Source organism: Engystomops pustulosus, chromosome 3 (genome assembly GCF_040894005.1).
Source record: "Engystomops pustulosus chromosome 3, aEngPut4.maternal, whole genome shotgun sequence".
NCBI lineage: Eukaryota > Metazoa > Chordata > Amphibia > Anura > Leptodactylidae > Engystomops > Engystomops pustulosus.
In genome coordinates this window covers 211414226-211990941 of record NC_092413.1, presented here as the reverse complement: position 1 = coordinate 211990941, position 576716 = coordinate 211414226, and the positions used below count along the sequence as shown (strand labels likewise).

General features: G+C 42.0%; 2 protein-coding genes across 9 annotated transcripts; one reads left to right on the top strand and one right to left on the bottom strand.

Annotated features, from left to right (window-relative positions):
* Nucleotides 1–140610: 140610 nt before the first annotated feature.
* SUPT3H (SPT3 homolog, SAGA and STAGA complex component) lies at nucleotides 140611–476518 on the bottom strand. Of its 6 annotated transcripts, XM_072143733.1 has the most exons (13): nucleotides 476331–476518; nucleotides 472049–472123; nucleotides 461619–461728; nucleotides 300412–300496; nucleotides 257901–257987; nucleotides 254570–254657; nucleotides 248270–248409; nucleotides 228641–228716; nucleotides 220729–220841; nucleotides 219159–219266; nucleotides 218903–219082; nucleotides 207258–207368; nucleotides 140611–141879 (listed from the first exon to the last, which is right to left on the bottom strand). In XM_072143733.1, exons 3-13 carry the CDS (start codon nucleotides 461726–461728, stop codon nucleotides 141838–141840), a joined length of 1140 nt encoding a protein of 379 aa, XP_071999834.1. In that variant the 5' UTR covers nucleotides 472049–472123; nucleotides 476331–476518; the 3' UTR covers nucleotides 140611–141837. The 6 variants fall into 6 exon arrangements, with proteins under 6 accessions (XP_071999834.1, XP_071999835.1, XP_071999833.1 ...); XM_072143734.1 differs by lacking the exon at nucleotides 472049–472123; XM_072143732.1 differs by lacking the exons at nucleotides 472049–472123; nucleotides 476331–476518 and adding an exon at nucleotides 463281–463421.
* A 92-nt stretch (nucleotides 476519–476610) lies between these two features.
* On the top strand, nucleotides 476611–564962 carry RUNX2 (RUNX family transcription factor 2). Of its 3 annotated transcripts, XM_072143730.1 has the most exons (7): nucleotides 476611–476738; nucleotides 513271–513563; nucleotides 522384–522540; nucleotides 528950–529054; nucleotides 546903–547076; nucleotides 554129–554290; nucleotides 560924–564962. In XM_072143730.1, exons 2-7 carry the CDS (start codon nucleotides 513327–513329, stop codon nucleotides 561397–561399), a joined length of 1311 nt encoding a protein of 436 aa, XP_071999831.1. In that variant the 5' UTR covers nucleotides 476611–476738; nucleotides 513271–513326; the 3' UTR covers nucleotides 561400–564962. The 3 variants fall into 3 exon arrangements, with proteins under 3 accessions (XP_071999831.1, XP_071999830.1, XP_071999832.1); XM_072143729.1 differs by lacking the exon at nucleotides 476611–476738 and having other exon boundaries at nucleotides 511522–513563; XM_072143731.1 differs by lacking the exons at nucleotides 476611–476738; nucleotides 546903–547076 and having other exon boundaries at nucleotides 511522–513563.
* Nucleotides 564963–576716: the final 11754 nt, after the last annotated feature.

Sequence of the window (576716 nt, the reverse complement as noted above, 5' to 3'; positions counted from 1 at the left end):
CCTACTTCTTGGGACCCTACTGATATATCATATGACTATGACGGTTGCCTCCATGGACAGCTCCATTCTTTGTGCCTGGACTGGATAATTGCCTCAAACCTTCTGACAAATTCCAGTGATCTGATGGATATCAACAAAAATAAGTTGTAAAACTCATTTAAAAAACTCTTCTCTTTCATAAGTGGGAAGATATTGGGGTACATTAACTTACCCGGCCCTGTCGCGATCCCCGCTGTGCGTTCCCCGATGAGGATGAAGTCCAGCGCGACTCACTAAGATTATGCGCCCGATGTCCTGCATGTGTCGATTCCCCGGTGCAGGAGTTCACCTTCTTCTTCCCGGTGCATGTAAGTGTTTGTCTTGCGACACAATTTGAATTTTAAATCCCGCGCTTAGTCCAAATCAGTCGGATCGTCCAACGACACCCCCCCCCCATTAGTAAATGTGCCCCATTGTTCTGAGTTCTTCTTTCCTGCAGTGCCTCCACAGGGGAAATGAAGTATTACACAGTTCCATGCACAACAATGGCAGCTCAGCTGGTACCGAGGAGCAAAATATGCTGTTTTGTAATGACTCTCCGACATGGTCAAGATTTGAGGGACCTAAACATGAAAGTCTCTCGATTAACTTAGAATTACTGTTCCTTAATGAACTATTTTTGGAGGTCAGGGAATTTCTTACTTCTCTTTCCTCACATATTAGTAAAGTAGAACAGAGGACACCTACCCAAAATAGGAGCTATGGAAATATGGCTCCTGTATGCCAACCATCACCAGTCCTACTATGGTCTACAAAAACAACCTGGTCGGTTACACAGACAAAAACAAATACAAATAGTCGAGTAGACAAAACACTTGAGATACATTGGCTTTCAACATCTCAGATATAAAGATACCTGTGGTTTAAGGAAGTCAATGTAGTCGCGAGACAGCAAAAAGCAAGTCAAAAAGATTCATTGAGAATTATGAATATCTAGGGAAGTCCAAAAATAACAGATTCATCTTGGATCCCAACATTATGGTCCCCAGGAGAGGTAATAGCACCTTTTTCTCCTGTCAGCACCTCGCCGCCCCTCTCCGAGCTCACATCTGCTGAACAAATCCCAGGTCCCGGCATCTGAAACCAATAAACGTGAAGCTTAATGACATCAACCGAGAGAGACGGAAAACTGGTAGAAAGGAGCACTGAGTGAATTAACATCTAGTCAGCTCAGATTGTTACTCACGCCGCTAATCGAAAACATCAAAGTCTTGGACTCCATTTACAGGAGATATGGACAGGGACGGCCTAAGACAAAAATGTAGATTTGTAAGATGCCCTTAATAGACTATGGAGAAACATCAGAGTAATGTCTTGTGATGGCACGCAACCTTTAATGTATTCATCACAGGAATGGACTGTCTGTTAATGTCGTCTCAGAAATATCATGTATTTTCCAGAACGCTAGGTTTCGGAATACATTGGAATTGGATCCAAGTGTGCATGTTCTGGCTGAAGCATTCCCCTTCCCCCATATCAGATACAGTGGAGGTCTCAACGCGTAGGGCAAAATGGACAACATGGACAAGTCAATGTTTCATCCTAAACCATTAGGCCACTAAGAATGGTTACATAGCATGCAGGCTCACCACCCACCAGTAGTGGACTATAGTAGTGGACCCACCAGTTTGGGTGGGATCCCGGGGCCCAAACATTCTAGATGACACATGGCCACCCAAACCACCCACCAAATTGTATACTGAGAAGGGTCTTCACCCCTGAAATTCTCGTACATTTGTTCCTGGTCCCTCTAGTGGTCCTCTAGTGGTCCTGAAACAACAGACTGAAAGCAATGAGAAGGGACACATCCTCCATTTCCCAAGAAGCTTGATTCTAGATTGTAGCTCGAGTCTAGTTGATTCTATGTAGAGGTGACCACCCCAGCCACCCACTAAATAGAGGGAAGGTCCATTTCAGGATGGGCTGTGTCTTTATATCTCTATGTTGTATATGCCATTTGGCAGATAAGTCTTGATCACAGTCTTGGACTGAGGTTCCTAAAACAGGACATCAACATGGATTTTGTGTTTTTTGTCCAAACATATTGACATGCTGGTGTGTGCCCCCTAAATCAGAATCCCTTTGGCATTTGGCTATTAATGGCTTATTTTTTGTGATAAAGATCTTTTAAAATAAGCAAATGAGCCCCAGGGGCTCCTCATGGGCCCCTTCTAGTATCCATCATAGACTCTCTGGAAGGGAAGGAGAGGGAGGAGGCGGGCACAAGAGTCAGTATATTTAGCAGTTGACTGAGGCAGAATGGGCTTCTGTGACACACACAGGAGCCCCTGAGGTTCATTTGCATATTTCGAAAAGTCCTTTCTCACGAAAAGTAAGCCATTTACAGATAAATGAGGGACAGATTCTGTTTCAGAGGGCACTCTTCAGGGGGGAAGTATGTTTCGGTTTACAGCACTACATCCGTGCGGTTGATTTTTTTTAAGCCCATCAGATAAAAATAATTCTGGAGGACCAGCCTCTAGCGGCCCTGTCAATCCCTTCAAAAAAATAGTAGCCTCCAAGTTATGTTGTCTTCTGCTGGTACTGTAGGCCTTATGATCTGCTTAGTGTCAGGGCCCACTAGAAGATCCTCTGGTACAGGCCAGGCCGACACATTCTTTGGAATATGCAATGTTTTCACAAATCTGTTTGTGGTCTAATAATCAGCAGGGTCCTTTTATTACATTAGAAAACTACGAACTAGAGAACCTTTCAAAGTGGAAAACCAAACCATCAATCACCTAATATTAGACAACCCAATCTGACTGTCATGACATTAGACTGACATATCAATGGAATCTGTTCCTACAAAACACGTAATTACGTGATCTTCACCTTTGTAGTGTTTTAAGATAAGTATGTAATGTGAGAGGTTTAATTTATTATGTTGTTGGTTGATTGTGGGACTGCAAGTTCAGTGCTCAGTGGCCCCATTTCTTCTACTTAATGCTCCAGACTATGTCCTCCTTAGCTCCGACAATATATCGGCTATGAATGAGAATGCTTGGATTTTGAGGAGAAAATACATCTAGGAAGACTGTGTTAGTGTAATAATTTTAAAGGGGTTTTCCCATGAAAAATTTTAATCCCAAAGTGATGTTAACAAAATAAAGATAATTTTTAACCATTTACTTCACAATTTTACTCAGTTTTATTGCTGTTTTAGCTCCTATCACTCCCAAGGCTGGTCAGTGCAAATCTCCAGGGTGTGGGCGGGGACTCTCTAAGCAGACACATTATGATCCATTTAGTTCTGTGAGATGACAATGTGGTTAAATTGTCAGGGTACAGGGTTTATATACACTTTCATCTGGCTTCTGAACATTGTACTAGTATCTGATGATGAGATCCATGAGATGCCTATTACACACAAGGACGGTCAGCTCTCCTACATCTCTACTATTTCACAACTCACTAGACCTGCTGTGCCTCCCCTGATAAAGAATTCCTCTGTCTGTAGCTCGTAGTTCTCCACTGGCTGATGCTGCTGGCAGGAACACAGATTCTGGGTATCAGTGTGCATCAGTGAGTGAGCTTCGTCCTGGACTGCTGGGGGTGGGGCTAGAGTGCAGGGGGCAGGTCTACTATGCAGAGGGTGCGGCTACAGTGCAGGAAGCAGAGAGAGAGAGAAACTCAGCTGCAAGGCCGTCCATGGCTCTAACTTTAGGGTCCATTTACTATGAATTAATTAACAAATAATTTATTAATTGTTATATTTCTGAACTAGAAAGATCACTAGCTGTCCCCTTAAAGGAGGTTTCCCACCAAACAAGTTAGACCCTATCCATAGAGCTCGACAATCTCCGTTAGCTACATATAGATGACTGGAGCAGAACGGTCATGCGCAGTGGTCTGCTCCACTTATCTCGGGGAGCAACGAGGGGTATGATGGAGGTACCTCGGACCCCCCATTCTTGTGATCTACGGCGGTCTTATCACCGAGACCCTCATCGATCAGCAAGTTAGGGCCTAACTTGTTTGGTGGGAAAACCCCTTTAAGCCCAGATTTTGACTGCTACAGTCCTAGATAAGATGTCATTGTTCACCAAGACCCATCAGGGGAAAACGGTACTGATGGTTCTGGAAAAAATGAAAATTAAGATTTTTATGCTGAATGATTTGATATTTTGTCATAGAAAATCCTCCTAATAATTTCAACAATAGGCACATCCAATCGTCAACCACAAGTTCATATTGTCTATACAGAATGTTCTATCCAAATGGCCCTGCGATATTAGCACCGTGCCGGAGACCTGGCTCGTCAACGAGATGTTAGGAAACTTGTTATAGGATACGCTGCAAATCCTTGAAACCTGCGCTCTATTCTTCTGTCAGTGAAGTAAGACATCCAATGACAACAGCTCCGCTTCCCAGAAGTAAAAGCAATCGAATTTCCAGGAGTTCTTGTTCTCGGTAAATATGTACATGGTCCCGAACCAAACACTACATTTCTATATTTCCTATAAAAAGTTTACTTCTTGCTGGAGTTTGAAGCTCATGAAGTTCACAGCTACTTCATTACCCATGAATCTTGGAAAATCCTGCCCCAAGAACTTGTCAACTTTTGTGGAACTGAAATGGAAGCTGCTCTCGGAAAGACGATCCCCGCACTCGTCAGCGAGCAACGACTGTGGAATAGATTAGAAGAAAATTCGGGTTAAGAAGAAACTGGGTCATCCCATGGTATTTGTACGTATGGATTGTTCTCTGTGTACTTGCTGTTACAGTATGGCTCCTATATTGTAGTAAGTGGCTGTGGACTATGTTCATGGTTTCGGTCTTGCAAATCTGCGATGTTTTCATTTCAGATGATTCTCCTCGCCACGGACTGTCCAGAGATAATGGGGCACATTTACTTACCCGGTCCTGTCGCGATCCCGCAGTGCGTTGTCCGACGAGGATTCGGGTCCGTCCCTATTCACTAAGATCGTGCGCCCAAGTTCCTGCATGTGTCGCTGCTGGGCTGAGGTCCGCCGGAGTTCACCTTCTTCTTCCTGGTGCATGTGAGTGCTGATCTTGCGACACAATGGGGCACATTTACTTACCCGGTCCAGTCGCGATCCAGCGGCGGGTTCTCCGACGTTGATTCGGGTTCTGCCGGGATTCACTAAGGTCCGTGCGCCGATATTCACCAGGTGTCGCTGCTGCGCTGAGGTCCGCCGGAGTTCACCTGCTTTTATCTGGTGTATGTGAGTGCTTGATCTTGCGACACAAATGGCTTTTTAAATTCGCGTGAAAGTCGGCGCAATTGCGCCAAAAATCGATCGCGTGCGCCACAATCCCGTGAAATACAGCGCAAAGCGGAAATATTCGGGAAAAACCCGACTGATTTTCGGCTGCAGACCCTTAGTAAATGTGCCCCAATTAGTTTTTTCAAATTCTGCGTTTTTTCTGAATCCACCGGGTTGTCCATTGGACACGTCCCCTGATTTCTGTCACGTGCAAGCCGGCTCCGATGCGCTACAATCCGATCGCGTGCGCCAAAAACCCAGGGCAATTCGGAGCAAAACAGCGCAAAACGGAATTATTCGGGAAAACCGAATAACTGGACTGAATCGCGGTCTGTGGACCCTTAGTAATTGTGCCCCATTGAGAGGACATCCTCAATCTATACTGTAGGTAAAGGTTCACACCGTAGGTTGCATCCTTTAAGAAATAGACCCTATGGGTAAGTTAATATCTTTCCTCTGAAGTAACCTCTTAAAGGGAACCTATCATCAGGAGCACCTTTTCTATCTCCTCCATGTCCCACTGTCTGCAGAGCTGTGTCCCTAGTCCCATGGGAGGAACCAGTGAGGTGCACCTACCCCCCCCTTCCTTAGGACACCGCTCCATCATGCGCGTATCGGGGGGGAAGAAGGGCACACCGTGCATGCACTGTATTTTTGTCCTAATTTACTAGACCAAAAAAGATGAAATTTGAAGGTTCCAATTAAGAAGTGCAGGACAAAGGGGCAAAGAAGTAGAAGAATGTAAGCAATGTGCTATCTAGATATATAGATACTATAGGAATCCGAATATAAATCTGCATCCACCTAAAAACACTTCCAAAAACTGACACCAGAATATGGCACATCCTTTCTACTCAAGCACAATTCATATAAAATCATTTCGGAGTTAGGTTCTAGGAATATGGATTGACAGGATCTGCTTATCGTCACTTATATGAAGTGCGATGCTCCGACCTTCATTCCATATCAGTTTGCGGATCATCCCCAGATCACGCAGCCAGATCGCTATCGCCTTTCCTCCGAGCCGTATCAATTACTGGATAGTGTGAGAGGATAGCCCATTCCTGCTCTCCAAAGGGAGCGCAACAGATGTTCCGGACTCATCGTTTGGCATGAAGAAGCTGTTTCTTGACGTTCAGGAGTGGAGGCTTCTTGGCGAGGAGGAGGACGCCCTGGTGAACTCTGGACCCTGACATGTATTATTTGCTCATACATGCCTGTACGTGTTTTCCAGAACAAGTATTGTTATGTCTCAGCTTTTCTATAACAATTACATTTACATCAGTTGAGGCTGATGTTATTATCAAGAACAGTCCATCCGGACATGTCCATCAAACTTCGAGGGATTTTCTGACCTTTTGCTAAATTTTGCCATAAGTATAAAAGGGTGACTTACCTTAATGTTCCCCCTGCTCCAGAGACCACATCCATAGTTTGTTTACCTGACTACTCGGCTATTCACTAGCCTCAGTGGTTATGCGTGCATAAATGGCAAGTGTCCATTGAGGCCAATGATCACTTAAACTATGACCATGAGGCCGTCACTAATGGCACCAGGATGGAGAGACCTTCAGAAAGTGAATCATCATTTTTTTCTCCACTAGGTGGAACTAAAAATAAAACTAAAAAATAGGTCTGTTCTTCCACCCAGTTTATTCGTTGGTGCCCCCTATGGAATGGATTTTTATATTTTGTCTAATATTAGGTGTACATTTAGACAAGCATCTCATGCTTTAGCACATCAGGAGACTTTTGTATAATTTGCTAGACGTTTGCACCAAAATTTTGGCACATGATGGTGCACTGCAAGCCATGCCCCTTCTGATAAGCCACACCCTCTCTCCCACTAAACCATGCCCCCTTGAGATTAATGTGACACTTACTTACATATGGATGATAATGTCTCTCTTTAACCCTCAAGTTTCATAATCCGGCAATGTTTCTTACAAAAAGGAAATCTACCATCAAAATCCATCATGATAAACCAGGGGCACTTACACATAGATCCAGGCTCCGGGACTGTGATAATCTTCTTATATTTGTTATCCGTGGCCAACTTCCTTCTAAAATCAACTTTTAAAATCAACTTTTAAAATGATGTTAATAAGCCTGGGGTCTTGGGGTTTTAACTTGCTGTAGCTTCACAGGCTGTTACACTGTCTTCCCCTACTCCTGCTCCCTCAGAACTTCCCCCCTCCCTCTGATTTATGTAATCTCACAGAGTGGGGGTTGCTCATGCACAGTGTAACAGCCTGTAAATCTACAGCACACAGAGGCTCTGGTAACACCATCAAGGTTAAAAAATGATATTACAAGGAAGGAGGCCATGGATAACAAATATAAGAAGATACCACAGTCCCGGTGCCTGGATCTATGAGTAATGTCCCTGGTTTATCAGGATGGATTTTGATGGTAGATTTCCTTTAATATTGTAATTTTGAAAGAATGGACATAATGTACATAGTATGATAGCTATGGCACATCTTTTCAGAAATAAAGTGTCTTTAGTTCTTAAATTAGTATATGGGTGACTTCCATTGGGTAGCATGTACAGTACTTACGATGAGCAATGATGGTTGGCGGTGGGGTCTCCAGGACCTGTAGGAAGCACAATGAAGGTGTAGCGGTACTTCACCTGCTCATTGGCTTTAGAGGCCCATCCTTGTGAGCAGTAGTGGATTATAATACCGGCGGTTTGGGCGGTAGCCTTGAGTCCAAGCCTTCTCTGGGACCCATGCCCATTAAAAGCAAATTTTATACTGAGAAGAACCTTTGTCCATCAAGTTCTCGTACATTTGTTCCTGCTCTCAATACAAATGTAGACAAGAGTCATTTCAGGACCTTTGAGGGACCTCCAAAGTTCCTGAAACTGTAGATTTAAAGCAGGCAGAAGGGACACATCCTCCATTCCCCAAGAAGCTGATTCTAGTACCAGATGTAGGAAGTGATTCCAGACTTGAAGGGGCTATAATATTCATACAGCCCAGGACCAATGGTGGTCTTAATCCGCCCCTGGTGGTGGTGGGGGTTCCCAATACGGATGGGGCTGAGCTGCAGTACCGGGCACAGCCACTTGGAAGTATAAGCTTCTTCTTGTGTATTCTGAGTTCACTTTCCTAAATGGATTGTAAGAAAAATGGACGTTTCATCCCTAACCTCAGATGTTGTGTTAGCAGCGCGCTGAGACGTCCGCGTTGGCGGTTCCATGGCGTTATCTCCCTTTTATGGATGTGCTTCATGTATTAATAAATCACATTACTGCTGGTGCTAAATTAGCGGTGCAGAGGTTAACAATCAAGTCAGCCGCACAGTAAACCGCAGGACTTCTCCTATCTGAGCATTGGCAATCATTAATTATTTGGCTGCTGCGGTCTGGCGGCGGTCCAGCCCTGCGATAGGGATAGAGACGAAAGTGTCTGTGGCTCTCAAGTCCTCGCAGCTCTAATGAAATTACACAGATGTCCGGTGTAGTCATCATTGGAAACCCTCGAAAGATCTGTAGGAAATGAACTTTTCTGTTTAGGTTTGGGATATATGTAATAACAAAGTCTTGGGTTTCCAGCGAAATGTTACTTTTTTTCTGGAAGCTGCTATCATTTACGTCTCTAATGAATCAGTTTCCACTATCCTTTAATTAGACTTCTGGGGGGACCAGACCCTCTGCATCGACTACCAAGGTCAATGGTTTTGTCATAAGTCACCTCCCTCTTCTTGGGGCTCCACCCAATCTTTAAAAAAGCTCATACACAAAAATAGAAATTAGAATGCTCTCATCGAGAAGTGGTGGGGGTTTGCAGCATTAAAGGGGTTGGCCACTTTTCAGTAAGTCTCTTCCATTAGACATATCTCTGCGTGTACATGTACCTGGGCCTTTGTCTCCTTTGAAAGCCTCAGCCTTTCCCTGTTCTCCCCATGCTGTCCTCTGCATATACACAGCATCCAGTTTCTGACTCCTTCAGGCTGTCCTCATGGCGTCTCCCGTTGTGCCTCTTTATTCTCACAGTCCATCCGCACTGACAGACACAGGGGGAGGGGTGGAGGAGGAGAGAGCAGGATGAGTCATAAATCTCCCGCTGCAGATCCTCCTATTCATCAGAGCTCAGACACATAAACAAAGATCCATGGAAGACTTACCATACAAAGATGCAATGGTAAGTCTTGACATTTGTGTGTGGCACTACTCTCGCGATCGTTGCGCAGCCCGAGCGTGCGCATTCCCCCCTGAGTTGGAGGAGGAGGTTTGGGGTGGCTGCACATAAGCTATAGCCGTGCGGGGGCGCGGGGGGTTCGCAGCCATCGCAACATCAAGCAGAAGTAAGGTAAGCACGCCAACGTACTAAACAATTTTGGTGTATGTATCATGATGCATGGACACCAAATCACCCCTGAGGAAGCTACAGTTGTGGCGATACACGTTGGGCATTCACCCACCATCCCCCTGAATGCAGATTTGCTTTTGGTAATATATATGCACAACTGGTACTAGCATGCTGTGATATCTGCCGCGATTCACTAAGGACGTGCGTCTAATTTCCTGCATGTGTTGCTTCCGCGCTAATATCCGCCGGAGTTCACCTTCTTCTTCCTGGTGCATGTAAGTGCTTGATCTTGCAACACAATTTCTTTTTACAATTCCGCGGTTTGTCCGAATCGGTTGGTTGTCCAACGGCACGCCCCCTGATTTCTGTCGCATGCAAGCCGGCGCCGATGCACCACAATCCGATCGCGTGCACCAAAAACCCGGGGCAATTCAGGGCAAATCAGAAATATTCGGGAAAGCCGTCAGAATCCCGGTCCGCGGGCCCTTAGTAAATGAGCCCCTACGTGTTTGAGCGATCTGCTTTCACCAGTCATAGGTATTGATATCTAGATTTTGTACATGTTTGTGCCTACGTTGTGCCGGCAGTGTGGAGGGGTTTTGTTGGTTGCATCATAACCATTCCCTGTCTTTAAAATGTTTTTATTGGTGTTTCAATAAATTTGTATCTACTTTTGCAATTAATTTGAATTTCTGATGGTCATTTGTTTGCTAGTAGTTTGCTGTAGTCCTACTTCATATGGACCATATTGTGGATCTTGCTACAATTTGTTCAATAATATTAATACGCGTGGCTACTATTTATCAACTACCTTTTGACTATCCGTCATAATAGTAGAAGCCGCCGCGTCACAGAAGATTTATTTCATGTTCACATCACAATGTGGGCTTTGTTCCTGGGCTGGATCATGAGCCTCGGTCCATTCCCTCCGAAGACAGCCATAGCCTCCAGTGTTGTCATGAAGTCTCACATGTGGTTCCCATTTAGTCTCCTGAAAAGCAATTGTTGTAGCAACACAACTTCTTTTTTGTTCTTTTGGAAGAAACATTTCAGGTCTGGGAAGATAATGGGGCTCATTTACTTACCCGGTCCAGTCGTGATCCAGCGGAGGGTTCTCCAACGCTGATTCGGGTCCGGCCGGGATTCACTAAGGTCATGCGCCCGATGTCCACCAGGTGTCGCTGCTGCGCTGAAGTCCGCTGGAGTTCACTATCCTATTCCTGGTGCAGGTAAGCGTGTGTCAAGCAACACATTTTTTTTTTTTTAATTCTGTGGTTTTTCCGAAAGCGTTGTTTTTTTGCAACGGCCATGCCCCCGATTTCCATCGCATGCATGCCGGCGCCGATGCGCCACAATCCAATCGGGTGCACCAAAAACCCGGTGCAATTCGCCGCAAAACGGTAATTTTTGGGAAACCAAACGGAAAAATGTGATTCGGGCCCTTAGTAAATGTCCCCCATTGTCTCTGCAGATGCAAATTATTGTCAAGGTGGTTGGGTCTAAAGTCTCTTGAGACGGGCTCACATTAAAGCTCCAAAACAAAGAAACCTTTACGTCTCGTTAACTCTAAATTGATCAAATGATTTTGACCGTGAAATAGAAACGTTTTCCTTGTTTTTGTTGGTTACGTAAAATCTTAGCACGTGTAGAGGGTTTCACAAATGGGCAAATTTGTTGTAGCAAATAAAACATATCAGACCAGTAATTTTACACAACAGGACACGGTGACCACGTATAAAAATATGTTCTAGGCTTCTCTCGAACCTCTGGCAAGAGTTTAAGAAATCACAATTGTTTCAATCTGGTTGGTGGGAGAAACTAGTGGGACATTTTAAAAAATAGTTTTGGAGCTGAGGGTGTTCCACTAGAGCTGATTGTATTCGTTAATAGGTGCAACTCTACCGTTTTTTGGCGCAGTTAGAATATTTTTTACATTTGTTTCCCGGATCTACAAACACAACACAGTTGGGCAAATGAAAAATTGAACTAAACTTCTACTTTTGACCTCCCTCTCCGGTCTTGAAAAAACTGTGTGTTGGTTCTTTCTTTTTTGATTTTGAAAATACCTTTTTACCAACCAATTTTTTAATTCGACATTTTTTAATTGATACCTAATGCTAAATTATCTCAAAATTAAGAAAATGCAACCACTAAGTATTTCCATATCATTTACAAATCCACTGCAAGAAGCAAGATTCTCTGAAGTTTACGTTTTTGAAACTTTTTCAGTAAAAGTCGGTATCTATGTGTTTCAGGCACGTCAAGACAATTGATGATGATTCTTCCATCTTTAGGTATCTCATCTACTAAACATATTCATCAGGAAAGAAGCCCCGTGGGCAGATTCATTTCTAGTTCCTTATAATAGCATCATAAATTATAGAAACACATGTTCTTCCTTTGTATTCTGTGGATTTATTTCCTCTGATTTACTCACATATTGAAAATATTGTAAAAAATTAATCCTTGGAGAGACGGCAAACTCTGTGAATCAGACTCCATAAGAGAAGACATAAATAACACTCGGAATCTTTTCTTTTGAGTACAAAGTCGAGAAAACTTGTATGGCAGAAATCAATAAACACCCAAAAAAGTATTTATTTGGTGATTCAGGATTTATTTTTGTAGGTAATAGGACATTTTTATATATATATATTTTTTTTAAAAAAAGGGGTTGGATTAGTTGGTTGTTTCATTGGAGAGGTTTTCCAAGAATCTAAGGCGATGGTTGTACTGGTGACAAAAAGAAGTAACATACGTAACCTGCTGAAGCTCCTGGTTTTTAACACTTGGTTTTGGGTTCGCTAATCCTCCTGCCTCTGCTGCCGGTGATAACGAGACCTACCGCAATAATCATGGGTCATGATGACATCACTTGATGAAGGGCTGAACTGGGGGTGTCAAGGTTGCAACTGGTGCAGGATAAATATAGTTACTATTTTGTTACTCCTGTCCCAACTACCGGGGTTTTCCATTTTAAGGCCTCTTCATTTTTTTTATCAGCGTTGTGATGTCGACCTCCCATGGGTGATATCACAAAACTGTATCAGAGGTTATTCTGTGCGGTTCCCCTCTTTCCATTAATAAATTATATGTTTTTTTTATACCACTCTATGGGGGTCATTTACTTAGGGCCCGGTTTGCTTTTTCCCGGCGTGTTACCGAATTTCCCGACGTGTTACCGAATATTTCCGATTTACGCCGATTTTCCCTGTATTGCCCCGGGATTTCGGCGCACGCGATCGGATTGTGGCGCATCGGTGCTGGCATGCACGAGACAGAAATCGGGGGCGTGGCTGAACGGAAACCCGACGGATTCGGAAAAACTGCCGCATTTTAAAAAAAAAAAGTGTCGCAAGACTTGCACTTACCTTCACTAGGAATAGGCCGGTGAACTTGAGTGCATTTTGGTGGGCCTCGGGGAACTTCAGCGAACTCAAATCCACCGCAGAGAAAGCGCCGCTGGATCGCGAATGGACCGGGTAAGTAAATCTGCCCCTGTGTCTGTCGTTAAAGAGCTTTTGGCCTAAATTTAATCCAAAAGCTATAAATGGAGACCACATCATCTGGCATACAAGGTAAGCATGCATGTGCTATGAATGGAAAGAGGAGAATGAGCACCTTTTTGGGAAGGGACTTATCTCCTCTAAAAACAAAAGGATCAAATATGTAAAATTCAACAAGCCCGATCCTTCAAAGAGCCATGAAACTTCCATGCAGAATAAATAGTGGCCAGTTCCTTCAAAATAATGGAAATGTAATATATGGGAACCTTTAATTAATGGTTCTAATGAATTTTCAAAATAAGAGCCCAAAGTACCCTAATCAGTACTAGTAGCCTACACCTAGATTCACAATTTCTCGAAGCTGTTGCTCGTTATAACATTCGTTTGGTCCTGTACATGTTGGTCCTTCTTTCGAGTCCTGGTATGGTCAAAATTTTTGTTAAAAACTCATTGGGGGTCATTTACTAAGGGCCCGATTCGCGTTTTCCCGATGTCATACACGAATATTTCCGATTTGCGGCGATTTTCCCTGAATTCCCCCGGGATTTTTGCGCACGCGATCGGATTGTGGTGCATAGGCGCTGGCATGCACGTGACGAAAATCGGGGGGCGTGGCCGAACGAAAACCCGACGTTTGGAAAAACCGGCGCATTTTTTAAAAAAAGTGTTGCGGGACTCGCGCTTACCTTCACCAGGAATAGGCCGGTGAACTTCAGTGCATTCCGGCGGACCTCGGGGAACTTCAGTGAGCAGTGCCACCTGGTGGACGGTGGAGGAACTACCTTAGTGAATACCAGCCGGACCCGAATCCACCGCAGAGAACGCGCCGCTGGATCGCGAATGGACCGGGTAAGTAAATCTGCCCCATTATATTTACAAATTTTTACATTAATTGAAAGTTGAACACATGGTACAGGATGTGAAATTACCATAAAATCTGATGGATGTTATTCAAGCACCAAGAGAAGTTGGTGGATCGTCCATTTAGTCTAGAAGTTTAGGTATTGGGATGTTAACATCATCTTCTGAATCAATATCCCTAAAGTTCTGGGTCCTAACATCATCTTCCAAATCGGGGTCCCTAAAGTTCCTGGCTGAAGGTCCAACCACACCCTTTGCACTCCCTCAATAGCTCCTCAAGATATGAAGACCAAAGCCTGATAAGTCTATATTAGTAAGTCCATATGTTGAGAAAAATTTTGTCTTAAAGGAACCAAAATGGCGTCAAGGTCCACAGTTGGTAGGAATATTAGAAGTAGACAGCCCTATGTAGAAAGCTCCTTAGCGCCGAATATAAGGATATATGAAAAATTCTTCCTCTGGATTATAGTAAGAGAGGATTCATGTGCTGTATATTATTTCAGTTGAATCCATAACATTTATGAAGTCTCCTTTAATAATGGATTCTTTCAGACGCTACAATAGACAATAACAATGACTATACCAGGAATACATTAACATTGGCTTTGAGTTAAAGGCAATAAACATCAAGTTTAACTTTATGAAAATTAATCCCTGTCGAATGTTCTGTTTACCGAGATATTGGCACACGGCGCTCTACACGAATACACAAAAAGTGTTGGAATTTAATGTATGTTATTTTTTCCCCCAACATATTTCAAACATCCTGGTAAAAAAAGGTTCTAGCTCCAGGCAAGAAATATCTGAAGAATGTCGCGCTGCCAAGAAAACGAGAAGTATTAACTTGACATGTTAGAAATCCATTTATTTATTCAGAATGTTTAAAGGGATGATCATTTTTGGTTGCCAATCAGCAGGAATGGATTTTTTTACCCATCCAAACCTTCATCGACAGTAGATTCATCGCACAATGGGAACTTGCTATAAAACAGGCTCTTAAGATGGCAACATCTCTAAGGTGTCATCTCAAAGCTCAACCAGTGAAGGTCATTGAGCTTTTATATATACAAGTGCCTCCTATTCTAGTTATTGTTTCTTTCATGGTTCAGTGTGGTGGCATCATCAAGAAAATCTACTTTGAAGTGAGATGTAAATTGATTTCATCAAGTCAAGGAGGAGGATAGTTCAAAACTAAAGTCAAGGTGGAGAGCTCTGAACTCCTTCTCCTCTGTGATTGACATCATGCATCTGACTTCAGTAGATCTGGTTAGTGATGATGTCTCTGGATGCAGGAATATCAATTATAGTGAATGGGGATTTCTTAGGAAGAGAGAGCTTGACTTCAGTGTTAAAATCTCCGCCTCCTTGACTTTATACAACCAATTTACATCTCACTTCAAAGTAGATTTTCTCAATGATTCCAACATTGTGGGTCATAAAAGATATATGATCTGGAAGTTGTTTGTCTGCTTGACAACATACTGGTAGTGGATTATTAGGTCAATTTCTGCTGACAGGTTCCCTTTATAGAGGACATATTAGGTCTATTTGGGACTCTAAACCAACTACAGGTCCTTATGGTCCTGTGATTTAGGTTCCCAATTGACCTTTATGAGGGCTGTACATGGAGAAATTGTAAAAAAAACAAGATGTGAGTCTTCTGAGACACATCGGTCTCACATCTGAAGATCCTGCACTGACGCCTCCGTTTTGATGTGGCAAGTGAGGCTGCGATAATGCACCGGCTTCCTAGTGCATGTGCCATGCCTAAGGCACTTGCACAATTAAGTCGGGTTGTACTATGCGGGCATCACTACCCACGACACACAGGCACCAAAGGGAACTAGGAAGTATAATGTTTTTTTATTGGTTTACTTAACAAATCATACAAGGTGATTTAGAACAATAAACCACCGGTCCAAAAGGAACTGTGGGTGGTTGAGCGTCCCATATTGCCATGACAGGTTCCCTTTAACCTAACCTCTACTAACTACACATACCTTGGAAAACTGCTATTATACAGCACCCCAACTATCCCTTTATTGTTCCTCTCCATGCCTAAATAATTCCACAGTCTGTTTGTAAAATTGAGTCACTATCTATGCAAATGACCTCAGGTGAGTACCATTATAATCTTTTCTCCGGCATACTCTTAACCTCTATGCAGAGTTGTGCATCCAGTTGTCCTCACTGAACAGAATTCCTGAGAGAGGGGAGCTAATTTCTCTGCCAATCACTGACAGACAGTGTCTTACCCCTCCCTCAGGAATTCTCTTCAACATCTGAGTTGGCTCAGCTGCAGAGAAAGCAGGACCCTTGTCAATCAGGAAGCTGGGGGCATAGATGGTGAGTCAACTTTACAATCGGACTGTGGAACTTTTCAGGCATGGGAAATAACAATATAGGGATAGTTGTACTGCTGTATAACAGCCAATTTCAAAAATATGTTTAATTGACATGTTCGATCTGGCTTGACATCTCCTCCATCCATTGAACCATTTTGTTGGGCTGGTAGTGTCATCACTTACCTGGTTGGCCACAAGGGTCACAGAATCTGTAATAGTCACAGCCAAACAACACCATTGCAGCTTCAGTGACCACTGAGAATATTTGACTGCTAAAAGAGTTTTTCGTGTAAGCTACATATGTTTTAATACGATTTTACAATAAATACGATTTTTTGCAATCTTTTACTACATTTCTACTGTGGTGGGCATTGGTCATTGCTGAATGCCCCAGAAGGTTCCCCATTAAAGCAAAATTATATACAGGCGGTCCCCTACTTATGAACACCTGACTTACACATGACCCCTAGTTAAAGACGGACCCCTCTGCCCCCTGTGACCTCTGGTGATACTCTCTGGATGTTACTATAGTCCCAGACTGCACTGATCAGCTGTAAGGCGTCTGTAATGAAGCTTTAGTGATAATTTTTGGTCCCATTTCAGCAAAAAATTTGGAAACTACAATTGTCCCTGGGGCAAAAATTTTTTTTGTCTGGATCTACAATTATAAAATATGCAGTTTCGACTTACATACAAATTCAACTTAAGAACAAACCTATGGATCCTATCTTGTACGTAACACTGACCAGTAAAAAGTCAGACATTGGTAATAAAAATATAATAATTCATCTTGACGAGTTCTTTACATAATAAAAAGTTACAATGTTTCTCACTTTCCATGAAATCATTCGCCTAAAGAGGATGTAATACAAAACACCGCAGATAAACTAACCACAGCAACAGGTGGAAAATAAAGCACATTTCATCATCGCGATCCCATACTAGGGAAGAATCTGTCCACAAGTCTTTAAATAATCAAAAGTGGGTTTCCGTCAGGCTTGTAAAATAACCGAAAATAATATACAGCGGACGCGGAGCGCAGCCACCCTAATGGGGGGACTTCTGCTGTGTCATCTTTCCACTACAACCTCATGTTTGTCCTCCGCGAGGCTGAAACAAACTCTGGAAGAAATCCTGTTCATCCTCATGGGAGCCGTAACGCACATGTGATACCCGAGCAGGAAATTGGAGGAGTATAATTACACTTTTGTTATATATAGGCAGTGACAAATTGAAAACATCTCAAAAAAAGAACTATTTCCAGCCACAGACTATCACTTTCCTTTGAATTTTTCCAGTGGATCGGACAAAGTCATATTGTCCTCTGCCCTCACGAAAACCTTTTGTGCTTCCATGAATATATATAATCCATACAGAAGGTATTAAGAATAAGTTGTATTAAGAACAAATGTCTGTATTTTTGAATGATGATGGAAGACAAATTGGCACAAAAATCAATACTATTTCAAGGTCATGAAGACAAAAGTAAAGGTGACTCATGTATACAAAAACCCACGCGTGTCATTGATTAGTGGGCCCAAAATGATATCCAGAAGACCTTTGTGGCATTTATTTTACAAAAACAGAGACCGTGTGATCAAAGGGACCAAAAAATGAGAAGAAACTTGTCACTGGTGCTCCCACGACCCTTATCGAAGGTTAGGGGACTCACCCATGCCCCTCGCTGCCCGCCGGCGCTACGCTCGTGCCTCTTATCTATCCACATTCCTGCTCTCGTCCCGGGTTCCCAGCGCACGCTTCCCTGTGCCCTAGGGCACATGCGCGCCAGCACTTGTAGATTTAAAGGGCCAGAGCCCCGCTGATTGACGCCGGCCATTTCCTGGAGTACAATAAAAGCCGGCCTCTCCCAGCATTCCCTGCCGGATCTTCGTGCTATATATAAGAGAAATCTTACTCCTTTGCCATATATCTGTGTATTGATCTCCCGTTGTGACCCCAGACATGTTCCCGTTTACGCTCCTCTGCTGCCAGCCCTGACCTTCTGATCTTCCTGAACACCCTGAACCGTTGCCATATGTCTTGACCATAAACTTGCCTTCTGACTCACCTTGGCTGTCACCGTGGACAAAGTCACACCTGTGGAACGACCTGGTGGTACCACGCCACAGAAAATCCAACCCGCTTTGCAACAGGCTCTGGTGAAGACCGGGTGCCACTTAGACTCTGGTCCCAGGTGTCGGCTAACGTCATCGTCTGTGGTGGTCCAGTGCGTCCACTACCCCTGAAGCCTGACAAAACTGAGAAGATTTTTTGTTAAGCTGAATTCCTATGCATTGCAATGCAATATCAACGCCCTTATCAGGTGGAATACTCAAGGCTTAGGCCATTGGTGCTCAGGTCATGACAAGTCTTGAGCTGCTTTCACAGATGCCTGGACCATAAGGCCAATTACAGGATGTACGCGTAATGTATGTACAGAGACGTGTAATGGCCCGCTGGATGGGTTATTACTAAACATTAACTCCAGTTCTCCTGGTTAGCTGGTGGAGTTTGGCCAACTCGATCACACTACCATTAGGAGTCCTACCTCTTAATTATTAACCCCTCAAAGACCAGGATCTTTTATGTTTTTGCATTTCCATTTTTCACTCCCCACTGTCAAAAATCTATAACTTTTTTTATTTTTCCATGCAGAGAGCTGTGTGAGGGCTTGTTTGCCATGTAACAAATTGCACTTCATAATTCCAAATGTAGTAAAATAGATGAAAAAATGCATTTACGCAATTTTGTTGGATTTTACGGCTTTCACTGAGCACCCCAAATGACATATCTACATTATTCTTTATATAGGTTTTGTAATTTTTTTCATCCTTTTTCAAAAATTAATACCTCTTGTATGAAAAATGTAAAAATCTTCATTTTGCCATGTTCTGGCACTCTTAACTTCGGTGTACGGCGCTGTGAGTGGTGTCATTTTTTGAAACTTTTGATGAAGTTTTCAATGCTACTATTTTTAGGACTACAGCCTTTTGATCACTTTTTATTGATTTTTAAAAATATTTTTCAAAGTGGCATTTTCAAATTTGGCCGCTATTTTCTGTTGTTAAACACAGGGAATAACCATTATTATATTTTGATAGATTGGACATTTTGCGACACGTTGATACCTAACATGTTTATGATTTTTACTGTTCAGTTATATTAGTTATAGGGAAAGGGGAGTGATTTGAATTTTTAGGTTTATTTATTTGATTTATGTAAACTTTTTTAAATTATTTTTTTACTGTTTTTCAGACCCCCTAGGGTACTTTAACCTAGGTTGTCTGATTGATACTACCATATACTACCATACTATAGTATATGGGTATTTTACACATCATGTAATACATTCTGTAAAAAGGGAAAGCCTCGGGTCTTTGTGTGGCCCGAGGCTGTCATAGCAACGGATCGCCGCTATCCATGACTTCATCAGTTGCTATAACACCCTCACGTCACTCCGTTCGTGGGTGAAACCGGTGAGTGTTTGGTGGAATCTACAGCAAACACTCACCGGGTATGCTATAACACCCTCATCAGTTGCTATAACACCCTCACGTCACTCCATACACGGGTGAAACCGGTGAGTGTTTGGTGGAATATACAGCAAACACTCACCGGCAAACACTCACGGGATGAGCCCTCTCCAATCAACTGAAGCCCACGTGTAATATACTACTATGTCACCCATCAGTAAGGGGTCCAGCTACCCTAATTTGTTATCCTTTGCTTCCACCAATTGCCAGAATGCAGTAATTACACAAGTATAAGCTCATTACAAGGCTCTAGGTCTTTTTTGGGTCTTTCTGCTGATAGCTTCAGAAAAAATTCCTCTCTCACATGAGAAGTCTGTGTCTTCCAGTGCTAATTTCTTGGATACCGCCACCTTGCTTCCCAAGCATCAGAGTGAAACCTGGCTCCTACTAGTCAGCCTTTAACCACTAGAGTAGGGCTGAGGCACGCGCTAAATTCCGGATCCACAGCCAATCATTTCCAGCACCTTGTGTGTGGTTTCAGAGAGGAACATTTACAGCCTGTTACTTGCTGTTTCATTGGACTGTCTGCCATTAAAGAAACTGAGTTTTTGTTCAAGATTTATGTCCTCAAGTGTGATCCCAGGCCTGCAGCCACTAACACAACGGGCCTTCCCTTCACCATCTGCCTGGGGATCTATCACACACACCAGGATTTCTCCAGTGGGATCCCTTTACAATACTGGGCATGGATCTCTGTAGGCATACTGTTTTCCTGGACCCCATGAAGTATTTCTGGTGCTTAGCCGCACTACAAGTCTCTCACTCCGGTCCAGGGAATCCACATTCCTCCCCACTGCAGTCAGGACATCGCTGGTATTAACATTGCAGTTATTCCTCCCGAGCACTTTTGATAGACCTGAACCACCATAGATACCGCTAGTACCAGATATACCCTATCGGATCTTCTAGGATTTGTTGATGTTATAAATAGACAGCCCAAACCATGGTGCTCCAATATCAACAGTAGGGATAAGGTTTGATTCTGCTGTTTCCTACAAAAATAGTTCATTTGTGCTAACAAGGTCCACATTTGTGCGCTATGATCAGACGTAGGTTGGCTCGGCCAGCCGTAGCCACGTCACTGCGGTGGAGAGGAGGAGTGATGAACCCTGCTCACCCCTGCCCTCTCCGTAGAGCAGAGCAGGGCCCGGAAACACGGTGAATTATGGGACATATTGGTGCGGTGTTCTCACCAGGCTTTGTGTGCTCTTCGTAAAATGGTCAAAAGACTATCGTTATAAAGATAGCGACGATGAGGAGGAAGACCCAGGATGACCCAGTGCACTGACCCCTTAAAGCGATAGGACATTAGACCAAAGGTTCAGGCCTAGTAGGGTCATGATTTGCTTTTGTCTGTAGGAAGATTGGATAAGGGGATTATTACAGTCGCAAAGTATTTACACTTCCAGCTCAGCCAAGAAAGAACGGATTGAAAACCATGTTGTATTTTTTACATAGAAAGAGCGTCTGTTACTGCTGTTAAGCGTGGCGCTCGGAGACACGGGGAATCGAGTCCTGGCTCCCATCTCATTATTTCTAAATATTTTGGAGATTGGATTCAGATATTTTTATATCGTTTTGTTATATTTTCACAGAGGAAATCCCAAGTCCTGTAAAAGCAATTTGTGCTAATGCTGAAGACAGCCAGGAATTTGAGAAAGTGAGCGTAATGTTTCACTGGTCAGCTTTACCAAACCTTTGGAGAAATCCTTAAGCACATTTTCATGGATTGTCTACCAATGAATGTTGGCTACTACGCGGGGAAGGTGCCAAGATCTGTCCAAGTCCATTGTGAGCCGCTGCAATCTACTCCATGTAATGTAAAACTGCTTTAATAAGGTTTCTATTTGAGCAAGTTTACACCTAGGACTCTGTGTTACAGTGTACCATGGCAGGTTTTACAGCCAACTATGAGACACCAAATTCATCTTAAAGTCAAAGTGTTCTGCCAGGAAGACGACTGAAAATGTCCACGAAGACAGAACCAGCAATGTCAACACTAATGTCTATAGAGAAGTTTGTAGGGTTTTATGGACTCCTCCTCCTAGGGTCACTCACTCCTCCTCATTTTTGTATATGAATCTCCAGAATCCCTGATCTGGACCTTTTCGGGACCACTCACTGACATCTTTCAGTTTCTGTAAGGGTCGGGCGAGCTGTATTTACCATAATCCCTCTCAAAGACCAAAAATGCGTGTCTATCCTACTGACACCTCTTCAGCAAAGATTTCACTATGGAAATGTCCTCACGACTACCTCCAGTCGAGACGAGATACTCGAGTTTCCTCCTCAGGCCCTGATACAGGCTGTACCTGTCCAGGCTCCTGAGGCTCGAGAGCTGGCGGAAGAATCTCGCCACCCTTTTCTTGAACATCTTCCACCACTCTGACTTGCTGCTACAAAGGTCCACCAGTGGTACCTTACCTCTGCTTCTCAGGGAGAGACGAATTGAGCTTCCAATAGCCTCTTCCCATCCGGGGGGGTCTCTGTAACATTCAGAGAAAACAGAATTAGACAGTGGTCGGAGAACTCCACCTCAACAATGAACACTGCTGAAGAAATGGCCTCCTCCTTTAAATAAAACCTGTTTAGACCTGCAGCTATCTCTATAATAGGCGAACCCCACGTGGCCTGGGGTGTGCTGGATGTGGACATCCACCAGACGAGCCTCACTGGCTATGCTATTAAGAGAGACGCTATCATAAGTCAGCTTGTCTCTGGAACCTCCCCTATCTTGGGACCTTGTGGCAGCATTGAAGTCCCCTCCAAAGACCACCTGCCGACTTGTAAAAAGGTAGGGCTTGATCCTCATAAAGAGACACTTCCTGTCCCACTTGGACTGGGGACCATAGATGTTAATTAGACAAAGTTCTTGTCCCTTCATGAAGACATCCAGGATCAGGCAACTCCCAATTTCTAACTCAGTAACTCATCGGCATTCTACCGGTGGAGTAAATAGGACTGCCACTATGCTATACCCTCGGTCGCAAGAGACCAATAGGAAGGCCCATGTCTCCATTTTTTCAGACTTAATGCTGGTAACATTAATGGACGCCAGCATCAGCGGACTACTTCCCTTCCCTTTACTGTCTTCTGAAGATGATCCCTTTTACCTTCAGAATTGGGGAGACTTCTCTTCAAAGAAATTGAGGTGTTCAGATTATTATTGGCCCCCATGGACCCACCTGGGCCACCCTCTCTTTCATCTTTGTCTCTGAGACTCACTCTCCCACTATGAAGACCCTGCATCCCCAGAGGATAGAGACTCGGCACCCCCTGCAGGCTGCTCCGCCGCCACCTCCAGAACCCCACCCTCAGCCTCTCCTTCCGAGGAGGTGATCTCATCGAGGGTGAGGTACCGGTTGGTTCAACCAGAGGGGATGAAGTTTTCCTTTCCTTAGGTACCTTAGATAGGCCACGTTTTTTCTTTTTCTGTTAGTGCTTATTTTCTAGCCAAACCTATTATCATACTCTCATAACGGGAGGATGAGGAGGACATGGCACCTTTCTTGCACTAGATCCTCCTGACCTCCTCATCCAACTCATTATCCTTCAGGGCCTCAGTAGCAAGATCAGCTTCTATGGAAGGCCAAAGTGTCACCCCAGCAACCTAAGGGTTCCCCAGTTTTCTCCCTTTTTGCTGTGTTTTAAGCAACCTTAACTGAGAAGGTGACTTATTCTTGCTTTTCTTCACAGGCCCCTCATCTCCTCCACCTCTGCTGGTCTTCTCCCCAGTAGAAGCAACCTCATGTCTCTCCTCCACTGGGGTCACAACCGCATTGGCAAAGGAGCGAGGCAAATGCTGAAAGGGTGACCGAGCTCACCACACAGGTTACACCTAATGTCCTTACAAGTTGCAGTGAGATGCCCTAGCCCACCGAACAATGTGCACCTGTGACAGACCTTAGGCTGCCCCTGGTAGAAAATCAGAATTCTGTTGAGCCCAAGAAAGGCTGAAAAGGGAATGTGGGCGACTGTGCTGCCTGAACAATTCAACTTAACCATGAAGGTCCAGGCCCCAGACCAAATACCATATTCATCACGGTTTTTCTGAGGTACCTGTACAACCTCACCATAACAACTAAGCCAAGTCATGATGTCCATACATGAAAGTGACTCATTACGGGTCAAAATGGTCACTTCCTTCACTGCGCTTTGGCGAGACACTGCTTGCACAGCAAAGTTGAAATCAAACTCTGGAGCATCATATGGATGTATCAGGGCAAAGATGTCACTAGTGTTCATTACTAGCTCACCCTTTCCTTCTAATGTCCTGGGCACGCATCTCCCTTGCTGTAGGGTATTGATAATTCTTTGAAGAAAAACTATCCAACTGAATGGACAAGTAAAAGAAGCCTTTATTTCATATTGACTTGCTACTGCTATACTTTGATTTGCTGTCAGATGCCACAAGAAATATGAAATAAAGGCTTCTTTTACTTGTCCATCGAGCTAGATCATCATTTTTCTTCAAAGATGTCACTAGCCCTGAAGTTCATCTTCAGAAGGAGCTCCACCACCCTTGACCTGGGTGGGCATGCGTCACTGCCCCTCCAGCGAAGACTAATCACACTCCTATGGGTAGCTCCAGCCCCAGTTGTGGGTAAAGACCATACAGTCCCCCCCCCCTCCTTTGCTCTTGGAAGGCTGCCAGGCCATGTCTGTCTATCCAGAAGGACAGATCAACCTCTCTTCCCTCTACAGTGACTTTTCCCCTCTCCTAAGAGCCTCCAGAAGACACCTTTGCAAAACGCTATTCCTAGAGCCAGGGGACAAGGAGTTAACGCCACTGTACACAGTGACTGCACAAGCAGCAGAATAGTGAGTGCAGCTCTGGAGTATATTACAGGATGTAACTCAGGATCAGTACAGGATAAGTAATGTCATGTATGTGCACAGTGACTGCACCAGCAGCAGAATAGTGAGTGCAGCTCTGGAGTATAATACAGGATGTAACTCAGGATCAGTACAGGATAAGTAATGTCATGTATGTATACAGTGACTGCACCAGCAGCAGAATAGTGAGTGCAGCTCTGGAGTATAATACAGGATGTAACTCAGGATCAGTACAGGATAAGTAATGTCATGTATGTACACAGTGACTGCACCAGCAGCAGAATAGTGAGTGCAGCTCTGGGGTATAATACAGGATGTAACTCAGGATCAGTACAGGATAAGTAATGTCATGTATGTACACAGTGACTGCACCAGCAGCAGAATAGGGAGTGCAGCTCTGGGGTATAATACAGGATGTAACTCAGAATCAGTACAGGATAAGTAATGTCATGTATGTACACAGTGACTGCACCAGCAGCAGAATAGTGAGTGCAGCTCTGGAGTATAATACAGGATGTAACTCAGGATCAGTACAGGATAAGTAATGTCATGTATGTACACAGTGACTGCACCAGCAGCAGAATAGTGAGCGCAGCTCTGGAGTATGATACAGGATGTAACTCAGGATCAGTACAGCATAAGTAATGTCATGTATGTACACAGTGACTGCACCAGCAGCAGAATAGTGAGTGCAGCTCTGGAGTATAATACAGGATGTAACTCAGGATCAGTACAGGATAAGTAATGTCATGTATGTACACAGTGACTGCACCAGCAGAATAGTGAGTGCAGCTCTGGAGTATAATACAGGATGTAACTCAGGATCAGAACAGGATAAGTAATATCATGTATGTACAAAGTGACTGCACCTGCAGCAGAATAGTGAGTGCAGCTCTGGAGTATAATACAGGATGTAACTCAGGATCAGAACAGGATAAGTAATGTCATGTATGTACAAAGTGACTGCACCTGCAGCAGAATAGTGAGTGCAGCTCTGGAGTATAATACAGGATGTAACTCAGGATCAGTACAGGATAAGTAATGCCATGTATGTACACAGTGACTGCACCAGCAGCAGAATAGTGAGTGCTGCTCTGGATAAAGGATGTAAGTCACGATAAGTACAGGATAAGTAATGCGGAATGATTCTACATTATATTTTAACTAAAAACTTATGCTGGAGGAATGAGCTCATAGACATGATGGAACATCTAATCTATGGAGCAGACCTAGTTCCAGTGACAATAACAGTTAACACTTCTTGTCTGCTCACCCTGTTAACTCCTTTTTGATCACTTCCTTAATATACTATTTATTTTTCTTCTACGCCTGGTGAAGAAATCACCAGATTTCTTGAGACCTTACGACTCTAAGTCTACTTTGCTTGGCTGATTCTATTCCTCCGATGGATAAAATAACGACATGTATGCATGGGGATCTCTGCATAATGTCTCGGCCACTAAAGACTGAGGGATCCCTCTTCCAGCATTAGGTGAATAGGCAGTAGTTCTTGGTCAATACTTCTCAGTAGTCCATGGTCAATGGTGTATGCCCCACTTTTGGATAAAGTTTACCCAAAATGGCCATTGCAGCATAACAATGTGTGTCCTCTCTGCTTGTAAAACTACAGGTTCTCCAGAAGCCTTATAAAAGTAGAACAGTGGTTAGGTGGATCATCAGCGCAACCACTTTGGCTTTTCATAGTATCATTGTAAAAAAGGTTAGAAAAAGTCCATCAAGTCCAACCTATACATTATATTGTATTGATCCAGAAGAAGGCAAAAACTTTGTAAGGCTGATGCCAATTGACCCAAAGCAGAGAAACATTCCTTCCCGACCCCTAATATGGTGGTCAGAATAACTCCCTGGCTTTTCCTGTACTTCTTCAGGTTTCTTAGACACTTATGGAGTTTTGTGAGATGTCTAGGTTAAGGCTCTTACCAGAGAAGGTCCTCGAGTTCCTACCTCTTTGTATCTGGCTAAATTGAAGTTGCAAGTCTAATGAATTTTGCTAAACATTACATTAAACTCTGGAGTAATTTCCTAGTTCACATTTTTCGGGATGTATCCCACAAGGTAGTCGATTGCTTGGAACAGAATTGAGGTGCTAGACAGAATGAAGACAACTCAAGAACAGAGTCAGGTTAAAAACAAAAGGGTCAGCCGTGATTTGAACTGTAAAAAAGATCATATTCACCTGATTGATCCCCCTGACTTTCTGTTTTTCAAAATTCTTCTGCCCTTCTCAACATTATGGTCCCTCTTGACACTGAAACTTGACCACTTAGCAACCACTTTTGGCTCAATGCTTAGTTGGAGGTTTACATAAAATGTACCTTCATCAGATCAGTGAATTCATCATGGAGACCCAATATAAACTTAATAGTGTGCAGAGCGTAGGCAACCCTTGTCACACGGGGTAAGAAATATGAGTCTATATGTTAAAAAGCTCTAATATAACCGTTATGGATCTACAATGCCACCCAACGCCCAACTGGAATCCCTGTTCTGGTTTTCTCGAGAAGACACATCATTACCTGTACAACCTATATTCTGGTTGTTCAAATATTAGTCTTCAAAATGGAAAAAAGTATATAAATATTATATATCATCCATAAAATAAGGCTGTAAAATAAAATTGGCTTCCTCTCGGACTGAGTTCTAAGAGAGTCACTCGTGTTCCCCTCCGAGTTCTTTACATCCCATTATCCATCCCAACCAAACATATCATTGCCCTGGTTTCCTTGACACATCGTGAAGGCCACCATATCTTTCATGCTCACCATAAGGATATATGTGTTTAATCAGGACCTTGACAGGTGAAGACTGTGGAGAGAGGACAGTTTGTTCTCCCAAGTTGTTCAGTCTTGGAGACCTGTATTTACTTTGGAAGGGAATGAATAACATTGTACTGAAAAAGGAAATTAAAAAAGCAGGGTTGTAATTTACAGTAGAGAGTGGAACAGATTGAACTTTTTCATTTTTCCCCCTCTTCTATTGCTCCGGTTCCAAACTTCCATACGTGCCACAGCTGCAACAGAACAGCACTTTTCTTACTTCTGGCAAAAACAAGAGAGTTACGACTGCCAGGTCCACGTTGGCTGCCAAGAACTCAACTGCTCGAAGGCGACATGGCTTATAGAGTGGATGCCAACAGAAATCAGGAATAGCTATAGAGTTCAATCCGAGATGTATGTTTCAGCATAGCTTCCCTGATGGACAGTGACATCTCCATGGGTTTTCAGTTTTGAGGAATCCATCACTGTTTTCTTCGCTGTGAGATGTCTCCCATTAGCGAGCTCCGAGAAGCCAAGTCACATACTACCATGATTGCTCAATTGGTCAAATTAAGTTTTTCACTTAGGTATTGCAATTGCTTGTGCCACGAGTCCACAGTTGAGCTGCGGTGATAGAGATGTGCAGTCAAGATTTTCTCAACCCATAATCCTGGGGAAACTAAACAGCCCCAGATTTATTGAAGCAGAAACCAGAAATGTTGTAACTTGCAAATACAGATGTGATCACACTTCCATTTCTGCAAATTTCATTAAGGACTTAAGTTTCTCATGATACAAATGGCATACAAAGTCACAACGTACTAGAAAACTATCAGTAGGCTGCAGTTTACACCATCACTGCCCATATATAGATAGACAAAGGATAAATATATTGCAAAATACAGGTCCTGCAAAGCTGATCATCTGACATCTCACATCCCAGGATATGACCAACCAAGGGGATAGGTTAAGGGATCGTCCTAACTCACAATTGTCAGATTGCTGGGGGGGGGGGGGTCCAACCATTGGGACCCCCCAGTGATCTGTAAAATGGGAGAACTGTAAGTCTCCCCTCATAGCCTAATGTGAGTTGACCACCAGCGTAGATGCGTGGTGCTGCCAGGATGGTGATCTCCCATAGTAGTGTAATTGGTCTAACAGTTGATACCCAAAGTGAGCTAAGAATTAGATCATAGACAATAGTCCATATCCAAAGTTCTGGGCTAGATTGAAAAAATACTGCTATTGTAAGTATATTGGCAACATAATTCAACAATCTTCAGACCCATACAAATAGAAAAATAGGCTTTAAAAATTTCATCTGCAAGACCTATTACACGGTGCCGGGGGACACTCATTTTGGTGCCTTAAAAGTTGGAACTGCTTTTAAGTATGTTTGAGCCCTAATTCTGGATATGTCACCCGTTTTCCCCTATCTGCTCTTAATATGGTCATTCAATATTGTATTAAAGAAATTTTGGAAAATAAAGTCCTGCGATAAGGTGGACATTCATGCTGGATGTTCCGACAGTAATCGGCCACCATATGTGTATCGGATCATCCACTGTACCCGTCTTCCATTGTACTTATTTCTCAGTGGACATGTCAACATACAGGCAGGCCTTTACTCTACTAGTCCTGGGACTTCAGACAGGGGCTTCTCAATAGTTACATTCAATAAATGTTGCTGGTAAAATGGACCAAAGTAGATGGGTTACCCATCCAAACAAGTCCTATCTTGTGGGACATTGTTGTGGGACATTGTTGTAGCTATCCTGCACAATGCAATCTCAGGGGAAAGTATCGAGGGTATAATTAAGCTAAGACAGTAAGGCTGCATTCACACACATGTATGGGGCACCGTACCGCTCCGTAGCCCGGGAAAAGATAGGACATGTCCTATCTTTTCCCGTATTATGGCGCCGTGGCCCATATGTTCCCATGGAGAGGGGCGGGGGTGAGCTGCGCTCACCTCCTCCTCCTCTCACCGTGCGTTGCCATGTGCCCGCCGTGCTACGGTGCGGCAGGCCACGGCAGTGTGCATGTAGCCTAACTTTGATAAATGTGCATTTTATTAAAGCTCCTGCACCTCAAAACATAATTTACAAGTCCAATCTACAATGTGTCATGATACTGTTGTGACAGAGGAGCATTACTTGTAATCAATGGCCAATGGGGGTGGCTACCTCATCACCCTTAATGGCTGTACAAAAATACAGAGTTAGTCTAAATTCTGACCAGGGATCTAATTGGCAACTCTAACACAATAGTATGCTAGAGTCTTATTTGACAGATGAGCCATGTCCTTCCACAAAAGCCCCTGGGCCAAAAAAAATGGCACCAAAAGTATCTTGGTTAGTCTTTTTAAATGATATCTACCACAAGGATAAAGACTTAAAACCAAGTACACTGACATGCTGGTGTACACCCCCTCTGCACTTCTTATTCCATGGTTTTAAAGAAAAAAGTATTTTTAAAATTATGCAAATTAGTCTGAGGGGCTCTTGGCTCCATAGGTTTTAAAGCCTTTTATTCATAAAAGCAAGGGCATAAGATGCTTAATCAAAGTGGATCCTGCCAGAGGGGGCGCACATCAGTATGTCAGTGTGCTTGGTGTACAATCCTTGACCCTGGTGGTAGATGTCCTTTAAAGTCAAAATTCAGTTTATTGAAGCTTATTTTCCACAAATAACAAAAAATATATTTTACTCCATGATGTGGCAAAGATTGTTCTATACATATGTGTCTCCATGGTTACAGACTGCAAACAAACCCCATGTGTAGTCTGATCCTACAGTCATGTTTTTCTGTTGCTTACAGATGTCCTCTATATAACCCCATCCTATATCAGACATAACGGAGGACATGGAGCTTATCAAGTACTGAAGTGAACTTGATCATCCATGGTTGGGTCTTCAACACTTGGGCAAGTCAATTCTCAGTGTTGAACTCTAAGATTCTCTGTCCATGGTGCTGAACTGAGTAACATCAAAGATATTTTTGACTTGATTCTAATAATACATTTATGTTGAAGACAGTGAGAAGATCCCAGATTATTAACATCTAAAGCCAGAATCTAGGGGTGACCCCTTTCTACACACCACCATGGGCGATCACATTGGTTGCCACTTATTGGTGCTTTACAAAATACTCAACCCATGGTTACAATCCTTGATATTTTCACCAGTCATTTAATAAGTCCAATTTTTTTGTCCTGTCTATAGAATAAATGTAACATGATAGTAGAAGCTGGGGCAGTCTAGGACCATATGGACCCAATGTAGAATATTTTTGTATTTTTCAATAATTTAATTTTTCCCTTCATATTAGGATCAACAAAGAAGACTAGATATAAAAATATATATTTTTTTATACTTGTAGAGTTTAGTGATGTCAAAGCCAAATCTACTAGTAACACAGTGGGGCACATTTACTAAGGGTCCGAACACCGTATTTTTGTCGGGTTTTGCTTTTTTTTCAGATTTTTTCAGATTTGCCCTCAATAACCCCGGGTTTTTGACGCACGCGATCAGATTGTGGTGCATCACAATCACATCACGGCTTGTGACACAAATCGGGGGTGTGGACAACCCGACTGATTCGGACAAACCACGGAATTTAAAAACCAAATTGGGTCGCAAGATCAGCACTCACATGCACCGGGAAGAAGTTGAACTCCGGCGGACCTGAGCAGGGGAAGCGACACATGCAGGAAATTGGATGCACGATCTTAGTGAATCGCGGCAGACCCGAATCCTCATCAGACATTCCGGATCGGCGGCATCAACGGGACAGGTAAGTAAATGTGCCCCAGTGTGTCGATGCTCATGTCCAGGAGCCTGCCTGTGACACAGACACATACTTCTGCAATTATGTCTTGACCTACTCTGGCCACCATTCATTATCTTAATCTTACTAAATTGGCTGCATGTATGTTCTGTAATCTAGCCACCTAGTGTTAATTGAGGAAGCTTTCTCCATGGGAAGATGCCTGAGCAATAAATAATTGGTCTTTAAATGTTGCCTGCTATAGTAGAGACTGATTAAAGAGGTAGTGACCTGGTAGGTCTCTGCCGCTGTCCACATATAAGGAAATCTACCATCAATTATGATAAACCAGGTGCACTTACTCATAGATCCAGGCACCGGGGCTGTGATAATCTTCTTATAGTTGTTATCCATGGCCTCCTTCCTTCTAAAATTAAGTTTTAGGGTTATGCTAATGATCCAGAAAGGCTCCTGAGGGTGTTATCAGAGCCCTTACATGCTGCAGCATAATGGGCTTTTACCCTGTCTCCCCCTCTAAACTTTACCCTCCTTCTGATATAATCTCACACAGGGGAGAGTGCTCCTGCACTGTGTAACACCTTGTGAATCAGCAGCGCAGTGGGGCTCTGGTAACACCCCCATGAACCCTTCAGGCACATTGGTATAAACGTAGATTTTAGAAGGAAGGGGGTCATAGACAAACTAATGTATATTGTTACATGTATGTGTATGTATGTATATGTGTATGTGTATTGTATGCATGTACATGTGTATGTTAGTGTATGTGTGTGTGTACGTCCACTAAAGGAATCTGCACCGTGGCATTTCCAATCATGAAGTTTCTGTCACCTAGAGAATGTCATAGTTTATGTTTTGAATGGAAATTTTCCCTTATGCTTTGCAAACTATGTAACCAAGTGCTAAATTACAGGTCACAGTTCAGCTTCTATTTTGTTACAGGTCATTAATATGAGCTCTTATTGGTTGCTACAGGCAATGAAGGACATTCTCAATATAAGACAGCATATGCGTGAGTTTATAAGATTTTGATTGCGACCCTGATACTCCAGCCACATCCAGTACATCAGCCTTATCCTTGCCATTATATCATCTCTGATACTCCAGTCACATCCAGTGCACCAGCCTTATCTTTGCCATTATATATTCTCTGATACTCCAGTCACTTCCAGTGCATCAGTCTTATCCTTGGCATAATATCATCTCTGATACTCCAGTCACATCCAGTGCATCAGTCTTATCCTTGCCATTATATCATCTCTGATACTCCAGTCACATCCAGTGCATCAGCCTTACCCTTGTCATTATATCATCTCTGATACTCCAGTCCCATGCATTGTGACACAGGGTTGGGCACGGGACACATTCCTGGAATAACCTTGGGGGGAAGTGCTGACATGTGGATACAAGGTGGAATACACTCCATGCCACTGCAGGGCTGCTTTCTGATGACTATAGAGAACCCCACCAGGAGAAACAGCCCAGCTTTAGGACCAGGGAAAGGTAGTGGGAACACAGGCAGATACTTGAGCACAGAAAATTTCTGTCTTTGCTACATGATTTTATATGCAATAAAGCATTAACTATTTCTATCTGCTCTTAAAGTAAAGCATAACTTAATCTTGCATTCTATGTATTTTTATTATCAGCAATAAACGGGACTCCATAAAGCTTTGTAATAAATTGATTGGTAATCATTTACAATTTTAGAGGCTGTTCGGAAATCTTCTTAGTCCCCAGAAGATAGAGAAGGAGTTGGGGGGGGGGGGGGATGCAGCTGCAGCATCACATTGTTTAACTATAACAAGAAGAATGGGATGTGGGAGGAGCAAGATATATCATTGGTCCGGAGTAGAAACTCCCCACCAGAAAGGGCCCCACCTCTCAGGAGTCATGGAGACTGAAAAAGATTCTACTCTCTAAGAAAAAAATACACCTGGAAATTAACAGTTAAAAACATTACACTTTTATATAGATTTTTTTATAAAATTATATATGTTAGATGCTATACTTGGCAGCTCGGAAAATAACATAAAATTCCTTAAATGGTCAACATCGTCAAGTATTTACAAAAGGTAAAAATTTCATTGCTTGCTGTAAATTTTTAACATGTGCCCATCAGCCAATTCCGGAAACCTTCCCCTTTGCCTCGAGCTGCAGGAGTTTCAGACGAGAAGTTCCGTGGAAGTTTATTTTGGGAATGGGAATGGAAATATCCTGTACTGACAGGAGCCCGTCAGGTTTGATTCAGTGTAGAAGTCTCTATATATTTATATCGTTACTTCGGGGAGCAGTTCAGTGTTGAGATTGGACGGCCGTGCACAGAATACAGAAGTCCAATTCTAATTCAATGTTAATAAAAATAAACACAAGGGGCACAAGAGGCAGAACGTGTCATTGGGCTGCCTGGCGTGTGGGTATAGGGTGTCCTAAAGACAATTAATATGTGTAAGTCAGCAGTTCAGAAGGCCCACAATATAAAGGGGAATGAGGTACCCCCAAATAAGGGGGTATATAAGCGAATGCCTACAAGATAAGGAGGTATGAGGGGGGACTCACAAAATGAGGGACCACAATATCAGGCGGTCTGAGGAATCTGCACCGTGGCATTTCCAATCATGAAGTTTTGCATAGCCGCTCTCTGTCACCTAGAGAATGTCATAGTTTATGTTTTGAATGGAAATTTTCCCTTGTGCTTTGCAAACTATGTAACCAAGTGCTAAATTACAGGTCACAGTTCAGCTTCTATTTTGTTACAGGTCATATCTTATTGGTTGCTACAGGCAATGAAGGACATTCTCAATATAAGACAGCATGTGTGAGTTTATAAGATTTTGATTGCGACCCTTAACCAATGTTGTAGAGGCATTATATCATCTCTGATACTCCAGTCACATCCAGTGCATCAGCCTTATCTTTGCCATTATATCATATCTGATACTCCAGTCACATCCAGTGCATCAACCTCATCTTTGCCATTATATAAATATATATATATATATATATATATATATATATATATATATATGTTAGATGTTATATTTAGCAGCTCAGAAAATAACATAAAATGCCTTAAATGGTCAACATCGTCAAGTATTTACAAAAGGTAAGGGGGTATATAAGCGAATGCCTACAAGATAAGGGGGTATGAGGGGGGACTCACAAAATGAGGGACCACAATATCAGTCAGTCTGAGGGGATACAATATGAGAAGATGAGAGGTCCCGCAAGATAAGGGGGTATGAGGGCCCACAAGATAAGGGGGTATGAAGGGTCCACAAGATGAGGGGCCACAATATAAGAGGGTTGAAGGACCACAATATGAGGAGGAGATGAGAGAGGCCACAAGATTAGGGAGTATGAGTGCTCACAATATAAAGGGGTTTGATGGGCCACAATATGAGGAGGAAATGAAAGGGGCCACAAGATGAGGGTCCCCAATGTATAGGGGCATGAGGGGCTACAATATAAGTGGGAGATGGGGGACCACAATATGAGGGGGAGATTAGGAGCCACAATATGAGGGGGAGATTATGGGCAACAATATGATGGGGAGATGAGAGGGGCCACAATATGAGGGGGAGATGATGGGCAAAATATTATGGGGAGATGAGAGGGGCCACAATATGAGGGAGTGATGTGAGGGGCCACAATGTGAGGGATAGGTGAGGGGCTACAATATGAGGGAGAGATGAGAGGACACAATATGGGTGGAGGAGGGAGAGGCCACAATATGAGGGGCCACAATATAAGGGGGAGATGAGGGGGGCCATAAGATGAGGGCCCCAATGTATGGTGGTGCGAGGGGCCACAATATTATAGGGAGATGAGTGGGCAAAATTTGATGGGGAAATGAGGGGACACAATAGGAGGGGGAGATGAGAGAACCCAAAATATGAGGGAGAGATGAGAAGGGCTACAATAAGAATGGGGATAAGAGGGGCCACTATATGAGGCAGAGATAAGGGACATAATATGAGTGGAAGATTAGGGTCTAAAATATGAGGGGAAGATGAGAAGCCAGAATATAAGGAAGCAATGAGGGGCCACAATATAAGGGATATGAGAGAGGACCACAATATGAAGGGGAGATGAGAGGACACAATATGAGGGAGAGATAAAAGCCACTATATGAGGGAATGATTAGGGTCCACAATATGAGGGGAAGATGGGGGGGCCACAGTATGAGAAGGAGATAATGGGGCCACTACATGAGGGGGAGATAATGGGGCCACAATATGAGGAGGAAATGAGAGAGGCCACGATATTAGGGCCACAATATTAAGGCAACAATATGAGGGAGATATGAGAGGAGAAAACAATTTAAAGGGGAGATGAGAGGGGGCACAATAGGAGCTGGCAGAGGCACAGCTTTTAATAAGAGGTCCGACCTAATGGTATATATATATATATATATCCTCACACTCACTGCAGACTGTATATTCTAGGCACAATGACTTGTGTCAGAGAAGTAGCCTGACTTTTTAGGGTCTACTTGTCATTGGCAGGCTGCACACGAACACACATGTGTTGAACCCGTGGACGTTCGGTCGATTACCCGATCTGCGCTGAAGTTTGCCTGCCAGACTTGGAGTCCTTGTATCATTTATGTACACTTTTTACACTCTGTGGGATTGGACCACCATATGGTTTCATTTCCAGGGGCTACACACTTTGGTCAACTGCCGGCCTTTGTCTGAGTTTCCTTTGTCTTTGTCCTTTGCCTTTCTTATTAAGACAATGGGGTACATTTACTTACCCAGTCCTGTTGCGATCCTTGAAGTGCGTTATCCGACGAGGATGAAGTCCCGCGCGATTCACTAATATCATGCACCCGATATACTGCACATCCTGCATCCTTCCTCGCTCAGGTCCGCAGGAGTTCACCTTCTTCTTCCAGGTGTATGTAAGTGCATGGTTTGCGACACAATTTTAAATCCCGCTCTTAGTCTGAATCAGTCGGGTTGTCCGGCCACGCCCCCCAATTTGTGTCGCATGAAAGTCGGCGCCAGAATCCGATCGCGTGTGCCAAAAGTCCCTGTTAAATGCCGCGCAAATCGGAAAAATCGGGAAACCAGACGGAAATGAGGTGTGCGGACCCTTAGTAAATGTGCCCCAATATTTCAGACTGGTTATGAATCAGCTTCAGGGAGGGTTTATAACTACTTAAAAGACACAAACCCAGATTTTTACACCATGATAGATACAATAATTTAAAAAATGCCTCCAAACACCATGAGGTATGTACTTCTCCAGTGGGTTGTAGATGGGCAGATGTCCCTAATAATCCATACTCTACCAAGGCAGGAATTCACTTTGTACTGATTAATACCTTAACAATCAGTGCCATTACATTACTGAGAGTATAGAGGTTGGGTGACCAGGCTGACGACTGCTGTATTATACAGAAAACACCTGCCGCTAGCAGCAGCAATTGGTGTTGGCGCCAATCATGGGTGTTATGGGAGCCATAGTCATATGTGACCGCATGGATGACAGCTAAGGCTCCCATGAACAATATGTATTAGAACAGGGACGGCCATTTCACAGTCTGTGGGCCACATGCGGCCGCATCACATTGACCAGTCAGAGATACTTAACCGGCACTCCAGCAGAGCGGGGGCCTACCATAAGAAGGGGAGGATGAAATAGGGGGTACTATAAAGGGGGCATAATGAATGTGGGTGTAATGAGAGGGGGCATTATGAATGTGGGTGTAATGAGGGGCATTATGAATGTGGGCTTATTGAGAGGGGGCATTATAAATGTGGGTGTAATGAGAGGGGGCATTATGAATGTGGGTGTAATGAGAGGGGGCATTATGAATGTGGGTGTAATGAGAGGGGGCATTATGAATGTGGGTGTAATGAGAGGCGGCATTATGAATGTGGGTGTAATGAGGGGCATTATGAATGTGGGTGTAATGAAAGGGGGCATTATGAATGTGGGTGTAATGAGAGGGGGCATTATGAATGTGGGTGTAATGAGAGGGGGCATTATGAATGTGGGTGTAATGAGGGGCATTATGAATGTGGGCTTATTGAGAGGGGGCATTATGAATGTGGGTGTAATGAGAGGGGGCATTATGAATGTGGGTGTAATGAGAGGGGGCATTATGAATGTGGGTGTAATGAGAGGGGGCATTATGAATGTGGGTGTAATGAGAGGGGGCATTATGAATGTGGGTGTAATGAGAGGGGGCATTATGAATGTGGGTGTAATGAGAGGCGGCATTATGAATGTGGGTGTAATGAGAGGTGGCATTATGAATGTGGGTGTAATGAGAGGTGGCATTATGAATGTGGGTGTAATGAAAGGGGGCATTATGAATGTGGGTGTAATGAGAGGGGGCATTATGAATGTGGATGTAATGAGAGGGGGCATTATGAATGTGGGTGTAATGAGAGGCGGCATTATGAATGTGGGTGTAATGAGAGGCGTAATTATGAATGTGGGTGTAATGAGAGGGGGCATTATGAATGTGGGTGTAATGAGAGGGGGCATTATGAATGTGGGTGTAATGAGAGGGGGCATTATGAATGTGGGTGTAATGATAGGCGGCATTATGAATGTGGGTGTAATGAGAAGGGGCATTATGAATAAGGGTGTAATGAGAGGGGGCATTATGAATGTGGGTGTAATGAGAGGCGGCATTATGAATGTGGGTGTAATGAGAGGCGGCATTATGAATGTGGGTGTGATGAGAGGGGACATTATGAATGTGGGTGTAATGAGAGGGGGCATTATGAATGTGGGTGTAATGAAAGGGGGCATTATGAATGTGGGTGTAATGAGAGGGGGCATTATGAATGTGGGTGTAATGAGAGGGGGCATTATGAATGTGGGTGTAATGAGGGGCATTATGAATGTGGGCTTATTGAGAGGGGGCATTATGAATGTGGGTGTAATGAGAGGGGGCATTATGAATGTGGGTGTAATGAGAGGGGGCATTATGAATGTGGGTGTAATGAGAGGGGGCATTATGAATGTGGGTGTAATGAGAGGGGGCATTATGAATGTGGGTGTAATGAGAGGGGGCATTATGAATGTGGGTGTAATGAGAGGCGGCATTATGAATGTGGGTGTAATGAGAGGTGGCATTATGAATGTGGGTGTAATGAGAGGTGGCATTATGAATGTGGGTGTAATGAAAGGGGGCATTATGAATGTGGGTGTAATGAGAGGGGGCATTATGAATGTGGATGTAATGAGAGGGGGCATTATGAATGTGGGTGTAATGAGAGGCGGCATTATGAATGTGGGTGTAATGAGAGGCGGCATTATGAATGTGGGTGTAATGAGAGGGGGCATTATGAATGTGGGTGTAATGAGAGGGGGCATTATGAATGTGGGTGTAATGAGAGGGGGCATTATGAATGTGGGTGTAATGATAGGCGGCATTATGAATGTGGGTGTAATGAGAAGGGGCATTATGAATAAGGGTGTAATGAGAGGGGGCATTATGAATGTGGGTGTAATGAGAGGCGGCATTATGAATGTGGGTGTAATGAGAGGCGGCATTATGAATGTGGGTGTAATGAGAGGGGGCATTATGAATGTGGGTGTGATGAGAGGGGGCATTATGAATGTGGGTGTAATGAGAGGGGGCATTATGAATGTGGGTGAAATATTAAAAACATAATAAAAAAGAAAAAAATGTGGCCTACCCGGTGATCCTACTGACTAAAACAATAAAGGGGATCACAAAGTGTAAACCGTAAAAACAAAGCCTTTAAGAAAATGGTAAAAAAAAATGTTGTCAAGGTTCATGGAACATGACGTTGGGCCACTAGGCACTAGTACAATCTCTCAGAAAAAAAAAGTCCTCACACATGTCCATAAACGAAAAGATTAAAAAGTTCAGGCATGTAGGAGGAGAGTAAAAAAACAGCAACACAAAAATGAAGGGCTACATGTCAAGGTTGAGGGTTAAGGATGGCAGAACTTTGTTACAAGGAAAGGTAAGGGCCATAGATGAAGAACACAAGTGTTGGAAAGTAAGAGTTCTCCTTCCGGAAACTTCCCATTAAGGCCGCCGTGTAGAGGTGTGGAAACTTATCTTCAGAAAGATAATGATGCATGCCCTGTATGATGTCATAATATTGCTTGGCTGGTGATATCATAGACATGAAGCTACTGAGACCAAGTTGAACACATTGGGGCACATTTATTAAGGGTCCGCGGACCACATTTTCATCAGGTTTCCCGGCGATTTCCTAGTTGTGCCACATTTAAAAGGGTGTCTTGGCGCAAGCGAACGGATTTTGCCGCATTCGCGCCAACTTTCATGCGATGCAAATGTAGCCATCATGCAGGAAATCGGGCGCACGAGCTACGTGAATCGCGCCGGACTTCATCTTCGACGGACCGTCCGGATCAGGACGGGATGGGTAAGTAAATTTGCCCCATTGACTTGGGCCTCCTATGTCAAGGCATCTTAGGACATTCTTCCTTATTTCTCGCCATGAGAGAAGGTCCACTGTATATCCTTGTTCTCCCTGGAATTTCTCACTCACCTACTTTCTACATTAACAGTTCTGGATGAAAAGATTTCCTAACAAAGCATAAATGCCATGTGGCAAATATGAGCTGGAGCTATTTATGGAAAGCACAAGTCACTCCGACTTCCTCACACAAGCCCATTCAGCAAGTCGAGTAGAGGCTAAATGCTCACTTGGGTACGGTGGTTTCAGACTTGGTTCCTTGCGCTTAGACCATGCATTCTTATAATTGAACACCTGACAAACCACAGCTATGTGAGGCCTCCCGAGCCTCGTTCTTGTTTAGTATAAAACTCTACGGTGGGGCATACCGGACGGTGACACAACCTAGGGACTGATGACTGTAACTTACTTGTTCCTACAGCGATTATTCTGTGTTCCCGGGAAACCTTCACATGGAGCGCGTAGAGGAGAAAGGGAATCACAAATGTGATAGATAGAGAAGTTAAACATTATAAATGCAGAGTCCAGGACATATGGTCTGAAAACCAAAAGAAGACATTTTTGGAACTTTTTTTAAAGTAAAATTTTTGAATAAAAAATGGGTCTGGCCACAAAAATTGTGCGTTTTGCTTTTATGCTAATATGCATTGTTATTACCCTAAAATGTTACGAAATCCTTGAACTGGAAGAATCAATGCGTGTCCAAGTCGAAGCATCCTCCCTGCAGAAAGAGGGCGCTGGCTCACAGGCTAATAGGATTGTCCTCATTTCTGTAAATGTTTGTAGGAGCTGCATTAGTTGACACTACTGAGCTATATATAGTAGTTGTTGAAGAGCCCAAATTGCCGAAAATGTCATGCCCCACAGCCTATGTCTAAATTGAGCCGTGTGGTTTTGCCTAATGAGTTTTCCAACAAAATTCAAGGAAGAAAAATTCCAAACCATCCTAAGGATGTAAGCGCTCATTTGATTGGCCCATTTTACATAGATGCTAGCACTCAGGAACAGAGATAAGAAATGGATATCCACAGGATTGGGTAAAAAAATAAGGAATGTTAATAAAACTGAGCAGGACATTGTCTGACGACAATGCACTGTGCTGCGATTCACTAAGATCGTGCGCCCGATATCCTGCATGTGTCGCTTCCCCGCTCAGGTCCGCTGGAGTTCACCTTCTTCTTCCTGGTGCATGTAAGTGCATTGGATGCGACACAATTTGAATCTTAAATCCCGCGCTCATTCGGAATAAGTTAGATCGTCCAATGGCCACACCCCCCGATTTCTGTTACATGGAAGACGGCGCAGCTGCGCCACAATCCTGACGCGTGAGACACAATCCCAGCGCAAACCCCTGTTAAATACCTGTCAAAGCTGCGCAAATCCTGAAAACCGTTAACAGGCCGACAAAAGTGCGATCCGCGACCCTTAGTAAATAAGCCCCATTGACTTCTTTTATTATAACTCTATACAGCACGATTGCGGCAATATAGAATTCTATAGAATTAAAAATTCCGTGCCTGGGGCGCCCATCCTACATCTCCAGAGCACCTCAGAGCCTTTTCCCTATTTATTTACTCCCCTTGTTCCGATACAAGTCCCGACTGTCACATTGCTCTATCCCCTTGCGGATGGGTGGAACCGGGCAGGACTTGTATCGGAACAGGGGGAATGAATAATTAGCATAATTTTTATAACTCTATATTGCCACAATCGGCAATAAATATAATAAAATTGTTCCTCAGGAACTTCTTAGCAGGACACGTCTGCTATCAGTAAAACTTATGATATATGTCCTTTACAGAAAAGGTTTTATTCCTTGTTTTGAGAACAAATGTACCTCTTGTAAGTATGCAAATAAATTGGTGGGAGGATTACTGCTGGCCCTGCCCGGGAGGAAGCCGTGAGGATGAAACCCTAATTGGAGTGATAGTTCCTAGAGTGCTGCTTGCAGAAGATTTTATGCATAATGTGAGAAAAATATATAAAAAAAACATTGAATACTGTGCAACATCCCCCACCAGGGGACTAGCCCTTTACAGTGGCTGGAGAAAGCCGGGGTCCTCATTACCAGAGTGGTTGGCTAGTGCGGCCAAGCACAGGTCTCCAGCAGGTGGTATGTACAAGAAAATGGAGGGAGAGGCTGAATGTGTAGATTTCTCCCTGGGGAAACCTCGATGTGTACATAGGGATCCCTGGTGATGAAGGATGGGGTGCCCTTGGTGGCATACAGCCAGGTCCATGGATCACACTGAAGCACCTTGTTGAATAATAACTTACAGTTCTTTATTGTAAACTTGGCAACAAGCACAACAGCAGCTAACTTAAGCTTGGTAGAGCTGGCTGGTTGGATATTTGGTCCTCAGGAAGATATCCTAACAGCATGAATAAACCGCTTCAAACTGGGGTAGGAGAGTTGGCTGCTTCAGCAGCTGAGTTGGAGCACAGTTCTGATGGTGGACCTCTGCTTTGGGCCTGGTCTCCTGACAGGCCAAGGTGTCAGGGCAGCATACCAAAGACACTTCGACTCTCTATACTCATAGACTGACCTGGAACCTTCCACCCACAAGATCCTTCATATCCTCCCCTTGTGAGCTGGCAGCTCCCTTATCCAACCAGCTTTTTTCCAATTACAATGGTACTGAGCATGCTATTGGTCAACAAGACTTCACAGACACTTACAGCTGCATTACCATGATTCCACACTTGGGGCCCTTAGTGAGTTGAACACTCTCCCAGATTAACCCTTTGGTATGGAGGAGGATATGGAGTTTCACAACATCTGTTAACCCATAGTGTTGCAACTGTGCAGTACAGTCTACAATATGGGGCACAATTTTCATACACTTGGTGGGTGGCTGCGATGCGCTGCGCCAGCAGGACAATCTACGCTAGGTCGGACCTGGTGTAGAATTGCGCCTTAGGCCGAGCATAGGGGTGGGACAGCAATGCCCTGCGCCAGCCCACTGCATGGCCTGGTACCAGCCCCTCCTCACCCAAACGGCATAGAGGCTGAGTAGTCAATTGTGAGCAGGCCCTGCACCAGCACCCGGCCAACCCGGGCAAGTGCCGGGGCCCCGGGGTACTGGAGGGGTCCACTCGGGCCGGGCCCACCACTGCTCCTTCCCCTGTGACATTTGCTGCCTCTGCTAGTCAGCCCCCTGCCCAGGACCCTGGCGCAAACACCTCCCGCTCGAAAACCACACCTTAGCCTCCACGATCCTCCACAGCTTCCACCATTGTCTCCATGCGCAGCGTTCAGCTGTCTATACCCCAGATGCTGGAGCCCAAGAGGAAATACATTACCATCCCTGGCCATGGCAGTCGGTAGCTCTAAGCGCAGCAGCAGTGCCGTCGCAAAGCGACAGAAGGCGGTGCTCAAACTGCTGAGCCCAGGTGATAAAAGGCACACCGCCCAAGAGATATTACAAGGCATCACGGCGCAGACCGATCATTGGCTGGCACCGCTGAACCTGAAGACAGGCATGGTTGTGTGTGACAACGGCCATAACCTGGTGGCGGCTCTGCAACTCGGCAAACTGACACATGTGCCATGCCTGCACATGTGCGCAATCTAATAGTTCAGCGGTTCCTCAAGACATACCCCAATCAGTCTGATTTGCTCACGTAGGTGCGCCGCATCTGTGCGCATTTCAGAAAGTCGACCACAGATGCTGCCACTCTCTGGGCAGCGCAGCACCACCTCCAACTGCCCGCTCACCGACTGTTGTGCGATGTGCCCACGAGGTGGAATTCAACATTAACCATGTTATCCAGGGCTTACCAGCAGCGCAGAGCGATTGTAGACTGCCAGATGTCAACTTCCACCAGAACTGGTAGTCAGGTCAGTCAGCTTCCTCAAGTCTACAATGAGGAGTGGACGTGGTTGTCTGATATCTGTCAGGTGCTGAGTAACTTTGTGGAGTCAACACAGATGGTCAGTGGCGATGCCGCCATCATCAGCCTCACCATCCCGCTGCTTGGCCTGTTGAAAAACTCTCTGGTCAGCATGAAGTCAGAAGCTTTGCGCTCGTCACAAGAGATGGGGGAAGAAGATTCCCTTGTTGATAGCCAAAGGACAGTCAGGCCAGTGAGGGGAGTGAATTCTTGCGAGTTGGGACTCTGGCGCATATGGCAGATTTCATGCTAGGCTGCCTATCCCGTGACCCTCGCGTTCAAAGAATTTATTCCAGCACCGATTACTGGGTATTCACTCTCCTGGACCCACGGTACAAGCAAAATCTTTCCACTCTCATCCCTGGAGAGGAAAGGAGTGTGAGAATGCATGAATACCAGCAGGCCCTGGTGCACAAGCTGAAACAGTATTTCCCTTCTGACAGCGCTAGCGGCAGAGGGCGTACTTCTGCGGGACAAGTAGCGAGGGAGAGTAGGCGAGCAGGCAGCTTGTCCAGCACTGGCAGGGGTACGCTTTACAAGGCTTTTGCCAGCTTTATGTCACCCCAGCAAGACACTGTCACCTGTCCCCAGTCTCAGCAGAGTAGGGCTGATCTTTACAGAAAGATGGTGAGGGAGTACGTAGCTGACCATACCATCGTCCTAAATGATCACACAGCTCCCTACAACTACTGGGTTTCAAAGCTGGACATGTGGCACGAACTGGCGCTGTACGCCTTGGAGGTTCTTGCCTGCACTGCCACTAGCGTGTTGTCCAAGCGGGTTTTCAGTACAGCTGGTGGCATCATCACCGATAAGCGTACACGCCTGTCGACTGACAGCGCTGACAGGCTAACGCTTATCAAGATGAATCAAGCCTGGATTTCTCAGGATTTCCATTCTCCACAACCTGAATAATTCTCATGTATGCACTCCTCCTCCTCATTTTCCTCCTTCTCCTCCTCTTTGTACACTAAAGCAGAGGAAACAGGCTATTTTTTGCCAGGGCCAACTGGCTCTAGCTATAGTACTCTATGTATTTAATTTTTCTGGAAGGCCACCTACCCGCTCCTCTGTTTTGAAAACTTTTTTGGACTGCCACATACAGGCACTATCCAAATTTAATTGTCTCCAGAGCAGCCTCCACACGTCGTCATTATAGCTGCCTCCACACGTTGTGTGCGTCTCCCCCCACCTGCCTCCACACATCATCCCCATAGCTGCCTCTTCACGAGCAAACGAGTTGTGTCCGGACAAAATTTTGGGTTGTTTTAACGGCTTCCACATCAAACTTGTTAACTTTGTCGCCACCCTGCGGTGTTATCCACAAAATATACCGCCAAACTTTTATCTATGAAGGATATTATTTCAGCGCTACTTGCGCATCTCTTTACGTTCTAGTCCCCCGCCATGACCAGGCCAAATACTTATAAGAACAGTGCTACACTTGATCTTACACAAAAGGTTTTCAGAAATGCTGTTTGTAGCCGGAGAACACTCTGGTTATGTCGCCTGGACAATCGCCAGCCTGAAGCTGCGGCCGCTGCCTCCACACGTCTTCCACATAGCTGCCTCCATACATCGTCCCCTGTCAGGCAGAATTTTCAGGTGTTTCACCAGATACGTAATAGAACTCAGCCCATCTGTCGCCGCCATGCTGGAGACCTGAAGTTTCAACCATAGCGGCGCAATATGGATGCCCCATACCGTCGTTCTTGGAACCATTTTCAGAAAAAAAGTAGAACCGCTATGCTATTCCATTATTCCGAGATGAAATATATAAACGACCCCGCCTGCTTTGAAAATGATAATTTTTTAAAGTAAACGCTTCGGACCCCCCAGGTCCATTTTGGGTGGGGAGGAGCCAAGAGGCAGGGGCTTGGACAGGTGAAAGCTCGCCTGGCAGCGGACCGCCAGCTCCATTGCAAAATCCAACTAACATCTTTTAATTGCAGCAACTTTAATCTACTACTACAACCTTTTACCTCTAAAATCTACACTCAGCGGCCACTTTATTAGGTACACCATGCTAGTAACGGGTTGAACCCCCTTTTGCCTTCAGAACTGCCTCAATTCTTCGTGGCATAGATTCAACAAGGTGCTGGAAGCATTCCTCAGAGATTTTGGTCCATATTGACATGAGGGCATCACACAGTTGCCGCAGATTTGTCGGCTGCACATCCATGATGGGAATCTCCCGTTCCACCACATCCCAAAGATGCTCTATTGGATTGATATCTGGTGACTGTGGAGGCCATTTGAGTCCAGTGACCTCATTGTCATGTTCAAGAAACCAGTCTGAGATGATTCCAGCTTTATGGCGCATTATCCTGCTGAATGTAGCCATCAGATTTTGGGTACATTGTGGTCATAAAGGGATGGACATGGTCAGCAACAATACTCAGGTAGGCTGTGGCATTGCAACGATGCTCAATTGGTACCAAGGGGCCCAGAGAGTGCCAAGAAAATATTCCCCACACCATGACACCACCACCACCAGCCTGAACCGTTAATACAAGGCAGGATGGATCCATGCTTTCATGTTGTTGACGCCAAATTCTGACCCTACCATCCAAATGTCGCAGCAGAAATCGAGACTCATCAGACCAGGAAACATTTTTCCAATCTTCTACTGTCCAATTTCGATGAGCTTGTGCAAATTGTAGCCTCAGTTTCCTGTTCTTAGCTGAAAGGAGTGGCACCCGGTGTGGTCTTCTGCTGCTGTAGCCCATCTGCCTCAAAGTTCGACATACTCTGCGTTCAGAGATGCTCTTCTGCCTACCTTGGTTGTAATGGGTGGCGATTTGAGTCACTGTTGCCTTCCTATCAGCTCGAACCAGTCTGCCCATTCTCCTCTGACCTCTGGCATCACCAAGGCATTTCCGCCCACAGAACTGCCGCTCACTGGATGTTTTTTCTTTTTCGGACCATTCTCTGTAAACCCTAGAGATGGTTGTGCGTGAAAATCCCAGTAGATCAGCAGTTTCTGAAATACTCAGACCAGCCCTTCTGGCACCAACAACCATGCCACGTTCAAAGGCACTCAAATCACTATTCTTCCCCATACTGATGCTCAGTTTGAACTGCAGGAGATTGTCTTGACCATGTCTACATGCCTAAATGCACTGAGTTGCCGCCATGTGATTGGCTGATTAGAAATTAAGTGTTAACGAGCAGTTGGACAGGTGTACCTAATAAAGTGGCCGGTGAGTGTATCTTTTCACTCCTCTTTTCTCACATCCTTACAATTACCTCGGGTGCCATAACCGTCCCCATTGCCTCTACACGTCGTCTCCATAGCTGCCTCCACATGTCGTCCCCTTATCAAACGAGCTGTGTCAGGCTCATTTTTCGGGTGTTACACCAGATACGTTATGGAACTTGGTCACTATATCGCCACCATGCTTTGTTATCCACTAAATATACCGCCAACCTTTTGTTCACATAGGAAATCATTTCAGCGCTTCTTGCTCACCTCCTTTGGTTCCTCTCTGCCACCCATTGGTTTGAAGCCTGAGTCCATTTAGGGTATGTCGCCATGACACTCTCTAGCCTGCCGCTGCTGCCGCTGCCTCTGCATGCCATCCCCTATAGTGTCAGGGTCAATTATTGCATGTTTTAGATGCTATCTAGTCTCATTCGGTCACTCTGTCATGGCCATGCTGTTGCCCATAATTTTGGCATAATGGTATGATTAAGCAGCCTCAGAGGCATCCATGCATGCTGCCCCTGCTGTTTCCTGTCCATTTCCGTGGTGTTTCCATCCTTTTCTGAGGTTCCCAGGTGTTTGGCCAAGCTTCCCTGTGCAGAGCCTTGGTCCCCTTGAAAAATGCTCGAGTCTCCCATTGACTCCAATGGGGCTCGTTATTCGAGACGAGCACTCGAGCATCGGGAAAAGTTTGACTCGGATAACGAGCACTCGAGCATTTTAGTGCTCGCTCATCTCTAATAATAAACCATCAGCAATAAAACAGTGGAACAGAGATTGGGGTCACTGAGATGGGAGTTTCCATAAGAAGAAATTAATAAACCACTGATCATCTCTAACAAATGACACTTGTCTTAAAGGGATTGTCTTACTCGGAAAATAACTCTGCAGCGAGCTAGGGGTTGGGATGCTGTACTTATCTCCTCTAGAGCTCCTGGTCTCCTGTGCTGCGGTCCCATTGGTGCCGTGTTCTTCTTTGGTTACAGAAGCAGGGCACCTACACCTGACTGCTCCAGATGCCCGGCACAGCCTCCTGTCTCCTGTGCTGGCTCCTGATAGCATCAGGACATGGGACAGGTGGGCAGCACGGGAGACCAGGAGCAACGGACAAGGTGCAAAGTTTTTCCAAAATCAGACAACCCCATTAACGTCAACAATATCCCTCTAGAACAATCCTCCAAACAAAATCTCCCCTTTGTATGTATCGCGTCTGTGAGCATTGGCTCCACAAGAAAAGTTTTTCAAAAATTCCATGTACAAAAAAAACAAAAGTCAAACTTTCACTCGACATCGATTTGCCCAAAAAACGTATTTATCAATTTGTATTTTCTATTATTTTTGGAATTTTTTTTTTCTTCTTATTGACGGACTTTCAGCAGTTAACCTCGAGTTCAGCAGAAACTGCAATGGTTAAAGGAGCCGGAACATTAATTAGCAAAAATATATATCAGAGATTTTTGTCTGCAAAGAAACCCAAGGGAAGAATCACGTCTCTGACTGACGCCCACCGCAGACGAATGTTTCTGGGGGTTGATTGATTAATGAGAGAGGGAGGAGGAGGTGTGAATTTGTTTTGGATTCCAGTGGATTTGAGGAAGGTTTGGCACAGGCCACGCGTTTCATCAGCTCAGATCTTAGGAGGCAGTTTTTAGATCCCCGAGTGGTGACCACCTACGGACGCCCTCAGTGAGGTGGGTCCAGGTAAAAGAGGAAGCCGGTTTTTGGATTGAGACCTTATTTCAGACACGGTGGCTAAACGTAGGACAGAATTAAGGGATAGATATCGCTCCCCTGCAAATAAACAAAATTATGTTTCCGTTGCAAATTCTAAAAAAATGCAGATATTTATTTACAGAGCGGAGATGAGGAGGAAAAGGGAGAAGAAGAGGAACTATGTCCCATTCAGGATGACACAGCTGAATAGCCCATTGTGAAGGGTCACAAGGACTCATCATCTTCTTCCAGGTCGTCTTCTCTAGCTAAGCCCCTTACCAATAATAATTCCTTTATTTATATAGCGCACACAGATTACGCAGCGCTGCACAGAACTTGTCACATCAGTCCCTGTCCCCAATGGGGCTCACAATCTAATCAACCTGGAGTGTGGGAGGAAACCCGGAGGACCCAGAGGAAACCCACGCAAACACGGAGAGACCTAAATGGGACTTGAACCCAGGACCCCAGTGCTGCAAGGCTGTGGTGCTAATCACTGAGTCACTGTGCTACCAATGCACATTAAAGAGGTTATTTTAGGACGGTCTCGTCAAGTATCGTCGGCATGTTTGGTCTGTGAATACAAACTGTATGCCAACCATTATTGATGAGCGGACCCAGACCACTAAGTTCGGGTGCTTACCAAACATTTCGGGGTTTGGCTCCACAAAACACAAACCCTGACTTCAGTGAGAGGTTCTGGTTCGGTTCACTCTCTCCATTGGTAACACCCGTGCTTGGTGTTGACACGGATCATAGGTTTTATCCTTTACATACCGCAGGCAGCTTTGTGCACCACCATTTTCCTGAGGACAAGATGGCTACCAAAATGCCAAGATCACTGCCAATTACATGCTGTGGGCGGCTTTGCCCGTGGCATATGAAGGATAAGACCTGTGATTGCAGGCTGTCTGATCATTTAAGGGGCACTCCAGCAGCAGGTAGGTAGAGTTGCTTTCTCACTGGTTGAATCATATTATTAGCGGGGAAGCGACACCATATGGGATCCTAAGGCTCCTGGGTTCAGGTTTTACTGCACCCCACTAATCTACACCTCTTACTACACCCTCTCAGTAGTTGAAGGGTTTTTTAACTCCCACTGTCTGAAAATAGACTTTTGGAGGATTGGTAGAAAACGTTGTATAAGACTGGCGGGGGGCTAAAAAAACAATAAAAATCTTATACTTACCTCCTCCAGCGCTCCGGTTCACTCAAGGAGCCACCTGTAAACAAACAGAGGCCTCTGGTTGGGCCAGTAAGGTTGGATAAAGTGAGTATAATAGTTTTATATAACATTTTGTATGGACAACCCCTGATGAAATGAACTGATGGGTCAAATGGCGGCTCAGATGCCACAGGTTTTTCCAGGGAAACAGAAGACTCCATAAAGAATCTGTCCTTGTCTCTGTTTCCCTGGAAAACCAGTATCAGCTATGCCAAAAAAAAAAAATCATACATGCCTCCAGTCTCCCATTCCCATGATGCCACCATTTGACTCATTGGGGCACATTTACTAAGGGTCCAAATGGCGCATTTCCGCCGGGTTTCCCTACAGGGGTTTTTGGCACAATCGTGCCAACTTTCATGCAACACAAATCGGGGGGCGTGGCCGTCGGACAACCCGACGGATTCGGATTTAGCGCATGATTTAAAATTCAAATTGTGTCACAAGACATGCACTTGCATGCACCAGGAAGAAGAAGGTGAACTCCGGTGGACATCAGCGGGGAAGCGACACATGCAGGATATCAGGCGCATGATCTTTGTGAATCGCGCCAGGACTTAATACTCGTCGGACAGTCCGGATCGGGGATGGGACAGGACCGGTTAAGTAAATCTGCCCCATTGCTTTGATTTGTCTCCTAGTTCAATGTGTCTCCTGTGGTAGACAACATGTTTGGTCCAGCTGGAGAGACGTGTCACTGGAATGGGGAGCCGGAAGAAGGTCAGTAAAGATTTTTTATTTTTTACCTTGTCACAGGCCACAGAGTGATTTTCTAGGAGAACTGGAAAACCCCCAATGGGGGAAATGGATAAGCAACTGAAGCGCCAGATATTTCCAAGGTTTCCATCAAATTTTGTCTCCTCGGTGGAGGTCACTTTAACCCATGTATCACGACGGAAAACTAGATATAGTAGGTAGTTACCACCGAGCCCTTCTAGACCGTCAGAAGGAGACGGGTACAGTCACCATCCTCCCACGTCAATGTGTGAAGTATTATCATACATGTAGATGTCGGGGAATTTTGCCAACTTCGTCATGGGCACCAATATTTTTGGAACTCTACTGTATAGTCGTGTGTGGTCGGCCCTAGACTGGGGCTACCTCCAGGTTGGATGACGCCACTGCACGCGGTGATTACTATAACTTTCATTTGTTACGGCAAAGTAAATTCTGCGAGGAGAACATGTGACTAAGAGATCAGCGCTCTGTAAGTATTTGAGCAGAGCTCCAGAATCTCGGATGCAATCCGATCTTTACACACAATTACCAGGACAATGAGCACAATTAAACAATGATTTCAGTAACGTCCCGGGACCAAATGAGAGGTCAGGTTACCGGAGTATAAGCACAAAATCTTCTTTTTCTAAGCGATCGGCATTATAATCACGTTGACTCCGCTTCTGTTTTCTATCAGGCCGATGATTGAAATTTTCCTGCTCTAATGATACTTGGATGTGTTGGCCAAAAGAAAATTTGATAAGTAAAAAGCTTAAGTGCTTTGCTGTGCATCGGGATCTCCAGCCCCGAGCCAAAAAAACTCAGCAGGGAGAAGAAGAGAAAAATGCAATGCAGGGATTTAAGGTGGAACTTTGGCAGCCGGTGGCCTCATGTGCCATCGGGATGCTACTCTTAAAGGGGCGGCAATCTGCTTCTTCTACTGATCGGTCTAAGCTTTCGACAAGTGATCAGTATGTGATGGGTAGGTACCACCACCAGGACCTCCCCTCCTCATCATCTACAATGTGCAGTGCAGCCTGTACAGCCCCATCCTCGTGAATGCAACACTGTGTCATCACCAAAACCTGCACATTTAGGTGAGCCAGTGTAGAGATTATGGATAGAGGTCATAGCCACCCCTACAGTCCACCCCTAGAGAACTAAGAGCACAGAAGTGTGAGGATAGACCGCCAGAAGCTACAATACTGGAATATAAATGCATATATAGATGCATTTTTTTCACAGTCCTGCTGCTACTAACAACTTACACAAAGGTATGGATACACAGATCTCCAGTAATAAATACCCAACACACAGAGCACAGCAGTGTGAGGACATGACCCCAGAAGCTACAATCCTGGAATATAAATGCATTTTTTCACAGTCCTGCTGCTCCTAACAACTTATACAGATCTCCAGGTACCTACAACTTACGCAGAGGTTTGATTACACAGATCTCCAAGGATAATACCCAACACACAGAGCACAGCAGTGTGAGGACATGACCCCAGAAGCTACAATCCTTGAATATAAATGCATTTTTTCACAGTCCTGCTGCTCCTAACAACTTATACAGATCTCTAGGTACTTAAACCTTACGCAGAGGTATGATTACACAGATCTCCAAGAATAATACCCAACACACAAAGTACAGCAGTGTGAGGACATGACCCCAGAAGCTACAATCCTTGAATATAAATGCATTTTTTCACAGTCCTGCTGCTCCTAACAACTTATACAGATCTCTAGGTACTTAAACCTTACGCAGAGGTATGATTACACAGATCTCCAAGAATAATACCCAACACACAAAGTACAGCAGTGTGAGGACATGACCCCAGAAGCTACAATCCTTGAATATAAATGCATTTTTTCACAGTCCTGCTGATTGTCCTGCTGCTTCTACTATCAACTTACACAAAGGTATGGGTACACAGATCTCGAGTAATAAATACCCAACACACAGAGCACAGCAGTGTGAGGACATGACCCCAGAAGCTACAATCCTGGAATATAAATGCATTTTTTCACAGTCCTGCTGCTCCTAACAACTTATACAGATCTCCAGGTACCTACAACTTACGCAGAGGTTTGATTACACAGATCTCCAAGGATAATACCCAACACACAGAGCACAGCAGTGTGAGGACATGACCCCAGAAGCTACAATCCTTGAATATAAATGCATTTTTTCACAGTCCTGCTGCTCCTAACAACTTATACAGATCTCTAGGTACTTAAACCTTACGCAGAGGTATGATTACACAGATCTCCAAGAATAATACCCAACACACAAAGTACAGCAGTGTGAGGACATGACCCCAGAAGCTAGAATCCTGGAATATAAATGCATTTTTTCACAGTCCTGCTGCTCCTAACAACTTATACAGATCTCCAAGTACTTGCAACTTACGCAGAGGTATGATTACACAGATCTCCAAGGATAATACCCAACACACAGAGCACAGCACTGTGAGGACATGACCCCATAAGCTACAATCTTGGAATATAAATGCATTATTTCACAGTCCTGCTGCTCCTAACAACTTATACAGATCTCCAGGGATAATACCCAACACGCAGAGCACAGCAGTGTTAGAACATGCCCCAAGTACTCTTGGAAAAGCTACAATCCAGGAATATTAATGTATTTTTTCACAGTCCTGCAGCTCCTAACAACTTATACAGAGGTATGATTACACAAATCTCCAAGGAAATTACCCAACACACAGAACACAGCAGTGTTGGAACATGCCCCAAGAACTCTTGGAAAAGCTACAATCTAGGAATATAAATGTATTTTTTCACAGTCCTGCTGCTCCTAGCAACTTATACAGATCTCCAGGAATAATAACCAACACTGTTTACAGACAGCGCAGAGCAGTGTCAGGACATGAAGAAGCTACAATCCCGGAATATAAATTCATATTTCACAGTCCTGCTGCTACTAACAACACACAGGTATGATTACACATCTCTCCAGGACAATACATAACACTGACTGCAGTACTGCATTATATTTCCTGTCCATACTACAGCATTATGTGCAGAAAAATTCTCCATTAACAAAATTAGCGCCGTCTAGTGGCCGCATTATGAGCAAAAACATATATCTGTATCCACCGCCCAGGAAAGGTAACAGGAAATATAATAATCTATATATAGATATGCCATCAACGGGGCGCTGGGGCGAGACTGATCTGTCTGATTTCTCAGATTTGTGGATCTATAAAAGATGATTATCATGACATTGCTTTCCGCATTTTTGTAAGTTTTGAGTCTGATCCCCACTGCCCTCTGATTGGTCGCTCATGTCAATAGTCTATACCTGATATTTCAGCTCCTGTAATAACACCTGCCTGAATTGTAGTACCTGACCTAACCCACGGACAAGGGTGGCGCTGTTTCTGGACAGAATGGGGAAAATTTATATAAAACTTCTGCAAAAGGGAAGTGGAGAAGCGTCACATAGCGACCAATCACATTCCACCACTTATCACAGAGCCAAGAAGCTGTGATATACCTGGAGAAGAAAAATCGTATTGTTTTTTTAAGGTTGATATTAATAAAAAAGTCAAAATACAATAGAACGACACACATTATATTTTCTACACAGCAACGACATTCTTTGCCGCTAGGGGGCAGCATGGATTTACAGCTACCAGCCTGCAGAAAGGTTATTGGAATTATGTGATGAAATAAATGAATCATCCAGGAGAAATCATAGAGAATGTAACTGCACAGGACAAGAGAAATGAGAAGTTACTATTACTTACATATTAAAGTATCTCATATCTATCTCCTATCTATCTATCTATCTCATATCTATCTATCTATCTATCTCATATCTATCTATCATCTATCTATCTCATATCTATCTATCATCTATCTATCTATCTATCTATCTATCTATCTCATATCATCTATCTATCTATCTATCTATCTATCTATCTCATATCATCTATCTATCTATCTCATATCTATCATCTATCTATCTATCTATCTATCTCCTATCTATCTATCTATCTCCTATCTATCTATCTATCTCATATCTATCTATCTCATATCTATCTATCTATCTATCTATCCCATATCTATCTATCTCATATCTATCTATCTCGTATCTATCTATCTATCTATCTATCTCGTATCTATCTATCTGTCTATCTCATATCTATCTATCTTTCTATCCATCTCATATCTATCTATCTCGTATCTATCTATCTGTCTATCTCATATCTATCTATCTATCTGTCTCATATCTATCTATCTATCTATCTATCTATCTTCTATCTACCAAATAGGACGCAATCAAAAATTTTTGTCCAGACCACTAGAGGTTTGAGTCTGTACAATGGTCTCCTGATTGCGTGAAAGGTTCTGCGGGCCTATGTCTCGGAATACCTGGATGTCTTGCTTGAAGTTTCCTGATTGGCATGTTCCAGGCAGGTAGGTGTTTCTGACTGTTAGTAGACAGCTGTATAGCGTGAAGGAGGGAAGAGGGAAGCCCGGCTGCTCTCCTGTGGAACGCCATGACATTGGTTTTACTTAAAGGGGTATTCTCGTCTGGGCACTCACATTCAGTTTCATTAATCTTCCATATATAAACATTTCTTCAATTAGATGTTATTAAAAAAAATTTTCCTGTGTGAAGATAATTTCTCATAAATGTAGCCATGTCGTCCCTTAGAAACGAGATGGCTTCCTCGGATACGGCCATCTCTACTGGAAAGATTGCACAAAGGAACAAAAAGTTTTTGTATATGAAATGTTCGTGAGTTACTGTATGTCGCACAGCCGTCCTGTGGTAATGATCGCTGAATCCTGGTTGTCCGGCAGGGCTCAATAGCTCATGTCTGGCCACCACTGCCAGAGTGTGAGATGGTCGTATACGAGGAAGCTATCTGGTTTCTAAGGGACAACATGGCTACATTTATTAGAAATTATCTTCACACAGAAAGATTTTTTTTATTAACATCCAATTGAAGAAATGTTTACATATAGCAAATGAATTTAATTAAATGTAAATGCCCTGATGAGAATACCCCTTTAAGCTGATGGGTAGTATACAGGTGGTAATACATTTCTCCAGGATTTCCAGATTCTCCTAGAGACCTTTCTCAGTTGGTGACATATGAGAAGGTCATCTGCTTATGGGAGACATTTCACCTCATGGCTGTGGAGGCCTCCAAGACTGCAGAAGCTAATTGATGTATATGTTGAAGAGTGTTGTACTGAGGCTGGAGCCCTACTGGGAAAAGGTTGTTATCCTTCCATGTACCATCACTCTGCAGATGTCCTCTGTGTAGGAGCTCTTGGTGACATTGTAGACTTTCTCACCTTTTTTGCCCTCCAGCAGTTTCAGGTTCAGTTTTACATGTTATGGAGGAGATGCTCTCCGTTACCTCCTGATACTTAGATGGTTTTGGACATCTACTTTTCTCTTGATGTCTTGGTTTTTCTCCTCTTTTAGGACATATTTGTACAGATCGTTGTAGTATTGGTTCCAAATATGGAGGTCGCTTTCCTTTCCCTCACTGGCTATGCGCCATAGTTCCCAGAATGAGTTGTCCTAGAGGCCATCTTAGAGTTAGGTTAGCTTGTTGGAGCTGTGGTTGGGTTTCTTCATTCGTAGAATAGAATTGTACTGCAAACATGTTTCCCTTGGAGGCCATTTCAAGCATCATCCATAGGGCTTTGCCCTCCTCGTCATGCCAGCTGATTAGGCTTTTGCCTTTTGGCCTCTTGTGGTTGTGTATTCTTACATTTGACATTTCTACAATATATGGTTGAGGTCAGTCACAGCATGGTTTTCCGCCTGTGGGCTTGTCTCATTTACAGTTGTTTAGAAGTTTTGGAACTTTTCCTTAATTTCTGGGCAATTTGGGATGTCTTTATAAAAACCATTTGAAGGCTGGTCTGCTGTGGTTTTTGTGCAGATGGTTTGTTGATAGACTTCCCTATAGGTTCCTGTTAATCTGGGAACCCAAAGCCAGCCAGACACAAACATGGAGCAATGACAGTTGACAAAAACAAAAATCATGGAGCTGTTAAACAAGACCCAGGAGGAGTATATCAGTTACTGGAGAACAACCATAGGGACATCTCCGAAACTGACCATCTACCAGAGTCTACAGAGAGACTTCAGACTGGCTCCGTAACTGGGGAAACTACCGGACCCCAGAGACCGTCAGATTCTGAGCTGCTACAGACTGAGCGCCCACAACCTGGCCATGGAGTCCGGGCGGCAAAGACAGACGTATGTGCCAAGATAGAGCAGACTGTGCCAACAGTGCCAGCACCAGGAGGCCACCAAGGATGAGGTCCACTTCCATCTCCTCTGTTCCAAATACTCAGCAGTGGGGGACACTCACTTCAGTCGACTCTCAGATCTCCTCCTGAACTTCAGCTCCATGGAGGAGGAAGAAAAGACCACAATGGCCATAAATGCACAATATGTCACTGCCGGCCATAGGCCGAGAGACCGGTGATATACCATAGACTGAGACATATATGATACCAAGGACTACTATAACCCCCCACACACACACTCCATGTCCCCATTCATCCTGTTCCCCATCACCGTACATCCCAACCCATCTCCCACAACCCCCATATGTAAATGCTTTGGCAATGGTAACTTGTATTTGGTCCTGCCAATAAAGCCTCTTTTAATTGAATTGACTTGATGTATCGAATCAGCTTGTTGTGATCTGAGAGATGTGTTTGTGGGGTTTCTATAAATTATTAGTGATGGCACCAGATTACTGCTGCCTATGTGAGAGCTCATTGTGCGCCTCCTTTTGACTTTGCTGGCGTAGCTGTATTTATCTGTGTGTATGTGGATACTACATCCAGTCTCTGCTCCAACAATGTAGATGTTTCCAGCCATGGTCAGGAAGTCCTTATCCCTCCAAGTTCTGGCATTGAGATCTCTATAGATGAGAACTTTGCAAAGAGCCTGGAAATGACCAGCGTTCCTTTCGAGAATATCAAAGCAGTCAGGATTGAAGTAGGAAGTGGGACTCTGGTGGTGCAATGTAGGGTGCACAGAGGTAGAGATCAGACTGAGACCTGAGGATGGAGTGACCTATTCTTATCCAGATGTGGCTCCTGTCTTCACCGGTGTCATCTGCCCATGGATCTCATCTTGGTACGCTATTAATATTCCTCGTGAGCTCTGACCCTGCTTTGTGTTCTTATTTTTCAGGGCAGAGACGGAGATTGTACCTTGTAATGAGCAGTACTGTTTAGATTGATCTGGGTTTGGACTGGTTGTTTCTGTCCAGTCCCATAAATCTTTTGCACAAGATGATAAGCAGGGTCTTTATCTCCTCCATGTCTCCGCTCTGTATCTCCCTGTGTGAAGCTGGTAGTTTTATCCCATGGGTTCCTTTAATGGTTTAAAGGGAACCTACCACCACAAATCTACCTATAAAGGTAGATTGGGTGGAAGGTGGATCAATGGGACGTGAGGATAGCCCTTTTAAGGGCTAATCCTCACGTCCCTGCACTTTTTTGATAACTTTAATTTGATATTTATTCAAATTTACTTATGCGGCTACCGGGGCGTGGAGTAGCCACATATGAGATTACACGAGGCGGCTACTCCACGCCCCGATAGCCACTTTACCCCTCCTACTCACCCATCTTCGTCCAGCGATCCTGCCCTCAGCGCATGCGCAGAAGAGCAGGCCCGCGCCTGCGCGGTCACAACTCCGAAACAGGCGCGGGCCTGCTCTTCTGGGCATGCGCAGACGGCAGGATCGCCGGATGAGGGCGCGCAGCTACGCGGAGCTGCGCGCCGAAGATGGGTGAGTAGGAGGGGTAAAGTGGCTATCGGGGCGTGGAGTAGCCGCCTCGTGTAATCTCATATGTGGTTACTCCACGCCCCGGTAGCCGCATAAGTAAATTTGAATAAATATCAAATTAAAGTTATCAAAAAAGTGCAGGGACGTGAGGATTAGCCCTTAAAAGGGCTATCCTCACGTCCCATTGATCCACCTACCACCCAATCTACCTTTATAGGTAGATTTGTGGTGGTAGGTTCCCTTTAAAGCCTCATAGGAGTTTGGTGTAGCAACGTATGAGGTTCAGACCCTGGCGCTCTGTTCAGCACCAGGTGTTTCAGTTCCTTGGCCAGCATGCTGACCTCTTGGTTGTCATACAGGTGGTGATGACTAATGACGGGCGTTGTGCCAGGGTGATGTGTGGCAGGGCGCTTTCTTTGGCTGCCAGCTGGGTGTTGATCTTTTTGGTGGTGTGGTCAGGGATGTCCTTTCTTGGGATTATTGCTGTGTGGTCTGAGACCAGGTGTTCTGCTATCCGCTGGTCATGGAGGCCGTTGGCTCTGGTGTGGATAATGATGCATTTTGGGTTAGTGAAATATGGTTTGTCCATGATGGCCTGGTTACCTGTTCGACGAGCATTAAATTTTACTTACTTTATTCTGGGAAGATTGAACTTGTATACAGATACTTCCCACTGCGCCTATTGCAAGGACTTTATGAGGACTTAGTGTCCTGTCACTGTTCGCCCTTTGATTCTGGATAGAAGGTGTTGTCTGTAGGTCTCTGGGGTGTTTTTACTAATGTAAGGCATCAGATTGTTTATGTTGAGTTGCTGCAGCTCTTGCAGTGTGTTGTGTATAGATGTTATGTTCAGATCTCAGTTTGTTATCAGACAGAGATTCCTGTCCATAAAATGGCCACAGATGGAGGGTCACGTGATCTATCCATGAACAATCGCCCTGGCAGGAAATTGATCATATATTCACGAATACTGTCTTAAGGTCTTGGCAGGGCGATTGCTCAGTAAACCTGATCTATCTGATCTATCTTGATCAGTTACAGTGGGTCACCTGGACACTGTTATAGATCTTGCTTTTGACCTTTGTTTTGGAGGTGATGTCAGCAAATAGAGTTTCTGGATTTTCTCTAATTGTTGTATGTTTTACGGCTTTTTATGCCTCAATGCTCTGGACCTTTACGCTGTCTTGCAGTTTTTAGTTTTTGGATATTTTCTATGTTCTTTATATGTATGGTTTGCTAGTTGGGTTCTAGTGATGGTGCAGGATGTTTTCAGGATCTTCTTACTTTTAGATGCTCAGGTTTTTGGGTTCTGGTCATGCAAACAATAATTTAAATTAAATTAAAAGCAGAACATTTTATTTTGTAAAAAACTTCAATTTCATCCAATTTTCCTAGAATGCACGTTAGAAGGAATAAACAAAAACATATACATTTCAGTTATCCTCTGGAAAACAAAATACCGGATCTATCACAATAAAAAAATAATTATCCCATACAATGAATTACGGATTATACCTGCCAAATGTCCGCAACCATATTATTTCACCATGCAAGGTTGTACAAAGCAAAAATTGGTATCAATGAAAATCTCTGCTTATCCTACAAAAATGACAACTAAAACAGCTCCATAGCATAAAAGCATAAAACAGTTACAAGTGTCAGAACATTTTTTTAAAAGAAATTTTTTTTAAATAAATGATCTAAATTTGGGATCTCCAAAGAGCATGTCACAATTGCATGTTATTCCTCAGTACACTGCATTGATTATTTAAAGATGTCACTAGAAAGTACAATTTGTCCTGAAAAAAACAAGTCCTACTAAAGATTGTTAAATTGAAAAACCAAAGAGTTGCAGCTTTTGGAGTTCATCAAGTAAATTCATCTCTCTACCCATTGGCATATATAGAAGAGACAGGAACCTCTAGACATAGTTAGGGCCCATTCACACGAACATAAAGGTTACAGATATGTGGCCGCAGATTGCTCCCCATTGACGTCTATAGAGCCCGGTCGCTGTTCGGTGAGCACACGTCATCTCAGCACATTGAGATAAAGCACAGCAAAATCTAAGACATGACCTTTATTTCACCATGTTACGGCACCAGCCGCTCGCTTCTCTATGGAGAGTGGAGGGGTGAGCAGCATGCCGTAGCCTGGGCGAACATGTGTCGTGTGAATGTACCCTTAAACTGAGATACAGTGGACCCACCAAATTCTGAGGGCATCCCCATCATCTATAATGTAGAACACATCATCAATAAGATCCAATAATCTATAATATATATGTATCACCCTCTAAGAAATGGCTCCTAATTTCAAGAGAATTCATAAGGCTCCTGCAAAGGTGTTTCTCAAAAATGGCCTTAATCTTGCACTGTGGTGGGCCAAAAGCAACTGGGCCAAGTTTCCCATGGAGGTGATGTCATTAAAAGTCCTCAATTTGTGGGGACATGGGACTTTTAATTGACTTTTAATCATTGATGCTTCACTGGGGTGAGGTTCCTACCAAAAGGGAAAGTTGCAGAAGGAGCGGATCAAGTGTAAAGCTGTTGAGTAATTTAGAATATAGGAGGCAACTAGAGGAGTCCAGACCATGGAAATAAGTCAAAACGTAAAGTCCTGACCCGGGACAGGAGACCCAAGAGTTTATTTCCTTACTTTGACCATTGGGCCATTTTTACCCACCAATGGCAGCCAATACAGGACAGGACCGACCTACAGAATTAGTCATCTCTTCGGGCAAGCCAACGCTTTGCGGGATCGGTTCATGGAGATCCTACGTTGGCACCATCTTTATATAAAACTTGGAAAATGTGGTGTTATATCATTTTTATTTTTAATCTGGACGGGGGCCTTCTGCTCCCATCTGTGCTGTCAACGCAAATCTTGTTACGGTGCCAGTCAAGTCGCGGCCGATACAATAATGGAGCCTGTGTTCTGTGACATTGCAAGTGCTGTTCATAAGAACAAGAGCACAGACAGATTATCACTGAAAAGATCTGTCTATTTTTTAATCCCAAATGCTTAGAACCCGCGGAGAGTGCCAAAGCAAATCCGAAACACCGGCCGGGAGGGGGGGGAAGCTTCCCTCTCTATTTTTATGAAGCTAATACTAATAGGTCAAGAAAAACTCTTTCTAAAAAGCAAAAAAAAAACGTTATATATATTTTATCAGCAACATTTTATCCAAACAAAATCCTCCAAACGACATGTAAATAGATGCAGGCGGGAAAATGGTCCGAAATATTTTAATGAAAGCAAAACAACGTAATCAGCTGAATCAGAATATAAAAAAAAATGGAATCAAATAAAAAGACCTGTTCATAGGATTTTTCCAAGTAGAAAGTCTATGGAAAAAGAAAAAAAAAACCCTCTGGAAAGGCTGATGTCCCCCAAGAACACATTCCTAAGGCGGAGCAAAGCAGTTAACGACTTGATTTCTGACAACCTAATAAAATACAGACAGGGCCAGCGTCAACACATCTTGGGCAAGGCACAACCTTGTCTGGAACACTTGGGTCCTCAGGTCACAATTTTTTATTTTCTGGAAAGATAGATCTTAAAAGGAGGTTAACAGATGCCAGTCACACATATTTCACTGCTTAAAGCCTCGGTGCAGCCCATAAGGTCGTGTAGACATTCTCGCTGGAGGCTCCAGTTATGGCTTGTGTTATATCAAGGTACTTCGAAACTTGGCTCAATGTCGTTTTCTGGGGTATAAAGTTCTTCGGTTTGGCTTTCTGTAGCTACCTTTCATTAATTAAAGAGGTTTTTCAGGAACCCTGGTAAAACCCCATGGGGTACTGGGGCAGCATTGGTCTATAAAGTGCACTTACCTTACTCCTCCACCTTATCGTGGCATCTTGGGAAGTCATGTGTGCCCTGGTGCTATCATAAGGGCCAGAAGTTTGGGGAGGGGGTTGAGGGACAGGTTTTGACCAACTACTACTAGTCTTCTCAAGAACCAGGAGGAGAAGTCTTTAATTTCATTAGAACTGGTTTAAGTTTTTTTTACATTTGGAAAGATCCATGGAAAATTTACAAAAATAGTCAAATCGATACAACTGATTGACGTGATATTGCTAGTGACACAGGACAAAAAAACTCACAGGGCCAAGTTTTTGGCTAAAAATAGAATTATCACAACAGACAGCTCTTGGTCTCCACCGTAGCCGATCCCATCAGAAACAAAGTTATGACTTCACACATGGAATCAGGGGTCAAGTTGGCACATGGTCGCCGGGGCCCGTTTTTTGGTCAGTAAATTTCCAGGAAATCAAAAATCAGAATTATCAGTATGAGCAGACTGAAAGCCCCAGAGACTAAGAGCCACTTCTCATACTCGTGAGAAAAACACAAAAAATATTCAGATTGACAAGTCATCCTTAAAGGATCATATTCTGGTACATAGGGGGCAGTATTATAGTAGTTATGTTCTTGTACATAGGGGGCAGTATTATAGTAGTTATATTCTTGTACATAGGGGGCAGTATTATAGTAGTTATATTCCTGTACATAGGGGGCAGTATTATAGTAGTTATATTCTTGTACATAGGGGGCAGTATTATAGTAGTTATATTCCTGTACATAGGGGGCAGTGTTATAGTAGTTATATTCTTGTACATAGGGAGCAGTATTATAGTAGTTATATTCTTCTACATAGGAGGCAGTATTATAGTAGTTATATTCCTGTACATAGGGGGCAGTATTATAGTAGTTATATTTCTGTACATAGGGGGCAGTATTATAGTAGTTATATTCCTGTACATAGGGGGCAGTATTATAGTAGTTATATTCTTGTACATAGGGGGCAGTATTATAGTAGTTATATTCTTGTACATAGGAGGCAGTATTATAGTAGTTATATTCTTGTACATAGGGGGCAGTATTATAGTAGTTATATTCTTGTACATAGGGGGCAGTATTATAGTAGTTATATTCCTGTACATAGGGGGTAGTATTATAGTAGTTATATTCCTGTACACAGCGGGCAGTGTTATAGTAGTTATATTCTTGAACATAGGGGGCAGTATTATAGTAGTTATATTCTTGTACATAGGGGGCAGTATTATAGTAGTTATATTCTTGTACATAGGGGGCAGTATTATAGTAGTTATATTCCTGTACATAGGGGGCAGTATTATAGTAGTTATATTCTTGTACATAGGGGGCAGTATTATAGTAGTTATATTCTTGTACATAGGGGGCAGTATTATAGTAGTTATATTCTTGTACATAGGGGCAGTATTATAGTAGTTATATTCTTGTACATAGGGGCAGTATTATAGTAGTTATATTATTGTACATAGGGGCAGTATTATAGTAGTTATATTCCTGTACATAGGGGCAGTATTATAGTAGTTATATTATTGTACATAGAGGCAGTATTATAGTAGTTATATTCTTGTACATAGGGGGCAGTATTATAGTAGTTATATTCCTGTACAAGGGTGGAGTAATATAATAATTGTAGTATATATTGTACACTATATATCTGACCATTGTGTGACCCACATCTATAAACCTCCCGTAGATCTGTGCCACTGCCTTGAAGCCGCTTCTCTGGACACCTGTGTAAAACTTACGGGAGTACATTAAAAACAAGAAGTCTGTTTTCCATCAGCAGAGGAGACATCCAGGTGTTTTTACATCAGTCACCAAGCAGAACCTACTTCAGATGACCTTGGCCAAGCTACACTTTGAAAGGGTGTCATGTATCCACATTCACTTCTAGAAGCCAAGTCAAGCAAAAAAGGGTCAAGAAAAAATGGTAGGAGGGGGGAAAAAAAACTAAGAAAGTGTAAAGAAAAAGTTAGTTGTTCCAAGTTGGCTCCTTTCTTGTAGAATAATTAGCTAAGCTGTGTATGAAAACAGGTAAGGCCGCTGTGTGTAACCGGGGAGTTGGCAGGGCGCTGCGCTCCGGGCCTCGCACTGGAATTCCATGTGTGATGGAGACCTGGGACACGAGAGGGAATTCTATCATGGTGACCTAATGCAACCCGGCATGTAATGCTAACTAGAAGTATTACAATAACATGACCCTTCATTACCCCCATCCTGCCGGTATTAAGCAAAAAAACAACAATTTATGTGAGGGGTCTAGTCAAGGGGCATCAAAAGTGTATAAAAAAATATATAACACTAAACAAGAGACAAATCATATTACTATATAGTAAATACACATGGTACAGCCCCGACATAGAACTAAGTAATACTGCCATACTGTTCCTGAACAATACCACTAAATAGAAAATATTGCCTTATTGCATTTTAACTATACAGACTGTCTCCTACTTAAGGACACCCGACTTACAGATGACCCCTAGTTAAAGACGGACCCCTCTGCCCACTGTGACCTCTGGTGACCTCTCTGGATGTTACTATAGTTCCAAGCTGCAATGATCAGCTGTAAGGTGTCTGTGATGAAGCTTTATTGATAATCCTTGGTCCCATTGCAGCTAAAATTTAGAATCTCCAATTGTCACTAAGGCAAAAAAAAAATTTTGTCTGGAGCTACAATCATAAAATATACAGTTTCGACTTACATACAAATTCAACTTAAGAAAAAAACGATGAACCCTGTCTTGTACGTAACCAGGGACTGCCTGCAGTATGAAGAACCTAATATAAATTAAACCGCTATAAAGTTACCAAAAAATACCACTATACTATACACACTATATAATATCAGTACACCAGATATATCCACTGCGTTATTACTATATAGAACAACCATGCTGTTCTTTTATATGGGGGGCATGTACTATATAGAAAAATTTACAAAACCCTTATCAAAGGGTTGACATGTTTCTATATGATGACCACATGCGCCTTCACAAATTATAATTAATTATAATAATAATTCCTTTAATTACTTAGCACTAACAGATTCCTCAGCGCTACACAGTGCTTGCCATATCAGTCCCTGTCCACAGTGCGGTTCACAATCTTATCAACCAACTAATATGTTTTTTGGAGTGTGGGAGGAAACTGGAGGACCCGGAGGAAACCTACGCAAACACAGAGAGAACATACAAACTCTTTGCAGATTATGACCTGGATGGTACTTGAACCCAGAGCTGCAAGGCTGCAGTGCTAACTACTGAGCCCCCGTACTACCCAATCAATCCAATATTAAGATTATATGGGGATCAGACTGTGGTCCTAAACCAATCCCGAACTGACATTATAACCAGTGCCGTTTTGCTGCTTTAGACGAAAAGTGAAATGTCCCCCAAAATCGGGTTTAGAGGCTGCAAGGGTAGTGCCACTTCAGATGCCTCTATAGCACCTACAAACAAGTTGGTGTCCTATTAAAGTTAAGAATCTCATCTTTCAGATCACATCAGGATCTACAGAACTGGAGATACAAGCAGTTAAAGGGAATAATTGGAAACCGGAGCAAGTAAAGATCTAAAGAAATCAAAGTTCAACTCGAGACTGAAGTTTTCCTTAAAGTATAAAAACACCTGTAAAATGCTACATGAAGACTTCCCCGAGTCTCCATATCTGCAAATGTCTATTTCCATTATGTTCTGTAAGTTTCATGCAGCAGTTTCATTCACTTTGTGTAATGTCTGAATGTGACCTGTAAGCCATAAATTACTGGCTATAGGATCCTGGGCTGGAAGAATAAAGCACTTAAGGGATTGTGGGAAGGTCTCAAAGCATTAAAATGATTGGTGACCCAATGTTTAATGAAAAGACGTAACTCAATCGGAAGAATCCAACTGCAGAGAGAACATGTGGGAGCCCTCCTCAGGTCTATTACTACCACTGCACAGACGTGTTCACCCACACTGGGAACAAACTGCAGAATTTGGGCAAAATTTTGTGACAAAGTTGTGTCCAGCAAGGGGTGTGGCTAAGCATATTGAGACCCCAAATTGGCACAAAATTGTGGTCCAATATTAGCCAACTAAATGCGTAGCATAAACTTAGATTAAACAGTCTAAATATGTACTTCAAGTTTCAAAAACTTTGAGAAATCTTTGAGAAATTTTCAAGACTAAGGCAAAGCAAGGAAGGAAAAAGTAGGCGTTAAGATTTTTTTCTTGGCTATAGGCTGTGACTAATGGTTACCAATGGTTCATTTATAGATATGGGGCAAGAGGTAGGTGTCTGGTGACATTAGAGATGAGCCTTAGGTTCAACGTTCTCTGTTTGGCAGCTCCACCTAACCAAGACATGTTGCTTGATGGGCTGGCAGCTTTGCACCCCTTGCAACTAGGCATGGCTGTGATTGGCCAGGTGAACACACCTGCATAGCAGCCAATCAGGCAGCTTTACAACCCTAGGAACTAGGCATGGCTGTGATTGGCCAGGTGAACACACCTGCATAGCAGCCAATCAGGCAGCTTTACAACCCTAGTAACTAGGCATGGCTGTGATTGGCCAGGTGAACACACCTGCATAGCAGCCAATCAGGCAGCTTTACAACCCTAGGAACTAGGCATGGCTGTGATTGGCCAGGTGAACACACCTGGCCAATTTCTTACTAACCTTTGGTACGGTTTCTTTTGTCCATCTGGATTTGGTTTCTCTCGCCAACCTATGATCCAATATCTGTTGCCTGTGTTGGACTTATGTCTATTACCATCCTGTGGTCCAGGATTTGTCTGGGTTTGGAGTCTTTTACCATCTTGTTGTCCCTTGTATTGCTGCATGTTGAATCCAGAGTTTTTGTACCCCCTTGGAATCACCATCCTTGTCCATCTAAACCTGAGTTGACTCGCCATCACCTCCTACTTAGCCCATTTTAAATCGAGGGTGAAAAGACAGTGCCTCCACCAATGGTTCTCTTAAGCCTGAGGCTAGCTGTCCTGGCAATGCTTCTCTGCATGCTACTTATGAAGTGCGGAGCAATATTTTACAAAAAAAATGGTGACACATGCCACCAACACCAATGCCATTACAACAAAAAACTAAAAGTCAGTATATACAACATGATGAATTCATGTTCAAGCTGCCAACAATATGTTTGAACATCCAACACACAAAGACGTGAACTCTGGTTTGTTTCTTTACCGCGCAGGGGGATTTGGCAATGGCCTCCTCTGCCTCTGCACTACAGATCTGCATGGCTGCTTCTCTGACTAAACAGGAAAGACCGAAGGAAAACTGCACATACAGCGATTTAATTTAAAGGAAACATTTCCATTATCTTGTGCTCTTTGCCATAATGAGAGTAAAAAAGCCATCGTCTACAAAATCGTTAATTATAGTTTTCAGATTTCTTCCGTTTGATGATTCTTTGTAAGTTGGATTTGATGAATGAGCTTGGCGACCTCAAGTCCAAAACTCCCAAACATCAGTCATCATATCCAAGGCAAACAGAAACCGAGACACCAAATGTAAGAAAAATAAGGCAATCTGCAGATTTTTTTTTTATTTAAAGGAAATCTACCATCAAAATCAAGCATAATAAACCAGGGGCTCTTACTCATAGATGACTCATGGGAGATTGCATAAGGCAGGGGGAGGGGTAAAGTGCTGAGGGAGGGGGGAGGGAGAACGAATCTGCAGAACCCAGGCTCATTAGCATAATGTTAAAAGTTGATTTTGGAAGGAAGGAGGACATGGATAACACATATGAAAAGACTGACACAGTCACGGTGCCTGGATCTATGAGTAATGTCCCTGGTTTATCAGGATGGATTGTAATTGTAGAAAAATATTGGGATTTTGACAAAACTTTAGATTTTTCAAATTGTACAATGCAACACTATAGGCTACATGTACAAAGCACTTGCCGTTAAGCTGGCCAATAGGGACAGGAACAGGACCAGCCTTGTATTTTGTGGGATGTGTAAGCAACTCATGAATAGGCCTTCGGAATCCACAACCTTGTACATGAGCCCATATAGAGCGGAAGGGGACATGTGCGAGCTGTAAAAAACACAACTAGCCGCTGGAGAAAATTTGTAGGGGCGGACTGGTCGTGGCTGTCGGTGTCGGTGGGCGGACGGTCGGCCAGGCGGGTGGGTGAGCGCTCATTGATACAGCGCTGCTCCTGCACCCGCATACTGCTCTGCGGAGGCCGCGCACTGACGTCAGAGCGTGGAGACAGAGCAGCCTCGGTGACCTGTGCTTTGCCTGCGCGGGAACATCTGCACACAACGAGTAACAGAGGCCCGAGGTGTCGTTGGAGCCTGTGTAAGTTAATTTATTGAGTTCTCTACCGGGGCGGGCTGTGATGTGATGTACATTGCTTTGGGAGCACTTCTCAGGACACAAATGTCCTTAAAACTAGTTAAAACACAGTTTTTTTTTAATTTGTTGGGGGGCAGGGGGGATCTCAATTGAGGAATTGAGCACTGCCATTCCTGTCCTGTCTCTGACCAAGGGCGTTAGAGGGGGTTAATGAGCACTGCTTTAGGGGGGGGGGGTCAAATTGTGTCAGTTATATGTTCATTTAGCCTAAAATTTACACATTTCCAAAAGATAAAAAGAGAAAATCCACCATACAATTTGTTCTGCAATTTCTCCTGAGTGCAGAGACCCCCCATATGTGGCAGTTACCTGTTTTATGGGTTCACAGCGAGGCACAGAAGGGAAGGAGCGCCCTGCAGCTGCCAGGATTTTAGTTTCCTCATTGGCCCCTTTTGTAGGCTATACAATTTTAGCTTTTGCGTTATTGGGGCCATGTGATGGCATTTTTTTTTTTTTTGCGGGATGAGATGCTTTTTACAGTGTTACCATTTTGGGGTTTGTATCTCCTATTGTTGAAAATGTAGGAACTTTTTTTTAGGGCAGGAGTAGAAAAGCATCAATTCTGTACTGGATTTTTTACTTTTTCTTTTTTGGTGTTTACCATAAAGCCTAATAATCATGTTATTTTTATTCTATGGGTCAATACGATTACTAAGCAGTTAAATAATTATACATATTTGTTATTTAAACTCTAAATATCACAAAATAATTTTTTTTTTTCTAAAGGTGACACACCACCCGAGTTATGCTCGGTTCTTTGGCGAATTTTGACACGCCAAGCTCAAAAGGTTGCCCATCACTGGTCTATGTCTTCTTGTCTATCTCTACTAGATCAGACGGTTTTCGTAGAAGGAGGCTTAGTAAAACCAGATCAATTGAAACCAGTCAATTGCGTCATAATATCATCATTGTAGTTTAAATTAGGTTACATAAAGACCCAGGTCCATCAAGTAAAAAAAACAAACATTAGGTTGATTCCACTTGGATTATATTGGGGGAAAAAATATTCCTGACTGCAATATGGCAGCCAAAAAAATTCCCTGGATCAACATCCTGTTTCCAAGAATTATTTCTCAGAACTTGATATTTGTTATTTGACGAAAAGCCCAGGTCACTTTTGAATTTGTACGGAGAACGGAAAGGTCAGTCATTTTTATAAACTGTAAGATACACTAAATCAATCACCCTTCAACCTATCCACCATGGGTGAGACCAAGTAGCTGTCTAAGGACACCATGAGGACACCATGGACAAGTAACTGTAAATCTTCCTGGTTCCTTCTGGGAAGTACGATTCTGAGAAAGGTCCGGAATCAGCCCAGAACTACACAGGAGAACCTGGTCAATGAAGCTAGTGGAGACCACAGTCTCATAGATTACTGTTAGTTTTACACTACCTCATCATGGATTAAAATCCTGCAAGCCATGCAAGGTCCCCCCCCACTGCTTACATCAGCACATATCCAATCCAGCTTGAGGTTCATCAATGACCATCTGCATAATCCAGAAGAGGCATGGTAAAAGGTTGTGTGGTCAGATGACACCAAAACATGGCCTAATAAACCAGTATGTTGTCCAGCACCAGAACTGCTTCTAGATCTTGTCTATCTCATAGCCAAGTGTGGTTACGCTAACCTAGAAAAACATCTTTGAAGTGGGATGTAAATTTATTAGACTTATTTCTGAATACAGGTTCCCTTTAGGTTAATATTCTATCTTATCAAATACAAAATATGCAATAAAATGCTAATTATTTCAAAATCTCTCCTGTTTTGTTTTTTTAGATTCTGTCTCTGACAGTTGAAGTAACCACAGATAAGAATATTAATATTAAGACTATATAAATTTGGTATCTCTGCAATATTGAGTCAAAGAATGAAGGGGATGTGTCACTGGACCGCACTGTGAAAGCTGTAAAAGCCCATCTAGCACAACTGCATTTTTTTTTGGCCAATTCCTCCACATTTGGAATTTTTTTCCTGCTTCCCAGTACATGGCACAGAATATTAAATAGTGCCACTAGAAAGTACAATTTGTTCCGCACACATCTCTCTACATATAAAAATTAAAAAGACATGGCTTGTATAAGAAGGGGAGTAAAAATGGCTAAATTGAACTAATAAAATGACGATACAATCATAACCCAAAAGTACAACCTGCACTAAAAAAAACATGTTAAGTCATGGTTGCAAAAAGAAAACATGTATCTGGTCTTTCTCCCTTTGCAAATAATATGGCTCTTAAAGGATTGTCATAGTAATGATACTATAGTAATGAAATAACAAATTCTGGCTTTTTGCATTTTTAATTAACTCCCAAAAACTCTATCCCCAAAAGTATTTAATGTCCTATTCATGTGCCGTAAACAGGGGATTAATTGGGGTCTGTAGTTAGTAGCTTTCTGGACTTTCTGCAAGTGCTGCTCTGATAAAAGTGCACAAGAGTTGACATTGAACTGGGTGGTCAACACACAGATAGTCCACAAAGTAAGGCCAGTCGTCCGTGGTCTGAGAAACTCGCTCTCTTCGCTGGTGGGATTTTTTTAGACCAAACCTCAAATCACTAGACTGAACTTGCCCCTGGGCCCCCGGCCTAAAGCAGAGGTGTTACAGCCCCACCTATTAATGACGTGCCTGATGAAGGGGTTATTAATAGTTTGGAATTGCAAACCCTTTAAACATTCCTTATTGTGCTTCAACGTTGTGTATCTCTATTTGGAATTATACCCCAAAGTATCAATGAAACCCCAAGTAATAGATTACTAGGTGGCTGTAATTATTGTCTCTACCTTCACACCATAGACGGAGGCCAAAAAGATAAATATCCTGTCATATTAACCACATTAGTCTTAGGCATAAGGTACTTTCCTATACCTTGCAAAACATAAGGAAAAAATAGAATTTTCTGACTCATACCATGGTGGAAATTATGTGAGATCATCACAGGGAGCTGGCAGAATATTTTACGATGAGTTATTAGCTTATTCGTGTGGGACAATTAAGAAATCCTCAAATGATTGTGGAGAGCTTAAGAAAATGGATGTCTTGTGGAGGCTCGTCCGGGTTCGGAATACTTTAAGGATAAACTCTGAGGACTTTACCTAAAGCCAAAAATTTGACTCTACGTCGGAGATGCCAAAAACCCATCGGACGTGAGTGGTATCCACTTTTCTGTGGTGAAATAAAGGAGAACTTCTGTTGAAATAGGTTCTCCTGGGAATCTGTATTTTTACGTTGCTTGCGGAGTGAACATGTTTAATATAATTACCTCTTCCTTGTCCAGCTATTTGTGCCCATGGATGGTTAGGAGGAAAAAAATATTACCTTAAATGACAAAATGGCTTTTGTGGTGTTTGGAATTACTGAAATACGGCTAAATTATTTTTGAAGCCAAGTCTTTACAAAGTGTATTTGGTTTACCGTGGCAAATACCGGGCTACCTCGCTGGCCTTAGATTTCACGGACCGCACATAATTAAGTTATCAATCAATACAATGACTGGCTCTCTCCAGGTGCTGGAAAACCTCAAAGCCATAAAACGAATATGGAAAGCAGCACGGGACCAGCAGTGGTCTTACTGAGAGAGGCAGAAAATAAGATCTAACACAAAATACTTATAAAAATGTCTTCTAAATACACTATCGACAATCTCTCTAGGTTTCTTGCTAGTTATGGCTCATAAACTGATGGCAATGTAAGTAAACCATCTAAACCTAAGCCTAAGTTTGACGAACAACATGGGGTGCAAGGTCTAAAGGAGTTCTTGGTTTTCCCCCGATCTCTGCTGCAGTGGATTGACAGGTCCCAATTCTTGGAGTAGTGTCATATTGGTCAGGAGTAGTGGTCGCGATGCAAAAATGTCATATGAAGAATCTGAAGGCTCTAGACACGAGTGAAGTGAAGAACAGGGATGAGTCCAAAACCCAGAAACAAAATTACACAATTTCAGTAGGACTGGGCCAAAGAGAGATCAGGAGTAGTGTCGTAGCTGGTGCTGGAAACCTCGGCCTACGTGAAAACATTAGGTGGTCCAAATTAAAACTGAAACGCAGCATTTATTGTTGCATACTTGGGGTCCCCCAATAAATCCCACCAGATTGAGTGTTTCCTGGTTGGTTTCAATGTGGCCAGTGCAAAGACTTGAAACCTAAATGACCAGTTGTAATTTGTGGTGGAAGTGTTTAGTGAACGCTTCCAAATGATTGTGGGTTCCATTTCTAGAGACGTTGATGAACTATCAGTAAATAAAAATATAAATATCTACTCTTAAATCTGTGCCTTGATCTTCTGCTGTTTGTACTGTTGGGCTGAGAAGGTGCTGAATCCTTGCTTGCAAACAGCAATGGTAAAGGCTCTCTCACCTTCACAGCCCTGCCTCACCTGGATCGGTCTGATTTAGATCTTGTGTGCACCATCCTCTTTTACTGGTCAAACTGTCTGCTATCTTTCTGTAGGCAATTGTGCTGATATTCATGGATATTGGCTTACGCTCATGACTATTCTCTTGTGTATTCGATTTTGTACTTTACTTGCTATCTTGTGACCTGGGTTGTTATTTGTTTGTCTGTTTTGTTACATGTCTACACTTTGGTGCAGGGAGGGACTGACACCCTATTACTGGCCATTGTTTAGGGTGGACCCATTAAGCAGGAAGGAACTGTTTGGGGGCTCAGAACTAGGGCTCCCTGTCCTTGTCCATATCCTGCCCTTGCATCCATTCGTGTAGACAAAATGGAGCAGATTGATCAAAATGTCTCAAAGTAAGACACTCTACTAGACAGTCTATTGCATTGTCACGGTGTGACGCTGGATGGTATATCTGGCATAGCATAAGATTGTTTAATTACACATTGCACTTCCAAATCAAGCCAACCAAAGCTCAGTTCTGGTCCACGTTTGGGTACGCGAACCCAAACAATCCCACTGTAATGCCTGGCATGAACTTAAACATTGCGGGTTCTGGTCCGCTCATCCCTACTCCAAGCTAAATAGAATTGACCCTGCTTTGATCATTTATATGGGAGATGGGGGGCTGTTACAATAAAAACCTTCCCCACACTGGCTATGATTTTTGGATTACTAGGCAAGATGTTGAGATTACAATATGTGTCCATGATACAACATTTGACCTGAGTGGTGGTTTTGTAGAACAGGGGTCTTAGTATATATCTCAGATATTATAGACACAATACAGCTGAGAACACTTTGACAGAAACCTGTGCACATAGATTTTAGACTTAAAAGCATTTTAGGCAGAGATCCCAGAAATAATTGGACGTTTCACTGTGTATTTTTCATATAATCATTTAGATCAATCTGAATTTGAAGCATTCAGTTATTTGTGCTTTTGCCGCCTTTGCCATTGAAACACGCTTTGATTCTACACTTCGTACATGTTTCCTCAATTATTAGGATTATTGGTGGTTTTTGGGAATTCTCTATCTCACTGCATATTTTACATACTGAAAATACTTCATGAAGTTAATTTTCCTTCTGCTTCCACTCAGAATCACTCAGAAATCAAAGTTTTTGCTGTAGAAGGCCTTGAGTTTCTCAGAAAAGCAATGTTCTTCAAGGTTGTGGATACACAAGCCACAAGGGCTTCCAAGATGTCTACCATCAGAGCAATGGCCTTGGAGATCCTTATAGGACTAATTTCACAATCTACCCTAAGCCCATTGGGATCTCTGAATTATTAAACCCTGACATCATCCAAAGTTCATTAAATTCTGCTACAGTTTTGTTACTATTACTCCAATTAAGACCTATGTATTTCCATGGTAACAGACCACAAAGAAACCCAATGTAGTCAGAGTTTAGTCATTACAACGGTGAATGAGGACATACTCTACAAGTGGCTAAGCATATTTAGGTATTATAAATGACACATTAGATGTCATTGCCGTTTCATGTTTTATAGCTTTACATCTTTATTATAAATGCTGTAGGGTTCTATTAATATTAGTATTGATAAGAGAACGAATTAGACAAATTTAGGGGCACATTTAGTGCGCCAGCTTATGACGCCCTTGCCCCTTGTATAAAGGAAGTTTTTAGGAACATGGTTATGAATGTAGAAGAGAAGTATCATTTTGAGGCAATGCTGATATTACCAGGACGTTACACAATTATCAAGAGGGCATAAAACACATAACTACTTTTAACTGCTTAACGTTTCATCATGTATTGCTAGTTTGGTGGGATAGTGATTTTCCGGAAACAGAGTAAAACTGGTCCCTATCGCCATATTAGAGCCACATGTGGCGATGGAGCAACAATGTGCATGCTTTCGGCTGCATTTAGATTGCATTTAAGTAACAAGCAACACATTGGGGCAGATTTACTTACCCGGTCCATTCGCGGTCCAGCGGCGCGTTCTCTGCGCTGGATTCGGGTCCGGCCGGGATTTAATAAGGTAGTTCCTCCGCCGTCCACCAGGTGGCGCTGCTGCGCTGAAAAGCATCTGAACGCGCTGGAGTTCACTGGCTCGGGCTGAGTGAAGGTAAGCGCGTCCCAAGCGACACATTTTCCGTTCTTAAATCGGCGCAAATCGGAAATATTCGGGTAACACGTCGGGCCCTTAGTAAGTGACCCCCAATGTTTTACATTGTTTACCATGTATTGCTTGTTCCCTGTCCCAAACATTTAGGTCTAAACCAAGTGTGATCAGAAGAAACTCCTTCCCGCTGCACTGGAATTGAATTTCTAAATGCAATTCAAACGCAGCGTGTGAATGCAGACTCAGCATGTTCCTCTGTACAGACATACATTGAGTCATTAGGCTTTGAATTTGGAATAATTTACCTGCTCAGCTATTTTCTGCACCGCCATCCAAGTAAATGTTTTTCCAGTACAGTAGCATGACAAGTGGACCCTCATTCTTGTGGTAGGAGTTGTAGGTGGGACCCCCATCTATCCAAAATTTTTGTATGCCTTATGTTTCCTGGTTAAAATATCTCTATGTCAAATGCCTTAATATCAGACTGTTGGTGAAACTCTGCATAACTGTGGCATATGTCCAGTGTACGGCACCATGGTTTTTTAACACCTTCCAAACTTCAGAATTCATCAGGTCTCTGATGATTATTGTTAGGTCTCGGTAAAACAAGACAAGAGGACTGTACAAAACAATGATCAAGAACAGAAATTTAGTATCGAAAATATCAAAACATGATGCTAACTAAACCTAAAGTGGTACCAAAGCCAACATGGTGCCATCGTAAATATGGCATGTCGCACTCTTGCATATTGTCCGTTGACCATCTTAATTAATCTATTTATCATCCATCGAGCAAGAACATATTAAAATAAGATATTAGGATATAAAAACCAGAAAAGTTTGTGAACACAGACGGAATGTACCAAGTTGCTTTGGTTGGATTTGAACCATGGCGTGATGCTGCCGGGCAATGGTGCTAATCTCTGAACCAACATCCCTCCCATACTTATTTCAGTCTCAGACATGACTTGCCCCTTCCTTGGCAAGTCCCTCACCCTACAGCAATTACATGTTTGTAACATTGATCCAATTAGTAAGTAACCACGATGAGGAGGTTAACCACAGGATCCAGAAGGTGAAAATTCCCTTCATCGCAAAGACATGAGACTACAAGGTAGTATCAGGTGAAGAGCATGGCTCACGGTGACTAATCCGACACGTCTTATTTAACTTCTCCAGAAGCCTTCCAATGATACATTCCTTAAGCCCGGCTCAACGCTTCGTCTGTTTCTTTTTATAGTCCTTGTTACTGAAAAAAACCAAATTCCAACGTTGTCTGTCTAGCACCTTTCACGATCACTAAATTATCTCGTAAAGTAGCGGCTTATGTCTGTATCCGATTTCCCTCTGATGAGACCACCATCCCCTCCAGCGTTGGCCGTAAGAAGAACCATTTCATCATAGGACATGGTTATGTCCTCGTTAGAGAACTCACGTTCCCTACCTCAAACATTTTCTTGGCTGTTGAGAAGGCTCGGAGGCTCGAACTAAACCATAAGTCTTGACCAGAAACGTTGACTTGAAAACAATTCAATTGTTACATCATCTCGACTGTGAAATACGTCTTACTTCATAATTTTTGGGTTGTCTCTTTTTTTTAGTTTTAAGCTTTGAAGGTTTGGCTCCAGAACTACTTCTCTTACTCATTCGCTCCATCCAAGTGCTCCTTGTACCTCACTTACATCCTCAGACTCTGATGTCAGCCAATACCGATATTATGATTATTGTAAAAAAAAAAAATCAGACTCCACACCGTGGGCATTAGTACTGCCGGCCTCGCACAGGAAATTACATGATTCTGGCAACTAAAAACTATATTTGCACTTTTAAAAATAGATCCCCTTCCCCCCCTCTAAAGTTCAGTAGATGCCATTCGAGTCTACTGCTTCCCTTAATGAAGAGTGCAGATGTCCACAGCTTTGTGCGCCGGTTCTGCTGATGTCTCACCCGTGTATCAAGAATAACATAACTTTTACTGTGTAATACAATGGGGGTCATTTATTAAGGGCCCGATTCGCGTTTTCCCGACGTGTTACCCGAATATTTCCGTTTTGCGCCGCTTGTACTTAAATTGCCCCGGGATTTTGGCGCACGCGATCGGATTGTGGCGCATCGGCGCTGGCATGCGCGCGACGGAAATCGGGGGGCGTGGCCGAACGAAAACCCGACGTATTCGGAAAAACCGCCGCATTTAAAAACCGAAAATGTGTCGCATAAGGACCGCTTACCTTCACCTGGTCCAGCTCGGTGCATTCCGGCGCGATGAGTTTACTTTCAGCGCAGCAGCGCCACCTGGTGGACGGCGGAAGAACTACCTTATTAAATCCCGGCCGGACCCGAATCCAGAGCGGAGAAGCCGCCGCTGGAACGCGAATGGACCGGGTAAGTAAATTTGCCCCAATATGTTTGTTCGCAGGGCCACAAAAATCATATTTTAGATTTGCTTATATAGAGTCTGTTGTTTTTCCATTACCGAAGCCACAGTAAACTTGAGAACCTTGGATTACACATTCCCTCACTGAGGAATGAGGGAGTTGAGTTTCTTCCGATCATTTATGTATTAGATATTTTAAACAGTTTAATATTTGGAGAAGGAAAGGATCAGCTCTTTATGAAGTCACCGAATGGATCTCCTGTTGCCTATTAGTGGGACTAACATTTTAACATTGATGGTGTCTGGGATCTTGAACTAATATTACAGTTTTATAAGACCAGAAAAGTTCTTGCTATCTCAGTACAGCGCCACACCTATCCATAGGTCATGTGTGGTATTGCAATCTGACCTTATAAACCTTAAGCTGAAGTGCGATACCAGAAACATCTTGTGGACAGAGGTGGTGTTAACTTTAGAAGAAAGAAGAGATTCTCAACAACTCTTGCACTAAAATTTAATACTTAGGCCACAAACCAGTCAAATATTTGGTTTCTGAGTTGACAAACTTTACACCAAATATAACAATTCTGCGTTGCCAAGCTTTTGTGTGCAAGGGATGGAAGATTACTATAATTACATATATATACTCTTTGGACTGTAGCTAAGCATTACTATGCTGACTGCCAATGTGTCAAAGTAGCAGTAATACTAATCATCCCATTAAACACCAGGAATAACAACAGGCCACTTTTAACCAAGGATCAGGTATGGATCTACTATGACCCTAAGTGAAATCAGGAGCAAAGTCAAGGCAGTTGGATTTCTAATGGAATTAGGAATCAGGTCATAAGTCAGGATGGACAACATAGGTTAAAGGTTAGAACTAGCAAGGGTCGAGAGAACTTGATACAGGAAAATTTTCAAAGTACAAGCCAAAGGTAGGGAACACAAGAGTCAGTGAGCAACCAGGAAACCAGGATGGGGGGGGGGGGTCTAGTAGACTTGGAACCTTAAAGTGTAAGTCTGGATTTATAATACTTTTTTCAAAATTGTCAAATGTGATTTTGATTCTCACTTTTTTCTTTCCAGACTTTTGGCATTTTTCTGTTTTGAAGCTTTCTTGTCAAAAATTTCAGTGGGTTTGGACTAACCTCTTCCTGTCTTTGCTCTAAAGCTAAGTCAATCACATCTTGCCCATAGTTCCCATGATGCTTTGTGTTATCTGGAAGTAACTTAGTAGCTAATCCAGTGAGTTTCCAACAAGTAAATCTACTTAGCTCTGCATAGTGTATACATACAGGATCTATGAGTAGCCTAGCAGCTTTCATCACATAGATGAGCATGGGCATGTAATAAGTAGTAGAACCCAGCAGTTAATTAGTTGCACAATTTTTGTAGTTTCTGCTGTGTGAGTAGAGCTGTGGACACTAACAGCTTCCATGCTGTGAAAATAGTGTTCAGAGAGATTTGGGGGGAGAAATGAGGAGGCTATGACACAGTTTGAACTGCAAAGAGAGACAAAGAAAATTAAACAGAATCTCAAACTGGGGTTGACATAGGAAACAAGAGAGACCTTCAAACTCACTTTTCTTTGCAGCAGACTTCTACATTCACAAAGTCACATAGACACAAGGCTCACCTGCTAGCTACTCAAAACAGCATCGCCTCAAGAGTGAAAAGGGAGCAGCAGCACCTCTCCTCTCTAAGCGTCTCACAGATAAATAATCAGCACAGAATGAACTGACAATAACTGCAGGGACATGCTAAAGTGAGGAGAATAGCAGGGAAACAGGCAAAGTTGTCCTACATCCCAAGATCTATTGATTTGTAAAAAAAAATATATATATATTATCAAAGCTTCGCTTTAATGCTCGGGAACCTTTCAAAGAGAGAAATGCCTATTATCACCAAAGATTGCTTGCAATGGGGCAAATGTGTCCACCTAAGGACTAGAAGAGATGGGGGAATATATACCCCCCAACATGATAACATGAGTGTATTTGGGTAGGTAAGCAAGCAAACTCACTCACTGGGGCCGATTCATTATTGTGGCTGCTCCAGTTTTCTGTAAGACTTTGCACTGAGAACGTTTTTGGATCTTGCACATGTATTTATGGAGTGTTTGCCCCAGTTTTGTGTCACGGCATCACTGTGTCCGACAAGACAGAAAAAAAGTGCACCTAAATAGACGTGTTAGTGCATAGTTTGTGACACATTTAATACAGCGACTCAACAGAATTGGGTGACACCCTGTACATTAAAGGTGCACCTAAAAAAACATGGTGCACACTTCCAGAGCAGTACAGGGGGCGCCACATAATTGAAGAGCTTGCGCCAGTATTTAACCCCATAGCGCAATAAGACGTACCCTTACGTCTTACTGCGCATGGGGGAGTATGAAGAGGGCTCACGGGCTGAGCCCTCTTCATACTCACCAGGCATTTGCTTCAAAATGAAGCAAACGCCCGTCGCTAACACCTGCGATCGGTGCTTGCACCGATCGTGGGTGTTAACCCTTTGATCGCCGCCGGCAAAGCTGCCGGCGGCATTAAAGAGCCGGCGGCGCGTGGGCGCCGCCATCTTGGCTCCGATCGTCACTCCCCGTGACGTCACCGGGGAGCGGCGATCCGTTGCCATGACAGCCTGGGATCACACAAAGATCCGAGGCTGTCATGATCGAGGCTATCTATTACAATGTGCGATCTGCACATTGTAATAGATGGTATGCAAAATCCCCATATACTGCCATACTGTAGTATGGCAGTATATGGTAGGATCAATCAGACAACCTAGGGTTAAAGTACCCTAGGGAGTCTGAAAAATAGTAAAAAAAATAAATAAAAAAAGTAAAAAAAAAAAAATTATATTAAAAAAACATAAAAATTCAAATCACCCCCCTTTCCCTAGAACTGATATAAATATAAATAAACCGTAAAAATCATAAACACATTAGGTATTGCCGCGTCCGAAAATGCCCGATCTATCAAAATATAATAACCGTTTTTCACTGCGTTTAACCCTGTAACGGAAAATAGCGCCCGAAGTCGCAAATGGCATTTTTTTGCCATTTTGAAAAATAGAAAAAATTCTATAAAATGTGATCAAAAGGTCGCACTGTCCTAAAAATAGAAGCATTGAAAACGTCATCAGAAGTCGCAAAAAATGACACCACTCACAGCTCTATACACCAAAGTATGAAAAAGTTATTAGCGCAAGAACACGGCAAAATGAAGAATTTTTTTTCTGTACAGGAGGTTTTAATTTTTGTAAATGTATGAAAACATTATAAAACCTATACAAATTTGGTATCCCTGTGATCGTATTGACCCAATGAATGAAACAGACCTGTCATTTGGGGTGCACAATGAAAGCTGTAAAAACCAAGCCCACAAACAAACGTCGCAAATGTGTTTTTTCATCATTTTCACTGCATTTAGAATTTTTTTCCTGCTTCCCAGTACACGGCATGGAATATTTAATACCATCACTACAAAGTGCAATTTGTTACGCAGAAAATAAGCCATCACATAGCTCTGTACACGGAAGTGAAAAATAAAAAAGCAAAAACGAAAAAGGGCCTGGTCCTTAAGGGGTTAATAATCTTCCGCACCTTCTGCACATTTGTGAGGCAAAAAACTGGGCCACTGTTTGTGGGTGATAATTACTAGGTAGGACATTTTGCACTGGTCGATGATATGGATTCTTGGTTTTGGTTTGCTTTAACATGGGTTCTGTAATCATAAATGTAAAATGACATCCAAGTCCTCATAACATGGGATTATGGGACGCTAGTATGCCACTCTTTACCGTAATGATTGGACGTTGAGAATATCATTATGCTACATGCATATGGACACAACAGGGCACATTTACTTACTTACACGGCCGACGGAGTTCCCGAGATACGGAGTGTCTGACGATCATGCACTTCACGATCAATTCACAAAGATCATGCGTCCGATTTCCTGCATCTGTCGCTTTCCTGCTCAGGTCCGCCTTCTTCTTCCCGGTGTATGTAAGTACATTGGTTGCGACACAATTTTAAAGTTAAATCCCACGGTTTGTCCAAATCAATACGCATGCCCCCCGATTTGTGTTGCATGAAAGCTGGTGCCGCTGCGCCAAAATCCGATCGCGTGCGGCAAAATTCCCCTTCTAAATGCTTGTCCCAGTGATGCAAATCCAAAAATGATGGAATATCCGCCGAAAGTGGGACCCTTAGTAAATAAGCCCCAATATATGTAAAACCTTGCACAGTTTTCACGTAGACAATAGGAACCTAGTGCTATTTAGTGTTGGGGTTCTCCTATTGTATTTACCAAGATAAGAAGTCCTATTTCACAAAAGTCCTACACAAGACCCTTCTCCTTCTCTCCACATACTTTCAGCCAGATTTTGTTACTATGGTGGTATGTTCTACGAGATGCCATGATACGCATCATATACCAGTAGATGTGATACTTGGCCACAGCATTGACTTGCAGATGCCACCCCATTGAAACGTGAGAAAAATTTTTTAAAAAAGTTTAATGATCCTCTGTGCTGTTCTCTAGCAATTATACAACCTCAAAACACTGAACCATATTGTGAGGGTTTATGTACAATTATGAAAGATTAAAAACAATTTTCTCCCAAAAAAACCCTTTTGGATTCTGGAAAGTTGAAAATAAATCTTAGCAGACAGAAAAATAAAACGGTGAAGGATATAAATAGAGGGATTAAAGGTGATTTGTGTAACGATTTCATAACCCTCTCTCAATGAAAACAATGAATCATAACTTCATTTCCTTCCAAAGGATCACAATTAAATCCGGCGAGCCAAGGGGTGGTTTCCAGCGTGTAGGAAATGAACTCTTACGTTCCAACGCATTCACTTCACACTAAATTTGTCTTGTTCATCGTTCCCTAGTAAACAGTAGTCAGGAAGCAGGATATATAAAGAATAGTTTCACGGGGAGATGTAGGTGTTGGAGTTCGGAAGTTACATAACGCAAGCTTGAATATCCTCGAATAAATCTCTATTGTGGACTTTATTATGTGGATTTTATGAAAATATTCCAATTAATCCATAATATTTTGGAGATACGACCTAAATAAATGTTATTTTTATATGAAATACTGCTATGAATTATGAAAATGGGGCTCAATAAGGAGGTCTCTAAGATGTTTTGAAGGAACCAACACCGCGGAGGACGGAAAAGATTGTGATATGGAGAGAATCACCCAGAACGATGAGGATTACACAACAGAGCTTCTAGCTTGGTCCTTATAAGATTAACACTTAAGCTCCTCTTGTATGGTTTAAAAAAGTCTGGAAAATCCAATATTAAGAGGATGTGAAGCGCTAAGACATAAGTTGTAGTGGTATAGCGACCAGAAGATCGATGATGACAAGGACCAATTTGGATCGGTGCACAAGACCATGGGAACTTCTAATGTCCAATAATAATGTTTTGCATAGCCATGGAAGGTTAGGGTTTAAGGTAACCTGTCAGGGGAATTTTGGACTCAAACAATCCACAGGTACTTATGGACCGGTGGTTTAGAGTTCCAAATCGCCCTGTGTGATTTCTAGGCAATCAGTTTTAAAAAAAAAACCTAATACCCACCTCATCCCTCGTTCCCTGTGCGCCTGTCCCGGTTTCACTTTGCGCACAGTAAGATGAGACGCCAGCGCTCCTGCTTGACATTCAGAACAATTAAGGGCACATTTACTCACCCAGTCCGCGGATTTCCCTGAAAGCGCATTGTCTGACCAGAATGCACTCTGCCGCGATTCACTAAGATCGTGCGCTCCTGCATGTGTCGCTTCCCCGCTCAGGTCCGCCGGAGTTCACCTTCGTCTTCCTGGTGCATGTAAGTGCACTGTTTGGCGACACAATGCCTTTCCCAGTGGCGCAAATCCCGAAAACGGCAGAAAAAACGACGAAAGTGCGTCCGTGGACCCTTAGTAAGCAAGTCCCATTAACTCAGTCTGATGAATGAGCTATCAGCCAAACTGGTCTTCAGTGATATAAGGTGAATGGTCAGTGAACAGGATCTCTTAGATGCCATTGGCATCTGTCATAAATGACATCAGTTCTCATATCCAAACAAAGGAGTTGCATCGAAGGTACTGGAGCATCTAGTACGGTGCGATTACTAGATGCTCCAGTATCTTTGATACAATTCCTTCTTTTGGATATGAGAATAGAATCTGACGGACTCTGACGGTGTTTCCGGACCAAGGACCATGGAGAAGACCAGCAGCCATCGTAACCACAATCTGACGGGGCAATGATAGTAGTTATGCACTCAGCATTACTCAATATGGTGAAGGGATATCCACCATTGTCAACACACAAAACATTAAAGGACTAGCAGTGTTTCCCTATGAGCACTTCTCCTCTTCTCTTTTACTTAGCAGATCATAAAGGACATCAGGAGAAACAAAGGAGTTAGTCACCAGTGAAAACTTCTTATTCTTTATTTCGGCAAATCAAGAGGATGCCCAGCACATCACAGGGTGTTCTTGATGTCCTCTTGTATGTCCTGATATACAGAAATATAGAATAAGAAGTTTTCAACCGGTTAATGAGGCCTTTGTGTGTCTTGCTGTGTGTTATGATGAAGTGTTTGCTTTTGGCATCCTTTTATACCCTTCCAGTCAAGACACCAGGATATTGGTCCTGAAAAGTGCCATTGTTATCTTCTTTCTTCTGATCAGTCTTAAAGGGAAAGCGACGCTGCACCTTTGCTTCTGAAACTAATGGAAGTAACAATATAACAACTACATAGAAAAGTAGAGTGACCTCAACAGATCAAAAAATTCTTCATGGATTTACAGTGATGGGCAAGTTGGCAGATTGCCCAAGACTATTCTTTAGTATATGACCCAATGACGGAGCTGCACATCCCTTTTAATATGACTAAATTCAGTAAACTTTAATATTTAAAAAACAAAAATTACCATAAAAAATGTAATGAAATATATCTTTTAGGAAAATTAGATGGACAGTCGTAAAACTAAGAAGATGGTTCCTAATGTTCCACTATTTGTGATTACAAAACCAACAGTTATCATTTGACTTGACATCTGTCCTCTCCCTAATCTCCGGCACATGATATATGACGGAGCCGAAATGCTTAAGTTTTATATGGAAAACATGATTTATTTCAGAAGATATAAATCAACACATTCCAAGGTCACCAGAAACCACTTTCATCAGCCAATGTTGCAATATAGAGTCTGTGCAAGTGACGGGCCAGCACCAGAAGCCGTCCATAGCATTTATTATACTGAATACTTGTGTCTTAAGCAATTTTATAAAGTTTTTTTTTTTTTTTATAATACTGTGGAGCAATTTGAGGGATGCGTTTATCCATTGGACGATGGAACTGATGGTACAGTAGGGCACTGTAGGCAATTATTATAAGTTATAATAAACATTATAGAATTTTCTGCCTATGACTAGACAGTCACATACTTGATGGGTGGTCAGAACCTTTTTGGCTGGGATTTTTAGACGGAAAATGCAATGGCTTCTATTGGTCACTGGATTTTTATTCTCTGGTGTGAAGGTCTGCGGAGCATTAGCAAAAAAGTGATGTAACGGCCAGCAGTCAAAGACTAGGAGCAGGGATGGGTGAAGCAGGCATTAAGAACCATAATGCCAGGCAAAGGTTGGGCCAGTCATATTGGATCCATCTGAGAAAATGTAGATGTACCTTAAATACACAACACAGTGGGGCACATTTACTTACTCGTCCCGTCGCAATCCCCGAGGTGCGTTGTCCGACAAGGATTCAGAGCTGCCGCAATTCACTAAGATCGTGCGTCCAATTTCCTGCATGTGTCGCTTCCCCGCTCCGGTCCGCCGGAGTTCACCATCTTCTTCCCGGTGCATGTAAGGGCATGGCTTGCAACACAATTTTGAATGTTAAATCCCGTGCTCAGTCCGAACCAGACGAGTTGTCCGACGGCCACGCCCCAATTTGTGTCTCATGAAAGTCGGCGCGATTGCGTCAGAATCTGATTGCGTTAGCCAAAAAACCCCTGTTAAATGCGGCGCAAAATTAGTAAATGTGCCCCAATGTGTAGAAAGGGCTAACAATGTCCTACCCTACTACTCCTGGCTTTCTTTCCAAGACAAGTATCAAGAATCAAAGGGTCAAGGCTTGTAGTCCAGTTTTCTGACGTACAAGCCCTGAAATAATGACAATTCCTTGTGAACTGTCAGGAACTGAGATTATTTCCCCCTTTATGCCAGGAAGGGCCTGAAGGATGAGGTGCCCAATGCTGGAGTGTGCCGATACAGGGCGTTCCTGCCTCCCACCTGTTCACTCCTTATAGCCTGTGACCATTAAGGACCTGCACGCCAGTAGAGCCTCCTGATGTAAATGGCGCGATGGAGGGGCGGGACTTACATGATATCACAGCACTCGATCGCTTTAGTCAACATCACCATCTTTTTCAGTTCTTTATATCTGCAGAAGAAGACAAAGAAATGCCTGTGAGATACTGTAAGACGTCTCACCTTACCATATTGGATGTCTTACAAGAAAAAAGGGGAAAGAATTAAGGACAGAATAGGAGGAAATAGATGGAAGACTCTGCTCTCCATGTACCAGGGTATTACTATGAGGAGTAATATATCTGATAGTCAGCCCCATGACTGCTCTCCATAAAGCTGTCATGTCATCGGTTACTGGAGTGAGAGCATCGGACATGGACTATTAAACGTGATCCTGCAGCAGCCGAATGTACAGCCAAATGGAAAATTACATTAAAATTGATGATTAATAGTCGAAATGTGGAACAGCAAACTAAAAATATCCTTCATGTATCCCCATATATCCCCTGCTAAAGTACTCCTAACCCAGCAGCTCACAGTATGAGGAATATACAGATGACCATAGATGTATGTAATGTATGATGAGTATAAACCTGACCATAGATATAACGTGGGTACGGAAATTATTCAGACCCCATTTGTTTCATTGCAGCCAATTGGTAAGATCAAAAAAGTTATTTTTTTTCTCATTAATGTACACTCCTCATCACCTCTTAACAGAAAAAAACAGAATTATAGATATTTTTGCTAATTTATTAGAAGAACTGAAATATCTCATGATCATAAGTATTCAAACTCTTTGCTGGGCCCCTTATAATTTACTCACATGCTGTCCATTTCCTTCTGATCTTCCTTGAGATGGTTTTACTCCTTTATTAGGAGCTGTGTTTCATTAAACTGATTGGACTTAATTAGGAAAGGCACAGACCTCACAGCTTACAGTGCATGTCGGAGCACAAGAGAATCATGAGGTCTAAGGAACTGCCCAAGGAGCTCAGAGACAGGATTGTAGCAAGGCACAGATATGGCCAAGGTTTCAAAAGAATTTCTGCAGCTCTCATGGTTCCTAAGAGCACAGTGGCCTCCATAATCTTTAAATGGAAGAAATTTGGGACAACCACAACTCTTCCATGACCTGGCCACCCAGCCAGGCTAAGCAATCATGGGAGAGGAGCCTTGGTGAGAGAAGTAAAAAAGAGCCCAAGATCACTGTGCCTGGGCTACAGAGATGGAGTAGGGAGATGGGAGAAAATTTCACAAAGTCAACTATCACCAGCCCTTCATCAGTTGAGGATTTATGGCATAGTCTGCCAATGGAAACTCCTAAGTGCAAGAGATATGAAAGTTGCATAGAGTTTGCAAAAAAAAACTCAGGAAGGACTCCCAGACTATGAGAAATAAGAGTCTCTTGTCTGATGAGACAAAGACAACATTTTTTGGTGTTAATTCTAAGCGGAATATGTGGAGAAAACCAGGTGCTGTTCACCACCTGCCAAATACAATCACAACAGTGACGCATGATGGTGGCAGCATCATACTATGGGGCAGGGGCAGGACCACTGGTTGCAATTGAAGGAAAGATGAATGTGGTCAAGTACAGAGATATCCTAGATGAGAACCTCTTCCAAAGCTATGGACCTCAGACTGGGCTGAAGGTTCACCTTCCAACAAGACAATGACCCTAAGCAAACAGCTAAAATAACAAAGCAGAGGCTTTAGAACCGCTCAGTGATCATTTCTGACCGGCCCAGCCAGAGCCAGGACCTAAACCCAACTGAACATCTCTGGAGAGACTTGAAAATGGCCTCCACCAACATTCACCATCCAACCTGAGGGAACTGGAGAGGATCTGCAAGGAAGAGGCGGAGGATCCCCAAATCCAGGGGTGAGGAACTTGTTACATCATCCCAAGAAGACTCCTGGCTGCACCAGCTCCAAAGCTGCTTCTACTCAACACTTAGCGACGTGTGATATTTTAGTTTTTCTTGTTTAATAAATTAGTAAAAATATCTACATTTCAGTATTTTTTCTGTCATGATGGGGGCAGAGTACACAATAATGAGCAAAAAAATTGGCTGCAATGAAACAAAAAGTGACAAATTAAAGGGGTCTGAAAACTTTCCGTACCCACTGTAATGTATGATAAGTATACAGCTGAACAACGAGGTATATAATGGATGATGTATATACAGCCGACCATTGATATATGTAATATATGATGAGTATACAAGTGGAAGCTTTAATTCTAGAAGTTTTCGAAGCTCAATGTCCAGGGTAACCTTTTTTCTACAAATTAAGGAGATAAAGTATGGGCCTGGAACTGAGAGGTGTCCATGTATGTGAAGGAGAACATCACCAAAATTATTAGAGGAATAGCAGTTGGTACTTTCAAAAGGAGGTGAGATGTCTGGAGATACCTGGAAGAATACGGAAAGCCCCTTAAAAGGGTAAATTATTTTTTTGATCGGGATACCAAATCATTGACTTATGGACATCATCTATTCACGTCTCTCAAGATATCTAAACGTTCATGAATGTAAATCCAAAATGTTTATCTTGCGGTAAAAAAGTGAGGGTAGAGTTTGTTGGAAAACATATGGCCAAAGAAATGTTAGTCTAGAGAAAGATGGGAACAGAAATGTTTCAAGAAGTAAAAGAAAGATCCAGAGTTTACTGCATCATTTGTGACAGACGTTGACAAAGTTATGGCAGGGGCATGTATAGCAGCACTGGATCATCCATGTTTACTGATAGTATCAATTTACAAAGAAGTATCAGGATGAGTACAAAGCCCTGTATTATGCCTTTAGAGTCAAGCACAGCAAAATGAGAGTGCTCCTGATGGGTAAAGACCAAGTAACTGCGACCTTAAAGGACATCTATCACTGGAAATGCTGGAGGTGCTCAGGCTGACAGCACCCGAGCACCTTTCGGCTTCCCGGGCTTTTAACTTATGCACCCCCCCCTCTGCAAGCCTCCACCTGCTCCCGGCTGGGGAATTGCAATCCGGCCAGTGACGTCAGAGCCGGGGCATGGAAAGAGTGGGGCTGTACTCTCTCCTTGTTCTTCAGTCGGGAGCAGGAGGAGGCTTACTGTGGGAAGCGTTCATAAATTATAAGCCAGGGAAGCCAAGAGGCTCTTGGACACCGTCTGCCTGAGTGCCTCCGGCACTTTTACAAACTTAATATTTGGGTATTATAGATGAAATAAAATCTGTTAAAAACAGTCCCCCCCCCCCATCCCCTAGATCAGTGATGGTGAACCTTTTAGAGACCGGGTGCCCAAGCAACAACCAAAAGCTAATTTACCATCAAGTGCCAATATGACAATAATTTTAACAGTAAATTAATGCTCCCGGCAACATTCAATCGTACCGACCTCCTCAGGACACCAATACAGTTTAAAACAGGAGAGCAAATTCAGACACCATTTTAGTTTCTTGCCAGGGTCTCTTTGTACAGGAAGAGTCATGGGGTCAGCAAGGGGACCTCAAAAGATAATCTGACCCTGTTCACACCTTCTCACTCTTCTTGCAGTCCAATCAGTAAAGGAGGTGTCACCTTCAAAAAAGAGCTGAGAGCAGCATCTCAAGTTGTCTAGAACTGCAGGAAGATTCAAGTCCTGTCTGATGAACTTTGTCTTGGGGTGACAGCCTGAATGCCCATAGAAAGGTCCCAGAATGCCACCTCTGGCACCTGTGCCATAGGTTCGCCATCACTGCCCTAGATGGAACAAGCAACCTAATTAGGACATTCTAACACCACTAATCTGAAACATAATGGGGGAGATCGACAGAATTCAATCATAGTTTACACTAAATAACTGCCTGTGCCACATTTATAGAGGGTTTTATACAGTTTTCTGACTCTCCTACAAATAGCTCGACAAATGGGCATGGCCTAAGAAAATGGGCGTGGTCATGAAACACTTCTAACCCGACAGATTTTTGGGTAGCTGCCATGGTATCAGTGAGATAAGTATTTTATATTTTACCCCTCTTTAAAAATAAACATAAACTTTCAGCTACTTCTCTTTGGGGCTCTCTGAATCTTATAAGTCATACATCTCCTGCAATGATTTGCCCACTAAACTTTACTTTGTTCCTCATCTACAGTAATTTGACAACTCAGTTATTATCTGTTTACACTACGAAGGATCCAATCCTGATGCATCTCATCCACTAATTCCAGGAGATACCTCATGTCTATAGGGGTCCTGATCGTTGTAAAGACCAGATACAACAAAAATTATTTGATCTCATTAAAAGATTTTGAAGTAGAGGTAATTTTTTGACAATTAGATACAGTCCAAAACTGTAGAGTTGTGCCTAATTCTTGCCTTTTTTGGGGCTCATTTACTAAGGGTTGTACTGCTCACTTTCGTCGGACTGTGCACCTTTTTCGGGGATTACACGGCTTGAACGGGTATTTAAGAAGTGTCTGTGCCGGGATTGTGTTGGACCCGATTGTTTTTTGGCGTAGCTTCCATGCGACACAAATCGGGGGGCGTCCCGTCGAATGATCCGACTGATTCGGACTGAGCGCAGGATTTAACATTCAAATTGTGTCACTAGCCTTAACCCTACCTGAGCGGGGAAGCGACACATGCAGGATATCGGGCGCACGATCCTAGCGAATCGCCGGACAGTGCATTATCGGAGGACAATGCACTTTGGGTGAACTCCAGTGGTAAGTAAATGTGCCCCATTTTGTAGACTGAGTAATGCCCCAGTAGCAGGACTCCAAATATTATAGTTACCTCTGGCGCTATGAGTCCCTGCATTCCTACAGCACTACTATACCCTACCAACACATTATTACAGTACAGGACAGCAGTTATGTGAGGATGTAGGATCTTCCGGCTTCATAGATCAATATTCTCCTCGGAGAACACCTCCTGGGACAGCAATCAGCTTGTAGAGCACAGTCGCCACACGGTCTATATTCCACGGACATAATCTGGCGGTGAGACTGAGGCTTCTGCCATTGAAGGGTTACATTTTCTTCTCATCACACGATATTTAACGAGTTTCTACTGAGGAGCCCAGAGGTTTTTTAACAAAAGCTAATTGGAGTCAGATAATAGGAGTGGCCCCGATGCGCTCACATACATAATTAGACAAAATCCTGAAATCACAAGCTACTTATCCTAATTTATGTGGTTGGAAAAATAATTATCTCATTTACAGCATAATGTAAACAGAGGAATGTTATCCGGCCCGAAGAGGGAGAAAAAGTGAAAGGCGCTTATTAGAAGCGCTGGGGGAAAGAGGCGGAAAATGTGAGTAAAGTCCTTGTGGGATTTTATTTTTGTTGTGAGCTTGGATGTGGCTGAGAGGAAAGTTCTGACATCCTCATATCTGCTACTGAATCCATCCAAGCAAAACACACAGCGACCTCTGTGACAATACGAAGACTTTACCACCAAAGGAGAATACACCAGGAATCAATGGAAGGAATACAACAAGTCCTTTAATGGGGCATCCAGGGCCTCCAAAAAATTACAGCCTTGGAATGGTATGAAATTCTAAGAGAAGTTATATTTTTCTGTGTTTCACCCATTTTTCAGAATCATTAAATAGGTTGGCCATTCTTTTACAAAAGTTTCCCATGTGCTTTTACTACATTAATGATAATCCCTGAATATATTATTAGAAGGGAATTAGCAGTTCTGCTACTTACTTTAGTGCTGTCTGCAAATTCTCCATGCTTCTTTGTTTACATGTCTGTGAGCTCTGCTGTATAGGAGGAGCTGAAGAAGCAGAGTTATGACTCATTCTGCTCCCTCCCTCCTCCTCTCTTCCTGTGTCTGTTAGGGAGATGGACTGTGAGAGATAGAGACACAGTGGGTGACACCATAAGGACGGACTGAAGGAGTAAGAAACAGGAAGTTGTGAATATACTGTATGCAGAGGGCAGCATGGGGAGAACAGGAGAAGGCTGAAGCTCTCAAATAGGGAAAGAGTGAAGCTGTCAAAGAAGGAAAAGGAACAGGCAAAAATACATGAACATATACATGAAGAGATGGAATAGATTGGAAAAAGGGCCAACCCCTTTAATCCGGTACTCAGCAACAGCCCATGTTCCCGTCCTTGTAGCAATTACATTTCTGAAGTTTATACAGGATCACTTCAGTCTAAAGGGGTAAACAGGTTACAGTCGAAATCTCTTTTTACCGCACATGAGCGCAGAGGACACTGATCTGCTGCAGTGCTCACGCCAAGTAGTTGGAGATGTCATCTATGCTGCGCCATAAACGAAGACCAACCGAGAGCCGGAGTCATGTCACTGAAACGAAGGGGGAAAGGACAAGTAAGTACAATTTATAGTGTCATTGTAAATAAGTTTATAAAAAAAGAGGTAGGGCCATGAAATCTAACTAAATTTGTCAAAGTTGATCAAGAAGAAGGTAGTAACCTACATAATGCCAATTAATAGAAAAATATCTGTTCAATTCCATTATGGTCATCAATAAGTCCTTGGATCAATGTCCCATCAATAAAATGTAGTTTTCATTTTTCTTTTCTTCATTAATACAGTATTCCTCTTTGTCTCCTTCTAAAAATAGCAAGTGATCCCTTATAATAATTCAATAAGATGGGAATATAGGTGGCAATCTTGTCCTGTAATGTCATATGACAGTGTTGGCGAACCTATGGCACGGGTGCCAGAGGTGGCACTCTGAGCCCTCTCTGTGGGCACCCAGGCCATCACCCAGCACAAAGGTCACCATTCAGGACTCCTTCTCCTGCAGTCACAGGCAGCCCAGAACGTGCTGATTGTTCAGCACTATTTTAAAGTGACTTGAAGTACAGGAGGAGTGGACAGAGCTGGATTATCAGGCCTGTGATTCATCCTGTTAGAGGGACCTTAGAGGGAAGCTACAATAATAATCTGAATTGCTCCATCTTGATACTGTATTGGTGTCTTCAGGACGCCAGTACGTTCCAATCTGTGACAGAGCTGGGAGCAATAAGTTACTTTAAATTGGCATTTGGCACTATGTGAAAAATATGTGGCTTTTGGTTGTAGTTTGGGCACTCAGTCTCTAAAAGGTTCGCAATCACTGTCATGGGACATTACAATGTGCGGCAGCTCAGCAGATATGAGTAGCATGCAGCGCCATCTACCGGTGTCTCCCAACCAATGTTAGGACATAACCTCGTCCTTATTAAGTTGCTCGAGTCAAATGAGCACAAATACTTCTCCGTTCATTTATCCATGAGCCGTAGTTAGGAGTAATCACAAGATATTCCGGCTGTAGAAAGCGCCGTCTAACTGGACATGACAGAGCAACAAAGGATAAACAACAAACAGATGGGAAATGCAGCCCTCAGATTACAACAACACGATATGGAAAATGCATTGGATACAGATTCATGTAATTGAATAAACAGATCGTATCAAAGAGAGTCCTGGAATGTTCATGTCATGTCCTGGCAGCCGCACCGGGCCGGGGTATAACCTCACCGCCATGTAAGCTTCAGGTAAGCAATCGTACAACGACTCGAAGAGAAACCTAAGGCAGTGATAATATATCCCTAGTACATTGCACAAGTCTCATCAGCAATCTACATTAAGTTTTTGTTGGCCCCAAGGTAAAACCATTCAAATCAACTGTAACCAAAGGCGCATCACATTTTCGTATATCTGTGTCTAATTCATCATAATTGGAAGACGTCTTGGTGTAAGACTCCCATAGATACAACAGAACTGGTATATCCACAATGAAGGTCTTTTGGGTTTGTCCCTTTTGTTCTCCTAGTTAGAAGACTCCCTGATCACAAAGCGTCCGCAAACATGAGACCCCGGCGATCGGTGGAGAAACTTGGCAGCAAGTCTTCAATATCACCACAGTTCCCGCACAGAAGGAACAAAAAAATGTTCAGTGCCCATTTAATTTAGTTGGGTCTGTGTAATGGACAGGTCCCCCACAGTAAGATATGTTTCTTGTTGCCTTTAGGCACATTTCCATTGAATGGGGCCGGATCACTTTGAGTTTTCCAGTGCATAAAGACACCAAAGTGGTACTTTTGGGTCAAATGTCCAAGCTGCTAGCTCTGGATCTCTGGACCATACTAGTTGTATTGTCAAAGAGAAAAGTGGAAAAAGGGTTAATGAAACCTGAGGCCCACATTGCCTCTAGTCACCCAATTGGGAAGCTACTAAGTGGTTTTCTTTATGTGTCGAGAAAACTCCACTTTGGACAAAACATTTTGGTTAAAAGGGTCACACGATTCCACTCTACTAGGACACTCGTTTTGGAAATCCAACAGCAATTTTCCTACAGTACCACCAAATGGGAATAAGGCTCTATGCTTTGCTTATTGAAATTACTTATTCAATCATCCCTTCCTCATCCAATCCCTTCCCTTCCTTGGTTGAACTTGAAGGACATGTATCTTTTTTCCACCGTATAAACTATGATACTATGATCAATTGGCTGCCCATACAATTTGATGTGTTGGGTCTTCCAGAGAGGAAGGTTCTATCTGTAGATCTTCTTTTTGTTCTGGATTATACATGAAACCCATTCCCCTCCCAACTCATAATTTCCTAAAAAAAATCAATCTTTGAAACTAAACAGCCCTTAAGTTTAAGCAGACAGCACCTGTCTATCCTTTCGTATTGAGACACTAATAAATCTTCATCTTTAAGTTACATGGCCTCCTTTGATATTTCCTCGGCCATTAGTGTTGGAGAGCTGCGTACTCTGCACGACACCGCTCTGAATGAATCCAGGAATAATACTGGCATGACACAAAGCAATTTATAGACAATTCATCTCCAGCCCCTGTGTCTTCTCTTACATTATGAGCTTTGGACTCGGATTACCGTACAATATAATGAGGATGAAACTCGATCGCTGGATATGGAGCGTACATTCATTCTCATGTTCGAGGATAAAGTCAGGAACGCTAGAAAGATGGACTTGCAAAACCAAAGCTGTTTTCTTCATCTGTGGATCCCCCAGGAGATGCCTCTGCCTTGTTTCTATTACTGAATGTAGTCATTAAAAAATAACTTCATGAGAAAGCAGACCCCCCCCATGAAGGAGCAACAAACAGAAACAAAAGGAATGCCCAGGTGTGTGTATATATATATATATATATATATATATATATATATATATATATATATCTTAGTTCCCCCCTGTGAATCAAAAACACTGTATGAATGAAGAAATACCATAAATACTGTCACCCCGATTGTAAATAAGGACAATAATAATGTAACATACGGTAGGTACCGAAAAACAGGGAAGGAAACAAGTTACTTGTACCCACCACGGGAAAGGCACACCGACCCCGACACGTGTCGGGGCACTTCTGATCAATCTCCCCCATAATGGTTGTATCCAAAAACAGTGCAAAACTCAGTTCTGTCAGGCTGCAGGAGTAGTGGACCCACTGGACCACCGCCAACGATGACGTAAGCTGACACCTAGGACTGGAGTCTTAGTGGCACCCGATCTTCACCAGAGCCCGCCGCAAAGCAGGTTGGATTTGGTGCAGCGTGTTACCGCTGGTTCCACAGGTGTGACTTTTCCGAGGTGGCAGCCAAGGCGAGGTACAGAAACGGAAGGCAGGTTCGTGGTCAGGGACAGGCATGAGGTCAAGACAGACATCAAAGGTTCAGGGCTGGAGGCAGAGCAGAAGGTCAGGGCTGGAAGCGGAGGAGCGTAAACGGGAACAGGTCCGGGGTCACAACGGGAGGTCAATACACTGATGCAAGGCAAGGAAACAAGCTTTCTCGATTGCATAGAGCACGAAGATCCGGCAGGGGATGCTGGGAGAAGCCGGGTTTTAAGCATTTCCTGAAAAAGGCCAGCACCAATCAATGGTGCCCTGACCATTTAAATCTTCTGAAACCGGCGCGCACAAGGTCGCCGGACAGGAGGCAGGAACAGGGACAGGTAAGCGGGGAGCTGGGGTACACATAGTTCATACTATTTGACTTGGTTATACCACCAGAATGTAAGTTTAAAATACTGGGTCGAAGTCGGCTGTCAGCATGTTTGGATTTTGGAATTTTGCCTGGAGAACCTGGATAATAAACATGGTGAACTGCCATTGAATTTAATGGAAAATTGATTTTCCCATTGAAAAATCTTCACCAAAATTCACAGAAATACTGTAAATAATAGTTGCAGACGAACTTTAATGTGCTAAGATCCAGCATCTCTCAGTTATGACTCTGGATATTGGTGACCTATCAATTCTTCAAAGAATTGCCAAAAATTGGGCCACACACTAAAAATGGCCAAAATAATGCAGCCTGAGAAGGAAGTAAAGCAAAATAATGTTAAAACATTAAAAAAAATGTAAAAATTAAAAACAGGATATGTAAATAAAGGGAGAAATAAAATTTGAAAGATGTTACGCATACCCATATCCCAGGAGGCCCCATCTAGAAAGTGCAGGGTGGAGAGGGCAGAGCTCACATGGATTTTGTCCATCACTAAATTTTGCCTTATGGTAATAAGATATCTCCGCAGACCCTATCCCAGTCTACACAACAAATTCAAAACCAATCTTAGCCTTCTGTGGGTCGTCCAATTGCCAGTGTCAAAAATAAAATATTTTTTGAAAGTTTTTATAAAATGGGTAGTCAGAAAAAATAAAAATATAATTTACTCATAACTTTAGGAAAATAATAAAGGTAAATTATTACGCTACTTTTAATGGGGAGTTTATTTGAACATTAAGGCGCACCATGACATTACAGTAGGCCATGGAGTGGTTGAATCCCTATGGAGAGGGCACAATAGTGGCGACCCATGGGCCTGCTGGAGGCCAATCTATCAAGTTATAATAATGATTATCAATATTATATTCTTAATGATTATTAAGAATAATTGATTCAAAAATCGCTTTATCCCCAAAATGATATTAATGAAAACATCAGCTGGTCCTGCCAAATATGGCACCTTACGATGTACACCGAAGTATGAGAAAGTTACTGGTGTCCAAAAATGTCGATCATGAGACATTTGTTTTGCAAAAGTTTTACATTTTTTTAAGACACAGCAAAACGATATAAACTTAGTCAATCTCTGTGATTGTACTGATCTAAAGAATAAAAATAAAGTTCATGAGAAAGTGGTGCAACTGAGTTTTTTGCTAATTTCAATGCATTTGGATTTTTTTTCCCTGAAACGTAAAGGTAGCTGCACAAGCTACATGTGTTGGGCTGATCTGACACACTGCACACCTTACACAGGACTGGAGACCTTGCATCGAAAAAAACATTGATGCAGAATCCCCTCTCTGTTGTCTGAAATGAAGTAAAAACTGTTCAAATTTATTAATATGACTCACCAGTGTATAATTATAAATGTCAGGGATCAGTGGACCCTCAGGATCACCGCAGGAGGTGGTACTAGCCGACATCTGGGCTTCACCAGAGCTCGCCGCAAAGAGGGATGGTCTTGCTGTGGCGGGGTGCCACCAGGTCGTTCCACAGGTGCGACTAGCCCACAATGGGTTGGGGTACCTTAGGAGGTGACAGTTTCATGGTCAGGCTAAGCAGGCAGTCAGTCCAAAATCCGGGGTCAGCAACGGGAGGACCAGGCAGATGGGAACAGGAACACAGGAAGGGACTGGAACATGGGAACAGGAACACAGGAGCACTGGAGCGGGAACACTGGAGCAGGAACACGGACACGGAACACTGGAGCAGGAACACGGGAACTCAGGAACACGGACACGGAACACTGGAGCAAGAACACAGGAACTCAGGAACACGGACACGGAACACTGGAGCAAGAACACAGGAACTCAGGAACACGGACACTGGAGCAGGAACACGGGAACTCAGGAACACGGACACGGAACACTAGAGCAGGAACAAGGGAATTCATTAACACAGACAAGTAACACTAGAAGCAGGAACGGGAACACAGAGGGGCTTTCACAGGAAATGGCTTGAAGGTTATAAAGCAACCCCGGAAATAGCAGCGCCAATCAGTGGTGCGCTGGCCGTTTAAACTTCCGAGTGTCAGCACGCGCGCGCCCTATAGAGCGGGAGGAGAGCAGGATCGTGGAGGGCCGGGGGCTGGAGCAGCGGCGCCATGGAGAGGGGCACCGGTGACAATAAAAATATCAAATTATAATGAATAGTGGTTGCGTTATCTGCATAAAAAATGTGCATAAAATTTACTACATTTTTTTTTGGAGAATGGTTTTTTACACTCTAATTAGGCAAAAAATATTATTTATTACAAGAAATATTAAAAATAGGAAAAAAAATACTAAAAGTGATCACTGTTAGTCTTAGCAATTGGTTTTTGCCAGGAAAATATGGTAATAAAATAAAATGCATGTATTTTACGAATAAGGTAAAGTTTTATTATTAGTAGAATTTTCTTTTATTTCCTTTTAACTATCTGAAATAAAATAAATACAATTTGGCTACGGAAATTCTGGCTTCATAAATAGCTGTTCCTCACCTTCCCCCCAGTTCAAATTGTAACAGGTTTCAGTCACATCGAGGTGATTTTCCCCTTTAAGAACACAATACAAAGTTTTTGCAGCCACCGTCCAGTGGCGCGGTCCTCGTAGCCACCGTGTCTGACAGGTTGTAAGATTTTAAGAGTTGCTAATGCTACTGTTGTGTAGGCTCCTTGTGTTAGCATGAGGCCTCGGAGCGTCTGCACATCCTGTGTGACCATGAATGGCCCGGTTGTGTTCAGCAACGAAAGTCTATCCAATTAAATGTAAGGCTCTGCCAATTAGGCTCTGGAGCCATCATCCACACCAGATTAATTATGGCTGAAATATTTATCGACTTCAACGACACGAGGCGGCCAGGTTTATCCCGGGCAGAGAAATTGTACTATAAAAAAAAAAAAAATTAATGAGGTGGAACAATTAAAAAACAATTAAAAAGGCAGCGAGGAGCAGAACGTAAGGGGCGAGATACGACTGCTCCTCCATCCAGTCTTTCTTGTCTCAGGTGATAAAGGAAAATATACCTAACGTTCCTCTCGGGGGCCATTGGCAGAACTTGATCGCTTAACCACAGAGCAATGAAATCCACAAGTTTGCAGTTTGATTTTCCACTTGCTCATACTGCAGGTGACCTCATGAAGCTGAGTTTTCTTCTTCTTCCTCCTGACTTCTCAGGTTCATAGGCTTTTTGGTCTTAAAAATTTGCCTAAACTTTTTTCAACATATTGAAAGTTGATTGTAAATTCTATGTTTTTAGTAAAAAAAAAATGTTTTATGTTTTTTATATTAAATATTTTTATGGAATAGATTTGCATTTTACCCGACCTGTATACTTAAGTTTTATATTTGATACCGATGGACAAAAAATGATTGACAATTACGACCTTCTTCTTTTTTTTAAAGGGAACCTGTCAATTTGACCTGAACTGACCTGAAATTGACCTTATAAATAATTACCAGTATTTTATCAAGCAGATCAACACATGCCAGATGTTTCTTTTATGGTGCATAGTGCATGGTATCATCCGGAAAAAAAAAATTGTAAAAAATGAATCTCCAAAACAATATAAAAAAAATATTGAACTTTTTACATGTCATTAAAGAACAACTGTAAAGTATAAAAACTTTTGCCTAACTCTGTGCAAAGCAAAAATAAGCAATTCTCTAATTTATTACAATTAGCTATCTGCAGTTGTTTATCTTGCTCCCCTGGATGCTCTCCATTTGCCATGCTTTCTGGTAACCATGGGAAACTTTATAGGACGAGAGGGGGCTTGTTGGGAGGAGCAGTAGTAGAATAGTGAAAGAAAAGAGGACCTTGAGTGATATCACAAGCATGTGACTCATCACATGCTTCAGTTCAGCCAATAACAAATATGCTGTCCTGATTCATATGAATGCTCTTAGATGATGTCACAACCACAAAATCCCGCCCACTTCAGGAATTGCTGAATAGGATTTATAAGAAGGAATGATAGATATACCAGGCTATAAATCAGGATAGTAAGAGGCCTGCAGCATGATACAAGTACCATTGGAATTGTTATTAAAGTCTCTCTCCAGCTGTGCTAAAACTATTTTTTGTCAGTAACTTTACAGTTACGCTTTAAACACCCTATTGTAGGTCAAATTCTAAGAAGAGATTCTGGTGCCTTATTACTTCTTAAAGGGGTTGGTCCCTCTTTTACAAAAGTAGCCCATATGCCTTTACTGCCGTAATAATACTCCTAAAAGGTTTATCAAGTGATTCAGCATTTCTGTTTCTTACTTTATTGCAGTCTGCAAACTTTCTGTGAATTTTTGTTTACATCTCTGAGCTCTGCTGAATAGGAGAAGCTGCAGCAGGAGATTATGACTCATCCTGCCCCCCCCCATCCCTCTCCTGTGGTGTCAGTGAGGAGAGAATGTGAGAGAAAGAGGCGCAGTGGGTGAGGCCATTAGGACGGACTGAAGGAGTGAGAAACTGTATAAAGACACCGGTTACATATACAGGCAGAGAAATGTCTAATTGAAGAGATTTAGTGAAAAGTGGCCAACCCCTTTAACAGTTGGCAAAGAAATATTAACTCCAATCTGGGTTCTAGAAAAACTGCAATGAGACTCATGAGCTCATGCAAGGGCTGGGGGCCAAACAATGATTTTGGAATATCAAGTGCTCCAGATGGTTGTGGTAAAGCAACACCTGATTGGACAGTGTCTAGGATTTTCACACAATTGTAATTATCTCTCTAGCTTTACTGTTTCTGAGTAACCAATGTTTTTTTCTTAACACCTTTACTATAAGTTGGGTAAAACCAGCCTGTCTGATCCAGTTCAGGACCTCCAATCAGACATTATGAAGCCTAATTAGCATATTGTCACTACTCAACATGCTAAATAGGCTCTTTTTTTTAGTCGGATGGCAAAAGTCTGGCTCCACCCATTCAACTGGTGAAATCTGAAAATAATGACATTGATTGCTCGGGAACTGTGTGGCCTAGGGAGAAAATTCTGAATGTGAACAAATGAGAAGAGAGGTCCCTCTACCATCAAAATCCATTATGATTAACAAAGACACTTACTCATAGACAGAGGCAATGGGACTATAATAATCTTCTCTTATTTGTTATCCATGGCCTCCTTCCTGCTAAAATCAACTTTCAAAATGAGGCTAATGAGCTTGAAGGGCTTTGAGGGGCATTACTGAGGGAGTGGTTTTACCACCCGCTATTGGGACTGGGAAAGAATTATTTTTTGATAATCTATTGACCATTATGTTTAAGTTTTAAGCTGAAGGTGGTCCACCGATTTGGCAAGAAGTAGAAAGAAGTAAAAACATTTCTCTCACCAGTCCATGCGGGAGGGCAATCATCAATAGGTGACAGTACATATGGCCAAAAGTTCATCCCAGTCAATCCATTACCACTCTTGACACAAGAGAGACACAAAATTTAAGTTTATATTCGAGAACGTTCTCCTAATTTATGAATAGGGAACATGAAAAAAGGGAAAAATTATTCAAGCTCATGATATGTAAGAGCAGAATAACAAAAAAGTTTCACCCTTTGTTTTTTGAAGCAGGGGGAAAGCCTTATATCCAATTAGGAAGATGTGGCCACCCAAGAGTCTACTGAGATGTCAGCTGCTCGAAAGGAAACTGAAGTCAACTGGTTCTTCTTGTTGGAGCCTACTGGCAGATTTTCTATGGTTAACAACCAAGTATCCAAAGTTTTCTTTTTCAACAAGTTTTCTTCGACCAGTTAACTGCTGGGTGTACAGGTATGACTCCCCCTTGTGGTTCTAATGTAGGGTGTTATTTCGTTTCCTAACCAAAATGGAATATTTTTTGTTCCATTCACTTCTTTGTGGGTCCATTTTCTGAAATGTGATTTCTCCATTCCTGTTTATGCAGTACTTTTCCCCCCATGGTATCATATTTTTGTGGGTTGACTCAGCATGGAGTGCCCCTTGTCAAAGAATACAAAATCAAGACTTTCTTTGGCACTCAACGCAAGGACTAACCCTTTAACTTCCCGGTAGTGTTCCAACACAGTGTGCAAAAGTCTAATTCCATCTACTGTGTTTATTTTCTCTAATTTTAATATATCCTTTATTACTGTCGGGAGTCTCTTCGCTGGGATTAAAGGATATGTGAGCAATTTACAAGAAAGACAGCAATTCTTATATTTCTGGAAGGTCTGTCTCAGCGATGACATTGGCCAGGATGCAGCCATAGAAATTATATTAATTGGTCTCTTTGGAGGAGCCGGCCAAATGAAACAGACGATGGAGCCGTAGAGTAGAGTCATGGCCATGTGTCTTGGGTAGCAGGTACAGAAAATTTGCCTTCCCGACCAGGGGATCTCGATTAAGTTAACATTTCCTGATGAGACCCTGGATTGTTAAAACATATGTTGGCTGAATGCTCTGCAGAATGAATTATTGGCCATGAAGATGAAAGTTGATATCTTTGGCCTATCGGAACAGTGGCACTAAGCATCTTAGAAGAAATTTCCCAGATAAATCTGTTTTTATATTAGAGCTAATTTTGGTCCTGTGCAGGTTAGCGGATCACATTACACTGAATGGGGTATTGTAAAAATACACATAATGTACAAATAATAAGGACTAGAGTTAGGGACAGAAACCTATACGCACTGACGAGCACAATGAAAGCCTTCAAGAAAGGCAGTAACTAAAGAGGGCCTCATAAGTAGAGATGAGCTTACCCAATTGTTGGGTTTGGATGTCTCCCTGGCCATGGCAAGTTGCTTGGGGCATCAATTAGCGAGATTGGCTGCTCGGTTGCCTATCCGGCAGTATGTCTCGGTCAGGCAGAACCCAACCATAGTGTCCGCTCATCTCTACCCATGAGTTGTCTCTTCAGTATATAGACCAGTATTAGTTCTATAAAAATATAATTGTATAGTTGGGGGTCCTGGCACAGGTAGAGTAAGAAGCAGTTCATACAAATGTTAAGGAACCTCGAATTGCAGCTCAATATCAAAGAGTGGATATGGGATTGATTTTGGTTGCCATATGTGAAAATAGGAAGATTTTTTTTCTATGGATCTTTTTAGTGTTCTACCTTCCTCTGGATCAACACTGTAGGACTATAGTTTGGACTTGATTCAGTCTAATCCAATATAATAGAAATCTCAATGGATATCTACACACAGCTTTAGCGTTTGCAGTGGGACCTACACAGAGAAAAGCTATAATGGAATGATCTGCATGTTTTGGACCCTTCATGGTTTTGGCTTACAAATGCTGATGCAATATCCTGATCAAACACTGAAGTTGTGCAGATACCATAAGGCCTCTAGAAAGATGGACATGTATAACATTGAACCTAATGGAACGTAATGTGGGGAGCACATAACCAGGGACGGCGCTGGAAAAACCTGGGCAACTGCTGGAGCCCAGAACTGATGGGGGGCCCACCTAAGGCTGTACATAAGGAATCCCTGGGGGTGATAGGGGCTGTATCTAATGAATTTATAGGGGGTGAAGATGCCTTATGTAAAATAACCATGAAGGGGCTGTTTGGGATGATAAACTAGGGAATATTTTAGGGGACAGGGGACTGTTTTAGTTAATGCCTCCACTTGAATTCACTGCAAAGGGGCCTATTGAGGCTCTGTCGCCCAGAGGCCTACTGATACCTGGAGCCGACCCTGCACATAACATAGCATTGTCCTTCAGCATATTGTTTTTCTGGATTTCACATCATTAGGTATTACATTGCACCACATAATTACCCAAACATAAAGCCCTGGAAGCATCTGCTGTGAATCACTTTTTTAATTTTATCTTTACTTTTACAAGGCAAGGTTGGATAAGTTCAAGTGAATTGGAACTGTCTAAATAACATACGTAGGAAAACCCTTGTATGTACTTTCTGCTGGCAGAAGCAAGAAAAAAAGACTTGTAAAAACTTCAGGAGTAACAGAACTTCAGCCGTTCATGTTCTTTAATAGTTTCAATGATCCGGAAAGGCGTAATGAAAGAGAGATGGCACAAAGAAACATGGCAGGTCTAAGGTTTACATCACTCTGGCATGTGTATAATACCAAGCCAGTGGCCTGCAAAGAGACAACCAACATGAGCACTGGCAGGCCGGCACAATACATCATCTTCCTCATCAATATGGAGTTATGGAAACAACTCAAAGAAATAAGGGTTAATATTTAAGAGTGCACCCATGCAGTGTAAGAAGTCTCATCCACACTTTGGGGACAAAAGGTCCCCCCGACTTTTAAGATACCAGTATTATAAATAACAGGTGGAAGCTGAGGAACTTTGGATCGATTTTGCACCAGGGACCCAGGAGCTTCACGTTACACCACTGGTTTTCCCTTTAGTTTGAGGGTAAATATAATCTCATAGTCCTCGTCACACAAAAAGTGGAGGTCATTTTACACATATTATAGTTCCAGAAAAAAAAAATCACACTGCTCCTGATATGCCTATAAATAATTTTTATAAAATATCTCAGATGGGATTTGAACCCAGGACCCTTGGTATCTGTGGCAGCATTAGACGTTTCAGCCTCAATAGCAATCACCTTTATCGATTTATCGTGAAGACGTAGCGATATCTCCATTAACAAGTAGCTTGTGCCTACAAGGAAAATAATTGCTATTGAGGGATTTGGGCTATAACATATTCAATATAATGCTCGCAGCCCTGACTTTATCTAATTTTTAATTCGATTTTTTGCAAGATTACAATATGACAGATGGTTGGCAATAACACAAACAGTCTGATATGATTTCTAGATCTAATTATAATAGGGTCACAGTGGATTTATATATGCTAATAGTCTGTCAAGATTTGTATGTGCTACAGTATGTACCTATCCACCAGGATGAAGTATTGTAAACCAAGCACACTTACATACTGGTGTGTGCCCCCTCTGGTAGGATCTTCTCATCTTTTAGCTTCTTATGCCGTAGTTTAAAAAAAAAAAAAATTTTAAGTATTCAAATAGGCTCCAGGCTCAATTAACACCTATGAAGCCCCTCAGGCTCATTTTTATAATTCTAAAAGCCTTTTTTTTGTCAAAACCAGGACATAAAAAGCTAAAAGAAGAGCAGATCCTACTAGAGGGGCACACACCAGTAGTTCAGTGTACTTGGTTTACAATCCTTCATCCTGGTAGTAGATGTTGTCATGGGTGTCCCTGTGATCCAAGTCTCGGATCGCAGGCACACCTGTGCCCCTCTCCCTGGCGGCGCGAGCCCTGTCCCTCACTTCCCTTTCCACGCTACTGCTCCCGTCCCAGCTAGGCCACGTGCACGCACCGATACTCAAAGCTGATTGCCGCTGGCCACTTCTGGGTTCTGATTTAAACCTGCGTCTCCCATCACTCCCCACTGGATCTTTGTGCTCATAGAAGGATCTCCCTGCGATTCCCCAGTGTTCCTTCTGCTTCTTCGTTGATCTCCCGTTGTGACCCCGGACCTGTGACCTTTGACCTTGCATCTCTGTCACCTGCCCTGACTGCCTGTCTGTGCCTGACTCTGAGACTGCCCGCTGAATCTATACCATGACCTTGGGTGCCATGGCGGGCCTAGTCGCACCTGTGGAACAACCGGGTGACACCTTGCCGTAGCAAGTCCATCCGGCTTTGCGGCGGGCTCTGGGGAAGACCAGGTGCCACTTAGATAACAGTCCCAGGTGTCAGCTAGTACCATCTCCCCCGGTGGTCCAGGGAGTCCACTGACCCCGAACCCTGAAAGATGTCCATTAAAGGAACACTGCAGTCACAGTTGATTAACTGAATTATACCTTAATCATGACTCTGTGAATTATGGTATGTTCATCTTCAAAAAAAATTTAAGGAAAAGTAAGAGTTGACTCATCTGTGCTCAATAGGAGCTGTGTGGTACGGCTTCATCAAAGGAAGCCTGGTGTGTTCTACAGTGGAAAGACCAAATTTAGAGCTCATGCGCCTCCAAGCGCTATAAGACTTTATACAATATAGAACATGTTCTGTGCAGACCCTGATCCAGAACTTTTCATAATAACACGGAATACCTCATAGTAGACCCAATAGGTTAACTACGTATCCAATCTCCCATCTTCGCCCCCGACCATTATCATGATGTCCTCCTGAATATGAGACCTCTTCTGTCTTCGATGTCCTAGCAGGGTTCTCGTAGTCCTGCCACCCACTGCGAGGAGCGGAGAATGAAGTTTGTTAGTCTTGCCTTCCTTTAACAGATCTGTCTGCGCTTTATTTCAGCCACATGAAATGAATAATATCACTGGGAACCCACGAAAAATGCAGCGTGTGTGCACTTCAGCCACATATTGGAAGCGAGAAGGGAAAAAACAAACCACAGGACAACTTCTCGGTAATAAAATTGCCTGCATATAAAATCTATCTCCATTTCAATGATATAAGCCCATTCACAAGTCAGAGGCCTGAAACCCATTAAAGGAGGAGGAATCGTTAAGATTTCCCTTTTCATTAGGACAGGGCAGTCGGAGGTCTCCGGGCCCAGATTTTTTTGCTCGGTACAGGGTCAGAATCTCTTCTTCCAGTTTCCAGAATCTCATTTTCATTTCCTTGTTTGGAAATGTCTCTATATTGGAGTTAAAGCTCGAAATAAATCCCCTGGATCATTATCAATTGTGACAGTTCACTGGAAACTTCGCCTTTTCTCTGCTTAGAAATATTTTTCAGGGTCAAATGATGGTTACGTTATATTCCTTTTATTCTATTATTTTGTTTTTCTGAATTATTTTCATATAGACCTGCACATGTTGATTTATATGTGAGATTCCACTCTAACTAGTCCTAGAAAAGGGGGTATATTTCTACCTCGACTTCAATAGCAGAAAAGTTAAGTATAATACAGGATGTAACTCAGGATCAGTACAGGATAAGTAATGTCATGTATATACACAGTGACTGCACCAGCAGCAGAATAGTGAGTGCAGCTCTGGGGTATAATACAGGATGTAACTCAGGATCAGTACAGGATAAGTAATGTCATGTATATACACAGTGACTGCACCAGCAGCAGAATAGTGAGTGCAGCTCTGGGGTATAATACAGGATGTAACTCAGGATCAGTACAGGATAAGTAATGTCATGTATGTACACAGTGACTGCACCAGCAGCAGAATAGTGAGTGCAGCTCTGGAGTATAATACAGGATGTAACTCAGGATCAGTACAGGATAAGTAATGTCATGTATGTACACAGTGACTGCACCAGCAGCAGAATAGTGAGTGCAGCTCTGGAGTATAATACTGGATGTAACTCAGGATCAGTACAGGATAAGTAATGTCATGTATGTACACAGTGACTGCACCAGCAGCAGAATAGTGAGTGCAGCTCTGGAGTATAATACAGGATGTAACTCAGGATCAGTACAGGATAAGTAATGTCATGTATGTACACAGTGACTGCACCAGCAGCAGAATAGTGAGTGCAGCCCTGGAGTATAATACAGGATGTAACTCAGGATCAGTACAGGATAAGTAATGTCATGTATGTACACAGTGACTGCACCAGCAGCAGAATAGTGAGTGCAGCTCTGGAGTATAATACAGGATGTAACTCAGGATCAGTACAGGATAAGTAATGTCATGTATGTAAATAGTGACTGCACCAGCAGCAGAATAGTGAGTGCAGCTCTGGAGTATAATACAGGATGTAACTCAGGATCAGTACAGGATAAGTAATGTCATGTATGTAAATAGTGACTGCACCAGCAGCAGAATAGTGAGTGCAGCTCTGGAGTATAATACAGGATGTAACTCAGGATCAGTACAGGATAAGTAATGTCATGTATGTAAATAGTGACTGCACCAGCAGCAGAATAGTGAGTGCAGCTCTGGAGTATAATACTGGATGTAACTCAGGATCAGTACAGGATAAGTAATGTCATGTATGTAAATAGTGACTGCACCAGCAGCAGAATAGTGAGTGCAGCTCTGGGGTATAATACAGGATGTAACTCAGGATCAGTACAGGATAAGTAATGTCATGTATGTAAATAGTGACTGCACCAGCAGCAGATAGTGAGTGCATCTCTGGTGTTGCTCGTTACCTCGTTATCTGTCTGTTGCTGTGAGAGGCTGTGTGCTGCTGCTGCTCCTGAGCTCCAGGGAAAACCACCTCCACCTGGGGCCTGCTCTCTCCTCTCCCAGGGAGGGAGTGGGTTTCCAGGCATGAGCCAGGGCAGCAAGTCCCAGGCTCCTGCTTCCCGGTCTAGGCCGGGGGAGGCAGGGGTAGCCAGGAACCGGCCAGCGCTGCGGAAGCCTTGGGGGTAAGAAGATCTGCAAGGAACAGCAGCAATGCTGCTCCAAACCCCCCCAGGCCAGCTAAGGCTTCAAAAAGCGCCAAAACCCCAGGAAAGCTGGATACCTTGGGAAAGCTGGGTATCTCGGAAAAGCTGGATACCGCGGGAAAGCTGAGTGCTCAGAGAGGTGAGGCTGACCTCAGTGAAGAGGGCTGGGGAATGCTGAGGACCCGGGAGTCTATTTCCACCTATGCATCCCGGGCTCTGGGCCACCTCTCTGAGTACGAAGAAGCCAGCAAGACGGTGAGGAGACTGCGGGAGGAGCTCAGGTGCGCCCATGCCAGGGCAAGCTCTGCCCCAAAGAGGAAGAAGGAGCAGATTCTGGCAGAGATTTCCAGGCTCCAGACTGACATCCAGGCCTTGGAGGAGAGGAAGGCTTACCTGCTGGAGAGGAGTGGACCATTTAAAGAAAAGATCCTTAATGATGAGCGGTTCCGGGAGATGGAGGAGGAGAAGCAGAGGCGGCTGATGGGGCTTCAGCCTGAGAGTCAGACGGAGGAGGAAAGCCTGGTGCCGTGCAGTGGGCCCCCTGCAGGACAAGCGGGCCCCCTGCAGGACAAGCGGCTATGTCATCTGGCTGCGGTTCTGCCGGCCTGGGTGAGGATAGTGACAGCCACCAGGGAGGGGCGCTGATGGAGGAGATGGAGGCTCGAGTCCCCTGTGCACCTCAAGGACTTTACTTTTGGAGACGATCTGCCGGAGGATGCGCCGGGGGGCAGAAAATCACGAAGGAAAAAGACCAAATCCGTGGAAGTGGTGAGTCTAGTTTACAGCCCCCTCCCCGTAAAACCCGAGTCGGCCGCAGGGTCAGCTCACTGTGCGAGCCCCGTTACCCAGCCCAGCACGGGTCCTGCAGTGGACTAAGTGCCAGGGAGCGGGGAGATTACAGGTGTGACATCTGATGTGGCGATGGGCTCCGTCTCTGTTTGTGGTAACAGTGGGGGAGCAGGGGAGGCATCGGCCGCAAGGCCGGACAGTAAGGGCGGCTCGGCTGTTGCGATACCATCCAAATCCAGTGCTGTGGTGCGTCCCCCAGTGGGAGGGGGGACAGCCCGGCACTGGTGGCAGCTTCCGGTGCCTCGGCGCCTCTTCATGCTGTTGCCGCTGATCACTTGGTTATGGTGCGGCGGCAGTGTGGAGGGGTCGCTGAGGCTGAGGGCTCAGGACCTCCCAAGCCTAAAGTCCTGTTTTGTGTTGGTGTTGGAGATAGTCTGCAGAGGAGTGCTGAGGAAGGTGGGGATCAGCGGTGCCACATACCAGCCGAAGATCAGCGGCGACTCCTACCTTCCTCTAAGAAAAGTAAAATAACATTTGCTACCGATGATGTGGAGGGCACAAGTGTGACACAAGTTGGGGTCCCCTCTGTGCGATGCGCTGCGGGGGGACCCCCGTCCCTTGTGCCTGAAGATGCGGAGGTGGTCTTGTCTGCTAATATTGCTGCTGGTCCAGCCAGTGTGAGTGGAGTCAGTAATGTTGTGGTGGATAATGTGAATGGTGTGAGTGGTGGAGAATCTTTTCCAGCTTTGGGGGTGAGTGATGGAGTGACTGGTGGTGTGAGTGGGGCGGCTGAGTGTAACATGGAGGTGGGTGGTGTTAATGTGGTGGGTGCAGGGGTTGGTCCGGTTGCTCCCCCAGTGGCGGCCCCCGTTAAGAGCTATGCCAGTATCGCTGCTGGGGGAAGTAGGGGTCCATCATCCTCGTCTCTGGGCTCTGGGGACGGCTTTTTGCAACGGCGCCTCCTGCAGGCCTTACAGAAGGGAGAAAGGACGATCAATGTAGCGGGGCAGGAGGTTGATTTGTCGTTTTGGATAGAGAGGCACGGCCTGTCTGCCTTCTGAGAGCAAAGAGGCAGGGAGACATCATGGTCGCTCCCGACAACCGGGCCGGGTGCTAACCGTAGGAATGTGGTCCGTCTTCGGTGGCGTGGCAGTGATGTGTGTCCCCCTCGGGCACGGGTAGTTGAGCTGCTACTGAAGATGGACTTCAAGGCGGCTGACATCTTTGCCTTGATCCATCCCTATGGTACATCTGAGTTTGATATATGAGCTTTGTTCGGCCGGAGGGGCTGGAGCTCTTCTGGTCTAACTATGAGCTGAGATACAACGAGCCCGAGTGGCGGGACTTTGCTGTGCAAGCAGTGTCCCGCCAGAGCGAACTCAAGAAAGTGACCGTTCTTACCCGTAACGAATCACTATCTTGCTTTGACATCATGACCTGGATGAATCGTTATGGAGAGGTGCTAGGATTACCGGAAAAAAATCGTGATGAGTATGGTATCTGGTCAGGGGCCTAGACCTTCATGGTGAAGTTGAGGCGTTCAGGTAACTCAGTCGCCCACATCCCTTCATCAGCCTTCCTGGGGAGGGATCGGATCCTGATCTTCTACCGGGGGCAGCCTAAGCTGTGTCACAGGTGCGGTGACCCCACACATTTCAGCGCAAACTGCACCGTGCAGAAGTGTGCGTTGTGTGGGGGTGTCGGCCATCTCGCTGCATCCTGTACGGGACAGATTAGGTGTAACCTGTGTGGTGATCTCGGTCACGCATACAGTCGTTGTCCTCTTTCCTTCGCTAATGCGGGCTCAACCTCAGCGGATGAAAGCCATGAGGCTGAATCTGCTGGGGAGGGGACTAGCAAAGGCGGAGGAATGGAGGGGCCAGGGAAGAAAGACAGGAAAAAGACGCCTGCCCAGCTAAGGCGTCTAGAGAAGCGTCAACAGAAGAGAGAGCGGGGGGAGTCTCGGGCTGCTGGGACAACCTCTGGCGCTGTCCTGGAGACCACACCTGTCGCTGAGGCCCCAGGGGATGATGTGCTGGATGAGGAGGTCAGGAGGATCGAGAGAGAGGAAGATGCCACGTCCTCAGACTCCTCCCATTATGAGAGTATGGACGAGGATAATAGGGCGTGGCTAGAGGAAAAGCGTAAGCGTGGCGCCAAAAAGAAGAAAAAGGGTAAAAAGAAGGGAGGTGTAAGATCTTCTCCCACCCTGACTAAGGTACCCAAGGAAGGTGCAACCGACCCCCCGCTGGTCGAACTTTCAAATCGATTCCTGGCCCTGGATGGAGCCTCTCCTGCCGATGGAGGGGCTGAGTGTGAAGGGCCAGAGGTGGCGGAGCCTGCAGGAGGTGCCGAGTCTCCCCCTGGGGAGTCAGGGTCCTCAGGAGGGGAGACTGGCCCGATCCTGGGCACTGGTCTGGACTATATAACGCGAACTTTGGACGTTAGACCAGTGTCTGGGTGGGAGGGTGATGGGCGTGGGATTTAGTTAGCTATATTTAATGTTATTTAATGTTATTAATGTTATTTCAGTTATATTCATTGTTATTTCTGTGTTTATTTCTTGTTCGTTTCTGTGTATTTTGCTGTGTATTTCAAAAAAAAAAAAAAAAAATTAGGTGGTGGGAATGGGTGAAGGTTTTGTTTGTTCTTATGCTGAGTGTGTGATGTGTGTGTGGCTGGGCCAGGAGATTTCCGTAAGACTCTTTTAGTTTGTATTATTGTTTTGTTATTATTATTATTGTTTTATTTTGCCAGAAGTTATGGCTTGATTTATGTTTATGGTTGTTATGTTTTTCATTTTTATATAAAATAAAAGATTTACAGGATGTAACTCAGGATCAGTACAGGATAAGTAATGTCATGTATGTACACAGTGACTGCACCAGCAGCAGAATAGTGAGTGCAGCTCTGGGGTATAATACAGGATGTAACTCAGGATCAGTACAGGATAAGTAATGTCATGTATGTACACAGTGACTGCACCAGCAGCAGAATAGTGAGTGCAGCTCTGGGGTATAATACCGGATGTAACTCAGGATCAGTACAGGATAAGTAATGTCATGTATGTACACAGTGACTGCACCAGCAGCAGAATAGTGAGTGCAGCTCTGGGGTATAATACAGGATGTAACTCAGGATCAGTACAGGATAAGTAATGTCATGTATGTACACAGTGACTGCACCAGCAGCAGAATAGTGAGTGCAGCTCTGGGGTATAATACAGGATGTAACTCAGGATCAGTACAGGATAAGTAATGTCATGTATGTACACAGTGACTGCACCAGCAGCAGAATAGTGAGTGCAGCTCTGGGGTATAATACCGGATGTAACTCAGGATCAGTACAGGATAAGTAATGTCATGTATGTACACAGTGACTGCACCAGCAGCAGAATAGTGAGTGCAGCTCTGGGGTATAATACAGGATGTAACTCAGGATCAGTACAGGATAAGTAATGTCATGTATGTACACAGTGACTGCACCAGCAGCAGAATAGTGAGTGCAGCTCTGGGGTATAATACAGGATGTAACTCAGGATCAGTACAGGATAAGTAATGTCATGTATGTACACAGTGACTGCACCAGCAGCAGAATAGTGAGTGCAGCTCTGAGGTATAATACCGGATGTAACTCAGGATCAGTACAGGATAAGTAATGTCATGTATGTACACAGTGACTGCACCAGCAGCAGAATAGTGAGTGCAGCTCTGGAGTATAATACAGGATGTAACTCAGGAGCAGTACAGGATAAGTAATGTCATGTATGTACAGTGACTGCACCACCAGCAGAATAGTGAGCGCACAGGGATGGTCTAGAAATCGCATCATGTCAGCAGATACGAGAACTCCTAAGTATCTGTATACTGCTTTCTTTTCTACGAGCATAGGGGAATTTATATTACTGCTTATCTCATTATAAAGGGGACCAACAGAGTTTTCTCCCAATTATCCGCGTACAGGGATATCTTATCCCTTCCCTCCCCCCCCCCATCCATGTATCCATTCAGATTCGATCAAAATTGCTAGGGGTTCCATGAACATGGCGAAGAGGAGGAGAGAGAGGAGACATCCCTGCCGGGTACCTCAAGGGATGGTAAACATTGCAACCAATTACCGTATATACTTGTGTATAAGCCGAGTTTTTCAGCACAAAAAATGTGCTAAAAAACCTGACCTTGGCTTATATATGAGTCAATTAAAAAAAAAAATGTAATACTCACCCTCTGGTGCCCGGATCCCCGGCGGCAGCTCCCGATCCCCGGCGGAGGCTCCCGGCGGCTCCCGAATGCGAACCCGATGTTAAGCACATTAAAAAAATAAAAACTTAATACTCACCTTCTGGCGATACTCACCCCTTGATCCTCGGCGGTGGCTCTCGATCCCCGGCGGTGGCTTTTGTCTTCTTTCTTCTCTTGCCGGCGGAGTCGCGTCCATGTGATCAGCGTCAACATCGGCAACACCGCTGCATCATAGTGTGTGCTGGCGGGGAGATCGCATGGACGCGACTCCGCCGGAAATAGAAGAAAGAAGACAGAAGCCGCTGCCGAGAATCGGAGTGAGTATTGCCGGAAGGTGAGTATTAAGTTTATTTTTTTAATGTGCTTAACATACAGGGGGCAGGCTGGCTGTATACATAAGGTTGTATACTACTTGGGGCTGGCTGTAAACCACTTGGGGCTGGCTGTATACCACTTGGGGCTGGCTGGCTGCATACCACTTGGGGCTGGCTGGCTGTATACCACTTGGGGCTGGCTGGCTGTATAACACTTGGGGCTGGCTGGCTGGTTGTATACCACTTGGGGCTGGCTGGCTGCATACCACTTGGGGCTGGCTGGCTGCATACCACTTGGGGCTGGCTGGCTGTTTACCACTTGAGGCTGTCTGGCTGTATACTACATGGGGCTGGCTGTATACTACATTCTCGGCTTATACTCGAGTCAATAGGTTTTCCCAGTTTTTGGTGGTAAAATTAGGGGTCTTGGCTTATACTCGGGTCGGCTTATACGCGAGTATATACGTTACCTAGTGGTGACCTCTAAACCCACAGAATATTACTATCTGACCTTGGCAATGTTGTGGTTTGGTTGTAGAGGTCACCACTGAGATCATTGATTTACCACAATGCTGACTTGCCTCGAATGGCATAATAATAATAATAATAATAATAATAATAATAACGAGCCTTTATGTTTATAGCGCCATCATATTCTGCGGTCAATAGATTCACAGGTGCATTATGGTTTCGTCATTGCTTGTGACCCTTAATTTCTTGATATGTTTTTCTCAAACCTTTTACATACCACTTTTAGATAATATAAGAATTGTGCAGCTCGATTTAGAGGACAGCACCAGAAAACGATGCATCATGGTGAGTTACTTAAATATAGAACATAAGACAATCAAATATATTTCCAGTTTACATTGGACACAATGATTACTGGTGGTATATGGGTCAGAGGAGAACCGTGCAGTTTATCTATAACATAATATCTCTAATGAATCGACTTACAGGAGGTCCATGTACAGTATATAGGTCACTGTTTATTCAGTTACTGGATCTTATATATAACGGGAAGCCGTCTATATTCTTACATAACCTCAACTGATTGTGATTTCCTCAAAGTAAGGGGGAAAGGGGTGTAGAATGGTCTACTTATGGCTTTCAAAATACAATCTTGTGGTTTGGCAGAAGGAAATGAGAGTCTCTGTATCTTCAGGTCACCAGTAAAACCCTGGTAAGGTTACTAGTAACTGATATTCATTACTGTACAGCAGTGTTGGGGTGCACATGTAGAAATAGTTTGTGGTCTTGTACTTCATGCCCATAAGATTATCCACATCAATGGACTCTGTCACAAATGAAACACAGCCTCGTCACGTCCTACGAGAATCAAGACTCAAAAACTTGAGTGGTAACTGTCCTCTTGGGTTATGGGATGAAAGGAGAAGAATTCTTTCATCTATTTGTCTTTTTGTTTGCTCTGTCTCTGGTGGACTTTTGAGTTACTTATGATATGAAAATTATGATACAGTGGGGCAGATTTACTTCCCCGGTCCTGTCGCGATCCTTGCGGTGCGTTGTCCGACGAGGATTCGGGTCTGCCGAGATTCACTAAGAACGAGCCTCCAATTTCCTGCATGTGTTTCTTCCCCGCTCAGGTCCGCCGGAGTTCACCTTCTTCTTCCTGGTACATGTGAGTGCTTGATCTTGCGACACAATTTCGTTTTTAAATTCTGTGGTTTGTCCGAATCCGTTGGATTGTCCAACGGCATGCGCCCCGATTTTTGCATGCAAGCCGGCACCGATACGCCACAATCCGATTGTGTGGGACAATAAAACCCAGGGCAATTCAGGGCAAAAATGAAATATTTGGGAAACCCAACAGAATCGCAGTCCGCGGACCCTTGTGCCCCATTGAGTTACAAAGGGTGCAACTTAGATTCCAGTCCAGGTTTTGGCTAGTACCATCTCCCGCGGTGGTCCAGAGGGTTCACTGACCCCGAATCCTGACTGTAAAATACGGCCATGCACCCCACCAAGGTGCCATTACGATTCTGGCTGATCTTACCGGACTAGTTGCCCCGCAGTCACAGCAGATTGCTTCACAAGGAGAACTGCTTGGTCAAGTTACCGCTGCAACAGCTGCTTGTCTCTCAGCATCAGGCTACAGCGACTACTCCTGGGACGATTCCTCTCAAGAAGCCCCTTGCCACATCTTCAGTCAGTGGACAAGTCTTGTCCAATCCGGGATCACACCGTCTGTCTCTCTTCAAGTTGGAGCTCTTCACAAAGAAAGACTGTTCTTCTATGTCCTGCCACGCTCCACTTCCTCTCTTTTCCTGGGTTTTCCATGGCTGCAACTTCACAGCCCGGTCCTCAACTGGAAGATTGGGGAGGTCCTGCATTGGGGATCAGAATGCCACTCACAGTGCACCTCTACATGTCCTGACTTCTGCTGTGTCTCCCAAGTCTCTGCAGGGTCTGCCAGCATGCTACCGGGACTTTGCCGATGTTTTTTCCAAAAAACAGGCAGAGACTTTGCCACCTGCTGTAGAGGACCTGGTGCAGGAACTTAAATCCATTTGGGATCAAACCTCCCACTCTCTATTCTAAGCCACTGATCAGACCAAGAATCAGGCTGATAAGAAGCATAGGACTCCTCCTGTCTTCTCTCTAGTTGACGTGTGGTTATCTTCCAGATACGTCCGGCTGAAGATACCTAGCTACAAGCTTGGTCCTCGCTTCCTTGGTCCTTTTGAAGTTATCAAGTGCATCAACCCAGTGGCCTACAAACTCTGCCTTCCTCCATTTATGCGCATCCTGAACTCCTTCCATGTCTCCCTCTTGAAGCCTGTCAGCTTGAACCGCTTCCCTCAACATTCTCCTCCTGCTCCTGAGGTTGACTCTACTGATGTCTATGAAGTTGAGGAGGTGTTGGACATGAAGACCTTGAGAGGTAAGCGGTTCTTTCTAGTAGACTGGAAAGGGTTCCCGCCTGAGGAGAGATCCTGGGAGCCCAATGAGAATATCTTGGATCGAAGTCTCCTCCAGAAATGTCTTGGGACCAAGAAGAGGAGGCGGCCGAAGAGCAGGGGTGCCCCCACAATCCATGTCACGGATCGCTGGCACACCCATGCCCCTCTCCATGGCACGGCGCCCCACGGCCCTCACTTACCTCTCCACGATCCTGCTCCCATCCCGGCTATGCCACACGCACATTCCCGCTCCCTAGGGCACACGCCGGCACTCAGAGATTTAAAGGGTCAGCGCACCGCTGATTGGCGCTGGCCATTTCCAGGTTTCCATAAAGACCGGCAGCTTCCATCATTCCCCACCGGATCTGTGCACTCATTGCCGAAAGCTTTCCTGTGTTCCTTGCTGTTGTTCCTATTCCTGGTCCTCGTTGATCTCCTGTTGTGACCTTGGACCTGACCTGTGACCTTGCATCCCTGCCGCCAGCCCTGACTACGTACCTGTTCCTGACCTTGAGCCTGCATGCTGCTTCTGTACCTTGATCTTGGCTGCCACCGCGGGCTAGTCGCACCTGTGGAACGATCTGCTGGCACCCTGCCTCTGAAAGACTATCCCGCTTTGCGGTGGGCTCTGATGAAGACCTGGTGCCACTGAGATTCTGGTCCCAGGTGTTGGCTAGTACCATATCCCATGGTGGTCCAGGGGGTTCACTGACCCCGAGTCCTGACATAGCCAAACACTCTCCACCAGTATAATATATGTATCCAGCGCACTGACCCAACAGTATATAGGTTTAACATTGTATAATATATCTATCCAGCACACTGCCCCCAGTATAAACGTATCCCCCACACTGCACCCAGTCTATAGGTATCTGGCACACTGCCCCCATTATATATGTAGCCCAACACACTTCCCCAGTATGATATGTATCCAGCACCGCCCCCAGTATACAGGTATCCCGCACACTGCCCCCCAGTATATAGTGTAAAGCACACTGCCCCCACTATATATGTAGCCAGCAGGCTTTCCCCTCAGTAAATAGGTATCTATCAAACTTTACGGCCCCAGTATATAGGTAGCCAGCACACTGCCCCTTTAGTACATAGGTATTCGGCAAACTGCCCCGCCCCAGTATAAAGGTATCTAGCACACTGTTGCAGCACTTACAAAATATAAACCAGGTATTCGCCTTCCGGAACTCCCTATGGCTCCTATTCTCTCTGGGCATCTTTAGCAGTAGGGCAGGTGCATTAAGTGTCTCCTTTCAAGAAAAGTGGCACCCAACATGTTGTGGTAGTTGCTGAGATTTGCTAAAGGTGAGAGCATTGATAACTGGATACTATCTTATAAAACCTTATAAATAGTGCTATGACTAAGATATAGAAGGGTCAGGGCGTAAGAATACTCCTTACTGAGACTTTGCCAATTATGTCCGCCTTGAGGCATGTGGAAACTTATAGCCACTGATGCTCCACTAGGGGATTCTGGGAAATATGCAAATCATTTTTCCATCATGGGACAAGGCCTCTTTTGCTACTTTGTAGGGTACAGAAGCTGAGGCGTATCCTAAAGTAGTTACCCCCTAATGCAAAGTCTGACCTTCACATCATAAAAGGAATAATCACCTTTTGGGTCAGATCTAACCTCAATAACCGCAACTCTCAAAGTTACGCCCCTGGTAGAAATTAGATTGCAAGCATTGTAGGTGCAAAGACCATAGTGCACATTTAAATTCCCCATTTATATTCATCATTATTACTATATGAACTCAGATTTTAGCATATACCTTACATGTCCTCTGTCCCCATTTCCCGTTCACATGCCCCCCCCCCCCTTTTACACTGGCGTGGAAATTTATTAGTTTTACTAATATTTTCTTTCTTAGTTCTCTAAAGAAAGCTCAAGCTTTGCTAGCAGCGGCTATGTGAAGGCCTCAAACCACATGTTTATTTTCCTAAGCTATAAAAAGTTTATGGGAGCTGCTGGGATTCTTATAGGCCACTGAGCAGTAATTTAGGCCGGCATTCCACATTGATACAGAAGAGCACTGTCCTATACCAGAGGGAAATCCTTGTGACATAGAAGATGAGAAGCCAACGAGAACACAACCGCCTCCAAAAATACATCACACGATAAAATATACGACTTCTTCCATCTTCCACCGAAAAAGGTTCCACGTTTTAACACTTTCACCCTTGTGTTTTTCTGCTTCTACCGGCCACAACTGGTAGCAAAGTTCAGAGGAGTAGAATTTCCTCCGCCTTAGCTTAGTGAATAAGGTCCCCGGAGAGACCTGTGGTGTTAACATATAGTAGCCAAAGAAGTTCCTCTTAAACATCGACTTGAAAGCCAAGAAAGCAAGTTCCCTGAGATCTATGTTCTGTATCAACCACATACTTTGGAGAACTTGGGATGTTTCCTTATAGCTTCTCGGTGGAAATGTAAAAGTTCTTTGAGATATTTATTTTTTTTAAATTAAAGTAGGGGTTCAGCCGTAACAACGTCTATGACGAAAAGCAGACACCTGGCATAACGAGAAAATGCCACCCAGCACATTTACCAGGAGCGTCTTCATGCCACTTTGTATTAAACCTTAACAGTTGGTTAAAAATGCATTAAAATTAATGTTTTTGGATAAAAGTTTTTTAGCAGAGCTCAAGACATCCAACGTGCAAAATAAGAGACACGTTTATTGCCCTATTAAGTCTACGGGCACATATCTTCAAAAAGATCACCAAACCAAGAGCCATAAAATTAGGTACCATTAGACATTTAAAATGTTGTGGATTAGGTTCAGGGGTCAGTTTTGAGTTATTTCTATTACTTTTTTTATTTCTTTCTGTTACCTTCAATAGACTTAAGGTCCATATACCATCACAAATAAGGGATAACGCAAAGAAAGGTTCATCTATCTTTGGTGCCCTAGACATACAAGCAAAATTGCCCCCTCCCCTGGAGAATTGTAGCAAAAATATAGCTGAATCAGGGCCAATCCCGAGGGGAAAAATTAAACGGCCCCTCCCCCCATTAAAAATCATGAAAAAAAAAAAATCTAAGCAGCCAACTGCTTTTGGATCATCTACAATAAGGCCGGATACCAACAGTAAATATAGTGCAGCGAAAATACTACACATATAGATACATACCTAAAATATAAATATATTCCAGCAATGAATATACCAAACACATAGATACACATGACTGTACAGCACATATATTTACCAGAAATTAATTAACAGCACATAATAATAACCTGCACACAAAAAAAAAATTATACCGAAAATGAATATACCGCAAGCATAAATATATATCAGGATCAAATAACCACATAAATATATACCAGCAGTAAATATACTGCACATCAGGGCTTCCACCAGACAGGTACAGACATGACTTACTGCGCCCAGACACTAGAAAAATTAAATTTTGTTGGGTCTGACAGACCTTATAATATATATGGGAGTTTCCCAAATGTTCCTCATGGTTTGGACATGTTTGTTATCAAGATTCTATGGTCATTGATATTTGTCAGCTACTTATTCTCCTCTACAACGAGAACTGAGCATAAACATATTTAAGCTTTAATTACAGCTTCATTCCGTTTTTATGGTTGCCATTAACCCCTTCCCCCAGTATGACTTTGGGAAACATCATGGTGAGCTTGTATTCCGCGCACCATGAGGTTCCCCAACGCCATGGCGATCGCACGTGCTCAGAAGCAGAGCCTGTGCCATCCATGCAGGAGGCCGGCAGTATGTGACAGCCAAGCCTCTGCATGAACAGCTTTAGTCGCGATCCCAGCTTTTCAACCCTTTGGGCACCGGGGTCAAACATGACCGCAGCACCTAAAGGCCTCACCCACCTATCTCAACAGCAACTGGCACCCACCGTGCAAGCTACGGACCCAGCAGTGCAGGTGTCAGCCTGACATCAGTATGGCAGTGTATTAATTTGAACAAGTGATGAAAGGATCATTTATTCAAGCCCTAGAGAGGGAATTAAAAAAAAGTATAACAAAAAAGTAAAAAAAAAAAAAAAAAGTTAATAAAAAATGTAATACACAATTAAGTTCTCAAAATGTAAAATTCTCAAACACATAAAAAAGTTTAAATCACCACGCAAACAACACATATTGGGTATCGCCATGTCCGTACAATAAATTAAAGTCATTACAGAACACGAATGGTGAACGCCGTAAAAGAAGTATAACCCATCCCGCAAAAAGTACGGCCGACATATATACATAGTATTTATGTTCCCCATAGATGGCAATAGGCGTACGGCGCCATATGGGAGCGTTACGGTGCAGCACCATTCCGTAGCCGGGAGAAAGAAAGGACATGTCCTATTTTTCACCGAAACACGGCGCCCTGCACCATACATACCTATGGAGAGGAGCAGGGGGTGAGCAGCACTCACCCCATCCTCCTCTCCCCGGCACCGAAGTGTGCTCGCCATGCTACGTTAGGGCTGGCAGACTTTCATGTGAATATAGCTTAAAACAGCTTAATTAACAAAATATTTTTCTCTCCAAATGAGTTTTTATTCTGAAGAACAAGTCACATATAAAAAGCTATAGAAATGTGATATCGCCATAACCCTACTAGCCCCTAGAACATAAGTAACATGTTATCTGTGCTATTTGGTGTAAAAAAGGGTAGGTTTTTTGCACCTCCCCTCAAAAAAAAAAAAAAGTACCGTATATACTCGAGTATAAGCCGACCCCTAATTTTACCACAAAAACCTGGCAAAATCTATTGAGTATAAGCCGAGGGTGGGAAATGCATTGGTCACAGCCTCCCCAGTATATAGCCTGACGGACCCTGCCCCATAGTATATAGCCAGCCCCCTGCCCCAGTATATAGCCTGCCACCCTATATCCCCCAGTATATAGCCTGCCAGCCCATATCCCCCAGTATATAGCCTGCAAGCCCATATCCCCCAGTATATAGCCAGCCCCCTGCCCCAGTATATAGCCAGCAGCGGGGGATGCCGGAAAGGTGAGTCTTGATATATTTTTTTTACTCAAGTATAAGCCGAGTTTGGGTTTTCAGCACATCTTCTTGTGCTGAAAAACTGGGCTTATACTCATGTATATATGGTAATAATATTTAAACAATGGGGTATTATGTCCTCAAATATAGTGTTAGTGCAATCCTTGAGGGATCTAGTTTTTAAAATGGGTCCACTCATGGAGATTTTTACTGCCCTCCCATATTAGATGTGCAGCCAATAGAACATAGCACCTGAGATCTGTTCCAGCAGAATCCGCCAATAGACGCACCTTCCCTTCCGAGCCCGGCCGCGCGCCCTACAGCAGTGTGTGATCACGTGTGGGATATTATTCAGGAGAAACTAAACAGTGGGCGTGCTTACTTCTTTAACCCCTTCTAAAAATAAAAATTTAGAGACCAAAACAGGGTGTGTTTTCTCCATTTTATCCTGCATGAACATGTCAATTTTAAGGATAAATAATAATTTTATTATCAAAATTTAAAAATTCCAAATAGAACCACCATTTTTTTTAACGCTGTTTCCAATAGTTTGAGGGGTGCAGTTTTAAAAATGGGGCGATTTGTGAGGAGTTTCTAATAAATAGAACTTTTTTTTGTTATTTAGGTTCGATGATAAAGGCAGAAATTTTTTATTTTTTATAAAAGGATACAGGATATTTTTGTGTTCTTATGTTATGTATGTACCTCAGAAAGCGTTAATAAAGGTTTACCTGTAGGATACCTGAAACCCAAAATTGTGCTATTAAAATTATATTTTGTCCTGAAAAAAACAAGTTTGAACTTGTACAAGACTTTGACCGAAAAAACCTGGAAAAACAGCCCGGAAAAAAAAGTGCAGAGATAAGGGATTAAGGGAATGGGATGAATAGATTTCGGCTAAACAAATTATTGCCTGGCTAAGATATGGGACAGGATTGACAGGGGAGTAGATGATTAGTAAGAGGTGGTGGTCTCATGAAGCAAAGTTCTTGTCAATGGAGGCTGCGTAGACAGAAAGCTCTCACAGGCAGCCTCCACCTCTTTCCCCTACACACAACCAAAAGGCTACATTTTCATAAAAAGAGCAACAGTGGATTGTGGTCTCATTGTGCCACCAGATCAGTTTCCCTTGGGACTTATCCCAAGTGCATATTCCACAAAGATTTCCACCTTTGGACACCCGTGTACACATTACACAGGTTCAGAAGGTCAAACAGGAAAGGCACCATGGGGCAAGACAGATGATGCTCCCAGACAGACCAAGGTCAGGGCATGTGGAGATCAAGCAGAGTCTAAGCAGAAGCCAAAGGTCAGGGTGGGTTGCTTGCATTTCAAATCAGATCAAGCTCATAACATCAGTAAGAATGAGTATAGCAATATTATTAGACAGAGTTATAGGGCAGCACGGTGGCTGAGTGGTTAGCACTACAGCCTTGCATTGCTGGGGACCTGGGTTCAAGTCCCATCCAGGTCAACATATGCAAAGAGTTTGTTTGTTCTCTCCATGTTTGTGTGGGTTTCCTTCTGGTCCTCCGATTTCCTCCCACACTCAAAAAATACTGGTAGGTTGATTAGATTCTGAGCCCCATTGGGGACAGGGACTGATTTGGCAAGCTCTGTGCAGCGTAATCTGCATAATCTGTGTGCCCCATAAAAATAAAGAACTATTATTATTATTAGAGTTGTACGAAGCCGTGGTCAGGTAAACAGGAATCGGATGACAACAGAATAAATGCCTAAGTGAGGAACTAGAAAGCTGAGAAAGCGAGGAACCTATACGACTCAGGCACCTTTCTATTGGGGGTGGAGAGGTGATTTGTCATTGGGGGTATGCAGAGATTGAATGGAGACATTTTTGTAGTGGGTCCACCGCGGAATGCCCAGGTCAGGGGTCACCAGTGGCCATGCCCACTAGAGAGCATCACCGGATCGGAGGTGATTAAGCACCCGCCTGTTACTTCCAGGGGCAGGGGGGGCACTATTGACTTTACAAACGGAGTACTGTATCCCCAGATTTTCAGAAGAGCTAAGATTCTGGGTCCTAAAGGTTGTTTTTTTTTTGAGGATTTGCATATTGACTGCCTGAACTACTGCTAATTATATAAAACAGAGTAATTATAATCCACGTCTCCTGATATTATAGGTTTGGATGCGGGTTCTAAAAATGTGTCAATCCCATCCAATCGCTGACTAATATATTTCACTCTTCTGTCTCCCGCAGCTCACAATCCGGAATGTCCACGTATTGTCTGCCATTCGTATAACTTGCCCTTCCTGGGGTAATGACATAAACACCAGGTTTCCTCTGTTAGTTCTCACGTCAATCACACAAACCTTACTGACAGCTCCAGGTCCTGCTGCATCGCGGTGTACTCAGCGACAATGGCTTCGGGCTGTACTCACATTAAACCGTTGTGACAAGTTGCAAATGTGAAAATCATTAACAGACCCGGGCGAGCAGAGAACAGGCAGAAGCTTGTGACCTACGGAAAGTGGAAAGTTATTGTAAATAATTAGGAATGAAGGTTACTTGGCCGTAAGGTGACATAAGGTGAAACTGTATAACCATGATCCGTCCGAAATATATCTTCAATGGGTATGTTATACAATTATTTTTCGGTAAAACATAATTTGGTAAGCTACAATTATTTATTTATAATTTATTGTCTAGTGTACTAAGTCAATTGAGGGGAACACATTTCATTTTGGAGCGCAGTGTGGGAAATAATTGTTATCTAGGAGACACTACACTGTAACTGTTGTATCTTTAGGGGTGCGGTGTGGAGGCAAATTCAGCAATGGCTGTGAAAGGTCACTATGAAGTTTTGCACAGCAGTTTACAACATTCTAGTGTTTGAAACAAATCTCAGCATGTGAGTGTCAGTACAACCTACAAAGCGGGTGGAGGGTGTCATCAGTAGTTAATGGGGCTCATTTACTAAGGGTCCTCGGAGCGCATTTTTGTCGGGTTTCCAGACGATTTCCGTTTTGCCCCGCATTTAACAGGAGATTTTGGCGCGCATGATCGGATTTTGACGCATCGTGGGGGGGGGGGGGGCGGTCCGTTGGACAATTGTCTGACGGATTCGGACTAGGCACGGGATTTAACATTTCAAATTGTGTCACAAGACACGCACTTACAAGCACCGGGAAGAAGAAGGTGAACTCCGGCGGACCTCGGCGGGGATGCGACGGAAGCAGGAACTCGGACGCACGAGCTTCGTGAATCGCGCCGGACTTCATCTTCGTTGGACATTCTGGATCGGGGATCGCGACAGGACCAGGTAAGTAAATTTGCCCCAGTATGATAGCCATGTAAAGCTTATGGACCATTAAACTTTTTTGGATAAAAATAGTTCATAGTTATGTAATCTAAAAGGTATAAAAGTGTAGTGTGTGTCGAGAAGCAGAGGGTGCACAAAATTTTATTGTATGGAGCCCCAAATTTCCAGATGCAGCTATGACCAGACTTGACCAAGCCCTCTATGAAGGTGTACCGTATTTTTCGGACTATAAGGCGCACTAAAAATCCTTTGATTTTCTCAGAAATCAAAGGTGCGCCTTATAGTCCGGTGCGCCTTATATATGAACCATACTTACAGACAACAGCTGCCTTGAACTGTGCACAGGTCTGCCACCTGCTGGTCATTCATCCTTATAATCAGGTGCGCCTTATAGTCCAGTGCGCCTTATATATGAACATAGATGTTTTAGCAGGCATTTATTGATGGTGCGCCTTATAGTCCGAAAAATACTGTATATTAAACACTTAGTATGAATAGACCTCAGAAAATCCAGGAACTAGACTACATACTGGATCCTACTTGCAATAACATAGAGCTTTTCCAGTAGCTATAATTACCTCTCGTAGCCGCTGCACAATACGTCCCTTTTTCCCAAATCGAATCGGTCAATAACGTGAGCGTGAACTGTATACGAAAGTGCAAACCCAGAAAAAATCTAATCCGGCCATATGAGAACAATAATCAGGAGATATTTATTGTCTGGTTTTGAAATGTTTCAAATATTCAAAGCTATAAAACGTCAGGGGAAAGTCGACTTCCTGATGTAAAAGACGCCATAAATTTCCCTTTCTTTAGACAGAAGATGAAAAAAAAAATACATCAATGTGATATTTTGTGTGAAAGGGCGAAAAAATGCAGAAAATAACAGAACAAACTGGCTGAAAGACCCCAGAGGGCATCCTCGTCCTGCCTCGGGGAGTCTGAAGGAAATCAGCAGCAGCCAAGTGAACAATTCCTGAGAATAAATTGGAATATATTTCCAGGGCAAATTCACCGAGCAACGGAGCTACAGAGCGACTACTAACTGCTGTCCCTCCCTGTACCCCCACTGCTTACTCCATAGCAGCTGCTTACCCTACTGCTTACTCCATAGCTGCTGCTTACTCCATAGCTGCTGCTTACCCCACTGCTTACTCCATAGCTGCTGCTTACCCCACTGCTTACTCCATAGCTGCTGCTTACCCCACTGCTTACTCCATAGCTGCTGATTACGCTACTGCTTACTCCATAGCTGCTGCTTACCCCACTGCTTACTCCATAGCAGCTGCTTACCCCACTGCTTACTCCATAGCTGCTGCTTACCCCACTGCTTACTCCATAGCTGCTGATTACGCTACTGCTTACTCCATAGCTGCTGCTTACCCCACTGCTTACTCCATAGCAGCTGCTTACCCCACTGCTTACTCCATAGCTGCTGCTTACCCCACTGCTTACTCCATAGCTGCTGATTACGCTACTGCTTACTCTATAGCTGCTGCTTACCCCACTGCTTACTCCATAGCTGCTGCTTACCCCACTGCTTACTCCATAGCTGCTGCTTACCCCACTGCTTACTCCATAGCTGCTGCTTACCCCACTGCTTACTCCATAGCTGCTGATTACGCTACTGCTTACTCCATAGCTGCTGCTTACCCCACTGCTTACTCCATAGCTGCTGCTTACCCCACTGCTTACTCCATAGCTGCTGCTTACCCCACTGCTTACTCCATAGCTGCTGCTTACCCTACTGCTTACTCCATAGCTGCTGCTTACCCTACTGCTTACTCCATAGCTGCTGCTTACCCCCACTGCTTACTCCATAGCTGCTGCTTACCCCACTGCTTACTCCATAGCTGCTGCTTACCCCACTGCTTACTCCATAGCTGCTGCTTACCCTACTGCTTACTCCATAGCTGCTGCTTACCCCCACTGCTTACTCCATAGCTGCTTACCCTACTGCTTACTCCATAGCTGCTGCTTACCCCAATGCTTACTCCATAGCTTCTGCTTACCCCACTGCTTACTCCATAGCTGCTGCTTACCCCCACTGCTTACTCCATAGCTGCTGCTTACCCCACTGCTTACTCCATAGCAGCTGCTGAGAACAGAAAACCTGCTGAACAGTGGAAAGATGGATAGAAGGGTAGATGGTTTTATTGGAGGAGAACAGGGGAGCTTATAAGAGGGGGGGGATTTGGTTGCAGTTTGTAGGTACAGACTTAAGAACACCTGACTTACAGACGACCCCTAGATGTTAGTAAATTACTGTACTTTAGCCTTTGGCTACAATAATCAGCTGTAACAGTTATCACAGGTGTCAGCAATAAAGATTTATTGTTAATCCTGGTTCTTATGACAACCCAACATTTCAAAAATCCAATTGTCACAGAGACAAAAAAAATTTTGACTGGGGTTACAATTATAAAATATACAGTTCTGACTTACATACAAATTCAACTTAAGAACAAACCGACAGAACTTATCTTGTACGTAACCCGGGGACTGCCTGTACTTTGTTGTACAGGGAGAAGCTTAAAAAAATGTAACTAAAATATATACAATTTGCCCCAATTTTAGCATAAAAAGCCCCTCCCACAAAATAGAACATTTCTAGAGATGTGAATTTTTGTATGTATTATAGTGTATGTAGGACTATCACACTCGGTTAATATAGTGCCCCCCCCCGAGTAAATTGTAACATATACAGTGCCCTCCCCCCTTTAATTAAAATGTTTTTTAAAACACGAATTGATAGAATACTGATTTATATACTTCACCAGAACAAAGCTTAGTACATAAATGCAGTACCAGCATGGACTCCAACACATAAGTACAGCACTAGAACCAAGCTTCATACAGAAACACAGCACCAGGACCAATCCCTGAGCCTCTAATTTACATGTATACGGTAACCTGGTAATGAATTCATGCAGTCCCCCATTTTACTTCATACTGTGCCCCCTGTAATAAATATAGATACTGTGACCCCTGTATTACATACCATTGTTCCTTTATTAAGTGTGTATACTGCACCCCCTCTCTATTAGACAGGGAGAAAACAAAAGAATCCAAAGAATGAATATTCACGACAACAGCTTTATATACATAATATATCATTACTATTCTGTGTCACTGAAAAAAGTACAAATGTGCCCCCTCTATAAGATATATATATACTGTACCCCACTCCCGAAGCTTTATACTTTGCTCTCTTTATTAAATATATATGATGCCCTCTATTAGCTATATACTTTGCCCCCTATATTATACACTAAGCTTCCTTTATATACAATATTATATATATATATATATACACACAGGCAGTCTTTGGGTTACGTACAAGATAGGGTCTGCAGGTTTGTTCTTAAGTTGAATTTGTATGTAAGTCGGAACTGTATATTTTATTATTGTAAACCCAAGTACAGGCAGTCCCCGGGTTACATACAAGATAGGGTCTGCAGGTTTGTTCTTAAGTTGAATTTGTATGTAAGTTGGAACTGTATATTTTATCATTGTAATCCCAGCCAGAACTTTTTTTGGTCTCTGTGACAATTGGATTTTAAAAATGTTGGGTTGTCATAAGAATCAGGATTAACACTAAAGCTTCATTGCAGTCACCCGTGATAACTGTTACAGCTGATCATTGTAGCCTAGGACTAAAGTACAATAAATTACCAATATCCAGTGGTCCGTTTGTAACTAGGGGTCATATGTAAGTCAAGTGTTCTTAAGTAGGGGACTGCCTGTACAGCAAATTACTAAAATCCAGAGGTCCGTTTGTAACTAGGGGTCGTCTGTAAGTCAGGCATTCTTAAGTAGAGGACCGCCTGTATGTATAAATATATATATATATATATATATATATATATATATATATATATATATACACAATGCAAACTACACCCAGTATATGGGTAAACCAAGCAACCACCTCCTCCTGTATATAGGTATCCCCAGTTCCTTGCAGACCTGTCTCTGCCCAAGCTACAACTAAAGATAGAAGAGGAGAGAAGAGCAGCCGCGGGGAGCGCAGGAAGGTGAGTACTGAGTTTATTTTATGTTTATGTGCTGGGGTCAGTTGGCAGCTGCTGGCGCCCCCTCTTTCCTCCACTGGGTGGTGCCTAGGGCGATCGCCAGCCCTGTCCGCTGGAAGAAACGGGCTTGGCAGGGAGCCAACTGCAGAAGGGTGTCAGGCCTGGAAGTTATTGTTGACATGAAGCCTGACCATAGGGAGAAGGGTCATTTTTAGTGGTGAGTGAAGTTATTCTGACAAATTCAATACAAAGTAGTTGTTTTGGTATCAAATTCCTGGGCATTCAAGTCCACCTTGTTGTCCTGCTCCTCCTCCTGTGACAGTTCAGCCTAATAAGGTGCCATGTTGTGTGTGTCCCAGGCAAGGTTTAGCAGGCTAGCTAGGTCCAGAACCACATGACCCAACCGGTCCATGCCTCAATGGTGTCCCTCAGGACCACTCCTCACGATGCCTATGCAGGACACTGAGGAGGACATTGATACTGCAACTACAAAAAGAGAACTCGATGCTGTAATGCTGTCACTGGGTCAGGTTACTGGTGTGTATGATCACCAAGCAGGCTGCACATGGCAAGGGAGGAGAACTGCAGGACCAGCAGCGTTACTACGTGTATTTTCACCCTTCTCAGGTATTTTAAGAAAGGTTTACATTTATAGGTGCAATATTATTGAAAACGAGTAGTAGTACTGTGCTGTGCCCGAATATTCTGCATAGGAGCAGCAGTACTGTGCTTATACAGGATAGTAATAGTAGTACTGTGCTGTGCCCATACATACAGGATAGGAGTAGTAGTACTGTGCCCATATATACAGGATAGGAGTAGTAGTACTGTGACAAAATATACAGGATAGGAGTAGTAGTACTGTGCTATGCCCATATATACAGGATAGGAGTAGTAGTACTGTGCTATGCCCATATATAAAGGATAAGAGTAGTAGAACTGTGCTGTGTCCATATTTATAAGCTAAAAGTAGTAGTACTGTGCCCATATGTACAGAGTAGAAGTAGTAGTACTGTGCTATGCCCATACACTATATACAAGATAATAGCAGTAATACTGTGCTGTGACCAAATATTCAGTATAGGAGCAGTAGTACTGTACTGCTCCTATATAAAAAGGATGAGGGTAGAAGTGTGTCCATATATACAGGACATGAGTAATAGTACTGTGCTGTACCCATACATACAGGATAGGAGTAGTGGTACTGTGCTGTACCCATATATACAGGATAGGAATAGTAGTAGTACTGTGCTGTACCCATACATACAGGATAGGAATAGTAGTACTGTGCTGTGCCCATATATACAGGATAGGAGTAGTGGTACTGTGCTGTACCCATATATACAGGATAGGAATAGTAGTAGTACTGTGCTGTACCCATACATACAGGATAGGAATAGTAGTAGTACTGTGCTCTCCCCATATATACAAGATAGGAGTAGTAGTACTGTGCAGTGCCCACATATACAGGATAGGAGTAGTAGTACTGTACTGTGCCCATATATACAGGATAGGAGTAGTAGTACTGTGCTGTACCCATACATACAGGATAGGAGTAGTGGTACTGTGCTGTACCCATACATACAGGATAGGAGTAGTAGTACTGTGCTGTGCCCATATATACAGGATAGGAGTAGTAGTACTGTGCTGTGCCCATGTATACAGGATAGGAGAAGAAGTACTGTGCTGTGTCTATATATACAGGATAGGAGTAGTAGTACTCTGCTGTGCCCATGTATACAGGATAGGAGTAGTAGTACTGTGCTGTGCCCATATATACAGGATAGGAGTAGTAGTATTGTGCCCATATTTACAGAATAGGAGTAGTAGTACTGAGCTGTGCCCATAAATACAGGATAAGAGTAGTAGTACGGTGCTGTACCCATATATACAGGATAGGAGTAGTAGTACTATGCTGTGCCCATATATACAGGATAGGAGGAGTAGTACACTATGCTGTACCCATATATACAGGATAGGAGGAGTAGTACTATGCTGTACCCATATATACAGGATAGGAGTAGTAGTACTGTACTGTGCCTATATATACAGGATAGGAGTAGTTTTACTCTGCTGTGTCCATATATACATGACAGGAGTAGTAGTACTGTGCTGTGCCCATATATACATGATAGGAGTAGTAGTACTGTGCAGTGCACATACACTCACTGGCCACTTTTTTAGGTACACCATGCTAGTAACGGGTTGGACCCCCTTTTGCCTTCAGAACTGCCTCAATTCTTCGTGGCATAGATACAACAAGGTGCTGGAAGCTCCTCAGAGACTTTGGTCCATATTGACATGATGGCATCACACAGTTGCCGCAGATTTGTCGGCTGCACATCCATGATGCGAATCTCCCGTTCCACCACATCCCAAAGATGCTCTATTGGATTGAGATCTGGTGACTGTGGAGGCCATTTGTGTCCAGTGACCTCATTGTCATGTTCAAGAAACCAGTCTGAGATGATTCCAGCTTTATGACATGGCGCATTATCCTGCTGAAAGTAGCCATCAGATGTTACAGGGTACATTGTGCTCATAAAGGGATGGACATGGTCAGCAGCAATACTCAGGTAGGCTGTGGCGTTGTACCAAGGGGCCCAAAGAAACCATGACACCACCAACACCAGCCTGACCGCTGATACAAGGCAGGATGGATCCATGCTTTCATCTTGTTGACGCCAAATTCTGACCCTACCATCCGAATGTCGCAGCAGAAATCGAGACTCATCAGACCAGGCAACGTTTTTCCAATCTTCTACTGTCCAATTTCGATGAGCTTGTGCAAATTGTAGCCTCAGTTTCCTGTTCTTAGCTGAAAGGAGTGGCATCCGGTGTGGTCTTCTGCTGCTGTAGCCCATCTGCCTCAAAGTTTGACGTACTGTGCGTTCAGAGAAGCTCTTCTGCCTACCTTGGTTGTAACGGGTGGCGATTTGAGTCACTGTTGCCTTTCTATCAGCTCGAACCAGTCTGCCCATTCTCCTCTGACCTCTGGCATCAACAAGGCATTTCCGCCCACAGAACTGCCGCTCACTGGATGTTTTTTCTTTTTCGGACCATTCTCTTTAAACCCTAGAGATGGTTGTGCGTGAAAATCCCAGTAGATCAGCAGTTTCTGAAATACTCAGACCAGCCCTTCTGGCACCAACAACCATGCCACGTTCAAAGGCCTCAAATCACCTTTCTTCCCCATACTGATGCTCGGTTTGAACTGCAGGAGATTGTCTTGACCATGTCTACATGCCTAAATGCACTGAGTTGCCGCCATGTGATTGGCTGATTAGAAATTAAGTGTTAACGAGCAGTTGGACAGGTGTACCTAATAAAGTGGCCGGTGAGTGTATATGCAGGATAGGAGGAGTAGTACTGTGCTGTATTCATATATACAGGAAAGGAGTAGTAGTGCTGTATTGTGCCCATATATACAGGATAGGAGTAGTAGTACTGTGCTGTGCCCATATATACAGGATAGGAGGAGTAGTACTGTGCTCTGCCCATATATAAAGGATAGGAGTTGTAGTACTGAGCTGTGCCCATATATACAGGATAGGAGTAGTAGTACTGTGCTCATATACACAGGATACAAGTAGTGGTTCTGTGCTGTGTCCATATTTATAGGCTAAGAGTAAAAGTACTGTGCCCAAAATTTTAGGATAGGAGTAGAAGTACTGTGCTGTGCCCATCTTTACAGAATAGGAGTAGAAGTACTGTGCTAGTACTGGTATTAGCTACTCAAACATCCATGTATTTCCTAGATAAATAGATAGATGATAATCGATAGATAGATATACAGATAGATGTATAACATGATGTGCTTGGCGCTATCCCCCTCTCCTGCCCTGCGTGTGCCCTCCATCCTGCACCGTGTACACTATTAATTGAGGTTAGTAAAAGTTTTACTCTAAGCCATTCGTAAACTTTGTAAATCATAAGCGAGGCGAGCAGGAAAGACAAGCACCGAGCGCTCCTTACACTCCATCAATTCTACGTTACGCTAGTTCCAGGTCCAAAAAGCACTAAAAAAAAAAGAAGCTATTTTTCCGGGCGATGCCAAGAGCCAGTAATTAGGGGTTTGTTTCCAGGATCACACTGAGAGGCCACACTATCCGGGATTCATGGCCGGCGGCGTGCAGATACCTGGCCTCATTGTGCGCTCTTCATTACCTGAAGATTTATTGCGCTGTAGTGTTGTGCAAACTTGAATGGACAAGTAAAGACGTTTATACCATGTTGTGGCTTTTCTGGTCAGAAACAGATTTGTAAATAAGCGTCTGTCAGACTGTTCAAGATAGACAAACACAGCGCCGACCAAGCAAAATAAAATCAAGCTCCTTATTTGGAGGAAGACGTGTTAGGTCTTTATATTCTTGGGCTGCGCTCTCGCCCGAGACATCTGCTTCCCCGCAGCAGACAGTTTTAGGTGGAGGGTTAGGAGGTAAAATAATTAGGTGGTGGTGGGGGGGGGGATTCTTGATTTGCACAGATCAGGTCATGGCTATAGCAATGGCAACTTATTTACCATAAAAATCCATCCTGATAAACCAGGGGCACTTACTAATAGATCCAGGCACCGTGACTCTGGTAATCATCTAATATTTGTTATCCATGGCCTCCTTCCTACTTAAATCCAGTTTTATAATTATGCTATTGAGCCAGAAGGGCTCTGGGGGATGTTACCAGAGCCCCTCCCCCTCCAACCATGTGCTGAAAATTCTCTCTGCTGCAGTTAGTTTACAGTAGGCAGAGGGAGGGGGGAGATCTAAGGGAGCATGAAGGAGGGGGGAGACAACTTGTAACATCCTGTGAAGCTACATTGCAGAGGGGCTCCGTGTTGTAGCTTCACGGGCTGTTACACTCCCTGTGCAGGAGCACTTTCCCCTCCATCCATGTGCTGAAACTTCTCTCTGCTGCAGTCTTTTATGAGATTGTCCCGGACTGCCCCGCTTTGTCTTGCCTCCTCCTGGTCCTGTGCACTACAGCAGCTGAGACATCGGGACCAGGAGGAGGTGGGATCCGGATACCTCCTTACATGTTACCTTCATCTCTTTAGCAGACATGTGAGAGGGTAGCTTCTTCTCTAGCCGGACTAGCTGCAGGGGTACGAGGGCAAGGTAAGCAACAAAGTTTTATTTGTTTAATACCAGCGTCAGGAGGAGGAGGAGAGGCGACACAAAATAGGATGGAGGAGGAAAGGGGCCAGAGTATGACGATAATGGAGGAGAGGGGCCACAATATGAGGAAGATAGAGGGCAGGGCCACTATAAAAGGAGGATGGAGGAAAGGCCACAATATGAGGAGGATGGAGGACAGGGGGCCACAATATGAGGAAGATAGAGGGCAGGGCCACTATGTGAGGAGGATGGAGTACAGGGGGCCACAATATGAGGATGGAGGACAGGGGGCCACAATATGAGGATGGAGGACAGGGGGCCACAATATGAGGATGGAGGACAGGGGGCCACAATATGAGGAAGATAGAGGGCAGGGCCACTATGTGAGGAGGATGGAGGACAGGGGGCCACAATATGAGGATAGAGAACAGGGGCCACAATATGAGGATAGAGAACAGGGGCCACAATATGAGGAAGATAGAGGGAAGGGCCACTATGGATTAATACTTGCAGTACCAGACGTGTCCACATGGAGTGCTGGTAAAGTCTTACACGCTTCTCTCTTATGGCAAGTATATATCATTGTCATTCAGTCATGTGCTGTAAATACACTACAGCCCCATCTAGCTGTAGAAAGATGTAGTGCATCAATTTCATATTTCTGAATGATCAGCAATTACACTTTAGACCACAAGAAATTCTTTTGCAGAACTGATTTATCGTTCAACAACATATATACAGGTACATTTGGCATAAGTACTTCACCCCTCTTCGGTTGTAGTATGCCGTAGTAGTATTAAACAGTCCACACTCAATCTTCCATGGCTTCACTGAGACATCGAGCGCCAGGTGAGTCCAGTGACGTTTCGGAGGGGAAACCCTCCTTCCTCAGACATGCGCAGTAGCGCCTAGGTGTGGGTTTAAATGCTCAGTACTCCACAATTAACCCATGGCAGTACGTACCCCTTCCCTACCACCAATAACGCACAAAAGGCACAAAACTTCACAATACATATTACAAAACTTCACAAACATACATTAATCTTTACAAAAATACATTAAAACTACACTGCTCATTAAGACCTCGAGGTTGTAGAGTATCTAGTCTGGTAATCCAGTATACTTCCCGTTGTAGCAGCCTCTTTTTCATATCATTACCCTGTGGGACTTCTTCTAAAATTAACCATCTCATGTCACATACCCTGTGATTGAATTCGTGACAGTGCCTCGCTACACCCGTTTCGTGTTTAGCTTTTTCAACATTCTTCTTAACCTCTTCATCGCTAAGTGACAAAAATTGTCTAATGACTGATTTATGTTCGTTCAGCCTAATCTTTATAGGTCTAGATGTCTGGCCAACATATGCCAGCCCACATGGGCACTTTAGCATATAAATGGCAGAAGAGGTATTACACGTGTAAAAACCTTTTATCTGAATTTTTGTCCCTTTGCTGGGATGACCAAATGAGTCGCCTTTAATGATGCCAGTACAGTTCTGGCACGAGAGGCATGGAAAAGTACCATTCCTCTTTGCGGCCAGAAAAGTTTGGCGGGATGTTTTTTTGTCAACAATATCAGATCTTATCAATTCATTAGCTATAGATTTACCTTTCCTATAAATGAATTTAGGAGGGTCCTTAAACAGTTTACCATATTTAGGGTCATGAGTTAAAATGCTCCAATTTTTTACAATAGATCGTTTAATTAGCTGTGCATGCTTGTCATATTTAGAAATGAAGGCAGGGCGATCGTCATATTTTTTATTCTTCTTGGATGACCTAACTTCATCACGTGGAATATTGGCCACCTCCAATCCCACTAGCTCTACTTCTTTCAATGGGTACCCCCGTTCTACAAATTTATTAACAAGGTCTGTGGGGAATGATGGCTGTCAAATGAAAGTAAATTATTACGATCGGTCTCCTTTGTGTAAAGTGTAGTAATGAAACGGTCCTGAGATCTCCTAATTTCCACGTCTAGGTAATGTAATATACTAGTATTTTTTTCCGCTGAAAACTTGATAAGAGTATGACACTGATTAAGATATGAAATAAATTCATCTAGACATTTTTCAGAACCTGTCCACATTAAGCAGACGTCATCCACATAACGGGTCCATAGAGCAATGTATCCGGACCATTGACTATGTAAAACAAAATTTTCTTCAAAAAACGCCATATTTCTGAATGATGACACATTGCGGTTTGCATTTACAAAACTTGACAGATTTTTTGGAGCTGACCCTGGGTACAATAAAGGTTACCACCAGATTTATATATAGTTAAGAAATTAAGAACGGCTGGGATTGTAGTAGCAGTTGTCTAAAAAGAAGAGGAGGTAAATAAGAACAAAATAAAACAGCGCCACTCTTGTCTATAGGATGCGTCTGGTATTGCAGTTCATCTCGATTGTCTTATATATACTGTAGGGGCCAAATCTGATAAAACCAATCATGAAGGCTGATCCTCTTATGGAAAATACTCAAAATATGATTAAAATGTTACCTTTAAATTAAGTTACATATTTTTAATGTAGCTGGGTAATTGAGGTGTCACATTGTGATACATCGCTATGTTACTACAGAGATTACAGCTGGAGGTTATAAGCAGCGTGCGGCATAAATTATCCCATGTGCAGCAATATAAAGAGTGTGAGAGGAGGAGGGCAGATACTGAATGGCGCCCTCAGGTGATCAGTGATGGGAAATCAGGCTGATTGCTGGATATTCCTTCTATCATTTCCCGAATGTAGAGGACTAAGCCCCAGGGTGATAGTAAATATCAGCTGTTCGTCAGGAATCCAATGCCGGTTCCTGGAGCGGGGGCGGGGGGGTAGTGGGGGGAGTCTACATAGGTCATAGCCTGGAGGACAGGACGACATAATAATCTCACTACTTTACAACACTCTAGTGGTTTTAAAACTACAACTCCCAGCATGTCCTGAGAGCCGCCTGTCATGGGATGTTGGGCAGATCTGTAGCAGATGGAGACCCAGTTGGAAGCTCGTGGTTTGGTCCTACTGTTTCTATTACCAGATTTCCTACAGATCCGAGGCTTCTGGTGTATATCTGTTTTCACTAGTGGATTATAATATAGGCGGTTTGGTCAGCCACCCGAGGCCCATGACCATCAGAACCAATCACCTTATACTGCATTAAGTACAAATCTTGGCCAGCACCAATCATGGGCGTTACCAGTGGTGGTGGTGGTGAACCGAACCCGGACTTGTGACGGAAGTCCGGATTCGGGTCCACAGAACACAAACCTGAACATTGTGGTTCGGGTCCGCTCATCACTACTTAGCACTAGTAATTTTTTTGGATCTCGAAGTAGGTTACCAGACCAGTTCCACCTACTTTGTCACTGAAGACGCATCGGTCTGCACTGGAGCTGTGGACACAAAAACAAAACCATCACATTCAAGGTATAAAGTATTATAGTCATTACAATAAAACACACACAAAAGGTCTATAGTAACCTCTGAGCCAATACCGGCTGCTCTGTGTATATAGTACAGATGCTATATAAGGGATTACCCAGCACACCCTGCGGCACAGTCCCTGATTCCCTCTCGGTCTATTTCATGGTATATATTTACAATGTCTCATCTCCAAATGTGAAATAAAGGGAAGCTTCTCCCAGCAAGAAAACCGACATTATGGACTGTATACAACAGAACAAAAATACCCCCGGCCCGATGTCTTACACAAATAATCCCACACACAAAATTATATACACACGGAGGGAAAATTGTAGGCCGGGTTACAACAACACTGAACGGGAGGATTTTATTCTCCATTCTGTTTATAGCTCAGGCAGAACATGTATAATTTAGCCGTACACTGGGCCTCTCACCGGCACAAGTTATCCATCATGTCTATATCCATAGAGACCGTGCGGACTGGAATTACTATCCATATGGAGGACACACACCCAATAATTAGAGGGAACTACAACATTAGAAAAATGACCAGTCCCTTAAAGTGATCTTCTACCCAGAAGAGAATCCATCAGAAGTTCTGACCATAGTAAATTGCAGGAGATGCAAGGTTTAGGCCATGAAGTGCTGTGTAACTTTACCTGTGTGTAGTCAGTAGCAGCAGGACTGTGAAAAGTGAATTTTTAATCCAGACAAAGTTGTAGGAAGGAAACAGGGGCACCTGCAGAAGGGTGCACCACACGAACAAAAAACAGCACTTTTACTAGTATATGTTTGCATCTCCTGCAAGTGCTCTGGAAGGGTCTTTCAGCCTGAAGAGCTTTCTGCTCTATGCAAGGCACTGCTCCACACTCCTTCCCTCCGGTATGATTGACTGCTGTTACTATCCATCCAAAATCTGCTTTTCACTTTTGTGTTGTGTGCAGACTCTCCATGATTCTTTGTTTACACCTGTGAGCTCTGCTGAATAGGGGGAGCTGCAGCAGGAGTGTTATGACTCATCCTGCTTCCTCTCCTCCACCTCTTTTTTCCAGTGAGTTTGAAAGGCTGCAGCAGGGAGACAGAGGAAGCTGTGTATATATGCAGAGGGCAGCATGGTGAGTACTGGGAAATACTGAAGCTTTCAAAGAAGGCAAAGGTACAGGTACATATAAATTGAAAAATATTATTATTAAAAAATGGCCAACCCCTTTGATCGGGGTATCCCAACCCAGTGGGGTGTGGTGGTTACTGTAGTTTTTGGTTATGATGTCATGATATTGTGCTGAATTTCTTCTGTGGGAAAAGAAAGATCAGTCCATTGTGGAGACATCAGTATTGCAAAACACGTCACCAATATTCTAAGTACAGAACACACTTACTAAATGTATTCAATACTTTGTATTCAGGTCCCCTCCCGTATGAAGACACTACTGTCCTGCATTCATCAGGTGGGATATTGTCTCATTCTCCATACACACACCTTGACATCCAGGGGGCTCCTTCTATGATCTCTGAGCTTTAGTTCCTTACATATATTTTGCCCTGGAATTATAATGTCCTGGAGTTACGAAATTGGGGATAGTCTTATCCCAAGGTGGGCTGGTGGGGCTGATCACCCCATTAGTTTCAAACTCAAGGTGAACTCAGTTACTTAGGGACTCATTTACACTCATGATCCATTTAATTAAAACCATATTCCCTGGTTACGCTGCATTTCACTACCACCAAGGGGCTGACATAGGGTATTACAGGGCATGATTGATTTGTATTATGGTGTTTCTATACGCTTTAAGGGTTAATGTTTGTTTACAAACAAGATAACCCAGGGTGTCTAGAAAGACCAAATGTAGTGTTTGTCTACATCTCTGGATCTCATACCTGAGATTTCTTAGTCTTTTCTATTAGTTCTTCAAAGAGACACATCTTTGCCAAATTCGGTCATGCTGCTGATGCAGCGGAGCCAACCTGGCTCCATAGGAGATACTCTCAGTGCAGCTGATCACTGGTCCACAATGACGTTTACTACTGCCACAGCCAACCAATCTACAGCCCTGCAAGACCTCCAAAGGAAGGAGTTATTGCCAGCATGCTGTCTTACTGCTGTTTTATGTCTGCCAATAAAGGAAACCACGAGTTGTTAAGAATCCTCGCTCTTCTCCGGCCTGCTCGTCTCTCCCTGACTTGCCACTACCAAACGGGACTCCCACATAACATCTGCTGGGGATTAGTCAGTTACATCAGGAGTACCCCAAGTACCCCAAGGAGTACCCCAACACGGTGACATTGGTTCTCCTTGCTGACCCAGGCAGATGTGGATGAAGCCGAAACATACACTGTCCTATAGCGGGTTACTCTGGGTCCCGGTCTCCTGCCCCACCAGCATGCTGACGCCCCTAGTGGGGATGTGACCGGATTGCTATCTAATTACTGACAGATTTCAGCAGGTGTCATGGCTTTTTGCACCTCTCTTTTATGTGGTCCATACCTTTTTTTGTGTGTCATTATTACAAGTAAATTAATTTATGGATATTTTTGTCATACCAATAGCCTTTTAGAAATATATTTACCAGCAGTATTTATGTATTTGTTGATGTAATTATGTATTTGTGTATGTATGAAGCCTAATATATATGTATCTGGATGTACTCATCTATCTGTGTATATTTAGTCATGATCCTTCTATTTATGAAATCTTGCATGTGTATTTCTCTGTGTATGGATCTATCATTTATGTGTATATATGTATTTATGTGTATGTGTATATGTGTAATTATGAATCCATCATGATAAAGCAGGGACACTTACCCATAGATCCAGACACTGTGACAATCTACTTATATTTGACCTCCATGACCTCCTTCCTTTTGAAATCAACTTTTAAAATGATGCTAATGACCTAGAAGTTGTTTTGTGGGGGATGGTGTTACCAGAGCCCCTTCGTGCTGTAGCTGCAGAGGCTGTTACAATCTGCATGTGCACTACCCCCCTCTCACTATTACATCCAGCAGAAGAAGCCGGAATTGGTGAGGGGGAGAATTGCTCCTGTGCAGTGTAGCAAGGGGTGAAACTGCAGCAAGAATCTTCTTATATTTATCATCCATGACCTTGTTCCTTCTAAAATCAACTTGGTTATGCTAATGAGCCAGAAGTGCTCTGAAGGGCGTTACCAGAGCCCCTCCACGATACTACTTCTAAGATTGTGACACGTTCTCACCCCTGCCTGCTGTAAACTCACACAGTAGGAGGGGGAGCGCTGACAGGGCAGGGGAGAAGTTGATATACTGTAACAACATTTGAAGCTTCAGCACAGAGGGGCTCTGGTAACACCCCAAGAGCCCTTCTAACTAATTAGCAGAAGTATAAAAGTTGATTTTGGAAGGGAGGAGGCCATGGATAACAAATATTACAAAGAATATAACAAAGTAGATTACCACAGTCCCGGTGCCTGGATCTATGAGTAATGTCCCTGTTTTATCATGAAGGATTTTGTTACTAGATTTCCTTTGAATATATGTGGATAATCTTGCATGTGTGTACACTGTATATGTAGTCATGTATTTATGTACAATACACAGCAGTAATAACACATTACACGCAGTAAACCCCCATCATTTTATTAAAAAGAAAACAAAAATTCCACACTTTGTAAGTTACCCCCAAAATAATTGTTTTTTCTATTACAATTCTACAAATATAAACTCAGGAAACAAAGGCAATATCTACTACTACAACCACAATCATCTCCATCCATGACTGTGTGCTTGGAAACATCATACAGAGTTATACATTGTGCTGACCAGACATACGTGGAGGTGTACAGTCTGTGTGTACGAGCACTGGAGATACACGGCGTATACTAGTAGGGACAGCTTAAAGGAACACTCCAGTCACAGCTAATTCATTGAATAAGACACGGTGTAGGGCCCTCAGGCAGGAGCTGGACTCATTGTCATTGTTTTCCTAGAACCTTCTAGAACCTGCTCCTTCCTTCAGGCCTTAAATGAATCAGATGTGACTGGAGTGTTCCTTTAAACAGTATGGCTGATAACATAAAACAAAAGATGATATTTCAGTACACAGCGAAGGAGGAGAATATTTATCATCAAGTGTCTGAGGTAAAACTGTTCTAGTTGCACATAGAAACAAGTTTTACCTCAGAAACATATGATAAATCTTCCCCATAGAGTCTATAGGGGGAGATTTATCATCAAGTTTCTGAGGTAAAACCGTTCTAGTTGCCCATGGAAACCAATCAGAGCTCAGCTTTAATTTTATAAACAGCTGTGGGAAAATGAAAGCTGAGCCCTGATTGGTTGCCATGGGCAACTAGAACAGTTATGCTCTAAGAGACTTATGATAAATCTCCCCCGGGGCGTCTATAAATTTTCTCATATGTCATTTTTGGTCCGGCGTTTTTTTTTTTGTTGGACATGTGACACCAGAAATAGTCAATGCGTTTCCTGTTCACAATGGAAAACAGAGTCCTCCCTTCTCCGGGTCTATGTAAACAAGCCCCACCCGGCAGAAAGGATGACAGCGCGTTTCGCATCCGTGGGCAGATGATGTGACAGACCCGTGTGATGTGAGATCTCCTCCACCTACACACAAAGCTCCCAAACATCCTGCCGGTAATTAGCTCAATGTTCCAACTAGTAAACAAGTGGGAAGACAGAGGGGGATGAGAAGAGACATCCAGCCAGAGCCGAGTCACAACAATCGTCCCACTCACTCCCCAGAGCAGGCTCGTCCTTCTTACACGGAGGCATCACCTTAATGTAACCTTCTCTTTTCTTGTCTTCCCCTTTTTCCTTCCTTTTTGGTTATATTAACAGGCTAAAAATGGCATCCCCGTCCTGCGGTAGGCGCTCTGCAAAGAGAAGAGGGAAAAGAGAGGATTATGTCACCCTACAAACATGACCGCAGCGGGGGGGGGGGGGGGGGGGGCACCAGACTGATAATGGGATGAAGGTTACTACGTGGTTTGTTTTACAGGGGAAGACTCAGTACTCAATGACGTAGGTGACACATACACAAGTGACCAGGGGTGTAACTAGGAGAGGCAGGGCCCCATAGCAGCATAGTGAATAGGGGGGCCCCTTCCTGCTAAAAAAATATGTATACTTACAAATGTGAGTTACAATCACACACATTCATTCACTCATATACTGTGTATTCACACGCTTCGCATACCTCCCAACATTTGGGAAAAGGAAAGAGGGACAAAATGGCGGCACGCGTAGCGTGCCGCGGCGAACCCCCTAAGCCACACCCCCAATCACTCCCTGGCCACGCCCCAAATTTTAGCCATATTAAAAATAATAAAAATCATAATTTAAAAAAAAAAATATATATTATCCTCATTGGGATTTGAACCCAGAACCTGCAGTGTCCATGTACAATAATAACACAGTGCCCCAACCCACTGAGCTATAACCTCTGTGATTAACAAGTGGAGAATTTTGGTAACTAAGAACTATATACTGCCTTGGTATATAGGGAGGGATCTTCTCAGATTATTGTAATTATTGAGACTATTATTATTATTATTATTATTATTATTATTATTATTATTGAGATGATTATTATTATTTTTACCATTATTAATAATCATCTCCATAATAATAAAATTTATAATAATAATAATAATAATAGTCTCAATAATTACAATAATAATCTCTGAGAAGATCCCTCTCTATATATCAGTGCATTAGTCTGTGTCACAGTGTAAATGGCAGATAACATGTCTTACTTACCAGAAATCCTCAGCTCTCTATCACTGGGCTTATAGCTCAGTTAGTTAAGCTCCTGTCTATGGTGCAGAGGGTCCCAGGTTCGAATCTCAGCCTGGCCAAAACTTTATTTAATTTAATTATATAAAGAGCTTGTGTCTGGGGAAGCCCTGGAGACCATATATGGACAGATGCTGATCTGACCTGATGACGTGGTGCCTGCTCTCTCCACTAAGCCGACACTTCTCTGAAAAGGATTCCCTGCCCGATGTCTGCTCTGGGGAACCCTAGGAGATGCAGTGACCATATATGGACAGATCTGAAGCTGATGACGTGGTCCCTGCTCTGCGCAAAGCCCGACACTTCTCTGAAAAGGATTCCCTCCCGATGTCTGTAGAAGCCATTCTGTACTGTGAGTTCAGACTTTCAAAGTATTTACTATGCGGACACAGCAGCGGGACACAGCGGGACCTGGGGGGAGAATCCGTGACAATATCATAGCTGCCCGTGACGCGGGGCAGAGGTACGAAAAACGGGAAAGTCCCGTCAAAATCGGGACGGTTGGGAGCTATGCGCTTCGACACATATACAGTGGCATACACACCGAATGCACATACAGCATATACATGCAACACCCTCGCCGATGCAATGGCGAGGGAGTGTTTGCGAATACGTCCCACCTGCATGTACCCACATTACACTACATGGTCCTGATAGGACATAGGGGTATTGCAGTGGTGAATCCTGCCTGGCAAGGCAGAGGTTAAGTATTTTGTATGATGCAAGATGCTGTTGTCCAATGATTTGTGTTACATCCTGTGCTCTGTAAGCTGAGATGTGATTGGAGGAGCAGCCACCACCTGACCAAAGGAAGGTAATAAAACCCCTGGCCAGGAATGTTCTGGAGAGAGATAGAAGATTCTGAGGAATTAGAGAGAAGTCTCAGATTCTGGAGGATTCCAGGAGAAGTCTCTCAAGAGAGACTATTCTAGTATGTCTATTCAGTGAGTGAGTGAGTGAGTAATCTCTGTCTAGCCCATACCAGAGCAGGAAGAGCCTAGCCCCTGCCTCTGAAGAGTTGAGTCTAAGACTAGAGTTAGTGTAGTGAGGAAAAGGGGTATCATCTTACCTTTAAAGGTGATACCTGAAGCCCTACAGGACAAGCTGAAGCTTCCTACCAGGACACAGCTGCCTCCCAGCCTGCCCTCTACATCCAGGCTGGTGAACTATCTCCTGAGGCTCCCTCCAACTTGCATCTCAGCACTCCATCTACCTGTTAAAGGCACGTTGCTGCGGTTCCTGCCGGTTCAAATAAAGAACTGTAAGTTGTTTTCTTCAACTTCTGTCTCCGTCTGGTCCCTGCTAATACGGCTGCCTTCATCACCGGCACCCTGTCCATCACACAGAGACTCACACTCGGGACATTAAGGGGTTGCCCCAGGGAGATCCGCTATAGCAGCCTCTCCCTCATCTTTTCTTGCCAACACCACCCTGCTGGAGACCTGCCAGGCTGTAGGACAGCCCTCCGGTTCCCCCGTACCAAGCACCGTGACCATAGCGTGCTTAGGCCGCAACCGCCAGCCACTCCGGTACCGCGGGCCCCGGCTGTCTCCAGGCCTCACCTCAAGGGCTAGGCCCCGGTGGGGGATGTTGCAAGTGGCGTCACGAACAGGATTGATACTTCTGTGCCTTATTACGGCATTAAAGACTTTCCTTTATTAAAAAGACTGTGCTGCCTAATCCTGCTGCCATCCGGGTTTAGGCCCAAGTATTTGTGTGTTTCTACATTGAACGGTGTTGCTGCTGCCACGTGCTGTCGAGCACCGCTCCAGCACTCAGGAGGTTAATCCCTGCAAGAACTGTACCAGCTCTGCTACATCCGGCGCTGCTGCGCCTGAAGCATTTAACTCAGAGGCGTGTGGCGCAGCAAGTATTTCCAGCCCGCCAAATCCTCACTGGCGGGAACTCCAGAGGCGTCACTAGGCTCCGCCCCCTGCGCGAGTGGCGCGAACTACCGTGGAGGAGGAGCTGAAGCGAGTGCGGCCGGCAACGAAGAGGGTTAATCGGCCATCTTGGATTTCGGCGCAGGCCGCGCCTGAAGCCTGCCAGCAGTGTGCGCCTCATCCGGAGTTCCGGCGCACGTGTCCTGCGACTGGAGAACACCGCTGAGCATCACTGAGCCCTGCTGCCTGCCGGACATCGGGAACGGAGACCTTCGTGCACCGGAGCTGTCCTGTCACCGCGGCTGATCCTGAGTGAGTACCGCTGGGGAAGTTAAAGGGGGGTAGAGATTGTTTCCGACGCTAGGTTATTGGCTCACCTCCCAGGGAATAGTGACTGTGTCTTAAAGTGCCCACGTCCCATTCTAGCCATCGCCCATAGCAACGGACTTTGTGTGACCCTACAGGCTTCCCTCAGCTAGGGCAGTCATGTCCACCCAGGACGAAGATACGGGACTGGAGCAAGTCCCGTCCCCTGGTCCCTCCTCAGGGTACCGGAGCATGTTAAGTCCTCCAGAGAGTCCCTTCAGCCCTGCTACAGCTAGTGTCCCTGGGACTCCCACCATGATGCCTCTGACTATGCCCTACTATCTGGGGGCCCCCTGGTTACCCTACTACGAGGGAGAATCACATACTCTCCCTGAATTCAGGGACAAGTTGTTAGCCACCTTCGCCTTGCTCCCGTTCACAGAGGAACAGAAAGTGGGCATCCTCATCGGGCAGTTGAAGGGACCCGCTCTCCGGGAAGTCAAGTCTTGGCCCCGAGCACAGTGTCAGAATGTGGTCCAAATTCTTGATAGGCTACGTAACACCTTTGACAAGTGTACTGTCTCCGAGTTGAAGCAGAAATTCTTCGGGAAAAGACAGAAGCCCCAAGAGTCCCTCCGAGACTTTGCCCTCTCCCTACAGGAGACATGGAAGGCCATCACCTGCCTTGAGCCCAAAGACGCTGAAACCTCTGATCAAACCTTAAGGGAACAATTTATTAATGGACTTGTTGATAGAAATCAAAGGTGTCAACTAAAGATCATCTCTTCTCAACATGCCCAGGCCTCTTTCCTTGAGTTTAAGGAAATTGCCATTGACATATTAGGAGACCGACCACCTACTGGACCGCAGAAAGAGCCTGAATCCGTGGAAATGGAAGAATCTGCTCTCGCTTGCCATCCTATGCAGGCAGCATCACCTAATCCTGCGGCTATGGAAGTTACTGGCATAACAGGACCGGTCCCTAATCTGGCGGACACCCTGCATCAAATCCTTGATCGGATGACCCAGTTGGAAGTAACTGTCTCTGCTATGAGGAGGAAACCTCCAGAGAACCCGGTACGGTCAGCTACTCCTCGTGAATCTCCGACTAAGCAGCGCCCAAAAGAAGCGAAGTCGTTAAGCACCTGGAGTCAGAAGAAACCCCGCCAGCGGTGCAGCTACTGCCATAAATATGGGCATGAAGAGAATGATTGTCGTCAGTTAAACGACAAACCCTTGGAGCTAAGGGACGACCTCCAAGGGAAGAACTTGTAAGTCCCCGAGATGCTAACTGGATCGTGGGGACTCGCCCCATGGTTCATGTAACCATCAATGGAGTTACCCTACCGGCCTTGATTGACACCGGCTCTCAAGTGACCACCCTCCGGAGCGCTGCCTTCGAGAAATGCCGAGGAGGAGCATCCTTAGTCCAGCCTCCAAAGGCTTACTTGAACATTATTGCTACAAACGGAAAACCCGTACCCATCCGCGGCTACTGGGAGCCCACGCTAACCATTGGAGACACAGAGTTAACCAGACAGGGCGTAGTGGTGACACGGGTGCCCGAAAACGGTACCTTCTCCCTGGTACTGGGTACCAATGTCCTCCGCAACTGCTACCCTGAAGTGCTGAAGGCTCTCCACGACTCCCTGCCAACAGTGCCCAACGGTTCCCGGAAGGTAATTCAGGAAACTATGCAGGTTCTAGCGGCGCAACAGAAGTTTGCTGGCCCTAATGGTGAAATCTGCAGAGCCCGGATCAAGGATCCCCAACCTGTCCGCCTTCAACCTGGGACTGAGACGCTAGTATGGTGTCGAGCCTGCATGGGCGTCCAAGGTCAAGACTACCAGGCGATAGTAGAACCTCTACCAGCTGATGAAGACCTGCCCATTCTAGCCGCCAGGAGCCTAGTCACTGTATCCCGAGGACAAGTACCCATTCGATTACTAAATGTGGGAGACTCCCCAGTGGATCTGAGAAAGTACCAAGCCGTAGCCACCCTCTTAAGTGTCCATCCTGAAGACTTGGTGGAAACCTCTCTGTCTGCCTCCCAACAGTTGGAAGTGAAGCAAGGCGCTGAAGATGAGCCTGCCGAGCAATCCTGGTGGCTTGAGCTCAATATTGGAGACGACGATTTTACTCCTGCAGACCAAGTACAAGGTGTCCTGGATGTCGTTATGAAGCACCACCGGGCCTTCAGCAAACACCCACGGGATTTTGGGCAGACTACTCTGATCCAACACACCATCCCTACTGGCTCTCATCCTGCTATCAAGGAACGATACCGGCCCATACCTCCAGCCCGCTACCAAGAGGTGAAAAAGCTGGTACAAGAGATGAAGACAGCCAACGTTATCCGGGAGAGTCACAGCCCATGGGCTGCCCCGCTGGTCCTTGTGAAGAAGAAGGATGGAACCCTTCGATTCTGTGTTGACTATAGGAAAATCAACAATATCACCCACAAGGACGCCTATCCTCTGCCTCGAATCGAGGAATCCCTCGCAGCCCTAGGGTCAGCTGCCTACTTCTCTACCCTGGACCTGACCAGTGGCTACTGGCAAGTGGCCATGGCGCCAGAAGACCGAGAGAAGACGGCTTTCACCACCCTAATGGGCCTGTTTGAGTTCAACAACATGCCGTTCGGGCTATGCAACGCCCCAGGCACATTTCAACGGCTGATGGAGAGATGTTTGGGTCATCGCAACTTTGAGACCGTCCTGCTATATTTGGACGACATCATCATCTACTCCAAGACTTATGAAGACCACCTCCACCATCTGGCTGAAGTCTTCCAAATCCTGACCCAACATGGGTTGAAGGTCAAGCCATCCAAGTGCCACCTGCTACAACCTAGTGTCAAGTACCTGGGACATGTGGTGAGCGCTCATGGAATTGAGCCAGATCCAGAGAAGATTGCAGCTGTCTACGACTGGCCTACCCCATCCACCGTACGGGACATCAAAAGCTTCCTGGGATTTGCCAGTTATTACAGGCGTTTCATCCCGAAGTTTGCCCAGCTGGCGGCTCCCCTGCAAGAGCTTCTAAGGGGCCTGCCAAAAGAGAGCCAACGTTCCCGAGTATCCATTGAGTGGACGGCCAAACGAGAAGCTGCCTTCCAGATTGCTCAAGCAACGGCTGACTGAACCTCCGGTGTTGGGATATCCAGACTATAGTCTGCCTTTCACCCTATAGACTGATGCCAGCAAGCAAGGTCTAGGGGCGGTATTATCCCAGCTCCAAAACGGAACTGAAAGGGTCATAGCCTACGCCAGCCGTTCCCTCCGAGAACCGGAGCAAAACGACCAGAACTATAGTTCCTTCAAGTTGGAGTTTCTGGCGTTAGTCTGGGCTGTGACCGAAAAGTTCAAGGACTATCTAGCTGCATCATCTTTCACTGTCTTCACAGACAATAATCCTTTGGCGCATCTGAACACCGCACGTCTTGGAGCACTGGAACAACGGTGGGCCTCCAGACTTGCCAATTTCAACTTTACCATCAAGTACCGGGCTGGTAAGACCAATGACAACGCCGACGCTCTGTCCCGTCTACCTGACCAGTGGGAGGGACCCTCCATTGATGCTCAGTGGGAAGATGTGGAGATGCCAGCGTTCTATGCCCGGTTTGTGCGTCAAGATGCCCAGAGAGTTTACTCCCTACTGACAGAGGCAGCGCCAGCTACTCCTCAAGAAGAGTCAGAGCCCCCTGCGGAAAAGGACCTCTGGATGAGTCTTCAGGCTGATAGCCGTGCCATAGGAGAAGTAATGGACTATCTCTCTAGTGGGCGAGTGCCTGAAAGAATCCGGCGCAGAAGAGCTGATGGAGAACTGTCTCAATTGTGGCGCCAGAGAAAGACTCTGAGCCTGCACCAGGGTCTGCTGAAGAGAAGAACTCTGGACCCTATCACTTATGACCGGCTATACCAGATTGTGATTCCCAGGAGGGATGCCAAAATAGTACTGGAAATGTACCATGACCAGTCCGGACACTTTGGCGCTCAGAAGACTGAAGCCACCCTCCGAAGGCGATTCTTCTGGGTCAACATGAAGTCCGACATTGAAGCCTGGTGTCGAGAATGCCCAGCCTGCGCCATCGCTCGAGGAGAGCGACACAATCAAAGGGCCCCTCTACGTCCCATTGTGAGCCAACGGCCCTTGGAGATCCTGGCATTGGACCACGTGAAGTTGGAGCCCAGCAGATCCGGTCACAGTTATGCTCTTACGATCATCGACCACTATACCAAATTTGTGGTTGCAGTACCTGTCAGAGATCTGTCTGCAAGGACCACCGCAGCGGCCCTGTGGAAGAGCTTCATCCTCCCCTATGGCTGTCCGGACCAGATCCTTACAGACCAAGGAACAGCATTTGAGTCTCAAGTCTTCCAGGAGCTGTGCACTCTATATGGCTGCAAAAAGCTGAGGACCACAGCCTATCATCCCCAAGGCAACGGGCTTTGTGAAAAGATGAATCAGACTCTAATCAATATGCTGAGGACTCTGACCCCTGCAAAAAGTGCTGACTGGCCAAAACTGTTGCCCGAATTAGTGTACCTGTACAACAATACCACTCATTGCTCCACAGGATACACTCCGTATTATCTGATGTTCGGGAGACACGGCCATCTCCCTGCTGATATGACCTGGGACATGGAGTCCCCTGATTCCCAGTCTTTACTCCCCCAGACTGACTGGGTTCACGAACACCAGAGGCGCCTGGCGGATGCCAGAGAAGTTGTGGATCTGCGGTTGGAAGAGGCCCGAGAGAAACAAAAAAGGGACTTTGATCGTAATGCCTGTGCTGAGCCTTTTGCCCCAGGAGATCGAGTGTGGCTGCGCAACAACCATCCTACCAGTAAGCTAGATGGGCGTTGGGAGCGTGAGCCATACCTAGTTAGGGACAGTCTCTCCCCTGAAGTCTACGAGATTTCAAGAGGAGACCGTCCACTACTCCGGGTACATAGGAACCGGCTGAAGAGATGTCTTCGTCCTTTTGCCCCTATGCCCACACCTCTCACCTCAACCCCCAACTTACAGACCTCCTTGTGTTCACCTACCCCCAGTTTCTTGGAACTTGTGACTGTGCCTCAATTCTGTTTTGTTTCCACTCCAGTAAGAGGTACCTCGGAGAGACCATCATCCCCACCGCAGTCTCCAATACGGCTGCCTGTGGAGGATGATCCGGATCCACTGTCTGCAACCCCTGAAGCATCAGAGCCAGCTGAGACTCCGACTCCAGCGCCTGAATCAGAGGAGGACGATGAGGAGATTGTTATCTTCTCCCAGCCGGAACTGCGGAGGTCTCAAAGGGAGACAAAAGGTAAAGCTCCTGCGTACCTGCAGGAGTATCAGCTGGTGTCACGCAGAAGGAGGAGGCAAGTAAGTTTTTCTGACACCGAAGTACTTACCACCGAAGAAGATGCAGAGTAACCCCTGAAGGGCTGTAGCCCACTTCAGGTACTGTACATATTGTATATTTCTGTCCTTACCCCAAAGAGCCAGAGACTTTCCTGAGACTCTTACCCTTATTTATCTCAGTCAAGAGACATACCTTGAACTGATTATTGTCCTGTGCTATGATAGCACCCTTCCTCTGCCACAGCAGAGATTTCTTCAAAGGACTCTGTCCCTCTACACATAGAGGAGACCCTTTGCTTCTCAGTGCACTTTTCCCCACATCAAGGGCTGTACCCAGAAGATGGACTTTGTTACTAGAGACCTTCTGAGAGACTTTTGCCAGATACTCCAGGGAAAAGTTGCTATCGCTATTGACTATTATTTTGCACTTAATGCCTTCCTTTTTAGGTACGGACATTCTGTTTGCACTTTTTATGCCTTTCCTTTTCAGGTAAAGAGACATTTTATCCTGCTACCATGAGTAGCCTACCTCTGTAACGTTTGTAACGTTTAAGATGTGTACCCATTGGGCTCCTAAGCCAATGTGAATTTATCACCTGTTTGCACACTGTCATATATGCCAGTAGTCTGCATTAACCCTTTCATAGGCTTTTCAGGTTGTAGTGTGGCTGTGTCGGACCGTCTTTATGTAAAACACTGACCGCTACCTGATCCCTCAAACTGAGGTTTGCACGTGGGGGTAGTCCGTAAACTGCGGGTCCTAAGGGGACTGGGGGTGTTACACAGTTAGCACCTGGATGCCACCCATACATGGGTAAGGATGCCAGTCAGGAGGTACTCGTGTCGCATATGCTAACGCAATGCAGATATACACACTATATAATTGCCGCCAGGGAAGAAGCGTTGATATAACAAATATACAGGCCTTGGTGCAAGGAGTGGATTACAGTACATGACACCACACCTTTCCTACTGTACAGTTCGGTTTAATGACGTCAGCGACCAACTGTCATACAGCTATATGTTTTTGTCTTAGTCCGACACTAACCCAGGTGCCTGTCTCCAGGACCATGGGCGGTTTGTCCCTACACCTCACATAGCCTGCACTTCCCAGAAGTGCCCTTAGCCCCCTCTGTGCCCCAAACCATCTGTAGTCGAGCCGAGGGCGGCTCTTTCAATTGCCCCCGGGGTATGCAACACCCTCGCCGATGCAATGGCGAGGGAGTGTTTGCGAATACGTCCCACCTGCATGTACCTACATTACACTACATGGTCCTGATAGGACATAGGGGTATTGCAGTGGTGAATCCTGCCTGGCAAGGCAGAGGTTAAGTATTTTGTATGATGCAAGATGCTGTTGTCCAATGATTTGTGTTACATCCTGTGCTCTGTAAGCTGAGATGTGATTGGAGGAGCAGCCACCACCTGACCAAAGGAAGGTAATAAAACCCCTGGCCAGGAATGTTCTGGAGAGAGATAGAAGATTCTGAGGAATTAGAGAGAAGTCTCAGATTCTGGAGGATTCCAGGAGAAGTCTCTCAAGAGAGACTATTCTAGTATGTCTATTCAGTGAGTGAGTGAGTGAGTAATCTCTGTCTAGCCCATACCAGAGCAGGAAGAGCCTAGCCCCTGCCTCTGAAGAGTTGAGTCTAAGACTAGAGTTAGTGTAGTGAGGAAAAGGGGTATCATCTTACCTTTAAAGGTGATACCTGAAGCCCTACAGGACAAGCTGAAGCTTCCTACCAGGACACAGCTGCCTCCCAGCCTGCCCTCTACATCCAGGCTGGTGAACTATCTCCTGAGGCTCCCTCCAACTTGCATCTCAGCACTCCATCTACCTGTTAAAGGCACGTTGCTGCGGTTCCTGCCGGTTCAAATAAAGAACTGTAAGTTGTTTTCTTCAACTTCTGTCTCCGTCTGGTCCCTGCTAATACGGCTGCCTTCATCACCGGCACCCTGTCCATCACACAGAGACTCACACTCGGGACATTAAGGGGTTGCCCCAGGGAGATCCGCTATAGCAGCCTCTCCCTCATCTTTTCTTGCCAACACCACCCTGCTGGAGACCTGCCAGGCTGTAGGACAGCCCTCCGGTTCCCCCGTACCAAGCACCGTGACCATAGCGTGCTTAGGCCGCAACCGCCAGCCACTCCGGTACCGCGGGCCCCGGCTGTCTCCAGGCCTCACCTCAAGGGCTAGGCCCCGGTGGGGGATGTTGCATACACATCACAGATACACACACAAATACACACACATGTACACAGATACACACACAAACAGTGACATATACACCATACTGTACAGTTACAAGCCGAAGTCCATGATCTCACACTGTTGTGCTCTTAGCTGTGTAGAAGAGGCTGTGTAGCAGTTCAATGCAGAGAGCACAACAGTGTGAGAAACAGTTCTGCTGCTACTAACAACACACACAAAGGTATGACTAACACAGATCTCCAGGAAGAAATCCTAACACAGCCTTTAGTGTTGCATAGTGTGAACTATTGACAGATTTTAACAGCCCTCTGACTATATAACGACAGGTTATTCCCTGCTGTCCTATATTGTTGTAGCCTATGGGACAAAGCAAAGGGTTAAACATTGGCATCCGAATAATATGGAGCTTCATAACCAGCGACGGTTCCTGCTTCCTTGGGTTTATATAAACTCTATAACGCTGCATCTAGCGGCTCCTTCTCCAACCACACAATTCCGATTCCATTTCTTCTATTCTAAGGAGGGAAAATAAGATTTCTATCCAAGACACAAAAAAATGATTTCCTCTCTCACTACTTTGTTTTTTCTTCTCTTTCCTCCCAAAGCAAATGAAAACAAGTGGCGGAAAACAAAGACTCTCGGGTTAAATAAGGGTTAAATGCTTTCTTACAGGAATCGTACAAAGATTTGGGAAAATAGATACAATCCGTGGATTTTTTAAAGGGGACAAATCATGTTAAAAAAAAAAAAATTGTTAACTCCGTAAGGGCAACAGCTGCCATAATAACTATTCATACACCAATTTTTGAGGCGAGTTGGAATGACCCAATTAGGAACAAGAGGACACAATGCTCAGCTGAGCACTCAAGAATATTTTGGTCTCAACATCCATAACCCCAACCAATCAAAACTGAATTTTCCCCCAAACAAGGAGGTCTCTTCTATACAGTGTGTGTCGTCAGAAGCCTTCCAGTGGTTGTGTGATGATCAGGGCGTGTCCTCAGTGATGTCATTATCCTTATAAGGACTGTTATACTACTGGCGAACTCCCTGAGTCTACGCTCTGCGGAGGCTAGGGGAGGGATGCAATACTTTGCATCCATCTCTCATAGGCTATTAATGGCCTCCGTTGAGCGTATAGGTCGCTCAGCAGGAAGGAGCAGGATACAAAGACGTAGCATATGGGGAGGGAGCTTTTCCGGCGTCTACTATGACCGTATCAAAAAACCTGGTGAGAATGTAGCCTTACTGTAGTAATGGGATTTTCTGGTCCTGGGGCTGTTTGATAATGGTGATCTACCTCCAGGACCGGTCATCAGTATAAGAACAGTGGAAGTTTACCTCCGATCACCTATTACAGTCGGCCTTCATCTTCTGCATAGTGGCTATGCTTCAGCCCAGCCTCCATTACTTCAATGGGAAATGAGATGCGGTACTTTGGCACAACTTATGGCTCCTCTGGTTGTGTAGTTCTGGTGCTGAGAGCGCCCTGAAACACCTGATTGGTGTTACTGAGGTCCGTTCATTTTAGAAGACCATTCCTTTAGCCCAGGGGTGCACATATTTTTTTCCCACATTATCATACCACTCTACTTCAAGGGGCCAAACTAGTAACCAACACTATAGAAACAGTATCCAGCACTTTACAGCACAAAATACACCCAGAGAAATAATAAAAAGCAGCATAAAAAATATATTGCAGTTAGATGGTAACAAATAAAAAACAAGACCAGACAATAAATAATAATAGAGACCTCAGACCAGACAATAAATAATAGAGACCCCAGAGCAGAAAAAGAGAATTATGGAGACCCCAGATTTAATAATAATAAGAATAGATGCCTCTAGAGCAAACAATAAATAATGATTTAGTCTCCAGAACGGACAATGAATAATAATGAAGACCACAGGGCATACAATAATAATGGACACCCCAGAGCAGATACAAATAATAATGGACACCCCAGAGCAGATACAAATAATAATGGACACCCCAGAGCAGATACAAATAATAATGGACACCCCAGAGCAGATACAAATAATAATGGACACCCCAGAGCAGATACAAATAATAATGGACACCCCAGAGCAGATACAAATAATAATGGACACCCCAGAGCAGATACAAATAATAATGGACACCCCAGAGCAGATGCAAATAATAATGGTGACCCCTGATTACACAAAGAGTAAGAGGCAGCCATAGCGGACATGACTAATAACAGAGTCCACAGAGCAGTAAAAGATAATAATAGACATTTAGATAAAAAAAAAAATAATGGATAACCCTAGAGCTAACAGAAAACCCAAGACTAAACAAAAAAATACTCACCTCTCATCGATCCTTTTCTGTTTTGTAAGCCACAGTCGACATTCTTCTATGCTCCGGGTCTTGATATGGGTGCATTCTATATTACCAGCATCAAGGCCAAGAGGACAGTGACGCCTAGACCAGGAGATGACCCATGAGTGATGAGTACTTGTCAGATGTACTCACCACTACTAGAGCTCCTGCACCAATGAACTCTTCAATACATCTTTACTTTCTAAAGCTGCTCGAGCAGCCCATCTATGTCTACATATCTATCATTGTAAGCAAAAGATTGAAGTGATGGTCTCCAGACAGCTTCACCAAAAGTTGTCTTTGGGGTATATTGTATAAGAGTCTGTGTCCATTGGAAGACTGGGGCTCATTTACTAAGGGTCTGAATTGCGAACTTTCGTCGGCTTTCCCTGCGACTTTCTGGCTTTCATGCGACAGAAATCAGGGGGCGTGGCCGTCGGACAACCGGACGGATTCGGAAAAGCCGCGGAATTTAAAAAAGAATGTGTCGCAAGATCAGCACTTACATGCACCGGGACTAAGAAGGTGAACTCCGGCGCAGCAGCGACACCTACTGGATATCGGGTGCACGGACCTTCGTGAATCCCGGCAGACCCGAATCAGCGTCGGAGAACGGACCGGGTAAGTAAATGTGCCCCATTGTGATGGGCACTCTACATAGACCAATATTATACAAATATAATATGACACACTGATAATGTGTGTATTACAACTTGTTGAATAGCCTTCATGTCCTATAGAGAGCACAAATCTCTAATAACATCAGTTCCGTGGAGTCTGCAGACACAACAGAGGACGAGCGGTCTAAGAATAATACATGAATAGAGAATGTTTACATAAAGATTTTCTATGGTCTCGCCTCCATGTAATAAAGGGAAACATATGTCTGTTGGGTTAACGTGAGGTCTCAGCGTTGGACACTATTGAGTTACTTGGTATCACCTGCGCTGTGCCTTCTGCCAGGCAGCCCACATAGAAGCCCCGTCCTGTACGAATTTATATTATAACACATGAGATTTATGCTTCAATTTATTTTAACACCTTTACTTAATCTGGAAATCAGTTGCTCCCAATGGCAACATTCGAGCCCCGATATTCAGCAGTTGTCTCCAGTTTATACATGGTCGAGTAACCAGAGAAAGCTTGGATTCAGGATGGGTGGTCCTCCTGCCTTTGTTTTGGAAAGTTTTTTTGGCAAATAGATGAAAATAAAATGGCGGGGTTCGCTTGTGGGATATCAAATAAAACAGGTTTCCAACAGGAGCTGTAAATTGTACAATTATCGGGAGGAGGTAGGTGCACATGTGCAAAGCTCTCCGCTCCTAATGTGATTTATATTTTTACTGCTCATGAGATTTGGAACACCTAAGTCTGCCAGGAAATTTCCCTCTAAAATTATCACATTAAGAAAAGTTTAAATATCCCAAGCCTGCTTTATAGCGTGGGGCTACCTGCTATAAACCTTCACGGTCGGCTGGTTTCCGTGAGTGGGATGGACAGTTTGGATTTTGGGATCCAACTATTCCAATGCAGCAATTATGGAGTGGTGTGAAGTAAGAACATAGAATTTTCTAGGAATCTTGGAATTTTCCTTTTCAAAAATCGCCCAAAATAAAGACTTTCTAAATACACGGCCACCCATTTCCATGGGCTCTGAAGGGCACCGCAATAATGTTACATTTCACTTCTTGCATCCAAGAAATTGCTGCCATAAAAAAAAATTAAAATATATTTATAATCTAAGTTTTCAAGTGTTACTCCAATGAACTTTACATAGCATAGGTCACCAATTTCATAATCCCCCCCAAAAACCCCTTAATACTCCAAGGTACGTCATGGAACGCTGTAACTTAACGCTCCATACTGTACATGTACGTCATAAACCTGATACCGGTTCAGCTCATCACTAGAACAGAACCAGCATTGGAAAACACGGGGTGTCAGTGGTAACCAACAGCTGATATTACCATGTGACACCTGCGACCAGAGGTAATCCTGTTTAATTCTGCTTAATCCGGTAGGGTGACAACACATCCCTAGTGTGTAGAAAAGGAGAGGAGACTGACAGACACAGACTGTACCTGCCCCCTCCAGGGACTCACCACACACGGCTGGCAGGGAGCCAGGTAATGTGAATTTAACTTATATAACGTACTGAAAAGGCATTTTAAAATGCTATAGGAACCTGTCAGCAGCTAAAATTGGTGACATGTTCACTTTAAGACACTATAAATGTATCACATTTTGTTACACAAATTACATAAAAAAAATTTGGCAATGCAGTAAACAAAAATTTTAACTAAACTTTATTTTTATCCATGCATTGAAAATTTGATATATTTTGGCATACATTTTTCAGTCCTTTAATTTGACTATAAACAAGACCCAAAAACTTTTCCCAAAGGTCAGGGCTTTTTGTATCTCACAGTAGCGTCTCTTCTCTCACCAACTCTGCTTATTTTCCCTTCATTGCCCCGGTCTGCCCTCCGTTTTCCACCTGGCCATTGTAGCTGACATTTATCGTGATCCTGGTGACATCACGTTCTTGTGATAATGAGCCTCTCAGTGTGATAACACACATGGTATCAATGCGTCAACTCGAGTAATACCCCGAATTGAGAATAAAGCCTTGTAGTATGAAAAGCATCTTCGGAAGATGAAAAGGCCGCTTCACTGTGTGTGGGCTACAGATCTAATTAGACAAAATAGGGACAAATGTCATTCATTGAAATCAAAGAACTATGATGGCTGGCAATGATTAGCCCACCCCAAGTACAAACGGGTTACTGTGTCGTCTGCAACACACAACAATCATCTCATCTTCATTCCAGATTCCATCGGATGGAACGGAGGCAATCGATAAAATCTGAAAAACTGGTGAATATTGCAGGAGGCCACGAGAGGCCTGCGCTACAGAACACTGGGTATAACACGCTGGAGGTTAGACAATCCTGTTAAACAAACGTCTGGTAGGAAATCGAAATAACTTTTACAACAATATTAACGTCTTCCTCTTCGGGAGCCAAAAATCGAGCGTTCCTTTCCTCTGTTTTAAATAGAGCTTTTGGAAGTCTTTCCGAATTGTTTGCATGGATTAGACATTAACCACGATGGCTGCTATTTCCAGTCTTTTTTTTTTTGTTACAGGGGTTCTTTAATTTTACATATTGGATATCACTGAACAGTGAAATTGTTTCCCACTAAGTAATATACAATAAGACCCAATGCTATCCTGTGGATCACAGCTGCAGTCAAAGTAAATTTACTTGGTGATGTATAAGCCCTTCAATGTATAGAGGTATTTTTATGTTCCTGGAATCGAGCTGGCCAGAGCAGGATACCATGCACACCCACAATCAGGCTCCTGTACGTCGGAGGTATTCTAATTTAGAAACAAAGTATTTTTTTCTGTATAGAAGTCCGTGGGTTCACCACCTGGTGGCCTACTGAATGCCTGGATGTGTCAAAATTAGGTAACAGCTTCCGACATGCAAAGTTGATTAAGACGACTCTACACAAGTTGTCTTCCCCACTCTCCCCCCCTCCCACTGTTCCACAGTCAATAAATGTCAATATTTGTGTCTCTTAATGGGTGGGGCCAGACTGTCTGCTACATCTCAGCACCACCCACCTTACGCCATAGAGCCTAATTAACATAAATTTAGTTTTATTACCTTATAGTCTAGTCGACCCGCCACAAGTCTTTTTGTTTTTAATAGTTTGACAATTACTGCCTTCATATGGTACCAGAACCAAGCTTCTTGTGAAAGTATGCTCTGTCCACTTTCAGTTCTTCAATTGAGGACCATACAAGGGCCTAGAAGGAATCTAGTATAAATGTGTGTCGAGAGCCGACATAAATGACTGAGAAGTTCAGGGCTCGAAGTCCTTGTCTTGTATCTCTGCAGGACACTATCCAACTTGGTGGGTGGTTTCATTGGCCATGGGGCCTACAGAAACCTTGGGCTTCATTGATTGCTCAGAAATCAGGGGAATATGAAGAAAACAATAACAATATGACTGAATTCGTGGAGTGGTAACTATCGAAAGATGCCAAGAGGTTTCAGGAGGTTGTCTACATTTTTATAAGACACAGATCTTTAAAAGTATTTAAAATTTTTCACAATTCTTTAAGAAAGATCTCATTAAACCATAAGGAACCGCTCACGAAATTATCACGAAAAAAATGTAAATAAGAAAACTCTAGTTTTTATAAATGTTGGGGGGGAGTGGGGACTAGAGGGGTTTCTGAAGGCAGAGAAATAGACTAATTGACATAAAAATTACAAAGGTTTCTCTCATATATTGAAACACTCAAGGAACAAAAAAAGCAAAAAAGGGACAGGTCCCTAAAAAAAGTTTAAAGATGTCGCCAACTAAAATAGAATTCTGAGCCTAAGCTTCACTTGAGCCATACACGTACCAGTTTATTTAGCACCTACCAAGTCATTTTGGACAGTCTTGTAGCTTGGAAGACTTTAAAACCACTCTCCTCATGCCAGGTTACTCTGCTACATTAAAGAGCTGACTTATTACCGTACTGTATGAAATATGTTCAGCCAATGTGAAGACATAAGAAGACACCATAGGCTGGAGATCCTGGGGAGTCGTGTTGGTTCCAAATTAGAATTTGTAATTTTACTAAATTTTGTTTAGGCTGTAACAGTATCGCTTTTTGTTAGAAATTTTTTTTTTCTTCATAATAAATTTCTACGAAGGATGTAGCAGAAGTGTCACAGACCCCGAGCACGACAGGAGGTTATTTTCCACTCTTGGTGGCTGAAAGCTTCACAGCACAAGAATAAATGAAAGGTCTGATCATCATAACTAATCTTTCAAAACCTCTTTATTAATACAGATCATAAAATTAAAAAATATATATATGTTTTTTAAAGATGACCTTTCACAAGCTCCAACAACGTCAACTCTTTGCATCCTTTAAGGGGATTGTACGACCTGTGCAAGATATCCTCTATCTACAGGATATGGCATCTGGTCGGTGGGTCCCAATGATCTGCTGCTCAAAATAACAGGCCTCCGTTCTCACTCATGGGTGGAGTGACAGGACGAGCATGTGCCCTGCTGCTCCATATAATAGCATGGGAGAGTCGAAAATTGCTGAGCACAAAACTTGACTATCTATGGCACTTCTAGTAACTGTCTATGAGAGGTCTGGAAATATTCCAGCACTAGGCTCGGCTAATTCCCAAATTATTCACCTTCGTATTGCTGGAGGCGCCTCTCTCTAATGATCTGTGGGGGTTGTCAGGATTCAGAACCCCACCAATCAGCTTGTTATGTCCTATCCTGGCAAAAGGGGATAACTTGCAGACTCGGTACAACCCCAACTTTCCTTGACAAGTCATGGATCATTAAAAAAAATATGAAGAGGGCTCACAGAGTGAGCTCTCTTCACAGAAAAATGGGGTTTGCTGCATATTGCAGCAAACACCCACCATTAACAACCGTGATCAGTGCTACCACCTTTGATAGCCGCCATTTTTGCTTCGATTGTGGCTCCCATTGACATTGGGGAGAGACGATCTGTTGCCATGACATGTGTGTTAGGTCTGTATAAGTCCCGAGGCTGTCTCGTTTCTGCAGATTTGCAGAAAAATCCATACTGTAGTATGGAAGTATATGGTAGGATCATACAACCTAGGGTTAAAGTACCCTAGGGGGTCTGAAAAATTGTCAAAATTTTTTTTTAAAAATTAATAAAACCTAAAAAGTTCAAATCACACTCCTTTCCCTAGAACGGATATAAAAATAATGTAAAATCATGAACATGTACAATGAATCACAGCTTATTCGTTATATTTTACCCTGTGCAGGGCTTGAAGGGAGGAGGACTCCAGGTTCTAGGAATACAAGGAGTCCTGCTCCTCCCTCCATGTATTATTCAATAAATTAGCTGTGACTAGAGTGTTTCTTTAAGTCATTTAAATGTATCCAAAGATATTTATAAATTATAATATATGGGGAGGCACTACCCCCACCAATCTGATCCCTAATTTATGGATGTGTCATCGATATTTTTAGCCCAAAAAATCCATTTCATGTGTATAAGTTTTGAGGGACTGTTGTGGCCAAGTGATCTAGAGGAAAATAAGAACTGACTGTGTAAATAATGTATTGGACTATTTTTGGATCCTGCCAGTAGACATCATGTTAAGTCTTCCACAGCCTAAACGTCTCGCAAAGAAAACAAAACATCACACAATAGCCAAAATGTCAAACTCCATTTACAGTTCGAAGACATGAGCCTCGGAGAGCGTCGGGTTTTGCCCATGACTGTATTGTTTAGGCGAGCTCACTGCGGAGTCTGTGTTTCATCTGTTTAGGAGCAATGGGAAGGCGCGCTCATTCCTCGCGAAGGAGTGATATCGATACGGTGGAGTACGTTTCCCATTAGTTTGACATTTTTGTAATACCATAGATTAAAAACACATGGCTGACTACCTACAGTAGCTTCATGGGTAGACAGAGGAGATGGACAGTCAAAACAAGCAAAGTGAAAACGAACAACACAGATACAGTCAAAGATAACTCAACACAACACCCGAGCAAGAGATCTGATAGAGCAAAAAGAATGCTAAAAAAAATAATTAAAAAATAACAAAAACATCTACAAGAAATGTGATTCCTTGTGACCACTACAACATATCTATGCTTTTTGAACAGTGACAAAATCATGGTGCCAGGGGTGGATTAAGGCTACCATGTGCCCTGTACTGTATGAAAAGTATGGGCGCCTTACGTCCCAGATGTTTGCCACAACGGGGGACATTTATCAAATGCCTTTTTGGCTCAAAAGTATTGATTAACATCTTTTTCTTAACAGAAAAAAGACTGAAAGGCGGCACCCAAAAAACTTACAAGGCTAGAGGAAGCGCAGGAGTGCACGAAACAGTCCATCAACGACGTTAGTGAGGGGTACAGCGTATTGCATTACTCTGTTTCAGCATCAGTGTTGCAACAGCATTCTCAAGGTATGTTTGGTTCATAATGCATAAAAATAAATGGTAGATTTCCTTTAAATAGGAACTGTCACCAAGATTTTGACCACCCCGACTAACAATGCCTGTTGATAAAGGGTTACAAGTTCTCCCCATATGACCTAAAATTAGCTGCCAGTGAGGCCCTGTACCTTAATTAGACATTTTTCTGATGTGCAAATTAGCTTTTCTGACTCATGTCTGGTGTTTGTGACTCTTCTCTCTCCTAAGCTGGCAGTGAGCCACAACCCATTACTCTCACAGCTCAGTGTCTCTTCATATCACTGCTCTGCCTCCTTGTACTTAAGGACCGTCTGCTAATATTTAACTACAGACATATAAAGCTCTATGTACAGATGGGAAATATTGTGTCAAGTTTTTTTACATGGTGCCTTGTGTTACATTCATGACATGTGACCAGTGACATCATCGCAGGTCCTTCAGACTTATAAGAATAGCAAACTGTACCCAGTGTATGTGATTACATGAGATCACAGCAGCCTCCATGGAGGATGGAAAGGAGTAGAAGTCCATAGAGGTTCATGTGGTCAGATATATGCATGGGGTACTGTTTGCTTTTAAGAGGCTAAGGGACCTGACATGATGTCATTCTGGTCACATGACATAAACTGTGACCAGTAAGGAGGCATAAAGCATGGAGTAATATATGGGAGGGGCCCGTCGAGCAGGACACGCCTCCTCTGATGCCAGGTAATATAAGATAAAAGGTGATTTAAGGGGATGTAAGCGAAACTATTTTTAGCTAAAAGAAGGTGTCAGTCAGTGAATAGAGCTCTATAGGAACCTGTCACTGGCTGTACATATACAAATATATACAGTTTTAAGTAGTCACGGTGGAGTAAGGCACACTTTTAGCCAGATTTAAAAGTGGTATCCCTCTACGCCCGCCGTGCATAGATCTCCTCCGAAGTCTCATCACATTTTAACATCAGTTGGCAAAAATATAAATACGAAATAAAGGCGCTGAGGCGCCCGGGTCTGGAGCAGTACAGGGAACTTTGTGGACGCTCTGCGCCATTGCACATGATTAAACACTCTGACAGCTTCCTAGCAAATTAATAAAACGCTCCAACAGTTTCTGTGTAGATTAACAGTCTTTCCTTTCTCCCTGTAAATGAAGGCTCAGTTTTCCTGTAAACCAACAGAACAGACTAACAAATCAGCTGGACGGTAAATTAACAGCCTTGCACCAATAAATCAGCCAAATTGTTCCAGAGAGCCGTCGCTGTATGCACCGTGCAGGCTGCGAGGGGCTGATTTACTGAGAACATGTGACAGAAGGAAAAGGAGCTCAGGAGCCGCAGACACTGACAGCTTTAAGAAAAGAATTTAGCACCCGGGATTTGGAAATCACCGGTCTAATAATAAGGAGTATGGAGCGTCGCCCAACTCCGGCTTAGAACGCTTTGTGGAGATGGTTTCCGTTTTATGGTCTTGAAGTATCATCAGCAAATGAAAAAAAAAGCTTCAGTCTTGTGATGAGCAAACAAAAAAAAGTTCTGCTTGAATTTAACCCCTCGTCGCTTATTTCTAAGTTACCATTTTTTTTTCCTTCAAAAATCCCTAACTTTTTATTTTTCTGTGTACAGATCTGCATGAGGCTTTTTTTCTACGTAACAAGTTGTATTTCCTAATGATGGTAACATAAATTCCATGCCGTGAACTGAAAAATGGTGAAACATTCCAAATGTGGTGCAATTGTCAAAAAATGACACCTCTACTTTACTCATTGGAGGTCATTTACTAAGGGGCCGATTCGGGTTTTCCCAACGTGTTACCCGAATATTTCCGATTAGCGCCGATTTTCCCTGTATTGCCCCGGGATTTTGTCGCATCGGCGCTGGCATGCACGTGACGGAAATCGGGGGGGCGCGGCCGAGCGAAAACCTGACGGATTCGTAAAAACCGCTACATTTAAAAAAAAGTGTTGCGGGACTCGCGCTTACCTTCACTTGGTCCGGCTTGGTGAAGATCAATGCATTCCGGGGAACTTCAGCGCAGCAGCACCACCTGGTGAACGTCGGAGGAACTACCTAAGTAAATCTGCCCCATTGGGTCCATATGATCACAAAGATATCAAATTTATTAGGTTTAAAAAAAAAATTTAAACCTTTTGTATGAAATTTTTGTTTGTTTGTTTCACCAATAACTTTTATATACTTCATTATGTAAGAAGTCAATTTTAGAGGGATGAGCTGATGTTTCCATATGGGGACTGTAAGGCCTTTTCATTAAAATTTTTATGTGTTGTGAAATGGAACAAAAAGTGGCGATTTGGACAAGTTTCTCCATGACGGGGTTCAATGCCAAGAACAAACGTTTTTGATATATATTTTTCTGAATCAGAGATTTTGGGACGCAGAGATATATTTATTTGTATTTACTTTTCATGACTGAGGTAGGGGGGGGGGGGGGTTCACTTGTAATTTAAGTATTGTTTTTAAATTCTAATTTATTGGTAACAGTTCCTACTCTTATAGCAACTGGTCGTTGCCTTCCAGTGACACGGGGGGGGGGGGGGGGACCATCCAGATCCAAGATGGCAGTGCTGTCGATTAAGTGACACCATTGAGTTTGATGATGGCACTTGAGAGGCATAACAACAAGCTGCATAATCGAGTGGGCTCATAGGCAAATATGTCACATGTCATTATGGTGTTAAAAAGGAGATTCCAGTTCAGTAGTGGATTATAATCCCACCAAATTTTATACGGAGAAGGATCTTCAGCCATGAAATCTTGGTACATCTGTTCCTACTCTCAATACACATGAAGGTCCTCCAAAGGTCCTGGAACCGCAGACAAAGCAGGAAGAAGGGACACATCCTCCAGTCTCCAAGAAGCTTGATTTTAGTATCACATGTAGGAAGTGATTCCAGACTTGTACGGACTATAATATTCATACAGCCCAGGACCCAGGGCAGTATTTATCTGCCCCTGCTCCAGTCAAAAGTAGAGTTTTTCATAAGCTCCATTATGGCTTTGCACGTGTCAGTCTCTGCCCTGATCTATGTCACCAATCAGAGGCATCAGCTCTTTCTGCACTACACTAGTTCTCAACAGTAGAGACGGGAACACATTTTAGGCTACATTGACATCTTATTTTATGGACACGTTTAGCGTATATGCCAGGAAAGCACAACATATCCATAGAGGTATACTGGTCCTGCAGGAAACACAATGGAGAGACGCAGTAAGCTCAGCGGAGGCCATAATATCCTACGGTGTATGGATGCAAGCCAATCACAGGGCTGCTGCCAATGTTCACTCCTCCTCTGCTTGCAGGACAAAGTATCGCAATGTATGAGGTTACAATGGGATTACAATGTGGTGTGAATGTAGCCTTACTGATATTAATTATAATTAGACATGTTCCTGTTACAGTCATAATGGAGGAGCTCACACTTCAGACCCCTAAACTGTATATCTATGGTATGGAGAATATGGATGGAGAGGAGAAACAAGCTACCATAGATGATTCAGTTTTCATCTAGTCTTGTGATGTGCTGAAAATTCTATTTGTTTCCCTTCAAAAAATAGCTTTGCTCAATTTCCTAAAATCATCCTTAATATTTTGTTTGGGGTTCATGATATTTGAGGTTGGATGATGTTTGTATTGAGTAACCAAAAAAGTACCCGGTATCACACAAGATGTTGAGCCGGATAAATACTTGACCCAAAGACCAAGACCTAGCGCTCTACGTGACAGTATGAGATTCTGTGAATAGCTCGTTGTTAAATAATTATATATCACAATATTCATTAATATAAGACCATGAAGAGTTAAAGTGATTAGGACTAAGGGCCCAAATTGTTTTTTTCGTCGGGTTTCCCGAATTTTTCCGATTTGCGGTGAATTTGCTTGTGTTTTTGGTGCACACGATCGGATTGTGGCAGTTCGGCGCTGGCATGCATGCGACGGAAATCGGGGGGCGTGGCCGTCTGAAAAATCGCTGTATTTTTTTTTTAAAAAAAGTGTCACTTGACACGCACTTGCCTGCACCAAGAAATATAAGGTGAACTCCGATGAACTCCCACAGACCTCAGCGCAGCAGCGACACGTGGTGGATATCGGGTGCACGGACCTTAGTGATTCCCGGCCAGACCCGAATCAGCGTCGGAGAACCTGCCGCTGGATCGCGACTGGACCGGGTAAGTAAATCTGCCCCAATATGTATCAGCATTAGCGATGAGCTCCTATACATTGCATCAAGCCTAAATATATATGAAGACCATATAAAGGGACACAGAACGTCCAACACTACAAGACACACGTCTACTATGACTAAATATGACAGACGGACAGTGTCATGGCTGCTGGTATGGAGAGGCTGTTACATTGAGGCTACGACAGCTCGGCCAGCTGGACGTCTCTCACTACTGAAACTCTTGTGCTCTCACATCGCGGATGTCTCTCACAGACACATGGAGGAGACACAAGTGGTGGATAACAACATATGAAGAGCCAGGGGAAAAGATAGAAGCCTCCCGGCCACCACCAGGACATATCCTCACTGATACACTGACTGACATGGACACGTGACTGATAACCTGTGCAAGTATCTTGTATCCTGGATTCTGCAACCTGGAGGATGCCAATAAAGGAGACTTTTTATAAGAATAATCAAGTCCTTCTGGTGTCCCCTGAGTGACGTATTTTGGGAATAATCACTTTGACACCAAGTATAGTTATTTGTCTCAAATTACATAGAACAATACATAGAACAATAGAGAGAATTTAACAATATTTAACACTCGGACTTCTGACTAGTATATGAGATTTTCTTGCAGACTCACTGCTCCCCTCGTATATCCATCTGTCCGTACGATAATAAAAAGCTCAGCCGGGCACTACAGGTTGCTTACATTTCAATGCAGCTTTCGGTACGAAGATAAGAGGAAGCCTTGAAAAACAAACACAACATGATATTCTTACGCTTGTTGTGGCTCTCAGAGCCTTTGAACTGCTGGGAAAACTGAACTTCCTCTTCCCTGTATTGGACCCGAATACAGCTTGTCCTAATCAGATCACTGACGTCCGAGCTCTTCGCACCCTGTTTTGTGGAAGTTCTTGTAAGACGTATACACAAGGCCTAATGTTCCAGACAGATGCAGCTTGTGTTCCTACACATCAGACAGGAACACGGAGATCTAGAGTTTTTAACTAGGTTCAGGCTTCCAAGACCTGCAATCCGGTGTGAAGAGACGACCAACTACTGCACCCGACTGACATACTGTAGCTACTGCCGGTCTTGTATGTTAATAGCGGCCAATGGAGGCGCCATAAATCTCAGCAGCAGGTGCCATCTTGGTTATAATGCTACTACTGTATATCTGTATTAGAAGTTTATTCAATGTAACAATTTTATTATATTTGTGTAGTTTGGTGTAAAATTTCTTCACTGGGACCCCTTCTTTTGGTATTTATATAGTCGTAGCTAGAGATTAATCTAAACTCTCTGCTACCTGAGGAGAGCTTTAGATTGGCGATGTGGGTTCTCCAAGCAGTGTGTCAATCTGGGCACGAAGAGCCAAATTTTTTTACGTGTCAGGTCCTGCTTTATAGTAGTTGACTTTGTCCCTGATGCTGCCCCCCATCTTTCTGCAGGTGGTGCTGTCTGAGGCAAGAGGCTCAAGATATTGTTGGGATCCAACAAGATGACTTGAAAGAAAATAAATCTTCTACATATGGGGTTTACACTGTAATAATGCTAAAATTATGTTGAAAGATTGCATGCTATATCTTAAAAATTTTGCAATGGGGGATGACAGATTCAGAAAGCTTTATCAGGGTCCTGGGACGTCTCACAAGTACAAGACCTTGACCCTCTCTCCTTAGATTCTCCAAATTCACTGAACCAAAAGCAATTTGGCAAATTTATCATGCGGCGGCGAATAATAGAGGCCACGCCCCCCCCCCCCATGTCCTGCTGGATACATCAACAGGCATAGACGTCCATGTAGATGTATCCGTCGGACGGTTTAGTCGCCGGGCACAACAATGCCCCAATTTCAGGTAGCACCTGGCGTAGTATTGTGTATAAAGTTAAAAAATATACATGCAGGGAGCAGGAACACCCCATGCCCATTCACTCTGCTGGCAGCTGCAACCCCCTGCCCCCCTCCTCCGGGTCACATGGCTTGGAGTGGCATAGTCATGACAATTATTGCAAATTTTTGCAGTGCGCAAGAATTTTGGATTACTTCAGTGTTTCTACGCCAAGAACTGATAATTCTCCCCCTTAGCCTTAACAACAAGTCAGAGGCTGCTGGGAAATGTATATTGATGGCATATATAACATACTTCCAGTATGAGTCACTCGGCACTCCATGTCATTGTAGGTTGTCTCCTATTCACTACTAAAATCCCACATTATCGCATGCGTTTTAGGCAAATCTCCTCTTCTCCGCTATTGTAATGTGCTTGTGAACGCACCCCAAAGGTATACTATGGGTATAACCAGAATTGATTGGGTCTCATACCAAAGTTTAGGCCAATGACCTCTTGCTTCACCTTTAACTGCTTATGGAACTTGGAACTTTGGGATAAAGTCTCTGCATTCTTTGAGTTTTGGCAATGTCCTACAGGTTTGAGGATTCTAAGATAAGCATTAACCCTTTCCTCATCGTAGCTTCAGGAGAATTTACGTTATATACCGCTATAGTCCAAAAATCCTTGTCCTGCGTATGCCAACATTTCGGAGCCAACTTTCAGCCTCATTTGTGGCACCAGAAATCAGATGAATGTCTGCAGAACTCTTTATGGATCTCCACTGCTAATTCCTTTTCATGCCAGATTGCAAGCTGCTTGTTTATTAAGGGCTCATTTTTGGCACTCCCAGATGAACGCAGAGTAATGCGATACGTATGATTATAACGAAAGAAGCAAAAAAAAAAAAAAATGAAGTTCAGTAGCTGATCCAATGGCGGAGACTCGCTGCATCAGAATGCCAAATCGAACATTAAGAATGGAGACAGGCTTAACCTCCTAGGCCCCGTGCCAGCCGAATCAAGAGTCTGATATACAATCTATCCGTAATTATATTTGCAAACATAAGATGGTAACAATGTATCCTCTCCCAAGAATGTCAGCGCGACATGGTCTAATCACACACCCTGCACATGCCAGCGCCCCGATCCTAATCAACATTGTTAGAAAAGTACATGTTTACCAAACCCAAAGGCCTCGATTTATATATGGGAAACCACCGCACGGCTGAGATACTGATCAGACATGAAGGGAACCCGGTGAGGAAATAAATAAATAAATGTGTGTACTCTGGACCTAGCAAAATCATTACACAGAGGATATTAACCCCTCTTGTTTTAGGCCTTAAAAGGCTTCTCTCATCTGGTACTAGAATCAGCTTCTTGTAGTACGTGTCCATTCTACCACTTTCAATCTGCGGTTTCAGGACCTTTGGGGGGCCTTCAAGGGTCCCAAAATGGCTCTTGTGTACATATGTATTGAGAGCAGAAACAGATATACTAGGATTTCATCGGGGGGAGGTCATTCTCAGTATAAAATTTGGTGGGTGGTTTGTCTGGCCATGGGCCCCCTTAGAAGGCTTGGGCCCTTTGCTACTGCCCCAAACAGCCTATATTATAATCCACCACTGCTCTAGAAATGTGGTGACATAAAAGCATCTTTGAAATGTGTTTTCGTAGCGCAATGATAGAGAAATCCAGAAGTGGTAGCATTGCAACAAACTGACCCACAAATTGGGGGAGATGATAATGTGCCAGCTCCTGATGTTCCCCCTGCCTGTCGGATATACCAAGTATATCCAATTACTGCAGACTATAGCTAATGCAACAGCCCCGGGTGACCCAACTCTGCAAAACGGGGGGGAAAGTAGCAATTCCTGGTCCATTATGTTTATCACAGTGTGAACAGTATGGTGTGAAATGTTACAAAAAAGCATACAAAAACAGCACGGATACTTATATTCACACTGACCTGCAGAACAAAGTATAAAAACAAAACCCAAAAAAGGGAAAAAAAAATTGTCCCCAGTTTTTTTTACTGTTCTGCTGAGCGGTTCCGTACAAATTAAAGCCATTTTTACAACAAATATGTTGACTATGTTAACAGAAAGATGGGGAGGAAAAAAAAAGTATTATAAAAAAATTAAGGGTTTTGAAAGAATCCTTTAAACCCTTGGGGTGACTAAGAAAAAAAAAAATTAAAAAAACTTTAACAGTTCCAGCAACAATGAATGATGGCTTGAGCAGAATTGCAATGGGAAACAAGTAGCGATGAGTGAACCCGAACCTGTTGGCGGCATTTAAAGGAAATCTACCACCCGGATAAAAGATTGTAAACCAAGCACACTTACATGCTGGTGTGTGCACCCTCTGGCAGGATCTTCTTCTTTTAGCTTCTTATGCCCTTCTTAGACTTTAAAAATTATGCAAATGACCCTGGTGTCTCAAATAACAGCTATGACGCACAGAGCCCCTGAGGCTCATTTTAAAAGCCTTTTTTGTAAAAAAAAAAAAAGAACATAAGGAGCTAAAAGAAGAGCAGATCCTGCTAACACACCAGCCTATAAGTGTGCTTGGTTAACAATCCCTGATCCTAGTGGTAGATTTCCTTTAAATCCCAGCATTGCCATTTGGGGGGGATAATTTGTCGAGATCTAACTATTGGCCACAATGTAACTATTGGCCACATTGGCCGTGGGCGGCTATGTTGGCGCCATTTAAAAAGTTGACATCCGTTATCATAGCTGCACTTTACGTTTTCGAGTCCCTGTACCAGAGCGTTGGGGTTCGGGTCCACTTACCACTAGTCCCAAGTTTCGATGCAAGATGAAATTACGTATCAAGACCCTCCAAGCAATGTTGGAACTTGCAAGGCAACAACTGTTTCTTTTTTGCCCCAGCCTGCCCCGCCCACCAGGGGGTCTACCAGGCTTCCAGTAACCGTAGGTATTTTTCTAGTTCCATAAATCTAGTAGCCGGTAATTGGGTTGGTTCATTTTCTCATTTCACAGCAGCCTCTGTAGGTGTGACCGTGGCCGTCCAGAACCTCCATGTGACCCGCTCGCTGCCTCTTCTCGCAGACAAGGCCGCTCTGAGTTATAGTTTTTATTTTCACTCGGAGAATATTTGAATTGGGATGGAAAGAGAAATGAGATATTACAGTCCCTGTGTCATGCGTGGACCCAGCACAGATGTGCTGCCAATCTGCCAGGTTAAAGCAACACGGCGCGGCAATAATAGGTGCACCGGTCCCAGAGAAACAACAGGGTATGTTCTCTTCAGACAGCAGGAACATTTTCTTCCCCTCCCTGTATGTAAACTGGGAGCTCTCCTGAGCTTTCTCTGCTCTGTGTGTACTGTGTGCCTAGGACTGAACGTCTTTGTAGGCTAATACGCACTGGCTGCCCAGGACACAGTCAGAACTGATGCTACCCCGGGCTGTGCTGGTGAACGCCATCACCTTACAAGTGAATAATGAATAGATTTATATATTCATAGACTGGCGTCCTCCTGCTACTTTCTAGCATTAGTTAGAAGGAATTGTCTGCTTTTATTTTCCCCCAGGAGGCAGCGCATGGGGCAAGTCTGGTGCTACATATAATAATTCAAATGTATTGTGTGTGCAATCCTGATATTCTACTAGAAATAATATTCTACCTTCATTCTAGAAACCATTGCAGGTACAGGACTCCTACAGGCCAGTATAAGGCGTATCCAGTCTGCCTATGAATCCACATATACAAAGCATAGGAGTCACTCCCGTAAAGATCACTATTATTCCCAGAGCCGGGTCAGGGGTGTAACTACATTGGTAGCAGCTGCTATGGGGCCCACGCTGTCAGGGGGCCCTGTCATCTGACCTGACACTAAAGAATGGAGGAAGTGCACCATTATATACATATTATACTGCACATTGTACAACATAATATGTATATAACATATATGTGATGTGTGTGTATCTGTGGTGTGGATATATGGCACTGTATGCGTATGTATATGCTCTAAATATGTGCATTTTTGTGAGTCTATAAATGTGTGTTTATGAGTGAAGAACTGTATCTTTAATATGTACATTTTTAAGCAGAAAGGGGCCCCATACCGAAGTCTGCTATGGCACCCTGCCTCTCCTAGTTACGCCCCTGGTCCAGGTCCCTGTACAGTCATGGCCATAAGTTTTGGGAATGACACAAATCTTATATTGTCACATGATGTGTTGCCCTCTGGTTTGTCAGATGTTTTTTATCACATACAGAAATACAAGTGCAATCATATTATGGGGAGCAGAAGCTTTTATTGTCAGGTAGAAGGAGTTACTGCAGCGAGTCAGTATCTGCAGTGTTGACCCTTCTTCTTCAGGACCTCTGCAATTCTCCCTGGCAGCTCTCAATCACCTTCTGGACCAAATCCTGACTGATCGCCGTCCATTCCTGCACAATCACTGCTGCATTTTGTCACAATTTGTTGGTTTTTGTTTGTCCTCCCGTCTCTTGATGATTGACCACAAGTTCTCAATGGGATTAAGATCTGGGGAGTTTCCAGGCCATGGACCCACAATCTCTATGTTCTGTTCCCTGAGCCATTTAGTTCTCACCTTTGCTTTATGGCAAGGTGCTCCATCATGCTGGAAAAGGCATTGTTATCACCAAACTGCTCATAGACGGTTGGGAGAAGTTGCTCTTGGAGGACATTCTGGTTGCAGGAGGCTTTACAGGTGGCATGAGACCAGACTGGTGGGATCGCTCACCTTGTCTTCTCCCAACAAGCTGTATTCCAGATGTTCCAAACAATCGGAAAGGGGATTCATCAGAGAAAATGCTTTTCCCCCAGTCCTCAGCAGTCCACTCCCTGTACCTTGTGCAGAATATCAGTCTGTCCCTGATGTGTTTTCTGGAGAGAAGTGGCTTCTTTGCTGCCCTCCTGGACACCAGGCCTTGCTCCAAGAGTCTCCGCAGTCTCACAGTGCGTGCAGATGCCTCACACCTGCTGCTGCCATTCCTGAGCAAGCTCTGCACTGCTGGGAGCCCCATCCCCAAGCTGAAACACTTCTAAGAGACGGTCCTGGCGCTTGCTGGTCCTTCTTGGGTGCCCTGGAGCCTTTTTGGCAACAATGGAACCTCTCTCCTTGAATTCCTTGATGATGCGATAGATTGGTGACTGAGGTGCAGTCTTTCTAGCCGCGATACTCTCGTTAGGCCAGTTTTGTGCAGTGCAATGATGACTGCACACGTTTCTTTAGAGATAACCATGGTTAACAGAAGAGAAACAATGATGCCAAGCACCAGCCTCCTTTTAAAGTGTCCAGTGGTGTGATTGTTACCTAATCATGACAGATTGATCTCCAGCCCTGTCCTCATCAGCACCCGCACCTGTGTTACTGGAGCAATCACTGACAACATGTTAGCTGCTCCTTTTAAGGCAATGAAGTTGAAATGCGTTTTGAGGGAAAAAGTAAATTTTCTAGGCAAATATTGACTATTAGATTAATTGCTGTTAAACTAATCACTCTTTATAACATTCTGGAGTCTATGCAAATTGCCATTATAAAACCTGATGCAGTAGACTTTGTAAAAATTAATATTTGTGTCATTCTCAAAACTTATGGCCATGACTGTACAGTGCGACATAATTTGTATTTTGCTCACTGAAAGCTTTAAAGGGAGTCTACCACCTCTACAAAGCGTAATAAAGAAACGTTCTATGATTTCCAAAATTGGTTTATTATTTCTAAAAACAAAAACACAGAGGTGGAGCTTTATCAGAAGTGTCAGAGGTAAAACTCATCTAGTTGCCCACGGAAACCAATCACAGCTCGGTTTCCATTTTATAAACAGTTATGCGAAAATGAAAGCTGAGCTCTGATTGGCTGCCATGGGCAACTAGAACAGTTCTGCTCTCCTGACACTCCTGATAAATATCCCCCAGAGAGTCGATTTAACGACAGTAATGGACATTGTTTCATACACATGGATATGGTTTCCATGGTCCCGTGTGTGAACCAACTGCCCAACTACAAATTTTATAGCAGGCCCTAACCCTGCCTGTGTTTGTGTCTAGTGTAGTACTTTCTACAGTCACCAGTACGGGAGCAGACCACACACATGTACGTTGATTGCGGCCCAATTATGTAGGCTACAGGTGAGCTAAAGAGGTTTCAAACGCATAGCGCCATTATTTGGCATTGTTTCGGCCAATGAGCTGTTCATAATTCCACATTACTCCGCACTTGTATAATAGACACGTGCTACAAATATATTGCAGCCAATGACCTGTCCACTGCAGTGTGCGTTGTCTTGTCTCTTACCGTTAATGTGTTTTCCCGTCTTCCCGTATGAACGGCTCTTTTACAACTTTGATCTATAATGTTGGTACGTGAGCATTAGCCACAAATCAATAATATTTTGGGTATCATATTTAGGTGTCGGGAACAGAACAATGTCAGGCTGAGCCATGCGGTATTATTCCTGGCTCTGGCCTCCTCCTGTGACGGTATTCTTCTGATAAAATAAACACAAAGTTGCTTGGAGGCGCGCAGCATCCAACACAACCTCTACTCGCTCGCAAGTCTCGAGACCACAAACTCTTAAACACATAATGCTGTCTGCCACGGGCCACACCATGTGATTGTCTTTTAATAGCTCCAATAAAATTTGTGAAGGGAAATAATACTCTACATCCTTGGCTTTTCCAACTGTGCAATGTGGACCGTCCCGAAGGAGAGTGGGGTCTGGGGGCCTGTATGTGTGTGTGCTACTTAAGGAGTAAAACAGGAAGTTCTTGTGCTAGTTTTTGTCTCTTATACGCAATGTTCCAAGTTCAAGTCAAAGCAGAGTTATTGATGTCAACAAGCCAAGTCCTTTCTTCTTGTTTTGCTGAACAAGGGCGGAAGAAAATAGTTTGTTCTCTGCTTTTTTTTTTGTTCCGAATAGCTAAAACGGAGCCAAGCAGCCGAAAGAGGAGAAGAAGAAGAAGAAGTGAAAAGAGATGATGTTTATCTAGGAGGAATATCGATGTCGGGATGTGCACGATAGCAGCCAAGATCTTTCTCATGTGTCCTTAAGACAGATAGACTCTTCTCCGGGAGACGACAGACTAATTACAGCGCTGCTGCCAGGAGGAACTCACACATGTAAACCATTACGCACAATATAGATGTTCCCTCTTACGATACTTAGTCTCATTAGACATGGTTTTCACGAATGTTATAAAATCGGGACCAAATAGAAAAGTAAAAGGTTTTAAATAGACGCAGAGTAATTCTCTTGTGTATTTATGGAACCGGAGAAACTGTGGTTTGACATTTCATTATTCATTTTTTTTTTTTGCTTTTCCTGCTATTTTTCCATCAGTTCCCATCTCTACATTTATCTGATTATATCAGGATATTTGATTTTTGGTACGGGGCACACATCCAGTGAAATAGTTTAGGGGCAGCTGTGGGACAAGAACGTCTGGTAAATGGCAGTCTGGTAAACAGATCTGCTACTGTATTGCTGAAGATCGCTCTCGAAGAAGTAGAATTATTATAAACAAGTCTCTCTCTTACCCAAAGTTTTGCGTGTGCAGTAAATCATTTTACTTGTAAAGTATAGATCAATATTTAGAAATCAATGACAGATTGGCTCGGTGGAGGGCATAGGGCTATGTTTGAAATACATGGGATGCGGTAGGAGACGGGCATGGCCAAGTGCTAAGACGCATTGGCTGATGTTGGTCCTTTTCAAGTTGACAGGTTGCAGGAGGGTTCATGGGGGACTGGTATGGTAGGCAGTGGGAATGGCATAGTATCTGGGGTGTTTTGCTTATAAGTTATATTTTTTGTATATATTTCTGAATATCCCACTAATTATTATGGTAAATTGACTCAAAAAGTCTAGCCATACAAGTAAAAGCCAAGTTTCTCAAGCAATGAAGTTTTAATTTGGTGTTCAGGGCAGAGAGGCAACTCATATTGCCCGTGCTCACAGTTTGCACATTGTGGTATGAACAGAGGCGGAGGAGCTCTTTACCGAATGCATGTGTTTCCATTGCAAAGCATATGCAATTGGGCCAAGCCCCTCTCTGTTCCTGATAGATTGCGTTTCTAAACGCAATCCTATCGAAACCTGTCAACACAGCCTTATAAAGAATGGTCCAGTAGTTGTCAAACCAGACATTTTGAGTCCAATATAATGCTGTGGATATAGGCTTAGTGTCTCCTGTAATCCAGTATGTCCTTTCGATAACGTATCGGGTTTGGAGAGGCACTAGAACATGAAGACTCAGCCCTTGATCTTTGGGGGTTGGCGGGTGTGATGGTCCGTGGAGCTGGTGAGGATTATGGCTCCCCAGTTGTAGACAGAATGTTGGTAGTCTGGTTATGGAGAACAGGACTAGAGCCCATAATATGCTTGTTATGTCTCTCGTCTGGTGATAATCCGGCAGGAGGTAAAATTTGTGATGGTGGGCAGATTATTGCCAGACTTGTTGGCTCCCAGGACCTCCCATGTTCGTTGGTTATAAGTCGGAGTAACTTATGTAATGAAACTCTGTTAAGTTATTTATATGTTTGTTTAATAAATGGCTGCTTAGGCCGACTAAATTCCTACATTGTTGTTGCGTCTTTATTGGGGGTACTGTGGGGGAGCCGACAATAACCTAGTCATTAATATATGCCTAATGCATTGGGCAAATAGCGCCAATTAACTTCTTGTTTCGCTACTAACTTAGAAAGAAAAGTTCTGAATCCATCAGGTAAAAAGAGGTTAAAAAGTCAACTCCAAGACCTTCGCCCAAGTTTTAACTCACATGTGATGACATAAAACCGAGAAAAAAAAATAGTTCGGAGTTGAAAATGATTTAAATTTGCCAGCTCCCAGCTTTGCTGGCCATCGGCCAAGACTAATTTGGATCGGGGCATTTCAAAGCTGTTTGTACAGCCTTACATTTGCCAGAAAAAAAAAAAAAAGTAGTCTTACAGGAGAGGTTAAAAAAAGTGCAACACAAGAAGAGGATTGTTCTCCAGGACGTCGGGTTACCGAGTTGCCCAGAATCGGTAAAGAAGATAGGTGAGAGAAGAGAGTAGAACATGCTTCTCAGAATATGGCACCATCTTTAGTGTTGTACGATACTGATGTATGATATAGAGTGTCAGGAGCAGGACCCGGCTCAGACTAAGTATGATAGATGCAGGACTGGGCAGAGAAATGCTGATGTGTATGGTAATGGAGACACAGTGCTCTTCAGTGCATCCTCTTTATCCTGCTGAGAATGGAAGAGGGGGTGATCACAATCCCCAGTCCCTCCCCTTAACACACCAATAACCAAAAGGAAGAAAATCAACGTGAAGTACTGGGAAACTTTGTTTATCAAGTAGAATAAAAAAAAGCATTGGGTGTATGGATAGTCATTATATAAACAATTATCTATACAGGCGGTCCCCTACTTAAGGACACCCGACTTACAGATGACCCCTCTGCCCACTGTGATCTCTGGTGACCTCTCTGGATGTTACTATAGTCCCAGACTGCAATGATCAGCTGTAAGGTGTCTGTAATGAAGCTTTATTGATAATCCTTGGTCCCATTACAGCAAAAAATTTTGAAACTCCAATTGTCATTGGAGGAAAAGAAAATTTTGTCTGGGACTACAATGATAAAATATACAGTTTCGACTTACATACAAATCTAACTTAAGAACAAACCTATGGAACCGATCTTGTACTGCATGTATTCACCCCTCCTTGCTCCTGTATTAGAGTAAAAATTCCTTTGGTTTTTTTCATAGGTCCTCGCAGGGGGACATTGGGGCTCATTTACTAAGGGCTCCACGGTCGCACTTTCCTCTGGTTTCCCAACTTTTTCCATTTAGCGACGAATTCCGCCGGGAGTTTGGCGCAATTGCGCCAGCTTTCATGCGACAGGAATCCGGGGAGGGGCTGTCGGACTCTGATTCGGAAAAAACGCGGAATTTAAAAAACGAAGTATGTCGCAAAATCGAGCACTCACATGCACCGGGAAGATGATGGTGAATCCGGTGGACCTCGGCACAGCAGTGACACCTGCAGGAAGTTGGACACAAGAGCTTGCTGAATTGCCGGAAGACCCAAATGCTTGTCGGAGAATGGGCCGCTGGATCACGACAGGACCGGGTAAGTAAATGAGCCCCATTATCTACTCACACTTGAGCCAATCCATAAGGGATGTGATTGGCTGGAGCATGTGCTGCATCAGAAACATGGACAGGAGCTGTGAAAAAGGAACAAGACTGCCATTCTTCCCCAAAACTATGCCACATCGGGATGTGTTTGATATTGTAACATGGACATGGACACCAGGCTTTATAGGAAACCTCATTTTTGTTATAAACTCTGCCTCGACTCGTGGATCAAGAACATACTTAAAGGAGTTTGCAAAGAGTGGGAAAAGTGCTATGGATCCTTCATGCTCAAGAACGGGGTACCAAGATGGAATCCACCATTGTTATGTAAATGAGCTACTTGGTGTCCCATGGACAGAGCCCCGATTGCCGGTGCACCTGGTTTCTTCTTTCTACAATGCACCAATCATTTACATAACAGTTGAAATTCCTATTGAAACAACATAAAAAGAAGCTGCAAGTTGCTCCAGCAGTCACAGCCCCAACCTGGTTTTTACTTGAGGGGCGATTTTGGTACTGGCAGAATATCCTTGGCTTAAAAAATTGGGGCTAGGTAGAAAAGAAAACGTGTAGAAACCTTTTTAAAAAAATTGCCCTGGTTACTTTTCTAAGGCTGCCGTCACTGTCAGACCAGAAGTAGAGGTTCCTTAGATTTTCTTAGAGATATGGTTGAAGAGAGGGGTGAGGCTGCTGCTATCTGCTCACTCTGGAGGGATGTGCTTTGTGTGTGTTCAATGGATGTCGAAGTCTCCTACGTAGAATTGTGAGGTCTGACCTCTTCAGTATCAGTCCCTCTATCCTAGTCTGTGATTCTGCAGAACTTTCTGTCTTTCCACCCCATGTTGTGTCAAACTCCTCCCCAGCCTCCTCCCCACCTTCTGCACCCCCAGCACTTTCTGCACCTCAGAGAATCTATTAACCCTTAGTTAGAACAATTTATACACTTCATTTCTGCTATATTTATTTATACATTTCAGTTTCATGTTTTTTTGATGAATGTACACTATACCGTGTTCAGTGGCTTTCTTTTCAGGAATCTCTCTGGATTTACTGCTAAATTATTTAAGGAGAAGACACAAAGCCTCATGGGAACTGTGGGCAGCTTAAATTTGACCCAGTTTCAGGGCAGATAGAGGAAGAGGTTAGTCTCCGCCCACTTCACTGCTGCTGAGAAATATTTCTGACAAGTAGCTTCAGGACAGAAAATGCCATAACTCTGGGAAAAAAAAGGGGCGGGAGTCGCAATATGGGCATTGTGCGGTTTGTTTCAAAAGAGGGAATTACATAAGATAATTTGATTTAAAAAAAAAAAAAAAATTATAACATTGGAAATAGGCTTTAAGGATTTAATCTAACCCCATATTCACCTTAATATTCCCATATAAATGGTAGGTGACACATTTCCTCAAGTATAAGAGAAGGCAATATAGTTTCACAAAATGTCATTTTATGTTCTGTAGATTAGCATGAACCTCACTGTACAGGGCAGGTCCCCGACAACAGGAGAACTGCATTAAGATGTTCTGCTCTGTTTGAAGTACAGCGAGAGCTGCGGCCGGATGAAGGGGTGAGGTACACGACTGCAGTCAGGCATTAAAAGATCATTTGCCGTGGTTTTAGTGTGGTTTATTTTGCAGAAGTAATTATCCTGAACAAGCTGATGTGATGCCTTCTATCCTGGATGAAGTTTAATCGCCAGATTCCTGTATTTTAGTCCAACTCATGTAGCATTTGGCTTTTTTTTTTGTACTGCTCATAGAGTTGGTATTGCCATCAGAAATATTCATCTTTTCTATGACTTTATTATTGTTACTAAGTAAGTAGGCTGCTGTTCCTCGACTATAATGGGCGTCTGCTTACTGGGGCAAAGTTATGTATAAAAAATATCCAAAAAGGTCAAAAATTCATCTATCTTAGATATGTACCTTATCAGTACCTTATATTTCTTTTACAGATCTTCCTATTTGTAGCCACCACTAGAATATCCTTGTTTGGTGAGTTTTTCCATAGTGGAAATCACATGCGTCAGTTGGAAGTTTACCGGTGTGGAATTTACTCCCAGAAACATCTTTGTGCTCCTGTACAGCTCCTCCCTCCCCCACTTATGTCAGCTCACCAGAATGTGAGCTCTGTGAAGGAGCAGGAGGAAGGAGCTGTACCGGAGCACAAAGGTGGGGGCTGAGAGCTGAGCAGTCTGCAGCACAAACAAGTCACATGATATTTTGTGAAATGCATCCAAACCAAAGCTCAACCCCTGGGACTACACAGAGGATTCTGTCAGGGTGCAAGGCAAGTTATAACACGATTATATTGTAATGTAAATGATTAGAAAAGCCAAAAAGACATATTTGCACTGCAGGTATGATGGGCTTCTGTAACCTGTCTTTAGTGAAAATGAGGTTCTCTTTAAGCTGCATATATGCATGACTTCCCCTCTAATGCTAGAAATTTAGAAGAAAATATTCAGACAGGGTAGAGTTCAACTGCTGTATCCTTAACCTCTTGCTACTACTTGACAATGAGCCATGTGAACCCACAGTTCAGAATTCTGCTGTTCATTCAATTGCCACTACTCACTGTATGGAGCTGTAAATCGACTTTAAAAAGTATGACAATGAGCCTGAAGAGAGCCCCTCTGTCGTGTATCTTCAAGGGCTGTTAAACTATCTTCCCTCTCCCCCTCGGCACTTCCCCCTTCCTTCTGCCTGATGTAATCACGCACAGTGTGGGGGGAGATGGGGGTGGTCTGGCACAGTGTAACAGCCTGTGAAGCAACAGCACAGAGGGTCTCTGGTAACAACCCCAGGAGCTCTTCAGGCTCATTTTAAAAGGAGGGAGGCCATGGATTACAAATATAAGATTATTACAGTCACGGTGCCTGGATCTATGAGTAAGTGCCCCTGGTTTATCATGATGGATTTTTATGTTATATTTACCTTAAGTATATAAAAAACCCTTAGGCCAGAAATAATAAAATCTGAAGAGTCCACTACACCGACCCCTGTAGTGTCTTCAAACAGCTGATCAACATGGATACCTGGTGTCGGATCCCCTTGGTTCTGATTTATGACCTATCCTTAGGAATGGAAAAACCCTTTAAAGAGGCTTCCCATAAATTCTTATTGAAGGCCATCAATAGAAGATATGTGAGTGTGTCAGCACCCATGTGTGCCCCCCTGAAACAGGATCCCTTATTTATTTTGCATGAAGGCATGAATTAGCAGCCGATTGAACCGGAAGGTGTTTCTGTGACGTAAGCAGGAGCCCCTGAGGCTCATTTTGCCTATTTGTCCATATATTAAGTTCTTTTTGTTGAAAAATAAGCCGTTTGCACCTAAATGAAGAACGGACCCAGTTTCAGTATGTTTGGTTTAAAGTTTTGCAACTTTCTATTGTACTAAATGAATTTAGGACAATGCAAAGTCATTAAATTCAATAAATTTGCATATTTAAGTTTTCATAATAGGACTGAACTCATGTATTACGATTTTCTGCTTAGGCACAATTTTGGGCACAAATTGATGCCACTCCCCTGACCTATGTGCTGCGACTTTTGCCACTTACTTTCAACTTTTTATGCGACTGTTGCAAAAAAAAAGCAGATTTATCGAGGGCCGGGTAGTTTTATAGCTGGATGCATGTCCTAAAGGGAGTCTTCCATCTACCCAAGTAAATCAATATTGTGTAGGGTAATTTATAAGCTTTCCAGACATACCTGTCTATAATTTCTGTGCACTGGGGGTGGAGCTTCCCTCGCGGGTGAACCAATTTTTTCTACACCATAATTCGATGGTAGAGGTGAACCAATGTGAAAAGAGGTGATACTAGGAAGTGATGAACAGCACAAAAAAACATGGGCACTCCCCCAGTGTATCAAAAAGCTAAAATGTTACATTTCTACAAAATTATAGACCAGAGGAAGAGAATGAGGAAACTTCGACTCCTCCCCATCCTCCATGGAGACCGCTGTGATTTCATGTGATCAGATACATACATGGTGTAGGCTGTGCAAATGTAAAATGACCTTAGATGACATTAACCTGGTCACATGACATGAAGTGCCCAATGATGCTCTATCTTAAGGTTCCAGAGTGGTTCTGTAGCAGTGAGACCTGTCAATCAGGAACGGGAATGGAGGGCCTCATTGGACTCGCATAGTGTGATCAGCCTCACATCAGGTCATTTGCATGTAAGTACAAAAATAGATTTTCTTAACTTTGCAGCCATGGATAGGAATTTAGGGATAAAGACAATGCTTTTTAATCATAGTTGTTAATGAAATATTAATTTTGGGTGGGTTGATTTGCATGACGGGTTCTCTTTAAACATTGGCCCATCGCCATACGCTTTACAGGCAGTCCTCGGGTTACATACAAGATAGGGTCCAGAGGTTTGTTCTTAAGTTGAATTTATATGCATGTCGAAACTGTATATTTTATAATTGGAGATCAAGACAAAAAAATTTTGCCCCAGTGACAATTGGAGTTTCTAAATTTTTTGCTGTAATGGGACCAAGGATTATCAATAAAGCTTCATTACAGACACCTTACAGCTCATCATTGCAGCCTGGGACTATAGTAACATCCAGAGAGGTCACCAGAGGTCACAGTGGGCAGAGGGGTCCGTCTGTAACTATGGGTCGTCTGTAAGTCGGGTGTCCTTAAGTAGGGGACCGCCTGTATTTCTATCCTGAGTAATGATGATATGCACATCCTGTACCGGTCACATACGCGGGATATTTGCTGACCATTGATATATTTTGATGACTCGTGATATAAATGACTACAGGATAATGATGGTGTCCGCCCTTCTGTGTAGGCGACACGGGCAACAATTTCTGCTGTAGATCAGTTGCTCCATTAACACAAGTATGTCTAAAGCAATCGCCAGATACCATGCATATAATTTCCTGCCTCAAAATTGAGTATTTGTACCTTTGTGAAATGAATAACCATAAAATGTAAGGCTATTTATCATATAACCTTTTCCCTTGGCTGCTCTCTATTTTCGCAACGCTTAAACTATTGCTGTGTCAACAGAAACTTTCCTCTTCAAGCTCAGCCCACTTTTACATACAGCAAAGTCAATGTTTTCTCTTACGGGGTGAAGGAAATGGGGTCTGATGTCACACCGGGGTTAGAAAGACCCGAATCAGCAAAAAGTACAAGTGACCATAAGTAGAGCTGGAGGGCGATTTATCATAATCAGCAGGGGAAAGAAATCTGTTCGAGCATGAAGTCCTATCACTCCAATATCAGCAAACCTACTCCACATAGAGTTTAACCATATGGATATGGGGTCTTCTGCACTATAGTGGTGGAGAATGGGTCAACCCAGTTTAGACCACTCCTTCTAAAACAGATCATTTGTGGTCGATCAGGAGATCACTAAGGGTTTGGCAGATAAAAGATAATGGAGTCCCGCAGCCGAATTTTCGATTTCGGTTTCCCGACTTTTCGGGATTGTGTCACACGCAATCAGATTGTGTCACAAATGCGCCGGCTTTCACGCGACACAAATTTGGGGGGCAGGCCATCGGATGATCCGACAGATTCGGACAAAGCGCGGGATTCAACATTCAAATTGTGTCGCAAGCTAAGCACTAACATGCACCGGGAAGAAGAAGGTGAACTCCAGGGACCTGAGCGGGGAAGCGACACATGCAGGATATCGGGAGCACAATCTTCTTGAATCGCGGCTGATGTGCATTCCGGCGGACATTCCGGAGCGGGGATCGCGCAGTACTGGGCAAGTAAATGTGCCCCATTATTTGTAGAGCTGAACTGATTATCAGTTATCGACAAAAGCGATAAAACAATAACGTGCCACCACAATGAATGATTGACCATATGATACCTGGTCACGCCGGGTCCTCCAGAGTAGGAGCTGCTAATAATTTTTAAGATCTAAAAGGTCGGATAGACAGGATTTTTCATCATGAAATAACAAGTAACAACAATGGAATATTCTCATCGATGAAGTTGATTTAGCAACTGAGTAATGTTCTGGTCTACGATCATATTTGAAGATGCTCCATACACAATTTAGCCCATATTTGCTTTTACTTTAATTCAGACAGGTCAAGTATATACAATAATCCCGACTGGGGAATAAAATCGATCATTCATGATACATATTTCAGTTAACAAATCAGCCAAAATTTACAAATTAATTTTACAAAATTTACAACTCAAATCATGGACATCTAACCTCCGAGATGACATGGTTAAATGTGACCACAGCATCAGTGTGGTTAAGTTTTTAATTTAACTTTTAGCTATTTAAACACCAACAAATGGTAAAATTGTGAAATCATAGTCACTATGGCAGCCAGGAGCCTTCTGAAGACTCCCATAACTGCGAGTGCGAGTCTGTCAGCAGGGAGTTAATTTATACTTGATGACAAATTCCATTAGCCTATGCCATGTTGATTCTTAAAAATGCCTTTATCACCATTCTGAACAATTGCACTGCTTTATATAACTTTATTTCACATAATCTGGCTCCTTGCCAGTAGCATGAGTCCCGGGGCAGGGGATTAACTTCAACGGCCATGTATCAGTCTCATTAACAGTACATGCACCCTGTCTCAAGACACCGTGAACGAGCCAACTGCTCATGTAGTAATCTGGGCAGGATAAGGACCTGCTCTTAAATTTAGGTTTTGGGTAGTCAGCACGTTTATAGTTTGGTGACCAAAGGCGAACTGTGAACAGGCCCAATAGATGCCTTAGAGCCGTGAGTTACTGCCTCTGTACCTGGACATCGGCAGGGTGATCAGCACCCATCTGCCTATGATCTGAGGTCCACAAACAAGGAATCACGTTCCCCTGTGTACGGTACAGAAAGTAGACACATTGGCGTGCACAAAGCCTCGCTCTCATATTGAACAATTTTCTTACTCCTCTGACAGGACATAAGAACAGAGGACGCAGCGCTGATGTGAACGCAATCCTACATAACCAGAAGTGTGTTTTTCAAACCAGCCAACCCCTTTACTACTAGTCTATACATGATATATAATAAGGCACAATCTCTGAACCAAAAAACCCAAATGTCTCCCCATGCTAATTTCCTGAAGGATCATGATTAATTAGTTGCCGATGACGGAATGGTTTTCACCTTTCCTGTTTCTCCATTTTTTTCACATCTTCAATTATTATTTCTCCATTAGCCTGTGATTACAAGTATCATCTTTAACCTACAGAGTACGGACTTGTGAGCCAACGTTCATAGGATGCCAAAATGCCTCGTATGACCTTCTGTCTAGAGATAAAACCTGAACATTAAGACAGAAGCCTCGTTAAATCTAAAGGAACCAACGCACTCATTTGGAATATGAAAAAAGTGCAATTTCTATGTTTCTTCTAATATTCATTTCTTCTTGGCTACCGAGCTAGACCCGAGAGCTGATTTCATGTAAATCTGGTTTATAGCAATGTCCTGTCAATCAGGCTACAGGATATAATGTACCTAGAACACCAAATGTTCTCCCTTCCACTGGGGCTGGTGGAACTCCCAAAGCTGGTGAACATATTTCCTGTTACCATAAAAACTGACTGGAGCTGGCCAAGTGTATGTCAGAAGTGACTTCCAATGACCACATGTTCTCCAGTGTTTGCTCAGAGTAATTTTAGATGTTTTTCTTCTTGGACCCCTTTTTTTTTTTAATATGCTGCTAAGTTTCGTAAAGTGGCAGTCTTCCTTTCCCGTTGCACTCACTATATAAATTGTAGAAGGTGAAGGAAAAGGCTCTGAGTTACATTCTGTATGGCAGAGATTGTAACAAGTCTACACGTAACATGGATGGGTCCGGTGGCACTGAATTGTGGGCGGCCAACTCCGGCGCTTCAAGGGGATAATCCCATGATATGAAGTAATATCTAAAAAAGGAGATACGTCTTTTAAAGCAGAAGCCGCAAATCTCAAACATTAATAGGGAACCCGTCACCTCCAACGTACTAAATAAACCCCCTTATAGTGGACTGTAAAGGCGTCACATTGTTTATAATGTGGTTCCTCTACGTTCCTGCTCTGCTCTACCAACAACTTTTAACCCTACTCCTTCAGATGACCATGGCAGCTCTGCCATGTGTGTTCCTTTTTTCACACAGCAGTTCCTTTTTTCACATTTCAGGTTTTTTGTATGTCCTCCAAAGGTCCTGAAACCACAGATTGAAAGCAGGTAGAAGGGACACATCCTCCTTTCCCCAAGAAACTGATTCTCGTACCTTATGTAGGAAGTGATTCCAGACTTGTAGGGGCCATAATATTCACAGCAGTCTGAGCTGGTCCAATGCTCATCGGCGATGTGCACATCAGAGCACTGCTAGCTAGCTCCTATACCAAGGGCGGCAAATCTATGGCACGAGTGCCAGAGGCGGCACTCTGAGGCCTTTCTGTGGGCACCCAGGCCATCACCCAAGCATGAAGTTCACCAGATAGAACTCAAAGAATCTGCCTGCAGAATCTTCCTACAATGATAGATGAATTTGCCCTCCTCCTTTCAACTGCACTGGTGTCCTGGGGAGGCGGAAGGATTGAAAGTTGTCAATGAACAAAGAGAAATGCATTACTGCTTAAATTGCTGCGCTGGCACTTTGCAATAAATAAGTGGCTTTTGGTTGAAGTTTGGGCACTGAGGCTATAAAAGGTTCGCCATCACTGTCCTATACCATGCACATTACTGGTGTGTGCATGTGCACGTGTGTATGCGCAGGATGGTGCCAAACTGCATGCACACTGTGCATGTGCGGGAATTTTTAACTGCAGTGTCGTGATGTGGAGCAGCAGGCAGAGCGGAGAGATAGCCGATCCAATACTTACCAATGTCATGTATGTGCAAATGTGTGAGAAAGAGTGGCGCATAGGTGTGTTTAACAGGGTTATAGGTGAGCATTCTGCGTGAGTGAGGTGGCATGGGGGCAGTGTGTACAGTAAAGGATCATAAATTAAGAAGGAAACGTTCCAACATCCAGCACATTGATCACTTTGTGATCAGATTATAGGCTATGGACCCTCCTAAATACAATATTATTTTATTAGCCATAGTCCTAAGTGGTGTAAATAATAGCTAGGTTACTAGTTTGGGTACATTCACATGGTGGAATTTGGCACAGATTGGGAAAATCCACATATAATTCCATGTCAAAATCTGCTAATGCTCTTGCCAACATAAAATATGACCAACTTTTTAGCAGAGGTAACCTTGTATTTAGGGGTTAAAATAAAAAATTGGTTAATTCCTAAGCACCGTAAACCTCCGAGCGCAGCACTTTTCCACACAATCTCCACGTTTAACGAGCTCTAAATATACATCTCCCAAAAACAACTGTAATTAGCTGCCCCCCTATCAGCATCTCGTCCTTGGAGATAAAGTTCTGTTTATGAACACGAGGCTTTCGAGTATCATCTTGTAATTTTGCAGTAAACTTCAGACTAAATTAAGAAATAGGTTTAAATAAGTAGAAATGAGATACAGTATCGGAGTGTTCTTTCAACAAAAACATTCAGCTGCTAAAAACAAGATAATTCGGAGAATCTGTTCCAAATAAATAGTCTGTATCAGCGCCTTCACAAAAATAGCCGACAAGAAGGTTCAAAACGTCTCGCGTTCCCTGCAAAAACAGGGAGAAAAAAACTTCTGTTTGTTCAGGTAGCCTCTTTAAGATATTGTAGAAAGTTTTTTTACAATAAATTCCAAAATAAAATTTGTTGGAGGCAGCTTTATGATCATTCCCTCAAAGGTCCATCTAAAATTACACAAAAAAACCACCTCTGCCAGAACCTCTCCGTAATTCTTGCATGCGGTACGCTGGCAGAGGGGGACAATGAAGGACCAGCATCCCCCGGACAAAATAAAAAATAAAATTTGACTTTAAATAATTTAAATTAAATGAATTTATGTCAATTATTATTTTGATAAATACTCAAGTCTGTTATCTACTGTAACCAAATAACTAGTCCCTTACCTCTAATGGCCAAACATGTTGTGGTCACTTTGTAAACTAGTAAGTTTCTTAAAGGAACACTCCAAAGCTAACTCATGGTATAATGTTTGGTGCAGGGTCTGAAGGGAGGAGCAGGACTCATTTTATTGTTTACCGAAAATCTTGCTAGAACTTGGAGTCCTGCTCCTCCCTTCAGGTCCTGGACAAGGTATCATTCACTGAATAAGCTGTGACTGGAGTGCTCCCTAAATACAATACTGTTCTGGGTTAGGGTTCGGACATCACTTAAGGTACCATTCTATAAGTCAATGGCACTTACAATATATTGCAGATTCCCTTACATTTGCATCAAAGAAAAATTGTAAACTTTCTGCACTTCTGCGGCCCTTTAACTCCTCCATCCTAAATGAACATTCATGATCCAATCCCCCAAAAAATGGATTGAAAGTTCACACAGGCATCAAATGGAAACCCTATTAACCACTTAACACATTACGACGTAGATGTACCTTATTTTTCGGAGTATAAGGTGCACTGGACTATAAGGCCCACCATCAATAAATACCTGCTAAAACATCTAGGTTCATATATAAGGCGCACCTGATCATAAGGATGAATGACCAGCAGGTGGCAGACCTGTGCACAGCTCAAGGCAGCTGTTGTCTGTAAGTACGGTTCATATATAAGGTGCACCGGATTATAAGGCGCACCTGATTATGAGGATGAATGACCAGCAGGTGGCAGACCTGTGCACAGCTCAAGGCAGCTGTTGTCTGTAAGTACGGTTCATATATAAGGTGCACCGGATTATAAGGCGCACCTGATTATGAGGATGAATGACCAACAGGTGGCAGACCTGTGCACAGTTCAAGGCAGCTGTTGTCTGTAAGTAATGTTTATATATAAGGCGCACTGGACTATAAGGCACACCTTTGATTTCTGAGAAAATCAAAGGATTTTTTGTGTGCTTTATAGTCCGAAAAATACGGTACACCATAATGCGTTAAGGATGTATGAAGAGGGCTCACGTATGAGCAAATATATGTTAGGTATCGCCACAATCCAAAATGTCCCACCTATAAACATATAAATACAGTTATAAAAACGGAAAAACAAAAGATTAGTGGATTTTTATAGGCGGGGATTGAAATGAAAAACTGAAAAACTAAAAATGGAGTGAAATGCAAAAAACCAAAATGGCTTGGCCCTTAAGGGGTTAAAGATATCTACAATAAGAGGAGAGTGCTGAAAGGGTCTGCATAAAATAAGCGGGAAGATGTGCATAAAGAACAGCAGAGAGTACATTTTAGCATCTTTACATCAGTGCCGGTAGTCCTCCTATAATATCCTCTTATGTCACCAGTTCTAATTAGGAATTTACAATAAAGCCTACAAAGAGGTAAACTAAGTATTAAAAAAAAAAATGAATAAATGTCATGTAGTAACCAGTGATAGTGCTATTCTTGATGGATGCACAAATAGCAGCATATCTAAAAAACATATCCAAAAGAATAACCACACTTGGAATCTTCCCTCAAAAAGAGATGGTCTTCGTGTGACAATTCCTTCAAGCTCCAAGTTAAAATGCGCAATCAAGTTTTTAGATTACATTTTTATCTTCCGAGCCCTATATTTTTAGTCAATAGTGATTAGAATATACAGTACGGAGCTGCGCAGCAGCGGGCCTGCTGTTCTGCGCATGCGCAGACGGCAGGTTTCGCTGCCTCATAGCTGCGTGTCGAAGATTTCTGGTAGGAGGATAGAAGAGGCTCCTGGGGCATGGTGTAGCCGCGCCGTGTAGCCTCAGCTCCAGCTACTCCACACCCCAGTAGTCTCTTTGGAAAATTTACATATTAGGCAAATAAAAGTTATTGAAAAATTGGGAGGACATGAGGATTAGCCCTTAAAAGAGCTATCTTCACGTCCTATAGATCCACCTACCACCCGATCTAGCCTTATAGGTAGATCCGTGGTGGTAGGTTCCCTACGAGCAAACAAACCCACTCACGAAAACCAGAATCAACATCCTCCTATTGATGAAAAATCTGTGCCAAACCCCTGTGTGTGAACTTGTCCCTATTGAGGAATCCATATGAAGTCAATAAAGTATAATGGACCATCTTCCTAAAGATCCAAGGATGTTCCTTTGCATCAGAAGTTATTCACTTTTCTAAAACCTCCTACAAGCATCTTAATAAACTTTTTTATTTTGTACTTTCACTAAATTTCCATTGTGGTTCCAAAAAAATGTGTCGAATGGAAATTTTTTTGGGGGGGAAACTCGAGGAGCCACCATCCTTTAACCATATCCCGTTGGCGTATTTGTTGAGATAACATTTTCCTGCCTCTTAGAAACGAGTAGTGTACGGGCTCAAACAAGTAGCAAAAACAAGAAGAAATCATTAATGCCTTTCGTACATATAATTCCATGAATGAACGAACGTTTCCTTCAGATCCTATAAAGGTTTTATAGAGAAATAGGTGGGGGGGGGGGGGTGTCGGAGTTATGAATGAATACCAATGTGGACATCATCATCATAATTCTTGTTTAAAGAAACTTGCAAAAGCAAATAATTGATGTGGTTATAGGTTTCTCGATAGGTGGTCTAGTAGGACCAGCTCCAAGTTGGAAATATCTTGCATAAAAAGCAGGAAAATGGATTTGATTGCAGACCCCAGTTCATGCGGAAAAAAAAAACACTCTCTCTCCGATTCGGCTGGCATAAATCTGGCTAAGCATGCCTACAGAAAAACAGACGCGGAGGAATTATTCCAGAATATTTATTGTCAAGGTAGGAACGTTAATGAGGTGTTTGTTTTTACACTCTATCTGCCTGGTGATTGCTGTGACCTACCGTATCCTGTAATGCGGTGGAATTAAACGCTACGATCCCGCGAGACTCTTCGTACAAGGCTGGAAACTTACGGGATAAGGAGGATTGTGTTGGCCGGCCACACATGCTGGCAAACTACGTCTACCCCAAGTAAACTCAGTGATAAAACAACTCGGTATCGATAGAATAACTACTAGACAAGGTAGAAGGTCTTACATGCAGAGCATGGATATGGGCTTCAGGAATCCGGATAATGGATGAATCTTTGGGTGATGCCAAGCTTTACATTATATGCTGAGAAGCAAAGATGCCACATCATTTTATATCTATTTCTTAAAATGTGTGTTAGAGGAAACCTACCATTAAAATCCATCATAATAAATCATGATATAGTTCCGTAAACGGGAAAACAAAAAGTTTAAAAAAAATAAAATACAAAAAAATTCAAAAAAAGAAAAATGGGGGCTCATTAGCATAGTTTTAAAAATTGATTTTAGGATTTGATGTTAGATTTCCTTTAAGAGTGCGATCAAACATTGCATTTTGTTGACTTTCTGTCAAGTTTTCTGGAGTTTCTACCGATTTGAAACACATTGCAAGCACACTGGGGAAAAGGCATGCATTATAGTGAAAAAACACATGCTTTCGAAATGCAACAAAAATGCAAAGTGTGATCACAGCCTAAGGCCAGCTGTACAGACTTCACATCTGAGGCCTCGTGCAGACAACCGTGAATGGTGGCCAGCTTACAGCTACCATTCTACTTCTATTATGTCACAGTGCGCACATCATGTCAAACCAGACTCCTATGGAGATGGGAGTGCTCATCCACCACATGTCCATCCATCCGAAACGGGACACAAACATTACTCTGTCTCTTCAAAGCTCTGCACATGCGCAGTAGCTCTGGCTTCAGGGCGTAGATAAATTGGAGATTATGTTAGAACATATTACAGGATTAGGGTTTAGAAAGTTACTAGGAACCTACTATCAGATCTAACTTAATAGGTAGATTCCGGATGGTAGGTTTTCTTTAAAAGACTCATTTTACCGAAGATGATTCACACTGACAAGATGAAGTGGAGCATCACTTCAGACACTCCTAAATTGGGCTCTTCAGCACCTACAGAGATGCAGTCCATTAAAGAGATAGGGACAGATTTACTTACCCGGTCCCGTTGGGATCCCGTGGTGCGCTGTCCGACGAGGATTCAGGTCCGGCGCGATTCACTAAGAACGTGCGCCCGGGTTCCTGCAGGTGTCGCTGCTGCACCGAGGTCCGCCGGAGTTCACCTTCTTCTTCCTGGTGCATGTGAGTGCTGATCTTGCAACACAATTAGTTTTTTAAATTCCGCTGTTTGTCCAAATCCGGCCACGCCCCCTGATTTCTGTTGCATGCAAGCCGGGGCCAATGCGCCACAATCCGATCGCGTGCGCCAAAATCCTGCGGCAATTCAGTGCAAAACGGAAATAATCGCGAAACCCGACGAAATTGCGGCGTTCGGACCTTTAGTAAATGTGCCCCATCGTCGGAAATCAGGTCTTTATCTGAAAGTTCTCATTCCCAACTATGTTTACTGGTTCTGTAGCTCACATGACAACAATCCTGCATTCCAAAAGATGAGACCCACAGGGCAGATTTATCAGTTTATGAAAGAATTCTGTCATAATTTGCCCCAAAAAACTCTCTACGCCACATTTATCAAGGGTTTTAGACAGTTTCCAGGCACTTCTACAAATAGTATGACAAAAGGGGGGAGGCTTGATTTGGGATCAAAACGTCTGTGAACCAAAAATGATGCTAGTGGTACATAAGTGTAGAGTCAGACACTCTTATACTACACCAGATTTATCATCCATCACCAGATTCAGGGATTAACCTGGTGCAGCAAAAGACTTTCTAGCGTAACTGTGAAATGTATTACATTGCCACACTTTTAATAAATCTGCCCCCATATCTTTAAAATTACACCAGAATTTTAGGGGGTTAATTTATTATCACCAAAGAAAGCAGCTATATACATGAAGTAAGGTCACGGATCAGTCAGGTTCCTGACATCAGACATCTTTAGTGGGGTAAAATCACCAGTAACAATCCATAGAAGTAAAGATCAATGCGTTTCAAGCGGAACGCCTGCCCTTAATCATGACATACATAAGTATATACACTCACCGGCCACTTTATTAGGTACACCATGCTAGTAACGGTTTGGACCCCCTTTTGCCTTCAGAACTGCCTCAATTCTTCGTGGCATAGATTCAACAAGGTGCTGGAAGCTCCTCAGAGATTTTGGTCCATATTGACATGATGGCATCACACAGTTGCCGCAGATTTGTCGGCTGCACATCCATGATGCAAATCTCCCGTTCCACCACATCCCAAAGGTGCTCTATTGGATTGAGATCTGGTGACTGTGGAGGCCATTTGAGTCCAGTGACCTCATTGTCATGTTCAAGAAACCAGTCTGAGATGATTCCAGCTTTATGACATGGCGCATTATCCTGCTGAAAGTAGCCATCAGATGTTACAGGGTACATTGTGCTCATAAAGGGATGGACATGGTCAGCAACAATACTCAGGTAGGCTGTGGCGTTGTACCAAGGGGCCCAAAGAGTGCCAAGAAAATATTCCCCACACCATGACACCACCACCACCAGCCTGAACCGCTGATACAAGGCAGGATGGATCCATGCTTTCATGTTGTTGACGCCAAATACTGACCCTACCATCCGAATATCGCAGCAGAATTCGAGACTCATCAGACCAGGCAACGTTTTTCCAATCTTCTACTGTCCAATTTCGATGAGCTTGTGCAAATTGTAGCCTCAGTTTCCTGTTCTTAGCTGAAAGGAGTGGCACCCGGTGTGGTCTTCTGCTGCTGTAGCCCATCTGCCTCAAAGTGCGACGTACTGTGCGTTCAGAGATGCTCTTCTGCCTACCTTGGTTGTAACGGGTGGCGATTTGAGTCACTGTTGCCTTTCTATCAGCTCGAACCAGTCTGCCCATTCTCCTCTGACCTCAACAAGGCATTTCCGCCCACAGAACTGCCGCTCACTGGATGTTTTTTCTTTTTCGGACCATTCTCTGTAAACCCTAGAGATGGTTGTGCGTGAAAATCCCAGTAGATCACCAGTTTCTGAAATACTCAGACCAGCCCTTCTGGCACCAACAACCATGCCACGTTCAAAGGCCTCAAATCACCTTTCTTCCCCATACTGATGCTCGGTTTGAACTGCAGGAGATTGTCTTGACCATGTCTACATGCCTAAATGCACTGAGTTGCCGCCATGTGATTGGCTGATTGTAAATTAAGTGTTAACGAGCAGTTGGACAGGTGTACCTAATAAAGTGGCCGGTGAGTGTATGTATGTCATGATTAAGGGCAGGCGTTCTGCTTGAAACGCGTTGACATTCTTTACTTCTATGGATTGTTATTGTTGATTTTACCCCAATAAAGATGTTTGATGTCGGGAACCTGGCTGGACCGTGACCTTACTTCACAAATCTTATATACCTTGGCAGAAAGCCCGTGCCGGATCCGACACACATGGCATAACAAGGGAAGGTGCGCTGGTGTTCTTCTATATACCAAAGCTGCTATATACCTTGATATATGTAGCTCTGAAGTGACCCCCTTCATCTAACCCTTCCAGTGAGACTAATCTCAAGAAAAATTTACTCTTCTGAGTTTATTTGCATATGACTTACTGTAGGTAAATTAGCGAGATTTACCATAAAATACAGAATGCTAGAAAGTTGCTATTGCAATAGCGGGTTACAGGTTTTCTTTACCTTTACATAAACAAAACACAGCCTAATGATTATGAATATAGCCTAATTTTTATATAGAGAAAGGCTTTCACAAATTAGATGTCAAATGTTGGCATCGGGAAGTTTTTGTGATCAAATTTTTGTTTTTTTACGAGAAGAGTAATTTTAATAAGGTCAACGATACCTCACCCTGTGACCCCAATCCCACACTCCCGGGCTAGAAATCATACATGTACATCTGGTCAACCAGTTTGGATGTTTTTGACCACTGTGGCTGACCAGACTATACATTTTCCCAAACTGGTCGTTATTGCTCGACCCAAATGACTAGCCCATTTATGAGCCTAGATAATACGAGACGTTAGTCAAAGTCATGACTAGCCACATACATGTACATCTGGTCAACCAGTTTGGATGTTTTTGACCACTGTGGCTGACCATAGTACACATTTCCCCAAACTGGTCGTTATTGCTCGACCCAAATGACAGGCCCATTTATGAGCCTAGATAATACGAGACGTTAGTCAAAGTCATGACTAGCCACATACATGTAGATGTGGTCAACCAGTTTGGATGTTTTTGACCACTGTGGCTGACCATAAAACATTTCCCTAAACTGGTCGTTATTGCTCGACCCAAATGACTAGCCCATTTATGAGCCTCGATAATGCGAGACGTTAGTCAAAGTCATGACTAGCCACATACATGTACATCTGGTCAACCAGTTTGGATGTTTTTGACCACTGTGGCTGACCATAGTACACATTTCCCCAAACTGGTCGTTATTGCTCGACCCAAATGACTAGCCCATTTATGAACCTAGATAATACGAGACGTTAGTCAAAGTCATGACTAGCCACATACATGTACATGTGGTCAACCAGTTTGGATGTTTTTGACCACTGTGGCTGACCATAAAACATTTCCCTAAACTGGTCGTTATTGCTCGACCCAAATGACTAGCCCATTTATGAGCCTCGATAATGCGAGACGTTAGTCAAAGTCATGACTAGCCACATACATGTACATCTGGTCAACCAGTTTGGATGTTTTTGACCACTGTGGCTGACCATAGTACACATTTCCCCAAACTGGTCGTTATTGCTCGACCCAAATGACTAGCCCATTTATGAACCTAGATAATACGAGAAGTTAGTCAAAGTCATGACTAGCCACATACATGTACATGTGGTCAACCAGTTTGGATGTTTTTGACCACTGTGGCTGACCATAAAACATTTCCCTAAACTGGTCGTTATTGCTCGACCCAAATGACTAGCCCATTTATGAGCCTCGATAATGCGAGATGTTAGTCAAAGTCATGACTAGCCACATACATGTACATCTGGTCAACCAGTTTGGATGTTTTTGACCACTGTGGCTGACCATAGTACACATTTCCCCAAACTGGTCGTTATTGCTCGACCCAAATGACTAGCCCATTTATGAACTTAGATAATACGAGACGTTAGTCAAAGTCATGACTAGCCACATACATGTACATGTGGTCAACCAGTTTGGATGTTTTTGACCACTGTGGCTGACCATAGAACACATTTCCCCAAACTGGTCGGTATTGCTCGACCCAAATGACTGGCCCATTTATGAGACTCTATAATACGAGACGTTAGTCAACGTCTAACATTCACGTGGTAGAGTCGTCGTGGCTGCTTTACGGTTCATAGACACAATCTACAGAGAGCCAAAAGCCAATCCAGTGGTAACCAGCACAGGACAACATGGTGGTTTCCATGTGTTTATAGTGGACCGTCAGTCTTACAAGTCGGTAAGTCAGTATTTTTTTTCCTAAAAAAAAGAACATTTCACCAACTCTTTACTGTTTTGCCTAGAATGTGTAAAAAGCTAAGACTGTTTATTTTGTATAATAAAGGGTTTTGGCAAGGAAGGAAGCAGTTTGTGTGGTTATTTAGGCGTCTGTCACCAGCTTCAAAAGTCTGGCTATGCGTATGTATTATTTAACAGCTGGGGTCATGTTCAGATCACAGTACAGTTTAGCAGGAGCCGGTGAGCAGAATTACCGAGCTGCGCTGCTGATTAGTGCTGTGAACTTGCTGAAAGATACAGGAAGTAACAAAGTCTCTGCCGATTTACATTAGCCTGATGATTATTCATGAATGAGGCCCCCGACCGGTCACAATCTAGTTTCCATGTCGCGTTAAGTCGATGATTTGAATACAATAACAGAATACAGCTGCTGGGCAGTAGGTGCTGTATATTGTATGAGAATTATTTCATTCAACTTGGCATTAAAGAAAATGTACCATTTAATATCATGCATTATGAACCAAACCCACCTTGAGAATGCTGTAGCTACACTGATGCAGAAACATATCTTGTTTAATCCCTGAGCTGAGTGGTTTTTCTGAAAAAACAATTATAAAATTAAGGATAATAAGTCTCTGTCGCTCCTTTGCCTGGCTCAGCTCTTCTCATCTTACACTGCTCAGGAGAATGACGTAATAAAATGACAGGCAGAAGTAATCAATCGCTGCACCATCCCCCAGCTGCTGTGTAGGAGTCATCAAGCTCGGGTTGATTAGTCCTGTCTGGACAGTGCAGACAACCTGTTAAATGAACTGCAAGAAGCATGCTGACCCAGCTTTCCCAAGGTCCTGGATGTCATAATTGTTTTTTCAGCGAAACCACTCAACTTAGTGATTAAAGAATATGATCCTGCATCAGTGTAGCTACAGCATTCTCAAGGTATGTTTGCTTCATAATGCATCAAATCAAAAAGAAGATTTCCTTTAAAGATGCCTTTTCACCACCTCACACACAGGTCTGTAGGGACAGCTGCACAGATTAGGGGGTACTTTACATTTTCTTCCAAGCCCTCACGGTTGCAGTTTCTCACCATTATAATCCTCTCTACTGTCAGAGAGGAGGAGCTGGTAGGGGGCGTGTGTGTTATGCCTATCTTCTATAACGAGAAGACAAGCCCAAAAATTTGGCAATCACTATACTATAGACTATACTACACTAGACTACAGGCGGTCCCTGACTTAAGAACACCCGACTTACATACGACCCTTAGTTACAAACGGACCTCTGGATGTTGGTAATTTACTGTACTTTATCCCGAGGCTACATTGATCAGCTACAACAGTTATCAGAGGTGTCTGCAGTTAAGTTTTATTGTATTCCTGGTTCTTATGACAACCCAAAAGTTTTAAAATCCAATTGGCTCAGAGACCAAAAAATTTTTGTCCAGAGCTACAATTATAAAACTTGCAGTTCCGACTTGCATACAAATTCAACTTAAGAACAAACCTACAGAACCTATCCTGTACGTAACCCACGTACTGCCTGTATACTGCTTTTTTGTCTTGCCATCTAAGCCACGTCAGAGGTACAAGCCTGAACTAAAGTCAAACTTTTTGTGGCTATTTCGCCTGCTGCTCACTACAATCTGCTAAGTATTTAATATAATAAAAATTAATTAGTCACCAGAGTTTCGAGTCTTTCACGTAAGAACAAAGCTCCCATTGTAGAGACGCCCAATGCCCATATTTTACAGTAAACATTTTACAACTCCAAAAAGTGGAAAATTAGATAATAAAAATCTTAAGTAATTTCTGCATTATTGTCGAACTGCTAAATATTATTACTAGCCCCTTAAATAGTAGAAAGGAGCCTGTTGTCCTATTTGCCCCTCCCCCGGTCCTCATCTCAGGGCCATCTAATAACACGGGTGGGATGATATTCTGGCCAATGAGGTCATTAGGGACTAATTGTTGAAATGACTTCACTTTATGAGTTCTAAAAAAAAAAATATGGGTTTATGCCTATTCAGTCATTAAACAATAATTATATATGTCTGGATAAGCTGTAACTGGAAGCACATTGTAGGGAAATGTTTCAGGTTGCATGTGCAGGCCGCATGTTTGGCCCCAAAAAAATTCGGAAAATTAAAACATGACAGATTGTAGGAAATTTAAAAAAAAATAAAAATTAAAAAGAGACATATCGACTTCACAACACCAGGAAGTTCTCTAATTATTTTACAAGTTATTCTCATCATGTAGGAATGGAAATCTGGTGACTGGAGGCAATGAATTATTGAACACATATATATATATATATATATATATATATATATATATATATATATATATATATATATATATATATATATATATTAGCTAGTGGCTACGATACACAAAGATTTGGCATCTGACTCTGGAGGCGAGTGCCAAATTTTAAGATTTTTCTGTGATACGGAGATTTGAGGCCTCTTATACCTGTATCTATTTACTACACTAATGAAATTAAAGTTGAAAAAAAAGGAAACAAGTTTGCAAGTACAGGCAGTCCCCGGGTTCCGTACAAGATGGGGTCCATAGGTTTGTTCTTAAAGAGGACCTGTCACCCAATTTATCGGCATTGGTAACGCTATCAAACACTGCGGTGGGGTACAATGTAATTGTCGGAAAGCTCGCAAAGCTGTCTGACGTATTCATGAGGGGGCGGGGTTGGGGTGTGGCTAGGGGCGGTGACTGCCTCGGACCGCCCCCTCATGAATACATCGGACAGCTTTGCAAGCAGTCCGATGATTACATTGTACCCCGCCGAAGTGTTTTATAGCGTTACCGGAGGTTTAGGTGACAGGTCCTCTTTAAGTTGAATTTGTATGCAAGTCAAAACTGTATATTTTATAATTGTAGTTCTAGACAAAATTTTTTTTTTGCCCCAGTGACAATCGGAGTTTCAAATTTTTTTGCTGTAATGGGACCAAGGATTATCAATAAAGCTTCATTACAGACACCTTACAGCTGATTATTGCAGCCTGGGACTAAAGTAACATCCAGAGAGGTCACCAGAGGTCATAAGGGGCAGAGGGGTCCGTCTTTAACTAGGGGTCGTCTGTAAATCGGGTGTCCTTAAGTAGGGGACCGCCTGTACTCTTGTTTATTTTAACTGTTATAGTGTTTTCTGTATACAGCTTGTATACGGATCTGTGCGTTTCCACAGTAACAGTCTACAAATCATTCTATGGTTTGAATTTTGAAAATAAGTTTTAAAATCTTTTAAAAATATAAAAAAAGTTTTAAAAAATCCCCTTTCTCCTTTGTACAAAAATTAAATAAATGGCAGTCATAAAAAGCTAGAACTAGAACATTAAAAAAAATAAAATAAATAACACAACCACAAAAAGAAAGTCCTCACACTTGTGTTGTGGTTGCATTTTGTCTTTTTAATACCGTGTACCTAAGTGGGCGTGGCAGTGTGTGGTCCAAGTTTGCTACGCACTATTGAGAGGCAATACAATGTTGCAGGAGCATGAAGCAAAGTGCAGCAACAAATAATAGGTGCAACTGTTTGAACATACTGAAAAAAGACCAGATTAACTACAAAGGGTAACAGTAATGGCAGCTGCTATGGGGCCTGCAGTGTCAGGGGGCCCTGGCTCTCTAACCCGACACACTAAATTTGAGGATGTCCATCATTATATACATGTTATGCTTACATTGTACAGTGTAATGTGAATATAACATTACAAATCTTCGATTCGGCAATTCGGATAAGAAATGTTGGGGGAGGGAACAGCTCTAGGAATCTCTCAACTCTAACTTCCTGCCATCTACTTCCCCCATGTGGTCAGAAGCCACAGATCTGACTGACTGACTGACAGTGACTACATACATGTGTGTCTGAGTGTATAAATGTATGTTATATAAATATATGTGTGTGAATATGTATTATTGTGTATTTGCTCTATATGTGTGTATATGCTGTATATGTGTGTGTATACTGTATGAATGTATGTGTGTTGTGTATATGCTTTATATATGTGTGTGTATTTTTGATGTATGAGTGTGTATATGCTTTTTTATATTTGCCGTGTGCTGGTATATGGTAGTGTATATATGTGTGTATATGGTGTATGTATATAAAATATACAGCAGGGGTCCCCAAACTACGGCCCGTGTAGCGTTTCTATGCGGCCCCCGTCGCATCTGGCCGCGGCCTTCGGCAGTCGGGCGGGGGCCTCCATCCGTCTGGACAGGAAGCTCCTGTCCGTCACAGTATAGTGCTCGATGTGGCCGGAAACGGAAGCCGCAAGAAGATAGAAGATGTGGGAGCCAGAGGTTATTATAGGATTTTTTAATTTTTTTAAACAGCAGTAAAAACATTGTGCCTAATAACTAATGGTGGGGGGACATATAAAACAAATAATAACTAATGGTGGGGGGGGGCCTTATAAAACAAATAATAACTAATGGTGGGGGAAGTATTTAAAATAACTAATGGTGGGGGACATATAAAATAACTAATGGTGGGGGGCATATAAAATAACTAATGGTGCGGGGGGGGCATATAGAATAACTAATGGTGCGGGGGGGGGCATATAGAATAACTAATGGTGGGGGGCATGAAAAATAACTAATGGTGGGGAGCATATAAAATAACTAATGGTGGGGAGCATATAAAATAACTAATGGTGGGGGGCATATAAAATAATCAATGGGGGGCATATAAAATAACTAATGGTGGAGGGGCAGCATAGGAAATAATTAATGGTGGGGGGCATATAAAATAACTAATGGTGGAGGGGCAGCATAGGAAATAATTAATGGTGGGGGGCATATAAAATAACTAATGGTGGGGGGCATATAAAATAACTAATGGGGGGCATATAAAATAACTAATGGGGGGCATATAAAATAACTAATGGTGGAGGGGCAGCATAGGAAATAATTAATGGTGGGGGGGCATAGGAAATAATTAATTATGAGGGACAGTCTAGTAATTAATAGGGTGGCATATTCAATAATTAATGGAGAGGGGTCCCAGTATATTTAATAATTAATTGACCCAATTAATTTATTAACTGGGCCAATATATAAAATAGTTCACCAGGGGGTGCAGTATATTAAATAATTAATTGAGGGGGGGGGGGTGCAGTGTATTACAGATGCGGTCACATGTACTGATATTTATTTTTAAACTTTAGTCCGGCCCTCCAACGGTCTGAGGGGGACAGTGAACGGCCCCCTATGTAAAGTTTGGGGACCCCTGGTATACAGTATATACAGTATATGTGTGTGTGTGTTTGAACTGTATGTGTGTATAAGATGTGTATATACTGTATGCGTGTATAAGATGTGTATATACTGTATGCGTGTATAAGATGTGTATATACTGTATGCGTGTATAAGATGTGTATATACTGTATGCGTGTATAAGATGTGTATATACTGTATGTGTGTATAAGATGTGTATATACTGTATGTGTGTATAAGATGTGTATATACACAACCCAAGACAGGCAGGACACATGCTTGACCTGCCACTCCACACATTATTGAGAATGCGATTGCACTTCTACGGATTGTTAAGGGTCCATTCTCGTGATAAATGGTGGGTCGGACCCTCACTGCTCAACTAATGCAAAGACATAACTCAGATGTGAACTGGGCCTTAGGTAAATGATAATTCATTCTGATCACTACAAGAGTTTGGAGAGGGATGAAGAGAAATAGAAATAAGAGAAATTATTTTTTTCTATTTGCTGTCTATTTTTGTCAATGAACTTGCTGTACAAATTATTACATTTGTTTCATTATTAAATAAAATTTTTGGGACTATATCTCACATTATAATCTACAGTACAGTGTGAGCCCCTTGAACCTTGGGGTGTGGTCATGTCTGCCGAGGCCAATGAATGGATATTCACCAAACTTGCATGGAGCAACCTGTTTAGCCTGGCAGATGTCTGCAATCTGTAGGTGGGTGTGTAAGTAACTTAATCCTGGAACATTGAAGGACCAGGGTTGATGTATTTTTTTTCCCCTTGCTTTGCTTTTAGGAAATGACCCTAACGGTGTATTCAAGACTCCGCCAAAAGCACATGGAAGAAACTGTCAGTCAAACCTCAAGACCGACAGAACCTACGAAATCTACTCGTTGCTTAAGTGAAATAAAATAAACACAAAGTCAAGAGCTCTCGAAAGAAAGTCTGGTGCGAAGAGAAAAAAACACTCTTAGACTCGATGTCATGTCACACAAATAAACACTTCCAGATGGTATTCACTGGAAGGAACCGTATCTTCCATTAATCTAGGGAGGGGACACTGGAGGAAATTAAGTGTATAACTAGGAGGAGGCCTAAGCTCTCGGTTTGGTCAATTTGTTTGACATAACAATTCGTTCTTCCACCACCCGGTTGTCCTATGATGGTTCCTTCTTGACCAGAAAGAGCCGGTTCACAGGAAAATTGCTGCTTTGTGGTTGAACGTAGTCACTGCTCAGCACATTGACATGGAATGGTTGTATTTAAGGTACAACTCCACCCTCCAAATATTTATTCCTGTCTGTATCCATGTGCAAACGCTGTGTAACCCGGGATCATGACGCAGTCAGGGAAAAAAAAGCAGCTCTGAAAATTCTACCAAAATAAGGAAGGCGGGAACATGATTCTTGGTTTATTAAGCGAATCCCAAGCAAAAATCACAGCAAAAACTTTTTGTTCATATTACATAATTTAAAGGGACTGTCCTGATTATTTACTTATGTTATTACGTACAGTGGAACCTCAGATTACAAGTAAGCCGGTCGGTGAGTGCTGTTCACTGCTCCACCAATCAGTGTCAACGCGCTTCACCCAATCTCAGAGAGAGAGCGGAGCCTCTACACTGCCCTCACCACCTCCCCGGTGGTCCTGACATGAGTAATTCTGCAGGACCTTGACACTGATCACATGCTTCCTGCATTACTGCACAGAGCCAGGGGATGGGGCCAGAGGCCACTGATCAACGGAAAAAAAACTAAAAAAAAACATTACATTAGTATTAGTATTACATTAGTTTTGTGTGCAGACACTCCGTGATTCTTTGTTTATATCTCTGACCTCTGATGAATAGGAGGAGCTGTAGCAGTACATTATGACTCATCATGCTCCCTTCCCTCTTCCTGTCATTGTCAGTGGGGACACAGAAAAGAGAGACACAGTGGGTAACACCATGACAGCTTTGAACAGTGAAAGAGAGGAAGTTGTGTATATATGCAGAGGGTGGCATGGGGAGAAGAGGGAAAGGCTGAAGCTCTCAAATGAGTTAAATATACACGCAGAAACATGTCTAATGGAAGAGATTTGTTAAAGTGACCAACCCCTTTAAAGTAAAACAGGTCAGGTCTCGAGAGTGTTTCCCTTTGCAATAGTACCGTCCCTACACTAAATAAGAACATTCCCTTATACTCTAACTAAACTAGACAACCCCTTTAAATTTTTGCATTAACACTGATACCACCATACTATTCTTATAATGGACAGGTCATCATCGATCGACACGATAAAGTAGCAAATCCGCACTGTAGGGACTTCTGCACGTGTGAAGGGAGTATCCTGCACGTTTTCTTCATTACACCGAGTGCTAATAGTGTGAGCTCCAGCTATTTATCGAAATGTCCTTGGTTGTCCCAGACATATTTAATTTGGATGCAATAAATGGAGGATTCAGATGTGAAGGTCAGCGCGCCTTCCGCCCCATCATCTGCTGCAATGATTGAGTAACTACTAGTGGGAGACAAGAGCCATTCCCAAATACAAAGAAATGAGAAAAATGTGTTCTTTAGATTTTGGAGATGACTTAAGCAACATAATAGGGTGTTTTTAAGGAAACTCACTAAATCATTGTGAAGAGACCATCCTGGGAAGAGAGAGAGAGCACAGACTAGAGAAGGTCCGAGCTCAGAAAGGAAAACTTCTCATACTCAGCTGCTGACTTGTGTATAGCAGCCATTTTTAGCAGCTGCGGAGCTTTGGTTTTGTCACAGCAGGTAACAATGTACAGAATCCGTGACCAAGCTCCACGTCCGTGGCTGATACGCCTTGTCTCAATAAATTAGACTTCCTTGAAACTCGCTATAGACTCGAGTGCATCTTCATGCATCATTTTCATCTTTTTCAATGTCTATAGTTAAATGTTTTCTGTTTATCCAAAGTCGATAAAAAATAAAGTGCTCGACAAAAATAGCGGAAATAAAGTATCATAGATGAAAGTAGACAAGATAATAGATGAAAGCCAGCTCTATAGTATCAGACACAGTGGGAGGGGGAAGTGTCTGTGTGCAGTGTAACAGCTCGTGAAGCTGCAGCACGGAAGGGCTCTGGTAAAGCCCACCCAAAGGCCTCTGGTAAAGCCCACCCAAGGGCTCTGGTAAAGCCCACCCAAGGGCTCTGGTAAAGCCTACCCAAGGGCTCTGGTAAAGCCCACCCAAGGAGCAGTTCTGGCTCATTAGCATAATAAGTAGCCCATAAGTTGATTTTAGAAGGAAGGAGGCTATGGATAACAAAAAATAAGATTCCCACAGTCACAGAGCCAGGATCTATGAGTAAGGGCTCTTGCATACAAATGTGTTCTGCCCACGTAGACATGCCACGTGGTGGGACGATTCTACAGGCTGCACATAGCAACGCCCTATACATTTTTTCATTGTGGTTATGATTAGTGTTAAGGTTGACCCTAACCCTGGTTAAAAAAAATTTCAGTTAAAAATCATTGAAAATAATAAAAAAAAAAAAAAAAAAAAAAACACACAAAGGTGGGAAAGTTGTTTTTATAAAAATATACAAAATCCAAGGACAAATGGAGCAACGTCCGTTGAGACGCTCAGCATGTTATCCAGAGCGGTGAGACATGGCATATACTCCAGATGCTGTACCTAGCTGAGGCCAGGGGCCACCTATTCCTTGCTTCTCATTGCCCTCCAGTAATCCTGGTTTCTGTTGAAGGTCAGATAGACCGAAATTGCTATGGATTGCTATGTATATTTCATTAAATCGGTAATCTATTTCAATACATTTTGGAGTGCCAGGTTATTACTAATATTGGGCCCACTAATTGGGCGCAGTTCCCGAGTCTACAACATCACCTTTCAATGTGACTGCAGTTTCTGCTGCTAATCGCAGGAGCAGGACCGTGTCTCATACTGTCAGGCACAGCCATAGACCCTAGGGCAGTGGTGGCGAACCTGGCACGGGTGCCAGAGGCAGCACTGAGAGCCCTTTCTGTACGCACCTCGGCTATCGCCCCAGTACACCAGACCAGACTCAAAGAATCTTCCTGCAGTTCCAAGCAACCTAAAAGATGCTGCTTACAGTCCTAGTCCTCGAAAGTTGTTGAAGAACAGGGAGCAATAAGTTACTGCTTTAATTTTTGGTTGGCAATGAATAAGGGGGGTTTTGGGTGGCAGTTTGGGCACTCGGCCGCTAAAAGGTTTGCCATCACTGCCTTAGGGAGAAGGTACAAGTGGTTTATTACCGCTTCTGCCTTCTCCTTTTTTCACCGAATAGAGATGAAGTAGCGCCATGCAGTAAATGCAGGACCCGGTAGTCACGTGACCGCTGGGTCAGAAAAGTTTAAGCAAAGCTGCGGGGTCTGATCAGACTCCGTACTGCTCTGCCCCTGACAATTCCCCCCACAGGGGGTTGTTTTTCCCTGTAATTGGGACACTTATGCCCCAGTTACAGGGAAAAACTTGTAAGAAAAGAAAAAAAAAAGAATATGTCTCCCGGGCTCTTTTCTGATCTCATGTGGGACATATAAAGTAAAAGACTATACACACATAAAATATTAATAAAAATATAGAAATAAACATTCATATTTTCCAATTCAATAAAAAAGAAATCCCCCTGCTATACTATTGCCAAAGACTGTGCATAATATATATCAAAACTACCGTCACACACTAGGGAATTCATTCATTTATATATACTCTGCAGTGGACATAACATTGAGGGGCACTTTGCAGCGATTTCACAGTTTTTTGTGGTAAAATTAGGTACCTCAGCTTATACTTGGGTCAGCTTATGCTCCAGTATATACGCTACTACGCTCCCAGATGCAGACAACAGAGACGCAGCCATGCTCTCTGCCGGTGGGCGCATACTATGATGTGGCCGTTGATGACATCATAGTATGCGCCGGCCAGCAGATAACATGGCCGCGTCTCTGCCAACTGTTACAGAAGACCGAAAGAGGTGAGGTTTTTCAGCACATTTTTTGTGCTAAAAAAACTCGGCTTATACACGAGTATATACGGTATGCTTTCAATTGTTTAGTGGTATTGCACAAAAAAAGAGGAGTAATGGCCCTTAGACCAATAAGTATGAAAATTCCCTAAAAATGCATAAAAGCCTTTTAAAGCCTGGCCAGCAAGGGGTGAAGTTTCTGCTGTCAATAATAGTAGAATTTAGTTTGTGTAGACGACCATCACAGTAGCGAGTGTTGCCACGCATATTGCCAGAACTTTATACTTTCCTTGTGTATGCTATAACTCCATGTTATTTACTGCCTATTTAATTTTTTAGGAATTTAGGGGTGGAGGGGGGGGGGGTGTCTTCAAATATCTTTAATTTTGAGCGAAAATACAAAAATTTCTACTTTATGCATGTCTAATACGCAAGTGATATAAATAAATGAAATAAAAATATGCACTGACGATTCCAAAAAGAGACAGAAATTACAAAGTTTTATTTCCCGGGAGAAATATTTCGTTTTTTCTTAAAAGAAAATTGCAGTCACCACAAATTGCTCTTAACAATTCCAAGGCTTCTTCATAAGACCACTTGAAGATGAAATCTCCTTAAGATTACAAATATAACTTTTTTTTTTTCCCCAAGTCTGTTATTACGTACCGTGAATGGGGAGAGCGGGCCAATCTTGTGGCTGTAGCGTCGTATGGCCTCTCTGATGTGGCTAGGCTGGATGGCATCACAGTTTGACTCCATCCCACCGGCTGCCGCGCTCTGTAACAGAAAAGGCACCCGAGCGGTTATTAAATGAAAAACATACAAAAGGCGACTTCGGCACATAGAGACGTTCGGCAGAGATTTGCTCTTGTCACAGTGAGATTGTATTTCCCCTCCGTAGTGGGGAGACGTGCCGATGCAACCACATTGTCCATCTGAAAATATCTGCTGAGAAAGGCGTCGATGAAATGATGAGCATGACGGTCTAGCTATGTGTGATCAATGGAGTAGGGTCCGACCACTTTTTGTTTTGTTTTTTTTAAACACATCAATACGGAGAGGAGCACTAAAAGTAGAAAGTAGACTTAAATTTACCCACCCAAAATAAATACTTCATTAAAAACTGAAATTAAAAAGCATTGCCCTTATCCATAAATGGTTCCTTTCCTTGGCTGCAATGTTAAAAAAAAAAATAAAATCAGTTTGTAAACTTGTATTCAAATCACTTGATGGGCGTTAAGGTCAATACCAGGGTCGTAATTACAGCGGTAGCAGCCATAGCAGCCGCTATGGGGCCCACAGTGTCATAGGGTCCCGTCATCCAACCTGATACTATAGAATGAAGAATGTGCACCATCATATACTTACATATAATTACGCTGCACATTGTGGTATATATATTGTTTATGGGTGTGTATCTGTGATGTGCATATGCTGTATGTGTATATGGTGTACGGTGTGTATAAATACAGTACGTTATGGGGCACATTTACTTACTCGGCCCAGTCACAATCCCGCGGTGGGTTGACGAGGATGCGGGTCTGCCGGTATTCACTAAGGTCCGTGCGCCCGATATCCACCAGGTGTCTCTGCTGCGCCGAGATCCGATGAGTTCACCTTCTTCGTCCCAGTGCATGTAAGTGCTGATCTTGCGACAAATTCTTTTTTAAATTCCGCAGTTTTTCCAAATCCGTCGGGTTGTCCTACGGCCACGCCCCCCGATGTCGTCCCGGTGCATGTAAGTGATGATCTTGTGACACAAATTCTTTTTTAAATCCCGCAGTTTTTCCGAATCTGTGGGGTTGTCCAACGGCCCCGCCCCCCCCAATTTCTGTCACGTGAAAGCCGGCGGCTATACGCCAAAATCCAATCGCATGCGCCAAAATCCTGGGTCAATTCGGCACAAATTGGAAATCGTCGGGAAACCCGACAAAAGTGCGCGATTCGGACCCTTAGTAAATGAGCCCCTATGTGTGAATGTAAGCTGTATGTCTGTATATGGCACTGTATGTGTGTATGTGTGAGGTGTATATGCTCTATATGTGTGTAACCGTTTTTAAATGTGTATGTATGAGTGATGAACTGTATGTATATAGGAATGCAATATATGTATAGTTTTAAGCCGGCAGGGGGTCCCCTTCAGAAGTCTGCTATGGGGCCCTGCCTCTCTTAGTTACGCCACTGGTCAATACACTAGATCAATGATGGCAAACTTTTTAGACACCGAGTACCCAAACTACAAACAAAACCCACCTATTTTTCACAAAGTGCCAATGCGACAATTTAAGCAGTAACTTATTATTACTCCCTGAACTTTCAGAGGTTTAATTGTATAGGCACCTGAGGGCACCAATACAGTAGAAAGAAGGAGAAGACGTTTGGATTATCATTGTAGCTTCCTTCTAGGGTCCTGGGCTGCGTGGGACTGCATGAGGCCTTGAGTCCTGTCTGGCAAACCTTGCCCTGGGGTGATGGCAAGGGTGCCCATATAGAGGGCTCCGAGTGCCACAACTGGCACCCGTGCCATAGGTTCGCCACCACTGCACTAGATGCTATTGTGCCTTTTGTTTTACATTATTATCCCTATTATTTGTTTTTCTTTCTGCCATTTTATGTTTCCTTTAAACTTCCAACAAGACAATGACCCTAAGCTCACAGCTAAAATAACAAAGCAGAGGCTTCAGAACATCTCTGTGACCATTCCTGACCGGCCCAACCAGAGCCCGAACCTCAACCCAATGGAGCATCTCTGGAGAGACTTGGAAATAACTTCCACCAACATTCACCATCCAAACTGAGGGAACTGGAGAGGATCTGTAAGGAACAGGCGCAGGATCCCCAAATCCAGGGGTGAGAAACTTGTTGTATCTTCCCAAGAAGACTCATGTCTGTACTAGCCCAAAAGTTGCTTCTACTCAATACTGAGAAAAGGGGCTGAATACTTATCGCCATGTGATATTACAGTTTTTTTTGTTTAATAAATTAGTAAAAATATCTACATTTTGGGTTTTTTTCTGTGAAGATGGGAGCAGAGTGCAAATTTACAAGCGAAAAAATAACTTTCTGTAATCTTATCAATTGGCTGCAATCAAACAGTGAAAAATTTTAAGGGGTCTGAATACTTTCTGTACCCACTGGGAGTCCCGGTGGCTCGTGAGATGGCCGATTTGAAACTCAAGTTTTTCTTCAAGGCTATTTCATACTGGTATTTCCGGTTATGGTAATCCTTTGAATTACAATTTATACTGTTTTTATTTGCAATAATTTCACACCACAAGCTTTCTAAGAAGTCTTAGAAGATAAGAGAACAGATTTAGAAAAAGTTGCAGGAGGACGTTTAAAACATTACACACATCTGAAGGTCAGGACAGCTGGGCATTATCCCATGTTGGTGGTGGAGAAGCGTTTAGAGGTCCAAACTACAGGCATAAACCCACTCAGGGTTGGCCATTAGGGCTACTTCTGGCACCTGTGCCAAAGGTTCGCCACCACTGTCTTAAGTCATTTCAAATTTCAGCCACAGTTCCAAGTGTCCTTCAGTAATATCACTGAGAGGTGGAGTAGTATAAAAATAATTTTAGTATTAATTTTCCTCATTTTACATACACGCCGCTGTAGACAACCAATAATAAATTCTGAGGAGCCAACAAGCAGTCTGTTGGTATGTTTTAGACAAGTATCTTCTTATATATGGTGGAACATTGCAAACCACAATCTTCCAGTCGGGGTTTGATCCGAGTCTCTCTCAACTTCTTTTTGAAATTTCTGTGTTCCTGGTAAATAAATATCTCTATGTACCCACGTACACAAACACAGTAAAAAAATTAAGTGACCAAAGTCTCCAATTTGTGCCATGTCTAATGACATAACCAATGAGTCACTTAAGGTCCCCTGACTGCACTATTTGCACTGCTTTTACATCAGTTATGTTCATTTTCTTTAAAAAAAATTAATAAAATCATATTACTAGAAAAATATACTATAAAAAACAACTTTAATAATCCATTATTTAATGCATCTTTAAACAGGACCTCTTGTATCTTTTAATAGACAGAACTCCAGGTGACCAATGCTCCATTCACTTCTTAAGCATTTCCAGAACCTCACCAACTTCAAGTGTGGAGAGAGAAAGATCTGGACCGCACATCCACACATTATACAACGATCTATTGCCGCTGGGCTACATTAACAAAAAAAAATTTTAGTTTCTTAGTTACATTTTGATCAGATTGCATTAGCCCAAAAACCACTTCATGGTGATATTGTTTTAGTGGGTCCCTACACTATTGGGTATGACTTCACATGGCGTCCACCATTGCTGCAACACAGCACCAGACCCAAAAAGCCCCCTACCACCCATACTGGCGGACTAAGCCCCAAAGCCTCTGGGTTCCGGGTCCCCACCAGCAACGCACCACAGAAACAGTGGACTCCAAGCAGTACCATACCAGTACCATTCCATGTAGTCTCAGAAACTGGCTTTGGGCTAGTAGGCAACAACTATATGCAGTCTCCAAAGAATTAAAAACACCTGGGCCAGAACCTCGCCATAGAAGTGAATGCATGCATACTGCCGCTCTATTTAGAGAGTTGTTCATTTGGTCTTTCTCCCTAGGGGTTGGGCCCCCAGCAATCTCTATCCTGCATTGTGTAAATAGGGTATATGGTAGTTTGGTAGGACAGGCCTATAAACAATTTTGGGTTGCTTATAAACTCCTATAGCTATAACACGAAATTAAAGGGGTTGGCTAGTTTCAAATAAATCTCTTCCATTAGACATGGCTGAACATGTATATGGATATGTAAACTTTTCCTTGTTCTCACCATGCTGCCGTCTTTATATATACACAGCTTCCTCTCTATCACTGCTTTAGGTTGCCCTCCTAGAATTCCCCACAGTGTCTTTCTTTTCACAGTCAGTCCTTACTGATACAGGAAAAATAAAGGGGAAAGGAGGGAGCAGGATGAGTCATAATCTCCCGCTGCAGCTCCTCCTATTCATTAGAGCTCAGACATGTAAACAAAGAATCATGGAGAGTCTGCACTCAGCACAAAAGTAAGCAGCAGAATTGCTGAATCACTTGAAGAACATTCATGGATTATCCACAAGGCAGTAAAGGCACTTGGTAAACTTATGAACAAACAGTGGCTAACCTCTTTAATGAATTTTAAATTAAAAATGATATTTTTCAAAGAAAATTTAAATTACATCACAGTGTGCTATCCAAATTTACAAACTAACTTCTAACTACACCTAGCAAACTCCTCTCTACTACCTGTGCTCCCTAAGCCCATGTGGGGGTCAGCAAGCCACCTGAAATGGTAGACTTAAAAAAAGAAAAAAAAAAAGTCCAAATCTTCTACCGTATAAAGCACGATTGCCGTTTACCGTTTCTAAAAATATAAGACCATAGACAGAAAGACACATTTTCAGTTCATAGGACTTGGTCCCTGATGAGTTTATTTCCAACAAGCGGAATGACTGCAGTAAATCAGTTTAATTTCTTGTCTAGTGAACCTGGAAGAATGAAGTCCCGGTAGAATGGTTCCGAAAGTCGGGTGCTGCCAACAGAAATAATTAGCAAACAGTAACTCTTGCAGAGTAGGACAAATATAGTCACAATTAATCTCCTGCAAACTGTATAAACCGAGACTCCAAAGCGAGGTAAAAATAACACGCCATTCATGTTTGCACTGCAATTTGCATAAACCACGACGTTAAAAAAAAAAAAAAGGTGGGGGGGGGGGGTGAAGGAAAAAAAAGAAAATGTTCTCCTTAATATTTTTCTCATAGGGTAAAACTGGATAGACCACCAGCACCAACACTCGCCCCGCTCGAAAAACCTCCTTTGATGACTGTTCCATGGGCTCCTGTATAGTTTAAGAGACTAATTTGCAAACATATTTTTCCTCTATTAAAATACCATTTTTCCTTGATTTTCGAATTTTTTTTTTTTTTTTGTCATGGAATTACCCAGTCTGCTTTAGCAACATACTCACTTAAAAGAGATTCATTATTGAAAAAAAGGAGAAAAACATGAAATAAAAAATGACCCTGCGCCAGTCACCGGCGGGATAATTGATGTGAACGTTCCAGTTGTAGATGCCTGGGCGCAGGCGGCGCGTACACTGTATACATATCATTACCTTATTACATTTCCAGGAAATAGTAGTTTTAGATTTGGCAAAATAAATGGAGTTTCTCTTATTTATTATTCATGTAGGACATGGAAAAAGAAAATTACACTCAACTCTTACATTTACTGAAGAGTTCCAAGTTAGGACTGCGATTGTCTGCGGTGTTATAGGAGAGCTCCTGGTGCATACTGCCCCTATACATCCTATGTCTCTATAAGGCTCCATTCAACTTATGGGTGCCAGGAGTGACCAAAAAAAGGTATAGGCATTCTAGATTTTATTTTTGGGGGCATAAACCACATAAACAAAATGTTTTTATACTTAAATACTGCCATACAATATCAAGTAATACTTCAATAAGACAGCCTCCCAATGCTGCAATTTGATAACTAACCCAACATATGGTATGTTTACATCCCATAATTTGGCATGGAAAATAAATACTTTCCCACTAAAATCTATGGGAGGTCACCAGGTCTTTCTTTCATACAAGACCAGAGGTTGTCATTGCTGCGAATCGCCGCTCCCTGATGATGTCACGGAGAGCACTGATCCTCGGCAAGATGGCAGCGTCCATGTGCCGCCAACTTCTTGAAGCTGCCGGCAGCTTATCCGACGGCGATCGGCTGGATAACACCCACAATATGCAGCAAAAACTTACTGAATATGGAGAGGGCTCAGCCCATGAGTCCTTTCCGTGCACCGGGACTATTACGGCACGCGTCGGTAAGGGGTTAAAGGACATCTTCCACCAGGATGAAGGATTGTAAACAAAGCACACTGACATACTGGTGTGTGTCCCCTCTGGCAGGATCCGCTCTTAGTTTATCTTTATATGCCCTAGTTTTTAAGAAAAAAATGCTTTTAAAATTATGCAAATGAGCCATAGGTATTAATGGAGCCCGGAGCCCCTTTATCTTATTTGCATATTTACAGTCTTTTTTTCTTGAAAACAAAAGCATTGGAAGCCTCAGGCTATATTCACACTGCCGTTGCCCGCCCGTACCGTACCGTAGCGGGCAACGGCAGTGCACGGGGAGAGGAGGAGGAGGTGAGCGCAGCTCACCCCCGCCCCTCTCCATAGGAAGTTATGGCGCACAGCGCCGTACTACGGGTAAAGATAGGACATGTCCTATCTTTTTCCCGGGTACGGAGCGGTACGGTGCCGCACGTGTGCTGCCCCGTACCGCTCCCGTAGGGCGCCGTGCGCCCATTGCCGTCTATGGGGGACGTATATCGGCCGTATATACGTCCCCCATACATCAGTGTGAATAGAGCCTCAAGAAGAGTAAATCCTGACAGAGAGGGCTCACACCAGTATGTCAGTGTGCTTGGTTTACAATCCTTCATCCTGGTGGTAGATGTCCTTTAACACACATTTGACACAAATTCTCTGGAATTTCTCTGAAAATGTTCATATAACATCCTCATACATTTTCCTAACAATGTACTAACACTTTATACCATGGTGTCATACTAGCAGTGTCTTTAATAAATGTAAGAAAAGGCCCCAAAAACAGAAATAAAGACCCAGAAAAATTAAAAGTTAAACCAAAAACTTACAAAAAGTCACATTTGCTGAAGAGTATTAAACTTAAGCAACAGTCTTTTTGCGGACTAAACACTAGCACCTAGCACCATTTGGGGAAAGTGAGGGAAGTTTGGAGAGTGAAATATTTGTGAAATACACATCAGATTTAAATACTAAAAATATTTTTCAAAACTCTATCCAATGATACCAAACCTGACCCCCCAACCCTTTGGGATGGGCTGATAGGGTGGGGGACTTCAATATCTTAAGTGGAACCCCCATTTTTTATTGCAGATTCAGATTACCAAAAAAAAATTACATTGTTTCAAACTACGATTCAAGCTATTTGCATTGACAGATGTTGACACATGGGAGAGAAATACACATCAGATCGAAAAACAAAAAAATAAGTGACAAATATTTCTTAAAAATCTATCCAATGATACTTAAGTTGAGCCTGTATTTTCATTATCCCCGCTTCCCTCACACATCAGGGCTGGTGTAATGTGATTCCCCGCCTCTCACACATCGGGGGCTGGGGTAATGTGAGTCCCCGCCTCTCACACATCGGGGGCTGGTCTAATGCGAGTCCCCGCCTCTCACACATCGGGTGCTGGGGTAATGTGAGTCCCCGCCTCTCACACATCGGGGGCTGGGGTAATGTGAGTCCCCGCCTCTCACACATCGGGGGCTGGGGTAATGTGAGTCCCCGCCTCTCACACATCGGGGGCTGGTGTAATGCGAGTCCCCGCCTCTCACACATCGGGGGCTGGGGTAATGTGAGTTCCCGCCTCTCAAATATCAGAGAGATGATTAACTTAAGTCTCCTCCCCTCTGAAGATGGCGTTTTTTCTCGTTGCCGACAAACGTTTCAAATATTGAATGCCCTACTTTACGTGCTCAAGTTGGTTACACTGGTAATAAGCTTTTAATTTTTAAAAAAAATCTGATTTGCATCTGATGTGTATTTATCGGAATATCCCCCTTTTCAACGTTTTTGTACACATCTCCATATTTGGCAATTACAGCCAAAATTAAAAAAGACCTAGGTCAAAATCAATTTCATTTTTGCTGGGGAACCGAAATCTGCAATAAACAATGGGAATTTACACTCAAGAAAGAAAATTCTATCATTTCAATCACCTAGTGATGTTTACACAATAAAGGTAATTTTTAACCCCTTACTTTACAATTTCAATAATTTTTTTTGCTGTTTTAGTTCCTATCACTCAGTGATGGTCAGTGTAAAATTCCAGAGTGTGGATGGGGACTCTCTAAGCAGACACTTCATGATCCCTCTATTTCTGTCGGAGTCTAGGTTTATAAACACTTCCTCTAGTTCTGTGCTTAGATTATCGGAGTCCAGGTTTATAAACACTTCCATTTAACTTCTGAACATTCACTAGTATCTGACACATAGAAAGAGACAGATCAGAGATGATGAGATCCATGAGATGTATATAACACACAATTACATTCTCAGCTCTGCTATCTCAGCCACAACATACACTGTTCAGCTGCACATTCCCTTCCCCTCCGCAGGATAAAGGGAGGGGAAGCTTGTAGCTTTATTCCGCTGATTGGCAGAAGGAAGTCTCTGTGTATGTGTGGATGAGCTCGTCTTTGACGATGGTTCACGAGGGTGGGGGCTGGAGGCAGAGAGTAGCTCAATGCAGTGTCAGAAAGAAGAACAATATGTCTTCCAACCCAAAAGTGTGAAGATTAAGGGTCGGGTCGTGGTGCAACCCGGAATTGTGTAGACCAGGACTGATAGAGACAGGTTGGAGTTATATCTGTCAAATGCTGTATTTTTGTCAATAACGGTGAATTAGAGAATGTGTTATTTTTGTTATCCTGAGTATATTTAAGAATCTTGTCTATGTGGAAATACCCATTTAAGATTTTAAAGTAGCCTGAGTTTGGCATCATTGGATAGATAGATATATTTGACACATCTGTTTTTAGTTTTTCGATTTGATGAGTACATAAGAAGTCGGGACAAGGTATTCCACTGTCCCAACCTTTTTGTTACACCTTGTATAACTTACTGATAAACTTCACAAAACTCTTTTTGGGGGAAATGACCATTGACCACATTTTAGGACCCATTATACTAATTTTATGTTTCCTCTGATGATGTGGGTGGTCTTTCTTTTCTATCAATTTTCATTGGTGCTTTGTCTTCTTGGACATTTTCAGAAATAAAGGGACACATACTGAAGTAGAGGTCGGGTATTGACATTCTGCCGATTCTTTGGAAATCTCTGATTGCTTTACCTTTTTTATTGCAATGGCGTAGGCCAACGGAAGAAATCCATTGGTTTCAGCTAAACATTCTGGTCCCAGTTCATTGCACAAGTCTTGTAAGTTAGGTGGCAAAGGGTCAATAGAAATTTGCTTTGGTTTTATACTGAGAACTTTATATTTTTTATTAAGATCCTAAATTTGCAAAGTTCTAATTGAGATTGCTGCCAGGAAAGTAGCACATATAGAGTCCAGTAAATGGCAGTAAGTCATAACCATTATCTTTCCACAAGAGGAAGAGGAGGCAGCGGGCAGGAACGTTTGGTTCACCATGATCACGATGACTCATGGGGTTGTGGTAACGTCCATCTGTGCCCCGATGGCCGTGGTGCCAAGATCACAGGGACTTATTAAGATGTCTGGTCAACAGATGTGATCCTGTGTAACTCACAGCTGGATTGTGTTATCTGCGTCCTAGACCTGTGGGCGTTAAGGTCAATACACTAGATGTTATCGCGACTATATTTTACATTATTATCCCTATTGTTTGTTTTTCTTTCTGCCATTTTATGTTTCCTTTAAACCAATGGCAAAAGATGAAATCATCACCTCGAATGGAAACTATTTTTTTGTATTAAAAGGGTCACATTGTACATGGTCACGGAGCCTGTCTCTATGGCAGACAAGAGTTGAAGGGGTTTTCTGTGCTAAGAACATTAATGACATATACCGTATTTTTTCGGACCATAAGACATACTTTTTAGCTACAAGAAAATCTTGCTAAGTGCCTGTGTCTTATAATCCAAAGGTCAGGAGGATCCAGCACTTCCAGGCCCTTCTGACCGCTGTATAAGAGATCAGGTGATGTGCTGACATAGCGCTTCACCCGATCTCGTAGAAAGGAGAACATGGATATGACCTCCAGGACCTGGAGTGATGTCAGAAGCATGTGACTAGATCACATGCTTCCTTCATCACTAAAGATCCTCATGCTGCCGGCATGGGGCAAATAACTAGGACAGTGTAAGAAAAAGAGGTGGGAGTGTGTTTATGTGCAAAGCAGTGCCCAGTGTGCTCCTTATGTGTGTATAGCACAATTGTGTGTTTGTTTCTGTCTAAAGAAGTGCCCAGTGTGTGCATAGCAGGGCTGTGTGTTTCTGTATATAGCAGTGCCCAGTCATTGTGTTTGTGTGTGCTTTGCAGAGGCCAGTATATGTAGCAGGGTCAAGTGTATATAGCAGGGGTAGTGTGTTCCTAGGTCTGTGTATAGCATTCTGAGTGTGTTAATATTTCTGTTTGTGTGTGTCTGAGCTGTGTGTGTGTACAGTATGGATGTAGCAGAACGGTTTGTCTAAATGTACGGATGTAGTAAAGCTGTGTGTGCTGTGCTTTTTGCAACCAACAGGGATATTTTAATTGGTATAAAATATTTTTTTCCTTTTTGGAAGACTAAATCTGGGGTGCATTTTATAGTAAGGATCGTCTTATGGTCCAAAAAATGTAATAGATACATGATATCATATTGGTGGGGGTTCACCACCCACCACCCCAATAGATCAGCTGTCATCAGCATCTGAAAAACAGAGAAGGCTACAGGAAGCAGAAAGCTCCATTCTCAGTGTAGTGTTCAGATCAGGTTACTGCAGAACAAGCAGAGAGCCCTATACAATGGGGGTAATTTACTAAGGGCCCGATTCGCGTTTTCCCGACGTGTTACCCGAATATTTCCGATTTGCGCCGATTTTCCCTGTATTGCCCCGGGATTTTGGCGCACGCGAATGGATTGTGGCGCATCGGCGCCGGCATGCGCACAACGGAAATGGGGGGCGTGGACGAACGAAAACCCGATGGATTCGGAACAACCGCCGCATTTAAAACAATAAAAGTGTCGCTCGGGACGCGCTTACCTTCACTTGGTCCGGCTCGGTGAACTTGAGCGCGTTCAGATGCTTTTCAGCGCAGCAGCGCCACCTGGTGGACGGCGGAGGAACTGCCTTGATGAATCCCGGCCGGACCCGAATCCACCGCAGAGAACGCGCCGCTGGATCGCGAATGGACCGGGTAAGTAAATCTGCCCCAATGTGTGTACAGCCGGCCGAGAAGACTGTGCACACAACATTGGATAAAGATTCGCAGGAGCCTCTGCCAAGAGTATGGGTGGGAGGCAGGAGAAGAGCAGTGAATAAATTAAAGGACAGATGAGCTCGGGTGGGCTCTGCAGAGCACCCTAGGCTCATATGAATATTAAAAAAGACCTTTAATTCTTCTAAATGCAGCCATTCCTATTTACACTTAAATCACATTACTGAAAAGGGGGAAGGGATGGGAGGTAAGTATAAACCACTTACCATCAGGGAATCTGACACTAGATGTGCTTTACACGTTCCGTCTTACTCACCTTCTTTCTTTTCCTCTGTTTTGCCTTGGCAGAGTCAGGTGTTTGTGATCCATTACCAAGTGACCCCGGTTGGTTCTTGCCCATATGTTGTGCACCGGATGACGGAGGAGTCGGCGTGGCCGGAGGAGTGTTCTCTGGGGTTTCCGGATTGCTCTTCAGTGGTTGATTCTGTAAATTTGTCTTTTAAGAAGAGAATTTACGTTACGATTGAACTGTGATAGGACATAAACGTTGGTGGGTGATAGACGTGTCTCACCTCTGCAGGATTATGACTCTGGATGTACGTGGCGGACATGGCATGTGAGAACGGGTCGCTGGTCTTGGGAGACATATCTTGCTTCACAAGAAGAGCAAAATCTACCAACTAAACAACCAAAGATGTGTAGAGTATATTAGAAAACCAACAGAATTGGGGACTTACCACATACAGCTGGCAGGGAACAGGTAATGTTAAAGGGGTTGTCCAAAAGATATAAAAAAATAGCGATGTGGCTCGGGAGACTACATAAAAAAATAAACATGTACTTACCACCTCGGTCCCTCCAGTGCCAGGGGGGCGGAAGCTGCGCTCAGACAGCTTCCGGCTAGCCGGGCACGCCCCACCACATCCCAGCACCAGGGACAGGAGACGGGTGGGCACACAGGTTCCGTGCCCCTCTAAACAAACAGAGAAACGGCACGGAGAGACTGCGGCACAGGACACTGTGAGGGACCACGTTGGTAACTACATGTTTATTTTTTTATGCAGCCCCAAGGCAAATGCAGCACAAAGGCATTGTTGTAATCAACATGCCAAAGGCTATTGGAACCTGTCATCATGTAAAAATGACCCTCCTGATGACAGGTTCCATTTAAACAAACTAATATACCATAAGTATACAGTCAGGAAGGTTTTCAGGGTTGGACATAGCAATGACTTATTTTTAGGATGAGCCAATACTTTCAGATCTATGAGGACTTCCAAAACTTCCAGAGAAAAGCAGGTGGAAAAGACTACGCACAGCGCTCAGACCAGCGCTGCACCCGCTTCCCTTTGTACCGAGTGCAGTACCATACACTGTAAAGCTTGGCATTGGAGCATAACACCATTCGAGCTCCAATACTCTAGTTAAGCTGCTCGTTATGTCTAGGGGATTGGGGGGAACTGTGTTTTACATATAAATCAGCGTTTTTATTGCCGAAATAATAACTTTGTAAAAGTGTCTGGGGTGCTCAGGCAGACAGCGTCCGAGCGTCTGCCTGGACTTTAATATATTTAAGCCCCCTGCTGCCAGGACCGAAGCAGAACTGGCTGGAAGCAGGAGGCGGCTTCAAGCGGGGGCGTGAATATATTAAAGTCTGGGGAAGCCGAGAGGCGCTCGGGGGCCGCCTGCCTGAGTTAATCCATCACTTTTACAAATTTATAATTTCAGCAATAAAAACACTGAAATTTATGTAAAACACAGCCCCCCCCCCCAACCCCTAAGACGTAACGAGCAGCCTATATAGGACACTCTACCACCAGTAATCTGGTGGTAGATGTCCTTTAACCTCATGACCTTTAACCTCATGGCCCTTTAGATTGAAGTGTTGGTTTGGGAGTTGGCTGATGTAGATGTGGATGTATTCAAGTTTTTTAAGGGCTATACATTAGCACTGAGCAACATGGAATTTCTTAGTGATCTTAGTCCTGCAAAACCCAGCTTTTGGTTAGTGGCTCTATAGTAATGTCTACACAACAGCCTTTAAAGTCTTTAAAACAATAAACGCTTCCTTAATACTCCTTAACTTTACATTAAATATAACATTTTGTATTTCATCGAATCAACGCTGAATCGTTAAATTACCTGTGCCACAGTTTCGTAGGCCAGATAAGCGAGTATTTCCATGGCCACAGCGTTTGGCTTTATTTCCATGCTGCTGCAGTCCAGCCAGTCCCGAAATTTAGAGGCCTTTTTAGCTGTTGGTTGCATAAAAAAACATATTAGCATCTAGATTATTTTTTTTTTTTTTATCACTCAGTATTCCATTATACATTATATACATTATATATAATTGCTATTGACGAATACAGGACCCATATACAGTTATAAAATATTAAAAATTGTTAGCTCATTACAATGACTGTAGCCCTTAATGATAAGACTTTTTTCACGAAAACATGTTGGTCCGTGTTTGGCGTGCCCATATTTCACCAACATAGCATTGCTCTGGGGGTGAGAGTCTGAGTGTTATAGATATAAATGATACAAGGAGTCATCTTGTAATCATGTTTTCAGTATGATGCTGCCGTCATGTGGGAATGCAGAGATAACTATAGACAGTCCCTAACTTAAGGCCACCCTACATAAAGACTGCCCCCGGTGACCTCTCTGGATGTTACTATAGTCCCAGGCTGCAATGATCAGCTGTAAGGGGTCTGTAATGAAGCTTTATTGATAATCCTTGTCCCCATGACAGCACAAAAATTGTGAAAATCCAATCGTCACAGGGACAAAAATTATTAGGTAGTTACAATTATAAAATAGTTCTGACTTACATACACATTCAACTTAATCGTCATTCGGTTATCGTAAAAGATAACTGTCTCCAACTGGAGAAATCAAGGTTTAATCACCGGGGACGACAGGGCTTTTTTACTATGAGAACTGTCAATCTGTGGAATAGCCGAGCTCAGGCGCTGGTCACAGCAGGGACAGCAGAGAGCTTCAAGAAGGGTCTAGATGCCTTTTTGGACCTAAATAACATTGATGGTTATGTTATATAGAATTGTTTCCCATAAATCTCTTCCTCATCCAATCCTTGGTTGATCTTGATGGACATGTGTCTTTGATGAGCATGTGTCTTTTTTCAACAGTATAAACCATAGCAACCATGGTTTCCAGCTTTAACTGCCTTCTGTGACATCATCACAAGCACCCGCTGCTGACCAATGAGACTATAGCTTGCGCATCTTAGACACTCACACACAGGCGAGTGTAGAGCTTCTAGCTGAGAGGCGGAATCATTTATAAACGTGACAATGTGACACATACACACAGACCCTGGAGGAAGCAAGGTGAAACACATGTCGGGTGGTGCCCACCCTTGGTCTATATATACCTGTGTATGTGTCCCCTGTCCTTTGTTATTCTTCTGGGTAATGTGCAATACTTGTTTTTAAGCAAAAACCTTGACTTGTTCTGAGCACTTTACCTTCCATAACTCTATACAGGCTCATTGTGATCTATTTATTATGTATATTTAGTTATTTTGACTATTGGTGGACTTTTTCTGTGTATGTTCTTGTTTTAAATGGATTTGCTTTAATTGATCTAATAAAGTGTTATTTTATGCTTTCTATATTTTATTGTTTTTTTTTCCTTTTTTGTGGAGTAACTAGAGAAGAGTGTGATAACAAAACGCCCCCACCCCTCCCCTCCATCTATTACACCTTCTATATGCTCAATCATCTTTTAAATACCTATGTATCTTTCCATCTAATATCTATCTGACATGTAAAAATGCAGCACAGCACATGGGACAAATTGAAGATTTGCAGAGGCACAGTCAGTGCAGATATCACTGCTCTCTCTCTCTCTCTCCTGTCTGCCATTTTATGCTGTCGGGAGGTGAAGAACGGAGGGGAGACTGTGTATTATTAGTTTATATTCAAGTGTAGGGAAAGCTGAGAGTGTACAGGGAGAGATAAGACTGTAGGTTTTGTTATTATCACATTAGTTAGAGCTCCGAGCAGCACATGGCAGCCATGAGGAGAATCAGCTGAGAGCAGGGAGAGAGATTGTGTGTCTTACATGTACATTCTCACTCCATATTAGTTAGAGCTCTTAGCAGCACATGGCAGCCATGAGGAGAATAAGCTGAGAGCAGGGAGACAGGATGTGTGTCTCACATGTACATTCTCACATTCTCACTCCATATTGAACCCAGTGTGGATGGGAAGTGCCTAGCAGAGGGGTCACTGATAGCAGGGGGAAGTCTGCTGAATAACAGTGAAAGGAGCAAGAATCAAGTAACTTATCCAATATAAAAAAGGCTTAAAATTGCAAGCCCTACACCATATCAAAATTTTTTTTAAATGACGGTTACTCTTTAAGTACAAACATAAAGGACCTATCCTGTATATAACCCGGGGACTGCCTGTATATACAACTATGATGCTTGGACTTCAGTCCCTGGAACTGTGTTCGGTATCTGAAATGCGGCCAGACATAAAAGAGTGAGTCGCTTACTGATTCACACTTCTCCTTAAAGTCAGCTTATAGAATTATAGGAAGCGACGGAGCGCGGTGTAAATACACAAAACTGTATAAAATAACATTTACTGCCTCACACAACAGGTGTGAAGTAGACCATTCATCTTAATTGGGTGCTAACATCACTGGTTAGTCTGGGTCACTTCACGTCGGATCCAATAAACCAGCAGCCGGAGGTCAGAAACACGCGACACAATTCAGGAATATAAAAATAAGATCTTATTTGAAATTATTGAGAGGTAATTATTCAACATCAATATATATATTATATATCAATATATAAATTATACATATATATATATACATACATACACACACATCAAAAATTATAGACTGTAATAGATTACATTAGAGTAATCAACAAAAGGGCTTAAAAAAAAACCTCTAAAATTTGAATGTTTTGGTTTTAATAAAGTATATAATGAATAAAGCGGATAAATAAAATAACAGAATTTTCAGAATTAATGTTAATTTCTAACAGTGAATTTTCCATCCATAAACTGTAGATGGGTATTGAATGGGTTAATATTTTATTATATATGTACAGGCAGTTCCCTACTTAAGGACACCCGACTTACAGACGACCCCTAGTTATAGACAGACCCCTGTGACCTCTGGTGACATCTCTCGATGTTATTATAGTCCCAGACTGCAATGATCAGCTGTAAGGTGTCTGTAATGAAGCTTTATTCATAATCCTTGGTCCCATTACAGAAAAAAAAATTTAAACTCCAATTGTCACTGGGGCAAAACAAAAATTTTTGTTTGGATCTACAATTATAAAATATACAGTTTGGACTTGCATACAAATTCAACAAACCTATAGAACCTATCCTGTACACAACCCTGGGACTGCCTGTACATGGATTTGTGACATTTATTATAACTACGGTAAATTAAAAAAATTAATGAAATGAACTTCGTTTAGTTTTTGTTTCAGTTAAAATTTTCCTTAATTTTTTTTTTTTTTTCTGTGAATTTATTTTCAAGACTTGGTGTTGTGTGAGATTTTTTTTTAGATGTTCAGTAAGTAACCTTTTTACCATGAATTTACAATTAAAAAGCTACAAAATATTAAACTCAGTGGGGGAGTGTGTGTGGGGGGGGGGGGGGGGCAGCTCATACACCGGGGAGTGGAGTGACCTCACGATTTCTTTTAGCGATGAGTTAAAGCCATAAATCTGACCTCACACAGCGATGCACCTGCAGTTCTATATTTATATCACCATTTCTGAGGTGCAGTCCCTTGCAATTTTTTTTTACTCCCCAAAAAAAAAAAAATAACAAAAAGCACCATTGATTTTTTGATGCATTTTTTATGCCAAAAAGTCAATGATAATTAACCCCCATCAGTCTGTAATATAGAGGATCTCCCCCACCTCGCTTATCTGATTCAGGTTGCTGTATTTATTTTCTCTAACCATCCCGGAGCAAACAGTGCCGTTAGTGCCACAACTAGACAATGGTTATCTGAAAATTGGGGCCTAGAGAAAAATTTCCCATTGCACCTGAATCAGTGGAGCGGGACAGCCCTGCTGTAGCTTCAAAGGCAGTTACACTGTGTAGGAGCACTTCCCCCTCCCACTGTGTGAGATTACATCAGGCAGAGGGAGGGGGAAGGGCTGAGGAAGCAGGGGGGAGGGGACACAGTGTAATCGCCTGTGAATCTACAACACAGAGGGGCTCTGGTAAAACCTCCAGAGCCCTTCTGGCTCAGCGCTTTTTTTTTTGTGCTTTAGCTTCATAGGCTGTTACATTGTCTTCCCCCTCTACAGCAGAGGAAGTTTCTACACACAGTCACACAGTGGGAGGAAGTGCTGCTGCACACTGTAACAGCCTGTGAAGCTACAGCACAGAGCAGCTCTGGTAACACCCCAGAGCACTTCTGGCTGCTTAGTATAAGTTAATTTTAGAAGGAAGGAGGCCATGGATAACAAATCTAAGTAGATGACCACAGTCCTGGGGCCTTGATTTATGAGTAATGTCCCTGGTTTATCAGGATGGATTTAGATGGTAGATTTCCTATAATTTTATAGCCTTTATATCTTACGATGAATGAGAAAGATTTTCTATATATCAAAAAGAAAAAAATCCAATCTCTGATAACAAATCTGGACACAACGCATACATTCCACGACGGATTTCGTTTTTTCGGACAATGGTCACCAGGGCGGCTCCTTCATCTTAGTGCACTACAATTACACATGTTTCACATGGGATAGTGGCTGGTGTGTGGTGGAGTGGACATGTAACGCTGACCACAGCTGCCACCGGTCCCTGGCGTCCACACAAAACTCCCCGGTACACGAGACGTAGGTGACTCTTCTCTCCCATAGACTATGAAGGGTCTCTGATATCTTGGGACGAGTGAAGCTGGACTTTCCACCATCCTATATGGCAAGGCATATTTTGGGACCCTGTGCGCGTCGTCCTTTTAACCGCTCAGCAGTTTTTATTCTTTTATATTTTTATGTGTTTTTCTTTCATTCATGTTGATTATAATTTTTAGGTTTAAAAATGGCTTTATCACAAACCTCTCATTTACTGGAATCACTATGATCTCGAGTACCAGTCACATAATGTCTTGCAGATGCGCCCGGGCCAACATTTAGCCAAGTTCCAGGGGTTGAAATAAATTCTTATTATTTTTTTTTTACTTTTTGAAAAAAAAAAAAAAAATCAGAAAAAAAACAAGCATATATTATTTTCCCCTTGAATCAGGTTTGAGGCTAGTAAAGGACTCCATTGTCTTGGTCATGTGACCGCGTTTACGGTCTCTTTCTTTGCTACTGTTGCTGTGACCTTTCGGCGCTCTTAGTCACTGCACCGCTGTTTGGTCAGTCCTTACTCATTACTCTCCTGCCCACAATGTATTTCTAGGAACCTGCCAGTAAGTGTGTGGGAAGCAGTCCGTGCCGTCATCGTGTTATTAGATAAAGCTGTAAATTGGGGGTCTATTCGGGGCAGCTATTTGAAGAACGGTTGTGACAATATGCAATTCACTTAATTCTATAATTATGGCTATTTATAGCGTTGTGTACGATCACATGAGCTTGTAGGAAGGGGGGGGGGGCGTAAACAGATCTTGTTTTCCCCTGGAATGCTGAGTAATAAGGAGACGCAGGTTTTGTCATCTTTGTAAAGATCATTTCAGAACATACAAATATAGTAACAAATGCAGAGTAGCACACGAGACACCGAAAGATGATAAAAACCAGGAAAAAGGAAATCATAAATATAAAACAATATGACTACAAGTGCACAAAAAGGACAATAATAATACTGGAGACCCTCCTTCCCCCGTAGAGCAGATTTATAATACTGGAGACCCCCTAGAACAGACGTATAATACCAGGACCCCCTAGAGCAGAGATATATTACTAAAGACCACCCTCCTGCATCGTAGAGAGGACGTATAATACTGGAGACCCCCTAGAACAGACGTATAATACCAGGACCCCCTAGAGTAGAGATATATTACTAAAGACCACCCCCCTGCATCGTAGAGAGGACGTATAATACTGGAGACCCCCTAGAACAGACGTATAATACCAGGACCCCCTAGAGTAGAGATATATTACTAAAGACCACCCCCCTGCGTCGTAGAGAGGACGTATAATACTGGAGACCCTCCTTCCCCCGTAGAGCAGATTTATAATACTGGAGACCCCCTAGAACAGACGTATAATACCAGGACCCCCTAGAGCAGAGATATATTACTAAAGACCACCCTCCTGCATCGTAGAGAGGACGTATAATACTGGAGACCCCCTAGAACAGACGTATAATACCAGGACCCCCTAGAGTAGAGATATATTACTAAAGACCACCCCCCTGCGTCGTAGAGAGGACGTATAATACTGGAGACCCTCCTTCCCCCGTAGAGCAGATTTATAATACTGGAGACCCCCTAGAACAGACGTATAATACCAGGACCCCCTAGGGAAGAGATATATTACTAAAGACCACCCCCCTCCCATGTAGAGAGGACATATAATACTGGAGACCCCACATGAAGCAGAGGTAAAATACTAAAGACCCCCTTCACACGTGAAGCGGACTTCACCGTAAGTCGAGAACCCCCCTAAAGCTGATGTATAATGTAGGGGATCCCCCAGAGCAGACTTTATAATACTGAAGACCCCCCCAGAGCAGATGTATAAAACTGGAGACCAGTGCTAACTACAATACAGGAGAACCCCTGACAAAACAATAAATACAAATATTCCCCTCTCCCCAGTTCTCTTCTCCTTATTTCTCTTATAGTGGACTTATGTCCAGCTTCAGACACTGGTTCTGTACGCCAGCATCATGACCCAGAGTAGAGTGGCACCCGGACCAGAAGAGGACCAGGGAGCTGTGAGTACAGAACAGCAGACATGTACTGATTGCACCTGTGGAACCCTCTTGCTCCGGGCGACGAACTACTCAAGGTCCCGACACCGGCACATAGAACCAGTGTAAGATGCCAAAGCAGATCAGTACTCAAAACTTCCTGGCCTCCTATACCAATGAGCGCTGTCATCATGGATCTCTGCAGCAGGGGCGTAATTACAGGGGTAGCAGCTGCTATGGGGCCCACAGTGTCGGGGGGCCCCAGCATCTTCAGTATGTGTTTGTGTGTTTGACATAGACAATGAAAGGTTCGGCAGAGCAAATCACTGACACGCCGTTCCATTCATTTGGGGTACAACGGACCAGTATTTCTGTGATCCATGGGGACCCCCTACAGATCAGCAAGTTATCCCCTATTTTAGACAATTATGAAATTGGCCTCTTTTCAGTAATAATACATATTAAAGAGTGATAGTACATGGGGCAAACATAACAAATAATGTTAGACAGTGACAATCAAGTTGGACCCTGGGTTAGATAAAGTAATCCTAGACTGTATCACCAGGGAGTTAAAGGACATCTACCATCAGATTACCTGACGTAAGATGACTATTACATACCTCCCTGTCCCGTCCCCGTGTATGCATTTCTGTAAAAAAAATGAGTTTCTAAGATATGCAAATTAGCCTGTGGTGCTCTGCAGAGCACCACCAGGCTCCACCATAGTATAATGTCAGCTGCTTTCTGAGAGCCGGTGATGTCACCAACTCGCTCTTCAAATCTCACCGGCTCTCAGAATGCGGCTGGCATGGTCCCGGGGTGTGCATAAATTATATTATAATGCAGCCTGATGGTGCTCTGCAGAGCACCTCTGCAGAGCACCACAGGCTAATTTGCATATCTTATAAACTTATTTTTTACAGAAATAAAGCTTGGGGCACACAGGGATCGGACGGAGAGGCACATAATAGTCATCTACCATCAGGTAATCTGATAGATGGTAGATGTCCTTTAAAACAGGCGCCAAATTCATTATGAGGTTGCGTATTACAAGACAGCTCTAATAACATATCCATACGGATGTCATCTCATCACATTATCAGGACACATTACTATGGAAGGACAGAAAGATATTTTTTTACTTTTTACTAATACGTAAGAAACTCACAAAAGCTTAGCTGACGACTTTCACAAAATTCGGCGTACTGCGCGGAGTCCATATTTCGAGTTTGTTTATCGGCTCTCTGTTAAAGACAAAAGAGATTAATGTCATTGCAGGTACATTAATAATAATAATAATAATCCCTTTATTTATATAGCGCACACAGATTACGCAGCGCTACGCAGAGTCCACCAAATCATTCCCTGTCCCCAATGGGGCTCACAATCTAATCAACCTACCAGTATGTTTTGGAGTGTGGGAGGAAACCGGAGGACCCAGAGGACACCCACGCAAACACGGAGAGAATATACAAACTCTTTGCAGTTGTTGACCCTGGGACATGAACCCAGGTCCCCAGCGCTGCAAGGCTGCAATGCTAACCACTGAGCCACCGTGTCGCCCCGTACATTTAGTATTTACCGCTAATGTTTTGCTATAATTTTATACAGTTTGAAACGGATCCTTTTCTCTTGGAGGGACCTATGAAACTGAGGCACAGGAAGACACACAGTATAGGTCAGAAATAATATAGTGTCTTTTTCGGACTATAAGACACACGCAAATTTACGCCCCATGCAATCTTGCGGCCGTACATACGTCCCCCGCATACGTGGCCGCATGTGTAGCACCGTACACCCCTCTGTATATGGGGAAAAGATAGGACATGTCCTATCTGCTACGGTATCGTGCATCATGTATCTCTATGGAGAAGGGAGGGGTCACCCCCTCCTCCTCTCCATGGCACCGGATGTGTGCCCTCTCGGCTACGGCGGGGCAGTCACATGTTTGCATGCATGTCATTTAAAAAAAAATATAGGAATCATATATCTGACACCAACCAAAAATCCCTTGTCATCCCTTACTCCTTTAAGTAAACTTTGCAAGTGCATTACAAAAAGTGCGGACACGTGGTGCACCTGTGACAATTTGTAGCTGTGTAGCATTAAGAAGTTAAACACTTGGGTACAACTATGATGTGCAAAAAGTCTCCTCTATACGTCATTGTCCCCTAGCTTTCCATATAAATATTGATAAAGAAGAGTTAAAAAAAAAAAAATACCCTAATAAAAATAAAAAGTAAAAATTAAAAAAAAAAAAATTCTGATAATACATTCCCTTTACATTTATACAACCTTAAAATATTTCTGAAGAAAATCTAACAGCAAAAAAAAAAAAAAAAAAAAAAATTATGGAACCGACCCAACCATAAGAAGAAAGAAAACGTCTCCGGGATGATTTATTTTGCATCTCCTCGGCTGGCCCGGATTTTTTAATTCAGGATACAGTTGAGTTTTTTTTAATGTGGGTTTTGATTTGGACAGAGATCAGATGCCACATTATTCTGAAATAAACTGTAACATCTTCTGACAAATATTCATCTCCAAATGTCCCATGATATTACAAGCTCGTCCACGAGGAGAGGCAGCTACATTTTATCTTTGTCCAAATGGAATTTGGTTGCAGACGAAACTTTTGAAATGTGTTAAAAGTCTCGTTTATTGAATGAAACGGTAACAGATAATTGGGGAGCAGCGGAGATGGAAATTCATTACAAGGGTATCACATCGCCGAGAAGCTTTCATCTGCGAGCAGAGGACTCCAAACGTGTCTGAAAACGTGGCCAAAGTCCGATCCGGGACGTCAAAGACTTTTTGTGTCAAGTTTGCACATAATTAGATACGTCATCTACGAGAAAGTGTTCAACAACTTTATTATAAAAGGGCTCGGGGAGCTATACAAGGATTTCTTATCTCATCCGGATTATTTGTGCTGGATTATAGAGTAATAGGATTATTCCTAGATTTATATATCGATCGCCCATCCTTGGGATCGACATTCAAAGTAAGATTGCCCAGATTGCGATACTCATCCCCCATGCTAAGCAGCCTGTGAGGCAGTGATGGGGCTACCATAAGTAGCTACAAAAATTACAGGAGGTCCCCTACTTAAGGACACCCGACTTACAGACAACCCATAGTTACAGACGGACCACTCTGACCTCTGGTGAAGCTCTCTGGATGAAACTTTATTGATAATCCTTGCTCCCATTGCAGCAAAAAATGTTTAAACTCCAATTGTCACTGGGGCCAAATGTTTTTTTTTGTCTGGATCTACAATTATAAAATATACAGTTTCGACTTACATACAAATTCAACTTAAGAACAAACCTCCGGACCCTATCTTGTACGTAACCCGGGGACTGCCTGTATTAACATTGTCATAAAGTAACGTAATTACTCCAGTATAAAACGATCTGAATATAAGCCGAGGCACCTACATTTTACCACAAAAAACTGGGAAAACATGTTGACTCGAGTATAAGCCTAGGGCGGGAAATCCTCCCACCTGGAGAAATCCTCCCCCACTAATGAAATATCAGTCAGCCTCCCCCACTAATAAAATATACTACAGCAGCCTCCCACAAGGGGCCCCTCCATTATCCAGAGCAGTATCCTGATACTCAATACCGATACAATATTTTCACAAAAATTTTTTTTTAAAAAGCAGCTTAGCGGCTCAGCCGGATCGTATACGCTTTTCCATTGAAACGCATGCGATCAGAAATGAAACCAAATGTTTAGCATTTTTTGCAAGGACAGCTTTAGTTTATGACAGTTTATTATATGTATTGTAAAGGTTGTCCAGGTACAGATGTTATAAATATTGAAATTTTTTTAGCGTCTTATGCATTTTTTTTTGTTTAATTTAGTTGTATAAATGATATGGTTTAAAAAAAAAAAAAGAATAATGTAGTGATCCAGAGAGAAATCTATATACCAGCGCATTAAGCTTGTGTGACTCTATGGAAGCTCTAGTGAAGCTCTTAGTTAGTCCTTCCATTCATAATAGGTAGCCGCATAGGCTAGTATTTCTATGGCCTGCTGCAGAGTAGAGATTGGAGGTTCAGAGGTTTAAAGAAAAAATTGAATAACATTAAATAATTTAGAGACAATGGGGGTCATTTACTAAGGGCCCGATTTGCGTTTTCCCGACGTGTTACCCGAATATTTCCGATTTGCGACGATTTTCCCTGTATTGCCCCGGGATTTTGGCGCACGCGATCGGATTTTGGCGCATCGGCATCGGCATGCGCGCGATGGAAATGGGGGGGGGGGCGTGGCCGAGCGAAAACCCGACGGATTCGGAAAAACCGCCGCATTTTAAAAAAAAAAGTGTTGCGGGACAGGCGCTTACCTTCACCAGGAATAGGCCGGTGAATTTAAGGGCATTCCGGCGGGCCTCAGGGAACTTCAGCGCAGCAGCGACACCTGGTGGACGTCGGAGGAACTACCTTAGTGAATCGCCGGAAGACCCGAATCCACCGCAGAAAACGCGCCACTGGATCACAAATGGTCCTGGTAAGTAAGTCTGCCCCCTTGTGTCAGGAGAAGCCCTCGAAGATGTAAAAACACCACATATGAACAGGTGATGGTATTTCCCCATGAAGCGGTTGCTGCTCCGACACATCTAACAAAACTTGCAGGACCGATACATCGGGCTCAAACGTACATTGTGCATTGAGTAAAGTGACGCGAATATAAGCCGAGTGAGGCTTTTTCAGCACAAAAATAGTGCTGAAAAACTTGGCTTATATTCGAGTATATAAGGTATTGTGAGACACTGAAGGGGTTAACTGTGGATGGGCGATATGTTTCCCCTAGGTTTTCCTATTATGCAAGGCCTTAGTGCTGAGGTTGTGGTGTCCAGCACCTTGGACACAGGTGGTGGGAACAGCCTAATCAGCCTGCATAAAGCTGCCTAGCAGAGCTGAGAGCGTTCTCTCTCTGAAAGAAGGCTGGAGAGCACACAGCCCCGACCTCTGTGCCTGGAGCAGCCAAGTGATTTTGTATAGTGGTGAGTTAGTGGAACACCTGTATAGTTAGCACCCTGACGGGTAGGATTTTTTTGTTTATTTAATGCCTGAGTGTAAAAGGCTGTTTTATTTTGCTGCTGCAATAAACGCAGGCGAGACCTGTTTTGGACTAAACCTTGGTGTCACTGTCTTGAACTGCATCACAGCACCCCGCTACCACGGTCTCTACTGGGCCAAATCCCCACAGTATGTTGACACCAGTAACTTTTGTAGTGTAGTTTAGCATGTTTCTTGTGTTACAGTGCAGTACAGGATAAATATTTTTATATTTTATTAGATTGGTCCTTTGGGCATTGAAAGTATGGCTCAAGCACCAGTGACCATAGAAAAACACTGCCCAAGCCAAAAAACTCGGGGCAGAAATTGGACCTGCTCAGGCAGTTGGCTCATGCTTGTGGCCATGGAAACAACAATACCATACAATATTATGTAGCCATGGTGGAGTCGTTAAAAAAAAAGGTTAAGTTCGGAAGGTCCTAATGACACGGTGTCCTACTATTACCGTGCACGATGTTAAGGGTTTTAATAGCTGATGGACAGGGGTACTGGAGGTTGTTGAAGTATATTAAACAATATTTTATGTTCTCCAGGGCATTGATCCTTAAATTGTAGACAAATTGAGGGTCTGCAATACGTCCACATGACAAATATCACGGTTTACTTGACTCTGTTTAGGATTTTGCCACCCTCCAAACTTCACATACAGCAATCGGAGTAAGAAGTAGAAGTAATGCTGACATGTAGTCTTCAGATCATGTAAGGATGCATATCTCTCTCTGTAAGGCTACATGCACACGATGTACGGCGGGCATACATCGGCGCTGCGGAGAGGAGCAGGGGATGAGCGCAGCCCCCCCCCCGCTCCTCTCCATAGGAATATACAGCGCACGGCGCCGTATCACGTAGAAAGATAGGACATGTCACATCTTTCTACGGGCTACGGAGCGGTACGGTGCCGCACGTGTGCTGCACCGTACCGCTCCCGCACAGGGCCGTGAGCCCATAAGTGTATGGGGGACGTATATCGGCCTTATATACGTCCCCCATACATTTGTGTGAATGTAGCCTAAGAGAGTTACAGAAGCGGATAGAAATCCTACAAACATTTGGGACTGGACTTGACTCATCCAGTATTTCTAATACATTTTTGTAGAAACATTTTTTAAATGATATTCTACATAATTCTACAAAAACAGATAAAAGATCAGAGCTTCCACCATGTACAAAGTGAATTTTGAGTGTTTATTTTTTTTTTAAATCCCACACATGAAGCTAGAAACTTAATGGGGCACATTTACTTACTCGGTCCTGTCGTAATCCCGCTGCGCGTTGTCCGACATGGATTCGCGTCCACTAAGGTCATACACCTGATATCCACCAGGTGTCGCTGCTGCACCAAGGTCCGCCAGAGTTCACCTTCTTCGTCCCGGTGTACGTAAGTGCGTGTCAAATTTTTTTTTACATACCGAATCCGTTGTGTTTTCCGACGCCAACGCCCCCCCCCCATTTCTGTCGCGTGAAAGCTCCTGTACAGCTCCTCCCTTTCCCACTGATCTCAGATCACCAGGCTGTGAGTTCTGTGAAGGAGCAGAAGGGAGGAGCTGTACAGGAGCACAAAGGTGGGGGCTGAGAGCTGAGGAGTGAAAGCACAGACAGGTCATGTGTTGTTTTTTGAAATGCATCCAAATCAAAGCCCAACCCCTGGGACTACACAGAGGATTCTGTCTGAATGCAAGGTTATAACACACAATTATATTGGAATGCAAATGCTTAGAGAAAGCAGAAAGGCATTTGTACAATGCAGCTGTAATGAGCTTCTGTAACCTGTCTTTAGTGAAAATGAGGTCCCTGCTGACAGGTTCCATTTAAAGTGAATCATCATCATTCTTGAGCAGTCAAACCTTTAATTTTTGACTTTCTACTATCAGGTGGGCAGAGTCAGGATTTTTGCTCCCACCCTGGACCGCCCAGGGAGCCTAATTAGCATAATGTAACAGCACTGATTACTCAGGAACAATGGGGTCTGAAAAAAAAATTCCAGGTACATAACAGTACATAATCAGTGGAGGGACTCCTATGGAAGGTGGCAACAAGCTGGAGTAGGTAAACGTGGTGAAAGGTATTCTTTATAGTAATATCATTGTATATAGCAACCTCAGTGTAACCACTAGAGAGCAGACTTCATCCAAGTCACTCTTAGAAGAAATCCAATTCGTTAGCGGTGTAATTAGCTGGAGTAGCTGCTCCCCAAGACCTTTTGAAGAGCTCCAGAACATCACCGAGCCTCATGGTGGCTCTACTCAATGCGGAGCAGAACTCAGATCTAAGCACTTGCAAAATATCTATTTATTTTTCTTCCATTCCGATGGGCACTTAGCTACCAAGGAACTGAAACCAACTTAAAGAAAAACAACATTAAGGTAAAAAATGTATCCCAAGAAAGTAATTCAAACCTGAATTAAAATTAAAATAAACTGGAAATAGCAAAATGCTCCGTGCCAGAAGTGAATGGCTGTAATCTCTATAGGAAAGGAGGAAAAAAAAAAAAGAAACAGCTAAAATTTCCTCCAACATAATTGTCCGTTGTTTGGCAGCAGAGTCACAGGAGGACAGGATCGGGTGTTCGGCATACGACAAACCTGTGTAACCACCTCCATGAGCTGTGGCTTCCTACTTGTGGCTCTCTAACTGTCGTAAAATGACCAACTGCAACACGCACGGGTGGCGAGAGGCTAATAGCCACGCTGGGGGTGATTGTTTCGCGACAACTAAAGAGTCGGAGGTTGTAGTGCTCCACAAGAGATTTAAAGAGCAATGGAGGAGGAGACACAAACGTTGACAAGGCTTGATCACTTGATGCTATGGCAATATCCAACACAAAGGCTAAAGACAACATGTCAGCTAAAGATGAAAAAGTCAATAACTGGGAATGTAAATGCCACCAGGATATGAGAAAAAACGGATTTCCTTCAAAGTCTATGCAAAAGGCAATGAACCTTTCAAGGACGGGATACATTTGCTTGATCAAGTCAATGTAAAAACTGTCTCTAATTAAAAAAAAGAAAAAGGTAGATGAGAAGAAAAAATAGGAGACTAAAGAAGTAGGAGGTGGTCGGGGCTTCATAGAAATACTCGGAGCTTTGGCTAAAGTTGATGGGGCACATTTACTAAGGGTCCGCGGACCGCAGTTCTGTCGGGTTTCCTGACTATTTCCGTTTTGCGGCGCATTTAACAGGGGTTTTTGGCACACACGATCGGATTTTGGCACAATCGCGCTGACTTTCATGCAACACCAATAGGGGGCGGGTCGACGGACAACCCGACTGATTCGGACTAAGCGCGGGATTTAAAATTCGAATTGTGTCGCAAGACGCACTCACATACACCGGGAAGAAGAAGGTGAACTCCGGCGGACCTGAGCGGCGAAGCAACACATGCAGGATATCGGGCGCACGATCTTAGTGAATAGCGGCAGACTTCATCCTTGTCGGACAACGCAGCTCGGGGATCACGTAAGTAAATGTGCCCCGATTAGTTGATTTAGAGGGCAAGTAACTGCAGGTGAGAGACGATAAGATGTAGCATTTTTGGATAAGGTTTAGGTAAATTTTGAAAGAGACTTTGAAAATCCACACATCACTCGTGGTCCCAATTTCACTTTTGTGAAAAACAAAAACTTCTAAAAATAAAAGTAACAAAATCATTCACACAAAGTCAAAATACAGAAAACCTTTCGTTTTCCAGATTGTGTTATGTTTTTTTTGTTACTTATTTCTGATCTGTCTCTAACCAAAATGACATTCCATCTAGTTTCCTCGTGTGAAGGTCTACGATGTGAAGAACGGCTTATCTATAATCGTCACCTCCACGGCCCATCTCACCACAAAAGGAAATTTTGGCAAGGAGAAGCGCCATGTGATTGCCAGGCATGCTTACAAAAACAAACAAAAACAGATTAAGAAAAGGACCGGCGACCTTGCTGATTTACTCACAACTTAAAAGGACAAGCAAAATACTTCGAGGAAAAGCAAAGCAGTAAACAAGTGGTTGTTGAACAAAAAAAAAAATCACAAAAACATGAACGATTCAGCCAATATTAAACCCATAGACTAAACAGCACTAATTATACTAACAAGTCCATGTGACTGATGGTAACGTGGCTCGTATTGTGCCCAGATTGGGTTCTTGTTTCTGAAGAATCTATAGCAGACGTGTATAAAAAAAAAAAAATTATGCCATACGATGTTCAACTGAGAAATCTAAGATTTTTTTTTATATAGAACCTAAAATAAATAGAATACTGTAGTGTCTATACTTTGTAAGGAGGGCTTGTTGCAATCGTTTTGAAAAGCACTAAGTACTATGTAGGGCACCATGTAGCCACATTTCCACTGTAGAAATGACCTTTTTGTCCCTCTGTTGACACAGCTAGTGGCATCCATTGTCAGCCACTGCTGGATACCTGACACACTAGCACCACGGCAGTTGGCACGTAGCCTCTAGTAGGTACTAGGAAATGATCTGTTCATTATATGTAATTCAGTACCATGCAGTGGAAAGGAGCCTTAAAGGGAACCTGTCAGGGCAATTTGGTGCACGAAACCACCCACAGGTCCTTCTCCAGGGACACACAAAAAAAAAACCCCAAACATTTATACTCATCTTGTAATAGACATCTTGCCGCCTGCCGGTGTACCGCAAGTGCAATGAAGCCGGGGGCTTATTCCCGGCTTAATTGATGCAATGTGAGAGGAGAAGTCTGTGCCAAGATCTTCAGAAGTGAGACTCACACCTAGGCAAATGTAAAGGTTTTTTTGTTTTTTTTTAAATTTGAGACCACAGACAGCTGTTATACAGATCGATTTGGGACAATAAAGCACAGGTCCAAAAAGATTTAAAGGTCCCAAATCGACCTGTCAGGTTCTCTATGAAGCACCGAAATACTATTGGCAGTAGAGGATTCTGAAATCCTGTCTTACCAGTTAAAGCAAATATTAGACACCATTTTATTACTTTTTGTCTGTATTATGGGTTACTACCCAGGGATGATATTTTAGGAATCCCAAGCAAAATTGTATATGGAGGAATCTACTACAAAATAGTAGTGAATGGACTATGCTCACTACACTAGCATAGCCTCTAAACGTATGGGTGTCCCCATGACATTAATGTGGATCCCCACTGATCTCCGGCGCCTAAGAAACTTGTTGTGTAGCTTTATGGGTAAATCTCCTCCTTGCATTGAGATTTTGATGAAAGAAGAGAGGACTATTTTTCTTATGCAGGAAGCTAACCATCATCTCGGGAGCACGTCAAGTGAAGGTTATTAAGACAAAAGCTTAAGACAAGCAGAACAATAAACATTGAAGCTTCAGATTCAGATCATCCGGGAGCCTCCAGCTCTACGATTGTGCTGCCTTATTTGGCGATTCTGATAATATCCAAATGTATCGGTTTACAATAAAGTTTTATAATGCACCATGATGATGCGTACCGATGAAGATTTGTGTGTTCTCAGGTAGAATCTAGTTGTGAAGTAATAATCATATAATGTACCCATTCGTAATACAAAGCAGGGTCCCCAACTGCAAGGATGTGGCCCAAAACTGGGCTGTGGAACACTTTATCCCAGGCCATGATCATAGAGTTGGGGACCCCCAATATAAGAGCATACCTCCTCACTGGCTAAGAACCGGCGAGCAATGTGTTTGGGGTGCAAGCGTGAGAGTTTCTTGATGTGGTGAACTGATGTAAGCGGAGTGGGGGTTGGAGGAGCAGAAAAGAGGCTGGGGGGGGGGGGGGGGTAGTGACGAGCGAGGATGAAAGGAGAAGGGATGGTGGAGGAGTCCGGATCTCAGCAGACAATTCTAGGTAGGATAAAATAAAATAAAATAAAGGATTATAAAAAAAACTCCTTCATAATGACAGGTTCCCTAAAGGTAAATGGATTTTGTAAAAGATAGAAATTGATACCATTAGGGTAGGTCAACAATGTCTGATTGCATGTATGACAAGCGTTGCATTTTTATATAATTACAGTACCCTTCTTTTAGCTAGAAATTGTTTCTCTTACCTTGCATATAGATTGAGTAGAGGGGGGCATGACCTCCTCAGACTAAATCCAGCAGCTCCTCTCCATGTCCTATGTCTCTTCTCAGCATTCAGCACTTAATGTCATGTGATCAAGGTGATGTCATCAAAGGTTCCCCTACCATTAGTAAATTGTAACCCATGCTTGCACATGGGTTACATGAAAGCACAGCATGCCTCCTAGGACTTTTACTCCTTTCCATGCCTCTATGCTGTGATTTCATGTGATCAGCTACATGCAAGGGGTGCAGTTTGCAAATGGTAGGGGGTTAAAGGTCCTTTGATCACCCAAGTCACATGACATTAATTGCTGAGAAGAGACATAGGACATGGGGAGGAGCTGCTAGATTTAGCCCAAAGAGGCCATGCCCCCCTCAACTTAATCTATATGCAAGGTAAGATAACAAAGTTGATTTTATGGGGATGTGAAGGAAACAATTTTTAGCTAAAAGAAGAGTGGAAATTAGTGAATAAGGCGCAATGGGAACCTGGCACTCAGTTGTGAAAAATGTGGTGAAAGATTCCCTGGAAACTATTCTCTCAGATGACATTTAAAGGGAACCTGTCACCAGGGACCTCATTTTCAATAAAGACAGATTGTAAAAGCCCATAACACCTGCAGTGCACATATGGATTTCTAACTTTTCTAAGCATTTGCATTACAGTATAATTGTGTGTTATAACTTACTCTTGCATCCTGACAGAATCCTCTGTGTAGTCCCAGGGATTGGGCTTTGGTTTGGATGCATGTCAAAAAACAACATGCGACTTGTCTGAGCTGCAGGCTGCCTCCATATTTGTGCTCCTGTACAGTTTGTCTCTCCCCCACTGATGTCATCTCACCAGGCTGTGATCACTGAGAAGGAGGTGGAGCTGAACAGGAGCACAGAGGTGGGGGCCAAGCTCTGAGGAGTGAGAAACACAGACAAGGCACGTGTTTTTTGTTTCAAATGCCTCCAAACCAAAGTCCAGCCCCTGTGACTACCCCAGGATTTTGTCAGGGTGCAAGGTAAGTTATAACACACAATTATATTGCAAATGCTTAGAAAAGACAGAGAGGTATATTTGCACTGCAGGTGTAATAAGCTTCTGCAACCTGTCTTTAGTGAAAACGAGGTCCCTGGTGACAGGTTCTCTTTAAGGATTGTCTTGTTTGTACCATGCTTTACTATAAATAAGCAGGTCTGCAGTCCAGAATAAAACACAGAAAAATTATAGTAGTTCACCCCACTGGTGAAAAGAAATCTGATTAATACTGCAGATGGGAATTGCCAAGGTGTAAATGTTGCCAAGTTGGTTCCATACATAGAATTTTCTAGTCATGTCTGACAGTCCAGTTTCTAGGTATACATTGCCTAACAACCAGTCTACTGAATATGTAGATATCGTGCAACCTGGTTGTTTCAATCTGTTTTAGATAACTCTCCTCAAGGCGAAACTTCCACCATGATTACATGTAGAGGATGATGGGGGCGAGGAGGCAGGAGAACCATGTTTTCTAAAAATACACTTAAATATTTAGTCAATTTGTAGAATTTGTAAAAGTCAGAAAATCCAGGTTTTGTTCTAACTAGAGAGGAAAAAGTGAATGTGTGTGAGTGTGGAGGGCGCCTGCTCTGCCAGACGCGCTCATTAAACCCATGCATCTGTTTTAGAGCTCTCGGCTTCTCTGACCACCAAGAAAGGCAGACGCTTTCACCAATTGCTTGGAATAATGTCCATGGCAAATTCTGGGGGAAATCCCTGCTTAGTCACACTATGAGGTTAGTCATGGAAAATTAACTATCCTAATAACAGGCATGTTGTGCCGCGCGCCGACTTAACCTGCAATTATCTTACAAATGGAAGAAATTCTGGGGTAAACACTACAGAGTCTATCCATGTGGATTATTTCCTTCTAGTAGAACAGAAGCATCTTCAATGACACCATGATTGTACTTAATTGGTCGGAAAATGGACCCAAAAACTTTGCAGGACAGAAGCTCATTGAAGTCTCAGATTTCATATAGTAGTCTATGGAGAGGGTAGGGGGAGCAGGGAGTCACAGCTGCTAGGTCTCCAGCCGCTACAAAGGACTGTAGGGGGGAATGGAAAATTACAAGTCACTAAATGACCGTAAATAGAGTGAATCCTCATTTATACACATAATAAGTGTGAATTAATGGTAACGATAAATTATATGACTGCAAATGGCCAGCAGTGAAAGGTCTTTGTACTTTGGATAGTCAGGGGGCCAGATTTAGCTTCTACATCTGAAATCTGATGTACAAACACCGAAATAGGGTCAATTCCTGGCCTTGAGCCTATTTCCTCCATTACAGTACCTACACGACAAGTGGATGTTGAGGAGTGTGCAGGGGGGCACAGCCAGTGGCAAATTGAATTGGCTGAGGCGCAGGCTGTAGCGCAATTCTATGGGATGCCAGACCTGGTGTGGAAATGCCACACCGCCACAAAGCCGCCTGTCAGAGCCGCCTGATAAATCAGGTGGAACATTATACACAGTCACCCTTAGCGCTAAGTGCGCCATGGTATAATAAATGTGCCAAAAAGTGCCCAAACTCCCAGACCGAAGTTGTAGACTTGATCAATAAACTTTTATTCCACATCTGACGCCATTTTATGCCACAAAAAGTTCAGAAAAGAGTCTCGCATATTGGAGTTCTATAGTACAGATATGGAGAAATACTGGGAGGGTTGTGAGAGGAGCTTAATGGACTCCAACCACCAGGATGAAGGACTGTAGGCCACGCTTGTGTGTGCCAACTCTGGCAGGATACACTCTTCTTTTGGCTTCCAATGCTCTTATTTTTACAAAAAAACAAGGCTTTAAAAAAATTTGCAAATGATCCTTAGGGGCTCTGGGCTCCATAGATATCAATGAAGATAAATTTGCATAACTTTTAAAGGCTTTTTTTTAAAAAAAACTAGGGCATAAGAAGCTAAAAGATCAGATCCTGCCAGAGGGGGCACACACCAGTATGTCCGTGTGTTTGGTTTACAATACTGGGGCTAATATGAGATTTAGGCCGGCTCCGTTAGTGGTACAGGTATGATTTCAACAAGGAAGCTATTCCCCCTGATCCGAACTATATTGGTGAGTACTCAAATTATAAATTACGGCCATGCTGTCTAGAGTTGACTATGATATTTTAAGGTACCTTAAGATCTTAAAGGGTAAACAGTCACTCATGAGGTTCAAAAAAAACAGCAAATCTGCTGCTATACAAAAGTTTGATAATAAACTTTTTGATCAAGTGTCCTGTTGGCCCCCCCATGCTGAGGCTTAAAGCCAAAAGGATGTGTTGTACCTACCCAGGATCTAGATGGGATTTTGGGATTAATAAGGACTTCAAACAATAAAAAGGTACAAAATTTCTTAAACGACTACTACTACAGCCGCCACGAGAGTCTTTACTGTCTACAAGAAGATGGATAGTCCTATATTTACATTCTAAACTGTTGGAGATGATAGAGGCAGAAACACGATATATCTCCAATGCTCCTCTTATAAACCAGCACTGCCAACAGACCTGCCCCAATGTTTTCTCTTTATTTATGTTTTTTTGTAACATTATAATATAATAACATATCCAAAAGATCCAAACCGAAACGATCCGAGATCAACAAAAAGACGCATTGGTTAATTTATTCCCCGAAATTCCCCTCGGCTCGGTGACATTTTGCTACCATGCCAAAACTCTTTAAAAAAGAATCTACTTTTTTTTCGAGGACTCGAACAATATATTACAAAGTTCTAAAAGTACAAATGTCTTTTTGTTTCTATGTAGCAATCTTTCACAGTTTATAAATCTGGGAATGAAACACAAGCCCTGAAATAATGAGACGTTTTCCCCTCCGAGATCCTCGGCAGTCCGCTTGTATTTTACATGACAAACACGTTAGATTTAAGATCATTTCAGCAAATCCAAGACGTTTTGTTTGATTTATATTACTAATGACACATTATGGATTATTTCTCCTAATAGCTTAAAACCTAAAATGTATGGAATTTCTGAATTTCATTTTTTAAAAGTGCAGACCCCCGGGGTATAGACAGAGTATTTACTATTATATGTCTGATATACAACGTGTTGCCACACTGATTACTATGTAGCGTTGGATCGCAACCCAACTATGCTCAATCAGCCATGTTTAGCAGCTGGCACGCAGCGCCGAAAAGGATGTTATAAGCTACCAGGCTTCATGCTGAACATCCATTCATCAGCAAAGTGGTTTCACAAGAAAAGCATCAAAGCGCTAGAACCCTCCTCATCAGCGCAGCACATGAATAAAGACCCTATAAAAATCAGATGTGCAGACCAAACCCCTGTAATAAGCGTAGGCTAAAAGATTTACGAATAAGATTCCAGGAGGCCCCCTGCTTAATCATGCTACTCTTGTATCCGATGTCTCAAGCAAAAGAGGCGGAATATGGATGAGTTTCATACTGGAAACAAAATGTAATTTTCGAACACTGTGTGATATTACACAAACACATTATAGCGGTTTTCCGGGAATCTCACGTTGATGGCTTGTTCCTTAGGGAGAGGTCGCTCGTGACAGATGGTGGGTATCCAAACTTTGGGCGTCTGTCAAAAAGCAGAACAAAGAGACAGCGTCTTGGGCAGTGGGGTGTCTCTAAAGGAGGTCTCCCACCACAGACATTCATCACCTATGCAGATACTACTAGGGGGATCCTAGATTAGACTAAGTCCCTACTTTAGAGTCATTTCAATAGGTGGTGTTCATGTATACATCCTACTAATCCTTCAAAGTCTATGGCAGTGATGGACACAGCATTGGCTAACCCTGCCAGTCCCATAGGCACATGAGTGGGGGGTGTTGCATATAAAGTAACAGAGGCCATGAATTTAGCACTGAAGTCAAGCTCTCCCTGCCTCAGACCACAGAAGAGGAGACGTTCTGAGTCAGGAGAGCTTAACTTCAGCGCTAGACTGCACCTCTCTGACTTTATATATCCAATATGAAAGAAACATGATATGGATTGGATGATCTTCTCGACAACAAACTGGTAATGGTTTACTCTGCTGCCGGGTTCCCTAAAATATTATTGAAAGATTATGGAATTTTTCAGCTCATTTTTCTTCCTAACCAAAATGATCAGCTAATACATTCTTCATTCATATCACTTTTATGCTAATTTATTTGATTTGTTTTGGTGCATTGAATTAAAAAATAGTATCTTAGAGAGATTGGTATAGGACATGACTTTTAATATGAGAAGTAAATTGACTAAAAAGTGAGCCACAAGGAACAGGTTTCACTTTGAGGGTGATTACGGGGCAACTATCACCCTCATTTTTGTTTACTTGGAATCTTCCATTAGCAGTGAATCTTCCATTACCAGAAGATTTTTAATTTTTTTGTCTTCATAAAAGATGATGTAAACTGTCCAGTTGTGACATCATGCAGTAATGGATACGGTACCCAACATTGCTGAGGTTTCGGAAACATTCCTTATATTGACTTCTGTACAAATGCTTCAAAAACAGCCAAGTGAGTAGCAAAGAAATTTTACCAAAAACGGCGACTGGCACCAAAAACACACAAAGTATATCCTGCTTTAATTAAAGAGTCTGCGTTTTTTTGGCTCCTAAATGAGCCATTGTGCAAAGTATTAGAACACTAAAGTCCACATTAACTAGATTTATACTAATGCAACATCCAAGTGTTGGAAGTACAGTGGAAATCACTTAAAGGATTAGCTGCTAAGGTAATAAAATACATAAAAATGCACAAAGATTGTGAGAGCCAAGGCCGAAGATGAAATACAGGCTGCAAGACACTTCTAACCTATAATCACAAATAATCAGACACACGTACCAGTTATTATTATACATATGAAATATCCATTACTATAAATTCTGATGTGCCAAGACCCGATTATATTGGACTATGCTAAATAGGTAAAGAAACCACCATAAAACTATAGTTTTTCATTTAGTCTCATCCAGTTTTGGATTTTTGAACACACCAGATAACATTTTTCTGGGTCCTACCCTCCATTATCCCTTAGGAAATAGACCATAGCAGCCTCCAGATCAAGTTGTCTTATGCTGCACCCCTGGAGTGCAGTACAAGGTTATGGCCTGGGCCCACCCACTGCCCTCATGTCTATTAACTCATTACTAATTAGTCTCCCGACTTCTTCCCCTATAATATAACGTATGGTACAGGTAGCATACGGCCATTTTCATATGGTCTTGTGAATGCAACCTAAGGCTACATTCACACGAACGTATGGGGGACGTATACGTTATACGTCCACCATACACCGCAATGGCCTCACGGCGCCGTACACGTGTGGATCCGTCCATTCCGTAGCCCATAGAAAGATAGGACATGACCTATCTTTCGACGGAATACAGAGCCGGGCCCTATGTTACTCTATGGAGAGGGGGGGGGTGAGTGGCACTCTCCCCGGCACCGATGTATGCCCGCCCTACTATGGTACGGCGGGCATACATCGTGTGAATGTAGCCTTAACCCTGAAACCTTCAGTATGTGTCAGTCACTACCTTCGCTTCTTACCCATTTTTGTATACAATTTTAATGTATATATAATAGTGCGACTTTTTGAATTAAGTTTTGCTGGAGTCCACAATGGCTGCACTAAATTTATGAACAGTTTTGGCTAATCTTTAAAGCAGTGGCCCGGGGTGCGGTGTGTGCCCCGAGGCTCCCCGGTCCCCTCCTGGCAGCACAAAGCTCTAACTAACTGAGCATGCATTACATTTGTATTGCAATGTTTAAAGGCTTGAACAAGCGATCGGATGACAAAAACAAACTGTGTGAAAAAAAAATTAAACAGGTAAAAAAAAAAAAATATTAGCATTAAAAAAAATTTAATATGTCCCCTAATCACCAAAGTGACATTTAACCACAAAATAAAATATATAAAACACAAAAAACATACATATTTGGTATCACCATGTCCGTATTAATCTGTCCAATAAATATAAAGCTATATTAAGTGAACAGCGTAAAAAAAAAAACACGAAAAACTTCCTGTAATATATAATTATTCAACTACCCTCACAAAAAAGTGTTCTAAAAAGCAATCAAAAAAGTTATGTGCCCTAAAATGATACGATGAACAAGTCTCTTTGCATAAAATAAGCCCTCAACCAGATCTCTCAACAGAAAAAATACAGAAGTTTTGACTCTAAAAAGTTGCCTAAACTAATAAAAATACAATTTCTCCAATATTGTTTTTGCTGAGTAGAATTGAGCAAATATTAGAAAAACTATATAAATAAGGTATCGCCCCAATTGTAGTGAACCAGAGAATAAAGATAACATATTATTTTTACGTTACAATGAACGAACATTGATGATTTTCTATGTGTCCCCCCTTGAAATAGTTATACAAGCTCTCATATGTTCCAAATAAAGGTATACATTTGACAATACAAATCTGTATTTCAACGTTGGAAAATAAAGAATTTTTCAAGCTTCGTTGGAAGGTGAGTACACATTTTTTAATAGACTCGAATATAAGCCGAGTTAGGGGTTTTCAGCACATTTTTTGTGCTGAAAAACTTGGCTAACACTCGGGTATTTACGGTACTTACATTTTACAACTAACATGAAGTACATGTGTCACATGTGTCATATGTGACGAGAAAACACCTGGATATGTTAAAGCATTTCGAAGACCTACTTTATGGTGTTTGTGGCATTTTTATGCCACATACTTAAAAATCAACCCAAAATATTGGAAACAATTGAATATTTCTGGGTACTCTACTCTTGACCTAGCGTCGAGACACTTTAATATTTGTCTTGAATGTCTCCACGTAATAAGTTTTGATTGAATCACCACAACTTTTTACAAACTACAAGAGAACATGGAAACAATGCAGCGGTCCCGGTATGATGGCGATGACTCCGTGTACACATGGCTAGCGCACAAGGCTTTGTAAGTGAAACCACACCACAACGAATACATATCCTGTAGAAGTCGGGCTGACGTCAGAAGTAAGTGTTTATCATCTGTTCTGTTGGCCCCGGGGTGAGGTGGGACGCAAAGTATCTGCAGTCGTCCAAAACCAAGGCTACCACACTCTTTCAAGGTAATTGATACGTAAAAGAAAAGTTATGGTTAATGATTTTAACATATTCCTCGGCTGTAGCACTTTTACTGGACGGTTCATAGTTCCTAAAATACGTTGGCTTTCGAGACAAAATTGCGAAACAAATCGGAATCTGCAGAACACGAGGCAGTATTAATACTATTCAGGTTCTGAAAATATGTGCTGGATCATACAGGTTTTCCATGTCCAAAGTCAAGTCCATCCCGGGCTATAAAAAAATCCAGTAATAGATTCGAGATGGTTTCCAGTTCTCTAGACCAGTTGGCAGCTCGTTGATCCAAAATGTGTGTATATATACATACTGTACGTATATTTGCTATTCAAAAGTTATCTGTATACTTATAGTCTTAAGGATACATCCTCCAATGTCACATGTGTGTTATCACCAGGCTAGATGCAAAGTCCATCTCATAGGGCTGCTCCACCATTCACCATAAAGTCAAATAGAACAGATCTTGATCAGGTAACTCGACAATATCACAGATTGTTCCTCATTTATGCCTAAAAAAAATAATACCCAGCTAAGTGATACTTCTAATTGGAGCTTAGGAAAGGTTTCACTTAGACCCAAAACTTAAAAGAACCTGGTCTAATAAGGGGTCACTTAAAGGGGTTGACCAGCTTTACCTTACAACTTTTAAATACTGCACGCAGGCCTAACATCATTTATTTAATCCCCCCAGTCCACACTGCGAGTGATAAACCAGCTCGGCCGTCCTCTTTTCCAGGTCCTAGGTCGTATACTAGTCAGGAAACAGTGTCCCTAGCTGGATGGGATCAGCGGGCGCCAATGGGTGCATGCACAGTGTGTCACTTAGCTGAGAAGGTCCTGCAACGCAGGAATGTGCACGAAGGACGGGAAGAAGATAACGTGTTCATCCAGTAAGTGAGGGCCACACAGTCCAGTGACTGTAGGGCCACACAGGAAGATCGGGACATCGAGTGAGAATTAGTTATGAAGGTAAATAACACAAAAGTTAGTTAGTAGCCCCCAAGCCCTATACAAGTTTCTTGTTCCAGCCCCTTTAATGACAGCTCTGTTACATAAAGTCAGGAGAGCAGTCAAAAAGAAACCATGGGGGGGGCGTGTCAAAGATTCAAATGCTTGGTAAATTGTTATTCAAATAAGAACAACCCTTACCCTACATCATCATTTTGTCACCTACTCACCTCGGACTGCATAGACCAGCCGGTTCCAACAACGGCAAGGTAAATCCAAAAAGATAAAAAGAAAATGGCCAGCATCACCTAGTGCATTCCCTTTAAAATAATATCTTCTTTATTTAGTCCACATTAAGAACACATGAACGAGCAGAATTTCCATGTCGATTTCATACATATACCACAGACTGAAATCCGAGGTACTAAAACGTAGGATATGGAATCATGTGTATTACGATATCTATGATATTGTACATCTTTGATGGCAAAGAGACTTTCCAAAGTAGATCGAGAACATGTTGGAACTTCATCCATCAAACTATAAGAGGTAGTTGGGGTCAATGTTGACTCCTACCCTTGAGTTAAAATAATCAAAAAAGGAAATAGTACCTCCATCCGTTCTTGCTTCACCTCATCAATCTCATCATCCTCCATCAAGGCAAGGAGCTCCCCAGTCTGGTCGATGGAGTTCAGAAAGTCCTGGGCTAGTTTTTGCCGTTTGTTTGAATTGGCGCTTGCAGCCAATTTTTCTGCACAAAAAATGGGATATAACATTATGGGTTATTCTTTTTTAGCATAGTGAGGAAAGATGCAAGTACAGTATATGGGTATGAGCAGGACTTGTGTAATATCTATATATGTCTCTGGATGTATCTGACCTTCTTTAGCTGTCCTAGTCTAATGATTGTCCATAAAGAATCGTACTGTTGGGTGTCAAGGTGGACCTAGATCCAATAGCCAAGTCAAGAGGATGAACTGGAGGTATCTGTAGGTGCGTGATGCATAGTCAACCTCAGCTCCTCGTGAAATAGCTTGGTGCAGCTGCCATCAGACCTTGCCCCATCGATCAAGCATTTATCACCTGTCCTGTGGATAAGGGATAAAAACATTTGGCTACAATTTCAAAAATAAAATTCTGCTCACCATCTTCCACAACCAGGACTAATTTCTTGATGGAAAAATACACTTTTTGGCAGGTTTCTATGAAGTTCATAGAAAAGTGCTGCACTTAAAATAGTTTCTGTTATTCAAAAACCAGAATGAATGTGGGCACGAAAACAACAAACATCCTGGGCCACACAGTGCGTTACATCACATCCTGAAATCACCGGGACGAAGAACTACACAACTTCTCAAAGGGACTCTGATAATTTATCAGTAGATTTCTATTAAATATCTAAAAAATGACCATGAGGTCTTCTAAGAGGGTGGTCTTCTTAAAGAAGATGATCAACATGCACCATTTATATAGAGGATCCAAAATTTTATCTTCGTAGATCTGGTAAGGTCAAGGGGCTAGTTTCTCAAAGAGCTGACTTTTTGAGAGAAGGTTTTAGTATTACATTACAAAGACATTCATCCTACAAAAGGTGAGCCCTCGCTACCATTGTCAAAAACTGCTAAAACTTCTGGCAAGTGGTTCTAGGGATAAAAAAAAAAAATACCATATATACTCAAGTATAAGCCTAGTTTTTCAGCACAAAAAATGTGCTGAAAACCCAAACTCGGCTTATACTCGAGTAAAAATATATATCAAAAATCACCTTTCCGGCTTCCCCCGCTGCTGGCTATATACTGGGACAGGGGGGGGGGGCTGGCTATATACTGGGGTAGGGGGTTGGCTATATACTGGGGCAGGAGGCTGGCTATATACTAGGGGGCAGGGTCCAGCAGTCTATATACTATGGGGCAGGGTCCAGCAGTCTATATACTGGGGAGGCTGTGAGCAATGCATTTCCCACCCTCGGCTTATACTAGAGTCCCTAGGTTTTCCCAGGTTTTTGTGGTAAAATTAGGGGCCTCGGCTTATACTCGGGTCGGCTTATACTCAAGTGCATACAGTAAGTCGTTTTGAAGCTGGAACTGCAAAAATGTATCCTATTAAAATAGCAAATCAGGATTGCATATATTTTTTTCATCATCCCAAAAAATAGCTGAATAAAAGTGAGTAAATTAAGATAGAAAAATACACGTTAAAAAAATATATGAGTAGTCCTGCAAAAAATAAACCCTCACACAGTTACAGCAATGGGAAAATATAAACATATCCTATTTAAAATGTGAGAAAACAGAGTAAATTCACAGTTTCCTTTAAGATAAAGCTGAAAAATCAGTGCAGGCAGTCCCCAGGTTACGTACAAGATAGGTTCTTTAGGTTTGTTCTTGAATTGAATTTATATGTCAGAATGTATATTTTATAATTGTAAATCCAGACAAAATGTGTTTTTGTCCCTGGAGCTCCCTACAGCTCATCTTCTCTCTAGTCTTATCAGGGCGTGCAGAGATAGTCCTTGCGCTCTGCCCGGCACACACTATAAAATGGCCATGCCTCTCTACCCGATCTAATAACCATGAAGACAAGACACAAGAGGAGCCACTGGGAGCACAGGAAGGTAAGTATATAATTTTTCTTTTTAATACAAAAAGAGACTGCAGGGCATTTCATTACTTGAGGGTGCAGGTTTCTGTTGCATGGGGCATATAATTCTGGGGAGGGCTGCTGCCTGGGGCATATCAATACTGAGGAGGGCTGCTGCATGAGGCATATCATTACTGGGGGTGGGCTGCTGCATGGGGCATATCATTAGTGGGGGAGGTCTACATGGGGCATATCATTAGTGGGGAGGGCTGCATGGGGCAAATCATTACTGGGGAAGGGCTGATGCATGGGGCATATCATTATTGGGGGAGGGATGCATGGGGAATATAATCACTGGGGGAGGGCTGCTGCATGGGGCATATCATTACTGGGGGAGGGCTGCTGCATGGGGCATATCATTACTAAGGGAGGGCGGCATGGGGCATATTATTACTGGAAAGGGGCTGCTGCATGGGGCAAATCATTACTGGAGGAGGCCTGCTGCATGGGGCACATCATTACTGGGGGAGGGCTGCTGCATGGGGCATATCATTAGTGGGGAAGGGCTGCTGCAGGGCATTTTATTACTTGGGGTGAGGGCTTCTGGTGCATGGGGCAAATCATTACTGGGGGAGGGATGCATGGGGCACTTTGTAAGTGAGGTAGGCTGCTGGGCATTTAGTAAGTAAGGGAAGGCTGGGACCAATGCATTTCTCACCCTAGGCTTATACACGAGTCAATACGTTTTCCCAATACTTTGTGGAAAAATTAAGTGCCTTGGCTTTTCCTCGGGCTGGCTTATAATCGAGTATATATGGTAAATAAAATTTTATTCTTTTTTTATTGACCTTAAATCATGAGCATACAGCGACACGTGACCTACACAATTCAAACCCCTTTTGGTTCTAAGTCTTGGTTCAAAATGTGTAGCTACAACCTCATGTTTTAAGATGGATAAAGAAAAAATAAGATTTTAGTTAAATCTATTTGCTGGATTTACCTCTTCGTTTCAAAACGTTTAAGGAGCACACGGCAAAATTTTATATAGAAATATAAAAAATAGAAACCAGAAAAATAAAACGAGAACATTCCTTTCAGGATAGTCAAAACTGCGCGAATAACATATATTTAAAACCCTTCTAAGTTATGTTAATTACTGCATAATGTCTTCCAAAAATACGATTCTCTTTCCTGAAAGTTATTATTTCAGGTGTTTCAAATCTCCGTGCAGAGCAGAAGATGGAAAAGGAAAAATGGCGAGTCCAGAAAAGCTACTGATGTTTCCCATCAAAACGACCGTATAACAGTAGGTCTAGTAAAGGTGAGTGTGTTATTACAGCGCTCTTATGCTGCGCATGACATTCCACATGGAAATCATGTATCGGGAGAGGACTACAAAGAGGACTGAAGCTACTATAGAAAATGCCACATAGTAGTAAGTAGTAGTCTCCAAAATTAGTGTAATTTAAGCTTTGTCCAAGAGATGGTTTTTCAGATCTTCGAAGGAAGACCAATGGGTAGGAGAACTGCGTTCCGAGGTGTTGGTCAAGGCACAGGAGACCTCTTGGACTCAAGAGGAGTAATAGAAAAGAAAGAGGTCTTATGAGGATCAAAAGACTGTGGGTGATGGGGAGATATCAGGAGATGAGGTTGGTGGGGACAACCCAAGTCATTGGGGCAGATTTACTTACCCGGTCCATTCGTAATCCAGCGGCGCGTTCTCTGCGGTGGATTCGGGTCCGGCCAGGATTTATTAAGGTGGTTCCTTGAGCGCGTTCACCGGCCTATTCCTAGTGAAGGTAAGTGCAAGCTCCGCGACACATTTTTTGTTTTAAATGCGGTGGTTTTTCCGAATCCGTCGGGTTCCCATTCGGCCAGGCCCCCCGATTTCCATCGCGTGCATGCCAGCGCCGATGCGCCACAATCCGATCGCTTGCGCCAAAATCCCGGGGCAATTCAGGGGAAATCGGCGCAAATCGGAAATATTCGGGTAATACGTCAGGAAAACGCGAATTGGGCCCTTAGTAAATGTTCTTATTTCGAGATGAATGCTCCAGGCAATGAGTAGACCTCTGGAGGGTCAGGCTCAGTGAGGTCAGGCACAGAAGAAGGTGCGTTAACTAAGTTGTGGCATCAAGAATGGACTGAAGGATGTTGTAGTCTATGTGAGGTCGTGTACTTGATGTATGTTTGAGAACTACTTGTTTAGTTGCAAGTGGAAACCAGTAGTAAAGACTTGGAAGTGCTGTGTACTTAAGGACACCCGACTTACAGACTACCCATAGTTAAATACTGCAGGCCCCCTGTGGCCTGCAGTGCAGCTCTCATAATGCTTTACAATAGTCCCAAACTGCAGTGATCAGCTGTAAGGTGTCTGTAATGAGGTTTTATTGATAATCAGCAAAAAATGTTGAAACTCCAATTATCACTGGAGAAAAAAATTTTTTGGTCTGGATCTACAATTATAAAATATACAGTTTCGATTTACATAGAAATTCAACTTAGAAACAAACCTGTGGACCCTATCTTGTATGTAACCCGGGGACTGCCTGTATAAAAAATTTTCTAATTATGACAACTAGGTTTGCATTGTAAATTTGTTCTAAAATGTGTGACTATTTGTTCAGAAAATTTTACTTCAAATTCTTCAAAAAAGTCACTCAGATGATTGTTTTCTTTTTCACAAATCAATAGCTTGCCTATTACTTTCATTACCTATGCCTGCAGTTTCTCAGCTATCATGTCCCTGCAGCAGTTGTCTCCTCTGTCTGTCTGTACTGATCATTCAGGCCATAGTTTGTTTACACAAGAAATTGTACAGCCTCCAACTTCTAAAAAGGAGGAGGTTCTGCAACCTGCTCACTCTGGGGGGAGTAGGAGATCATGTGGTGTTTCTCTCATTGCAGCTGAACATATGTGAGTCCAAAGTCTCCTACACAGAATAGTGAGGTACAAGATTTTCTGTGTTTCCAATTAGTCTCTAGAACTTGCAGAACTTTCTCTGCGTGACTAGCTATGTTATTGACTCTTCACTCCTTTCTAGTCCCTACTCCCCAGCTCCTGCTTATAGGTTACCTTCTTCAAAGCAGGGAAACTTTGAACGCTTAGTGTTTACACAGCACAAATTATACAATTCATGTAACCATTTCACTGCTGGCTTCTACTATTTATTCCATGATCCTCCATGTGATGAAAGCTGCCTATTAGATTGTGTATGTAGACACTATGAGGAGCTTAGTGGATTGACTTGTTGCAATTTTATTGGATTTGCTGCAAAATTATATATTTATAGAACATAAGGCCTCATGGAATATACGGACAGGATATAATTGACTCATCTCAGGTCAGGTACAGGAAGAGGTTAGTTTTTGCTAACTTAACTGCTGCTGAGGCAGATTTTTTACAAGTAGCTTTAGAGAATAAAATGGGAGAAAACAAGCTATACAATATGGACATTGCTCATTTTGTTTTGTAATGGACAATCACATACAACGCACATACAAAGCCCTTTTTTTTAATAAGTTTAAAATTAATTTAATTAATAAAATCTACCTGTTCTACCTGGTTGCCATACCCCACCCCCCCAATGGAAATCTTACCTCTTTCAGTGGTAAGGAAGACATTATGTGCCTTAGTCAACAGCTTAATTTACACCTATGATATGTTTGGGTTTTTGATCTACCGGTAGATTTATGAGTTGCATGGTCTCCGAGTTACTGGAGCATCTAAATATCTCTGAAGTCTTTGAACAAAGGTTTGGTGTAAGTTTTGCCCTGAAGTCAGAGGCATTCAATAAAAAACTTCAATTACTTTCACCTCCTCTGAGAAGCCATGAGCGTGCTTTCCCATCATGTGTATGGAACATTTACAATGGGTTATGTGGCTCCTTTATTTCAACGGCAGCTACTGAAAACTGCCTAATCCCAGAACCATAAAATAAATTATTCCAATCCATGAATCGTCCTGTTGGCACCAGACCCCGCACACACACACACATGGAATAAGTCATTCTGCATATGTCAACGTTGTCTCTGCAGAAAGAAGAACTGGGTGAGGAGTTTACTGAATAATGCATTAACAGCTGTCCTGTGCAATAAAGATCAGGCCGATCCCCCCCCTGCCTATTGTCACCGCACTGAAATTACCAATGCTGAAACCAATTACACTCCTCATCATTCCCACATTGTGAAAACATCACGGGAAGGATCCCAGGATACTGCTCTTATCCAAACTACAGGGAGACAAGAAAATGACCATACATCTCCTGTCACTGGGAATCACCTAAACACAGATCAGCGAGATTGTGGCTCTTACGTGATATAGTCACCTACCTTCTAGATCTTCCTCTTCAATACTCTTCAAGACCTTGGATTTGTAGTCCCGAAATACCATATACTTCAGCAGTCGTTTTAGTTTCTTCTGTAAATCCAAAAGTAGTGACCAGATCATAAACCGATTCATTAGATAGGAAAAATTCTTATACCAACTTTGCTAATATAAGGCGGGATTATAGTAATTCTTGTACATAGGGGGCAGTATTATAGTAGTTATATTCTTGTACATAGGGGACAGTATTATAGTAGTTATATTCCTGTACATAGGGGGCAGTATTATAGTAGTTATATTCTTGTACATAGGGGACAGTATTATAGTAGTTATATTCCCGTACATAGGGGGCAGTATTATAGTAGTTATATTCCTGTACATAGGGAGCAGTATTATAGTAGTTATATTCATGTACATAGGGGGCAGTATTATAGTAGTTATATTCTTGTACATAGGGGGCAGTATTATAGTAGTTATATTCTTGTACATAGGGGGCAGTATTATAGTAGTTATATTCCTGTACATAGGGGGCAGTATTATAGTAGTTATATTCTTGTACATAGGGGGCAGTATTATAGTAGTTATATTCCTGTACATAGGGGGCAGTATTATAGTAGTTATATTCTTGTACATAGGGGGCAGTATTATAGTAGTTATATTCCTGTACATATGAGGCAGTATTATAGTAGTTATATTCTTGTACATAGAGGGCAGTATTATAGTAGTTATATTCTTGTACATAGGGGACAGTATTATAGTAGTTATATTCTTGTACATAGGGGACAGAATTATAGTAGTTATATTCTTGTACATAGAGGGCAGTATTATAGTAGTTATATTCTTGTAAATAGGGGGCAGTATTATAGTAGTTATATTCTTGTACATAGGGGGCAGTATTATAGTAGTTATATTCTTGCACATAGGAGCAGTATTATAGTAGCTATAGTCTTGTACATAGGGGGTAGTATTATAGTAGTTATAGTCTTGTACATAGGGGGCAGTATTATAGCAGTTATATTCCTGTATATAGGGGGCAGTATTATAGTAGTTATATTCCTGTATATAGGGGGCAGTATTATAGTAGTTATATTCTTGTACATAGGGAGCAGTATTATAGCAGTTATATTCTTTTACACAGGGAGCAGTATTATAGCAGTTATATTCTTGTATATAGGGGGCAGTATTATAGTAGTTATATTCTTGTACATAGGGGGCAGTATTATAGTAGTTATAGTCTTGTACATAGGGGGCAGCATTATAGTAGCTATATTCTTGTACATAGGGGGCAGTATTATAGTAGTTATATTCCTGTACATAGGGGGCAGTATTATAGTAGTTATAGTCTTGTACATAGGGGGCAGTATTATAGTAGCTATATTCTTGTACATAAAGGGCAGTATTATAGTAGTTATATTTTTGTACATAGGGGGTAGTATTATAGTAGTTATACTCTTGTACATAGGGGGCAGTAGTATAGTAGTTATATTCTTGTACATAGGGGACAGTATTATAGTAGTTATATTCTTGTACATAGGGGGCAGTATTATAGTAGTTATATTCTTGTACATAGGGGGCAGTATTATAGTAGTTATATTCTTGTACACAGAGAGCCGTATTATAGTAGTTCTATTCCTGTACATAGGGGGCAGTATTATAGTAGTTATATTCTTGTACATAGGGGGCAGTATTATAGTAGCTATAGTCTTGTACATACGGGGCAGTAATATAGTAGTTATATTCTTGTACATAGGGGCAGTATGATAGTAGTCATATTCCTGTACATAGGGGGCAGCATTATAGTAGTTATATTCTTGTACATGGGGGGCAGTATTATAGTAGTTATATTCTTGTACATAGGGGGCAGTATTATAGTAGTTATATTCTGGTACACAGGGGTAGTATTATAGTAGTTATATTCCTGTACATAGGGGGCAGTATTATAGTAGTTATATTCTTGTACATGGGGAGCAGTATTATAGTAGTTATATTCCTGTACATAGGGGGCAGCATTATAGTAGTTATATTCTTGTACATGGGGGGCAGTATTATAGTAGTTATATTCTTGTACATAGGGGGCAGTATTATAGTAGTTATATTCTGGTACACAGGGGGCAGTATTATAGTAGTTATATTCCTGTACATAGGGGGCAGTATTATAGTAGTTATATTCTTGTACATGGGGAGCAGTATTATAGTAGTTATATTCTTGTACATAGGGGGCAGTAATATAGTAGTTATATTCTTGTACATAGAGGACAGTATTATAGTAGTTTTATTCTTGTACATAGGGGGCAGTATTATAGGAGTTATATTCTTGTACATAGGGGGCAGTATTATAGTAGTTATATTCCTGTACATAGGGGGCAGTATTATAGTAGTTATATTCCTGTACATAGGGGGCAGTATTATAGTAATTATATCTCTGTACATAGGGGGCAGTATTATAGTAGTTATATTCTTGTACATAGGGGGCAGTATTATAGTAGTTGTATTCCTGTACATAGGGGGCAGTATTATAGTAGTTGTATTCCTGTACATAGGGGGCAGTATTATAGTAGTTATATTCTTGTACATTGGGGGCAGTATTATAGTAGTTATATTCTTGTACATGGGGGGGGCAGTATTATAGTAGTTATATTCTTGTACATAGGGGGCAGTATTATAGTAGTTATATTCTTGTCCATAGGGGGCAGTATTATAGTAGTTATATTCTTGTCCATAGGGGGCAGTATTATAGTAGTTATATTCTTGTACATAGGGGGCAGTATTATAGTAGTTATATTCTTGTACATAGGGGTAGTATTATAGTAGTTATGTTCTTGTACATAGGGGGCAGTATTATAGTAGTTATATTCTTGTACATAGGGGGCAGTATTATAGTAGTTATATTCTTGTACATAGTGGGCAGTATTATAGTAGTTATATTCTTGTACATAGGGGGCAGTATTATAGTAGTTATATTCCTGTACATAGGGGGCAGTATTATAGTAGTTATATTCTTGTACATGGGGGGGGCAGTATTATAGTAGTTATATTCTTGTCCATAGGGGCAGTATTATAGTAGTTATATTCCTGTACATTGGGGAAAATAGTGTTGTAGGTTAAATGAACAATTGTTGAATTTAATAAATAGGTATAATATGCCAAACGTTAATATAGCTTCTAAATCTTGTGATCACAGCGATACAACTCCATCGTATGCCTGAACATTACTGTCACAGTAAGTTTTTTTTTTTTTTGCTTTAAGGGCAGTTATCATAGCTATAAGCCTACAATAAAGCTGACAGTATGTGTGTGGATAGCATTGTAGAATAAACCCATAGCCATACTCTTTACCTTATCTCTGCGCATAAGGAATAGGAGATCTTCAGCTGAAATCACCCTGGCCCCTCTCATCTGGGACACGTCGGCCGCCTGCTGCAACTGAAAAAGAGAAAATATTGGACTATTAAAGTCACGTCATTTACAGAAGGGCTTGAATGCTTAGTGCATATTGTTCCTATGATAACCTACTAGCTGGACAATGTTGGAATAAGTAAAAGGCAGAAACACGTGTCAGCAGGGGTTTGCAGTCATTGGTGCAGGAGGCCAGGAGAGGATTTATAATTTTTTGCCTGCTCTGTGGGTCTTCATAAATTATTAATTTTATGCTCTGGGGTCTCCAGTATTGTCTGCTCTCGGGGTGTCCAGTATTAGTAGTTTCATGCTCAGTCATTTTGCAGTATTGTTGTCTGATATGGGGTCTCCAGTATTAGTATTTGTCCCCTCCTGGGGTCTCCAGTATTAGTATTTGTCCCCTCCTGGGGTCTCCAGTATTAGTATTTGTCCCCTCCTGGGGTCTCCAGTATTAGTATTTGTCTGCTTCGGGGGTCTCCAGTATTAGTATTTGTCTGCTTCGGGGGTCACCAGTATTAGTATTTGTCTGCTCTGGGGGTCTCCAGTATTAGTATTTGTCTGCTCCGGGGTCTCCAGTATTAGTATTAGTATTTGTCCGCTCCTGGGGTCTCCAGTATTAGTATTTGTCTGCTCTGGGGGTCTCCAGTATTAGTATTTGTCTGCTCCGGGGTCTCCAGTATTAATAGTTTTATGCTCTAGGATTCTGCAGTATTTTCTGTCTATGGATTTTCCGGTGCTATTGTTATCTGCTATGGGTCTCTAGTATTATTTTTCTGCTTTGGGGGTCTCCAGTATTAGTATTAGTCCGTTCTTGGGTCTGTACTATTATTGTCTGCTCAGAATGTAGTGTTTGGTTGCTGGGCTGGTATTCATTGCTGTACTGTGGTATTTATAATTTGTTCTGTGCTGCGGCTAATGGTCCATCTAGGGTGCTGGTTACCAGTGCGGCCCCTTAAAATTAGGCAGTATGACAATGTTGTTCATCCCTCGCCTCAATTCTTAGATCAGGAATCTTACAGACACTTAAAGGAAATTTCATAATTTTTATAAAATTTATTTTCTGTTTGTGGAGTCGGAACATTTTATCACAACTCCAACTCTAGAATCCTAGGCTGCATTTTGGGCACTTGGCCTCTAAAAGGTTCATCTTCAACCGAGATATGGTTTCCCCTTGATAAAAAAGAGATCACATGGCATCCCCCTGCTGGGACCCAAATAAACACCAGGAATCTGTTAGGAAATTGAACACTAAGTAAATTCCCAGCAGTAACACCACAGTGCGCATGAAACATTACACATTGTCTATGTAACGCTGGATGCTACAGATGAGAATCCTGGGCAACAGGTAAGGTTCCTCTTCTGTATTATCTGTATAGAGGATATAAGAAAATTTGATTTCCAAATTTTTGACCATTGTAAATAGAACATAAAACTACAAATTGTGAAGTACAGGGACGAGTTTATTAGAGATAAACTTAAAATTCACTGAATCCACTACAAAAGTTACAGGAAGCCGAGTGAATGGGAACTTCAAAACTCACATTACACGAGCTGCGGGGAGAAGTAAAAAAAAAAAAATGCACCTGAAAACGATTTGATGAAATTCTAGCGCTCTCCATCTCGCTCCACTTTGCCAATGTTTCACTCAATATCACTGTCTGAATTGGAGCATTAATAATTCTCAGATCCCATGCTGCTAAGATTTGAATTAGACCCATTCACAAGAAGAAAAAGATCAACAAAAACAGTAGCCGGTTCTAATATCCAAATCGAAAAAACGTTTAAAAAAAAAAAAAAAAGTCGACTTCAGAGTTGGCAAAGTGACACCGGGCACGGACTTCAGTCCATAAATCATAATACAGAACTGCATTAATTTTTTTTTTTTTCCACACTAATCAGACGCACACAAAACATTAACTGTATCTATGGCAGACAACAGAAAACATACTGCGGGAAACGTTAGCAATATTTCCCCCCCCCCTGTAAAATTCACTTGGGCCCTTACTGCTACAACCAGGGCAGGGGCTCGGGGAGTTTTTGCAGGAACTCATAAGCAACAGTAACATAATCTAACTTGAAACTACCCTGGAAAATGTAAGAATGTGAAAAATGATCGTCCTATTTGCTTGGCAGGAGTAAAATCAACTTTTCTTCTGATTAGATTCGGGGCATGTGAGGTACTGCTCTTTTCTGCAAAGTTGGAAAAAAAAAGATTATATGGATTTTACAAAACAAATAATTTGAAGGTCCATTTCGACATAAAGACGGAAAAATGACCCCAGGAGGTCACTATAGAAGGGCTGCGGAGTCGGTAAGCCGAGCTTCCAACTCCTCAATTTCCCTCCAGCTCCACCAAAATGGTCACCGACTCCACAGTCCTGCTTTCCTGGTGGCTCTGGCAGTGCTGGGATAAATGTGGGCTAGTACCTTATTCCGATGATCAGTAGCAGAGGAGCTTCACTGCTGAGCATGTACATAAAGTGCAGCCACATTCATCTCAACTAAAAGCCTAGAAGAGGATGCACAACCCAAACCGACAGGCTATATGCGGCCTGTGAAGCCATAAGTTGCAGTCTGCCCCCAGCTGACTAAAGTCCAGTGAGCGTTTCCATAAAGAAAGGAACAAAACTGAGGGACACGTTCATTGGTGCAGGAGACCAGGTAGCGGTGATTGCAGCTGAGAAGTTCTCATTGCCCCAAAGTACCTTCTGCTGCTCCGATCAGTGTCCTGACTCTTCACACAGGTTGCATGCGCCTTTCTGACGGGGAGAGTGGCCTCAAGAGTGGTAAGTACCTATCAATTGTACTTGACTGCCCTCGGACCCCCTACTTTTTCTGGAGCAGGTCTGCTCTGGATTCCTGATGCTGGCGCACACAACCAGAACCGAAACACAGAGCAGAGCAACATATGGAGTGGAGAAGAAGCTGCGGTGTGGCGCAAGGAGGAGAAGAGGAGCCAGGAAAGGAGAAAATGTATTTATTCTTTGTCTGCTCTGGGGTCTCTAGTATTTGTCCACTCTGTGGGGTCTCCAGTATTAATGTCTGCTTTGGGGGGGTCTTAAGTATTAGATTTATGCTGCAGGGGTATTACTATTGTCTTCTCTTCGGGTCTCTCTATTATTATCGTTGTCTGCTCTGGGGTCTCCAGTAGAATTATTATCTGCTCTGCGGTCTCCATTATTATTGTCTGCTCCGAATTCAGTATTTGGATTCTGGGGAGGTATTTATTGCTGCACTCAAACATTTATAATTTCATTTTTTGCTGTTCTGTGGTTGGGGGTGCATTTAGGGTGCTGGTTACTGATGCAGCCCCTTAAAGTTGAACAGTATGACAACATGGCCCTTGGACCAATAAATCCAATACCAACCACGGACACTTGACCTGTGCTTGATGGACTGTAAAGAAGCCACATTGGTCACCTGTACATCTCATGTCAAACACTCGCAGATCAGATCATCCATCCTTAGTAGAGAAGAGCCAATCATTGAAGACTCAGGTGAAGTCCAAATTGAATCGATCTGAACCGATGACACTCTAATTGTTACATAAACTCCTCTAGTTCTTTAAAGGAAACCTACCAACACGGATCTACCTATTAACTATCTACTATTTACGGATTCATTTTATTAAACGGTCCCATCCGATTTTGACGACCTTCCACATATTTTTACAATAGATGTAGTTTTAGTGTTACCGTTAGGATTAGAGTTAGAAATTCGGTTTAGCCAAACACGAGTTGGAATGGGACCTTTTGCTCCGGTAGCACGTTCTTTCATGGGGCTGTGGACTCCACGCCTGTGCCTATAAGCCCAAGTCAATAGGGACATGTGCTAGCTGTGGAAAATATGGCTATCCATCGTCGAATTTCTCATCGTGTGCATGATGGATCGCAGTGATGAAAGATTAACACAATTACACACATTGTACGTGTCGGGTGTGTTTCGCTTTGTCAACCCCTAGGTGGTGGTGGGTTCGTGGTTGCTGAGCATGGAACAAGGGAACCTGCCCCATTATCTCCTGGCTGCACATCTTTCCATTGTGTAATGTGTCGTTAAATCTCGGTCTGGAAAGGAGCTCTACTTAATCACCGGCACATGTGAACGTTCTTCGTAAGAAAGGGGTCACCGCCAGTTTTATTCCTTCTAATTGTACCTATAACATTGTCCTGACATTTAATGAGAGGCCAAAGCAGCGGGATAAATGAAGCTAATCAGTGCTTCAGAAAACCATAAAAACCAAACCCAGCAGCCAATGACAAGAGAGCAGAAGTGCAGATACGTCACATACCCAATGTCCAAGGAGAAGTACATATACAGATAGGTAGAGTCAGGGGGTTAGAAAAAGATGGGTGACAAATCCTACAAGGGGAAAACTGAAGGGCAAGAACAGGGTCTAAAATATATGACCTTAAGTTTTAGGTAAAAATAGGATTTCGGTGACGGCGGTAGGCTTTCAGGAATCGGTTCGGAGAGGCACCAAGTAGAACCAGGGAATCTTCACTTACAGATGATTTTGGCATCCAATTTTCTTGGCCCGGTGAAGTCTCTTAACAGATAAAAGCCACAGGATGACCAAAAACAACATGAATAACATCACCGCTAGGTGATTCAAAGCATCTATACCAGCATTATATACACAACTGCCTCTTTTAATCCCTATCATTCCACCCACATACTGTATAAGCCTCATCACACAAGAGAAGCGATTATAGCGATGAGTGAGGTTTTAGTCTCATAATAACAATAAGTGGTAAGTGAGAGAGTGCCAAGTGGAAGAGAAGACCACGATTAGAAAGATTAGACACACATAGTAGCTGTCTACAAAAGGAGAGGCCCAATGGAGTCAGGTAAAACTCTGACAGCGTTGTGTGCTAAAATAGCATTGCTATCTGCAGGCAGCATGTTATAGAGCAGTAGCTGAGCAGATTGTGTGTCCTAACTGGAAACACCATGTTATAGAGCAGGAGGAGCTGAACAGATAGGGCAAGGCAATTAATTACTGTAGCTACTGAAAACTACAAACTTCTGCCTTTAGACACAAAGAGACTTCTTATATATAGTTTTGTATATTTTAGCTTTCTGATCCCCTGGAAGACTCCTCTTCCTACTTCCTCTTGATATACAGAAAATTATATTACAGCCAATCACCTCAATGCACAGGAAATGATAACTCAGCCAATCATTGGACACAGTGGTTCATACTTCCTCTTATAAACAGGAAATGATAACTCAGCCAATCACTGGACACAGTGGTTCATACTTCCTCTTATAAACAGGAAATGATAACTCAGCCAATCACTGGACACAGTGGTTCATACTTCCTCTCATTGCACAGGAAATTATAACTCAGCCAATCACTGGACACAATGGCTTATACAGGCAGTCCCCGGGTTACATACAAGATAGGGTCTGTAGGTTTGTTCTTAAGTTGAGTTTGTATGTAAGTCGGAACTGTATATTTTATCATTGTAATCCCAGCCAGAACTTTTTTGGTCTCTGTGACAATTGGATTTTAAAAATGTTGGATTGTCATAAGAATCAGGATTAACAATAAACCTTCATTACAGACGCCTGTGATAACTGTTACATCTGTTTATTGTAGTCTAGGACTAAAGTACAATAAATTACCAATATCCAGAGGTGCGTTTGTAACTAGGGGTCGTATGTAAGTCGAGTGTTCTTAAGTAGGGGACCGCCTGTACTTCCTCTCAATGCACAGGAAATGATAACTCAGCCAATCACTGGACACAGTGGTTCATACCTCCCCTCAATGCACAGGAAATAACAACTAAACCAATCACTGGACACAGTGGTTCATACTTCCTCTTAATACACAGGAAATATGGACATTTCTTGCGAGGAAGCAGGAACTAGGGACTGATGAAGGCCTAGAAACTGTCAGAATGGGATAAATGTGATAAATATGTCTTATTATTTTAATGCATTCTCAGCCTTTTTAAATAAAATTAAATGTTGTTACTAAAGGACCCCCTATATATTTAATGAAGCAGCCTCTTGTCTCTGTGCAGAGCAAAGCGACGTGGAGGACTATGTTGTGATGGGTGTATAGAAAACACTGACATTCCCAAAAAAAAAAAAAAATGCACCTAAAAATAAACTTTCAGTCTGGAATTGCTCTATAATCATTAGGAAATCAGAAATCTGACAGATGTTCAATGCCGTTAACATTCTTGGCCAAATCACACCTCTGGATTTAGACGTTGGCGCCTCTCCCCTCCCAATAACTGCGGCGTGTAATAATTACGTGTAGATGACGAATCGATAGGCTGCGAGTAGGAACAATACGTAGTGTATTACAATGCACTTCTGACCCCGGCGTTGAGGATAAAATAAACAGAGCGCGCTGCTGCCAGCACATTCATTAGCTCCGAGCAGCCATCGCTCCTAATGCTCTCTAATCCCGTTAAGCTACACGGCTACTGCTGGGATACAGTGTTACTGTAAATAGGCAATTATGGTTTTATACAAACAATGAATGTTTTATAAAAATCAAAAATATTTCCTCGTAAAATGCTTTTCTGATTTCGCCTTGAATACTCGGTTTTGTTATTTCACAAATAAAATGGGTTACGGCACATTAACAAATACTGAAGGTGAAAAGATACAGCGCTGCATCCAGAGGTCCTCAAAAAGCCCACCGATATCCAAAAGTAGAAAATAATCTTTAAAAAAAGCTTAAAAAAAATAGCTAATAGAGTGAGAGTTGGAGGAGACCCAAACATGAGGTCAGGACTCGCTCAGTCCAATGCACCTATTACAGCAAGTCCCCGGGTTACGTACAAGATAGGTTCTTTGGGTTTGTACTTAAGTTGAATTTGTATGTATGCAAGTCGGAACTTTTATAATTTTATAATTGTAGCTCCCGACAAAATTTTTTTTTTAGTCCCAGTGACAATTGGGTTTTCTAAATTTTTTGCTTTAATGGGACCAAGGATTATCAATAAAACGTCATTAGACTGGACACCGTACAGCTGATCCCTGCAGCCTGGGACTATAGTAACATCCAAAGAGCTTCACCAGAGGTCACAGGGGGCAGAGATCTGTCTGTAACTAGGGGTTGTCTGTAAGTCGGGTGTCCTTAAGTAGGGGACCACCTGTATATACTTTACTGGCATCTATTTTGTCTCTTGTCCTATTGAAGGAACATCTTCCCTCTATGGTGAGTAAGAGTAGGAATCGGCTACAAAATATTTTATGTTACACTAGACAAGACATTTCTGATGCGTATTACAGGACGATACTGGTCAATGACAGGCTCTAAACGTTAGAGCTTTAGACTTTGGTGTCTAAAGGTTGTCTACATATTTTGAAAAAGTGCTCCCTTAAGTTTTTGGCAAAGGGGAATACGGTGTTTGACTTGGTCAAAAATTAATTTAGAAAATATTAGACAATTTACAAATAGTTTTTGGACACTCTTACACACCCGTTTGCAATGTGGTGGGTTGGAAAAGAATCAAGGAAAAGTAAATCTAGGCATCAAGCACCTATGAAATAAAGTGATGTGACCTTTTTTTTGTGGCCTATACGTTTCATGTGAGGTGACTTTTCTACCACTTTGTCAAACACCAATGTCACTGTACTAAGAATTTGGCGAGAAGCCTTCACGTGATTTCTCTCCCGACTCTTAGTACAATGGCATTGGTGTTTTAGAAAGACCATAGCAGTCGAAACTATGAAAAGTTTGAGCCGAAAATAAAAACTTTTTTTCACAAATATTTTGATCTGACAGATTAGGAGCCGGACTGTGCATTACCAAATGTCTTTCATTCCGAAAACAATTGAACTGTAAAACAAGGAACTGCTCCCGGGACATGATATTAAATAGAAAGAATCCCTTGTGTCCTAACGGACCAAAAAAGTTCTATTGTATCGAGTGCATCGATTTCCTCGACTTCTCTGCACTAAGTACTATTTTCATAACAGGGACTTGGTGTTTGGTTTTCGGGTCACTCCACCTAACCTGTACATGTTGCGTGATGTGCTGCCATTCAGCCAATCCGCTAGCAATTTACACCCCTAGCAACTAGGGATGGCTTTAATTGGTCAGTGGGGTCCACCTGGCCAATCACACCCATGCTTAGTTGCTGAAGTAAATGTGCACCATATTGGCAACATATCATGCAACCGCATTAGGCAGAGAGACCAGAATGCCAAACATCTAAGTTAAAGGTCGGGTCCACTCATCTCTAGCTGCAACCTCAAACATAGAACTTTGTATGGTGTGGTGCATGGTAGACTGTGAAGATGTCGCTAGACTCTTCATATAGTGAATTGTAGGTGTGGTGGGGGGGCCGGTCTGATATAAAAAATTGATAAAATACACACTAGTGCAAGTGCATGGAACTTCTCTGGGGCTGCTAAAAAAAAAAGTCACCACTAGTCTTGGGAGATTGTACAAATTGTGAAGGTGGATTCATACAGCACTGATATCACCAACAAGTGGGGTGTCTAAAAAAAAAAGGGAGCATGGCCAATATCTTCAATACCAACACATCTTTAGCAATTTCCCGGGAACAGTTTCATTTTGCTCAGGATATATTTAAGGCCTCATTCACTCGGCCGTATGGGGGAAGTATATATGGGGACGTATATGTACGTCCCCCATAGGCCGGCAATGCGAGTGCGGCACTGTACCGTTCCATAGCCGTGAAAAGATAGGACATGTCCAATCTTTTCTCGGCATACGGCACCGTGCAACATATATCCCTATGGAGAAGGGCAGGGGTGAGCAGCGCTCACCTCCTCCTCTCCCCGGCACCGACGTGTGCCCATGTAGCCTAAGTCAGCATTTTTTTTTTACATCTGATTTTGTAACATATTTGATACATTTTATAAAAGAAAATCTAAAACTAAATACCTTACAAATACACAAAAACAAAATCCTATAAAACACAAAAAAACTCGAAGGATGAAACCTTTAGCACCTTGTAAATCACATGTTCCACAAAACGAATCCAGTTTGTTTATCACTCCGGCAGCGCAGGATCTGGCAGATTGTCCCGTGTTGTACAACATACACAATTCATTTTCTCGTCTACACGACAGAAGCGAGGAGAAGCCAGTAATCTCCGGCTGTAATGTATGGAACTAGCAGTAGTCCGCTCCACGTCGGAGCCCCGGCCGGTACACATGGATTTCATTTCAGGGCTTCTGGTATACACACAGCACATCACTTAGACCAAATGAACTTTTAAATCAATAACATGTACGCCGAGGTTCAGTAGACTTGAGTAAATTCTTAAAAAATAAACATTTGTGTCAAAGATGAAAAATACAACCCCTGCCGGTATATTTTTTACATTATCCAAAAAGCTTTCATGTGCAGAAAACACTGAGGCCATTACTTTAAGACGCCAGTCAAAACGCGCTGGGCACACTTTCAAAAGTTCACATATTTTAAAGAAAAAATGGGAAAAAAAAGGGAGATTGTTAGAGACATTTTCGTCTAGTCGGCACAACAGTGCGAGTCCCCCCTCCCCCTCCCCACCTCCACCTATGAAAGAATTAATTATTATGAGCGAGGCCTGGAAGGTTTATAAGGTACCTGTTGTGGTAAAGGTGTCTCATCAATAAATTGCTGCACGTCATAAACATGACAAAGTCTTCAATGCTTTGGGGGCTTCATGTATAGGAGCAGTGTGTTAGGAAAAGTCTTTGGAGAAACGGGGGATTCTGGGAAGACAATTATCAAGACTTTATGGTATGGGTCCTCTATGTCAGATTGATGGGCCTCCATAACGCAGCACCCCCAGAGATAATATACTCCGCATTGGATACATAGAGAATGGAATAGGAAGCGGTCAGCGCCGTTCTCTGTGTTGTGGTCTGATCAGGTTACTGCAGATCAGCTTGCATTCATATGAATTGGAGCCAAACTGCAGTGACTCATTTCAGCCACTACACAGAGAATGGCACTCTCTTCCTCCTGTTCCGTTCCCTGTTTATAAGCTGGTGAGAAAATTACCATCTTCATAGTGGTCTTAAAGGAAACCTACCACCACAGATCTACCTATTAAGGTAGATCCGGTGGTAGGTGCCTCTAATATATGTAAGGATAGCCCTTTTAAGGGCTAATCCTTTAGTCCCCTTTATCTTTTTTAATCTTTAACTGTGATAATATGATAATGGGGCGTGGAGTAGCCGGAGCTGAGGCTACACGACGCGGCTACTCCACGCCCCAGTAGCCTCTTTGATCCTCATACCCAGACATCTTCAGCGCGCAGCTATAAGGAGCTGCGCGCACTCGTCTGCGAAGCCGGCGTCCTGCGCATGTGCAGTAGCTCCGGTTTTGAACCCGAGACCACGCAGCCGACGGCCTGTGTTCTGCACATGCGCAGAGCGCCGGCTTCGCGGACGAGTGCGCGCAGCTCCTCGTAGCAGTGCACTGAAGATATCTGGGTAGGGGGATTAAGGAGGCTCTACCCTTCCTTCATGGTTGAACGCTGAAGCTCAGACCAGCTAGAAAGCTTCCTAAGGTGTGTAAAGATAGACTGATTGATTATCAATTACTTCCAGGTAACATTGTGTAGAAACACGCAGCGTCAGCATACAGAAACCGAGTATGGAATGGTAACAATACAGTTACATTAACGTGTTCTCTCACCTTAAAGGAAACCTACCACCATGGATTTACCTATTACGGTAGATCTGCTGGTAGGTGCCTCTAATGTATGTAAGAATAGCCCCTTTTAGGGGCTAATCCTTTAGTCCCCTTTATCTTTTTTAATCTTTGTGATAATATGCTAATTTACCAAAGAGGCTACTGGGGCGTGGAGTAGCTGCGCCGTGTAGCCTCAGCATCGGCTACTCCACGCCCCAGTAGCCTCTTTGGTAAATTAGCATATTATCACAAAGATTAAAAAAGATAAAGGGGACTAAAGGATTAGCCCTTAAAAGGGGCTATTCTTACATACATTAGAGGCACCTACCAGCAGATCTACCGTAATAGGTAAATCCATGGTGGTAGGTTTCCTTTAAGGTGAGAGAACACGTTAATGTAACTGTATTGTTACCATTCCATACTCGGTTTCTGTATGCTGACGCTGCGTGTTTCTACACAATGTTACCTGGAAGTAATTGATAATCAATCAGTCTATCTTTACACACCTTAGGAAGCTTTCTAGCTGGTCTGAGCTTCAGCGTTCAACCATGAAGGAAGGGTAGAGCAGAATTCTGCACCTATGGTTATAGGTCATTGGACCATTTCCAGGTGGGCGGCGCCGCAATAGACAAGGACAGAAAAAGTTTTTGGGAATGATTTTACTGGTGGGAGGAGGCAAATATAAAAATGGGATGCAGTGGGGGCGAGTAACAGTTGTGCCTGTTTTAGACTATTTTCAGGCAGTTTTTTCCCCCAACTTGTCTGAAAAGGAGGTGTGACCTCGGGAAAATGGGGCGTGACCTAGAACGTGAGCCAGAAATTTCAGTTGGACACTAGACCAACTAATAACTGGTGTAGTCAGTAGTCCTGTCTGTTTACAGACTGTGTATGTGAGTTCATGTAATCTCCATTATCAACCCCTTTTCTGTCTTCAGTGTCTGTGAGTTAGTTTTCAGTTGTCTCTAAGCTGCTGGGAGGAGACTTTGACTCACTGCTCCCCCTCCCTCTCCATAGACTCCTCAGTGAGCTTCTATCCTGTTGCTAGCAAGACAGACTGCAAGGAAATTCTGTAAAAAGCAGATTAGGAAAGAAAAAAGTAACAAAAATTAACTTTACAAAATAAGTTACAAAGATTATTATATGGTATCTCCATTATTTTCATTGATTTCTGAAAAGTTAAAGGGGTTTGCCGATGAAACAGATTCTCAAATTTCAATCCCCTAGTTTACACAAAAAACCCCATCATTTTTAATCCTTTAAATTTACACTCTCTTAGCAGACACTTCATGATTCCTCTGTACTATGAGATGCTGTGTGCTGGCAATGTGCTTAGATTATCAGGGTACAGGTTTATCTACACTTTTATTTAACTTCTGAACACTCCCTACTATCTGCCACATAGAAGTAGAGATGAGATATAACATATATATATATATATATACATACATACATATATATAACATACAATTACATTCTCAACTGTGCTACAGCTCAGCGACAACATACACTTTCAGATCTGCTGTGCCTCCCTCCCCCGGATAAAGACCTTATCTGTCTGTAGCTTTACTCTCCTCATGCTGCAGGAAGTCTGTGTGTGTGTGAGCTCCTCTTGGAATGCAGTGGGTGGGGCTGAAGGCAAAGGGCAAGTCAGTGCAGTGTCAGACAGGAGAAGAATATGTCTTCCTGACCCTAAAGTCAGAAGATTAACAGTCGGATCCCAGGGCAACCGAAATTGTGTACACCAGGACAGGTTGGAATTAGATCTGTGAAATGCTGTATTTTTGTCAACAACAGTGTATTAGAGAATGTGTTATTTTGTTATCCTGAGTATATTTAAGAATCTTGTCTTCATGGGAATACCCCTTTAAGAACCATTTAAATCCAGCATCTTGGCTCTACATGACTTATATGCCAGTGACATGTTCTGGGTCCCCTGGTTATCCTATGACTGCTATTCAGATTGTCTAGAATATCAGAAAGTAAGGCACCCCACCCAGGATGAGATTGCAAAGACTCTACACCCCACCCAATTAGAGGTGGAGTTTTGGATGCAAGATGTAAAAAATAGATGTATCATCAACAACCAGAGCGGCAGTCTCCATGAGTTCATCTACGCGGCCTCCTGGCAGAGCACTTACAACCTGGAAAAGTAATTTGTCATGTCCTCCAGCTAAGGCCTTCACATTTGTATCTTCAGTGGTTGCTCCAAGCTCACAGCAAGATCCAAATAGTCAAACTCCCGCCAGCAAAACTAATGTGCATAACCAGGAAGTAAATGGTGAATGTGCAGCTTTGTGGAGCTCAAGCCTTAAAATTTCCGACATTATGATTTAAAAAAAAAAAAAAAAAATTCTAATGATAAGAGCTGGATAAGTGATCCGGTCCTGGATGAATACATTGAATTGGTGGACATACTAAAGATACACACAGACTAAGAGTTCAGTGATCACATGACCTGTGCTGGGGGGCAACCGGTCATCCCTCCGGTAGAATGTACATTGATACTCGGTTTTTTAGATTTTTTAAATGGGCCTGAAACCAAAGCAGAGGAAGCTGCGGTCCAGGGTAAACATCACCTGCCAATTTGCATGCCATGGTAAACTTTGTGGCGAGAAATCGAAGGGATTTATTAACACAGAGAAAACATCATTCAGCTGCTACCTGGGTCACAGAAAGTCAGATTATATCAATTCTGTTATGTTCAGCGAAGGGGGAAATGATGACGTTTATTAAGCTACGGGATCTCGGGTTACCATGAAGAATGGCCTCGTTATATCATGACTAATAACCCGATAGACTAATTTGGGTAAAACAGTAGCACTATGGACTGATGCTGGCAGCGCTCCAAACCCATGGATGGATTTAATGTGGAGACTTAGGTGCAACTTCAGGATACATTGCATTAACTTGCTACGTGGAAAACCCAAAATGAAAAGAGAGGCTTTTACTCCATCCCTTCCCAGGACAATTACACAAACTTTAAGCTCATTGTGTGGAGCGGCTGAAAGACGTGTATGTCTAGTGTGAATACTGCACGGGTCAGATTCCTGGAGCCACAGGAGGCTGGGCACAATACTAAGGTGGTCCAGGGGGCAACATGGGGCACTCACATCACTCAGGAAAACATGGTATCAAAATCAAGCATAGGAAAACAGGGACACTTACTCATTGATTCAGGCATTGTAAGACAGTGTAACGCTCTGTGAATCTATTATACGGAGAGGCGCTGGTAGCACCCACCAGATGATTTTAGAAGGAAGGAGACATATACTATATGTGGATAACATATACTGTATGAGAAGTGTTAGGCCCTTTTCACACTTGCGAGTGTGATGGACTGAACTCACATCACACTCGCAGGGAGTGCTGCTTAGATCTCCCGTCCTGAGCAGTGCAAACCGGAACTCAACTACGCATGTCAGTTCAGTTCCGGTTTGCACCCTTTGGGCCGGGAGATCTAGGCAGCACTCAGGGGGAAGGATGTAACTCAGGATCAGTACAGGATAAGTAATGTCATGTATGTACACAGTGACTGCACCAGCAGCAGAATAGTGACTGCAGCTCTGGGGTATAATACAGGATGTAACTCAGGATCAGTACAGGATAAGTAATGTCATGTATGTACACAGTGACTGCACCACCAGCAGATAGTGAGTGCAGCTCTGGAGTATAATACAGGATGTAACTCAGGATCAGTACAGGATAAGTAATGTCATGTATGTACATAGTGACTGCACCAGCAGCAGAATAGTGAGTGCAGCTCTGGAGTATAATACAGGATGTAACTCAGGATCAGTACAGGATAAGTAATGTCATGTATGTACACAGTGACTGCACCAGCAGAATAGTGAGTGCAGCTCTGGAGTATAATACAGGATGTAACTCAGGATCAGTACAAGATAAGTAATGTCATGTATGTACACAGTGACTGCACCAGCAGCAGAATAGTGAGTGCAGCTCTGGAGTATATAATACAGGATGTAACTCAGGATCAGTACAGGGTAAGTAATGTCATGTATATACACAGTGACTGCACCAGCAGCAGAATAGTGAGTGCAGCTCTGGAGTATAATACAGGATGTAACTCAGGATCAGTACAGGATAAGTAATGTCATGTATGTACACAGTGACTGCACCAGCAGCAGAATAGTGAGTGCAGCTCTGGAGTATAATACAGGATGTAACTCAGGATCAGTACAGGATAAGTAATGTCATGTATGTACACAGTGACTGTACCAGCAGCAGAATAGCGAGTGTAGCTCTGGGGTATAATACAGGATGTAACTCAGGATCAGTACAGGATAAGTAATGTCATGTATGTACACAGTGACTGTACCAGCAGCAGAATAGCGAGTGTAGCTCTGGGGTATAATACAGGATGTAACTCAGGATCAGTACAGGATAAGTAATGTCATGTATGTACACAGTGTCTGCACCAGCAGCAGAATAGTGAGTGCAGCTCTGGATGTAACCTCAGGATTGGTACAAGATAAGTAATGTCATGTATGTACACAGTGATTGCACCAGTAGCAGAATAGTGAGTGCAGCTCTGGAGTATAATAGAGGATATAACTCAGGATCAGTACAGGATAAGTAATGTCATGTATGTACACAGTGACTGCACCAGCAGCAGAATAGCGAGTGTAGCTCTGGGGTATAATACAGGATGTAACTCAGGATCAGTACAGGATACGTAATGTCATGTATGTACACAGTGACTGCACCAGCAGAATAGTGAGTGCAGCTCTGGAGTATAATACAGGATGTAACTCAGGATCAGTACAGGTAAGTAATGTCATGTATGTACACAGTGACTGCACCAGCAGCAGAATAGTGAGTGCAGCTCTGGGGTATAATACAGGATGTAACTCAGGATCAGTACAGGATAAGTAATGTCATGTATGTACCCAGTGACTGCACCAGCAGAATAGTGAGTGCAGCTCTGGAGTATAATACAGGATGTAACTCAGGATCAGTACAGGTAAGTAATGTCATGTATGTACACAGTGACTGCACCAGCAGCAGAATAGTGAGTGCAGCTCTGGGGTATAATACAGGATGTAACTCAGGATCAGTACAGGATAAGTAATGTCATGTATGTACCCAGTGACTGCACCAGCCGCAGAATAGTGAGTGCAGCTCTGGAGTATAATACAGGATGTAACTCAGGATCAGTACAGGATAAGTAATGTCATGTATGTACACAGTGACTGCACCAGCAGTAGAATAGTGAGTGCAGCTCTGGAGTATAATACAGGATGTAACTCAGGATCAGTACAGGATAAGTAATGTCATGTATATACAGTGACTGCACCAGCAGCAGAATAGTGAGTGTAGCTCTGGAGTATAATACAGGATGTAACTCAGGATCAGTACAGGATAAGTAATGTCATGTATGTACACAGTGACTGCACCACCAGCAGAATAGTGAGTGTAGCTCTGGGGTATAATACAGGATGTAACTCAGGATCAGTACAGGATAAGTAATGTCATGTATGTACACAGTGACTGCACCAGCAGCAGAATAGTGAGTGCAGCTCTGGAGTATTGTGTAATGGATGCAGGTGAATATGGTAGTACTATATACATTAATAATATAGAAATTGATACATGATAAGTATAAACTTGTGAGCTTGCTAGACCTATTCTTAATAAATGTTACACCAGTTACATGAAATGGGGCTTTGTGTGAACATGCCCCTAAACTATTCTAGGCAGAGCTGCCCTGCAATATCCATGTAAATAAATTGGTAGGGATCAGATTTTCCCCGGGGATCGGCAGCCAGAGATAGGCAATTGCTTCTGATTCTGTTCTCCTTTAAGCAGAACTGGCTCTATTACCTCGAGCACTTACAAAGCTAAATGCACTTAAGTCTCAAGTACGTAGTAATGTTTCTAATTAAATCACTTTGTGGTTATTTGCTGCCATCCACCTCAAAGCCTCCTGACATGATTCAGTGTTATGTGACATTGTTGGCAGGCCTCGCTAACTGGGAATGGCATGGTACAAACCTAATTATCTCACATCCAGCGAGAGGCTGAGGTCACCCGTTGGGATGCGTAGGATATTAGATGTACACTTGCTGCTACTGTAACTCTTACATCCTAATATTTCATCTTGTCCATCACTCCCTACAAGTGGAGGCGGCCAGGGCTTTAGTTTCCAGGGAAGGAGCTGGTTATACATGACGCTGCCCGGTACGGTATAAAAGGAAAACTCTCATATTTACATTTTCCTAATGAGATTTCCTCTTAAAGGAAATCTACCACCAGGATGAAGGATTGTAAACCAAGCACACTTACATACTGGCGTGTGCCCCCTCTGGCAGGATCTGCTCTTCTTCTGCATTAGTTTTTTTTTTTTTTACAAAAAAAGGTTTCGAAATTATGTAAATGAGCCTGAGGGGCTCTGGAGTCCATAGAGCCCTTCAGGTTCATTTGCATAATTTGTATTGTAAAAATAAGGACATAAATAGCTGAAAAAAGAGCAGATCCTGCCGGGGAGTGCACACGCCAGCATATAGGTCTGGCTTGGTTTACAATCCTTGATCCTGGTGGTAGATTTCCTTTAAGGGGATGGCCGCTTTATGGTAATTATTTATTATATATTGGGGACATGACATAAAAAAACCCCCGTAGAAATACAGTACATGTTCAAATAAAGTTTTGCTCCTGTCGCAGACTCTCGGACAGGTGAAGAGGAGCATGTTGCTGTAGAGCACGCTGTAGGCGTGCATAATTAGGAAGCGAAGAAGCACTGGACTTCCTGTGTGACAACCTCAGGAGGGCCTGGCTCTGAAAAATCATGCTGTAGGCGTGCATAATTATGAAATGAGGTAGCCACATGAAGTCCAATAACCCATATAAGAAAAACAAATGAGTTTGGTGGCAGAGGAGCCACCCTTGCTATGCTACACCATCTTACAGATGGACATGCCAGGCTCACAACAACAAAAGATATTCTCCGTTTTTACTAGTAAAGGAGCTCTACTAAATTGGGGTCTACTCCTTGTGAACTCAAAATAGCCTGAATCTACCTAACCAACTGAGGGTTTTGAAATTTCTGGCCAAAGCAAACACTAAAGCTAAAGCAATCAGTGAAGGCATCAGAACTCACAGTAACTGTCTGGATTCTCCATTATCTCCTCACGTTAACAAAATCTTGGGGTTCAGAACATAAAATAACTCAAGGAGGCAGAGAGCTCAGCACTGAAGTCAAGCTCTCCAATTCCCAACCCCCCCCCCCTGCTGTAATTGACGGATCTGCGTCAAGGGACATCATTGAAGGACTTCCTGAATCAGGTGCATGAGGTCAATCACAGCAGAGCAAACTTTTGAGGCGGGAGAGCTTGACTTCAGCATTGAGTTCTATGCCTACATGACTTTATACAACCAATCTCACTTCATAGTTGATTTTCTAAGTGAGGGAACAACACTGGACTAGGAAAAAAATACATCATCTGGAAGGGGTCTGGCTCCTTACCAAAACAGTGGCAAGAGTTTATTAGGTCAATTTCTGCTGTCCGGTTCCCTTAAAGCAAAAATAAGGGTGTTCCCATCTTAAAGGGAACCTGCCACCAGGAGACCCTTTTTAGCACTACCCCAGCCCCCACAGAGCATAGCACATACACTGCCAAAGTGTTTTTGTAAAAAAAATTGGTTTTACAGAAAAAAAGGATATGTTATATTGTACCTTTCATTAGCATCTGCTGTGTGACTAGGCAGTTGTCAATTGGGAGGGGCTGGAAAGGAGCAGTTTCCCCCCCACCCTTGGGAGACATGTGACCTTTTCAAATATATGAATAACTCCCCACACTCAGGATTGGCTGTAGAGGAGCAGGGGGCGTCGCTAAGCCCAGTGATGGGTGTTTTCATATATTTGAAAAGGTCACATGGAGTAGCTGTTCCCCAAGGTTGGGGGGGAAACTGCTCCTTTCCAGACACTCCCAAAAGGCAACTGCCTAGTCACACAGTAGATGCTAATGGAAGATACAATATAACATATCTTTTTTTCTGTAAAACCTATTTTTAATATAAAAACACTTTGGCAGTGTATGTACTATGCTCTGTGGGGACTGGGGGAGTGCTAAAAATGGGTCTCCTGGTGACAGGTTCTCTTTAAACTGAAAGGGTTTGGTTTGTATTGATACTATTTCTGTGCTTATCTTATTTGTATGTAGTGGTATAATGCAAAGTATTAAAATTCTAGTATTGATGGGTCTGTAACCTGGGCACGGGCAGTACAAGTGCCACCTTTGCCGTGGCCTCAGGGTAACTATAGAGCGGATTCTTCTATATAAATGCTGAATCTTTGTGAAGGAGGACTTGGATGCCTTTGTAACCAAGTGATGGTTAAAAGACTAAATCCTATTATGTTGTAAATCCACTTTAAGTCCTGAAATATTCCAGTGATTTATATTCACTGCAGAACAAGGGACGGAAACTTCTTTGTGGCGGCGGGGAGTGTTCCCCAGCACACGTGTTCACAAGATGTGGAGATCACCATTCACAAAAGAATAGTTTGTTGGAATAAGAGACCAAGGAATTATCTCAGATCTCTAGATTAACCTTGTGCATTGGGTTTTCTGTACAATAGACTCTGAACTAGGATTTATGATTTTTTTTTTTGAGGCACTGACAGCAAAAATAAAATGTAATTTCCGGCTTTCCATCAGCAAAATGACGTCTCATTGAGGAGGTTTATGAAGGTCTAACGGAAATGAAGTAACAATGTGGAGAAGTAGGTGGGCACCATAACTGTGCCCCGAAGTACAGGAACTACCATGAGATAATTCAATATTAAAAATGTACATAAAAGAAAATTGTGAAAAAAATCTATGCACCTGAATGACCTCCCTCCACTTCCATTGAGACACTTCCCAGGTCACCATCCCAATCCTGGAAATGACTGCTGAGCTAATCACAATATAGTCCTATGGGTGGGTGGTGCTAAACTGTCTGTTGTAGTCCAGGACTACCCGACTGCCGTAGCCCAGGACTACCCAACTGACACACACAACTGCTGTAGCCAAGGGCTACCCAAGTGACACACCCAACTGCTGTACTCCAAGACTACCCAACTGCTGTACCCCAGGACTACCCAAATGACACACCCAACTGCTGTGCCCCAGGACTACCCAACTGACACACACAACTGCTGTAGCCAAGGGCTACCCAAGTGACACACCCAACTGCTGTACTCCAAGACTACCCAACTGCTGTACCCCAGGACTACCCAAATGACACACCCAACTGCTGTGCCCCAGGACTACCCAACTGACACACCCAACTGCTGTAGCCCAGGACTACCCAACTGACACACCCAACTGCTGTAGCCCAGGACTACCCAACTGACACACCCAACTGCTGTACCCCAGGACTACCCAACTGACACACCCAACTGCTGTACCCCAGGAGTACGCAACTGGCACACCCAACTACTGTACCCCAGGACTACCCAACTGACACACACAACTACTGTACCCCAGGACTACCCAACTGACACACACAACTGCTGTAGCTCAGGACTTCCCAACTGACACACACAACTGCTGTAGTCCAGGACTACCCAACTGCTGTCGTCCAGGACTACCCAACTGACACACACAACTGCTGTAGCCAAGGGCTACCCAAGTGACACACCCAACTGCTGTACTCCAAGACTACCCAACTGCTGTACCCCAGGACTACCCAAATGACACACCCAACTGCTGTGCCCCAGGACTACCCAACTGACACACCCAACTGCTGTAGCCCAGGACTACCCAACTGACACACCCAACTGCTGTAGCCCAGGACTACCCAACTGACACACCCAACTGCTGTAGCCCAGGACTACCCAAATGACACACCCAACTGCTGTACCCCAGGAGTACGCAACTGGCACACCCAACTACTGTACCCCAGGACTACCCAACTGACACACACAACTACTGTACCCCAGGACTACCCAACTGACACACACAACTGCTGTAGTCCAGGACTACCCAACTGCTGTCGTCCAGGACTACCCAACTGACACACCCAACTGCTGTAGCCCAGGACTACCCAACTGACACACCCAACTGCTGTAGCCCAGGACTACCCAACTGAAACACCCAACTGCTGTATCCCAGGACTACCAAACTGACACTGAGCCCAATAAGAAAAGGATTTGCATCCACGGATTGCTGTAAAAGAGTGGGGGTAGAAAAATTCCAAAATGTGTTGAAAAAATAGTTTTTTTTGTGGAGGTGGTGGAAATGCCTCTCAAATGGTGGTCTCACTAACATGACCCCTTAGCATGACCACACTCTACAAGCCAGAGTACATGACAATTCTTATGTTCTCATAGACAAAAGTTATGGTTGTTTACAAATTTTCCAAAGCTACATTTTTTTCTAATTCAGATCGATCAGATGAGACGAAATTTTCACATGAACTCCAAATTGACAATTTTTGTTAATAAAATGCAGGCTATGGTTATTTTATATAGAGCCCCCTCGTGGTTATTTTATATAGAGCTCCCCTCACCCCCATTAATTCCTTATGTACATCCTTAGAAGGCCCCCACCAAGCAGCCCTGGGGCCCGGCACTTCCCCGAGTATGCCCAGTGCTTGGTGTCGGCCCTGATTAGTAGAGGAGATGGACGTTCCTAATCGAAAGATGTGCTGTATTATAAAATATTCTGGATTATATGCTATTACAAGGAGTGAAAGGATAAATTATTCTTCAAGTTTTGTTAAAATAAAAATATTAATACTGCTGGTTAAGCCTATTGCATTTATTGTAAAATTTGTATTTCAACAAAACTTTACGAACCTGACTGTTCCGATGCTCTCGTACACAAAAGTTATTACTTTTCCGAAACTGTCAAATTTTTCCCAGTTTCAAGTGGACTCTGAATTGACAGGTAACTCCAAATGGACATTTACAAAACATAAAAATAAAAAACATTGGCAATATTTTTTTTGGATCCATTCAATGTTTAGAACTTATCTTGGTGACTCACATCAGCTCTACTACATCTCTATGTCATAAACCAAAGAGCAGGACATCCAGTATTAGATAAGAGAACACTATGAGACATCACAATGGACTGCAGGTCCCCGATCCCTCGAATGTCGTTACACGAAAACGCGGAATAACAATAAGTGTGAGACGGTGACGAGGCATCGCTGTGCGGCTCGGATCTGTACATACGCCATGTCTCCGATGATAAAGAGCTCCCAGACTTGTCAGCGCAAAGCACAGATATCCCGTATCTCTAGCCGCTGAATACTCGGCTAATTGCCTCACTGAAAACTCCCCTTGTCCTACATGTTTCCAAAATATTTTCTTTCCTGTTTCTCGTCATCTCTCCCCTGCAGAAGTGAGAGCGTACACAGAGCGGCCTGTTGGTTTCGGTTGCACTTGCTGTATTAGAGCCACTTCCCAGCAATAACAAGCTGTGATATATACAGGGTCGGGTGTGACTCCTGATGGGTCATGGATTCAGTATCGGAACCAGGAGTCAGATGGAATATTCTCGTAACCAGCAATGTAGAACTAAATGTTCAATGATTTTCATAGGTGATATGTTAAAAATGTGTTTCCTCCACCAGGTGGAGTGTTCCACTACAGTTTTTTTTTTACGTCCTAACCTACATCTTTACTGCAATCACTCCGAAAAATTTTCATTTGTATAAGGGGCGTTTAAGAACATAATTTTTTCATGGTTACAAAAACATTTTTTTGGGAGCACTGCTGTATTTTTTTTTCTTAGAGTAGAAGTTACAGTTACTACACCGTTAGGATAGTGCCGGTTGGATGATGAAAGTTGTTGCAAAAGCTGCTTAAAGGATCTACCAGATGGATTCAGTATCATACGACAAGTACACTTACACGATTGTGTGTCCCCCCCCCTCACATAGGATCTGTTCTTCCTTTACCTTCTAATGGCCTCAGCTTGGAGAAAATCAACTTCTAATATTATGTAAATGAGCCTCAGCGGCTCCGGTCTTCGTCACAGAAGCCCCTTCTGCTAATTATGAATGCCTCTGTTCTCTATATTGCAGAGACATCATGGGATTATTAGCAGATCATAGAGTAAATACAATCTAAAATTTAAGATGAATAACAAATTCTAAACATTTGGATACTCAGGTCCAATGTCAGACTAGGCACACACTTTGAGACAGGGTTTTATAAGCCCTGGCCAGGAGAAGTTCACATGCTTCTAAACATTCACTAGTATCTGACATATAGAAAGAGAGATGAGAGACAGATCAAAGATGAGAGATCCATGAGATGGATAAAACACACAACGACACTCTCAGCTCTGCTAAATATGAGCTATAACACACACAGAATGACTCCCCCCTGGATAAAGACCTTATCTTATCTGTAGCTTGTAGAGTAAGTCTGTCCATGCTTCTGCTTGCTGGCAGGTAGTGCCTGTGTTTGAGCTTGGGTTGTAATGGATGGGGAGGAGCTGAAGGCAGAGAGAAGAAGCTATTCATGAGAAGAATCTGCCCGACCATAATTAGATTTACGGTCGGATCCAGGGGCAACCAAAATTGTGTACAGCAGGACAAATAGAGACTGATTGGAATTATATCTGTGAAATGCTGTATTTTTGTTAATAACTGTGAATTAGAGAATGTGTTATTTTGTTATCCTTAACTTTAAGTTAAATTTATCATTTCACCCCTTGTTACAGAATAGAATTCAGAATATTTTATAATCCGGAAACATATATATTAAAATCATGTAGTTGACACAGTATACAACCCGGAGATAAATCATTCCATACACATTTTTGGATTAGGAGAATGCACCCCCCATACCCTCCCCCCTCCCAACAGCTCTTGTGGCTCTATATATAATGAATGCTGATAGCATTAATAAGAAAAGGAGCCAAAATGAGAAACAATTTCAGGACATGATGACTCAATAAATGATATTTAGGCTGTCTGTGGGGGCGAAAAGAGTCCCATTTTTTTTTTTTTTTCCTTTTTCTTGTCCTGCTGTATTTTCTCTGCAGACGTGTAGTCATCATGAGAATGGTAATATAATATGCAGTGTATAAAACACGGCCAGTAACACGGGCTCCCAGCTGCTTTTGATCAGCTCCTTCTGTATAACAATGCCGGTTAACCTCCACAAAGACACGTATATACCGTACATCTTACAGGTAATGGTAACCACATGGCACAGACCCTCGCAACTTTACGCTTAAATTATGGTGTGAAAAAGTATAAAAAAAAAAAAAAATGTAAAAACTGGCAAAACATATTTTGTGTAACCTTCATGGCTTCTGTGGCACCGTAACGCCTAATATATTTTCCAAGGGGAAAATCATTCATCTGGACACGTGTATTGGTAGGATTTTTTTTTTCTTTTTTTGTTAAGGGGGTGGGGGATTTTTTTTTTTGTACGCTTTAAGGCATTATTATCCACTTTGGTTGAGTCTGCCTCACATGTGATAAGGGAGCTAGTCATACGTGGGATCCTTGAGGTCTATGGGGGATAAAGTAAACTATTTTGGAAAAACGACACATGGTGGAGATTGATAGGGGGGGTTTTCTAGTGGGGGGTAATTTTGGATTTTGATGATGTGACCTCAGTAAGACACTCCGGACCCCACACCATAAGCTGTTTGACAATCCTATGATTAGTTACCCAGTTATTGCTTATATGGATGCACAGAAACCAAAACCCATTTCAGTGGGTGGAAATGTAGGAATTTGAGTGGAAAAAGGGTCTATTGAGGAAACCAACATTTTGCCTCCACTTCCTTTCCTATATTCCAGTGTTTAGTACAGCGGTCTCCAACCTGTGGCTCTCCAAATGTGTGAAATGTTCAATTCCCAGCATGCCCTGGCAGTCTGAGGCTGATGGTGGGAGGTATACTTGTATAACCGCTAGAGAAAGCAGAAGGATATAGACCACATATAAAGGAATAATATCTCTTTTAGTAAAAGCTAGGGGTAAGGATGCAATACTCCTTGGTTGGGGAGGGGGGAAGCTTACACAGCAGAAATCTTCTCCCATTATATCTTTAGAATTATAAATGTCTTGCCCCTTTAATTAAAGGGAACCTGTCACCAGGGACATAATTTTCACTAAAGACAGGTTACCGAAGCCCCTCACACTTGAATCGCAAATATGTCTTTCTGCTTACTCTAAGCATTTGAATAACAATAAAATTGTGTGTTATAACTTACTTTGCACCCTGACCAAATACTCTGTGTAGTCCCAGGGGTTGGGCTTTGGTTTGGATGCATTTTAAAAACAAAATGCGACTTGTCTGTGCTGCTCACTCCTCAGCTCTTAGCACCCACCTTTGTGCTCCTGTATAGCCCCTCCCTCCTGCTCTTTCACAGAGCTCACAGCTGACATCATTGGGGGAGGGAGGAGCTGTACAGGAGCACAAAGGTGGGGGCTGGGAGCTGAGGAGTCTGCAGCAAAGACAAGTCACATGTTGTTTTTTGAAATGTATCCAAACCAAAGCCCAACCCCTGGGACGACACAGAAGATTCTGTCTGGGTGCAAGGCACGTTATAAACACACTTATAATGTAATGCAAATGCTTACAGAATGCAGAAAGACATATTTGCAATTTAGCTGTAATGGGCTTCTGTAACCTGTCTTTAGTCAAAATGAGGTCCCTGGTGACAGGTTCCCTTTAAGGACACAATTTTATGGTTGCCAGTGCCGTAGCCCAGTCAAGCATACATCACCACTCTTCACCCTTCCCCTCTCCATAGAGAAGAAAGTGGCTGGCACCATAGCGCGGCTAAATATAGGGCATGTCCTATATTTTTCAATGCACGTTCATGGTACAGTGAGAAAACGTATGCTGACCACACCATGATTGGGCACCATAGGCATTAATAGGGTCCGATATCGAGCCAGAAAGTGTGCGGACGGAAATTAGTACCCATTACGTTCATGTAGATGGGGCCTTAGTCTAGTCTCATGCCAAAACTGAGGCTACATTCACATGGACGTAGGTCGGGCATACATCCGGTGTGCCGGAGAGGAGTAGGTGTGAGCCCTCCCCTCTCCGTAGAGATGCACGACCATGCACATGGGGACAGGCACAGGTTTTATTTTTCCCCTGTGTACAGAGCGGTACAGTTTGTGGCACCATATCGCTCTGTGCGCCTATTGCCGGCTATGGGGATGTTTGTATGGCTGCAAGCTTGCACTCATACATACGTGCCCTGCACGGTCGTGTGAATGTAGCCTAAGGGCATTTTGCAAGCCAGAAACGAGTCGGCTGGAGCTACTGTTTGTTGGAACTACGTTTTAAGGTATTGAATAAACACTGTGGATTTTAACTCCTGTGCCGGAACTCATCCTTCATTTTCTTTCTTAAGTAGGTGTATTCATCCTAAGGCCCCATTCACAAAGCTTTTGTGGGGACATATATATGGCCACAAGTTTACGGTCGGATATAGGTCTCCATAGACAGCTATACGTGCCGTACTGTGCGCTGTGCTTCACAATGGAGAGAAATTTTTTTCCAAGTGCTCTTCAAATTTATCTTTTTGTATTGAAAAATAAATTTGAAAAAAAAACTATAAAAACTTGATTTCTAGATACACTCGATTGCAGTACAAGCAGCAGGAAATCTTGTGTTTTCTTGAGTGTGAAGCTCTGGATATTAATTTTCCCCCAACTCTGCCAAACAGAAACAATACTTGGCAATCTGACACTGGTGCTCTTAAGAGTTGAACGTGTCAAGTCAGCTGCACCGGCTCTCCCCATGTAGGACGCTACCACCCAGAAGCTCGAGTCAGCAACGACGCACCTTGGAGCATGTAAATCTCCCGCCTCATAATGTACGAAGACCCTCGCAAAAGTCAGGAGCCCTTCCCAATAAATACATTAGTGATGTGACCAAATCCAAGACGATCCTCTCATATTGCGCAGGAGGTTCCTTGTATATTTATACGCTGGTAGAATATGTTCAGAGCTTTACAGAGAAAACATAGAAGATTTTATCGGGACGAGAGAACAGAAAACACATGCATCCTATATCTGGAAATCAAAGTCCTGCTCTGCCGGATTAATCCGTAAGAAAAGTAAGCTTAAAGCGCAAGTCCGATGGTGGAGGTCCCGGCAATATAAATAAATAAAACCCTATTAGGAGATTAATTAGCATTCATTGTAGGGAGCCCGCAGAGCTCAGACACCACTCACTTAAAGGGCCATGGAGTAAGAGCTCTCCTCATGGAGACTTTGACAATTAAGGCCACCTTGCAGGTGTGTGGAGACTTAAAGCCATTGACGCTCCAATAAGGGATTCTGGGAAAATATGCAAATACGTTTTCAATACGTAGAGATAAGGAAAACTATGCCTCTTAGCTACCTTGTAAGGCAGCCCCTTACCATCAAGCATGACCTTCAGGAAGCCTAATAACATTGTGCGGGTTCCATACACTGTATTGAAAAGGTACAACCACATCGAAACTGCGCTGTCTAAAGTCAGGAATCCATTCCTTCTGGAGTACATATACTGGTTTAGTTTTTACCCCGCATCAGGTCGATGGGCTTCCTAAAAATTATGCTTAATGTTAAGAGGCCTGCTTTACGAGGTATTAAAAGGGGTGTGGCTTTCCTTATTCCATCCTGGAAAACTTATTTGCATTTTTCCCCTGTAATTAATGGGTTCAACTAACACAAGGCAGGGATATGGTATTGGTGATAGCCGACACATTCGCTCTTGGAGTCAAGATGTTTGTTGAAATGTTGGTCCAAATCCTTTGTCCTTAGCTCATAATTTAGACCAGATCCTTACTGATTCCATAGAATAGCCCCATCCTACGTGGATCAACCTACTCCTTACTAAAACGCATCAGCATTTTGCCTTTTCTGTATACAGAAACTAACAAGACTATTTGTCTCCATGGTTACAGACTACAGACAAACCTTGTTCATAGTCACATCCTCTTGTCCCAACCTGCAAGCAATAGAAGATGAAAAGCTGAAGAAGATGGAAGTGTCAACACTGAAGGATCAAACAAATGTCTTCTTGATTCAATATGGAATATTTTGACATAGATAACTGCACTATTTTTTATTTTTTTGATTTTTGTTGCGCCACATTGGCTCCTCACGATCACTTGCAGTAGGTGGTAGTGGCATGACAAAGGGAGTTACTCTATAGCTAACCCTCTAGATGTCATCTAAGTTGGTCAAAGTTAGCTACGATCCAGGCCATTTCAGTCGGATATCAACTAAAATGTAGCAACTAACACCGTCTTTGCCAATGGCATCCGGTGCCCACTTCTGTACTAATCCACATGGCCAATCCAAAGAAGAAATCAGAGTTTCCATATAAACATATGAACCAAGCCTCATATAGTTGCTAATAGGAGAGTATGTAAGGGGCAAGCATTATATACAGTAAGTATAGGGCTGTAATGTAAATAGATCTCCGATATATCGAAGAGATGTCGGAGGACATCAACGGAAGCTGGGATTTAGAAATCATTAATTGAAACCCAATACAATGAAATAATTTAAATAACTAGCGGCCCAATGCACAATCTATAGTAGAATCCCCAACTATCACACCATTTACAGTAAAGGTTGTATCCTATGGGAAAATTGGCTCCTCCATTGGAGCCTATATGGTGTGTAGGCTCCTCCAAAAATTTCATAACGATAACCAAATGACCAAGACAGTAGATGGAGTACTTTCTCTTTAAGATTATCCCCGGGGGTTGACTTTTTAGCAATTGATGGGGGTCCGAAGCAAATACTATACAAGACTAATCTAAGAGAGCAACAGCTGGCTTGTTTAAAGTGATAGCTACTGTGTATCTTACCGAGATGGAAAACTACAGCTACGCTCAAACAGCTTGATTCATAGAGCTCCACATGTTTAGTGAACAGCAGCGTTGACAAAAATAGATGTCGATTGGAAGTATACACTCGCTCAATGACCCATGCAGCTTGCTATTACATTTCAAGGGAGAATTTATATACAAGACTTTGTTTATGAAGTCGGAACAGGGTTCTACCTTAGAAGCAGCTCTATAAAACTGCAGCAGTGGCAGAACGCAGAATTTACTCCTGGGTTTGATTAAACACCAAAAAAACCCAAACGTGTTTTTGAAAAGTAGCTGCCAGGACGAACCGGGCCAATTTTTACACCTGGAGCGAGGGGAAGAGGGGAGAAAAGCCAAGTGAACTTTTCCTCACTCAGTCCTGTCAAGCTAAACGTGACGTCTTTCTCCTGCTGCTCCTCCAGTGAGAAGAAAAGATTGGGGGGAGCCAATGAAGATCACAAGAGCCAAATATTTTTCCTCCTTTGTTGCAGCCATTACACAACATCCTGATCTACAAGGGTTTTCACCCACTGCTAAAGTTTCCTTACCGATGTGGACTGCCTAGAGGATGAACTAAAGAGGAGCTAGAGATCACGATCTCCGATAACGGTAGCAGACACTTTCCGCGCTGTACAATAGAAACTCCGGACCTCTCTCAAAGCAGTCCGGCGTATTCATGAGGGGGCGGTGCACTGCTTCTTCCACGGACTGCCCCACCCACTCTATCTGCCGTTGGTGACTGCCGAGTGTCATGCGGCAGTCACCGCCACTAATCCTGCCCCCTCATGAATTGGAGTCCTAATCCGGCCCCCTCATGAATAAAGCGGTCCGGGGTTTCTAGTGTACAGTGGGACCTTTGTAGCACTAGGAGCAGCTTACTTTAGTGGCCTTAGGTGAAACAGCTGGGCCCCTACTTTAAAGGGCACCTACCACCACAAATCTACCTATAAAGGTAGATTGGGTGGTAGGTGGATCAATGGGACGTGAGGATAGCCCTTTTAAGGGCTAATCCTCACGTCCCTGCACTTTTTTAATAACTTTAATTTGGTATTTATTCAAATTTACTTATGCGGCTACCGGGGCGTGGAGTAGCCGCATATGAGATTACACGAGGCGGCTACTCCACGCCCCGGTAGCCATTTTACCCCTCCTACTCACCCATCTTCGGCGCGCAGCTACGCGGAGCTGCGCGCCGAAGATGGGTGAGTAGGAGGAGTAAAATGGCTACCGGGGCGTGGAGTAGCCGCCTCGTGTAATCTCATATGCGGCTACTCCACGCCCCGGTAGCCGCATAAGTAAATTTGAATAAATACCAAATTAAAGTTATTAAAAAAGTGCAGGGACGTGAGGATTAGCCCTTAAAAGGGCTATCCTCACGTCCCATTGATCCACCTACCACCCAATCTACCTTTATAGGTAGATTTGTGGTGGTAGGTTCCCTTTAACAGTCCAAATCGGAATGACATCGGATCCGGACTGTTAAGCCATTTGATCCCGTGGTCACATGCCTGTAGAGAGAGGGGGCTCCCTCCTCCTAGTGGTACAATGCAATGTGATCAATGGGTACCGTCTTAACAGCCGAGGACCTTATGAATTTACCAGATCTCTCCATGGCATAAGACTGCTTGGTCCTACTTTTGGCCAATGTGAAAGATCCCTTAGGCTCATTGGCATATTTTGTAAAATATTTCTGCATAAAAACAAGGAAAAAAAGAAGCGAAAAGAAGAGCAGATCCTGCCAGCTTGGGCACACGCCAGCATGTAAATGTGCTTGGTGTACAAACCTTTATGCTAGTGATAGATTTTAATATTAATGACAAGATTAGAGAATTCCAAGTCAAAATCATTTTGTTTTAATCCGTGTAAAATGCTTAAAGGGTTAACAGGCTTCCTACCTGCTGTTTTGAATAGTTGGAGGGGTTAAGTTAATAGAACGGGGGGATACAGCGGGGTTTCTATTAACAGGACTTCAAAACCCCCTGTAGAAATAAAATGGTCCCTAAAATAATTGATCCTAAAATATTCTTGAAAATTTTAGAGAATGCTGCTCGATTTGTGATCTTTCTACCATCGTAATAAAACAAAAGGACACTTCTCAAATGTCTCCACCACAAACCTGAGATATGGTAAATGTTGATTAGTAACTCATTTAGGTAATGTAACTATCAGTTTGAAAAAACTGAACATTTTGAAAATAGCCATTTTTAAAAATTTTTTTTACCAAATTCATAAATAAATGCTAAATATATCATCCAAAATTTTTGAACGTCCCCCCAAAAAATGAATCTCACAATCTCCCGGGCAAGTAAAAGTAATCTAAAGTTATTACCGGGTAAAGGGACACATGCAAGTTTGGAAACGTAGGGCTTGGTCACGACGGCACAAATGAGCTTAGTCACCAAGGGGTTAAATGAAAAAAAAAAAAAAAAAGTGTCCTTACGATTAGTTTCAACAGGCAGCAGTGAACACTAGAGGTCAGTGTACAAAGCGCAGACATATCCAGAACCTGTTGCTTCCAATCAGGTGGATTAAACACAGAACCGGAGTCAGCTGCGACCACTTTGAAGGCATAATTCTTCTAACAAGCCGATCTTCCGAAACACCGCGACCCTAAAACCATCTAAGTTTGTTTGAAATCAGATAAGCTGATGTTCTGCGGTCATCTGCGGGAGGCTGCAGGGAGCGAGCACAGTGATCTCACAGCCGGCTACTGCCTCTCAGATGTCTCATCTCTGGGCTTTCACCTGGGCTTTCCCATCCAAGCGGATATCTACGAATAAACCAGAAGAGCAGCCCAGGACTCAAGGTACAAGACGTGAGAACCTATCAGTCCCTTCATACCGGTCTCTCATCTCAAATTGAAAATACACATAACAAAATGAATAAAAATATAATAATAAAAAATAACAATTGTACTGAAAAATAGGAAAAAATTCTGGACCTCCTGTAGCTGGTATCAGACGTTATTCACGTGCAGCTAGCCCAACTTCTTAAATATTACAGTGGATGAGTGTAAAAGTTGTAGATGAGTGGGAGTCTGACCATTGGGATAAATCAAGGAAACGGGGGTCCCCATCGGAATGGAGCAAAGGTTTCACGGTAGCAAATAACATGGCTTCAACTTTTGGCTTCAAAAGCTTCATCTGAAAAACTGAACGTGTGGCTGCACCCTTCAAGATCAAGCCTTGTTATTGAAGAGCTTCTCCGGATTATGATAACCATCTATTTATTATCATTTATTCAGCATGAGAGGCCCCGTCCACTCCCTCCATGACATGGTTGGTTGTTCAATGTCTATAAAACCTCATGTGTCTGTATGTGGGTCCGTGATCTATGGACACCAGTAGTGGATTACAATATCTGTGATTTGGGCGATGGCTCTGGGCCCAAGCCTTCTAGGGGGCCGATGGCCACCCAAACCACCCACCAAATTTTATACTGAGAAGGACAACATCTGCAAAGAGTTTGTATGGTCTCCGTGTTTGCATGGGTTTCCTCCGGTTTCCTCCCACACTCCAAAACACACTCGTGGGTTGATTAGATTGTGAACCCCATGGGGACAGGGACTGGTTTGGCAAGTTCTGTGCAAAGCTGCGTAATCTGTGTGCGCTATATAAATAAAGGAATTATTATTATTATTATTAATATTATTATTACTAAGGACCTTCACCCTTGAAGGCCCTCATAGATCTGTTCTTGCTCTCAATACACAAGAGGCATTTCAGGACCTTTAAAAGGTCCTCCAAAGGTCATAAAACCACAGATTAAAAGCAGCAGAAGGGACACATCCTCCATTCCCCAAGAAACTGATTCTAGTACCATATGTAGGAGGTGACTCCAGACTCGTAGGGGCTATAACATTCATACAGCCCAGGGTCCATGGTGGTCTTAATCCACCCTTGATGGACAATTTCGGCTATTAGCTAAACCACATGAAAAACGCTTCTCCAGTAGAGATGAGTGGCCCAGCACTTTAGGTCCAGCAGCTCTGCCTGAGGGTCTTGAGATTTACAAAAATGCATGGTTAATTTCTCTTCATTTCTGGGAGTGTAAGCAGCTGTGAAAATGTAACGCACCAAGAACGCACCGTGTGACCGCACCCTAACACAGACATGTTGTTTTATGGGCTGCCAATCAGGCAGCTTTACGTCCCTAGCAATTAGGCATTGGCTGTGGATTGTCTTGGTGTGATTGGCCACCGCCGCTGAACGGAGGACGCCAAACCAAAAGTTTGGATCTGCTCATCTCTACTGGAGAGACATTTTACATTTGGTTTATCGGATTAGCAGGAATTATGAACATGCATTGCATCTTTGAAGCATTATAAACAGTAAGTTAGATGCGTCAACAGTATGACCACGGTGGACAATCAGTGAGGTCACCGATTGCCCACACTGGTCACGTGACCACCAACACTCCTGCCCAGGAGGAGGTGTAAACACTGAATCGGAGCACCGCGTCATGTGAACTGTAACCCGGAAAAAAATACAGTAAGCAATATTTTTAATTCATATGGGAAAACCCATTTAGGCTGAGTTTTCTGCATCACTAGCCAAAAACAGGATTGAAGACTTAAAATTTTAATAAAAAAACTATAAGCTCCTCTTCTGTGTTTTATTTTACTGGACTGACTCCGGTTTTGGATTACTGCCCTGTGATTTCCATGTGAACAAGTCCATGTAACGTGGAGAATAAGAGGCTACAGGTTGCCACCAATCGTGCGCAGTCCTCACATGACCTGGAGACCGGTTCTGCATCCCAGCCGGCTCACATGTCGTAGAACGTTAACCATCAAATGGGAAACAGGAACATTCTGTCAAAATGACATTCTCCCTTTTTGATCCTTCCACCTCGATGGAGACAACATCAATTTTTTTTAAGCTGGTCTGTTGACATCTACTGCCAAATATAAGGACCCGTGTGCCTGCAGCTAATTATAGAGCGCTCAGACAGAGGGAGAACCAGCGCTGATCTGCAAGCACTTCTCCACGCTCTTCACGCATCATCCAGACTACCAGTCTTGGAAGGAGAAGGAGTATTTATCCAATTACATCGGCCCCTGTCTATGGCGCTTATGTGTAATTAGACAGTGCCGATAATGGCTAGGATCATAGTGAATAGATTACGTTTCAGAAATTCTCTTACTTCAAGTCAGGGCAACATTTGGAAATGCCATAAATGTTAAGTGCAGTAAACATGGACTTCTCCAGAAGATGAAAAAGGAGACTAGAAGCTTATATACTCCATAGCAAATTAACTTTTAGTGCCCCCTTCTACATTTCCTGTTAACGATGTGGGGTCTACGAAGCATCAAGTTCCCTTAAAGTAAGGCCGAGGCCACACCGCGACTACTACTGCCGCTTTTAATTGCCTTAACTATTGAGTGGCTTGTACTAAGCTGAATGCGACTATTTGGGCTGTACCTTTCAACAGCCAACAATCTATGTAGACTATTAAAAGTCTAGCCACCTGCAGCCATCACTAGGGGGCGCTTCTGGGCTGACCACATACCATCCTATTATTGATAACAGTCAGAATGCAATTATCGGATCAGATCAGAAATGAGTGCCTTGCTCTTATCTGTATCAGGAGCAACCACTGCAGATTCTGAAGGGAGAGGTTGTGCTATATGAAGGACAAACTTTACCAGAGCCCCCAATATCCAGAGTCCATTGGATGCAGTGGTATCCACCATATCTTGGCTATTGTTATAAACATTGTGTGAATATAGTTAAAGGGGTTGGCCAGTTTCACATTAAATGCTCATAAATGTGCTCATAAGATTAAAGTAATTTTAACCCCCAGTATCAGTTGCAGGTGATAAACTGACTTGCCTGTTATTTCTTTCCAGGCCCCGAGTCCCTACCCCATCATCCAGCCTGGTCTCTGACTGGGCGGGATTACCGTGTGCCATCTTCTTCAGGTGCATGTCATTCAGCGCCTGATGGAGAAGAGAGAAGGAGCGACGACCAGGCTTAGTTCTGCGCATGCGCCTGGTTTTCAAGCTGTGCCTCCACTCGACAGAAGACAGACATTGCACCCGGAGAGCCGTGCCCCGGACAGGAGGAACATCATGTGTTTTTCCTGTTTTTGCACGTCAGTTATTTCCTATTCTTTGGATAGGGGATAACTTATTAACTTGAGGAAGCCCCTTTAACTGGCTGCAATACACAACACAACCTCTAGTGGCCACACAGAGGCACATGTATTTTAGATATCTTGCAAGTATTGCCAAATCATGTAGTATAACAGTTATGTTATATAGAATAGTTTCCCTTCAATCCTTTCCTCATCCAATCCCTTGCCTTCCTTGGTTTAACTTGATTGACTTGTTTTTTGTTCAACTTTATTAACTATGTAACCCAAAATTTGGCTATCCTCCGGCATCTGGATATCTCGATATCTTGACATGTCCATCCAAATGGAAAAGTAGGGAAGGCCACATCTGTATGTATCCATATACACATGACAGGTGTGCCACAACCTCTTCATACATGTACATGTGGCGTTTGCTTTAGCTTACAGTAGGAGTTAAGGGGATATTGCAGGGATTTGTCTCAGATGGTTTCTATGAACTTCTTTATCCCATTCATGTAAACACAGGGCAGGTTCCGGTTTGCCGAGTTGTGTATACACCGAGTGACTTAGTACAAAGTCTTAATGTTTAGTTAGCCGGCAGATTGCTTCCATCCTGTGACTCATTAGCTCCCAGTGGTACCTCCACTTCCTTTATTTTATACAATCACAAATTCTATTAGTTTGTCTTATTTTGATAACCCCCGCTAATTAATGTCCTGCACAGGAAACTTTATGAGTCTTTTAAAGCAAGGCCCATAAAACAGGGGCTTATTTCAGTGACTCGGGTGGCGAGCGGCGGCTGTGTTTGGAAATACCAGACGGAGTAGCGAGCGGTGCCTGCGATTTTACCATTGTTTATCCCTCTGGATTATTTAAGTTAATGCAAGCAGTGTTTTCATTTTTAAATCGCCCCTTCTGGGGAATTTCAGAAATGTGGAAATTGAGTGTATAGAGTTACCGTCTGATGGGGGGGGGGGACGGGGACGAGATGGAATTAGGGCAGGGGGCTAGCGGATCATATTTATAGTACTGGTAGCAGGGACGGGATCATGAAATGGAATTCGAGTAAAAGATGAACATTACGAGGTTTTCTATGAAACATTACGAACATCTCGTAGGTTCTGCATGAGGAGTTAGAAGACCACCACCAGGAGTCGATATATGTCCCAGTTATTGGTGCTGCTATGAGATGGGAGACCAGAAACCAATGATCTGGAGTAACTTAATTTTTCCCCCGAAATCTGTTGTACTATAATCTTGGCTCCCCAATACAGATGCCACGAAAGAAATTGAAAACAATAACAATAGGTCTTCCATATCAGATTGGGTGGGGATATACCACCTGGGACCTCCACAGATTTTTCCTTTATGGTGTAAAAAAAAAAAATTCTGCTCAGCACCCGAAGCGTTGTATTTTGGTGAATAAATATACCTCATTGTTCACACTGCAAACCTGTACCATGCTGCACTTCCGATTTAAAAAAATAAATGAAATCACCAATGGCCTACAGGGAGAGATCTAAAAAAAATATGTAAAATATCTGTTAAAAAAAAAACATAAAACAAATGCCAATAAAATGGAGGGTAGCAAAAAACTAACTAAAATATAAAACTTATTTTACTATTTTCTTCAAACCAAATTCTTAATAAAAATGGATTAACTTAAAAATAGTTACGAGTGGAACCGTCAAAATTCAGACAGGAACCCAAAAATTTTTAAATCACTGGCCGGGTACTGAACCCCACCACCAGTGACACCCTGCTATCAGCAGTGCGTGCTGCCATTTTGGGGAGGATCGTCGCACTCGATGATGTCATCAGGGAGCGACAACCCTCCCCAAAACGGTGACGCTCTGCAGAGTTTAGCCACTTAAATGCAGCTTCCAACTTTGCCAATGGCGTTTGTAGAGTTTGCTGTCACCGGGGGAGGGGGTTTGAGCTGAACCTGCTCCTTGTCCAGACTTTCCAGAAGTTCGTATCCGGATGACCTGGATCCATTAGGTTTGTTGCAAAGCTGAACTTTGTGCTTCGAGTCCACTAAACATTAACAAACAATCAAATAAGAATTTCTTTATAATTTATTTGTTGGATTTTTTGTCATTAACCCCCCAAAATTTCAGCTACTGAACGACCCAATGCAAAAAATAAAAAAAAACTGAGTTTAGCCCCGAAAAAAATGAATAATGCAGTTAACTTACGCCAAAGCCTATTAAATGACACCATATTTACTAACTTTTTCTCTCCGTCTATATCTTTCTAGGGTACCACAGTGAGAGATGGGTGTTACATAGGTGTTATATAGAAGATTGTTTCCATCCTGCTGCAGTATACAGAGTATAACTCCACAACACGTTTTTCTCTGCTTATGAATTAGTTAGAAATCCCAGTCATCCTGGACGTCTGAGCTCCATGGGAAGAAACAGAAATATTATTGTTTGTTATCTGTCTAATTAAATCCTGAGATAATTTACTTCCTATTCAGCTTAAGAAATTCCTTCCTCTTGTTGCATTTAATAAGAAAATCCTACATAGAAGTCATGCAGTCAGCAGGACAGGCAGGGAGCTGGATCCTATGAGTATCTATCAATTTTGCGAAAACTTTTTGAAATTACATAGTCATTTATCAGAAATATTAATGTACATCAGAATTGTAATACTACTAATTGTCAGAGGAGTCATGTCCTTATTCACCACATGGTCTGGTACATAAGACTCATCTTTAAATGCTGGTTTATTGGGAAAAATCAATGGAAAAATCCCTCTCCCGTTGAAATCAAGGGGAGGCCGCCAATTCTTATTTCTGGCGGTCTCCAGAAAATTCACCGAGCAGAAAGTGGGTCAATGCGATTTGGGACACTAGACTTCCCAACCAGTGGTTTAATGTCCCAAATAACCCTAAATTAAATTTTGTCTGGGCCCACAAAAAACTGTAATATTTACCTTGGTCTGGAGCTCTTGAACTCTTTGGTGCAGCCACCGTAGTTCACCCCAGCATCATTCATGCTAAATGGAGGGGCTGGATGCATCAGTGAGCCTTCTCCGACTCTTCTCTAGGTAAGTATAACCGATAGTTTTTGGGGTTTTTTAAAACAACCAAAAAACCATAAGATACAGAGCACTATGGGACATTAAGCCACAAGGCCAAACAAAACATGCAGATAGTTTAGTGTCCCAAATCACCCTGATGGGTCTTCTTTAAAAGTATGTTACGTTGCTAGCACCTTACTTTCTCCATAAAAATGGGACATGCCCCAATCACATTTGTGCCACCATCAACACATGTCGCAAACAAGGCCCCAACAGCTTTGCTATCGAAAACAAAATTTTGGTTTTTTAAATCTTTTGTGGTAAAGTAACTCTACTGTATGCCAGCGGCCATCATGTTAAACAATCCTTGGACCAAACAACAACTGCACATCAGGGGCGTAACTTTAGGGGGTGCAGAGGTTGCGATCACACCTGGGCCCAAGAGGTTTAGGGGGCCCTTATGGTGTCACTTTCCCATATGAAAAGACTATTACTATAAATCATACATTATAGTTGGGGGCCTGGCACAGATTTTGCACTGGGGCCCATCAGCTTCTAGTTACGCCACTGTGTACATCAGACCATACCAAACCAGTCTGAGCTCCAGTTATCTGTTCTTTTATGATGTATTTTTGGGTAGTGAAGTGCTGGCATGTGCTGAACTTTGCAGGTTTAGATCCCTGAACCTGGACACCAGCCAAAAGTTCAGGTCCGGTCATGCCCCCATCATAACCAGGGGGAAGGGGTTCGGGTACGGAACCTGAACCTAAACCGAACCTTAAAGTAAACGGATGATAGATGTGTCCTAATAAGAAGTTCCTGAGGAATATAATACCTCTGGACTTCTTTTATTATTTATGATCACAGAAATATGGAGTTATAAAATGTATACAAATTACCCTGGGGCACTCATGCTACGTCACTGTGGGCCTCAGGGAGTCTTACAGTATACATTAATTTATGCTTTCCCCCATTGCGCTAGTGGCATAAAGAGTTATAGTAAAAGAAGTCCAAAGGAATGATGTTCTTCAGTAACTTCTTATTAGAAACCATCTACCATTCCTAAACCGATTGTGGTTGTCCCTTAACAGGTCCACTCAAACCTATTCATGGGACTAAAGACACTATTGCTAGTCTGGACTAAAGGCCAACTTGGACTCACAAAATATCCCACCGACACTGGTTCCTGGTGGAGCATCTTCTCTAATTCTCTAAGCAATGATTGTCATTCTTGGTGATCGTTCCCAGGAAGTTGTATAACCTTCTCTCTTTACCAGTCATTGATACTTGGAGGTTCTTAAAAACAACCTCAGTTCGTATTTGTCCCCATACATAGGATTTGTTATGAAATACAAAAAAGCCACCAATTTCCTTAATCATAGAAAGTAGATGAATACATTTAATTGAAATACATGTTCTGTAAAATACCATTCTATAAGGACTTATTCAGCTGCTGAAAAATTACTAAAAACTCTGGAGCTTTTTGTGTTCTTTTATCCACCCCTTGTGGTTTTTAGACAAAGAGGAAAAAAAAAATCCCCATCTAGAACAATAATGGATTCAGAGCAATAATGAGAGTGACCGCAATGTTGTCAAATTAGTGAACAGTGGTCTTTATTACTGGTGGTAAGCGTGGAATGGATTGTTTTTGGCTGGGCTTGTGGGCAGGCACCTGTCGAAACACTGCAACCTTACAACAGGGGTCAGCTCCTGTCAAACCTTGTTATCAATCCCACAGTGTTTCCTCGTGCTCTCCAGACAACCGTTGTGTAAGAAGTCATTACTCTCTCTGCCCTGAGGGACAGTCATGTTACACGGATATGATTTGTGTTACGACCCCACAGGAGAAGTGGCCTCACGATGTGCTCCGCAGAAGACTCGGAAAGAATAGCTAGCAACAATAAATCTTCTCTGAAGGAGCGAAGACTTGAGAAGCAGAGGAAGGAGAACATTAAAAGGAGGTAAAACACACAGAGCTTCTGGTTGGGGCATACGTCAAACACAATGAGGCAATCAAAGGGAAACCTGGGGGTCTGGAAATAGTCAAGAGTGCGATGATTGTAGACTATCGGGAAACAATCAGTGAAATAAACAAAGTGGATCTAACGCTCTAAACATTCCTGGAACTAAGAGAGTTATTATCAGACTTCTCCACCCCCAAATAATAGAGAATGTAAAGTAGAGCTCATTGTTCCTATATATTAGTTATGGCAAACCTTTTAGAGACAAAGTGCCCAAACTATAACCAAAATCCCTTTATTTATCGCAAAGTGCCAGCATGGCAATTTAAGCAGTAACTTCTTTCTCCCGCGAAACGCGTTGTAACCTACCCACCTATCTATCTGTTACTGGCCCTTGTTACCCAACCCTTGGGTGAGGGTGGAGACGCGGCAGCGGACACGCACTATACATACCTAACACCAGTGTTGTGCCTGTCTACAGCACAACCAAATAAAGTGAGTACAAATCTCACCCAATAACAAATTCCAACCAACCAAGGATAATCTTGCACTAGGTAGCGCTACTTTTCTCTGTTCCCTTTCCCTTTTTTCTCCATACACCCACAGTGAGTTCTTTCTCCCTTCTCTGTCATAGCTTTCAATCGTATCAGTAACCTGAGAACACCAATACAGTAGAATGAAGGAGGGCAAATTTAGGTTCCCCTGAATAGGAAGAATTTTCAGGCATGGAGCTGGAGCGACAATAATAATCGAGATCTGCCCACATCTCCTCCTGTAGTCTTAGGCAGCACTGAGATAGCACTTAGCGCAGCAAGTCCTGGGCTGTCTGGGAATCCATGAAGATACCATGCGTCCTCTTTGGTGATGGCCTGGGTGCCCACATTAATGTCTCCGCCTTCTCCCTCTGTACTTCCCCCTCCTTCATCTAAAATCAAAATTATGTTAATGAGCCACCAGGGCTGGTGTAACCAGAGCCCTTCTGTGGTTACACCATCTTCATCCCCCCCAGTTCCCTCAGCACGGTGGGAGGGGGAGCACTCCCGCACAGTTTAACAGTCTGTGCAGCTGTAACATGGAAGGATAACAAATATAAGGAGATACCACAGTCACAAGGCCTCGATCTATGAGTAAGTGTCCTTGGTTTATCATGAAGGATTTTGATGGTCGATTTTATAAATTGACAATTAAAAAAAATAAAAGAAAAAAGAAAAAATATTCCCGCTGAGATCCTGCTCTAACCTGCAGGATGCCCCAAAATTATGGTAATGTTCATGGTAATTTTTTTGTTATCTTCCAAGACTTACTCTAAGCCTCGGATACATCCTCGGCACAAGACACTGGATTGAACGCACATGCAGAATTGATTTAAGAGCTTCCTCCTGTCCTAATCAGAGGTCAAAACAATGAGTTACTAAAACTGCTTTCACTTCCTCTACACCAAAGGCCTGTCTAGAGCCTGGAGGCAGTAGGTTAAAAAAGCAATTTGTCTGCCTGCTGTCCTGTCTCTTCTCCCTCACATCCTCCCATACACTTGCTTACTTCTTGTTTGGGGTTAGGAGATGTCATGGCAAGAGAGAACCCTGCATGAGAAATGTCTTGTACTTCCCTGCTCAGGCTTAGCGGGTGATAGGTTAAGAAAACGTCTGCTATTTTATTTATCTAATCTGGACAGTACATAAACACTTGGCTACAGGAAGCTCTCCGAGGCTTCCTAGGAAAATAGTGAGGCCTGGTCACCGCCGATGGGGAGGAAGTTTCATGTTCCGCTAGTCACCTGCTTCATAGAAAGACGAGAAATAGGACTTGATATCGGCTTGGAGCTTCCTTCTAAGGTCCTGGCTGCCTGGGACTGCAAGAGGCCTTAAGTCCTGTTTGGCAAACTCTACCCTGGGGTGATGCTAAGGGTGCCCATATAGAGGACTCTGAGTGCCACCTCTGGCACCCGTGCCGTAGGTTCGCCATCACTGCCCTAGAGCCATGAGAAAGCTTGCCATGTAGATGTGATACTCATGGATGGTGCCTAAAAGCCCTCTCCAAAATAGATGGACCCCTCCCCTATATAATGAGCCAAAGTTTAGGGTAAACCTCTCATCTAAACATCTACTGTTGCGTAGAACACAATCTACCAATTTGGACAATTTTGACCTCATAGACCAGGGGTCGCGGACCTATGGCACGGGTGCAAGAGGTGGTACTGAGAGACCTTTCTGTAGGCACCCAGGCAGTCACCCCAGCACAGAGTTCACTAGACAATTCAAGGTAGTCCAGGACGTGCCACGCTCAGTGCTTATTTTAAAGTGACATATCCTTGGCTACTGGGACTATAGGAAGAGTGAGAAGTTGTGGACGGGGCTGGATCATCATTGGAGCTCCTGATCTGGACTATGCAATTCTTCCTGTGTCAGGGGCCCTGAGGGCAGCCATAATAATATTCACAATGTCTCCTCCTTCTTTCTACTATATTGATGTCCTCAGGATGCTGATACGATTGGAAGCTGTGACAGGACAGGAAGCAATACGTTACTTCGTAAATTGTCGTGTAGCCGCTTTGTGATAAATAAATGGGTTTCTGTTGTAGTTTGGGCACTCGGTCTCTAAAAGGTTCACCATCAATCTCACATAAAAAAATACCTTCATCAGTACAAAAGGGTTGTTTTTTTTGCAGGACAGTCATTATTGACCTTACCATCCACCCAAGGATTCTGTTTTATAAATTACATTTACAACAAAACACATGCTGGTAGAGAATGTAAAGAACACTCTGCTAACCCTTATTTGCCTAATAATCAGAAAAATATTTTTCTGCCCCCATAAGAGTAATACATGTAAACACTGTACAATTGATCTGCAGTAAATCATAATCCTGCATAGCCCTAAACTATGTAATATATACATTCAAAGTAATGTAAAGAATATATATCTAGTAAAACTTAATGTACTAGAAGAGAAAATTAATTACCAGATTGATAAGTTGAGTGTGAACAATGTCCTCCACCAAAACAGCCGTCTCCAGTAGGGGGCGACGCGCATCTCCAAGTGAGAACCTACAATGCAAATAGACCCAAAGGTTACAAAATAAAAATTCAAGGCAAAGTTTCGAAAGTTGATTGATACGGGAAATTGACTGCCAAATTTTACAGAGTCTTCTTAATACTTACCAATTTGGTCCATTAGAATACAAAGCAAAACTTTCTTTTTTTTTTTTTTTTTAATTTCAGTTGAACATATTCAGAAGAGGCCTCATTGATGGGCCAGGACACCTGACCAATACATTGCTCTACCGTAATAACCTCAGATGGACCAGTCTAGTCATGACTAAATCTAGTTTGGTAGCCCAAAGTAAGCTGAGATCCTAAGACAGTGGTGGCGAACCTATGGCACTGGTGCCAGAGATGGCACTCGGAGGCCTCTCTGTGGGCACAGGGGCTGTCTCCCAGGCACAGAGTTTGCCAGACATGGCATCTTCTCAGGCAGTCCAGGTAGTGCCCTGCTACTTTAAAGTGACCCATCCTGTGCTGTTTGGTCCTGTCCGAAGAGTGAAAAGATGTGGACAGGGTTGGATTGGAGCTCAAAGATTCTGATAGCAATAAGTTTGTTACTGCCTAAATTGCCATGTTGGCATTTTGGGAAAAGCTAGAGTTTTTTGGGTCTCATTTTGGGCACTCGATCTCTAAAAGGTTCTCCATCACTGCACTAAGACATTATGGATCTGACTTGAAGGAAATCTACGGAAGGTTTGGCCAATTACACACCTTGGAAGATGGTGATTGCAGCAATATGCTAATTAGGAGCTCAGATTCTGTACTTTTGAAATTTAAATTTATTTTAATGAAACACAAGTGTTTCAGAGGGGGCATCAAAAAAGCCCCTCCGGATTCTCTGACTAATACACAGGACCCGTAGCACTAATAACCTGCCTGCTCCCTCCATGAAATCACCCGACAACACAAGCAGCACATACTCACTGCAGCCACAAGATTTCTGGCAGAGAGCAGAAGTGGGGGAACCCTAGTGAGCAGGGAGGCCGGGTACGTGATATGGAGGGCACAAGGCCAGAAATTTTTGCCTTTTTTTGATTTCTCAGTAAGTGGGCATGACAGGGCAGGGAGAAGGGGCACTTGGGGCACTTCCAAGATTTACCAAGACGTCAGAGCCCATTAGTAAATCCAACGTGCAATACAACGGTGGGGGCGGGGGTGGGGTTTAAACCGGGACTCAATATGCTGGACGTAAAAAAATTCCCCCTTAGGTGTCAGGGAAAACATGGGTGACCATCTTAATTGACCTTGTTCCATAATAAACACCTGTCATTGTACAAAGTGAGCTACTGACAGGTTCCCATCGCACTCTATAAAGTAATGGCCATTTTTTTTTTAGCTAAAAAGCAGGTCTTCCCATCACCCTAAAACCAACATTTTAATATTACCTGGCAGCTTGTCAGAACAAGTCAGAGGAGTTTGTTCTTTTTCCTTCGAGTCCAACCACCAACCAAGAGTGGCCATCACCTTACAGAATGCTATTGGAATAGCTAGAACAGCTCAAAATGTGCTGACTGGTTCCCTTTAGAACTCCCTTAAAAACAAGAGACACATTGATACTAGCCAACATCCTACACGTCAGCAGGGTAGGTCAAGGAACGTGGCATCCATCATACAAGCGTGGGCAGAGCATACAGATGCTCCTTCACCTGATCGGTTCTTGTCTTCTAGGCTCATTGCATAACAATAGAATTTTGATGCTGAGCAGAGTCTCAGAGGTAAAATACGTGATGTCTAGACAAGCGCTGTAGTCTATGAAGCATTTGGCTGACTGCATTGCGGAGGACGAGGGAATCCCGGACCATTTGCATCATTGGAGTAGTGACTTTTTGGTGGCCACTTCCTCTTTCAGATACCGGTTTAGTGATGTAAGAAGATTTACAGCATCTACTGAAGTTTACATCACGTGTTATGTCTGGCTACAATGTTACTACCATGGAGTGAAGCTTTACCACAATATCGGGTCGGTCAAGTTATAGCAGAACATACACGTTTTAACTGTACTTATCTACTCATAACCTGAAACAATCTGTAGCGCTGTACACAGATCATCTCCCCTCATGGTCGTGGCATGTTTAGGCCAAGGTCAGTTGTACATCAGTGAGTTTGTTCCCACAAGCATGTTATCTGTGTGTCATGAGATTTACTGGACTGAACTCAACAAGTCCGTTCAGTTCTGCAGTTCTCATTCAGTCCAGTAATCCCAAACACACACGGAGCGAGTTTGATGGAATAAAGTCGCTGGAGTATTTATTTTAGTATCAGTTCTAAGGAAAGGGTGGTGATTTAAATAGCAAGTGTTTTTTTTTATACTATTTTTCAGACCCTCTAGGGTAATTTAACCATATAATGCTTGCTTGGTCTTACAAAATAATGCCATACTACAGTATGGCAGTATATGGGAATTTTACACAATCTATTACAATGTGCTACTGGCACATTGTAACGGATCATTAGCAACTATACAGCTTCGGGTCTTATAAAGATCCAAGACTGTCATGGAGACAGATCGTCGCTCCTTGTGACATCATCTCAGCTAAGATGGCGGCAATCAGTGGGTTAGCACTGATCGTGGGTGTTACCGGTGGTTGTTTCCTGAACTATGCAGCAAACACCCATCTTAAATGGAAAGGGCTCAGCCCGTGAGTCGTCTCCATACTCCCACAGCTGATGTGTAACATACAGATACGTCACACGTCGTTAAGATGATTACTACATGGGAAACAATAATATGAATCCACTCCCCTACGGATACATCAGAAGGCTCTGAGATCGGTGCCATCGTAAGATCCTTGGCCAGGACATGGCTAGCGTAAAATTGCTCCGCTACCTGCAGAGTTTCAACTATTGAAGCTCGGCGACAGCCGACTCCGTAACTGGCCGTGCCCCCTACCAACCCACTTGGTGTGGAAAAGAAAAATAATGGAAATTGCGGGCGGTTCAGCAGTAATTGTGATTATTTCAAGGCTTGTATGCCAGAAAACTTGGGGACCCTCTGATAAATCATCCCATGATCGCCCACCAACTATGGTTGCAACCCCGGTGCATGGTAATCACCTACAGGTCCTAGCAGCAATCAGTCACCTATCACAGGGGACAGGTGATAAATATAAATTCTGGGAAACAGAGAATCGTTACTCGTTTATAACGAGAACAATGGTGACCCTTGTGTGCAGCTGACTACCATCCATAAAGGCTCAATTGTCTACGAATCAATCGCACAAATCGCTCAGGGCAATTGTTGGTAATTATCAAAATTTTTAGAATATCTTTCAGTTCTATAACGTTAAGAATTCCAGGATGTTCTGAGTTTAAGATGACAAGAATTTTACTATAAACAAATGGATCTATTAGAAGAGGGAGGCCGATAGTTTATAGTGGAACAGAAATCTTCTCGCACTGAATCGGGTTGGTGACGTCCCCTCCATGCAGCAGCTCGGCAGAAGACTTGGCGGCAGCGCTGACCTCTTATCTAAAGCGGCAGTCAAGACTTTTCACGTCAACTGCATCTCACACTTATCTTTCCCACACTCCGGCTGCCAACTCCTTCTCACACTTTGAACACTTGTAGACATCAGCAGAGCGGTTTTAAGCAGAAAACTGAAAAAAAAGCCCACAAAGGCCGAGCCGCAAGCGCTTCCTCTTGTTTCTCACCGGACCAGCTCTGACTCATATATGTTGACACTTCCCCCGAAAAAGGGTCGCCTTAAAAAACCTCAAACACACCCAAAAGTGTTTTTTTCAATGTTTGTAGTTTTGTTTGCGGCTAAGGTACAAAACATAATAAAACGTAACTCCATAGACACCTAGAGGTTTAAGAACAAAGCATAGGAGAATTCAAGAATTGATGTAGTCCTTACGAGTAATATTATAGTAGCTCTATTCCGGCACATAGGGGGCAGCATTATAGTAGCTCTATTCCGGCACATAGGGGGCAGCATTATAGTAGCTCTATTCCGGCACATAGGGGGCAGCATTATAGTAGCTCTATTCCGGCACATAGGGGGCAGCATTATAGTAGCTCTATTCCGGCACATAGGGGGCAGCATTATAGTAGCTCTATTCCGGCACATGGGGGGCAGCATTATAGTAGCTCTATTCCGGCACATGGGGGGCAGCATTATAGTAGCTCTATTCCGGCACATGGGGGGCAGCATTATAGTAGCTCTATTCCGGCACATGGGGGGCAGCATTATAGTAGCTCTATTCCGGCACATGGGGGGCAGCATTATAGTAGCTCTATTCCGGCACATGGGGGGCAGCATTATAGTAGCTCTATTCCGGCACATGGGGGGCAGCATTATAGTAGCTCTATTCCGGCACATGGGGGGCAGCATTATAGTAGCTCTATTCCGGCAAATGGGGGGCAGCATTATAGTAGCTCTATTCCGGCACATAGGGGGCAGCATTATAGTAGCTCTATTCCGGCACATAGGGGGCAGCAATATAGTAGCTCTATTCCGGCACATAGGGGGCAGCATTATAGTAGCTCTATTCCGGCACATAGGGGGCAGCATTATAGTAGCTCTATTCCGGCACATAGGGGGCTGCAATATAGTAGCTCTATTGCGGCACATAGGGGGCAGCATTATAGTAGCTCTATTGCGGCACATAGGGGGCAGCATTATAGTAGCTCTATTGCGGCACATAGGGGGCAGCATTATAGTAGCTCTATTGCGGCACATAGGGGGCAGCATTATAGTAGCTCTATTGCGGCACATAGGGGGCAGCATTATAGTAGCTCTATTGCGGCACATAGGGGGCAGCATTATAGTAGCTCTATTGCGGCACATAGGGGGCAGCATTATAGTAGCTCTATTGTGGCACATAGGGGGCAGCATTATAGTAGCTCTATTCCGGCACATAGGGGGCAGCATTATAGTAGTTATATTCCGGTACATAGGGGGTAGCATTATAGTAGTTATATTCTTGCATATAGGGGGCAGTATTATAGTAGTTATATTCCGGTACATAGGGGGCAGTATTATAGTAGTTATATTCTTGCATATAGGGGGCAGTATTATAGTAGTTATATTCTTGCACATAGGGGGCAGTATTATAGTAGTTATATTCTTGCACATAGGGGGCAGTATTATATTAGTTATATTCTTGTACATAGGGGGCAGTAATATAGTAGTTATATTCTTGTACATAGGGGGCAGTATTATAGTAGTTATATTCTTGTACGTAAGGGGCAGTATTATAGTAGTTATATTCTTGTATATAGGGGGCAGTATTATAGTAGTTATATTCTTGTACATAGATGGCAGTATTATAGTAGTTATATTCTTGTACATAGGGGGCAGTATTATAGTTGTTATATTCTTGTACATAGGGGGCAGTATTATAGCAGTTATATTCCTGTACATAGGGGGCAGTATTATAGTAGTTATATTCTTGTACATAGGGGGCAGTATTATAGTAGTTATATTCTTGTACATAGGGGGCAGTATTATAGTTGTTATATTCTTGTACATAGGGGGCAGTATTATAGTACTTGTACATACTGAATTGCTTTAAATTTCCAAAAAATGTGACACCACAAGTGTTTTTTTTTAAGTGATTTAACATGTATCATAGAAAAATGCACTAGACACTGTACTGCACTGATGAGATATAAAAGGGGTCTGGACCTCCTGTATGATCCAGTAAATAATTATGCTGCAGCAGAACCTGGCTATGTTATATACAGAGACTAGAAATGAGTAAGTATAGGATCAGTACACGTGCACAGTCGCTGGGAGCAGTCACTATACATGAAATCCTCAGTGTGGCGTCAGCTCCATCTGACATGTCGGCAGCTGTTAGATGCTGTTTGTCACTTCTCGTCTGCTGTGCGACTCATTAGAGAGAAGCCTGGAGTGGAGAGACAAGGCCTCTAAATCCCTTCTGTCAATGCGGTTTGTGGTACAAAGCAGCGCAGGGTCAGAAAGCAATAAACTGAGGCGAGCTCACTTACAAGTGACACGATTAAATGTGACATAACACAGGGAATGTCACACCCGGGGGAAGGAGCGCTCTCTACTGCAGCCTTCCATCATCCAAGTCAATGGTTCAGATGCCCCATACAAGCCTTGGATACTGATTTAACTTGCATTATGGGTTGTAATTGCTGACCTATTATTGAAAGCTCACCTATAGCCAGAGAAATTGCTGTAGTATTTAAACAGAAGCTGATACAGAAGTGACTCAGAGCAGAGGGGAGTGGCTGTACTTTGGTCAGTACATCAGAGTGCTCCAAGTCTAGCTACAACCCTGGAATATAAATTTATTTTTTCACAGTCCTGTTGCTTCTTACAAAGCTATTATTTCCCATAACAATACCAGAATACCAATGGTAATGGGTTCGAAATTCGTTTAGGTGTCTTGGGTCTGAGTGTTCGAGGTTTAGGGGTCCAATTTGATTTACCCACCAACAAATGCAAATTATTCTTTCTGAAAATAGATTATGGTTGGGGATCCGGTAAGATAAGTAGGTGTCCGGTAAATAGATAATCTCTAGAGCTAGTTGAGTATTCCTACTGAAAGGTACAGTCACATGTAAGGCCTCATTCACACGGCCGTCAGGGCAACGTATATCCGGCCAAAAATGTGAGTTTCTTCTTTTTGTTATCCCCCCCTCCTTATTTCTCTCTGGGGCTTCAACAATTTGAACTTTATTGTCCCTGTAAACTTTATACATGGTTATTTTGTGGAGTTCTCCATTTGGTCACAACTTCTCATCCACTTGTAAAGGAAGCCCAGCAGATAATGAAACCCTCAGTGCGTGACCTCTCGGGGTCGTCTGAGGACGGCTCGTGTACTATGGAAAAAATATTTCACGCTGTGCTGAGACCAGCCAATACTCGTATAAGGACGTCTATGGACTCCCGTCACAGTAGTTAGTGTTCTCATTGTGCATGAACTGCTGGGTTACAACAGTGACACCACCTACCACGTGGATTTGATGGATTTGCTGATAGGAAATCTACCATATAAATCCATCAGGGACACTTACTCATAGATCCAGGCACCGTGACTTCTGTGATCTTCTTATATTTCTTATCCATGGCCTCCTTCCCTCTAAAATCAACTTTTATAATTATGCTAATGAGCTTTAAGGGCTCTGAGGGAGTGTTACCAGAGCTGTGGCTTCACAGGCTGTTACACTGTGAAGGAGCACTCCCCCCCCCCCCTCCCTCTGAGATTACAGCAATCTGATTGTATTTTGTGTTAATCTTCGCATATTTGTTATCCATGGCCTCCTTCCTTCTAATATCAACTTTTATCATTATTCTTAGGGAGTGTTACCAGAGCTGTAGCTTCACAGGCTGTTACACTGTGCAGGAGCACTTCCCCCCTCCTTCTGAGATTACAGCAATCTGCTTGTATTTGACTTCAATGTAAAAATAATGACATCCATTATCCATGGGTGCTTTTTTCCCCCAAACAGGAAAAAGTGCTGCAGCCACCGTAATTTTTTTCCCCTCCATCACAAAAACTCATGTATAACGGATGTTGCCTGTAATGTCACTGGGATTTTTAACCGATGTGTTAGACCTCTCTTCTTTACAGTTTATTAGCAGAGGGAAGAAACAGAGGTTTAAACCTTTACCGACGTGTGACATATGAGGGTGAAGACACACATGGCGTTTTTGGGCCGTTTTTACTAAGTGCGTTTTCAGATCGTTAAAAACGCATGCGTTAAAAAACGCATCAGTTTTTTGAAAACGCATGCTCTTTTTTGAAAACGCATGCGTTTTTGTCCGTTTTTCTTTGCGCAATTTTGGAAAAACTGACAAAAACGCAAGCGTTTTTTAATGCATGCGTTTTTAACGATCTGAAAACGCACTTAGTAAAAACGGACCAAAAACGCCATGTGTGTCTTCACCCTTAGTCGCAAGGGCTCACAAGGTGGATGTTTGCTGCATATTGCAGGAAACACTCATCGGTAACACCCGCAATTAATGCGAGCACCGTTCGCAGGTATTAACCCTTTGATTGCCACCGGCAACAATCTTTTTTTTTCCCCCACTTCCCTATACACATTATAGAATATTAAATACCGTCACTATAAAGTGCAATTTTTTACGCAGGCAGCTATTTACATGGGAAAAATAAAGAAGGTGGGGAGTGAAAAATGTTAACGCAAAAACAAAAAAAAGTGCCTGGCCATTAAGGAAGGGGTTAAAGAAACACTCCAGTCAAAGCTGATCCATTGAATTATACACGGCACAGGGTCCGATGGGTGTAGCAGGACTCTAAGCGCGTTCACACGGGGTATTAAAGTGTCCGTTTTGAAACGCAATACAGCGGCTGAAGAGAGGAGTGTTGCCTAATTACATTACAAAACACAAATGTTAACAGTTTTGTTAACAAAAAGTAACTCTTCCATCTCCTCTTAGGCTTCTGCGTTTTGAAACCGCGTGATTTAGCGTCACATGTGAACAGGACCTAAACGAAAATAAGCTCCTCAATTATTCCATGGGGCGGGGCTGAATGGAGTGTTCCTTAATCGGATACAATAACGATAATTATCAATAAAACAAGAGCGTAAATTCGAAAAGTCCTTCCACATCTCATCATCCGGTGCTCATATCAATGTCGGAATCTCTTTACGGACATGGGAAGCGCTGCTGACATTAATGATTTCTCTCGCGGCTGCCGATGAGCGGATGAATAATGTGCTCCAGTTGTGTAATAAGTTCCATTTGCTCATTCACAAAGGGGGGGGGGGGGGGGGAGAAGCTTTGATCAGGAAGCACATGAGACAATTATCCTCCGAGAAAACTCCGAACTGGACACTGATCACTCATTTTCTTTTCTGATGAGGAGACGCACAAGACTCGTCACCCACCCAACAAAGTGCTTCATTGAGCCCCGCACCCCCCCGGCCGCGGGGGAGACATTCATCTCAGGCCAACATGAAAAGGCTCCGAGCCGTAAGAGACTAACTCTGTGTATACACATCCAGGGTGTCGCTAACCATACATACAAACCCCCCGTGTGGGGGGTCCGAAACATAAACATTTTCATCATTACCGATACTCGATGTGATTATTAAGATCGCTTGAAAGAATTTTTTTTTCTCCATTTAACTCATTAAACACAGCCTGGCAATTTGGTTAAAATCTCACTTTGCACTGCAGCCGCCTGGAAGATTCTCATGTAACCTCTATGGAATCAGAGTAAAGACCGGCAGATAGTAAGAGATGGAGCCACCATGATGCTCCATGTAAAAGATTGAGGCAGAGTGGTGCCTCAGTGGTTAGAATTACAGCCTTGCAGCGCTGCAGCCCTTTGTTCAAGTCCCAGGGTCAACATCTGCAAAGAGTTTGTATATTCTCTCTGTATTTGTGTGGGTTTCCTCCGGGTCCTCCGGTTTCCTCCCACCCTCCAAAACATACTGGTAGGCTTATAAGATTGTGAGCCCCATTGGGGACAGAGACTGATTGGCAAGTTCTGTGCAGCGCTGCGTAATCTGTGTGCGCTATATAAATAATTATTATTATATTATAAATAATATAAATAAAGAATTATTAATTATTAAATTAGATCCTTAACATGTAGGCCCAATAATGGAGAACCGAAGAGCAGACCAATCATTTCAAGAGCTAAACATTTGGTAATTAACCCCTTAAGGACCAGGCCCTTTTTCGTTCTTGCGTTTTTATTTTTCACTCCCCACCTTCAAAAATCTATAACTTTTTTATTTTTCCGTGTACAGAGCTATGTGATGGCTTATTTTCTGCGTAACAAATTGCACTTCGTAGTGATGGTATTAAATATTCCATGCCGTGTACTGGGAAGCGGGAAAAAAATTCTAAATGCAGTGAAAATGATGAAAAAACACATTTGCGCCATTTCTTGTGGGCTTGGTTTTTACAGCTTTCACTGTGCGCCTCAAATGACAGGTCTATTTCATTCATTGGGTCGGTGCGATTACGTAGATACCAAATTTGGATAGGTTTTATAATGTTTTCATACATTTACAAAAATTAAAACCTCCTGTACAGAAAAAAAATCTTCATTTTGCCGTGTTCTTGCGCTAATAACTTTTTCATACTTTGGTGTATGGAGCTGTGAGTGGTGTCATTTTTTGCGACTTCTGATGACATTTTCAATGCTTCTATTTTTAGGACTGTGCGACCTTTTGATCACTTTTTATAGAATTTTTTCTATTTTTCAAAATGGCAAAAAAATGCCATTTGCGACTTCGGGCGCTATTTTCCGCTACGGGGTTAAACGCAGTGAATAACGGTTATTATATTTCGATAGATCGGGCATTTTCGGACGTGGCATTTTTACTGTTTATTTATATTTATATCAATTCTAGGGAAAGGGGGGTGATTTGAATTTTTATGTTTTTTTAATATAATTTATTTTTTTTACTTTTTTTTATTTATTTTTTTTACTATTTTTCAGACTCCCTAGGGTACTTTAACCCTAGGTTGTCTGATTGATCCTACCATATACTGCCATACTACTGTATGGCAGTATATGGAGATTTTGCATACCATCTATTACAATGTGCAGATCGCACATTGTAATAGATAGCCTCGATCATGACAGCCTCGGATCTTTGTGTGATCCCAGGCTGTCATGGCAACGGATCGCCGCTCCCCGGTGCAAGCACCGATCGCGGGTGTTAGCGACGGGCGTTTGCTTCATTATGAAGCAAATGCCCGGTGAGTATGAAGAGGGCTCAGCCCGTGAGCCCTCTTCATACTCCCCCATGCGCAGTAAGACGTAAGGGTACGTCTTATTGCGCTATGGGGTTAAGGGACATCTACCACCAGGATGAAGGATTGTAAACCAAGCACACTGACATACTGGTGTGCGCCCCTGTATCCATGGTCTCCTTCCCTCTAAAATCAAATTTTTAAAATATGCTAAGGAGCCTGAAGAGCAACTGAGGGTGTTACCAGAGCCCTTCCATGCTGTAGCTTCATAAGTTGTTACACTGTGCCGGAGCACTTCCCTCCCTCCCAGAGTGTGCAGAAACTTCCTCTACTGCAGTGAGAGGGAGGGGGATGTGCTGATGGAGCAGTGGGGAGAGTGAGGCAGTTTAACAGCCTGTGAATCTGCTACATGGAAGGGCTCTGGGAATGCCCCCAGAGCCCTTTCTGGCTCAGGAAAAAAAAATGTGATAAAAGTCTATTTTAAAAGGAAGGACGCCATTTACAACAAATATAAGAAGATTCCCACAGTCACTGTGCCTGAATCTATGAGTACGTGCCCCTGGTTTATCATAATAATAATAATAATAATAATTAGAATAATAATCTTATTGTCCACTGGATAATTTTACCTGTGCAGGTATGAGAAAGCAGTTATTTTTTTCGGCCAGTAATGTGAATATATAGGCCGGTAAGAGCATGGTGGCTCAGTGGTTAGTATTACAGCCTTGCAGCGCTGGGGACCTGGGCTCAAGTCCAAGGGTCAACATCTGCAAAGAGTCTGTATGTTCTCTCAGTGTTTTTGTGTGGGTTTCCTCTGGGTCCTCCGGTTTCCTCCCACACTCCAAAACATACTGGTAGGCCGATTAGATTGTGAGCCCCATTGGGGTCACGGACTGATTTGGCAAAGTCTGTGCAACGCCGTGTAATCTGCGTGCGCTATATAAAGAATTATTATTATTATTATTAATATTATTATTACCTGAAGCAAAAACTGTCGCCGGCACTGTACAGACTTTGACGAAGCAGTTGCGATCTTACGAAATTATCAAATTCTATCCAAGAACCTTGAGTTTGATGTATAAATGTATCCAATAGATCATTGTACAATGTGCGGGTGTGCGGTCGCTATCACCCCAAATGTTGCAGGAGCAGAGGGCTTCCATGGCTCCTCCTTATATAAAATACGCCCCTTTCGTTGACCACCAAATTTGGACACCAGGGAGAGCGTTCTGATGTGTTACATTGTATCCAGATATCATTGTGTCTCCATAGCTGAGCAGGGGTTCAGCATTAACGTTATGTATAAAAATATACAGACACGACCCTATGTGCGTCACCATAAGGACCTGAAGCCAAAACGAGTACAAGACCAAATAAAAATATACTAAACATCTGCAGTGGTGTCACATGGGGGTGATCCCCGCCAGACCCCGAGCCGGCTGTAAGTCGCTGTAATTGGTGATGGACATTCGAGGAAATGTGGTTTGAAAATGATCTTCGCCAGTGTGAGTGTTATTGTCTTCTGCCTACGCCGACTGCTAATATATGTTGAATTGCTGGAAATTATCCCATTTGTCCACTCAGGTTTGTGGTTAAACAGTCATCTGGTGAGTTGTCTCACTTCACAGCTTCTTTTCTGCCAGGAAAGTAGGTTCAGATGCATGAGTAACGCTTCAGAAATAATCCAGGCACAAACAGGTTGTGGGACTCGCTGCAAATACCCAACTCACAAAAATCTTAAAACAGCGCCACCCCTGGGCACAGGTTGTGTTTGGTACTGCACGCTTAAATCATTTGGAGTGAATTGCACTGGAAGCGGTTGATATGTGTAGTGCAGGTTGTACAAGGAACGACCTTATTGTGATGGAAAGGCGACACCTGGTTGAGGTTCACGATAACTGAAGACCTGAGGGAGAGTAATGTGCGCCCTCAGACTAAAGGGGTATCCACATCTCACAAAGGGGCGACACACTGGTGGAGGAGGAGAAGCCCTCTATCCCCTTCCTTATTCAGAGGGGTCGAAGAGATCATGTTCCCACGAATCATAGAAAAGGGAAGGGGTCAATAGAGTAGGGGGCCAATAGAGTAGGGGGCCAATAGAGTAGGGGGCCAATAGAGTAGGGGGCCAATAGAGTAGGGGGCCAATAGAGTAGGGGGCCAATAGAGTAGGGGGCCAATAGAGTAGGGGGCCAATAGAGTAGGCGGCCAATAGAGTAGGCGGCCAATAGAGTAGGCGGCCAATAGAGTAGGCGGCCAATAGAGTAGGCGGCCAATAGAGTAGGCGGCCAATAGAGTAGGCGGCCAATAGAGTAGGCGGCCAATAGAGTAGGCGGCCAATAGAGTAGGGGCCAACAGAGTAGGGGCCAATAGACGAGGGGTCAATAGACGAGGGGATAACAATCTGACTGGTGGGTGTCCAACTGCTGGGACACCAACCAATCATAAGAATGGGGATCACATTCCCAATAAGACAAATAAGGAAGCCATTCTGTGGCGAAACACGTGTCGGGGCTGTTGCTTTTCATCCAGGGACCGTGGTCTGTATATATGATCATTTGTACTCTCCTGATTTGTAGATTTTATTATGCTGACCGATTCGGGTCGTATGTATTCAGCTTCTTGTTCACAGGAGTTTCATATTATTGTAACACCCGGTCTTTTCTGATGAATTGTTTGTCTGTTTGTTGTCTCACCTGTTTGCCTATTTTATGATTGTTATTATTATGAGTATTGAATAAAGTTTACATCATTTTATACTTCACTGCATATTATTTGCGGTTTTTTCGTATGTGCTTAGTGTTGGGAATTGCAGAGCGATTTGATATTTTCGGCACTTTCGTGGACTGCTAGAGAAATCAGAGCACTGTGTTCAGCAATTTCAAATGCACCCATAGTACTGAATGGAAAAGCACCTGCAGCACCCATCAATGAGTGGGAATGATACCCCCATCCTCGTGATCCGTGGGCGTCTTCTCATGTGACCAGTGCGGGTCCCAGCAGTCGCCAACCCCCCCCCCCTCCCCCAAACGATCAGATTGTTATCATCTATCTACAGAATAGAGGAGAACTATCAAACTTGTTACAAACCCTATAAAAGAAAATGTACCATCAAAACCAAGTATGATAAAGCAGAGACACTTACGGCACTGTGACTGTGGTAATCTTTTTACATGTGTTATCCATGGCCTCCTTCCTTCTAAAATCAAAAATTATGCTAATGAGGGGGTGTTACCAGAGCCCCTCTAATGTGGTTTTACATGCAGTAGCACTTTTCACTCCCACTGTGTGAGGGAGGGGGAAAGTAGAGGGAGAAATTAAACAAATCTGTGAAGCATCAGCACGGAGGTGCTCTGGTAAACCACAGAGTCCTTCTAGCTACTTAGAAAAATTAGGAAGTGTCTGCACACTCTGGGAGGGAGGGAAGTGCTCCTGCACAGTGTAACAGCCTTTGAAGCTACAGCATGGAGGGGCTCTGATAACACCCCCAGTAGCCCTTCAGGCTCTTTAGCATATTTTTAAAAGTTGATTTAAGAAGGAATAAGGCCATGGAAAACAAATATAAGAAGATTACCACAGTCTCGGTGCTTGGATCTATGAGTAAGTGTCCCTGGTTTGCTTGATAGATTTACTTTAAGCTAAAAATCCAGAAATTTCGGTAGAGCGTCTTGGCCCTTTTGTTCTTGTCTCACCTCATGAAATCTCATCAAAATAAGCGTTGGAAGATAGGGGTGAGAAAATTGCTCTACTAGGGATGTCCATTTTATGAACTTGATCACTTATCCTAAGGTCTGAAATTTTAGATCAGAGGATACAACACCTGTCACGGATTAATGACGCCACCTACATCCGTCACGTGGCCTGTGTGCAGCTTAATCCCCATAACAGGGGCTGTTCTGCAACACCAGGAACATGGCAGCGACGCAGGTATCACTACTTCCCGGAACATTAGTCTATGGATCAGGGAGGTCCGGCCAACTGCACCATGACAGCTCTAATGGGCGTCCACAATAACCCCATAAATGTATACAGGCAGTCCCAGGGTTACGTACAAGATCGGTTCCATAGGTTTGTTCTTAAGTTGAATTTGTATGTAAGTCGAAACTGTATATTTTAGAATTGTAACTCCCAGAATAGAATAAAGCTTCATTACAGACACCTTACAGCTGATCATTGCACCCTGGGACTATAGTGACATCCAGAGAGCTTCACCAGATGTTACAGTGGGCAGAGGGGTCCGTCTGTAACTAGGGGTCGTCTGTAAGTCGGGTGTCCATACAAAACCAGACCTGAATATCTTTCTGCTACGTGGATGCCGAGTAGGTGGCAGATCTGTTTTGTAGTAAAACTACTACAGGGTCAGACTGTTCTGGAAACAATTTCATGAGAACATTGTGAAACCTATAAGATAGGAAGTCACCTCAGGTAACGTCGTCAGGAAGGTCTTGTTTTTCCGCTAACCGCTCTGCAATCATGACCTGTGTAAATAAACTTCCCCAAACTGCGCTCCTTTAATCTTCCCCCTCCCCTTTCACAAATAAAATAAAAGGCGCACTACTGCAATTTAGGGCAGAATATAAAGGAGAAGAAAAATAAGGACGAAACGTTTCGGGTTTCAAAGCTCCCTGCACTTAGGACTAGCAGCGAGCAACAACAAAGACATGGGCACCGCATCCGTTTCCAATCACTATATTTTGGTTACGGACTTTGTACCAAGACGAGGTCTCCAGCTGCCGAGATCAGTATTGGCGCTACATCAACAAGGGGTAATTAAATCATTAGAGGGGGGGAATGGTAAAAAATATAAAAAAAAGAACAAAAAACTTAAATGTTTTTTATAGGCCGTGTTCACACTTCTATGGCTTTATCAAACTACACGCTGCTACTCGGTTCTATAGAATCCAATTGTTACGGAAACGGTATAGACACGTTGTTTCCGTTATTCCGACAACATCAATGTAGCACAGACTGTAACGACTAAGATGGGAAGACCCCTTTAATATTGTGGCCTTATAATTTGACGCCGGTTCTATGGGGCTCCTGTCTACTGAGAGTGTTAAGTGTTAACGGGTCCGAATTTAAGGATTTGCAGTGGAGCCACAAAGTAAAAGGGCTCATTCAGACGATTCTGGTCAATCCGTTAATCCCGGATGGTGAGCGGGCAGAATTCACAGTGCTAGGGACGGGACTCCAAACATTAAAGCGATAACTGATGAAAGGCATCCCTTCTTCCCCACTGTAATCATAATTACAGTTCAGGAATTGCTGTTCTGCAGGGAAGCAGGAACTCCTGGCGTCAAATACTTTGACGGATCGACCACGTTTGACGGAAAGAACCCATGGCGCAGATTCTTGGGGTATGTTCTGTTTCAGTTTTGCTTCAATTTTTTAGCACGTCTGCAAAAAACCTGAAGAATTAAAGGAAATCTACCACCAGGATGAAGGATTGTAAAACAAGCACACCGACATCCTTGTGTGTGCCCCCTCTAACAGGATCTGCTCTTATTTTAGCTTCTTATGCCTTTGATTTCACAAAAAAAGGGCTTTAAAAATCATACAAATGAGCCTGAGCGGTTCAGGGTTCAATTATCAGCTATGGAGCCCGGAGCCCTGACTTATTTGCATGTTTTTTAAAGCATTTTTTTTTGTAAATCATGGCATAAAAAACTAAAATAAAAGCGGATCAGCTGTGATCTGTGGAGGATTGCAGAAGCAACTGATTAATTCTGCTGCAGTGCCACCACAGGTGAAAGAGAGTATTACACGCCGGATGCTCCAGAACAAGAGATGGATCTTTGAAAACCTTCAAACACCAGTTCTGAAACAGATGTTGATCCAATTTTCCAAATATTTTGTGATATTTATTCACACTGCCTAAATGAGCCATGAAAGGTCAGTGGACAGATTATTTATTAAAGCCGGAGAATCTGTTTAGTTTTTCGGTAGTTATGTAATTATACAAGAACAAACAGGAAGATGCCTCAGAAAGAGCTTCATTCACTATTCTGTGTCAGAACTGAGAGAACGCGCTAACGAATAGATTGTGCCAAATAAAAGAGAAAATATAAGGCCGCAATGTCAGGTTCTTCTTCAGTTGATTTGACTCCAAAATCCAATATTTTGATGGTTTTTAAAGGATATAATTTTATTTATGCGCCGTCCGCCGATTCTAGATGAAACAAAGAGATCTGCGCCTAGGTGACCTATGCAATGTATGAAATCATATTGTAAAATGCGACATATAGAACCCATGAATATATACAGAGTAAATGAGTGGGGGCGGGGGAGTTGAGTTTTAAAACAATTAGAAACAATTCAACATCCAGAAGTTTAAAAAGTGGAAAATGTGATCATGTCATCAACAGTATGAACCCAAGTGACAAAGGTGAGTCAAGCAGGCAGCTCAGTGTGTAAGTCAGGATAAGGCAGGCAGCTCGGTGTGTAAGTCAGGATCAGGCAGGCAGCTCAGTGTGTAAGTCAGGATCAGGCAGGCAGCTCAGTGTGCAAGTCAGGATCAGGCAGGCAGCTCAGTGTGCAAGTCAGGATCAGGCAGGCAGCTCAGTGTATATGTCAGGATCAGGCAGGCAGCTCAGTGTATAAGTCAGGATCAGGCAGGCAGCTCAGTGTGTAAGTCAGGATCAGGCAGGCAGCTCAGTGTGCAAGTCAGGATCAGGCAGGCAGATCAGTGTATAAGTTAGAATCAGGCAGGCAGTAATCCAGGGAAGGTAAGCAGGACTAGGTCAATGTAGTAATAGGGCAGAGGTCAAGGTAAATAGTTCAAGGTTCATACTCAGGTTAAACAGGAAGAGGAAAAATCATTAGTACACTAACAGCGGACACCTTTCCAGGACGCTAGGATCACTCCTATAGGGGAAGGTGCCTTATATAAGGCCGGTGTCACATTGATAAGGGACGTGAGACTGATCAGTATGCTGGGGACTGACCTCCATGCTCCATGTGTATCATATCTAATATATAAAGCTGAGTGTGTGTGTATGTGGATGTATGAGTATGTATGTGTGTGTATGAGTTTATGTTTGGATGTATGAGTATGTGTATGTATGTGTGTGTATGAGTTTATCTTTGGATGTATGAGTATGTGTATGTATGTGTGTGTGTATGTGTATGTGTGTGTATGTGTATGTGTGTGTATGTGTATGTGTGTGTATGAGTATGTGTGTGTATGAGTATGTGTGTGTATGAGTATGTGTGTGTATGAGTATGTGTGTGTATGAGTATGTGTGTGTATGAGTATGTGTGTGTATGAGTATGTGTGTGTATGAGTATGTGTGTGTATGAGTATGTGTGTGTATGAGTATGTGTGTGTGAGTATGTGTGTGTGAGAGTATGTGTGTGTGAGTGTATGTGTGTGTGAGTGTATGTGCGTGTGAGAGTATGTGCGTGTGAGAGTATGTGCGTGTGTGAGTATGTGCGTGTGTGAGTATGTGCGTGTGTGAGTATGTCTGTGTATGTGTGTGTATGAGTATGTGTGTGTGTGTGTATGAGTATGTGTGTGTATGAGTATGTGTGTGTATGAGTATGTGTGTGTATGTGTGTGTATGAGTATGTGTGTGTATGAGTATGTGTGTGTATGAGTATGTATGTGTGTGTTGTGTGAAGTTTTAACTAACAAGCAGAAAAAACAACAATTATAGTAATATTCTTGTACATAGGGGCATAACATTACTTTTAAAAAAAGTGCATTTCAGAACATAATTACTTCTATGGCAACTTGCAGCAAGTGAGAAAAGAGGATATTGAAGTGAAACGTGTCTAGCAGACAGTAAGCTCTTCAGTATAATTAATAAGTCTTCCTCTATTCCGCTTTCCCACGATGCACTCAGCAGAAGTCACATCATGACAATTGTTGTGTCTGGGTCTCAGACTGGGAAAACACCAAGTAACTTGGGGTCACGGGCAGATAGGTTACTAGCTGGGCACAAGAGACAATCATACGGACAGTTAGACAGTAATGCACGCGCTGTGCTGACTGTGTTTACCCATGTAAATAAGGAAGTGGATATTATCAGACAGTAACAGTATGTACCGCTCCTTCTAACTTCATTTCCACTACTCTTGTACTCTAGACAGACGGAATAGATGGGCAATCACTGGCATCATTAAAATGTGTGCTCTAATCCCCCAGACCATGTAATCTTCACCTTCTCTCTGATACTTTATAGCTATCCTGCCCTTGTTCTACCAAAACTCAACAAATTTCACCACTTCACACACTTGGAGATGAACAAATGATAATGTAGGGGCTACTACACAGATTCAGGAGCAGTTACAATGTTCTAGCCCCCACGGTTGCCGAGATATCAGTCCCAGTATCGGACCATTTTAATTCTCTACACTGTCAGAGAGGAGGTGCTGGAAGGGGGCGTATGTTATGCTAATCTCCTCTGACAAGTAGAAGTCCTAACATGTCCTAATCTCTGCTCCAGCTCCTCCAGTGGAGGGGATTAAAATGGTCAGATACTGGCACTGATATATTCCAACAACCATATCTTTTATTTTTTTTATACTGCAGTCTATGTAAATGTTTCAGATGTCATTTTTGCGGGACGAGAAGACATTTTCATTGATACCATTTTGAGAACTGTACAACCTTTATATAATTTTTACATTTTTATAGTTCACAGGCAGAGGTTTGGACATTTCAATAAAACTATTTTTTTGATAGATTGGGCAGTTTGGGATGTGGAAATAACCAACATGTGTATGATTTTGTTTGCTTATTTTTATATGCATTTTATCCAAAGGAGGTAAGTTTTATAATTTTTTAAAGTGTTTTTTTATTTTTTATTTACTTCTTTTTTTTAGGTTCCCCAGGGATTGAGAATAGAAGCTCCGCCGAGTTTGGCTTCCTGCACTGACATATGGGTACGGGTTGGACTGGAAGCTGAACTCAGCAGAGCTGTCTCACTGGTCCGTGCCCCGGTTTGTTTAAAGGAGCTCGGACCAGCGAGAAGGCAACACGGGACCCCCGAAGCGATGGAGGAGGGAGTATAGCTTTTTATAAGTGCTAAACAACCCCTTTAATTACCGTCTGCCTTTTGCAGGCCGTGATAGAGAGCGTTAATTGCCAGCCACAGGATCCTTCCGGAGGCAACCAAGCAAGGTCACAGACAATTTCAATTGGCATCAATATGGAGGCGCCCATGTGAAGCTGCTGCTTAAGTGAAATGGTCAGCTCTGACCACAGCATTTAAAAGGTTAACTGCCACGACTGTTGCCAATCAGAGCAGTTAGCCAATCAGACCACCAATCAGAGCAGTTAGCCAATCAGACCACCAATCAGAGCAGTTAGCCAATCAGGCCACCAATCAGAGCAGTTAGCCAATCAGGCCACCAATCAGAGCAGTTAGCCAATCAGACCACCAATCAAAGCAGTTAGCCAATCAGACCACCAATCAGAGCAGTTAGCCAATCAGACCACCAATCAGAGCAGTTAGCCAATCAGACCACCAATCAGAGCAGTTAGCCAATCAGACCACCAATCAGAGCAGTTAGCCAATCAGGCCACCAATCAGAGCAGTTAGCCAATCAGGCCACCAATCAGAGCAGTTAGCCAATCAGACCACCAATCAGAGCAGTTAGCCAATCAGACCACCAATCAAAGCAGTTAGCCAATCAGACCACCAATCAAAGCAGTTAGCCAATCAGACCACCAATCAGAGCAGTTAGCCAATCAGACCACCAATCAGAGCAGTTAGCCAATCAGACCACCAATCAGAGCAGTTAGCCAATCAGACCACCAATCAGAGCAGTTAGCCAATCAGGCCACCAATCAGAGCAGTTAGCCAATCAGGCCACCAATCAGAGCAGTTAGCCAATCAGACCACCAATCAGAGCAGTTAGCCAATCAGACCACCAATCAAAGCAGTTAGCCAATCAGACCACCAATCAAAGCAGTTAGCCAATCAGACCACCAATCAGAGCAGTTAGCCAATCAGACCACCAATCAGAGCAGTTAGCCAATCAGACCACCAATCAGAGCAGTTAGCTGCAGGTGTCTGATATGTAATACAGCAGACACCTGCCTTGTATGGAGATGGCTTGTGATTCAGTCTCATCTACTTGGATGATGTTAAGCTGCACACAGTCGGTGACAGAAAGTACCCCACACCCGCTCTAGCACCTGCTCACCCGCTCTTGCACCCGCTCACCCGGTCTACATTCAGTACCTATAGTAACAATATGAGACAAATTGTTGTTGATGCCATGTACATCTGGTGCTAGTCTTCCAAGATCAGGCAGATGATATGTAACAACCGGATCATCAGCTCTCAGAAGGGACATTAAGTGAATGGGTCTGGTGAACACTCTCACCCAATTTGACCCCATTACATAATCAGCCCCTTCAGGTAGGGGTATTAATATCCTTTCTATAATTCTCTCTTTTATGTAAAATCTCACTTTCTTTTCAATAAATCTCCAAAGTTATAAGCAAATGAGATGGGAAGAATCACTTATAGCCTGAAATGCGGGGAGAGTTACTTCAGACACGCCTATCTTGAGTTCTCTAGTCTCTAGATACATGCTTTGGTGTCATATTAAAGTTAGAAATCTCATCCTTCAGATAACATCAGACTTCTGTGATCTACAGAACCGGAGATGCACCGGAGACATAGCTGGGAATGAAAGCTTCAGATAAAGATCCAATTCCCGATTTTTCTAGATACCATGGAATTCAATATATGCGAATCTGAAGTGACACTCCCTCCTACAGCCTCTAAAAGTGACTCATCCTAGGCAAATATAACCCTTCTCTGCTTGTTTTCGCATGTCCCTGGATGAGATTGTTAATAGAGAATCAGCTGAGGTTTCACATAAGAGAGGGAATTCTAGAAAGGTGTGTGTGAGATGCAATGTACAGGTGACATCAGCGAGAGCTACACACCTGAGCTCCCGGAAATCGAGTAGTCTACAGCGCAGGCCTATCACTGAAAACTACAGAGAGCAGGTTTTGCATAATTCAGACAGCTGCCATCTGCAGGTCCAATGAAAGCCACATCCTCGGCCGCAGCCTGCAGGCACCTGGCCTCTGACAAAAAGCTCTGAATTTGTAAGTGTCGCTCAGGGCATCCTTTCCGATTTGTTTATCTCCTCTTCATCCTTCCTGTGTTGTGCTAGGTACAGTAACACAATGCAAAAACTGTTACCGTATGCTGTCATTTTCAATAAGAAACCGGCGGATTTAAAGGGAACTTCATGTTTTTTTAAAAAGTATTTTACCAGGAAATATGTAAATTTGGAGTACAAATTGTTAAACCCATAAATGTGATTCTGGTGGAAAGTGAGTGACTTGAGCACAGGACAATGCTTTGTATTATTTTTTTTAAACTTTTTTTGTCTTTCTAAAGGAAATCGAACATCAAAATCCATCCTGATAAACCAGGGGCACTTGCTCATAGATCCAGGCACTGTGACTGTGGTAATCTTCTTATAGGTGTTATCCATGGCCTCCTTCCTTTTAACAAGTTTTTAAAAAATATGCTAATGAACCTAAAGGGCTCTCGGGGGTGCCCCCCCTGCTGTAGATTCATAGGCTGGTAAACTCTGTACAGGAGCAATAAAACCGTGTCCCCCGCCCCCCGTGTGCTGAAACGTATGCTACAGAGAGATTACATCAGGCAGAGGGAGGGGGAAGTGCTGAGGGAGCAGAGGGGAAGGAAAACAGTGTAACAGCCTGTGAATCTGTAGCACAGGGGGCTCTGGGAACCACCTCAGTAGCCTTTCATGTTCATTAGTAAAACTTTAATCATTGATTTTAGCAAGAAGGCCATGGATAACAAATATAAGAAGATTACCACAGTCTATGGATCTATGAGTAATGTCCCTGGTTTATCAGGATGGATTTTTATTACCTGTAAGAAATGCACGGATGGAGATTTGGACATCAATTTTTATAATGCATTTACAGCCAGTGTATGATCTCATCTGCATTCACCCTTGAACTCCAGAACAGGTATTTGAACACGGTCCTTAGGCTGCATCTTCTTGGAGTAGCCCCAATGGAGCTGACCAAAGCGGGTCAATAGAGACCAGCGCAAAGCACCAGGACAGACTAGATAAAGCCATCTCCTCACGTTTCGGATTGTCATGCAACGTTGGAAGGACACATCGGGAATCCGCTCACTACGGGAGATTTATCAGAAGTGTTTGAGAGCAGAACTGTTCTAGTTGCAAAATGACAACCAATCAGAGCTCAGCTTTCATTTTCCCACAGCTGTTTATAAACTTAAAGCTGAGCTCTGATTGGTTTCCATGGGCAACTTGAACAGTTTTATCTCAGAAACTTCTGATAAATCTCCCCCATGTGTCCTCACAACGTATGGCGGAGGATGGGGGCGAAACAACATGTGAACCCAGGCCAACGCTCGGGCAGCTTCCTGTGCGGGAAGACATTCTAGCGACCAGGGACAACTGTTATTTGGACTGGAACACCTTCGTTATGATGTACTGGCCCTTTAAATAGTTTGAATCAGCTCATTGCACCCTATTAGGGGGCAGCTGGGAGAAGACAATAGTGGGGCAGAGCAAGGATGCCACCGATATTACAAAATGAAGGTCAGGGTGACGGAATAAAGGACGGAATTCATTCTAGAACCTTCTTAGTCAATGTAATATAATATGGCAAGAGTGATTGATAATCATAGATATGACTTTACGACGCTCCCTCTATTGAATACACAACCAGTCAGCATTTATGGGAAAGTTGGGGTTTTAGAAGTACAATACCAGACACAGCACTAAAACACGAATGGTGCCCCTACAAAAGATCAGCTTAGTTTCTACAATCTTCGTTCATTCCTCTTTAACACTTCAAAGATTTTAAGGGATCGCACATGACTTACCGTAATAATAATAATAATTCTTTATTTATATAGCGCACACAGATTACGCAGCGCTGCACAAGCATGTCAAATTGGTCCCTGTCCCCATGGGGCTCACAATCTAAACAACCTAACAGTATGTTTTTGAAGTGTGGGAGGAAACCAGAGGACCCGGAGGAAACCCACGCAAACACGGAGAGAACATACAAACTCTTTGCAGATGTTGACCTCTATTATCACGAGAGATGACATTTACTGCAATATATTACCCGCACAAGGAAAGGCAATAAACACTAACACTGCCAGAAGTGAGGAAACCTATATCCGAATCATATGGTACACGACGTTCCGGTACATCTTACACAGAGTGCCATCTCGGGGGGGACGGCAGATGTTGTGAGTAAACAGGTCGCATAAAACTCTTAAAACAAGAACATGTCCTTCCGAACTGTAGGTGTCATGCCCAATAAATCAAAAGTTTACAACCTCCCTCCGTATTCTTCATCTGACTATTCTCCGGATGCATGTAAAAGACTAAAAAAAACACCAGCAATGCAAAAATAGGAGTACAATAATAAAATAAAAGAAAAAGCACCTAAAAATCTCATTTTTTTTTTAAACAGGTTTGCAGAATAAAAGATGAAAAACACAAGAATCGTCCGAGTTTCTGCCGTTCTAGCAAAATTAAGAATGCAAAATTCCAAATATTATTTTAGCTGTCGAGAACAAGGTTTTTGCATGTGTAAGTATATTATCACGGGTTTTCCCCGCTGCTTGTAATTTAGGATGTGTAAGGCAACGGGCTCGGAAAGCAACCTGTCTACTTCTTTTAAGCCCATAGCAAAGAGAAATGAAAGAGACAAAATGAGGTGAGAGGAAAGTAAGAAAAACAAAGAAACGGGCAAAGCAAATAGATGACAATGGCGGGTAACGCTCCGGCAGCCGGTAGATGGTCCGTGTATAAATAGGGATATTCCGGGGTCTCAGCGGAGAATAAATTAAAGCTAAATTAAACCTTTCAGGAAGGTGACAAGGACATCTGTGCGACACCTCAGCTCTGGTATCAGCCAAAACTTTTTATCTCTTTGCACTGCTCCTCCGCTCCAAGTGATAACTGCAGCCGGTGCAGTTGATCCGTGGTTGAGTTTCTCAAACTTTGTACAAGTACAACAGTAAAAATCTCTGATGAATCCTGATGACACCTGCAATACAGGCGGTCCCCTACTTAAGAACACCTGACTTACAGATGACCCCTAGTTACAAACAGACCTCTGGATTTTGGTAATTTACTGTACTTAAAGGGGTATTCTCGTCTGGGCATTCACATTCAGTTTGATGAATCTGCCATATATAAACATTTCTTCAATTAGATGTTATTAAAAAATATGTTCCTGTGTGAAGATAATTTCTCATAAATGTAGTCCCTTAGAAACGAGATGGCTTCCTCGGATACGGCCACGTCTGTTGGAGGGATTGCACAAAGAAACAAAAGGTTTTTGTATATGACATGTCCGGGATTTACTACATGTCGCCTATATGTCGCCACAGCTGTCCTGTGGCAATGATTGCTGAATGCTGGAGGTCAGGCAGGGCTCTATAGCGCATGTCTGGCCACCGCTGCCAGAGTGTGACGTGGTCGTAACCGAGGAAGTCATCTCGTTTCTAAGGGACAGAATGACTACATTTATGAGAAATTATCTTCACACAGGAACATTTTTTTTAATAACATTCAATTGAAGAAATGTTTATAAATGGAAGATTAGTGAAACTGAATGTGAATGCCCAGACGAGAATACCCCTTTAAGTCCCAGGCTACAATAATCAGCTGTAACAGTTATCAGAGGTGTCTTTAATGAAGATTTATTGTTAATCCTGCTTCTTATGACAATCCAATATTTTTAAAATCCCAGAGACAAAAAAATTTTGACTGGGGCTACAATAATAAAGTATACAGTTCCGAATTACATACAAACTTAACTTAGGAACAAACCTACAGAACCGATCTTGTATGTAACCCGGGGACTGCCTGTACATGGATTCCGCTGGAGACTGTGATATGGGCACTTACATTGTTGTTTAGGGGCACTTGACTAAAGGTGCAATTGAGAAGAATGTTAAAATAATAGGGTAGAAACTGGTTACGACAGAACTCGGTCGTAATTTGCGCAAAAAAAAAAATGTCTACACCACATTTATCAAGGGTTTTTGTGTTCTGCTACAACTAGTATGAAAAAGGGTATGAAAAGGGGGAGTGGCTTCAAAAGGGAAAAAAAAGGTCTGTGCACCAAAAATGGCGCTGACCGGACAGAATTTTGTCCCAGTTTGCTGGTGTAAAATAAGCCAACTTAAAGGAAGTGCTAAGTACGACAAGTTTATCATCCTGCATCAGACTCTAGTGAATATGTTAATCTTCTGCAGCATAAGACTTTCTAGTCTAACTATCTGTATTACCTTATGACCCTTTTGCCCCAATGGGACTAAAGCATGTGTGTACAGAGTTGTCCTTGTCCATCATACAGTAAGGAATACCTCCCAGTTTTTTCATCAACTATTAAAATGGTTGGCCACTGACATAAAAACTTTTCTTGGGTATTTACAAAACCCGAATGGGGTCACCCATATAGTACTTAAACTAGTTAGGCTTTTGTAAAGCTGCTGGCATCGGTGTATCAGGTGCCCATCGGGCATCAGGACTCTGTGCTTCCCCTTCGTAAGCAGTGTAGGAGGGGTGTGCCAATGACATCCGTATGTCTCTCCAATCACTGATAAGGGAATGGTTATAATAGAAGGGGGCGTGTAGACAGTAATGTCTGCATACCCCCTCCGTCCACCCAAAGGCAGCAGGACTCAGGACATCAGAGGAAATCTTGAGTCCTGCAGGGCTTTTCCCCTTCTCCCCCGACAGTTTGTTAATTGTAACTGGGCCATATATTTTAGTGTCGATCTCTGAATCTGAAGTCCACTTTCAGCTCCTGTAAGACTTTACTTGTGTGAGTCATTACTACTCTCACTGCACAGAGCTTCTACGCAATCTGATCCCTCTGCAAACTTCTGTCTTGCTGTTAGCAAGAGAGAATTCAGCAGATGTCAGCAGAAAACAGACTCGATTGGATTGAAGTTGCCAGATTATTTTATTCAAGAGAAGATAGGCTGTCCCAGTTACTGGATAGAAATTACTAGTCGTCTCTTCCTAGTGAAAACAGATGCAAAGTCAGATGAGCCCCGTGTTTACGTATGGTGGACTTCCAGCTAAGCAAGATATTTGATGTAATGAGGAGAACAAGGGTGCTGTAGACCAAACCTCCGCAAAAATAAGTAGATCACAGTTGTTTCTAAACTAATCTAAATTAATCAGTTGCAAATTTTAAAAGCTCATGTCACCTGCAGCGCTCCCGCAGGAGAAATGGGGTATTACATTATTTTCATTGTAAACAATGACACAAGGTCCTCCACATTTTATTTATGTGCCAGGGAAACTAAAATATAAAGCTCCTGAACAATGTACGCAGAGTTCCTTAATAAGAGGCTTGAAAACGTGTTTTGTAAACTAGACAACCCCTTTAAATAATCATTTCATCAAGCCCTGTAGTTCTATTAACACAACTAAATCAGCATCTTTTTTTTTTCCCCCCGTGACATTCAGTCTGGCCAAAAAATGCAACCTTCTCTTCCACAATGAGGTGTTAGAAAAATAGGGAACTACCAGGAAGCGTCCAGTCACAACGTTCCAGAGCGAATAAGGGTTGTTTTGACAAATATTTAATGGTTTCATAAAGTCACCCAACTTTGTCAGTCACTAATTTTTCCCCTCCCGAGTCGTATATCCTAAATGTTATTAGTGTAATTTAAACCCCTAATGCTTTAAATCCCACCCTCTGCTTTCGTCTAAACACCGGGGGTCTTTAAAAAAAAATCCCTTTATTAATGCCTAAATGGCCAACAATGTCACTACCAATTTAGCTGCACAATATCCACGTTCAGCAGATGAAATATTTTTAGTAGTCGTTCTTGGCTCTCGCATAAAAGCCCAAACACAGGGAGGGACAGATCCTGAATAAACTAACACAGCGCACACTTGTTTTGGACACCAGTATTAGCCCAATATTAAATGTTTTTCTTTGCTTATTTTAGGCTGTAGCTTGTTACACCTTCTGTCACTGGGCGATGACAAATTTACTCAACCCGTCCATGTCGGCCTCAGAACGTTGCGCGCCGACCACATCAGTCGCTCGGATGTGAAAGGAACCGGCCTTGTTCTGCACAACTTCTAATTAATCTGCCCATGTTATATTGGTTGAGGTTTTTTATGTTTCCTTAGGTACACACGTATCACGTATGTTCTGGCGACTAATGAGAATTGTCCTGCTTTTTAGAAGTTTTTTTTTTCTAACATCGGAATCTAAGGCTCGTTTCAGAGTTCTGTTTTCCCGGTAAACTACAAGTCTGTTTCCAGTGTTAATGTTTGGAGGCTATAATTTATTGATGGGTGAGAAGTTACCATTGACGCCAAGTCAAGGGTACCAAGGTCAAAGTTGCCATGTTAAAATAATTTACCTCTTTAGTTTGTCCCAACATGATTGTAAAACCAACTGATTGAAAAAGTTCCCTCTTCACAGTATCACTTACAATACCGCAGTTACCAAGCATATTGGGAGTAGTTTTTCTAGATGAAATGCACCCTTTATAGTTTCCACGCCTGGACATAATAATAATCTTTATTTATATAGCGCCAACAAATTCTGCAGTGCTTTATAAATCATGATAGACACAGTGCACCAGTCTTTTACAACCAACAGATGCCCCTTATTCACCCCACCCTCAGGAATTCTCTTCAGCGAGTCACACAGCCAACGTCTTCCTCATTCCTGAAGGTGGTGGGGTTAAGCAAGAGGCGCAGCGGAGCAGGAAGGACATGCATATGGTAGACTCAGCTCACAGGAAAGATGATGATTGGACTCACATGGAGTCATTTGTATAGATAGTGAGTTTACTTTATGAACAGACTGTGGACTTTACAGGAATGGGGGGGGGGGGTATAGGGATAGTTCTGTTGTATGTAGTTTTTAAAAGATATGTTTTGTTATCCGACAGGTTCCCTTTAAATGGCAAGCAGAAATGTTATAAATTAAAAAGCTTTGGTTCTACTTTGCAATCTCTTCGTTGGAACCCTTGACATGAAACCTTGCAAGGGAGAAAAATGGCGATATCCATTCATATAAGCTTTATTCATCTCTGCTCGGTACGACACTACAATGAAAGAGAACCAACATTATATGGACTCTTTATTTCAGGCTTAGTGATTTTGGTCTACAAAATGGTCAATATGCCGATCTCGACACTGGCACACATTGGATAAAGCGGTGACGCATTGGTTCTGAAATGAGGAGGAAGAATGTATCGCTTCTTTTTAATTTACAAAGACCCCCTGGGGATTTACAATGTTCACAGAAATCCCCTTTAACACCATAAGACCTTTTCACCATACCAGGACTCTACACCAAGGTATAACATAAGGATTTTATAGGAGTCAATGGGGCACATTTACTTACCCGTCCGGAAAGGTTCCCAAAAGTGCATTGTCTGACGACAATACCCTGTGCCGTGATTCACTAATATCGTGGGCCCGATATCCTGCATCTGTCGCTTCCCCACTCAGGTCCGCCGGAGTTCTCCATCTTCTTCCTGGTGCATGTAAGTGCATTAGATGCGACACAATTTTAATCTTAAATCCCGCGCTCAGTCCGATTCAGTCGGATCGTCCGAAGGCCGCCCCCCCCTGATTTCTGCCACATGGAAGCAGCACAGCCGCACCACAATCCTATCGCGGGCGACACATTCCCCTTCTAAATAGCTGTCACAGCGGCGCAAGCCCCAATGTGTCAATGCGGTTCTATACTGGCAGAAACTTACCAATAAAGTAAAAACCAACTAAAATGTAGACCTCCTAGTAATAATCCAATTGCATTTCTATCCAAGGTTTATAAACAGTACAATTTCCCTACTTTCAGTAAAGTATCTGTGCCGAAGCAGATCTCCAAGTTAAGATATTAGGAGAAAGATAATAATAATGAAAGATGTATTATTTGGGATGGACCCTATATGCATATTCTAAAGAGAAAAATCTAGCAAATTTCTGATTTCTAAACACAACAGCTCAATATCAGAGGAGGAAGTTGAAGGGTGTAACAAAGGATGAGATGGGTTTTAACTACTTCTGTCATTACCGCAGTAACAAAGGCCGTGTTTAGCGGAAACATTCAGATTTCAATACAAAAACTCCATCTGAAGACATGGGAAATGCCTGGGTTTTCAGTAACTCTCCAAAAATAATCTGGTCGTAAAAGTCATTTCCCAACAAACTAGAATGTGCACCATCAGCTTCCGGGTATACATTAAATGCCACCACAAGCCTCTGGACATCCTCTCCCTCATGGGCCGCAGTGCAATCAAAATAGGGAAATGATATCAGAAAACATAGGAGCTGTCCCAGATGGAAGACGGAGGTAAAATCTGTTTAATACAGACAAGTATGTGTTATCCTATCAGCTTCTACCATGACCATCAAGCAGAACTTTCTCACTTTTTGTTCTGTACATATAAGGGTATGAATACACGGAGCAGCCGTGACGCGGTTGTGAGTCGGCCAGCGCATAAATTAAGGAATTCTGACTATAAATCAAAACGTAAACTATTATTAAGTGATAGTTTCATGTTAATGGTACATGAAATGGTCACAAAAAAACGCATCGCTACAGCTGAAGGGAGATTTGCCTAATTAAACAGCTGTTAACACCTGCGTTTACAAAACGGCTGTGTTAACCGCGATGTTAATGCATGTGTTAACAATGCGTTAACACTTGTGTTTTGTAAACGCAAGCGTTAACAGCTGTTTAATTGGGCAAATCTCCCTTCAGCTGTAGCGATGCGTTTTTAATCGCATGCAGTAAACGCGACGTGTGACCGTGCCCTAAGTCTGCAGTGAGAATACCTTTCAAGCTGAGAAAAAACTCCAGCACTTGCAACAACTTAAAGGGGTATTCCAGGAATCAGCATAATTTATATACAAATGGTTCCTTAAAATATAAGCTAATATGTAATTAGTTATTTAAAATTTTGCTCCCGTTAGCAGAAAATGCTGATGACATACAATGTAATGGAGAATTAAAATGCTACTGGCCCTTTAATCGGTCCGTTAATTTCCTCCGCACGGTCCGTTGCAGAGCAGACACAGGACAGAAGATGGCCGCTGGTCACATGTCCACATCATATGTCCTGCAGCTGCCTGGGCAGGTCATGTGATCACCACTACGTTTGGCTGTAGTCGGTTGGTTGCAGTGCATCCAGTATGGCCTGTGTTGTGGTGATGGCAGTTACACATCATTACTATGGTAACAGAGCAAGAAAACCTGTTACATCATCACTAGGAGCAGAGCATAAGAGGGAGGAGGAGTTACCGAGAACTAAAGGATCTTGGGACTTGCAGTATCCAGTGGTGGCCATCTTGGTGATAACTTTAGAGAGGCCATAAAATTTTGTGAAGCATAAAATCAAACTATTTAAGCTCCAATTTGTGACTAATGACACTGATTTTTGTTACATTCATTTATTTATAGCATCATGGGTTTTTGTATCAGACGTTCATATTTCCAGAATACCCCTTTAACAGATATCATAGTAATTCATCACCTAAAGAGACGACGGTTGTAAACCACAATATATGCTGAGGGCAGCACGGTGGCTCAGTGGGTAGCATTACAATCATGAAGCGCTGGGGACCTGGGTTCATGTCCCAGGGTCAACATCTGCAAAGAGTTTGTATGTTCTCTCTATGGGTTTCCTCCAGGTCCTCCACTTTCCTTCCACCTTCATGAGGCAGGACCCGATGTCCAATAAGACCTCACCTGAGTTCCATATCTACCTGAGACATAACTGTACACCATGTCATGCAGCAATCTTATTTTTTATCTGGGTGCAATTTTTTTTTTTTTAACGCATGGAGACAGTAAAAGGAAAAATAAACTATGCCAAAAAATTTTGGACATCCTTGCAAAGAATGACATGGAACCACCTTTCCTTGCACATGGATGTAAAGTGTCGTGATGAGAGGAACAAAACCTGCAATGTTTGGGCTCACCCCCAGCCATTAACACGCATGAACGGTGCCTATGGTGTAAACTCTTTATATACAGGCATCACGTGCACAACGCCATTATTCGAAGGATTGCCCATTCGTGTAATTTCATCCTCAAGCCACCAGCATACAGAAGGTAACACCAATTGCATCAATCACGGTTGTTACTGGCTGGGGGGTGGGTGAACCCGAAAATTGGGGGAGATTTATCAGAAGAGTCTGAACTGAGAAAAACTTATTTTATAAACTACTACTGGAAAATAAAATCTAAGCTCTAATTGGTTGTCATGAGCAACTAGAACAATCTTGCTCCCAGACACCTTTGATAAATCTGCCCCACTGCGTTTGGCTATGATCGTTACCAGTAGAGTTGAATGCTAGGCGTCTGCCGAACCTGAACCTTAATGGGTCCGCTCATCTCATCAAAAAGTTTTCATAGTATTCTGAAGGTTTGTTAATCTTGTCCGAGGATTGTGCATTAGTGAATAGGGCTGAGCTGTATCACCAGTCACAGGGCAGAAGGACAAAACTTCTCTATTTCCAGGCCGGGGTTATCTTAAACAAACTGCAAATATGATGAAAATTGTAAAAATGAAAAGTGCTCTGTTCTGATATGACCTACAAGTGTCATTTCCAATTCTCGACATTCTTTGCTTAATCATTTTTCTGACTAAGCACTTAAGGCTCCTTCACAATCACCCAGTGTATTTCTAGAGTTTATTTATACAATCTACGCCTGATACATTCCTACTGCACATTTGCAAAAGATGAATGTTTTTTTTTCGACAGTGTCGGTGATTTGCTGTGACATTAACCAGCACACGGCGAGGTCTACAAAGAGAAAAGGTTCGGGAGGGGAATCCCCCAGATTCCTGGATCGAGTTGCGGCACAAAGCTGTCCGGAGCTCGACTTTCAATCACTGCAGAGGAACTGCATGTTACGTGTGGTTATAGAAATCCACACATCAATCCTTTTAGACCTGAGCCACCAGATGGTTTTCACTTTGACCCTGGCAAGCTCCATGGTTCAGCCACAACTAAAGAGGTTAGTCTAAAATTACATAACAAGCTCAAGGTACTTGGCAACGGAGATGACCTATCTAGGCTTAACATTGCAAAAAATATATATGATATAGACGTGAAGTATGGAGCAAAGCAATCACGGGTACCCCGCGCCATCAGCTGACGGGTGACCACATGAAAGGCAAGAATACATTCAATGGATCTAGGAATGTTCAGCGACCAGTAACTGGTCCAAATGTTAAAAATGGGAAGCCAAGGATTGTCTCTATATAAAAAACGGTTACGAACAGGATAATTATACAACGTCTTATACAGAAAGTGCTTAATTCAGCACAAGTGAATATGTAATGGTAAGGACAACCTCTCTTCTAGTCACTTCTGCTCGTGACCGTCTTAACTGTGTGAGGGACCGATAATGGAGATATAAGTGAGGTTCTATTTACACCCCCTTTTTATTTTTATTTGGCACTGGGAAAGTGATTGGTGCACATGCCAAATGTACCTATAGCGCCCAATTTAGCAAGCATATGTCTATCGAGATTGTCGTGTTTCGGCATGTATTGGGATTGTATGTGTCATCATATGTACAGAAAGTGTTGGTATTTCTTTTTTATTCAACTTACTAGACTTTAAAGAAGATACCTTGCTAGGATTGCGAGCAAAGGCTTGAACACTACTACATCCAGTGTATACGGTATGTTGGGAGGATTTCCTGATGTATACCATTGCATATGCCATTATATAGACATCTGTAGTAGTGGAGTATAATATAGATGGTTTGGGAGTAGCCCAGGGCCCAAGCCTTCTAGGGGGCCTGTGGACAGTGAAACCACCCACCAAATTTTACACTGAGAAGAACCTTCACCCATGAAAATACTTGTACGCCTCTTCATGCTCTCAATACACATGTACACAAGAGTCATTTCACCTCTGAAGGTCCTAGAAATGCAGAGTGAAAGCAGGCAGAAGGGCTATAATATTCATGCATCCCAGGACCCACGGCACTCTTAGAGGGGCCTAACTTGCTGATCGTGGGAGTCCAGAGATAAGCAGCAGGGACATGTGTGGCCATCTTCTCTGCTTATCTCGAGTAGCGTCATGGGGTGCAACGAGGGTACCCTTGACCCCATCGGACCCCCCATTCTCTTGATCTCCGAGATGAGATCCCGACTAATCAGCACGTTAGGTTATAGGGCCAAATTAGATTTTTGGGAAAACCCCTATAATCCTCCACCGGACATCGGCTGCACTTATGTATAGAGTTAAAATACATAAAATGTACTCTATGTCTCCATTTGACTAAGAGGAAACTTGATCTTTGCAGGTAGGTGAAATCCTAAAAAAAAATTTGAGGTTTCCAAAGGTAGACCTCATATATTTTGTGCACAAATGATGATGCTGAAGACGATGAAGCATCTATAGGGGATCAAAATCTGCATTCTAAAGTCTCATTGCTTATTGTGAGTTTCCCTAAAATGTGGGTGGAGAACATTTATGGTTGAATACAGGCCCGGCGCCAGCACCCGGCCAACCCAGGCAAGTGCCGGGGCCCCAGGGTACTGGAGGGGCCCACTCGGGCCCCCGGATCAATTGTACCAGTGTCACTATAAGACACTGGTACAATTGATCACCATCCGGATCGATCACTTTTCTGCCTCTATGCTGCGCTGGTCGGGAGCGCAGCATAGAGGCAGAATCTAAAACTCACCTGTCCCGGTTCCCACGATGCGGCGCTCCGCAGGGTATGCGACGGCTCTAAAGCCGGCGCACATGATGTCGTCATCGGATCACGTGTGCCGGCTTCAGAGCCGGCGCGTACGGGAGGCCCAGTCCGAAGACAGCTGCAGGCGCTGCTCCGGGGGAACCAGGAAAGGTGAATTCTTTATTCTTTCCTGGAGGGGAGTCAGTGTGTCCTTGGGGGGCGGGGGGGTCAGTGTGTCAGCGGGGGGGGGGGGGGGGTCAGTGTGTCCACAGGGGGTGGGGGGAGGGGGGGTTCAATGTGTCTGGAGAGGGAGGAGGGGGTCATTGTGTCAGCAGGGGGGGTTCAGTGTGTCCGCAGGGGAGGGGAGGGGGGATCAGTGTGTCCCCGGGGTCAGTGTGTCCGCAGGGGTAAGTTGGGGGGGGCAGTGTTTCCGAAGGGGAGGGGGGGGGGTCAGTGTGCCTGGAGGGGAAGGGGGGGTGGTCAGTGTGTTCGCAGGTGGAAGGGGGGTAGTCAGTGTGTCCGCAGGTGGAAGGGGGGTAGTCAGTGTGTCCGCAGGGGGAGGGCAGGGCCGGCGCTATGGGTAGGCAAAGGTGGCAATTGCCCAGGGCCCCTGGGAGAAAGGGGAGAATCTCTTCTTTCAAATGAATCTTGAATTTTGTTTCTAGGTGCTATGGATCCAGAGATATTCAGGTTTCAAGTGAGAATATCAGGTGCCATTTTTATATATAAAAATCACTCCCAATGGCAGTTTAACAGTTAATATCTCCGTTTTCCTACATTTTAGAAACACATATTTAGATTCATATAAAAGAGGAGACTCTCTTCTTTCATAGGAAAAAAGAAGTGAGGTTCTATGTGTCACAGAGCCAGAGATACAGCTCCCTGAAATTAACCCACCCCCCAATCCAGATTCTTAGCCATCAGGCTACAGGGAGAATTTGCTGCACACAGGAGCTGCTGCACCTCACAGATAATGGAAATATTCACTTTATATGTTACTACATTTTGAGAGGGATAATATTAACTAATATTCATGTTTTTAACCCTTCTCTATGCACACACTTTGGGCCACATGTATCAATCGTTTTTTTTCTGTTGTTTTTGCGCCTTTTCATTCAGGCGCACCGTTTTTGTGCCATTTTTGAGACTAAACGCCAAACTAGCTGCGCAGCAAAAATAACCAGCTTTCCCTCATTTATCCTAGCAATCCAGATGTTTTGCTGCGCCTAATGACATTCATCACTTGCGACTTTTCATTTAGGTGCAAAAACGGGCGCAAAAACACTCCAGCCCGAAGCTGGCGTTAACTGAGAAGAAAGCACAGAGCCCCTTTGCAGAAGAGCTCATTTCTAGCAGCAAAGCTCATCCAGACACTGCAGACACTAGAACAGATCATACAGACATGAGATACTCTGCAGACAGGAGCTGCAGACTCTTTTTAGAGTTCATCATGTTCATTTACAAAACATTCTGCAGAATCCTCAGCTCAAAGCAAGAGAGAAGAGAACGTTACAGAATGTTGCACATAGTACAGACAAGTGTCCCCCATGTAATTCTGCACAGTATCACCAGTGTGTCTGAGGGGGATACTGTGCAGAATTACAGGGGTGCAGCAGGAGACCAGCACTGGGGGATCCCCTCCAGGAGAAGCCACTGCTGAGGAGGTCACTGGGTGCAGGGTGTCACACACCTGGGTGCTGCTGTGAGTGTTATCTTCATTCTGGGCTGTGGGAGAAGCAGAGAGGAGCTTGTAGCAGGATCACATGTAATTGCCCGAATCTAACATTGCGCCTAAACTTTACTTTTTATTCTGTTTTATTGATATATTTTGCAGGTTGTGACTGTCTAAAAATGTCTAGCTGAAAAGCAGATATCTAGTTATTACAGTTTTAGTGATATTATGTGGATTTATTTATGTGAACATATCATTAGGGCACATTTGTGAACTCTACACATGTCCATCTATTACATGTAGGAGATGTGAAGGTAAACATTTTCTGTTTGGATCAAATTTTTTGCAATCAAAGTCAAATTTTAAGTAGTTTTAATAAAATGTTTCAATTTGAATCAAAATTGCATGAAGGCGCCTATGTCTATAAAATCTTTGATGCAATTTTGAAAATGGGGCAAGTGTCTGCTTTCAGAAAATATCGGTCCCTCTCCCCAATGGGCCTCACAGTTGAATCAACCCACCAGTAATTTTTTGTAGTGTGGGAAGAAACCAGAGGACCCGGAGGAAACCCACGCAGACACAGAGAGAACATACAAAATCTTTGCAGATGTTGACCAGCGCTGTAAGGCTGTAGTGCTAATCACGGAGACACCATACTGCCCATAAATCTCCCTATCATTTATCTATCTCCTATAAAATTCTCCCATATTACAGTTTGTTTTACCATACTAAAGGAGCCTCTTGCTGACTGTGACTGGTCGTAAAATAGTTTTATTTTGGGGCCCCACTTTTAGTTTTGCCCAGGGCCCCACTTTGTCTAGAACCGGCCCTGGGGGAGGGGGCACAGTGTGGCCACTGGAGGGTGGCCCACCGAGGGGCCCACTAAGACTCTGTCGCCCAGGGGCCCACTAAAACCTGGAGCCGGCCCTGGTTGAATGGTAATGCCCTTAAGGCTTCCATTTATGACAAACTCACCAATGGACACTGGTTTTAGAAAGAGCAATACGAAATTCTCCTAGTAGCAGGTTAAAACCTAGAATGGTGAATGTTGAACACTATTGGGTCTTCTATGGAGTCTGTTTATTTACCTAACACAACCGTCTCTAATAAACTGTCAGAACAGATCTTTATATCTTCTCGATTGGTTTACATTTGGTCCAAGATTCTTGTTTAAAGATATACCTTGTTGTCTGTGCAAACTGCCCTCGCTAAAGTAAACGGAGCGTGGAGAAGAGCTGTCTGTGCTCAGGAAAGCGCAGTGGTCGTCTAAAAATGTATCCATGTTATTCTACGTTGAGGTGACAGTTGCAGACAGTCCAGTGTTTATAGAGGGCTAACTTTATCAGAACCATCATATATTAAAGAATTTGAGTCGGAAACTCTCGGTGTGCACAGAGAGATTGCACTATACAAGGATCTGCTGTAATCCTCTGTCATGGTCAAAGTTCCTTCTCGCAAGATTGACAGCTACTCAAGCCAAGAAGTGTTCTAGTAATCATACATAATCTCAGCGGGATGTTGTATTTATAGCTTTTCCACTGGGAAAAATTAAGGTAGATTTCAATTATTGTATCCAAAAAACACATCATTATTCAAAAGGACTGATGGAAGAGGAGATATAAAGAGACCAAAGGAAGATTGACAAGTGAATGAGCACAGAAGAGGAGACGCCAGAAAGGTAAAGATTGAAGATGGAGATAAAGATTAGGAAAGTTTGAAAAAAGTCAAAAGGAATAAAATATGGAAATATTACATTTACTGGACACATAAATCCTTGTTATAAATTGTACAGCCCGTTGTGGATGAAGGCCGAGCATGCTCATCCTGATTAACTGAAACCTCATGCATCGGGACAAGGATACACGTCCTGTGTATCGCGCTGGTGCCAGCAAAGTACCAGTGTGAACTGGTGCAGAAGCCTGGCTGTTATACACAGAAACCTACCACCACGTATCCACCTATTATGGTAAATCCAGTGGTAGGTGCATTTAACAAATGTAAAAATAGCCCTTTTTAGGGCCAATCATTTAGTCCCCACAATCTTTTAGAAAGTTTAATGGCCTAGATATGCAAATTTTCTAAAGAGTCTACTGGGGCGTGGAGTTGACGGAGCGAAGGCTACACGGCGCGGCTACTCCACGCCCCCTCTTTGATTCTCCTACCAGATATCTTCGTCCGTGATATTGGAACCGAGATCGCACAGCGGTTGGCCTGTGTTCTGAGCATGCACAGAACTCAGGCTTTGCGGACGAGTGCTACAAGGAGCTGTGCGCTGAAGATATCTGGTAGGAGAATCAAAAAGGCTGCTGGGCCGTGGAGTTGCCATGCGGCGTAGCCTCAGCTCCAGCCACTCTATGCCCCATTAGCCTCTTTAGAAGATTTGCATATCAAGGCCATCAAACTTTCTAAAAGATTGTAGGGACTAAAGATTGGCCCTAAAAAGGGCTATCCTTATATTCGTTAGATGCACCTACCACCGGATCTACCTTAACTGCCACAAATTAAGGGTGGTGCAACAAATCAAAAGCACCAATTCTCAACATGTTTTTTTTTTCCCTTCGCAAAAACTAAAAATCAAGGGTGATTAGGGCAGCTAAGGAAGGAAAGGCATTAGCTGATCTTGGCCTCTGGGTCCAACAATTACGGGAGCCTATTTAGCCCAGTCTAAGGCTACGTCTAAAAGGATTTAAATAAATGTAAAAAGGTATTGTATGTGTAATATAAAAAAAAATTAAGTTTTATAAAATAATAATGATGATAATAATACACACACCCGAAAACCCATAAGTTATTATATATTGTTTGGAAAAAAAAACTAAGAAGAATTCATTTAGGATTTGTCGCATCGGTAACGATGAAACTGTGGTTATGGTGGTAAGGGCATCGAAAAAAAAATTCATGCCCAATTAGACATTTTAGTGCATTTTTATTTTTCTGTGAATGGGGCTGTATGAGGCTTGTTTTCTGCATACAAAATTGTACTTCCTAGTGTCAGTACAGGAAGTCCCCGGGTTAGCTACGAGAAATTTGGATGCAAGTTGAAACTGTAAATTTTAAAATTGTAGCTCCAGACAAAAAAAATTTTTTACCCCAGTGAAATTGGCCCAAGGATTATCAATAAAGCTTCATTACAGACACTTGATCATTGCAGCCTGGCACTAAAGTAAAGCATCCCGAGAGCATCACTAAAGGTCCCAGTGGGTACAGAGGTCTGAACTGAAAATGTATGTGTCTGGGAAAAGAATGGACCTCGCCTTTGCAGCAAGGATGGTTGTACCGAAGAATGATCTGGAAACTTGCCCTGTGTATGTTCAGTAATTCAGTAATTACTGGGATCTAACGGAAAGGTAAAGACCTGAAAAAATTAGCTGGGTTCAAAAGTTCTACATTTAGGCCTTGGTGCACCAAGTCAGCATGTGTACTATTGGTCGAAGGCTACATTCACACGAACATATGGGGGACGTATATACGGCCGACGTATATACGTCCCCCATACACGGCAATGGGCGCACCGTGCCCTATGAGAGCGGTACAATGCAGTACACGTGCGGCACTGTACCGTTCCGTAGTCGGGAGAAAGATGGGACATCTTTCCCCGGGAATACGGCGCCATGTGCAATGTTCCTCTATGGAGAGGGGTGGGGGTGAGCCGACATGTGCCCTCCGTGCTATGGTACTACGGTACAGCAGGCACAAGATAATGTGAATGTAGCCTTAGGATGTAGAAGAGCTGTAAAGAGCTGTTGCCACACTGGAGGATGTAGGGTAGCCATGAATTAGGTGAGTCAATTGGATATACATTTGTTAAAAAACTAAGCCATAAAATAATTTGGAAGGACATTCCTTTACACTTCGGGAAACACTGGTGCCCATGGTTGTGTATTATATTCTGTGATGTTTGCGGATATAATATCTACGCCAGCCAGAGTCAGAACACCAGCTCGCAAAGTTTGCTCACAAGCTTGTTTTCGGATCACAAAGCCACACATACTGGCATTTATAGTCTGTTTCCAAAATAAAGCTACAGGGCTAAATTCATTAGTCAAAAAATAAACTCATCGGATGACCACCCATCTGTAATCCCAGAATTTGTGGGATCGTCTATTTGTTTTATTTAAAAACGTTACATTTCCCTCCTGTCGGACCGGCCAATTGCTCAGTCGTGTTTAGAATTTTAATAGAAGCGATTTACTTAAGAAAAACCTCAAGCAGTCTTAAGGCTTCACCTTGCCACAAGGATTTTGGGCTTGTTTGTATTTATTTTACGACAAATTATTCTTTTTTTTTTCTCTCTTTACATAACAGAGCACAGTCTTCATACCAAGAAACAGAACATTTTTATAACAATATTATTGATCAAGAATTTCCATTAATTCCCGTAAAGATTTACCTTGGCTAAACGCATCAGTTCCTTTTCAGGTCTATAACTTTTGCCGTTTCATTTCTTACTTTGCTAGTTGATGGGGCTCCAATTTTCGTAATACAGAACTAGGAATCCCTTGTCTACCGTCACACAACCTAAGAGCTAACTCAGCAAATTCTAGAAAGAATAAAAGCCCCAATAAAATAAATGCTATTACTTTTATATAAAACAAACAGTGGATGATAGAACGAAAAAAACAGGAATGGAGTTGGTGAAATTAAAAAGAAAAAAAGTTTGTGTGCTGCAAGTTTAAGGCCTTATTCACACTGCTCGCCTGGAACAGATACTGGGTGTAGCACATGGCCAGTAGGATAAGGGAGGGGGGTAAGCGCTCCTCACCCCACCCCTCTGCAAAAGACAAGCATCCAAATTTAGAGAATTTTATGCAATTTATGATGCAACAACAGGAGTGGTATTAAAAACTGCAAAAAAAGCCTCAATAATTAAAGGGAACCTGTCACCAGGGACCTCATTTTCACTAAAGACAGGTTGCAGAAGCCCATCACACCTACAGTGCAAATATGTCGTTCTGCCTTTAATAAGCATTTCAATTACAGTATAATTGTGTGTTACATTGCACCCTGACAAAATCCTCTGTGTAGTCACAGGGGTTGGTCTTAAGTTTGGATGCATTTTAAAAAACAACATGTGACTTGTCTGTGTTACTCACTCCTCAGATCTTGTCCCCCATCTTTGTGCTCCTGTACAGCTCCTCCCTCTCCCGCTGTTTAGCAGGAGGGAGGAGCTGTACAGGAGCACAAAGGTTTTGTCAGGGTGCAAGGTCAGTTATAACATACATTTATATTGTAATGCAAATGCTTAGAGAAAGCAGAAAGGCTGATTTCCACTGCAGGTGTAATAAGCTTCTTCAACCTGTCTTTATTGGAAGGAGGTCCCTGGTGACAGGTTCCCTTTAACCAGACTCTGAAGACAGCTTAGATGCTTAGTGTCTTTTTTTTTGCTGCAATTCAATTTAATAAACATTAAGTAGCTCCCCCTAGTGGTGGCCCTATACAACCAGTATTTTATTAACCGGTTTGCGCCCGCGGGCCGAGCCCTCTCCATAGCCGGTAAGTCTCTGCTGCATATTGCCAGCACCGATCGCGGGTGTTTTCTTGCAGAAGCTTTGCCGGTGGCTTCAAACAGATGGCGGCGCATGGGCGCCGCCATCTTTCCGAGGATCGCCGCTCCCCGTGACGTCATCGGGGAGCAGCGATCCGTTGCCATGGTAGCTTCGGGTCTCACGAAGACCCGAAGCTACTTCGGGTTAACCCATTCATTACAATGTGCTACCAGCACATTGTAATGTATGAGGAGTAAAATCCCCATATACTGCCATACTGTAGTATGGCAGTATATGGTAGGATCGATCAGACAACCTAGGGTTAAAGTACCCTAGGGAGTCTGAAAAATAGTAAAAATAAAAATAAAAAAAAGTTTAAAAAAAAAAAATTATAATAAAAAAAACTAAAAATTCAAATCACCCCCCTTTCCCTAGGACTGATATAAATATAAATAAACAGTAAAACTCATAAACACATTGGGTATCGCCGCGTCCGAAAATGCCCGATCTATCAAAATATGATAACGGTTTTTCACTGCGTTTAACCCCGTAACGGAAAATCGCGTCCAAAGTCAAAACTGGCACTTTTTTGCCATTTAAAAAAAAATTAAAAATTCTATAAAAAGTGATCAAAAGGTCTTACAGTCCTAAAAATAATATCATTGAAAACATCATCAAAAGTCGCAAAAGATGACACCACCCTCAACTCCATACAATGAAGTATGAAAAAGTTATAAGCACAAGAAGACGGCAAAATAAAAAAAAAATTTTGTTCATGAGGTTTTAATTTTTGTAAATGTATGAAAACATTATAAAACCTATACAAATTTAGTATCCCTGTAATCGTACTGACCCAAAGAATAAATTAGATGCGTCATTTGTGGCATGAAGTGAAAGCCGTAATATCCAAGCCCACAAGAATACGACACAAATGCGTTTTTTCACCATATTCACTGCATTTGGAATTTTTTTCCCGCTTCCCAGTACATGGCATGGAATATTTAATACCATCACTATGAAGTGCAATTTGTTACGCAAAAAACGAGCCGTCACATAGCTTTTTACGTGTAAAAATAAAAAAGTTATAGATTTTTGAAGGTGGGGAGTGAAAAATGGAAATGAAAAAACGGGAAAGGGCCCGGTCCTTAACCGGTTAATAATAGGGGAAAATGCGGTCCTTTGTTGAGTACTAGAACAAGAGTGATCTCTATTTAGTCAAAAGTACACAAAAAGTATGGGTCCCCATCTTACGAGTTAACCTCATCTCAATTTTCAAACCTTTAGAAAGGGTGGGAGAGCACTGAACTTTCTATCCATTGATGGCTCCATTTAACAGCAGCATATTTTATTATTTTCTGTGACTAACAGGACTGACCCTTCCCCATAATATGCCTCTACATTAAAGTTTTATAAGACAACTCCAAGATGACCGAGTGCCAAAATGTGCTTCAGGGTTTGAATCACCTTGTTAAGGAAAATCGACCATTAAAATCCATCATGATAAACCAGAGACATTACTCATAGATCCAGGCACCGGGACTGTGGTAATCTCTTATATTTATTACCGGAGGGTTCCGATAAAGCTAGCAGTTTATCACTGATAAAAATGGGGTAGTGTCAGGAGCTGTTAACTAAAGTGCATTTTTTATGGGTGACAGGTCCTATTAACTATCTTTCTATATAAGGAATAGTATATTTACAGGTGGTCCCCAACTTAAGGACATCCTACTTAAAGGGAACCTACCACCACGAATCTACCTATAAAAGGTAGATCGGGTGGTAGGTGGATCAATAGGACGTGAGGATAGCCCTATTAAGCGCTATTCCTCACGTCCCCACACTATTTCGCTAACTTTTATTAACTCTATAATAGTCAGAGCTGTGCAGGTTCTGCGTTTGCCGGACGAGGGCGCGCAGCTAGAGGAGCTGCGCACCGAAGAATGTGGGTAGGAGGAGTAAAGAGGCTACTGAGGCGTGGAGTAGCCGCGTCGTGTAGCCTCAGCTGCGGCTACTCCACGCCCCAGTAGCCGCATAACAAAATTTACATATTGAGATAATAAAGGGGCTATCCTCACGTCCTAGTGATCCACCTACCACCCAATCTACCTTTATAGGTAGATTCGTAGTGGTAGGTTCCCTTTAAAGACCCCCTGTGACCTCTGGTGAAGTCTTTGGATGTTACTTTACTTCCAGACTGCAATGATCAGCTGTAAGGTGTCTGTAATGAAGCTTTATTGATAATCTTTGGTCCAATTACAGGAAAAAAATGTTGAAACTCCAATTGTCACTGGGACAAATATTTTCTTTGTCTGGAGCTACAATTGAAAAATATACAGTTCTGACTTACATACAAATTCAATTTGCCTGTATATTATTAATTCCTTCATGTTCGTTTTGCAGTTATTACCCCCCTCACCACACACACACTGACTACATATAGTACCGATATGAAAATGTGATAATTGATACTGTGGGGGGCAAGGCGACCTATTAGAGGTTTCACACTGTCATTGGAAGACAATAGCCCTTCATAGATCAAGAATGATTGCAGCTTCTGGTTATAGACAAAACGCTGTCTTCAGAAAAAAAAAAGAACTGCAACCAATCTAAAAATACTGTCCCACAGCTGTTTAAAATTTATTTTTTTTTAGACCATAGCAACACTGTTTGGTTGTTTCCAATTTTTAAAACCACAAATAGTAAAAGTGTACTCAGTCTACTGCAAACACAAATAGCAAATGCACGCTTCAGCACTTTTAAAAGGATATGGAAATTGGCAACAAAAATGCAGTTCATGTCGAAAAATTTACGAGGGCCCTGCCATATTTCGAGAGAAATACAATCAGGTAAAAAATTAGGAAGATCTCTACCAGCTGGGTGGCATTTTTTGTGTTTTTATACTTACATTTTTTTTCCTAACTGAAAGACTCTTATTATACACTTTCTGGCTCCTGATAAAATAGGCCGCTGGTACCTTTTTGCCTCGACCGCAATATTGTAAGGAACGTTTAAACTTCTACAAACATCTTTCACCTTAGATATCCTCTGGAATCACAATGTTACACTCAAAATTCATGAAGACAAGTTACAGAAGCTCCGGTTAAATTAATCTCTTTTAAAGCTTTAAGGTTTGTAGCACAAATTGTGTTTAGTATCACGTTCCATCCCAAACTCCCCAAGCAGAAACTATCCCGTTTACGTAGACGGTCAAAACTTTGCCCATATGTGCAGTGAACGAGCTTATATCTGAAAACACATCCCAGATTTCTTCAGGAAAGACCCCGGGATATTCTACTCCAGCAGCTGAGATGTTGGCTAGATGTTTATCGACCCCCTCCTTACAACCCGGCGTCTGTATCTCCATAGATTTAGCACGCTCACACACACGATCCCAGGTTTTGTGGTTACTACATCTTACCTATAAGCACTGTCCAGCCCCTAGACACTGTTCTGATGTCAAGCCAATGGCGTAAAGGCTTTGAATCACTGTGCTTGCCTCTCCATTTACCTTCTGCCAATTTCTTCTGGGTCCCATTCAAAAATTTTATAGGCTTCTAATGCTAATTCATCGCCCGGCTCATCCTGGACCATCCTAATGCCGTGTTTTGAGACTCATTGCCAATATCGTATTCCAGGAATGGCTAACAGCTAGACTTCCTAAGCTTATAAATCAGAGCTGATGACTTCTTTGACATGTAATAAAGAGAACCTGAGCATCCTGACGAGACTTTACTTCAGTACAGAGGATAACACAATTTGCAGGTTACAAAAAAGACTAAAAAATTAATTGACGTTTTGAAATCTCATCTACAAGGCAACAAGGCAACTAATATGATGTAGTGGTATTGCAGCAATTTATGAAATACTTATCTTTATTTTTTGTAAACGGATCATAAATACTACCTCCAGTCCATATGATTCAATATTCCGAGCCTCATTGTAAAATTGGTTCCCTTTCTAAAGGAAACTTTAGTACATGAACAAATACTCATCTGAATGGCAGACATGATGAGTGTGGCTGGCCATGGCTTTCTCGGCAAAAATCAGCTGTTAGCTGGTAGATGCCAGGACCCAGTCCTACCACTACAATATTTTTGATATATAATTTTGTAGAACATAAAAAATAGTAATATAGTAGAATCTAGAGGTACATTCCCAATTCTACTGGTCACGCAACTGGACCTCTTAGCAGAGACAAGTCTCAAACTACTACGAGCGAATAACAAACCCATTAATGTTTCCTAAATTCTGTCTAGTAAGATAGAAGCCCACTAAGATGCTAAAGATTCAATGTAGAGGGCAGTAGTGAGAGTCACACCAGCTAGATCTCCACCGAGTATCTATGAGACAACTGGGAATTACGAGTCACAAAGTGTCCATTAAAAGTGTTCCTCCTCGAGTATTCACACTGAACTAAGTTTTTTGAGCGGTAAGGTACCAGGGGATGGAGTAAGTGAATGAGACACTTCTGTTTGAAGAATACATTTTTTAGAAAAGGTCAAAATCGGGAAGATTTGAGAGGCTTTTCAATTCAATACATTTCAACATGCTAACAAAACAATTGCTGTGCTGAAATTCACAGAAATCAGAGACAAAATGTGGGGCATTTATCAGGGCTAGTATTTCGTTTCCTGGTGCACAAGCCCTGAGTTAGTAAACGCCAATAATTCTAATTATTTTCCACTTTGCACAGCACCTCTATGTCAAGTGGGCTTCGGGGGGTGTAAAAGGTGGGTGCAGCCAGCAGTGGAACGGGCCAACGCTGGGTGTTCCTGCTACAGGTCTAGCTTGCAAATTTTCATGATTGAAGGTTCATAGGTTACGGCGTAAGGATTGTACAACAACACAAGCCACTCGCCAGAGGCTCCGGCCACTTGGTGTATCCGGCAGCTTCATTATATACCGATACACCAGTGATTAAAAAAAAAAAAAACACTAGGCAGATCATTTCGTGACAGAATATTCAAAAGTAGTCGTGTATCAAATTGCTATTCATTCCATAACACATGTCTGAAAAAGTCCAGCCAAGAGAGATAAGGATGGACACATAAGTGAGCGCCGCAGGATCCGCAGGTCAGTGAGGAGAGGTCCACGTAGCTCGAAGGCGCAATATTCTGTGTAACAAGGAAAAACCTAATAAAGAAAAAGCAGATCTACTCTAATGGGGACACCAACAGCACGGTGAGCAGGGCCATAAACAGAACATGAATAGACCCTGTATTCTCAACACCCCTTTTCACCCCATTAATTGGCCAACAGACATATACATTTATATTCTCACTAGACCGTGTCAGGGAAAAATGGCGTCCAAACTGCCCCTCTATTCAAAGCAGAAATATTTGTACAAAGTACGACTTTTATACCTTATGATATAAAATTCTGTGTACCATGCTTTCTTTCTTTTAGTTTTTTTTACATTCTTGGCTTATGATTTTCTCAGTCAAGGATCATAATCTGCTTGGTATGCAAATTTTATTTTTAGCAGGGCATAGAGGAGGCTATGAAACAACATGGCTGTAAAGCTCTATGCCGGCTCTATTTTTATTCATAAATACTGCTTACCACATTTTCAATCAAGGATGACTTATGCTTGTATATATAGCAGTGATTAATAAAGCCAATGGAGGAGGAGGGTCTAGTTAAGTATAGGGCAATAAAACTCCCATAATACACGTCTCAAAAGACCTACAGCAGAGGATTTCATCAAGTCATCGACAAACCAGGGAAAATTACAACTTCATCATGTTCGTATCTACTGCACTTGGAGCGGGCGATCTACATTCCATAGGGTGTCTCTACCTTTACATAGGGCTGTAAATTATTCCCTTAGCTGTGGGGGTGCATCTACAGAGAACCTAAATAATCCCAGAGAACCTTCTGGCCACCCACCAAGTACAAAACGGTACTAAAGCGTCATACAGTTACACGCAGTGGGGAGACAGGAGTGCCAGAGGGAGCTAAAGGGATCTTCTCCCATATGTTCAGAGGATCGATGGGGTACCAGAGATATAATGTAGAATTATAGTTTAGCAAAATGAAATTACAAAGAAATTAATGAATGGAATAACCATTTAATATGTCACCACATTTGCACATATATTGCCAGCGATAGGTTCCTATAGAACCCTATTAACCAACTGACAGCCATCTTTTAGCTAAAAATTGTTTCCTTTACATCCCCATAAATAAACTTTATCTTATATTCCCTGAAATAAAATGGGTCGTGTCCTGCTCAGACACCCATCCCATCTACACTTCCCATGTACCATGCCTCTTCTGAGCAAGTCACGTGGCCAGTGTGATCTATGGTCCTTTACCCAGTTACATTTGCAATGTCTACCCCATGTATGCATCTGATCACATGAAATCACAACAACCTCCATGGGCCTCTACTCCTCCCCATCCTCCATGGAGGCTGCAGTGTTTTCATGTGATCACATACATACATGGGGTAGACTGTGCAAATGTAACAGGACCTTAGATGAAGTCCACTGATCACATGACATGAAGTGCCCAATAATGTAACGGAGCTCTACGTCAATGTTCCACATAGCAGCAGTTCTGTAGAAGTGAGACCTGTCAATCAGAAACTAGAAGGCAGAGAAATGCAAGTAACTCATGAATATGCAGGGCTTCATAGGACTCAAGCAGTGACATTGGACATCAGGTGAGTTACATTGAAGTTTATGAACTGATTTTTGCAGCCATGGAAATTAACCATTTATGGATAAGGGCAATGCACCGGATACAGCAAAAACATCTGATCATGGAGGGGTTCAACTCAGCCCCAGCAATCAGCAAAAAGGAAAACTGATACATAAGGAGATACATCATATAAATACAGTATAAATGGTACTACATTCATTGAACACAATTGAGCTTTTCAAGCTTTATTGCAACGCAGTTTGTAACGTAGGTAGGTAAAGCACAGAGAAAAATCTGCAATTCTAATGGCCAGGTACGGAGCCATCCTGTGGATAGTGAATAACTTGCTAACTTGATACAATCCCTTTAATATCACTGCTCTAGTAATAAAGTGTGTATTTTACAAGGAAATCAAATGTCAATTTACCATTATTGCTCTGTTGAAGCCTTGAGGGCTCCTGGGGGTGTTCCCAGAGCCCCTCTGTGCTGAAGATTCACAGGCTGTTATACTGTGCAAGAAGAACTTCCAGCCTCTCACCATTTGCTGAAATTTCCTCTAAAGCAGTGTGATTACATCAGGCAGAGGAAGGGGGAGATGGGCTAATGGAGAAGATTGGGAGAAGGGAAACACCCCAGGAGCCCTCCTGGCTCATTAGCATAACTTAAAACCTGATTTTTAGAAGGAAGGAGGCCATGGATAGCAAATATAAAAGGAGATTACCACCGTAACAGAGCCTGATAGGCCAAAATAATGAATGGTGTGGTAAATCTGGTACAAGTCTGTCTTCTGATGTGATCTTCCTTTTACTGTAGTAGAATTTTAACAATTACATGACTTTTTAAAAATATCTTTTAAAAAATTTTTTTTTTAAAAAAGGATTTTGCAACTTTTTGAAGCCAGAATGTCTTATAAATGTCTTCCTTTATAAGGAATAATCAGCACTCCTGTATCCTCTGGTGCACACATAATAACCCAATCAATAGCAGCTATTAGTAAATAGGAGAGTGATTATAATACAACTTAATTGCACAATTCAGTTAGCAGAGCCCTGGGCTTCTGTCATGTTGTCCTGCAGACTGAGCACTTCTTATGATTGCTGCCGTTATATAACTCAGTGCACAATCATCACTGCTAGAGGCTCCCTCCATGTGCTGTACATATGGGTGGTATTGCCAATAAGTTATTCCATTTTTACATTTTTAAAAGAAAAAGCTCAAAATTGGTGAGAATGGCTTATCGGTATGATAAACCAGATATTGGCGATCTACCGGGGATAGGACATCAATTACAGAAACAAACATGGGACTACTTAGCCCCATTAATGTTTTACAAGCCAAAGCTAATAATAAAAAAAGACATACAAGTGGGAAAGTGTAGCATTACACATGACTTACATTACAGATGAAGATTTCTAGACATATCACAACATATATGTAGAGTTTTATTTTGTTCCTATAAAAGTACACGGTAAAAAAAAAAAAAAAAAAAAAAAAAAAATCGGCAGAACTTTGTGGGTTCGCTGTACTGAAAAGCTTTACAGAAAAATGTTCACCATTAATTCTTCCTCCGCGCCGTGCTCCACAGAAGCGCTCAGTCATACGAGGTCACAACCTGGCCCAGGAATCTTAAAATTAGGTGATAATGGGGGCAGTTTTCAGGATTTAAAAAAAAAAAAAAAAACTTGTTATAATTACAAGATATTCAATTTTTTCGCTGCTTTGATTAAATGAATCGCGCAGAACTATGAGAAATATGTACAGCAAAACCCTAATGACGGGCACATCAAAGAGCCGAGATTTACTGCCCGAGATGGCATGGGATAAAAACAAAATATTTAATGTGCCTCCAGATGCCTACCACAGTGTAATAGCATTGCCTTGGTAGGCTCATCCAGCACCAGATATTACTAAACGATTTACAGCATGTACAGAGGAGCCGGGGCTTTCTGCAATTAAACAGAAGCCGCCATGTGGAGGATATTAAGAGTCCTTTTCACTGGGTAGCATCCCATGTAAAACTAAAAGCGTCTATTCCTCCGCAGCACACAGACTCCTTTCATCCAATGTTCATTTATCGGAGGGTTGAGGTAAGATGTGTGGTCCTCACACAGATCTTCAAAGCCGGTGTGAAAACGCAATCGCTTTTAAAAAGAGTTTATCTCCCCCCCCCCCAAAGTTAACTCTTTGCCCAGTATTCAAAAAAAATCTACAAAATATTATAATAACAGCAACACATAACGTCGCGGGTCAGATAACACAGAAACAAGAAAAAAAATCAAAAGGAAAAATTAAGAGAAATTTTTTCTATACATGCGGTCCCCTACTTAAGTACACCTGACTTACAGACAACCCCTAGTTAAAGACGGACCCTTCTACCCACTGTGACCTCTGGTGACCTCTCTGGATGTTACTATAGTCCCAGACTGCAATGATCAGCTGTAAGGTGTCTGTAATGAAGCTTTATTCATAATCTTAGATCCCTTTTCAGCTACAATTTTGAAAATCTAATTGTCAGTGGGGCAAAAATTTTTTTGTTGGGAACTGCAATCATAAAATATACAGTTGCGAATTGCATACAGATTCAACTTAAGAACACACTGACTGACCCCATCTTGTACGTAACCAGGGGACTGCCTGGACAAGATGCAAAGATGAAAAAGAAAAATCTAATTCTCTAAAAGTTGCCAAAATCGATATTGAAAATCCATTTTTTAAAAATCCATAAAATCATGTGGTGTTTACGACAAATGGGGTTAGCATTTATGAAGCGGAAATATGACCATGTGACACATTTCAAACTAAGTTCTTTGTTAAGCTAGCTGTTCGTTTGAAACGTGCTGCGAGGTGGGATATCCTCTTCCGGAATGCTAGCCTTTACCCCGTTTGTTGTACCTCCACATCATTTTAGGAATTTATAAGAAATTTTTAATAAAGATTAAAGGAATCTTTTAAAGACGCTGGAATTCCCTCATTTTTGTTATGCTGTCGAACCGGTAAACAGTCTGATGTTCCCGGTTAGCCCATAACAGACAGTGTGATTGTGTTTGGCATTCAAGTAAGCGGGTGCCCCTTTTTCATTTTTGGGGTATGGCTAATTAATTATTCATTCTATTTTTGTATTCACTGTATTATGCATTTGTGTTTAACAATATGCGAAAACATTTTTTAAAAAGATTCTAAAGTAGGCTGACATTATGTAGAACTAAACTAAAACAAAAAACACTAAATTTTTGTGAAAATATCAGCAGAGAAAGTAAAGGAAACTGGTGGACAAATTGGACTCAATTAGAATATCCAATTTTACACATTTTCATGCTTACTCAAAAAAATTAGTAAAATTGCATGGTTGCTTTCCACTTTACCGGATACAAATTTTCTTTGACCACAGACCTCTGCTTTTGTTTTAAGGTTAATTGAGAAAATAAATTGTTCCTCTAATGCTAAAGATTATACAGGCGGTCCCCTACTTAAGAACACCCAACTTACAGACAACCTCTAGTTACAAACGGACCTCTGGATATTGGTAATTTATTGTGCTTTAGTCCTAGGCTACAATGATCAGCTATAACAGTTATCACTGGTGTCTGTAATGAAGCTTTATTGTTAGTCCTGGTTCTTATGACAACCCAACATTTTTAAAATCCAATTGTCACAGAGTCCCAAAAAATTCTGGCTGGCGTTACAATTATAAAATAGGCAGTTCCGACTTGCATACAAACTCAACTTAGGTTCTCTAGGTTTGTTCTTATCTTCTATGTAACCCAGGAACTACCTGTATAAATATATATCTTATATTTAGGGGTTTTTTTCAAAAACAGGCGGTCCCCTACTTAAGAACACCCAACTTACAGACGACCCTTAGTTACAAACGGACCTACGGATATTGGTAATTTCCTGTACTTTAGCCTTAGACTACAATAAACAGCTATAACAGTTATCACTGGCGTCTGTAATGAAGATTTATTGTTAATCCTGGTTCTTATGACAACCCAACATTTTTAAAATCCAGTTGTCACAAAGAGCTATAAAAAAAATTGGCTGGGGTTACAATTATAAAATTTACAGTTCCAACTTACATACAAACTCAACTTAAGAACAAACCTAGAGAACCTATCCTGTACGTAACCCAGGGACTGCCTGTATAAATAGATACCTAATATTTAGGGTTTTTTTTTCAAATAGATGATGACTCGGATAAATCTTATTGGATGAGCTGTACCTGCATAAACAATACTATACTTAAAAATTTCACTATCCCATTTAATCGAGTAATTTTTTTAAAATTATAACTTGTACACTTACTTCTATGAAGAACACACTTAATACAAGTATCACTAGAGGTAAGAGAAAAGCTGCATGATGAAAACCAGGCCAATACAGTATATCCTGGATAGTATCGTTACAAAGTACTTTGGAGCTAATTGCTATAGCATGCTTATCGAGAGTAACCTGAGGGTGCAGCCTTTGAACGACAGACAAATTACATGCAGCCCTTCCTTGTCAGTGACTGCTCGGGAGAGCCCCGCAGCGCGGAAGAAAATCATGTAACAAGAGCAAATAATTAAGTACGTCTTGTAGACTCTACTGTACAGATGACAGAACACATGTTCATCAGTAAGAATCCGGTGGCTGGACGGTTCACCCTTCACGAGAATCCATCACTTTAACATGTTTATCTGGGGATGAACGCACACTCACTCCCCGATGTTACATGATCTTCTTGAGTAGACATTGTTTAAGTGTCTAGTTCCCGGTAGACAGTGGCTTGATTGAATAATGCAGTGTTTTATCCCCTGGAGTTTTCTAATATTCCCATTAGTCCTCTTAAATCCAAGCTAAATAGACTCAATGTAACCAATCTTTCCATGTAGCTCGCACCTGAAAAACCACTAATTATTTTTCTTACTCCAAAGCTCTTCTTTGGTAGGACTCTAGGCCTCTCATAGACGAACAACCCAGAAGGAACATACTCTTTGTAGGTTACATGTAACTTTTGGATGTGTACAACCAAAAATAATCAATATTAGAGATTTTACTATAGAATAAAGGGATGAGAGACCAACTCCTCTAAGAAGTAGCTCCTCATTCCATATTTCAATAACCCCAACTGACTGTCCGAGACGTGAAAAACTTTACATAAAAACGGTAAAGGGAACTGCCTATATAATAAATTAATAGGAAATCCACAGCCTCCTTCCTTCTAAAATTAACATAACAATTATGCTAATGAGTTGATGTTACCTCCCTCTATGTGATGCAGTAGTGAGATTACATCAAACAGAGGGGGAAAAGTGCTGAGGGAGCAGGGGTAGCTACAGTACAGAGAGGCTTTGGTAACACTGCCTAAAGCCCCACAGAATCATTTGCATAATTTAGATTTTTGAAGGACGGAGGCCATGGATAACAACCATAAGAAGATTACCACAGTCACGGTGCCTGATTCTATTAGTAATGTCCCTAGTTTATCATACTTGAGTTTGATGGTAGATTTCCTTTAAAGAGGACCCAACACCCTTAAAAAAAAAAACTGCTGTGTTTAACTGCTGTGAGCTCGGTCGGGCATTCTGAAGGTGTAGCGCTAGGAGCTGCTTACTCTACAGGTCCTTCTTTAAGACTTGAAACACACAGATATACAAAATAAGAGGGGATCGATCTTAGGCCCAGTTGACTTCTCCATTAGTTTTTCAGTTCTATATGTTCAACCTTATTTGATTAAAACGTTCTAGTGATTACAAAATAGAATCTAAAATGTAAAAAACAAAAAGGTCTTCAGTTATTTGCATCAGTTTGTGTACATTCAAACCAGGATTGGTCGAAAACACAGAACAGGTGCACAAAGATGAGCAATTCTGGAGAGTTGTGCACATTAGTTTTGGCTCGCAATATCCGATGGAAATAACTGAAGACTGAGCCGAGATGTGACTGTGGCCTAACAAAACCTATTGGTATCTATCGTGGAATATCATCTAGCCTTTGAAGATGAAGAAGTCAACACTCAAGAAATTCTGAACCAAGGGATATAATTATTTTGTTCTGAATAAAATAAAGAGATTGCAAACAATTATATAAACATTTAAAGGACATCTACCACCACCACCACATTTAGGGGTGGGTAGACTGTCACCAAATGTGTGCTCGGTACCTCAGGGGTAATGGAAGAGTCCTCCTACCATGTTCCGGCATGTCTGCTACCTTGAAATTAATACTTTATAATTTTATGCAAATTAGCCGGAGGTGCTCACCTCTCTGCTAGCAGCGCGTCTCCTGGCTCCATCAGTAGAGAATTTATGCATGCCCCCTCACTGATTTTCCATCACATCGCCGACCGCAAGTGGCTGTATGCTAATCTTGCGTATGCGCGTGAGCTAACTACCTTGCGCGGCCAGTCGGAGAGCAGTGCGGCTGCGCAAGGAGGAGGAGATTAGCAGACAGCCAGGTTACCCTAAAGTATCAAGCATGCATTTGGTGACAGTGTAACACCACCAAATGTCCTTTTATAAAATAAAAAGTGAAAATACCCTGGAATATGTTGCATTTGTATTTTTTTTTTTAAACATTTTTGTGCCCCCTATATTAAAATTTTATTTATGATAAAAATTGTGATAAAAGGTAAATATATGCCCCCACATACAAATTTTTACAAATTAATTTTTATGGCCTCATACACAAATATACACTTTACACTGCCCTGTGTGTGAGCCGATTCCAGTAGCCACCAAGCTCAAAGCAGATCAAATTTCTAGCCGTGTTTGCAGCTCGGACAGTCTTATCTAGTAGATTTTATCATTTATAAAATTTCACATGCTTGGGCTGCACACGACGGGCCAAAGGGTCCAATTCATGTAGAGAGCTGGCAATATTTGCATTAGGTAATGAAGACCCAATGCATAAAGCATTTGGACTCTGCAGGGATCTCCATCTTTCCAAGCTTCCCACTTGTACTGTATATTTCCATGTTATATCCCACGCAGAAGTCCCCTCTCATTGACATTTTTGACTATCCTGATCCAAAGTTGAGCTGATCAGTACGTGAGGCTGCCTGTCTTTTATTGTTAGTGGAATTGTTTTACCATATATTTTGTATATAAAATTACTGTGTTAAAGTCAAAATGAAATAAACATAAATGCAAAGCAGATCACTACTAAAATAGACAGAATACAGGACAGAAAATTGCAGGTTTTACTAACAAAAAAATAAACAAGCTGAATGTGGTAGAATTCGTGAAAAAGACTTAGAACCTGGGGCTTACAAATGTTATGTATTATATCATTTGGGTCATGATACTGCGGAGACACCAGTATAAAAAGTCTTCCATTGAAGACTGAGTCCTCCTCAATCTGCCCTCTCATATAGATTGTAAGTCTTCATGGGCCTCCTTCCACTTGTGCCGGTTCGGTATAGTTTTGTGACTACATGTAATGTACATAAACTACTTATCAAATTTACACCACCATGAAATTAATAGTGCTCTATAAATCCAAAAAATATATAAAAAACTTTTTATTTTTCCGTGTAAAGAGCTATGTGTGGGCTTGTTTTCTGTGCAACAAACTGCAATTTGTAGTGACAGTATTTAATATTACTAGGGAGTGGGAAAAATTCCAAATACAGTGAAATATATATATCAGACAACGCGTTTCACGCCTACTACTGGCCACTTTTTCAGGTCAATAAAAAATACATACCATTGTTATATAATAGACAACCGGAAATAAAACCATTATTCCAAAGTATCCAATGGTCACTTTAACCTTTGACTTTAAGCTCCAAGTCAAATTAAGCAACATGGAAACCAAACACATGGAACGAATGGGAATAATAAATGTATTTTAAAGATTCGGTCTGTAGAATGTATGTATATTTTAGAAAGTAATTTGTTATTAATTGTTCATGCTTATTCAAGTTATTGAAACTGCTTTTTAAATCTTTTTTTTTTCTGTATCAAATCATGACATCATTTCCGGTTGTGTATTATATAACACCACAATGGTATGTAATTTTTATTGACCTGACAAAGCGCCCAGGAGTAGACGTGAAACGCGTTGTCCGATATATATATATATACACACTTTTTTTAATGTTCTTGTTTCATATGTATTTTATACTTTTAACATTAAATAATACAACGATCTAGCTGTATAGTACACTCAATTCGGGTTTCATTGTAGAAAATCCCTTTTTTTTACCCTATTATCCATTGCATGAAGATATTCCTCTGCTTCTCCTGGATATACCTTTGGCATTTTCACACCGAGGAGAACTCCACCACCAAGGAGGAGGAAGCATCTCATTCTGACAGGGTTGCGACAGTGTGAGCACAAGGGGGCACATTTACTTACCCATCCCTGGCGCGTTCCACGATGTGTGTTGTCCGACGAGAATGAACGTTGCCGCGATTCACTAACATCGTGCGCCCGATATCCTGCATGTGTCGCTTCCCCGCTCAGGTCCACCGGAGTTCACCGTCTTCTTCCCGGTGCATGTAAGTGCATTGGTTGCAACACAATTTTAATCTTAAATCAAGTGCTCAGTCCAAATTAGTCGGATCGTCTGATGGCACGCCCCCCGATTTCTGTCACATGAAAGCCGGCGAGACTGCGCCAAAATCCGATCGTGTGCGACACAATCCCCTTCTAAATCCCTGTCCCAGCGCCGCAAATCCAGAAAACTTTGGGAAGTCCGATGGAAATAAGCCCCAAAATGCATATCACTCACTAACTCTTGGAAAAGCCCATTTATTTGCACCAGGAAGCGCTTGTGTTTTTTCTTCTTTTACTCCAGTTTTTATAGAATAAGGGAGTGGGGAATGAGGGATCTGATTTCTCTTCAGCGAGTGACACACAGCAGACGTCTCTCTCTACTCCCTCACTCCTCCCTCTCTCAGGAATTCTCTTCTGTGAGTCACACAGCCAACATATTTTTCATTCCTGAGGGATGGGGGGAATGAGGGAGGTAAACCAAGTGAAAAGAAAACATACCGCTTTTGACTTTAGCTGGATCTAAGATATTTTTAAAAAAAAGAAGAAAAAAAAACCCAAAAAGCATGGAGCACAATATAAAGACTTCTGTGGGAACCAGTCATTAGGTTTAATAGTGTAAACCTGATGATAGGTTCCCTTTAAAACTCTCATATTTGATTTTTAAATTGTTGGCAACGAACAAAATTAAATCTGACCTCCATACAAGTCATATATATATATCTATCTTGATGACTCATTGGGTGCGGGAGGTCTCCTGAATAAAATGTGAACAAATAACAAGAAAAAAAAAACAAAAGCAATCTGCATGCAGCCGGGTATAATTTTATACCATGTTTAATCATTTCTTGCTGCCTTTTATGACTCTATATGGACTGTATTATAGGAAATGTAAGTCACACATGCTGTTTTTCATTGAGAGGAAAATACAGATGAGGCTGGAGTGTGCAGCGAGCCAAATCTTCATTCAGATCCAGGATCCATGGACGCCACTGTAATTGAGAGACATTCCCTACCAGATAACTATAGACTTTCATTTTCCTTTCAAATAATAGCTCTTCCGAAACGGTTCCAAGGAAAACATTCTATGTTCTTTAACTTACAAGCTTACTGCCTTGAGCTGAATTTCCTACAGATTACACAGTTTCTAGCTTTCATTTGCCAGAGTGCAGTTTATAGACACACATTGCTCAAAGCTTTTAAACATGTAAGCTTGTTTCACAATATTTCCGCTCAAATGCTTTCTGTCTAATGAAACTCAATGTAAAGCAATAAAGAAGCAAGGTTTTTATTTTTTTTTTGCCGGCTACACTTGGAAACCTCTCCCTCTCGGGTAGCACTGGTGGATCCTTTGATCTTGTACAAAAAGAAATTAGAAAATATTAGCATTTTCTAAAAGGAGATGTACAGGCAAGATGTAAAATCTATTAACCTCTACTTGCTACTTCTGATGTCATCGGGATATGGTTTTCAGGTTCTAGCGGAAAATTTGCGAACAAGACTCATTAACCACAGATCAATTTTTGGATCTTCTTTTTGGAAATAAAACACTTTGGTTGGAAATTTTTTTATAAAAAGTGTTATACTAGAACAGTGGTGGCGAACCTATGGCACGGGTGCCAGAGGTGGCACTCAGAGCCCTCTCTATGGGCACCCTTGCCATCACCCCAGGGTAGAGGTTGCCAGACAGGACTCAAGGTCTCTTGCAGTCCCAGGCAGCCCAAGACTCTGGAAGGAAGCTACAATGATAATCAAAACTTCTTCTCCTTCTTTCTACTGTATTGGTGTCCTTGGATGCCTATACAATTTAAACTTGTGAAAGAGCCGGTAGTAATAAGTTACTGCTTAAATTGTCGCATTGGCACTTTGCGAAAAATTTGTGGGTTTTGGTTGTAGTTTGGGCACTTGGTGTCTAAAAGGTTTGCCATTACTGTACTAGAAGAAGAGTGAAGAAATCGGGTGATACATTTTGGGGGGATAACCAATTACAATTCATGCTGAGGGAGGCGTCTTTTTAAAAGAGAACTAGTATCCTTGAAAGCTCACCGTATACTCAACCTCAAAAAGGTATCACCCGACTTCTCGACTTCTTCACTCTTCTTCTGCTCTCTAAGGTTGACACGGTACATGACTACTACAAAAGTGGTTCTAGACAGTCACCAGATATATCACAGTGTCTGCTACATGATAAATCTGCCATAGTATCACACTGCCTGGACCGGGACCTGGGCATAGCATACCTCTGGCTGGAGAAAGGGGCAAGCTCCCCACCTCTCCACAGGAAGCAATGCAGCCGGCCATACGTACGAATAAAGATCTTTTTCCCAGCTACAGAACGGTGGGCAATATGGCCATTCAACTGGATGGCTTGATGGTCCCTTAAAGTGGATGTGGCTTTGTGCTGCCCATATTGAAATGGTATGGTAAAGGAAGCACACAGTCTTATTAAAACGTTCGTATAAAAGAAGCTTAACGCTATTTGGACTTTGCACCTCCTATCAGTTGACTTTTTTTTTGTAGAAATCTTTTCATTGAGTTTGTTTTTAAAGAACCAGACAACAGCATGTAGGTTCAGAACATCACATCATGATACACCATGTACAAACGCTGCAGTTCTTAGTATCGAAGGAATGTGCTTTTTTAAACTATTGTTGCTATGTACCTCCTGAGCCTTGATCTGGGTGAGGGAGATATGAGAAGAATCAAATATCCAAAAGGGGTTAGGGTCAACAGTAAAGGTAAAAGATAGGTAAAAGAATACCAATTCTATCCATATAAACCATAATAACCATAATAACTATGGAAACCAATTTTAACAAAAGGAAAAAAGGGCCAAAACAATGGTTCATTCACATAATTTATAACGCATGCCACAATCCTATAACGCCACATACGGTTGCACACTCACTTGGTTTTGTCCTTTATTCCCAGAATGCAACTGTACCTTCAAAAACCTTTCATGACTTTTCTCAAAAACAAGATTTACTGTAATTGTGGGTATAACTTAGTGTTACATGGGACACAGCTGGGAGCAGAAAGCCAAAAAGGGAGATTTATCAATTAGTCTTTTTCTGCACCAGATAAATCATGCTGGATGTTTAATCTGGAGTAGTTTAAGACCATAGAGTCTACTTTAGACCAGCTATTGGTCTAGTTTACCACAAAATTTTATGCCTGCTAGACCACATCCCCCTTTCATGAGGTCACACCCCTTCTCACTAGTTTACGCCCCTTTTCAGACGAGTCAGGAATACTAAAAATAGACTGAAACCCTTGATAAATGTGTTGTGCGAGAATTCTGAAGCACTTCCCCCCTCCCACTGTGTTCTGAAACTTCCTCTACTGTAGAGATTACATCAGGAAGAGGGTGTGGGAGACAGTGGCCTATGAAGCTGCAGCACGGAGGGGATCTGATAACCCCCCCATAGCCCTTGAGGCTCATTAGCATAATTAAAAAGTTGATTTTAGAAGGAAGGAGGCCAGAGATAACAAATATACAAAGATTACCACAGTCACGGTGGCTGGATCTATGAGTAATGTCCCTGGTTTATCAGGATGGATTCTGATGGTAAATTTCTATGATGGTATTAGTAAGTAACCATGCTGCCAATAAGATGTCAAGTAAGCAAACACTTCTGTATCAGCAGATTACATTCTTATTGCCAGTTAAAAGATCCAGCACTGTCTGTAGGACATTATGTCTTGCAAATAATAAAAGTGAAATTTCAGAAACTAATTCAAAATAAATCACTCCATCTGTCTATAGTTTATATCAGTCTCTGTAAAAGCGTTGATGTAACAATAATCTATCAACAAGTGATAATATAATTGGTTCCTGCTTCAATGTAACTGGACCTGAACACAGTTTAATTTCTTTGCGCTTATATGCAGCACTGCCCCCTGCCCTTTTATTCGTAAAAGGTTCAGAACCAAGGAACTGGATTAAAATTGGCATTTTATTAAAAGTTTATTTTTGTGTAATAATATAGGCAGATTTTGACATCATTCAATAAAAATCTAATGTATAAACCTGAGTGTATATATATATATACATGCATGTCTGTATGTGTTTATGTCTGTATGTGTGTGTGTGTGAGGGAATGAAGGAGATCCTGGACGTGTTCAAGTCACTGAAGAGAAATCCTGAGGGAGGGGAAATGAGGGAGATGCTGGATGTGTTCAACTCACCGAACAGAAATCCTGAAGGAGGGGGAATGAGGGAGATGCTGGATGTGTTCAACTCACCGAACAGAAATCCTGAGGGAGGGGGAATGAGGGAGATGCTGGATGTGTTCAACTCACCGAAGAGAAATCCCGAGGGAGGGGGAACGAGGGAGATGCTGGATGTGTTCAACTCACTGAAGAGAAATCCTGAGGGAGGGGGAATAAGGGAGATGCTGGATGTGTTCAACTCACTGAAGAGAAATCCTGAGGGAGGGGGAATGAGGGAGATGCTGGATGTGTACAACTCACTGAAGAGAATTCCTGAGGGAGGGGGAATAAGAAAGACGTTGGCTGAGGGTCAGTCGTTTAACAGAAATCCTGAGTGAGGGCGGAATGAGTGAGATGAAGGAGAAGCAGAGGAATCTGCTCCTTCATCTCCCCTCCTTCATGCTGTAGGCACGGCTATGGAGAAGACTTATGAATATGCCGGACTTGAAGACGCAGATTGGACTCACTAGGGATGATTTGCATACATGGTGAGATAAATTTGTGAACAGAATGCTAAAGTTTATACTTATTCTGTGGGGTTTTATGCACCAATAATGAGAGAGAAAAAACACCCCATTCTATATTGCTATAAATCTATGTTTCTATAGATAAGAGCAGTCATTTTTTTATCCCAGGCAACACCATGTCCTAAAGCGAGGTATAATAACATAATCCGCAGAGCTATAAAATCATGGGAAACCTATAGAGAAATAAACAATAATCAATAATAAAGTCATGGTATATAGTATTAGAGGTGGTCCAAATGTCTTACAAAAATGGTGACAAATCGTTCTGCACATCATATTGTAAATGAAATAAGCATTATAACAAACATACAGCTGAGAACATGTAAATTATAGAGAACTCCTCAAAGCAATACACAACTATATATTTAGCTAAACAGTAATATATATACATATCCCGAGAACGGGAACGGGCAGGTTACTCACTCTCATAACACAGCTGTGTCACCTTACTTCAACTTCTCTGCAGCAGTAAATGGTGGATTAGCGCTGCTTAACTACTAATTGAATGGATGTGGCCGTCATGACTTTGGTTGGTAAGTTTTAGATTACAAAGAGGGACTAAAAACAGCACCCAAAATGATGGTAAAGAACTGTGCAGTAATAGCTATAGCTGATCAAAAACCTGGGATCTCAAAATGTATTTCAACAAAAATTGATCTTAGCTTATTTTTGGACTTTGAGTCATTGCATCCATTTACTATATCTGCTTAGCATTTCTCCATTTGATGGATTTCTGGCAATGGGTCGCCATAACACTAGAACAAGGTTTACAACATACACAAAGTATCAACATAAAACCTTTATATTGCAAAAAATGTGATGATGATAATTAGAGAACAGCAATGACTGCAGCACAGAGAAAGATTACTTTACATTTTCTGCAGGTCCCAGCAGTCACCAATCAGTAGGGAGAGCACAGGACCTCAGCCCCGGCCACAGGAGACCTCAGCCCCGGCCACAGGAGACCTCAGCCCCGGCCACAGGAGACCTCAGCCCCGGCCACAGGAGACCTCAGCCCCGGCCACAGGAGACCTCAGCCCCGGCCACAGGAGACCTCAGCCCCGGCCACAGGAGACCTCAGCCCCGGCCACAGGAGACCTCAGCCCCGGCCACAGGAGACCTCAGCCCCGGCCACAGGAGACCTCAGCCCCGGCCACAGGAGACCTCAGCCCCGGCCACAGGAGACCTCAGCCCCGGCCACAGGAGACCTCAGCCCCGGCCACAGGAGACCTCAGCCCCGGCCACAGGAGACCTCAGCCCCGGCCACAGGAGACCTCAGCCCCGGCCACAGGAGACCTCAGCCCCGGCCACAGGAGACCTCAGCCCCGGCCACAGGAGACCTCAGCCCCGGCCACAGGAGACCTCAGCCCCGGCCACAGGAGACCTCAGCCCCGGCCACAGGAGACCTCAGCCCCGGCCACAGGAGACCTCAGCCCCGGCCACAGGAGACCTCAGCCCCGGCCACAGGACATCACTGGTCTCTCACACGGCTCTGCTGGGATTCCGCTCCAATTTCTTCCAGTCTCTTCTACAGTTTTGTGACCGTTGTGGGTTTCTTTATCACCAAGGATTTTCCAGGTTTTCTATTGATTTTAGATAAGGATTCTGGGCTGTAGACATTTCATTATCTCAATGTTTTCTGTTACAAGGAACTGCTTTACCCGTTTTGCTGTGTGACAGGGGGCATTGCCCTCCATGAAAATTGCTGGATGATTAATTCAAGAACATAAGGAAAGAACCACGTGTTGTGGAAGAAGGTTCTGATACGCACTTGCATTCACTCTGCCATGTATCTGTATGAGAGGTCCAACTCCTGCTGCAGAAAACATTCCCAAAACCATGACACTTGCTCCACCACCTTTCACAGTCATCTTTACACACTTTGGGCTCAATCTTTCCCCAGTTTGTTGACGAACATAAAGTTTTCCATCAGAGCCAAATAAATAAAATGTTTTCATCACTAAAATAAAATTGTGGAGCACTTCACCTCTGTCCACACAACATGCTCCTCAGCAAAGATGAGTCTAGCCTTTTAACTATTTCTGCTAATAAGAGATTTGGTCACTGCAGATTGTGCTTTCAGTCCAAATGTTCTTAAATGTCGTGACACCGTATGACGAGACCGATCCTTACCATGTTCAGTGCTCAACTGGTGAGCAATTCCAGCTGCAGTGTTGAAACAATTACCCATGGAGATTATCCGCATTATCCTGTCCTCTCTTTCATTAGTTTTGCAAAGGGTGACCTGATGGACTTGAATGAGTTTGTGATGTAGTAAAAATGCAATATTCTAGACATCATAGACCTGGAATTACTAACTTCTCTTGCTATGGATTATAGGGTTACTACTTTGGCCTTCATGTGGACAAACTACTGCCAGAGGGTTACAATCACTTTGGAACAGCACAACATTTTTGCAAAGTCAGTGAAAACTGAATAAATAAATATATATACACACATTTTAGAACAATAAAAATATTTTGCCAGGAAGTGCTTTAATATTATTAATAATATTACAAAGCATACCCACTGTTCTCTGTTATAGAAATTTCAATATTACACCAATAAGAAAAAAATATTATTTCCCCAAATTGGTGGAAAGATACAATTTTGGAGAGTTCTGGCTCTCAAAATATAGTACTGTTTTTGATGGTATATTTCACCATAAATACTGTAGGTGAATTGTCTGCGTTTTTATTATAAATTTAATAAACTAATTAAAGACAGAATTTCTAGTGACTCCAAATGCACTCCTTAAATACTAATAGGCAAGTTAGTATTTTGGTCAGTAATTGTCATTAGTGATTATAAGCCACAGAAAAAACTAGAGAAGGTTAAGAAGTTTTTGACATTTGCAATTTTACAAAAGACCAGCTGTACAATCGCATGTGTGCCCACATCCACAAGAGAACTAAAACTCACACAATTCACCAGGGGTAAGGTACTGTATATACTTGAGTATAAGACGACCCAAGTATAAGCCGAGGCCCCTAATTTTACCACAAAAACCTATATTTTTTTTACTCGAGTATAAGCCGAGTTTGGGTTTTCAGCACATTTTTTGTGCTGAAAAACTAGGCTTATACTCGAGTATATATGGTAATGAACTATTTTTAAACCTCACAATGCAGGATTTGCAAAAAAGTCACCAAGTGTGAAAGCTACGGGTTAGGAATTAGAAAAGTTTAAAATTATGGAAGAGTTTGGACGTTAAAAAGTCAAGTTTCAACTGGCCAATAACTGGTTAAATCCCAAATATTTCCTGCAGCCAATGAGTCTGACAGTAAATTAAGGCGAAGGCCAAAACAGTGAGCAATGCTCATAAACCATAATTGTTATGGAATAAGACCTGAAATCTTTGACAAGAATAAAAAAATCTCTTAAATCCTGCAGATCTAATAATAAAGCAAAACTGCAGAATAGATTTTTGGCAAAAAAAAAAAAAAAAAACATCTCCCAATCTTACGACTGAACACTACAGAACAGTTAATATTTGTTCAAAAAATTATAGGAAAATTTTATGTGTTTGCTCAATACTTTGAGATTAGAGAAAAATATATATGAAATTCCCCCCAAAATTATATTTGAGATTTTTTTTTTTACAAAAATCATACAAAGAATGTTTTGTATGTGCAATTGATTTTAAAGGATTATAAAGTTAAATAAATAAATAATATTGATTCAATATTGCATTTTACCAAGTCCTAAGGATCAGTCACACATAAGGGAGTAGCAGGAAGATAATAGATTTATAGTTTATACACACTTCTTTATATATATACATTCAGCCCATGCATTGATTTTTACATTTTCTATCAAAAATGCTAAAAATATTATATATATATTATATATATATCTACCTAGTACAGGCAGTCCCCGAGTTCCGTACAAGATAGGTTCCATAGGTTTGTTCTTAAGTTGAATTTGTATGTAAGTCAAAACTGTATATTTTATAATTGTAGATCCAGACAAAAAAAAAATTTGCCCCAGTGACAATTGGAGTTTAAAAATATTTAGCTGTAATGGGACCAAGGATTATCAATAAAGCTTCATTACAGACACCGTACAGCTGATCATTGCAGCCTGGGACTATAGTAACATCCAGAGACTTCACCAGAGGTCATAGGGGCCAGAGGGGTCTGTCTGTAACTAGGGGTCATCTGAAAGTCGGGTGTCCTTAAGTAGGGGACTGCCTATATATCTAAAATATCATTTCCCAAATCAGACAGAAAATGAAATGATAAATTGACAAACTTATTTTTGACAATATTTAAATAATTTGTAGAAAACAATTACAATAAAAAACGAGAAGTAACTTATTATTTAGCATATAATAACCCTTTAATAAACTGCCAATTAAGATTTTAACACATAAGGTGGTCTTACGGGCTTAACCTATTTTAATTTGGTGGGCTACCCCCCATTTTTTTTCCTTAACATTGATTTACATTTTTATGTGGCTATTTTCTATGTATCGTTATAATTTGGGCTAACTTAAAAAAAAAAAAAAAAAAAAAAAAAAAAGCTGAGTTTTTTGTTTGATTTTACAAATTGACACCAAACTAATGAAATAAATTAAATATCTGATATGTGCAGCCTTGGGGAAATTTATTTTTTCATTTCGTTTCTCTTTTGAGCTTTCTTTTATATTTTTGCCTGGACTTTTTAATTCTTACATAATATATAGCCCATATAAACTCTTTGGAGCAGGACCATCATTCCTATTGGTTACAATCAAAGATTTCTTATTTTATTTGTATGGTTTATGTGCTGCAGAATTTGATGCCGCTATTTAAAGATTTTTTGTTACGATTATCATCATTATTCATATTTTACTTATACTTTTTTTTTTAATTTTATAGTTTTCTATTGTAACTGGTGCTCTGTTTTGTAGTCGTGGTGCTAAATCGGACAGTAGGGAAATATTGACCAAGCCCAGTCCAAAAAGGCCAATAGTTGGTGTTATACATCAGGAAAAAAAAAATCTTAATTTATGGATTTTATAGGAAGAATTCTATAATATTTATTGTTAAATAGGGGTGTCCATTTTGTATTTCTCAAATTTGCACCAGGTTGTGCTTTCTAGGCCATAAAATAATAATATTATATTATTATTATTAATAAAATTAATCATTATTTCTATAGCGCCAAATTCTGCAATGCTTAACAAATCCTATAAAAAAAGAATAAGCAACAAAATAAAATTTATTATAAAGCCTAATACAATGAACATACTACAGGCAGCCCCAGGGTTACGTACAGGATAGGTTTGGGCTACAGGAAGCTGAATTTGTATGTAAGTCAGAAGCGGGATATTCTGTAATTGTATCTCCAGGCACATTTGGGATTTTGAACATTTTGGATTACGAAGGCAACAAGGATTATCAATACAAAGTCTATTGCAGACACCATTGTGTCACAGTGGATAGAGACAGGGCCGTAACGACCACGGTCGCAGGATGTGTGACTGCAATCGGGCCTGGCGGTGGAGTTGGCCCGCTTCTACCTGAGGTAGGTGCAAGCTACCTCCACCACTTAATATAATGAAACATGTTGTATGCTTCAGGTGATAAAAAAAAAAAAATTCCTTAACCACCATGATAATATAACAAATAACAAAGAACAGCTACGTCCCCATGACTAGTTAAGGACTTTCACAGCCATTGGGTGTAATCCGAGAAGAAGTACATTCACTTACAGTAAGCAGTGATCTTGAAAAATAAAAAAAAAAATGTGAAAAAATCCTTTAATTTAAAAAAAATATATATATATATATTTTCAAGGAACTTTTCCCCATATAATTAACATTCCCAATCATTCATTTTCTAAAAAATTCTTTCACACCGCGAACATAAATTATCTAGAACGTTTTCATTTTCTCTTCCTCTGGAAGATGGAAACTGGTATTTTGTGATTTTAACCTTGTTCCTGCACGAGAGGTGTGCAAAATACTTGAGGTAAAACTGTTAATCTGGGACTAGCCTATAAAGCAGCTCAAGTAACAGGACTTAGACAGATCTGTTTGAAGTGAGCAGTGTTAGAAAGGGCAGCAAGTGCCCACAGATGTAGTCACCACAAATTCCTCCCCCTCCAATGTCAATATAACAGAGAGGAGCGTAGAGCTTCAATGCTCACATTCAGCCTTGTGTGTGTGTGTGTTAATCCAACAATTTGCTGGCCTTCCAGTGTATTCGCACCTTCTGCTGATTCAATCGTGGACCCCAAAAAGACAATAAACTTTTGACCCCTGAAAAACATAATAATGTGTATGCAGGTAGAGTGGTTCCTAACACACAGAGTTACTGGTAGTAGACTGTCCTCATTGACGTGCTCCTTACCTTAGGGCAGTGATGGTGAACCTTTTAGAGACCAAGTGCCCAAAATACAACCAAAATGCACTCATCTGGCGCAAAGTGCCAACATGACAATTTAAACAGTAACTTACCGATCCCTACTCTATCACTTTATATCATATCAGCATCCTGAGGACACCAATACAGTATAAAGAAGATCAAGAAATGTAGATTACCAGTGTAATGAGTATGGTATCAGTGAAATAGGTATGAGTAAGGACCATACAGCTTAAGGTCCGAAACGCGTTACCGCAAGCTCCTTTTTCCCTGTGTTTTTTGTCATGTCGCCTGTGTGTTCCCATGCCTGCTTTCTTGCTTCACGCAAGTTTTTTTCTATTTTAATGAAGATGGAATAAATTTTTGAATACTTTTATCTCACTAAGTTTTACTTGTACATACCTTCCTGCTGGAGTCCGCACCTGTGTTTCCTTTTGCCAGATTACCAGTGTAGCTTCTCTCCAGGGAGCCAAGGAAGTGTTGCTTGAAAATAGCACTGAGCATGGCATGTCCTGGGCTGCGTCACATTACAGGAGGGCTCTGAATGCCACCCGTGCCATAGGTTCTCCACCACGGCCTGATGGGGTACTGGGCACCATTTTTCTTATGTTTTCCCAGGTCCGTTCCGCTGAGAAATGGTAATGGTCCGGAGGCGCTCAGACTTACTTAAGCTGAGCTCCTTAAGGCTTCGTCTGCTCCTCAAGTAATCTCCTAATAATCAAAATTCATGGTCTGCCCCTCCCGCTAGCGCAGCAACTGGTAACGTCAACCGGATGTATGCAAAGTCACCTCCCTAGTGCAGCCGGCTGGAGACCAGCTGGGTTTCCTTGAGCATCCGCAGGCTGATTAAGGAAAAAGCTATTGTGCATGCTCAAAACTTGCAGACAGCCGGGTGACTGCAAGTCTTGTGCATGCACAATAACTAGCTAGACACCACTCTTCTCCGCCGGCACCACTCTTCTCCGCCGGCACCACTCTTCTCATAATATAGAACATTCTTCCTACACTTCCTGTCCTCCAGACAGTGCCGCCCTCACCAATTACACATCTTAGTTCTAGGGCCAAAAGGCATGGATTATCAGAAGTGTCAAACTGTTTTAGATGCTTAAGGCAACCAATGAAAGCTTTCCTAAAGCTGTGGGAAAATTAAAGCGTAGCTGTAGAAGAGCGTTGCTCAGACACTTATGAAGAAGTACAGTGACAATCTGAGACCCTACTCATCACACATTAGCAGCATAGCCGGCATTAATGTATTTAGGTAATCTACCACCTCCCTAAGGTATATTAATCGCCACCCACAAAGTTACTCAGCCCATTAGAGTAATAAAGAACATAACTACGTTTGACTCCCTTGAAACAAAGTCTATCTTCAATTTTAAGTAAATTTTAAGACTGTCCTACTGTCCATTTTATTACATCCCGGTGGGTCAGTCAATTGCTTTATTTTTGCCAATAAAGCATCCTCAGGAGAAAAACAGTTTGTTTTCTTATGCACAAGATACAGAGGCCACAATGAGATGAGAAATAAATGCTGCCAGTAAAATGACGTCACGGTAACCACACACTACTGGAATGGTCAAGAATTGCATCTATTCCAAACACATAAACCTGGGAACAGCATGAAGTGACAGACCTTAAACAGCTCCACCCTGTTTTAGTAGTTCTGCCGTATAAACAGCTAAATATGGTAAAGATGTCTGGTTTTAAGCATATTTTATCACATACTTATATAGGATTAAACAAAACAAAAAGCAACATCTGGAATTAAAATCTATAAATCTCAGATCTATTCAGTAATAGGAGACAAGTTTTATATTAAACTGAATTAAAGTAGTAATAGACAAGATTCTTTTAGACGAGTCTCTAAAAGAATCTGAAATCAGTTGATCTACACAAGTGTGGCATTCCGATTATCAGTAGCCAACATTGGTTAAAGGGGTTAACTTAAATATAATATATATATATATATATATATATATATATATATATATATATATATATATATATATATATATATATATATATATATATACACGTATATATATATATATATTTTATATTTCATCAGTCCTGCTACGTACTTTAGTACTGTCTGCAAACTCTCTGTGGATCTTTGTTTACATGTCTGAGTACTGATGAATAGGAGGAGCTGCAGCAGAGTATGGCTTATCCTGCTTCATCCCCCTCCACTCTCACAGTGTCGCTCAGTAAAACGGACTATGAGAGAAAGAGACACAGTGGGTGATGCCATTACGATGAACTAAAGAAATGAGAAAGCGGAAGCTGTGTATACATGTAGAAATCAGCGTGGTGAGAACAGGGAAAGGCTGAAGTTCTCAAAGGAGGTGAAGGGACAGGTAAAGAAGATACAACAGAAAAAATTTATTGAAAAGTGGCCAACCCCTATAAACTAATAGTAATGAATAGGCAAACCAGATTAAGTTTTGTTTTTTAATTTTTTTAAAAAAAAAAGATTCTTAAAATTTTCCCCCCAATTTTTCAATCTATTTCATTTCAATTTCAATAATATATCCGCTTCTATTTACTCCTCCACGCTCCAGCTCTCTCTTGCCCCAATTATCTCTATACCTCCACCTTACCATATGTCTAGCCATTATTTTCTTTAGCAATCCTCCAGTGTTATCTATAGTCCCATCTCACTTAGTAGCCCCCCCCCCACCGATTCCTCTAATCGCGTTATCTTTTTATGTGCAGCAGGGAAGAGCTTTCAGCTCTGACATTAGCGCTTTCCCCATTTTTTCAACTAATAAAACTGTGAAACATTCCAATCTAATTGGGCAAATAATTCTGAATAATTTGACAAATCACCCAGCCATACTAGTTACCACAAAGAGTAATCAGGTGAAGTTTAACAAGGAATGAGGATTTCAACTTCACATTGTTGATGTACCGTAGAATCCCCCTCCCCCAAAAAAAAAAAAAAAAAAACACAAGCAGTCCCTGACTTAAGGACCCCCGACCCCTCTGCCCATTGTGACCTCTGGTGAAGCTCTCTGGATACAGGCAGTCCCCGGGTTACATACAAGATAGGGACTGTAGGTTTGTTCTTAAGTTGAATTTGTATGTAAGTCGAAACTGTATATTTTATCATTGTAGTTCCCGACAATTTTTTTTTTTTGTCCCCGTGACAATTGGAGTTTCAAATTTTTTTGCTGTAATAGGACCAAGAATTATCAATAAAGCTTCATTGCAGACAATTTTAAGCTGATTATTGCAATCTGGGACTATTTTAAAGCATGCAGAGAGCTTCACCAGAGGTCACAGTGGGCAGAGGGGTTCGTCTGTAACTATGGGTTGTCTGTAAGTCGGGTGTCCTTAAGTAGGGGACCGCCTGTACTTTACTTTAGTCCCAGGCTACAATAATCAATTGTAAGGTGTCTGTAAGAATTTTTATTTATAATCCTTGGTTCCATTAAAAGCAAAAAAATCCAATTGTCACTGGGACACAAAAATTTTGTCTGGAGCTACAATTATAAATTGTACAGTTCTGACTTGGAGACAAATTCAACTTGAGAACAAACTTAAAAGAACCTATCAGTACTTAAATCAGGGACTGCTTGTACTATCATATCTTGTGAATAACTGGAAAGAAACTGGCCAATCATTTTTAAAAAATGTTCTTTCACAAAAATGTTATTAGAATATTCCAAATAAGAACGGTCATCCACTACATAATGAAAATGTGTGGCCACTTTGAATTACTTTAACAGTCAATTTGTTCCAAAATTTTTAGGGCAGGGCTGAAACACAATTCTCTACAAAACAACTGATTCCTATCTAATGTGTATGGCCACCTTAGGTTAATTTAGTAGTCTGGGAGAGGTGCCATTCATATTGAGCACTGCTCAGTCTTACATGCTCTACTCATTCCTTAATTTTTTTACATCAGGTCTTGATTTCTTGAAATTATGTGTATTTATCTCACTAACTAGCCAGTACTGGCGGCCCCCTACTTTAGGAGACCCGACTTACAGAAGACCCCTAATTAAAGATGGACCCCTGTCCCTAGTCCCAGCTGTAAAGTGTCTGTAATGAAGCTTTATTGATAATCCTTGGTCCCATTACAGCAAAAAATTTTGAAAATCCAATTGTAACTGGGGCAAAAAAAATTTTTGTCTGGATCTGCAATTATAAAATATACAGTTTCGACTTACATACAAATTCAACATAAGAACAAACCTATGGAACATATCTTATATGCAACCAGGGGACTACCTGTACAGGCTCACTGATCTAGTGCTCATATGCGCAGATCTTAAAAGACAGGTACCAGCTGGATGTAATCTCCACAGTTGGAGGTCCATCCAACATTTAAAGTGCACATTAGAAAGATATCTCTCAGACAGCGAAGGTGTATTTGGTTACTTAAGAGTGTAAAATTAAGCTGTCTGGCCTAATGATTTAGTCGTAGGAAGTAGGGTTGAATGGACCCCTTCAGGTTCGGATTCCCTGACTACTGTATCCAAACCCAAATCCTAACCCCCACCGGTATGCGATCAGTGTGGCTTTTCTCCTTTCTCTTTAAAAAAAAAAATAAAAAAAAATGAAAATTTCAAAAATTAAAAAAAAAAAATCTGTGATGATTCCTTGACATCTATTTTATTATCCTTCCGATTAATATTTTTCTATCACTTTTCATCTTCACAAAATATTACATTTAGGAAGTCGTTTTTCGTTTTGCTACAATTTTCAGAAGACTTAATCCGCAAATCCACAGAAAAATCCATTCGTCCGATGCACATTTTGAATCGTGTATTTTACATTTTCCTTTTTTTTACACGGCTGTCACTTTATGTATTGCATAAAGAGTAAAATCCATGGTCAAAATCTGTAACAAATCCACCGAATACCCTCAATCCCAAATGTATTTTACCCATATGTTTCCCGTTCTTCTATTCTGTGAGAGGCCACCACAACGTGCTCCCTAATATAACAGCTTACATTTTTTACTTTAATGTGGTAAAGAAGCTCAACATTATAACCCCCTTCCCAAAAAAGAAAAAAAATGAGAATGAACATAGCGGCGCATTATTTATATCTTCCCACAAAAATGTCAGCTCGACAGTCACTGACGTTTTCACTGATAAAACTTTGATTGTAGGAACTCATTTATTGTTAAAAAGTGAAAAATATTATAAATGTTATAAATATACATTACAATCCCAATAAAATTATTATAAAAAATTGAAAATCAAAAGGATGCCGCTTCAAAATAAAATTTTAAAGCAAAAATAAAAAATAAAAAACGTATAATAGAAACTTACAACAAATTACGAAGAAGAAAAGGAATAAAGTGCAGCAGGACACAGTTTTCCATTGGAAACACATCCACTTTAGATTATATTCCATATGTATAATAAAAAAAAAAAAACAAGTTGAATACCTAATTGCCCCCGATTAAAGGTCCTACAATTTAATTGACATCATTAAACGAATGTTTAAAAAACAAAAGATTTTTTTTTTTTAACCAGGAAAGTTTGAACAATAAAGTTATATATATCCAAAAGATGTGAAAATAGCTTAAAGTTACAGTATCAAAATGTTCCATGACCACCCAAGTACACTAAAAATGCATAAAACAAAAAAATAAAAATAATAGTACCGCTTACAACAATTTCATGTGGCCTGACCACACACAGATTGTGGCCGTGTATATATGCATATTAAGGGAAATTGTACAACAATGTAAGGGAACATAAATGTTGAATGTGTGCCATTTCCTGACTGATAGCTTTCAGGAAGGTTTCAAAACTATAAAATTACGGAGGGTAAAGGAATCCAGCAGAAGGGGGAAAAAAAAAGCGACAAATAAAAATTACTCAAAAATATTCCTTATCGTTATTCTGGGATTTAGTTTATCCTGTAAAGGTTTTCAAATAATATTTATTAAAAAATTTTTTTTTTTCGATTTAACAATTCGTCTTAGGAGTTAATAAACAAAAAGTAATCATTTTAAGTAACTACAGAAATGCCGAGTCTCTGGAAATAAAACCAGCACTAGGAGAAGACTAATTAAAATAATGTGTAAAAATGTTATGTACAAAATAAAAAAAAATCCTGCTATGGCCGAAATATTACGTTAAAATGAAGTGAGAGCCGAGACGTTGCTTTTTTTTTTTTTTTAATATTATTTATTAGATTACACTGTTAGGGAGGAAAAACAGTGACATTTATAGGAGAAGGAATAGTTTTGTGGAGTCACAATATTAATTACCTAACGGATGCGTGTTTTCACAGAGTACACAAATTAAAGGCGATATAGGAAGCTTAGCGTTTATGGTTTGTTCGGTGGAGACCAGGTCTACAAAATAGTGGCTTCTGTATAATGGAGAGTGTTTTATGGTAAAGGATTTTCATGTTTTAGCTTATTACACTGCACATTTTTTCCTAAACCTGCCTTCATTTATTTATTTTTATTTTTTGAGTTCATGACACAAAACAAACAGTTGTTGGTTGCTAAAACGGACAGAGGACCCATTTATGCCGATACTGGAAGCAAATATGGCACCTTCAGAATATGAAATGAAAAAAAAAAGGGGGCCAATGCAGAAGCAGACCGTGACAAAAATGTAATAAAATAAGTAAAAATAAGTTAAATAACAAAATTTTTTTTTAAAAAAATTACAAAAATATGTGATATTAATATTTTGAAGAACAGGAAGATAGGGTCCAAAAGGTTTGTTCTTAAGTTGAATTCATATGCAAGTCGAAACTGTATATTTTAGAATTGTAGATCCAGACCAAAAATTTTTTTCCCCAGTGCCAATTGGAGCTTCAAAATTTTTTGCTGTAATGGGACCAAGGATTATCAATAAAGCTTCATTACAGACACCTTACAGCTGATCATTGCAGCCTGGGACTATAGTAATGTATCCAGAGAGGTCACCAGAGGTCACAGTGGGCAGAGGGGTCCGACTTTAACTAGGGGGTCGTCTGTAAGTCGGGTGTCCTTAAGTAGGGGACCACCTGTAGTCATTTTTATAATGTTTGATCATTTTAAAATCGTATCGGAGGCAGTTTGGATCTGTCCGGCGGAGAAAATTATTTCTAATACATTCATGCCTGGCTCTAGAAGGACATTTAGCGAAAACCTTTCTAGTGTCTCATAATGTTTTCATTAAAGGAAACTGCAGAGCCGAGGCAGAAGCTTTAATATGTAAGTGATTAGATGAAGTGGTAAAAATAAAATAATCATCTCTAGGAAAGAAGTAAAATGGATATTAATGACAGATTGAGGAAGAGATGACAGACTTCTACAGATAACATATAATATTGCAATCTGTCTCCTGCACATCAAAAGTCAGGAATGTAAGGAATCTAAAAATGTAGTGAGGATGCAAGTATTATCTCTAAAAACTGACGACCACAGTAACAAAAATAACTGTAAGGCCTCGCTTCTATCCCATCGGTCCCTCACACGTTAGTGTGAAAGAAGCCTAAAACAGATCAAAAGCCAAAAAAGAGATTGGGGCTCAATTACTAAGGGACCGGCGGATGCATTTTCGTCAGGTTTCCCAACGATTTCTGTTTTGTGGCGAATTGCCCCGGGATTTAGGCGCACGCGATAGGATTTTGGCGCATTGGCGCGCACACAACAGAAATCGGATGGCGGGCCGACGGATTCGGACAACGTGCAGGATTTAACATTTAAAATTGTGTTGCAAGACACGCACTTACAAGCACCGGGAAGAAGCAGGTGAACTCCGGCTTACCTCGACGCAGAAGCGACGGATACAGGAACTTGTGCGCACGATCTTAGTGAATAGCGGCAGACCCGAATCCTCATCGGACAATGCACCACAGGATCGTGAAAGGATCGGGTAAGTAAATCTGCCCCACTGTGTCCAGGATGATAAGAGTCAACATACTGGGCTCAGGACACAATGTAAAAGTGTCTTGTCTGGTGGAAGTTTATCTATAGAATCCTTCCAAAGATCCCAATCAAAGTATTAAAATCGAATCGTTTTTATGGACTATCACTAAAGAAAAATTTTGCTCGACTGTCCCTAATGGAAAAAAGGGACTCAAAAGTTTAGAAACTTTTGTCTTTATGTAGAAAGTCGTGGAGTTTTGATTTCTAGTTTTTAGAAATCCACCGAAACACAAGAAGAACATACAAACCCCATGTGGATGTTGTGCTTGCTCAAATGTGAACACGGGATGACAGTGCTACAAGTCTAACCGATCAGGACTTATTCCAAGTACGCGACCCGACTGGAGGCCACACTCATGGCTTAAGGAATGGTCAATAGAAAAGGCAAATAGACCCTGTAAGTGAAGTCTATAACTTTACTAATAATGTACAGATCATACCTGAATACATTATCACACTTAAAGGGGTTTTCCATATTGTATGCAGGGGATGCCAGAAATATAAAAGGAAGGAATAAAAAATAGTTTCGAAATGTGTTAAGTAAGTTTTCTCACGCACATTTTTAACATGTTTTGGCAAATAAAATTTTTACAAGTTTTTTACGCTCTTCTGCTAGTGCGGTTCATCTTTTTTCCTTATTGTTTGGCCTGGTATCATTGTGATCAGAACAGTTATGTCACCAGTTCTGCTTCTGTGACTGCTGCAGACACTGTATATAGATTGACCAGAGGATACAATGCTGGAAACAAGAGCAAAAGTAGGGCGAGTAGCTTGTAAACCTGCCCCCCCCCCCCACAAAAGCTAGAAACCCCCTTTAATACCGGAGCTTTCCGGCTATTGCTGAACTTCTACCATCCGTTACATGGCGCAGTCATAGGTTGGAGACCAAAGCCAATGGTCCCAACATCAAATTATAAAATACAAAATCTACTACTGGAACATAAAATTGGATATGACCCCTACCAAAACACGTGCATTGGTGGTCTCTGGGCAGCTTGGCTTGTATAGATTATCCACCTGACTGTAATTTTATACTTATACCTTCTGTGTATTCTGTGTATGTGTTTTGCACCTTCTCTCTTTTATATGCTGGTTTGCCATTTTAATAGGTCTTTCTGCTATATGTAGGCTGTTTGCACACGTGTTTTGTGTATATCCGTAAGTTGTGGTACTCATCCCAATCTTTATCTTAAAATTTTTTATTATTTTTATTATGTGCGTCTTTTATTATATGTGATAAAATTATGTGATCTTATTTTGGAGCTTTTCCTCGTTGATTTTTTTTGGAAATGGTCAGGAGTATGGATAGTATATGGCTACAAATAATAATTATCCTACCTTAGCTACATTGAATTTGATCTGTCTTTCTACTAACCTCAAATCCTGAAGCTTTTATAGTTCTGGGGAGGATTATGAAACCTCAAAAAAAATCAACCTGAGATAAGTCCTGCGAGTCAGGGGTTTTAAGTGTGAGTTTTTCAGCCCTTTGGGCAGGAGTTCGCAGTGTGGTTACAGATGAGGAATTCTTCTATGTTCATTGTGGTGAAGAAGAAACCAAAAGCCGGATTACTTTGTGTAAAAGGACAAAGCAGAGGCATCTTTTTAAATGGTCTTAGGGGCCGTTTCCCAACTTGCGTCCAATTCATAAAAATAATGATTTCAAAGTTTAAAGGGAACCTGTCATCAAAAACTGACCTAATAAACCACTACCAGGATGTTGTCAATCAGCTGGACAGCTTCCAGATCATTTTTTATCTTGGGTCAGGTTGGTGGCATCATCCCGGAAGTCAACTTTGAACTGATATGTTAATTGGTTGAAAAAAGTAAGGGATGTGGAGAATTTAAAACCAAAATGAAGCTCTCCCTGCCTCTGAACACCACCTCTTATGTGATTGACATCATGCACCAGACTTCAAGAGATCAGGTCAACAGTGTGTCCCTGGATGCAGGGCCATCAAAAACAGAGAAGAGGACATTCTAAGGCAGAGAAATCTTGACTTCAGTGTTAAACTCTCCGCCTCCTTGACTTCATTAAACCAATTTACATCTCATTCAATGTTGATTTTCTGGATGATGCCACCATACTTCACCATGAAAGAACATGATCTAGAAGTTGCTCAGCTGCTTGACAACGTACTGATAGTGCTTTATAGGACCAATTTCTGATGACAGGTTCCCTTTAAATGGGTAGTCACATCATTGTAATATATACCCTTATACACCGGATAAAGAAAAAACTTCAGAACGCTGTCTGACCATTGGGACCCCCAGCAATCTAGAAAAAGTAGGGCCCAATTTCCTTCTGTGAAATGTCCTGTCCTCATCGTTTGACATTTAAAAGAGAACGCTCCAATATATAGAAGGTTAAATTCTACCCGATTTGATCATATGCAGCATTAGTCGTCCGTGAGGCAAATATTTATGCCTTGCCGAGATCCAAACATTGTTGTCATAGTCGCAACAAGAGTGTAATGTCCTTAATCTAACTACTAGAGCACAAAATTACCCAGCATCAAGTACAGGACATGTAACCTCCAGGAAAAACCGACAACTTCAATTATAGTCACGTAGAAACAATTTCCAAGAACCGTGTCAAAAACACCCATTGGACTGGATAAATCACAGGAGCCAGGACGCCGATGACTCAAAAAGGGAATTACATCTGGCGCAAATCATTCAAAAGTCACTTTTATGGAATATTATTTTTACTTCTGTTTTACAACAAGTCTTGGCCATATTTGTCTACAGAACCACTAACAAACCCTAAAGTGCTGCAACCTGTCCAACAGTAATTCTTCTGAAAACATGGTGCGGTTCCACACAAACTCCATACTAAAGAGCTAGGATCTCTTCCTACTAGTATGCCAGTACTGTTAGCACACTCTCTACAATTACGGGGAATGGTTTTCTTCCTTCACCAAGAAAAAATTTTTAAGAAGAATTTGCTCAATGTTTGTGTAAAAATACCGGAAGTAAAACAACCAGGCTAAAGGGGTATTCCGACCTTATTTTGGACAAATGCTCCCTCCACCCCAATCTTACAGCTGTAGTGACTGGGAAGGTGAACAGTCTATTTTCAAAATGTATATCAAGTCATGAATATGCAACTACCTCATCACTTACATTGTTCTCCACAACAAATCATTTAAAAAAAAAAAAACATGATTGTCCAACCATCATGTAAAAAAATAAATACAAAAAAGATTTTAAAAAATAAAGCCCAAAAGTCTACCAACTAAAATGACAACTTATCCCACAAAAACAAGCCCAAAGAAAGCCCAGTATGTAAAAAACAAGTCTTGAAATGTGGTGACATGAATACTATTTTTTTTTTTTTTAATTATACAAATTTGGTTCCTCCAGAATTGTAGTGACCTGGAGTCTGGCATCCCTTAAATCACCCCACAAGTAACACCAGCATTGTGTAGGTGTAAGCTTTCCAGCCTTACCTTTTCAGTTAGGCGCCACCAAGCTTAAACAGTACTTATAATTGAGAATCCCCAAAAAGGCAGAGGTGAAGAGAGACAAAAAAGGGCGCAGCAGAAGGAATGGACATGTCTCCAACTGCACCAAGAATCTCATTTGCTTGAATATAAAAATATAGTTTTCTCTAATAAATGTGGATTAAACATAAAAATTGTTTTCAAGGAATTTTAGAGAAAACACTGTTCTATCTAAAAAGCTTATAAACTACCCCAAACAATGTTGGTTTTACTTGTGAGTGGATTCGTGTGCTTATAGAACCTCTTTAAAAAAGGTCAAAAAGAAAAAAGGTTTTAGAACATTTCATCATGTGCCATTAAAAAAAAAAATCAACTCAACCCAGATCCTAGACTACCCTTCGTCTGAGAACTGGTTAGAATTGGTAAAAAAAAAGATAATGGATTATGAGAAAAAATTCTATAAAAAAATAAAAAAAATTGGAATTCTGGTGTAATATATAGACACGGAAGAATGTGCACTTGCTTACATTTTTTTTCTTCTTTCTGTCTAACACTCTAATGCCCAGCAACCATTCTGGGAGGTGGGGAAGGTTCAGTGGAATATGAATTTGGATGCATTTTGTAATATTGAAAAACTGTAAAAAAACAAACAAAAAAAACCCCCCAATTTCTAGTCAATATATATATATATTTGTTGTATTAAAGAATACAAATAAAGATTACTGTTGAAAAAAATGATCTCAACCAACAAGAAAACAAGCCCTCATATGGTAACTGAAGAATTTAACTTTATCCTGACCGCCCACTGACTATAGATGTCAGCAGGTGTGGGTCCAGAGTCTACAGCGACATCTTTTCGACATCGCTGTAGTAAAAAAAAAATTTAAAAAAGAAGGAAAAAATTGTGGAAATGTCCCCAAGGGGTGTTTTATAACCTCATGGGGACATGACAAAGTTAAAACACAAATAATACAAAAATTTTTTTTTTCAAAATAAACATTAAATATTCCCCAATCTAATAATTAAAAAAAAAAAAAAAAAACAACGCTACAGTTGCCCGTTTCCCCCTAGACTATACATAATATATATCAAACCGACCGTCACACACCAGGAAATTAATTTTAAAAATGGTTAATTTGAGTTTATTTGAAAACTGAAAAAAATATTACTATACATTATAAAAGAATTTTTTTTCCAGTTTTTGTAACTTTAACCCACAAAAAAAATTGAAAAAATTCAACAAATATCCCCCTTTTTTTTTTTTCTTTTAACTATCCTTAGGTCTAAAAAAAATGCAGCAAAACTTTTTACAGTATTATACAGAAAAAGGAAGCTATGGCACTTAAACCAATAAGTATGAAAATTTGTTAAAAATGCTGTGATCATTAAAGCCTTTAAAGGCCTGGTCAGAAAGGGGTTAAAAAGTAACTTCTTTTGAAAGGTAAACAAAAAAGACAAAACATACTTTGACATCTTTACATCAAAACAGGCTGATCGATAAGGGGTTAACTCATCTCACTGCCTATCACGCTGTCCTGGCCTGCATTAGTAACCTGGCAAAGGCTTTCGTTAATGCGACGAGCTGAGGTGGTCGACTCTACGCTGCTCCTCGTCCACTTGCCATGGAAGTGGTGCAGGGAGGTGAAAAAAAACATGGGTCAGGAATTCCGATTTTTACATGGCTTGTATTCAAGAGAACTGGATACAAGCCATGATAAATGACCCCCTCCCCTTTCCAGCAGCTGAACACAAAAAAAAAAATAAAAAAAAAAAAAAACAAATAGATCAATAGGACTTATTGTAGATCATCAAAATGAACATCAAAAAAAGGATCTTCTTTAATACCAGACGCACAGGACAAGAGGCAGCCGGCCAAGCCAGGTATATAAAAATGTGAGAATAAGGACTTGCAAGTCGATGGCTCTTTAGACTTCTCTACCACACACATTGTTGTGATATTGAAAACGGCGGCTAACAAGGACTTTACCCCCAAATACCAATAAACGCATCCAACACACGTGTAATCCAGTCTCTTGAAATTCGAGAGTCCTGTTGATTTAACTGGGAAAGTTGTCACAAATTAAACCCTGTAACACAAGAACCTGGCACCAGCAACTTTTTGAAAGACAACCCCGGTAGACCAGAAGATAAGCAGCACAGAACGTACACAACCTTTAGATGTTCCTCCTCCAATCCCCATCGCTATAATCACATGATTGTATTTCTCCAAGGAAGAGACGTTGAAATAATAACTTCTCCAATTCATTAGGATAAATCCCAGACTCCATTTCTGCCCCCCCCCCCCAACTATAGGATCAGTGAAGTATGACTTTCATCCATGGAAAATCCCTTTTAATTGAAAAGTCCACCAGTATTTTTCAGGGTTTTGTATTTCCATTTTTCACAGCCAAATTTTTTTTAATTTTTAAGTTAAAAAACGATATGGGAGCTTGTCATTTGTGGGATAAACTGTACTTTCTAGTGGCACCATTTTATATGCTATTATAAATTTTAAAAAAAAGTCGTGGGGATACCCAACATGTTTATCATTTTATTTATTTCGTTTTACATGGATTATATAGAAATGGGGAATGATTTGAAATACCGTATATACTCGAGTATAAGCCGACCCGAGTATAAGCCGAAGCCCCTAATTTTAACACAAAATACAAGGAAAGCCTATTGACTCGAGTATAAGCCGAGGGTGGGAAATGCATTGGTCACAGCCTCACCAGTATATAGCCAGCCAGCCCCTGCCCCAGTGTATATAGCCAGCCAGCCCCTGTCCCAGTGTATATAGCCAGCCAGCCCCTGTCCCAGTGTATATAGCCTGCCAGCCCCTGCCCCAGTGTATATAGCCTGCCAGCCCCTGCCCCAGTGTATATAGCCTGCCAGCCCCTGCCCCAGTGTATATAGCCTGCCAGACCCTGCCCCAGTGTATATAGCCTGCCAGCCCCTGCCCCAGTGTATATAGCCTGCCAGCCCCTGCCCCAGTGTATATAGCCTGCCAGCCCCTGCCCTAGTGTATATAGCCTGCCAGACCCTGCCCCAGTGTATATAGCCTGCCAGACCCTGCCCCAGTGTATATAGCCTGCCAGACCCTGCCCCAGTGTATATAGCCTGCAAGACCCTGCCCCAGTGTATATAGCCTGCCAGACCCTGCCCCAGTGTATATAGCCTGCAAGACCCTGCCCCAGTGTATATAGCCTGCCAGACCCTGCCCCAGTGTATATAGCCTGCCAGCCCCTGCCCCAGTGTATATAGCCTGCTGCAGCTGGCGGACAGATCGCACAGAAGATATGCAGGGGTATTTATTTTTTTGACTCTAGTATAAGCCAAGTTTGGGTTTTTCAGCACATTTTTTGTGCTGAAAAACTAGGCTTATACTCGAGTTTATACATGAACCCTAGGGGGGTCTGATCACTTATACAATACACTGCAATACAGCTTTTTTGGTAGTGTGATTTGAATATACAGCTTTATCTTCTGACATATTGATAATGACCTCTATGAGAGCCTCTAACAACATCACAACTGTGATGGATAGATATGAGCAGAACCCAAGTTCCCGTTGGGGTTTGGCAGCCAAAAAGCTAATCCGGCAGATTGAGGCCCCTAGCTACTAGCCATGCATACCTAAGCCAATCATAGCCATGGCTACATACTAAGAGCGTCAATTTACTTGATTGCCTGTTTTGCAGAACTAAAAAATTACACAGATAGAAGTAAAATGGTAAAACACCTACAAGTCAAATATCTAAATGGTGAAACTAAAGAGTGATGTAGAGCCATACAAAATCATGACTAGTTTCTTATAAAAAATAGTGAAAACAATACCACAAATATCAACCGCTTGTGTAAGGTGTTGTGGTTCTGTTCCCTAAAGTGAATGGAGGTAAGTTGCATTACCAGACGCAACACGAAGACGGATCTAGCGTTGTTTACTGGAGAAGCTTATTAACAAATCTGTGGTCCAAAACTGGTGTGCACGAAGACTAGATAGATAGATATCCAAGGAAAGAGGCAGCACATCAAAATTTTAAATAAAATGGTGCAAGGGCGCATTTATTTCAGTGCGACGTTTTGACGCAGTTCACATCTTCCTCTAGTAAACTGCACCAAAAATAGACGCACTGCACTGAAATAAACGCGCCCTTGCACCATATTTTTTTAACAATTGGATGTGCTGCCTCTCTTTCCTTGGATATCTATCTTTCTAGCAAACAGTCCGATTGTGGAGAAGCACAGCGGATATAATGGATCAAATCCAGTGGTGGGTGCACGCCTCCAACAAACCCGATCCACAGGTTTGTAAGGTCAGATATCCCAAAAAAATGCAATGAGTCAGCACTCCGGTAAGTATAGATCACCTTTATACTTACCGGAGTGCTGCCTCATTGCATGTTTTTGGATATCTAGCTTTCTAGTCTTCATGAACACCATTTTTGGACCACAGATTTGCTAATAAGCTTCTCCAATAAACAACACTAGACCCGTCTAAGAGTTCCATCTGGTACTGCAACTTATCTTTATAGATAGCTACATGGGTTTAAAGCTCAAACATTCGAGCGCTGAACCCTCCCCCATACAGGGGTCCAGTAAACACTGTGCTAATAGATAAAGAGATACAGATGAAAAAAAAAAAAAAAACAAGTCTGCACAGTGGAAAAAAACCTCAAAAGAGGGGGTGCAGAGCCTCCATAGATCCTGGCAAGATCCTTGTGTAGTAAAGTTGAAAAAAGTGTAGGCAGCACTCCAAACTTCCAAAAATCTAAAGGGTGAAGTAAATTGAAACAGTGGTGACGATTCGGCTTGATGAAGGTGGTTTACATCGAAACGTCGCCACTGTTTCAATAAACTTCACCCTTTGGAATTTTGGAAGTTTGAAGTGCTGTCTACGCTTTTTTTTTCAACTTTAGATAGAAAGATATATAGACAGACAGACGAGACAGACAGACAGACGAGACAGACAGACAGACAGACGAGACAGACAGACAGACGAGACAGACAGACAGACAGGACAGACAGACAGACGAGACAGACAGACGAGACAGACAGACAGACACAAAGATAAGACTGATAGACGATAAAGATGAGAGAGATAGATAGACTCTCATAAGACGCTCCTAGTAGACAGAAAGATACACCAAACAATCTATACATATCTATGTATCCACGTATACCCAAGTAGAAATCATTACCTTCATAGTTAATAATGTGATATTGTCTCACAAAGTAACTCTTGTAAATTGAATTTGCTGCCTCCTCAACTCTATTGTGGTTTCTGATGTGTTTTACTTGCCCGAGAGTCAAGTTTCACCATTCCCTCAGTTCACCGTCTGTGTGCAGCGAGAGCGCACAGGCACACGATTTCCTCAATATAAAAGTCACTATGAAATTATAACTGTGAAACACTACATTCAATAAATCAGAAATCTGCCAGGGGTAGAGTCGACATTTAGGAGGAGTCACCCAACCCGGCTTACATGGGAACTGCTGTCTAATGAGACTATCCCCACTGCTGTTTCTCCCCTACCGATCTGTATCCTGTGAAGGCTGGGTGGTCTTCGCCGGCTCGCAGCCCTCACCGAGCTTGTAAATATCTTTTGCTAAGAGGTGGAACTTTTTGGTTTTCCCCTTCCTTGGACAAAGGATCCAAATTCTGGTCTTCTTGTTGCATAACCGCTGCTTGCATCCAAGCAGTTCATATTTCCTGGCCTTTAAACAAACAGGATCATTATAGTACTTCCCAAGTCTTTCCCTGGCAGCGGCATCTGACTACTCATCTGCCTAATCAATTCATGTGCTGTTGGGCTCCTCTGAAAGGGTGCCACAGGCCCTGCTACATGCTCATCCAATTCAAACAAGATGTATTTATTAAAGTGGTTGCTACAAATGCCTGGAGAACCATGGCAGTCCTGTGCAGAGCCCTAAACATAACGGGCTTAAAAGACTCCGGTACTGTCAGCAAAACATGAAATTGGCAAAGGTCTTCTTCGTTAAAACTTATTATACAGTGAACTAAAGACATTACAGATACTTCCTCACAGCTGTGGTCGTAAAAACGCTGCTGTTTAATGGAAGAATACAATATGCTAATACAAAAATTTGCAACAAAAAGTTTTTAGTTTTTTTTTTTTTGCTTTTCTACACTCTAGGAATTGTCTACTTTAACCCAACAATTTAGCAGGGTTGTCATTAAAGGGAACATAATTGGGAACCATGTTTAGCAGACTGACTACATCTGACTGTAGCTGCTGGATTGTAGCTGGACTTTGAAAAAAAAAAAAAAGAAAAATCTTCTGCCTCCCATTTTTTTTCTTTATACATGCACTGACATTAAGATTGTTGCTGCACAAAAAATATTACTAAAATGTCAAGCAGTGTTAGACAGTTTTAGGACGCAGATGCGACTGAAACAAACAAAAGCCACATATCCTTGTTTAAAGCACATACAGTCTAAATTGTGCCAAAAGCTTTACTTCATTGCACCAATAACTGCAACATATTTAAAGACAATGAATAGAAGGTGTAAAGCCAGAAAACACAGTCTTAAAGAGAACATGTCACTAAATTTTAACATACAGTATACAGCTAGTGACAGGTTCATATACAACCCTATTGTTTCCCTCATAGAAGGCTTGTAATACGTCCCATGCCTCTTCTCAGCATGTTATGTAACCAAAGTAACATCATCACAGGTCCTTTAGTCTCCAAACATTAGCAAGCTGTACACCATGTATATATCTGATCACATGAAATCCTCAGCAGCCTCCATGGACTTCTATTCTTTCCCATTCTCCATAGAAACTCCTATGGTTTCAGGTGATCAGGCAAGAGGTAGATGTTGCAGATGTAACAGGACCTTAGATGATGTCATGCTGGTCACATGACTTCATGTGCCCAATGATGCACTCTCTCAATGTTCCATACAGCAGAATATCATAGCACTTCGCCAATCAGGAACAAGGAGGCAGAACAATGTCAGTAAATGTTAATATACAGGACACATATAGTGTGAATGACTCACATTAGGTGAGTTGCATACAAGTTTACAAACTGATTTCCGTAACATTTGCAGCCATGGAAAGGAACGATTTAGGGATACAGACAACGCTTTTTAAACATAGTTTTTAATTAAGTCTCTATTTTGGGTGGGTTAATTTGCATGACAGGTTCTCTTTAATGACTTACTGACATTTGACTTAAATGTACGTCACATGCCAGGTGAGGATGTATGCTTGGTCCGTATTCAGTGGGTATTAGATGCATTTTGCAACTAACAACAACGGCTGAACACAGTGATCAGGGATGGCACTGAACAAGGGTGCTAACCACTTAAATGCCACCCTCAAGCACAATGGCGACACTAAAAGAGGGCCTTTCACCACCCCAAAACTTATTAAATCTAACATACCAGAATGTAGGGGCTTGCTCATCGACTCAGGGGCGACTTGAATTTTTCTACTAGCCCCCCTCCGTTCCTGAGATACGAGCCCAATGTCTGACTATTCAATCTTCGGTATTGTCAGAGCGGAGGAGCTGCAGCATGGTTGGGGGGGGTGTAAATATGCAAATCTTCTCTATCACCATCCAATCAGCGGTGGACGGTGTCAGAGAACACTCTGCCTGCTGTGCCCTCCCGGCATAATCACTTTGCACTGCTGGGTGTGCGCAGCTACTCGGCTCCGCTCGGCACACTGAACACAGCGTGATATCGTATATTGTATAGTTGATCAGACTCCCTAGGGCAGTGGTGGCGAACCTATGGCACTGGTGCCAGAGGTGGCACTCGGAGCCCTCTCTGTGGGCACTCAGGCCATCACCCCAGCATGAAGTTCACCAGACAGGACTTAAAGAATCTTCCTATAGAATCTTCCTACAATGATAGGTGAATTTGCCCTCCTCCTTTTAAATGCATTGGTGTCTTTAGGAGACTGAACGATTGAAAGTTGTCAAAGAACAAGGAGAAATAAATTACTGCTTAAATTGCTGTGCTGGCACTTTGCACTGCCCTGGCACGTTTGGTTGAAGTTTGGGCACTCAGGCTCTAAAAGGTTCGCCATCACTGCCCTAGGGTTAAAGTAACCTAAGAGTATAGAAATACAGTAAAAAAATTTTTTAGAAAGTCAAATTAAAACAAAAAAAGTAATAAATATTCAAATAACTCCCTTTTCCTTCGAACTGATATTAAAATAAACTAAAAAAAACAAACAAACAAAACAATCATAAACAAGTTATGTATCACCACATCCCCAATCTGCGCACAAGCCCTGTTCCTCCAGCTTTTCCCTCTGGCGTGAGTTGTTCGAGTGCGCATGCGCAAAATTCACGAACATATAAAAACGGTTATTCCAGGCCACATGTCAGACACGTCCTTTTTGTCATATTGCAGCACATTAAGAATTTTATTAAAAATAATTAAAACAAGCCCTCATACAGCTCCATACATGAAAAAAAAAGTTATGGTTTTTAAAGAAGGGGAGCAAAAAATAGAAACGCAAAATTAAAAAAAAACAAAAAACGGTTACGGAGGGAAGGGCTTACACTACGCCAGTTTTTATATCCCACAATCAGAAATTTTGTTAAACCTGTTGGAGTCTAACTTTGCACTGTCCGACTTTAAGGCCCTTGTGACAATCTGCCCCAATGTAGCTATGAAAACAGATAATCGTATTAGAATACAATTTTTATTTGCTAAAATGAACACTTTTGGATTTGTAGGGATTAAAATGTGGAGAATGCTGATACAAGGAGAGATTTCTACGTTTTCATGCGCTCAACTCCTTCCCACCACAGCCTATTTTTCATTTTCTGCATTTCCATGTTTTGCTCCCCCCTCCTTTAACGATCCATAACCTAATCTTTCATTGTGTGTGAGTTGTGCGAGGGCTTGTTTTCTATGTAATAAATTCTAATTCCTAGTGACAGAATTAAATATTCCATGCCGTGTACTGGGAAGCTGGAATAATTCCAAATGCAGTAAAGTGGTGAAAAAAAGCATCACCCCCCCCAACCTCCTTTTATTATTTGGGTCGGTACAATCACATTCATATATTTATTGACACACATATGTATTTTTATATAGTTAGGTTTAAAATTTATTAAAACAAATTCAAAATTTGTTTTTACTTTTTGTCCAAAAAAAAAAAAAAAATCTTCCTTTTGCCACATTTTGACACTAATAACTATTTAAAACATTGATGAACGTAATTGAACAAGTTGTCAATTTTATGATTTTCAATTATGAGTTTTAATTTTTACCATTTTGGGGACTGTATGTCCTATTGAACGTTTTTATTACAACTGTTATTTTTTGCCAAAATGTCAAGAAAGTAGTGTTTTGGACATTTTGGGGCACTATTTTCAATTAAGGGTTCACCACAAGAAACATCCTTTTCTAGATTTTGATAGATCAACATTTTCGGGACGCAATGATACCTGACGTGAATTTCGGTAGGGCCATGATTTTGAAATTATTTTTTTTCCCAATTTTATGCCATGCACAATTCTGTACAACAAAGTACAAAAGATTTGAAAATATGAAAAGGTTTTAATTTTTTTTTAAATGTATTAAATTTGGTAGATACATGATTGTACTGAGAGAGAGAGAATGAAGGAGAGGTGTCATTTGGAACACAAAAAAAAAACACCTGTAAATATGAAGCCCCAATGAAAATGGCGCAACTGTATTGTCAACTGTACTACAGTTGGAATAATTTTCCAGCTTTCCATTGCATAGCATGTAATACTAACCTGTTTCGGACCACCTGTTGACTTTAGACGTCAGCAGACGCAGGTCCAGAATCTGCAGCAACGTTAGAGGTCGCTGGAGTTTTCTACCACTCCCACGCTAGCTCCGGGTGTCAGAGACAACTGGAGACCCTAGGGAGACCATTCTCCGCTCCTCAAAGCATTGCGCTGCCACCAGCTCTATAGACTCGGCCGGCACATGTTAAAAGTGTTAATCAGAGCTGCTGGGTCCAATCAGATCCAGTCCAGCTCTGATCAGCACCACCTCTGTAACCGAGACTCTTATAAGATGCCCCAGTTACAGGGGAAAACTTGTAAAAGAAAAAGAATAAAGTAAAATTAGAAAGAAAGAGAAAAAAAAAAAAAAGGGGGGGGGGGAATGTCCCCCAGGGATCTTTTATAACCTCATGGGGGACATATAAAGTTAACACACACCAAAAATCGCCATAATCGCCCCGTTTGCCCAAGACAATACAAATTATATATCAAAACGACTGAAACAAAATAGGAAATTCATTAATGTTAATTTTAGGTTCGTTTAAAAATCAAAAAAGTATGCACAAAAAAAAAAAAAAAAAAGACTTTTTTCCACTTTTAACCCCAAATAAGAATACAAATAAAAACATTTTTGACTTTTATTAACTTAACTAGCTCTATGTGTCAAAAAAAAAAAAGTTACAGCCCTTAAACCGGCACTTACAAAAATTTGCTACAATTGCCCGGTTACTAGAGCGTTTTTAGGTCGCGTCACTCAGGGGTTACACTGTGATACTGAAATGTATTGGTTGTTGAGCAGATAATAAGCCCTGATATGAATCTGTAATAGGAAAATAGAAAAGTGAATAGAAAAGTGTTAATGTTAGAAAGTGAAAAACGGCTACACTCACTCACTCAGGTTCAAGTTAATGTAAAATTTTTGAAACAAGAAAATAAAACAAATTCTGAGAATACATTTGATCTCTTACTAATACAAGTACTCATGCCACTTTAATTAGGCGGATAGCACAATCCTTCACAAGGTTACAATATGTTTGAACCATATGCAACCAACAATTGTCGACAGAAAATAAAAATTGTGAAAATTACATTAAACAAAGAAATAAAATCCAAAACATTTTAATGGTAATTGACCACCTAATAAAAAAAAAAAAAAAAGATAAAAATAAATAACAGATAATATATAAAAGAAATAAAACAAGAGCAGGAATAAAAACACGATAATCACATCGGGAATGGTCGATCTTTATCAAGAATCTCAAAAACTAACTTTAGCTGGAAGAAACCCTGGCGCAATCCCAACAGGGCAAGATGAAAGACGACTGCGGAACCACAGAACCCAACTGCCTCGTCTCACCAGAAGTCTGAGGCTGTTTACTCAATACTCTTTTTTTTCCTGCAAGCCACAACAATGGCATTTCAGAGATTGAACATTCTGTGTTGAGCTGGAAGAGCCAAAGTCCTGTCAGAACATGTTCACAATCAGCCAAATACTGAAAACTTTTCTTGTACGTAGATATAAGGGGTTCCCCGATGCCCACCGCTACAACTGAAGCCTTGTTCTCCAAATTGATTAGTTCTCAAATATAATAATAATAATTCTTTATATATACCGGTATATAGCACCTACAGATTATGCAGCGCTGCACAGAGCTTACCAAATCAGTCCCTGTCCCCAATGGGCCTCACAGTCTAATCAACCTACCAGTATGTTTTGGAGTGTGGGAGGAAACCAGAGGACGCGGAGGAAACCCACACAAACACGGAGAGAACGAACAAAAACTCTTTGCAGATGTTGACATATTGCTGTTCTCGCGATCTTTTCTGTATATATCCATATATTGTTCCCCCCCAACCTTTGTGTCCTTAATGAGGATTTTTTTTGCACTACGCGATACACTTTTCAGACACTTCATTTTGGGGTGCTTATATAGCTTATTGGTTTTAGGCTTATATTTTACTCTTTCCTGTTTTTTTACAGTGATATTATTTTGGGGCATGTACATTTTTTGTGACATTTGGACAAAAAAAAAATCATAATTTATTTAAGTTTTTTTTTTTGGTCACAGACAGAACGATTTTTTTTATTTAGTGTTTTACCTACTTCCAATTTATTTAAAAAAAAAAAAAAAGATTTTACTTAAAAAAATTTTTTTTTTCAAAGTTTGACACATGCGATCACTTGTTCAACCCTGCATATGTCTACACCTGGTGTTAACGTACGCATTTTGTAATGCAATACAACAGCTGAAGAGACGACATTTGCCCAATTACATTGTTGTTAACATTTGCATTTACAAGACACAAGTTTACAAAACGACAGTTAACAAAAGTTAACAAAACGTGTGTTGACAAAATGTAAACATATTGGTAAACAGCTACATTTTGTAATTAGTAATGTAATTAGGCGAATTTCCTCTCTTCAGCCGTATTATTGCATCTCAAAACACAATGGGGGTCATTTACTAAGGGCCCGATTCGCGTTTTCCTGACGTGTTACCCGAATATTTCCGATTTGCGCCGATTTCCCCTGAATTGCCCCGGGATTTTGGCGCACGAGATCGGATTGTGCCGCATCGGCGCTGGCATGCACGCGGCGGAAATCGGGGGGGGGGGGAGGGGGCGTGGCCGAACAAAAACCCTACGGATTCGGAAAAACCGCCGCATTTAAAAAACAAAAAGGGTCGCGGAGCTTGCACTTACCTTCACCAGGAATAGGCCGGTGTACTTGAGTGCATTTCCGCGGACTTCAGCGCAGCAGCGCCACCTGGTGGACGTTGGAGGAACTGCCTTAGTGAATCCCGGCCGGACCCGAATCCACCGCAGAGAACGCGCCGCTGGATCGCGAATGGACCGGGTAAGTAAATCTGCCCCAATGTGTTAATGTAACGTGAACTGTCAGATCATGCTGGGAAAGTGTTAAATGAAAATGCAATAAAATTCCAAGTACTGCTGAAAAGCTGAAGACGCTATTGGTCCTCTGCTCTTGGGGTCGACAAGCATCTCAGAATTACATTTTTATGTATTCCATAATTTGGTAACAAACTAACATAATGCAGTAACCATACGCCTCTAATTAACAATAGTCCCTGACACTCGTCCTAACGATAACGATACGCTACCCTTTCTCTTGAACAGTGGAAGCAAAGTCATTTCTTAAGACCAACACATGCAATTTGTGTTTATATTCTTGAGAGAACATTCTGTGTGGAGAAAGGAAGAAGCGACCACATTTTCACAGTACACTGCTCTACAAACCTGTCATTGACATTTTTCCGGATTCGTTTACGTTACCTATTTTCACCCAACCAGAAAACAGCAACAGTGCGGTTAAAACAAAAACACAGCGCACGCCCGATTGCCCTATAATATGGAGGTCTCATGTTGTCCCTGGCACTCTCGACCTCGTTGTAGGTGGGAATGATTATAAAGAGCTTTGTACTATGGCCACAGACGCTAATCTATGCTCTAGCATTGGATCCGAGTTTTTATTGTCCGGTAAAGTGATTGGTAGGTATAGGAAGAAGTGGCTGACAACAGAGATAATCCATGGAGCATACTAACCAATGTAGACAGTCAGTCTTATACTACACTACATTTACCCAATGGACAAAATGCTGAAGGAAACATCTGATGTACAATGGGAATGTCTAAGGCCGGATTCACATTGTCCGAGAACGAGTCACGGACCGACCGCTGTGCATGATACCGATATGGGCTTTCCCGATACACACTGTAATTATTCCTTCATTATGTATCAATATGATGCATGGAGTTAAGCCCCCAGTCCTTGGTCCACGGACCAACATGGGAGAGTCCACCCCAACTGTAAATTAGATTGTTAGTTGGCTTAGTTCAAGTCGGAATGTTGAGGTGTTTGCATCATTCTCATGGGGGCACAAGACATTTTATGTTAAATCAACCCAAGTGGTAAACAGATTAAAGAACCTGTCCTTTAACTGAAAATCTTGACTTTTACAAAGAAAGGGTGACCCGATTTTGATATCCAACACAAAGCGACGGTAGTATGATGTGTCGGTGCAGTAGTCGGAGTGATGCCAATAAATAAGTGAGCCAGTGGAGAAAGTGTCTTCGCTGGTAAAGTATGAGAGGCCCTTTTCTCCTAGGAAACTTGTTACATCTTTATGTAACATATTCTATATGTCAAATTTTATGGGTAGTATTGGATATATAGTACATTGGGATACATATATAACTAACCTGCGGCTCGTGAGGTCAGTGCCTATGGAACACCAAACTGCTGGATGACTGGGGCGATCCCCAATGGTTGAACTCCTTGCCAGGTGAGTAAAGTACAGGCAGTGCCCGGGTTACCTACACGATAGGTTTCATAGGTTTGTTCTTATGTTGAATTTGTATGTAGGTTGGAACAAAGACAAAAAAGTGCACCAAATTCAACGGTATCTTCAATTTAGGCTTGTCAACTTATAGTGATATGCTCACCTTGTTATAGAGAAGAAAGGCATTTTTCATGTGTCTTTATTTTCAGCGTATTCGTCTTAGTATGCTGCCCGCTGTTAGCTCCGAAGTTAGAGCAATATCAGATCCTGCTGATAATGCTCTTAAAGACATAGAAAACATAGGCACAAGGAGGTTTTCGGAGCCAGGAATATGGCGCTGTATACACTGCACATTAATCGTTAGAAACAATGTCTTTATTGTTGCCAACAATAAAGACATTGGGGCTTATGTACTAAGGGTCCCCGGATCACATATCCGTCGGACTGTTCATGGTTTTCGGGATTTGTGCCGGCTTTCATGCGACGGAAATCAGGGGGCGGGCCGTCAGACGATCTGACTGATTCGGACTGAGTGCGGGCTTTAATATTCAAATTGTGTTGCAAGACAATACACTCACATGCACCAGGAAGAAGAAGGTGAACTCCGTTGGACCTGAGTGGGGAAGCGACACATGCAGGAAGTCGGGCGCACGATCTTAGTGAATCGCGGCACAGTGCATTCCGGTGAACTCTGTCGGCCGGGTAAGTAAATGTACCCCATTGTATCTAACCATTGATGTGGAGTGTATGCAGCGCCATATTCCTGGCTCCGAAAACCACCTTGTGCCTATGTTTTCTCCAAGTAAAGTACCACCCTCAAAAATATATATTAAAAAAAAAACATTCAAAAGTACTATATAGGTTTTGTATAAGTGTAATTAAACGTATTTTTTTTTCTGCATAGTGAGTACTATTAACCCCTTAAGGGCCCTTTTTTGTTTCAGCATTTCCATTTTTCACTCCCCACTGTATTAGGGCTTGTTTGCTTTATAACAAATTAGAGTCAGTATGTACTATCCCATGCCGTGTACTGGGAAGCGGGGAAAAAAATTCTAAGTTTGGTATAATGAATGGAAAAAAACAATTTGCAGGATTTTCACTGTGTACTCCAAAAGGAAAATACAGGCAGTCCCCAGGTTACATACAAGATAGGGACTGTAGGTTTGTTCTTAAGTTGAATTTGTATGTAAGTCGAAACTGTATATTTTATAATTGTAGTTCCCGACAATTTTTTTTTTTTGCCCCAGTGACAATTGGAGTTTCAAATTTTTTTGCTGTAATAGGACCAAGAATTATCAATAAAGCTTCTTTGCAGACAATTTTAAGCTGATTATTGCAATCTGGGACTATTTTAAAGCATCCAGAGAGCTTCACCAGAGGTCACAGTGGGCAGAGGGGTCCGTCTGTAACTATGGGTTGTCTGTAAGTCGGGTGTCCTTAAGTAGGGGACCGCCTGTACCACTTTATTATTTGGGTCGGTAAAATCTTAATTTTGTCATATTCTGAGACCAATAACCTCTTCATACTTCAGTGTACAGAACTGTGTAAGTTGTTATAGGGACTATATGACCTTTTGAACACAATTTTACATTTTTTTTTGTGTTTCAAAGTGACAAAAAAGTATTGATTTGGTCATTTGGGCACTATTTTCCATGTAGGGGTTCACCGTCAGAAATATCAGTTTTTCTATTTTGATAGATCAGGAGTTTTGGTATGAGATGATGCCTAACATGTTTATGAATTTATTTATTTTATTGATACCAGTTCTAAGGAATGGGAGTGCTTTGAGCTTTTAAGTTTTGATTACATTTTTTTATTTATTTTTTTAATAAAAAAAAAAAAGAAGTTACAGGCGGCCCCCTACTTAAGGACATCCGACTTACAGACGGACCGCTCTGCCCACTGTAATCTCTGGTGAAGTCTCTGGATGCTTTACTATACTCCCAGGTTGCAATGATCAGCTGTAAGGTGTCTGTAATGAAGCTTTATTCATAATCCCTGGGCCAATTACAGCAAAAAATTTTGAAACTCCAGTTGTCAGTGGGGCAAAAAAAAATTTGTATGTAACTACAATTATAAAATATACAGTTTTGACTTGCATACAAATTCAACTTAGGTTCCATAGGTTTGTTCTTATCTTGTACCTAACCCAGGGACTGCCTGTACTGTCTTTTTAGCACCTCTACAGTCTTGAACCTTAGGCGCCCTACTCAGACCCTCACTGCTCCACCAGGAAATATTTGTACACAACAGCTTTAAAATTAAAAAAAAAAATACATAATGAATTGATATAAAAAATATAGCTGTCCTATAAAAAAACAAGCCCTTGTACAGCTGCATTAAAAAAGTAAAAAAAAAAAAACACCAAGTAAATGTAAATTTTAATGTAAAAGAAAAAAATATGTGAAAACTAAGTGGAATCCTCACCACTACTCAGCAATTGTTAATTGCACTAGTTACTATAGAGCATATAATACAATTCCCTAATACAGGCCGTCCCCAGGTTACATACAGGATAGGTTCTGTATGTTTGTTCTTAAGTTGAATTTGTATGGAAGTCGAAACTGTATATTTTATAATTGTAATCCCAGGCAAAGTTTTTTTTTTTGGTCTCTACGACTATTGGATTTAAAAATTTTGGGTTGTCATAAAAACCAGGATTAACAATAAATCTTAAATTTCAAACACCTTTGATAACTGTTATAGCTGTTTATTATAGCCTGGGACTAAAGTACAGTAAATTACCAAATTCCAGAGGTCCGTTTGTAACTAGGGGGTCGTCTGTAAGTCAGGTGTTCTTAAGTAGGGGACCGCCTGTATATACAAAGTGTTAAGTTTCTCTTAAATCAGAATTATTTGACACAAATCCTTTAAATAAAAAAATAAAAAATTATGATAATACCCAATTTAGTTGGAATATTTTTAAAATGTTGCCCCTGGCAGTTGATGCCTGAATAGTAGCATCCTCTATGTGTTATACGGATGATTCTTATCTACCGTCAATTTCAGAATTTCCATATGTTTATTTTTACTAAGTCCCATTTTACTTTCTGTAGGGTATGGAAAGGTTGCTGATTTTTTAATAGACTTGGAGAAAAAGCCCTCTTTTCATCGTATGTGCCGATGAATTATTACCAGTTGGACTCATGTACAGAAGCTCTCTGACACAGTTTACCCAACAGTATTACAGTAGGAATAATATTGTTTCTCTCTCCTCTGCTCCCACATCAGAAGCTGACCTGCTGTGCACTGGCCATGAAAAAAAAAAAAAGTGTCCGACCCCTCCCCTCCCGAGCTGACTTCATGTGAGCATTTTACCCAACTGTGCCTGCAAATTGCACTTGGATCAGGGTAGGAAAAGCAAAAAAAATTTGAAACAGAATAAAGGATCACATTTTTAATACAACATTACAGGATATGAATTATAAATGGCACGCTTTTCATATGATTAGAGGAAGGCTTGTACATGCCGGGGTCCACATGCTGTGAATGCACACAGAGCGCCCGTAACACGTACATTTAATGCTGCATTGTGGTTTCCAGCTGGATGTGAGTTTTGCTCATTTAACATTTTCCATGTTTTTAATAAGGGGAAAAAAAAAAATTAACGTATCCAAATTTATCTCCATCCAGTTCTTGCAGTATTATTTATCACAACTATGTAGAATTTATACAGGACACGAATGTAGTCAGAAAACATGTAAAAATATCTAAATAAACTTTAAAAGGATTCTATTTCTATTGAGAAAAGGTGCAGAATTGCTTTACGAAAATAAAATAAAAAACCTTTACTCATCTCACCAAACTTCTATCACTAGTGTTCAGACATTTTGCTGATTCTACTCATGAGTTTTGGAAATTGCAGAGCACAGTGCTCTGTTACCTTTGGCACTCTCATTCACAGTCTATGCTCAACAATTCTGGATACTCCCATATTACTGAATGAAGTGGCAAGACACATGCTCGACCTGTCATTCAACCAATTAATGAGACCAGATTAAGTCCCAGGAGCTGGACCCTGACCAATCAGGATAGGAGATAACTTCCAAATTCGGTACAACCCCTTTTATATGTTATTGCAAGCACTACGACCTTAGTTGTTATGTCAAAGCACTTTCACGGTACAGTGAGCGCACCAAGACCAAGCTGGGAGTCCATGATATCTTTGGCAGCCCAGCTTCTGATAGTGGAGGGGCGGAGCACTCACCCGCTCACCGTCTACATCCGTCCATGCTGTAGAAGGCCTTACACCTTGTTGACATCTGTATTATACTGTCCATTTACAACTAAGCCCTCAATTATATCACTTAACATTTCAAATAAAATTGGCCATTGTAGTTGTAAATGTGCAGTACAATACAGAAGTCAACAGAATGTAAGGCGGCTGTGTAGGCGTAGCACGGACGGGTGTAGAAGGTGAGGGGGTGAGCGCTGCACCCCTCCCCTATCAGAAGTTGGGTAGCCAAAGATATAATGGACGCCCAGCTCAGTACTCAGCACTCACTGCACCATGAATAGGTGTAATAGACCTCTAATGGCCCTCAATACCATCATGTGCATGAGATGTACCACATAACTCTTTTGGAGTTACTATTATGCCCTAGTATAGCATAATAAGAGAATTTATAGAAAATTATAACAAGAAAAATAATGAAAAAACAGTAAAGCAATCGTTCATGAGAATAAAAATGATATAAAAATAAATTAACAATCATCAATTATATCACTTAACATTTCAAATAAGATTGCACATTGTGTTCATGAAGGCTGGGATCCATTGCCAATCTGAAGTGTATTGATATACACACACTTTCTCAGAAATAGTCATTTCTGATGTGTATGGAGGCCATTGATACGGCTGAGTTATAGTCATCAGGTGACTAGTCACGTGACCATGACCTATTTTCCTCAATAACAAATGAACAATTGTACCACTGACCGTAACGATATTGTTCTACCATTTAGAGTGTCGTGTGATGCAAAGGATCACACATTTCTCAGATTTATTAGCATTTACATGTAGAATGAATATGTCCATTATTAAGGCTGATAGCTGATCATCTTCTACTCAGAAGCTTGAACAAAGAGATGAGTAACTCCACGACGGTCACAATATGATAACTGTTGACTGGCTGTGATAAATCACTCGACAGATGGACTGTTGTGTCAAAGAGTCACAAAATATCAGGGGCCCCAAGAAAGAAACAATTTGATTGTGACAAATTCTGCTCATTTTTAATAATGGCTTTCAAATGGTCTAAAATTGACTACAACGAGAAAGTAGCCTATTGTTAGCTAAATAAACAAAAACAAGTCTATTAAGCGGATGAGCTCACTCCTCAGCTCACTGACACATTACGGGACAGAGGAGTCTTCTGAGAGCCATCAGCTCATGTCTAGAGGAGTCAATTGTAACTTTATGAAGAGCCTTGCGCACCAGAGCCCCAGCAAAAATGAGGACCAACAAGTATCTGAACGCATGTAGAAAAACTGTAATACACTGAATTCTGAAAGGATTTAGCAATTCTTAATTCCGATTGATCCACTACGTGATTTATAGTATCATCGGGATGTCACATTATGGGTTGCCCACACTAAAATTATGCAAGACTGATGTAACCCAAAGTATTCAGCCATGCCCCAAATATGTAGGTGTTTTGGAGTCAATAAACCCAATTTTAGGATAAAGAACTTCTAAAGAAGGCACAAAAGTTACTTTCTTACAATCCCCCACAAATAGAAATGGATAGAAAGCCATCTTGTAATGTAAAATACCTGATCATTGGAGATTAATTGTCATAGTGGCTTTTTCTAGCAGTGGCTTTGTCCCCTCCACTACGGCAGAACCAAATGTGTAAGCACCCAGTACAGACCGAACCAGCAGCAAAATTGCTCAAGGGATCCAAAGTAATACTACAGTACTAGTCATTTTTATATTTATATATGTTCTGCTTATGTATACAAGATCTTGTAGGACAGTGTTCCTCAACCAATGGGCCGCAGTCCAAGACCGGGCCGTGGAAAACTGTACAAAAAAAAAAGAAAAAAAAAAAAAAAAAAAAATCAATGGACAATGGAAGCAGGGAGGCCAATATAAGTGGGACAATATAAGCCAGTGGTGGCGAACCTATGGCAGAGGTGGCACTCGGAGCCCTTTCTGTGGGCACTCAGGCCATCACCACAGGACAGAGTTCACCAAATCTTCCTGCAGTCCCAGGCAACTTAAGAGATACTGCCCTGCTGGACCCAACATTCTTCCTGTACTGAGAGACCCTGGAGAGAAGCTTTGTGCCTCTTTCTTTCAACTGTATTGGTAGCCTTAGGAGGAAGAACACGTAGCAATAAGTTATTGCTTAAAATTCCATGTTGGCACTTCATGGTAAATAAGTCGATTTTGGTTGTAGTTTGGGCACTCAGTCTCTAAAAGGTTTGCCATCACTGATATAAGCCATACATTTTTGGCTAGACACCAGACCACCTACACATGCCCACTGGTCCCTGGAAAAAAAAATTTATGCTCGCTGCCAGTCCCTGGGCAAAAAAAAGTTGGGGATCACTGTTTTAGGGAATAGATGTTATAGACGAGGCCTCTTTCGAGTATGTCCTTCATCTGTGAACCAGATCATAGACCGGCTAAGTATCAGCTGCCACTTCTCTGCTAGAACGAGCCGATCCATTTAATAGATAGCTGGATATTAATTGGAATGGTTACCATGTGCTACATTCTCTCCGCAATGGTAAGAGATGCATAGCTGATTGCAACTTTGCTTTGGAGACCATAATGATTTCTACGATATCGTAGTACTTTATAGTAGATAAGTACAGGTCAACAAGACCACATTACATGAGGTGAACAATTACAGTATGAAATACAATAGTAACAATAACAAATAGACACAAGCTAGACAGACATGCATAAAGGGTACTACAATAGGGTTGCTGGTGTGGCGCTAACAGTGATTTGGGTGGAACAGTAAGTGCTGTTATTGGTTTGGCAGAAGAGACACTGCCCGATACTGGCGGTTAAGCTGCCTGGAGCTGGCTACCTTTGGAAGAGTGGTACAGTGTTCTTCCTGACTTGCGCTGGTTGTGATCACTTACTGGTGATGCCACAACTGGTGATCTTGGCTGCCAGATTCCAGTTTCGATGCTCTGTTGTACCACGTCAGGCAACATGGAGCCCCTACTGCTTTGGGCAGGGTACTGAAAGGGGGGTGACAAGCTGGTGCGGCGGGGGGAGCACGAGCCGATGCACAGGCAGCCACCTACAGTGGTGCCATTCTTGACAGTACATTCAATCAAGTGCAACTTCAAGTCCACCAGATTTAGATTAGAAGGACTGAGTGTGACTTTACTTTTACAGTTTGCAAGTGCAAGATGAGTGATTAAGTAATTTGAATTAAACAAGTAGTAACCAAAAAGAGCTGAACCTACAGCAATCAACTGAGTTCAATTTAATGAAGAAAAAAAAAAAACCCGCTAATAAAATCAGTAGTATTATCACACTTTAATTTTATTTTCTTTCGTGATATATTTCTCTGTTCACATGTTGGGGGCAATTCAGTAAGACTGGTGGGTTATCGCCATTCTTAATATTCCCTCTGCCAGCACTCTGGCACCCTCGCGCACAGGCTATAGTAAATGTGGATGGCCGGGCGTTGATGCCCCCTGCCTGCCCACATGCTAAAAACGGAGTCTCTTGAAACGCAAGTCGTTCTCACTCCAAGGTACGCTGCACCATTTGTTGACCAGTTGACATTGGCTTAATTTTGAAAAGCTCGGTTATATCTGATTGAGAGGGAGCCGCACGCTAAGAAGCCATTTCTGTGGTAACTCTGCTTTCTTATTAAACAAATACTCACGTACATACCACCCAACTTGTGGACGTGTTACATGTGCCGCAGACAGATTCCTCCCTTTTTGGTGTTTCTTTTTCCAGTTACCTTTAACGCTAATGAATATGGATAAGTGTAAGAAAATAGAATCCCTTCCTCTTATCTACACTGTCTCCTGAAAAATAACCTTCCTCTTCTCCACCGCACAGCATGATGGTCAAACACTTGTAACCAGAAAAAGGAATATTTCAAGGCTTCCCAGATTGAAGTCAAAATACAAGGAAGAAGAGTGCTAGTGTTTAATGGCCGAGACCAATGGCCACACGTTTATACGAAGGAGAAAAATATCCAAGAAACATAATTGTAATAAATATTATTTTAATATCTATTTTGCTCAACGAGTTTTTTTTTTGTGATTTTCTCAGAATACCTTATGCCACCCTACTAGACATGGTAACCTGTTACAAATCCAGATTCACACAAAAGAGAACAAAGAAAAATTGGGAAGCGTTCACCAGCACCATCGCACTTAAGCCCAAGCCCAATGTAGAGCAAGCGAAAAGGCATGAAAGTCCAGCGCCCAGAAGATAGCTAAAACTTCATCCTGAATATGGAGTTAGTACAAGATCAGTATAGGTGATCACTATAGGTGAAAGAGGTGACATTCATTTGTATCAATGAGCCGTGTGTGACCTACCAATGTAGGTAGCCAGAGCCAGAGCCCTCTCAAGGATAGGTGAGCCCTTTGCAGTGATCTATGGATTCCAAATGCCCTCAAATATGGGTAGTGTGTCTGTCCTGGTCACCTCTATCCTCTCAAACAACATCAATAGGTTAACTCTGTTCTTTACTGAGGTAAATAATAAATAAGAAATGGAGTAAATTTCGATGCCATCTGCTGGGCTTTCCTCCCTATTTGCTCATATAAAAGATTCCCCGAAGGTACTTGGTAGAAGACGTGAAAGGCACAATGGGGTGAATACACGTCTCATCTAGAATGATGGTATGGGAACATAGTGACTGCAAACTCTTAAAGTGTCTAGCGGACGTGGAGAAGAACCCGGGAGAGCCCTGTAAGGATTTGTACCTATTCCATTGCTTAATTAATTTTTAAAAAAATTCAATTTTTTTATACTAATAGCTTTAAAAAGGTTTAAATAATCGATATTGTTTGTGTAATTAAAAGTTATACAACTTTCCAATAAACTTTCTGTATGAACTCCTCACAGTTTTCTAGATCTCCGATTGCGGCTATGCAAGAGGAAGCTCCATTGTTTATTTCCTGTAGATAAACACCGGTCCAGGGTCATGTGATGTCACACATTGCGTGATATTCTGCAATGACCCTGCCCTACTGCCTGTACCATGACGATAGTTGAATCTGTCTTGAACCTCACTGCCACGTTGATTTTTAACCTGTATTGTCTGCCTTTTTTCTGTTTGTTTGTCTTATGTTGTGTTAGGGACCAACACCCAGTGGTCAGCAGTTTAGTGCAGGAGTGGCAAGTAGGCAGGGACAGGGATTGTGGGGAGTGCAGGGCTCGCACATATTTTCTATCTTGACTTTTCTTTTGTAACACACTATGGATATGTTCAGAAATTTGTATGTAGAATACGTATGGGTTCTGTGTACATATACAATTTATCTAGTGGTAACGACCCAAACGCTCCAGCGTGACATTTTATATAAGAGGTTACTTAAAGCAGACAATGACAAAATGCGCTGTAAACTGCTAAGCAAGAATCCAGCCACAACATTTACTTTTGGTTTTCTATCTGAATATTTTGTTTGGCCCATATAATATCCAGTATGAGAACAAGAACCAAGAAAATACACACTATATTTTTGGCTTATGAAGAACTTTTTACTTTTACTTGAGCTGTTAAAAAATATGGACAAGGAGGAGTATAATTTTCCTTATGAACTAAAATCTAAGCAGGCTCCACGTTCAATAAACCCAAAAAAAAAAAACAAAAAAAGAAGAAGCAAGTCTCTTTGTATTATTAACATGAAGCAAATCATTAAATAGCATGAATCACCAAGACAGATGGAGAGTAAGGCCGCAATCATGAAAAATACACGCGGCAATACATAAAAACTATGAATGTCTCACTGAGGCGTGCTGTGGATTGAGAACAATTACTCACTATTAAGATCAGCGGTAATTATAGAGCTGAGAAACTGCTCAAAAATATTGTATACAAAAGGCCAAGCAAGAGGACACCAATTTCGGCCACAAAAATATAAAGATAGATGAGGATAGATGGAACTGTATAGATAACTGTATGGATATTGGGAAAAAAATTATTAATAAAAAAGCCCACTAAAAAAAAGTCCCCTAAAGCCCACAACCCATATAATATTCACATGCAACATCAAAATGTGAAAATCACCACAAAAGACACTACACATTGAGTATCACCACGTCTGTAATAACCCGTACTCTGCAGAGTGTGTTCATGTGATTGAGTGTAGCAAGAGGTGTGTGAGTGAAAGGTTAGGGGCCTCGGCTTATACTCCAGTATATACGGTACCTATTTTTGGATGACCAAGTCTAGGGAATGTCTTATAATAAGCTGCATCTTTGGAAAAATAGGCTAATTTATAGTAAATGTCTAATAAGTTCGGATCATACAAATTGTGGTAGCAAAGTCCACTGATGGAACATCATTTTTTCTTAAAATGTATACGTTAGTGTAAGCTAAATGCACAAAGATATTAAAACACACAAAAAGGTATTTATTTTTTGACAGATCTAAATAAAATGCAGCTTAAATTTATCTATAATATACAAAAAATATGTTGTAATCACAGAAACTCACCACTCGAGTCTACAAGATATTTAGAACCCCAATTATACAATCAAAAGACCTTCCAAGGTAAGAAAGCCTTTATTGTAGTTCTTCACATCAACCCACCGCAGACATTTTCCAAGCAGCAACATTTCTTTTTCGACAGACACATCTTTTTTTTTTTCGAGCAGTTTAGTTAATTGGTATCTAGCAAATTTACAGAGCATGATTCACTGAGGTTATACTGATTGCATCAAGCCAGGAGATGCCATTTCATTGTAAAAAGCTATAAAACAATAAAAAACATGAACAAAATAAACAAAAATCAAGTAGTAAAATTTGTCTTTTATACTTTAGAACATGTTTAAAGAACGCGTACCATCGGTTTTACTGATCATAGACGCGTCCTTCTAAGAAGTTCCTGAGGATCTATGCTCCTTGGGACTTCTTTTATTAGAACTCTATATGTTGCAATTGCAGCAATATAAAGTTATAAAATTATGGTAATCGGTCTGAGGCGCCCCGGCTGTGTCAAAGACCCTCTTTCTAGAAATGTTTCTCTCCTCTGTTCAGCTAGCGGTCCAGATCTGCTGACGGGGGCGGGACCAGGAATGGGCAGAGGCGTGATTAAATTATAGCAAGAGGCCGCTCCAAGTTGCTCCTGAGATAGTCGGAGCCCCCCCCACACCGATTACCATAATTTTTATAACTCTATATTTCTGCAATTGCGGCGTATAGAGTTATAGTAAAAGAAGACGTCCAGAACTTCTTAGTAGGACACGTCCACATCAGTAAAACTGAATGAGGATGTTAAAGAAGAAAAGATGCATCCAGGGTACTGATCTTATTATCGGTACATCATGGTGGTCGGTAGATCACAGAAGATTCAGCTACTGAACATTTCATCAAGTCATACGGTTCTCTAATGTAGTCATAATATAGTACGTCACACGTCGGCTGTAGGTGCTTGGAGAGGGCTCATGCCCTGAGCCCTCTCCAATGCTGGTGAGTGTTTACTGCATATTGCAGCAAACACCCATAGGCAACACCCAAAATGGTGCTAGCACGGATTGCTGGTGTGAACCCTGTGATCACCGCCGGAAAAGCACCACATGGGCACCACATGGCCGCCATCTTGGCTTTAATAACCTGTTACTATGATGGCCTCATGTCATACAAAGACCCGAGGCGGTCTTGTTTTAACCCTTCTATAAGACGATCTGAAAAATAGTATACTGCCATAGTATGGCACTATATGGTAGAATCTATCAGACAATTATACATATAAATAATATATGTTAGGTATTGGCACGTCCTAAAATGTCCAATCTATCAAAATATAATAAACGTTTATTCCCGGTGTTTTAACCCGTAATGGAAAATTTTAAAAAAGTGAAAAATTACGCTTTTTCGCCATTTTGCAAAGTATAAAACATTTTGTAAAAAGTGATCAAAAGGCGGTACACTCCTCAAGATGGTAGCATTGAAAATGTCATCTGACAAAGAATGACACCACACACAGCTCCGTATACTAAAGTATGAAAAAGTAATTATTGCCAGAACATGGGAAAATTAAGAATTTTAAAGAATGTAAAGGAAAAAAAATATTTGAACTTTTAGGGGTTTTGTTTTCCTACTGTACTTTTAGATCTCCTTGGGGGTCTGATGTCTCCTATCATATACTGTAATACTACAGTATTAAAGTACATGGTGAATTTGCTATGGATTGACTGGCACCCTGAATGACAGGTCCTGGAGGTTTCTATAGACTCCAGGTTGTCAAAGGAACAGATCGCTGCTCCCCAAAAATGTCACAGTGAGCGAGGATACCGGCCAAAATGGCGGCGTGATCACAAGTGTTACCGGTGGGTGTTTGCTCCATAATGCAGCAAACACCCAGTATGTTCAGGGTCAGCCGGTAAGTCTTCATCAAACATCCTTAACGGCACCAAGACGTGCAGTTACCCAGAGACCTGATTGATAAAAATATAGCAGCCTAAGTCATTACAGCAAGACAAGCAGACGTCATCATTTACCTGAGAACAAGCATACAAAAAAATCATCAGTATTTCTTATACAAAAATCTTTATCAGCTGTCAAGGGCAGTACAATCTTCAGTTTTGGCCTTGAAGGCGACAATTGGCATCTCTGAACTCATCGTCAGGTAAATTGAACTTTGGCAGCAAATGTTTTCTAGAGTTGAAGGCAAAATATTATTAATTAACAGAAATGTACTTCTACTACAGTCAGTCCCCGAGTTACGTACAAGACAGGTTCTATAGGTTTGTTCTTAAGTTGAATTTGTATGCAAGTTGGAACTGTATTTTTTTTTTTTTATTGTAGCACCAGACCAATTTTTTTTGGTCTCTGTGACAATTGGATTTTAAAACTTTTGGGTTGGTATAAGAACCAGGATTAACAATAAAGCTTCATTACAGACACCTGTGATAACTGTTATAGCTGTTTATTGTAGCCTGGGACTAAAGTACAGTAAATTACCAACATCCAGGTCCGTTTGTAACTTAGGGTTGTCTGAAAGTTGGGTGTTCTTAATTAGGGGACCGGATGTGAGTGAAGCACTAGTCTCTATTTGGCGAGCTTTCTTTTTTAGTAGTCGGGGACTATTTTGCCGACCTCAGTCCCCACGTTAAATCAACGAAGCAAGGCCAATAATTTTAAGAAAAGGGATGGGTCTTAATATGAAGTTACCCAATAAACATATTTGGTTGTTTTAGTGTATTGTAAAAGAAAATGCACCAATCATCTCCATATAAATGTAAGGTAAAGGACCTGCAAAAGGTTAACTAGAAAAGGAGAAAAAGTTCATCTAAGGTATTAGGAAAAAAAAAAACTTTGGGTATGCATCTGCTAAACTAAAAATACGTGCAAGATGTGTAAGTTGGCTATGAAAGTGCCAAAAAAGCAAGGAAAAAAAAATCCCTGTCAGGGCAGTTATCACACCATGGCTAATTGATTACAAATGTTTGAAGGTCCACACCATAAATCAGCACTTTAATTCCACATTAACCTCTCACCATCATCCACACTCCGCCCCCCCCCCCTTTATGCTGAACAGGACCGATGTCTCAATGAAAAAGTAACTGATTCCACCGGCGTGTCTCCATGCGTTTCTAACCCAATTCACAGCAAAGCCATTAAATATAACACTTCCTCTTTGATTAGTCGCCTAATAATTTTCTCTGACCCTTGACATAACTCCCTTGTTGTATCAGGAACCATAAAATATTAAGACACACACCAACTAAAAATAAGCCTACAATGACTATTTTAAAGACTGTGTGTGGCCTTGCCCATATATTTTTGGCAAGTTGCTTATTCTCCGACCACAGCTATATTCATCCAAGAGCAGTGGCACTGGAGAGTCTCTGTCTCACCTGTCAAAGCTGAGGAACGTTCCTCTGAAGACCACCAGGAGTTCGTGGACCGGGTCCATGGTTCTACCGCAGTAAGCTCTGATAAGCTCCTACTAACAAGGGAATAAACTGCTTAAGCAGAGCAAAAAGGAACCTCACACCGGGGCATCCAGCTTTCATTTCACAACAATCACTTAATGAGTATTTGCCAATCTGCTATGAGCTACATCTAGAAAATGTTTTTCCTTCTTTAAATCTGATCTTATCATTTTCATAAACAAGATATTTTTGAGCATACATGACTGAATTGTAATACGTGAATACCACATCGTAAAAGCAAATGGATTTTAATAAAAAGAAAAAGCAAATGTCCCGAAATGGTTGAGGGTCAAGTCTATAAAGTACGGAATTTTACACAGGGGTGTAACTAGTAAAGGTTGGGCCCCATAGCAGCCTTCTATATTGGGACCCCCCCCTTAAAAAAAAAGACATATTTGTACACACATTTGTACACTCATATATACACAAACCATTTCTATACTTATGCATACACACATACAGCCATCACCCATACACATTTCTACAAACTTGCACACATACACATTTATACACTGACATGCACATTTCCAGGCACAGGTACAGGCGGTCCCCTACTTAAGGACACCCGACTTACAGACGACCCATAGTTAAAGACGGAACCCTCTGCCCACTGTGACCTCTGGTGAAGCTGTAAGGTGTATGTAATGAAGCTTTATTGATGATCCTTGGTTCAATTACAGCAAAAAATTTTGAAACTCCAATTGTCAATGGGGCAAAAAATTTTTTTTTTTGTCTGGCTCTACCAATATAAAATATACAGTTTCGACTTAGATACAAATTAAACTTAAGAACAAACCTATGGAACCTATCTTGTATGTAACCCGGGGACTTCCTGTATATACATTTATACATGTCAGGGCCCCCTGGCACTGGGGCCCCATAGCAGCTGCTATGGCTGCTACCACTGTAATTATGCCCTTGATTTTATGTTTGATCTACAGCTGGTTTAACCAACTAAGTCTGCAAAAATTCAACTTAAAATTACTATTTACATGGTTAACTTAGAGACAGTTCTGAGTGTAGTCATCATAGTAATATTATATGCAATGAATATTGTACAATTATATGAAATGCATAATGCATCCTATCGTTGCTTAAAACAATTTAGTACTTTTTTTATCATATGCTACATTATATTGCATTGATAAAAATGTACATAAATATTTATACATCCATCTCAAAGCATCCCGATGGTGACAAAAAAATAAAAAATACACCACAGTATATTTATTAATATATACATGATAATGCATGCACCCTGGTTAGTATAAGACCTTGAGTTGACATGAACAAGAATTAAGAAATCGTCCAGCTCCACATCCCTCATCGCACATAAGAAATTTTTGAATGGGTTGTAAATAAAAATTTCTAACAAATAGGTATTCAAAATATCTTACAATATCTACTTCAGGTAATCCACCTCTTAACTATTTTTACAGCATAAAAACATTTTAAGTAATTCCATTATAGATGCAGCCAGACAGAAATATTTAACCCTACTTCATCACAATTACGGAGCTCAATAATTTGGACTACCTTCATTACTACAATTTACACTGATTGTACCCACAGGGTGATTACAGGAAAAAAAAAAAAACGGTTCTCAGTTTAATAGAGCCAAATAAACCACTAAGATAATACAATGTAACAAGTAACATTCTAAAACCGGGAGAAATCTTTGTATGACCCCACCAGGAAACTACAATTTAGTTGAGTCGGTTATGTATAATCTATTGTATCAAATTGACTAATTTTATTTCTATTATTCTATTACACTATTTTATTATTCAGAAAAAAACCATATGAAAAAAAAGTTTTTAATACCCCCTAGAACCAAAAAAAAAAAAAAAAGAAAATCTGAAGTACTATTTCAGAAATTACCAATTTCCCTGCAAAAGTCACGAGGGGCCAATATAAATCATATCAGTAGCAGAGAAATAAAGCTCTCCATTATACACATTTTCACACTTTTACTATACTCTGTGTGATATATTCCTGCACATAAGGAAAATATATGCCAAGGTAGAAACAGGGTCATTTAAAGTTTTATAACGTAGAGCTGCTACCCGGTAGCAAAGTATCCTTGAACATTTCGAACAATGCAATATCTATCCCGACATTGTCAAGGGGGAAAAAATTTTTATTTTTTTTTTTTATTTTACAAGCTCTGAAAACTTTGATATCAAGGAGTTAAGAACACACAACAGACATTCATATGTTTCCATTTATCCAAAAAGAGCCAGAAACCATTTCGTAAAAGGCCTTGAAAATATCACAATCATATTTAAACAGCTATTATCTTTAATATCCAGGCGGCGAAGGAAGAGGTGAGAAAATGTCAGAGTGTATATAGTACAGGTCTAACAAAAAATACAACGTTTCACCCTAAAGGAACCTTATTATAAGATCAGCTTTCCAACATCAACGTGACATTGAAAATAATTGGGAATTTCAATTTCATTTTTTTATTTTTTGAAAAAAAACTGGGGGCCAATCACGTAAGTAAATTTATTTCCCATCCGATACCGGACAGAAGTTTATAGTTGATATTCAGTAAGAATTAGGATACTCAAGTAAAAAGTTGCAGAACTAAAGTCTAATGAATCAAACCAACGTCTCTGATGACGGAGCCTCGATGGCTTGATCCCAGCGGAGGATTAGGAGGTTCTTATTATCATAAGCCAAGTTTATCGTATGATGCTTTTGCTAGTTTATTAACCCGTTAATAAACCAGCTCTTCCACAGTAGTAACAGATTTTTAAAAAAGGAGCAGGAAAAGGATTACATGGGTTTTATCGAAAAACAAAATGTGACCTATTAAAATTGGTGTAAACCGGACAACCATGAAGATAGACCGTAGATACCTCCGTTTTTGAGCAATACGGACAGTCCCCGAGTTACATACAAGATAGGTTCCATAGGTTTGTTCTTAAGTTGAATTTGTATGCAAGTTGAAACTGTATATTTTACATATATTGCAGTTCCAAACAATTTTTTTTTTTTGTCCCAGTGACAATTGGAGTTTTAAAATTGTTGCTGTAATGGCACCAAGGATTATCATTAAGGCTTCATTACTTACAGCCAATCATTGCAATCTAGGACTATAGTAAAGCATTCAGAGAGCTTCACCAGAGATCACAGTGAGCAGAGGTGTCCGACTTTAACTAGTGGTCGTCTGTAAGTCATGTGTCTTTAAGTAGGGGACCGTCTGTATATTGTTCTTCCAATTTTGGAATGTTTTAAGCTTTATAAACATATCATACCATGGGCAAATCTGTATAGTTATTCACAAAAAGTATAAAAAAACAAATATACCTACCTTCAACTACGGTAATCAAAAATCCTTCGACATCGATGAACCCCGACGTCTGATCATCAGATTTTTCCAAATTAATAGCAGAGCTGCTCATTTTGATGAACTTCTCGAAGAAATGAACTTGAATGAAAATAGCATTCGATGATTTATTTAAGACATTTTTTTTTTCTTTGCAAATGACTCCTACAAAGCTCAGTCTGAAGACTTCTAGGCTATAAAACGTGCAATTTAAGGACACAGGGAAACCATGCAATTAACACAAAGTGCTATTTTGGACGGCCTGGAATTTGACGGGATGAATTCGTTCAGAGTAAATGAATAAAGTATAGGAGGGAAAAAAATTAAAATTTGGGATTTTGAGGATGAAAAATCCATAGAGTGCCGATAGTAGTCTCACCACATACCACCGGTGACTTTGTGGTGCTTAGATCTCATCAATGGATTCTTTACATGATATGAATTACTATTGATGAATGTGTGAATGTTGTTTTCAAATGAACACCCAAAAGAAGGAGCCTGTATAGAAAAAACAAAAAAAACAGGCCCTGTGTACAATGCACATCCATTTTTTTAATTTTGTACAAATATATTCCCACAAAAACGAGGAAGCCGCGCAGTTCCCTTCTTCGGAAAATCTTAAGGGAAGTCATGAAAACATGTTAAATAACAAGACGAAGCTGAACTAATGTGGTGTGTACCAACATGTAGAAAGACGGTGTAACCACAGCCCAACGTGTCTCCATTATGGGGACAGAGACGAAGACGCTATACACAGCTGGGACCTACAGAAGATTTACAAATAGGCTGATACGTACATACAGTAATATAATACATAGAGACAACTTCACCTTTTATGATATTGGTTAAGGGCTATAATTATTCCCAACACATTCTCGAAGAGACATAGACAAACTACAACCGACGAAGCCACACAAATTCTTTTTCTTCGAGTTTTTGCTTTGGTTAATGAATTTGCACGTCTTATTGCAGAATTTTTCAAGTCAACAGGAAAGGTAAGTAGGGACAGACCTACTTAGTACTGCTAGCACTAACATTATTATATAAGGAATATTTGTCTGTGTTTGTAGTCACGTTTTTAACTACTATACATTGGAAATATAGTCATACTGTGCACCGCATGTGTTACATTATACATTGAGAGAGTAGGGAAGAATCCCACAGGGTGTTTAATTGATTTTTAAAAGGGGGCTTCCAGGGGCGTGCTGATTTTCAACTCTGGGACCATTTAGGCCAATCAGTGGTCTCAGACCATATGATGTGCCATGGTCTACCTTTCCAGTATTCCTGGATAACGTCTCCAACAACATTCAATTTATTCATAATTTATTATTGAACAATTTATTGACTTCAGCGGGAAGTGGACGGGGGCGGGGCATTCCTGTTCCACTCGTTGCAGCCGCCGACTTTTCACACATGATAAGTCGCTGTCTGCCCCCATTTCTACACCAGGTAGGACCGGAAACATCAAGAGGCCTAAGCCTATGAAAAATAACCAACCCAGCAGCTTATTGCTCCCTACTCTGCCACAGCTGTCAATTGTATTGATGTCTTAAGGATGCCAATACATTTCAAAGAAGGGGAAATTGTAGCCCCCTTTCAAGGTTCTCTTAAAAACAAAGAATTGTAGAGCGGAGCTCCAATGATAGTCCAGCCCTGTCCGCACCTCCTTGTTCCTCCTGTGCAGATTCCTTTGTATAGGGTGTGGTAGCTACAGACTGGTCAGACCCTACACGGTGCCTCCTGTCCACTGCTAGAAGCTCCAGAAGGGAGAATGTTAGTGTCAAAACTGGATCATGGACCAATGGAAAAGGGTTTTGATTTGATCAATTAATATTTAGTTACCAGAGCTCCTGAGTTTTGTAGCTGCACAGTCTGCTACAATGCCTCCCCCACGACTCCTTAGCATAGTGGGAGGGGGAAGTGCTCATGCTCAGTGTAACAGCCTGTGAAACTATAACATTGATAACACTCCCCGGGACCTTTCTGGTTGGAACTATGAGTAAGTGTCCCTAGTTTATTATGATGGATTTTAATGCTAAATTTCTTTAAAAGTTTGCAGAATAGTTGGATTAAAAAAAAGCAGCAAAACCCCTTCCCAACTAACAAAAAAACAAAAAAAGTTATTTGTCAGGGAAAGATTCTTCTTCTGGAAGTTAATGGTAGACCTGCATTTGCTGCTACCATGTACATGATACAAAATGTAAAGTGAAATATGCTAAATTGATGATAATCGTACGTCAATGCAACCTACATCCTCCAAAATCTAAATTATTTACAGTTTCACCTAGGGGTGTGTTCACACAGAGATTTTATAACAAGTATTTTGATGAAAAAACATCTGCAATAAATGTTTGATTGATTTTGTTGGCCACCGGCTGTAAAGACCATTTTTGCTGTGGTTTCTGCAGCAGAAGCCGTGACTGTCATCCACATACTGACCAGCCCCACTGGCATAGGCTAAGCAAACCAGGGGCAGTCAGAACTAAAAGAACCCATGGCAGTAAAGAGATGCTTAACCTTAGATTTCTATAGTAGATCCACAGCAGAATACGTCAAATGTTTCCAACATCTATTTCCTCTGTGTTATACCGATGAGTCTTATGCGGATTCTACAGTAGAATATAGATTGCTGTTATAGAACACCAAATTCTGCAGTACTTTGTAGATTCTGTCATTAAAGTGAAGGTTCCAACAGCCTATGCCATGCTGATTTGCCTTTGTCAGCGTTTTGAATACTGACACTACTTTATAAAACTTTATTTCACAAAGTGCATAGAGCAGGCAGGGAAAGAAGGGTGACGGTGTGGAGGAGAGGAACATGGCATCAAGGTAAACGAGACACAGGCACACAGGTTGCAACGATCTCCCCTCAGCACTCACCACACGCGGCTGGCAGGGACCCGGTAATGTGAAATAAAGTTTTATAAAGTAGTGGCAGTATTCAGATTACGGACAAAGGCATTTTTAAAATCATAATAGTGAAGGCTATTGGAACCGGTCACCAGATAAAAATTACATTCCTGGTGACAGGTTCGTTTTAAGTTATCCTGCTAGAATTACTATCATTCTGTAATTTTTCTGACCAAATATGGACAGTCTAGGCTTTACAGTGGGCTTTTCCATCCACTACATCACCAGGTAGGATTTGTTAGGATTATTGCCTGCACAGATATTTCTCACCTCAAAATCTAGAATGGACCATTATAGAAAGGTAGGTTGAGGAAATGTGTAACATTAAGGCAGTTAAAGGTTTTTTTCCGGGTGTTCATTTTTTGCCGGTGGATTTCCTACAAATAACATAATGTCTGCAATAATCAGATATAAAGCTCCATATGCATTGTGATGATATAAGTATTAAATTATAGCATTCTGTTCGAATGCAGTCACCACTAGAGGGAGCTAAGGTCCTTATTGCTTTACAATAGTGAGCTCAGACTTGAGCCAGTAGTACAGGCTCATCATATGGGCTCACCTGGAAAAGCTGGGTGACAGGCGGCTTTTCAACCCCCCCCCCCTGCTGACAACCATTAATGATGTGGCCACCTACGGTGGGTGTTAACCTTTTAACTTCTGTCATTTTCCATAAAGTTGTCATTCGACCTTATGGGGAGCGACAATTCCAAGTAAAATTACATCTTTGCTGGCGGGTTTTGAAAGGTCCGGAATTGGCTTGCCTCCTTCTTCAGGACTAATTTATACAGGAGAACAGTACCATTTCCTCTGCCAGACGCCGTACCCTGTATGCCTGGAGTGCCATGGAATGGTAAACGTGTACGTGACCTTGCAGGCGTGGCAATTAGCTGATCTCTGTTATGTCCCCCGGTATCTTAATGTGTTAGAATTAGAACAGAAAAGGCTGGGGAACTCAAAGGTCCTGAATGCTCAGCCAATCACAAAGGTGACCTACCTGAACAGTGATTGGCCAAGTGGTGCTTCCTATTTATTAAGAGGGGCAAGGTAGTGAGTACCGGTCTCACCACTGTACAAACACTGGGCAAATGGTAAGGTCAGTATCGCTGCTTTAAATTTATTCAAAAATTTTTGCCTTCTTAAAAATGTATGTAAACAATTATTAACTACGAAAAAAAAAACATTTAAAAGCATATTTTATTTTCAATGGGAAATTTGAGCAGCTATTTGATGCACATACAGAGGCATAGACGGAGAGGTTCTTCAGAGGTTGGGTTAAACAGTGGCTGTCCAATTGGATCGCCGATTCATGTTGAATCCTGAATTTCTCTCAATAATAATTGAAAATAAAAAAAAAATATTAAGCTCTATTGTTGCCCATGTCATAAATGAAATAATATTTACACTAAAAATAGCATCCACGCCACAGTTAGATTCATGACCTGGCCTAGGTTACCCTAACGCTTGGACTGCAGATTAGGGGGCAATGCGACCGGAATTGCATCTTTTTTCCTCTGCTGGGACGTCGGAGCGCACGTAGACAGAGACGATTCAGACGGCAGAGGGACGTTGATGCTTGCAGTTCTGTGACATCCAATTAAACACTTAGCAGACCGAGATGAAAGGTTAAAAAAAAAAAAAAATTACAATGACTTACAGATTCTGAAGTTTAGAAAGACAAGGAGCAAAAAAAGAAAAAAAAACTCCAAAAACCAACGTTTGCAAATCCAAAGCAGACCTTGGTTCAGAGAAAGATGTGTATTATTCTACTAGTAAAAATCTCTGCTCCCTGTGGTTCCCAGTTTGCTTCTATTTCCCAGAGACTATAATACCCGAGGAAGGGAAGGAAGATGGCACGAGGGGGCACGCAGAATATGGTACAACGTTGCTTCTGTGTTCCATATGCTTTTGAGCTGTACAGAAGTTTGAGCTCATGCTGAATTTGTACTCCCTCCAATTCTTCATGAGTCAGAAAAATTAAAAAGCTATATCCTTCTGGATGCCAGGAAAGGCCTTACCACGATCCTTTTGTCAAAATAAAAAAAAAAAAAAGAAGGGGGGAGAGAGAGAGAGAGAAAAAGCCACAGACGAAGGCTGTCCCACTTTGAGAACTCTGATGTCATCAACCACATGATTTTGCCTCTCCAGTAACGTTGCTTGCAGAAAAAAGGAGTTTTAAAAGCTTTTGCTTTTTTGGATTGTGTGAATGCTTCATTCGCCTCACAAACAACCACAGAACCACAAGTGCGGTGCAAACTTTCTCCAGGAGGACAGCGCGGAGCCTCTGGTTTTTAAATGGTTAATCTCCGCAGGTCACTACCAGTCTTCAAGACCATCATTGTCAGTAAGTGCTCTCCGACCACATTCTGTGTAGTAGTAATAATAGTCTGTCGTTTTGGGGTCATGCATGGGCACTGGGGTTAACGTGTAATGTCAGGTCCATGTAACAAGCCGGTATTAAGGTTCCGTTATCTCGTGTTTCGCAGTTTGAAGCTTCGAAGGGATTTTACAAAAATCGGGACGTACAATATTACACAAGGCACCTGTCGGGAACCAAGCAGGAGACGGCACGGATCGGCAATGGCGTCGAACAGTCTATTCGGCTCTGTGAACCCGTGTCAGCAAAACTTCTTTTGGGGTAAGTACCTCAGCTGATCTTTCATGCACTACTTTATAAAAACTGGTTAAAAGTATATAGTGGGGGGAGGAGTGGGGATATATTTGGCAGAAAACTGCAGGCCATGAGTACCTTAGTGCACTCTGCATCCAGGCGACACGTAACATTATTGATAATGATGGACACGGGGTCAAACACAATAGAAAAAAAAATCACTATTTATAATGCAAATGAATGAGGGCTCCAAAAATATTCACCTACCTGTTGTCCAATATGACCGGACTTGTGCTTGGAAGGATTGTGCCAGGTGAGCCACCTGGAAAGCTATTTTTTATGCAGTGAGGGCATAGTCCTGCTCAGAGCAGAGTCTATTAAGTCACCTAATCATTTCAGCAAGCAGCTCACTTTAATTCCCGTCCTATTTCCAGGCACCCCACTGTTTAAAGGAAATTAGTAAAAATAGGACTTAACCGCAGAGGCCCTAAAACACATCACTAGATTTGATGCACTGTGAGCTGAGCTACGACTTGGCAGGACCACGTATAAGCTCAGAGTCTGCAATGCTATAGGTAAAAACCTGCTCCTCCGTACATGTAATGTACCTACAGCACAACGAACATGCTCCAAGCTTCTCACCGGGACAGAGGAGCGATCCCTCTACTAGTAGCTGCAGCTTCTCGCTGCCAACTGACCTTCCTTTCCAGGATAGTAAACACAGATGTCTGTACGAGGCAGCGTAACGCTGCAGCCCCACAGATCCTCATGTCACACACACATACAATGATGCTGTAAAATATAGTGGGGGGGGAGAGTTGTGTAGGAAGGTGAAGTTTGTAGCAACAAGTTTATCAAAATAGCAAAATAGTTACATTTGGAATTTCTAAACCCTTCCATTTATACATCGCTACAATTCTATAAATATACAGATCTGCAACTTCCATTGTAAAATATCTGCTATAACATATTATACATCGACATATTCATCCCGCCATGTCATACATCCACATTATTTATCTGATGGAAACAGAACTAATTATCTACACAATCTAATAGAAAGGATCCATCTTACTCAATCATCCATCAATAGATACACATTATCTATAACAAATATATATATTGTACAGAATGTAGATGTAGAATATATTCATATATATCTATTTATATTCATATATATATATATATATATATATATATATATATATATATATATATATATATATATATATATATATATATATATATATATATATATATATATATCATATACTATCCAGATCAATCATTGTGTCAAACTTATATAATATCTACATGTATATTTCCCATCTGAATAATCAATACGTCTAAATCACTTCTAAAATAATTATTTTTAAAATATTGACATCCACAATTCCCATTGCACTCTATATCTACTCATTTCCATTATCAATCTTTTCATCGATATGAACCTATTTACAGATATGAATCTATGCACATTATACATTATACAAGTGTGTGATAAGTAGCAAATATCCCAATCTAAGATATAATGTCCAATTCCATGTAGAAAATGTCTAAATCTATAATATAATGTCCAATTCTGTGTAGCAAGTATCCCCAATCTATAATCTAATGTCCATGTAGGAAATATCCCAATCTATAATCTAATGTCCAACTCCATGACATGACCCTGCATTGTCCTCAGCACTGACGATATAATCCAATATAACAAGTCTGACAGATCTAGAATAATGTTCTGTGCATCTGATGAGCAAACACTTACAGCAGTTTCTGAATCCAATCCATGATGAGACACTTGAATGTTGCCAAAAAATAAAAAATAAAAAAAATTCCTTACATATTTTTTTGGTTGTATACTAAATAAAAACTAAAAAAGACGTGTGATGCGGCTAATACCTTGAGTGATAACTACCTCGTGGTGCGGAGATTTCTCAAACCCCCCTCCCTACCACACTGCCTTTCAATTGGTCGCCTAGGAGCACATTTGAATACAAGGTCACAGCCATCCACTATAAAAGAGAAGACGGTGGCCGTGTGGTCAGGCCCGCCATCGCTTCCTTGTGTTGTATAACAATACGTTATTTTTAGCCGACAGATACGCTTCAGACCAGAATGAATTAAAAAGTTATATTTCAAACTTTACAACGTGCAATAAGGGTTGGACATTCTAAATAGAACACAACAGAAAATAAAAACAAAAATTAGATACAGTTAAAACTCTCCAGAAGACCACCCCTTTAAGAAGACCCCCTTCCTAAAATACTAATATTTTTCATCAGTGTCCGAATTTTTTTTTTTTCCCTGTATGGAAGCAGCCCCTACCCCATGAATAGATCACCCCTTTAAAAGACTGATTTTCGGTACAAAATTCAATGTATACGTATTATATGAAATATAGTCTTACAGTTAAAGGGGAAAAAAATGAGAAAAAGTCAGAAAAGTAACATGAATGAATCACTGCACAGAAAGTAGCCAGACCACATGATCCCTCTGTTTAGAAGAGGAAACACAGTTTACATGTAGAGGGATCGTTCAGTCTTATTTTTCTTCAACTTCCACAAGAGATTAAGTTGAATTCAGCTGGCGAAAATGATCATAACACGCAGAGATGCCGGATTACTTCTGCCTGTCAGGGGTCACTAAGCAGATAGCGGATATCCTAGGGGGTGACATGTTAGTTATAAGACTTTTAACCTATTTTCCTGAGGAATGACTACATTACTCTGCTTCATAGAGTTTATTTTATGATCATTTGCATTGGTGTTATGATACATATTGCTACACATTGTTCTAGAAATCCTTATACATTTCACTGACATCTGTGAGTAAAGGAATAGCCACAAATTTGTAGATGTCAGGCTCGGTGCGCACTACTGTCTGTGTGTCTGTTGTTTATATCCATTAAAAAAGAAGAAAAATGGATGATAAATAAACTGAATATAACGGGAGACGTGTCACTTACTGTCTGTTATTAACATTTAGTCTGAAGAATCATTGATCCATATCTCACGTCTTCGATCCATCTATCTGACAAGTGTGTATGCCAACACTCCCAGATTAGTCTCTCCATCTCAAATTTAACTATAAAATATCTAAATATTTATCTATCTATAGCTCAATATCTATCTACATCTATCTATAGCTCAATATCTATCTACATCTATCTATAGCTCAATATCTATCTACATCTATCTATAGCTCAATATCTATCTACATCTATCTATAGCTCAATATCTATCTACATCTATCTATAGCTCAATATCTATCTACATCTATCTATAGCTCAATATCTATCTACATCTATCTATAGCTCAATATCTATCTACATCTATCTATAGCTCAATATCTATCTACATCTATCTATAGCTCAATATCTATCTACATCTATCTATAGCTCAATATCTATCTACATCCATCTATAGCTCAATATCTATCTACATCTATCTATAGCTCAATATCTATCTACATCCATCTATAGCTCAATATCTATCTACATCTATCTATAGCTCAATATCTATCTACATCTATCTATAGCTCAATATCTATCTATATCTATCTATAGCTCAATATCTATCTACATCTATCTATATCCATCTAAAGCTCAAAATCTATCTATCTATAGCTCAATATCTATCTATATCTATATCTATCTCTGTCTCTATATCCATCTATCTCTGCCTCTATATCTACTATCTATATTATCTATGTATATATATTTCTCCCTCTCAATATAAATATATGAGAAATATATATACATAGATAGATCTATATCTTTCCATCTACAAAAAACTGATGTAACAACTGAAAGAAAAAACTGACACTTTTTTCTAACTATCTGTCTCCCATTAATTTCAAAAATTGTAACATCCGTTAATGTGGTTTTTTTCCAAATGGGAAAAAATAATGTACCAAGTCCACCATCATTTTTTCCGTCCCCCCCCCAAAAAAAACCATGTGGATAACGTATGACTGTCTAAATGAGAATAATAGATAAAACATAAAATTTACATTGATGTCAATGGGATTTTTACCTGGATGCGTTAAACCTCTATTCTTAATTTTTTTTTTTTTTTATGGAGAGAAGAAGCAGAGGTTTAAATGGTAGTATGAACTGAGCCTTAAAGGAAACCTACCACTTGTAGTGGCAGGTTTCCGATGGAAATACCAGGCACCAGCTCAGGGTGAGCTGGTGCCGGAGCTTATTTTCGTTAGTGTTTTAAACCGCGGTATCGCGGTTTAAAACACTTTTTAAACTTTATAGCCGGCGCAGGCAGGTACGCGCTCGGCGCTTACCGTGCGCGCGGCTACATAGGAAGTGAATGAGAGCCGCGCGCCTGGTAAGCGCTGAGCGCGTACCTGCCTGCGCCGGCTATAAAGTTTAAAAAGTGTTTATAGCTGGTGCCCGGTATTTCCATCAGAAACCTGCCACTACAAGTGGTAGGTTTCCTTTAATGTTCATATGTTATGCTCGTATTTGTGATAGATATATATTGGTGTAAAACACACATATGGAAGTATCCATTTCCTCCTCCTACGAGACTCGGGTCCTAAACCCTTACAAATTGTTCCATCTTGTGTGAACTGAAAGATTAGTGGCTTCAAACAAGGCCACTTGTGAGATGAAAGTAGAACTTCCCCGTCTGACCGGTGTATATTTTTCCTGCCTGTCAGGCCTTTTAAATCCGAGACTTGAGTTTATTTTCCTTATGGCATTTGGACTAATTGTTGGGCCTACTTCTGAAAAGGAGATTGTATCTGATGGATCAGGCATGTTTGTCTACAGCCACAATTTACATGGAACCTGCTCATGTTAGGTCGGCCTGGACAGAAGTTTTTAAACATGTGAGAAAAGATCAGCCGGGAAATCGGGACTAAGATTTATTAGTGTAGATGAGCGGCTACAAGTTTACCCTTTGCGTCTCTAAAAATGGAATTTTCTACTTTAAAAATTGACAACATACTAGAAAAAATGTAGATTTTTTTTAATACTTGTTTGAGTGTGATTTTTTAACGGACATAAAAATCAATAAATTGGGTGTTTTCTATATAAAAATTCATATGAAACCTAGAAATAATGAACATGTCAATTGTCATGGACGGATCTGCATTACAGTGAATTGGGACAAGTTACATATGTAGAGATCTATCTAATAACTATTCATTTGTTCAGTTATGCATCAGCTATTTTCTCTGTAACTACACATAAATCAATTTATCTAACTTAAAGCCCATCAATCTCTCACATTTGTATTTCTCGTATACATCAATCCATTATCTATCTGTGTAATAGAAAAGTAGGCAGCGCTGCTAAAGGTTCTGGCAATATAAAGCTGAAGATTTATTTCATGCCCAACATTTTATGGACACCTTTTTTAATAGTTACTCCAATCCATCCATCTCACTATCCATCAATCTATGTGTCCATCTCCTATCTATGTATCTGTCTGTCTATTTATTGATCAATCTCATATCTATCTGCCTATCCCTGATTCAACATATTTATCTGTCTATTCATCCATCCCCTATCCAACTACCTGTCCATGGCATATCTATCTATCTATCCATCCATCTCATATCTTTCCATCTCATATCTATCTATCTTTCCATCTCATATCCATCTATCTATCTTTCCATCTCATATCCATCTATCTATCTTTCCATCTCATATCCATCTATCTATCTTTCCATCTCATATCTATCTATCTATCTTTCCATCTCATATCCATCTATCTATCTTTCCATCTCATATCTATCTGTCTATCCGTCCATCCCATATATTATATATATATATATCCGTCCATCTCATATTATATGTCCATCTATCTATAGATCTATATATCTACCCATCTCCTATCTATATATCTATCCATCAATCTATCTTATATATATCATCTCATATCTATCATATCCATCTCATATCTAGTTATCTCTCTATCCATCCATCTATCTCCTATCTATCCATCAATCTAGTATCATCTCTCAAATTTGTATGTTTCACCGCCAACAATCTAATCAATATGTATTTAACCATCTAGATAGATTTGTTAAAGAGGACTAGATATACACCAATATCCTAGTTAACTGTCTTATATCTAGACATTTCTCTCTCTTGACTGTATATATATCTCTCACATACATCCATCTCTCTACCTCATACCTATCTATCTATGTTATGCAACTCATTTTTATTTTGGTAGAGTTGCAGCGATTCACAAGTACTTTAGGTGTATGAGACAGAGATATATATATATAGCATATATAGCATATATATATATATATATATATATATATATATATATATACAGGCAGTCCCCGGGTTACATACAAGATAGGTTCTGTAGGTTTGTTCTTAAGTTGAATTTGTATGTAAGTCGGAACTGTATATTTTATCGTTGTAATCCCAGCCAGAACTTTTTTGGTCTCTGTGACAATTGGATTTTTAAAATGTTGGATTGTCATAAGAACCAGGATAAACACTAAAGCTTCATTACAGACACCAGTGATAACTGTTACAGCTGATTATTGTAGCCTAGGACTAAAGTACAATAAATTACCAATATCCAGAGGTCCGTTTGTAACTAGGGGTCGTATGCAAGTCGAGTGTTCTTAAGTAGGGGACCGCCTGTATGTCATTGTATAATATGAAGTGACTTCAACTTAATCCCCTTCAGCCTCACACAACAGTCCGGTCTGATGATTGATAGGGCAGCACGTAGATTGTGGGACATTCAGGAAGAATAATAAAATAGGTTGACAAATAAGTCAAGAACCGCACTTCGCAGGTTTGCGTATAAGATAACATTCAGGGAAGAAAAGCCAAGGCAGGACTGGTGAGATTTCTGTGGAATTTAAGTACATTTAAACAGGAAATCAAAATATTAAATCACCAGCTTTCACATTTTTTAACTGCCCGAGTAACCCAAACAAGATCTATACTCTCACAGTATGGGTCCCAGCAGAAGGAACAATTATGAACCTCGGTGTAGGATTGCATGTTCTGTAAAAAATCGGTATAATCCAAAAAAATGACTAATAAACAGTGACAGGAAATTTTGTAATTTATATAGAATGTATAAATCTGCATTTCACAAATTTATAAGGGAAACAACATCTGTTCTATGAAGTGTGTCTGTAACCATAGGTAGTGCACTGCCCGGCAGCTCCAACAAGCGACATAACTATTATTAATCTTCACCGCACATAAATCTTACATCAATTTTAATAGCAAAAAAAAAATATCTTTTAAAATATCTTTTAAGTTTCTAAAATCTGTAGGAAGAAATTTGTTAAAACTTGTTTTTCCTATTAATAATAAATTATCCTCTAGCTGTATTTCCCGTACTTCCTATTGATATTAAATTATCCTGAAAGCGTAAAATAAAAAGACACATTTCCGAGTATATTCTGTAATTCAGCGCTACTGTACATGCTACGAAAATGAGTGACAGTCGCTTCTGCATTCATCAGATAGAAAAATCCTGATAAATAAGCGAAAGGTTACGATGTAATAACTTGACATTCGTGTTACGGAGCCGCATAAATCTGGCTGAATAGATCATTCACCAAATCAGTCTCGCACAACTTCAAACCCCCCTCGCAGCCGCACGAAACAATTAGAAGCGTTTTCTGCTGCCCCAGAGTACATGTGCTTCTCATTTTTATAACATCGGTGGTCTCCAAATAATCTATTGAAGCAGAGGAAGGAGAGGACACGCAGCTCTCAGAAGTGTCATTTGTAAGACTCGGAAATGCTGTAAGTCGCCTAAACACAAAAAAAAAGTTATTTTAATACTGTGAGAACACGTCGAGTCTCATCCAAATATCAGAGCTATATAAATCAGCGACGGACAACGCGCAGCACGCAGACACGGCTTGTCTAATGAGGTTAGAGATAAGACGACATGTGAATGGATGAGATTAATGTATGTTTAGCACAAAGCTGATACACAGTATAGCCTCTCTCGATGCACAGTATAGCCTCTCTCGATGCACCGTAAAGCCTCTCTCGATGCACCGTAAAGCCTCTCTCGATGCACAGTATAGCCTCTCTCGATGCACAGTATAGCCTCTCTCGATGCACAGTATAGCCTCTCTCGATGCACAGTATAGCCTCTCTCGATGCACCGTATAGCCTCTCTCGATGCACCGTATAGCCTCTCTCGATGCACCGTATAGCCTCTCTCGATGCACAGTATAGCCTCTCTCGATGCACAGTATAGCCTCTCTCGATGCACCGTATAGCCTCTCTCGATGCACCGTATAGCCTCTCTCGATGCACAGTATAGCCTCTCTCGATGCACAGTATAGCCTCTCTCGATGCACAGTATAGCCTCTCTCGATGCACAGTATAGCCTCTCTCGATGCACAGTATAGCCTCTCTCGATGCACCGTATAGCCTCTCTCGATGCACCGTATAGCCTCTCTCGATGCACCGTATAGCCTCTCTCGATGCACCGTATAGCCTCTCTCGATGCACAGTATAGCCTCTCTCGATGCACAGTATAGCCTCTCTCGATTCACAGTACAGCCTCTCTCGATACACCGTATAGTCTCTCTCGATACACCGTATAGTCTCTCTCGATACACCGTATAGCCTCTCTCGATACACCGTATAGCCTCTCTCAATGGTAAAAGTTCCAACAGATTTGATCAACGTAAGTATTGATGATAATATCCAATGTAAAGAATCTAAAGAAATTCATGGTATGGCTTCTACATTGGATACGTAGATATCCAATGTAGAAGCCAGGTAGGTAATAAGTCATCTTCAAAATGTAATTTTACATATTGTGCAACCCCCAATCTTGAGTTCTTCATTGCTATGCTTAGTACCGAGATACATTCTGCTACAGAAAGTCTTAGACAATTTATATACAGGCAGCCCCTCGGGTTACTTACAGGATCGGTTCTTTAGGTTTGTTCTCAAGTTGAATTTGTATGCAAGTCATAATTGGTTTATTTTATAACTAACTCCAGACAAAACGGTTTTTTACCCCTATGACAATTGGATTTTTCAAAATTATGTGTTGTCATGGGTACAAGAAATATCAATAAAACTTTATTACAAACACCTTACAACTGATCATTGCAGCCTGGGACAAAAGTAACATCCAGAGATTTCACCAGAGGTCACAGAGGGCAGAGGCGCCTGTCTGTAAGTTGGGTTCCCTAAGTTGAGGACTGCCTGTTTATCTATGTATCTTTAAAAGTAATCAGACCACTATGGATGGATGTATCAGACCTATCTGTAGATCTTAATGTAGATATTATCAGCTTTCCCTTCAGGCTTGTGAAGATCCCCTATAGTACTATACCTATGCAGCTATATGTATTAGGGTTAAAAAAGGACTCTGTATAAATAGTGGGGGTGATTTATCACCATGTTGTGTGGTTTCATTTACTACTTTTTGAGACTTATTTGACTCCGCTGAGACTGGGACAAATAAATATCAACTTAGACAGATATGTCTCAACCGGGACCAAATACATTCAACCGAGACAAATACAACTCAAAAAGTAGTAAAAGAAAACACACAATGTGGTGATGTAGATATCATCAGCTTTCGCTTCAGGCTTATGGAGATCTCCTATAGTACTATATCAAATTATACAAATTGTACTATACAAATTACTTCGTTTAGTAGAAATATTGACAAATTAAAATTAGTCTGTCTCTAGATATGAGCGAATCATCAAAAACGTAATACGTAGAAGCTTTGCCAAATTTAATTGGAAGACTGGGTTCGGATTCACACCGTCATTGCTTCAATTGCCCTAGAACTTGCTATAAAGCCACCTCTAGTCCTCTTAGGAGTTTTCATTAAGAAATATCTGTTTATCTCTTATCTGTAACATTGTCTCCGCTTGTTCCATTATGGACAGTTCCAGAATGGACTTAAACAGAGGATGTCAGGAGAGCGGATAGGTCCTATTTATAGAAGCTTGATACATTATTGTAGTTTATTATACATCTGCCTCCTCTGGTCCTCGAATAGAGCTCTGAGGTTATAAAGCTACGTTAAGGTATGTGCCTACGAGTCTGAGGTCCTGTCTAGAGCTTCTGAAGTGACTTGGGTCAATACGGTGGCCTTCATCATAAGCCAGAGGTGTACACCACGTGCCATTGGGACTTACTGTTCGGCAGATCCAAATAGAGTTGCAGCTTTAGTTATAAGTAGAAGCCACGATGCAAATGTGAAAATACACAAATCATTTCACTGCCATAAAGCCATGGTACACAACATCTCCAAATTCAAAAGAGCTAAATGTGAGTGCCCAACAAATCCAATGAGATCAATGAAATGTGGCTTTGCAGGCACAGATAACTCTTTACTCAATAACGCAACAATCTCATTTGGAGAAGTCAGACCTCCCCCCCATTGGAAGCCGAAGTCCGACCAGACTGTCCCCCCATTGGAGGCCGAGGTCAGAGCAGACTGTCCCCCCATTGGAGGCCGAGGTCAGAGCAGACTGTCCCCCCATTGGAGGCAGAGGTCAGAGCAGACTGTCCCCCCATTAGAGGCAGAGGTCAGAGCAGACTGTCCCCCCATTAGAGGCAGAGGTCAGAGCAGACTGTCCCCCCATTAGAGGCAGAGGTCAGAGCAGACTGTCCCGCTATTGGAGGCAGAGGTCAGAGCAGACTGTACCCCCATTGGAGGCAGAGGTCAGATTCCGCCACTGTAGCCAGAGCTCAGACCCCTCCCCAATGGAGAAAAAGCTCAGCCCCCCCCCCACCATTGTGGGCTCATTACCCACCACATTATCGGCAGAGCTCAACCCCCCCCCCCATTGGAGGCACAGCTCAGACCCCCACATCAGACAATTTTAAGATGCTGTCCATCCTATTAATATGAAAAATAACTTGGCGTATATAAATGTTTTAAAAAAAAAAAACACCTAACAAAATGAGTGCATGTTCAATTTCAATGCTTCACCCCCCTTCCTTCCAGTTTCTGTCTCTGGCCATGAAAGTATACAGACTGGCAAGGGACGGGAAAGCATTTGAGCAGAAGTATTTAGAATTAGTAATCTCTCTTATAATAATTGTAATAAAAAGAAATTTCCATCTTAAAAAAGAGCTATCCAGCCCCCAAAAATAAATGCACATATTACTACAAAGAAAGAAATAGTTCTTCCAAAAGGACAAAAAAAAATAGATTACACAGGCTTAAAATTTGAGATTTCAATTTACTTTATAATAATTGTGTACATAGGGCCCTCAGAATATCTTGAATACAGTTCTAAAGTGAAGTGTTGAGTCTGGGTTTGCATTGACATCACTGTATCATAGGATCAGAAATTTCTTTTTAACCCTTTCACAAGCAGCCAATGTAGATGTAAGAAGAGGGCTCACGCACCAATGCTGGCAGTTAACTGTTCTGCTCCTGGGTGCTGGCATCTTTAAATGCTGTGATGTCATCAGAGGGCGCCAATCGGTGAAATGACAGCTGGAAGCCCAGGTGCCATTAGGATTTCTATATTACAGTCTGTAACATGGAAGCCGTATATCTACAATATACTACAATTCTGTTGTGTTGCACTATATTGTACAAGTGATCCGACCTCTTAGGGTTCAAGGGTTTAAAAAAAAATATAAATAAAAATAAATGAAAAAAAAAATTATAATACAAAAAAAACCACAAAAATTTCAAATTGCCTCCCCCTTTCCCTAGAATACACATAAAAATAAATCATAAACATGTTAGGTATCGCCGCATCCCAAAATGTCCAATCTATTAAATATAATATTAATATAATTATTCCCTTCGATGAACCCCTTAAAAGGAAAATAGTGCCTAAAAGTTATCAAAACGGTTTTCAAAATGGTATCATCACATCCTGCAAACAATGACACCTCTCACAGCTCCGTACACTAAATTATTTTAAAGTTACGGATGTCAGAATATGGTAACAGAAGGCTTTTTTTATGTAAAGTTTTTGAATTTTTTTTAAAAAACGTATTAAGACATAACTAAACCATATAAAAAGTTACGTTTTAGGCACCGGTATCACTCACTGTAATTTACTCGATGTATCTTGAAATACGAGTTATGATTATCTATCTTAGGAACTGCTGTACTGTAGACTATATAAATGTGGTATTCTCTGTGATCATACTGATCGAAAGAATAAAAGGAGAAGTGTCGTCTTGACCGCACATTGGAAAACTGTAAAACTAAACCCCATTAGAATATGGCTCAAAGGTGGGGGTTTTTTTTTCTTTTTGCCAATTCCATCACATTTGGAATTTTCTTTTTCCAGCTTCCCAGTACATGGCACAGAATATTGAATTGTAACAATTTACTGTCTTGCAGATAAAAAAAACCCTCATTTAGCTTTGTGAAAAAAAAAATCTAAAAGATACAACTCTTGAAGGGGTTAAGAACTCTAAAGATTTTTTTTCCCCTTCTTTTCCGCAAAGTAGACCAGACATCCTTCCTACAAACCACAGAGACCCTGCACGCGACACCTTCATAGCCACCAAACGTTTAGTCAACCAGATATTGTATCCACACATGGCTTCTGTTTGGTATTAGTATCCCGGCAGATCTGCTTCAGGCCTGTATGCTGCCATTCCAATCTCACTAATCTCACTACAACATATAGCGCAGTACTTTATATAATGGTAAAGAACATTCATGCACAACGTCAGCGTGATCCTCATAATACCCATAATGCCGGAGGAGCCTTTACACAACTCTATAACGTCTATAATTCAACCCTGTACATATATGCCTTAGATACAATTACAGGCAGTCCCCGAGTTACGTGGAAGATTGGTTCTGTAGGTTTGTTCTTAAGTTGAATGTGTATGCAAGTCGGAACTGTATATTTTATAATTGTAACTCCAGACAAATTTTTTGGGGTCTCTGTGACAATTGGATTTTAAAAATGTTGGGTTGTCATAAGAACCAGGATTAACAATAAAGCTTAATTACAGACACCTCTGAGAACTATTATAGCTGATTATTGTAGCCAAAGGCTAAAGTACAGTAAATTCCCAAAATCCAGAGGTCCGTTTGTAACTAGGGGTCGTCTGTAAGTTGGATGTTCTTAAGTAGATTGAATACTAAATCAAAAAACAACCAAAAAAAATTCACAAATATCTTTGTATAAATAAAATTCCTTAATGGTCGTGCAGTAAAACCCTTCATCAGGACTTTGGTGCCGATCAATGTTCCATGTAACATTATTAATTCCATTTATTTACAGTTCTATTTTTTTTTTCTTCGTAAGAATACCACCGCGATAAATTGTACACTTAATCCAAGTATATAAAAGTCTACCGCAGTACGATTCAATATATTACTCTGCCTCGTATCTAAATCTATCAAAACCAAACCTAATTTTATCAGCGTCTCTATCTCTCCGTCTCAATACACATAATATCTCTCGATATTTCCCGAAAAATCCACCACAACTGTTGTCTTTATTCTTTCCACTCTTCAGCCAGTGTAGCGTTAATACGTAGAGCGGGCTTCCTTCAAAAAACATGGTTTCTTCTATAAATAAATACAAGTCTTGCTACTCGACGAGCAAAAATGGTTCACCCCGGGAGAATGTAAACGATGAGAGAGGGGGGAAAAAAAAAGAAAAAGAGGCGATAGCAAGAGGATAGCTGGAGGAAGGATTGGGGGGGGGGGGGTCTACAAATTGAATATGGTGTATTATTACGAAGATGATTCAGAAATTTTTGCTTTATTCAAAATATTCAACAATAAAAGGTGGTCAGTTGTCAAATAAGAGCAAAGATGCTAAAAAGTTTTTATCCCATGTTTTACTTCTAAAACATTAAGCAAATATTTTTTTTTTTAAAAAACATACATTTAGCAACAATTTAATATCTTAATATTTAAAAACAGCGAGCCTGGACACCTTGCGCAATTTCCTCCCGAGTTTAAAAAAGTCAAATCATATATCTTGGGGTGTAAAAGCATCATATGATAACTTAAAATTTTAAAAAACACTTACCGTAAGCCCTTAGAACAAAAGTAGAGCCAGAAAATGTGTGACACTGTATGGGGCCTGTCTGTTCAGTACCATGTTATCGTTATCATTTCTTTTTTTTTTGGGGTGGGCGGGGGGTGGGCTGGATTTATCGTTACATTGTCCATTTCGTTTGTACTACTTTTTAAGATTTTTTTTTTTCTCCTCTATCAAGCTAAAAGTCTCAACTTGAAAGAGGAGGCAAAAAGATGTCTCAAAAACAGTCAAAGAAACCAGTAGTATCACTTAACTGGGGTAAACTTTATATACTCTACATTGATTATGTGCACAATTTAGCGCAGTATTCTTATTTTTAAAACAGTTGTAAATAAATATCCTTTATAATGTGATAACCCCACCCTCAATCTCCTGGAAGTCACGGTTGTAAATTGGACTGTGAACGGGCACACAGCCATTTTGAAATGCCAGATCTATAGAATCCAGGGGGTAAAAAGAAAAAAAAAAATTTGTTGGCTCTTGTACGATGCTACCGAAGTATAATGGATGCAAGATGATAAAAATCTCTAAAACAGTGGATCATCAATAATACATCTTGGAAAAAACGGTATGGCTCGAATTAGTGTTACCATGACACTTTTCATGGTTCTAGACATATATATGGAATAACGATACGCATAGTCACAGAAGTGTACCGTAATGCCAACACATAATATTTTCACTTTTTCTATCTTTTCATACATTTTTTTTTTTGCAACCATTTTAGCAATAGTCTTTTTTTTGGTTTTACCTTAAAAGAAATCAACCATTTAAAAAAAAGGCAAGAAATACTCACCTCCGCTCCTCTTAATCTTGATCCTTGCGTTTGTATTCGCTAAGGTTGAAACGCCATGATCACCTAGAAAAGAAAGTTATAATTAGCAAGATGGGGGACAAGATGTCCGCTGCTCCGGTCTGCTAAATATGCACACCTCTTGCGTGACATCATCATGCACACATCGAAGGTGTGCATAATTAGCAGCCCGGAGCGCCGGACATCTAGTCTCCACGTTGCTAATTATAACTTTCTTTTCTAGGAGATCCCGGCGTGTCAACCTTAGCGAACACAAGCGCCAAGATGAAAGGAGGGTGAGCGGAGGTGAGTATTTCTAGCCTTTTTTTTTAAATTTTATTTGAATGGATGATTTCCTTTGAAGGAATTCTTAGAATTTGGAAATTAACATCACATATTGTAGCTTGAAATACTACATTTTCTTTCAATTAATGTATAATATACAGTCAAAGAGTTTACCAATAATTTAGGGGGGTAAACCTCCTGACTCCAAAAAGGTGTGGACATGTCTCGCTTCAATAGACCTAGCTGTAATACAAGGGACGCCAGCAATCTTTCTAAACACAGATGTAGGTGTAGAAGAATTCATATTCACAAGGTTTTCAATGGCTGAGCTTGTGGCTTTTATCCCAGTCCTTCTGTCAGCATCTGATTTATCTCACAGACCCAAAAGGTCTTTTACAGAAATCCAACACAAGGAGCCAATATTCCATTCATGAAAGAGCGGCGATTGTGAAAAATACTTACTGCTCGCAGACTACGAGAGGAAATTAATATGCATATGCCCGTGTAAGACGGCAGCTTCTATAGAAGAGAAATGTTCTCATTATGCAAATTGTGAATCATTAATTAGCCGGTTAATTAAAGCTTCATGCTGTGTAGTCTAAGGTTTTGTTGCCCATATCCTGCTGTTTATATAATGTTTCTATAATTACTACTAATACTCTTTACTATTACTCTCCCCGATAGGACTGGCCTTACATTTACCCTGTACTGATTGGCTATCATTCTTCATAAGTGGCTTAAAAAGATGGCTCCATGTAAGCGACACCCCCCTGTGACACCTGAAATATACCATCAAGGCACAGAGACTGTGGTAATCTTATTTTATTTGTGAAAACAGCTTCTTTCCGTCTAAAAATAAACGTGAAAAATTATGCTAATGAGGCAAAATAACCCCTGTGTGATGTTGCTTCATAGGCTGTTACACTGTGCAGGGGCATAATGTAATCTCACACTAAGGGGGAAAGTGTTCCTTCACATTGTAAAAGTCTGTGAAGCTGAAAAACGGTGGGGCTCTGGTAACTCCCCCCCCCCCCCAGAGCCCTTTTGGCTCATTAGCAAGGCAGGAGGCCATGGATAACACATATAAGAAGATTACCACAGTCTCGGTGCTTGGATCCATTTGTAAGTGTCCCTGGTTTATCAGGATGGATTTTGATGGAAGATTTTCTTTGAGCAACATGCACACGTTTTTTGATGCAAAATACGTAATGATACCTTTTATTGATCCCGTAGGCAAATGGTTAAAAATTTGCATCTTAAAAAAAAAAAATGTATCTGCACAATTAAAATGTATATTGGTTGGGTTTCAAGAGCAATGTATTGTAATGGAGGGAAAATTTGATTGTTATTATCTAGAACACTTGTAGTTCGCACTGCTAATGTGTATATGGTTTAGGGAACCAAAATCTGCTCTCGGAATTATTTTCTTATGGAAGTGATATGTAATTTCGGATGGTCCCACATCATGTAGGTTAACAAACCTATGTTTGCGAAGGTTCTGTTATTAATAGTGGAAATAAAGGAGCAGCAGCCCACTTCTTTTTCTCCGAAAAGTAAACTTCCATATATTGAGAGTAATGGAGAACAGAGCTTTAGCAGAAGACCTTCCGTTCAGCATCCATTTTTGGAGCCTTATGAATAGTTGATGTAATCTGGCATTCTAGTTAGGCCCGATCCACACACTCGCAACGCATGCTGCCGGGAACGCACGGCCCGAACGCTGCACACTGGGAGTGAACTGACATGCTGAGTTCACTCCCGCGGTGCAGCGTTCGGGCAGTGCGTTCCCGGCAGCTTGCGTTGCGAGTGTGATGCGAGTTCATCGCATCACACTCGCAGGTGTGGAACGGGCCTTAATCTCAATCAAATAAATATTTCAATATTATGTAGAGAAGGTTTGGAAGTTGACATTAAAGAGAGAAGGGTATAGGTCAGTGAGACATCTGCTCACATTATGTGATCCTTGTTGGCAGATCAAGTTATCAATGCTTTAAGACCTTATTTTGGCATTTTCCAGACTTGTCCGATTAAAGGGGTGTGGCCTTTGGGAGATGGGTGTGACCTTGCAAAAAAGGGGCATAGCTTGTGTGAAAGAGTCCGTTTCTTGCGCACAGTTTGGACCAACTAAAAGTAGGTCTAAAGTGGGAACCACAGTGATAAATCTGGCGCAGCAAAAGACGAGTGTTTTCCAGCTAGAGACTGGCGGAACCTGAGACACATTGTTAAATCCCCCCCATGTGTCTCAACATATCCACCTTATTCTCCCGTCCTTAAATCAACCAATTAAAAAGGCCCCAGTTTCACAATATTCGCCCCACCATATGTTTTGTTTGCATCAGAAGGAATCATAAATCTGACCAAAAAAAAAACTTCTTTCTCAAGGAAACGTTTCAAGATTAGAAATGTGCATGCAGAATTTTTGGTTTGGGAAATATGTCCACTGAACGGAAACTTTTGCTCGGCTCATCTCTATTCAGGAATGATTATCCTTTAAAAAGAGGGACGCAAGATCACTTTTGTTAACAGAAGGGTTTAAAAAAAAACCAAAAAAACGATATAGTAAAAATCCTCAATCGGTATGTAAGAGATGATAAATACAAAAACAAGAAGGACGTTAGTTTAGAAGAGATCTCTGCCTGTGAAATTACTCCTTACATTTCACTTTCCGTAGACAAAAAAAAAAATCTTGAGGAGCTTAGCGTTTAAACTTTTGACTTTTTGGGCAAGACTAGAAGTTTCCTTGCAGAACGCCCTTCACGACACACTTCCATTACCATCAGTCCATTCACGAAAAGTTTTAATAAGTTCATTTCCAGTCTAACGCAGGCAGGATTACAAGTGCAGCTTAGCCACACACATACACAAAATTATAACTGTGACAACAATTCCGGACCAATTACGACCCCCAGAAACGAGACGAAGAAAAAACACACATTTTTCATAAATCCTAATAAATGATCAGTTTTCTAAAACAACGCGGCTTTTCCAAAAATAGCAAGCATGTCTGAAAGTCTCAGCAAATTGCATTCATTAATATCCACAGATTTTAGACACCCGTACAAGTTCCTTTCTTTTTTTTTTTCTTCAGTTTCTACATTATTTTTATAGCCGGGGGATAAGATTTCAGTCTCTCCTACGAATGCCGTCCCCTCACGACTTGGTAGGACTAGCTGTTACACATTTAATACCCAGTAAAACCTCACAAATCCATAAGAAACAAAGTATGAAAGGACATTCCGAGAGGCAAAAACATTCGGGGACAGCGAAAAAGCAGCCGCTCATTATCACGTCTTCCTGATAATGGCCGACATTACTCATACGTCGAGGGTGATTTAAAATCCATTAGTACGAGGGGATGGACGTTGGATTTATACTTAATATTAGGTTTGCAATAGACTCTCTCTAATGTTCTGTGTCCCTATAAAACAGGATTTTTTCGCCCCTTAATTGCCACCTACCTGAGTATTATGAACCTCCATTAAACTATGGAGACTTTACGACACCCCACCCAATGTGTGTTATATAAACATCCTCTAAGCCAAGTATTTCAAATGTTATAAAGAGGTGTCAAAACGAGGGTAACAGTAATAGGATTTAATGGGGGTAAGGTGCCAAAACAAAGGAAGCCATATAGCTGAGTGTAGTAACACACAAAGTGCGGGGAGGTGAAGAGAAGGGGGGAAGCGTTCAGACTTCAAGAAGGGAGGGGGGGGGGGGTACGGCTGCAAAAATTCAGCTCCATGCTAGCAGAACAGCAACAATATCCAATCATCGTAAAAACAAAGTAGCCAACATCTTACGAGGCAGTTACCGTAATCTCTATAGGACTTTTAGATGACTGCATACTCATCCGATTTCTGTTCCTTGTACACAGTGATGAGTTAGTCGACTATCTCAACTAGTTACTTTATAGCAGTGCCAAGTGTCGTTATACAACATGTCGTTCTATAAAATAGCCATCTTTGTCCATCAAAACAATTACGTGCAAAAGATTTGGGTTTCACAAAACCTCGTTCATGCACAGCAGAGAAAAGCAGAAGAGAATTTAGGACATGATACAGACTGTCAAATTCAACAAAACCAAAAAGACTGTACACACACAGGAAAAAAAAAAACTACAAGACAAAAAACACTACTACTATTAGAACTTGGCTTAGTTAATTGGTAATAGTATGAATTTGACAAAAACATGTGTCCCCAGCAAAGGCAGGGGCTGGTAGTTAAAAATGTTTGCATGTCCTGCTTATAAGGCACAGTTCACACTGAATGATGCAGTTTAAAAAAAAATTAAAAAATCTATATATATATATATATATATTTATTTTCACCCTTCACGAAGCAGCACATTGATTATTTGATGTATTATAGAATAAATACTTCTATGGAAGCAAAGGAGGATCTCTTTGTAATACAGCATTCGAAGGAGCAGGCGATCATTCTTCTTAAAATAAGTGTTATCATTCGGTTAAGTTGCCCACAGAGAATATTGCTGGACATCGGGCAGAATTTGCTTAACTCCTTTAGGGAAAAATTGCCAACTAACAAAAAATAATAAACTGTTTAGGAAGTATGAACAGCACATTAAAATGGACCGATACTACATCTTGTCATGTTTCTATATACCCTATCATATACCAAATTCTAAAGTATTCTCTGTAGTTTGTCATCTGATATTCCAACTAAAACTTATATACAATATGACAAATGGGAATTACAAGAGAAGGGCGTTTCCTTACACAGACACACCGACCAATCACTGCTGGCACTGTGTAGACAGGACACACTGATAAGAAGAATGGCTGCAATCTACTCAAATATTAGGAATAGTAGAGGGAAAACACTATTTAGATTTATAAGAGGCTGTTCTGTCGCAGAATGGCATCATAGTGATCTATACGAAGGGGTTCTGTCGAGGAACAGCAAAATAGAGATCTATAGAAAAAAGTACTATTTAGGAACGGCATGGTAGATATCTATAAGAAAGAGTACTGATGAGGAACAACCCTGTAGACATAAATAAGGGGTAGTGTCGAGGAATACTGTAAAGATCTAGAAGAAGGGATATTGTCGAAGAACTGCACCATAGACAACTATAAGAAGGGGTAGTGTCAAGGAATAGCACCGTAACTATCTATAAGAAGGGATACTGATGAAGAATAGCACCATAGAGAACAATAAGAAGGGGTATTTTCGAAAGCATAGCACTGTAAAGATCTATAAGATGGGACACTGTCGAAGAACGACACCATAGAGAACTATAAGAAGGGGTAGTGTCAAGGAATAGCACCGTAACTATCTATAACAGTGATGGCGAACCTTTTAGAGCCTGAGTGCCCAAACTTCAACCAAAAGCCACTTATTTATTGCAAAGTGCCAGCACAGCAATTTAATTAATAAGTAGGTAAATAATTTATTTCTTCTTGTTCTTTGACAACTTTCAATCGTTCAGCCTCCTAAAGACACCAACCCAGTTGAATGGAGGAGGGAAAATTTGTCTATCATTGTAGGAAGATTCTGCAGGAAGATTCTTTGAGTCCTGTCTGGTGAACTTCATGCTGGGGTGATGGCCTGGGTGCCCACAGAGAGGGCTCCGAGTGCCGCCTCTGGCACCAGTGCCATAGGTTCGCCACCACTGATCTATAAGAAGGGGTATTGTCAAAGCATAGCACTGTAAAGATCTATAAGAAGGGACACTATCGAAGAATGGCACCATAGAGTACTTGAAGAGGGGATACTGTCGAAGAATAGCACCATAGAGAACTATAAGAAGGGGTAGTGTTAAGGAATAGCACCGTAAAGATCTATAAGAGGTGATACTGACGAAGAATAGCACCATACAGAACTAGAAGATGCGGTACAGTTGAAGACCAGCACCTTACAAATCTATAAGAGGGGGTTACTGTCAAGTTGAAGTTTCACAAAGAACACAACTATTTATTAAAACAAATTACGAGAAAGGCGACAAATTCTATGTACAAAATTTCTCTTTTCAGCTCAATATAGAAGTTGTGAACATTTCTTTTCGAGCACTATAAAAAATAACAAAATCTCAGAATTGAAAACTTGTTGTGCCGAGGGGGCATTCAGTGTAATGGAGAACATGCTCTTGGTCTACATGGGAGTTAAATCTTAAACCACAGTCAATTTGTAGCCTCCAAGATTCTGATCACCCTCCCACACATTAAGAATAATAGTCCATCCTTCTAAAGAAAGCTGGGAGGTAAGGTCCCTGTATGTGTTACCTCCTAGCCGTCACTACTTGTGTTTACACACTCGGCCAAAAGTACAGCCCCCGTGTGCTAATTTGCTGTCCGCATCATTATTTTCTTTCTATTCAAGTGGCGTGAGGCTGCAAATATTTTCTGAAAGCGTGCCCGGCTTTATAGGGCCCTGGTTATAGGTACTTCAACGTGGGTGGCAAGTGAAGGAGGTCTGCCCCACGGACCACAATGCAACTATATGCTTTATTGCACAAAGATTCCTTTTTATAGATATGCAGACTGTATTACTTTCTTCCCCAATGTTTCACAGCCGTGTTAACCCCTTGGCTTCCTTGTCCATTATAAATCTACATTACGACATGCAACGTGAATCAATTCTCCATTTACTCGTATTTTTAAAAAAATTCATAATTTGTTAAGTGTCTATGTCCTTACAAAGTAAAAAGAGAAGGTACATTTAGGAAAAGATACAGAACACTCTGCCTTTAGAAAATGAAGAGGCTGATAGCAGGAAATGATTGGAAAGAATATCATATGGGATGATAACATCAGATTCAAGTCAGCATCAAAGGTGGGCACAAAACAAATACATTTTTGAGCCAAATCATAGTATCACAGTATAGAAAAATTAGTAAGTCTATGGTGATGGTAGAAGCTCCTCCCATCGCGTTGTAGAGGATGTCCCCTGTCTATGGTGATGGTAAAACCTCCTCTCCTCTAGGTGTAGAGGATGCCCCCTGTCTATGGTGATGGTAGAACCTCCTCTCCTCTAGGTGTAGAGGATGCCCCCTGTCTATGGTGATGGTAGTACCCCCTCTCGTCTACGTGTAGAGGATGCCCCCTGTCTATGGTGGTGGTAGAACTACCTCTCCTCTAGGTGTATAGGATGCCCCCTGTCTATGGTGATGGTAGAACCACCTCTCCTCTAGGTGTAGAGGATGCCATCTGTCTATGGTGATGTTAGAACCTCCTCTCCTCTAGGTGTAGAGGATGCCCCCTGTCTATGGTGATGGTAGAACCTCCTCTCCTCTAGGTGTAGAGGATGTCCCCTGTCTATGGTGATGGTAGATCCTCCTCTCCTCTAGATGTAGAGGATGCCCCCTGTCTATGGTGATGGTAGAACCTCCTCTCCTCTAGGTGTAGAGGATGCCCCCTGTCTATGGTGATGGGAGAACCCCCTCTCCTCTAGGTGTAGAGGATGCCCCCTGTCTATGGTGATAGTAGAACCTCCTCCCCTCTAGGTGTAGAGGATGTCCCTTGTCTATGGTGATGGTAGAACCTCCTCTCCTCTAGGTGTAGAGGATGCCCCCTGTCTATGGTGATGGTAGAACCACCTCTCCTCTAGGTGTAGAGGATGTCTCCTGTCTATGGTGATGGTAAAACCGCCTCTCCTCTAGGTGTAGAGGATGCCCCCTGTCTATGGTGATGGTAGAACCTCCTCTCCTCTAGGTGTAGAGGATGCCCCTGTCTATGGTGATGGTAGAACCTCCTCTCCTCTAGGTGTAGAGGATACCCCCTGTCTATGGTGATGGTAGAACCTCCTCTCCTCTAGGTGTAGAGGATGCCTCCTGTCTATGGTGATGGTAGAACCTCCTCTCCTCTAGGTGTAGAGGATGCCCCCTGTCTATGGTGATGGTAGACCACCCTCTCCTCTAGGTGTAGAGGATGTCCCCTGTCTATGGTGATGGTAGAACCTCCTCTCCTCTAGGTGTAGAGGATGCCCCCTGTCTATGGTGATGGTAGAACCTCCTCTCCTCTAGGTGTAGAGGATGCCCCCTGTCTATGGTGATGGTAGAACCTCCTCTCCTCTAGGTGTAGAGGATGCTCCTTGTCTATGTTGATGGTAGAACCGCTTTTCCTCTAGGTGTAGAGGATGCCTCCTGTCTATGTTGCTGGAAGCATGCGGCGTTCCTGTGTGAAAATCAATCGCCATATGTGAAAATTTGCTGGCTGCGTTTATTTCTACACCTGCACAGGACCCCGCCAGGTACATCAAGAGGCCTGTGGCTTAACAACCGCGGTCGCAGAGGGTGCAACCGGGCCCATTTGGAAGAGGGGCCTGGGGATGCACGGCTGGGTCACAATTCACTGATGCGTACCTCCGGGCCCTCCCTTTGTGTCCGGTCCTGTGCCAGAGCCTCTTGATATATTTGGCTGTGCCGGAGCTATGATATGATGTATTACCAAAACAGGTCTTGACTAGTAAAAAGGAATATATTGTCTAGACGTTTACTAATTTGAAGCAATTAGCAAAAATACATTCTTTATTTTCAATCTGTTTTAAAGTGTAGATTTCTAGAAAGCGGATTTTTGAGCAATTGTTGTGCAATTTTGGAACCCAACTACAGGGGTGGCCATCTTGCCTAAGCTAGACTCTGTATTTATAGGCGCTTTGTGGACCACAGGAGAGTGTAGATCATACAATGACTTATTATGGGCATGCCCTGTGACCGATGCAGAGATCATTGTGCAGGAAGAGGAAGGATGCGAGAGTCCTCTATCAAAAATTATGGTGGATCCCAAGTTTTCATGTTATGACATATCTACAAATTTATGTCCATATATACAAACTTCTGAACTACAAGCATGATTCACACTTATACAGTATTCATTTTATCTCAAAAATGTTTAAAAGGAAGCATTCTTTCATTTCATGTCCGTTTCTATATTAACAATCAGAAACAAAGAATAATCACTATATGCCAAACCTTTCAAGAGCCTGATAACACAGAATCATACCCTTGACCATTCGAGAGTAGATAACACAGCATCACATCACTGACCATAGGTCCAGGAAAAAGCTCACCTCAATACAGTCACAGAAAAATTACTACTTATAGGTTTCCTTACATCGAGATACCTGCTGTAAAGCAAAGCTCTGACCACATGTTAAAAGAAAAAATATACATTCAAAATGGAGAAAATATATTTTAAAAAATGCCACCAATATTAAAATTATATACAGACAGTCCCAGGGTTACGTACAAGATAGGTTCCATAGATTTGTTCTTAATTTGAATTTGTATGTAATTCGAAACTGTACATTTTATAATTGTAGTTCCACACAAAAAAAAAAAAAAATTTAGCTTCAGTGACAATTGGGGTTTAAATTTATTTTGCTGTAACGGGACCAAGGATTATCAATAACGCTTCATTACAGATACCTTACAGCTGATCATTGCATCCTGTGATTACCATATATACTTGAGTATAAGCCGACCCAAGTATAAGCCGAGGCCCCTAATTTTACCACAAAAACCTGGGAAAACCTATTGACTCGAGTAAAAGCCAAGAGTGGGAAATGCATTGGTCACAGCCTCCCCAGTATATAGAGTGCCGGACCCTGCCCCATAGTATATAGCCAGCCCCCAGCGGGGCAAGCTAGAAAGGTGAGTTTTTGTTTTTTTTTACTCGAGTATCAGCCGAGTTTAGGTTTTCAGCACATTTTTTTGTGCTGAAAAACTAGGCTTATACTCAAGTATATATGGTATACTAAAGCATTCAGAGAGCTTCACCAGAGGTCACAGTGGGCAAAGGGGGTCCGTCTTTAACTAGGGGGTCGTCTATAAGTAGGGGACCACCTGTATCTGCATACTTTTTTACACTTATGATTGCAAAAAAACAATTAAAAAGCTTTACTAGAATTTAGAAGCCCCCTAAGATTTAGACTATGGAGTCTCCATGCAAAACATGAACTAAAATTTCATTTAAATTACATTATGTCAAAAGAAAAACACATTTATTTTTTTTGGTGTTAGTAAAGATGAACGATAACAGTAAGTCCGCAACCTATTGATGGGTTCTTCGGAAACGTGTTTGAAAATACGGTTTATATCCAGTAAACCATTTCCCATCCTTAGGGTCAGTCGGGAATCTTGTGAAGATACTAGATCTCAATAGGTCTGTGTGTCCAGCAGTGCCACCCAGGTGATACACAGAAGAGCTTTTGACCGGAAAAATGATGATGCAGCACGGCAAATTGTAAAAAGAAAATACTGCGGAGTGGACACTTCTAGTTACTAACATAAAAAAACAAAGTACAGACAGTCCCCTAATTAAGAACACCTGACTTACAGACGACTCCTAGTTACAAACGGACCTCTGGATGTTGGTAATTTATTGTACTTTGGTCCCAGGCTACAAAAATCAGCTATAAAACAGTTATCACAGGTGTCTACAATTAAGATTTATTGATACTCCTGATTCTTCTGACAACCCAACACTTTTAAAACCCTATAGTCATAGAGTCCAAAAAAAATTGGGGTCTGGGTTTACAATTATAAAATATACAGTTCCGACTTATATACATATTCAACTTAAGAACAAACCTACAGAACCGATCTTGTACGTAACCCGGGGACTGCCTGTACTTTAATATGTCCCTCTATTCCCCTCTATAGAGTACAATAATGATGCGATACAAATAAAGGAATTATTATTATTAAAGATCCTTTACTGGGTCAAAGCAAGAAATAATGCATTATGGTAGTTCTAAATGATGATGTTATCAACTTTTGCAATCTCGACGAGAAAGAAATGTAAAATGAACAATGGCTACAGGATGCCGTAAGTGAGCTCACACCGTGACCACCTATTTTTCAATTTTTCTGAATTGTACATGAAGTGTGGAATCCCATGAATTGTCATTTGTAGCCCACAGCCAGACTACAAACAATCGATTAGACTGAAGCCCCATGTTTTTTCATCTATGAGTAGTTGAATGCCAATTATGTGCCGATGACAATAGAAAGAGTCTTGGGATGGACTAGGACCTTCTCTTTTTTCTTGGCTTGGGCAGTTGGCTCATTCACTGAGTTGGGTTTAAAATTCTCTCCGATTAAGCTGTACAAAAAAATTGGTTGGATCTGTTAAATGGAGATATCAGATTTATAGGATTCTGTCCGGCTTGTGCTTGATCCTCCTTGCAGAGCCAAATAGTGGCCACTCTCTAAGCAGACACATTATGATCCATCTAGTTCTGTGAGCTGAAAATGTGGTTAGATTATATGGGTACAGGTTTATATACACTTTCATTTAACTTCTGAACATTGTACTAGTATCTGACAGAGATCAGAGATGATGAGATCCAGGAGGTGCCTATTAAACACAAAGACAACTCTCTCCTACATCTTTGTTATTCCACAACACACTGCTAGATCTGCTGTGCCTTCCTCCCCCTCCCAGAAAAAGAATTTATCTGTCTGTAACTTTACACTCCTCAAGCTGCTGGCAGGAAGTCAGTGTCTGTGTATCAGTGTGAGCTTCGTCCTGGAATGCAAGTGGAGGGGCTAGAGGCAGAGAATATCTCCACGGGTGTGAGAAAACCAAAATGGCCGCCGACCCAAAAGTCAGAAGATGCATGGTCGGGAACCAAGGACAACTGAAATTGTATACACAAGGACTGATTGGACTTGGATCTGTGAAATGCTGTATTTTTCTTAATAACAGTGAATTAGAGAATGTGTTATTTTGTTATCCTGAGTACATTTTAAAAAAAAACTTGTCTTTGTGGGAATAACCCCTTTAATACAATGGGGTGTTGAGTCACGGTTTATCTCACCATCATTACAGAGTAGGATGACAATGTAAGGAAACAACTATATTACAAAGCCAAAAGCGCATAACACAGGATTGACACATTGACAAAATTTCTGAGGTGAAAGCTTATTCTCTCCGAGCTGGCAACTCAACCATTTCAAATCGCACATCTAATTTTTAATACGCTCTCCCACAAACGTGTTTATATCCCAATGACTATTGCAGCGCAGATTGGGACAAGAATATAACTTCAGTAAGTGTGCAAGGAAAAATGAAAATAGTTAAAAATATATATATATAGTAACATGGTCATAGCCGTTTGCGGATTAAAAAAATTTAATAGATTATATTTACAGGGTTTATACTTGTTTTATGCCCTTCACACCGTTACATTGCCCTTCCTTCATTACCAGCCTTTCTTGGTATACACAGTTGACACTATCCATCACAGCCTTACACAGAAATTTTTACGACTTCTACAGCCTATCACTGGCATCAGTGGTGTTCAGATGAGAAACAGTTTTAAGCAATGTCTCAGAGTTGCAGCCCCCATATACTAACAGAGGTCAGAGGTGACGGATTGCACCCTTTGGGTTGCAGGGCAGAACATAAGTAAGTTCATCAGCCCAATACGGATACTGGAGAGCCCCCTTTAAAAAGAAGTTCTCTTTAAGAAAATTTTAGGTCAAACAACCAATCCATTATTGCTTTGTATGACTACCCAATGCAACATTTAAAAAAAAAAAAAAAAAAAATCTTATAAAAAGTTCTTTTGAGAAGTTTCCGGGTAAAGGAAAAGCTGGCCGCATTACGAGTATATACTACTTAATAACGGGTTGCCTCAGGGTATTACTCCACGGCGGTAACTGGATTGTTCCATCTCCACCTATGAACATTAACCGGTTGAGGGAGAGCGATGTGAATGTGAACCGGCCACGATAATATTAGTTTTTTATTTTCTGCAATGTATTTTAGCCAAGCACAAAGCACAGCAGTCGACTCTGTGGTTTCCATTTCTGCAAATGTGTTTGATCAAACTGTTTCTTTCAGTCGATGCTCATTAGTTCATTGAGGTTTTGCACAGCTAATGCTACCAAATTAAACAGTGCTCCTTTTTTTCATTTTGTGGGTTCTTTTTTTTTTCTTTTTGCAAAAAATAAAAAAATAAAATTGCAATTCAAAACATTTCACATTAGAACTATAATCAGTTACTGCTGACTGGGGCTGTTTGTTAGCAGTAATAAAGCAAAGTGATGACTATGCCCCGTGCTATTCTACCCATAAATATGCGGCTTCATCACTACTAAAACAAGCAGCGAATGACAGACAAATGTATCATTCATTGCGAGCACTTATTGTTCTACAAATCGGCTTGGGCCAGTCATGTTACTAACTGCAGAGGGAGAAAGACTGTAGCATAAATGCTCTTCAGCTTATTAGAGGAGCATTTACCAGAGACAGACCCAATGTATTGTGATTTGTAATTTGTATCGGGATTTGTAATTTGTATCGGGATTTGTAATTTGTATCGAGATTTGTAATTTGTATCGAGATTTGTAATTTGTATCGAGATTTGTATCGGGATTTGTAATTTGTATCGAGATTTGTAATTTGTATTGAGATTTGTATCGGGATTGGTCATTTGTATCGGGATTGGTTGAAGGCATCTACAGATAATTATAGGGAAATTAAGGTCAAATAAAGCCAATATTTAATTATATTTATAGATTACAATGTACTAAATAATATTACACATATTTTGAAGACTATATCCACTCAAATGAGCAAAAAATTTATTTTACAAATTAAAATTATTTCTTTTATTTAATCCAATATTTTTGACTGGACGTGGCTTAACATTTTTCCTTTCACATTTTTCACTTTAACTATTTTAACTGTAATTTAACTTTACCTGTATAATTGTTATCAACTTGAATTTTAGATTGGCACAACCCTGGAAAGAATAAACTAAGATGAATAGGTTGGTGCCCATAGCGACATAAAAGAAAAAAAAAAAAAAAAAAAGGAAGGGCAACAAAATACAATATTAGAATAATATTAATAAATGTGGCACAATTAGACACAATTAAACTTCAAAGGTAACGTAGGTACAGGGTTTTCATTTTAAGGTAATAGAATGTAGAATATTACAAGTTTAAAGATTGTAAGATACTGTGATTCCAAATGACAAACACGTGTGTAGTATATATAATATATATATATATATATATATATATATATATATATATATATATATATATATATATATATATATATATATATATATATATATATATATATGTTGCAAAGTCCAAAGCAGCACAAGTCAGTAATTAGTAGTTGGTGCAACAGCCGATGATCCCTTGGCGTGGGTCCTTGATATACGTAGTGAAGAGGCAGCACTCAATGAATTGTAGAAAAGTGGTGAACTTTTATTCCATCACACAGCGCTGTGTGATGGAATAAAAGTTCACCACTTTTCTACAATTCATTGAGTGCTGCCTCTTCACTACGTTTGATATAATATATATATATATTTATTATATATACACACATATATGTGTATACGTGTGTATGTATACGCACATACACGCATTATACACATGTAAATTGAAATTTATGAAAAATAATTCTGCACAAATGCCATAAATTTTCTTAAAAAAATGAAAAACAAAATAAAAACCTAAATGCCTCAATGTGTACAAAAGTTGTGCGTTTCATAAAAGTCGTAAATTAAAGTTTAAATAATAATGAATATAATAATAAATGTATCACATCATCCATAAGGATAACAGGGGTTAAAAGAACTGAAAAAGACAGGCACCTTCCTGATTCTTCATATTTGAAAAAAAAAAATAAAAAGTTTATTTTAGGTTACATAGAGAAGAAAAAAAAAATGCATCAACCAGTTTTTTGTAAGTGCCAGAAACAACACTCAGGGTAGTAATTCAGTCAGCTGAAACAGAAATGCAAGATATTGAAAATATTAAATCAACATGCTCGATGTGAGGTGTCACTTGGAAATAATTTAAATTTTTTTTTTTTTCTTCTTGGAATATATGCCTCTACTGTGTAAAAGAAACTTATAAAAAAAAAGCCATAAGTACACTTACATAAAAAAAAAAAAAATAATAAAAAAAAAAATTACAGGGGTGTAAATCTTGTAGCGCGAGGTGTAACAGAGCAATGAAACCTTACCTTTAATGCACAGATTGGATTAATGCACAGGAGTATAGCATTTTCAGAACTGTTGCTGGATGGAAATCAGAACAACCACTTGACTTCGGTGACTCCTTGGATTTAAACCTTTACACAAAGTAGCAATGAAATCACAAGTTTTTTTTTTTTCGAAACTGAAAATTAATTTCGAAACATGTTTCTGTTCCAAGTCCTAACCCCCCCCCCCCCCCCCCGAAGGTTGGGTCAGATTTACATACCTGGAGGTGAGAATGGAGTCTTGTTGAGAATTCTAAAGTTCTCTTTTCATAGAAGTAGAACAGAATAATACAAAAATAAATAAAAATTTGACACTATAAAACTTCATCACGCGAGACTCGTAAGCTCAGCTCATGCATTTTGCAAAGCGGCTTTATTTTGCTGTGGTCCTGAAGGATGTATCAATGGCCGCCCTCCACCGCCCCCCCCCCCTCCTGCAGAACTGATAGTATCTTGTAAAATAAATAAGATACGTGTATGGTTCCTGCATACACCGAGGAAACTCGAACAAATTCTTTTCACTGCACTGTAATGATTTGATGGAGCGGGCCATGCGCAAATTAAACAAGGGCCTACCTGTTCTAGCTACGCTCAGGACTGAGGCCAAGGCATTTTTTTTATTGATTTAACCTTTCCAGGAATGTCACACATCCTCAATTTGAAGCTCTTCGACGTATTTAAAAAAAAAAAAAAAAAAAAAAGTGATACACCTTGGACTGAGCACGGCGCACATTATTTACACAGAGAATATCCCCAACGTAGTGTCATGTGGATACAGTACAAATATACCACCAGGTGCGGAGGAGTCAGAAGATGGAACCAAATGACAGGACGGAACGAACGAATTCCTAAAAAACTCAAATATATAAATCTCTTATATAAAATTCAAAATAAACTATAATGAATGGTGAATTTCTAAAAAAAAAAAATATATATATATTTTCATCTCAAACACATCAGCAACAAAACTATACTACTAAAAGTGCTCTTCGCTTTGGACAATCCCGCTTTACAATAGAAGATCTTAAAGTGATTGGCTGTAATATGTGGGGAAGCCTGGTAATTTTCCTGCAGCGCCACCAGAGGGGAAAATAAGCATTACATGATGAGTAATGCAATGTGTAATGCAAGGCAGGTCCTCCATAAGGAAGGAAAAAAAAAAAATTTAAAAAAATCAGTGCATCCAATTAATAGATACTAATACAGGCGGTCCCCTGACTTAGAGATGACTCCTAGTTAAAGACGGACCCGTCGACCCAATGTGACATCTATGGATGCTTTACTATAGTCCCGGGCTGCAATAATCAGCTGTAAGGTGTCTGTAATGAAGCTTTATTGATAATTCTTTGTCCAATTACAGTAAAAAAAAAAAAAATTGAAACTCCAATTGTCACTGGGGCAAAAAAAAAATGTTGTCTGTAGCAACAATTATAAAATATATAGTTTCAACTTACATACAAATTCAACTTAAGAACAAACTTATGGAACCTATCTTGTATGTAACCCGGGGACTGCCTGTAATATAAAAATAGTGAATGAGAATATCTTTCTCCTGACTAATGAGCACTAGAGAGATGAACGGACCCAAAACTTTAAGTTCAGCAGCTTTACCCAACCCGGACATGTTGCTTTATGGGCAACAGAGCAGCCATTCCGACAACTTTACCCCCCTAGCAACTAGGCATGGCCCGGATTGGCCAGGTGGACAGACCTGACCAATCACAGCCATGAGTAGTTATTAGGGGCGTAAATCTGCCTGATTGGCTGCTCTAAAGCTACATGTCCGGGGTAAGTGGAGCCGCCGATCAGAGGTAAGCGAACGTAAAGTACAGGTCCCCTCACCTTTAATGAACACAAGTATCCAGCTGAAGGTTATTGGTTCTTGTTGACCTGTAGACGACATCATTATGCTTCTGAAACGTTTTGTCTAGTTCCTTAATGAAATCCGCATCCAGATATCTTTTCACACTGAGACAATGTTTCTGCAAGAATACAATGTTCTCATATTCTTTATCCCCATTGAAAAAGCGGGACTATTTCCAATCGGTGCTAAGAGTGCCAAACTTTATACCGTCACACCCCTTTGACTTGTAGGTAACGCCTACAAGTCGATTCATTCATAAATTCTCAGGAGTTTTTTTTAAGAGCAGAAGCAAAAAATAAAAAAAGTTATAAGAAAAGAAATTCCAGAATTTTATTGTGCATACAATAGGAAATCCAGGAGAGGTGACAGCTCTGATGTGACACGTTATTGGTGGCCTGTATCAAGTTAGCAATTTCTTTCTGTAAAAAATAACATGCTATACGGAAACTAGGAGGACAACTCAATTTGTCCACAAACCACCGTGAACCCCTCCCCCCCCCCCCCCCCCGATGACGGCTCCGCTGCATAATATCCATTACAGAAAGAATCTGTAAGGCTCAAAACACACGGCATTTCCACTAGGAAGCAGCAGGGCTCCAAAGGGGTAGTAAATGTATCCCGTCGTTTACAATGTCACATAATCAATCCTTTTATCCGCACAACACCCGAGCTCCACCGGAGGGTCACATTCACCTCTCACAATCCAACCATTTGCATGGATCAAGGTTAAAGACACATAAAAGATAAGCGGCAGCGGCCACAGCTAAAATTTATTGATGGGGTCTAAGTTTTCACATAATGTGTGACTTATAGTATCAGAACCAGTGAATGTAACCTTTATATAAAAGGACCATTGGAATCCATAAAGTTTAAATTGGGGGGGGGGGGGGGGGGAGGTTCTAAAATGTAGAACCCAAACATTGAATGTCCTGAAGTTTACAATACCTCTTTAAGACTCTAGATAAGATAAGGTCGTTAATAGGGATGAGCGGACCCATCAACACCCCTCCTCCCTCCACCCCGATAACAACCACACTGAGTGCTGGCGGGTGTCACCCTTTTAATGCCTTACCAATTTCCGGGGAATGCTCACTCGACGAAGAGGTTAGCATATAGGTGCTATAGGTGCCAGCACCAATCATGGGTGTTAATGACGGGGGGGGGGGGGGATGAGCCCAAATACTGAATCTTATTTTCTGGCTGAAATCCAGGTTTGAAGACCAGATCCCACAATATTGGGTGCAGACACTAACATTGCGTATTCGGATCTGTTCACCGCTACTTAAAAATATCAGATAAGTGGTGACCTAACAACCTACATCCCAACCAGTCATCGGATATCACAATCCGGCCACAGTTGGGTTTCAAAGGCCGTACAGACTTTCATCAATAACGTCTGTCTGTAATGTTGCTCCTTTATAAGATTGGTGGGAGTCCAACTCCAAGAAATCCTGACCAATAGGATGGTGCTCAGACAAATGCCATGGCCTAGGGCAGTGGTGGCGAACTTATGGCACTGGTGCCAAAGGCGGCACTCAGAGCCCTCTCTGTGGGCACCCAGGCCATCACCTCAGCATGAAGTTCACCAGACAGGACTCAAAGAATCTTCCTACAATAATAGGAGACTTTGACCTCCTCCTTTCAACTGCATTGGTGTCTTTAGGAGGTTGAACGATTGAAAGTTGTCAAAGAACAAGGAGAAATAAATTGCTGTGCTGGAACTTTGCAATAAATAAGTGGCTTTTGGTTGAAGTTTGGGCACTCAGGCTCTAAAAGGTTCGCCATCACTGGCCTAGGGCATCGTTTACATGGTTTAGTCTACCTTCACACAATGTACACAGCAGATTAAGAAGAGTAGAATACAGTAGATGGCCATATGGGCATTATGTCCCCTAAAATTAATAATAATAATTCCTTTATTTATGTATAGCACACACAGAGCATACAGCGCTGCACAGAGCTTGCCAAATCGGTCCCTCACAATCTAATCACCCTACCAGTATGTTTTGGAGTGTGGGAGGAAACCGGAGGACCCGGAGGAAACTCACGCAAACATGGAGAGAACATACAAACTCTTTGCAGATGTTGACATTGGGACTCGAACCCAGGTCTCCAGCTCTTCAAGGCTGTAATGCTAACCACTGGGCCACTATGCCGCCCTAAAGAAGTCAAGGCACAGTTTACCGACACACTTTGATGGCCTAGGGATCTGCAGTAGATATCCACAGGAACTATGTGTGCCACAATACAGGCTGGGAAGTATGCAAATAAGTTTTCCAAGGTGTTAAATGGAAAACAATACCTCCTTTTGCTACCTTGAAAGGCAGCCTCCTTAACACCAAGCATGACCTACAAGAAGTCTATAAACATGTTGTGGGATTAAGCCAAACCAGTATATCTATTCCAGAAGGAACAGACTCCCATCTGTAGACAGCACTCTTTCCACCTGGTTGGGTCTCCTCAGTACAGCGTCAGGAACTGGATTGGCTGTGTGAGAGGCTATTGACTAGGGTCAGACAGTAGGTGTTCTCTTTATGGAGAGATTGCCAATTAAGGCCACCTTAAAGGCATGTGGAGACTTAAAGCCATTGATGCTCCACTAGGGAATTCTGGGAAGTATGCAAATACATTCTCCAAGGTGTTAAATGGAAAACAACGCCTCATTTTGCTACCTTGAAAGGCAGCCTCCTTACAATACAGGCTGCAGAGCTATGCACATAATAATATCCCCGTTTCGATCACTCAAAACCTACCTTTTTCGCAGCGTGTTCCGGGTATAACAGAGAGGTCTGACTCAACTTTTGCTTTCTAACTTGTTAACAAAATGTTTGATGAAAGCTTACCAGATTTCTGTACCTAATCCTCGTGCAGTTGGGCCAGCCAAGGTTCTTGCACATCCAAGGCTTCCTTTGAGAAATACATACCAAACTAATTCAAGGTTGTGTTCTAGGAGCATATGTTTGCATTCCTTGAAGAAAGAACAAGCCGCACTATTTATCCATATATTCACTGCAATCACTTACCTAATGTGTTTTTGCATGCTCTTAATTTTTGGGGGAAATTGTTAACAGGCAGAGTTTAAAAATTAAAGGCCGTCCCGTTATGGATTGCGGCCCATGACAAAAAGTGAAGGTTTCGCCCTTACCAAAATTGACTGCTAACAATGGTGTTTAACCCTTATGATCATCCAGGGACTTTGAAAAGATTTCTCTATTAAATCAATGCATTAGGAATTTGCTAAGGTTCCGGTGACGAGCCATGGGCCAGTCATCGATATTTGAAGAACCATATTCTGGAATCCATTTTTTAGGACAATATTGCTGCTGACAAGTATGACAACTGGCATTCTGAATTAAAAAATATATATTTTTGAGAATTAGGAATTCCGTGCAAGCTGAATGCCTGGACCTGGTTAAAGGGGTTAGGACCCACAGCATAGGGCTTAACTTGCTGATCGGTGGGGGTCTCCGTGATGGGTCCCCCATAAATTACGAGAACCGGGGTCCGACTGGGGCACATCTGCCCCCGTTCTTGTGATCTTTGGGGGTCCCCTCACCGAGGTCATATTCTTTGGTTAAGTTAGAAAAAAAAAATTATACTGGAAAAACCTTTTTTAAAATTTTCTCACATATCAAATTCAATTTCATCCAAACAAAACTTTTCCTTATATTTGTTATCCATGGCTTCCTTCCTTCTAAAATCAACTTATTATTAAAATGATGTTGCCAATGAGTCTGAACGGCTCTGGGGGTTGTTACCAGTGCGGTCTCTCTGTTTTGGCTTCATTGGCTGTTATACTGTCTTCCCAGCCTCCGCCTAATATAATCTTACTGCAGCAGAGGAAGTTTCAGCCAACATTGGTGGGGGAAGTGTTACTGCACAGTGTAACATCCTGTGAATCTGCAGCACAAAGGGGCTCTTGTACCGCCGGAGCCTTTCAGGATTATTGTCATAATTTTAAAAGTTGATTTTAGAAGGAATAAGGCCATGGATAACAAATATAAGAAGATGACCACAGTCATTGTGCTTGGCTCTATGAGTAGGTGCCCTGGTTTATCAGGATGGATTTTGAAGATGGGAGCAATTTAAAGGAAATCTACCTCACTAACTGACAAGGGCACACGTAAAATTTATTTTGCAGCTTTTTTTCTTGTTTTGTGCCTTTATTTGCACCTAAAACAACCCACCTCCTAAGTTCACCATGGTTGAATTTTTTTGCAGTGTTACCGGGATTATCACCTGATTCCGAGTGTTTTTTTTTTTGTTTCAAAAAGTTGCAAATTTTGGCACAAAATGACACCCGGTCCCCGCCAAGCTCAGGAAATAACTCTGAGTAGATTCTGCCTAACAAAAGAAGTTGCAATTTCACTAAAGAATCTTAACTCCTCAAATGCCATATACAATCGACTAGTAGAAAAGTAGGCGAACAAACCGAGACCAGTGATACTTGTGCCCCACAGTGTTATAATGGGAAGTTATAGGATGTGCCATATACAGACAGTCCCTGGGTTACATACAAGAAAGGGTCCATAGGTTTGTTCTTAAGTTGAATTTGTAGGCAAGTCGAAACTGTATATTTTATAATTGTAGTTCTACACAATTTTCTTTTTTTTTTTTGCCCCAGTGACAATTGGAGTTTAAAATTTTTTTTGCAGTAATGGGACCAAGGATTATCAATAAAGCTTCATTACAGACACCGTACAGCTGATCATTGCAGCCTGGGACTACCGCATATTTCGGACTATAATTCTTTGATTTTCTCAGAAATCAAAGGTGCGCCTTATAGTCCAGTGCGCCTTCTATATGAACCGTACTTACAGACAACAGCTGCCCGGAATTGTGCACAGGTCTCCCACCTGCTGGTCATTCATCCTTATAATCAGGTGCGCCTCATATATGAACCTAGATGTTTTTGCAGGCATTTATTGATGGTGCGCCTTATAGTACAATAGATACGGTATAGTAAAGCATCCAGAGAGCATCACCAGAGGTCACCGTGGGCAGAGAGGTCCGTCTTTGTCTATGGGTCGTCTGTAAGTCGGGTGTCTTTAAGTAGGGGACCGCCTGTAATGCCCTATATTAAAGCATCCTAGAAGTCTACGTGTGATAGATATAACATGTCAGTTTTCGAACCCGCCCGCAACGTGTTAGTGCAATAATACTCCGTAATGTTCTCCAGGCATCAGATAGAATACATCAACCACATGTCAAACCAAATCCAGAGCTACTGGCAAACACAAAGCGCTTTACTAACTCCGAAAAGGTAAAAAAAAAATAAAATCTCGCTCGTAGGGGTTTTGACGATGTGTTAAGAGTGAATTATGACCCATCTTCAATCCAAAAACCATATCCCTGTGGCCGGGCCATAAACATCTTGAAAAGAAAACCACCTGTGTGCGCTCGGCGCGGCTCCGGCGCTGGAAACAGGTGGAACAGATTGTAAATGATTTCACCCCAGCGGGCCTATCAGCCATTGTATGAATCATGCCTTAATAGTTTGCTGTATTATACAATTTCCTCTTTGCATTAACAAGAGGAGATCCGAGTGCGTTATCCCTTAAGCGCAGGATAGCAGTTACACAACATTTATTTGCTGGGGGCTGAGAAGAAAGCGCTGCTTACGGCTTAACTACTTCACTGCCGCACGGAAAATAGGGATAGGGTTAGGAAAAAAAAAAAAATTATAAAAGAGGGCGAGATTTATCGTAAAACACCTTTAAACTGGATGCAAGTCAACATTATTGGAAACAAAAGTAACTAATATATTAAAAAAATATTCTGTACTGTATATAAGGTGATATTTCGAAGAGAGAACGCAACGAGATAATATTTAAAAGGTGACATCACACAGATGGGGGAAAAAAAAGAAGAAGTTTTAAAGGGAACCTACCATCAATCAGGGGGACCGTGACTGTGATCATCTTCTTATATATGTTAACCATCCCCCTTCCTAATAAAATTAACTTTTACAATTAATCTAAATGAGCAAGAGGGGGTGTTACCACAGCCCCTCAGCGTTCTGTCTTCAAAGGCTGGTATACTGTCTCCCCACCTGTTCCCTCAGCACTTCCCCTATTACCTCTGCCTTTTATAATCTCACACAGTGAGAGAGGAAGTGCTCCTTGCACAGAAGCTACAGCATAGAGGGGCTCTGGTAACACCACCCAGGAGCCATTTTTGCTTATTAGTATAATTATATAAGTTGATTATAAAAGGAAAGGAGGCCATGGATAACAAATATATATGGTGCCTGGATATATGAGTAATGGAGATGGATTTTAATGGTAGATTTCCTTTAACAATGCACATAGTTGGTAGTACGACTGCTGGAGATATTATGGCATTGCAGCGGCACTGCCGGTCGTCAAATACCCCCATGCTCAGATTAATGGTGGTCCAACTCTTAAAAACACCTATGATTATATAAAGAATACCCTCATCTGCTTGCCAGGAACCTCCTCATTTTAGTAGTGGCTGTGCCTGTAACTGCAGCCTCCTAAACATAGTTCCATTGAAATAAATTGGACTGACTAACAGACCCAACCACTGCCCAAAGTATGAAAAAATATTGGGGAACATTTACTAAAAACAGTGCAGTGTGTACTAGGTGCAGTGTCCTGTGTAGTGTGCAGGGGGCGCCAGATTCAGGACTTCTGGTGCACGTTCTTCATGAATCTGGCGTTGACAGAGTGAACCCACTTTTTTTTTGCACCTTTAACATGGGGCGTGCGACACAATTCTGTTGGACTTTGCATGTTAAATCTGGCGCACGGTCCAACTGAATACCGGAACGCCCCCTTTAGGGCAGAAATTTGTGTTGTGCACACAAAACGGTCGCGTGCGACACAAATGCGGTGCAGACACTTCTTAAATACACGTGCAAGCAGTTTGCACTAGTAAGAACGTGCAAAGTCCGACAGGAAACTGGTGCAAGCACCTCCGAAAATGTGCCCAAAAAAATAACACAGGTGCCATGCGTGACCCATGTGACACTGATGACCTACCCAAAAGTCAGCTCATCAAATTTTCCATTCCCAGTTTATTTTCTGGCTGCTCAGGTTTTACAATACTCCTCGATTTAAACTTCTGATCTCATATATTAAAATTTGTGGTGTCCTACACGTAGACCCGGCAACCATTATAAAATGTACAGCCAGACAGGGACATGACTAGTAAATGCTGATTCACGGCGACTGCTGCCAGGATTAGAAGTAGAAAAACAAAGCTTTTGTCTAAAGGCGTCCGATATAATGACGCAAAGCTGAACAATATAAAAGGTTTTTTTTATACAACCAAATCACTCTGAGTAATGAAAGGTTCTAGGACTACAAAGTCTAAATAAAGACCATGGACATCGTCCAGTCTACAGACTCTGTGTGCTCGGTACAGGGACGCGAGAAAAGCTCTTTCTTTGGAGGTCACGGCTCTTTTTAACACCACGAAACACTAACGGGAGATTACAAAATGTAACAATAACTAAGAAGAGGTAAAAAAGGAATCATGATAGAAAACATAGACATAATTAAAAGGGGTTTTTTTTTTTTTTAATGTTCTCCAAGTTATGCGGGTCCGACCCGCATCTTCCCAATCTGGCATTTTCAGAAGTCTCCTCCATTGCCGCACCTAAAGCATGAGGGAGGGGGGAATGAGGGAACTGATATCTCTTCAGCGAGTCACATACAGCCAATGTCCCTCTTAACTCCCTCATTTCCCCCTACCTCAGGAATTCTCTTCAGTAAGTCCCATAAAGCCAATGTCTCCCTCAGGAATTTTCTTCATCAAATTACACACAGCCAATGTCTCTCTCAACTCCCTCATCCCCCCTCCTTTAGGCATACTTTTCAACCTCTTGCAACTCCCTTATAATGCATCCCTCAGGAATTCTCTTCAGCGAGTCACACACAGCAAAAATCACTCTCAATTTCTATTTTTTGGTAAATAATTGGAAAGTGCGAAGTGTAAATTGTCACTCAATAAACAGAGATGTTACCCCGAGACACAGGAGGCGTATGTGGGAAAAATTTAATGATTGTAAATTCGATGGTGTGGATTCCTTTAGTGGACGGACATACACACACAGTCAGGATTATATATATATTAGATTGTTTTTCGCAAAAATCTATGGGTTAAAAGAATTAAAACATTAGTTACCCAACTGATCCCCAGATGTTGCCGCTCTGATGCTAAACAGATCCTCGCCGCGCTGAACAGGAAATGACTGCTCAGCCAATCAGAAGTGAAAGCCCTCTTAGGTCAATGATTGGCTAGTGGAGCATTTCCAAGCATTCCCTGTATTCGGAGGTCAGGAAAAGGAAACAAAGTGGCAGAGGTAGTCGTTTGCCTGACAGGGGCAAGGAATAAATGAGAGGAGTAATGGTTTTTTTGAATTATTTTTTACTTTTTAACACACAGTGCTATCTCATGAAATTTATGCGACTGTGGCAGAGTAGACCATATACATTCTACACTTCGCTTTAAAGCCCCTTACACACGAGCAAATGTAATGTGTCCAAATTGCAGCGTGTGCTGGCTGGAACGTCAGGCAGACAACAGACACAGACAACGGGAACTGAACGGAGACGCTGAGCTCAGTTCTGCTTGCTAAGCGTTCAGCCGGACATACCAGTCCCCGCACGTTGACACTCACTCGTGTGTAAGGGGCCTTACCCAGAGTCTCCCTTTAACAGCAACCGGCACATTGTTCAACTACACTCCTCCTAATACCCACAGCGGGACTCTACTCTTCTCTCCACGTTGTCTCCAGGAGTGCGGAGTCTCCAGGATTAGATGAAAGTTGCATGTTAGTAACTTAATCGACATTCTAGAATCTTCGAGGTCTACTTCACTCTCTGCTATTAGAAGTCAAAATAACAGGATAAAACCATCAAAAATTGCAATGTACAGGCAGAGAATCTGATCCTGAGGACTACTTTAGACATACATCCCAGCGTGCTTCTTAACTGTGGTAATGGTAACAATACATTCACATATGAAGCAATTCCCCGAGATATAAAGTGTAATTTTGTCTAAATGCTACATTTTTATGACTAAAATTTTTTAGTCATTTTTTTTTAGGCATAAAATTTTTCATGACCTGACCCTAAAGTCCACCAACCCCACACACAGAGGATTACACATACATTTTACACTGTTATGTCAAATTCCTAAGATTTAGCAAGTTCACTATAAAAATCAGCTGGAAACAAAACACACAATGATAAGTCATAGTCAAGAGGAACTTAGGGGAGCGTCAAGACCCTAGAGAGAGAGTGTGACAGGACAGTCTATTCCTTGGAGACATGAGTAATAAGAAGCACTATCCTCAGATAACACGAGTGATGCACACTGCGTTATTCCCGGCAGTCATGGCCACACTGATAATTACGTAGGATTCCGTCGGAACACATGCATTGCAACACTGTGTCTTCTCCGTGGTAGTAAGCAATTACCGAACTATGCAAGGTTGCTCTCGGTTACACCTGGGGGGGGGGGGGGGGGGATGTCGTACCCTTACACTTACATCTAATAAGCGTAGAATATTACCGGTACTTTACTACAATTGGTGCAATATGTTGTTGCACTTTTTATCACTTTTTTTTTTTCTTTTTAATTTAAAAATCACTTTCCAACTATTTTCTTCCTACTTTGCATCCATCTATCTTTACGCTGTTACCGTATTTACCGTCAATGTAGCCTTAATATATATAGTTCTAAAAATACAAAGGAGTTGTCCAATGTATAGTGATTTCTTCAATATTAGCAAACATTGTCACGACCAGAACTTCATCCCAACGTTAAATGAGAAAATAATAAGAGTGTAGACAATTATTAGCGATTCCCCGAGGCCTTTCCTTTTTTACTCAATTTATGTTTTTATACTAAGAAAAAAAGGAGAAGCGGCTGCCAAATATACACTTAAAAAAGGTATTTTTCTTTTATTTTTTAAGAACTGAAAAAGATCATTTGTCCTTGCAGTTGTTGCCGCAGGTTGGATACTAAGAAAGTTCACCTTTTCCCAAATTCTTCAAACGAATGTGTATCGGCGTCTAAACAGCTGGCACCTCCTGAGATTTCAGGATCCCATCCCATGAGGAGGGTTAGTGCCCCCTTCTGAAAAGGTATCTAGGAGACCATCTCAGGAAGTAAAGTCTTCCCTGTCTATCAGTAGAGACTGAAGACCCTCCAGCCATATTCTACGCATCACTGAGCACAATTGGAGAACTCCTAAGGGACACAGTCGTGTGATATTTATCCGGCCAGAAAATCTCTATGCTCAGGAAATACCAAAGAATAAATACGATTTGGAAACTTCCAGGTTTTTTTCATGAACACAAATATAGATAGATCTTGGGATAAAATGTAGACAGATTATAGAGCACATGGGATGTAATAGTATCCATATCCTGCCATGTCAATATTACAATAGACGGATCAAGAAATTCCAAGTGGGCCGTCACACGCAATGTTTACATTGGGTTATGAAATGCAATTGAACAACTGTAGAAAGGACATATGCCTAATTGAACTGTGTTAACATTGTGTTTACAAACCACAATGTTAACACAATGCAGTTAGGCAACTTTCCCCGATTTATCATGATGGATTTTGATGGTAGAAGTCTCACTGTTCTTACAGTAAAGAACCTCTTGCTATGAGGGAGTTCTTCCTCTACATATAGAGGATTCCCCCTTTATTGTTGTTACAATGCTTGCTAAATCACTAGACTAATATTTCATATACTTCTGCATAGATATCAGGATTCCCTAGTCTGAATAACGTATACCGCCGATTCCATTTATTGTTTTGATTCCCTGCGACCACACGATGAAGCTCTAGGACAGTGATGGCGAACCTTTTAGCGGCCGAGTGCCCAAATTGCAACCCAAAACCCCCCTTATTTATCACAAGGTGCCAACCAAAAATGAAAGCAGTAACTTATTGCTCCCTGTTCAACAACTTTCAATCATATTGGCCTCCTGAGGACACCAACACAGTAGAAAGATGGAAAATTTACATCACTTCTTTCCAGTGTCCCTCTGTACACAGAGAATCGTGGGGCAAGCAGGAGGTCCTCCAAAGATAATTCGGCCCTGTCTAATGCTCCCTCTTCCTATAGACCCAAGTAGCGAAGGAAGTATCAAAATATAACTGAAAGCCGCATCTTTTAAGTTGCTTGGAACTGCATGAAGAGTCCTGTCTGGTGTGCTGGGGCGATGGCCTGGGTGCACACAGAAAGGGCTCTGAGTGCCGCCTCTGGCACCCGTGCCATAGGTTCGCCATCACTGCTCTAGGATGTCATCCCTATACCCTGGTGTCAGGGATATGTTCATGTCACATGCATCCATGCTGCTTTAGATGCATCCTATGATATAAATTGCAGCGCTTGACACTAGAGTATTACTTGGCTTACAATGTAATGACTCTCCAAGAACACATTATTACTAAAGAAGCAGCAAAATAAATTGCAGAAATAAGGAATAAAGGGTCTCCACTGAAGTTGTAAAGTTTGGTTCACTTACAGCTCATGTCTATGGCCAACTTTACAGACATGGGAGACTAAAGGGATGGGCACGGATGATCTTCTGAGACTTTGAGAAGAGACTTCTTTTCTTTTAGCAATATAAGACAAAACCGCTTTACAGAGGCTTACATATTTGTTACATCACTGCTCAGTAAATAAAGGGATCCTTTATGAGTAGAAAATCTTAAAGTGTAAACTGTCCTATGTGATTCCACCTTTCAAAACTGACAAAATGAAGCCCATATTGCGTTGCTCATCTTTTTGTTTCCGACGTTTTGGCATTTTTCTGAGGCTACTTGATAGAAATCTTCCTCAGCAGCAGTGGAGTGGGCAGAGACTAACCTCTTCAGATCATTGCCCAGTGCTTTATCAATTACAAACGTATAAGCTCTTAATACTGTGTACAAACATTACATTGACAAGCATGGTGCATGGAATAAGTAGTAGAACCCAGCTGTGAAATACTTACAATAAAAATTGAAATCAGCAGCAGATTCAATTTTTGAAAAATTCATCAAGGCAAATCATAATGTTACTCAGCATAGCATATGGCCTGCAGGTGCCAGTTGCCTCTCTGGTCTCTTGTTTACCATTAATCACTTTCATTTTTGCTATAAAAAGTGAAAAAGATCATTCATTTAAAGGGAACCTGTCACCAGGGACTTCATTTTCACTAAAGACAGGTTGCAGGAACCTATCACACCTGCAGTGCAAATCTGCCTTTCTGCTTTCTGTAACCATTTGCATTACGACATCCTATGTTTAGTCCTACGGGGTTGGGCTTTGGTTTGGATATACAAATAAAAAATAACATGTGACTCGTCTGTGCTGCTCGCTCCTCAGCTCTCACCACTGTGTTCCTGTACAGCTCCTCCCTCCCTCTCTGATGTCAGCTCACCAGGCTGTGAGCTCTGTGAAGGAGCAGGAGGGAGGAGCTGTACAGGAGCACAGAGGTGGGGGCTGAGAGCTGAGCAGTCTGTAGCACAGACAAATCATGTGTTGTTCTTTTTTTAATGGATACGAACCAAGGCCAACCCAGGGGACTACACAAATGATTCTGTCAGAGTACAAGGTAAGTTATAAAACTTAAGATGTATACTCGAGTATAAGCCTAATTTTTCAGCACAAAAAAAATGTGCTGAAAGTCCAAACTCGGCTTATACTCGAGTAAAAAAATATAGGTTTTACCAGGTTTTTGTGGTAAAATTAGGGGCCTCGGCTTATACTTGGGTCGGCTTATACTCGAGTATATACGGTAAATGTAAATTCTTGAAGAATGCAGAAAGACATATTTGTAATGCAGGTGTGATGGGCTTCTGTAACTTGTCTTTAGTTAAAATGAGGTCCTTGCTGACAGGTTCCCTTTAAGTTTCCCAAATGGATAGATTTATATTCCTGACTTGGGGTTAAGACTAATTCACACATCAGTTTGTTTTTTTGCCTCCTGGCTTTAGGGCTCATTCAGACAGGTGAGTGATAGATGAGTGTGCAGTCTACATTGCAGCCACATGCATGTTTAAAACATGATGGGTTTCTAATCCAATTCCTGCCCTGCCCAGTTGACTGCATAGCAACATAGCAAAAAAAAAAAAACGTAGCCAATAACAAATGCAAAAACAACAGTCACTCACATCATGCTCTGGAGTTCAGGAACAAAACTGGTTGGCTTCCCTGCTCCCTTCCCAGACGTTGCAGTAGCTAGGGATGACATGGTGTTGGTACTTGCAGTGCTGATGCTCATCTAAGATATAAAAGAAATAAGCAATATAAAAGCTTATTCTGGATTATAACATATTCTGCCTCCTCATTCACACATAAGACAATAGGACAGTGTGGATTACCAACAACATTACTTTTCCTTCATCTAAGAGCAACTGGTCCAACTTTCTTTTAATGGAAACTAACATCAAAATCAATTATGGATAATCCAAAGCCTTATTCCTTCAACATGTAAAATTATGCTAATGAGCCTGAAGGGCTGAGGGGGACATTATCTCTGTTTTACAGATTCACAGGCTGTTAGCATGCATCGCCCCCCCCCCCTGCTCCCTCTATCTACAGTAATCTCACACAGTGTGAGGGGGGAAGTGCTCCTCAAAGTTTAACAGTCTGTAATGCTGCAGCACAGAGGGGCTCTGGTAATGACCATTAGCATAATTTTAAAAGTTGATTTTAGACGTTAGAAGGCCATGGATAACAAATATAAGAACATTACCATAGTCTCGGTGCCTGGATCTAGCAGTAAGTGCCCCTGGTTTATCATAGTGGATTTTGAGGGTAGATTTCCTCTAATGCCAGGATAAAAGCTTGTAAACCAAGCACACTAACATGTCCCCTCTGGCAGGATCTGAGCTTGTTTTTAAGAATAAGAGGTTCTTAAAACTATGCAAATGAGCCTGAGGGGCTCCAGCTTAAATTAAAATCTATGGAGCCCAGAGTCCCTCGGAATCATGCGCATCATTTTAAGTTCCTTTTCTGTAAAAACCAAGGCATAAGAAGCTAAAAGTAGAGCGGATCCAGCTACACCGATGGCTCCGATGGCTTGGTTTACAATCCTTCATCCTGGTGGCAGATTTCCTTTAAGACTATAGCTATTCTTTCTTAAACTCATACAAATACACACTGTGCTCAGTTGAGTCTTCAAGTTTCTTTCTTTATTGGATGGTTATATGCAGATGACCATTTCCTTCTTTTACCTTATGCCGGGATTTGTTACCTTGATTATAAACTCATGTATAAAAGCCGTAAGAGACCCATATATTGGAGCCATCGGCTGTTCATGCCCTGAAATTTAGGGGTAAACAGACGGCCATAGTTTTTGAACCGTGGACTGTACGCTCGCTAGAATTCATGGACCAACCACAGAGCATCATATTCATATATGATGCAAGGAGTCCCCATTAAACAGTATTGATGAACTGTAATCTTAAGATGTTTTTAACAACTCTGCCAAATGTGCAACTTTGGCGGTGGCAGCTGCATTGTTTGGCTGCATTGTGTTACATATGGTTGTATTGCATCTCCTGGTGCATGCACACAATACACTTCAGCTGGAGCAGAGCAGAGTACAATTCAATGATACATCCCACTATTCCATAGGGATTGCAGGGAAGCTTTCTCAGAGCACTGCAGCTCTGCTACATTCATAGTCTAATCTTCAGATCCCAAATCTGCCCCCCTCCAGCTGCTGATCTGCAGCGCACATGCCAGGTTTATATGGATGTTTATGAGAGAGAAGAGATAGCAGCAGTCACCAGCAGCCCTCCTTGTGCACCCGCTCCGCAGACACTTACCGCCTCCCTCTACTTAGTTCCCTTATTAGACAGTGAGCCAGTAGTGCAGCGGATCTGTCCTGCTCTTTGCAAACTGCCCCATAAGGACTAGACAGTTGCCCACAACAAACATGGCCGCCACATCCCGCGCCGCTAACTAAGAATGTCCTCCGCGAGCCAATCAGCATCGCGGCTCGCTTCCACTTCCTCCATTCAGTTACGGCGGCGGGCGAGGGTCAAACGTATTTCTTGCGAATCAATTACTACATGACCGGAGCGGCATACAAGTGATACATTGTATGCTTCATATTATACTGTGTGTGTGTTTGTGTATACAGCACATTGTGTCATTTTTATGTATATATTTATGTATAGTAAAGAAACGAATGCATAAACAATACAATATTAATATTAATAAAATTATAAAAATATTTTTTTAATATTAATAATATTCTAACATTCTGTTCTTTACTATATCGCTAATAAGTTATGATATTGATTATATTCTCATGTCCATTTCTTCTTTGCAAATATTTATACCCGGTGCCCATATTCAGTTTTTTTTAAATTTTTTATGCATTTCTTTGCATTGGAAGATTTGCTTTTGTGATCTGAAAAGCTGAATGTGAATGTGTTACTGATCTTTTATTCTTTCATTTCCTCATGGGATTTTCTTGAAAAAAAAAATTCCCAAATTTTACTAAATTGGACTTTTCTTCTGTGTGGATGAAGGTTTTTGTCTTTTTAATGGCTACTTCACAAAATGGAATTTGTCCAGCATTTTACGTAAAAAAAAACAAAAGTCCCAATCTGTTATATTCTGAGAAGCATCCACATGGTTTTTGCCCATAATATAGGTTTTGCTTTTTCATTTTTTTTTCTATCAATTTTCCCACCTGGATTATCTGTGGCAAAATTCATTGTGTGAACTAGCCTTAAAGGAAATCTACCAACAAAATCCATGATATAAACTTACTCATAGATCCAGGCACCATGACTGTGGTAATCTTCTTGGAATTGTTACCCATGGCCTCCTTCCTTCTAAAATGTAATTTTTAAATGATGCTAATCAGCCAGAAGGGCAGCAGATTCACTGACTATTACACTGTCTCCCCTCCTTTGCACGCCCCCTCTGCTTTAATCTCACACAATTAGAGGGTGAAAGCGCTCTTTGCAAAGAGTAACAGCCTGTGAAGTTGGAGCATGGAGGGGCTCTGGTAACACCCTCAGGGCCCTTTTGGCTTATTAGCATAATTATTAAAGTAAGAAAGGAGGCCGTGGATAACAATTATAAGAAGATTACCACAGTCACGGTGTCTGGACCTATGAGTAATGTCCCTGGTTTATCATGGTGGATTTTGATGGAAGATTTTTTTTACTGGCGTAAGATAAAAATGTCCTGAATATATCTTCCCCCAGGATTTCTGTAAGCTGCATTCAGAAGCATGAAACATGACAAGACTGTAGTATAAACTCCAAATGGTATATATAAATGCAGCCAAGGGCAGATTTACCCTTCGGGTGTCAGATACAGTATAACAGGGTTATTTTTTTATACAAAGTTTTTATTACAAATTTTATTTCTGTAAAATTAAAAAGAACAGACGAAAAAAAAAAAAAGTTGCAATAAAAGGGGAAACAAATGATTCTTCCTATATAAATGTGCAGGAATGTAAACGTATTTTCCTTTAAATTGCCTTCCCGGCAATGACCGTGTAGAGCGCACGTGTATAACAGGGTGGCCTCGTAATGACCAAGAACTGATTCAGCCCATTTTAGATCTGCATCCCGCAGCCCAACAAAAATGTTCCAGTAAAAGGATTGTGCTCTACAGCAAAGTGCGGGGAGTCAATGCAGCGAAAGAATTTTTCGTTTTCTTCATACAGCCACAAGGGAAACCTCTAAACTATGTAATTAAAGTCTTAAGCCTGGCAGCACCAAACATTTTTGTAGTGTAAATGGGCAGTCTAGGTGGGCCAGATGGCCCCTATCTAATGTCTGCCTCTGTGTCTCCAGTCGTGTACATAGAAAAAGACCTCTATTCCCTGTAAGATACATGATCCATTCATCACACAAGAACAATTTGCAGAGAGTCTATCTTCATCTTATATGAAAGAGGGGAAAAAAAAATCACAATTCCGTCCTTTGTCTGTCGACATCCAAAATCTGCCAGGAATTAAAATTTGTAGGTTGTGTGTAAGTTTATTTTATACTTATATTTGTGTTGGGATATTAAAATGTACATAGAAGGATCTGCGGTGAGCTCCTGTGCAAAACTATCAACCCTGATAGAACTAGAACAAAAGCCCCAAAAGATACAAAGGACCACTGAGCTTTGAAGGGGTTAAAAAATCTATACAAATCATCTATGTCTACTTCATCTAAAAATAAAGGAGAAAATTCATGCTACAAACCTGTTATCCCAAAAGAAACATATCATATATAGCCCCAAATCATGAAAGAATAATATAAAATAATTCTTTATTTCAACATCAACATATAATCAAAAAATAAGACCTAAAAACCTAAAAAAAACCTTTCAGACATCCACTATTACTATTTTACTCACCCATCAGTGGAAATTAAATGAATATTCAGTAAATAAATGAATAAAATAAACTGTGACCTATAACATACACTCACCGGCCACTTTATTAGGTACACCTGTCCAACTGCGCGTTAACACTTAATTTCTAATCAGCCAATCACATGGCGACAACTCAGTGCATTTAGGCATGTAGACATGGTCAAGACAATCTCCTGCAGTTCTCCCGAGCATCAGTATGGGGAAGAAAGGTGATTTGAGGCCTTTGAACGTGGCATGGTTGTTGGTGCCAGAAGGGCTGGTCTGAGTATTTCAGAAACTGCTGATCTACTGGGATTTTCACGCACAACCATCTCTAGGGTTTACAGAGAATGGTCCGAAAAAAGAAAAAACATCCAGTGAGCGGCAGTTCTGTGGGCGGAAATGCCTTGTTGATGCCAGAGGTCAGAGGAGAATGGGCAGACTGGTTCGAGCTGATAGAAAGGCAACAGTGACTCAAATCACCACCCGTTACAACCAAGGTAGGCAGAAGAGCATCTCTGAACGCACAGTACGTCGAACTTTGAGGCAGATGGGCTACAGCAGCAGAAGACCACACCGGGTGCCACTCCTTTCAGCTAAGAACAGGAAACTGAGGCTACAATTTGCACAAGCTCATTAAAATTGGACAGTAGAAGATTGGAAAAACGATGCCTGGTCTGATGAGGGGGGGGGTGTATTTATTTGGATATCAGGTTTTTAATTTGTTGCTTTCAATTTGGTTAGTAGGTACTACCTAGTAGTTGTCTACACCTACCTATCCCCCATTTTTTTGGTGTAAGAATAAAGCAGACTTAGTGGTCACAGTAACCATGATGATCAGTGGCCGGCTTATACTTAGAGCTAGTCCCAAAACCATCATCAACTATGTGATAATAGTGATAATTTGTGACGCCCTGTCTGGAGGAGTGAACTAAATGGGCAACCTGTAAAATAACAACTAGGGGGAAGATTTATCATATGCCAACATGTGTGCACTTGTGTATGATAGCGGCCCTGTCCCGAAGGGCAAAAAGCAAACAAAATTACGCCCACTGCAGTACCAGAACCAAGCTTCTTTGGAAAGGAGGGGATTTCTTTTTGTTGGTTTTAAGGTCTGCAGTTTACAGGAAATCTACTATCAAAATCCATCATGATAAACCCAGCCCCGTGACTGTGGTAATCATGTTTTATTTGTTATCTATGGCCTCATGCATTCTAAAAGAGCCTAAAGAGCTCTGGGGGTGTTACCTGAGCCCCACCATAATGCAGTTTCACAGGATGTTAAGGTCCACTTTGTAAAATTGCAGCAGGCGGAGGGAGGGGGAAAATACCGAGAGAGCGGGTGACAGTGTAACAGTGTGTGAAGCTACATCACAGAGGGCCTCTGGTAACAGTCCGCAGAGTCTTTTTGGCTCATTAGCCTAATTCTAAAACATGAGAAGAAAGGGGGCCATGGATAGCCGTAACTTCACAGACGGTTGCACTGACTGGCCCTCCCTTAGCACTTCCTCCCTTCCTCTGCATACTGTAATCATTGCAGCAGAGGAAGTTTCAGCTCACAGTTTGAGGGGGGAAGTGCTCCTGCGGAGTATAACAGTGTGCAGCTGAAGCTGCAGCATAGATGGGCTCAGGTAATGCCCACCAGAACACTTCAGGCTCATTAGCATAATTTGAAAAGTTGACTTTAGCGGAAGGAGGCCATGGATAACTTATATAAGAAGATTACCACAGTCACGGTGCCTGGATCTATGAGTAATGTCCCTGGTTTATTATCAGGAATATTTGATGGTAGATTTCCTTCCAGCACGGGATAAGGTTGTAGATGGGAGCACTCTAATGCTCCCATTTTTCCCATATTCTAAATCTAAAAGAGTCAACTACATCCCGTGGACCCTCGATTATGTCCAGTATCCCAAGCAGTTGCATGGCTAGCATTCTCTGTCCCAGATAGTGAGTCATTGGCCCACATTTATTAAAGCCCCTGCACCAGTTTTTTCTCTGATTTTGCATGTTTCTTTTCAGTGCAAACTGCTTGCACATGTATTTATAAAGTGCTGCACTATACCTCACGTGACACAAAATTCTGCACTGAAATGGGCGGTCCGGTGCATCGGACTGTGCACCACATTTGTCTTGCATTGGGGTGGATGTATTAAGGCACTTGCGCCACAATTCTGGTGGTTTTGCGCCAAACAAACTGCGTGAAAAACCTTAGGGTGAAGACACACGTGGCGTTTTTAGGCCGTTTTTGGGCCGTTTTTAGTTAGTGCGTTTTCAGATCAGTTTGAATTAAGATAATTGGTCAAACCTGTCTAAAACGCATGGGTTTCAAAAAACGTTTTTACGATCTGAAAACTAAAAAGGCCCAAAAACGGCCTAAAAACGCCACGTGTGTCTTCACCCTTAGACCACAGTTATCAAGGCTTTTGAGACATGTTTTTAGCCATTTTCCGACTTGTCCGACTGAGGGTGCGTGGCCTTTGGGGAACGGGGCGTGGCTTGGTCTAAAAGGGGGCGTGGTTTATATGAATGCTCTGTGCGCCAAAAATTGTGGCGCAGAGTTTAGACCACTTTAACCGGTTAAGGACCGGGCCCTTTCCCGTTTTTTCATTTCCATTTTTCACTCCCCACCTTCAAAAATCTTTTTTATTTTTACACGTAAAGAGCTGTGTGACGGCTCGTTTTTTGCGTAACAAATTGCACTTCATAGTGATTGCATTGAATATTCCATGCCATGTACTGGGAAGCGGGAAAAAAATTCCAAATGCAGTGAAAATGGTGAAAAAACGCATTTGTGTCGTATTCTTGTGGGCTTGGATATTACGTCTTTCACTTCACGCCACAAATGACGCATCTAATTTATTCTTTGGGTCAGTACGATTACAGGGATACCAAATTTGTATAGGTTTTATAATGTTTTCATACATTTACAAAAATTAAAACCTCATGAACAAAATTTTTTTTTTATTTTGTCGTCTTCTTGTGCTTATAACTTTTCCATACTTTGTTGTATGGAGTTTAGGGTGGTGTCATCTTTTGCGACTTTTGATGATGTTTTCAATGATATTATTTTTAGGACTGTACGACCTTTTGATCACTTTTTATAGAATTTTTAATTTTTTTTTAAATGGCAAAAAAGGGCCAGTTTTGACTTTGGACGCGATTTTCCGTTACCAGGTTAAACGCAGTGAAAAAACGTTATTATATTTTGATAGATAAGGCATTTTCGGACGCGGCGGTACCTAATGTGTTTATGATTTTTACTGTTTATTTATATCAGTTCTAGGGAAAGGGGGGTGATTTGAATTTTTAGGTTTTTTTATTATAATTTTTTTTTTTAACTTTTTTTTTATTTTTATTTTTACTATTTTTCAGACTCCCTAGGGTACTTTAACCCTAGGTTGTCTGATCGATCCTACCATATACTGCCATACTACAATATGGCAGTATATGGGGATTTTACTGCTCATACATTACAATGTGCTGATAGCACATTGTAATGAATGGGTTAACCCGAAGTAGCTTCGGGTCTTCGTGAGACCCGAAGCTACCATGGCGACGGATCGCTGCTCCCCGATGACGTCACGGGGAGCGTCGATCCTCGGAAAGATGGCGGCGCCCATGCGCCGCCATCTGTTTGAAGCCGCCGGCAGCTTTGCCGGCGGCGAACAGCAAGAAAACACCCGCGATCGGTGCCGGCAAGCCTTTGCTGCAATATGCGGAACGCATCGGAACGCGACCGGTCGCGAACCGGTTAAAGTAGGTCTAAATTGGAAAACCGACAGTCTTATCCTGCACCAGATTCATTAACACAGTGATAAATCTGGCGCAGAAAATGACTAGGGTTTTCCTCCACTAAACTGACGGAACCTGAAACACATTGATAAATTCCTTCCCATTGTGTCACACGCCCCATGTCAAAGGTGCACCAAAAAAAGTTGGTGCCTTCTGCCAAAGCAGTGCAGGGGGCGCAAGATTCATGAGGAGCGTGCGCCACAAAAAAACATGAATCTGGCGCACCCTGCACTATACACAGGCAAACCGCACATACGCTAGTACAGCATTGTATTTGCTCAATGTGGGCCAATGTCTGTCCCGCAGAAAATCTAGCAGAGCATTGTAGGTTACAAATAAAAGTCACATCAAAATGAAAACAAGACTGATTCCATTCCCTGACAGCATACAGAGATGTTAAAAAAAACAGATAGATTGATTCAAAATGCACACAATATCATCATACATTACCGTATTTACAAAAAAAAAATAAACCACAAATGTTTTTTTTGCAGTTAGACCACCTGAACCCTTTGTGCGTTCACTTTTTCCATCAGATCTGCTCGAGCGCACAGACGTGACATTATCCCCCTCCCAGAAATCGCCGCTTCATGAATACGTACACAGTCATTTACAAATCTCTCCAAAACAAATTTACGTTTCCAAACAGGTTGAATTTGCAAACATGATTTTTTTTTTTCTCTCTTTGCTAAAATTGCGACCGAATAACATTTTTTTTTTTAGAAATTCCCCCGCCACTTGTTTCACACACACACACACACACCTGGCAAAACTCAAAATCGCTCCCAACCTGAATGCAGGACAACTGTATCCCCCACGATAGAAGACTTTAATTAACCAATATATATTTTCTCTCTAATCAAGGCCAAAGTCAAAACATCTTTAAGTTATTTCATCCCAGACAAATTAAAGTAGCTGGGGAGCAGACCGGGAGTCTGGTAAAAGACGGAGGCAAAAATATCCAATGCTATAACAGAGAGGGTTCTGAAGACTGGAAGAACACGGCAGAACTATCTTATAAATGAGATCTTTCAGTGGCATTTTTAGCAGAATTAGAAACATGAAAAAAAAATAAATAAAAAAAAACACACACAACTGTACTCACGGCGCTTTGATCAACATTCACGTCCAATCACATAATGTGTTCTGAGGAGGCTAAGGAGGCGTTTTTTAGAGGGACGCTGTGGATGTTAAAGGGTTTACACCGTGGCTTTTATAACACAAAATTAAGAAGACCTCACACGTATTCTGGCACAGTGTATAACAGGGTCCGGCTGTCGGCTGCATGCACACGGGGGGGGGGGGATTAATAAACAGGATGTTATTAGAATGATACCTCTGGCTGCTGTGGGAAGCTCAGGCATAGATTATGTATAGAACTTCATGTATCTGATGAGTTGGTTAGGAGTAGATTTAGGGATGTCCACGTACTGTACAGTTGTGGGTGGTCAAATTGGCTAGTTATCTCTTACCACCCCAAGGCAGTGGTAGCCTGGGGTATATATCGGGCCCACCCATCAGCTACACAAGACAAGATTATGTTTACTGGTGCAAATACAGTTCACATCATAAGTAAATCCTAATCATAGTGTTTTTCTGGGAAAAGAAGTGATTTGCCCTTAGGGATTGTCTATAAGAAACTGGACAATATCAGAACCACAAAAAAGTGTAAAAAAGCATTATTAAAAATATCATATGTAAAACTAAGACCACTCCTGCATTCACACAAATATTTTATCAACTTTCCATTGTTGATGGTGGAAAAAATAGCGCAGCAGCCTTTTCTGCAATTAATAACCGAAATGTTACATATAGTAACAGGTAACTAGGAGAGGCTGGGCCACGTAGCAGACCTCTGCATGCGGACGACCTTCCCTTTAAAAAAATGTACACATATAAGTTAATACAATCACATACATTTATACAGTCATATACACATAAATTTTTAATCATTATAAATACATACATACAGTTCTACATTTATGGACTCATATATTAATTTATACACTAAAACATACAGTATATGCACATAGAATGTACACATCCATAAATGTATACAGTACACATATACAGTATATAAGCATCAAATACTGTATAGTATATACACATACATAGAGTATATATACATAATACACTTAGACATACAGTATATACACACCATATACACATACCGCATAAACATACATATATAATGTACACGTGCCTACAGTAAATAGACATCATACACACATAAACACACCATATATACAATATACACACAATCCAAACAGCATATACACATACATACAGTATATACAGCATATACACACACTTAAACCATATACACAACATATACATACACACACATGATACACATCATACCACAGCTACACACATAAAAAACATAAAAACACATATAGCATATACATACACACATGTATATACTCACTGTCAGGCAGTCTTCTTATCCCTGGTGTCCTGTTATCCTCTCGCCTGACATTTCTTTTCTAAGCTCCCAGCTCAGCTGTGTAGTGTAGGAGATGTACACTGTTATATACATTTTTTACTGTACAATGTGCAGTATAATATGTATATATCGGTGCACAACCTCCATTCTTTAATGTGCAGGGCCCCCTGGCACTGCGGGCCCCATAGCAGCTGCTATGGCTGCTACCCCTGGATGCTACCCCTTCAATACATTCAAATCTATGGAGGACAGAAGGCAAAGGGAAGACCTACGCCAGTGATGGCGAACCTTTTAGAGCCTGAGTGCCCAAACTTCAACCAAAAGCCACTTATTTATTGCAAAGTGCCAGCGCAGCTATTTAAGTAGTAATTTATTTCTCCTTGTTCTTTGACAACTTTCAGTCATTCAGCCTCCTAAAGACACCAACGCCGTTGAAAGGAGGAGGGCAAATTCATCTATCATTGTAGGAAGATTCTGTAGGAAGATTCTTTGAGTCCTGTCTGGTGAACTTCATGCTGGGGCAATGGCCTGGGTGCCCACAAAAAGGGCTCCGAGTGCCGTCTCTGGCACCAGTGCCATAGGTTCGCCACCACTGACCTACGCTTTCCTAAAATGGAGTGTAAAAGAGGACCAAGTCACTGGAGAAAAGGGGCATCTGCTGTGTCAACATCAAGACCAGGGGCCAATGTACTTCTTGTAGTGCCCTTCTTAAAGGGCACACTAATATTTTTCCTAGCAGAGTAAAAATATTCCTCTTAGCATTTCTGAGGAGTACTTTGTAATTGAGGTAGAGTACAATATTTGAAGTAATATGACTGATATATTCAGTATATTACCAGCAGGCCTGAGTGCCGTCCATTTCTTTTAAAGTATGGCGTACGGCTGTATTAGATGGAGCTTTTAATAGATCAGTGCCCATGGTTGGTACTTTAGCAAGCCTAACTTGCTAATTGGAGGGTGTCTCAGCGATGGGATCCTCACAGATCAGGAGAACGGGGACCAATGTACCCCAGTTGGACCCTTCTTGCTCCCCTTCTTTCTTCTTTCACTCTTCGCTCCAAATAACACACCTACTTTATTCTTTGGTTCGGTGCGATCGCGGTGATACCAAATTTATTCAGGTTTTATTGTGTTTTAATACATTTTCAAAAATTAAACGAATGTGTACAAAAAAGAAAAAAATTTTTTTGTCATCTGACGCTAATAACTTTTTCATACTTTGGCACACGGAGCTGTGTGAGGTGTCATTTTTTGCGAAATGAGGCGACGTTTTCATTGCTACCATTTTGAGGTCTGTGCGACATTTTGATCATTTTTTATTTCATTTTTTATGTTATATAAAAAGGTGTAAAAGTCGCATTTCGGACATTTGGGCGCCATTTCCCGCCTCGGAGGTCACCGCCGGCCGTAACCGTTTATATATTTTGATAGATCGGGCATTTTGGGACGCGGCGATACCTAATATGTTTGTGATTTTTAATGTTTATTATGTTTTATATCAGTTCTAGGGAAAGGGGGGTGATTTGAACTTTTAATATTTTATTAATTTTTTTTATTTTTTTAAACTTTTTTTTTCTTTTTTTTCCCACTATTTTTTAGACCATCTAGGGTACATTAAACCTAGATGGTCAGATCGCTCCTACCATATACTGCAATACTACAGTATTGCAATATATGGCATTTTTGCAGGTCATACATTACAATGAGCCACTGGCTCATTGTAACGAACCTGCATAAGCCATGTAGCCTCGTGTCAAAAGAAGACCCGAGGCTACCATGGTAACCGATCGCCGCCCCCCGATGACGTTCAGGGGCGTGGCGATCGGAAAAAAGATGGCGGCGCCCGCGGGCCGCCGTCTTTTAAACGCCGCCGGCAAAAACCCCCACCTCTGTATGAAGAGGACTCAGCCTGTGAGCCCTCTTCATACATCCCTTATACCTCTGCGCCGTAGAGCTACGGCGCAGAGCGTTAAGGGGTTAAAGGTCCGTGTGTCCATTTCATTAAATAGTATGGTAGAGCGTTTCCTACTCTGAACCTTTCATCACTCCACATATAAGAATCTGTGTGAAACATATGCCGGATGGATGCAGAAAGGGCGATGTTTGTATCAGTTTCTCACATTTGGCTGTGGGCATTAAACCTAAGGTCAGGTACAGATGGATTGGAATCGCTGAACAATGATAAATAAGCTGCAGATTTGATACTTGCTGTGGAACTCTGCTTTGTTACATGTTTCTACCGCAGAATATGGCAGTCCTAACTACGGTATATCGGACGTGCCTTATAGTTATCCTTTAATGTGCTGTCATGGGAACAAGGATTATCAATAAATCTTTATTACTGACACCTCACAGCTGATCACTGCAGTCTGGGACTGAGGGTGATGTCACACATGGCGTTTTGAACCCGTTTTTGGTCTTTTAAGCAGTCCGTTTTTTGAAAACGCATCCATTTTTGACAGGGTTAACCAATTATCTTAATTTAAACTGGTCAAAAAAGGATGCGTTTTCCGAAAATGCTTGCGTTTTTTAACGGACCAAAAACTGGCTCAAAACGCCATGTGTGGCATCACCCTAAGGCCTCATTCACACGGCTGTGTGCTTGCCCAGGCCAGATCCCGGGCGAGCTCAGGGTCAGTAGAAAAAGGGGGAGGAGTAAGAGGTCGTCACCCCTCCAGCCCCATAGGCAGGAGAGTGGCCGCACTGCATATCTGACAAAGTATAGCACAAGTCCTATATTTTGAGGCTGCCCGTGTGTGAACCGTGTGCGGCCCGTGTGAATGAGGCCTAAAGTAAAGCATCCAGAGAGCTTCACCAGACATCACAGTGGGAAGTAATTGCTATTGTTTGAATAATGAAAACTTATAAAAATTTCCAATATACTTATTGTATTATATCAATTCCTCACAGTTTTCTAGATCTCTGCTTGCTGTAATTCTATAGGATGCTTCTATGTTTACTTCTAGTGGACAGAAATCTGGCCATGGTCACACAGGTGCACGGCTCATTATATCCCTGGTCACATGATGTCACACAGGTGCGCAGCTCGTTATATTACACAGCTCCGATTACTCTCTATGATACTAACGAGCCGGGCACCTGTGTGATATAATGAGCCGTGCACCTATGTGACCAGGGTCAGATTTCTAGCCACTGAAAGTAACCATAGAAGCTTCCTATAGAATAACAGCAAGCAGAGATCTAGAAAACTGAGGAATTGATAAAGAAAGTATATTGGAAAATTGTATTATTTTTCATACAAACAATAACATGAATTTGCTAAAGTGGGAATAGCCTTTTGAGCACCCTGCTTGTATCTATGCCCTATACCAGTGGTGGCGAACCTATGGCACGGGTGCCAGAGGCGGCACTCCGAGCCCTTTCTATGGGCACCCGGGCCATCGTCCCAGCACACCAGACAGGACTCAAAGAATCTTCTTCCAGTTCCAAGTAACTTAAAATATGCTGCTTTCAGTCATAGTTTGATACTTACTTCGCTACTTGGGACTGTAGGAAGAGGGAGAATGAGTAGACAGAACTGAATTATCTTTGGAGGACCTCCTGCTCGCCCCTACAGGTCTACGGAGGGGCACTGGAAAGAAGCTAAAATGATGCAAATTTGCCATGTTTCTACTGTGTTAATGTCCTCAGTAAGTTACTTCTTTAATTTTTGGTTGGCACCTTGCGATTAATAAGGGGGGTTTGGGGTTCGGTTTGGGCACTCGGCCGCTAAAAGGTTCGCCATCACTGTCCTATACTTTTTACATTGGAGTGAATTTCAAAAGTGACCAAAGATGACAGTTTTTTGCTGCACCGTATATATTATATAATATATATTTTATACATTATCTGAGCAGCAGTCACTGTCTAAATGACCCCCATACACAAATGAATATGGAACAGATAGATATGAGATATAAGTTAAAGACAGATGATGATAGATAGATAGATAGATAGATAGATAGATAGATAGATAGATAGATAGATAGGTGATAGATAGATAGATATGAGATAGATAGATATGAGATAGATAGATATTGTAGCTTGATAATAAATAGATATCAGATGATAGATTAGATATAAATGAGATATATAGGTATCTATATAACAATATGTTTCTATTTACATGGAGAAGTAGATACAGAGATATAGAATAGAGATACATAATGATAAATGGGAGATAGCTACTACATAGATGGATACATATGGGTATACATATCCTATATAATGAGGTAGATGATATAAATTGATAGATCTCTAGTACCTGGTAGTGTTACCCCTCACGGAGGTGTAATGTGACCTCCTCTCTAGCCCCTGTGTATGCTGCTATGTGTAATGGCTGTGGCCCGTGTATTCCTGTCAGTGCACTGTCATGTGTTACAGGTCGGGAGTTGCCTGGCTCCTCTCTGCACTGAGGTCTCTCCCTCTGTAGCCTCACTATCTGAGTTCTCCACACGACTTTCCCGCCTTTCTGTTGAGCCAATAGGAGTGTGATGACGTCAGTGGAGCGTGCGGTCGCTGTGAGGCCTTTCCCGCTCTTTTGTCTCTTGTTGGTCGATGTCTCACCTCATAGTAATGGCCTGAGGCGTCTTGTAGTGTGAGGAGAGGAGACTAGCAGTGCACGTACCTAGCCAGTCATCTATATCATGATAACCATGTATATACTGAGGGGGTAGATATCTTTTAATTATTTTATATCAGCCATCTGTCTTATATTTCATAGCTATTTACCTATCATCTATACAACTTGTGTATCTACCTCATTCTGTTTATATTAGATTTATTACAATCTATGTATACATCTGTGTATCATCTAATGTATTTTTTTAATCTCATATGTATTTTTCTGTCTATTTCATCTATCCCACATCTATCTTTCTAATATTTTCCATTTAGTATGTATCTAAGTAACTATCTATCTATGTAACCGTCTCTATCTATTCATTATTTTTCTCTATCTATCTATCAATCTATCATCTATCTATCTCATACCTGTCTATCCCTCTCTATCTATCTATATTCTATCTAGCATCTATTTATTTATTTATCTATCTATCTCCTATGTTACTATCTCCCATCTATCTCATACATGTCTGTATGTCTATCTATCTATATTCCATCTATCTGTAATCTATCTATCATATACATCCTATCTATTTATTTAGAAGTAGAAAACAATCAGCTTCACCAGTTTAATTATCAATATCTATCATTATGTTATATTGTATCTATCTATCTATATTCTATCTCATATCTATCTATCTATCTCATATCTATCTATCTATCTCATATCTATCTATCTATCTCATATCTATCTATCTATCTATCTATCTATCTATCTCTATCTATCATGGATTTATTGGGTTTAGTGCCAGATCTATCAGGGCTTGTATGCCTGCAATCTGGCGCACAAGTCCGGAAATAAGCGCAATTCCTGGTGTACAGCCAGACATTGGGGCACATTTACTTACCCGTCCCGTTGCGTCCGCCGATCCGGAATGTCCGACGAGGATTCGGAGCTGCCACGATTCAGTGTGCGCCCGATTTCTTGAATGCGTTGCTTCCTCACTCAGGTCCGCCGGGGTTCACCTTCTTCTTCCCGGTGTATGTGAGTGCATGTCTTGTGACACAATTTGAATTTTAAATTTCGCGGTTCGTCTGAATCAGTCGGGTTGACGCCGCTGATTTGTGTCGCATGAAAGCCAGCGCCGATGCGCCAAAATCTGATCACGTGTGCCAAAAACCCCTGTGCAATTCAGGACAGAAATATTCGGGAAACCCGATGGGGTGGGAGAACATCAAATTCTGGTGCACTTAGTGCCTGCATGTGATAAATGTACCCTATAGTATATCCAGTGTACTTATCCATGTATGTGTTATAAATCCCTCACTATATACAGATATAATTATCACTATATTTCCGCAGTTAATATATTTACCCTCCGCCGCCGTTCCTGCAGCGCGGTGCATTTGGGGATACGTTATGTATACAGGACTTGCTTCCTAGAACTTCGCTTTTTATAACCTCAGCACTGAAATAGGTTTCTATGAAAAGATTATATGGAAAAAAAAAAAGCGTACAAATATATAAAAGCTGCATTGCCACCCAAAATGTATCAATATTTAAATACTCATTACAGATTTGGAAGTGGTTTGGAGTGGTATGTTTTCCTCCTCTAAAATAAACTCGTTACTCTGTCTACTATATTCCCGCTATGCTATATTTATGTTTTTTGCCAGATGAAAATATTAGGCCCTACTATTTATTTATGTAGTGCTCTTGTTCCCTTGTGGGGCTATAGTATATGCCTTAAAGGGATACTCTCACTTCAAGTAAATACATATATTTTTATGTATATTCTTGTATTTCCTGCAGCCTTTATGGGACTTGTCCCTAGTGGATTAGATTTCTGTACTGCAAGTTTAATTTACAAGTTATATACATATGCACCTGTCCTATAGTCCGAGCCGATACTTCCTTCCTTTTAAAATCAACTTTTAAAATATTGACCCAGAAGGGTCCTGCGGGGCATTACCAGAGACCCTTTGTGCTGCAGCTTCACAGGTTGTTATACCCCCCTTCTCCATGATGTAATGTCACAAAGTGGGAGGGGGAATTGCTCCTGCACAGTGTAACAGCCTGTGAAGCTACAGCAAGGAAGGGCTATAATCAGAGGTCGCATTAACGCCTCACCACGCGTCATAGACGCGTGATGAGGCGCCATTACCCCCCAAAATAATTGCCATGCGTAAAGTTACGCATGGCAATTATTCCCTGTAGCGCGCAGGCTGAGAGGCCCGGCGCGCGCTGCAAAGGAGGTACAAGTCAGTAGCGTGATCGCAGCGCGCGCCGGGCCGCTCAGCGCGACACGTGACACAGTTTCAGGGGCGCGCCGGAGAGACCCGAAGTGAGTGCAGCGGCCCCGGGGGAGACTTGTGGGCTGAAGCTGCTGCTCCCCGTCCCGCTCTACCTGCCCGCAGCTGCCTGCGTTTATGTGATCGAGGAGACCTAGAGCAGTGCTGGGTGAGTGTATACAGTGTTGTGAGTGTCTGTGCTGTGTTGTGAGTGTGTGCTGTGCTGTGTTGTAGTGTGTGCTGTGCTGTGTTGTAGTGTGTGCTGTGCTGTGTTGTAGTGTGTGCTGTGCTGTGTTGTAGTGTGTGCTGTAGTGTGTGCTGTGTTGTAGTGTGTGCTGTGCTGTGTTGTAGTGTGTGCTGTGCTGTGTTGTAGTGTGTGCTGTGCTGTGTTGTAGTGTGTGCTGTGCTGTGTTGTAGTGTGTGCAGTGTTGTAGTGTGTGCAGTGTTGTAGTGTGTGCTGTGCAGTGTTGTAGTGTGTGCTGTGCAGTGTTGTAGTGTGTGCTGTGCAGTGTTGTAGTGTGTGCTGTGCAGTGTTGTAGTGTGTGCTGTGCAGTGTTGTAGTGTGTGCTGTGCAGTGTTGTAGTGTGTGCTGTGTTGTAGTGTGTGCTGTGCTGTGCTGTAGTGTGTGCAGTGTTGTAGTGTGTGCTGTGCAGTGTTGTAGTGTGTGCTGTGCAGTGTTGTGTTGTAGTGTGTGCGTGCTGTGCAGTGTGTGTGCGTGCTGTGCAGTGTGTGTGCGTGCTGTGCAGTGTGTGTGTGCGTGCTGTGCAGTGTGTGTGTGCGTGCTGTGCAGTGTGTGTGTGCGTGCTGTGCAGTGTGTGTGTGCGTGCTGTGCAGTGTGTGTGTGTGCGTGCTGTGCAGTGTGTGTGTGTGCGTGCTGTGCAGTGTGTGTGTGTGCGCGCTGTGCAGTGTGTGTGTGTGCGCGCTGTGCAGTGTGTGTGTGTGCGTGCTGTGCAGTGTGTGTGTGTGTGCGTGCTGTGCAGTGTGTGGGTGGGTGGGTGCTGTGCAGTGTGTGTGTGTGCGTGCTGTGCAGTGTTGTAGTGTGTGCTGTGCAGTGTTGTGTTGTAGTGTGTGCGTGCTGTGCAGTGTGTGTGCGTGCTGTGCAGTGTGTGTGCGTGCTGTGCAGTGTGTGTGTGCGTGCTGTGCAGTGTGTGTGTGTGCGTGCTGTGCAGTGTGTGTGTGTGTGTGCGTGCTGTGCAGTGTGTGTGTGTGCGTGCTGTGCAGTGTGTGTGTGTGCGCGCTGTGCAGTGTGTGTGTGTGCGCGCTGTGCAGTGTGTGTGTGTGTGCGTGCTGTGCAGTGTGTGGGTGGGTGGGTGCTGTGCAGTGTGTGTGTGTGCGTGCTGTGCAGTGTTGTAGTGTGTGCTGTGCAGTGTTGTAGTGTGTGCGTGCTGTGCAGTGTGTGTGCGCGCTGTGCAGTGTGTGTGTGTGCGTGCTGTGCAGTGTGTGTGTGCGCGCTGTGCAGTGTGTGTGTGTGTGCGCGCTGTGCAGTGTGTGGGTGGGTGGGTGGGTGCTGTGCAGTGTGTGGGTGGGTGGGTGGGTGCTGTGCAGTGTGTGTGTGTGCGTGCTGTGCAGTGTGTGTGTGTGCGTGCTGTGCAGTGTGTGTGTGTGTGCGTGCTGTGCAGTGTGTGTGTGCGTGCTGTGCAGTGTGTGTGTGTGCGTGCTGTGCAGTGTGTGTGTGTGCGTGCTGTGCAGTGTGTGTGTGTGTGCGTGCTGTGCAGTGTGTGTGTGTGTGCGTGCTGTGCAGTGTGTGTGTGTGTGCGTGCTGTGCAGTGTGTGTGTGCGTGCTGTGCAGTGTGTGTGTGTGCGTGCTGTGCAGTGTGTGTGTGTGCGTGCTGTGCAGTGTGTGTGTGTGCGCGCTGTGCAGTGTGTGGGTGGGTGGGTGCTGTGCAGTGTGTGTGTGGGTGCTGTGCAGTGTGTGTGTGCGTGCTGTGCAGTGTGTGTGTGCGTGCTGTGCAGTGTGTGGGTGCGTGCTGTGCAGTGTGCTATGTATTACCAAAATTTTCATACTCCTCCTCGTGTAAAAATACTCCTCAAAAATGGTGAGAGGAGTATTTTTACCCTTTTGGAAAAATGTTAGTGCGACCTCTGGCTATAATAATACCCCCAGGAACCCTTCTGGCTCATTAGCATGATTTTAAAGTTGATTTTAAAAGGAAGGAGGCCATTAATAACAAATATAAGAAGATACCACAGTCACAGTGCCTGGATCTATGAGTAAGTGTCCCTGGTTTATCATGATGGATGATTTTGATGATAGATTTCCTTTACAATGCAAGGATTTTCACAATGGGCAAATTGTTTAGGAATGGGGCGCTTAGAAAAAAAACAATCACACTACAGTGTAAAATGGTGGAACAATAGGAGTGAGGGCCCTGAGGATGAGTATGAGGAGCTGACAAAAGAGCTTACAGTCTATGACAGTGATGGCAAACCTTTTAGACACCGAGTGCCCAAACTACAATCAAAACCCACATATTTTTCACTAAGTGCCAATGTGACAATTTAAGCAGTAACTTATTACTCCCTGAACTTTCAGAGGTTTAAATTGTATAGGACCCTGAGGACACCAATACAGTAGAAAGGAGGAGAAGAAGTTTGGATTATCAATGTAGCTTCCTTCTAGGGTTCTGGGCTGCCTGGGACTGCACAAGGCCTTGAGTCCCTGTCTGGCAAACCTTGCCCTGGGGTGATGGCGCAGGTGCCCATATAGAGGGCTCCGAGTGCCACAGCTGGCACCCGTGCCATAGGTTCGCCACCACTGGTCTATGAGGATGTAGGGTGGCTCAGTGGGTAGCACTTATGCCTTGCAGCGCTGGGTTCCTGGGTTTAAGTCCCACCCAGGTCAACATCTGCAAAGAGTTTGTATGTTCTCTCTGGGTTTGCGTGGGTTTCCTCCGGGTCCTCCGATTTCCTCCCACACTCCAAAACATACTGGTAGGTTGATTAAATTGTAAGCCCCATTGGAGACAGGGTGCTTAATGCAGCGCTGCTTAATCTACAGGCACTATATACTGTAAATATAGAATTATTGTTATGAAGGGGTGACACAAGAGCTTGTAGTCTATGAATATTATTACCCTTCTGGAAAAACATTTTAGTCTGCGATTCTTGATGTAATCTGCACTGCAGATGTGACCTAAGCCTCAGTTTCATGGCACAATTTAGGAAACTGTGACAACTTTGTAAAATGTTTTTGTTGTCACTCGAAGAAGATTTATATTTTGTTGCCGTTCCCTGAAGAGAAAAATCTTTGTCTTATTCCTTCTGTTCTGAATGAAATTTTGCAGTCCCCTCTGGCAGCTCAGGGGTTACACAATCAGATCTTTCATGTAATTTGTCCTTGTGTGTCCTTCCAATTTGTGAACATTTGCAGGAGTGGAGTTTGCTGGAGAAGTTTTAAAATAGCTCATTTGTGGGTTTTTCTCCTTGTACTGAATAAGCTGTGTGTGGCAAACTGCGGACCAGTCATGTTGTGTTAAAATCATTGCTTGCTTTATGCTGCCCCTTTTTTTAACCTTCTCATATATGCTGTGCATTAGGTTTAGGCCAGCACTGTACATTGCCGCAACCGTGTTACAATCCAGCTAATTGTGATTAAATTTCTAGTGACTATGGGGGGGCGAAATCCACCATCAAAATCCATCATGATGAACCAGGGGCACTTACTCATAGATCCAGGAACTGTTGCTGTGGTCATCTTCTTATCCATGGTCTCCTTCCTTCTAATATCAACTTTTAAAATTGTGCTAATGAGCCAGAATGGTTATGAGGAGTGTTACCAGAGCCCCTCTGTGCTGTAGCTTCACAGGCTGTTACACTGTCCAGGAGCATTTCCCACTCCCACTGTGTGAGGTCACAGCAGGCAGTGGGAGGGGGAGTGGAGACAGTGTAACAGCCAGTGAAGCTACACCAGGGGCTCTGGTAACATCTCTCAGAGCCCTTCTGACTCATTAGCGTAATTTTCAAAGTTGATTTTAGAAGGAAGGAGGCCATGGATAACAAATATAAAAAGTTTACCACAGTCACAGTGCCTAGCTCTATGATGCAAGTGCCCCGGTGTATTTATTTCCTTTAAAGCGATGAAGGCCATACAACACTGCCATGTAATTTTTGGTCAACATTACCATCTTTACAGTTGGTTATACTATACAGAAGCACATCCCCCTCCCGGGGTGCTGTAACTTCCTCTACTGCAGTCAGATTGCATCAGACAGAGGAAGGGGGATGGTGAGACAGTGTAAGAGCCTGTGAATCTGCAGCACAGAGAGGCTTTGGTAACACCCCCACAGCCCTTGTGTCTTATTAGCATAATTTTAAAAGTTGATTTTTAGAAGGAAGGAGTCCATGGATAACACATATAAGAAGATTTCCACAGTAACAGTGCCTGGATCTATGATGATGATCTTTGATGTTAGATTTACTTTAGAGCGTAATGATGAGATATTCAATAGTAAATGACAACAACTACATCCACAATAATTACAGCTGCAACTTTGTATTCTCCATCACCATCTCAGCAGCAGCCGCACCACCACATACATAGTAGATAGAAATTCTGTATAAGTTGGGAATCTCTTGGGCTAGTGCAGCGTTTTGGCCACTGTGGAGTTATTGAGCTCAGGTTACTTTGTAGATAGAATAATTGTAACTGTTACTTTTCATTTGATGAATACATACAAAATAAAAATTAGGGACATAAAAGGCAACAAAACAACTAAGAAAATGAGAGTGTTCTGGAATAGTTAATTTGGTAGAATCTCCCGACCTCTTGGCACTGCATGAAACACACAGATACACCGGATTAGCATCCCCTTATTTACAGATGAGTCATCTGAGATACAGACAATGATGTGAAAGGTAGTGTCTAGTCTTACAGTAAAACCATGGTGATGCTCCAAGGAGCCTCAGACAAATTGTCTTTATTAACCAGAAGCAAAGAAAGAGGAAGTTGTCTATTGCACATGGTCCACAGTCCTTTATACCATGGGAATAGGGGAAGAGGAAGCCGCAGATGGTCCCACTTCTTCATCACACGACAAGAGACATCAAACACAGCAACCCAGGGCAGACTGCAACAAGATGGGTTAACATTACAAAGCCTGGTAAAAGTCTCTCACGTAGGAGCTATTTTAAGAACTTTAAATATGTAAGATGGAAGATAATACATCTCTTTGCCTTCCTTCCATTCTTGCATGCATGATATCTTCTTATACAAGTAGCCTTCATTCCCAATCATTCCCATTCTCTGCTCAACCCACATATACCTACTGTTTTATCATGTAGACCACTGGTGGCAAACCTTTGACATGGGTACCATAGGTGGCACTCAGTTCCCTCTCTGTGGGTACCCAGGCACAGAGTTCACCAGTCATAGCCTCCTCCTGGAGTCCAAGACAGCCCAGAACATGCTGAAGTTTTAAAGTGCCACATCATGGGTTACATGGGACTGCAGCAGGGAGAATGGTTGTATAGATCTGGATAATAAAGGAAACCTACCACCACGGATCTACCTATTAAGGTAGATCCTGTGGCAGGTTCCTCTCATGTAAAATCTGCAATGATAATCTGAATTTCTTCTCCTTCCTACTGTATTTGTGTCCTCAGGATGCTGATACGATTTAAAGGTGTGACAGAGCAGAGAGCAATAAATTACTCCTTAAAGTGAACTTGGCAGAAAATAAGTGGATTTGGGTTGTAGTTTGGGCACTCGCTCTCTAGAAGATTTGCCATCGCTGCTCTAGACATTACAATTGGATATTGCAGTATTTTCCCTGTTGATTTAGAGGCTTCCATTCTATTAATGTAGGTTCTCTTGGTTCTCTTTAGTGTCTTTTATGTCCCAGTTAAGTTAAAGGTTATTATATGGTAGTACAGCCGCAGTACAGCTACTATGTGTTGTTAGTTATTCGAAAGATATGTGTTTCAAGTTTTGGTAAACTTCATAGTGTTATGGATGCACTAATGATGTTTTATTTGTTTATATGGTATTGTGAAGAGGAGAGCAAAGTAATACCGGTAGCTCTTGTCGCTATCGGTAAATGCATGTTACGGAAAAAAATGTACAGATAAGTTTTGCCCTACCAGGTAGCATAACCTATTACTAATCTATTCTAGATACGTATGACCCTGCCCTTCCGATCCTTCACTATAACATCTCTGTATAGAATTCCCATTTGTTGTGTTTATTTGTTTACTCTTTATTTTCACTGTTTCCTTTGCATTCTTCATGGCTATAAACTCCTCTAAGCTTTTGTTTTGTACAACTTCCTGACCATAGTTTATAAACACGTAGCAATTCCAATACACAACGCAGGACTCCTCAATTAGGCTGTTAATGTGAAATATACAAACAAGCAATAATTGTATTGAATTAGCATCTAGCATATCGTTCTGCTTGGTAGGATTCCACAAATGATATATAATCAGATGTATACATCTGTTCACCAATCACCGATTATTGGCGGGTCACAACTGCAGCTAGTGATTGGCTGAGCCAGCCCCCATGTAGTATACAGCCAGCCCCCATGTAGTACACAGCCAGCCCCCATGTAGTATACAGCCAGCCCCCTGCCAAGCACATAAAAAAATACTCACCCTCCGGTGTCCGAATCGTTGGCACGGGTCCTGATCTTCGGCATGAGGCTCCCAATCTTCGGCGCGGTTCCTGACGGCTCCTCTTCTCTCTTCTTTCTTCTCTAGCCAGCAGAGTTGCGTCCATGCGGTCTGCCAGCGGGCGCACACTATGATGCGGCGGTGTCATCATAGTGTGCGCCCTCCGGCAGATCGCATGGATGCGACTGCCGGCTAGAGAAGAGGAGCCGCAGGGAACCACGTTGAAGATCGGGAGCCTCGCGCCGAAGATCAGGACCTGCACCAACGATCCGGACACCGGAAGGTGAGTATTAAGTTTTTTATTTTTTAATTGACTCGTGTATAAGCCGAGGTGAATTTTTGTTTTTATAAATGAGTATATACGTTAAGTCATAATATCATAGTTTATATGTCCATCAAGTTCAACCAAGGAAGGGATGATTGATCATATCATAAGTTACCATTCACTAAATGATAGAAGACTCTCCATATTCCAGATCATATTTTATCATGTGCCCTGGTGATATGTAGAAAGAAAGGTCTATATGTCTTACCTAACAAATCAGAGACATTTTCAAGCATGTGGAATATATGTTTTGATGCTCATGTCTGTTCTCAGTAGTGTCGATATCGTGGGAAGTTGGCAACTTGAGAAACATCTATTGGGATAGCAAGAGGTCAAGTCAATGAGAGATACAGAAATAGTAGATTGTCCTCACTTGACTGTATCCTTTGCAGGTTGGGTTACATAGCAGCCATTCAGATTAATAGATGTAACACATGATTATAGTTCTCAGATTTGGCTTACAGAATGGGGTCTTCAGAGGCCACGCTATTTGCCATCCATTATTTATAATAGTTGGGGGCTTGAGAATGACCTCATTGACCCTACTTAAGGAGAAGAGGACAGGGACCCTCAACAATGAGAATAATCAATAAATATGTAAAAAATTAACACTGTCAGATATTGTGGAGAAAAATCTATGTTGATAATGTCAATTCCATTACATTCATTTCCTTAAAGACATTAGGGGAGATTAGTTATGCCTTGTCTGGCAGTTTTCTGGTGTAAATCTTCACATCCCTGCCGGTTCAGAGTATTTTCTGCCCCAGATACTAATTTGGGAGTATCAGGGCAAGCGAGCTGGGGTGTGAGCACCCTGCCCTACCGCATGTAGTATAGTCTACGCTGGAAAACCAGCAGAGACTATAGCAGAAATCTCTGCCAGGCCTGGTCTGAACAGTTCAATCTGATGGTGATCCCTTTCTAGGAGGCTGGAACCTGTTAGTAGATCCAAGCAGGAATGCCAGGATTAATAAATTCTCCCCATTATATTGACCCAATTATCTATGAGTCTGTGTCCATTGATAGAAGCTCTGTATACTGTATGTGGTGTAGACTCGCCAACTATCAAATGTAATGAGATTTTCTGACTTCCCTAAAAAGAAGGTACCGGATCAGGGGTAGGTAGAAGGATCAGGCATGTTGTGTTTTATCAAACCCAATCTCAAAGGTCAACCATCTTCTCCTTAAAATACATGTACCAGCTTAGAAGAACATATGGTTAGCAATAGTTCAGCTGGAGGTCTATATGCACATCAAGAGTCGACACCTTTGAACATAACAATCACTTTTATGTATCTGATCTTAAACGACTCCTAATGTCAGCAGATTATATAGATAATTATATACATCAATTTCTGTAAGAGACGGCCTCCCACAGATATAATCTGCCTGTTGTAAATCAGCTTACTCCATGTCTGCAGCCAGGCCGTTTTGCCCCGTCTGCACCGAGTATTGTCAAAGTAAGATGTATAGTTTTTAAACATCACACGTACCGCAAATATAAGTATCACCATGACATACCCTACAGTACAAGCACACAAGAAACTCCTGCAGAGTCAAGCAAATACTGGAATAATTACAACATGCTATTTGTTCTGTAAGACAGTAGACAGAGACAATTATATTCTCGTTAGAAACCTAGAAGTAATTTTGTTTTGGGTTTGCATAACTCTAAGACAATGGGGGTCATTTACTAACGGCCCGAATCGCCTTTTTCTGTTCGGGTTACCTGAATTTTACCGTTTTGCACTGATTTTCCCTGAATTGCCCCGGGTTTTTGGCGCACACGATCGGATTGTGGCGCATCGGCGCCGGCATGCACGCGACGGAAAACGGGGGGCATGGCCATAAGAAAACCCGACGGATTCGGAAAAACCACCGTATTTTTTTTTAAAAAGAAGTGTCGCTTGAAAAGCGCTTTCTTGTACATTAATATCCACATGAAAAAAAGAAATATTAATTGCTTCATAGTGGCCACTGATGTACGAATAACAGACTGCTATTTCCCATTTTTAGCATCTCAATTTTTAGCTTTGCTGTGTAGACTGGGGCAGAGGAAGCAGAGTCAAGTGGGAATTTACTGACAAAATATAGTATTAAATACTGCGGTCTATCATACAGATGGCTGCAGAGGGTTGAATATGCATAAAAATAACTTATCTACCCTATTTTTCGGACTATAAGGCGCACAAAAAATCCTTTGATTTTCTCAGGAATCAAAGGTGCGCCTTATAGTCCAGTGCGCCTTATATATGAACCGTACTTACAGACAACAGTTGCCTTGAACTGTGCACAGGTCTGCCACCTGCTGGTTATTCATCCTTATAATCAGGTGCGCCTTATAATCCGGTGCACCTTATATATGAACCGTACTTAAAGACAACAGCTGCCTTGAACTGTGCACAGGTCTGCCACCTGCTGGTCATTCATCCTTATAATCCGGTGCGCCTTATATATGAACCTAGATGTTTTAGCAGGCATTTATTGATGGTGCGCCTTATAATCTGGTACGCCTTATAATCCGGTGCGCCTTATAATCCGAAAAATACTGTAATACTTAATTGGTCTGTTCGCTGTTACCCGCCACTATGGTTTCAACTAGGTAACTGTGGGGATTTGGCCCAGTAGAGACCGTGGGAGCGGGGTGCTAGGATGCAGTTCAAGACAGGGACACCAGGGTACAGTCCAAACAGGTCTCGCCTGCGTTTATTGCAGCAAAATAAAACCAGCCTTTACATACAGGTATTTGAATAAACAAAAGAAAACCTACCCGTCAGGGTGCTAACTATACAATTAGTCCACTAGCTCACACTAAACAAAAAGATCACATGGCTGCTCCAGACACACAGGTCAGAGCTGTGTCCTCTCAGCCTCCTTCCACAGAGAGACAACCCACTCAACTCTGCTGAGTCATTTTATCCAGGCCAATTAGGCTGTTCCCATCACCTGTGTCCAAGGTGCTGGACAAACCCACCTCAGCACTAAGGCCTTGCATAGAAGCAAAACCTAGGGGAAACATACCGCCCATCCACAGTTAACCCCTTCAGTGTCTCACATACCCTCCCCCTCTGTTTGACCCTGTGGGGACGAACACTTTTGGCCATCAGACAGTGGGTACGGGATAGGGCATCGGCATTCCCATGCAATTTTCCTGCTCGATGTTCCACCGTGAATTTAAAATTCTGGAGCATTAGGAACCACCTTGTGACCCTGGCGTTCCTCTCCTTGGCCTGACTCATCCAGGTTAGGGGAGAGTGATCGGTCACCAGTGTAAACTGCCGCCCTACCAAATAATACCTCAGGGATTCCAGAGCCCATTTGATCGCTAAGCACTCCCTCTCAACTATACTATAGTTCTTTTCAGGAGGTGTGAGCTTGCGGCTCAGGAATGTTACAGGATGTTCCTCACCCTCCACTACTTGGGACAGGACAGCCCCCAAGCCCACGTCAGAAGCGTCAGTCTGCACAATAAAGGTCTTGGTGAAGTTAGGGGTGATCAGTATCGGTCCCTCACACAAAACCGTCTTAAGTCGCTGAAACGCCCCCTCAGCCTCTTCACTCCACTTTACCATCACCGCCCTGCTACCCTTAGTCAGGTCAGTCAGAGGTGCCGCTATTGTCGCAAAATCGGGGATAAATCGGCGATAATAGCCCACTATGCCCAAAAAAGCCCTCACTTGCTTCTTGCTCAAAGGTCGTGGCCACTGCTGGATCGCCTCTACTTTGTTTACTTGGGGTTTGATGACCCCTCGCCCAATACGGTACCCCAGGTAACGGGCCTCTTCCAGACCCAGTGCACACTTTTGGGGGTTCGCTGTCAGCCCTGCTGCCCTCAGGGAGTCTACCACTGCTTGTACTTTGGCTAGATGACTCTCCCAGTCGTTACTATAGACTATAATATCATCTAAGTAGGCCGAGGCATAACTCCGGTGAGGTTTTAGCACGAGATCCATTAACCTCTGGAATGTGGCGGGAGCCCCATGTAGCCCAAAGGGGAGTACCACGTATTGAAAAAGCCCATCAGGGGTAACAAAAGCGGTCTTCTCTTTAGCCCTGTCAGTCAGGGGTACCTGCCAATACCCTTTCGTCAGGTCAAGGGTGGAGAAGAACCTAGCCTGTCCAAGTCGTTCTATCAACTCGTCAACCCTGGGCATGGGATAGGAATCAAATTTGGACACCTCGTTCAACTTCCTAAAATCATTGCAGAACCGTAGGGAACCATCCGGTTTGGGAATCAACACAATAGGACTCGACCAGTCACTTTTAGACTCCTCGATAACCCCCAGGTCTAACATCTGCCTGACTTCTTCGGATATGGCAAGCCGGCGCGCTTCAGGGACCCGGTAAGGTTTTTGGTGTACCCGGATGTGGGGTTCGGTTATGATGTCATGCTTGATGACTGAAGTACGTCCCGGTAACTTAGAGAACACATCCATATTTCGGAGCACAAACTCCTTCGCTTCCTGAATCTGGGCCCTGGAGAGGGACTCCGAGATCCGTACTTCAGGCACCTTGGCAACGGGTACACCTACCTCCGGTGTCCCCTTCTTGGAGACAGACGCCTTCTCTACTCCCACGGCCATCAGGGACTCTCTTTCCCTCCATGGCTTTAGGAGGTTCACGTGGTATATCTGTTCGGGTTTCCTCCTCCCCGGCTGAGATACCCTGTAGGTTACCTTCCCCACTCTCTCCATGACCTCATATGGCCCTTGCCATTTGGCCAAGAACTTGCTCTCCACGGTGGGCACTAGAACTAGCACTCTGTCGCCTGGGTTAAAGGTCCTGAGTCTGGCTGACCTATTGTAGACCCTAGACTGGGCCTCTTGTGCCCTTGTCATGTGCTCCTTTACCAGGGGCATTACCGCCGCTATGCGGTCCTGCATAAGGGAGACGTGTTCTATCACACTACGGTGGGGGGTCCTCTCCTGCTCCCAGGTCTCCTTGGCTACATCCAAAAGCCCACGTGGAGAACGGCCATATAACAGCTCAAAGGGTGAGAAACCCGTGGAGGACTGGGGAACTTCACGTATGGCAAACATCAAATAGGGCAACAAACAATCCCAGTCCTTCCCATCTTTGCTGACCACCCTCTTAAGCATCCCCTTCAAGGTCTTATTAAACCTCTCGACCAGGCCATCTGTCTGAGGATGATACACAGAGGTGCGGAGCTGTTTTACCTGTAGTAACTTGCACATCTCCTTCATTACCCTAGACATGAATGGGGTACCCTGGTCAGTCAAGATTTCCTTGGGGAGGCCTGTGCGTGAGAACACCTGGAACAGCTCCCTAGCAATATTTTTGGAGGAGGTGTTCCTTAGTGGAACCGCCTCGGGGTACCGCGTAGCGTAGTCCAGGATAACTAGGATGTATTGGTGCCCCCTGGAGGATTTGACTATGGGGCCAACCAGATCCATTGCAATCCGTTCAAAGGGCACTTCTATGATCGGTAGCGGGACCAAAGGACTCCTGAAGTGGGAGAGCGGGGCAGTAAGTTGACACTCAGGGCAGGAGCTACAATACCGGTTTACCTTCTCCCATACCCCGGGCCAGAAAAATCGCTGCAGGATCCTCTCTCGGGTCTTCTCAGCCCCTAAGTGCCCTCCCAGCACATGTTTGTGTGCCAACTCTAGCACCAGCCTACGGTGAGATTGGGGTACTACAAGTTGCTCAACCTCCTCACCCCGTATCTGGTCGACCCTGTACAACAGTTCCCCAATAATCACCATTCGGGGGTATATTTTATCAGCCCCTGGTATTTGGAGTACCCCATTTATCACCTTGACATTCTCCCGTGCTTTAACCAAGGTAGGGTCCTGTAGCTGTGCAGCCCCAAAATTGTCACGGGAAATCTCAAGGTCCAGCATGTCGGCCACCTCCTCGTGGCCCTCGACCTCACCAGCTAGGACCTCTAGGGGAGAGAATTCATCACATGGGGTCACCCCTACTGCTGGTGTGGGTACATCGGCCTCAAAGGGTTCAGGGGCCAAGGCCGGACATACCTGTTGTCCATTATCTGCAACAGCACCTGAGGTGGGTCTTCGTCTCCAGAGGTCCCAAAACACCGGTAAGTCTCTGCCGATAATAGCCTCATGAAAAAGGGTCCCCACCACCCCCACTTCATGGGTAACAGAACCACAAGGGGTATGTAGGTTGATGACAGCAGTGGGATATTCGCGAGTGTCCCCATGTATACACAACACTCCCACTTTCCGCCCGCTGTACAGTCCAGGATCAACCAAAGTTCCCCGCACCAGGGTAACCAGACTCCCTGAGTCTAGCAAGGCTTCCACTGTGTGACCACCGATTGTGACCATGCATACTTGGGGTTCTGCATCCGTGACTGACTCTGCCGACAGAACTGGCCGGGCAAACAGTGACACTCGCCGGGTCTGGTTGCAGTCCATTGGCTCCACTGACAGTGGACAGTTGGCAGCAATATGGCCCATTTCATGGCACCGCCAGCACTGGATACGGCCATGACCTCTGTCACGAGCCTCACTGGGTTTCTGGGTATCCACGCCCCCCAATGAACCCCCTCCCAACCTGACATGTCTCCCCTTTTCCGCAGTAGCAGTCTTACCAGCTGGTTTGGTGACCCTGTCACTGGCACTGCTTCGTGTCGGAGAGGTAAGTAGAAGGTCCTCCGTAGCCCGATACCTCTCTACAAGGGACACAAGATCCTCAGCTTTTGTGGGACCGGCCTGTCCAACCCACCGCTGGAGCCGAGAGGGCAGAGAACGGGTGAATTTGTCGAGGACCACTCTCTCTACCATCTGTGCTGGGGTGCAGTCCTCTGGTTGCAGCCACTTCCGGACAAGATGGATCAGGTCATGCATTTGGGAGCGTGGGGGTAATTTTTCTGAGTAAGCCCACTGGTGGACCCGGCTGGAGCGAACCTGAACGGTGACCCCAAGACGAGCCAGAATCTCCGCCTTTAGCTGGGGGTACTTACGGGCCTCCGTTTCACTCAGGTCGTAGTAAGCCTTCTGCGACTCGCCGGTCAGGAACGGTGCCAGGACATCTGCCCACTGCTCAGCCGGTAACTCCTCTCGCTCAGCTACTCGTTCGAACACAGTGAGATACGCCTCCACGTCGTCGGTCGTCGCCATTTTTTGTAAAGCCTTTTGTACTGCAGCCCGTGCGGAATGCTGGACAACCGGGTACCCTTGCAGACCAGTACGGAACCCCTCAGTAGTCGTCGCTTGCGGTGCTGCCATCATGCCAGAAAACTTCTCCATCATCAGCTGGAACATGGCTCGGGATTCTTCCTGCTGCTGGCGGGACCTCTCCTCCTGCAGCTGAAACATGGCTTGCTGCTGGCGGGACCTCTCCTCCTGCTGCTGGAGCATGGCTTGCTGCAGCTGCCGATTAGCCAGGGACTCTTCCTGCTGCTGCTGCCGATTAGCTCTGGCCTCCTCCTGCTGCTGGCGGGATCTCTCCTCCTGCTGCTGGAGCATGGCTTTAATAAAGTCCTCCATCTTGGCTGTATCCTGCAATTTGCCTGCTGCTTTCACCCAGGCCATGCAATGTTGCAGGATGTAGCGAGCCTTTCGGGTGTATGTCTTTTTGAACTGCCCGCAATCCGAAGCACCATATGTGGGGATTTGGCCCAGTAGAGACCGTGGTAGCGGGGTGCTAGGATGCAGTTCAAGACAGGGACACCAGGGTACAGTCCAAACAGGTCTCGCCTGCGTTTATTGCAGCAAAATAAAACCAGCCTTTACATACAGGTATTTGAATAAACAAAAGAAAACCTACCCGTCAGGGTGCTAACTATACAATTAGTCCACTAGCTCACACTAAACAAAAAGATCACATGGCTGCTCCAGACACACAGGTCAGAGCTGTGTCCTCTCAGCCTCCTTCCACAGAGAGACAACCCACTCAACTCTGCTGAGTCATTTTATCCAGGCTAATTAGGCTGTTCCCATCACCTGTGTCCAAGGTGCTGGACAAACCCACCTCAGCACTAAGGCCTTGCATAGAAGCAAAACCTAGGGGAAACATACCGCCCATCCACAGTTATCCCCTTCAGTGTCTCACAGTAACCTTTAGGGATATAATAGTTTTTCTATTACATAAGGTCAATTATAAGTCGTAGAATCACATCCTAGTTAAGATTTCTCATCATAAATAAGCAATAATTTTTAGAAAGTGATTTTGTGCAATAAGGGGAATGATTTTATTATAAAAGGGGGTGTGGTTGAGGAATCATCACTTTGCAACAAGATTCAAAAGAAGCAGTAAAGCAGGATAACGCTGTAAAAGATGCACAGAATGAACTCCAAATTCGGGGGCATTTCTGCACTATCTAGTCTCATCTGAGTTTGTGAGGTTCACATGTCTCTTGTTTTGTTTACCTGTTTAGAATGTCTCTTTATTCCCGGAAATACTTATGTAAGGAATGCACAGATAATGGGACTCTTCTGGCTTTAATTTGTTTAATTTGCTGGCAGGGAGATCAGACAAGATAAAGGAATGTAGGATTTGTAGTCGCAGGAATACACAGTCTTTTTTATCATTGTGAGGTGACTTGTTTCTTCTAAGAGCATAAATCCAGGAGGGGATTAAGATCTAATGCAAAATACAATAGCAGACGTTCAGGAAGACAAGGAATATGCGGCATGGACAACATGTGTTATAGCTCCCAGCCATTTCTGTAAATTCAGCCAAACTTAAAGAGAAACCTCAATAGTCCCAACCTGCTAATATCTATGTTCATAATCAGCAGTATTATAATAGTGTTGTTAGAGTAAGGATATAGCACTTAGTTCTGGAAGTGTACATGTTTCTAATATTCAATGTTGTGTTTTTGTGTTTGGAGAACACACAATAACATTTTTGTAAACAGGTGAGATTTATCAAAAAAGAGGGAATTCTAGACAGGACATTCCATCTGCTACCTGCGGGGGTGGTAATTTAAAGGGGTAAAATCTGGTGACAGGTTGCCTTTAAATCCCAATGATTTGATAGGGCCAACCATCCAGTGCCGTGGCCCAATGTCGGGCTGGTGGTCACTACCCTAAGGGTGGTGACATACGTGACGTTTTTGGGCCGTTTTTAGTTAGTGCGTTTTCAGATCGTAAAAAACGCATGCGTTTTTGACAGGTTTGACCAATTATCTTAATTCAAACTGGTCAAAAACGCGTTTTCAAAAACCGCATGTGGGTCTAAACAGGTTGTGGACCACTGATCTAGTGCGGACTTATATTATAAAAACCTATGGGGGTTATTTATCTGGGCTTGTACACTACTTTTCTGGTGTACAAGCCCTGAAATAATCACAATTTTTGTTGCCAGAAATTCCCAATATTTCCCTCTTTATGCCACCTCCATGCCAAAGCGGTGTGAAGGAGGCTGCGGTGGTGTATGGGGTGCCTCCTAATAGATACAGCTTGGGAGATTTATTATAGACTGGTGCTCCGTGAACCAGCATATGATGAAATCCCACCCCAAAGGCTCCACCTCCTGATGTATTTGGCAAGGTCGGATGCCAATCTATGCCAAGGCCTGTGCTGGTCCACTCCGCCACCAGCAACATCCCCTTCACATCTGTCCATGCCCACGTGGCTTGGAGATGGCGTATTGATTTGTAAAGCGCTACGTAATTTGATGGCGCTATATAAATAAAGATTATTATTATTATTATTATTATTATAGGGGAATATACACTCACCGGCCACTTTATTAGGTACACCTGTCCAACTGCTCGTTAACACTTAATTTCTAATCAGCCAATCACATGGCGGCAACTCAGTGCATTTAGGCATGTAGACATGGTCAAGACAATCTCCTGCAGTTCACACCGAGCATCAGTATGGGGAAGAAAGATGATTTGAGTGCCTTTAAACGTGGCATGGTTGTTGGTGCCAGAAGGGCAGGTCTGAGTATTTCAGAAACTGCTGATCTACTGGAATTTTCACGCACAACCATCTCTAGGGTTTACAGAGAATGGTCCGAAAAAGAAAAAACATCCAGTGAGCGGCAGTTCTGTGGGCGGAAATGCCTTGTTGATGCCAGGGGTCAGAGGAGAATGGGCAGACTGGTTCGAGCTGATAGTAAGGCAACAGTGACTCAAATTGCCACCCGTTACAACCAAGGTAGGCAGAAGAGCATCTCTGAACGCACAGTACGTCGAACTTTGAGGCAGATGGGCTACAGCAGCAGAAGACCACACCGGGTGCCACTCCTTTCAGCTAAGAACAGGAAACTGAGGCTACAATTTGCACAAGTTCATCTAAATTGGACAGTAGAAGATTGGAAAAACGTTGCCTGGTCTGATGAGTCTCGATTTCTGCTGCGACATTCGGATGGTAGGTTCAGAATTTGGCGTCAACAACATGAAAGCATGGATCCATCCTGCCTTGTATCAGCGGTTCAGGCTGCTGGTGGTGGTGTCATGGTGTGGGGAATATTTTCTTGGCACTCTTTGGGCCCCTTGGTACAACGCCACAGCCTACCTGAGTATTGTTGCTGACCATGTCCATCCCTTTATGAGCACAATGTACCCTGTAACATCTGATGGCTACTTTCAGCAGGATAATGCGCCATGTCATAAAGCTGGAATCATCTCAGACTGGTTTCTTGAACATGACAATGAGTTCACTGAACTCAAATGGCCTCCACAGTCACCAGATCTCAATCCAATAGAGCATCTTTGGGATGTGGTGGAACGGGAGATTCGCATCATGGATGTGCAGCCGACAAATCTGCGGCAACTGTGTGATGCCATCATGTCAATATGGAGCAAAATCTCTGAGGAGCTTCCAGCACCTTGTTGAATCTATGCCACGAAGAATTGAGGCAGTTCTGAAGGCAAAAGAGGGTCCAACCCGTTACTAGCATGGTGTACCTAATAAAGTGGCCAGTGAGTGTAATCACAATGCCTGGAAAATACCATACAAGGTCTGTCCAAATGACTATAAATTACAAACTAAGCATGCATAATCTGATCCTTGAAATCTTGTCTATTCCTATTACTAACCTTTCCTATGGCCTATGGAAAGATCTTCACCGCATACTCATTACACATACATTTGTTTTTTTTGTCTGAAATACATAAATCTGCGTTGGTAGGGATTATTTTTTTCTAAATTAACCCAATCTGCATAATATTCAAATTTATTTTAGATGCATTAGAATATTAGAAATGGAAATCGTTGTAGTGTACATACCCTACTGGTACATACATTACTGGTAAATGCCTTGTAGGAGGGGATGAAGAGGTTAATATTTTTCTTTTTCTACTTATCCTCTTTAGTTCTGGAATTGCAAATAGATTTATATTTTTCAAACAAATATTCTGGTAATTGCAGACAGCGAAATAGCCCCCTCCCCCCTACTCTGGCGTATAGGAAGTTGTGATTTGTATATCTCCACGCTCTGTGCACGGCTAAGGAGAACAACTTTGCTTATATGTCACTTTTTTCCTTGCAAAGCGAGCAAGAATTAATGAACGGAACTGTATCCATAATATGTGTCAAAGGCAAATGTAACACTGAGCATCGCATGGATGAAATGCAAATGCTAAAAACAACAGAGGCCGCCCCCTTCCCCGTGCAATAAGGTGACTGCAGGCAGCTCTGCCCCAATCTACACCTGACAATTATACGTCATACAAGATCAACAAGGACTGCAATAATAATCAACAAGGACTGCAATAATAATCAACAAGGACTGCAATAATAATAATTAGACTAGACATTGAAATTACCCTAATTAAGCAATGGGAACAATATTTTTGTTCTTCAGTGATAGGTTAATAAAGTTTGGAATGTTTTTGTATTACGCTAGAAATAACAAAAATCAGGGATTGTCCTTTACAAAGAAGTAAAGTACATGTAGTCGTGATGAGCTGATGGGAAGATAATTAGTAGCCAAAATACTACACAAAAGACTCGCCACTTTTCAGCCTCATTTTTGGGGGTCGTCTCATAGAATTATATTAAAATTGAGGTCGGATTGAACCAATGTGGAAGTCCCATAAAAGTCAGTAGTACACAGGATAGAAACAGTCTGCTTCGGTAGGGATCTTTTTCTAAATTAGCACAATCGGCATAATATTCCAATTTATTTTAGATGCATTAGAATATTACAAATGGAAACACTTGAGTCTTTTTGCGCTTTTTGTCTCCTCTCTTTCCTACCACTCCGAGAGGAACACTCGGACCCAGCACCCATTCATTCAAATGGAAATTCTTTTTGCCCCAGTGACAATTGGAGTTTCAACATTTTTTGCTGTAATGGGACAAATAATGATCAATAAAGCTCCATTACAGACACCGTACAGCTGATCATTACAGCCTGGGACAAACCTAAAGCATCAAGATAGCTCACAGTGGGCAGAGAGGTCCGTCTTTAACTAGGGGTTGTCTGTAAGTCAGTCTTCCTTCAATAGGGGACTTCCTGTATCGGGGGGATTTTTAGAATAACATAACTGTCGGGGGATGTTCTGAAACAGATAATTTATATCTATATGCATCTTGTCCAATGCAAAATAACAATGTTACAAACAAACATTGCTATCAATCATACAGACCACAGGCGGCTTAGTCCTTGAGGGGGTTAATAAGTGACAATGAGTCAAAGTATATAAAACTTCATATGAAAGCTCCATGTGCAGCACATTGCCGTGGAAACTTTGTATCACTGCTCATCTCATGGTGGTCGCCAGACACAGTTTTGCTTTTTTTTCCTATTTTTTCAAGACTATGTTGCTGTATTGTGAATCCCCTGCAGTGGTCGGCTTCCTGTGTTTCCATTATTCACACGCTCTGCTCTGATGTCAGCAGCGGGGGCAGATAGGAGAGCAAAGGAAACGAGACATGGCTGCGAACAGGAACCCCACCTGCACCATAGAGATGATGTGGGGGTGTCTTATAGTATACAGGACCATATGGAGACCTGGGGAGAGAGGCATCCCCCAAATAGTTGCTATGAGTTGATAATTTTGAGCTTACAATTTGATCTGCAATGTGATAACTCATCACTGGAGTCCAGTGGGAGGTCTTACTCATCCCTTATATGCCAATCACTTAGTAAGACCTTCTGCAGGACTCCTAACAGAGTCAGGATTTTAATGAATAAAGGAGAAGACTATGTACAATCTGCTCAGCTCATTTTGCTCTATAACATGCTCCCTGTAGATAGAACACTATGTATAGTTTAATCAGCTCCCCCTGCTCTGTAACATGCTGCCTGCAGAGAAGACGCTATCTACAATCTGCTCAGCACTTCCTGCTCTGTAACATGCTGTCTGCAGAGAAGACGCTATCTACAATCTGCTCAGTTCCTCCTGCTCTGTAACATGCTGCCTGCAGAGAAGACGCTATCTACAATCTGCTCAGCTCCTCCTGCTCTGTAACATGCTGCCTGCAGAGAAGACGCTATCTACAATCTGCTGAGTTCCTCCTGCTCTGTAACTTGCTGCCTGCAGATAGGACACTATGTACAATCTGCTCAGCTCCTCCTGCTCTATAACATGCTGCCTGCAGATAGGACACTATGTACAATCTGCTCAGCTCCTCCTGCTCTATAACATGCTGCCTGTAGATAGGACACTATGTATAATCCACATTGCTCTTCCTGCTGTATAACATGCTGCCTGTAGATAGGACACTATGTACAATCCACATTGCTCTTCTTGCTGTATAACATGCTGCCTGTAGATAGGACATTATGTACAATCCACATTGCTCTTCCTGCTGTATAACATGCTGCCTGCATATAGGACATTATGTACAATCCACATTGCTCTTCCTGCTGTATAACATGCTGCCTGTAGATAGGACACTATGTACAATCCACATTGCTCTTCCTGCTGTATAACATGCTGCCTGCATATAGGACATTATGTACAATCCACATTGCTCTTCCTGTTGTATAACATGCTGCCTGTAGATAGGACACTATGTACAATCCACATTGCTCTTCCTGCTGTATAACATGCTGCCTGTAGATAGGACACTATGTACAATCCACATTGCTCTTCCTGCTGTATAACATGCTGCCTGCATATAGGACATTATGTACAATCCACATTGCTCTTCCTGTTGTATAACATGCTGCCTGTAGATAGGACACTATGTACAATCCACATTGCTCTTCCTGTTGTATAACATGCTGCCTGTAGATAGGACACTATGTACAATCCACATTGCTCTTCCTGCTGTATAACATGCTGCCTGTATAGACTCACTCTCTTCCCACTCATGAATTCCACTAAAAACACAGACACCAAGAAGAAGTAATAATCTGTCACTAGTTAGATGACACTGTCGCTTACAGACCCTAGGTCAATTGGGACTATAAGGACAAGACATATAAGCTACTTCCTCATTGGGATATACAGGATATGGGATTATTTACAGATTTCAGGGGGTCAAACTGTTGGCAATGGACCTTATGTGACAGGAGCCCTGGTGTGAGTGTGTGACCTGCATATCATCGAAGGTTCCAGCAGAACAATAGAAGTGAATGGACCTCCTTTGGGTCACAGCTTTCAGTCTCTCTTTCTCCTAACTGTTTATGATCCCCACATGTATCCTCTTTCTCAAATATGGTTTCTCATGTCTTGGAGACAGTGGGCTTTTACTTTGCTTTCTCCCCCAGTTTTAAGCCTCTTCCACCCTTGCCATTTTGGATGTGACAGGATGGAGAGTGGGAAGTGAGCGCACCAGTATTTACTACAGTCTCAGCCAAAAAACTGGTGCAAATGAGTCTTTGCCATCTCAGACCCGGTCTAAACAGGTCCAACCAAAAACACCAGTTCTCTGGTAATGAGGTTGGGATCATCCACCGACCCATTCATTCTCCCAGCGCCCCCTATGTATGACCCACTAGGTTATTTATCAGCAGGTAACATAAACACGGCTGTTTATGGGATTCAAAATCAATTCTTATCCATTCAGAAACTAATATTATTGTTATTCATAATAAAGAAAACACAAAGGAGAAGAAAAAATTAGAAAAGTAGAAAGAATTCCTAAAATCTAATTATCCTTTTTCTTGGCACCGGCAGCGCATTATTATCCCATTGTTTAATATTATCACCAAAGAGATATCGCAATAGATAAACAGAGAAGTAATAGCCTTGAGAGTGACAGCGGGGACACTGAGGATCCCGCCACATTGTGTAACATTTCACTCTTCACGTTCCGGCTCTGGAACACGGTGTAGCGGCTGTGCAGACAGGAGAACACAAGACGTCTCAGTGCTCGCTCATTCCCGTTGCCTGAGTTGGGCGAGAGCTCTCCCCTGTGACGGAAAAGTTAATTTTCTTAAAACCTTATTCTGGCAGTGGCCAGCAGAAAAAAAAGATGCCTCAAATTCTCCATTTAACCCTTTGTTAACATATCTATTATGTAAGAGTGGGGAGTAGCCACAAACTGTTTATAATTAATAAGATCCCCAGGTTATAATGTGCTCTGTGTCATTATATACAGGAGATCCCCAGGTTATAGCAGCTGTACATATATCATTATATACAGGAGATCCCCAGGTTATACCGGCTGTACATATATCATTATATACAGGAGATCCCCAGGTTATACCGGCTGTACATATATCATTATATACAGGAGATCCCCAGGTTATACCGGCTGTACATATATCATTATATACAGGAGATCCCCAGGTTATACCGGCTGTACATATATCATTATATACAGGAGATCCCCAGGTTATACCGGCTGTACATATATCATTATATACAGGAGATCCCCAGGTTATACCGGCTGTGCATATATCATTATACACAGGAGATCCCCAGGTTATACCGGCTGTACATATATCATTATATACAGGAGATTCCCAGGTTATACCGGCTGTACATATATCATTATATACAGGAGATCCCCAGGTTATACCAGCTGTACATATAACATTATATACAGGATATCCCCAGGTTATACCAGCTGTACATATATCATTATACACAGGAGTTCCCCAGGTTATACCGGCTGTACATATATCATTATATACAGGAGATCCCCAGGTTATACCAGCTGTACATATATCATTATATACAGGTGATCCCCAGGTTATACCAGCTGTACATATATCATTATACACAGGAGATCCCCAGGTTATACCGGCTGTACATATATCATTATATACAGGAGATCCCCAGGTTATACCAGCTGTACATATATCATTATACACAGGAGATCCCCAGGTTATACCGGCTGTACATATATCATTATATACAGGAGATCCCCAGGTTATACCAGCTGTACATATATCATTATATACAGGTGATCCCCAGGTTATACCAGCTGTACATATATCATTATATACAGGTGATCCCCAGGTTATACCAGCTGTACATATATCATTATATACAGGAGATCCCCAGGTTATACCGGCTGTACATACATCATTATATACAGGAGATCCCCAGGTTATAGCAGCTGTACATATATCATTATACACAGGAGATCCCCAGGTTATACCGGCTGTACATATATCATTATATACGGGAGATCCCCAGGTTATTCCGGCTGTACCTATATCATTACATACAGGAGATCCCGAGGCTATACAAGCTGTACATATATCATTATATACAGGAGATCCCCAGGTTATACCGGCTGTCCATATATCATTATACACAGGAGATCCCCAGGTTTTACCAGCTGTAGATATATCATTATATACAGGAGATCCCCAGGTTATACCGGCTGTCCATATATCATTATACACAGGAGATAACCTAATTATACTGGTATAACCTGGGGATCTCCTGTATATAATGATATATGTACAGCCGGTATAACCTGGGTATTTACTGTGTATAATGATATATGTACAGCTGGTATAACCTGGGGATCTCCTGTATATAATGATATATGTACATCTGGTATAACCTGGGGATCTCCTGTATATAATGATATATGTACAGCTGGTATAACCTGGGGACCTCCTGTATATAATGATATATGTACATCTGGTATAACCTGGGGATCTCCTGTATATAATGATATATGTACAGCTGGTATAACTTGGGGACCTCCTGTATATAATGATATATGTACAGCTGGTATAACCTGGGGATCTCCTGTATATAATGATATATGTACAGCCGGTATAACCTGGGGATCTCCTGTATATAATGATATATGTACAGCCGGTATAAGCTGGGGATCTCCTGTATATAATGATATATGTACAGCCGGTATAACCTGGGGATCTCCTGTATATAATGATATATGTACAGCCGGTATAACCTGGGGATCTCCTGTATATAATGATATATGTACAGCTGGTATAACCTGGGGATCTCCTGTATATAATGATATATGTACAGCCGGTATAACCTGGGGATCTCCTGCATATAATGATATATGTACAGCTGGTATAACCTGGGGATCTCCTGCCTATAATGATATATGTACAGCTGGTATAACCTGGGGATCTCTTGTATATAATGATATATGTACAGCCGGTATAACCTGGAGATCTCCTGTATATAATGATATATGTACAGCTGGTATAACCTGGGGATCTCCTGTATATAAAGATATATGTACAGCTGGTATAACCTGGGGATCTCCTGTATATAATGATATATGTACAGCTGGTATAACCTGGGGATCTCTTGTATATAAAGATATATGTACAGCTGGTATAACCTGGGGATCTCCTGAATATAATGATATATGTACAGCTGGTATAACCTGGGGATCTCCTGTATATAAAGATATATGTACAGCCGGTATAACCTGGGCATCTCCTGTATATAATGATATATGTACAGTCGGTATAACCTGGGGATCTCCTGTATATAATGATATATGTACAGCCGGTACAACCTGGGGATCTCCTGTATATAATGATATATGTACAGCCGGTATAACCTGGGGATCTCCTGTATATAATGATATATGTACAGCTGGTATAACCTGGGGATCTCCTGTATATAATGATATATGTACAGCCGGTGTAACCTGGGGATCTCCTGTATATAATGATATATGTACAGCCGGTATAACCTGGGGATCTCCTGTATATAATGATATATGTACAGCTGGTATAACCTGGGGATCTCCTGTATATAATGATATATGTACAGCTGGTATAACCTGGGGATCTCCTGTATATAATGATATATGTACAGCCGGTATAACCTGGGGATCTCCTGTATATAATGATATATGTACAGCCGGTACAACCTGGGGATCTCCTGTATATAATGATATATGTACAGCCGGTATAACCTGGGGATCTCCTGTATATAATGATATATGCACAGCCGGTATAACCTGGGGATCTCCTGTATATAATGATATATGTACAGCCGGTATAACCCGGGGATCTCCTGTATATAATGATATATGTACAGCTGGTATAACCTGGGGATCTCCTGTATATAAAACTTTTCAGGGGGCTTATCATCCGGGGTGTCCTTAGGACAGGGGTTTAGGAGACTACACGGGGCTTCATCCAGTGCTTTTTTGTCTTTTTCTATTACTCTAGTTACATTTTAGGATGTGTTTACACCTGTAGTAGAGATATCCGGCCATGTATTTAATAAAATTCCTATAATCTGGCGCCATGGCTATAGCCAACTTAGCTTATTGGCACAAAGATACACTTAGGTTGATCAAAATAAAAGTATTGTTAAAAAGCATTAATAAACATAAAAAAGTAAGGACTACGCGTTTTGTGCCTGGACAAGGCGGATCGTCCATAGGGAAGCTGTGGCTGCCTGGCTCAGTGGCCCGCACTGTGCCCGTATGCAATGCATGTCTATGGCAGGGCCAAGTCATTACAGGGTCACCTGTGCTGCCCTCTCCCCTATCTATTACCCATTATACTGATATTATCTGCTATATCACTGTCCTATTACATGGTGTAAGCTACTGGCTGTCTATGACCAACGCTGTAGCTTCACACTCACAGTATATACACCACAGCCCCCATCAGTCATAACATGTTATATCTATGCATTATGTACAGAATATGCACACATTAACCCTGGCATCACCACAACAACGTGTGCAGCAATCAGGGCCGGATTATGGGTGGTGGGGGCCCCTGGGCGCAAACTGGTGGGGGCCCTTCCAACAATGATTTTGGAGGTTAGTAGCCTGCCAGCCCCCTTGTAGTATATAGCCTGCCAGCCCCCCTGTAGTATATAGCCTGCCAGCCCCCCTGTAGTATATAGCCTGCCAGCCCCCCTGTAGTATATAGCCTGCCAGCCCCCTGTAGTATATAGCCTGCCAGCCCCCTGTAGTATATAGCCTGCTAGCCCCCTGTAGTATATAGCCTGCCAGCCCCCTGTAGTATATAGCGTGCCAGCCCCCTGTAGTATATAGCCTGCCAGCCCCCTGTAGTATAAAGCCACCAGACCCCTGTAGTATAAAGCCACCAGCCCCCTGTAGACTATAGCCGCCAGTCCCCTGTAGAAAATGGCGATCTCCCCCAGCGAAGGCAGCTGAGTCTCACTGACACAGCTGTCATCCTAGACCCCTATGTGCATTGCGAGCGTCCGCCGGCCGCTGCGTATTGTGCAGAGACACAGAGCTGAGCTAAGTCGCTGACTGTCCGAAACTGGTGGGGGCCCCTTAAAAAGTGAAAGTGGTGGGGGCCCCGGGGCTCGAGCCCCATGAGCCCCTCCTTTAATCCGGCCCTGGCAGCAATGGGGGCAGACAAAAACCTTCACATCAAGATACACCTCTACATAGTGTTATACTATATACCTCTGTATAGTGACTGCCCTGTCCTCTACATAGTGTTATACTACATACCTCTGTATAGTGACTACCCTGTCCTATACATAGTGCTATACTATATACCTCTGTATAGTGACTGCCCTGTCCTCTACATAGTGTTATACTACATACCTCTGTATAGTGACTACTCTGTCCTCTACATAGTGTTATACTACATACCTCTGTATAGTGACTGCCCTGTCCTCTACATAGTGTTATACTACATACCTCTGTATAGTGACTGCCCTGTCCTATACATCGTGCTATACTATATACCTCTGTATAGTGACTGCCCTGTCCTCTACATAGTGTTATACTACATACCTCTGTATAGTGACTGCCCTGTCCTATACATCGTGCTATACTATATACCTCTGTATAGTGACTGCCCTGTCCTCTACATAGTGTTATACTACATACCTCTGTATAGTGACTACTCTGTCCTCTACATAGTGTTATACTATATACTTCTGTATAGTGACTACCCTGTCCTATACATAGTGTTATACTACATACCTCTGTATAGTGACTACTCTGTCCTCTACATAGTGTTATACTATATACTTCTGTATAGTGACTACCCTGTCCTATACATAGTGCTATACTATATACCTTTGTATAGTGACTGCCCTATCCTGCATATAGTGCTATACTATATACCTCTGTATACTGACTGCCCTGTCCTGCATATAGTGTTATACTATATACCTCTGTATGGTAACTGCATTGTCCTCTACATAGTGTCATACTACATACCTGCCCTGTCTTCTACATATTGTTATACTATATACCTTTGTATAGTGACTACTCTGCCCTGTATATAGTGTTACAATAAATGTCTACAATCAGTGTCTCTCTAGGCTCTGTGGAACTGCAACTAAAACATGCCATGGTCACTGGTTACATCAGCACACACTAGGACAGTGGTGGCGAACCTATGGCACGGGTGCCAGAGTTGGCACTTGGAGCCCTCTATATGGGCAACTCCCTCCTGCAGGATGTGCGCCATTTTAAAGCAGGCGGAGTTTGGAGGTGTGGATAGAGCTGGATTATCATTAGAGCTCCCGCTCCAGACCCCATTATTCTTCATGTTCAGGGGACCATGGATGGGTACTACAATAACAATCCCTCTTTCTACTGTATACTGTAACAGAGCAGTAAGTTACTACTTAAATTGCCATGTTGGCACTTTGTGATGTATAAGTTGGTTTTGGTTGTTGTTTGGGCACTCAGTCTGTAAAAGGTTGTCCATCACTGCACTAAGAGATGTAGTCTGCTCTTATGACCTCAAGCTACAATATGACCTCATATGACATCATCAGTCTGTATCCTGACTATGAGGTCATTAACACTCAGTGCATGTCATCCTTCTAATCCCTGCTGTGAAGTGTACAAGAACAGTGTATGATAGGAGTTGTAGTTTTAGTAGGTTGCTGTGGGTTAGTGATCCCATGCAATGTTCTAATATTAACCCTTGCAATGCAGGTTAGGCAGCAGACCAGATGCTGTGTGGTTTAGTATAAGAACAGCTAGTTTGACTCCTACAGCGCAATGCAATGTGACACTTTACACAATGTAACATACACAGTGTATTTTTAAAAAAGTAAGGCTACATTCACATGATGTATGCCCGAGTACGCCGGGCATACATCGGTGCTGTGGAGAGGAGCAGGGGATGAGCGCTGCTCACCCCGCCCCTCTTCATAGGAACACACAGCGCATGCGGCCATATTCCCTCGTAAGATAGGACTTTTTTCGCATTTGCGCCTTTTTTTTACATCATACACAATGTAACCTGCATCATACACAATGTAACCTGCATCATACACAATGTAACATGCATCATACACAATGTAACATACATCATACACAATGTAACCTGCATCATACACAATGTAACATACATCATACACAATGTAGCATGCATCATACACAATGTAACATGCATCATACACAATGTAACCTGCATCATACACAATGTAACCTGCATCATACACAATGTAACCTGCATCATACACAATGTAGCATGCATCATACACAATGTAACATACATCATACACAATGTAACATACATCATACACAATGTAACCTGCATCATACACAATGTAACATACATCATACACAATGTAGCATGCATCATACACAATGTAACATGCATCATACACAATGTAACCTGCATCATACACAATGTAACCTGCATCATACACAATGTAACCTGCATCATACACAATGTAGCATGCATCATACACAATGTAACATGCATCATACACAATGTAACATACATCATACACAATGTAACCTGCATCATACACAATGTAACATGCATCATACACAATGTAGCATGCATCATACACAATGTAACATACATCATACACAATGTAACCTGCATCATACACAATGTAACATGCATGATACACAATGTAGCATGCATCATACACAATATAACATGCATCATACACAATGTAACATACATCATACACAATGTAACATGCATCATACACAATGTAGCATGCATCATACACAATGTAACATACATCATACACAATGTAACCTGCATCATACACAATGTAACATCCATCATACACAATGTAACATCCATCATACACAATGTAACCTGCATCATACACAATGTAACCTGCATCATACACAATGTAACATACATCATACACAATGTAACCTGCATCATACACAATGTAACATGCATCATACACAATGTAACCTGCATCATACACAATGTAACCTGCATCATACACAATGTAACATACATCATACACAATGTAACATGCATCATACACAATGTAACATACATCATACACAATGTAACATGCATCATACACAATGTAACCTGCATCATACACAATGTAACATGCATCATACACAATGTAACATGCATCATACACAATGTAGCATGCATCATACACAATGTAGCATACATCATACACAATGTAACATGCATCATACACAATGTAACATACATCATACACAATGTAACATGCATCATACACAATGTAACATGCATCATACACAATGTAGCATGCATCATACACAATGTAACCTGCATCATACACAATGTAGCCTGCATCATACACTATGTAACACACATCATACACAATGTAACCTGCATCATACACAATGTAACCTGCATCATACACAATGTAACATACATCATACACAATGTAACCTGCATCATACACAATGTAACATACATCATACACAATGTAACCTGCATCATACACAATGTAACCTGCATCATACACAATGTAGCCTGCATCATACACAATGTAACATGCATCATACACAATTTAACATGCATCATACACAATGTAACATACATCATACACAATGTAACATGCATCATACACAATGTAACATACATCATACACAATGTAACATGCATCATACACAATGTAACCTGCATCATACACAATGTAGCCTGCATCATACACAATGTAACCTACATCATACACAATGTAACCTGCATCATACACAATGTAACATCCATCATACACAATGTAACCTGCATCATACACAATGTAACCTGCATCATACACAATGTAACCTGCATCATACACAATGTAACCTGCATCATACACAATGTAACCTGCATCATACACAATGTAACATACATCATACACAATGTAACATACATCATACACAATGTAACATACATCATACACAATGTAACATACATCATACACAATGTAACCTGCATCATACACAATGTAACATGCATCATACACAATGTAACATACATCATACACAATGTAACCTGCATCATACACAATGTAACATACATCATACACAATGTAACATACATCATACACAATGTAACATACATCATACACAATGTAACCTGCATCATACACAATGTAACATGCATCATACACAATGTAACCTACATCATACACAATGTAACCTGCATCATACACGATGTAGCCTGCATCATACACAATGTAGCATGCATCATACACAATAAGGGGAATATTTATCATACACTGGCGTTAATTGGGGTTTGATGCCCCGCTGCTCACTGATGCTTTGGTGTTGGAGGTGTGACCTGGCATAGAATAGCCTCATAGCCTGCGCATTCACCCCCTCACCTTGCATACAGTGGTAGAGGTTGCAATTCCTGCCATCTGCATTGGGAATTGCAGATGTACAAGCTGTGATCAATGTGCCCCAATGTGACAAGCATCATAGTAATGGGGCACATTAATCACCCTTCCCCCCGATAAATACTGGAATTCGGCAACTCATTGCTTCTTACCTGGTGTAGAACTGGACCATAGCCTGCACCTGGCCCGTTATCAGCAGTGCACAGGCCCACTGCACCGGCCCCCCCCACCCAGCTAATTGTGACTAAAGCACGGCTTGTATGCCATACCATGCACTATACACAATGGGGGTCATTTATCTTAGGCTATGTTCACAAAGCGTACTGTAACACGGCGGGTACACGTCTGTGCCGGGTGGAGGAGGAGGGGTTGAGAACTGCTGACCCCGCCTCTCTCCATAGCGATATATGGTGCACAACACCGTATTATGGGGAAAGATGGGACATGTCCCATCTTTCTCCCGGCTTCGAAACTCTTCCGATCCTATATGTCCCCCACACGGCGGTGTGAATGTCGCCTTAGTCTGATGTGCCTTTTTTTGGTTGTATTTTAGTAACTTTTTGAGCAGTTTGCTGTGTAGCAGTAATCCTGGTTTACGCCTAATTTGTCTTTGTATTTCTCCTGCTTCCAGATGTTTGCGCCTTATTTAACACTATGCTTAGGAAAGGCAATGGTATGATTTGCGCAACAAAATTGGGTTTATTAAAACAAAAATAACTTTATTTGACAAAGACAAATCAGGTGCAAAAAATAGACTCACAAAAGGTGCAAAATGAGATCTGGGAAGGGGGTAATAAAATAAATGACTGTTAATAAATGAATGTTCCAAGTATCATACACAATGCAGTGTATATTATACACAATGTAACATATATTACATACTGTGTACCATGGTATTATACCAATTGTGATGTGCACCTTACTCATACACCATGTAGCAATGTTTTATATCAATTGTAATGTGCACAATACACAATGTAACCTGCATCTTATACAATGTAACATGTATCCTATACAATCTAGCATATATTATACACAATGTAACATATTACATACTGTGTCCCAATGTTTTATTCCAATTGTATTTTGCACAATACACAATGTAATGTGCACTATACACATCAGGTATCACATCCCCCTAAATAATCCCAGCACCAGTCAGTACTCCCCTTCCTAGTCCAGACTCCGCACCTAATCAGGTGCAAAAAATAGCTCTGGGAGGGGGGAAATAAGTTAAATGACCCCCAATGTCCAACTATCATGCACAATGTAGTGTATATTATACACAATGTAACAAATACTGTGTAGTTACATACTGTGTACCATGGTATTATACCAATTGTGATGTGCACTGTACTCAAAGTAATATGTATCATACACCACGTAGCAATGTTTTATTCCAATTGTAATGTGCACAATACACAATGTAACCTGCATGTTATACAATGTAACATGTATCATATACAATCTAGCATATATTATACACAATGTAACACATTATATACTGTGTCCCAATGTTTTATTCCAATTGTAATGTTCACTATACACAATGTAATGCGCACAATACACAATGTAACCTGCATGTTATACAATGCAACATGTAACATGTATCATACACCATGTTGCAATGTTGTATTCCAATTATATTGTGCACTATACACATCAGGCATCACATCCCCCTAATAATCCCAGCACCAGTCACTAGTCCAGCACTGGGCACAGTACATTTCCCCAGCAGCCTCCCATAGGCCCGGTATGTGCAGTGGGAGGGCAGCACCACTACTATTGGGTACTGAAAATGCTTCTTTTTACAAGTTCTGCCCTTTTTTTGGTAGCATAGACACAAACAAGCACAAGCGTCCTGTGAGCCCGGGCAGCTGCTGCAGCTCCTCTCTCCTGTGTGACTCCTTGTGGCTGGTGATGAGCTCAGGGCATGGGGGGGCAGCAGTGTGGGCACCTCTCCTGCTGAGCCTCCTGTGCCAGGACACCACGTGCTGGACTCTCTATATAAACCGCAAAACCCCAAATCATTTCCAAATCCTGCCTCCTGCACCGCTGCGGCTCGTCCAACACCAAGGGGCTTTCTTATACATGGAGAAATCCTGACACATCTACACAAGAGAAGAAACTTATTCTCATTATTATCCAAGAGATCAAAGAAGACTGTGGATACGGGACTGGGACCTGGATACAGCAGATAAGATTGTCCTGGAGGGGGGGCTACTGACAGATCCTTGTATATGGGGGGTTCTAGACAGTAGTTTCCTGTCAGGAGAGAGGGGGCTCATTCATATTAATCAGGGACTTTCTACAGGACTAAGAAGGGGGGGTCACCCAGACATAACCCATGTGCATATTGTTAGAGGGTTACAGATAGGTACAGGGACTGTATGGGAGAGAGACTATAGACTGCAGCGGGGGAGCTAATACTGGATACATAGTATAGACTGTACTGGGGGGATACATAATATAGACTGTACTGGGGGGCTAATACAAGAAGATACATAGAATAGACTTAAGCAGGATTGTACTGGGGGGCTAATACAAGAAGATACATTGTATAGACTGCAGTAGGATTGTACTGGGGGATTAATACTAGATACATAGTATAGACTGCAGCATGATTGTACTGGGGGGCTAATACAAGAAGATACATTGTATAGACTGCAGCGGGACTGTACTGGGGGGCTAATACAAGAAGATACATTGTATAGACTGCACCAGGATTGTACTGGGGGGCTACTACAAGAAGATACATAGTATAGAATGTAGAAGAATTGTATTGGGGGGGCTAATACAGGAAGATACATTCTATAGACTATACAGGGAGAAGCTACTAGCTGATACATAGTATAGATTGCACAGGAAGAGCTACTACCCCTAGAAGATACATAGTATAGACTGCAGGGGCTGAGACACCTACCTACTAAAAGCGATCTCCTGGAGAGGGGATCCACCAGTATCACATCTCCGGCAAAAAGGATACAGTCACAGAAGAGGCGATCTCCAGCACAGTGATCCTCTGATCTCCAGCACATCGATCCTCTGATCTCCAGCATAGTGATCCTCTGATCTCCAGCACAGTGATCCCCTGATCTCCAGCACAGTGATCCCCTGATCTCCAGCACAGTGATCCTCTGATCTCCAGCACAGTGATCCCCTGATCTCCAGCACAGTGATCCCCTGATCTCCAGCACAGTGACCCTCTGATCTCCAATCACACAACAAGACAAGAACTTATCTCCTGCAAAAAGGGATCCACTAATACAAGACAAAAGCTCATCTCCAATACCGAGGGACCCAGTAATCCAATCTGATCCAGGACAGAGGCGATCTCCTATAAGAACTCATCACTTGTGGATCTTCATCACTTGTCATCCATCTATCAGCCTCTGCAGCAGCTCATCCTGAGCCTCCTGGTGCCCCTCTATCCCCTGAGCTCACCACCAGCAGTTATGATGTATTAGCATTGCACTTGGTGCCCTGTACTGCGCTCACATATCGGGGTGCACAGAGCCCCCCAGCTTCTTGCTCTCCCCTCATCGCCCTGACAATAACCCCCGGCTGTTGTGATGCGTATTCCCGTAGATCCCAGCACCAGCCGGAGGTTCAGCCCGCCCTCCAGCAGCCTGCAGCCCGGCAAGATGAGCGACGTGAGCCCGGTGCCCGGCGGCCCGCAGCCACAGCCCCAGAGCCAGCAGCAGCAGCAGCAGGAAGCGGCGCTCCCGGGGCCCCGACTACGGCCGCACGACAACCGCACCATGGTGGAGATCATCGCCGACCACCCGGCAGAGCTGGTGCGGACCGACAGCCCAAACTTCCTGTGCTCAGTGCTGCCCTCACACTGGCGGTGCAACAAGACCCTGCCGGTGGCCTTCAAGGTGGGTGCTGCATGTGTCTACTCTATATATACTGTACCAGTAATTGTCACATGTACTGCAAATAATGTGCCACAGAGCTGACACTCACCTATACAGTATACTACACCTGTGCCACACAGCTGTCATGTGAACTGCAAATATCCCTGTACCACAGAGCTGACACTCATGTATACAAAATACTGCAGCTGTGCCACAGAGCTGACACTCATGTATACAGTATACTGCACTTGTGCCACACAGCTGTCATGATATCCCTGTGCCACAGAGCTGACACTCACATATACAGTATACTACACCTGTGCCACAGAGCTGACACTAATGCATACAGTATACTGCACTTGTGCCACACAGCTGTCATGATATCCCTGTGCCACAGAGCTGACACTCATGTATATAGTATACTACACATGTGCCACACAGCTGTCATATGAACTGCAAATATCCGTGTGCCACAGAGCTGACACTGATATATACAGTATACTGCAGCTGTGCCACACACAGATATATATGTAATGTATAGCTTACATTATTACTTATTGTAAATATCCATGTGCCACAAATCTGCAATCATATACACTGTAAACTGCAAATATCCATGTGCCACATAGTTAACACTGCACCTGTGCCACGGGGTTAACACTCATATATACTACATAAATCCCTGTTCCCTATAGCTAACACACACACACATATATATATATATATATATATATATATATATATATATATATATATTAGTATAATTCATCTGTACAACAGAAATAACACTCATATATATTTCATATATATGTACAACAGAGCTAGCAGTCATATATACTGCATATATACTTGTGCCATAGAACGAACTCTCATATTTACTGCATATATACCTGTGCCATAGAGCTGACACTCATATATACTGCATATATACCTGTGCCATAGAGCTAACACTCATATATACTGCATATATACCTGTGCCATAGAGCTAACACTCATATATACTGCATATATACCTGTGCCATAGAGCTAACACTCATATATACTGCATATATACCTGTGCCATAGAGCTAACACTCATATATACTGCATATATACCTGTGCCATAGAGCTGACACTCATATATACTGCATATATACTTGTGCCATAGAGCTAACACTCACATATACTGCATATATACCTGTGCCATATAGCTAACACTCATATATACAGTATATATACCTGTGCCATAGAGCTAACACTCTTTTGTACTGCATATATACCTGTGCCATAGAGCTAGCAGTCATATAAACTGCATATATACCTGTGCCATAGAGCTAACACTCATATAAACTGCATATATACCTGTGCCATAGAGCTAACACATATATATATACTGCATACTGCACCTGTGCAACAGAGCTAGCAGTCATATATATAGTATATTGCAAATATTTCTGTGCCACACACTGATGTATCTGCCCTGTTAACTAGTTATAGCTCCTGGAGATTATTATATGTGCAGGATTTCTAGTTATTTTATCTTTGCCACTGCCTCTTGTGCTTCACACAATGCTTTTCTCTAGTGTAATACAGATCTGGGATGTAAGGGTTAAGGCTTACTATAAGGCACACTACTAGCCATGACATATATACAGAGAGATATACACTATAACAACGTGATATATAGTACACAATAAATTATATATATATTATAATATATATATATATATATATATATATATATTATATAATAATATATATAATATATGTAAAATATATGTAATATATATAATATATGTAATAATAACCGTCTATAACTGTATATATAATCTACACTAACATACATGTAAATATATATTATCTATATATAATCTACCACTACAGTCTGATAGCTACATCCATGCTAAGAATATTTGCACAGACTGTGAAAACACCATATCTATCCATCTATCCATCCATCAATCGATCAATCTACCCATCTATCCATCTAACTATCTATCTATCTCTGTGATTCTATCTATACATGGGTCAGGAAGGATTATTCTATTGCTATAGAGAACTGTCTTTTTAAGGTAGAATCATAGACATAATTCATTTTCCAAGTTTGGCAAAGGAAAATTATGAGCTAAATTATGATTTATCTCACTGATATCAGCCCAATTGTCCCTTTGGCAGTGAAATGGTTAATCCTGCTTGTCTATGTCTTCCTGGTCTATGATTGGAGCCAAGTATTTTAATTTACAGTAAATATCCCCAGAGGGGTTTCTGCATTAACTCAGTAATGCAGCAGAATGTTTCTCCAGGGGGCAGATGTACAAAGCTACAAAGTATCTGTGTAACAAACTAACAGAACTGGACTCTCTATGGAGGGAAACCTGTAGAGCTTAGTGCTGTGTGCCCTGTGTGTATGGTGTATAGTCCTCACTGTAGCTGTGATATCATATCTGCATAGTACATGCTACACCCATGCATTGGTACCAGGGCTGCATAGGAAAGCATCATGGCATTCCAGCTAACTAGAATTGGGTGACAACTTTATTTCTTGTCTGACTTATAAATAATTGTTAGTCAATTTCTAATGTAACAAAAGGGGAAAAAATACAGATTTTTATCCTTTTTTTGGGGGTGGGGGGGGCACATAATTAAAAAATAAATAATAAACAAAACCTCTATATATACAGTTGTCAAATGTATAATAATAATAATAATAATGTATTTATAATTTATTTTATAATTTTAATATTGGGTCAGATGTTCAAAACTATAGAATTATTAAAGAATCTTTACTACAAACTAGAAACCCATATATAGATAGATAGTTGTAGTCTATGATATAGAAGTTTCTGTAAAAACAGTCTGTAAATTGTCAATGTACCCATCATGTAGCTCTAATGATAGACAATATTTGCATATTGATGTGCAGTTTGTTAACAGTAAGAATAATAAAATAAAAATAAAATAATAAATATAATTTTTATTAGACATATTAGACAATGGCAGCAAGGTTTTTTTTTTATACAATACATATAGTCACTACTGTATTTTTTAACTGAACAGCCCCAAAAAATTCAATAAAATTCAAGACGTAAAAAATGAATTTGTGCATCCAATTTCAAGGCAATTTTTTTTTTAATATACTGAATAGTTTAGCCGTGCGCGTGTATGTGGGCAGCGGATACAGGGGAATAATTTATTAAGGCCTGGCTACTGTAGCAGTGGCAAACTACTGGTGTGTAAAACAATGACTCCCTTCTACGCAGCCTCAGTAACGTTCTGAGAATTTATATGAGTCACACGTGAAGAGAGCAGAGGCAAAATTTTAAAAAATTGCTGTGAAATTTTTCTTTAAAGCAAAATCTTTACTTCCATGTTTCGGTTTTAACTTGAACTAAAATGTGCTTTGCATTCAAGTAATTTAAGTGAATTTTATTATCATAATATTATTATTAATAATAATAATTTCACCTTTTTTATTATATATATCTACGCATATTCTTGGAAAACAGTTAATAAATTTGTGTGTGTATATATATATATATGTGTGTGTGTGTTTTATATGTTTATTTATTAATATGTGTACATATATGCATGTACATTGTAGTTATCAAGTTATAGCCATGTGTATAATATACATATTTATACTATTATACCTATATATATATAATACTATTATACCTATATATATATTATACTATTATACCTATATATATATATCATACTATTATACCTATATATATATTATACTATTATACCTATATATATATTTTACTATTATACCTATATATATATATATATAATTAGCAAATATAATAAAAATTACATTACATATATTTATATCATTAACATTTACCAGCCTTTACCCTATTGCATTGTCCTAAATATATTGCAACTTTTTATTCCTGAAAAAGACTCATATTTTACCCTTTTTCTATTAATTTTCAGCTTTTCTCTTACTCATAATATTTGCACTACACTTCCTCTCTCCCGCTGCACAATATATGTAAAATCTGTCCTAAAATAGATATAAATCTATTCATGGGCTTAGAATTTTATTACAATTTACTTTAACCTATTTATATATTTTTCCATATTTTTAATATGTATTTTTAAGTTGTGTTGAACCTTTGGGCAGGTGCAGTATTTTATTGCTTCTCCTTGTAGTCTGTTCCTTCATTTATAAAAAGTTTCTGGAAGTTTACAGCACTACATAGCTGAACCTATACATTTATTCCGCAGACATACACCTAGTTTTTGAAGCAGTTTTGGAGACAAAAATCCACGGTTAAGGATGATTCCTTTCTGTTTTTGGCTATAAGTCACAACAAAAATTGGACATGTGAACCCAACCTAATAGGGGGTCTGTTTTTTTATTTTCTCTGTTACCAAGTTCTTATATTGTTATTACTTTTTCGGTCTAAATTGTTTGAACCTTTTTTACTATTATCCATCACTTTATATCAGAGGTGATTTGTAGGCACTTTACTGGAATAAGGTTCCTCTTCTCGCAATGTGATTATTAAAACACAGGAAACATATTTATAGTATTTTCCACCCTCGTTTTTGTTGCCCCTTCTATAAATCTCTTATCACCCAGACACGGATAATATTTGGTTATTACGACACAAACGGATAGGAAAACTTTTCTTTGTTCACCCCAAACTATTATTGTGTCATAAGTTTGACTTTTTATACTATTTTCTATTATGTTTTCTATGATTTTACAACATTTAATGCTAATTTTCACAAATCTAAGTTTGGACTAGTTATTAAATAATATAGTTTTTTATTTATTATGGCCATATTAAAAATCCTATGTGTGTTATCTGCTGTAGTATTATTCAAAGGGATCTTCAGCATACAATAAAATTGAGCTTTTATAAACACATCTGAATGGTGACTCTATGGACATACGTAACACATAGACTTTTGAGGCTAATCCTTTAAAATAGGGAACTATTGGTCACTATCTGTTGTAAGATGTGTAAGACGAGGTACATTTAGGACTATTCTGAATCTGTAGTGGATTGAGTTAGTTTTTGTAATAAACTTACCATAGGCACATTGTACTTCTAATATGTTCATGATACTATACATCATCCTTTTCATTCACTTTTAACCTTCCAAAAAAAAATAATTCTGTCAATTTTGTATAAGGCTCAGTTCACACTACTGTTTAAAACTCCTTTCCTTATCTGTAATAACAAAAATAGTAAAAAACTGGAGGTTTAACTCATCAGTTAAAAATCCCATTGACATCAATGTAAATTTCATGTTCATCCGTTATGCTCAGCTAGGCAGGTATCCGTTATGCATACAGGTTTTTGACCAAAAAAAAAAAAATGACGGCTGTAGTACTTTTTTCCAATTGCAAAAAACAAAACATAAAACAAACGTATGGAAACGTATGTTATACTTTTTACATTGAAGTCAATGGGAGACGGATGGTTAGAAAAAGATAGAATGCAGTTATTGTATCAGGTTTTTAGATAGATAGCATATGGATAGATAGATATGAGATAGATAGGGGATAGATATGAGATAGATAGATAGATATGAGATGGATAGATATGAGATAGATAGGGATATAGTCATTTATCTTTTATTTTTATTGCCATTGGTGTTTTTGCCCCTTTTTGCTGTGTAATGACTGTTTTGCGCCTATTTTGCACTTTTTTGGAATGTTACGCCTCAATTCGCTGTGTGTTGTTGCGCCCTATTTGTCATTACATTGCGCCTCTTTGCAGATGTTTGCGCCCCATTTATTATACTATTGCGCCTATATGAACGCAAATAATTGTGCAATAACTCGCCAGTCCTGACAGTGCTAAGGAAAGGCAATGGTGGGATTTATGCAACAAATTGTGTGTTTGACAAAGAGCCAAAACAACAAAGACAAATGATGGGCAAAAAATAGACTCACAACAGGCGCAAAAAGAGCGCAGAGAAGGGGGAAATAAGACCCCATAGAATATGGATAAGTAGATAGATAGATAGATAGGAGATAGATATGAGATAGATAGGAGATAGATAGATATGAGATGGATATGAGATAGATAGATAGATATGAGATAGATAGATATGAGATAGATAGATAGATAGATAGATATGAGATAGATAGATATGAGATAGATAGATAGATAGATAGATAGATATGAGATAGATAGATAGATAGATAGATAGATAGATATGAGATAGATAGATAGATAGATAGATAGATAGATATGAGATAGATAGATAGATATGAGATAGATAGATAGATATGAGATGGATAGATAGATAGGAGATGGATAGATATAAGATAGATAGATAGATATATTTAAAGAGAAGCAGCAGCACTCCAATAGTGAATCAAAGCAGGGTGATCTTTATTTCAAGGGTGCGACGTTTCGGTGTATCCACCTTTTTCAAGCATGTTATACCCATCGGTGGTACAGGACTATTAATCCTCGATTGATTGTGGGCACTAGTCTGGCATCCATAGCCCTACACAAAACACAGCACGGCTTAGGGAGACTGACACACTTGATGCCAGATATAATTAATTTTCTTTATCACGTAGTAGGAAAACGACACCAGATTTGTTGGATTTTTGTGAACTAACCCTAAATTATCCAAAAAAAAACAATTTCACAAAGATGTTTGGGAACCCTGGGATGGATAAATCTTGCCCTGATCTTTTCAGTGTATAGCACAGTCCCTATGGTCTCAACCCTCCCTACTACATTCACAAATTTACCCTTACCTCTACAAGTGGTCAAATTATCAGCGGTCCCGATCTCATTGGCCTGAATGTTAAGGAAATATTGTAAAATTTGGTATCCATGTAGACCTCTTAAGGATCTTCTATGACTTTTTAGGTTTTCAGCAATGAGACGTTCTATAGAATGCAAAATTTTTCCCTAAATATAAGGGTCCATCAGATACTTTCTTGCCCCTAACTGATGCAGATGACTTGAGTTATATGAATTGTTAATTATAGATTAGGACGGCTGTAAATTGTAGACATGAGCTAAAAAACCTCACATTAGTAGTTGAAGCTCTTTTTTTCCCCCCTGGTAAATCACAGATGTGTCACACTTGGTTTTGTGGGCAGATGAGTAGGTAGAACTACAGAAGCGGTAGGGGTTAAATTTGTAGATATTCTGTGTGAGATAACGAATGCACTGATAGGTGGATGGTTGTGGTTGTGGTCATGTGTCATGTCTTTTGCCACCCGAGTGATTGCAATTTTCATAAATTCACACCTACTTCTGTAAATATTAGTGTCAACCTTATATCATATGTACAAAATGTATAATAGAAATAATAAATATAATATAATAAATTCCCTTGTAGGCCTTGTCCCCCCCCTGCCCAGTGTTTTTAACGTATTATTTAACGTAAATCTTCTCTCTTCTTCAGGAGACGATGAAAATGGCCTCTCTGACGCCACCTACAGGACAGTTACCTAAAGATGGCAGCAGGGAGGCAGCTTTCTTCTCTCTGGAGGAGAGCTCATTTGCATACATTACAATATAAATTGTGCAGCAAGAGACTTGGTTCTCATGGCTGTTAACACATTCATTTCCAGTCGGCTTAAAGGAGTTTAGTGTGTAATATGTATATACACAACTCCTAGGCTTATACATGAATCCTGTGTTTATGTATGGCCCCTATCATTATACATGGCTCTAATGATTATAATTAGCACCTATCTATATAAATGGCTCCTATGCATATATACAGTTCCTATGTATATACATGGCTCCTATGTATATATACTGCTTCTATGTATATACATGGCTCCTATGCATATATACAGTTCCTATGTATATACACGGCTTCTATGTATATATACAGTTCCTATGTACTGTATATACATGGCTCCTATGCATATATACAGTTCCTATGTATATACACAACTCCTAGGCATATACATGGATCCTGTGTATATGTACGGCCCCTATCAATATACATGGCTCTGATGATTATAATTAGCTCCTCTCTATATACATGGGTTCCCTAGGACTCGATACCTTACCATGTATCATCAGCATGGCATACAAGTCGTACAGGCTGTATATAGCTTACCTGCCTCATATAAAAGCTGCTTGTACCCATTGTTTATGTTGGATTCATCAGAGATTCACCTAGCAGTCAGATCCAGATCTGTGCCAGCATAGAAATACAGGCTGTGCCTAAACCTCCGCTGCCTAAGATGGAACAGCTGGCACGAAAACCTGCTGAATGTGTCACTGAGCTGTTTATTGTATGACAATTCCCTTAAAGTTAAAGGGGTATTCCTACTTTACACATAAATGTCTGATAGATGAGGTCTATAGTTTTGGGACCCTAAATATATGGAGAATAGGGGTCCACGGAAAACCTATTATGTAATAGACGGCATCAAAGTATCCAGCAGGGGGCATTTATTACTGAAGACACATAGATACATATTACATGATGGATGGTTAGATAGATGGATAATAGATAGATAATAGATATATATTGGATAAACAGATAGATAGTGGATAGATAGATGATAGAAAGACACTCCAGAGCTGCACTCACTATTCTGCTGCTGGTGCAGTCACTGTGTACATACATGACATTACTTATCCTGAACTGATCCTGAGTTACATCCTGTATTATATCCCAGAGCTGCACTCACTATTCTGCTGCTGGTGCAGTCACTGTGTACATACATGACATTACTTATCCTGTACTGATCCTGAGTTACATCCTGTATTATACCCCAGAGCTGTACTCACTATTCTATGGGTTACGCTATTTAATAGCTGTGGGACTATTCCTCACATCATTCATCTCCTACATCCACTATAACTGCATCCTATTAATTGTCCACATATGGTATTTACACAGGTGGTTGCACTAGGAGAGGTGCCGGATGGCTCTGTGGTCACCGTCATGGCGGGAAACGACGAAAACTATTCTGCTGAACTCAGGAATGCTTCTGCCGTCATGAAAAATCAAGTGGCAAGGTTTAACGACCTGAGATTTGTGGGCAGGAGCGGAAGAGGTAGGTTCTCTGCTTCTGTAATTGATAATCTTGTGGCTAAACCCTTTTTCCGTCCTACAGGGAGCTTGTATCTATAGATACATAACACTAGACCAGTTCCCCATTCACGAAGGAACTTTCTGCGTTTTGTTTCTGAAGCCTTTCTACTAAGATAACATCATATATTTCACTGTAACCACAATTAGGATCATAGTCTTGTGTTCCGAAAAAAAAAGATCCCCCCCCCCAATAAAAGAAAAAGGAATTAAAAACGCTTTTTATAGAAAACTAATAATGTGAAAACCGTTTGTTAATATCTTCTAATGTTTGATCATGATCACTAGAAATTATAGGCCCAAAGCCTGTAGAAGGTGTCACATCTGAATCCTGCCACAGCCAGTGTTGTCATGGAGATTTAGTGGCAACATCATAAAATACACATCAGACCTAAATAGTGGGAGTTTATGGTCTTTTTTTTTTTTACCAGGCATTTAGTGATTTGGATTCACACAAGTCCTGTATGATAACCAGCCCCTGATGGAAATCCAGTCATCAGAATCGCCCTGTAGTGCAGACGTGGGATTTGGGCCCACTCTTAGCTCACATTATAATTTAAAGGATTTGGGACAGTGACATAAAGTTACACTTGGGGTACATGATAGTGACACACTGACACTTGGGGTACACAGCAATGGTACGCTGACACTTGGGGTACAGGAAACTGACACTTGGGGTACAGGATAATGAGGTGCTGATTACAGGATAATGACACTTGGGGTACAGGACACTTGGTTTAAAGGGCACTGCCAATTGGGGTACAGGATAATCAGGTGCTGACACTTGGGGTAAATGGGTAACGACACGCTGACACTTGGGGTAAAGGACAAACAGACACTTGGGGTACAGGCAGGGACACGCTGACATTTGGGGGACAGGACTATGACACGCTGACATTTGGGGGACAGGACTATGACACACTGACACTTGGGGGATAGGACAGGGACACACTGGCACTTGGGGTGTAGGACAGGGACACGCTGACACTTGGGGGTACAGGACAGGCACACGCTGACACTTGGGGGTACAGGACAGGGACACGCTGACACTTGGGGGGACAGGACAGGGACACGCTGACACTTGGGGGGATAGGACAGGGACACGCTGACACTTGGGGTGCAGGACAGGGACACGCTGACACTTGGGGTGCAGGACAGGGACTCGCTGACACTTGGGGGACAGGACAGGGACACGCTGACACTTGGGGGGACAGGACAGGAACACGCTGACACTTGGGGGGACAGGACAGGGACACGCTGACACTTGGGGGACAGGACAGGGACACGCTGACACTTGGGGGACAGGACAGGGACACGCTGACACTTGGGGGGATAGGACAGGGACACGCTGACACTTGGAGTGCAGGACAGGGACACGCTGACACTTGGGGGATAGGACAGGGACACGCTGACACTTGGGGTGCAGGACAGGGACACGCTGACACTTGGGGGACAGGACAGGGACTCGCTGACACTTGGGGGACAGGACAGGGACACGCTAACACTTGGGGGACAGGACAGGGACACGCTGACACTTGGGGGACAGGGACACGCTGACACTTGGGGGACAGGACAGGGACACGCTGACACCCTCTCTCTCCCGCAGTTTGCTGGACATGCCGGCACAGTTATGATTGATGTGGAGTGAAGGCTGAAGGTCTCCTTATCCTGCTGCCTGGACCTTGACTACATTGTTATAAATTATTAGCAGACATTTCTCGGTGAGAATATTTGTCTGTGCACTGTGACCCTTCTTGGGGCACAGTATTGGGGTGTAGGTCCTGATCTGTAGAAAACTAACCATCAGGACCTGAACCATACACGACCATTCAGACATCTGTGAGATGTATCACACACGGCAGGTTTAGATACTCCACCTTCCAAGGGATTTATTTTTGGTATGTCCCTGTAGCTGAAGTGCCTTACATTATATGCAGGTTTTTCTGCTTGTATCCGTCACGTGTCCTGATCTCCTGGGCAACCCAATGCAAAAATGGACCTAATACGGTGGACAACACTGTGCGCAGGACAGGTTTTTGTACTACCATAGACTTCTATGGAGAGACTTTACCGCATAAATGTCATATAATAGGACATTTCTTACGTTGCAGTCTGACTTCCATTTCAGAGTGTGGTGAGAAATACCGTGATCAGATACAAAGCCGTATTTCTTATTAAAGTCAATGGGACAGATTTTTAGACACAAAGCGGTGTAAACAAATGGTTGTCTGCATGAGGCCTAGATACATGAATACATTAGATAAATAGATTAATACATTAGATACATAGATTAGTACATAAGATACATAAATGAATACATTAGATAAATAGGTTAATACGTTAGATACATAAATGTATACAGTGGATACATAGATGAATACATTAGATACATGATTTTAGCTGAGCTGGTCCAGCAGACAGTATCGCACATGATTGGCTTAGATACACCACACTAATACTCTAATCATTTAGTATCACAAATGCTCAGTTTAGATACACCAGCTGAGCAGACACTGAGCATCACACACTAGAGAATCGGATACAGCAGTCCATCATATGTATCACTCATTATAAGATTGGATACCGTATCACACACCACTAGTGCATCAGACTGGAAGTATATTATACATTGATATGTATTAATCCTGTATCACATGATGGGTGTCTGAGAATGTATCCCACATTGTAAGCTTAGATACACATAGACAATTAGATACAGCTGTTATATGCAGTGACACTGTATATCTGTTCCTTCATGACTGACACTTGCTCGCCCCGTTCTAACACTGCTGTGCCCTGTGCCCTGTGTAAGTCATAGTGTGCTCCCTGCCAGATCCATCCCAGTGACCTACCAGAATAACAGAGGATGTTCTCCTTGTCACCATATAGACCCGGGGCTTTGGCCTCCGCCCAAATTGTCATTTTAATATTTAAGAAAGAGGGAAAAGGGGGCAGACGCGGCAGCTAGCGGGGGTTTCACGCATGGGAGATGAAAAAAGACGCTTTTGATGGGGAGTAATTATGTCCAAACAGCGGTGACCCCCCCTCCCCTCCTCCATTTCTGTGATCTTAATGGAGAGAAAACAGGGCTTTCTTATTTCCCTTTGAAGCAGTCAGGAGTTTGCGGAAGATTGGAGATTCCTCTTGTGTCTGATGACGGAGACATGGGCCCGTACTTGTCTTCTTATACTTCACTGCACTTCTTACACTACAAGGGGCCCCAGGAACTCAGATCCTCTCCCTCTTCTGTCATAGAAGATGCGGCTTATAGGAGATTTACAAAATATACAAGAAATTCTGGGATACTGATGTCAGTTTTATCATTTTGTGGGGTCGGTGCCAGATTATCAGATTTTTTGGATCATAGGATGGTTTTATATATATCTTTACAGAAGTCATTGGTGAGGCCAAAATATTATGAAGGAACGTTAATCGCGGAGGTTTCATTTTAGTGTGAGGTTATTAATGCTAAATATTGCTGAGAACTCAAACACATGGGTTTTGTGTTCTTAAAGGAAATCTACCATTTATTTTTATGTATTGTGAAGCAAACAATACTTAGAGAATGCTGTAGCGACACTGATGCAGAAACATATCTTGTTTAAACCCTGAACTGAGTGGTTTTGCTCAAAAACCAATTATAAAATTCAGGACTTTGGGAAAGCTGGGTGCCCTGGCTTCTTTACATAAACACATTACTTCCACATACACAGGAGCTGCCTTAACTGTCCAGCGATTGATTACTTCTGCCTATCAGGTACAACACAGTGATAATGTATTCTCCGGTTATGCTGGGAAGGACGAGGATGAAGCAGTACATAATTGGGGTACGAGGAGAAGCGCCAGGGGGCTGCCAAAGGAGCGAGAGAGCCTCATTATTATAATTGTATAATTGTTTTTCAGCAGAACCACTCAGCTCAGGGATTAAACAAGATATGTTTCTGCATCAGTGTAGCTACACCATTCTCAAGGCATGTTTGGTTTATAATGCATAAAAGCAAATAGGAGATTTCCTATAAATATTGATTGTAGTAAAGTTGTCATGCCAAATGAGATATTTCAAGCCCAAATTGATAGATATTAGGACGGCGGCTCAGTGGTTATCACTGCAGCCTTGCAGCGCTGGAGTCCTGGGTTCTAGTGCCACCCAGGTCAATAGCTACAAAGAGTTTGTATGTTCTCTCTGTGTTCGCGTGGGTTCCCTCCGGGTACTCCGGTTTCCTCCCACACTCCAAAACATACTGTTAGATTGTGAGTCCCATGGGGACAGGGACCGATTTGTCATGCTTTGTGCAGCGCTGCGTAATCTGTGTGCGCTATATAAATAAAGGAATTATTATTATTATTACATTTAACCCCTTTACTTGTAGCATGAGGCAATGAATGCTGAATATTACTGAGACCTGAAACGCGTTGGTTTCGTGTCTATATACAGTCATTGTAGTAATGTTACTGTGCTGGACACTGACCCGAGACGCAGCAGGAACAGAAGCATCTCCATAGATGCGCCAGGAGATGATGATGACGGTTTGTTGAGTCACTGCCTCCCGCCCCCACATCTTCCTCTGCTAAAACAGTTTGCAGAAGTCTCTCTCTCACAGGAAAAACCGTCATCCATTTAGCAGCTTACAACCGTCAGGCCTCCTGGCAGGCGTCTCCTTCTGACATGTAGCCAAGTGCTCTGTGATGTAGCCCATAACACAGTGCTTCCCATCAAGCAGAACAGTGAGTGGAGGGAGTGCACCGGCCCTGTGTTAGTAAATTTACTGATGCTGGAAATTTATATGGACATTATCAGTCACTTTTACAGTCATTACAATTTTAAGTGCTTGTCCGAATCTTGCCCCCCCCTTCAAATATTAAAGCTGTGTTGTGCTAGATATAGACACCTCAGAGACGGGTACATTGTAGTATGTGGTATGACATGACCCTCATGAGCAGCATTCATACTGAATCTACCGGAGACAGTCCACCTCTATTGCAGGAACTCCTCTGAATGTAATAAAAGAAGGGCTGGTGCTGAGGTGCAGTACCACTCACAGCCTGTGGATAGAGATGGCGCTGTTTGTATGAAACATAATCAATGAAGTATGTTTCTGTAATATCAGAGAAGGCATTTACACTGAGCTGAATGTAGAATCTATTCTGTTACAATATGTCGGGTAGATTCTGCTATTGATGTAACTTTTTCGCAGGAGGGCATCCCTATTGTTTTATTAGCCTATCTGTATATGGGGACCATGTAGAAATGTAGATCTATGTGTGGCTTTAGTCTTAGAAGGACTGTAGCTACTCCAAGTGTACTGGATGTATGTCCTCACACTGCTGTGCTCTTAGCTCTCTGTAGACATTGTTGGGTATTGTCCCTGGAGATCTGTGTATCCATACCTTTATGTGTGGCTTTAGTCTTAGAAGGACTGTAGCTACTCCAAGTGTACTGGATCTATGTCCTCACACTGCTGTGCTCTTAGCTCTCTGTAGACAGTGTTGGGTATTGTCCCTGGAGATCTGTGTAGCCATACCTTTATGTGTGGCTTTAGTAGTAGAGGTACTGCAGCTACTCCAAGAGCACTGGAGGTATGTCCTCACACTGCTGTGCTCTTAGCTCTGTGCAGACCATGTCGGGTATTGTCCCTGCAGATCTGTGTAGCCATACCTTTATATGTGGAGTTAGTAGTAGAGGTACTGCAGCTACTCTAAATGCACTGGAGGTATGTCCTCACACTGCTGTGCTCTTAGCTCTGTGCAGACCATGTCGGGTATTGTCCCTGCAGATCTGTGTAGCCATACCTTTATATGTGGAGTTAGTAGTAGAGGTACTGCAGCTACTCCAAGAGCACTGGAGGTATGTCCTCACACTGCTGTGCTCTTAGCTCTGTGCAGACATGGTTGGGTATTGTTGCTGGAGATCTGTGTAGCCATACCTTTTATGTGTGGCTTTAGTCTTAGAAGGACTGCAACTACTCAAAATGCACTGGAGGTATGTCCTCACACTGCTGTGCTCTTAGCTCTGTGCAGGCGTGTCGGGTATTGTCCCTTGAGATCTGTGTAGCCATACCTTTATATGTGGCATTAGTAGTAGAGGTACTGCAGCTAATCCAAGTGCACGGGGGTGTTTCCTCACACTGCTGTGCAGTTAGCTCTCTGTAGACAGTGTTAGGTATTGTCCCTGGAGAGATGTGTGATCATACCTTTGGGTGTGTTTTGTTAGTAGCAGTAACACTGTAAAAAAGTAGATATATATTTTCAGATTGTAGCTTCTCCAAGTGCGCTGGGAGCGTGTCCTCACACTGCTGTTCTCTGAGCTCCTAGCTTACCAGCAGTACAGTTGTATAATATATCCTCACCAGAACTTTACTCTCTCTCCATTGCAGGAAAAAGCTTCACATTGACCATCACAGTCTTTACCAATCCACCTCAAGTTGCCACCTACCACCGAGCCATAAAAGTGACGGTGGACGGGCCCAGGGAACCGAGACGTAAGTCCAATATTAAAATCCTGTCATCTGAATGCACGCTTTGCCGATATTCTATTATATATAGTTCAATGTTGGGATCTCTGCTTGCTGTCAGTGAATGGAATGCTCATACAGCTAAGGGCTTCAATTCATTCACTGACAGCAAAAACAAAGAGGTTTTCAGATCCACAGTGAAATCTGCTTGTCCATTATGTGGATTTGTCACAATTTTCACCCTGCTACATAGAAAGGGGAGAAACCTGCAGAATGACTTGATATCCTGGTAACCTGTCGGGTTCGACATGCCTCCCAAATTAATAATAAATCAATAATAATACGACGTAGAAGAATCTGATTGGAGAGGAAACATACATTTTGGGTGATAAATTGATGAAGCATTGCAGAGATAACCATCTATTTATGTATATGCAAATCAGCCTGCAAGTGCCCCGGAGGCGGGACTGCTGGAAAGATTTGCCTTCCGAGCAGCTTTGATTGAGCCTGAATATGTCAATCACCTTCAATCAAAATGTGATGGTTCCAGAGAAGAGCTAGAGCACTTCTGACTATTTATGGGCAAAGCAACCCCGCCCCCTTTGCACTTGCATACTGATTAGCATATCCATAAAAAATACTGATTATTTCTGCATTGCTTCAGTGTTTTGTGACCACAAATGTCTCTTTCTGCCCCTCTTATAGACCCCTACATGACACTTAGAGGCATTACAGACTCTGGTATTGGATATTCCATAAAATCTCAGATGGGGGGGGGGGTTTGTCCTCTTTGTGTCTAATTGGTTCCCAATTGAGATAGTTCACAGATTATAGGGTGTCGCGACCTAATGGACCTACCATTAGTCAGCTGCAATCTTTGAGGGATCTGTTAGTAATTGTTCAGTTTACCTGCAGCGCCACCGCAGGTCAAACAATGCATTACACTTTTGCTCATCAAACGCAATGATCTGTCCATGTAATGGGTGGACACGTTGGGTCCTCCAGAGTGAGAGACACTTTTTGTGGGCACTGTAATCTGGATAATAAGGGGAGGGTCCTGAACACATTCATAGTGATAATCTGATAGCGGAAATAATTGTTTCGTCCGCAGAATTAGGAGCGATTAGTGCGGTAAATGAACCTGGCGTCTGGTGATGTGAAATATTCCAGTGAATGCTCTGACACAACGCAGCCTCCGTGTATACAGCAGATAACAGATTACGGAGTGTCAGAGTGACTCTTTAAGGTCGAATGCCCAGATTCAGGGAGAAATATTTATATTCTGCAGATAAGACGGGAGAATGTTTGGATACAGAGTGATTTATGGCAGACAGATAGTAGGACGAAGAGGGAACCGTTCTCGGCGTTTGCCAATGGCGAATAGCGGAGACGTAGATGGAAGCTTCGTTAATGCTCAGAACTACGAATGACAGGACGCCCTAAGTAATCGGACCCCAGATTTTAACATTAGTGCTTTGATATGGTAAACATTAAAGGGGTTTCCTGAGCCCAAATTGTGGATCCCATATCCATAGATTAGCTTCTCAATATTTAATTAGTTGGTTAATAAAACAAGAGGCAACTACAACCCTATCCAGATAAATGGAAGCTGATCCGCAGTAACCTGGTCTGACCACTATACAGAAGATGGCGCTGTCTGCTTTTTCCTGATACATTTAATCAACTGCGAAGAATAGCTTAGCCGTGGGGGCCCTGGCTTCTGGATCCCCACAATCTGATATTTAAGGACCTATTGATGGTGATTGCGGATGGTTTTTTTCAGTTGGTGCCCCCCCCACCACCCGACATTGTTTCTGTTTTGTTTTGATCTCTTTAACTATAGCAAGATGATTTTAGACACTTCCTTTTTATGTATTACTTCTCATTTAGAATCGGCACAAAGTAAATGCCGCTCCATATGAACTCTAGTGATGATAACCACTGGTACAGAAGGAGGCAGGACCGATGTAGGAAACACTGGATAAACAAACCATTGGAATCTGTCACCAGCAACCCCCCCCACAAACCACACACAATACCTTTTAGACAACTTTATACATGTTCTACTGATGCTTTTAAGACTTTTATTGATCCCCCCCCCCTGCTACTAAAGATCCAGTCATGGAGGCGGGGGAGCTCCAGCATACAGTCAAGCTAACCCGCCATCTCACTAACTTATGCTGACACCGCTAACCCTGCCCCCCTCAGGAATGAAGGATTGAGAGAGACGTTGGCTGTGTATGACTCACTGAAGAGAATTCCTGAGGGATGGGTAAATGAGGGAGATGAGAGACATTGGCTGTGTGTGAACCGCTGAAGAGAATTCCTGAGGGAGGCAGAAAGAGAGGACTTGGCTGTGTCATGCTGCACGGCTACAAAATTTTCCCCTCCCTCAAGAATTAGAGAGTTGAGAGAGATGTTGGCTGTGTGTGACTCCCCGAAGAGAAATCAGCTCCCTCATCCCCCCCCCCTCAGGAATTCTCTGTAGCGGGTCACACACATAACCAACGTTTCTCTCAACTTCCTTATTTCTGAGGAGGGATGGGTTAGCAGTGTCAGTGTCAGTTAGGAGGCGAGGGAGCTCCTGCATACAGTCATATTATTACTGGAGTAACAGAGGGGAACAATAAAAGTCTTTTTTTAGAAGAATGGTGACTCTAATATTATAGATAGTTCTATCAGTGTACCATGTAAAAATACATCTAGAAAGTATTGTATGGGATCTGTGGGGCGATGTTGACAGGTTCCCTTTAAGTATTTGTCACTAGTTTAGTGAGTATAGGGACTAATGATGAAGAACATGAGTGCAGAATCAGACTACACAGATTGTTTGTAGTCTGTTACCATGGAGGCACATGCTTGTGCTTAGCATCATAGTAATGTGTCCTTATGACTTTGCTGCGTGGTAGTGAACAGAAACAGCCTAAAAAGCAGAGTGTTTGTTACAATGTCTTTTCTTAGCTAAACACTTTCCTGGGATTCTTGCTGATTGATCCTGTCTTCAACCGATACATTGTAACAAACTCATATAGGACTGATTGATATGTATATACACTCTGAATGAGGTTTCCATTGACTAAAATGGTGAGGAAGAGAAAACACACAGTATATTGGAAGGATCAGATGTTTTCTCTGCACAGTGTTTAAGATTGATTAACAAAAGCATGGGAAAGCCCTTCAAGACGTCTCCGTCCACCTACAGAACTGAATGACTCCAGTGTGCGCTCAACTATTTTTATCTTGATGTAAAGAGAAGCAAAAAAAAAAATCCAACTCCCTTGACATCTACATCTCAGATGAGAAAAAGGAGAGACCGGATTTCAGGAGGAGAGGGGAGAGGCTGGGGGGCGACTGTGGGATGTTTCACACACAACACGACCAAAAGTGCCAGAAGTCATAAATACAGATGTAAGAACATCGCTTCCTGCGTAGCGTAGACCTTCAGCCCATGTGGCACTTTACCGACTGTAGTGGGGGATCCCTTTAATATGGACTGTTCATCGTGAAGTAGATTCCTATACAGGCAGTCCCCGGGTTACATAAGAGATAGGGTCCATAGGTTTGTTCTTAAGTTGAAACTGTATATTTTATAATTGTAGATCCAGACAAAAAATTTTTTTGGCCCCAGTGACAATCGGAGTTTCAAAATTTTTTGCTGTAAATGGACCAAGAATTATCAATAAAGCTTCATTACAGACACCTTACAGCTGATTATTGTAGTCTGGGACTATAGTAACATCCAGAGACTTCACCAGAGATCACAGTGGGCAGAGAGGTCTGTCTATAACTAGGGGTCGTCTGTAAGTCAGGTGTCCTTAAGTAGGGGGCTGCCTGTATTTGCAGAGGTTGTCAAGAATTAGAAAAAAAAAGGTTTACTTTTTTTTTTTACTAAAATGGAGGGACAGATTTAGTAAATATATAATAATAATTTGTTATTTATTTAGCGCACTCAGATTACACAGCACTGGCCAAATCATTCCCTGTCCCCATTGGGGCTCACAATCGAATCAACCTACCAGTATGTTTTGGAGTGTGGGAGGAAACCGGAGGACCCCCATGCAAATAAGGAGAGAACATACAAACTCTTTGCAGATTTTGACCTGGATGGGTCTGGAACCCAGGACCCCAGCGCTGTAAGGCTGTAGTGCTAACCACTGAGCCACTGTGCTGCCCAGGTATATCAAAAACTTATCTCTCAGCAGGGTCCTAGGACTCCAATGGCAGCTCTCAGTCTCTGGTGCTTAGATTAAAAGGCATCGGGCCCACAAGGCCAGGGATCTGCTCAGCCATCACAAGTACAACAGAGGTAACATCAGTCCAAATAGACCAGTAGCACCTGAGACTGAAAGCTGCTCGAGTGTCTGGGTTCCTACAGAGAAGTGAGTGTGGTTTTTTAATCTCCATTTCTTAACAAAAACTGTCCTTTCAGGGTTTCTTTCAGATTCCTGCACTTCAGGGGTGGGGCATAATACAGGGATGATCTCATTGATTTGCTATGCCCCACCCCTGAAGACCTCACCAATGACTCAGATTGGATTAGAGTTGCCAGCTTTGGTGACAAGGTTCTTTAAAGATTATGGGTGACGTATATGTATTAACTGCAATCCTATGCTACCCTAAGTGATTGGCCTGTGAACATACTTACCTGGAAAAAATGTGAGAGTTCCTACAGTCCTGGAAGAGTGGTCACGTCCCCTGAGCCTGTGCTAGGTGTTATAAATGGGGCATGTAGGTGGGCTCCACACATTGTACAGAATACCCTATATACAGTATATTGTCCTGGGGGCAGCGGTGGCACATGCATGGCACCCGCTCTGCGCACAGGCCCTCTCCTCTCGCAGGCTGCTGTTCTCTCTGTCAGGAGCTAGGCTGCCGGCCAAGCAGGAAATGACACATCAAGAGGCATTTTTATTGAGCAACTCTCGGAGGAAACTGATGCAAGGATACACAGGCTGTTTACTCATTCCAAGGCTACAGGCAGCGCGGGAGAGCTGTTCATATGGTGTGACCCCAGTCCTGTCCATGCCCCCACCCGGCATTACTATATGATACATAATCTACAGGGTATTCAAAGCATTCACATGATCCCTAATGTCAGCGTGTCCCTGTCCTGTATCCCCAAGTGTCAGCGTGTCCCTGTCCTGTACCCCTAAGTGTCAGCGTGTCCCTGTCCTGTCCCCCAAGTGTCAGCGTGTCCTTGTCCTGTACCCCCAAGTGTCAGCGTGTCCCTGTCCTGTACCCCAAGTGTCAGCGTGTCCTTGTCCTGTCCCCCAAGTGTCAGCGTGTCCCTGTCCTGTCCCCCCAAGTGTCATCGTGTCCCTGTCCTGTACCCCAAGTGTCAGCGTGTCCCTGTCCTGTCCCCAAGTGTCAGCATGTCCATGTCCTGTCCCCCAAGTGTCAGCGTGTCCTTGTCCTGTACCCCCAAGTGTCAGCGTGTCCCTGTCCTGTACCCCCAAGTGTCAGCGTGTCCCTGTCCTGTCCCCCCAAGTGTCAGCGTGTCCCTGTCCTGTCCCCCCAAGTGTCATCGTGTCCCTGTCCTGTACCCCAAGTGTCAGCGTGTCCCTGTCCTGTCCCCAAGTGTCAGCATGTCCATGTCCTGTCCCCCAAGTGTCAGCGTGTCCTTGTCCTGTACCCCCAAGTGTCAGCGTGTCCCTGTCCTGTCCCCCAAGTGTCAGCGTGTCCCTGTCCTGTACCCCAAGTGTCAGCGTGTCCCTGTCCTGTCCCCCAAGTGCCTGCGTGTTCCTGCCCTGTCCCCCAAGTGTCAGCTTGTCCCTGTCCTGTCCCCCAAGTGTCAGTGTGTACCTGTCCTGTCCCCCAAGTGTCAGCGTGTCCCTGTCCTGTCCCCCAAGTGTCAGTGTGTACCTGTCCTGTCCCCCAAGTGTCAGCGTGTCCCTGTCCTGTCCCCTCTAGTGTCAGCATGTCCCTGTCCTGTCCCCCAAGTGTCAGAGTCCTGTACCCCAAGTGTCAGCGTGTCCCTGTCCTGTCCCCTCTAGTGTCAGCATGTCCCTGTCCTGTCCCCTTTAGTGTCAGCATGTCCCTGTCCTGTCCCCCAAGTGTCAGAGTCCTGTACCCCAAGTGTCAGCGTGTCCCTGTCCTGTACCCCAAGTGTCAGCGTGTCCCTGTCCTGTCCCCTCTAGTGTCAGCATGTCCCTGTCCTGTCCCCTTTAGTGTCAGCATGTCCCTGTCTTGTCCCCCAAGTGTCAGAGTCCTGTACCCCAAGTGTCAGCGTGTCAGGACTGGACTGAGGCCGTATCTGTGTGCTGCAGGCTCGGAGGTGACACATTGTCCTATTACTGATATTTATTGTTATCTATAATATATACTGGTTTCCGTTGTCCTCACTTTTAACTCCTGTGCAGCCTTATAAAAATAACTGGGGAGGGGGTGTGCTGTGCAGGAAGTGAGGAGGACAGGATACAGCTGCTGTGGAATGAATATTACTGTTGCATGATGTGAGTAATAACAGCGTGGAAGAAGGCAATGCTGGGGGTAGTTGTACATGATGTCACTACTATCATAGAGGAGGCCAACAATGCTGGGGGTAGTTGTACATGATGTCAGTAATATCAGAGAGGAGGCCGGCAATGCTGGGGGTAGTTGTACATGATGTCAATACTGTCAGAGAGGAGGTCAGCAATGCTGGGGGTAGTTGTACATGATGTCAGTAATACCAGAGAGGAGGCAAGCAATGCTGGGAGTTGTTGTACATGATGCCAGTAATACCAGAGAGGAGGGTGGCAATGCTGGGAGCAGTTGTATTAGTAATATCAGAGAGGAGGGTGGCAATGCTGGGGGTATTTGTACATGATGTCAGTAATATCAGAGAGGTGGCTGCCAATGCTGGGGGTTGTTGTACATGATGTCAGTAATATCAGAGAGGAGGCCAGCAATGCTGGGGGTTGTTGTACATGATGTCAGTAATATCAGAGAGGAGGCCAGCAATGCTGGGGGTTGTTGTACGTGATCTCGGTCTGTAATCTTAGTGTCTCTACATCCTTCAGATATGTGACTTGTAGTCATTTATGAACTACCATGCTTTTCTATGAATAAAGAAGCTTCATGGTGTCCTACATACAAGGGGGGCATTTATCTATTTCCACCTCCCTGAGCTTTTTTTGTGCATCTAATGAGTCTTTTTTGCACCTCATTTGTCTTTGTAGTTCCAGCTCTCTGTCAAAGGCAGGTGTTTGGAGACTTTCAAGGTGCAAATTTTAAAAAAGGTGCAAATTATTTTACAACTATGGTCCAGGTTTTTTTTGCGCAATTATTTTTACCCTTTTTGGTGCAAATCAATGTTAAATCCGGCGCAAACCTATGGTAGCAGGAAAAATACAAAGACAAATTAGATGCAAACTCGGATACACATCTTTCTATAGGGGGGGGGGATAATACACCGGCATGTAATATCCATCTATCATCTCATATCTATCTAGGTTGGTAAAATGAGGGGTGGACTCACATATGTTGGAAATTATGGGGCACATTCACTTACCCGTCCGGAGGAGTTCAACCGAAGTGCATTGTCCGACGACAATGCCCTATGCCGCGATTCACTAAGATTCATGTAAGTGCATTGGATGCGACACAATTTGAATATTAAATCCTGTGCTCAGTCCTAATCAGTCGGATCGTCCGACGGCCTGCCCCCCCCATTTCTGTCGAATGAAAGCCAGTGCCGCTGCGCCACAATCCGATCGTGTGCGACACAATCCCCTTCTAAATCCCTGTCCCGGTAGCGCAAATCCCGAAAAACCATGAACAGTCCGACGGAAATGCGATCTGCGGACTCCTTAGTAAATGAGCCCCAATATGTAAGCTAGTTGTTATATTTCTAGGGGTAATACCCCTTTAAAACCTTAGGGGGGGAACTAAGTATATTTCTGGAACAGTATATGTCTTTATAGGACATGTGGATATATGGGACAGCCCCCTCCTGAATTTCTGAGGTTGGTCCTTCTGGTGATTTCAGGCCAAAACCCAGAATGAACCTCGCAGCTTATGTTTCGCTAGGCCGGTGCCGGAGTCCAAAATAATTTGCGTTATAAACCCTGTCCAAGCTTTTCTCTACCCTGACATTTCCCCTTTAATAACAGGGTATAAATATAACTTCTCGGAAAAAAAAAAAAGCAGGCTGTCGGCTCAAATGTTCCGACAATCCATAACAAATCATCCAGATTGTGACCCTCAGCCCTGCCTTCTGTATCAGGCCGAGCTCCATGGCAGGAAATAATCCACCAGGACGTCCTGCTTTATGGACCTCTACAACGCGCACTGTCTGCACTGGAAATTATTTTGCAAATGATTTTTGGCAGATAAGTCGTGTTGAGTTTGGCAAACGCAGACTCCAGGGGACGAAGCAAATGAATAACCGGGGAAGATGTGTGAGACCAGAGGTGGGCTGGAAACTCCTCACGTCACCAAGTAGCATTCTAGAATGGATATCTCCTTTCAGGGAAAATGACTATTTTGATAATATGGTATAAAGCAAATGTCAAAAATCGTAATTGTTCTGAAGGCAGCGGGGAAATCACTACCACATAAATCTCCTCCACATTGTGCAAGATGCAAGTCCTGATTGTAATTTACTGTGGTCTTGGCTCGCCCTGCCTCCCGCTAGATACAGGAGTGAGTCTGTGGTTAGATCGTGAACGGTACTTGACCATTAACACCCACTGGATACTGGGAAGCTGCAACCGCTCAGCTCCGACATGTCATATTACAGCCTGCTCCATGGATCTGCAAAGGAGTAGTTAGCTTTTTTTTTATTATCAATATAAAAATTTGGAATCTGAAAATATTTTCTCCCTCTTTTCCTGCCTCATATCCTGGTATGAGGTTATAGCAGCTCCAACTCCCCTCTCACAGTATAGAATCTCATAGATGTAGGTGGGAATTTGTAATACGGCGGCAGGTATGATGAATTATTTCCCCCCCTTTACACCACATCCAAGCCAAGTGGGCGTGAAGGGGGGGTGCGACTAGTGGCACTCACTATAACCTGTGAACATTCAAGAGCCAATATAACTAGGTTATAGTGCAATCGTACGCCAACGCAAGTTGCCCACCATCTGGCACAACGGAGTAGGCTGCTTGTGTTGGAGTACAATTGCACTATAATCTGGGTATGTTGGGTCCTGAACGTTCACAGGTTATAGTGAAGGCCCACTTGGCCTGGATGTGGTGTAAAGGGGGGAAATCATTTTAATTACTAGCGGTTCGCAAGTACTGTAATTGCAATTATTTAAGAGATTGTATGCCAAAAAACTCGTCCTGACAAATCTCCCACTAAGAGAGACACTGCAGCTGCATCCCCCTCCTCCCTTTCTTATCTTTACTAAATGAAAACCTTTTTGGTTAAGCCCAGACGTTTGCAGGACAAGGCTTAATATATTTCAGGTACGTCAATTTTGGGGGCAAATTGCTCCATAGTTTCAACACTATGAAAATCAATAAATATTCTTCAGTCCTTCTGGGGAAAACAAAAACCTTACTGCAATTTTTGATGTTGTCTTTGAGATCAAGAAGTGGATTTGAAAGTATTGAAAATAGGATTCCTGATGGATTCTGCATCAAAAGTGGATTCTGTAGTGGTGATTTTCTCAAAAATGATATGAAACCCAATGAATGCTTATGGATATTGACGTTGGTGCTGGAACAAAGGGAACCTGTCATGAGGATTTAGGCAAATGTACATCATCACAAGATACCTATAGCAGATGCCTGTCTCTGCTCATTGTGGATCGTCTGTTGTCCTCTATATCTGGGATAAAATGTGTCCCTCCATAGTGTGACTCTCCTGCATGGTGGCTTACGAAGACTCTGTGGTGGTGCCCAATGGTTTTAATGTTGGGATACGACCTGGTCATTGTATGGTCAGCATTGTATTTCTAGAACTCGTTTATAATTTACGACGTATAACACTTACCTCAATGTGACCGTCAGGAGGTAAACAGTTAACCGAATCTCTGTAGACATGGAAAATCAGACGTGTTGTGGAGCACAGCTTGTCAATTACACCACGTCGCACAGTTTCTTAGTACTCAAAACCTCAAAACCACCGTAGAGAATTCACCCAGAATCCATCACTGATGTTAAAGTCTCATTGGGCCGAGAAAAAAAAAAAATGAGGCAACCAGGAGAGGGCAGATAATTAAGGAAGTTATGGTATCGGAGAATAAGAGAGAGGGACATTTCGACCTTTTTGACAGTCTGTTTTTGGTTGGCCGGTGTTTGATTGATTAACCCAAGAAGCTGAGTCATCAGATATGTGGGGTTAATAATCTTTCTTTCTGGAATTTAGAATAACCCAAATAATTTCTCCCTGAGTATGAAGCTGGTTTGGGTTTTAACGCAGAACCCAAAATGTCATACAGTGTAATATGTGTATATATAGAGGGGTAAATAATTGAGAGAGATAGATCACATATAGAAATAGATAGATACATAGATAACAGATAGATATGAGTAACTCAGTTTCCTGATAATCCTCCTTTTCAACAGGTAGATTAGTAATCTATATTACAATCCTTCTCTTGTAGCGGAATTTAGCTCCCGATTCACTGTTTTCAAAGTGAGTCTGTGGTCATACATTGTAGCCAATCCGTGAAGGCAGAACTGTAGAAGGGATGACTCAGTGGGCGTGTCTCAGTGGGCGTGCCACAGTGGACGTGTCTCGGTGGACGTGTCTCAGTGGGCGTACCACAGTGGACGTGTCTCGGTGGGTGTGTCTCAGACTCCAGAATACTCCCTGCATGCACTGTAGCTACACTATAGTCATAGATCTTCCTGAAATTGGAAACAAGCTATAAGATGACCTGGATGGCTGGTTAGAAGGTCTTGAAACAAATCCAAACCATTCATGCTCTGCAAAGACACACAATAACGTAGAATATTTACATAGTCACACTCTAAGTCATTAAATTCCTGAGTGCATGTCATGGACGTAGACAATTGGTCCCATCTTGTAAAGTGTGTGGAGCTTGTAAGAGTTGTTATTGAAGCCTTTCTATGTTCCTCTAATGGGAGGTCCAGGTCCTTTTTGCCTTGGGCTTCTAGGAAGGGGGTCCCGGCTATAACATTTTATTATCCCTTAGAAACTCCTTGTCTTCCACCAGTCTCGGGAGCAGCCTGTAAAAGCTGCTGAGACATCGCCCCGGCCTAACCTAAAGCGCGTTCCTTGTGTGATTATGTGAGTGTTCCAGGCGATGGCATATTTAATGTGACAGGTGCTAATCTCGCAGAGCATTCATCTTCATCCCGAGCCGCACATTAATTACACATGTACAGGAATATTATTTTGTGTTTCCCTGAGGTGCTGGAGAAATACATATGGACCACACAGGTTAAGCTCCGTTGAAAGCAATCAGGTCACATTGTCTGCACAATTATTTTGGTTGGATCGAAATTCTGCAGTTAAATTACTTTTGTGAAATCTCATTTGTGTGGTAAGGACGTGGAAACGGGCCTTTGCTGGGTTTTAAAAACAATTGCTAGCATTAGGGAACCCAGCCAGCTTACACATGTTCCTCAGGCTGCTGTTAGCAGAATTGGAGGTGACCATTCATCGTTCTGGTGGACTGCTGACATTAGCATATGTTTTGGCTGGATCAGGGGAACTGCTGGGGTTGGTACGGTTGTTATTATAAAGTATGGTAAAGGAGTCTGTCCTTTTTTTAGCTACTGTGGAGTTATATGCTATAGCCCAAAGACTGCCAAGGCATGCTGGGATTAGTAACTTCCTCATAGATGTTCCTTTATGGGTATACATGGTTCTATTAGAAGAGGGATGTCAACTACATTGAGAGCCACATCGGCCTAATGGGCCTGGAAAAATTGTACAAATATAATGGGGGTCATTTACTTACCTGGTCCTGTCGCGATCCAGCGGCGCAATCTCCGACGAGGATTCGGGTCTTCCAGCAATTCACTAAGTTCGTGCTTCCAATGTCCACCAGGTGTCGATGCCGCGCCGAGGTCCACTGGAGTTCACCATCCTATTTCGGGTGCATGTAAATGTGTGACACTTTTTTTTTTAAATAACGCAATTTTTCCAAATCCGACAGGTTTTCCGACACCCACGCCCCCCTTTTTCGTCACATGCAAGCCGGCGCCGATGCAACACAATCCGATCGCGTGCGCCAAAAAATCCGGGGCAATTCTGCGCAAAATGGTAACATTTGCAAAACCCGGCGGAAAAATTAGTAAATGTGCCCCAATGTTCTCCGCTCAACCCGTCTTAAATTCTACTCTTCCCCAATGCCTGACACCCAACCAACCTGCTCCCAACATTGAAGGAACATTTGGGGGATGGTGGGCAGCTTAGCTGAAGCGTAAAGACAGCAAATCAGACTATTGTTGGGCCTAAAGCAGAAGCTCCAATGAAGATCCAGCCATGGCTGTTGTGGCATTGCATCTAGAGGCTGAATCATAATTTTACATACTGATCACCCCTTGGTCCACAAAAATGAGAAGGCCTTGGTTTTGCGTTTGACAATATTATCAAAGTCGACTCCATGAACAAATAGAGAGAAATTGACAGTCATTGGACGGAAATTCCGAAGTGATGGTCAAGAATGGTGATTTTGACCTAGTCCCAGTTTCCCTCTGTATCTGCAAATTTTTGGTTGTGTGTCCAGTAGGGCATTAGGTTGTCGCTCTCATGACTAGAGGATTCTTACACTACAGCCATCGTCTAAGTGCTTATACTTTATATTAACCAGGAATCATTTTGATTTCCTGCAAAGAATATATCTCAAAAGTGGGAAGTGATAAGGATCGGATGTTGATGAGGCACCCGATGAGTAATTTTTTATTTTTGTTCTTCTGGAGAATTAAATTTGAAATCGTAATTTAGATTTTGAATTAATTTAGAGAACTATTCACTCCTTTTATTTTGAGATTGTGGTGGTGGGAGATTACCCTACTACCTCTCTTTCCCTTGAGTTATCTTTTCAATGATTCCATGTACTTTGGTACTTGCCTTCTTTGCAATCCACCGATATCTCAGAAAAACACCAACATTGAAAAAATGGATAGTTTTGGTCATTACTTGTGTAGTAGTATTCAAATTTGTTATGGCATTGAGATGCTAAGGAGATATGGTAAAATTTATGGGTCCCACACGGTGTCAGTATCTCGCTATAGCATATAACATGTGGTGGAGTATGCCACTCATGGGGGCTGTGTTATTTGTTTGGCCTGTGAGTCTTTAGTGTTTTTACTGCTTGTGCCGGGACCCTGCTTGATCTTTATTTTGCACATTTCCTGTTTCTAAACCACAGGAGACCTTACTGTCTCTTTATGACATTTCGAGCCCCTCCTTGTTGTACCAGTGTGTGAGAAGGACCTATCACTCACACACAGATGTTTATTGCCAAACAGTTTTATCTGACTTCCACCTCAAATATTGTGAGAAACACAGATGTAGCCGTCCAGCACCGCTCACAAAGCCAGGAGCAACCGCAGCGTCTTATCTCTTACTGCAAACAGAACCGGTAATAAATATGGCTGATTTCTATTGACAGTGAGTGACAGCCTACTTTGTTTTTGTTTTTTGGGACAGTTGCCTCGTATGCAGATGGCAAACTTCTAACACTTTATGTGCAAGGTCCATGGAGCTAAAGAAGGGTACAGTTTTAACTCTTTAGATACTTCCATAGACTATGAGTGGCCATGGCCCATTGGGATACACTACCGAAGACTATGAGTGGTCTTGGCCCATTGGGATACACTGCCAAAGACTATGAGTGATCTTGGCCCATTGGGATACACTACCTCATACTTTGAGTGGTCATGGCCCATTGGGATACACTGCCAAAGACTACGAGTGGTCTTGGCCCATTGGGATACACTACCTCATACTTTGAGTGGTCATGGCCCATTGGGATACACTGCCACAGACTGAGTGGTTATGCTACATTGGGATACACTGCCACAGACTATGGGGCACATTTACTTACCCGGTCCAGTCGCGATCCAGCGGCGCGTTCTCTGCACAGGATTCGGGTCCGGCTGGGATTTAAGAAGGTAGTTCCTCCGCCGTCCACCAGGTGGCGCTGCTGCGCCGAAAATAATCTTAACGCCCCGGAATGCACCATCCCATAGCAGGTGAAGGTGAGCGCTTCCCAAGCGACACATTTCGGTTTTTAAATGCGGCGGTTTTTCCGAATACGTCGGGTTTTCGTTCGGCCACGCCCCCCCATTTCTGTCGCGCGCATGCCGGCCCCGATGCGCCACAATCCGATCGCGTGCGCCAAAAACCCGGGGCAATTCATGTACAAGCGGCGCAAATCGGAAATATTCGGGTAACACGTCGTGAAAACGCGAATCGGGCCGTTAGTAAATGACCCCCTATGAGTGGTATTAGCCCCTTGGGTTACACTTCCACAAACTATGAGGAGTCTTGGTCCCTTGAGAAACACTACAACATATATATTGCCTTTTATCCCATTGGGATGCACTGCTATAGACTATGAATGGTCTTGGCCCCTAGGAAATACAGACTATGAGTCGCCGTGGCCCATTGGAATACACTGCCATAGACTTTCAGTGGTCTTGGTTTGGGGAAACACTGCCACAGAGTGTGTATGGTCAAAGCCCATTGGGATACACTGCCACAGACTATGAGTGGTCATGGCCCCTTGGGATACACTGCCACAGACTATGAGTGGTCATGGCCCCTAGGGATACACTGCCACAGACTCAGTGGTCATGGCCCCTTGGGAAACACTCCAACATACTAAGAGGGTTTTTGAACCCTGGGATATATTGCCTTATATATATGGTTGCTACATAGCATGTACGTAGCAAGCAGTCTATATCAACTAACTTTTCCTAGAATGTCCCACCATGATCATCAGAGGGAAGGGGTTATAGCACAGTATTAATGCCGGTGCGCCTGATGCACCATCTTATCCCAGAGGTTGGATCCTACTAGATCACTCATTGATGACCATATCCAAGAGCATGACAGTAATCTGCATTACTGTTTTTAATATCAATGTAGAGTAAGAATCTCTGAGATGCCAAAAAAGGGTCAAACAGATTCTTCACTATCTTCTGTTCAAGTTGCTTATTTTTGAAGCTAAGGTTTAAGAAAATCCCAGGGCCTACTTGTACTGGAGAACCCATGGTGATCTGTATTGACATGTTGTCAATACTATTTTTTTTTAATAACCATCAAAACTAGTATCACAAGGAGTATTCTAAAAAAATGTGGATGGGTTCATCCTATCTTATTGGTATATCAGTTATTCAAAGTGCATAAGTCTCAGTTGTGCAAGGATTTTATATTCTTATGGATATGCTCTTCAGGTATCATAAGGCAAGTGCTTTTATTCATGAAGAACTGCTCACTTTTCTCATTTTTGGGCACAGGGTGACTCTGTCATCCAAGGGCCCCAAATCCTGGGTAGCTGGCACTCACTTTAATGATATACACTGCTGTCCTTACGTATCAGCCAGCCGCTCGTCATCCCCAAATGTTACTTCCATACACATATACATTGTTTGCCCTTGGTTCAGATCTGATCCTGTACCCAGTAGTAGACCCTGCCTCTAAGCACCCAATAAAAAAAATACCCAACCAGTTAGTCCAGTTACCTGGTGCACTATTAAGTTAAAAATAGCACAATGGAACAACATGTGACCTCCATATTTGTTTTGGAAAGCTAAATGGGAGACTTGAAGATGCCATTGTCCTGTCTGCTTCCTAGAGGACTTAGCTGGTTGTGTGGGTTGGGAACATGGCGTAATATTCTTTCCTTGGCCGATCCGACTTTGAAATCTTTTTAACAACAATAACACCTTGGTGCCTGTTTGGCTTTCCCTTGGCACACAAACACTCCAACTTTTATATTAGTTTGAAAGAGGAGCAAAGAAGTTTAGCAAGTCCTTGTAGCCTCAGGGCATAATGTGAAGATATTCTGTTCTCCTTGGCCCGGTCACCTTGAGGTTCTTGTAATATGTAATGTAATATGTTATGATAAACTACAAGGCACAGGAATGATTGCTCCCATTCCCACCAAAGCCCTAGAATAATTGCTCGCAACATTTGTTTTCGGCACCCCTGCACTTCTCCAGCAGAGTGCACCACTTGTTTTTTGATGCACCTTTAACATGAGACGTGCAACACATTTCTGTTGGACTTTGCATGTTAAATCTGGCACACGGTCCGACTGAGCACCGGAATGTCCCCTTTAGTGCGGAAAGTTGTGTTGCATGAAGAATAGTGCAGCCGCAACACAAAAGCAACGCGTGCAACACAAAATACCTGTGCAAGCAGGTTCCAACAGCCTATGCTGTGCTGATTTTAAAAATGTCATTGTCAACATTCTGAATGCTGTCACTACTTTATAAAACTTTATTTCACATTACCTGGCTCCCTGCCAGCAGCTTGTGGTGAATCCCGGGGGGGGGGGGGGGGGGGCGAGTGGATTCGGCTGCAGCAACCTGTGTGCTTGTGTTTCAGTCTCCTCATGCATTCTTCCTCTGCTCAACACATCCCCCTCTTTGTGGGGGATTGAAACATTGTATTGAGGAAACTGAGACACAAACTTATGCAGTTAACTCCCCCCCCCTTTTCCCAAGGAACTCACTACACACTGCTTGCCAGGAGCCATGTAATGTGAAATATTGTTTTATAAGGTAGTATATTCAGAATGCTGACAAAAGCATTTTTAAATTCAGCATAGCATAGGCTATTGGAACCTGTCACCAACTAAAAATGACTTTCCTGGTGGCTTTGCTTTAAATTCCGCATGGTTAAGTGTTCATTATCTTGTTGGAAAGATTTTTTATTGTGTGTGTTTAAAGTCTGTCTGCTTGGTGGTCATAGACTTAAGTAACCCACACTTACATCAGTCTTCGACAGGGTGGTCCATAGTACACAAAAAATGTATTTATTTATTTTTAAATGTTTTATTTTTTTTATTACTGATATCTACATGTTTAGAACATGGCAGCATATTTTAACGGTCTGAGCCTATCCTAATGTTAAAAAAAATAAATGAAATTTTTTTTTTAATTTTTATTCCATCCAATATTTTTTATACACGAGCCATATTTTTTAAAAAAAATTTTTCAAACATATCACATTGACATCAAGTGTAATTTAATTTTTGAAAAAGTTAGGTCTCATTATGTTTTCCGCTTAACTGTGCCCAACCAAGTGCAGTGCATAGTTTCACTCATTTTTTTTTTTAATTCAATTTATTTTTAATGTTTATTTAAAGTTTGTATTTAATTGTTTTCTTTGCTTCATTTTTGAATAATTTTATTTTTAATTTGTCAATTTTTATATTCTTATTTTTTTTATAATTATAGGTTTAGAGTTGTATATTGTAATATCGTCTATTTTTTTATTATTCACACATTTTTATATTATGTTATTTTTAATATTTATAGTTCGTTTTATTTATAATATCATTTTTTATAGATTTTTTTTTCTTGTTTTAACTCTAACAGAATCCTTTTAATACTTTAAAGCCCTTTATCTTTTATTGTATGTTTTCCTGAATTGCTTGCCGGTAACCATGGCTCTTAGCAGCAACATCTTACAAAAACATAACGGTCCTGTCCTTGAAGAAAGCAGAACACTTTTTTCCCTAATACGGACCTATCGGCCTAAGCCTTTCCTAATTTCTACTTTTTGGACATTTTATTATTTCGAATTAAAAAGAAAATGTAATTTTGAGTTAACTTTTCTTGGTTGAATTATGGGGGTATGAAAAAAAAATCTCCTAAGGCTATTGCGCCCTGAATTTTTTTTTTCACATTTTTTTTTTTTTTGCCCGGTGTTGTATATTCTGTGTGGAAGGTTTTTTTTTTTGCTGGCAACAGTGATAATAACTCTAATTCTATGATTTGCTGTTTCTAGGGCACAGACAGAAGCTTGATGACTCTAAGCCTAGTTTGTTCTCTGACCGCCTCAGTGATTTAGGGCGCATTCCTCATCCCAGTATGAGAGTGGGTGTCCCAACTCAGAGTCCACGGCCCTCCCTGACCTCTGCATCGAGTCCTTTTAATCCACAAGGACAGAGTCAGATTGCAGGTAAGGGGCAGATATATACTTTTCGATCATTTTATAGACGTTATCATTGAGAATATAGAGAGATTTCTCAATGTTTCCATATCCTTGATTTTCATGGTAGTGGGGACTATATGGTAGACAGTCTTTGGCATCTTCTTACCACACTAAAAAAATTAAAGAGTAGGATATTTAAATAATTTTTATTTTAAAGGATTTTAATATCTTAAGGTCATGAAAAATAGGTTGTTGGTACATGTTAGGCGGCACATACACCTAGGGACAGTTGAGGTGTCTCCACTGGTGGGCAGATACCTGGCAAGATCCGAACTGCTTTATATAAATTGTTTCACTCCCACCCCTTTCCCTTAGATGGGCAGGACTTAACAAAAGAGGCAGAGCTTATGAATCAGTCTTTGTTCCTGCTCCAGCCAGTTCCTGCTCCAGCCAGTTGGCTTAGAAGTCAGTAGACAGACAGTTAGGGACATGAAGTATTTTATAGCCGTGTATCGGTGTAGACGGCCTTCCTCTTTTTTTTTTTAGTGGTGGTTAATGAGGTGCTCAGTGGGAAAGGGATTTGGGGTTATTTTATGTATTTTTGTGTTTGCAGCCGGTTGATTAGGTACAGGCAGTCCCTGGATCACATACAAGATAGGGTCTGTAGGTTTTTTCTTAAGTTGAATTTGTATGTAAGTCAGAACTGTATATTTTTTTCATTATAACCCCAGATAGAACTTTTTTTGGTCTCTGTGACAATTGGATTTTAAAAATGTTGGGTTGTCATAAGAACCAGGATTAACAATAAATCTTAATTACAGACTGTTATAGCTGATTATTGTAGCCTAGGACTAAAGTAAAGGAAATTACCAATATCCAGAGGTCCGTTTGTAACTAGTGGTCGTCTGTAAGTAGATTGTTCTTAAGTAGGGGACCGCCTGTATTTAGAGTTAATACTGAGGGCGGCATTGACTTTTTGTAACATATAATACAGGCAGTCCCCGGGTTACATAACTGATACGTTCTTTAGGTTTGTACTTAAGTTGAATTTGTATGTAAGTCGGAACTGTATATTTTATCATTGTAGCTCCAGACAAATTTTTTTTTGGTCTCTGTGACAATTGGATTTTAAAAATGTTGGATTGTCATTAGAACCAGGATTATTAATAAAGCTTAATTACAGACACCTGTGATAACTGTTACAGCTGATTATTGTAGTCTAAGGATAAAGTTCAGTAAATTACCAACATCTAGGGGTCTGTTTGTAACTAGGGGTTGTCTGTAAGTCGGGTGTTCTTAAGTAGGGGCCTGTATGAAAAAGCTCAGAAAAGTCTCATCCACCACATGGACATGGAGACCACAGTCCTTTAAGGTTACGAGACGGGAGTTCACTACAAGCATAGGGGATATTTTATATTAGTCTTTGAATTTTTGGCACAGATTCCATATTTTCCCACAACCGATATATACACCGGCCACGTGGTATGATGAAGCTTTATACATTACACTTCTTTGCTCTGTAGTTTGATAAATTGACCGGCCTGTTTGGCACAAGGTACCGGTTTAATTAGCGTGACCCATTTTTGTGCTGTCCTAGAACTTTGCGCGCTACCACGAGAACATATGGGCACGGCTGGCAGCTGATGAGTTAATTTTTTTTTGTTTCCCTTGTTGAAATTGTCAGCAGCAAAGATAAAAAGAACCTCAGATCGTTAGCATATGCAGCGCACAGGCACGGGGGACGCAGCTTCAAAGTCACAACTTAACTTATTTGGAACGAGATAACTTGCAGAGTTGACGTTTGAAGCTCCGTGAAACGCAGCCGAGCTGCACACACAGGAAGGAGATGTGTGCAGGCACTTGTGCAAGCGATCACTGCATGGTGTGTACAGGAAGCTGAGCTATACATGCGGCGCTGTGCTCAGTATCACAGGACTGCCGGCCTCCTCACTGACACTGTGCTCTCTATGTATTTGTGTTTGCACCTGTATCTATGTCTGTGCAGTTTAGCACCTGGTCGTATAAAAGTATATAAAACGCACACATACGAAATACTAAAAGAATAATACTATAATGCTCTTATAACTTTAAGATTCATTCTTTCTGCTTTGGTGTAAATTTTATATTATACATTATTAGCGTTTTTGAATAATCCCCCAAATTTTTTTTTTTTATCTGCCTTTTCGTCTATCCATCTATCTATCTATCTATCTATCTATCTATCTATCTATCTATCCCCTATCTATCTCATATCTATCTATCTATCTTATATCTATCTATCTATCTATCTCATATCTATCTATCTATCTCATATCTATCTATCTATCTATCTATCTATCTATCTATCTATCTATCGCATATCTATCTATCTATCTATCTATCTATCTATCTATCTATCTATCTGTCTATCTCATATCTATCTATGTATGTATCTATCTATGTATGTATGTATGTATCTATCTATCTATCTATCTAATATATATCTCATATATATCTATCTCATATCTATCTATCTATCTAATATATATCTCATATCTATCTATCTCATATCTATCTATCTATCTAATATATATCTCATATATATCTATCTATATATCTCATATCTATCTATTTATCTATCTCATATCTATCTATCTATCTATCTATCTATCTCATATCTATCTATCTCATATCTATCTATCTATCTCCTATCTATCTATCTCATATCTATCTATCTCATATCTATCTATCTATCTATCTATCTATCTATCTCTCATATATATCTATCTATCTCATATCTATCTATCTATTGAGTTGAAACTTAACATTCCAAAAAAAACAACAAAACAGCAATTATGCAGCGAAAAGGCGCAAAAACACCAACATAAGCAAAAGATAAATGACCCCCTTTGTCTATCTCTAGCTATTTATCTAGCATCTATCTATCATATCTTGTAACGTTACACGGTCTCTTTTCTATGGTTGTCAAATTACACTGAATATTTTACCATCTAGAACCACATTGCGCTATCGGAAAATGTTATTTTAAAAATAGATATTTAGTACAATCCGCTGTGGTTACCCTGTCTCACCACATTCGGAGAGAAACAGATTTTATAAGATATAAGTGATAAGAAACATTCTTCATACTGATAATTGTCCAGTCTATAGGGTCTAAAAATAATCCACAAAATATTATCAGCTCAATTTTTGAGCCCCTCCCTTGAGACCCTGCATGAGGTATAATTCAACAAATCAGCTTTGATTGGAGTGTCCCTTTAAAGCGATGTTATTTTAAGCTGGTGACAGGTTACAATTTTCTATACTATGCTGATTTAAAAAAAAATTTTTGTCAGCATTCTGAAGACTGACACTACTTTATAAAAGTTTATTTCACATTATATCACCAGCTTGTGATGGATTTTGGCAGGTGCGGCAGCCTGTGTTTCTGCGTCTCAGTCTCCTTGATGCGTTCTTCCTCTCTTTCACGCTATTTCCCTCCCCTGCCTGAGGAATGCACATGTCAGGAACAGGGGAGGAGACTGAGACACAGACTGCTGCAGCTGCACTCTCCTTCCCGAGACTCACCGCACGCTGCTAACAGGGAGCCAAGTAAAGTGAAATAAAGTAGTAGCAGTACTTAGCTTTCTGACAAATGCATTTCTAAAATCAGCATAGCATAGTCTATAGCAGTGGTGGTGAACATATGGCACAGGTGCCAGAGGTGGCACTCGGAGCCCTCTCTTTGGGCACCCAGGCCATCGCCCAGCACAAAGGTCAACATTCAGGACTCCAGACCTGAATCAAGGAGGTGTGGACAGAGCTTGATTATCATTGTAGCCTCTTCTCCGGAACCATAATTCAACCCGTTAAGAGGACTTTAGAGGGAAACTACAATAACAATCCAAATTTCTCATTCTTTCTCTCGTATTGGTGTAATCAGGGCGCCAATACGTTTGAAACCTTTGAATTACTTTAAATTGGCATTTAGCTCTTTGTGAAAATATCTGTCTTTTGCTTGTAGTTTTGGCACTCAGTGCCTAAAAGGTTCGCCATCACTGGTCTATAGGAACCTCTCGCCAGCTAAAAATGATATTCCTGGTGACTAGTTAGCTTTTTAGTAGCCTTAGAGGAATTGTCTTACTTTACCCACGTTGGAAAACGTATTCGTATACGTATTCCTTCCCCAAAACGTCTATAAAGGTGTCCTGCATAGGCAATCTCCACAAGGGGTTAAGTTTCTTTCCTGATCCAAATAAGGGAGACAGACAGGGCCTCTGGACCCTCTTAGAAACTAGAGCCTGTGGCCAATTCTGAGCACGGGCACCATCTGCACAGGGCTTGTATGTTCTCCATTGTTTGTGTGGTCTTCCTCCAACTTCTATTGTTTCCTAGCACAATTCAAAACAAAGACGTATTGGTTATCTCCAGTATAAGGATAAGATAAAGTTTAATAGTATGGAATGGGGCGAATGTGTACGATAAAGTTTTCAGTTCTTATGAGTAACTCCGGCTCTACACGAGTATATTCAGTCCTTGACGTGTTCGTCAGCCATATTTCCCAGACTCCCAGAATCCATAATCACTGGTGCAATGATTTTGGGATTTTACTGTAATATATAACTTAATACCAGCTATTAGGAAATAAATTTATAGACAAAACTATAGGAATCTGAGACGTTTTGATAAAATTTTCAATATTAATATGTGACTTGAGTTATTGTGAATCCCAGTCCATAACGGTTGTGTTACTCAACACAAATTTCCTACGGTCTGCTATTTCAAGCCGAGGAGGGTGAGGCCGCGCTCTACACTTGCCAATGTTCGCGTCTATGCAGTTTCCATAAGTCACATTGTTTGTTTTATTTTATTTCTATTTCTTTCAATTTTTTTAACTAGAGGAAATCCAAACGACACAGTCGACTGCCCGGCCAATTTATGTAAGAGCTCCTAAAACCCATCCAGCTCTTTATAGGACAGACTAATGAGGTCTGGTTAAGTCATTGATCTAATAGCAGTTTCCCAAACGGCTACTGGACGCACATAAAATCCAGGGAGGTCGGAGGATGGACCAGGAATTACGTTCCAACCTGTTTCCTATTTCTTGGACACTTGTTAATAGGATTAAGGGTAGTCTTCCTCTTGGAACAAATTCTTGTTGACTGTGAATGTGTCTGCTTAATGTTGAAATTGGATAATAGGACTCGCTGGCAGAGCCTACAAGGCCGGCGTACCAATACTAGCTCCGAGTTCTATCAGCTTTTTCATGTGGTTTATCTGAAAACCAGACGGTATCAAGTCAATTGCCAAATCCTTTTCGGATGTGAAATATTATGTCGCCAACTCCCCTGAGAAAGATTAGCGTTCATGAGACTTGGATGGCTAAAGAGCAAAATAAGCCAAGAGCCGGTTCACCTGCGTCACCAATAAGTGATTTATCTTGCGTAATACGGATACTGGTAAAACTTGAGGTTACCATGACCATCGCATGACCTCTGTTCATACAACTATTGCACAACTTTTCCAAAATTTAACATGACTTTGAAATGAAGACTGCCATGCACCCAAGGTCAAATAAGCCTTGCTGGACCACACATGTGTGTGTGTTATGGAGACATCCAAGACACTGACTCACTTAGACTTCTCCTTGGAGGACCAACTACATCTATGGTTTTGTTTCTGATAGAGAATAGTATAACTCATTATTATCACTGTGGGGGCGCAACAGGACATTTAAACAGGTTACAGACGATTTATAGGTGGACTTCCATTCTTACTGTTATTGTCTTTATCAATTGAATATGATGTTGTTTGAACTATATTTTCCTACAGATCCTTCTCAAAAATACACAATATATGCTAACAAGCCATGGTAGAATACAGTGTGTACGGAAATGTACTTAGACCCCTATAAATTTTTAATTCTTTGTTTTATTGCAGCCAATAGGTAGGATCAAAAAGTTTTGGGTTTTTGCTCATTAATGTACAATCTGCAACCCATCTTGACAGAAAAAAAGAAATATAGATACCTTTTTCAAATTTACTTAATGGTCACATGGTGATAAGTATTCAGACCCTTTACTGTGAGACTCTATATGGTTCTACTCCTTCATTGGAGTCCAGCTATGCTTAATTAAACTGATTGAACTAGGTAAGGTATTAGGTTAGGTAAGGCACACACCTGTCTTTAAAAGACCTCACAGCTCACAGTGCATGTCAGAGCACGTGAGAATCATGAGGTCTAAGGAACTGCCCAAGGAGATCAGAGACAGAATTGTAGCCCGGCACAGATATGGTCAAGGTTACAAAAAAATTTCTGCAACACTCAAGGGTTCTAAGAGCACAGTGGCTTAGATGGAAGAAGTTTGAGGCGACCACAACTCTCACCACCTGCCAAATACAATCCCAGCAGTGAAACATGGTGGTGGAAGCATCATGTTAAGGGGGTAGGGACAAGACGACTGGTTGCAATTGAAGGAAAGATGAATGCAGCCAAGTACAGAGATATCCTGGATGAAAATCTCTTCCAGAGTGCTCTGGACCTAAGACTGGCACAAAGGTTTACCTTCCAACAAGACAATGACCCTAAGCACACAGCTAAAATAACAAAGCAGAGGCTTCAACTCTGTGACAATTCCTGACCGGCCCAGCCAGAGCCCGAACCTAAACCCAAATGAGCATCTCTGGAGAGACTTAAAAATTACGTCCACCAACGTTCACATCCAACCTGAGGGAAATGGAGAGGATTTCCCAGGAAGGGGCAGAGAATCCCCAGATCCAGGGGTGAGAAACTTGTTGCATCTTTCCCAAGAAGACTCCCGGCTGCACCAGCTCCAAAGCTTATGCTCATTTCTGAGCAAAGGGTCTCAATACTTATGACCATGTGATATTTCAGTTTTTCTTGATTAATTAAATAAGCAAAAATATCTACATTTCTGTTTTATCGATTGGCTGCAAAGTGAAAAATTTCAAGTGGTCTGAATACTTTCCGTACCCACTTTAGGTAGAATCCCATTATGTGTTTTATGAGTATGTTATTTTTTTTTTTTAAGATAATTTGAGTAATTAAAGAATTTCTCTCTTTTATTTTGTCATTTTAGACCCCAGACAAACGCAGTCATCCCCTCCGTGGTCTTATGACCAGTCCTATCCATCGTATCTGAGCCAGATGACTTCTCCATCCATTCATTCCACGACCCCCTTATCCTCAAGCCGAGGTACAGGGCTTCCAGCTATCACGGATGTGCCTAGACGCCTCTCAGGTATATAGATATTTTATTTTTATATTTATTTAGCTCCATTTGTTCTTCTATAACTCATCGATATCTAGTCTACTGGAGTCTCGTTAAGGAATTTCATTTCATAAATTGATTTTCCTCTACCCTAATGGGAAACACAGACATAAGTGAGGGTCTCATCAACAGGGCATACTTTGGTTGCTTCGGAGAGATGTGGATCACAATGCCTGCTGTTGTTTTCATACACTTGCTATGTAAATATCGGACACTGGTTGCACATTGAAAAACCACATTGTTCAGTTCTTAATTCACAGCGATACTTGCTTTATTACAACGCTGTGTGGGTGTTCGAAAATACTATTGCATTTGTCACACCTAAAATCTGCCCACGTTGACTTGTTTCTTGACAACAGGTGAAATATCTACTGAGATCTTTGTTTTTTTGATTGTGATGATATGGGATCCTAGGATTACACTCCTGATCAATGACTATGAAAAAAGTTATTAATTATTTTTTTTTATAAAATCCCAATAGTGTTTTTTAGAATAAAATCTCTAAACTGGAAACGAGTGGAGCAAAAATTGAAAAATAAAACTAAACGGCGAACGTGTGTAACAAAAATGTAAAAATATGAAAAACACTCCTTGAGAAATTGAAGTGGGCGTTTTTTAAGGCAGAGATACCCCACCAAGATCTGAAATTGATATCCGCCCAAAAAAATTTGGTTATATACTTCTTAGTGTGACTCAATGCCATTTCCTACGTTGCAGCTGTAAGTTGTGACAGGTAAGTCACCAGTGATTACTAGGACGGTATCCAAATGGGAAGACATCCTAAAGAAGTATCGCTAACAAATGTTTGGAGATAGATGCTGAATATGTTATGATTTTTTTTTTTTGTTATTACCTAGAAATCAGTGAGAACAACCCCCAATGTAATATAAGAATTATGTTTGATTTCTGTTGACTAGACGTTACCGCTCCATACAGCTCATGGCTTGTATGTAAAAAATTTGATGATAAAAAAAATATCGGCCCATTGTTCTCCTTCCCCTTCCAGAGTGAATATAGTGCATGCCTTATCTTGCCTCCATCGCGCCTGCTTACATTGGAGAATGAGGTCACCTTCAGAACTTTTATGACCAGATATGTTCAGCCAAAACCATAACTTTGTCTGCAAGGGCCTCTTGATATCAATGCCCCATGTTGCAAACCAAGCCGTAAGCTGCCACTCATCCAAAATTATAATAAAGATGATAATCAATTTTCAGGCCAACATGTCAGATCGTCGTGTGGTCTCTGGTGACCCAAACCGCTTCACGTGCTGCTTTATGCCGATGATACAGATTAACTTCTCTTGCCTCGTCTGCTAGAGGAGTCTACACCGTGACAGCCTTAATTTTCTCCCTTGATCCACAGTAACAAATGTTGCCTCTCAGCGCCCCCCGCAGACGATAAATCACGCGGACCTGACACTCCAACATTTAAGTCTTGTCTTATCAAAAACTCAGATTAAGCACGCAGCTCCCCCCATAGCTTATTTTCTTGGAGATTAACTTTTCAGTATTCGATCAGAATAATAAATGACGTTCAAGAAGGCTGATTCAGCCACATGTTGTAAGAGCCGGCGCCTTTGTAGTCCCGTATGGCGCAGGACTGGGAGTGACAAGTGTTTGGTGATTATCCAGTTGACCATCAGTCGCCGCTTTTTGATACCTTGCTACCTTCCCTCATAACCAGGATTTTTTTTTTGCTTTTTATGAGGCAGAGACAGCGAGGGGAGTCTTGTCGTCTGTCCTTGTTTTCAGGGTCTTATCTCAGGCTCCTAACCACATCTGAAGCTTCTTGCTCATTATGAATTTCATGGCAGCGGATTTACTGAAAGTGTTTCCATATGTTGCTTCCTAATATATCTCGTCCTTTTTTTTTTTTTGTCCCTCTTTTTTTTCTCCGAGCGGAATAGGAACGCACGCACGCTGGCTGGAAATGACTGCAGGATGTGACAGAGCAGTCACATGGCTACATTGGCACTGTGTGTGGGCTCTCCGAGCAGCCAGCTGCCCGAGGACTAGCTTTTGTAGTATCACGGATCTAGTTTCAAAGTCAAAAAAATCCTCCGCCCCCTCCTCTTTACTTTTTTTACTTTAAGTTTTCATAGTTGGTAATCAATCTGTCAGGGAGCCCTGTTGATTTCCGCTTAATGAGCGTTGTCTTGTGTGGAGAAGAGTTTGTCAATGAAGCAAAAAGTTGAATAAAAACATTCATTTTATGAGCAGGATTTATGTTCAGTTGAAATGAATATTCTTGGTGTGACATATTTTGGAGAACATCCTTTGGATCCTCAAATGTCCCACTCTAAAGAGAACAGCTGTGGACTCCGAAGATTAAATCGGTCCAAAACTTTGTACTACTTTGCCTTTAGTCAAAGGACCGATTACACACTTTGAAAGTTTTAAGGATAACGCAGATAAAAAAAGAATAAATTCCCAGTTTGAGTATTCAATAGAAAGTCCAACAGGTGCCAAAATAGATGGTTACAAAGTAGCAGCTCATGAATGTTTCAGTATTTTTCTTAGTAACAGTTATTGTCCCTTCATTAAGGTTGGCCATATCCATTAGATACTTGTCCCATAAACGTCTATCGGAGATGCAAGACTCTTCTGGTGGTGGTTTGAAGATGTCCAACCGTTACTTACCCTAACATGTGCCATCAGAGGAGGGTTGGGTTACCATTCATATATTTTTTAGGGAGACTTTGAAGTTGGGTATTAAACTGGGTACCACATTCTGGAGAACTAACAGAATTCGAGAGACGTCTTGATGACTGAATTGACACCAGTGTCACTAGGTCCGACCGTAGCTGTACAACTTGTATATTCTTCAGTTTACGAGAGTACATTTTGAATACATGTTTGGGCCGCTTATTTTGAGAGCAGTGTGTACAGTAGCACTGGTAAAAAGCTCCTAGTAAGGCCTCATACACAAAAAGGTGATGCCCGTCTGACATCGGAAAATGATGTCCATAGGAAATGTCTGACAGTCTTTTGACTTGACTATCTTTTGTGACACGTTCAGTCCGCCTGTTCATAGTCCAATACATACACCGTGAGGCACCACCCTGTGAACTTGCCAACTGCCTTTGGACTTGCCCAATAGAAAACGACAGAGCCACGAGTTAGCCACTGTATATGCTGCTAGCTCTAAGCACATGATCACAAGGCCTAATACAAAGTTACAGAGTCTTATCAGGTCATGGTGTCTATGCATCTCAGTACTATAATTGACACTTATATACATATATATATGGTAGAATCTCAAATGCACACAAAGTATATTTTTTGTTCACTCTTCAAGCAGACGGTTCTTGATCTTGATGCTTGACACTATTGTGAGATCCTCGTCTTGTGACTATGTGCAGTTGCAGTCATTATATTAAACAAATATTTGATTAGAGAACGTCTGCAGCTCCCGTCTCTCAACATTGTGAGGCTCCGATGTCATCGTGGGCTGAGTTTATCAACGTGGTGTAAGTAAATACGGCTTTATTAACCCAGGGCAAAACCGTAAATATTATTCTGTGGCTGGATAGAGCAAATAGCTTGAGAGTCTTCGTTCGGCTGTGCACGGACCAGTGTGACCTTTACATCAGCCATGCAATGTTTATCACAGGGAGGAGGAGATGCTCTCTACCTCTGCTTGTGTTGTGGAGCCTTCAATGACATTGTCTCGTTACTCCAGAACAGAGTTTGTTTATGGTGTTTGTAAATAGCCATCATCTCCCATTTCCTGTACTTAGACTGTAAACTTTCCAATTTCCACAACCCTTTCTACGGGAAGAGGCCCAGATTTTATTTTTGGTTTGTCAACATCAGCTTTTTATGAAAAGTTCTCCATTCATGAGCAGAGATCTGGTCTGCAACTAAGAGTGGGTGGTAAAAGAGATTGGGTCTGATCCTTTTCTTTCTGTGAAGATCCTTTTAGGTTGTAGTTCAATGATTAATATGTACAGTTGACAAGTCTTAGGTCCAAATCTGACTAAGGACATCTACATGGAGTTTTTTCTCTCCTAGGCATGCTCTGGGTTCTTCTGGTTTTCCTTCTATGAAACGCACTCTTGTGGGTATAGGAAAAATCAGCTCTTAGATTTCAGCCATAACATAGAAAGTGGGAACCATGGCTTTCGGTTTCGCTCTTCTACAAGTCAAGGCTCTGCCTATCTGGGCATGTTAAAAAGGCTTGTCCAGAGTGCACAAGTTATATAAAACGCATATCAATATCCAATAATTGAATGCAACATCAAACATATTTTTAAATGCAAAAATTATAATTATGGTTCAGGTGTTGCCAAGCCTAATTACCCCTTTTCAGGCTAAGTCATGATGGTCATGTCTTCCCCGACAGTACTATCTGGACTGGAAGTGTTGAGCGTTACATGACCCATGCAACCAAACAGTAGCCTCAGTAGGCCCATGTGACCTAGAAGAAGTGATGTGACTGGGGCCTGCTGAAGCCACTCATTGGGTCCAGCAGGTCCTGTGACCCCCGACACTTCCTGCCAGTGGTGTGACTTGAAGCTGCCGGGCCCAAGTTCAAAATGCATGCCAGGCCCCCATTTATAATGTATTGTTTATAGTACTAGTCTTCTCATATAGGAAAGATACACCATAAGAACCTAGGCCTCATGCACCCTCTGCACCCCCTCAAGTTATGCCCCTTCTTCTTGCCCACTTGAGTATGCCGGGGAACATATGAGGAACCAGGAGCCAGAGCAGAATAAGTGCACTTTGTTGTTTCTCTTTCCTTACCCACTCCCACTTACCTACCCCTGCCCCAGTGGTTTTCTAGAAACCCCACCCTCAGAAATCACAGACCACATTATTATTCAGATTTTCCTAGATATTAATTGTAACATTTAACCATATGTTGTGTGTTACCGTTATATTTTACCGTCTTTCCTGGTTGTGTTAATACACCCTAATACAAGCATACAGAAAAATAACTGCGTAATAAGCCGTCAAATTAATACTAGGATCTTTCCATAATTATGTCGACAAGCTGACGTCCACTTTACTTTCGTTCAGCCATTGTAATTGAGAGTGAAAGACCAAAGCTTTGCAAACCAGGGACGCATTTGTTCTCCATCACTTCCCCCCAAAAAACCGCATGATTTGGCTAGTAATTGTTACATGAATGGCAAGTGACATTACCTGGCATAAGTGAGTGTGTGTGGAGAACGGTCATGACACGGTTGTTAGGCCTCCGAATTCTGCAGACAACAACAGGTAAAAGGGTAACGGAGAAGAATTAGCCATTGAGAAGCAGACAGACCGAGCTGGAGGCGAGCCAAACCTGAGCCTTTAATGAGACTCCTGCAACAAACTAACTGGAAACACATGCCGTTTAATTGTTCCTCGTTTCTGACCGGCGCAATATATTTCCTAGTAAAGGGAAGGTGTTGTAGCTGCAGCTTGAATACTTCAGCGTTTAATTTACTTATTTATTGCCCTTTCAATTGACTTTTTGGGGTTACAAGTGAGCGTGGAAAACACAAATATGTGCCATTTACATTTACTGGCTGCAGAGTTGTTCCGCGACTCCCTTATTATACGCTGCTGCGGTCTCCATGGCTTTAACACATTAATCCTACCTGACCCACCTGAGCCGTTCTGAAGCTGTACGTTAAAAAAAAAAAACGAGACTGCATGCAGTCACCTCTTACAGAGCAATTACCGGCCCTGTCAACCCTTGAAAATATTTTTATGGACAATTTTATGAAAAACATGACTGACCACTGCCACTTTAACCGACACGTTATTGACTTATTAGATTTTTTTTACTGTGCAGCTCCTTAACCACTATTATAGGACCTAATAGTGGAGGGAGGAAATGCCGCTCGATGATGGGTGTGAAAACTGATGGTAGCAAAATCATAAAACATAATGGGGCTCATTTACTTAGGGTCCGTACGCCGCACTTTCGTCGGGGTTCCCGAATATTTCAGTTTTGCGCCGAATTGCCCCGGGATTTTGGCACACGCGATAGGATTGTGGCGCATCGGCGCCGGTTTTCATGTGACAGAATCGGGGGACGCGGCCATCAGACAACCCAACGGATCCGGAAAAAACGCAGAATTTAAAAAACGTTTTGTGTCGCAAGATCGCGCACTTACATGCACCAGGAAGAAGGTGAACGCCGGCGGACCTCAGCCCAGCAGCGACACCTGCTGGATATCGGGCGCACGACCTTAGTGAATCCTGACAGATCCGAATCCTCATGGGACAACGCGCCGTGGGATCGCGACTTGACCAGGTAAGTAAATGAGCCCCAATAAGTGAAATCGAGAGGACATAAGGATAAATCTTAAAGGGGTCGTTCAACTCATTTGGTTTAAAACAATTCATCACTTAGCCCAACTTGGGATCCAGTGGCCAGACTCTGGGTCCGAGGCCATTTTCTGATGAAAGCACTATAGCCAATCCGGGGCTCAACATTGACTTTACATTCTGGTAGAGTGCCGTCACTCATCCACTGGTTGGTTGGATCCTGTTGAACTTGATGTGTTACAAGTGTTGATGCTTAAAAATATTGTTTCATGAAACTTTTGTCTCTTTGGTGTTGGTCACATCCAAGTAACACGTAATGTTTTTCCTTCCATAGGTACCTCAGAGTTGAGTCCTTTCTCGGATCCCAGGCAGTTTACAAGTATTTCTTCACTAACGGAGAGTCGCTTCTCAAATCCACGAATGCACTATCCTGCCACATTCACATACACGCCTCCGGTCACCTCAGGGATGTCGCTGGGTATGTCAGCAACCACTCACTATCATACGTATCTACCACCTCCGTATCCTGGCTCATCCCAGAACCAAAGTGGACCCTTCCAAACCAGCAGCACTCCCTATCTCTACTATGGTACATCATCTGGATCATACCAATTTCCTATGGTCCCAGGAGGTGATCGTTCCCCTTCTAGAATGCTTCCAGCTTGTACAACGGCCAATGGTAACACATTGATCAATCCCAATTTGGGAAGCCAGAATGATGGCGTGGATGCGGATGGCAGTCATAGCAGTTCCCCAACAGTTTTAAATTCTAGTGGTCGAATGGATGAATCGGTATGGCGGCCATATTGATTCCAACTCCACTCCTGTTGCCTTGCCAATTTCTAAGACTAATCAAATACCTATGAAAGTGCCTTAAACAGTCAAGAAAATGCAATTTATATGGTGTCATGTTCTATTTGGTGACTCCAAGACTTTGTTGCAATAGAACTTTTTGATCAATAATTACCGCTATCGTTTTTATAAAAAAAAAGATGGCTAAAAGCACACTTTGCCTTTAAACTATTTTTCGCTTATATTTATATTGAACAAAAAAAAAAACATTCCAAAGAGAATAGTTACAAAGAAACTCAATTTTTATTGTATCTCATAAGGGGAAGAAATATGTAGGAATCAAAAGGAGACTTATTGTATTCCAGTACCAAAAAATGCTATAAAAAATGTGCCTTATTTACAGGAAAAAAAAGGGAAAACCTCAAAAGCATCAAGAAGCTGCACAAAATACATCTACGTGACGATCACAATGTTTCTGCAATTTAATTTTGTGACGGTACAGACTTGGAACAATGCAAAATGCACTTATCTCAAAATTTTACGTTTGCATTTTACAATTTTAACCATAAAAAAAAAAAAAAATTTACAATCAAAAATATTTTTCCGATGCAACATCAAATGTAACAATATTAGCTCAAATGGTATGAATTTTATGTTTTTTTAATTTATCTGTGTAAACTTTCTTTTTTGTTCTCTGTGCAGTTGGAGTCATCTTAATGTTTTTTTTTTTTGTTCTTTTATTTTTTTTTAATTTATAATTATTTAATAATATTTGGACCCTGAAGTGTTTCTTTATACGTGTAGATAGGTCCCTAAACGTATATTTTAATTTTTACATAGATATACATTTTTTTCAAAAATATCAATCAAACATATCAAAATAACAATAATAATGTCCCAGTTATACAATGTGGAAGTGAACATTTGATGGGTTTAACTCACCTGTAAAAAAAAAAAAATCACACAAGTCCATTTTTGTTTGAGATTTTTGACTTAGATACAAGCCTATTGTCTTAGATACGTCTGCCACACTAGATTGTGTTTTGGTGGTACAGAAGTGCCGAACTAGATGGCGTTTTGGTGGTACAGAAGAGCCAAACTAGATGGCGTTTTGGTGGTACAGAAGTGCCGAACTAGATGGTGTTTTGGTGGTACAGAAGTGCCGAACTAGATGCTGTTTTGGTGGTACAGAAGTGCCAAACTAGATGGTGTTTTGGTGGCACAGAAGTCCCGAACTAGATGCTGTTTTAGTGGTACAGAAGAGCCAAGCTAGATGGCGTTTTGGTGGTACAGAAGTGCCGAACTAGATGCTGTTTTGGTGGTACAGAAGTGCCAAACTAGATGGTGTTTTGGTGGTACAGAAGTGCCGAACTAGATGGTGTTTTGGTGGTACAGAAGAGCCAAACTAGATGGCGTTTTGGTGGTACAGAAGTGCCGAACTAGATAATGTTTTGGTGGTACAGAAGAGCCAAACTAGATGGCGTTTTGGTGGTACAGAAGTGCCGAACTAGATAATGTTTTGGTGGTACAGAAGTGCCGAACTAGATTGTGTTTTGGTGGTACAGAAGTGCCGAACTAGATGGCGTTTTGGTGGTACAGAAGAGCCAAACTAGATGGCGTTTTGGTGGTACAGAAGTGCCGAACTATATGGTGTTTTGGTGGTACAGAAGTGCCGAACTAGATGCTGTTTTGGTGGTACAGAAGTGCCAAACTAGATGGTGTTTTGGTGGCACAGAAGTCCCGAACTAGATGCTGTTTTAGTGGTACAGAAGAGCCAAGCTAGATGGCGTTTTGGTGGTACAGAAGTGCCGAACTAGATGCTGTTTTGGTGGTACAGAAGTGCCAAACTAGATGGTGTTTTGGTGGTACAGAAGTGCCGAACTAGATGGTGTTTTGGTGGTACAGAAGAGCCAAACTAGATGGCGTTTTGGTGGTACAGAAGTGCCGAACTAGATAATGTTTTGGTGGTACAGAAGTGGCGAACTAGATTGTGTTTTGGTGGTACAGAAGTGCCAAACTAGATGGTGTTTTGGTGGTACAGAAGAGCCAAACTAGATGGTGTTTTGGTGGAACAGAAGTGCCGAACTAGATGGTGTTTTGGTGGTACAGAAGTGCCAAACTAGATGGTGTTTTGGTGGAACAGAAGTGCCGAACTAGATGGCGTTTTGGTGGTACAAAACTTCAGAACTAGATGAAATGTTCCATCATGGTCCGAACCGCAAAGAGGAGTTCAAGAATTGCTATTGATTTTCTGTCCTCATTTTAGGCCACCAATAGGTGATTTTGGTTTGGGGGTCCACACACTCGACCATCTGGGAGCCACGTCTGAAGTTAAAGCCCTCAGCCCTTACAGGAACACAGAGTAAAATGTTATCAGGCTCCGTGCCTTGTGTTTCGACAGGGCTGAACATCCAATCGGTGCAGATAGACCATCAATAATCATTTCTGGCCAATCCCTTCAAGGTATGAGCTAAGTGATGTTGGCACATGGTGTAGTCCAATTCTTCTGCCCATTAAATGTTGACTTCCACTGTATAAAGACTTCAGGTATTTATGTCTATCATATCTATACCAAAGGAATCTGGTTTTAATTTGTGCCTTGTTGTATCTGTGCCTCTTTTTTGAGCATATAGAGGTCTGTCCTGTAATATACCAGAGGGATCCTTACAATGTGCTGGAATAGGTCATAAAATGACATAGTACATTAAAAATACTTTTAGCTACAGGTATATACTGAAACGAAGATGTAGCAGTAAGAGATGAATTAGCTAAAGGGCTTTATAGCCACGGGCACTATATTTTGTACCTAAATTATATCATGTTCATGTTAAAAATGCACTGCGGCCTTTGCTATGATTTCTGTCTTGCACTTCTAAGTTCCAAAATTTGTTTTATTTTCTAAAAAGTTCAGATGATCGGGCAGGTCTGTGTAGACGGTTCATGCACTTAATGTCATTACACGTGTTAGCACTGATGCATCGACATCTCTCAATGTCCTCCGAGTGTTACGACAATGGAAATACGGTGCGGAAGGGTTATAAAAAAATGGTGGGAATGACCAAAGTGAATGCCCACTATGGGCAAAACCCATCGATTTGACTTGCACTAAGTTTCATAACATATGTCTTAGAAGATTGTGCCTCATGTGCCATAGTACCAAAGATATTTTTTATAAAAAAGCACCTCTTATGAAGGGCTCCAAGCCAAAACATGATAACTGCATCAATTATCATTACAAAAGAAATACGCCATGTTTTGGGGTGCTTAGTGGCAGCAATACCCAGTCTCCAGTGGTGTCTATTCTACGGTGGAGCCGGCTCTGCCTAAATTTTATTCTTAAAGTTTTTGTTTATTTTTTGCACTTAAGATGATTCAACCTAAGATGAATCAAAAATTACATCATTGACCTTACAGCTATCCTCAGCTTCCAAAAAGAGCGATCATCTTTGGTTTCCCCATGCCCCATCACGATGAATTACTTAATCAACACATTCGATTTGGAGCCCTCCAATCATGTTCATGATGATTTTTAATTAGCCTTCAATAATCGCAACTAGTTTTTCTTTTAGAAGATTTTTTTTTTTTTTAATTTAAGATATTTCAAGAGATTATGACCTTCTTCAGAAGACTCATCAGAATCCCTTACTAGAACTGATGTCAATGTGACCAAAAACTTGAGCTACGTCAAGGCAGCTTAGAGCACAGAGTCCAAAAATTTGCCTCTATTTTATGGTACATTGTTAATTTCATCAATGTTTAATAAAATATAGTCCCATCTTCAGCTTCTGTTGCTATTTTTAGGAAGAGGTTATATAAAATTAGCGGTTTCAACATTTTGGAGAGCTTACAGATTCTTTGTACCGCGTTAGCCAGTTGATAAATACATGGATGTTGAGAGTCCTCAGTTTTTGATACCTTTTATTGGCTAACTAAAAAGGATGATGTTATTTGCAAGCTTTCGAGACAACTTGGGTCTCTTCATCAGGCATGGAACTGAAGACACTCCTGAAGAAACAAGCACCACTGGACAGTGACATCTTTTTCTCTGAGAAACCTAGTTGATAACTTGTCCATTTGTGTATAAATGTGTCTTCTTTTCAGATATTGCCTTATACCATGCCTGACGAAGAGACCTAAGTAGTCTTGAAAGCTTGCAACTAATATCATCCTTTTTAGTTATCCAAGAAATGGTATCAACAACTGAGAACTCTCGATTGACATTTTGGAGAGCACCCCACTATAAATACAATAGGGATTGGAGATGTCAACCTACTTGTTCTTACTAATTTTGCTGAAACAAATAGTTTAGTACATACATTAGACAACGTCCTACTATTCAATAGTGGTAAAAATTGACTTGCACAATATGTTACAAAAGATCCAAAAACATCCATTGACAGTAAGTTGTTTGGGGTATTTCTTTTTGTGGACACCACCATTTAGCATATTGAGTCAAGGTACGAAACCTAGGATATAGGCCAAATATGGCTCTTCTCCAAAAGGGAAAAACACCCATCCTCAGAGAGTTCGTTCTAAATTCTTCCTGATACTGGGTGACTTTTTAAGAGGCCATTGATGGAGGTCTAGGCAGGTACTGTTTCTTTTTGTGGAGACCACCAGTTGGTATATTGAGATGATGTAATTGAGCCTTGCAACAAGACTTAGGCCAAATTTAAGCCAAATAAGGGTCTTCTCCATAAGAGAACAATGTCCATCCTCATTCAGGGTTTTGGCTGGTACTGGTTGACTTCTTGGGAGGCCATTGATGGAGGTCTAGGTGGTTACTGTTTCTTTTTGTGGAGACCACCAGTTGTCATATTGAGTTGATGTAATTTAAGAAGCCTTGCAACAAGACTTCGGACAAATTTAAGCCAAATAAGGGTCTTCTCCATAAGGGAACAACGCACATCTACAGGGAGCTCATTCAGGGTTCTTGCTGGTACTGGTTGACTTCTTAGGAGGCCATTGATGAAGGTCTAGGTGGTGACTGTTTCTTTTTGAAAGCGAATACTCATCAATTCGAATTATTCCCAATCAAGTGACACTCGTATACACCCCCACAGACCGTAAAATAGGCATAACAAAGTCTTGTTTCAGTTGGAGGGTTCCTCTAAGACATTTATATTCGATTTAGTTTTTTTAAAACTCAACTTTTTGTTAAAAAAAATCCTCTCCAATACCTGCCCGCTTGTAGTGATAATTGTACCGTGTCTCTTCTCAGGAAGTCAGAAATGCTCAGATACTCAGAGTATCGTTTATACATTCCAAAAAAAGTCTGGTAAAACCCAGGAAACTCCTGCGCTGAGCAGTCCCCCGATGCCTACGTGTGATGTTGTGTTTTATCTAGTGCACGGTACAGTTGGTACAGATTTTATCTATGCTGAAGTTTGGAATATTTGCATATTTCATGTTTACAAAGGTCTGTGTTTTTTTATTGTTTGTTTTATAAGATAGCACATATCAGCCAAAAAATTACAGAATTTTTTAATTCTTCTTTTTTTGTAATAAAATGTATTTAGCTACCACCGTGACATTCAATGTTATTTCCTAAGACCAGAAATACTTGCCTTATTTTGTACATAGAAGCTTCTGTCTCTTCTGGCGAGTTATATTTGCTTTACCTGCACATGTTTTATGTTTTTTTTTTCGTCTCTGCTTCGCGTCTGTGGAAACGTTTACTATCATATGAAAGGGACTTTTCTTTAATATTATTATGTTTTTTTGCCGTCTGTAAATGATATTTTGTTTGCTCTGCACCTGATTATTATTATTATTATTATAAGTGGATGTTTGAATTTTATTTCCAATAAATTTCTTTTTTGATAAAATATTCGGTGTGGATTCTGAATGCACTGGGAACTATTAGGAATAATTTCTTAAAGGGAATCTGTCACCAGGGACCTCATTTTCACTAAAGACAGATTACAGAAGCCCCTTACAGCTGCAGTGCAAATCTGTACTTTTGCTTTCTCTAAACATATAATTGTGTGTTATAACTTACCCTTCACCCAGACAGAATCCTCTCTGTAGTCCCTGGGGTTGGGCTGTGGTTTGAATGCATTTAAGAAAACAACATGTGACTTGTCTGTGCTGCAGACTCCTCAGCTCTCACATTTGTGCTCCTGTACAGCACCTCCCTCTCTGATATCAGCTCAATGGGTTGTAAACTCTGTGAAGGAGCAGGAGGGAGAAGCTGTATATGAGCACAAAGGTGGGGGCTGAGAGCTGAGCAGTCTGCAGCACAGAAAAGTCACATGTTGTTTTTTGAAATGCATCCAAGCCAAAGCCCAACCCCTGGGACTACACAGAGGATTCTGTCAGGGTGCAAGGTAAGTTATAACACACAATTATATTGTAATGCAAATGCTTAGAGAAAGCAGAAAGGAAATTAGGTCCCTGGTGACAGGTTCCCTTTAAAAATACAGGAGCCTATTTAACATACGCTGATCCATGATGCACCAGCTTCGGGCTCCTGCTAAATCCGGGCGGGCACCTGTGCTGTGCACAAGCTCCGGTAAATCCCTCCCAAAATTTTGTATAGAAAAAAGATAAGAGGAAGGTAAATAGAGGACAGATATGATATATGAAATATAAAGGCAGATTCTGCAAGGCTGAATAAATCTTTTTTAACTTTGTGACCGACCTTTTCTATACAAGAGGATTTTGCATCTAGGGGCAGATCTCTCAGAGCTCCCTGTCAAGTCTGGAAGTAGTCACAAATCCTGGGACATGGCCACGAATTGTGACATTTCATTCCTTTTAATATTTATATAGCGCACACAGATTTCGCAGCGCTGCACAGAGCTTGCCAAATCAGTCCCTATCCTCATGGGGATTACAATCTAATCAACCTACCAGTATGATTTGGAGTATGGAAACCCATGTAAACAGAATGCAGGATGCCAGCCCTGCAAGGCTGTAGTGCTAACTACTAATCCACCGTGCAGCTCATCTACCCCTAAGTGCCAACCCCCCCCCCCCCCACTGCCCATTAGTCCTATGCTTAGTCTCCACTTATATCTTTTTGCTGTTTTTTTTTATTAGAGATTGATAGATATGGGATGATACATAGATCTATCATAGATACATGAGATAGGTAGATATGATAAGATATATAGGCCCAGATTGATCACTTTTCTGCGCTTAAGTGAAGTTGTTGCACCAGAATTATCAAATTATCACAAGCTACAACAATCTGTGATGAGTTGAGTTCCTGCCTCTTATTAATCACTTTAACACAGTTTAGGCGCAATTTAGGCGCAATGTTAGATTCGGGCAGTTACATGTGATCCTGCTACAAGCTCCTCTCTGCTTCTCCCGCAGCCCAGAATGAGATAACACTCACAGCAGCACCCAGGTGTGTGACACCCAGCACCCAGTGACCTCCTCAGCAGGGGCTTCTCCTGGAGGGGATCCCCCAGTGCTGGTCTCCTGTAAAAAAAATCACTGTAATAGCAACAAATGGTCCATGGATAGCATAACATCCCTGATATCTATCTATCTCATATCTATCTATCTTATATCTATCTATCTATCTCATATCTATCTCATATCTATCTCATATCTATCTATCTTATATCTATCTATCTATCTATCTCATATCTATCTCATATCTAGCTAGCTATCTATTTGTTTATCTATCTATCTCATTATCTCTCCATCACTGGTCTATCTAATATCTATCCAAATTTCTGTTTATCCATTTCATATTTATCGTTCAGTAATTTCCATCTTTTCATATCTATTGATCTATATTTCTAGGAGCTAAAAAAGAAAATGTTCCATGAATAGATAAATTCTAGACTTGGCAGCTGTCAGCATCAGACCTGTGTCCATGCTGTCACTTGTAGTGCATCAGCAGCTGCAGGGGTTTCTGGCTCCTTCCCTGGAATACGTGTAATACGCTCTGCGCTCGGGTGACATTTGCCCTTTAATGAAGGCGGATTGTATTCTAGGTTGAATATTTTCTAAACATTGATACATTGGAGACTTCTTTCCAGACAGAACACGTCTCCGTTTCCTATGTTATCCGCTACAGAGGGATTTAACACATTAACCCATGAATAGTGAATGGGCTTTGTAGAATAACACAGCTGGCCATAGACTTCTCCTATTTATTATGATTATCCTTCCTAATTTCATGTTTTTCCGTAATTACACTCACCCCGAAGCAGCGCCCCCAGGTAAGAATATGTCCTATAACAGAGTATAAGAATCACTCACAGTGAATATTTTCCATCACGTCTGTATGATCAGATATTACATTGGCAGTGAATGATGTTGAGTGATTCTCCTCCGGCTATAAAATACATAGGGTCACATTTATTATAGTGTTTGCGCCAGTTTTCTGTCTGACTTTGCACTGAAAAGAACTAGCAGACTGCTTGTACATGTATTTATATGGTGTCGCGGCCGCCCTGTGTCCGCAATGTCACAAAATTCTGCACATAAATGGGGGCGTTCCAGGGCAGAGTTGACCCAACCACCAAATTTATTACCGGGAGTGTGTCACATGCTCTATGTTAAAGGTACATACAAAAAAATAATGGTGCACCCCTCTGAGCACTGCAGGGGGCGCCAGATCGATGAAGACTGTGCACCAGTTTGAATTAATTTGGCGCACCCTGCACACTCCACAGGTAAACTGCACCTAGTTTTGCTAAATGTGCTCCATGAGGTTTATCTTAGTTTTAAGGTATTTTTTATTATTTTTATTATTATTTTTAGCACATGCTAAACACATCCATGACCCCCATTTACTATCCAAGGATCCCTACAGATGTATGCCAAAAGAGGGTTTGGGCGTATTTTTTGACAACTGTATAGCCAATCTGGCAAATTGACGCCCCTTGCTACTAGCCATGGCCATGACACCCCCTGGCCAATCATGGCCCAGGCTGGTAGCAAGGGGCGTCAATTAGTTGGATTGACTGTTTGGCCACCAATTCGGCAGTACATTCGGGTCGTGCGGCAGAACCCAAACTAAAACTACGGGTCTGCTCATCTCTAATTACTGACAGCAGTACATGGGACATTTTATTATTTTTTTTAATCATTCAGTTTATTGAACAGAATAGTAAAAGGTCAAGATCCGAACAATTTGACTAAATGTTGATAACAAAGACCCCCGTACTTCCATAGCAACATACCAGTTAAATAGAAACAATATGAGAATACCTAAACCAAAGTAGGAAGGTATGAGATTAGATGAGATTTGTTAAGAAAACGTCTGTGAGTAAACACATTGGGGCTCATTTACTAAGGGTCGTGGATCTCACAGAACCAAAATTATTATTGTTATCTGAATAATTTGTGGGGTTGTTTTATGGCAGTGCAGACCGTCACCACCCCTGGGCTTGTTTCACAGTCAGAGAGTGGCCGGATTTCATGATCTTTAGCTTGCAGTATTTTAGGACCACCGGTCTATAGATTGTGATATACAGTAAAAGACACATAGGGGGACATTTACTAAGGGTAAATGTCCCCCTTAGTAAAGGGGTAAAGCAAGGATAAAGGGTAAAGCAGGGATTGGACCAAAAAGTTAGGAGAAGTGTGTGTTACTGCTGTATACACTTCTGGCCTTGGCCATTAAAAATTGCATGTGTGAACATAAAGGTCACACTATACCCCCAAGCCTCGTAAAACAAGAAAAACACATCACCGTAATTCATTGGGAGACATGTATTATTGTATCTGCACCAAAAGATTGTTGGTGACTCAGGGTTTTTTTTGGCGCAAGTGGGGGTGGCCTAACTTTTCCACATTATCCATCACATTTATGTGTATGTTGTCGGCATTTTTAGGCACAAATTTTGGCGCACAATAGAGCAGGAAAAAAATGGTCAGAAAGCAAAATTAAGGCGCAGTGCATGTAAGATTTTGGAGCACATCTCATTATTATGGCGCAAGACTGATTAGTTCCGTCTACCCGTTAATTACTTATAGCCGTGCGCCATTTTAATACATCGGGCTGTGCTTTCAGGAGACTGATCTACGATGCCGACAGTCGTGCTTGCACCAGAATTAGTAAATCCCCCCCATTGTCTTTTATATTCGAGCTGTGTTCTTAAATGCCATGCTGCTTCACACCAGCAAAAACACCAGCCCCCTCTCTTCCTCAACTGCAAAGCCTTTTGATGTGTGCAACTTTCTGAGAATACAAAAGGTCAAAGTTGAGTGTGGTAACGGCCGTCGTCATCCTGTGGGGACACCACAGCACAGCCTGGCATGTAAAGCATGGGGTGTTGGTGGATTCTTACATCTCCCTGTTGAGGTACTGGATGGTAACGTAAACCTACATTAATAACTCATCTGTTTTGGAATGACACCTCAAACCATGAGGATGGAAGAGCCGTTGTTTATATCTACTGACCAGGCGTGGGTTCTGCGCTAGAAACAGATGAAAGCATCAGGACACACAGGGCCGGTGTCAGCACTGGGCATACCTGGGCAAGTGTCCAGGGCCCAGGCTCCTGGGGGGGGGCACATAAGTATGTACATAAGGAATTCATGGGGTGAGGGGCGCTGTATCTAAAAAATCCATAGGGTGTGAGGGGACTTTATATAAAATAACCATTAGGGGGCTGTTTGCTAAGATAAACTAGGGAATATTTTAGGGAACAGGAAACTGCATAAGCTCACTGCAAAGGGGCCCACTGAGGCTCTGTCACCCAGGGGCCTACTGAAACTTGGAGCCGACCCTGAGGATGGATATCATTATAGATGACATCGTATTAGAAGATATAATTGTAGATAACATGACAATAGATGGTCATCACTTTTGGTACCATTGTAGATAACTCTACATTAGATGATGACTTCACGTTTGATAAGATCACTGTTGATGACATCATGTTAGATGAGATGATTGATGGTCACTTAATGTTGGATGATGTTACATCGTAGGTGATATGTCATCACGTCTCATGAGATGTGATCATTGTAGATCACCGTAGATGACATCATATTTGACATCACTTTAGATGACATCAAGTCTGATAAGATCTCTGTAGATAACATCATGTTAGATGGCTTCACTGAAGGTTTCATCATGTGTTGATGGGTCAGTGTACATCATGGGGCGCTGAATGCTCCGGAATGTGATTTTGCCACCACCCCCTGCACCAAACGGATTTGTCAGGAGGCTGCGTTGGCTATAGGCAGTGCATAAGCTGTTGGCAGGGAAATAAGGCGTTGCCCACCTACCGTGCCCCGCTTCACACCCCTCCACCCTCATATGGCGTGTAGGCAGCGTAATGGGTGAATAGGTGTAATTTCTGGACGTGAGCAAGAAATTGTGGCAATTTCACGGCTTGTGCGCATGATTTCAAGCATAGAAGCTCTGAAAAATTTGGCCCCATGTCTGATATCACTGTAGTTGATCGGATGTGATGATGTCATTGAAGATGTTAGCGAAATCACAATGACAATGACATCATATTAAATTACCATCCATAGCACCAACAATTTAGTATACAGCAGAACATAGGTGATGATTTATTAAGGCTTGTACAGGTAGAAGCCTTGAAAAAGTTGAAATTCCTGATTTGAGTCCCCCCCCTTACACAATGTGGCCCTGTGCTGGGCAGAAGAGTGGGCCTGACACAAGTCATAGCAGATCCTGATGCATGTTATAGCTCTATTCTATGCCAGGATTAATCAGGGCTTGACGTGGAGTTGATCATGGTCATGGTCATTTCAGACTTTACCTTAGAGCTTTACTCACCTATTAGAGATAGCAATTTCTCTATAATATCCTATATCTGCAGTGCCTGGGTTAGGGTGGCCCAAAGCTTTGGAAGGGATGATAAGGCATGATCAGGGGCGGATTAAGACTGCCATGGGTCCTGGGCTGTATAGATAATATAAGCCTTTCATGTCTGGAATAAGTTCCTATATGTGGTTCTAAAATCAGCTTCTTGGGGAATGGATGATGTGTCTCTTGGGCCTTATTTTAATCTGTGGTTTCGGGACCTTTGAAGGACGTTCAAAGGTCGGGAAATGGCTCTTGTATACATGCGTATTGAGAGCAAGAACAGACGCATGAGTATTTCATGGGTGAAGGTCTTTCTCAGTATAAAATTTGGTGGGTGGTTTCAATGGCCCTGGGCCCCCTAGAAGGCTTGGGCCCGGGGCTACTGCCCCAAACCGCATATATTATAATTCACCACTGGCCATGGTGCACCCTAAAGGGCAATAAGTCCAGAGAGTCAGGGTCTGCAGTGATCGGTTTCCTTCTTTAATGAAAAAATTCAGGTGCAAACCAATACAAGCAAATCAATTTCCTCCCTAGCAGAAGAAGGCTGAGGAAAGGCCTGGACTAGATGTCCCTCTCTCTCTCTGAGAAGACTAGTACCCTGGTCACAGGCTAGGAGCCCAGGGTCTATGGCAGAGTATCCCCGTCGCACCTTCTTCTTCTGGTTGCTCAGGTAGTCTGGCAGTCAGTTCCATAACTGCAAGACACTAAGGATTGGGACTCTACCAGGGGAGAACTGGTTACATTTCAGCACAAAAACAATGACCAAGTATTCTCCCATAGACTTACATTAAGTCTCCATAATATTCTATGGCAGCAAGTTTCTAAAGTGGTAAACAACTTTCCAGACAGCACCTTTCATCCTAAAGGTCAAACTTGTCTGGTTTATTTTCTGCAAAACAATCTGTACCAAGTTACTGGCTTGTCTTTAGTTAGAGATACACAGTCTAATATGTCTCTCAATGTTCATTAACCCTTTCTACTAGTCTATACAGATGCAGTACTAATAAACTGAATGAATATAACAAAACTCTATAGATTGATGCAAGTTAACCCTTGATATAAAATAAAGGGTTTGTATAGGGGAAACATTCAAATGTTCAATGCTCCTCTGTGACACGGCACTACATATCATCCTGATGATGCTTTTTAGTGGAAGCTAGCTGAAAGTAGAAACACAGACAGAGATGGTGGAGGTAAAGGGGCTGGCTACTTTATCTTATGTTTATTGTAATGTATGTGTAAGTGTGTGTATGGGTATTTAAATGGCCACAGATGACGGGTCCTGTGATCTCTATCTGTCCATGAACAATCACCCTTTCAGGACCTTGATAGTATTCATGAATATAATATCAATGTCCTGGCAGGGAGATCACATGACCCTCCGTCTGCCGCCATTTTATGGTCAGGAATGTGATGAAAGCAGGAGGATTCACTTTACATATTAAGAAAGCAGAGAAGTGCAGATGTACACTGATAAATGACCTAAATATCCTGCCCCCAACGCTTACACACACATTACAAAAAAAATGAGGTTATGTGGCCAACCCCTTTAATAGTAAGTTTCTTTCTTTCCCAAAATACTTTATTCCCACCAGTACACAGCAGCTTCTCTATAATATCCTCGATGTTCCTGCTGGTGCTCCTGAGATAGTGAGAGGCAGATTCAATGACAGATATTTGGGTGTTGAAAACACATAATCAGGTATTTTGTGCACTGCTTTATTTTTACACCTAAAACTGATGGTTTTCTTTGCTCATAATTTATCCTTCTCAAACTGATGTTTTACAGTGACTTTCATTTTTGTCACAATTTTCACTACAAAAACACTCAACCCCATCTCTTGTGTAGGGTGCTGCATGGGTTGCGCGAATAATTTCCACTCTATTTAACTTTTTAATGACTTGTCCTGAAAAGGCTTTAATGACCGGAGCATTTTTATCAAATTTTTGTCCATAACTTCTTTTAGCATCTACATGCTACCTTAAAATTGTTTGATCCATTTTTTCGGGGCTACCATATTTTTCAGACTATAAATCGCAAAAAAATCCTTTGATTCTCCCAGAAATCAAAGGTGCGCCTTATATATGAACCGTACTTACAGACAACAGCTGCCTTTAACTGTGCACAGGTCTGCCCCCTGCTGGTCATTCATTCTTATAATCAGGTGCGCCTTATACTCCGGTGCGCCTTATATATGAACCTAGACGTTTTAGCAGGCATTTATTGATGTTGCACCTTATACTCCGGTGCGCCTTATAGTCCGAAAAGTAGGGTAATTAAAATGTAATACAATTTTTTATAATTTTTAGTTTTATTTGGGGTTAAAAGGGCTTTTTTAATGTAATTTATAGTATATATTTTTAAATGAACTGAAAATGAACATTATTAATGAATTTCCTGTTTTGTTTGACTCTTTTTGATACATAATGGGGCACATTACTTACCCGTTCCTTGGAGTTTACAGAAAGTGCGTTGTCCGACAATAATGCCCTGTGCCGTGATTCACTAAGATCGTGCGCCCGATATCCTGCATGTGTCGCTTCCCCGCTCAGGTCCGCCGGAGTTCACCATCTTCTTCCTGGTGCATGTAAGTGCATTGTCTAACGACACAATTTGAATGTTAAATCCTGCGCTCAGTCCGAATCAGTCGGATCGTCCGATGGCAATCTACCCGATTTCTTTTGCATGGAAAAAGCGCAGTCGGACCACAATCCGATCACGTGCGAGACAATCCCAGCGCAGTAACCTGTTAAATACCTGTCAAATCTGCGGAAATCTCGAAAACGCAGGCAGTCCGTCGAAAGTGTGATCCGCGACCCTTAGTAAATAAGCATGAGAATGTATTTTTATGAATATTTTGTGTGCGTGTGAATGTCTACTTTATATGTCCCCCACAAGGTAATAAAATCTTTTTTTAATGCGGATGTCTGATACTCCCAGTGTCCTGCTCCTCGGTCCCTCCATGCCATGCCTCTGTTTGTTTACAGGGGTATGTAAGCTTTGCTCGGACAGCTCCCGGGCGGCTGGGTACACGCACCTGTGACCATATTCCAGCACTGTATCAGGCCTGGGACAGGGGATCCGGCACAGAGGGATTATGGTGCAGGGCACCAGGAGCGCCGGATGAGGTAAACACTAGTTTATTTTTTTATGCATCCCCCCAGCCACCTCACTATGTTTTCCCTACTCTTGGATAACCCCTTTAACATAATAATGAGTCTCGTAGCTACAGAAGAAGACCGTCCCATTTGGAGGTGACTTTGGAGAAATCCCTTGTGATGACCTCATCTTATTGGTCTTATGTCCTGTATAGCTGGAGGGTTGACCATCGGAATAATCTCCTTTGCTGGACCACGGATCCCCAGTCCAGCCTAGGAAACATCTCTGTAATCTTGGAGTCTATGCTTCCACTTATCTGGTGCATCCTTCATGAGTTGTTCTTGGCTTTGTGCACATCTTTTGCTTATGTTGTTACATTTCCCACAATAATTAACCGATTGCAACACTCTATGGGCACCTAATGTCTCCGTGTCCCATACAGGAATTTGTGTAACATCAAGGAGTGGCGCAGACAGG

What these genes read in the sequence shown, in the direction of transcription:
- RUNX2 (XM_072143729.1), top strand. Translation starts at nt 513,255, where the DNA reads ATGCGTATTCCCGTAGATCCCAGCACCAGCCGGAGGTTCAGCCCGCCC. An exon ending in CCCTGCCGGTGGCCTTCAAG is followed by an intron (nt 513,564 to 522,383) that starts GTGGGTGCTGCA and finishes GTATTTACACAG; the next exon opens with GTGGTTGCACTAGGAGAGGT. An exon ending in AGGACAGAGTCAGATTGCAG is followed by an intron (nt 547,077 to 554,128) that starts GTAAGGGGCAGA and finishes TTGTCATTTTAG; the next exon opens with ACCCCAGACAAACGCAGTCA.
- SUPT3H (XM_072143733.1), bottom strand. Translation starts at nt 461,728, where the DNA reads ATGAGCATCAGCACTGCAAGTACCAACACCATGTCATCCCTAGCTACT. An exon ending in CCTGAACTCCAGAGCATGAT is followed by an intron (nt 300,497 to 461,618) that starts GTGAGTGACTGT and finishes TTTGCATTGTAG; the next exon opens with GTTCTCACTTGGAGATGCGC. An exon ending in ACACTCAACTTATCAATCTG is followed by an intron (nt 257,988 to 300,411) that starts GTAATTAATTTT and finishes TCTCTTTTTCAG; the next exon opens with TTGCAGCAGGCGGCCGACGT.